Source organism: Festucalex cinctus, chromosome 11, assembly GCF_051991245.1.
Source record: "Festucalex cinctus isolate MCC-2025b chromosome 11, RoL_Fcin_1.0, whole genome shotgun sequence".
Lineage (NCBI taxonomy): Eukaryota > Metazoa > Chordata > Actinopteri > Syngnathiformes > Syngnathidae > Festucalex > Festucalex cinctus.
In genome coordinates, this window is record NC_135421.1 from 28,539,164 (window position 1) to 29,038,450 (window position 499,287).

General features: G+C 40.7%; 20 protein-coding genes and 8 long non-coding RNA genes across 65 annotated transcripts; 14 read left to right on the top strand and 14 right to left on the bottom strand.

The window, feature by feature from the left end:
* Positions 1-12,448: 12,448 nt before the first annotated feature.
* bcl9 (BCL9 transcription coactivator) lies at positions 12,449-47,426 on the top strand. Of its 2 annotated transcripts, none has more exons than XM_077536931.1 (10): positions 12,449-12,625; positions 19,812-20,021; positions 35,645-36,100; positions 38,254-38,567; positions 39,498-39,605; positions 39,720-39,906; positions 40,260-40,353; positions 40,446-42,621; positions 44,028-44,300; positions 45,029-47,426. In XM_077536931.1, exons 3-10 carry the CDS (start codon positions 35,820-35,822, stop codon positions 46,060-46,062), a joined length of 4,467 nt encoding a protein of 1,488 aa, XP_077393057.1. In that variant the 5' UTR covers positions 12,449-12,625; positions 19,812-20,021; positions 35,645-35,819; the 3' UTR covers positions 46,063-47,426. The 2 variants fall into 2 exon arrangements, with proteins under 2 accessions (XP_077393057.1, XP_077393055.1); XM_077536929.1 differs by lacking the exon at positions 12,449-12,625 and adding an exon at positions 12,634-13,150.
* A 131-nt stretch (positions 47,427-47,557) lies between these two features.
* On the top strand, positions 47,558-83,094 carry gja8a (gap junction protein alpha 8 paralog a). 2 transcript variants are annotated; one of them, XM_077536935.1, is made up of 5 exons: positions 47,558-50,805; positions 50,940-51,151; positions 76,763-76,900; positions 78,936-79,416; positions 79,969-83,094. In XM_077536935.1, exon 5 carries the CDS (start codon positions 79,984-79,986, stop codon positions 81,232-81,234), a length of 1,251 nt encoding a protein of 416 aa, XP_077393061.1. In that variant the 5' UTR covers positions 47,558-50,805; positions 50,940-51,151; positions 76,763-76,900; positions 78,936-79,416; positions 79,969-79,983; the 3' UTR covers positions 81,235-83,094. The 2 variants fall into 2 exon arrangements, with proteins under 2 accessions (XP_077393061.1, XP_077393062.1); XM_077536936.1 differs by lacking the exon at positions 78,936-79,416.
* acp6 (acid phosphatase 6, lysophosphatidic) lies at positions 48,191-52,069 on the bottom strand. Of its 3 annotated transcripts, none has more exons than XM_077536934.1 (11): positions 51,903-52,069; positions 50,926-51,121; positions 50,690-50,818; positions 50,468-50,598; positions 50,289-50,368; positions 50,126-50,213; positions 49,899-50,031; positions 49,721-49,821; positions 49,521-49,613; positions 48,583-48,748; positions 48,191-48,505 (listed from the first exon to the last, which is right to left on the bottom strand). In XM_077536934.1, exons 2-11 carry the CDS (start codon positions 51,112-51,114, stop codon positions 48,380-48,382), a joined length of 1,236 nt encoding a protein of 411 aa, XP_077393060.1. In that variant the 5' UTR covers positions 51,115-51,121; positions 51,903-52,069; the 3' UTR covers positions 48,191-48,379. The 3 variants fall into 3 exon arrangements, with proteins under 3 accessions (XP_077393060.1, XP_077393058.1, XP_077393059.1); XM_077536932.1 differs by lacking the exon at positions 51,903-52,069 and adding an exon at positions 51,831-51,892; XM_077536933.1 differs by lacking the exon at positions 51,903-52,069 and adding an exon at positions 51,202-51,415.
* Positions 52,389-95,625, bottom strand: gja5a (gap junction protein, alpha 5a). Of its 13 annotated transcripts, XM_077536939.1 has the most exons (9): positions 95,562-95,625; positions 90,469-90,574; positions 86,297-86,482; positions 85,931-85,968; positions 84,496-84,577; positions 84,141-84,214; positions 72,159-72,241; positions 65,512-65,817; positions 52,389-54,731 (listed from the first exon to the last, which is right to left on the bottom strand). In XM_077536939.1, exon 9 carries the CDS (start codon positions 54,702-54,704, stop codon positions 53,619-53,621), a length of 1,086 nt encoding a protein of 361 aa, XP_077393065.1. In that variant the 5' UTR covers positions 54,705-54,731; positions 65,512-65,817; positions 72,159-72,241; positions 84,141-84,214; positions 84,496-84,577; positions 85,931-85,968; positions 86,297-86,482; positions 90,469-90,574; positions 95,562-95,625; the 3' UTR covers positions 52,389-53,618. The 13 variants fall into 13 exon arrangements, with proteins under 13 accessions (XP_077393065.1, XP_077393063.1, XP_077393071.1 ...); XM_077536937.1 differs by lacking the exon at positions 84,496-84,577; XM_077536945.1 differs by lacking the exon at positions 72,159-72,241.
* LOC144031050 (uncharacterized) lies at positions 61,191-62,405 on the top strand. Its single transcript, XR_013287426.1, has 3 exons — positions 61,191-61,601; positions 61,969-62,055; positions 62,137-62,405. It is a non-coding gene; the product is annotated as an uncharacterized LOC144031050 (long non-coding RNA).
* LOC144030502 (uncharacterized) lies at positions 62,850-65,122 on the bottom strand. The gene is made up of 3 exons (XR_013287271.1): positions 63,918-65,122; positions 63,246-63,476; positions 62,850-62,974 (listed from the first exon to the last, which is right to left on the bottom strand). It is a non-coding gene; the product is annotated as an uncharacterized LOC144030502 (long non-coding RNA).
* On the top strand, positions 86,334-104,488 carry fstl1b (follistatin-like 1b). Its single transcript, XM_077536951.1, has 11 exons — positions 86,334-86,501; positions 86,627-86,683; positions 96,858-96,959; positions 97,025-97,154; positions 97,732-97,764; positions 97,915-98,045; positions 99,118-99,239; positions 99,507-99,619; positions 101,977-102,087; positions 102,174-102,268; positions 102,929-104,488. The coding sequence occupies exons 2-11, from the start codon at positions 86,627-86,629 to the stop codon at positions 102,968-102,970; spliced, it is 936 nt and encodes a 311-aa protein (XP_077393077.1). The 5' UTR covers positions 86,334-86,501; the 3' UTR covers positions 102,971-104,488.
* A 576-nt stretch (positions 104,489-105,064) lies between these two features.
* On the top strand, positions 105,065-112,710 carry lrrc58b (leucine rich repeat containing 58b). The gene is made up of 4 exons (XM_077537644.1): positions 105,065-105,747; positions 110,231-110,359; positions 110,443-110,720; positions 111,916-112,710. Exons 1-4 carry the CDS (start codon positions 105,290-105,292, stop codon positions 112,110-112,112), a joined length of 1,062 nt encoding a protein of 353 aa, XP_077393770.1. The 5' UTR covers positions 105,065-105,289; the 3' UTR covers positions 112,113-112,710.
* A 4,520-nt stretch (positions 112,711-117,230) lies between these two features.
* Positions 117,231-130,444, top strand: gpr156 (G protein-coupled receptor 156). Its single transcript, XM_077536820.1, has 10 exons — positions 117,231-117,386; positions 121,953-122,105; positions 122,475-122,602; positions 123,353-123,488; positions 124,607-124,717; positions 125,257-125,382; positions 125,489-125,584; positions 126,574-126,810; positions 128,391-128,549; positions 128,680-130,444. The coding sequence occupies exons 2-10, from the start codon at positions 121,989-121,991 to the stop codon at positions 129,841-129,843; spliced, it is 2,274 nt and encodes a 757-aa protein (XP_077392946.1). The 5' UTR covers positions 117,231-117,386; positions 121,953-121,988; the 3' UTR covers positions 129,844-130,444.
* Positions 130,445-133,209: 2,765 nt separating this feature from the next.
* gsk3ba (glycogen synthase kinase 3 beta, genome duplicate a) lies at positions 133,210-157,962 on the top strand. 6 transcript variants are annotated; one of them, XM_077537736.1, is made up of 11 exons: positions 133,210-134,051; positions 138,737-138,930; positions 141,468-141,551; positions 145,073-145,183; positions 145,779-145,909; positions 146,004-146,110; positions 146,201-146,298; positions 146,379-146,486; positions 152,119-152,332; positions 152,459-152,557; positions 153,551-157,962. In XM_077537736.1, the coding sequence occupies exons 1-11, from the start codon at positions 133,964-133,966 to the stop codon at positions 153,619-153,621; spliced, it is 1,305 nt and encodes a 434-aa protein (XP_077393862.1). In that variant the 5' UTR covers positions 133,210-133,963; the 3' UTR covers positions 153,622-157,962. The 6 variants fall into 6 exon arrangements, with proteins under 6 accessions (XP_077393862.1, XP_077393864.1, XP_077393863.1 ...); XM_077537738.1 differs by having other exon boundaries at positions 133,211-134,051; positions 152,146-152,332; XM_077537737.1 differs by having other exon boundaries at positions 133,211-134,051; positions 146,379-146,474.
* On the bottom strand, positions 141,935-143,047 carry LOC144031040 (uncharacterized). The gene is made up of 3 exons (XR_013287415.1): positions 142,963-143,047; positions 142,717-142,860; positions 141,935-142,084 (listed from the first exon to the last, which is right to left on the bottom strand). It is a non-coding gene; the product is annotated as an uncharacterized LOC144031040 (long non-coding RNA).
* Positions 157,963-158,339: 377 nt separating the features above from the next.
* On the bottom strand, positions 158,340-166,800 carry cfap91 (cilia and flagella associated protein 91). Its single transcript, XM_077537735.1, has 17 exons — positions 166,626-166,800; positions 166,432-166,511; positions 165,792-165,937; positions 165,637-165,720; positions 164,895-164,948; positions 164,629-164,807; positions 163,507-163,684; positions 163,279-163,436; positions 163,014-163,187; positions 161,919-162,055; positions 161,759-161,848; positions 161,598-161,669; positions 161,378-161,524; positions 160,223-160,444; positions 160,006-160,154; positions 159,826-159,917; positions 158,340-158,858 (listed from the first exon to the last, which is right to left on the bottom strand). The coding sequence occupies exons 1-17, from the start codon at positions 166,705-166,707 to the stop codon at positions 158,659-158,661; spliced, it is 2,244 nt and encodes a 747-aa protein (XP_077393861.1). The 5' UTR covers positions 166,708-166,800; the 3' UTR covers positions 158,340-158,658.
* On the top strand, positions 161,389-162,671 carry LOC144031039 (uncharacterized). The gene is made up of 3 exons (XR_013287414.1): positions 161,389-161,585; positions 161,676-161,821; positions 161,937-162,671. It is a non-coding gene; the product is annotated as an uncharacterized LOC144031039 (long non-coding RNA).
* On the top strand, positions 164,370-173,622 carry LOC144031037 (cell surface glycoprotein CD200 receptor 1-A). Of its 4 annotated transcripts, XM_077537743.1 has the most exons (8): positions 164,370-164,855; positions 167,142-167,254; positions 167,841-168,798; positions 170,110-170,421; positions 171,401-171,667; positions 172,597-172,696; positions 172,837-172,879; positions 173,017-173,622. In XM_077537743.1, the coding sequence occupies exons 3-8, from the start codon at positions 168,639-168,641 to the stop codon at positions 173,086-173,088; spliced, it is 954 nt and encodes a 317-aa protein (XP_077393869.1). In that variant the 5' UTR covers positions 164,370-164,855; positions 167,142-167,254; positions 167,841-168,638; the 3' UTR covers positions 173,089-173,622. The 4 variants fall into 4 exon arrangements, with proteins under 4 accessions (XP_077393869.1, XP_077393871.1, XP_077393868.1 ...); XM_077537745.1 differs by lacking the exons at positions 164,370-164,855; positions 167,142-167,254 and having other exon boundaries at positions 168,649-170,009; XM_077537742.1 differs by lacking the exons at positions 164,370-164,855; positions 167,142-167,254 and having other exon boundaries at positions 168,649-170,421.
* A 1,433-nt stretch (positions 173,623-175,055) lies between these two features.
* Positions 175,056-187,862, bottom strand: LOC144030969 (OX-2 membrane glycoprotein). The gene is made up of 7 exons (XM_077537637.1): positions 187,667-187,862; positions 187,046-187,157; positions 185,494-185,814; positions 181,986-182,318; positions 178,049-178,333; positions 176,908-177,009; positions 175,056-176,738 (listed from the first exon to the last, which is right to left on the bottom strand). Exons 2-7 carry the CDS (start codon positions 187,125-187,127, stop codon positions 176,725-176,727), a joined length of 1,137 nt encoding a protein of 378 aa, XP_077393763.1. The 5' UTR covers positions 187,128-187,157; positions 187,667-187,862; the 3' UTR covers positions 175,056-176,724.
* Positions 187,863-188,806: 944 nt separating this feature from the next.
* LOC144030395 (dynein regulatory complex subunit 2-like) lies at positions 188,807-190,307 on the bottom strand. The gene has a single exon (XM_077536654.1). The coding sequence runs from the start codon at positions 190,240-190,242 to the stop codon at positions 188,899-188,901; it is 1,344 nt and encodes a 447-aa protein (XP_077392780.1). The 5' UTR covers positions 190,243-190,307; the 3' UTR covers positions 188,807-188,898.
* An 803-nt stretch (positions 190,308-191,110) lies between these two features.
* Positions 191,111-195,029, top strand: LOC144030393 (Golgi pH regulator). Its single transcript, XM_077536653.1, has 14 exons — positions 191,111-191,345; positions 191,556-191,615; positions 191,692-191,795; positions 191,878-191,984; positions 192,080-192,181; positions 192,252-192,372; positions 192,574-192,654; positions 192,745-192,854; positions 192,947-193,035; positions 193,163-193,255; positions 193,336-193,431; positions 194,205-194,294; positions 194,365-194,430; positions 194,507-195,029. Exons 1-14 carry the CDS (start codon positions 191,304-191,306, stop codon positions 194,711-194,713), a joined length of 1,368 nt encoding a protein of 455 aa, XP_077392779.1. The 5' UTR covers positions 191,111-191,303; the 3' UTR covers positions 194,714-195,029.
* Positions 195,030-195,885: 856 nt separating this feature from the next.
* Positions 195,886-201,670, bottom strand: pdzk1 (PDZ domain containing 1). The gene is made up of 7 exons (XM_077536652.1): positions 199,697-201,670; positions 199,405-199,621; positions 197,958-198,290; positions 197,688-197,884; positions 196,528-196,764; positions 196,186-196,458; positions 195,886-195,993 (listed from the first exon to the last, which is right to left on the bottom strand). The coding sequence occupies exons 1-7, from the start codon at positions 199,901-199,903 to the stop codon at positions 195,940-195,942; spliced, it is 1,518 nt and encodes a 505-aa protein (XP_077392778.1). The 5' UTR covers positions 199,904-201,670; the 3' UTR covers positions 195,886-195,939.
* rsph1 (radial spoke head component 1) lies at positions 200,956-206,451 on the bottom strand. 2 transcript variants are annotated; one of them, XM_077536656.1, is made up of 8 exons: positions 206,119-206,451; positions 205,873-205,986; positions 205,357-205,462; positions 205,176-205,266; positions 204,802-204,937; positions 204,551-204,622; positions 202,591-202,959; positions 200,956-200,978 (listed from the first exon to the last, which is right to left on the bottom strand). In XM_077536656.1, exons 1-7 carry the CDS (start codon positions 206,167-206,169, stop codon positions 202,618-202,620), a joined length of 912 nt encoding a protein of 303 aa, XP_077392782.1. In that variant the 5' UTR covers positions 206,170-206,451; the 3' UTR covers positions 200,956-200,978; positions 202,591-202,617. The 2 variants fall into 2 exon arrangements, with proteins under 2 accessions (XP_077392782.1, XP_077392781.1); XM_077536655.1 differs by lacking the exon at positions 200,956-200,978 and having other exon boundaries at positions 202,406-202,959; positions 206,119-206,450.
* Positions 206,452-209,978: 3,527 nt separating this feature from the next.
* cckbrb (cholecystokinin B receptor b) lies at positions 209,979-235,863 on the top strand. Its single transcript, XM_077536716.1, has 5 exons — positions 209,979-210,415; positions 220,164-220,415; positions 222,838-223,099; positions 224,336-224,463; positions 227,664-235,863. The coding sequence occupies exons 1-5, from the start codon at positions 210,268-210,270 to the stop codon at positions 228,218-228,220; spliced, it is 1,347 nt and encodes a 448-aa protein (XP_077392842.1). The 5' UTR covers positions 209,979-210,267; the 3' UTR covers positions 228,221-235,863.
* Positions 222,807-261,824, bottom strand: LOC144030426 (uncharacterized). Its single transcript, XR_013287256.1, has 5 exons — positions 261,740-261,824; positions 257,366-257,447; positions 226,036-226,156; positions 224,644-224,745; positions 222,807-223,096 (listed from the first exon to the last, which is right to left on the bottom strand). It is a non-coding gene; the product is annotated as an uncharacterized LOC144030426 (long non-coding RNA).
* Positions 261,825-268,467: 6,643 nt separating this feature from the next.
* nalf1b (NALCN channel auxiliary factor 1b) lies at positions 268,468-341,139 on the bottom strand. The gene is made up of 3 exons (XM_077537573.1): positions 339,770-341,139; positions 272,746-272,917; positions 268,468-268,794 (listed from the first exon to the last, which is right to left on the bottom strand). Exons 1-3 carry the CDS (start codon positions 340,541-340,543, stop codon positions 268,493-268,495), a joined length of 1,248 nt encoding a protein of 415 aa, XP_077393699.1. The 5' UTR covers positions 340,544-341,139; the 3' UTR covers positions 268,468-268,492.
* A 371-nt stretch (positions 341,140-341,510) lies between these two features.
* Positions 341,511-347,590, bottom strand: LOC144031047 (uncharacterized). 4 transcript variants are annotated; one of them, XR_013287424.1, is made up of 4 exons: positions 347,459-347,590; positions 344,770-344,846; positions 343,068-344,573; positions 341,511-342,155 (listed from the first exon to the last, which is right to left on the bottom strand). It is a non-coding gene; the product is annotated as an uncharacterized LOC144031047 (long non-coding RNA). The 4 variants fall into 4 exon arrangements; XR_013287423.1 differs by lacking the exon at positions 341,511-342,155 and having other exon boundaries at positions 342,169-343,205; positions 344,428-344,573; XR_013287422.1 differs by lacking the exon at positions 341,511-342,155 and having other exon boundaries at positions 342,169-343,594; positions 344,428-344,573.
* A 4,203-nt stretch (positions 347,591-351,793) lies between these two features.
* abhd13 (abhydrolase domain containing 13) lies at positions 351,794-370,816 on the top strand. 3 transcript variants are annotated; one of them, XR_013287287.1, is made up of 2 exons: positions 351,794-351,889; positions 351,972-352,320. XR_013287287.1 is itself a non-coding variant. In XM_077536977.1 (2 exons), the coding sequence occupies exon 2, from the start codon at positions 368,618-368,620 to the stop codon at positions 369,674-369,676; it is 1,059 nt and encodes a 352-aa protein (XP_077393103.1). In that variant the 5' UTR covers positions 351,812-351,889; positions 368,587-368,617; the 3' UTR covers positions 369,677-370,816. The 3 variants fall into 3 exon arrangements, 2 of the variants coding, with proteins under 2 accessions (XP_077393103.1, XP_077393102.1); XM_077536977.1 differs by lacking the exon at positions 351,972-352,320 and adding an exon at positions 368,587-370,816 and having other exon boundaries at positions 351,812-351,889; XM_077536976.1 differs by lacking the exons at positions 351,794-351,889; positions 351,972-352,320 and adding exons at positions 366,967-367,183; positions 368,587-370,816.
* Positions 370,817-374,520: 3,704 nt separating this feature from the next.
* On the top strand, positions 374,521-378,010 carry tnfsf13b (TNF superfamily member 13b). Its single transcript, XM_077536961.1, has 6 exons — positions 374,521-375,012; positions 375,154-375,247; positions 375,355-375,411; positions 376,160-376,284; positions 376,892-377,042; positions 377,164-378,010. Exons 1-6 carry the CDS (start codon positions 374,800-374,802, stop codon positions 377,274-377,276), a joined length of 753 nt encoding a protein of 250 aa, XP_077393087.1. The 5' UTR covers positions 374,521-374,799; the 3' UTR covers positions 377,277-378,010.
* Positions 378,011-379,027: 1,017 nt separating this feature from the next.
* Positions 379,028-474,815, top strand: myo16 (myosin XVI). Of its 8 annotated transcripts, XM_077536118.1 has the most exons (36): positions 397,168-397,607; positions 397,708-397,870; positions 402,188-402,454; positions 411,382-411,452; positions 412,039-412,182; positions 418,308-418,416; positions 420,221-420,345; positions 420,422-420,547; positions 424,790-424,865; positions 426,878-427,028; positions 427,116-427,266; positions 428,201-428,311; positions 429,996-430,061; positions 431,678-431,805; positions 433,424-433,529; positions 433,970-434,087; positions 435,421-435,568; positions 435,656-435,773; positions 437,202-437,319; positions 438,120-438,191; positions 438,277-438,418; positions 439,469-439,541; positions 442,500-442,652; positions 442,918-443,124; positions 444,760-444,835; positions 447,651-447,841; positions 449,484-449,564; positions 451,819-452,024; positions 458,390-458,492; positions 459,037-459,133; positions 460,549-460,834; positions 462,339-462,709; positions 463,377-464,594; positions 470,569-470,721; positions 470,891-470,973; positions 473,761-474,815. In XM_077536118.1, the coding sequence occupies exons 2-36, from the start codon at positions 397,843-397,845 to the stop codon at positions 473,926-473,928; spliced, it is 5,841 nt and encodes a 1,946-aa protein (XP_077392244.1). In that variant the 5' UTR covers positions 397,168-397,607; positions 397,708-397,842; the 3' UTR covers positions 473,929-474,815. The 8 variants fall into 8 exon arrangements, with proteins under 8 accessions (XP_077392248.1, XP_077392247.1, XP_077392246.1 ...); XM_077536122.1 differs by lacking the exons at positions 397,168-397,607; positions 397,708-397,870 and adding an exon at positions 379,028-379,051; XM_077536121.1 differs by lacking the exons at positions 397,168-397,607; positions 397,708-397,870 and adding an exon at positions 385,825-386,108.
* On the bottom strand, positions 433,393-435,842 carry LOC144030135 (uncharacterized). The gene is made up of 2 exons (XR_013287203.1): positions 435,438-435,842; positions 433,393-434,058 (listed from the first exon to the last, which is right to left on the bottom strand). It is a non-coding gene; the product is annotated as an uncharacterized LOC144030135 (long non-coding RNA).
* LOC144030134 (uncharacterized) lies at positions 466,173-469,256 on the bottom strand. Its single transcript, XR_013287202.1, has 2 exons — positions 468,572-469,256; positions 466,173-468,503 (listed from the first exon to the last, which is right to left on the bottom strand). It is a non-coding gene; the product is annotated as an uncharacterized LOC144030134 (long non-coding RNA).
* Positions 474,816-499,287: the final 24,472 nt, after the last annotated feature.

The window sequence follows — 499,287 nt, forward strand, 5'->3', positions numbered from 1 at the left end:
CAAATCTGACTCTGGAAGCATCTCTCCCTCCCTCTCGTCAATAACGAGGGCTGCGGATGATGTCTTAAGGTGACCTTAGCTCGCTTAGCGTATGTACCTGCAGATGTTGGAAGGAAGTGGGGAGAAGAAGACGACGACGCGAGAAACAACGCTCACGCCGGTAACGGCCCACAGAGGGAAGAAGAGGAGGAGGGGGGGGGGGAAAATGGCAACATTCTGGCTGTGCTATTCATAGTCGCTCTCTTCAGACTTTGTATGAGTGTGTGTGTATGTGTAGGGGGGGTGTATGTGTGGGTGGGCAGGTGGTGTACAGCTGACAGTTGATTTGCTGTGACACCAGACACACTGGCTGCTGCCTTGGACTCTCGGGGCCTCGATCGCAGCGTCCCCTGGAAGCCTGGCTTACATGTGCGCGCACAAACAGTAACTGTACCTTGGATAAGAGGACAAGAATCTAGCACAAGTTGACAAAAATGTCACACATCGACATTGCGGACCTAAAAAAAATGACTGCAAATGTTGTAATATGCATGCCAGGCTAGAATTGAGATGATGTCCACCTGTTTTTACCCATCACAGGGGTCGGCCATTTTGTCACATATCGACTGAAAGTGACATCACAGCTGCGTTAAGGCTCAGGTAACAACTCAGCTTTTGAACGACACATGACCAAACTCAGTCAACAGGTAAGCTAGTGGTTGGTCATTACCTGAGCCTTGAAGCAACTGTGATGTCATTTTCAGTCGACAGCAAGTGGCAAAATGGCTTCCCTCCTAAGATGGAGAGAAACAGGTGCATTTTGCTCTACTCATATTGCACAAAAGGACTTGGGATGACTTCCCCCTTTAGCTCTTTTACTGCCACTCGTTATCAAAAAAAAAAAAAAAAATTAAATATGACAACGGTTTTGATCATTCGCATCATCCTTGAAAAAGTTCTATTTCATCAGATTTCATCAGATTTCGTCATGATTCATTGTAATTTCATACACCGGCAGTCCATTGAAAAGAGATACAATGCTGCCATCTGCTGGCCATAGTTAGTGAGTGTTTTTGATTCCACAACCTATTGACAAGGCAGCGCTGCACTTAGAAGTTGCACTGCCCATTGATTAAAAAAAAAACAAAAACAAAAAAAAACCCGTAATTGACGTCATTTAACGTTTCTGACGGCATAAATCGTGATTTTATGAGTCGTTATTAAACGTTTTTGGCAGTCAAAGTGTTAAAGAAACATACATACTACTGTATAGTGGTGCCTTGAGATATGAGTGACTGGAAATTGATTGCTTTGTCATAAGAGCTCACATTGGAACGATTTTTAAATTTCAAAACAAAAAATTGCACTTTGTGTATTTAAAACAATCACATAGCTGAGCCTTTCAGCTTGCAAGCTTAAAGGTGGATTCAGTGATGTTTTTGAAAAGTCTCGTCTGGAGGAAACGCCTCCCAAATGTCGCTAACGTCCGAGCTCATCTTCATCAGTCTTTGCAGCCGGCCTCGCTTCGTACGGATGTCCTCTCGCGGCTCTCGGTGATTTTCAAAGTATGCGGTCAGCTCGGTGGAGCCACGACGATGAATGACCGAATCCGAAGCTCACTACACGAAGTTAGCTACATGCTACAAACACTCAGTGTGCAGGCGCAGCTAGGAACGAGCACGCACGACGTCGTTACGTAGATTGATTGACAGGATCGCGAAACAGTCATGAAGATGAGCAGCCACAAAAACATCGTTGAACCCACCTTTCATGCTAATGCTAATAGTGTTTATGTTGCGGCACTTTAGCCCCCAACCAGACTTGCTCCACCCCTGACTAATATTTGAAACCGGTGCTCAAAGGGGGCGTTGCCTGGAGGACCGTTGGGCTTGCTTTGGGCGTGGTCTGGCTGTGATTGACAGCATCAGTGAAAATTACAATCTAAATCATTTCTAAACTATGACAAGCTAGGCTATATAAACTACCCAAATGCTATGCTAATAAATCGCTAACCTGAAAATCTATTTAAAATGTTTGCAAAATGCTGCTATTTCATTTCCAACTCGCTAAAGAGGCGTGTACGAGAGTAAGTAGGAAGTACGCAAATGGAGAGAGTGAATGTCTTAACGATCCTTAGTGATCTTTGCTCGCTACCACATCATAGGCATCCAATGAGAGGAGCTCCAGATGCGAATGGAAAACAGGAGCTGGGGTATGGAAAAAATAAATAATAATAATAATAAACGGAGTGAAAAAGGGAGTGAGAGCAAAAGAGTGAGATCCCATCATGCACACATGCGGCGCGCGGAGATAGAGGAGGCTGTTGCCATGGCGGCAGAGGCTGCATCCTTTTGTTAAGGATGTCACTCAGGGGGAATCAGGGCTAATGAGGGAGGACTTGGCGCCCGCGAGTGTCGGCGTGTTTCCGCCGCTGCGATTCTATTGCGACTTTTTTTCTTTCCTTTCTCCAAGACATTGTGATGTGTCTGCACGGGGGGGGGGGGGGGGATGCAGAACAGGAAGTACAGTGGAGGAAACAAAACAGAGACGTGACGTCAAGCAGCGGGTCAGGCGGGTCCGTGTGGAGAAATGTCAATGCTGCGTGTGTCACCGTCCATGCGCCACTGAGACTTAAATAGGAGTGTGTGCGTGCCGCGTAGGTGGTTCCTTCTCGCCGCTCTTCATCTCGCTGCAAAATGATCCTGGAATCAGAGAAGCGAGCTTTCGCTTAATCTGCCCGCTCTGCTTCCGACTCTCCTCAGCGAGGAGCCTTGAGCGCCCTCGTGGAGCTCCTTAGCTTGTAGTTTGCTGTCGGAATTTGCTTTGGAGAATGATTTAACCCTTTTACCTTGATTTCTTTTCAAATAGTAGGGGGTGGAATCAAAAGTGAAACAAAATGCTTCACAGCAACTCTTATTGGAGGAAGGCACCAATCAGCAGCTTTATTTATTTAATTAATTTATTTATTTACTTGAGGAACACACCAATCAGCTTGCTTATTTATGTATTTATTTATTTATTTTAATTAAGAAAGCCCATTACCCCTGCTACCGGAATGCTAACATACAATGTCAAACTCCAAAGGCACACGTGCTAACAGTTAGCATCAGCAGCTAACAGCTAACATCTATGTGGCGTTGTTGCTACCCTCGAACGCAAACAATGATGGACACATAATGTAACAATACTAACAGGCTTGTGTACTTTTATCTTCTGTAGAACAACTAATAGTACTAGCAGACTTAGAAGTGAAATGATTAATAAATTGATGCTGTCTGTCCCCACGTGGTCAAAGGCATGCGCACCAGAATGAGCAGCACAAAATGGAAAGAGGGAGTGTGGCATTACTGTAAGTAGGATCTTGTAGATTGATATTTTTTTTCATTTAAAAAAAACAAAACAAAACAACATAATTTAATAGTGGCCAGGCTAGAACAGACTGTCATTTTCATTTATTTTAATTGGGGAAGATGTTTGAGATATGACTTGTGAGTTACAGTCGTGGTCAAGTAGTGAAGTAGTCTTGTATTATCCATCCATCCATTTTCTTGACCGCTTATTCCTCACAAGGGTCGCGGGGGCTGCTGGCGCCTATCTCAGCTGGCTTTTGGGCAGTAGGCAGGGGACACCCTGGACTGGTTGCCAGCCAATCGCAGGGCACACAGAGACGAACAACCATCCACACTCACAAGCACACCGACGGGACAATTTGGAGCGCCCAATGAACCTGCCATGCATGTCTTTTAATGTGGGAGGAGACCGGAGTACCCGGAGAAAACCCACGCGGGCACAGGGAGAACATACAAACTCCACCCAGGAAGGCCGGAGCCTGGACTCGAACCCGAGTCCTCAGAACTGGGAGGCGGACATGCTAACCAGTTATCCACCTTGCCGCCCAGTCTTGTATTACTGATACAACATCACTAAATGAGTTGGGGGTTCGAATCTGTCGAGTTTGCGTTTTTTTTTTTTTTTTTTTAATAATGCAAGTCAATTTTGAATGGATCCGGCCTATTGTTGTAATCCAAAGTGTGGGTGAAGGTTTTTGTTTTTGTTTTTTTTGTAGACACGTGTAGTTGGAAAAAGGCATTTACAAAAAAAAAAAAAAAGAAAAAGGAAACAGGCATTTACATTTTGCACCGTTGTGGGAGTGAACACAGCTGACTTGCTTCCCAGTAAATGGAAGCGGCTCCTTTCAGCCGGTTCTTCCAAATTCCCTAACATGCTAAAGGGGGCCTGCATGTGCATGAAAATCATGTACGCCGTCTATAAAAAATATAGAGCCCCATCCAAATGGTCATTTGACGATGCGCCCTGGTGACCATTTACACTCGCTCCGTCTATGTCAGTCTGTCTGCAGTGTGTTTGCATGAAGGCGATGTTTATTACATCCGAATGTGAGGCCTTTTATTTCGTTTGCTGCATCCTTCTCCACTTATTTCCTCCGTTTTCAGGCAGGAATCAAAGCTTTTGAAATTCCAGCACTCTGCCAGAGAAGTTAATCTTTTATTATGTGCCCTCTCTCATTCTTCCTCACCCTTTCTTATCTCCACCCGCCTCCCTCACCCTCACTAACAGCGGCGGCATGTCCTTGCAGTATTCTAATGATTCATATTTCACACACGCTACCTTTTTTTTTTTTTTTTTTTTGAATTTTGGCCCACGGACGCGTCTTCGGGGGCCTGGCCGGTCGACCGACTTAATTGAGCGAGCGGCAAGACGGGCGCTTGAAATGCATTCTGACCGCGTTGATTAAAAACATCAATGCAATCGCAGGAACACACTTTGTAATGAAGTGGTGAGGGGCGGGGGGGGGGGGGGGGGGTCAAGGGAATGACGTGGGAACGATGATGCGAATGGAAGGAGGTCTCATTCCTTTTTTTTTTTTTTTTTTTTTACATCCACCCCCAGCCCATCCTTTCCCTCTGTCTGTCCGTCCGTCTGTGCCTTCTCTTTGATCTCAGCCTCTGCCCCCCCTGCACACTGCATATTAACATGCCCGAGCCCCTGCTTGGTATTCCGAGGCGGGCACCGGGATGCCAGTCTCCATATCCTCCGCTCTGAAAGAGATGCGAGAGGGGGGCGGGGGGTGTCGGGAAAAAAAACAAAAAAAAAACCTGTCTGTCTCAAGATGCTTATCCCGCTAAATGGGTCTGAAATAGCAGGAGAGGGGAGGCAGGAAGCGGGGAAGAGACACGCACAGGCGCAGACGCGAGGAAGCAGATTTTTTTTTTTTTTTTTTTTTTTTTTTTTTTTAAAGCTGAGGCTGTAATTAAACGCCACAACCACAACGGGCCGATATTACAACCAGGGGGAAGAAGAAAAAGGGATGCAGATATTAATAAACAGGCGAAAGCAGTGTTTGGGATTAACACGCTCGCTCTCTTTCACTATCTTTTTGCCTTTTCTTTCTTCCGCTCGCTCCCTCTCGCCTCCTTCCCGCTAAGCCCCGGGGGAAGGCACAGCTTTAGTTAAACTGCTCTATTAAACGGCGCCTGCTGAGAAAATCAAATTATAACTTGCTTTAATCAGTGTGTATCAGTGGCCCACACAGGAGCAGGCGGCTCTGACAGCACGGAAGCGTGTGCGCGTGCGCGTGTGTCTGAGGAGACCTGAGGGATACAGACCTGCTCCGTCTGCTTCCGTTCCCATGGCAACAAGCAGGGGGGAATATGGGCTGAGGAATATGTGCATGCATTGTTTCCTGTCTGCAAGCGTTCATAGGCAGAAATAGCATCATGCAAGGTGGTCACCCCCCCCCCCCCCCGACTCCCATCATCGTCATCATCATCATCATCATCATCATCATCAGTCCACGTCTCCCCGCCCAACGTCTACTCGTAAATCCCGCTCTCATTAGGAAGCCGTCTTAATTGTCCTCGCCTCTGATTAGTCTTTAACAGTCCACTTTAGTGCAATGGAGAGGCACAGGTGGGTGGGCTCGCGCCAGAGGGAGGGGAGGGGGAGGTGTGTTGTTGTTTCTAATGACCGCTTAATAAACATTGTTTTAGTCGTCGCCGTCGCCGATGAGTGGCACAACACGACTGCAGGCGACGGTAAACAAGAGCGGGAGGAATTGGGCAACCGTCGTCTGCCATCGCCGAGCAATTTACTCGTTTTTTTTTTTTGTGTGTCACGTGACCGCCACTGCGCGGGTTCGGTGCGCTGGTTTGGTTCCTCCCACATTCCACAAGTTTTGGAACGGCAAGGTCAAAGATATTTGGGTTTCAGATCAAAAGTTTCGAATTCCAGCTTTTATTTCATGGAGATTTCCATCTTGATTTGAAGGACAGAGCACCTTTTGATCGAATCCACCTCGTTTTGAAGTGAGCAAAAGTAATGGAACATGTGACTGATGAGTGTTTATACTTGCTCAGGTGTTACCTTTTAGATCGACTGTTTCAACATTAGGGTTGTTCTTGTGTTTTTTCTTTGGGTTTAACCTGTGTAAACTGCAAACATGAAAATCAATTCAGCTGTCTACGAAACTATTTTTTAGGTATGGGGCCGATACCATCCTTTTTTCAAGTACTCGAGTACTGGTGACGCAGACGAGTGAGTACAAGCGAGCGATGGCGGAGGGGGAAGATGTGAAGTGAGTCCTCCTTGCCTGTAGGTGGCGCTAGCTTGCGGCAGTTTTTCACCAAAACTTCACCGGTTTGGAAATACTTCAAATGACGAATGCAACGTGATTTGGTCGCAGACTTGATGGAGCTTTTGCAAGTCTAAACAACGTTATTCACTTGAAGTGAATTTGATCACGTCTGTCCCAATACTTTTACTCACTTGAAAAGCGGGCGGCTTCACGCAAAAGGTGCTTCGACAGATTCGTACTTCTGGACAATCGAAGTCTCAATTCCGTCGACTTGATGCTTAGATTGTGCTCTGACTCGCGCAGTCACCTGTGGGACAGGTGTGTGCCTTTCCAAATCATGTCCAATCAACTGAATTGACCACAGGTGGACTCCATTATGCCGTTAGAATTAGAAACAGGATGAAAAGGGAATACTCCTGTACATGTGATTACTTAGTTTTTTAATTTTAAAAAATTCAAATGCAAGAAATTAGTTGGCATTAAAATAAGTTAGCATTTAATGCTAACATTAGTACAATATTTTGTAATGTAGCGCATGACTGGCATGTAACAGTTTGTTTCGGTCTCTATCGTCGAATTGTACACAACATTCAGTGAAATCGGGTAAACCAAAATACAGTCGACTATATTCTTCTGCTTTATCACCATTGCATAGAGTGCACATGCCTCAAGTGGGAGCATCCTGATGCACGCCAGGCGTCAATAAGAATGTGCGAGGAGCCGCTTTGGCTCGTTACTCATGGCAACAGTGCGCACCAAGATAATCGAGTGAATGACGATTGGCCCGGCTGACGCGCTGCTCGCTGACCTCACTGCTGCACTCAACCAGTCTTTCTGCAACCGCTACGCTGTCAAACCAACTTGTTTTTTTGTTTTTGTTTTTTTTATTCTGACCAACACAACAAGCCTTTATTGCACATCATGGGACCAAAATGATTGGACCACATTCACTTCCTCAGATTATTTTTCATACTATCTGAGTTTTTAAATTTTTTTTTTTTTTTTTTTTATTATTCAACGATCTGTCCTTGAATTTAGTGATGTGAAGGTTATTTTTTGGGGGTTTTTTTTGGTCCTGGCTCCGAATTCAGCAGTCTGTTTACTTGCACGGTATGCATTAGTATGCTCCATATTCATTTGCCAAAAGTAGCATCTTTATCAGCGGAGCGGCGAGACATCCATCCTCCGCGTACCACCATGCAGCAAAAGAGTGTTTATGGAAGCGTTAAATAATGCAGATGGTAATATGATAAGTGAGCAGTCAACGTTGGCGTCTTGCTTTAAAAGAGGGATCGCGAGCAGATGGGCCGAGAGAAGCCTCGCGCGCACGCAAAGCGTCGATTCCATCCAGTGCCATACGTGCGATTGGGATCACGTGACCTGGATGTGGATTGCGGCATTTTCAGACGTGTCGTTAAAAGTCGACGGGGGGGGCGGGAGCGTCCGCCACGCACGGCTTTGCTTGTCTTGCATGCCTAATGCGACCCAGTGTGGGAATTCTGCCAGTCTTCTGTTCCACCAAATCATGCATACATGCACATACAACTATTTGCGTGTATGTGTCTGAGAGAGGGAGGGCAGAGCGTCGTGGTTGTGTCTCTGATCTTTACTAAGCGTGCACAAACATGTCCAACGTAGTCTGTGGTCTGCTTGTCGTAAGTCGCAAATATGCAGCACAAATCCCGAGATTTGTCATGCCCAAAAATACTCGCCGTGATAAATGAACGGCTCCGCTAAGAAAAGGGCCATTAGATACGCTATCGCAGTATACGCGGTGCGGGTTCATAGGAAAACGATTCGTGGGTCACCAAGCACTTAAGGTAGGCTACAGTTGAGAAAAATGCATGACTTCCATGTGACGCATTGGGAAACTACACAACTGAAATACAATGTTATTCAACACCATGGTTTTGCTTCGTTTTTTTTGTTGAGAAAATTCCCATGTGTCCTACCAACCAATTGAAAATGGGCATGTGCCATTCAAATTCACATGGGGTTACTCAGTGCGAGAGAGAATTTGTGGGGGGAAAAAAATCATGTGCAGGCACAACTCAGATCTAATTGGGGCCCCAAACTGGGGCCAGAAAAAAACTGTTGTTTGGGTGCGGCCGGACTTTTGGACAACCTGTGAAGTGCGCAGGCTCGCTCAATAATGTCGCAACACGTCCCCATGCGCAAAACGGGGCGCCCCAAGGATGATCGGGCCCTATGTACAGTGCGTGATCTACTCCAGGGAGGGGAGGCCATGCATATGCGCCCCTAAGACCAAAGGAAACTAGGTAAATGTCATTTTTTTTCTGTGGTCACTTGTTGCTAGGCAGACTTTATGGGGCAAAACTTTAGGCACGGGCATTAACTCATTTTTCTTTCATTTTATGGTGTCGTTTGGAGGCCTGCTATGACCCATGATCCAAATGTACAATAACCTAATATTACATGCACAACAAATTGATGAACAACTACAGTAGTTTTGAAATCATAAGGCAGTAAAATCTGTTTTTTCAAATATTACTTTTTTTTAATGCTTTCAATATCTCATATCTAAAAGTGAAGACAATTTTCACTTTTGTTATTTTACCAGGAAATCTGAAGTCGTAATTTGATTTCGTGGGCTACATAAAATGATGTGGCGGACCGGATCTGGCCCCAGGCCCTTGAGTTTCAGACCCGTGTTATAGACCAGTGAAAAAAAAAAAACTTATACAGTATGTGGTTCTTGTTGACTCTGTAAGTCTGTATATTATATAGAATTTCCATGTTGCAGACTTTGTCTGGTAAAGTCATGTGTGCCCCACAGATGAGTGAAAAATGGATATATTACTGTATGCTTTTCACACTCACTTGTTAAAGTTATATTTGATCACTTGTTGCTAGGCGGAATTTGTGGTAAAAATTCGGTGTGCCCCTCAGATAAACAAAAAACTGCATATATGCCATTCACGCTTGTTTTGTAAATTCAGTTACATTTCCTTATGGTCACTTGTTGCTAGGCAGACATCATGGGGCAAAATCGTATTTGCCCTACACACCAATCAGAAATGTGTATATGCCATTCTGGTTCACTTGGTAATTTGATCCAATTTTCATGTGTTCACTTATTGCTAAGCTTTGTGGGGCAAAATTCAGTGTGCCCCATGAACGAAATAATACATAATATAAACTTTCACTCTCAGTTGGTGAAGTACTTTATATTAGGTCATTAGGTCAAGTTGTGGGGAAAAATTGTGTAGCCAACAGATCGATGAGAAGAAGAAAAAAAAAAGATATACAGTATGCTATTCATGCTAATTTGGTAAATTAGAATAAATTTCCATGTGGTCACTAGTTGTTTGACAGGATTTGTGGGGAAAACGTTTGTCCCAATAATTAAAATGAATTATCATCATTCATACTCTTTTGATAAATAAAATATCCATCTGGTCACTTGTTGCCAGGCAAGTTGTATATTAATTCGAATTCATTTGGCACTTGCATGACTGTCAGTCTGTCGCTGCTAAAATGTTACAAAACACTGATAGATTTTATGATTTTAACAGTTTAACCCTGACATGGATTATATTTGTAGAATTTTGTGTTTCATTATTTCCTATGGGAAAAAAAAACGTAATTCATCATATTTCATTCATATCACAGGTTTGCGTTTCATAGAAGCAAAAGCAGCAGGCATCAAACGGCACATTGTCAACATGAATGTCCTGTCGTTTGCGAAAACGTCTTTTTTTTTCTTCTTTTTTTTTTATAATAACTTTGAAAGCCCTTCGAGACTTATCACAACACACACATTCACGCGTGCGTATACAATGAGGCCATCTTAATAGTGTGTACACTTAAATAGCAATTAATTCAATCCCCAGTCGTCCTGATTATACATTTGGGTTACATTTGAAATGTATCTTGATGAATAATTGAGGAGCACCGCTCTCACGTTGCATGTCTTTAATGTTTCACTCTTCCTCGGAGGCTTGCGATAGTTGCTCGTGCGCGTGCGCGTGCGCGAGTGAGGGGGCGGGCTGACGCTGCGCCACAAGTGATATGATTTGTCAAGTGGCTGCGGTCTATTTTTAAAATTCCAAAATGTCATTAAGTTACTTTGCTCAGCGGGAACATTAAAGTGCATAGCAGTGAACGACTCTCATTTAATGGAATGATGAAAAACAAAAATCCACAATCTGTTCTCCCACGCTCTTGATCATATTGTAATATTGTCACTTTAGCACGCCATTAATTAAAGTTGTACTAATCTATACTAATTATGACAATTTCTTACGGTCATCACTATTTATTACGATGCATGATTGCCACACAACATTCCATGAATTCCAAATGATAATGGGTTTACTGTACATGAAAAATAAGTTTCAAAATATCATTACACAGTGTTCAACTTATTTTGATCACGATGTTATGCCTTATGCGTTACCATGATATATGGTGATTCACTTATTTTTTACACTTGTATGATAGTGAAAAATGCTAAAAACTTAATCTCAGGTTTGTTTTTTTATGTGTCACAGTTTGACCCAGTAATTATTGAGGGAGCCAGGAAGAGTTACAACACATGACATCATCAAGGCTGGGAAACTACAAACTATCCCGGAGGGGAGGAGTTAAAAAAAAAAAAAAAAAAAAAAGTAGACCACATGATCTGTTGAAACGTTGCTGCCATATTGCATTGTGGGCAATGTATGGCTCTTAAATGAGTTTGTAATGATGAGTAGAAAACGTCCAACTAGAAATATCATCATAGAGCCCTGAAAATCTTTCAATTTAAACCATTGTTTAATTAAATGTACACAATATTTTATTTTAGGGATACAATTATATTCACCAAACTTGTAGTTAAACAAATAACCCTTTAACAGCATACTTTAAAATACATGATGGATGAATGGGTGGATATAATAAAGCTAAAAAGCAACAACCTACTATTAAATATGGAAATAAATTAATTTTGATTGCATTTTAATTGAATACAGATGCACCAACGTCGTGCAAAATGGTGAGCCCATATGCGTATTTACAAAAAAAGTTAATTGACCATGTTTCAAAAAGTAAAATAAAAGTAAAAATATTCAAATGTTCAAATGTTTGAATTGATTGCAGAGATGCCAACATACTTAGAGATAGTATAGCATCCAATAAAAACAAACTTAAAATTATTAATATTACTTTATATGAAGAAAAAAATATATACATTAATATAATAGAGGAATAAATTGTGTTTGCATTTGAATTGATTTGAGATATGCCATAGTATATAGGGACAATGACATCTAAACGCATTAGCATATTAAATAATAAATTATAGGCTATATTTTGTATACGGTAGTAAAAAATAATAATAAGAATAATAATACAAAATAATGGCTTCCATTTAAATGATTGCAGGAACATCAAGTAACATCCGAACAGATATTTAATAAAATAACACGTTCCAAAAAAATAAATAAATAAATACAAAATATATATATATATATATATATATATATATATATATATATATATATATATATATATATATATATATATATATATATATATATATATATATATATATATATATATATAATTAGTGACGTCATCCATCCATCATCCATAGACGATGATGTCCGTCGCGTTTCCATACTGGGAACTTAGGAAGTCTGTCGCAAAAACTGACAGAACTCCCCCAACCCGGAAATTAACTACTAAAATATGAATTCGTTGTTTATCCAGGTGTTCTGGTGAATGTTTATTTGATTAATTTGTTTAGGGAATGCGCACACTAGTGTGCCTCTACTGTCCGATGGCAGCCTCACTGGCACACAGACCTGACCTAGAATTGCTACTTAGAATTCGGAGCAAACCATTTGAGCGCAACGGAGAGGGGTGCTCCCGTCGGCGGTAGTGCTAGTAGACCGACGTCAGGAAATTTTGACTGGGACGCAATGGAGTAGGACCATTGGAAAACTCGGGTGAAGGGGGGGGGAGACGTGTTTGTATTTTATTATGGTGCCGCGACCATGTTGTGATTTTGGCATGCCGGGAAGAAGGAGGAATTAAAAGTCCCAGGTGAGTGTCATGTTTTTGGTGGCCCTCGACCAATCCAGGTGGACAAGAAAAGAGAAAAGTATCGCCAGTGTATAAGGCACACTTCGCCTCCTGGCAACGGGGCACACGCGGGGTCCTCCTCCCGGGGACAGCTCACTCCGGTATCCGTCCGTCTCCCTCCCGAACGACACCCCCTCCCCACCCACCCACCCGAAGGCTCTTCGGCTGCTGGCTAGCGAAGCCCCGCGTCGCGTCCACAGCCGTGGCGGACAACCGAGGCGCTCATTTTCCACGTTACAGAAGCCCCATTTTTTTTTTTTCGCCTCCACTCCCCCTCCTCCTCCTCCCATTCCCACCAAGCAACCAGCGCGACAAAAGCGGATTATTCACGATGGTCTCGGCATGGCGCAAAAGCCGCGGAGAAATGCTGTTTTTTTAGCCGCCGACAGCGGAGGACCGCCCGAGCTTGTTGGTGAAAATGGAAAAAAAAGGATACAATGCCCGCTGCGCGTGTTGTGCATTCCACGGGAGCTCCGCGGACGTGGGGTATTGTATTTTTTTGTCTCATTCAAAAAAAAAATTATATATATATATATATATATTGCTCTTTGGTGTGATTTGTACACGGCAGCGGTGAGAGATTATAAAGGCCTTGAGCCTTCTCATCTTAATTGTTACATTGTTAACGGAGCTAGCATAACTTGAACAACGCACGCCCGCCGACCGAGGGCCCTCACATTGGGGGGCTTTTTCTTTATGAAGCCACGGCGACACCGCGAAGGCACCTCTCCGCGTTGCGTTTGCGGCCGGGCGAGACGTTCGTTGTTCTCTCCGTCCACTGGCCTCCCTCTTCGGGGAAGACTTTGTTTGCGCTGGCCGAGAGGCTCCATGAATGCTCAAGTCCTCCTTCCACCCCCACCCCCCACAATCACCCCCACCACAGCAGCAGCTCTGTGGTGAAACAGGAACAACTTCTTTTTTTAGAAGAAAAATGGGAGAGAAAAAAAAAAAAAGTTCCTGGAGTTTTTCAAGCGCCATTGGGCTTGACTTTTTTTTTTTTTTTTTTTTTTTGTGTCCACCAGGAGTTGTCCAAGTGGGGCGCTGAGATTCAATGGGGAGGTGGGGGAGTCTCGATTCTCGAGACGCAGGACTGATGCGTAGCCGATGTGTGCTTTAAGTTTATTTATAGTTTGGGGTTTGTAGCCCTGTGTGTGTATTTTAGGAGGCAGTTTGTGAGGAACTTTGTGCGTCTTTGTGCTGTGTCACACACACTTGAAACACGCCAAAGTGTGTGTGTGTGTAGCTTTGTTTTTATTGGACCGGAGCCACAGGTTCTTGTAGTGTTAGCATACTTTTTTTCTGGTGTCCACAGACTGCAATAGTCTATATTTTCAATTTGGTCTTTTTTTCTTTTTTTTTTGACCACTTAAAGTCTTGTTTTGTTTCACATTTCTCGCATTCTGGGTGATGCTCTTTTCAGGTTGGTCCAGTTATCGTCTTTTATCATCCACAACTAAACGATGCTAAAGCTAGTTAGCTTCCAAGAAGATACCATCCACAAGTTCTTAAGAGTTTCAGCACATTTCGAAATGTCCCTTTTTGTCACGTGTTGCCTAATAAGCATACATCAGAATTGAAATTGACCTTCATAACGTGTAGCCATGATATTTTGAGCACATCTTGTCGGTTAATACAGAACGAATCTGTACACTATCCACAAGTTTATCTATCTTTAGCAAACTTCAAAATGCTCCCCATTTAGCCTGGAGTTTTTTTGTCTTTGTAAGGGTAAAGCTTTAAGTTTGATCATATCAACAAGTGCTTAAAAGTGTCAGCACACTTAAGCTCCCCTTATCATATTGTCTTATAAAAATACATTGGCAGTGGAATTCAAATTTATATTGTGTAGCTGTGACATACCGATTTATCAGAATATGCAACCTGTGCAGCCAGGAGGTTAAAGTTTTAGCCGAAGATGAGCAAATCCATCAATACAATGTCCTGTCATTGACGGATGTCCACCTTTTCGGCGAATGCGCCTACATTTTTGACAAGCGCTTTATTATACGAAGCCTCATAAAAAAATACTCGGACTGAGCACCAACTGTAGCAGGTTTTTGCCCGTCAATCAGGGTCAGTACAGACGCTCCTTTTTAGGGGTGCACCGATCACAATTTTCCAGCCGATCACCGATCCCCAATCTTTTAAAAAGTCTGACCTGCCGATCCCGATTTTTGCCGATACCGATTTTTTTCATGTAAAGCAGCTTATATTTTCAGTGTTCCAGTCTTGTTTCATTGGAAAACAATGAACAACATTGGCGAAATAATACAAATGGGTTGTTTTAACTGCACATGAAGTAGTTCTATCAAATAAAAATACAAATCCTTTTAGTCCTCTCAGCAGAAGAGGCTTTTTTCAGACCTCTGAGGAGGGAGATGAGATTGGTGGAAAAGATCAGTTTATTTTTCAGGGATCGGCCGATCACCGATCTTCCAAAATTAAGGAAATCGGGGCCGATAAATCGGCTGGCCGATCGATCGGTGCACCCCTACTCCTTTTCACTCCATGTATTTTCATGAGGTTGCACGTCGTAAAGCAAAAGCACTCACCGAAAATGCGGAAGCACCCGCCAAAAGGTGGGCATCCGTCAATGACGGGCCGTTGTATTGACAGATTTTAGTTTTAGCAAATCATGTTCCTCTTGTCTTTTGTTACCTTGAATGGAATTCAAATTCTTTAGGAGTATGCAGTAAACGCCCGCTATATCATGTTACTTCAGTTTTCGCGATACTGCTATATCACAGGTGTATTTATTCTTGTCAGTGTTATTACATCCACCCATTCTCTGTATCCCTTGACTAGGGTTGCAGGCATACTGGTTCCTCTCCCATCTGACTTTGGGCAAGAGATGGGGCTGATTGCTTTATGCATCATTTTTAAGCTGTTCTAAGTTAAACCAAAAAACAAATATGGGCCCATTGTCAACCAAAGCTAAAGATGCTAAAGCTGTCAATTTGGCACAATCCAATCATTCTTAAAGTTAAACTACATTTAGACATATGTTCTTATCATTTGTTGGTGTAACATTTTGAGCATTGATTATTGGTTAAAATGGAAAACCTGAACCTTGTGTCACCCAAAGCTAAATGTGCTAAAGATAACTTTCAATAGGACACTATTTGCAAATTATAGTTTTAGCACACTTTTAAACACACCTTCTCGACATTGGATATCTTAAGTATACTAATGTGATAGATTTAACATTTATAAGGTCTAGATGTGACATTTTGAGCTATTATTGTCCATTAAAATAGCAAATGGACAACTCCGAACGGCCGTGCATTTCTGATATTTCCTCAATGCAACGCTTCCCTTTGCACGATGAAAATAAACGGCATATTTTATTGCTTGTGACTAGCATACAAACCGGGCTGATTGTTATAGTAGTCGAATTACATTTTGTCACATTAAAGAAAAAAAAAATCCTCACAATTCAAATTACAACTATTTAAAGCCCAATGCTTTTCAGTCAGCGGAGAGTTTCCTTTCTCCGTGTAAGACTGCCATTTTGACTGACGTAAACTCGGAATTGCCCATACAAACGTTGTCATCCTAAATTATGAATGCTAGAATAATAGAGTTGAAGTACTGTATTTGAGCTTTAGATGTGGCATTTTTGGCCTATGATTGTGATTACAACCATTTTATGTGCTTTCCGGATAGCATATCTGGACCCTATTCACTGAGGGTGCTAAATGCTAAAGTTAGTTTTCAATTCAACACTTTCCACAGCTTCTTATGAAGTTTTAGTACCTAGTTAGAGCTGGCTACATGAATTGACAGTAGAATATCATTAAAATTATCCTGTGGGGGATAATCTCTGGCTTCATTTTATGCCTCTAATTTCATTTGAATTATTATTTTAAAACACACCACATCTCGACAAGAATAGTCTATAATAGACCAGAGACAGAAAGACCTGACCGAGGGGCGTTGCCAATCATTTTCCGTCCCAGCAGCCTCACTTTCCTTGGTTGGATTATTTACCTTCAGTTCGCACCGAAAGTTAAAAAGAAGGAATTGGACAGCACTTGAAACTAAACAAGCGTAACATCACAACACTTCATCATGAATAGGTCATGCTAGCAAATGTATGTTCCTACAGTTCATGTTCATGACGGTGAGGAGTGAAAGTCAAATCTTGCTAACATTTTGGATACAAACGACATGATAATACAAACTTAGATGGTGACCGTGTAGACTGATATTTCTGCGGTTATTTCCATTAAGAGCGGCTTTTAGATTTGGAGAGGTTAAAATAGCAAATCTGTGCTACCCACAACTAAATGCTGCGAGGCACGAGCGACCTTTCACTTGGATACGCAACAGGTTCCTTTTTCGAATCTTAACATGTCTCCTTCATCTTTTTTTCTGCCTTATAAAGCATCCTGATTAAAGGGAATTGATTGACATAAAAGGCACAGACATGACTATTATTGTCACTAAGCATATTATGTAGAGGATAAGATGCCACATATGGCAGCTAAGTATGCTAAAGCTAGTTTTCCTTGTTTTGTTCCCTTCCAAAGTGTTCACAGGTAATGGAATTTAGTGTGACCTTTATAGCTATTATAGGTTATGAGCACTTTTTTTTTTTTTTGGCTTATTGTAGTGGTTAAAATTGGCAGATAGGTAGCTCAGCATCAACCACAGCAAAACCTGTTTAAGAATGTGTGTAACCACATGTTCTTGTGTCCTTAGGTAATTGTGTTGTCTTCTAAACGCCTACGGGTAATGGAATTTAGATTACTAAGGTGTGTGCGCACACGTGGTTGCATGTGTGAGACATTAGTAATAATAATAATGATAATAATAATTGGCTGCAGAAAATGATGGAAAAGTACGTGATCGGTATATGTGTATTAAATTATCAGTGCCTTTTATTGCCGGTCACAAAAAAACGAATTCACAGCTTGTACTTTGCAGTCTGAATCCAAATAGTGACCAGCTTCTGTACAGTGTAGCGTCCCTTCACCCTTATTAACTTAATACAGCATGTGACAGACCGAACTAGTAACTGAATCATATCTGGGATGTCAATTTGAAACTTTTTTTTTTTTTTTTTTTTTTTTTTTTTAAATAAACAGCGTAGACTGTTATTTGAATCTGCGTAATCAATTAATTGAAAAATGATTGTCAGGTTAATCTATTAGTAAAAAAAAATGGTTAGTGCAGCTCTTAAAAAAAAAACAAAAAAACAAAAAAAAACTGTGACTTGTAACTCTTTTAGGGGAAAGTTGCTATGAACTTAGCACTTAAAGTACATGTGCATTCATTTTTCAGTTAAAAATAAATACAAAAACACTGTACAACCTGTTGATATTTTTTTTATCTGGTTTATTGACGTGACATAAAATTGATCGATAATTATAGGCCACTGATATTATCGGCATCCTTAATTCCAAATTTTCCAACCTTGGATGTGTTCAGATTTTGAGGTATCACCATACGTATCAGGATTTTGCTCAAAACATTTGTATTTTCAAATTTTGAAAAAAACATTTGTCACCCAAATCTACTACCCAAGAAAGTTTCCTTTGTGACATTTTGTTACATTCGTAGACAGAATTAGGTATATTTAATTGAATTTAAGTGTGCGCCCTTTTTGTGCCACCGAAGAAAGCATTTTATGGACTATTGTGTATGCGCTGTCCACGCTTGGTTTCCATGCACACAAGGCACACGTTCTTATTTGAAGACTGAGGGCCCCCTCAATTGCTAAGCAACACCGCTGTCTGCTTGCATCATTTATTTATGTGATGCACACAGGTTCTTATTTATCTCTTCTTCCAATTCGACACTGTCGTCTTTTCATTATAGCGACCTGTCAAATGTTTGTTGGCAATAAACCGGTACCCGTCCCGTGAGGCCGGTCGGCTTCCGATTTGGTTGACTTTCAAAATAAAATTTCCAGTTGCGATGAACTGTGTCAGGAATTTTACTCATTCACTCCCAGCCATTTTCACAGAAGCAGTCCCGTTCGCTCCCGGCTGTTTTACTGGATTTTGACTGATTTTGCAAGGACCACAGAATATTGTGTTGTATTGCTATAAACGCATGGAACCTATCAAAAGAAAGATTAAAGTCTCTTCTTTCATCAGGGAAAAAAAGTATGTTTCTATCTGTTTCCGTTTTGCAGTAATTAACATTAGAAGAGAGCTAAGTTTCATCAGTTTTCGCAAATCTATGCAAGTAATTGAGCTTTTTTTTCTACATGGCCCTGGTTGATTTCCTTTGATCTGCTGCCACCTGCTGGCCGTTTGTGTAATAACTACCATTTCTGCAACCATTCTTTGCAGTTGAGAGGCTGCGTCAAAGCCTTCTGTATGTTCTAGCATAAAAAATACAAAACAAAAAAAACGTATAAATACGTCTTTGGGACACTTAGAGCATTAAAAAAAAACGTATTTATACATTATTGGGAGTAAATGAGTTAAGAGGTCCGTGGTCGACAACGGTCTGATATATAACATTTTGAGGTTGCAATGGCACACTAACTAGTTTGTGCAATAGCTTAAGAATTTTTTTTTTTTTTACATTGCGGCTATAGGAACGGAACTCAACGTAGCAGGCTCCATCTTTATCCGGACAGCATAACAAACAGATGGATGCAAATGTGCTTGCGTTAGTCACAGAACAACCAAACTGAAGTCTTTTTTTTTTTTTTTCCCACCCAAAAAATGGTGAATACCGGCTCCTGCTGAGAGTCCTGTATCAAGCGAAGGAGAATTGAACACAAATAGGAAGCAGAAACCTCCCAAAATAAAACGGGCAGCAGCGCGAAAGGTGGCTTACCAGAAGCAACACTTCATGACTCCTGACGATCATCTCTTGAGTAGCGTGATACCAAAACAAAAATTCCCGTCTTTTTAAGACGCTTGACCTTTGAGGTATCTCTGTATACAAGATGGAGCACATGTAACCTGTCACAGGCTTTTCGTGTGGTCCCTCATCGCTTGAAGTTTAAATAAGTGTTTGGTTGGAAAAGGAGCGTAAACAGTCGGTGACCTAAAACTTTGCACCGCTTGTATGTTTGCTCCGTGTTGTCATGTCAACACGGGCGGACTGAGTGCTTTTCCTTGCCGCTGCGCTTGTTTGCTCGTCACCCGGTGAAGCAAAGTTTCTCTCTCCCTGTGTGTTGCAGGTGTGAATGACTTGTGGCTGTAGGGTGTCGTGAGTGGGCCAGCTTCCTGCAAGTGTACACGCTCGCGCGCGCACACGCTCACACACAGCCTCCGGGGGGGAGGGGGCTGACTGCGAGGGCTCCGGTGGAGAGCACACATCAGTGCCCAGGAGACCCGAGGCCTGGTCTTCCATATGAGGCCCTGCTCGAGGGGCAGGGGGGGCTTCTGAGGTAAGTCCGACTTGACTCTGCTGCTCTCTTTTTATCCCATTGAAATACACCTATTTTTTTTCCTCCATCTTTTTTGAGAAACTACAATAACATTTTTTTATTATTATTATTATTATTAGTATTATTATTTTTTATTCTTAAGGTTAGAACATAAAATCAAACTAAAAATGCCTAATGGGAAGTAGTGGTGGAATTAATCACTTCCACGGTGCATGCCACTATAATAAATCCTTTTAATAACTGTACAGACAATGTTTGAATAACATTCTTTGCTGTTACAATAATAAGTTTGCTGCTGTATAGTAAAATTGTGTAATCACCCTAAACTCTGCCACACATGGGGGTGAAGATTACAGCTTTTGCTTGGGTAGCGTCTTAAAAAAAACACAGCTTGTTTTCTGTTCTTTTTTCTTTCTTTTTTTTCAGTCAGTTTGATCATATTTTACTGAATAGCCATAACAGAGAAGTTTCTATTTTTTTTGTCATCTTAAAATTATGGTACCTTATGTGGTGGTATCTCAAAGAGACAAAAGCAAAAGACAATAATAGTGCATGGGCATTTGTGGACCCCTTTCATGGTGCCCAAGATCACCTTAGAACAGTACGGTAATAAAACTGTAACGATAATTAGGAATGCCATAAAAGAAAGGTCATAAAAATGTGTGAAAGTCACATGACCTATGCAGATTGAGGAGACAGGACTTAAAATTGTGCAGGGAAGTCGATCCCTTAGAGTAACTGTGGAAATTAATTCCTTAGACGAAGTGTATACATTGCTTTTAAAAACTCCAGTCCCAAAATGGGGTAAGCAGGCTAAAGGTACAGTGTGAAGCATTGACTATGTTTACATGACGTCAAAATTCCGGTTAATGTCAAAATTCTGTTTTCTGAAACATTCGGGAAAACCGTTTACATGAAAAAAGTTACTCACGCATGCGTGGTTATTTTGTTCAGTCGGAAAACCGCAATGCACAGATTGGTCATTACGCGGATTGACGTTATTTCCGCTTTTAACTTTCTACGGTCAATATAAGACCTTATATTCATAAATTCATTCATAAAGAGATCGGTTTTCTCCTCATTCTAAAAGTGGGATTATTTGCTTCCTTACTTTTTTTTTGTGTGTGTAACCCTGCTCGATTGTCCTTATCTTCCTCACACTAGTCAACAAAGTGGTGCCGTTGTTTGATAGCTTAACACTTCTATGATGCAACTGTGATGACTGCGGTGCATGTTCTCCCTCTTTTGACATTTATCTGCAAAGGCATCTGTAGCATTGTCGCGATGAGAGGAAGCCCTTGAGTTGCTAATGATTCCACGGGAACGAGGACGTCATAGCTTGCGCTCACTTGGCTCTATCTGCACGTTGTTTGGTCTTATTCTCCCATTTGGACACAATCATGGGACAAAAGTCGGTCATGCTGCTCTTCCTCAAATCTCCGTCCCGCCAGTTTATTTATCTGCTATCTAATCCCCCACGCATGTTAACTGAAAACCGTGGGGAGGTGAAGGACGCTCGGGAAATGGATATTGATGGAAGGCAGCAGAGGATTTATTTTTTCTTCTGTTCATTGGCCTCTCATCTTTCTTTTTGCATTTGTTTGCTCTGTGGGATTTCTAATTAAAACTCCAAAGATTTGTGCTATGTTAGAGGCGGTTTGCGCACTTCCCTACGGAGTGCTTTGTGGGGGGGCTCCTTTCACAGTCGTACAGATAATACATGTAGAAGTGTCTGCTTGCCTACCATATGGATTTTCACTCTCAAGACTCACTTTTTGTTGTTGCCTTTGATCCATGTTAATAACATTAAAATTCAGCAGCACCAGGTCGTACACTTCAGTTATGGTTCAGATCAGTTTAGTCCTGATCAGGCTTCTGTTTACATTTTGTGGTGTGGTACATCATAGCATAGTTTATCAACTACGGTTAATCGTTTTCTACAGTGTTTATCCTCATTCGGGTCACAGCTTCAAGTAACTAGTCTATCAAAATGAAAAGTCAGTCTGGTCTGCTATTTTTTGATCTATACAATGGAAACACCCCATCACCTTTGGGCTAGGTGGAGTAGGAGCCATTTCATTGGAGTTAAAGTTAGTATGGATGACAACACTTTATTATCCATCCATCCATTTTCTTAACCACTTTATTCCTCACAAGGGTCGCGGGGGGGGGGGGTGCTGGAGCCTATCCCAGCTGGCTTCGGGCAGTAGGAGGGGTACACTCTGAACTGGTTGCCAGCCAATTACAGAACACTTTATTAGTTGTTTTTCAAAATGGATGATAAACTGATAAACATTTTAGCTGACAATAAAGCTCATCACTACATAATACAACACTACATTATTGCAGCTTTTGTGACTTTGGGGATTGTTTTAAGGTGCTGTGTTTTTTTTTTTTTAATGTTTAATAGTGTACTATTAAATTTGGCCTTGTCATTAATAACTGGTATGGGAAATGATTCTGATGTTTTTACAAATGTCTAGGTCATGTACCTGTGCATTGTCAAGCTTATGTGCAAGCCCACCTGTTCCAATCCTTGAGGCAATTGTACCATGAATCCAACTGGAATGATCAGAACATCTGCATATGGCTAAAATTAGTCATTGCTGTCTGTACCAAGCGTTGACTATTGGAAGATGTGATGAAAAATGCTACATGTAAATCTTTTTTTGCCTATTCATAACATTATGGGTTATTCCTTGTACTGTTCCCAGTCCTCCCAAATACTTTTCAAGGGGGTAAAAGTAGTTTTGACATCGCTGTGCTGACTAACAAACAAACTGGAGAAAATATAACCTCCTTGGCAGAAGTAATGATCTCAAAATCCGTTAATACAAGCAATGTTTTCCATGGCTCTCCATTTGCCGGTTCACCAAACTTGACTGTCTGACCACATTCACTTATTCAGTGGCCGTGGTCTGACAGATTCAACTTAAATGGTAACGATGCACTTAAAGACTTGGCGTTTCTTTTTAGTGCCCGTTATAATTTTACTTTGTAAACTGGCATAAAAAAAAAACAAGATTAAAAAATGGCCACCTATTTTGTCAAATTAACACATACTGTGCATCAAGAGGCAGAGCAAATCGGCATCAACACACCCTTGTGCTCACACGCACACTTTCATACATACAATATAGTCGCCCATAGTGGTGACTTGCTTGTATGAAAGGCATCAAACTTGAGTTTTGTAATTCAGTGAGGATTTCATTTGATCCAGTACTTTGCTGACCATGATGGAAATATCACCACTTTAAAACACAACAACTGTAAATCACAACATTAAGGGAAAGCGGCCGCATGAGATGTCACTCCAAACAAATGTTTTAGGGCTCTAAGGACCAGCGTGGAGTTGTTTTTATACAGTCGAGCGTGCCACAGTGAACGGTTACATCAATAAGTAAAAAATGTTTTCTAATGGCAGCATTTTGTAGCGTTTTTGTGCAGGTCTCATAGGCCTATTTTCCACCACAAAAAATACACTTCAGTGCAGTTTGTGTTCTTTTTGTAGTTCCATTGTCATCTATTGGTGGTAATTGGAACAAATTATGTATTTAATTGATTTCTCTTGTGTAATTACATCAATGGCTAGGTACAATATGTGCATTGCCCTTTTAACAATTCGTTTATTCATTTTATCTCAGTGGTCTCCATGTTCTTTCTACACCACTTATCTAAATGACCAACTGTTATGAAAAATAATTATTTAGCACATATTAACATAAAGTTTATATTGTATTGTGGACTCCTATATTTTCTTTAACAATGGGCTTTTCATTTCTTGTGAATGAAGCAATATTGAAGTGACCTTGACTGATAAGCCTGGTCAGAACAGACTGATTGCTTTCCTGTCAAGCTGACCCTCCCCTTTCTCCTCTCAAAAAAAAAATAAAAATAAACAAAACCTAACCAGGCTGCATAAAAATCTTCCCATTATAATTTTACTGTGCACATTCTCACAGATCACTTCTTGTAGACTGCTCTGTAAGACTTGTGTATATTTGAAGCCTCAAATATAAAGAAACCCGACAGACAAATTGTTATCCAGACTGTTTTGTTCATCTCGACTAAATACTGAAAATTCCACAACACAACCTTATGGATATACAGTATGGCACCGCTGCCACCCGTTGATTGTTGGTCAACAGAGACTTTTTGTGAAATTGTGACAACCGGAATGAGATGGCAACACGACAAACATGTTTATGTTTTTCACAAACAAAAACTTGTCTTGTAGTAAAGACAATATGTTAAAAAGGAAGAACCCTGGAAGCTGGATGACCTCCGTTTACTGTGTGGTGTGTGTCTTCACCGAAATCGTTGGAGGTTTACACTATCATGCTGCTATGATGTCACACTGTTTGTGAGCCAACTTGCCAGATTATGGTTTACCAAACCAAACCATAGCCTGTAGGGGTGTTAAAAAAAATCGATTCGGCGATATATCGCGATACTACATCGCGCGATTCTCGAATCGATTCAATAATCGGCAGAATCGATTTTTTTTTTTTTTTTTTTTTTGGGATTCACACCTTGAGCATGGAAGAATGTTATATGAACGGAACATTAAGCCTTAATATTTTATTTTAATGCTGTTCAAACATGAAACAGATTACAACCTCTATAAGACTGAAATTTCAGACAAATAAATAATACATTTTCATATAAATCTTACACTCTACAAGCTTACTGATTAGTATTTTCTAAATTTGAATGAAAAAAAATCGCAACAATCGACTTATAAATTCGTATCGGGATTAATCGGTATCGAATCGAATCGTGACCTGTGAATCGTGATACGAATCGAATCGTCAGGTACTAGGCAATTCACACCCCTAATAGCCTGGCTGAACTGAATGAGTTGTACCACTTTGTGGAAACATGACTATACTCATTGAGCGTGATGTCAGCCAAGAGGGGTGGGCTCCGGATCTGCGGGGAAGTGACGGATCAGTCGGAATGCGCGCCCATCCATCATGCTGCTTTCATGTTTCTCTACTGTGATTGACAGTTGTGTGACAAGCAGTGACTTGCCCACCTGCCACCAACAGGAGAGATCTTCTCATGCTTGGCTGTTGTCATGTGGAAGGTCTCGTGGCCTTTGGGATCTTTGCAATAACTGCCCGTTTGATTTCTGTGGGACTCAGTGGGTATAAATAAATTACTCTAAGAATTCTATTGCTTGTTTGGAATTGTATTGTTTATTATTATTCTTACCTTGAAGGAAATGAGACAAAATTGAGTTTACAACATGCAGAAAATTGATGAATTGATTGTTAGTAATTTTCTCCTTTGTTGATCAAGGAAATTTGTGTGAAATGTCCATCCCCAGTTTGTAGACTGGGTTCGGGTCTCATTCCAGTTCATTTTGAAACAATTTTCCACAAAAACAATCAAATGTAATTAATCTGACTGTGGCGACCAATTCAGGGTGTACCCGATCTTTCACCCAAAGTCAGCTCAGATTGCTTCCAGTACACCTGGCGGCTGTGGTATAGAAAGTGAAAGGATGGATGACAATGCCGTTATATAATCTTTAGGAACTCTATTCTATAATGTCAAGAACAATGATGGTTCTCTGATTCATTTATTTGTGTCCAACTTAATTTAGAGGCGTATTTACCCCAAAAATGTACGTTGAACTCTACCATTTAATTTGGATTTACTGCCTAGTACAATTATCTCCTTCCCACCCTCACTTACTTGGCTGTTCACAATTACCATCTTAATGACATGACGTAAACATGGAGTGACTGTCGGTCGATACGGGCACGTTCATACACACGGCGAGCACACCACTTTCCCACTTTTGATTTAATTTGTGGTTTCAAAACTCATCACTCCGCTGAATTAATCAAGCTACCGTCATAAAATCATATTGATCCTTAAGTGCTGATTTGACATGTGTTCCTTAAAGTACTGCATTCATTTTTCATGTGATGACATGAGTCAACTGCAATGCCTTTTGGTGTCCATCTTGATTACGGGTACGGTGTATAAGCGGATAAATGATGGTGGGCAAAATGTGGACTAGAATCAAACGTCTGGCAAATCAACAGGTTCAAATCTTTGTTTTGTCGTTTCATTCTTTTGTTACTGACTGATGACGTCCAAAAGGGTGCCACACCTTCATTTTGTATCACTCACGTCACCGCTAAAACCAGCATGTTTCATCCTGTTTGCTTTTTACTGACTGTGTAGATTCAAGATGTTTATTTACTGTGCAATTACTTCATGGTATAAAAGCGTATATTTGTCGAAAATCGGAATACTAATTAAGAAAATTATTGCAAGTAAGACAATAAATCTGCATTGTCATCACATCCACGTGTGTTGACATGATTGATTGATGGTATGACTTTTTTTAAAATTATTATTATTGTCATTAAATGTACTTAATGATAAATTGCCAACCAGTCTAATTACCACTTCAGTCCTAAGGTTGAGTGACAGCTTTCTTTTATGTTGGAATTGATTATAAACCAGTGTTGCTGTACTATGTTGTTAGCACACTTAGCGTGTGGCTAATGGCAGAGCAGAGATACCATGTTGTCAAAGAGTCTCTGAGGAGAGAAAAGAGCGCAAGTTGGCAAACTCCAAGTTGCAACCATCAAAGCCATAAAGCGGCGGTGCAGTTTTCAGACGTTATTAGGACAAATAAGTACCGACTCGTGGGTGTCGCGGTATGTGTGTAAGCGCGCATATATTTATCTGTGCCTGTATATTTAATTGGGCAGGTCTTAGCCAGTGTGTTTAAAATTCCTCTGGAATGACACACTCTTGCAAACTGGGGTAATTCAGGGACACAGTCTGGCTCTCCAGAGTGGTGGGCTTCATGATGGTGAGGAGGTTGCACATGGCCTGCATTTCTACATTAGCTGGCTTCCTTATTCTCATGGCAGTTGCTTGATAAATAATTTAAAAAAAACACGCGGGGACATAATGGCGAGGGGCAGTAAGGTGCGAGGTGCTCCTATAGTCTCCTCCAGGGTCAAACTGTTTCCATCATTTTAATGTAGGCACGACAACGTAGGCATTTTTGTGTCTTCCAATTTTTGTGGTCGACTTAAAGTTAGCAAACTGTTTGAGCTCAAGTTCTTATATAGTGGGGGAGGGGAGACCAATTCCAGACCTCCATTTTAGCCACAGTCCAAAAATTAGGAAATGGTGAGAAACAGTTAAACGCTATACCTACACCACTTGGTACTCAAACCAAACTTCTGTCTTTGCCCATTTTTTTTTTCAGCAGTATCTTCAAACATGTAAAATGTGTTTCGAAACAAATCTTTGATTTCACTTTACAGGGACTGTAATTGATGAGTTTCCTAATTGCACTTCCCCAGGGACGTTTGCATGTGGCACTCCCAGACATTAAGGTGGTTTAAACAAAGCTTCTCCGCCCACTGCTTTAAGTAACGCTGCATTTTGTAGTGCGATCAGTCGGAAGGTCAACTGTTTGCATTGCATTTTAATGCACATAAATAAGCCATGATACAAGGGAATTCCCCGGCCCTCTTGCGCAGAGTGGCTTAACCCGAGTGCTGTTTCCGATGGCTCATATTTGATGCTTCGTTGTGATTTGATATACGCTGAATCAAAAACATTAACCTAAATGAATTAGGTAGCGGCGCTATGAATGTAAACTATTGACTCATGCTTCCAAGAGGTCTGCAGAGTCCCTAATGGGACTGGCTGTTGGGCTTTCCCACAATGCTTTTAGCCACCGGGAGACATCCTTCCAGCATGAGCGAGGGGAGGAATGTGGTTGGAGTGTGGGAGCAACTGTGAGGAAGGAGGGAGGGAGGGAGGGAGGGAGCACGGTCAAGCGACAGGAGGCAAGTACGGGTCTGATGAGGGGGCAGGGAGATTTTCTTTACGAAATGGGGTTAACCATAACTACCCAGAGTAATGGACTCAGAAACTGTGATTCATCATCTTAGAGACCCTTACCTAGATAGCAAAAGTCCAAAAAGAAAGCTATTTAATAAGTCACACGACACAATTGCTTGCTTGAAATTATAGCTGAACCTGTATGTTTGTACAGGTGTTTGTTTAATTCCCTCCTCTTCCTGTGGCTACAGAGAGCACTACCTGGCCAGTTGCACTGTGTGAAGGGTGCTTTGGGCCAAGAAGGAACCTGTTTAACTTTCAGAGCAGATTTCGAAATTTAGTTTCGCCTCACTTAACTTGCTTAACTTGGATAGACGATTGTACTTCAGCTGAGGTTACATTTATATCAGTATCTGTTTTATTTGCAAGTTCCTGATTCAATGTGTTTTCGGAAAATCCTTATTCATTCTTGTGTAAAATCTGAAATTAATATACTGTATATTAGGGGTGTGTATCTCTCCACAAAAGACTATTTGATATGATTCTCGATACATAGTCTATGATGAGTTGACTCTTTCCCCCCCGGCTTTGTTTCGTGTTCCTGACTGAATTGAACTTCCTGAATTTGTCATCAAATGCAGAGGAATCTCCACTCTGTTGCCTCCCAGCCGTAGCGACAGCCCGACTTGGAGTGAAACTACAGCAGACACCGATGTGTATTTGTTATGTGTATTGCGCACAGGTTCGAAGGCAAACGCACGAGCGGAGCGCCGCCGTAACGTCTCCGCGTGAGCCTGAAGCAGAAGTGTACTGAGGCCTTAAGCGTCAACACCTCTACCCCCGTCAATAATTAGTAATCGCTGCCCGGTGTGCACACTCCCATCCACTGTTGACAAACGATGAATCGTAACGATGGATGTCGTTCATCGTCCCCAGGGGAAACTTTGTATCGCGGTGTATGGAGTTAATTAAAGTGTTCCGGTTTTCTAGTTTTGGAAGGAATTTGAATTGAATATTGGCAGTACCTTTAACACGTTCAGACAGACATTTTCCACCAAGCAGTTCAGTTTGCCATGGTGCAGTGTGGATCCATTCAACCCTGATCAGGTTTGTGCTTCTACTGCAAGCAGCATCTCAACAAAAGGGGTACTGGAAAGTTGGGCCAGATATTGTGTGAAGATGAATAATAGAAATGTGATGAAATGCATACCGTGCTGAACCATTCTGCATGGTATGCATTTCATCACAACAAAGTGTATCTCTTCAGATCATTTTATTATCAATTGTGCTAATGCATGATCTAATTACGTTTGGTTCTTCTTTTTAGATTGATGAAAATCCTTCAAGTCATTATTTGTCATTATTTTTTTTTTTTTAGGTGTTTTTGTGTTCACAAACAGTTTGGTTTGAATGGATGGTCTCATTGACACACGATTCAGTTTGCTTAATAATTTAACTCCCAAGTGACTGCGAGAAAGGAACTGGCGCTTTAGTTGGACCATGTTACACATGTTCGTGTTGGGCTGATTTTCCACTCGGTATGTAAGTGACTCTTTGTCTTGTGTGAAGTAGCGGTGCTTAGCCACAGATGCAGAGAAGGGATGCAGATGGGCAGGGCGAAGTGTGCGCACGTTTGTGTGTGTGTGTGTGTGTGCGAGACGCGGATCAGTGTGTCCAATGCCAGTCCGGCTGGCTGCTGGAAGGGACCGCCGCTCGTGGCGCTGTGCCCGGACTCCGCCAGCAGATGTGTCACTTGTGAGTCAGCTGTGCACCGCTTGTATCGCCGCGTCTGAGACACAGGCGCCCACCTGGGCTCTCAGCGAAGAGAGCAAATGGTGTAATAACCCCTCTCCTCCTACGGGGACGTCTGTGTCACACCTCCTCGCCAGTCTCTCGTTGTCCCTCGCCACTTCCATCATGTTGATGGACGCGTTGCAGCTTCTGTCACCATGAGATGACAAAATGTGACACTACACACATGTCGTCTCCCCAGGGATAGAAGAGCATTGAAAACCCACTGGTGATGGGCGTGACCATGGGGTTGGTGGGGGGGCGCCTGACAAACGGACTGAGGTAGTAGTTAGCTAATGCTATGTTTGCGTGACCTTGCTCATGGCTTTTTTTTTTTCCCTTGTTGTTGTTGTTGTTGTTGTTGTTGTTATGTGTGCTTACAGCTGGTGCTGTGACTGGTAATGAACGTGACGCTAATGGAATTAGTATTGGTGCAACAAATGTATGTTTTGTGATGCTTCAATAGCACTGTGTACTCGCAAACGCCCAGACTAAACACTCTACACACGTGCACATCTTGTCGGTTTCAGTATTTACATTCCGTTAGCAGTATAGTTTTCAAAATTCTCATTTACAGATACGTTTTTAAATGTAAACAAGTGTACGTATCAATTACACAGTTGTCATTTGAATTAATTGCCTCAGTTGTAAACAACCCCTCAGACTGTGATTTGATTTCAATGAATGTTCAAAAGAAAATGCTGTGCGATTTGCCTTACTTGGTTAGATGGACTTTTTCACTCATGTAATCCATGCCTATTCTTTCATAAATTCATTAGCAATAATTTTGGAAGGAGTTCCCTGACAATTGGGGAAAATAGATTATTTTATTTAAAATTATGTTGAACGTGTGAGATTGATTGATTGTTGAATCATGTTGAAGCAATCGAGGAAACTATGGCAAATTGAGAGTCACTGTTGATTGCTGCCGAGTTTCTAATGCTGCATCGTAAGTATTGTTCAAATCGGATTTGGCAAGTGGATTAATATTTTTGTCCCCATTCAACTTTAATGGGGGGGGGGGGATCACATATCTCGCTGACATCGGGCCAAAACCTCATAAGTCACAATTTGGCAAATTTCACATTTTTATTTATTTTATTTATTGACCAATCTAAACTGTTGAAAATGGCGTGCTCGCTTTGATGCTGCAATGTTAATAGTTGAACAAACATAACATCTTTTGGGGTCTCCTGGGAAGTGCCAATTTTAGAGGTATTAGTCTTTGACCCAATGCCAGTAATATGAGAAAAACATGAAAAAAATCATGTCTCTTGATATGTTTCTATCTATCCTATTCCCCCCCCCCCCAGAACGTTTGAAGCAGGTTGGCTTCAGGAGGGCTCAGGCACTTCCTCCTACTCATGTCAAGTTTGTCACGTGTGATCTCCCATAAATGTGTGTTGCTGTCGGTGTCTATCAGCTCTACTGCCGCCCGGCATTCTTGACATTTTGTGTGTCACGTTTGAGTCATGATGCCGTGTGCAAGGGTGTGGCATCGCCTCCATGGATGAGCTTGCTGCCGTTCCAGAGTTTTGATTCTCAAGTGACTTTTAGTGTGTTTTGTGGTGTCTGCCATCAATTGCAGAGGAGGAATGTGGGAAAAAAATAACCCCCTGTTGATGTACATGTTTTGCTAAACAGTCGTCGGTCTGGCAAAGAAACAAGAAGCAGCTTACTGTGTGTTTGCCATGGAGCTTGATTGTATTAGTGTGAGAGGAATACAGGAAGTGAAAAGCACGGAACAAGGAGGAAGATGGCCTTTTTTACCATTAGCATATCTCAATGATGGCTTTGCAACCTTATATACTATAAATTCTCAGAAAAGCCAAATGTAGCTGATTTGCCCTAAACAAATAAAGGGCCTAAAGAAGAAATTGTTGATGGCTACAGAGCTTATTGAGGGCTGGGATGGCAGCGATACTTATTTGCGACTGAATTGCAAAGCGGGATTTGCATAAATAAGGCTGAAACGTCGGCAGGCCCAGCCGACGGCAGCTCTGAAAAGAAGCCGAACACGATGTGTTTGTTTTTGGTTCGGCCTCACCGTAAGAAGTGTCAGAAAAATTCCAGGAAGTGAGATGAATTAAAGTCGGTGGGTTTAATGCAAGGCCAACGACCCTTTTCCCCCCCCTTGTCGATCCCACACCATTAACCCCAAACACGGGTATAAATCCTCCCATCTCCCTTCCGGAGCAAGTCTGGTGACGTAGCTCAGACGGGTCGTGCGCCAATCCCAAGATTGCCGTGACATATGCGTGTAATGAAATGCTACCATTTAGTGAAAACTCACTCCAAACAGAAAGAGAACTGTGTGTGTCTTCTGGTCCAGGAGCAGAAGTGAAAAAAAATGCAGGTAAAAGCTCATTTGTAGATCTTACTTTCATTTACTGTTAACTTGCATGCAACGATGCTCTGATGTCTTTTATTGGAGATGGATGAAGCAAATGCACCTTTTTATGATGCTTTGTTCTGTCCTGTATCTTACAGTAATTTATCACAGAATTCCTTTACAATTTGTCAACCATGAGATCTTGTCAGCCACATGGAATTCAGCAGTTTCAGCCTTGAAGCAGCGGTGACGTAGTTGAGATGCCTACAATAATCAAACAGTTGATTTGAAATGTGACAAATTTGGGCACTAATGTGAAAATGATCGATGAATCGTGTCTTCACGCAACTCAAGCTAAATGAAGTGTACTGCCGATTTCTGGACTTAATTTGCTGTCCAAAGACAACAAACGCAAACCTCGGCAATGGGAATTTGCGCTGCATCTATGCGGAGCGCCAAAGTGAAAGTGGCAACTCCTCCATGCAGCATTATTATGCTCAATATGACTGCCGTTGAAACAGGAATTTACAACATTCAGGGGAAGATTCTTACATGTGTTTATTTTTTTACAATACATTGATTAATTCAATGAGTTAAAGGATATTTAGGCAAATATCCATCAATAAAAGCAACAAGCAGCCTGATTATTTTAATCCAAATTACTTTATGGGCTAAATGGACTGTTGCAGCCATGAATGTGCAACATAAACAGTAAGCGAGACGGTGACATTTGAATTGGAAGAAAGTGAAGTTTCGTAGTACATATTTTAAGGTTCCCCAGGCTGTTGAAGTTCGCATGTCAATACGTCTTCAGCGCTTCAACACTGCAGTCTCGGAAGTGTGTGTTTTCAGCCGTTGGACTTGCCACTAGGCTGCTTTCACTTGTTGACATGCTCGTATTTCTTAACAAGAGTCAGTACACTCCAGTTAACTTTATTTTGTTAGCGTTGGCTTGTATATTAGAATATTAGAGGTTTGGTTCAAGCCTCAGGCCCCGCTCTTCTGCCTTTTTGTTTGTTTAAGCAAAAAAAAATGAAATGGTTGTATTTGGAATTGTTGAAAAACAAACTGATATAATGTAAATGAATATAAAAGCAACATTTTTGCAACCATTATTTTGCTGAGTTAAAATTTAACTTGTTGGTCACTGAATATTTCTCCGTAATGCTAATATGCAATATTGTCCAGCAATAAGATTAACACAGGTTACAAGGGCACTGACACGATGACGCCCTCATGGCACTCTAAACTTGATCCTGGCATTTCAAATTCATGTTGTTCGACAACTAATGCGGAATTCTGACCGTGATAAATGAACATTTTTGATATGTTTGAGAAATCGAAGTCTGCATCATTACCCTTGCCTCCTTTTTAAATATTCTAATCACTAGACACCACTGAGGGTGAAATATTGAAATTGCCTCCCATCTTTCTTTGAAGATCATGATGAACCACGCTTCTATTTCATTATTACCTCATTATAAACTCTAAATTGCCTCTACCCGACTTTTGTTTCCGGACTGGGATGAATGCATATTGACAGTGACATTAACAAACCAGCATCATCAAAAATCACTTTTTTTGTGTGTGTGTGGTGGGGTACATTTTGCATACATCCTATTTACCACTGATTTGTAAATAATTGTGCAACTGCATCACAGTGTGCGATCTGTATTGAGCACACTGAGAAACTTTCACTCGATGCAGCGTCTCATTTTTATTTATTTTTTGCTTATTGCGAGGTTTGTCCAAACAGTGTAAATTGGACACATAAGGGTCCTCTGTTCTTGTGCTCAAGCAGCCTCCTTATGCTCACGTGACTTTGCGATACGTCCAGCGTAGACGTAAATCACTTTGCTTGTAGTAGACTGTTGAGCGATTAGTGCTGCTTGCTGCTGCTGTTGCTGCTGCTGCTGCCGTAGCAGGAGTCTTGTTTTTCTTTCTCCTCATTCCCAGTGACAACCCCCAACCCCCACAGAACCCTCTCCCGGACACTCAAACGGTCCACCTCCTCCTCCCCAGGAGAACTCTGGAGCCAGTTACAATGTCGAACGTTTTGGAAGCACTCCTAAATATTTTGGGGATGACAATGTAATTTCACTGACTGGGTTGCGTTCTCATGCAATCCTTCTGCTTGCTCACCAGTACACAAAAGCTAACACCCTCACACACACACCGTTACACCACAGTGTCTGCTTCGTTGTGCTGCACTTAAATACCTACTTAACCCTAAAACTCTTTTTTTTTTTTTCTTTTTTTTTTTTTCTTTTTTTTTTCAGTTGAAAAATGAAGCTGGTTGGAGAAGTTAAGCATTTTGGAGCTCAATTACGCATTATCTTTTAATTGAGACGAAGTGATAGACAGCACAGAGACTGACTGTAGTAAACATAAATGTTTACTACTATATGTTTTAAAAATAATTACAGTTAAGTATTACATACGCTGATAGCTGTAAACATGCCAAAAAAAACAACTTACTATATTAGTATATATTGTCGTTGTTGGGTGGTAATAATTTAAATAACATTTTGTGAATTTGTAAACGTTGTATCGTTTTCAATAGTAACTGTATACTAGTTCATAACAGACCCACGTGGGGACTGACCAGTAGTATCGATTTGCAGGGGAAAATATATGGAAGTGACCATATTATTCACATTAGTTCCACCTTCGATTAATAAAATGAAATAAAATAACAATAACAATAATGTGGGGACTGACTAATTTAGAAAAATGATGAAATCGACTATGCACAATAGGTGGCTTCAGCCCGACAATGACTTACGGACTGCTCTGCTTGAAAGCATGTACCGGGACGGTACTTTGTTAGAGGTCGCTGCTTAAACTAGCTCCACCCTATTCACAGTCAATTTTGTTAGTCCAAGTAGTGTATGTCATGGAGCAAATAAAAATCTTTAAGTAATTAAGTAGCAGACCAATTAAGTACCAATTGGCAGTACCAAGAGTTGAATGTAGCCTTACTTCTCTCCTCTCAAAGCCACGCCCCTCTCAACCAACACTGTAAGAACGTACACGGCAGCCGTTCTTAGTCACGACTGCTGCATTGCTAACATGCCTTTTTAATGATGGAGTGTCGTGTTTTTTAGCTTTGTTTTGGCTCAAGACCTAACCTGAGGTAAAGAAGCCGCATGTGCATGGCAACCGATTAGCAACACGCCTCGATCACATCTTCTGTCTCTAAGTTATTCCTGTCAAGGGGCTCTTTGTTTTTAAAATCCATTCGTCCATCTATTTTCTGAACCGTTTATAATAATTACATCTTAACAGTGGTCGAAGCAGTCTTGAAAATCCAAAGAGAGAAAGCAAAACATTTTAAGTGAATTATTTGGTGACGACGTTGATGTCTCGTGATCTTCATGATGAAAGTGTTTAATAACCAAAAAAAAAAGAAAAGCAAAGCAAAATGCATGCTCAAAAAAATGATTTTGATGCTTGCTTAGGTATTGAGTGACATCATATGGCAGCCCGGTCAAATTTATTTCAACTTTATAAGCATATTTCTCTGTCATGTTCTGAATTGAATGTTCTGTATCAACTTGAGAGGTTCTACTACTGTTGTATTTAAGTTTTGCTCAGACTAAAGTCTCCTGTTCCATTTTTTGTTAACAACCTCTTTTTTTTTTTTTTTTCTCTCCTTTTTTCTCCGCAGTGTGCCCAAGGGCCATTGAAAGCCCCCTTGAGGAGTTTCATAAATACACAGTGAACGAGAAAAGACTCCTGGACTATCGTTATTGTTTTTACACATTTTCTCTTTCGCACAAACACGCCACACACAAACAAACGGGCGGGCGCACACACTCACATAGACAAGGAAGTGAGGGAGAATGTTGGAGGTCCAAGAGGAGAGGCCAGCGGCGGCAGGTACAGCAGCGACACATTTTAGCAAGAAGGAGCGCGGCAAGAAGGAGCGAGAGGAGGCCAAGGACGGACGGGGGAACCTCAGCAACCTCGGCAATCCCGGCTCCAGGAACGCCCGTGCCAAGGCGCCGCTCGCACACGGGGGCAGTCCCCACCAGCACCTCACTTCGCCCTGTTCTGTCGTCCTGGTAACCCCATCAATGCACTCCAATAGGCTAAAGAACTCCCCATCCACCAACACACAAAGGTGAGTGGAGCAACAGCATTTAATGATGCTGGGCATGAATTTTTATGAAATTAAGCATAGCATATTTATCTGCTAAGTGCATTGAGGAAGTACATGTAACATATTTAACTTTTCTTAAACTGAAAATGTAAGAAAATATGGAGCTGCTCCACTTGTATAGCAATAAAAACTATTTTTTTGTTTTCTTGCCACATTCCTAAAACATACACATTTAAATTGTCTGTAGGTGTGAATGTGAGGGTGAATGCTTGTCTGTATGTGCCCTATGATTGGCTGGTGGCCAGTTTAGGGTGTCCCCACTCATTTTGGGAAGTCAGCTGGGATAAGCTCCAGTTCACCCGTGACCCTAATGAGGACAAGCACTATAGAAAATGGATGGATAGACATTAGTGAGAGTTCACTGATGTTGCAGGGCTCTAGACTGAGACCAATTTGGATGCCCAAGCACCCAGAATTGTCAATGGTACGCCTTACAAAATATGTAATTTAGGCGTTTTGTAGACTGAACAAGCAACATCAGCATGGATATTTTTGTTCAGGTTATTTATTGTCCCTTTATAAACACTAAAAAATGTTTCAGCTCAAGCTACCGTTTTATTTTGTTTGAAAAAGGACAATCTATCTTTGTTTCATTGACAGGTGATTGGCAATTTGCATTGTTCGTATGGATGTGAAGAAAGTGCTCTAAATTGGAGTATTTAAGTTTGGGTTCTTGTAGGACAGACAGTAGTAAAATTGAGTTGGTCCAACCTCAGCATGTACTTGTGGCCTCAAGCAAAGGTCCTCATGTGTGATCCGGAGATGTCCCTGAGTTCAGGGAGTGCATTGTCTTTGGAACGTTTCCCTGCAAACTCATGCTTGAGTCTCTGGAAACAGCTGTCTGGACTGCCAAAACTCTCCCTGGCGCTCCCCTGCTTTTCTGCTCGTAGCAGCCCTCATGTGTTTGTACATATAGTGAGCAAGGCTGCGGTTGTGCTTTTTGGACTTGTTGGCATTCGTTTCACACTGCTCGTACAAGTGTGTACGAGGGCAAGTGGGAGGGAGGGATTAGGGTGTGGCAAGAAAGTTCTCTGAAAGTTGGATTTGTCCTGCTCGACGAGACTGAGCTGCTTTCATAGTGAGCTAGTAAGACAGCAGCAGTCATTTCTACAGGCCTGATGTCTGCAATGTTGTGCTCTTTTCATTGAGAGCTTTAGATGAGGTAGAACATTTCACGGTTAGAAGCTTTATGCACCATATGAAAAAAAAACAAAAAAACCCCTACTACAAATGAGCCCTCCACGCTTTTAATTTGCACCAAATTTGATTATGAGTAGTGGGGCTCGACCAATTCAGCCGTCCGATTTAATCGACATTCTCTCTTAATCAACTTACAGTACAAAACATAAGACAAAGATCTTATATTTGCCACCCCCCATAAAACAAACAAACAAAAAAATAAACACTTTTTGTCTCTGTTGTAAGTCTGCTTCCCCTTTGAGAGGTCACAGTTTTGTTTTGTTCAGGCCATCCCTTGTGAAGTTTGCATTTTCTTCCAGTGCTTGCTTGGGTTTTCTCAGCTTCCTCCCACAATTGAAGACTTTAAATAGTCCGTAGGTGTGCCCTGTAATTGTCTGGCGATCAGTCCAGGGTTACCCAAAATAATCTAAAATGGGCCGACAGAAAAAAGATGGATAGGTTGGAGGGCTATGGATCTCTCCAATTAATATCTACAGTATCTTGACACTTGTGATATGATTCAAAGACAGTTTATTTTAAAGTGGAACTACAGTATTTGATTAGGTTCTGTTTATTAAGGATTAGAATTCGGTTCAATACGGTATGTCTGATTTTGAGAGGGTATGATTCAATGACTTTCTTATTGTCGTTTTACAATACGGATGGACTTGTTAGTAGGCTACTGTAAATGTGGCGTTTACTTCATGGATATGTCGCTAATAAAAGACGATTTGGTACGTAATTACGTATGTCAATATATTTTACAGTGGAATGTTTCCATTTGGTCCAATCAAATGTATTTTTTTACACACTCCTCTCTTTCCTAATAGAAAATAATCTTAGAATAATCATCTAGCACTCCTCCACCTCCATTTTTTGTTCATGCTCATGTACAACTAATATGTTTTTGCTCTTATTTATCTTCCTTGCATCAGCCCTAAACCGAAGACGGAGGCCATGGTACGCTCACCTCCCGTCATGTCCCCCTCCACCGCCTCCCAGATGGACTCTAAAATGCCCAATCAGGGTAAGCCAGGGAGCGCTGGCAGCCAATCGCAGCCCTCGCCCTGCGATCCCAAGACCCTGGGTGCCAAAGGAGCACAAAGCGTGGCAGGGGGTATCGGGCTGAAGAACGGCCAGAGCTTGACCTCTGGCCCCAGCTCCAAAGTGAAAGTGAAAAGGGAGCGAAGCACATCGGTGGAGTCGTTTGAACAGACGGAGAGCGGAACGCCCACCAGTGAGGAAAAAGGTAAGGCAGCTTATAACGGCCGCTTGATTCATGTTGAGCAGGTTTCAGGGGCCGGTATTACTCAGAGGCCTTGTAAAGATTTGCTGTCAGCACCTATGATTTTATAGGTAAATTACACCGCCTTTCTTTGTAATGAAGCTTTTAACTGCTCACCGTTGGAAGAACAGAACAAAATCAGCAATGCTTGAATGCTGTTTTGTCTGTAAGTCATGCCGACCCTAAGTCAAATCCAGTAGCTATAGACGATTACCTCTTATTGGGGGTGGACATAATAATAGCACAATCGATCTGTGAGTGAAGTGTTGATGAATTGCCTTTTTAAAACATTTGTGACAAAATGAAGTTGCACTACTTGGCCTCGCTGTTGACCGAATCTCAATTAGTTTTCTGTCTAAATAAGAATAGCATGCATGACTATTAGCTATTAAGAGTTGAGCAACACCAGAGTTATATAATTGAAATCTTGACTATGAGGAAACTGGATGTTAAGTTGACTTTATTATTAGAACCTGATTGTTTGACTTGTATTGTTTTATAGTTGTGGGCTAAAAGTGTTTTTCATATAACATTTCCTGTATGATCTTACTATGTTGGAATAGGCCATTGATGGACATTGTCGCTGTTGTATAACGGAACTCCATCGTAAAACGAGGTCCCATTACCTTTGCTTGTTTACTGTTAACTGTATGTTAAAGATTTTCAATCATTTCGACTAATGTAAATAATGTGCGCAAAAGTTTAATCGAAGTAACTGGATTCTTGGCTATTGAAAGGTTAATTCAACAACCAAGAGTCCAGTTGTCTTGATTTAACTTTTGTGGATCTTTTTTGTTTATTCTGTACCACTCTAAAACTGTATATACACATGCCCGCCTCTCATTGTTTCTCATTGCCATGTGTAAGACCACTGTTGGTTTTCTGTTTGTGCAGACAGTAGCAGGGTGAAAAGGATGTGTGTGGCAGAGAGGAGGCAGCCTTACAGTGGAGCCGACTGGTGCTCCGGGGGAGAAAGTGATGAAGATGACAAAGGATTCTTCAGTAAGTGTGCTTTCAAGCATGTGTTGGTGGTTCATCTGTTGATCAATTCCACGCACGACTGCTTTGCAACACGTCCTTAAAGCCGCGTCATCTCGTCCTGTTGTCTTTCCGCAGACTGTAACTCCAGCGACGTGAAGCCACCGGATTCTGTCACCCATTCTACCTCCAACGCTGGACTCAGCCGCTCCTCCACGCCCTCCCACAATTTACTGGGAGGTCAGGGCTCTTCGACGGAACCTGCTAGTGGCCAGAAACCAGGCTCCAAGCTCGTCTATGTTTTCACCACTGAGATGGCTAACAAGTAAGGATGCCTGAAAATAACAGGATTCATCCTCTGAAAGTGTGCGGCAGAATTGATTGCTGGAGTGAAAGATGGCTGGAGTGCTTCACTTACTTGCTGCGATGAGTACAAAAAAAAGCAGTGGAACATAAGGAAGTGTTGAACTAGAGTGTTAACAAATCTATTGATTACAGAAGCAAATGGAAATGACATCCTGATGCCATTAAAGACCAAATATTTTCCCACAATGAACTCTCTAAGAGGGTGTGCATAATATAAAATGGTCGGCTATTTTCTGATCTTGTCATGATCACTGTCCTATCCACTGCCACTCGGATAGAAATAATATATTCTGCTTTCCTTCTTGTCTTCAGGGCAGCTGATGCAGTTTTGACTGGTCATACAGAAAACATCATCACCTTCCACATGAAAAACATCTCCAACAGCAAAGACAAAGCTCACCTTCTGGTAAAGACATCCTAATATCCAACACATCCACATATTCACCTCTCTAATCATGTTTTGGTTCTAACCGTGTTTTATTTTTTATTTAACTAAAGAACAATGCAGCAAACGCCCTCCGAAATGACTCCAAGCCTTCCCAGCAAACGCCGTCCCATGGCCAAGATCCAAGCCACCAGCCTGGATCCAAGCCGTCCTTAACCGGCATGGCAGAGCCGCCCCAAGCCCAGTCTGCAAACCAGGGAAGCCAGTCTGGCGTTCTTCCACAGGATGGCTTGTCAACCGCAGGCATCGAATCAAAGAATCTTCCCGGCGGTAGCCCCGGCAACAACGCAGGCCCAGTTGACCAGACACCCATGAGCCAGTCTGAGGCGGGCCTCAATGCTCCCACAGCAGGTGAAGTAGGGCAAGGCGTCGGCCCCGGGGGGCCGGGCCTCACGCCCCAGCAGCAGCAGCAACAGTTGGCTCAGGAGCTTTTGAATATGGAGGCCAACACAGAAGGTTTGTCCCAAGAGCAGTTGGAGCATCGCCAGCGCTCGCTGCAGACGTTGCGAGACATCCAGCGCATGCTTTTCCCAGATGACCGCGACGCGCCCCCGCCTGGGCCTCCGCAGTCTCACGGTGGGCCCCATGACGGAGGCCCCGACGGCCCTCCACGGAGGTCCGAGCCAGGCCCGTTGCAGGCCATGATGGCACAATCTCAAAGCCTTGGACCGCCAGGTGGGCCAGGAGGACCTCGCCCGCAAGGTCCACCCTTTGGCCCTCCCCACGGGCCCAGGGACATGCCCCCTTTTCCGCAGGATGAAATGGGTCCCCACATGGGGGGCCCGGGTGGCTGTGGAGATGGTGATCAAATGACCCCAGAACAGGTGGCGTGGTTGAAGCTGCAGCAGGAGTTTTATGAGGAGAAGCGAAAGAAGCAAGAAATGCAACATCGGCCGCTTCCTCCAGACATGATGATGCACCCGCACGGACCGCGCGGCATGATACGAGGACCTCCGCCGCCCTACCAGATGGGCCCAGGAGAGATGTGGGGAGGACCAAGCGGGCCACAAGAACCTTACCCCGAACGCATGGGCATGGGCCCTGGGCCCGGCCCGAGAGGCATGCCCCCCCACATGCAGAGGATGCCTGGCTTCTCAGCAATGATCAATCCTGAGATGGAGGGGCCCCCGCGGCCCGGAATGGGCTGGCCCGACGACATGCCGCCTCGTATGGGAGACGCTCGAGGGTTTCCCGGTGGTCCGGCGGCCATGTTTTCTGGCCCCGGTGGTCGAGGGGAGCGCTTCCCAAACCCTCAGTCAGTCCAAGAAGCAATGTTCCACCAAGGTATGGGAGGAGAGAAAGGCCTTCCCCCTGGCATGATGATGGACATGCAAAGGATGATGGGCCATCAAAGAGGTGGAATGGAACCAGGAAATGGCATGGGAATGTTTCCACGAATGCCCGGTGACGGTCCTATGAGCCCATCGTCAAGGCTCCAGGCAATGGGGGGTCGAGAAATGGGTCCCGAGTTCGGCATGGGTCCTGGTCCAGGGCCTGGACCTCACATGCACCCTTCCAAGCTGCGAGATCCTCCAATGAACATGAGTCCAGATGAGATGATGAGAATGAGAGGAGGCCCTCCGATGGAAAACATGGCCGGGCAAGGCAGGGCAATGCAAGGGCCGCCCTTCCCTGAGCAGCCGCAACCCGGAGACTTTCCTATGGGGCCTGGGCGACCTTTCCCAGGGGGTCCCGGGGGAATGAGGGGCCCGCACGGAGAGCAACCGTTTGGCCCGGAACACAGAGCCACACCAACGGGAGGCAATGGTCGCATGAACCACCTGCCCCCCAATGCCGGCCCTCCACAGGGTCAAAGAGGGCGCAAGCCAGCAGATCTGAATGTCCAAGCAGGTGGGGGCAACTCTCCCAGCGTCAACCCGCTCAAGTCCCCTCCTCTGAGGCAGGTGCAGTCTCCCATGATGGGCTCACCCTCTGGAAACCTGAAATCACCTCAGACGCCGTCCCAGCTGGCCGGCATGCTCACGGGTGCCGCGGGCCCCCAGGCCCCTCCGGCACCCCCGTCGTCGGCGCCAATGAAGTCGCCGCACTCCATGATGGGGTCAGCGGGAGCCTCCCCCGTTCACATGAGGTCTCCTTCTCTTCCCAATCCCTCGCCGGGATGGGCCTCCTCACCAAAGCCGCCCATGCAGAGTCCTGGAGTGCCGCAACAAGGTGGCAAGCCCCCTCTCAGCCTCACCTCACCAAACATGATGGGGAACATGGAGCAAGGTATTGTAATAGTTTATTATTGACTTATTATTGATTACCGTAAGTTTCGGACTGTAAGTCACTGCGGAGTATAAGTCGCACCAGTCAAATAAAAATGCATCTGCATCATAACATATTATACAAACAAGTTGCTCCGCAGGTCACATTTTTGCGGGGAAATGTATTTGACAACAACCGAGACCAAGAACAGCAGTCCTTAGATTTGCACCCAAAACCCTGAACTGGAATCCCGCGACACATTGTGGGCAAAAGTAGAATCCTGGTCGGTTACTGCTCCCAAACTTACTGTTGCATCAGGAAGCCGCATGCTAAGCTAGCAGTACATCACACGTTAGTTGCCGTGACAACTGCTTCTTCTTCTTCGTCTTTTTTCTTTTTGTGGTTGGCAAATACTTCAGTTGCATTACCGCCAACTTTTTTAGCTTGCTAAAGAAGGTGTCCACCAGTGGTAATGCATGACCACAACTACTTTTTCCATTTCTTTTTCTACTTTATTGCAGAGAAGTTGGCAAATACTTTTGGTGCTTTACCACCACCTTCTGGCCACTTGCAGTAGTACATCAAAAGTATTTGCTATCGCTCAAAAGAAAATCAACACGATTTGAGAACGGTGCTTTTGGTGGAAGTTCAAGCTCTAATTTTAACATATACGAGTCACAACTGAGTACAAGTCGAAAGACCAGAAAAACTATGAAAAAGTGTGACTCATGGTCTGAAAAATGTGGTTAAATCATGTTGTAGTTGAAGACTCATACATCATGTTTAAAAAAAAAAAAAAAACTACAACTAAAACATTCATCTTAATCGCCTCATCTACGCAATTGCATGCATGCATGTATTGTTCAAAACGTAACAGCATCATATCAATTGGTTGCAATTCAGCAATTATTAATTAAACACAAATTACTTTTGTTTTCTCTAAAGTCCCGTCGGGGTGTTTTTTAAAGACAAATTTACCACCGAGCACACCAACTGGGGTCACCCCGCTCATTTTGGAACAACAGGCGTAGGAAATGCCGTGCATTGACCTCATACTGACCTGCGCAGCCTTCAATGTATTCATCCGCCGTTACATTCAAGGCTCAAGTGCGGTCCAAAGAAATAGTGCGTTGATACGTGATTAATGCGACATTTTTCTCTGATTAATTAATCTATTCACACTTTAATTTTGACAGCCCTAATTTATACATAAAAATATTAGTCTGAAAATGAAAAAATCTGACTGGTCCTGTTTCGAGACATTTGCCCATACGCTATCAATGTCAGATCTTTATCATGGCTACGCAGTCCACTGCCTCCATCTTGTGGTTCTACAGTTCACACATAAAGTGCCAACATATAAAATAAAGGTATATGGCAGGAAATCCCAATGTTTGATTGATGTTTTCGCCCTCGCAACCACGCAGGTGGTAATGGCCCTGCTTCTGCCCCGCCTTCGTCTGGCGCGCCGTCTGGCCCGATGTCGCTCCCGGGCAACGTGCCGTCGGGCAGCCCTTACGCCATCCCGCCCGAGCCCACTCTCTCCCAGAACCCGCTCTCCATCATGATGTCGCGCATGTCCAAGTTTGCCATGCCCAGCTCCACGCCGCTCTACCACGACGCCATCAAGACGGTCGCCAGTTCCGATGACGACTCGCCCCCGGCGCGCTCCCCGAATCTGCCTTCGGTCAACAACAACGGTAATGTTGCAGCGCAACAACAAACGTCATCGCCCGAGGCACATATTTTTCCTCAGAGGAAATTAATTGCAACAAACGTCACAAAATTACATTTCGTGTGCCAGTGATCATTTTTGTGAGATTTTACATCTTATGTTAATACCCTCATATGTGGGAAAGGAGAGCCACAGTAGCACTTTTCAGCCATTTTTTGCATTGATGAAAAACAACTTCACACAATTACAGTGGCTACTATGGCTCCATGCTATGAGCTAGTAAGTTAGCATAAGTTAGCAGTCACATTAACATTATTGTTGGAACGTGGATAAATGTTAAATTATGACTATGATTTCGTTTTTTTTTTTTTTTTAATAACCTTTCATCCAACCAATCCACCTCCCGTCTGTCCCATGTGTTTGTGCTGTGTCACATGACAGCATCAGACGTGACAGATTAGCGGAGACAAGATTTGACAAAATCACATAATTTTCGTCTCGTTTTTGTTCATGGATTAAAATGTCCATAGATTTTAGTCCAGTTTTTATGAAGTGCATTTTCATCTTGTCTTCATTAGTTGACGAAAATGCATACTGGTTTAGTCCACGTTATTGTTTATTAATGAGGGTTTTCGTCTAGTCTCGTTTTAGTCTGTGGAAAAATGTATTGATGAAATTATTTTTGTTTGAAGTTTTGTTGACAAAATGAACACTAGTTTGTGCTAAGCATTATTTCTTTTGTCTGCCAACAAGGTATGCCGATGAACCACCAAGGGAATCCCCGCATGATGGGACCCGGTAACGCCGGACCCATGCCGGCCCTCAGCCCCCTCGGTATGAACCCAATGGGATCGCAGCCCCTCTCGCACGGAATGCCCCCGCAAATGCCCTCTCCTAACGCCCCCAACATGGGCCCCGGTATGATGCCTCACGGCATGATGATCCCCCCGAATCCGCAAGACCCCGGGATGGCCAACCCCCAAATGATGCCCCAGGGACGTCTGGGTTATGCCCACCGAAACCAGGGCTACCCGCTGACCCAGTCGCCGTCCCAGCAGGGCCCCTTCTCCCCGCACAACGGGCCCGGGCACCAAGGTTTCCCCGGTCACCCCATGGGCTTCCAGGGAGAAGGCGGGCCGATGGGCGGGCCGATGGGCGGGCGGATGGGCAACATGCCTCACGGGGGCGGGCCGGACGGGGGCATGTGCAAGCCGAACACGCCCGGAGGACCCGAGTTCAACAACATGCAAGGCGGCTTCAGCGAGGCGGACCTTCACGAGGTGATGCGGCCGGGAGCGTCGGGCATCCCCGAGTTCGACCTGTCGCGGATTATCCCGTCGGAAAAGCCCAGCCAGACTCTGTCCTACTTCCCCCGCGGCGGAGGGGACAACCCCGGAGGCAAACCCTCGCACCCCTCCGGCTTCCCCATGCAGGCCATGATGGGCGACGGCCCCCCGAGAATGGGAATGCCCATGCAGGGGATGGGGGGGATGCCGGGGGGGCCCCAAGACATGCCCATCGGCAACCCCGGCCACAACTCCATGCGCCCGCCGGGGTTCATGGGCCAAGGCATGATGGGCCACCAACCCCGGATGATATCTCCGGGCGGCCCCGGCGGGATGATGCCGGGACGGCAAATGGCCCACCCCGGCCCGGGCGGCTCCCCTAACATGATGATGTCACTGCAGGGCATGGGCGGCCCGCCGCAGCAGACGATGATGATGGGGGGCCAGATGAGGCCGCGGGACATGGACATGGGCTTCAGTCCGGGCCCTGGAATGTTCTAATCCGCAAACTTCTGGGACGGCGTAAGATGTCTTTGTTACATGGGAGGCGCGACGTGAGGAAGTATTGTCCAAAAACGGTGGATGTACCCTGGAATCAACTGAACGGAGACCCCCGCCCACGTCACGCTCCTCGTGGACTGCGGGGGTCTTCTTCCCATGGAGGTGGGAGTACTTTTTGCCACAAGAACAATTTTGACTTATGAACTTCAGAATGTATGGAATTGTTGTGCATTGATTTCACAAAAAAAGACAAAAAACAACAACTGTTTTTGTGTTTTTTGGGGGACTTTTCATGAGGAATTGGACAACAAAGAGGAATCAACCTTGCTCGACGTCAGTATGGAGATGCTACAGTATATGTCCATCTTATTTTTATTTTTTTTTTACCTTCTCCAAATTAAGAAAACAAAATCATGGACGCGGTATGGAACAGGATCGAGAAGATTTAGTGCTTTGTGAGGACTTAGAACTCCATCTTGTCTCCATTGTTTTTGACTGTTTCTGTACAGTATATACATGTGAGCGAGTGTAGTATGAGTGTGTGCGTGCGCGCGCGCGTGTGTATAGGCATTCTATCAGTGACCTCTCGACTCCTCCTCTTACCTGACTTTACTTGGGTGGGAGGAAGTGCCCCCTCCCCTTAAAAAAAAAATGTAAAAAAAAAATACTGTACTGTTTACCATTGGTGGGCTATTCGAATATTAGTCTATTTTAATTTCCTTTGTAACTCCAGTGTATAACAAACCAAACTATGACCTCATTAAGATAATAGTATTAAAAAAAAGAAAAGAAAAAAGCACAAACATGGACCGTCTGCGGAAAGCGTTGTCTTTTTATTTTTCACCACATGAAGTGTGTGTGAGGGGGGAGAGGAACCTGGGGGGCTTTGCAGCACACGATACGACACATTACTACAATTTGTGCTCCAAAACTTCCACCACTTCTTTAGCCAGCGTCAATCTGATTGCTAATACCCAGATGTGCTGTGTGTGTTCTTGTTCCCGTTTTCAGTTTTGTTTTTGTTTTTCGACTCGCTTGTTGACTCTGGGTAAATCATTCCCACAGCAATAATCCCTCCCTCCCTCCAACGGTCCGCAGAGTGGAGTTGGCTTCAAAGCCGAATCCAGGTATGCCAGGTTAACATAGAACTAGAGCTAGCTAGATCTGGTGTAACGATTATGGAAAGCGAGGCCGCGGGTGAGACGCCAATGTAAACGCGCGCTGCTTTTTACCATCCAGTTGACTTCCTCTCTCTTTTTCTCTGTTGTATAAGCTTGTCATGTGTTTCTCCGTTGGCTTTGGTGCAAATAGTCTACCAGGGCTGTGGTGATGGACTACAAATAAAAAGATATTGTTTTGGTATATACATGTCGTCCGTTGCGTGTATGTTGTGGCTCCGTCGGATGCTCGACAAAGATCTTCTCAACCTCTCAATTTTCTTTCCTTGATTCACCTTTTCATCATTTTTTTTTTTTTTTTTTTTGTAGGGTATCAGTGACGGCAGAGTGACGATAGCCATAAAACAGGAAACGGAACTCGCAGAGACAGGAAAACATCTGGTTGCTCGCTGCAATTCGATTCGTTTGGTGGGTATCGATGAGAGCGACATCATCGGCCGAGTCGAGATCGGTGTCGGCCGATGCGCACGCCAACTCATTGGACATGTAAATGACGTTCTAATGATGCAAGTGGTCCGGGCTGGCCACGCCCCCGTCGCCATCTCGGGCTCTCCCAGGTTGCAGCGTAAGACGGGATTTTCTTTCTCAGGTTGGTTGCTGCACACAACCATTCACAAGACTCGAGGTCGCGACTGTATATTTGATAGAAAAGCAGATTTCCATTTACAATCATGGCCCGACCAATTCATTTAATTGGCCTGTATTTTCTCTTTTTAATTCAACTCTTAAAGTCTGAAAATGGCTGGCAATTAAAGTTGTTAAAAAATACAACATACGCAACATAAAAAAAAAAAAAAGAGGACATAAGTTTGATATGATAAGAATTGTTCTCATTGCTGATCAGGTGTTCTAGTTAAAAGGCCAATTCAGATGTCATCTTTTTAACTGAGAATACGATGCGTGAAAGTTCTGCACTCCCGTTTCCATAACAACAACACTTGGACAGAATTTTCTCCCGGCTTGTTTATTAAATAGAAACACACTGCAATTGTCTCATGTTGCACAAGTTCATCTATGTATAAAATAGTCGTCTAAGTCTTCCCGTGAGGAATGAAGCGACATTTTGGTTTGTCAGCAAAACCAAAATCATCTCAACAAGTGCTAAATGTGAACATCATGTGTAAATGCAACAAACGTGTTCAGAGTTTCGATGTGTTGTTGCAGAGCGAGCGGTAGTGTTCCACGCTGAGCGAGTAGGCCGAAAGCACCTTGTGGAATTCCTGCAGGGGGCAGTAGACTCCACTGCAGCCAGGAATGAGTTGATCCTGCAGGAAAGAAACACTTTGAGATCGGTCACCATCAACAACTCGATTGTGTGATGCTGGCATAGAAGAAATCGGACCTGGCCCATGTAGGACACTTTGACAAAAGCCTCCTTGGTGCGCCGGTGCTCGTGCAGCTCCAGCGTGATGTCGGCAGCGTACGGCGGCCACTTCATGTCGAAAATGCCCAACGCCATCAGGCACGGGATCAACGTGGTGTCGTGGGCCGAGTACAAGAACAACTTCCTGTTTGGCACACGCGGCCAGAAATGAACAGCAATTGGTGCTCTCAAAGTTCAAATGTTAACTCATTGATTAATTAATCACAAAAAAAAAGATCGCATTGATCATGTATTAATACAGATTAATTGCACTATTAATTTATTCTTTCTCTTGACAGTGGATGGTTCCGTTAAAGGTAGCACAGGTTGCGTTTCAGCAATAAACATAACTACATGCATTCAAGTAAAGCATTTAATAAACGCGTAGGACATTCACAGTATTTGTTCATGTCAAACTATTTTTTTTTCCCATTTTAAATTATACAATAATTACCTGATTAGAAAAAGAGGTGGCTGAGTGTGCGCAGTGGATCAAAATTTTTTGAAGACATCCTCATAATATTAAATGTCGAGAAAAAAAATAAATACAGGTGATCTTCAAATTTGGCGGAAAAAAAAAGCCTTTTTAATTAAGTGATTAATCAAAATTAATTGATAGCTATAGTAGGAATATAAAGTCATTTAAATATTATCAATGGTAATAGGAATGTAAAACAATTTACAAATGGGGTAAATGGAACAGAATGAGAAAATATGCAAATTAAAAGGAATACAAATATCATCTCTAATGTCCAATAAAAAGCACGTACCTCAAAAATTGAGGTTATATTATCCAAAACGCTAAGAAAGTTTTTCTTGTTTTTTTCCAGATAAAAATACTGAAATAATAGTTTTGGTTAAAAATAATTTTGTTTAATATTAATATTGCTTCTACTGGAAGCAAAACCAAATGTAACCTGCTGGGCTGTGACGAGGTTCCTCGTAGCTTCTCGTCAATGTTACGCAAGAACATATGCAGCAGAGGTCCCACGCACAACTGCAAGTTCTCCCTGTGGAACCGAAAAAAAAAAAAAAAAAATAAGATGATTGCATCACGCAGTCCTTGTTGACTCTGATTAGGATTGATAAAGAGTCGTTCACTGCAACAACGGCTGACCTCTTGCTAGGCTGATAGCAGTAAAACATCATGTCGACGGCTCTCTGCTCCACTCGGCTTCTCCACGCCGACAGCGCGGGCGGACACGGCAGCCCGTGCGCCTGACAATACGATTCAGCGATATCACGACTCCGTTCGCAATGATCGAAAAACAGATTTGCCCAATCGAGCGTCGCACCTCTCTGGCGACCATGTCGTCCCTGATGAGGATGAAGTCCACGTCGGATGTGTCGCCGATGGCCAGATCGCCCCGGATGCTCTTCAGGTCAGCCGCCATGTCCGGCAGGAGGGTCGCCTCTTTCAAGCGGGGGCTGACACACGCACAAACGCCCGTTCTTCATTTGGGATCCTCCAAAAAAAAAAAGACTCATCAAATTGCAACGTTTGCGTCACGGTGGTGCAAACCTGCTGAGCATTCTGAGCAGCTGACATCCGTGGTAGTTGGGGTAGAGAATTTCCGACTCGGCGTCTGTGGTTAATATGGGAACGGTTTCTATGGAAGCAGAAAAAGAAACGTTTAAAAAATGCTGATGAGCCGACAACAGATGATCGAGTTGTGCGTGTGTACCTTTTTGTTTTTGCTGGTAAAGCCCCGCCACCAGGCACTTTGCAGACTCGATGGTTCTTACAATGTTCGTAGAGCGCACACTTGACATGGGAAACAACCAATTACAATCTGACGTCATTTCCTGTAAATATTGTCTTTTTTTTTTTTTTTTTTTTTTTTTTACACCAATCCACACTTACGAGACCTCACTGGAGCAGAAGGTCGTACTGAGGAAGGGAACCTTCTGGACGTATCGGCCCCTCAGCTTCTCGCCCAGCTCGTACAGCTGCTGCATGCCCAAAGTGGTCAGCTGACCCGCGAACACGCCGCCCTGAACGCGGTCGACAGTCGAGAGGGAACTTGAATGGTTAAAAAAAAAAGAAACTTGACGTCCTCAAACGTGACAAAGGAAACCTACTCACGCTAAGCGTCTTCTTCCTGTAGCTGTCCTCCAGCGGCGATGGCGGTCTGGGCCCCCCCTCGAGGTCCGTCACCGCGTAGTTGATGTGAGTGTGAGACGGAGGCTCCAACAGGGCAGGTAACCATTGTGCCTTTCATACGAAAATAAGATCAGCAAATTGGCTGACATATATATATATATATATATATATATATATTTTTTTTTTATCATAAAATCAATTTCTTTTTCTTTTTTTACCTCCAACACATCAGGTATGGATTTAAGCGGCGTGCGAGCGCCGTGTCGAAACAGCACTTGAACCAGTTTGAGCTCGTACGGCGACGCTTTGGAGCCGCCATCCGCGTTCCTTCGCCTCCACCACAACACTGAACCGAAGGCGATGGACGCGGAGCCGACGACGCCCACTCTGGTCCAAAGTTTCCGCATGGCTGTACTGCGAAAAGACAATAAAAAAAAAAGAAAGGTGAGTGTGGATGAGGGGCTTGAGTTGAATTGTTTTTATAAAAACTTAACTGAATTTGTGCAAACATGATTCAACGCGTAGTAATGAGTTTTTATGTTTGTTTATAACAATTCCCTGGGGTTTTATTTTGCCTAAACTCCCCTTCTCCGAGACAGCAGAAATATTCAACCAGGTGTAAAACATTTGGTTTAATTGTCATTAATGACTGAATTCAACAATGTCCTAACATCTTACAGCAAAGGTTTACGATATAAACAATTTGGACCTTTGTATTGTCCCATATACAATTACGACTTTGCTACTGCGATTGCGTACATAACGTACAAGCTCATGTTACGTCACCAGTGTAGTGACGACACTCCGTCGTAAACGGAACCACTCGGTGTAAAATCGCCAAGTAAGAAGGTGTTAATTTTTCCCAGTGTGTGCATGTGTATTCTACATTTATTGATCTGTCAAAACTTCTTATTGTTGCAATGTACGTTTTCATTTGCGGTCGAGCAATGGCGTAACAAACTCTTGACGTTTCTCATCTCAAATGACAGCTCAACCACAAAGCAGTAGTCGTCTGCCAGCATGCAATGTTGTTGTAAATTTTTGCTACTCAGCCGGTTCGTTGCTAGCAGGCAAGACTGACGATGCAAACGTCAACGTTTTGCGGCATGGAAATAAAACTTACCGGCAAGTCAGCAGAGCTAACGGTGACCACATACAAAATGGATACGTTTAACTAACCGAAGCGTCCACTTACTTGAGAACTTCGAAGTAAAAGCTCAAATGAAGACTGGAGTTGTCAGCCTTCGCCAGGAAGTCACCTCTGGAGCCGGTTGTGGTTAGGACATTCCGGGATATGTTGAGCAGAGAGTACCGGTGTTCGGCGCTTGGTGTCGGGTAGAAAACTACATTTCCCAGCAGGCATGCGCTGCATTCACTGTTTTCGTCATCTTGAACTTCCCTTCCGTATAACGCAATTTCGTAAACGTGTTCCGAGCGGATTCTTCTTGTGGCATGTGCCAGGCAAGTCATTTATACCTCATACAATTTACTGATAAATTGTAATCGCGAAATTTGTTTCAACTTTTTTTTTTTTTTTTTGCAAACAAAACACCTAATATATAACCCGGGCCAAGACGTTGAACGCACCATCTTTTCTTCGTCTGTATGATTTTTACAGGCGGATGCGTCCCGACTGTTTTTCTGCCCTCTATTGGTAAGGAAAATTATTACACACAAAAAACAAACGTGACCATTTATTGAGGAAAAACTGCAGTTTATACATATCTCTGAAAACGAAGATGGATACACAGATTGATGAGTGGATTGATGCTGCTGTTATACACTAAAACCTAAAGTTACTCAGAAACGTTATTTTGAAAACTGTAATGAATGAATGAATAATTAGTCCAAGTATACTGCATAATATGGAAGAAAAAAAGTACAATCCATTTGTGGACAGGAAATAAGACATTGCAAAGAGACGAGTCAATAACACAAAAGACACGAGGGAAAAACGAAACAAGTGCAATGTCGCCACCTGGTGGCCATATATATAAAACCATGACAGGCGTCCACGCAGCCTCTCAAATGACATTTCATATAAAACATTTTTCATATGCAAGTAATACATCACATGACTCTCATTAAGGCATATTACCTTTATGGTAACTTCACAGCTATTGAACAGCATAAAATATCATTAAAGTCCCTGTAAATCGGTCATCAAAATGTATTGTAAATTTGACATACCACAGAGAAGGGCGTTAACAAAAAAAAAAAAAAAAGAATCACGTAATGTGACTTCAAAGTCGTTGATGTTCTTCGACCCTGCGTGTGCGCGCGCATTCAACACAACAGTTGGGTGTTTGGACGAGTGCTTGCCCAACTATCAAGTGCAAAATTCAACAACCAAATCATGTTTTTGTTCTTAAAAACAACGTGGCAGATTTTACATCACAACTTGCCCCGGCTAACAAATCGTCGACCGTGGTGCCCACTTTAAAAACATGTCAAGTACAATTGTCAGACGTCTGTTCTGTTCCCCTCACTGACCTCAATATATGACTGGATTACACGCCTGTGCAAGCCGTTGAAGTTACAGGGCGGCCATCTTGCTCCTCCCATCTCGCGAGCAGACTAAAACTCGTACGCGGTTACAGTGGGGTTCAATTACAGTTATAATTCTTTCATAAAAAGTATACATCATTAAGCATATAATTTAAACATGTATTTAAGGCAAGTTGTAAAATGTCTGAAGTCCTCCTGTTTATGTTTAACAAATTTAAAACATCACAAATCACGCTTTCTCAAATGTTCTCCAGTTTCGATACTGTAAAAATGTATCGGATCGTATGCCAAGAAAAGTCTATTGGGAGGAGCAATATGGCGGCCTCGAGACTTCAAAAGTCTTGGCCTATCGGCGATCCGGTCATATATTCAAATCACGCGAGTTCAAAGTGTTTCCTGAAGGTCAAATGGCAAGGTCATCTTGTCGTCCTCGCCCGCTGCTCCCGCTCGCCTTGCTCAGACGACGTTTATCCTCGGCGCACCGCAAAAGCGGCGCCGGCATAGGGTGGCAGTTACCGGGCGGCGCCTGGTACCTGCGCAGAAAGTCGTCGTTCTCCTCCGGGTTGTCCCGGCCGTGGTTGCGCTCGGCGGCCATGTTGGCCGAGTTCTGCTGCAGCGCCACCCTGTTGCTGAAGGGAACGGGCGCCATGGAGGTCATGGGGTCGACGCAGCGGCTGAAGTCGGGAGGCGGGGTGTGCGGGGGGGCGACCGGGCCGTCGGGTTGGAGAGGCGTCGGCGTGACGACCGGCAGCGTGCGCCGCGCCGCCTTGCGCCGCACGCACGCCCTCAGGCTCTTCCAGCCCAGGTAGTAGAGCTCCAGCACGGACAGCGCCAGCGAGACGGCGGCCACCACCAGCATGAAGACGATGAAGATGTTCTTCTCGGTGGGGCGCGACATGTAGCAGTTGACCGGGTTGGGGCAGGGCGAGGCCGTGCACAGGTAGAGCGCCTTGAGGAACACGCCGTAGATCATGTACTGCACGGCGATGAAGACCACCTCCATGACGGTGCGGATGAGGATGCTGAGGACGTAGGTGTGGAGGAGCGGACCCCTGAGGCGGGGCCGCCCGTCCCGCCCGCCGCTCTCCCGCCGCTGCAGGTACTCCTTCTCGGCCCCGCCCTCCCCCGCCGCCTCGGCCCCGGCCTCGCGCTCCTCCTGCTCCCGCCGCCGGCGCTTCTCCTCGCCGCGCACGGCGTGCACGGCGTGGCCCATGTAGATGAGGGACGGCGTGGACACGAAGACGATCTGCAGCACCCAGTAGCGGATGTGCGCGATGGGGAAGGCGCGGTCGTAGCACACGTTGGTGCAGCCGGGCTGCTGCGTGTCGCACAGGAAGTCGCTCTGCTCGTCGCCCCACGACGACTCGGCCGCCGTGCCCAGCACCAGGATGCGGAAGATGAAGAGCACGGTGAGCCACACCTTGCCCACCGAGGTGGAGTGCTCCTGGACCTCCTCCAGGACGTTGCCCAAGAGGCTCCAGTCGCCCATCGCGGCTCACGGGCGCCCACAGCACACCTGGGAGGGACGACAAGATGGAGGTCGTTGAGGTTAGGAAGGAGCAGGAGCGATATACAGTACAGGAACCGTATTTGGGGACTTGGCTGCAAGTAATTGACATCGATTGGTCTGGAAAGGGTTACGGTGGTGGTATTGTGATGGTCTATAAATAAATAAATCAATAAATTATCTAAAATGCTACAAATGTATTTAACAAGGGGAAAAAAAAAGCAAAATATTCAAATTGATACAAACTACTTCGAACATCAACACATGCACACATCTACACACACAAAACAAACATAAAAAGCAATTCTCTTCATTCTCGTCACTTTTTTATCATATTTCCTCTTGAAATACAAAGAGCAAAATTATTCATTTGAGGAATTCAAACAAATATAAAAAACAAGTAACATAATAATTGAACTTCAATGAAATATATATATATATATATATATATATATATATATTCCCATCACAACTCCTCGTGGGAGAGGAAGTTCTCCAATCGCGCTAAAGTACACAAAGTGCTTGTTTTAAGAGCAAATCTCTTTCCAATAGCGCCTTGTCTTAATTGCAGCACGTGCACGATGTCGCCAGTGGGCAGGTCGACTGTAGACGAGTTTTGCCCTTTGAATGGCACGCGCTTGTGGATGTGGCCTGCAGCCGGCATCCGCCATCCCCAAAATCATCCTCAATAAAATCATCCTCTACGAGTGCTTTTTTCCACTCCAGCATTCGTCAACGTTTGGCTGTCCGGCAGTGACCTTATAAGGCATCTTGACGATGACCCCCATCGTCAAGACAACGTTGCCTGCTCACCTCTGACATTGGCATGCATTCGCGACAGATGAGACGTTTACGACCATCTCCGGCTATTGCTCCACTTGGCAAAGTTTGCGAAAACATCCCAATGGAAGAAACGTCGTCGCTTACCGTTCCTCCTCTTTTTGAGCCCCCACTTTCCATTTCCGACACTCCACTGTGTTTTCCGCCCTAGAAGGCTTTGAAGGAACAAGCTGACCACGCTGACGCCGCTTATGTGTGTGCGCGAGAGAGCGAGAGAGAAGGTCTCAATGACCATGACCATGCGTCCACCGCATCTCCCTCCCTCGCTCGCCACACTCGCAATCAGGCTTATATATGGCAAGAAGTGTCGGGCTTTCCGTTGCAACATCACGCCACAAGAAAAGAGTGGTAGGGACATACTGAAGGAAAAAAAAAAAAAAAAAAAAAAAGTCAATGATGTGAGATTAAGTTGTAATTTTCAACACACAAAAAAAATTGTGAAGTTATGAGGATAAAAAAAAGAGAATGTGAAAAAAGTAACATTATGAGACTAAAGTCATACAATTAAAAGTGACATCATACTAATAAGAAACAAGAAATTTCAAGTCGTAAATACAATACAAGTGAGGAAAAAATGTTGTAAAATAAGAAGAATGTTGTATGAAAAAAAATCATTTTTGGTGGTAAAAGTCATAAAGATGAGGCAAATGGCTTAAAGTTGTGATAATAAAAATGCAGTACTGTATTATGAGATTAGTTGCCTTTTTTGTGAAAATTATTAATCTTGATAGTAAATTCTGGGGGGGGGGGGTATTATGAGAATGAAGTAATGAAATTACACAGAAAAAAAAGTCATAATTACAACAAATGTTAAATGTTTCTTTCTTAATAAAATGTTTGAATATTGTAACAATAAAGCTGTAAAGGTTTGAGAAAAAAGTTGTCATATGAGAAAGATTTGTGAGAAAAATCAAGATGTAATATGAGAAGTCATAACATTATGAGAAAAACTGCTGTAAAATGATAAGTCACATTATGAATAAATAATGTGAGAAGAAATAAGACAATAAAATTTCATTTTCAGAATAAAGTTCTGAATATGAGAATAACCCGAGAAAAAGTAATGTTCCGACAAAAAAAAACAACCTGTAATTAAAGTTATATTTTAAGAGAATCAAATTGTAATATTCCAATAAAGAAGTTCTGAATAATATGAAAATGAAGCTGCAGTTTTACGAGAACCGTGTTGTAAAATTACTATTAGAAAAAAAAAAAGTTTTATATCTGTGAGAAAAATCATACTCTTTCCAAAGAATAAACTTGCAGATTATTTAGTTAAATAGAACATTTCATACACACACAACAAACTTTTCAAAAACAAAATAGTCAGACATTCAAAAGCAAACCAAAGAAATAGTCATTCACTTTCTAAAATTATAAAACATAAAAACAAAAAAATGCTTTAAAAAGATCAGAATCATAGGTATGGGGGGGTATATATATAAAATCTGGATTTAATTAAAAAACATTTACACTTGTCTGCTAATTCAATTTGCAGCATAACTGCTAAATACTGCGTCATCATGTTTGCTTTGAACTCTGGGTTCTACTAAATGAAGCCATAGCAATAAGCATTGAGTCAAGAGTAATATTGTCACAAAACGATGACAACCTTTACAATAGTACACAAAGAAGTTGCAATTTTATGAGGGGGGGGAAAAAAATCCAGAACTGTATTTGAAGAAATAAATTGGAATATTACCACAATAAAGTAACAACATTGATTAAAATGGCGTCATTTTGACAAGGAAAAAATGGACAGTTACGAGAAAAGAATCATGAAAGGTTGAAATTCCGTGGAAATTGATCCCGTGCCAGCTATGTGGCCCACGACACTACCTTGTGACAAACAACACATGGAAAAGGAAGAGAGCGCTGGCTCCCCAGAATGTAGTCAGAAAAGGACTCATCTCATTGAATCTGGTTTCTTGTACTTTGCGTCCACAATTGCTGGAGCGTCACTCGGGCGGCTCGCATAAAAGTTGATGAGCTTTGCTTGGAAGTGAATCACAAAGAAATGGCCGGTCTGAGGAAGGGAGTGAGAGTCCGCATGGCACAATAGCAGGAGGTTGAGCATGGAAACGGCCACGTTCTTATCAAACAACCGCCCGGGCTTTGTTCACGTTCGCCCGTCCAACAATATGGATTCGGCGATGGAACAAACATTCTCATCTTAATTTACAGACAGACGCAGAAAAATATATTTTTGCACTTGCGTTGTTGCAGTGAAAAGTTGTACCGTAATGCCACAAGGAAAAATTGTGGTCGTAAGAGAATTAAAAATACCAGGCTGGGCGAAAAAAAAAGCCTTATTAATGTAGGAAGTCACAAGAAGAAAAAAAAAGTGGCGATTTTCTAAAAGGAAGGCAGAATCCTAGAGCAGAGAATAAAAATGTTATATTATTAGATGAATGGTGCACACAATATATTTGTTTGAGTAACGTAGCGATGAGAAAAAGTCATGGATAGAAGAAATAGAAGTAGAAATGTTACCTAAAAAAAAATGGAATGTTATGAGAAAAAAAAATTGAGATTAAAGTAAAAATATTCTGACAAAAACATGCAATTTGTGACAATGTAGCAATTTTATCAGAATAAAGTCTTATTTTTATTTAGGGAAATGTTTACATTTAAAGAAGTTTTAATATTTAGACAAAATACTTTTTTAACATTATGATAAAAAGTCATTTTTTTATGAGAAAAGTTGTACAATCTCATAATTACCCTTACCCCCAAATTAAAAAAAACAACAACAACAAAAAACTCGACTCGAGCCTGTGCAGCATCAGCGCTGTCACGTCTATTTACAATGCGCGTTGGCAGGCTAATGGAGTCATAATGGACGACGGGCACCGATACACCGGGTGGGAGCAATGCCACGTTCAAGTGGCACAAACAAAGACGATGACGGGACCACACGCTTTTTCCACTCGCGTTTGCCGCCTTACAGGGAAGTGACGCGCTTGGCGGCCGCGCCGACGCCGCAAATATCCAAACGTGTTTGGATCGCTTGCGAGCGAGATGCGAGCTGATGGAAACGTTTGCTACCTTGACTTAAGTTTTCTGTGTTGTGAGCCGTCACTTCGGTGATTTATTTTTCAGATTTTTTTTCCGTTTGTTTCTGCTACAAGACATCAGTTAGGAGCAATGTCGTAGAATCGTGGAGAAGCTGTTTGTACATGTTCTGGCCCTCTTGTAGGTGATGTTTAAAGGAACATTAGTGTGTATTTATACTGCGATGTACCTCGAGGACAATTGTGTTATGGCTTGCGAAGAGTGAGAGAGGCTGATTTATTTCCTACGTTATTTGACATTCTCTCATGAGGCCACACAGTGCAAAGTACATGTGGACGGCTCTCATGTCGTAGCCACCACCTTAGATGGCAACAATCGCATACACGCTGCTGTATATCACATTTATCGAAGGTTCAAACATGAAAGTCGTGCTTTAGACAGGCGCGCCTTCCGGGTGGCTTATGTTAGGCGACTTTTTTTTGGGAACTTTCCATAGTTTTGCGTGGAATGAGAAGTCCTCAACGTGGTGCCAATCTGGTTGTAAAATAGGAAGCTAGCGGCTGCTCGGTACTGCCTTTAATTAGGGAATTTAAATGGAATATGACAGTCTTCTATATGCAAGTGTTTACTTTTACGTTGTAGTGCTAAAATATAATATGTCAGCTGTGTTGTTGATACATTGAGATGCAGTATGCTAAGTAACACACGTACACATTTATGCTTACATAATAGAACAAAAATCTAAACACAAAACTTGTTTTTGCTCCCATTTCTCACAAGCGAAACTCAAAGATCCAAGACATTTTTGTTCACACACAAAAGGCGCATATCTGTCTAAATTTGTGCTAGTGAGCACTTCTCCTTTGCCGAGATAATCTACCCACCTCACAGGTGCTGATTCGACAGCATGATTATTGCACAGGTGTTCTCCAGGCTTGCCACAATAAAAGTCCACTTTAAAAACTGCAGTTTTTTTTTTTTGTAATGGGAAAACACAACAAAATTGAAATATAATTTGGGACACATAAACAGGACATTTTGGTATTGAAAGTTTGAAAATGTTATTTGAAATTATATATAGGCCTATATGTTGTTTTGAAAATATTTCTTGCCAGTTAAATAAAAAATTGTAATTGAAATGCTCAAATCAAATGAATTTTTAAATGGGAATTCAGAATTAAATTATTTATGTAATTGGTTATGTTATTGTAAAAATAACCCAAGTTGATTTTTACTAAAAGCACTTAATTTTAAAATTCATTTTACATTTCTGATAATAATAACGAATCTTGACTATTATAGGTGCTCGGACAGTAGCCAATACCAGCATTGGCCGCCCCCTTGTGGCCATTTTACAACCAGGCACTAGAAATTCGTAGAATATAAAATTGCCATAAATTGAATAAGGAAAAATGCTATACTGTATTGGCATCTTTCTTTAAAATTATGTTTTTTGTTGTTGTTTTTTTTTCTGTATCAAAAGTACTAAAGAAGAGTATCGGTCTGGAAAAAAAAGTGGTATCGAACATTCCTAATAAAGATACATGAAAAAAAGCTGTCACTTCACAAAAATGAAATATAAACATATGAGTGAAAATTCAGCATCAACAAATGCTGTACTATACTATATTCCAAAAGTCATAATAAAATGAAACAATAACAACTTAAAGGAGAATAGTTGTCAAGCAAAACTGTCATATTTACACAATTCAATTTGTATGTCAGAGAGCAAATAGCGAGAATAAATGTTTCCAGGGGGCTGGAGCAGTCAAATAACATTTCAAGTAATCGCAATGGGGCAAACTAATTTGTTATCCGAGTCAATTGAGTTACACGCTTGTTTGGTGGTACCATTGTTTATCTGCACGCTGCCTATTATTAACCTTTGACGCGTGCTGGGACTGATTCCCAGCATGTACGCGCTGCAGCTGTTTAGCAGCTCGGGCCGCAGGGGTGGCGGGCATATTTCAGCCGCGAGTGCCAAGACTGCCATCGAAGGATGAGTGTGTTTAACTTAGCTGCCCGGTGGCGCCGTCACTTAGGCGGAGTCCATGTGAGCGACCCCCGTCGCCTGCCGGCATCACGCGCGTACATCAGTCACACCAGCGTGGGTTCGCTTCCTTACATGGCCGCCTGGCTCGTCATCAGCTGTACGCGCATCGCAACAATCTCCTGATGGAGATATTGGTTAGCTGTGTACGGCGGCTCAGAGGCGCTCGTGTTGGACCTCCGTGTGGCAAGGAGCCTTATTTGGGTACTCACCCAAATGGATCTGCATGGCAATCAGTCAAGAAAAATGAAAGTGTTTTATGAATGTCCCAGCTTAGGATTTTTTCCGACAGCGAGTAATTGCTTGTCGAAGTAAAAAAATAAATAAAAATAAATGGAGAGCCAAAAATGTTTGAGAGCTCACGCCATTAAACAACAACCATAGATATGAAAAGGAAGGTTCGACGCGCTCCTTTTGAGCTTTCCATTACGTTTGATGGGACAGTTTGTGCCTTCTAAAATGGCCGCCACGTATGTCCAAGCATTACCTTTGGTGGTAACTGTTGCCCCTGCCAACATGGCCGACTGGCCACGTCTGTTTGCCATCTCTAGTCGACTGTATAGGTCGCTTGCACATCGTAATGCATCATGGGAGTTTTTCCTTCGGGCGCCATATTGGGTGTCCGCCGGTTCACAAGGTACACTCGCGAGTTACACGGTAGAGCTTATCAACCTGATGTAATTTTCGCAGTATTTTCACGATTTACCGGAAGATCAAAAACAACGATACAGGCAGAAGGTGTCTCTGTGTGGCGGGATTGATCCTAATTACGTCCTGACCAAGGGTGATTTTTTTTTGACGGAGAAAGCTTGCTGGCCAAATGTGACATCTCTGGACATCTTTCCCTACCTCGTGTTGACAACATGCTCCATAACACGCCAACAAATCCCTGGAGGCTTACAATTATTTTGTAAGCGGGTGGATACAGAGTGTAAACTTTAACATCGCATCAGAAGAAACGGTTGCTGTTGCACGTAAGTAAACCACATGGTGTTGGTAATTCTGCACACAAAAATGTTGATTTGTTCTCAGGCTTCCTGTTATCATTGTGTTTACATGCACAGCTGGCTTTACCTGATGTGGTTTTTCTAATAATTTTATAACAGGCAAATATGGCAGAGCGTATAAGAATAAAAAGTAACTGCACAGCCTCACCGTGGCTTAATTAAATTTAATGCTACCCTTTCACTAGTTACATGTTCCTTAATCAACTTATTCTAAATGGTTAAGGTTAACCACTATCAGAGGACGTATTTTTAGTTTCAGTTTCCAGTACAATAAAACGTGTTCATGGTAACTACTGAGCATACTGACAGCTTTTCTTATGATCTCACGGTTAAGGAGGCTGTCACAACACCCAATTTCTGTCTGGTGCCAGATGGCAACAATTCCCATCACTTGTCACGACAACACCAATAGTATTACCAGGTATGTATGGCTTTACTTTTTGTAGTTTCTTATTTAATTCTATGTTTCATATTTTAATTACAATGTTTGTAATATTTTCAGATTCAGGCACAGATGAGTTTAACTGGACGGGACTTCTGCGACTTTGTGGTGTGGACAAAGTGTGATTGAGCGAGTCCACCCAGATCGCTCGTTTTGGCCAGTTGGAAAAGCCAGAGTTTTTTTTCCCAAAATCCCCTCCTTACCTGAACTGCTCGGGAGAGCATTTACTAGATCAGCAGTGGACTTCCAGTGTTCCTGCTCAGCCGCTGTCACCTACCACTTGCTCATGTACTTCAAAGATGCGGAATAAAGTAGTTTTTTGTGCTGCAGCAGATTGTAAAATCAAATGATATCACTTGAAGTGTGCCAATCTAGACTGCCAAAAGGACAGTGGTTTTGTGGCAAGTGTGAAACAAGGATTATTGGGAAAACTGTAACACAGTACTGGTACTTGTCTTACATTAAACAAATTTAAAAGAGAGCAACTTTTTCCTCTGTACATAGTATAATGAAAGTCATTGCGTACCCCATCAACATTACATCATACCGTCATCTCAGGATGGTAGGCACCTGTGCTAAAATAAACTACATTAATTAACAGTTCAATTTTTAACTCTGAAATTACTACATCTAATAATTATTCACTTCATTTTTTGTGCTTTTAGAAATAATAGAGATTTATGCCATTACTTTAAGAGGGACCATATTGCACATTGAGTCAAATCCTGTCATTTGTATTATGTATAGTTTTGTAAACAAACCCAACAATAGAATTTGTATAAACGCTGCCTTTATTAGCGCCAAACAAAAAGTCGCATGTTGTCCTCCTCCAATGCTTTGATGCTCGCCTTCGTTTCCATCATGTCATTGGCAATCAAGTCGGTGTGGCATGAGATCCCTAAAGAAAAAAATAAAGAAAAAATCACAAAAAAATATGGTACCAGTAATAGGTTTAATATAGTAAAGTAGTATAGTTTTTTTGTCAGTGTAAAAGAAATGTACACATTTTGTTGCATTTTTTAATGTATGAACATTGCTACAGGCAAATACTTATTTCTATAAACACTTCCAAATGTCTCTAAAATATAAGGTGCGTGTACACACACAAACAAACACATACATTCACTCATGCATACAATATATCATGTAATGAATTCTGAGTGGCATACCAGAGTCAATGATGTCAGCAGTACTTGAGGGTACAGGTTACTGGAGCCATCTGGCTGCATAACTGCAACAATCTCTGCCACTTCGAGTCGTCTTTTCTTTGCTTGTCTCTCCTGTGCACGTTCATATCTTGGCACCGACTGGGCTGAGACATAGATGTTGTAACTTGGGACCCAACTTTAATGTTGGAGCCCAGTCGGGATGATTGGACAGAAAAACGGGCGCAGGGCGACCTGTTAAAATAAACAAATATATAAACAAATAAAATATGGAAAGACTGGTTATTTTACCGCAGTAGGGTGGCCGTGAATAAGTTCTTTAGCATGATGTGTAGGCTACCGGGGCTCTGTTTTCTTGCATCACCCCCGGGGGTCTGTTTTCTTGCATCAGCCCCTTCTGTCTCTTTTTTTTGCCAAGTTTACATTTTGCCACCAAAAAACATGTTATCGGCATTAAAAGCCCAAGACTAATCAATCCAATTTCAGCAGTAAACACTTTGCACTGGCACTACTTGGGTGAAAATGTTCGATGTTAGCTTTCGGCTAACGTCCGCTAGCCAGCTTGTACTACCGAACTTGCTTGCTTATGAATCCAAAACATAAGCAACTTGCCCATATATGGGCGGTCGAAACGTTATTAATCCTCATGCATTAAATAAAGGTAAACAAGCTTACCGCTCACAAAGTGATCGCTGCACACACGAGCCCAAAGTAACGACTTCCCTCCGGAGTCCGCACTCCTCTGTCTCCAGGCCCTGGTTCCTAATTATTTTCGGAATTCGGAAAAAAGACCGACCATTTTCCCCCTTGGCTTTGTTCGAACAGCCAACGATGCAGCAACAATGTACCATTTTAATCGCAGAAAACAAACGTGATAGATACGTGTTAGACCGAATCGCTACGTAAATGGAGGCCACCCAGCATGGCGACTACGAGAAATCCGAGGCGGAAGTGACGACATGTGCAAGCGACCTATATCTGTGACAACAACAGCAAAACTTTGAAAGCTACTCTACAAACGGACATTTTGACTGGAGTAGACTTTATTTTCTGTTACTTAAATCCAAAGTTTCAAGTTTCAGGTCCAGGCCTTGCGGTACTTGCAAGGAGCATGGAGAAGATGCTAACACTTGAACTTGTCATTGTGCAGTTTGTCACGTTTTTTGCTCACGACTGCCACCTCTGGCCTAAAGTGTAACTGCAGCATTTAAAAAAAAAATACGTTTATTTAATTAATTTTACTGTTTATTTATGACTTGATGAGGAATTCTATATGCTGTGCAGTACATTTTAATTACAATTTAAATAATGTTGCTAATGCAGAAATGAAATTAGTTTGTGATATTGACAGGATTTTGCTGATATAGAAATTGAATATAGTCCTAATCATTTGAAAACTATACAAATAAAATTGTATAATTTTATAAATATACCATATAAAAAGGCACAACAAATGCAATCGAGAAAAATATATCAATACTGTACATGTGCATCTCAATTGATTCTGACAATAATACAGTATTGTCGCAAAATCTATTCTATTTATTTCAGTAGATCAATTTCAGAAAGTAAAACCTGTGTTTTATTACATTGTTAATGTAGGAATTGGGAGGAACTATCCTTCTGAAAAGTATTTTCCGATGTCTTTAACAAATTTAATTCATCAATCAGATTCACTCTTGTATACCAATAAATGTAACAATATGTTACTGACATCTTTAAAATTAATTACTGTAGTTTGAATGCTGTATATGCATTAGTAGTGCAACTTTAGGTTCACATGCCCACAAGAAGGTAAAAGAAATCAATTTGCATATAAAAAAGAAATCATTCAAACTTAAAATAAAATGCATTCATTAATGCTGGTATTACTAAACGTAAACATGAAGAAAGTCATTCTCAGAAAAGGTATACGAAAATGGACTTGTACCAACAGTCGCTGATTCAATTATTATTATTATTTTTTTTTAACAGGCTCATATAGGAGCATAACAACACACAATATAGAAAGAAGCCAGTCTTGAAGAAAAGTTTCCTGAAGAAATTCACGAGTGTGATGACGTTTTGGAGTAAAACAAGTGCACCATTGTAAAAGTGTCATGCTGACATGCTGAGTAGAGTCAGAACTGTATAAAAGCGTTCACTTGAGGTAGTTTATCACATTTTTAGTTGAATTTGAACTGTATAATCTAATGGTAGATGTAAACACTGATTGAAAACTTTCTCTGAATGCTCCTTCAGTTGCATCCTTGTAACCTGTTGGTCTTACCTGATGTTGTCGTAGAAGCTTATTCCTGAGGAGGCTTCTTACTTGTCCTCCTCAATGGTGGCCACCTTCCTCCTTTTTCTTCTTCTCCTTGAGCTTTTGTCGTCCCGACACCAAAGTCTTCTTCCTTACAGGGGGTATAAGAAGAAAAAGCAGGGAGGGGGGCATCACACCCACTCACCCAGTGGCCACCCTAAGGCCCACCCTCTCTTCTTTGGTTCTCTCCTCCTCTTCCTCCAAACACCGCGTTTGCCTCGGCACCCTTTTCTTCTTACATCCCTGGTGCTCTATTTTCTGCTGGGAAGCATTCTGCCGGCAACAGGAGGGGAAGTGGGATTGTTTTTCCACGATTAATGGCAATTCCGCTTCCACGCTGGCCTTCCATAGTGGACGTGCTTAAGTTTTGATTTGGAAATATCTCGCACAAAAACGGGCCCAAATGTACCTTTGGCCCAGTGGAGCCTTTTGGAAAATTTAGCAAGAATCTGATGATCAATAAAATGTTCTTTTGTTGGGTCTCCGTGTGCAGCTCTTGACCAAATGGCCGACTGGTCCATTGCCCAAGGATTGAGGACATGTTGATCAGCAAATCATCTTCTCGTGTTGGGTTCCGAGAAGAGAAATTACAGTACACTGTGGCCTCGCAGGCATCAAGTAACAATGCGCTGTTTGAGAGGAATTTGAAGTTGTAGCTGGAGGACATTCTAAATGTTACCAGTGAAGAGATTGGAGTCTTTGAGTCTCTACTAGGCGGCGGGAAAAAAATGAACATTTCAGGATACTTGTTGGATTTGGGATACAGATTTTTCCATACACAATCATGTACATTCAAATAATCTGCTTGGGAGTTGCTGATGGATAAATGGTTAGGACATCTGACATTTTGTTCTGATCCTGTCAGTGCTTTTTGAGCATAAATATGTATTACGTGTCAACTTTGAAGGTGGAATATTCCCTCAAATTCTTTCTTCATTATTCATAATGATTATGCAGCATGACTCTTTAATTCGGTGTCTTTCTGCTGGGAAAGTACCCGTGATGATTTTGTGTTCATTTATAAGGACATTATGATCCGTGGTGAAAAGTCACTTATGTAACTTTGATGTTTGAAGAGATAACAATGTTTTTTTTTTTTTCATGTATTAATAGCGATAGAAGGCCAATAGAAATTGGGTCTTATGATAACCCCTGGTGAAGAACGAAAGGAGCTGGAAACTTCAGTACATCTTATATCATCAAATTATTTACGGATGGCACCTAATGGCCCCTTTTGTGTTGCAAAGTACTCGATTAGAGCGGTTTCAATTAGTGTGAATGATACTAACGGATGGAAAATTTGGCACTTCATACTGATTGATAACCAGCCATTCACTTGCCTCACCCAACCTTAATCAACAATATTTTTGACTCAGGAACGAATTATTCCAAACTGTCACGAGCATAAAACCTAAACGAGAGCAGTTTGATGGAAAAAAAAAAAAAAGTCCCCAATGCCAGCACGCATTAGTGCAAACCCCCTCAACCCTCAACCCGCCCCCCAGCCTGCCGTTCCGCCTGACACGCATCCGAGTCGGGCCTGGGTTTGACGGACATGTGTTCCTAAACATGCCGCCTGAGAGAAAGCCCGAGAGAGGTCCAGAGCGGGAACACAAAATGGGTTGCAAAGCTCAAGGTTGTTTCATGGGTGGGGGAATTTGGAACTACGTATGCGGGACGTCACTCACCGCCGCACACCAGCGCAGACCTCACTGAACAATACCGCTGGTGTGTTGTTGTTGCCGTTTGAGCTGTCAATCACTTATTTACTCAACTTTCCATCCACACTCCACTATCGGACAGTACGAACGTATATTGTGAGCATTTCCCAGTTGTTTTTTTATGTTTGCTACGATATGTTTTACATCCAACCGTGTCCTCCATCCATGACGTGTCTGTCGTACCTGCTAGCAAGCACTAAGCTTAACCTTCATCTCTCCAGTCGTGAGTGTTGATAATTAGCCTAGATGGGCTTGATTGACTTTATTCATCACCGATTTGTGCACATTCCAACTAAACACCCTAACCCACTGCAGTCAATCATGTCATTAAGCCTTCTAAATAAGACCAATAGCAACAATGGAACCCAATCCCAACAATAGGCCTTCTCCACCCAGTACGTGACAGTATTTCCATGAGCTCTGATGGACTGGGGACTATTTCCTCTCATGCATATTTGGTGGCCTGCGCATGCCGGCATTGTTTTCATGGACATCATCATTACCGACAGTCGGGTTATTATTACGCTCGTGCTGACAGGTCAGGCAACGCAAACAAAATGCGATGGTCAATGGCAGTAAATGAGCAGTGGAAGTTTCTTTGCTCATAATAGAGTGACTAAGCTTCATGTGAACAGGTGAAGGATTGCAAGAGGACGAGGTCAAATGCGGTTGGTGGATGGGATGTGTATTTTGGACTCCTCATTCCTGCTCTGGAATCCATGCGTTCTTTCAAGCGCTCATTGTGGATCAATGCTATTCTTACTGGATGAACTCTGAACTTGGTGGATGACTGGAATGTCCCGCACTGGAGAGGTTATAGTCGCATAAAGGAGTCACATGATACAGCATAGTAGCCAATTTTGCATTGTTTTGTGTGGGGGTTTTTGGGGGGAAAATTGACACAAATCATGTAAAGCTGAGACGAACTGAAGTTGAACAGCTGTATAGCCTGAATTCTGCCTTTAGGTTCAAGTGTTTACAGTCAAGACTGAGTTGTGGCAAACAGTCCATTTGTTCCGCAAATCTCCAGCATCAGCAATGCTTTAATTGAAATCATTCGCCACTGTTTTCATTCGAAAACATCGCGCTGGCTACTATCAGATGAAACCAATGAAAGCCGACACAATCTCGAAACCCAACTGTTGGTTCCTCTCCCACCCTCAGAAGGAACAGGGTTATCAAGATGTGAATTGAGTCGGGAGGAAGTATGCTCTCTTAATGCCACTTCCACTAGCTCCCCCCCAACCCCGGCACCTTCTCGTAGCCCCCCTCCACCACCCGTCATGTCACCAGTGTGTATTTCCAGCATCCCCGCGAGCAGCCACGGAGAAAGAACGGCCTAACAAACACAGGAAGACGGATATCTACAAGAAACCCTCACCCAGACAAGCAACATGTATGTGTGTGTGTGTGTGTGTGTGTGAACTGATTGACTTTGTCTATACACTGTGTGTGTAGACCTATGTTTTCATGTGCACACCATACATCCCAAAAAACAAACAACAAATGAAGGGTCCGCATATTTCTCGGCTCACAGGCAGAGGCCAACATGTACGTCCAGGGGATGCGTAACTTTATAACAAAAAAACGCTGACAGTAAATCCTGGTAGAAACACGGCTGTCCATTATAGTTCAAAAGCGAACCAGAGTCAAAGATAGTCAATATCATATAACAAGATGCTACTAAAATGCTTTCATGTGGTATGTAGGCTCTGCTCATGACTGCTCACATGTAATGCGATATACATCAGTTAGCGTATGTGCCAGTTCTAAGACGCTAAAACTATTTTCTGCATCCAACAACACAAGCAATAAAAAGCCACTTTTACCTATCCAATTCAAGTTCAATGTTTGCATGGTGGAGACTGGAGTGCAGGGAAGCCAGGAGTCTCAAAAAGAATTGATTTTCCAGGACAAAAAGGCAAATACTAAGGGAAAGATAAAGTGACAAGCGTACATGATAACTGACAGTAACAGAAACAACAATGAACCGATAAATATAAACAGATGAGTTGACGAGATGCACCTGGACAAGCTGATTGGTAGACACAAGGGACCGGGCTGATGAGTCAGACGACTAAGACGTGAACATGAGCAAAACTAAATATAATCAAACCAAAAATACGGATCGTGCCACATCAAACTGATGCATCAAAACGTGAATGGGTCTTCTAATGCTCTGCATATTCCCAACGTAATAAATGGTAGCTATGTAAATGTTTTATGACTTCCTGTACGCCCAGGCTATTGTTCATTGGAGGAAACGGCATTCATCTTAACACACTTGCTGCTCTCTGTGAATATGAAGCGAGTACGGTAGTGGTCGCTAACGTGCGCGCTGACTGCGCCACGTTTTGATAACATTGTGTCGGACGGCCAGCCGACCGAGGGGACCCGACGGCGTGAAATCCTTCAAAACGGGCCCTGACACATACAGGGGTGTTAACCTCCTCTGTAATCTTTCTCAAGACCTACCAACTGCACTTCCTGCCTTGGCTGACTCACACGTACGGGTAGCTAGCAGTATAGAGGTCCCCATTACGGTCTATTTTCAGTCTTGGGTTTAAAAAACTGAAAAATCGATATTGAATCAATTTTCCTTTTAAAGCCCGATTAAAATCTTTTCACCATGAATTCTTAGGAAATGGAAATGGGCATATTTTTTTTAATCTTAGTTTTCCTGAAATTATTATTCACATGAATTGAAAAGTAAATTTCTTACATTTATGAAAGACATGATTTTTGAACATTCAGAATCTTTTCATTTATATTTACAATTATTGAATTATCGGCAATCGTTTTTTTTTTTTTGTCGAAAAATCTCACAAGTTTCAAATGCCGTGTGCACTCTACATAGGCCACTTAAACATCCAATCACGCACAGCACCGACGTCCTCCCTCTCTGCTCTGACCTCCACCCAGTCCTTCACTATTGTGCCACCCTGTGTAAACCCACTTGGAGAGGAAGTTGTCCTTCCACTTTCCACATACGACTTCGAGGAGAACAATTTGTGCTTCTTCTCTCACTGCGCAAGTGATGTGGCGGCTAACATAATGTTTAGTGGCTTGTCTTTTCCAATCTTTTGATTGGAAAAGTCCCAGACGTCTCTCGGGGCCAGATGATAAGAAAAAGTGTTTTTTCATGGTTCGTTTGTAAACTGTAGCATCAATTCGTATCAGTCAGTTAAATTAGGCTGTTGAGTGATTACCTCTGCCTTTAATATCCAGTCTTCTTTTCATGGTTGTTGATATGGATGTGTCAGTAGCTCAAAGGCATATTGTGAGATTCATATTTTTTCCCAGTTTTGGGACAACAGTGGTATTTCTGTGGCCTGAAGATTCTCTATACAACCCAATCATGTTACGGTCAAAAGTCACATGCATTTGCCCTTTATAGGATATACAGAATAACCCCCCAAAGTCGAACTAGTTCAGCCAAAAACTGGAAAAATATGCTTCTATGGTCCAAATGTCGTCATGCATGACGTCAAATGGGATGTCAGAAAAGCTTGTGAGACTTTAAGTCACAAAGGTTGATAGCTTTTCTGTGGCTTTTTTATCTATTTTATGATGCCGCTGTGGCAAGGCCCAAAAATCAGATGGTTTTTCAGCAGGTCCTTATGTAATGGCTGGAAAGCAAAACCCTATTTGGCATTTTCACGCTACTTTTGGCGCCTGTTGGGGCGCCTGGTGTGCAAGGGTTTTGCGACCATTTTTCCTACTGACCTGATGATGGAAAATTTGCATGTTTTTTTTTTTCCCCCTCTTAAACTTAGCTGTTATGCAACTTTCTTAAAAGTGTAATTTTAGGCAATTTTTGTGGTCAGAAAGGAGCCCTAGTGTGGTATAGAACAGGTAAACAAATACAAATCCACAAGGGCCACCAAGACATTTTCAAAATTGAAAAAATGTGAAAATGGAAAAACTAGAACAAATTAAGCTTATGAAGGCAACGTTTGCAGTGAGGTAGCACCGCAACACACACTCGCACCTCATCCCATCCCTGCGGTTATGATACAATGATGATGATACACGACACCAACTACAAAATGTTGTTTTTTTTTTAATTCCAGGTTACAAGTTTAGCAGATTACATTGATAAAATGGTGCTTAATTAATAAAGCTGTAGGTTATTTGTGACTTGAGCTGAAACACTTATTTAAGCAGCTAGCTGGCTCCACCATAGCCCGCGGAATAATAAGTACTTCAGTGAATACGATCCAAACAGTCATCACTTAGCCTACTCCTTTACCCCGTGCCACTTTTAATTAAACCGGACGCTTTAGGGTAGCTCAACATGGCCAATTTTTAACTTCAGCAACATCAGCCCTGCCCTGCGACGTAGCCTACAACTTTTTCCTTTTGGCATTTTCTCGCCAACATAACATGAAAAACTCCGTAGCCCAAATGAAAATCACCCCGTTTGCTCATAATAACGCAGGTTCGACCGTGAGTGGCATCAAAAGCACCACAGTTTGGAGTCAGGTAATTAAAGAACCTCTGTATGCATGAGGAAGGTTTGTTGGCCTATTTTTTTTTAAGGACACAGCAGCATGAAATCAAAGTGACTGTGTAATCAAAGCCTCCAAAAAGTAGTACGGTAATTTATGCTCGTTTCAGATCTGCCTGTGGATTCTGGTTGCGGGTATGGAATTTTACAAAGTTGCTAAAAATTACCTCCCTGGAAATATTTCTTTGTTCAGGCTACAGACTCCGGGCTGGGTGCGGAAGAGTACCCTGCCCAAAAAATGTGATTTGGTAAAAGGGCTATAAAATATCCAAAAATGTATCCTCTGGAAAAACAAAAAACATTTGGTCTGGTTCGTTTTGACCTTTTAGGTCTGGCCTCTGGTGGCAGTGAGAAAGAGGAGCCAAAAAAGTTGAAACTCTTACCCTCAAAAGTGGCTTTTGAGGCCATTTTTGCTGCCAGGTGGCTCTGATTTGTGAGTGAGCGGTAGCTTCCTTCAGGCAACAACCTAAGGGAAAAAGGTAAATCGAACTGCTTTAAAATGGGAAAATCTATCCCAAGGAAAAGTCAAATTCATTTAAGTTCATTTTGTTTTGGTTTGTGGGGGCCCTGGTGTAGAGAAGAAAAATGAAAAATGGGCCACAAGAGCACCCTGGCAAAACAACAACTGGATTTTGTGCAACAATTAAAATCAAACACCCAGTAAAAAATAAAAATGCATTTTTAGGCTACTTTTGTGTATAGGTGGGGCCTCTAGTGTAGAAGTGGAACATTTATTTGTTAGTCCTCACAGTAAAATGGTTATGTAGTACCAAGTTGAGTTTTACATTTAGTCCTTTTTTTTAACTCTCCAACACTCTGATATGCAATTTCTCCACCAAATGGCTTATCAGACTGACTATTATCCATCTTTAGAACTATCATAAAACTTGAGCCAGCGGACATAGCAACAGGGATCATAAGAATTGTGTTTCCCCAGTACTAACTGTCACACACTTTTGGTCAGTGGGGCACAATCATGTGTGCCCTAAAGCGCCGTGTTTTTGTAATTTGAAATCGCCAGTCATGCTCACTATGTTTCCTTGGTTTGCTAAATAAATAGATGGGTTGTTAGATTGTTATGTGTGCGACTCAGCCAGTACTTACATTCATGGCGAGTCTTTGATATATTGTATATAGTAAGTATACAGATGAAAGGGTCCGAGTCTTTATAATTAACCATCTTTATTGATTTATGGTTGGGTTCTATAACTGTACACATATTTTGCACTCCTGCTTGAAAAGTCTTTTTCACTTAGACTATTTTTGAACATATGTTTTGCTATAAAATTAGAAAATCCTTATAAAAGATGTTATACCCAACTACATGGACTTATATGTTAATTCTTGCTCCTAAAAGCCTATTTTATATCATTCATAAAGTGGTAGATAATTAGTTCAACTAAGCGCACCCTCAGATGAAGGCCAGTATTGCAGGCTGGTACAGTAACAGGACATGGAAGGGGAAACCTACTAAGTACAAATGCAGGTAGTGAGTCCAAACAGTGCAAAACTTCTCACCATTGAAACACACGGCTCACTTCTGTAATCTTACTTAGCATCAATCAGGATAGAAATCTCTGAACACAATAACCGGTGAAAAATATTTACTAAGAAACGAAAGATCACTTCTCAACAAGACTACATATTTGTGTGTTTTCTAACTGTTCCCATCATAAAGTGTACTTGGTTTATGACGTCCTTTCTTCTATCAAATTAGATCAAGCAGCCCAGTCAGTACTTCAAGTAACACTAAGGGAAAATTTGACTTTAAATTAGCAACTTTAAAACCATCTGGCTGGTCCAGTTTGGTGAACCTCGTGTCAAACTAATATTACTGCTCAGAGTTGCTGAACCTTAACAAGGTCATAAGGAGTTGCCAGTATTTACTCAGCAAAAAAAAAAAAAAAAAAAGTTTTATTTTTTTCCCCAAGGGTCACACACTATGACAGGAAAGCACAAGCCGCTAGATGCAGGAAGTGAGGGGTCAACACAGAGGAATGTTGGAAGCGGCGATGCAGGTGAGAAAGTCCGTGCGACGGCGATCACATGGCCGTCTTGTTGCGTCACTGCTCAAAAACACAAAACAAGTGGCTCCAAACAGATGAGTGGTGCGAAAATGGCACAAAGAGGAGAGACAGGCGGCTTTTGTCCACGACCAACATGAAGACATGCACACACTCACAATTCAGTTTTCAAGCTAAACAAAACCAGCTCATATCTGTTTCTTTAAGCACAAATCTGAGCACCGAGGTCTTAGTGTTGCACTGTGTGTCACGGGGGGCTCGGTGCTGCCCTCAGGTCACGGCTGATAGCATCTCCTAAGTCTCACTGTGAATGCTTCCTTTCTGTGCATGTGTGGCGTGTACACAGTGGAGGCAGGTCACTAAGTAGGTTAAATAGACACCAGAAACGATGATCTTGTAAAACCTTTTCTGCTCTTAATTTGCGCCGCAAGCTCGGATGAAAGAGCTAAATTGATGTCACCGTGTTTTGTTAATGGGACAAATTAGGACATTAATTTGCTTGAATAACACAAGAGAGTTATTATATTGGATTATGATTAGTCAGTAGAGGGTTACCTTGTCTGTTAATTGATTTACTTCATACTTCCGCTATAACGTCGCCTTAAGGAAAGCATCAATACTATACAAAAACTCAACAGCACATAACTATAAAACATTAAAATAATCACACTCACTAGAGATGCAGATTATGTATTAGTGTGTGCAGATGGCTGCAGATGTGGTTTGCTCATTTGCGTTACACGATCAAGATTTTTTTCAGATCGATGTAAAGTATAAAGTCATTGTATAAGAACACAACAATTTTTCCATTTTGTTAGCATCGCTCATAGTATAAGGCAATCAAAAATCCCATTAAAATGTTAGTGCTGTTTAGAGTAATTTCGGTCATTCTTACAATATGTTACAGAATGCATTCATCAAGGGCGGCACGGCGGATGAGTGGTTAGCACATTGGCCTCCCAGTTCTGAGGACTCGGGTTCGAGTCCAGGCTCCGGCCTTCCTGGGTGGAGTTTGCATGTTCTCCCTGTGCCTGCGTGGGTCTTCTTCGGGCACTCCGGTCTCCTCCCACATTCCAAAGACATGCATGGCAAGTTAATTGGGCGCTTGTGAGTGTGGATGGTTGTTCGTCACTGTGTGCCATGCGATTGGCTGGCAACCAGTTCATGGTGTACCCCGGCTACTTCCCAAGCTGAGATAGGCTCCAGCATCGCCTGCGACCCTTGTGAGGAATAAGCGGTCAAGAAAATGGATGGATGGATGGATGTGTTGGAAAATGAATTATCTCCACCAGAAACCCCACAAATCACACTGAGAGTTGGTGCCCACTCACAATTTTGTTCTACGTTAAAACACCGCCTGACTGCGACCAATCAAAGCTCGGAGATGCCTTTTCGCCTAATAAGGTAATCACATGAGTTAAGATGTCCGTCACTTCCTGTCTTACAAAGAGTCCACTGTGAGCAGGAAGCGGTCGGCAGGCAGATCACCCCACGATATGTTTGTTAGCGTGTTAGCATTCTGGTCAGCGGCCAGTAAGTGCCCTGCCTCGGAGGTCTAATCTGGCCTCGCGCCTCACTGCACGCGCTCAATAGCGTCCACGCCCTGCATCATGACATCATGTCTTTGTGTAAAATCCTAGTTCCATTCATGCGCCCACTGGAGGGCTTAGCATCCAAACGTCCTTTATACCAACACGCGGCTCTTTAAAGGGAAACCCGGTGGATACACCAGAGCGCCAAACATGGCCGCCGTCCTTCGACACAACACAGGCTTGCCTGTGCGCCGGAAGAGAGGGAGGATGTGGGCTTTTCGGATATTTAGTGTTCCTGACTTGTGTAGAGTAAAATGGTGACATTTGACGGACAGGACCTGTACCATTTGCATTCAGGGGTGGAGCCATCTTTCTATTATGACTCAAAATTACAACAATAAATTGCTCTGAACATAACAGGACTGTGTTTGCAGTGTGTATATTTACATCTGATGTTTAGTTGGTTTATAAAGGATTATGTAAAATGGTGGGAATGTGTTTTTGATCGTGGGTCGAACAGTTACATCATAGCATTACATCATATTTTTTGTGTGACTTCTGGCAAAATCTGATATTTTTTAACATTACAAGATGTTTTTACAAAAATCCCAAATTTAATGTAATTTGATGAGAAAACGAAGTCGGGGGGGGGGGAAACACCCCCGACTTCACCGACGGACTACAATGTGACGTCACTCTACAATGGCGAACCCTTTGGAAACACAGACCGTGAATGATATAAAACTAGATAGCTTTCTTCATTCATAAATATTCGACATCCCTCCACGTCATACAGCGTATGTGACTGTATGTCGAATAATGTATGACTGTATATCTCCCTGCATGAAATTATACGGTGAACTACTGAACTGTATGAAATGCTTATGGAATAAGATAAAAAAAAATAAATGAAGCAAAAGGCAAGTTTGCTGGAGGTCAAAATGAGATTTGAGGACCAAAATAAAAAACAATTTATCACTATCCGCCATTTTGGTTGTTTACTTTTGCCTCGAATACTTTCAGGACGGAATTGGGAAAAACCAACCTGGATAAATCGGACTTCCGACCATCCTCAAATGCAGCATAAGATGGTTGGACTGTTCCATTTTGGTTCTCAAACAACAAACTGACAAACCAAATTATGCAATATTGAGTGATATTTACTACTGTACTTCCTGGTTTGTCAAAAAAAAAAAAAAAGTTGCGATCTGACGGGCAGGACTGCAACAATTGCCTAATGAGGACAGTAATATAGAATAGAGCGACAGAATTTGGATGGATTATTTTCTTAATTTTCACACATTTTTAACACATTCAGTTCAATGAGGGCAACCTCATATTGACAGAGGTAATTAACATTCTAGGATCAATTCAACAGCACCATTATTTGAGACATTAATTTATGTTATTTAATTGTTTGTTTTTTTTCAGAAATATAACGACATCGTAAGACAATTGGAGCAGTGGAATCCAACTTGTGGAGCACAATGAAGCACAGAAATTGGGAGGTGGGCTTAGCTCATCAAGCCGCTGATGTCACAAGGGGAGGCAAATGCTATTGGCTGAGAGGTAAGAGGGTGGAATTTAGCAAGATGGTCAGAGTGCTCTCTCTCAAAGGAGACATGCACCATGTGCCGGCAGAGAGAGATGAACGCACACTTTTTCATGGTTCACTTTTGCATTTTTTTCCCAAATTGCAATTGAAATTTGAGCTGATCTCATCCATAAATCCAAACCCTCCACTCACAGCTGGAACCCCTCCCAACAACCTTGGTCAAATCCAGCCTCTCATCTTTGGTTTATATCTGCTATTATTCACTCTTCACTTCACTGTTATCTCAGATCCGCACGCAATGTGGGAGTGCAAGCTTGGCTCGGGATGGTTTAAATGTTGCCGCCCCCTTGCCGCCGTGAACCAGTCGTAATGGAAAACCGGCGGTTGCGTTATGGTGTGGTTGCGTGAGGTGTGGTGTGGTATGCTACCAGGCCATGCGGGAAAGATGGAAAAGCGGCATAAGTGTCCCCCGAGGGTCAACCTTTCCTAGAATCCCAACATCTCACTTTCATCCTACTCTCTACCTCCTGCTCATTAGAAATTAACCCCGGTTCATCTCAAACTTTATGAGATTAAATGGTGATAAAACGGAAGCTCTCCTAGGTTCACCTATTTACGTTCAGACAGTAAATGAAGGACGCCTGGCTAATTTATGACAGTTTACAAAAGATTCACTTGTCTAATTTCACACTTGATGGGTGAGCAGGTGCTCCAGAGAATGTTTTGTACACAATTTAAAATCTATATTCAATCATATTTCCCCCTTTTCAAACTTTTCTAAACTGACGGTACCAAACGTGAATTCAAAACTGCCTTTAGATGTTAACTGAACGTAACATGTAAGCGGTGACAATTAGTGGTTGCACATGCATTCAGGCATCATAAACAAACTGTAACCATCTGACCAGGCGGCCAAACTGGAACGTTTCAGCAATGGTGGACATTCCACACATTCCAGCTCATATGATGACACACACACGCACACATACACAAATGAGAGGGCTTGCAAACGCCACAGTGCGAAAACTCACGCAATGTTGCTATATAAATATCTCAATGCTGTTATTCTCTCGTGAGGCTCTACAGGATTGTGCTTCTGTCTGATGAACACTGGATTGTGTCGCCATTTATCTTTTTTAATGAGTCACAGTGACCTTCCTCTACAGATAATGTTCAAATCCCCTCCCATCCTTGAGGACAAAGTCATCCAAATAGTCAACGATGTGAATAAACCTTCATCAAATAAAGCAGTGGTGGGAAACCTATGGACAGTGGGTTAGATATGGCCCACCAGAGCATTTATTCTGGCCTGCTGTACAAGTCTTAAAAAAACAAAACAAAAAACATCAAAGTAACTGTCCGACAACGCTTTATCCAAAAATGCTATAACATGTACTTTTTTGTTTGCTTTCTCCTCACATTTTTTTTCCAGAAATTTAGTATGACCATCAGAGGACTTCATAAGAACCGAAACGGCCCCTTGCCCTAGTATTGATCTTTTCATCTCCTTGTCTTGGTTTTGATATGGACTTTCAAGTATTCAGAGTCTTAGTCTTGTCTGAGTCTTGTATTATCTTGGTCATGGTACACCCTTCCTCTCCTCAGCATCTTTGTCTAGATTCGGTCTTTCATTACCTAGGTCTTGGTATTCACATGGTCCATCTCAGAGTCTTGGGTTGGCCTCAAGTCTTGTTCCTGACTTGGTCTCATAATGCCTTAATTTTGGTTTTGACATAGTCTCATCTCAGAGTCTTGGTCATGACGTGATCTCGTATTGATTTGGCCTTGACCTTGTTTTGTATTGATTAAGTCTTGGTCTTGACATTGTAACATCACTGTGGAGTCTTGGTGTTAATTGACATCATCTCATCTAAGAATCTTGAGCTTCACTTGGCCTTGGTTTTGACAGTCTCTAAAAAAACAGTTTGTGTGTGGACAAATTACAAGTTTTTAAAAATACCTATACAACACTCATGTTACCCATGAAACCAACTGTGTACATTTTGTCGTCAGCTTGTTTATTTCCATTTCCATTAATTTCCATCATAGAAATCAGCCGTGCTCCCTTCTGCTCGTTCCCGAGGACACCCACTCTCCTTCATCCCGACATGACGTCCCTAACATTTGGCATGGCCGAACAGCCGCAGGCTCAGCAACAACATGTTATATGAAATTGGTCAGGACCACGGGTTAGGGTGCTGCGGTGGACCCGGTGGCCCAGTGGTCCGGCGTCCATGCTGCCATGGCAGCCTGAGGCCTGCTCCCCATACATCCCCGCTCGGGCTCTGTTGATCCTATTGTCTCTCTGCGTCACCACACGTCGCCCCGGCAAATAAAGGCCGTCTGGCTCCAAGCTTAAACATCGCAGCAAACTCAAAACCAACCATCAGAGCCGATTCATTCACATCTGCTCAGTGGGGCGACAAGGACAGGGCTTTAGGTGGGAAAGAGGGCAGAAAAAAGTTCACTTTTCCCCGCCGGGTGCCAAGAGAACGGGACAGGACTCAACTTCGAGGGAGCCGCAGCTGTGGCAAGTTGCCCATTTCATTACATTTAACGTATATGCGAGCGTATGGAAGATCGGCAGCTTTCGTGCTAATAATTTTTTTTGTTACATGTTAACTTTTAGTCTAGTTGTTGTGGTTTGGACTTTGACTGTTGAGGCGATAGGATGTAGTGCGTTGCCTGTCGTGATAAGAGTTTGTACTGTGAACGGTTCCGCAACGAGATAACAAACCGTGTTGTTGATCATATTGTTTAATTGACTCACTTTCATTTTCAAAGAACTTTACTTGTCTAAGATTGAACCTAGCAAGCTAAGTTTTACATTCCCAGTGGACAAACGTTCAGTACAGTAGACCTGAAGTCATCAGCGGTATCATCCCGTGACACAATATCTTCGGAAATTTCACTTGTGTTTTTTTCTGAGTCAAATTTTTGGACATTTTCTTACGTTTGACACTCCGTGTGTGCCCCCTACACCCTCACCCCTCCCCACCCCACTTTTCCGGCCTGCCTACCCCACCCTCCCTGCCCATCTGCACCCTCCGTGTGTCTCCCTACCCCACCCTTCATTCCGCAGTGCTACGGACCGATCATGGGTGACTGGAGCTTTCTGGGAAATATTTTAGAAGAAGTCAACGAGCACTCTACGGTGATCGGCAGGGTGTGGCTCACGGTTCTCTTCATCTTCCGCATCCTCATCTTGGGCACGGCGGCGGAGTTCGTGTGGGGCGACGAGCAGTCCGACTATGTGTGCAATACGCAGCAGCCTGGCTGTGAGAACGTGTGCTACGATGAGGCCTTCCCCATCTCCCACATCCGTCTGTGGGTTCTGCAGATCATCTTTGTGTCCACGCCGTCCCTGGTGTACGTGGGCCACGCCGTGCACCACGTGCACATGGAGGAGAAGCGCAAGGAACGCGAGGAGGCAGAACTTAGCCGGCAACAGGAGCTGAGCGAGGAGCGACTCCCGCTGGCACCCGACCAGGGGAGCGTCCGCACCACGAAGGAGACCAGCACAAAAGGAAGCAAGAAGTTCCGACTGGAGGGCACCTTGCTAAGGACCTACATCTGCCATATCGTTTTCAAGACACTCTTTGAGGTGGGCTTCGTGGTGGGCCAGTACTTCCTGTATGGCTTCCGCATCCTGCCACTGTACAAATGCAGCCGCTGGCCCTGCCCTAACACCGTAGACTGCTTCGTGTCTCGCCCTACAGAGAAAACGGTCTTCATCATCTTCATGTTGGCCGTGGCTTGCGTCTCGCTCTTCCTCAACTTTGTGGAAATCAGCCACCTGGGCCTCAAGAAGATCCGTTTCGTTTTTCGCAAGCCGGCCCCCGCCCCGGCGCAGGGCGAAGGCTCGGCCACCCTGCCGCCGGGAAAAAGCTTGCCCCCTTTGCCAGTGTCCTCGTTGCAGAGGGCCAAAGGTTACAGGCGGCTGGATGAGGAGAAAGCTCCCCCTATAACACATCTCTACCCACTGGCGGAAGTGGGCATGGAAGCTGGCAGGGGGGAACCACCCTTCCACGGGCTGGAGGAGAAGGCTGAGGAGGACCTGCCTATGGGGGACATTCCCAAAGCATACGATGAGACTCTGCCCTCCTACAACCAGACCACTGAGACATTGCAGCAGGCGGATGCAGCCAAGGTGGTGCCGCCAGCGGGGGTGGAAGGTGGAGAGTGGCAGGGCGCCGATGCAGAGGTGGAGGGAACAGTCACCAGGGAGGGAGGAAGCGCGTTGGCCCAGGCAGGGAGGAAGGCGTCGGATACGATAGAGGACAGCAGACCTCTGAGCCGACTGAGCCAAGCGAGCAGTAAGGCCAGGTCGGACGACCTCACTGTATGAACATGTGACGGCGAGCACATGCACGTACCACATAACCACACCTGGGAGAGCACACATACATACACACACTTCTGAAGGGGCAAGTCAGTAAATCGAACCACGGATCTTCACCTTAGCATTTGCCGGCCTGAATTTTGCCATTAAGAGTTTTCACTGGGAAATTGTAGAAAATTGTCTGAGATTGGAAATATTACGTAATAATGATACGAAAAAAGAAATCCCGGATCTGCACCTGAATGAAATTATTTCCTCCTTCGTGCATGCCCCTCCCTTCTAATCTTGTATGAAATAAAAGAAACAGCCATTAAATACATTAGCGGCGGTAAATGAAACAAAAATTTTAAAATACAAATGGGGACAATAGTGTCTTGATATTCGAAAAATGCAGGGCGGACATGTTTTTACTTGACAAAAAGAAAGCATATGTTCCATTTTTAAGTAACATCTTTTTTTTTTATCTAAGGTTTTAATCACATGATGGAAGAGTTTTTACAAACTGGAGAGCGTTTTAGTATACGTGTGCGTCTGCCAATCAGTAACTTTGCTGTAGTTCATTTCCCATTCAACCAGTGCCATAACGCGAGTGCATGCCACACATACAAGTGCCTACCCTTTTACATATTTATACAACGTGCGCAGCTTTTTGTCAACGGCAAAACTCATATTTTTGGGTTTGAGAGGAGAGCACCTTTTTGCACACTGGTTCACACTGTGCAAGGTTTTTTTTTTTTTTTTTTTACACCTCAATGTCGCATCTCTTTCCACAGGAATAAGTGCAAGCATCTCATGTTTATACAGCAAGCAGTGAGGGGAAAAACTTTTGAAAGACCACATGCCTGAATGTCTTTTTCAATGTGATCCTGTTCATATCTGGTCTAGATTTCTACGACCTTTTCGCGTAGACTGTGATGTGGTTTTGGAAGAGAGCGGGGCTCATTTTGCCCCATTAGAGAATGAACTATAGAGCCACCTCAGGCCAAATCCTCTCTCTTTTTGCGCTGTACAAACAGGCGTGTGGGTGATAAAGATCTTGCCCCATCAGCACAAAGTATTGTTGGGAGGCGGGACAATAAAAGAAACGGGTGCCATCAATGAAAACAAGCATCCTTAACCTCGTCTGTAGGGGCAAGACAAATACTTGATATAGTTTGACCAAGAGGAGAAAACACCAAAAGAGACAAAGAGAAAAGTGTACATAGCGCCAATGTCATGTCTCATATTGTACATACTGTGATGTTTTAGGTACTTACTGTCTAGGCTGCTTACACATTTGATGTAACAATGTCAGAAAATAGCAACGCTCCATCGCGGATGCTATTTGAGAAGTTAAAATATGTCTTCACCAGCAAAAATTACGATACGAACAAAGAATCAAGCCTTTTAAGTTTTACTTGTTTTAACTATTTTTTCTTGTCTATTCTTTGGAAGTAAGTATGTGAACTGTATTTAATTTTTTTGATACAGCAACATGATGGAACCCTAAGAATCTCTGAATTTTAATTTTGTATGCAAGATCAAAATTGTGGATCAAAACACATTTAAGGTTGCTTACACAGGCGCATGCACGCACGTACACACGCACACCTTGCAGGGTATAATAGGCAGCTTTGACCCTTTTGTGAGCTGTCAAGAACCCTAAACATGTATTTGAAAAAAAAAAAAAATCGTTACAAGGTCCTTGTTTACACCTATAACGTGCTATGACTGCTATTGTACAACGACTGTGTATTTTTATTTAGACCGTTGCATTGATTGTGATGTTTGTAAGAAGAAGACTGGATTAATATTTATACATATTTAAAAAAAAAAAATCATTTTTACTAACTTGTAGTCTTCACTGATGATAGTTGTGTAGTGGCAGCATATTCTTTTTAAACGAAATTAAAAAAAAGTCACTTATAGTCAAGCTGTGTTGCCTTTCTGTACAACTTAATGCACACACACCTTACTGACATTACTCTGTCTCCATGCAACACCTCCAATAATCATGCACACTGTTATTAACCACATTTAACTACAATTTTAATACATAGGCAGCTATAACTTGCACTTGAGTCCTCACAACAGTACTTCCTCCTTTTCTGTGTAAAGTGATGAAGGGACCAGCAGAGGTCCCTGTGATCACATTTTCTAGTTTCTGCTTGCAACAGTGGATCACTACACACAATACACAAGCATACAACACGTAGTCTCTATCTGTCATTATTATAAAACTGCAACATATAATATAATTGTAGATTCAGTATCAACACCTTCTCATGTTCACTTGTTGCTAGGCAGAATTCCTAACCTTTGAAACGTTACCATTTTACACCATCTACTATTTATTGGGCAATTTTGCATCACACACCGGAGAAACAACAAGGACATTCAGTGATATAAAAAGTCTACACACCCCTGTTAAAATACTATGTTTTGTGGTATCACAATTGAGACAGTTTCACATGGAGATTTAATTATCACATTCAAATTGATGTTAAATAAGTCAGCACACACCTGCCATCATTTAAAGGGGTAGATTAACCCCAAATAGAGTTCAGATGCTCTAGTAGGCTTTTACTGACATTTTTGCTTTCTAGTAGAAGGCTGAAAGTTTTGTGACAAGTTAACACTGACTGGTATTTGAAACTATTGCGAAATCCCTCCAGCTTGACTAATTAAGGCCCCAGTTCCAACTGAATAAAAACAACTAGGGTGTTTGCAGCTCCGTCAGTGTTGCTGTCCTCCTTCTTGACCAGTTTGATTGTTAAACCACTGAGTAAACTCGCGTCCAGTTCTTCAGTACATGATGTCATGTATGATATCAATGCAAACATGTCAGAAAAAGCCTTGTAGAACATCTGAGCTTTATTTGGGGATTAGAATGGCTCCCATACAGTTAAAGATGTTCTAAGTTGGAATCTCACTTGTGGCTTTCCTGTGTGTAGCTTGTACATTCTCCCCGTGCTTGCCCGGGTTTTCTGTGTTCTCTGGCTTCCTCCTGCAATCCAAAAACATGCATGTTAGGTTAATTGATAACTCAAAATTGTCCATTGGTGTGACTGTGTGTGAATGGTTGTTTGTCTGGATGTCCCCTGTGATTGGCTGATGACCAGATCAGATGTATATCGCCTCTTGCTTAGAACAAGCACTAAAGAAAATTAGTTTTTGGATGAATACTACCCTTTATTACACACACTACATGTTGTAGTGGCTTTGTTTTTCTCCAGGCTTAAAACTTTAATTAGGGAATTTCAGAGGAAACATGCTGTATATAGTCACCAATGTAGTGAGATTTAGTGTGATGCTGGCTATTCTCTGACCCTCTCAACCATAGATGGACGTTTGTAATCATCTGATATGCCTATCAGGAAAGAAAGAAAGAAAGAAAGAAAGAAAGAATAAGAAGGGGCCCAAAGGCAGAGCACAGGAGGAGATGAGAGGAGATAATACATCTGTTAGCTGCATGATTCACTTGTACATAAGAACGTAAATGCATGGTCGTGGATTTAAATCAGAGCGGCAGCCAGACACACGCCTCTTAGAACAACATTATTTGCCAATAGGAGGCAAAGACATTGTTTGTTGAGCATAGCAGCGGAGGCAACAAATTATGCTGTTTGTCAGATGTGGTGCTTGTCTGCACAATATAACACAAAAACACTCCTGGGTTAATTAATGAAAAATGGCTTATCTGAGTTATAACCTAGGTCCTAGGAGAGAGTGATGAAGGTCCAAACACCTGAAGAAAGGTATGGACGGTCCTCTCTCACCAGGTGTTGAGCAAAAATAGTTCTAGAGGTATTAAAGTGGAAAAAAAAAAAAGTCTTCTAAATTAGACACACAACAGAGAAGAGTGTTGATAACAGCCGTGCCAAATTTGAAATAGAAAAATGATATCTTTTTCACCGTGGTTTGCGCACACTCATGTCTGACAATGAGGCACTCTAAAGCCACCACACCACTACAAATCCCAGCTCCAAACATTGGCTGTCAAGTTAGGCTTTTTCTTCCTATCTTTCTCCTCTTCTTTTCCCCCTCCTGGCACTTCCACATTTCTCACTATGACGTGTACGCATTTATGACCGACAAAAAGGTGCTCTAAGAGGCTGCACCAGTGGACTTTCCAAAGGGAGCATGCATTTTCAGGATGTAGTCAAAGCTAACTAGCTAACTGGATGTCACAATAGTCGGTAACCTCTTAAACAATGGAGGTGGGTTGAGTCAAACCAGGCACAATGGTATACTAGTCAAAAGACATTTTATCACATTTCATAATGAAAATAATACTCACAAATAGAGTACAACGACCCAATGTCCAATTGTTTCGATTGAACGTCATTTCACTGAGTAAGACCGCCATTTTGATTTGTGACGTAGGCCTACACCTGGCATTGTCCATAGGGTCTTTAGGTGGTTGAAATCTTTTTAATATTTGTTTTGTTTTTCTTCTTTCTTTTTTTTTATATATATTTAAAAAAAAATAAAATAGTAAAATTGGATTTTCAGTCGCAACAGTTTCACCAATCTTACCCATTTAACATTTAAGAGTCTCAGCCTCTCTTACATGTAGCTAGCTAGCTAGCTAGATGACTAGTCATTTTTATAACTAACTATGCTTACATTATACGTTCATATTCAATGTAACAAAGTGTTGTGTGATAAAGCAAAACCATCCAAATGTTTTTTTTGTTTGTTTGTTTGTTTTTTAGCTTACCTTTAGCTTGGCGTACTTTCGCATGAAGTACTGTAGTCCTAAAGGGTAAAAAAAAAATGGGGGTTTGGTGGTGTTAAAAAAATCACACAATAATTTATTTCAATAAGTGTCATTTTACGTTTAGCATAATATGAATGTGCATATGAATATAAACAGCATCTAAACGGACCAACACACATTTGTGTAATACTTTACCACAAACTAGTAGCTTATGTTTTTTCAAGTGACGTGACCAAAATTAAGAAAATACCTTTAGGTTTTATAGGTTGTAACATGTCGCATCATTGTGAAGTGTATGCAGGCAATTTTATATGTCGATTAGTACATGAATATAAATGTGAATGTGTACTATCGTACACGTCATACCCTCCTCCTCCACCGTGCAAGAAAAAACAGACATTTCCATTGGCTCTTTAGCCGGGAGAGGAGGAGAAAGACCGGAGGACCTGCTCGAATTCCTCCAAGCAGCTCAAATTTCCTCCAAGCCGCGGTCCTGCTTCTTTTCACGACCGACGAACATCATTCTCTCCTTCGCCGAGCCCCAAGCAAGCTCTTGGAAGAAAAAAAAACGGTAAGTTACTGACGAGGACGCGCGACTAAAGTCGTTTACAACATGACTTAAAAGTAGGTTTAACAACAAAGAATGTGGTTTCAATTTCGGTAAATGTGACTTTTTGTTTCCCGACCCACGACCAGATGTTACGCGGTGTCGCTGTGTTCTTTCTGCTCGCCCTGGCTCTCTCTCACGCAGAGGTAAGTTTGGAGACTTTAAATTTACACATTTTTACGCCGATTGTATAAAAAAAAACACGCCGAAACATTAAGAGCAACAAAACTAATCAAAATTTCTGATGTCGTGATTTTATTTGCGGTTAATACAGTGTTCTTGCCTGGTTTTCCAAAAATATCCCCAAAATGTTTATGGAGTTTGGAACCAATCAACAGTTTCCCTCCACATCCTTTATGGAAAAACAATAAGGCTCAATTTGTAAAGTAAGGCGGCTTAGGAAAAGGTGCTATATATATAAAAGAGTGACATGAATGGCAGGCAGCTGTGAAAAGAAAAGAAGGAAGGTTGTCCTTGTGTACATTTCATCAGTGCTGCTCCACCTACACTTTGCACTTCTGTTGGGGATGCTTTGGGTACAAAAATGCTGGGCTGCCTGGCAGCTGCTCTAATGGTGTCCAAACAGCCCGTTTGGGTGGTCAGTGTGCCTTCAAGACTGAGCTGAGGAATGTGACAATGCTTGCTTTATAAGTGTCACACAGCAAAGAGAAGAACCTCTGAGTAAACATGGGCATGATGTGGCACTAAACATACTAGTAGAACAATGATGAGATTTGAGGTGTAGTGTCACTTGGATTTTTAGCCCCACTTGGCACAGCTGTTCAACAGCTGGCTTTGGGTTGCCTACCCTGTTGACCACTGTCATAGAAGATAAGCAAGCTCCTTTTGTTTTTCATCAGGTTGTTATCTAATTACAAGAAAGATACAAAAACACTATAATGACAGGCACTAATAATTTGCCCTTCCTGGCTTATACTGTAGAGGGGGTTATGGATTTACGCGGTTCGTAACATGACGTTTTGGGCTACTAAATGGCACAAAATCAAACTAGTTTCCGCAGTGGCATAAGAATATGTGATTGGATTAAGAAAGTTTAATAAATTATGCCCTATGGGTGGCCGACATTTGCATGACGATTTGGTTGCTGGCTGTTAAATGAAGGCGACGAAGATATCCACCTTCTTCCATGGAATCAAAGTTTCCTCAGTGATAAATAAAACATGTAAGGGGTCCCACCATTTCCCAAAGCAGTTTTTTTTTTTTTGTCCCGCTAACACACACGCACATAAGCAAACACTTAAACATTACCTCCTTGGCAGAGGTTATAAAACAAAGACTCAGCAAATTGTCTATAACACTAACCTCTTGGATGGTGGCCATTAATGATGCAGCCCTTTTTCCCCCTCCCCTGCTGATCTTCCATTGCTCACCCCCACCGTTGCCTGCCTGCTGTGGAGAATGAACCATTGTATGCACGCCTTACACAATTCCTGATCACAATCTGCAAGGAATGGCTTGCTTCGGCCACAGTTTGTCCAATGAAGCCGCTGACTACTTAATGGGGCGGCATCTGCTCCCCGAAGGTAATTACCCTGATAATATACGGCCTGTTGTCTGGCCGTGGGAAGGGCTTGAACTGGCATACCAGTGTGCTGTCTAAAAAAGGTCAACAAGTTGCTGCAGAAGCCTCATTTACTATACGTGTGTCAGATCAGCCTGCAGGCTGTGCTTGCTGTCATCAGAGACACTTAATAAGATGATGTTTTTGCATTAAGTGTAGATTATTCAATTCTGGCCATCTGTTACCCATGTCCACAGAAAAATATTACAGTTCTGTGAGAAAGCTACAAACATGGAGTGGTGGACTAAATTAATGCCACAAATTTCCATCAGGCATCTATTTGTTTTGAAAACCCCCGAAGGCCTTGAGTTTTTTGACATCTGTCCTCTGTAGATGCCTGCTTTCAGAGGTCTGTGTTTTTATCAGTGGTGGTTGTAGCAGACCGTCAAGAACAGATTCTGTTTTTAAGCATTGGAGCAGTGTGATATAGCTTCTCATATTGGTGCTGAATTGCAGTTGGGGACAGAAAAACATCTTGCCAGGTAGCAATTTTGCAACACTATGTTATTATCAATCGGTGTGCTATGGGCAAGGGAATGATCTGCTTACAAAAACTGCAAAGTTGTCAACATTGGTAGCCTGGATGATACCTGAAATGTAATACAAAAAAGGACATTTATTATGACTTTTGGGGGCAATTTGTATGTGTTCAGGTTTATATGCTTTGTTTTTCACATGTATAAACACAGGAGAAGATATCTAGGGCTGTGCAATTATGAAGAAAATATTAATCACTATTAATTTGATAATAATTGCAATCATGATTAGTACAATCATTTGTTCTTTGGTACAAAACAAAAAATGTTTAAACATGAAAAAATATTAAGACAACATTTCTTTGAAGTTCTTTTTGGACCAAACAAGATTTTTTGTTTACGGTAATGCCCATTTTATAATTGTGGAGTGTAAAAATTTGAAGCTGTAATTGAATTTTGATGAATTGCAGAGCCCAATCTTTATCTTTTTGATTTTTCTCAAATTAACCGAGATTTGAGTAAAATAGGTAAATAAGACTGACCCCTTGTCTTCCAGCATCCTTATGAATTCTTATTTAAAGTCGTTTCATAAGGTTTAGAATTTAAAGTGTTGCACTAGTCGCTTTAATATTGACAAGCGTGAGCACCATTTTTTCTGGTGTTACTTGAAATACCATTGTCTACACGGCCAACAAGGAGAGCGCTTGAGGTAAAAATGGCATCACCTTCGACAAGAGGCTGAGGTATTACACTTGTGTTGTGCGGCGTGTGAAATACCAAGCCACACACAACCGGAGGTTTATATGCAAAGTGAACCAGAATGCAGGCCCGTGCACCTCTACGTTCACATCTATTATCCCGCATTTTCTTTGCGGTGACAGAGTGGAATGGTTACTTTACCTAGAAAGGCCGGCAATGGATCATGAAAATTGCAGTTGTCAAGGCAAAGGCGCACACGAGCGCGATCCTCTCAGGCTTCAGCAAGCAAGAGAACAATGAGGACATGCCCAAGTAGATGTTGATTCCCCTGTTGGCGCGCCATAGGCGGTTCTCTTGCATCCAAGGTGGGCTAAAAATATCTGCCCAGGTGGAGGGAACATGATGAGCATGTGGTGGAGGGGAGGGGGTGGGCGCTTTGTCCTCTGTCATTATCAGACCGCTCTAATTACTGCAGTTCGACATGTAGTCATGTAGCCTGGGCAGGGACTAAACAGAATAGGGACAGAGTCATGCTTGTGCAATTATAGAAGGGTGAGGTAAGACTTGGCTGTGTTTGGTGTTGGGTGGAGGGGAGATTGTGTTTCACATCCCCATGGTATGTTGTCTTCAGTCTTGGATTTGCTTGAAAAGAGTATTCATGCAGCTTTAGTAACTGGACTGGTGGCTTATAATTATATTTAAAACAAAACGACAATTAGAACAACGAGAAATAATGTACGCACTGATTGACAGGCAAATTCAGTCTAACACACTTCATTCAAAGGTTGGCCACGTACAATTTTATTCTTTTTCAAAGTTTAGAAGAAAATGTGTTCTAATTCATGTTAAAGACCACTTTTCTCCCTCCTCTCTGGGGAAGTTTAATTTGTTCTACGCGGTTAGTATGCTAGCAGGCTCCCGCTTTGTATTTTTGCTTTACAGTTAAATAGAAAACACATGAAGAGCATCTGTCCTGGGTGACAGATTCTGTTCTCTGGGGCCCAGATTACACCATGACCTTAGCAACTGCTCAACTATGACATTGAACAGTCTTGGGAAACGTGCGACCAGTCAAGGCTTCAAGACGTGTGAAGAAGTGTGATCTTCAAAGCTTGTCTGACAAATAATATGGTTTTCGGATGCTTGTTCAAGTTTGCTTAAGTGGAATACTCACTTGTTCCAACTATAAAGCCCGATAATGGCCTCATTGAGGAAGCAGAGAGGAGGGCAGGGAATGTAGTCATTGCTTTGGATTGAGCCTCAGTGCAGACACCTCCCTCCTGTTGGAAAAATGCAGAGAACGTAAGAAAAGGGAAATTGAACACATTGTAAAACAGGTTTGAAAGAGACTGACTGACTAAACTGAAGGAAGTTGTAGAAAAGATGGACGTAGGTCAGTTGGTTGGCGAAAGGGGGACACCATTGGATTTTTGACGTCTATAGCCGTCATTGGCACTGAATGAGTTAATTGCGAGTAGATGTGACTCATCCCAGTTGGCAACTCCTTCCAGATTTTTTTCCTTTGGTCTGTCTCACTTTCTTTGTCTTTGTCTCCTTTCTATATAAAAAGAAAACATCCCCACCATCTTTACCTTACGTTACAAAGTCTTGGACAAGGAGGCCTGGTGGGCGATAAACAAGAGGCTGCAGATGGGACTGACATCATCTTATTTGTCGATGCATTCCTTTCGCACTGAATAAGAAGCAGGGTGAAGACTAACAGGCAGATGGGTGCATCTACTGCTCGTTACCCAGGATGTTTCTGCGGGGTTAATCTCAGCCCACGCCTGTCACTTAGCGAACGCCCAAGACCATCTCAACTGTTTATCTCGACTGTTTTTCTTGGTCCTCATTATTTCAGGCCAAGGACACCCCACCATTTGCTGTATCTGTCATATACAGCAAGCACATTCTCTAAGCAAGGCTCGAAGGAAGGTGTCGATTCTGTCGTTTTGTGGTTAGAACATGCTTCTGTCCACACAAAGCTGTCCAGTACACAAGAAATGACTCTGAAGTCTGATTTGAGATGTATAAAGTTAATTAGACTCGCAAAGAAGGCAACAACATCCAGAGGTACTTTAATTATTGAGGGCAAATCCTCCAGCTTTAATGACTCCAGTCCGTCAGTAACAGATGAAAAGTCGTTCGCTTGTGATGCTTCTCCCTCATGCATTTGGATTTGGGCACGAGCTCGTATATATTTTTCAGCAGGAAACTAGTTCATACTTAGTATGAGTGTTTCATTTGTCTTGGGTTGTCCTTCGGGAAGGCATAGTGAAAGGGAACCTTTGCTTACTGAATTAATGTCCAAAAGCTGGAGAGACAAAAGAAAGGCAGGAAACGCAGGAGAGGGGGAGATCAGGGGCAATACTCTGACCTAGATACCGACGAGATTTTGGCTCAAGACGAACCCGGTTAGACCCCAACTGAGGCGCAACATTGCTCAGGAATGTACTCCCATACTCCCCCGTTCTGGATCAGGTCAAGGTCCCTCACCTCTTCATATTTTAGTGCTCAATTTAATTCATCCCTCTGTAGCTTTTAAACCACTTCATTAAAGACTGGAGCACATTTTGAAGGTTTGAAATTGTTGTGCTGTGAGTCATCTTAGGCATCTAAATATCTTTTTGTAGCTGTCGAAATCATTCATTCAGTTTTGCTAATGAAGAGGCACTTGATTAGGTTTTGACCCAATTCTGACATGCTCGTTCCCAAACACAGATCATATCGGCGATGTTACTAGTATATTGGAACCTATAAAATCATACGCACTCGACTCGGCTCTGAGCACCCCTTATTATAGTCAGACCTTCTTTAGAAGTGTCACAAGAAAAGCTCAAGAAAAAGAAAAAGTGAGTCAAGTGCTGAACTGAGATACCCAGATTTAATCGTTCGAGACTGTTTATCCTGAGACTGCTCGCCATGACGGCAGTAGGTTCGTGCAAATTGGGCCACATTTTCCCCAAAATCTAGTTTTGATTTGTATGAGCTCCAGGACTTTTGATGTTCTTCTGTAGGTGGTAAAAGAACAAAAAAAAAACAAAAAAACAATTGTTCAGTTCTGATGCAGAAATTTAGAAGTGATAGAAGGCATCATTACTTCATGAAAACAGAACAAATTGTTTTCTCCCATGAATCCAGCAACTTAGCCCACGTATGGTACGATTGAGAGCTTGCAGTTCAATTGAAAAATCGTTGGATTTGCTTTCTTTTTGTTCAGAATAAACCATCAAAGCAGGACAACAATGAAGGCTCTGTGTAAAATATCACATTGTGCCATTCTGTAGCACTCAATAGCCACTTTAGTCATGATGAGTTGTGTTGAATCACAAGCTCAAGACAAGATTGAAACAAACAAAAAAAAGTCTGTGATAATAGATTGCATTTACTGGGTTAAGAATAGTAATCCTTGCCATGGCAACTCATCATGACAGGATTTTTCTGCTCAATTCCTGACTGGTAAGGAAGCAGAAATCCAGAACATTCAAAGATGAAAATATATTGAGAAAACATATTGATATTATGATTAAGTTGTTTAACTGAACAAGATGAGATAAAAAGTCATTCTGTACAATATGTAATGTTTTTGTGGTTCATTTGGCATTTGGGATGATGTTATTCTGCATACCAGACATCAAACTATTTTCTCCACGCTAACGAGAAGGGCACTCATGCGAATTGATCCCAATTGCGCTCGAGAGCCATTGATTGACCTTCTAACTCATCGGAGCATAGCAAAGATATGCACACACCTATGCACAACAGCCTAAATGTGCACATACAAGCACAAAATGTCACTGTGAATGCCATTATCGAGTGCCCCGCTGCTATGGTAATAATTCCTCATCAGCAAAGGGAAGAAAGAAAATGCATGTGATGTCAATCGCAGCACAGAACAATTCAACTCTATCAGCGTTATCATCACCATCTCCTCCTAATCTCATCATCTTTTTCCTCCACTCCCTCTTTCGTTTTATTTTCCTTCCATTAAACAGAACAAGCTGGTCTCGGTCCACTGGCACTCGGCCCTAAAAGGACAAGACAGTGGGAATAAAACAAGGTGACAGGGGCAAATCCGGGCAGAAGTGCACCAGACTTGTCGAGATGCCATGCTGAGATGGCAAGATGGTGCAATGAAACTTCTTAGAACAATCATTTAAGTCGATGAATCTCTCCAGAAGCTTGTTTTGATTGTATTAAGTCAAGAATCAGGGAGAGGGCAAGAGCTAGAGGCAACTAACCTGAATATGGTCCCATGCAAAACTCTTAAGACAGCTTTCTTGTTTTAAACGGCCATTTTCACAAGCAGTCATCCGAGAATGGATGGATAAATGGTGCTCGGATACCCGAGATGAAGATGCAGTTGCAAGAATTTATTGTCATTGTTTGTTGTCCTACCACCGGTGTGTTCATCATCTTCCTTTAACCAGGAAGTAGCCTGATAAACAAATGGACTAACGAACACAAATCAAAACTTTTGACAACAATTCGGCTTTGGTAGAGGTTTGTGCTGTATTGAGTGGCATTCTAGTTGTAAACAGTAGGGATAGACCATGTATCGGGTGGGCTACAGTTTTATAACGAAGTGACTACCTATGCTGATATTTGGCATTTTAACACATATCGGCATTGGCATTTTTTCAAAATCTGCTGGCTGATAACAAATCATCCTAATTGGGTAAACCTCAGGGAACTATTTAGTTGCTTAAATTTCCAATTAACATGCTTAAAGGCACTCCAATGAAGTGTTGCCATTTGTATCGTTCCAAATTTTGACATAATTTTTTTTCTTTTTACTGCAATTCGAACATGGTCCCCAAATATTGGTCATCTGCCTCTTTGACTATAACCTCCTTGGGTTTTTATCGTCTAATTTATACTGTTGCTGCTATAGGTTAAACAAAAGCTATAGAAACTCCTACCCAGTTTTTTTATGCAAAAGTAGGAAGGCTGTATTTTCATATTTAGTGCACAGACCGTGAAATTATTATTGAATTTCACATATAAGTGGTCCAGAAAACGTATTTCCTTTTTATAGTTTAAGATGGTGAGGAAAACAAGGGCACACAATAGAGTTATGGTTTACTACTGTATATTATCTTGAAGATCAAAAGCTCCTTTGCCGTTTTTAACTATTGAAAAAATTGCTTTTTTTTTTTTTTCATGGTCTCTAAATTGTGGATTTCAACCTTCAAATCTTTGCCTTTAATGGTGGTTCACTATAATATGCTCAAAATAATAATGAGTGACAGTAGTAAGATTGAGACGCACTACCTGGATGTGCCCAAGTATTATGCTGTGACATGAGGGTCAATGATAACATCGAAACACTCTGCTGTGATCTCCTTTTGCTACTTGTGGTCTCCCCGGTACCCCCTCTCACCATAGCAACAATCCAATGGAATCAGCTAGTGAGTGAAAAAAAAATAAAAATGGCCTGCGTGCTTCTGCGTCCATTAGTTAAATGTCAAGGTTGTCTGCTGGTTGCACATGGAAGGACAAAACACAGGAGTCGTCTGCAGATTTCAGAATTCACTGTGGCGGTTTCAATGCTAGGAAACGGGTTGCAAGCTTGAAGCTAACGGGGATCACTTTGAAGATCCCCCCCCCCCCCCCCCCCCCCCAAACATTGGATTATTATATGTGCGACTTTTAAATCATGCATAGAATTGAACCACCGTTTCCCTCAAGCTCCTCTCGCCACTTTGAGGTTAAAGTCTGCTCCACTTTTGGCATGTGACTTCAATCTTCCACCCCCCACACCCATTATCCATCTTGTTACATTCAATTATTGGTGAGCTTATGTGAGTCTCCAAGAATCCAGCCCTTGTTTGAGTCCGCATACCAGACCCAGAATGTGGACCGCAGACTCACGTGTGCTCGAGCACAGGAATGGCCAACTTTTTTTTTTTTTTTTTTTTTCTACCTCGCTCTCGTTACAGGAAACGGCGCCTTAAGAAAGGGGGGAGGGAAGCGGGGGGGATAGATTGTATGAGAACAGGCCTAAAGAAAAACACACACACAAGCCAGACTCCAGATGTGGAGACACACAAAGGCACACGGATGGAGAATGGAGGAGGTAATGAGGGTCATAAAGCAGTCTGTGAGTGTGTGTTGCTTGAGATTGGGCGTTTTTTGTTTTTGTTTTGTTTTTTTGCCTGGGAGGAGCACGGGGTGACACGCCAGACAAAGCCGACAACAAAAGATAAAAGACAGAAAAGACGTCATGGTGAAATAAACAAACTGGGGGAAAAATGCTGCTCTCACCCTGTTTACTTGTCAACGCACAGTTCCATTGGAGGTTTTGACTAATCTGTTGAGGCTGAGTCTGAATCATCAAAACCCACTGAGTTCGAGCAGCTGCTCTCACGTCATGTGATGTATTGCCACCTAGAGGAGAAACGCCATCTTAACTATGCGGCCTTGCATGTTTGCCTGTAGCGCAGATTAGTGATTTTCTTCTGTTAGATTTGTGGTCAAGGGGGAAAAAAATAGTACAGTTATAGTAGTGCTATAGGACTGTAAATATGGTTGCAGATAATGACAAATAACCCCCCAGTGATAATCTGTGATGTATTATGCCATCTGGAATATATAGCATCATTTTTTACAAAACGTATTTGTGCGACATTTCCAATTGTTTATACTGTAATTGCACCTTCTGTTTTTGTTTGATATTAACTAAGATGAGTAAAAAATTAACACTTAAGGTATTTTTTAAATTTTGGAATACTTTATTTACTGTAGAAAACAACAGAGAGCTATTTAATTGTTTAAGTTTTTATTTAAAGCGGAAGTCAACCTTAAACATTTCCTGACAATAATATGTTATATGTGACCACACTAGTCTAAACATAACATTGTGGTGAATATTTATATTTGTGGGATATGAGTTGTAAAGCAAAATCCAGCCATTTTTATCCATCTCAGGGGGCGGCCATTTTGCCACTTGCTGTCGACTGAAGATGACATCACAGTTGTGCAGGGCTCAGGCAACGACCAATCACAGCTCATCAGTTTTCTGAAGCTGAGCTGTGATTGGTTGTTACCTGAGACCTGAGCAACTGTGATGTCATTTTCACTTTAACTCATTTTCACAGCAAGTGGCAAAATGGCCACTTTCTGTCATTGATTAAAAACTGCTGGATTTTACTGCTTTCCTGGAACTCTTTGTTCTATTTTTGACTCAGATTTTTTTTTAACTGCAATATTTTACAAACCCTAAAACTTGTCCAATAAACATATTCTTAAACATTCCCAAAAATTTAAGAGTTGGAGTTTGTACTTTTTCAAATTTTGTTGCCAATATTTTCCCTTTTAGTGGAAATGAATATCGGCTCCAAATATCGGTTATCAGCAATCTTGACTACTAATAATCGTATCAGCCCTGAAAAAACATTGGTCTATCTCTCAAATCCAGCCTTAGAGGCAACTATGAAATAATGTGATTATGGCGATATTATCGTCCTTGAAGGTAAATCTGTTTCTGTCATATGCCGTTTGCAACATTTCACATCTGTTAGAGTAAAGTGTGTGTGAATGTGTTGTCCTCTTTTATTTCAGGAGCTGCAGAGCAAGAGCAAAGTGTGCGCCAACGTTTTCTGTGGGGCAGGGCGAGAGTGTGCCGTCAGCGAGAAGGGGGAGCCCAGCTGTCTATGCATAGAGGTGAGTGAGTGAGTTTCCACGTCATAGTTTCCGTTGCATGTCCCTCACTTCCTTTGTCCGTCCAGAGCTGCAAGCCCCACAAGAGGTCAGTATGCGGCAGCAACGGGAAGACGTACAGGAACCACTGTGAGCTGCACAGGGACGCTTGTCTGAGCGGACTGAAGATCCAAGTGGCCTACGATGGACACTGCCAAGGTACGTTTAGATGTTTATCATTCATGTCAAGCTGACTTTGAAAATAGATCAAAATAAATTTAACAGAAAAGGCTGTGAATTGACAACAAATGAGTCAGACTTGGTGGAACTACTTAGTTGTGTTCTTTTGCTGTTTGGGGAAAAAAAAGTTAGTCAAAATAGGCTCACCCGTTTACTCTTGAGAGTCTGTGTGTAAACAGCGTCAGTATTTACACTTTTGTTTTGTTGAAAAGTGAGGCGTCTTATCTGAGGAGGCATCAAATGCTATTCTATCCCAAAAGCCGCCAGCAGAGGTCAATGTGACTCAGCAAAGCTCACTTGTGCCTTTATCCATCTGTTAACAGATTGTAATATTAGCATCTTATCAACTCAGGAGTGAACTTTAACTGCTCGCCCTCTGTAAAGTTCTATTTACGCTTCTGATAGCCTGAACGTTGATCTGAGTCGTGGCACAGAATTTCTTCATGGAGGCCAGTTATATCACCTTGTCACCTTTTTCAGACCTCTGGCCAAGAAACCTATATCACCGTTAAACATAATAACTGGTCTTGTGTTTTGTTTTTGAAACACCTTTTAGAAAAAAAGAGCGAGCAGGCAGCTGCCAGCCCAGGTGAGTATTACGTTCATTTTTGGTGTGGCTTGTCTGCGTTGATATGCAAAATCATGGTCAGGAAAACAAAAAAAAATACTTGGCGAGCAATATAGACTCACGATGAATTATTCATGAGAGTTAAGCTATAGGATGTTCCTCTTCCCGCAGTGGTGTGCTACGCTGCAGACCGCAACGAGCTGAGGAGCCGCGTGATCCAGTGGCTGCAGACCGAGGTGGTCCCAGACGGCTGGTTTGTCCAGGGCTCCAACTTCTCTGACATCCTGCTCAAGTACTTCAAGGTGGGCCAACCAAGCCGGGGTACACGCACAAGATCGGCCAGTGTTTGATTACTGATTAGTCAGCAATTTACTCGTTATGACTAACACGGCACACCACACACATAAAATATCTCCTCCAACTATCATGAGTCTCTTCCTCCAGATGTCAGGCGTAGAAACAAGACTGACCTGTAGAAGGCAGTGTGGTGAAAATGGGATTCTGACTGCCAGAAAATACATCAACTGTAGCAGTAGAAGAAGAATTGGCTGTAGCTAACCTAGTTGCAAACTCTTCTGTGAGAAACGTTGAAACGCTCAACATAACCATTTGCCAGGGCTTGGCCCAAAGTCGCGTCAACCACGTAAATATTTGCGGTTTTAAATATTGAACAGGTTTAACTGATATTGTCAGTTCACCCCAAACCATTTTACCAACATGTAGCATAGGATAGTGTTACACATATATTTGCAATTCACGACTCACAAGTTCACTTATGATTTTTTTTTAATGGACTCTTTCTTCTGAAATTTGCTGAAAAAACTCACCCATTCATTGTGTTTGTGCTCAGCAATAAAAGTATGGCTGTGGCGCCACCTTGTGGTTTACAAGACGTTTCAATCACTACCAACTACTTAATTGTGGCATTTAAGCACAGACAATGAATGTTTGAAGTTTATGTTCAAACTGATTTAGAATTTGATACAGTATATTATTGTCATCTGAACATTTTGCACATGAATTATTTTTGAATGAATGAAACCTTTAAATAAATGTTTTTGGGGGTTTATTAGATTAAAATCATAATCATCCTTAATGACTGAAAAAAATCGAGATTTTATTTTTTTGGCCATATCGCCCTCGTTTTAAGCATAGACAATAATAATGAAAACCATTAAGTACAGCAATAACTGAGCATGCTTTCTTGTGCTATTTGATGATGATGCTCACAACTTTTTCATTGTGTGTGCCTTGAAGTGTTGTTTGTCGATGCTGTAGTAAATATAGATGCAGAAGTTCTATTGTATCGGAATAAACAACATTGAAGTGACGTACCTAAAAAAATGGAGAATTATGTGCACTATTTTTTTGCAGTCGTATGACAGCGGTGATTCCATGCTGGACTCCTCTGAGCTGCTCAACTTCATCCAACACAACGAGTCTGTGGCGACTGAGATGCAGTCCTACGCTGACCAGGAGAGCAACAAGCTGCTTCGGTTAGTGTCTGCTTGCATGATGGCTGCTAATGATACACGTTCCTTTTTTTTTTTTAAGCTTGTCATTATTTGACCTTTGTGCTAACTTTGCATGTCACCGCAGTCATGTTTGCACATGCATATCTCTACTATGTGCTCGGGAGCTATTTTTAGGCATGTCACTGAACTCTGTCCATTTTGGTGTAAACTATACTAGTGGAACGCTCTTTTTGGAAGCCCGGCTGTTATGTGAAAAGTGAGTTTGCACATGTTGTTTGCGCTATCCAGGAGTCTCTGTGTCGATGCCCTCATTGAACTGTCCGATGAGAATGCCGACTGGAAGTTGAGCTTTGATGAGTTCCTCAACTGCCTGAAACCCGGATTCAACCCGCCGGAGAAGAGTGAGCTCAAACCATCCATCCATCCATCCATCCATCCATCCATCCATCCATCCATCCATTTTGCATAGTTCTACTGACACATTGACAAACAACCATTCATACTCAAATTTTATGGGAAAATTAGAGTCTTAATTAGCCTACCCATACATGCTTTCATACATGAGACTCAAACCAAGAACCTTTTGACTGTGAGACAGATGTGCTAACCACTACTGTCCTATGCTGCACAGAATAAAGCCAACAAACATTTTTGCTAGCATAAGTGAATAAACGCCAGCCCGAAAGTTGACTCGTCACTTTCTTCACAAAGGGGGGGGGTCCTTGCGTCATGGTATATAACATTGTGGACTGAGAGTTTACCACACACAAACACACACAACACGTGCAGAGCAGATATGGCATCTGTAAAGCTGACGTATGCGCTGGAGTTGAAAGGGAACACGCTGCTGTAATTCAGCTGCTGGTTGCATCAGTTTACTATGCTCAGTGGCTAAATATGTGGGCGAAAGTTCAGAGCACTGAACCCTGGAGCTCGAGCAGACTCAAGGTCCTGTGTGGTTATTGAGAAACTTTAGGATTTACCCCAATTTTCTTTTCCCATTCTGTGGGATAAAAAGAATCCAAACTTTGCCCAAGTGTTGTTTTTCCTCATATTGTGTGGCCAGTGGGTGTTTGTTCTTACTCAACTAGGAAAAAAAAAAAAAAAATGTAATTCTTGGACAAATATATGATTTTATATTACTAAAAACTAGGATTGGCCTTTGATGAAGCAAAAAGGACAATTAAAAATTGAGGGAAATGTTAAAAAAAAAAAAAAAAAACTCAGGCTGGAAGAAGGAAAACCATAGAACATATAAAAAGGACGTACATAATGCAACACTGCAGAATGAGTTCAGACGAAACAGAAATGCTAATGGCCACATTAATTGTCACATAACGGCATTATAAGTAAGTGCTGCTGTTTCGGTTAGCAACAACAGTTTAAATAGGCTCAGTGGTAGTAAATGATTACCTCAGTTCAAAATCATAGTTACTGCAGAGACGACAAGGCATCCATTAGGGGTAAAGTGTTTATTGAGGAGACGTCTTTGTTGTGACGGAACATAAATAAATGGACTCACAAAAGTGACAGAATTGTTAATTGTCACATTGATCTCCACTTAACATCTTTTTTGAATACTATGCAATAGGGGTGTGAATTGCCTCGTATCTGACGATTCGATTCGTATCACGATTCACAGGTCACAATTCGATTCGATGCCGATTAATCCCGATACGAATTTATAAGTCGATTGTTGCGATTTTTTTAAATTCAAATTTAGAAAATACTCATCAGTAAACTTGTACAGTCTAAGATTTGTATGAAAATGTATTATTTATTTATCTGAAACTTCAGTCTTACACAGGTTGTAATCTGTTTCATGTTCAACAGCATTGAAATAAAATATTAAGGCTTAATGTTCCATTAAAATAACATCTTCTATGCTTAAGGTGTGAACCCTAACCTGAAGTAAGACGTTTTGTTGAATATTATTCCATTAAAAATGGAAGTTTAAAAATCGATTCGGCCGCCTATTGAATCGATTCGAGAATTGCGCGATGTAGTATCGCGATATATTGCCGAATAGATATTTTTTTTTAACACCCCTACTATGCAAGGAAGTTGGTAGTCGAAAGTTGGCAAGAAATTTGATAGTCACTGCTGTCATTGGCTAGCAACAAAATTCCAATGGGCAAAGATGCATCTATTTTGGGGAAAATACTTCTTTCTTTAGTTGAATAAGGAAGGACCAACTTAAAGCTGCTCTTTGTAACAATTTGCCCACAAATATCTTTACAATCGCCTTTTTATGACTGAAACATCTTATAATTAATAGATTAACACCTTAGCTGTTCACAATGGATATTCCTGCAAGCCTCAGACTGGATTCAGGTTCGAATTTCCCGCCTTCTGTCTGCGGGTGTGACGTCATGTGAGCATCGTGTATGTAAAGAAGGGTGTGTGTAGTTTCATTTTTTGGCCACAGGTGGCAATAGTGACTCAAAGTTGAATTTTTATTATTTAAGGAAATACGGTATCTTCAGATTAGTTGATGTTCCATAGATAAAATTATTTAGGCATCTGTCTGGTCATTATTACACTTGCAGGAAGTCAAAATGAAAAGATGTTCATCCTGTGTTGTTTGATGGGGTTGAGGTCAGAGAGTTTTCAAGTTTGTCCATCCGAAAACTTTTCCCTACCTTACTGTTCCCACTATGTCTACATTAAGTAGTTATGGTGGTGTCTGAATGTGGAAAAATAATGCTCTATTATCTTATCTTCCCCGTTAAACTCCTTGTATCACGTATTTTCCCAGAATGCGCCTTGGAGGATGAGAATTATGAGGACGGTGCGGAGACACAGGTGGAGTGTAACCGCTGCGTGTGTGCATGCGGCAACTGGGTATGCACTGCTATGACCTGCACAGGTAAGCTAGGGAGATAACTATGTGGCGAGGAGATAATTATTACAGTATCTTTGTGCCTAACCACATTTGATTCGCTTGGTGTGCAGACAAAACAGCTGCTGTGGATGAGTCAACAGATGGCGATGCGGAGATGACAGAGGAGGAGTGGGACCTCCGTGTGGCGGAGCTAAACAAACACCAGGTTGGGGTTTTTTTATCGGTTAACAAACAAGCCGAGCGGGTTTCTTCGGATAAGCGAAATGTGTTTTTCTTGACAAAGGAGATTTTATTAAACCGCATAGCCCGTAAAATAACATCCTCAGTTCAAATTTGTCGACGTGAGCTTTTTTGGAAGAGAAAAACATGCCAGGAAAGCAAGAATCAGCATATTTTGAAGAGGAAATTGTCTCAAAAGCGCGTGATCGTGTTGTTAGTAGAATGCTGGCAAAAACATTTTACATTTACCAAGTCGGCTGGATGCATAAAATGCATAAATGAAGTTCCATAAGAATCACACTTAATCATAAATTCATTTTTTGGTAATCCGTGAGACATACAGTTGTGTATTCTCCTCAAATTAATAATGAAATAATTTGCTAACATTAAACTGGAATCACTGTAACAATGTTTAAAAAAATATTATTTTAGAAAAGTGAAGTCTCTGAATACTTTCCAGGTGTACAACATAACAGCACGGCACTAACAAAGTAAAACGAGGGCAATGAGAGTCAGCTGAGCTAGATTTACTTCCTCCAGAACTTTTAATGCAACTGCTTTATTTTTATATGGGTGCAATGTTGTAAAATTCCCTCATGTATCCACAGTATTGATCCTCATCTTTATATGTGTTGTTTTACTACAGGAAACAGTGGAGAAAATGAAGGCGAGCACTAAGGAGGCCTAAAATAGGACGCGGATTTGAGAGGATGCACACTACCACCCTTCCTCTATACTTGACGTGCAGCCTGGGTGTTGTTACGACTTCTATGTTTTCTCTATTTTAATTGTTATTATTATACTTTTTTTTTTTTACAGTGTTAAAGTGTTTGTGTTTTTTATGTTGTCTGATTCCAGGGACAATCTTATGATTCCCTTTTATTCAGTACTGTCATATTTGATTGTATTAACTACTCTTGTACACTTCTTACTAAGTATTTTGCAGTTCTTGAGGACAAAAACAAGTTAGGATGTTACTCTTTTTTAGATTGAGCAGCGCTGGCTTTATGGTTAAAAGCAACATAGTGGGAGGGTTCCCCTGCACTTTTTTTTTTTTTCTCTCTCTCTTTGCTTTCTTGGTTCGTCCAAACCAACCAACCAGAGGTGTTTTACATCCTGTTAGGCATTCTGCAGCAAAACAAAAACATGCTTGTATGGACAGTTTGCTGTTGCCATTTGAGTTGTAGCTCATTGTGTTCCCACTCAGTTCCATTTTATGGGCTTCAGTATTAATATTGTAGATCGACTTGCTATTTTTGTCCTTTCAATGTACATCTCTCCCCAGGGTCTCTCCATCCGGGTCGCCTTCACGCAGAGTTCCTACAGCAAAGACCCAACATTTATCCGGCATTGCCTTTTCCACACACTGTCATTTTCTTTTACCGTGTTGCTGAAGCAGTGTGGTACCTGTGTGTAAGGCAATGGTAGAAAAATGGGTCAAAAGTGTGAAATGTAATACCTCACAGTGCTCACATTTGAAAGCAGTCGTCACGTCACACCAGACACTGACCTCGTTACACATCTAATTATCTGTCACAAAACGGCAGTTAATCTCCTGCTTTTCCCCAGTTTTTGTGTGAAACTTCTGAATTCTGTCCGTCATCGCTTTCACACAGAAAACATCCCTCCGTCCCTGTTACGGCTCTCAAAAGAATTGCGACTTACACGGGCGGGGGGCAGACTGCAGGCTGAGATGTACCCTGGTGAGATTGCATCTGAACATAGCACGGGAACTTGTGAAACCAAAGATGTTGCTGAAGATGTTTTGAATTATGTATACAAATCTCCAGGTAACACGTTACTCTGGACCCAGCAACAACATTATACCTTTCAGAATCACTCTTTACAAAAAGGACTAGCCTCGCTCATGTACTTGCATCACTCAGCAGATTTGTGGATTTTGTGTGTTCGCGAAAGAGACTGTGTATTAAATGTGCTTTTTCTTTTCATACTTCAGTGTAATGAACGATTTGTTCAAACCCTGCGTCTAAATTAGGACAATAAAAAAAAAAAACAGTGCCTTAGACTTGCAAACAGTATTTTCCTGCACAATGATTTTTACCACACAATGAGTGTGGTTTTGTTTGGCTGGTAAGTGGCTTGTGACTCATGCTGAGAAGTAAGAAATGCCTTGTGGAGATCTTTGTATGCCACTAAAAGTGACTGTAAGGAATATGTATGGAAGCCAATAAATCTTTGTACACCACGTCACCCGTCTCTCTCAATGCTTTTAAACTTACATCTACACTCATTCTGGTCGCTGGTGAGCTGGAACCGATCCTAGCTGAATTTGGGCAAGAGGTCTGGCGCACTATGGGCATACAGGCAACCAGACACAAATAGACAAAACCGGCCACACAGCTATCACACGTAAAGTCTTCAATTCATTTTGAATGTGTGAGCCAAAGTCCTGGAAGAAATCCCATACAAGGAAAAGACAAAACATGCAAATTCCACAAAACTGCGAGGCGAACTTTCTAACCACTAATCTTTAAAAAAAAAAAAAATAGAAAGTGATGATGCCAACTAAGCATGATGCCATGCTTAGTTGGCCGTCTTGCATAATTTGTAACCAACGTCTAGTGTTGCGTAATGTCATTCGAGCTGCATACGTTTGCATAGTGCGACACTGGAAAAATATCTATTTATTTATTCATTTATAGGAAAAAAAAAATTGCTAAATACATGACATATTGCATGTGACAGATTCAAAAACCAATAGAAAACGAACTGGGTGGGGCTTTGAGTCAGGTCGGCCAATCAAAAAAGAGTGAGCACTCGGCGAGCAACTACAAATGCAGCCCGCATAGCAGACGAGCTGACGTGTAATGTGCGGGTTTCAAACAGCAAAACGTGGTTAAATGTTGTCGGAAGACGAGACCTGCGTTTTAGTACATGAAAACCAAGCGGCCGTGACGTTTGCGACGTTGTCGTCCGAGCGAAAACTTCCACGTGGACTTCACTCGGAGTTTGGAGAAAGAAGAAAAAAAAGAATCACCCCCCCAAAATGGAGCTTGACGACGGGACGGCGGTGGGCAGCGACGACGTGCTCGACTTCTCGCGCTCGAACTTGAACACTTTCGCCGCGGACGGCGTCAGCCACGAGAAGAAAAGAGACACGAAGCAGCTCTACCTGAACAAGAACCGACTGAGCGCGTTGCCCTCGTCGGTGACCCACTTTTGCAACCTGCAGTTGCTGGACATCAGCAACAACAGACTGTCGGCCATCGGCGAGGACATCACGCGGTTAGCTAACCTCAGGACGCTCATAGCCAAAAACAACCGACTGAGCGAGTTCTCGCTGCCCAAGGGCTTCGGCTCCATGCAGCTGGAGGTGTTGAACTTGAGCGGCAACCGCTTCGAGGAGATCCCGCTGCAGTGCACCAAACTCCGGCGCCTGCGGTCGCTGTCACTCGGCGGAAACAGACTGACAAGTATTCCCGTCGAGATTGAAAACCTAACGAGGTGGGTCACCACGAGCATGTTGGTATTTTAGAATACGTAATAATGTTGCTACGCTTACGTCACGTGCCGAGAATGACGTATATTGACGTAATAAAGTTGAGTTGAGTCATTTGGTCGCGTAAATTGAGGCCTTCGCTACAAAAGTCCATGTGAAGCTACTTCAGGTACGGCTCGGGATTTTCAGTGACAAGGCCCACAAAAGCGGGGCGTATCACCATGGCAACAAGGGTTGTTGAGGTCACCTGTGATGAACGCACCGCCCTTTGAACCCACCATTCATCTGTTTTGTGTCAGTAGTTCAGCTGCACGCTGTGTGTGGGTGATGATGCTTCAGGTGGTTTGATTATCATCAAGTGGGGTTAAAGCACTTGAGGGTCTCTTAGGTGTCTGCAATCGAGACAGTTTTTAAAGTCAGTGATACTGTAAACTAGCAGCAAAACATTTATATATAATATCTGATAGTTTATTGTAATGCAGATTAATTTACTGCTTTTGTTAAAAATAAAAATACAGGAAAATTATCACATTTAAATGCAATTGCAATATTGGGATGGGGGTGTCATAATTATTTTCTAAATCATTTAGGCCTATTAGTAATATATAAATATACTTTTGTAGATACACCTCACAGACCAAATGTTCACATCACGTAAGTGTGAAAAGAGTCGAACTACCAATGTTACTGTTAACTCATTCACTGCCATTGACGGAAAAAGACGTCAAATGATGCATATTTTCCGCTGGTCTGGCAATAAATGTGTTTTAATAAACACCAGCTTTAATAACAAACAGGCAATCCTATTGGTGCTTGCAAGTTCTTCCCAAGGATATTTTTTCTTCCCTTAACAATCGTTGACCAGGCTGGTCCTTCTTTTGGAGTCGGATTAGGAAATGAGCCAAACAAATGGAAAAAAGTTTAACCAGCTGAGCTCATCTTTGAGGCATTTATTTACCCAACAGTTTGGCTTGCTTTGAACTGAGCAGCTTTTTTTTTTTTTTTTTTTTTTTTTCTGGCGTTTGAATTGAGAAGTAAAGGCTTAATTATTGAAGACATCTGCACAATCGACTGCGGCAACCTCAATTTAATCAAACTTGTCTTGGAATGTTCTTTTTAGAAGGACATCTGATAGTCTTGATAAGCAGCAATCAATATTCCGGATTGTTATATTTAACTACAATCAACTGTGTAGAAGAGCCAAACGTTTACTTTGTTTTTTGGCAGCAACGTATCTAGTTTGTCAACATATAAAAGTTTTTTTTTTCTTTTTGTTAACATTTCTTGCGAAAGTTTTTCATGAGTCACAAAATAAAAACATCTGCTCTTCAAGTGGAAACAGGACTCGCACATACACGCATAATGATTTCGCCATCGACGGTCACGAGCCTCCTCGCGCAAAAACCAGAAGTCTGTTGTAGTACCAAGCCTGACCTGTGAGAGGCAGGACGGTGCCACTTGGCAGGCAGACTGCTCCAAAATGTGAAGAAGAAGAAATAATGGGAGCAGCTGTGCGAACTGATAGCTTATCTGGTAACTACTTTGCAGTTGCAAGATCTTCTCCTTGCCATTTTAATTGTGGTGAATGTAAAGGCCAAAATGAATTGACCCAATTATTGTTTATTATATGATAGTTTAGTGATTAAAAAAACAAACAAAACAAAACTATTAAGCAATAACCCACGAGAGGATCTGCTGTACTTAGCAACCTTTTTGAAATTGATTGAGTTGCTGTTTTGGTATTTGTTTTCCAAAGTAAAAGGAGATGTTTGCAAATGTGTTTGTTTTTTTTGTTGTTGTTTTTTTTGTTTTGTTTTTATATATATAATTAAAACACAAAAGTTCATCTGCTTTCATGCAGTGCTACAGAAATCGGAGCATTACTGTTGAGAGGCTAAAATCAGAGGATTTGGACAACAATGGCTCAAAATAATGACTAGTAAATGATTAATTATTGATTCATTTTGACGCTTCTAAATATTAGCCAAATGCAGAACCGCTGACACTGAGTGTCAATTTGGCACTCTCAGTTGTGCCTTTCACCTAATCTAAAAATGATATAAACAGATAACGCCTCGTCTTTTTTTAAACCATATTATTCAACTGTGTGACAGGCCAGTCGCAAGTCCATAAAAAGTACAAAAATGTGTTGTTGTTTTTTCCTCCTTGCTGTGATGCTAATCCACTTCTTTTTTTCTTTTTTTTTTAAGAGCTCAGAATTGTTCATTCGGTAGTCTTACCGATTCAACGTCTTATCATCATTGCTCTTTTTTTATTATTTTTTTTTATGTGTGCCTGTGCGTGCAAATGCGTATAAATTTATACTCATTAATTCACCTAAAACCTTATAAATATCCCATTACCCTTCGCCTTAACCAGGTACTTCAGAATCTTGCCAGAGTCGTGAGGTTCAAATGGTCAGGAGACCAGAGAAAAGATCAGAAAAAATAAAGAGAAAAGAAAGGTAAATCAAAGTGAAATCCAGCACCGACCAAACACTTCCTGCCTTCCCCATGGTTACAAAATCAAAGTCTTACGCCCACCCCGGAAGCCTCTAAATTCCAGCAAATTAGCGAGATCTCAAGAGACCAGAGGAAAAACTAAAGAGAGGAAGGAGGGAAGGATCGATGAGGTAGAGTGAGATCCATAGAAGCCAGTACATCCAATCCATCAAAGTGAAATCCAGCACCAACCAAACCCCTCCTGCGTGGTTACAAAACCAGAGTCTTATGCCAACCCCAGAAACCTCAAATTTCCAATAAATTGAGATCTCAAGTGACCAGAGGAAAAACTTAAGAGAGGAAGGAGGGAAGGATAGATAAAGCAAAGTGAGATCCACAGACACCAGCACCAACTGATTCAAGGGGCTGTGGGAGGGAGAGGCAACTTCTGTTTGAGTTTCAGTAGATGCTGGTGCGATGGATCTGGCATGCATAAGGACCACCACCAAAGAAAGAAGCCGTCAACCGCGGTCCAGCAAAGCGAGCACCCCCCCGGAATCCCCAGGCCGCGGCAGCACCAAGGCCACCCCCAAGCCACCCGAGCGGACACCGGTTGGCGAGCCGACCCAGACGCCCGGAACACCCCCGCCCCAGCCCCGGCCCACACCCCCGAGCCCAAGGCCGCAGAACGAGGCCCGGCGGGCCCCCACAGCCCCCCCACCGGTCCCCAGCCCCCCCCCCCCCGCACCCCACCCAAACCCGCCACCCACTACGACCCAGGCCCCGCCACCCCCGGCCCCCAAACCCCCAAACACACCCAGACCCCCAACACCCAAATCCCCCCACCCCCGACGACCGATCCACTTCTTGTTTTAAATGAACTGAATGACCTGGAACGATGGTCGGGGAGAGTCATTTGTCTGTACCAGTGAAGGTTTTATTGTCTTCACGCCCCAGTGACCTCGTATCCTGGTGGAAGATCAGACCTCCACGTGTCTTATCACATTGATCACGCGTCATCTGTCAGGCAATGCACGCGAGACGTTACTTCATCGATTAGTACTGGCTAGCAAAAAAAAATAAAAAATGCTGGCATTGGATGGACAGATTTATTTATTATTATTTTATTTTATTTTATTTTATTTATTTTTTTTAAAAATTTTCTCAAGTAAAAAAGTTGAATTGCATAGTAAAGTCTCATCTCGGACACAAGCATCAACGCATGCACCTTTAGCTCCCCCTTCTGGTTTGTTTGTTTATGTCACAGAGAAACTTCTCATTTTTGAAGACAAAATTAATATATCACAAAAAAAAAAACATTTTTTTTTTTTTAAATGTGGAGTATTTGTCCAATTCTTGGATTTTTTTTTTTTTTTTTTTTTTAAAGTTAACTTTAGCTCCCCCTTCTGATTTGTTTGTTTATGTCACGGAGAAACTTCTCATTTTTGAAGACAAAATTAATATATCACAAAAAATATATATATATTTTTTAAATGTGCAGTATTTGTCCAATTCTTGGATTTTTTTTTTTTGATTTTTTTTTTTTAAAGTTAGCTTTAGCTCCCCCTTCTGATTTGTTTGTTTATGTCACGGAGAAACTTCTCATTTTTGAAGACAAAATTAATATATCACAAAAAATATATATATATTTTTTAAATGTGCAGTATTTGTCCAATTCTTGGATTTTTTTTTTTTGATTTTTTTTTTTTAAAGTTAGCTTTAGCTCCCCCTTCTGATTTGTTTGTTTATGTCACGGAGAAACTTCTCATTTTTGAAGACAAAATTAATATATCACAAAAAATATATCTTTTTTTTTTTTAAATGTGCAGTATTTGTCCAATTCTTGGATTTAAAAAAAAAAAAAAAAAAAAAGTTAATATCGTAAATATATATTTATTTATTTATTTTAAGTAGGAATAGTGGTGATGATGTACTAAAATGTATGATTTCCCGGTAGGTCCCAAATAAGCGTTAATGTGGATTACAAATACTTTTTTATTTTTTTTTATTTTTTCATTTTCTTGTTCCCCTCTCCTTCCTCTTGCAGTCTGGAGTTGTTGTATCTGGGCGGAAACTTCATCTCGGCCATTCCTGCCGAGATTGCCAACCTGCCTTACCTGAGCTACTTGGTGCTGTGTGACAACCGCATCCAAAGCGTCCCACCGCAGCTCACCCGGTAAGTGGAGGCCGCGTCGTCGCCGTCATCCCGCCGAGGCGCCCTGGCCTGGCCTCACACCCCAACTTTCTGCCCGACTCGAGGCTCCGCTCGTTGCGCTCGCTGAGTCTCCACAACAACCTGCTGACGTACCTGCCGCGGGAGATCGTCAGCCTGGTGCACCTGCAGGAGCTCAGCCTCCGCGGGAACCCGCTGGTGGTGCGCTTCGTCAAGGAGCTGATGTACGACCCCCCCTCGCTGCTGGAGCTGGCCGGGCGCACCATCAAGAGCAGGAACGTGCCCTACTCGCCGCCAGACTTGCCCTCCCACCTGCTCAAGTACTTGGACCTGGCCAGCAAATGCCCCAACCCCAAATGTGCCGGTCAGTTGTTTCGCAACCTCCGCAGATAAACGCTTGCGTACTTCCGTAACGAGTCTCCCGTAAAAAAATAAAAATAAAATAACATCGGGAAGGCTGTTAACAACAAGTGACATTGTCTTGTCTGATTTTTGGTTTTGTTTTTTAAAACAAATTCCGCTGAGCGTCTTAAAAAAGAAATTCATTTGAGTGAGCATCAAAAAGATGAGCTCCACTTTTTGATTTTTCTTTCGAGCAGGAAACTCTTGCAGTGGTGATGATGAAATCGTTTTTCTGTCCTAGCGCTTCAATATAATGTGGCGACGTTGACAACAACATCAGGGCTGCTCGATTATGAGGAAAATATTCATCACGATTAATTTAGTAATAATTGCAATCACAATTAGGACAATCACTTGTTTGGGTTTTTTTTTCCTTTTTTTTTTTTTTTTTTTTTTTTTTACAGAACAAGAAAATGTTTAAATATGTAAAAAAAAAATAGATATATATATATATAGTACAAATTAATTTCTTTGAAACACTATATTTTCACCCAAACACTATTTATTAAATTAGTTATTTTAAAATAAAAAGGTGCAAATATATAAATTTAAACAACTCAAAATTAGTATTAATTATTTTTCATTTTTGTTTCCGATTATGAAGATTTTGTAATTGTGGAGTGTAATAACTGCTACAACAACATTAATAATAGCAGAAGCCCGTAATATTCATCAGATAGTGAAGTGACTCGATTCCTGGGCGGTGATTTTCCCGCTCTTTGTGTCTCGACTTTAAAATGAAGGGTGAGTACTTTTTTGCTTGTCAGGAACAGCCTATTAGAACAGCAAGAACTTCATTTAGTGTTAATGGGATGCACTTTAAATGGTGGCAGGTGTGTGCTACTGACTTCCATTTAACACAAGTTTAAGTGTAATTTTGTTAATTCTGAACACGGCGGAATCCCTTGTTGCGAGGGTGTGCACACTTGTGCAACATTATCGCAGTTGTTTATTTTACATCCCCTTGATTTTTTATTTTTTTTTTAATTAATTAATGGTGGCAAAAGTATGGGTGTGTAGACTTTTTATATTTCCAATATATTGCTTTTACAGTTATTTTTTTCCCTGCTAGTGGCAGCATTTTTTTCCCATTTGCATTATCTCCCATGAGAACAAAAACGAGCAGACTCCATGACGATTTTTTTGTTGTCTTGCAGGCGTCTACTTTGACTCGTGCGTGCGCCACATCAAGTTCGTGGACTTCTGCGGCAAGTACCGGCTGCCGCTCATGCACTACCTGTGCTCGCCCGAGTGCACCACGTCGCCCTGCAGCTCCAACCCGCAGAGCGACGCCGAGTCGGAGGAGGAGAACAGCGTGCCCGCCGACCGCCTCCAGAGGGTGCTGTTGGGCTAGGAAACGCGCCGCCTCCGTCGCACGCCGTCACGCACAATTTCGACTTCGACACGTCATCCAGATGAGCTTTAAAAGGAGCCTCGTTAATGAGTTGGTTGTTTTTCCACAATAGACGTTTCCCAGGTCCACGACAGGAATTCACTCAAAACATTTCTGTTTTATTGTTCAGGGACGCTTACGTATTGATGCAATCAAGTTTCAGAATTTCTATTTTGAGATCTGTAATGTTAGCTGGAAGCTTTCCAACAAATCTTGATTGACGCAGATTAGACGCGAGAATGTTACAGTGACACCTAAATGACGATATGAATCGTTTCTTACTAATAATGTCTTCTTTTTTTTTAATACCGTGTGTTTGTGTGTCGAGCAATGTAATATAGACACCCTGAAATGTGACGAGATTACTAGGATTTTTGTTTTTTTGTATTATCACATAAGTGGATGTAACCGAATAACTGCTTTTCTACAAATCACTTTACAAAATAAAAAATGAACTCTACAGTACATAATGACCTGCAGAGTAGCTTGCACTTAAACACAAAAGGTATGTACTTTAATTTGGATATGAATATGATAACAATAAAAGATATGCACCGTATAGTGTGTTGAATTGTTTGTACTATTCTATAGATTTGATTGAAAAATCAATAAATGCAGGACTTTTTTTTTTGTGTGAGCGTATGTGGGGAACAAAAATGGCAAATTTCTTCAATTTGAATGGAATTTCCCACATAAATTCTTTGTTATTCAAGTGGACAATTGTGGTACCAAATAGTTTTTGCGGTTTGTGGTACGTGCATAATACCACATTGTGGTCTGATGAGAGACGTTTCTCCACTTTATGATGACATTAACGAAAATGATTTTCTGGGTGTGTATGGTGATAATTTGAGGTCACCGTCCTGCACAAATGTACATTTGTGATAACAACTGTCGCCTGATGGAGCTTGTTTCTTTTGTGCTGCTGGGTTTTTTTTGTTTTTTTGTTTGCTTTCACTTGACATGTTCTTCAGGGAGTCGGCAACTTTGCAATATCGTCTATATGGATCATCGACGCTCCCTCGCACATGACAAGTGTTGAATCGGCGCGCGTGCTCAGCTGAGCTTTGACACGTGACAGTCAGCCGAAATCCAGCCTGGATTGTTGTGGAACAATCCAGACTTTACAAAGTTAATGTGATAATCCTGCGATTATGTATGCAGGTCAGGGAACCATATAGCAAGAAGCATTTTTAACAGGAAGACATTTTTAAGCTGATTGCTTTTAGGCTACTCTTTAAGAAGTCCAAATGGCCCACTCATGTCTTTATACTTTTAATGTTGAAATATAGTGAGAAATCAAATTTTTTAGAGGAATTTTATTTACATTTTTTTATTTTTTAGAAATAAGTCAGTTTTTTTGTTTTTTTTATTAAGAAAATGTCTAAGGGGGGGGGGGTGTCTTACTTCACAATAAGTTGAATGTTTGAGGTCATTTATTTGAGAAATCTGGATTTTTTTCTTCTTCCATTCGAAGCTCATATTTAACAAGACAATGTCATATTTGAGGTGACTAAAATTCATATTCTTTGAGATAAATGTATTATTTTGAGGAAAACGTTTACAAAATTCATCCGAAAAATATTTGAGTTATATCTCAGGAAAAAAGTAATATTGTATAAATTTAACTAAAAGATTTCATGAGGAAAATGGCTGGCTTGTTTTAGTTTTATTTGAGAAAATTGTATTTTTAAAAGAAAAAAATAAGAGATTTTAGAAATAAAAACTGTTTTTTAGTTATTCATTGTACAAGAACAAAGTTGTAAATGTGACTGGTGAATCTTAAAATACCTTTTTTTTTTTTTTTTTTTTTTACTTATAGCAACCTTTTTTTTCTTCTCAATTGTTAACTACAGTATTTTTTTTCTGAAGTAAAGTCTTCATCATTAATTTACGACACTTCTCTAAATGCTAGAAAACTTATTAAAATGATTGTGTCGTGTATTATTTGACTCACTAACCTAATTTAAAATATATAAATTGTTTGATTTATTTAAAAATGTACATCAGTATACTTACAGTACTTTTTCCATTATGATTGTCTTTCATCACTGTTTGTCTGGGACAATTCGTATTATTTTGCTACCTACTTTTTTTTTTTTTTTTTTTTTTTAAATTAAAAGTAACAGTGTGATGCTTTACCCTTCATATCAGTCACCACAGTCTCCGCCCCCCTGCTGCTAATCCAGTTCCATAGCAACCTGACTGAAAATTTTGTCTCTGGTTCTGTCTGTCGCTCATCAAATATTGACATGACGTCACCATTTAAATTGGGTACAAAATAACGTCACGTGTGGGAATGCTGCGAATCAGTGTAGTCTCATGTTGATCGTTCCATGAAACTGTGGCGACGCCTGTCAGCAATAATAGAGCTGGAAAATTGTTGCGTTATTAAAAAAGGTTTCCAGATAATACAGGTCAGGACACTTCATTAGGCACACCTGGGCTGAATTCTGGCCTTTACAAAGACAGTAATAAAACTGCAACTGTTATGATTTAAAAAAAAAAATAAATGCTTCAGATACTTGTAGAAAAGTAAGAATTAATAATAAATTTATTAATAATAATTATTAATAAATTATTATTATTATTATTATTTTTTATTTTTTATTTTTTTTATAAGTGGCCATAAGAGGCTTGCTAAAAATTAAAAAGAAAAAAAAACTTTTCTTGGTTTGTTACAGGAAATATATTACATTATTATTACAATATTACTATAAAATAATCGTCGCATTGCTGAAATAACTCAACCGGTGACATTCGCGCATGCATTACCATGTCAATAAATAACCTTGATGATCTGACTTCTGCTCTGTGTGTCCATGAAATATTCATTCTGTTCGTAATCTGACACGAATGCTAGCAAGTCCATCTTAAACCCGATCTTGAGCGGCACACGATATCGGCCGATACGCGTTTCATGTAACAGAGACGCTTTTGTTCGTCAACGGGACGCGAGCGTTCTGTCATCAGATCCCAACGCACTTGCGACACCTTGACGCTTGCTTTTATTTCTTTTGGGGAGTCAATTTACACTTTTATTTATTTTATTTTATTTTTTAAGAGAGAGCTCAGAATTGTTCATTCGGCAGTCGTATTGATTCAAAATCTTGTCATCATTGCTCTCTCTCAATTTCCACTTGAACACTTGTTTTTAAAAGTGCCCTATCCAGATCATAAACCAAAAACTTTTTAAAATGTAAGCGTTTTATTTGCAAATTCTTACATAACAAAGCGAAACACTGTGAGCCTAATTGAGTTGTCACGGTCCACTGGAAGAAAACATGTCTCTCCATTTAAACTCATTTACTCCCAATAACGTGTAAATACTTTTTTTTTTTTTAAAGCTCTAAGTGTCCCAAAGACGTATTTATACGTTTTTTTGTTTGTTTGTTTTTTTATGCTAGACTGCATACAGAAGGCTTTGATGCAGCCTCTCAACTGCAAAGAACGGTTGCAGAAATGGTAGTTATTACACAAACGGCCAGCAGGTGGCAGCAGAGCAAAGGAGATCAACCAGGGCCATCTAGAAAAAAAGCTCAATTACTTACAATTTGAAATAGATTTGTGAAAACTGATGAAACTTAGCTCTCTTCTAATGCTAATTGCTGCAAAACGGAAACAGATAGAAACATACTTTTTTTTCCTGATGAAAGAAGAGACTTTAATCTTTCTTTTGGTTGGTTCCATGCTTTTATAGCAACTGAACACAATATTCTGTGGGCCTTGCAAAATCAGTCAAAACCCAGTAAAACAGCCGGGAGGGAGCGAACGGGATTGCGAAATGTGAAAATGGCTGCCAGTCAATGAGTTAAAGTGGAAGTCAACCCAACATTTTTCTTTACATGAATATGTTAGCTAGTCTAAACACGACATTCTGATTAATATTGCGTTTGTAGAATATGACTTAAGCAGGAGAATCCAACTATTTTTCTTCCATCTCGGTGGGCGGCCATTTTTGCCGCTTTCTGTCGACTGAAAATGACATCGCGGTTTCTCAGGTAGCAACCGACGCGTTCGTGGCTGCAGTTTGTTCACTAATATTTTGGATACTTTAACTCATTGACTCCCAGCAGCCATTTTGACTGAAGCAATCCCGTTTGCTCCCGGCTGTTTTACTGGAATTTTGACTGCCCACAGAATATCGTCTTCTATTGCTATCAAAACATGGAACCGAGCAAAAGAAATATTCAAGTCTAATCTTTCATCAGGAAAAAAAAAAAAAGTGTATTTGTTTCAGTTTTGCAGCAATTAGCATTAGATTATTGCTAAGTGTCATCGTTATTCACAAATCTATTTAGAATTGAGTAATTGAGCTTCTTTTTCAACATGGCCCTGGTTGATCTCTTATACTCTGTTTGTGTAATCACTAGCATTTCTTCAACCATTCTTTGCAGTTGAGAGGTTGAGTCAAAGCTTTCTGGATGCTCTAGTATAAAAAAAACGTATAAGTACGTCTTTTGGGACACTTCAAACATTTTAAATAGAACATATTTATATGTTTTTTGGGAGCAAATGAGTTAAGGAGAAACGTTATTGAATGACTTTGTTTACGTTGTGATCGTGTCTTGATGTGTCTTTCAGCCGTTGAGCCGCGTTGACACGCCCTCATCAGGAATGACCCTGCGTGTAAATGTGTGTGCGCGTGCTCTTGTGTTTATGTGGGCCCCGCCCGTGACATCCCACCCACCTTTATTGCGTGCTCTTCGCTACGGCAAAACGTTTGCATGAAATGTTTTCGCCTCCATAAATTGTTTGTGTGCATTCATTGTAAATCTTTAATAGCACGATGATGCGACCAAATGTTGTTGCACTCAAATGATCTGTTTTGTGTGCGTTTGTGTATCTTTTTTTTCCCCATTCCGACAAGTTTGCTTATTTGCATTGTAGACTCGTACGTGTGCCACCCCGTCCCCGAGGACTCCGTCACAATCCTTGTCTAACGAAGCGCATGGGCCATCACGGCGTCAAGCCGATTGGCTGGGGATGTGTGAGAGAGGGAGCCTCTCACACGCACACCCTTCCTGTGACACACACGCACACACCTCCCTCCTCACTAACCCTCCGTGTGCCGAGCTTCTCCCGCCAGGAGCGTTTTTGTGGAAAGTTTGAGGCGAGTTTGGATTGGCATCGCCAACGCGAGCCGTCGCTTCTTCGTCCAAGCGTGTCGGAGTCGCGCGCGTGCCATGGAAGACGAAAACGGGACCAGACGTCGGGATCATCTTCATTAATAAGGTTGGCTTTATTCATTGACGGGATCATTACATCCCCATTTTGAGTCTTGACTGGATCTTTTGTCATTTTGTCTTCCTCTTCTGATGACAGCATGATAAACACCAACTTAAACTTCCGCCACCATTAACTGCCAAAAAACTAACAATCATGACACAATTAAAGAATTCAACAGTTGTTGCCACTCTTTGTCTTCGATAGACATTGTTTACCTCGGTCACCAGGGGGCAGTATAAAACGGCTATTAACTCATTTGCTCCCAAAGACGTATTTATACGTTTTTTATGTTTTTTTTTGTTTTTTTTTAAATGTTAGAGCATACAGAAGGCTTTGATGCAGCCTCGGAACTGAAGAAAACGCTTGGAGCAATGGTAGTTATTACAAAAACAGCCAGCAGGTGGCAGAAGAGTATAAGAGATCAAACAGAGCCATGTTGCAAAAAACTTTTCCCCACTGTTTTAACCAGATTTGGGATGAAACTTAGCTATATTCTAATGCTAATTGCTGCAAAACGGAAATAGATAGAAACATACCTTTTTTTTTCCTGATGAAAGAAGAGATGCTCATTTTTCTTTTGGTAGATTCCATGTTTTATAGCAATAGAATACAATACTCTGTGGGCCTTGCAAAAGCAGTCAAAATCCAGTAAAGGGGTTGCTTCAGTGAAAATGGCCGGGAGTGAATGAGTTAAAGACGCACACAAAGAAGAGTTTCGCAACTGACTTTGTCAACTACAGTCAAATTGTTTGCGCACGTGTGCAGCACCAACGTTTCTGTTCAAATTCTCATTTGCCGCAGAACCATTTAGCGAATCCCTGATTCAAAACTAATAACGCAAGTTTTATGAATATTAGTCAATATCCTTCTTCCTATACCACCTTATTGAGCAACACATAGCCAGTTTTGACTCCCCTCATTTTGGTTTGGCGCAATAAGACCGAAAACGCCACTGCAGCAAAATGGAGACTATGGACTACACTTAAAGGCGGGGTCTTCAGTTTTCACTCAGGAAAATTAACTACATAAATACAGGATATATACACATGAAGGCCTTTTCAATCTACACTTCTGGGCTTCTGTTAATGTGTGGTGGTGATTTTTTCCAAACCCAGCCTGGAGTTTTCCATTTTCTGTTTGTTTTGTCAACAGCGGGACGTTTCTGTGGACAGACAGTTGTTTACCCCGCTAGCCAATCGCAGAGCGGGGGGGGGGGGGGGGGGGGGGTGTCACTCACTGTCTGCCACCTGGGCCAGGCGAATTTGTCGGCTGCATGACGTCACTCCCGCGGCAACTTTACAGCAAACACGGATTCTTTTTTTCCACTCACTCACTCACTCACTCACTCACTCACTCACTCACTCACTCACTCACTCACTCACTCACTCACTCACACAAGCTTGAGTGAAAGGGAAAAAAAAAAAGCCATGCGTGCTGTCAAGTTGCAGCCGACAAATTCGCCCCGTCTGGCAACAGTGAGTGACACGCCCCCCCGCTCTGCCATTGGCTGGAGGGTTAAACAACTGTTTGTCCACAGAAACGTCCCGCTGTTGAAACAAAACAAACACAAAATGGCAAAATACAGGCTGGAGGGGGCGGGGATTTAGGAAAAAAATCACCACCACACATTAACAGAAGTCCAGAGGTGTAGATTGAGAAGGAGTTCATGTGTATATATCCTGTATTTATATAGTGCATTTTCTTGAGTGAAAACGGAAGCTCCTGCCTTTAAACTTTATTTTGGTCATTTACTGCTGTGATTTACATCAGCCAAATATGATCAATTTACAGTCTAAAAAGAGAGTTTTTGAACCAATTTAAGATTACAAATTGAATTGTGACCAGGTACCAGACGTAGTACCTCATAGTTTCTCAATGTTGACTCCTCCAACCAGATTATATTCCCCCTCCCTTCACCAGGGCGCCATTGCTGCAAAATGCACCGCACCATGCGCCCACAGATGATCCCCACTAAATTGCATTCTAACTCAGCTTTAGAGAATAAACTCATAAAGGGAGCGCTAGGCGAGGTGGAATGCCTCAATATTGGCCTCTCAACCCAGTCATGGCTAATCTTAATCCTGAAAGTGGCACAATTACAATACAGTGAAAGAGGGCTGGATTCGATTGCGTCGTTTAGAAAGTTAGATAGGAAAGATCAGTCTCAAGAGGGGTACAAATGTACCGATAATCGGGCCATTTTTTCCCCCTCTTCTTCCTTATGATTATCCTTCCTCATAGCATGATAATCCAGTGATGTGGGGTGTGTTAAGAGTGTTTTTTTTTTTTTTTTTTTCCCTCTCTCATCTGCTCAAAAAATGGTTGGCGCTAACAATCATCAGTGTGAAACTGTTCAATATTTACTATTGCAAAAAAATCTTCTTTTAAAAAAAAAAAATGTATTTACTTATTTATTTATTTTTACTTTACATGCATTAATAAATGTTACAGGTCCAACATTTCCAATTGAAAACTCACTCTTCTTAATTAATAAATCCCCTGGGCAATATCTTATTTTGAATTGACTTGGTCAGAACCATCAAAAAGCCCAAAACGGGTCACAATAATGCCTAAGGGTTCACATCACATGGATAATCTTCCAGACATTCCATTAATCGGCCTTTGCTGAGGGGAAAGTCTTAAATTTAGCGCCGTTGTCATTATGTGTGTATCCCGCTTTAGTCAAGCTAAACACAACTACAAGGAGGAAGTGAGCCAAAGTCAAAGTTAAAGCTATAAAAGGACATCCAAATCCACATCTTCTTTCGGGTATTTTTTTGCTATTAACCATCCAAGGGTTTCGAAGAATGTTTTAACAATGACCATAAAAACTCTCGCTGCCGAATGTCAGCCCACCTTTATCGACCGCTCCACAGCCATAAAAAGTGCGTTTTTGAAGAACGGGGAGGAAATGCCTCTTTCTTACTAGCAGGGGCTTTCCTGCAGGAAGTGGCAGGAGTGCGAGCTAAACTCGGAAAAGTGACGAAAAGGACAAGAACAGGAAGTGCAGACATTTCCCAGATATGTCGCTGCATTGTTCTCTCGACATCGTTCATTTTGTGGAAGTAGGTCACTGAGAGAACTTTGTAGTTTCGGATGGAAAGTCAATTTTGTTGCTTTACGTTTTAATGGCACTTTTCACAGCGGCCATTTTGGCATAATAAAACAGTAAACAATAGGGCATCCATCAAACTTTATAGAGAATAAGTTTTAGTTTTTCTGAAACGTATATTTGGAGCAAGATATTAAAAAAAAAAAAAAATATATCCAGTTTGTTTTTACTTCCTCTCTCAAAAAGCTCCTCACAACACACAAATATGTTTTTGCAATTACTACTTTCAGAGCTTTGGTGATGCCTCGTGGGATCTTAGTGTTATGTATTTGCTGAGTCTGCTTCCTAAACTCAGACAATGAGCAGATGCCTGATGCATCACGTTTCTCAATCTCAGGTAAACGGCGGCACATGCGGCTGACTCACAGTCGGCCTGTTTGGGAGTTTTTAGCCACGCGAGCTCATCTACATGTCGGTGCAGAGAGGGCAGGCGGGTGGAAGCGCCTGCGGGCACAGTGACAAGCTCAAGCTGACTTTGCTCAGTCCATGTCTGTGTTTGTCACTCCGACATGTTTTTGTTTGTCAGAGGCGCAAATTGCAGCTTTGGTGTAGCATACTTTCAACTCCCTATAAGAACAAAAAGATAGATTTATGAGTGCAATTGGAAGTAAGTTCAGTAGACATTCTAGTGCACACTAGCAGCAAGTAAGAATACACAAAATATACATCAAAGCAAGTATTATGCAGGTCACAGCTATAATAGTAAGAGACATTTGTGCTTTACTGAATGACGTTCATGACATCACTTCAAGAAATAATAAATTGTAATAATAACCAGCCTCAACTTGCATTTGCTCAATATGAGACAATAATGCATCAAAAAGTAACTCTTTCAATAATACATTTTCAGATAATTATTCATTTTAATAATAATAATAATAATAAAAGTTATGGAAATTATTACTCATGATTATTAGTGGGAAAACTGTCAGGTATGAAAGTAAAGCACCGATATTAGTACAAAACTACAACAAATAATAGAGTATTAAACTAACAATGACATACATAATTCAGGTATAAAAAGTGAGGTACTATCTTAGTAGAAAAGTGACTTTCTTTTGTTTTTTTTAAATATACTGTATGTTAATAAGAAACGGACAATCTTTTGGGTGCAGCAACTAAGTTATGCAATTGGTAGAAAACTGAATGTTGAATAAGATAAAACAACAACAACAGACAAATAGAGCATGAAAATGCATATATTTCACGTACAATAATGAAGCTACTAAAAATTGACAATTTTTTTTTTTTTTTTTTAGAGAAAACAAAGGTACATGTTTTTTAATTTGTCGAACATCGATTCTGTATTAATTTGTAAGTGTACCTAATGAAGTGTCTTTGTGGTTCCCTGGCATCTCACGAAAGGTGTGTGAGAGCGCCACACTGTGGATGCTTCGTGTACTGCGATTGTAAAGTAAAGTACTGTACATGTACTCCTTATTTTTTCTGTCTACCCCCAGGATGTGCACCTGAGAACGGACTGATTGAGGTCAGTCATGGAGCCGGAATGGAACTGCAGCTCCCGCTGTGATTCTCCATTGTGCCTGAGCCAGGCGGGGGTCCACCGGCAGGAGAGCGTGGAGGTGTTGCAGAGACTGTGCGGCCTCAGTAGGGTAATAACGATAGCGACCAGCAATATTTGAACATTTATTTGGTTATGCTATCCATTGATTCAATTAATTTCTACCATCAAAGTTCTGCTGATTGAAAACCCGCCGAAAAAAATGCCACTTTGTCACAAGAAACTATGTGGAAGTGAGTTGAGGTGCTTCATTGAGACAAAAGTAGTGCTTTGCTGCCATCTAGTATGTTAATACTAAGTTAATACATTTGGGTGGGGGAAATCTCATATCATTATGGGATTTTGTATGTAGAATTCCAAGAGCAAAAATCTATTTGATTCCATTATAGAATAAGGCAAAAGCAACCAAATGCGAAGCAGGTTGAACATTTTTGTGCTATTGATGCGCGTGTGCTCTCAGATGGCCGTGGAGCTCCCGAGACGCTCGCTCTCCCCGGTGTTGAGCGCCGTGATGTGGACGTTGCTCTCCTGCGGCATCCTGCTGGCCTTCTGCTTCCTGCTCTTCACCCTGCGCTTCAAGAACAACAGGTGCGTTTTCATGACTTCAATTAGCATTGACTATATCGTCAGATGCAAAAGTTCAGGCACTAAAATTAGTTGAAAATTATTTACAATATCTATGCAGCGCCACTAGTCTAAACATTTTATTCTGATTATATGGTGTTTGTGGAGTATGAATAAAGCAGCAATATTCACCTGTTTTTATCCATTTCGGGGGTGTGGCCATTTATTTATTTTTTTTATTGAAATCCTGCATTTAACAATCACAACAATAAACATCAAATCTAAGTTTCCATCTTACCTACATTCACAATAATGAAAACAAAAAAAGCAATCAACAAAATACATAAACAAGAAAGACAATAACAAAAAATAAAATAATAGAATAAACAGCAAAAAATAACAAAAGACACAAAAAAGATTCAATTAGGGTCAACAAAAGATAATTCACTAAGAGTTTTGGGGTGTGGCCATTTTGTCACTTGCTGTGAACTAAACGTGACATCACAATTGCCAACAACCAATTACGGCTCAGCGTTAGAAAACAGGTGAGCCGTGATTGGTCGTTGAGCAACTGTGATGTCATTTTCAGTCGACAGCGAGTTGCAAAATGGCCGCCCCCTTTCTCTTTACTGTTTGTGTGATGATTTTTTGTGTTGTGTTTGACATGTTTGGGTTTTGATGACAATTTTGTCAATAAAGTTATTTAAAAAAAAAAAAGAGGCCGCCCCCCTGAACGTTTTTTTTTTTTTTCTTCTTCTTCTTTCTTTCTCCAAGGATAGTGAAGATGTCCAGTCCCAACCTGAACGTCCTGAGCCTCTTTGGAAGTGTCCTCACCTACAGCAGCGGCTTCCTGTTTGCTGTGGACGCACGACCACACCCTCAGATTGAAGCGTCGACAGCTGTACTACATGTGAGTAGCTCTCACATCTATGGAAAGCTCATGGAATATTTGTTCGATATCTTAATGTCCATAGCATGCTCTGTTCTCACTAAGACAATTATTATGTCACAGTGGTACCACTAGTGCCACTTTTGGCTTACTAGTACATGGACCTTAAGCCATAAATGCAGATTACGAAACATTTTTTTGTCCTTCTTTAATTTATGGAGGCTAAAAGAATGACTAGTTGCAGAGTAATATTTACACTTGTGTTTTTGTAATTTTCATCGTATTATGCCTGTAGTTGTCAAACTTAATATGTCCACTCTGCCATAGTGAAATATCAAGAAATTCAAAGTATATTATTTGTTATACAATACAGTACGCAGTCAACTTGCTAACTGAATCATGTCTCTAATTGAAGGTCCATTCTGAGCTCAGGAAGTGCCAAAAATGTCCACCCTGTCACAGCATGTTGACATCTTTTGCTATGTATTGTCTTCTTGCAGTTATTTTATCCATCCATTCGTACATCCATCCATCCATCCATCCATCCATTTTCTTGACCGCTTATTCCTCACATATATTAAAAAAAAAAAAATGGGGGAACTTGATCTATATAACATTTACTTACAATGAATATGAAGTTGAGTAGAAAATAAGATTTGGTCTCAAATGTAGTTGTGGCCCGCATATGTTATTGTGATTTTTTATTATTCTCCTCACTTTTTTGCCGAGAAACAACTCCCACATCATACTTCGGATTTACACCGTTCAAATTTCAACTTGCTTATAAAATTCACGCATTCCGGGGTATTTATTGTCTGATTCCACGTTACTTACAGTCCTCGCACAATTTAATGTTAAAGATCAACTTTTCCCCATTCATTTTCTACTACTACTACTACTATTACTATTACTAGTAATTAATAGCTAATTAATATGTAATTTTCCACATAATTTATCCTTCTATTTCCTTCATTAGCATTCAGCTATTAGCGTTCAGCTTTCAGCATTCCCACGCAATTTCTCCAGAAATTGCTTAGTCTAGTTTTGGGTGATATTGACTCCCTAACGGTCATTTTCTGTAGTGCCAATTTAGCATTGTTCTTCAATTACTACATACTTCTGGTCCTTACTTCTCACAGGCCCGGGTGTGGACCCTCTGTCTTGGCAGCACGATGGTGTTTGGACCCATTTTAGGGAAAACCTGGCGTCTGTACAGAGTGTTCACTCAGAGAGTGCCCGACAAGAGAGTGGTTGGTACAGTAGTTTTGTGCAGCTCATTTTATTACAACCTGGTTGTTGTTGTTTTTTTTGTTTTTTGTTTTGTTTTGTTTTGTTTCGTTTCGTTTCGTTTCGTTTCGTTTCGTTTCGTTTCGTTTCGTTTCGTTTCGTTTCGTTTCGTTTCGTTTCGTTTCGTTTCGGTTCGTTTCGTTTCGTTTCGTTTCGTTTCGTTTCGTTTCGGGTTTCGTTTCGTTTCGGGTTCGTTTCGTTTCGGGTTCGTTTCGTTTCGGGTTCGGCTTTCGTTTCGTTTCGTTTCGTTTCGTTTCGTTTCGTTTCGTTTCGTTTCGTTTCGTTTCGTTTCGTTTCGTTTCGTTTCGGGTTCGTTTCGTTTCGGGTTCGTTTCGTTTCGTTTCGTTTCGGGTTTCGTTTTGGGTTCGGTTTCCGTTTCGTTTCGTTTCGTTTCGGTTTGTTTTGTTTTGTTTTAACACAACGCTGTGTAACTCATGGTTAGCACATCTGCACCTACTGGGTCCTAACTGCATGGTGCCCTTTTGTACTCTTTTTACGTCAGATCATCCGAGACATTCAGCTAATGGCCATGGTGGCTGTCTTGATCCTGGTGGACCTGCTGGTCCTGACTGCCTGGAACCTTTCAGATCCCGTCCGCTGTTCTCGATCGCTCGTTGCAGTCGTTAGGGTAAGTCACGTGCTATTGAATTGATTCATTGATATGCATGATGTTGTTATGTTATTATGTTTATAATTCCCCTCACACAATGAATGTTTTTTTTTCTTTGTTCTAGATGGTGGAGAAAGACATCTCCTATTCTTTGTCGCATCTTGAGTCCTGCTCTTCTGCGTACTCGGATCTGTGGGTTATCGTGATAGTTGTGAAAAAGGTAACTAACTCTCTTCAAATGTAAACCACTCAAGTGCTCATTGGATTCAAAATTTAGCTTTACTTGCTTCCCATTGGAGAAATCGTGTAAGTGTTATGGAAGGGCCATATGAAAAATACAATAAAATAATATTACTGCACTAAAATAAAGTCAGATAGTTTTATTAATCTTTTTTCAAGAGGAATATCAAATGGTGAAAACCAAAATGTTACAAGACTGAATTCAAAATTCTTGTAAGTAAACAGGAGTAATATTACAAGGATAAATTTGCAATTTTAAAGTCATAAGAATGAATGAAGTCTCAAGTTAACAAGACTGATTAACAGAGCCGGAGAAAAACTCATAATCTTGACTCAAATTAATATTATAGGTAAAAGTTGTAATTTTAAGAGAGGATAAAGGGGGTAATAATATGATGTTAAAATGGTTATTTTACAATTTAAAAAGTTTTTTTTTAAATTATCATTTTATGGGGTGAACTGAATTAAAGCAAAACAGTTGTTGACCAAAAAAATATATGACAATAATTTTTAAAAACTCATATTAAAAGAAAGTTTGGAATCTTGGCCATTTTTTGATAAGAAAAAAAAAAATATTTTTTCCGAGAAGAAAATGCTAACTTAGAGAAAAAAAGTCTCAGTTTCATCAGATCAAGCCCTTATTTCACAGTAATCGAAATTTATGAGGCTAACAATTTATGAGAATATAGTTGCATTAAGGGTACAAGTCTTATTAATTTTCACAGAAAAATGTTCAAATAAAAAAATAATCAAAAATTGAATTTTAGCTCCAGTAGTCTTAATATTCTATACATGCTTCAAGGTGAGAACTGTTGATGATCTTGTCGCGTTGATATAAATTGTGTGAAACTTTCAAACTTTATAACTTCAACATCTTCCCTTGTAATTTTACCTTTTTTTGTGTGAGCCAAATATCTTGTTCTAAATAGTCAAAAACAAACGTGTCGTCTTCACCATGCGCTTCCTCAGGGGTGTCTCCTGCTCTACGGCACGTACCTGGCCGGCCTGACCAGCAACGTCAGCCACCCTCCGGTCAACCAGTCTCCCACCATCCTCACCGCCGTCACGCTGGTCACCGTCTGCGGCGGAGTGGCCGTCCCGGTGTCCGTCTTCATGCCGGCTTGGCCCAACCTGGTCTACGGCGCCGTGGCCGGCGGCATTTTCGTCTGCACGATGGCTACCGACTGCATGCTTTTTGTGCCTCAGGTAGGGAAAACTCATCGTTAGCGCGTATACTGCCGGGACAATGGGCCACTTGGGAGTTTTGGTGCCATGTTTTAAGGGTATTGCAATTGATTCCGTGTGAGGCAGGACCCCCTCCAGTCATGTGATCGTCTCGGGAAAAAGTAGCGAACACAAAGTGTGATCGGTGAATTGATCTCACGACTTTCTCATTTTGCGAGTTTGAGTTTGTTTTATCACCGGAGGGTGACTCACATCACGTTTGAGTCAAATGTATGCCGCCATCTTTATGACCCACACCAAGTGTCTGCTGATGCGGGTTTATGTTAGGATAAAGGAATGCATCTGAAGGAGGAGGAAATATTTTGGTGATGAGCTGTTTGCTCCAAACACACCTGGTCGCACGTCAATCTGTATGCAGTCATCATCCATTTTCCATGGGCTGTATGAGCTGCTGACCTGTCCCGGTCCAGTAACCCCCCCCACACCACCACAATACGTGAAATCCACGATATAGCAATGATCGATTTATATACTTTCTAGGCATGGTTTTATCACGTTTATGATATTTACTTATGACGCCGACTTTTAACACCAACACATTTCATATATGGAGAGAGAGCAAGAGCAGTAGATTACACAAAAATATTGTACTGTACTGATCGCGCTTTTTACATGCTTTATATTATAAAACGAACACATAGTCATCACTTTTTGTCGGAGTAAAAAGCAGGATTACAGTGGATGACATTCAATAATAATTTTCAACAAAAATTAAGCTGTGCTTAAGTACTTCCCGTTTTGTTCTTTCAAATTTAGTCTCAAACTAAATAGGGGTACCACCATCTGGTGGTTGACAGTGGAATTACACCTGATATAAAGGAGTGAAACGACCTGGAGGAATGACAATATTTACAAGTAAAACTACAGACAGTTTAAGAGTCTTCAACCAAGCATGTTTTAGGAATGTATCTCGTACAAGAACTTTTTTTTTACCTTTACCTTTTTTTTTTTTTTTTTTTTTTAAGGGTGTTTGGTTTTCATTTAAATTTCCTTTAACGCCACTTTATTTATTTATTTATTTATTTATTTATTTATTTATTTATTTATTTTTTAAACACCCCTCGATTATTATCAAGTTGTATTTTACAGTTTTAAAAATGTGCAGAATGTGACAAGTTACTTCATGTTAAAGATTAGAAAGCTCTGAATATGAAAAGAAAAATGCAGAGCTGTCACCAACGTCTTACAAATGCAATTATGCCATCTAGTGGCAGATATTGACCTCAACGCACTGTACAGTACATCTTTTTAATTTTAACTCAATTTTATAAATTATGAAATTACTCTATCAATGACTAATAGATGCAGCCATATTTATATTAGTTCAACATTTTTTCACTTTTATGTTAACAAGAGTATGAAAACTTAGAAAAAAAGTGATACATTTTATTGTACATTTAGAACAGATAAATTTGCAATTAATCGTGAATTAATTATTGAAGTCGTGATTAATTGCGATTAAAAAAATGTAATCGCCTAACACCCCTACTTTTTTTTTTTTTTTTTTTTTTTACTTCCTCCGCCACGGCCGATACGAGCAGCTGACCGAGTGGAGGCATTTCGAGGAGGATCAAAACAACCCGAGTCAGATGGCCAAGTACTTCAGCAGCCCCAGTAAGAGCCAACCTTCAGTCTACAGCCAGGAAGAGGTCTACTTCCTCCTCGGGGAGAACAACTCCATGAAGAAGCTTCTCCACGAGGTACGATAAGCTACTTTTTGAATTGAACTTCAGTTCCAGTCCGAGGTGTCAAATGGAAGGATGGTGAATGGACAATCATTTTGAATTGAAGCTCTTGAAGGAAACTTGATGTTTGTTTGCCGTTTTCCAGAAGGACGCCGTGATTGACAGCTTGCAAGAGCAGGTGAGTAACGCCAAAGACAAACTTCTGCGTCTGGTGTCAGCCAGCCAAACGTCCGACGAGCAGGAGGCGGACAACCTCCAGTCCTCCTCCACTCAGACCACAGAACTTCAGTCCCGTCAACTTCCAGCTTCTCTACCTCATAGCGACGTCAAGTCCAGACTCTCACCCCCCCCGCCGCCGCCGCCGCCGCCGCCTCCCTCAGCATCTTCTGATCGTCCCCCTTTGCCGTGTTCTGTAACCCCCACTGCTGCCTCATGTCCTACTTCCGGTGGCTTGGATGCAGACCCATGCGAGTCCATATCGGACCCACTCCGGTCTTCGGGCTTTCTTAGGACTGCAGAGGAGACGGCTCACTTTGTCACTTCCCTGCAATCCCCCAGACTTTTGAACCCTTTTGAGGTTGAAACGTTGAGCGATGGGCCGACATCCCCCTTGGGACCAAACGACAGACCGTCTGGTTTCGTTAGCAGGGAGAAGTTGCAGGAGATCCTCCAAGAACTGAGTGTGGACACAGTCTTGGAAACCGTTCTAAAATCTGCCAGGAGGCCTTCTTATCGATTTACTGAAGACTCTTCGCTTTCACCCATCTCTCTACGGACACCGCGTTCCCCTAACCCCCCTTTAGTCTTTCGCTACCCCAGCATCTCCCCCTACGCCATGAGGAAACGTCGACCGCCCTTCCACTCGCCCAGACGGGGTTTAACGCCGCCTTGTCTTCACGCAGAGAGGCGGATCAGGGACAGCTGTCAGAATCGAAGGAAGCAACCGGAGGTAGTCACCCTGAATAGGGACGCCACTGCGGAGGGTACCATCGTCCGGATTCCCAACCGCGACCTCGACTTGCAAGATGAGGAAGTGGGAAGTTTGGCAGCTCGACCTCGCGGACGTTCTCCAGAGCACGTCGATAGATCGGAGCAGGAGAACGCCCGAGGGTACTGGGATTCAGACTCGAGCAGTTCTACGGACTACCGCTTCTACCACCGACCCTATTGCGACTCCTGCTTGCAGCGCGGCTCGCTGGTGTCCTCGGACTCGTCAGACTCCTCGGACGGCGAGTACGAAGGTTACGGCTTCTACCGCTCTGCGCGTCCGGTGGTGTTCAAGGAAGACCTCAAACCGACGTTTGTGTAAAAAGACCGTTTGTGGCAACGTTTTCACAAGCTCGCATCCCACTGAGCGTACAGAAGGTCGAGAATGTTGATTTCTCGTCAGGGTTCGTTCAAGGCTAGCTTGACGTTCTCCAGATGTTCGCCATCAGTCCTAATGGTTTGTCATGTCGCAAAGAAACATTTCCTTCCTACAACAAAATTCTGTCACAAGAAACGAAAATTCCTTGCGATAAGAAAAACTTTAGGCCACAATTAAAACTGTTGGCGAACGTCTTTGCATTTTCGAACTATCCCAGATGATCACTATCCGCTACCCTCGCAATCGTTCGTCCCGATATGGGTTCTAAATTGAGAACAAACTCCATAGCCATGAAGCTCATCGGCATTTAAGTTAATTTCATTTGATTGTATTTAAGTCAAGTGTAATTACATTTGAAAGACACTCATGTGGAAATTAACTTGCCAACTTTGAGCTCTGGCGCAAACACGCTCACCAGACGCGAGTTCACGCAACAGCCTCAGATGCCTCACGTCACCCGTTTCACTGTTTATGCGCAACTTAACCTCTCACGTAGGAACATGATAACAAAATGCATTAAAATTAGCCAGTGGTTAAGAATAAATCACTTTACGGCCTTTTCTTCATGATAAGTAGTTTTGTGTCATCATCATTTCCCAAGGTGCCATTGCCAGCATGCTTTGTTGCATTGTTGTGTTATTTTGTACAAACAGGGTTTAACAGTGAAAGTGTCGTTTGTTGTCGTGTATTAAATTATTGCTACTTTTATTAAATTATTTCAATTTTGATGACATCCTTAGGCTCCGTTCAGAGTGCAGGCATATCTGACTCCAATCGGATTCCCCCTCGAATCCGATTTTTGACTGTGCAGACTGCTTTTAGCCCGTGTCCAAATCCGATCTGGTCCTGAACCACATGATTGACCCGTCTGACAGGTTGCTGCAGCAACGACCACGAACGAGAGGTGGCGCTGCCGCCCAGCGTGCGTAGTTGTAGAAATAACTGAAAGCTCAGGAGAGACATGACATTATGTTCTTTATGTTCATGATGCCAAAAGTATCATTTTGTCATTTGTGTGAATTACTGTCTGTGGCCCTTCAACTGTCAAATGTAAAACAGTTGCAACCCCAAATAAATCCCGCTTTTTTTTTATGACATTAAAATAGTAACCTAAAGGAATAATGTGGAGTGAGATGTTTGCTACTGTGAAAACTTTTAAGTGCGACTGAGCAAGCTAAGTTTATTTCCCCATTTTAGCATGCTAGCATATACAGTATTGACAATTCCGATCTTATGTCACCAGTAAGTAAGTAAGTAACTTTCACAGACAGAAGTCAAAATGGCGATCTTACGCCGATTATTGAAAACCATTGGACTAATTTGGACCGTTGTAATTTGTGAGGATTATTTTGATTTCAAAATGTGATGAAATGTTGTTTGACTAACAACCTGCCTGGTTAAAAGTTTTTTTTTTTTTTTTTTACTTGTGTGGGGCTACAGAACACAAAGAAGTCCTGGTGACCCTCAAACACTCGACTGTTCTTACGTAAGCCTCCCCTGCATGAAGAAATCAACACAAGGTATACAAACTGCCAGGGGGTAGAAACCAGACTGTATTCCTCTCTGCTCTATGCCTTGTTACACTTTAATCATTTGATTTGACAGTGGGGGCATTCACTATTAACAGTATGAACCGGGATAATTAAAATATTTTTACCATCCATTTTTGCTTTTTAAAGTAAGAAGATGTACTTATTTTGGTGTCCCCACTGTATCTCGTATTATGTTTGCTCGGTTGCCTTATTTCTGGGACACAACTTTTCATTCTGCATATTGAAGCACTGAAGGGCAGACTGGGAGGAATTCTCTTTGTAGCGTACAACAGAAGCGATACAAACCACACAAAAGGCTCTCCGCCAGCTTTCGTGTGTGGGAGGGAAGACCAACTAAGATTAGCCTGGTACAATTTTTTTTTTTTTTTTATATGAAGGCCACTGGCACGCTTACACAGGAATGGTAAAGACATCTACGTGAATAGGTATCACAGATGTGAGAAAGCATGAATGGGTAACTACCCATTCATTTCCACATTTTAATCACTTGTACTCTATTCAATATAAATGGAACCAATTGCCAGTTTTACCATGGTTTTAAAAAGTCAAAGTTTCAATAACCGCTAATACTAGCTAGCACTGGTAGTGAATTATTCTTTTATTTTTTGAGGGGACTTCAGGGCACACTACGATTGCCTGATTGCAGATTTGAACTTTGAAGTTAATTGCCTCATGGGAGAGAAAGAAGAAAAAGACACTGTGCAACCTTGGATGCATTTCTGCTCTGTTGATTAATGCATAACAACAAACAAACAAATAAGTAAATAAATAAATAATAGCACCAGAAGGTACTGGTTAGCCCCAAGGACAACATGAGTAGGCCCCGGCTGGGTTTTTAAAAATAGTTCACCAGTGATGGGACACTGTGATTTACTATGAAGAATTATAACACAAGAGAATGTCAACATTTATTCAAACTTAACATAGTTACACGTTTCGCCTTCTGTACCAATATTCTATATTTGATTAAAATCTAAAGTAGATTGTGTCTAATGGGGGAAAAATGTTTTTGTTTATCCAATATTAAAAAATAAATAAAATGTAATTTTACTACTGAAGTTTTAATACTGTGATTTCACAATATTCCCCGCCCACTGTCATCATACTTTCGGAATACATGGATTGAGTCAACATGGATGCAATCTCACAAACAAAATAACGCTGGATGTTTTATTTCAACCGTTGTTGGGATGCTAAGAATAGCCTACATGATGCATCCAAAATTTTAGGAACCCCCCTTTGCAAACTGTAGGATGTACCTAATGAAGTGTCCTGTGAGTGTACGGTAAAGTAATTTAGAACAGTCTAGCATTGTTTTTATTTACTAAAATCCTCATTGAGTAAAGCGTCCTGATGACGCATACCCAAGTTTTGTGCTTTACGACACTACAACAACAGTGAAGGAAAGAACCGTCTTGAACTGACACAGCAACAGTGCTCAAGCTGAATTCTTCTGGTACCCCGTGACAGCTGGCGGCTGTCAATGACGACACTTAAACACCGGATCTTTATTGGTCCATAAAGCCATCAATCACGGCCGAGGCTCCGCCCATCATATCTGTGGCGGCTTTGGGGGGGGAAGCCTTTGAAGTCCTGTGGGCGGTGCAAAGCAAATTATGCCATGTGGTGTTCCGGAACGGCGTTCTGATTGGTGTACTGAATTCCCAGTTGACGCCTACTACTGGAAGAATAGCCCTCCGTGATTGGTTGAACCCGCCATCCAATTCGCCATTTGCGCGTTCACGGCTTCCCGTATTCTCCATTTGGGTTTACATGAGCAGCCTGGGAATGACATGTTCCTCAACGCCTGTACGCAAACGGCGTAACTAACGTGCGTAGTGACAAAGACGGCAAGCCCGAGACCTATGGGGAAGGAATAAAAAAAGAAATCCAGTATCGTCGCTCTCCACAGTCCAACAGTGTTCTATTTGGAAGCCGTACCTGGAATTAACGTCGGTTGAGGCTGAGATTTTGTCTGACGGTGTATCTTGCTAACACTGAAGACGTTTTTGGAGTAAAGTAGACGGCTTGCCGCTGGACGTTCTGTAAGGCTCGGTCGGCTACGGCGAGGGAGCCGCCATGGCAGTCGGTTCACTGAGGCTCCACATCGGAATATGAAGAGGAACTGGACGGGCCACAAAACGCCGCATTTAGCCTACATGCTAACGTTAGCATCTTTGTGAAACCCACCCTGGATTCGGAGCTAATTTTTGGTTTTAAAACGCACCCGCGAAGGAGGCCCAATTCATGACCACGTTAGTAGGAGACGTTTCTTCCTAAAGGGCCCCCTTGACAGAAAGATTCCAAGGAGGGGGAGAATGCACAGATTTGGACAGAAAGGTTTAGTTTATTAGACGAGCGTCTCCTGTCTGTCTCCCCCCTTGTGCAACTCATTCACTGTCGTCCCCTACCCAGTTTTTTTTTTTTTTTTTTTTTGGATGAAAAGCTCCAGAGATCGCATCAGCGGCTAAAAACAAGTTCTCAGAGAACCGCCTGCGAGCGATTTGAACATGTCGGGTCGGCCCAGGACCACATCCTTCGCGGAGAGCTGCAAGCCGGTACCGCAGCCGTCCGCCTTCGGCAGCATGAAAGTCAGCAGTAAGTGGTCTTCTACACACCGCCTGCACCGCACCGCGCCGGGCCCGGTCGTTTGGGGCTCCACCCAAGCAACCGAACCCCCCACCCTCCCTCCCTCCCTCTAAGCATTGCCCCCCGCCCTCCCCCCCAGCCTACCGGAATGTTAGCCGCCGATTAGCTTAGCTCGGATCCCGCGTGAGGTGCTCCCTCACTCGGACCACAGCGTGACAGCTGGGCCCGTCCTCGGCCTTGAGGTGGAAAGCGAGCCTCGGTTCGGTTCCGTGGTGATGATGATGATTACGGTAGTATGGATCATTTAAGAAGATGAGTCATAGCCGGGTTGCCACATATGCTGTGCGCGTGTTAACAGCAGGCAGGGCCAGGAGCAGGCAGGCGATTACGCAACTGTCACGGCGGAAGGTGCGCCCATAAAATGACTGCACAGGCTGGAGTAATCCAAGAAAAGAGATTTCTCCTTAACACGTGTTTTTACTTGAAAGCAAGTGATGTTTTATCGGTGTCAATTCTGCTGCAATGACAATGGCAGTTTATGGAATATCCAGGCCTCCCTGTTGCATTCAGGCGAATCATGTTCTATATGAGGGGTGGGGGAGCCTTTCAACTATCAGGGGCCCATTCAGTCATGCATCCAAAAATATACACCACTTATATGTCATGAGCGGTGTGAGCAGCATGGTGGCCCACTGCCTTACATTTTTGGGTTGAAGGATACAAATGTTGGCCACTACGGCTTCCTCCAACATCATATTAAGCTCATTGAAGAGTCCAAATTGTCCATATTTGTGAATGTCTGTTACCTGTGATTTCCTGGGAGTCCATCTCACCTGTGACAAAATAAAAGAAGATATTCACGTAATATTATGTATTATGCTCAGTATTTTTAGTATGTGGAAGTCTGTCAACTAGCTGGTGTAATTTGGTCACATTGGTGTTATTTAATACCAGCTCGGGAATCTTCAGGCCTCCCTGCTGCATTCAGGCGAATCATATTCTATATCAGGGTTGGGGAACCTCTCTGCTAATATTGTCCTGTACCCAAAATTGTACACGATTGATATGTCGTGACTCGTGAACATTTGCGAGTTAAAAGTTTTTAGCAAGGCAGCACGGTGACCTACTGTAATAAATAGCCAGTCTGCATCACAGTTATGAGATTTGGGGTTTGAATCTTGGCCATCTTGAGTGAAGTGGCTCCTTGAGCTTGTATCAATTTTCTCCAGTTACTTCGGCTTCCTCCACTTTCTAAAAGCAAACACGTTAGGTTCATTGAGGAGGATGCTACATGAGTGTGGATGGTTGCAGTCCTCGGTGCACCCGCCTCTCTCCCAAAGCCAACTGGGGTTGACTCCAGCTCACCTGCAATCCTAATAAGGGCAAACGCAAGAGAAAATGCATGAATGTATTGGAGGTTTTTAGTAACAGCTTTTATCGAATAGTAGTAGGGCTACTTATGGCATTATAAACTGTAGGTGTCATGGCCTGTGCCAGAGTTCATGACCTGTTATGTGTCTGTTTTGGTATTGATGTAACTCCATCCGGTTTCAACTAGTTTGGCTATATGATGTTTGGTCTTTGTGATGTCAGGAATCTTTTATGCTATATGATGTTTATTGATGTCAGGAACTATCTGTACTTACTGGGTTAACAGCCAATCAGGGAACTCCATGTCAGTACTGGTAAATCACATGTCTGGCCACAACCAATGAGGTTGATTCACTGTCTATTTAAGGGTCTGAGAATTGTGTGCGTTTTGCCGGATTATTGTTCAACTGTCGGGTGTAACTGAGTCTCGAGAAAATCTTATTTGTGTCTGCATTCTGGGATCCTACCTCTCAGCATACAACTGTAGGTTCCACACCGCTTTTACCTCACATATGTGCACATTTACGTCAATGCTCCATATGCTATGTATGCCCTGCCATGATCTCTTTTCTTATTAAGGTTGAACCATTTACGTCACGTTTATTTGGGGTGATAATACTTTGACTTACAAGTGACCCGACGTACCTGTTTTTCGAGGTACGAGGAGTTGGCCAGCTGATTTAAAAAGAAATAATTGTCTTGATTTTTGCAAAAATTTGAGTTGGGAGACTGTTGAGGGATGCTGATCTAGATGTCTGTTAGTGGGGTGAGGCCGGGGCTTTGGCTCTTCACACACGCTAAAGCTAATCATTCTCCGTGTGCCAGATATTGTTATCTGTGTGCTTCATAAGCTACAATGGTTAGTCTTGTCAATAGGTCAGCTGTTGTTGTTGTTTTTTTTTTTTACTGTTGATGTAAAGAAGGACTTTGTCCTAATTGTCATTCAGCCACTTAATAGCCTGCTTGGACTAAACATGATGCTTTATCAAAAGCTTTGAGCATTATTTAAACTACCCAAATCCACCTTGAATGGATCAATAACGTCACTTTATTGATAATTAGGCACCTAGCATGAATAGGTAGCTAAAATAGCCAAACCAGCCCTGACTCTAAACAGGGTAGGTTGTTTACAATATGAATTGCTTGGAAATTCTTGTATGGCGGCAATAACACATTACAAAAGGTTATAATTTGGTTGCTTACAGATTTATGTAGTCAATCCACTGGACTGACTGGCGTCCAGTGAATGTTCCTGTCGGAAATAATGGAAAGTGAATCAATCGGTTGCAGTGTGATATCATAATCCTTTCATTAACATTGAATAATTTTAGCATTTATTAACAGATGAGAGATGATGGCAAAAGCAATGAACCAACAAGACAGTTGCGGCTAGCTAGTTAGCTGCTAGTGCTAACGGCTAAACTTAGCAGTCGAAACATCAGTATCCATTTGGTTGTTGCTATTTCTTTTCCTCACTCTTAAGGCATTGTGAGATTTTCTCAAGTCAGTTTTGGTTCCATGGTTTTGTGGGACAAGAAATGAAGTCAAAATGAACAAGCTAGGCTACTGCCATAACATTCATTTGACTCTCATTAGGTTTGCGTGACTGTACCTAATCAAGTGTCTGCTGAGTCTTCACTCACTGTCCAATTATTTAGTTATGCACATGTGCAATTTGCTTAAATTAGTACAGCAGAAATAACTTTCTGGCTGAAGTTGATTAGTTTGAATTTAAAAAATAATGGCATATGTAATTGTAGAGTAGCGATGATCTAATGGTTACCATTTAGGTTTGATTACTGAGCTTATAATCAATAGCTACCATCTCTCTGACATCTGTTCACTTTTACAGACCTGGAGGAATAGCCTGACCGTACGGCGGATGAAATTACAAGTTGTGTTGAGCAGTGGCTCTATGAATTGACTTAATTAGTGTCGGCCCATTACTATACTATGCCGAGTGAGTCCTTTACATATGATACAACATATTTATTTTTATTTTTTTTATTTTTTTTTTAAACATATGGGTTTTACCAACGACACACACTACATTCAGACTATGTTGTTATGTGGCACAAGAAGGCAAAAAATATATCTGTCTATCATTAGTGAAAAGTGTTATGTCATTGTCGTATGATGCAGGACTGGACCTCCATTGTAGATTCGTAACCAAACTCAAGGACCAAAATGTGAAACTCTTTAATCAGTCACATAGAATGTTTCCTGTTTAACACAATCTATTCCAGGACACTGATTGGTCCCTAAATTTTTATCACAATTTTTTTTCTTCAATCTTGATTATCGTTATCCTCAACTCTTAACTTCCTATTTGATATGTACTGTGTACATAATATATTACGATGTGACATATACACCACGAGCGCCATATGTTGACACGCCCATGTTTGCTTATAAGGTTTTGTTTTTGCCGGGGGGGTGGAGACAGCTGACCAAGAACAATGAGCTGACTTGTTTCACATTTCAAAGCTGCTCCGCTTCTATCCCTCATCTTTCTTCATCGCTTCCTTTACATCCCCTCCTCACTTCTCTTTTGCAAGTGATGGGAACAAAATGAGGCACTTACTCGCTTTGATTCCTAACCAAACGAAAGCACAAGACCAGAATGACTTTCTGGAACATTTACGAATTGTAGAGGATGAGCAGTATTTTGCAGTGTTCCTGATGTTGCGATATGGCGGCTGTGTTGTCGAGACATCACACATTTTCTGTGCGCTCTGAACCTCACTGACAGGCATAATTAGAAATCATTTTCAACTCAGTTTCCCGACCAAAAACTGACATTTCCTTTTGTTATCCCGATTGCTCCCATTGATGCTTTTTGTTGTGAGAAATCCCTGTGCGAAAGTGTGCGTGCGAACAGACTTCTCACAGTTTGAGGAAGTGCAGAGGCGGCCTGGAAAGGCCCTGCTGAGTTATGTAGGCTGAATCGTATTCTGTTCTCTCGGGTCAGTGATACTACAATAGTTTAATAGCTTCGTGCAAGCAGACAACCAAAACTTGCTACCTGTCCTCCAGAATCATCATCAATCATGTCGTCTTATTTATTTATTATTTTTTTTCCTCTTCATGGCAACCCTTCTAGAGGGTGAGGGACCATAAAACTGTAAAGTATTGCCAAGGTGGAAAGTTGGATAAGATGTTCACCCTACCCATAATTCACTGTCAATTAGTTTGAAAACCTTCGCCACAGCTGACAACCACAGAAAATCATGTCTTTCTCCTTCTGAGGTTTCACTTGTTCATCTCAGCTGCAGTTCCATGTCCTCTCTGACTGACTCTCTTTCTTTCTGGTTTTCTCTCAGGGGATAAAGATGGCAGCAAGGTAACAACAGTGATGGCCACTCCGGGCCAAGGACCAGACCGGCCACAGGAGGTTAGCTACACAGACACGAAGGTCATCGGCAACGGTTCGTTCGGCGTCGTCTACCAGGCCAAGCTGTGCGACTCCGGAGAGTTGGTGGCTATCAAGAAGGTGCTGCAGGACAAGAGGTTTAAGGTAAATCATGTTTCAACCCTTTGTGTCATTTTATATAGCCAGCGAAAGATTTTTCAATTTCTCCTTTACTTTTTAGTCTTCAAAGATGATAACCCAATTGGCTGTGCAACATGAAAAATGACTTACCTTAACTAGAATTCTGCGTCATTTCATGGCCAAAGGTATAATCCTAATCGGTTACTGCGCCTTTTGGTATTGTAAATCCTTGTTGTGGTGTAAGGAAGCTGCATGCTAAACTTGCGATACGCCGCACATTAGTTGCCTTTACTACTACTACTACTTCTAATACTGCTACTGCTACTTCTTCCATTTCCAGCACAGGGATGAGTCGAAAGTCCTCTATGAAGTGGTTGATTAGAAAATGAGGTGCCAAATTAGGTGTCTACAGATTAGTCAATTCGTAGCCACAAACGTTGATGCGGAGTAGTGTGTAGTTGATTAGTCTGCTCAAATCTGAATATATAGAGTGTTTCCTATTTAAGCTTTTCCAATGTAAACTTTGTAGTTGTCTCTTAAACTGAACACGTGAGTGTCAGACACTACAAGTTGTTTTTGTGCTCTGCAAGCGGACCAAACTAAATACTCCACAAGTTTTAACTTTCCAACACAACAGGTGCTAGCCAGTGCTGCGCAATTATATGATGTCACTATATGGCATGTCATGTTTTTTGTTTTATTTTTGGCACCAGCATCTGTCGCAATTTGCAAAATATCCGTTTGCTTGTTTGTGTCTGCGAATGGTTAGCCTGTGAAGCCAGCGATTAGCTCTTCATTATTTTTCTTCTTTATTTTGAAATCTCTTGCCTCTATTTTCGAACGCTTACATGCTCAGCCCAGTGGTTCTTGCTTATAAAGGCGAATGAGCTTTAAGTCTCCTCACATGACTTCCAGCAACTTGCAAGTGTTGTTTTTTTTCCCCCCACCCTAATTCATTTTCTTCTGCCTGCTTATTTTTTTTGTCTTATCACAGATCCTTATCTACATTTGATTTATTTATATTTTTGTCTAAATCTGCACTTTTTACTTTTAACAATAGAGTTGATTCTGTGTAAGGGTATCGGCGCGTTAATTGAGAGATGGGTCTCCTGATGCATTATGGGACTGGGCTTCCTCTGCACCCATATGAAGCGATCACATTTCAGTCTACTGGAAAATGGATGCTCGCAATGGAACCAGCACTTGCGCACTCTTGTACACACATGCAGAACATTGCAAAAGGTTACATCTGCTTTCTTGTATCACAAATCCAACCAAAAAGTAAAAAAACAACAACGGTGTGCTATTCAAAAGCCTACTTGGTTTAATCCTATAGATTATAGAACGAAGATGATCTTCATTGTTCACTAATACCCTACACCTTCAAATTTAAATCTTTTACACTTAATTCTTATATTTTTAATTAAACATAGTGTAACCTGGAACATGATAAATGATAAATGTAACAGCGGTGTCCTGAGCACAACAAAATTCAGCCATAACTGTTTGGTGCTGATGCAAGCTAATAGCTGTTAGCTGCTACTGATAATCTCAGGAGTGTAACATGAGAGAAAATATCTACTGGTATTGTAAATGTAATTACGTTGTGAAAATCAATGCAGTGTTATCAAATGAGGTTATAATACAAGAGCGAAATATGAACGTTTTAGCTGTCTCTAATTACTGCCTTCTTTATAATGAAAATTTGGTGATAGCTTGGGACCATAGATTTATTTATTATTCCGATTTGAATGAAACTGTTGCCATGCACTCTCACACCCTCTTTATAGAGTTTTTCTTGTCGCAGAGAAATTTTGAACATATTTGTGCAGTTGTTAGTTTGCTACTGACCAGCCTGTCTGCTCCTCCTCCTCCACTCAGTTCACATAGACACATCATAAGATGAGGATGTTTCCTGTAGAGCACAATGGTTTGTGACCTACATGCATCGATGTCACATTTTGGTGTACACGAAAGGCAGAGGAAGGAACCATTTTCCTTTAGGGTGAATTCGATTTTAGGGATAAGATGCAGTGCTGGCTCCTCAGATGATAATGTGCGCTTTAGTGAAGGAAGACACTTTCTTTATCTACCGTACAAAATGCTGGCAACAGGCGCCGTTTAATACGCTGTCAGCGTAATTAAGTCGTTTTGTTAGTGTTCTTAATTAGCGGTTGAACTTGATTTCAAGGACAGCGTTGTGTTGTTGACGTCAGTGGCATCAGCTTGCAAGTCAGCGGTTACAAGGCGACATGCTGCCAAGAACGACTTCAAAATAGAAGTGTATCAAAGAACTAATGTTAGTGTATTACTGCATTTGGAAAGATTTGATTTTGAAGTTGGCCTCGTCACGCTGACTGCGTGCTCTGGCTAACGACTAGTTTTGCGTACGATGTACACGCCTACAATTCTTTCAAGCGAGGTACATAATATTAATAAACAACATACATGTCTAACGCATTTAGTTACAGGTAAATGTATATAAATCTTATTTGGAGGACTTTATTTATTTATTTATTTATGCATTCATTCATTCATTCATTTATATATTTATTTTTCAGAACCGTGAGCTGCAGATTATGAGGAAATTGGACCACTGCAACATCGTCCGACTGCGCTACTTCTTCTATTCCAGTGGAGACAAGGTGAGTTGCTGCACCATTAAAGGCTGTCTTGTGCCTTTAGCGGTCCCTGCATCAGGCACAGCTGCACACGTTTTTATACAAGAACAGTAGCAAAAGTGTGTCTGTCGTAGATCATCCATCCAGAGTCTTTCTCAGATGACTTGGGGCGTGAGGCGGGGTCCAGTCTGGATAGATAGATCTTTTTTTTTTTTTTTTTGCTTATAGGGTTATTTACAGTAGCAGCTACTGTGCCCTCACTGTTTTTTTGCTGTGGATTTTTTCTACAATAGTTTATTATTATTGTGCAAGGTAACAGTTGCATAGAACTGGCAAGACGGGGCTCTAGACTGGGACGAGTTTGGTGGCGCAGGTGCCCTTATTTCACAATCGTGAAACTGGGGGGGGGGGAATCAGAAGTTGAGCGTGTGCAATCAAGCCGCTGGAAGGGGAAAAAAAAAAAAAAAAGTTTCCTCCACTCACAAAGCTTCATCAGCAGACGTTCATATCACAGTCGCACAAGTTGTGAGGTCTCATTGGCTGTGGTCCAAATATTCCTGTAAAAAAAATGTAACACTCTTTTGAGTCATTTAATGAATAATATTACTAGGCCATAAATATAAAACAATCAAATAAAAAAATTAAATACAGCAGTCCCTAAGTATGCCTCCTTGTACCACAAGACAGTGTAATGATACGCCACTGCCATTTCATTGGAAAACTTGTAATCCAAGGCCCCATGGGAATTAATCATGAGCATTGCCGTTTGTGGCTGAGCAAAACCCGTCTCCTCCATGTTTTGCCAAAGGAGGAGAAGTGGACCAATCTTGATTACGCATTAGAGAACTCACACTGGCCAAATGTACTGGACTTTAGTTGTCAAATGGGCTAAAGCACAGTTTGAATGGCCTAGTTTGTGTTGTCCATACGAGGTGACGATGTAATTTGTTCATCTAGTGCACGTCTCAGCAGGTGTGTGAAACCAGCTGTGTAGGCTAGTCAGCACTTGGCATGAAGGGAAGTCCCTGTCCGTTGCTCGACTCCGTTTCCGTTGCGTGTCAGTGGTCCCCCGGAGACGACGAGGCGAGCCGGCGTCACTGGCAAGCTGTGCATCGGCCAAATATAGATCTACACGCACATGGAAGTTTTACCGTGACTGTGCAGTTAGGAATGCTTCCTTGCTACATACCTAACCGAGCCAAAAGATGGCGGCTGGGGGTTTCAAAGAGGATACAGTGCGTGGGCCGTGGGCCCCTAGAGGCGGCTGGACCAGGGCGGGGGTCTGTTAATTATAGACCTTCCCTCCATGCTGTTACACCATGTGTGCGTTGACCTGGTAAGCACAGTTAATTTTTAGGACAGGCTCGCACTTATTTTTACAGTTTCGAATACACTTTTTACTGTACATGGGCATAAGAAGTGAGCAGTTACTCACGTACTACATTCTGTACTGATAGCGTAGACTTCCACTGCGTGGGTACTGGGGCCTCATACCCAATAGTTAAAAGCACCGTTTTGAGCACGGTGAGTTTTTGAGTGGGATTGTTTGCCGACATGTTGATGGATCAGCGGCGGATAGGCACGTGACGTGCTGAAGCGGGCAGGAGATAAGATAAGAACAGTACAAGTTTGTATAACAGTCCATGCTGGGTGCAGCTGCGCGCCAAGCAACCACTACTACTTGCTGCTACCAGTGTTGCTACAGTACTAGTTTATATATGAAATTGGGTTCACATAAGTCTTTTAAAATGCTGCTTTCAATATTATTTTGAGTTCCTGGAGTGACTCAAGCAGGTTTGACCAGGTGACCTGACGACCATTACTCCCTCCGCTATTAGTAAACAATCTTGGGAATACTTGGAAGTGTTTGAATTGGACCTTGGAAAAGACATATGAACCCTGAAACCCTGTGCGATCACATGTTTAGGTGGTCTTATATAACCAATGCCAGGCAGACTGGCTAGACACCATTGCTTTTACCCTTTCAAAGACTTAACTAGTCTTGGGCTTTTAAGTGTGATATTGATTAATTATTGGCATAATTATTTATATGTAGGGTTTTATTAATGCCGCCCAGAAGTCACATTAATTGCTACAGTGTGGATGTAGTGAAATAGTTCTCAAAGCGGAATCTGAATCTGGGGTGTACCAAATCATCATCAAGTTTTTTTGTGTGTTGTCTATTTTCCCTGCTGTGACGCATATATCAAATTGTGCCACTTGGGAGACAAAATGGAGATTGCCACATGGCATCATCATACTCTGTAAATCCAGAAGAAACCAGAAAGTTACATTTAAAAGCATCCCTGTTTTTACTACTGTGTAATGTAGCGCATCCATTTCACACAGCGTCACATGGTAACACTTTAATGATGGACAACTGAGCCCGTTGTTCAGGTGTATGAGTAGCGACGCCAGCAAATTGGAGCCTGAATTTAGCAGAGGCGGGCTATAACCTATTGAGATCCAGTCACGGAAGTGGCTTTGTAGCCAGGCAGGAAGTGAGTCATTGCTGTTACTAGGATAAAAATATAGCTTGAGTGGCAATAGCGGGAGGTAGGGTCGAAGAGGTTAGATGTATTCATTATGTCAGGGTTTGACCTCATAATGTATTAAAAACTAATCATTATTTTAACAAAGCAACAAATAAAGCAAAGTGAATTGTGTGCAAATGTCATTTAGCATGAAAAAAACATCCATAAAGATGTCAAGCGTAAAACGCATTCAACATCAATTTGATTTTTTTTCTCCTTTTCACAAACTCGAAGCACGATTTAGGAATGATGATAACAACCCATCATTCACTTTTTCTCTCTCTCGTAGTGGCAAATGTTATCAATGGGTGTCTACAACACACACCCACAGAGTGCAGTGGGGTGACTCCAGAGTAATGTTCAGGCGAAGCCACCAGAGGGCTGAAAGCTGTTTGGCAAACGATGCTCATCGTTGCTGTATGGTCCGTTTCGTGCTCTGCGTTTCTATCTTTTTGGCTGACTGCGAGAGAATCCCAGCCGGCATCCCCCATTGCATTTCTAGTCGTCTTTGCAGAAGCTGGATTCTTCACAGCGTACTGATGACAGTTTAGCTTAGATTACAGAATTAAACGGGTGGTTTGTAAGACTTGATGCAGGCCAAAATCCATTCAGTAGCAAAGGGAAAAGGAAGTAGTCCCCAAATAATAGCGCAGCCCCTGCGTCCCTACCCGGGTCAGCATGCTCCAGAATAGAACATGCGAAACCCCGCCCTCCTCCATGGAGGAAATGATGTCAGTGTCTGCGGCCTCTTCTGGAGTACAGGACATTGTGACGCATGCGTGTGCGTTTCCTGCCCTCTGGGGTGAAATCCTACACAATGAACCCCCAGTTCCACTTGAGGGGAAAAACCTCATTTATGTTGTGCACTCAAGAAGCGCCATTCATCAAAATGAGACATCTCATGATGAGCCCTAGAGAGGGAAAGGAAACACGGATGCATTAAATAGCATATTGAGTGCTGCTCAATGACGTATATGTGCTTTACACTGATTTACTTTCTTATCTTTACAGAAAGATGAAGTGTACTTGAACCTGGTTCTGGATTATGTTCCTGAGACGGTCTACAGAGTGGCCAGACATTACAGCCGAGCCAAGCAGACTCTGCCCATGGTCTATGTCAAGGTACGCCATGTGATGTCTCAATACTACTGCAGCGGGTTGTGTGTTTTTTGTTTTGTTTTTGAAACAATTTTATGTGATATTGCCTATCAAAATATGTTTGAAAAAAAGCCTTCAAATTAGAGGATGACCATTTGCAGAAACTATTTATCATAAATGATACCCAAAAATAGTCATTGAATTGCCGTCTAATTTCAATGTGTTGAATTTTTGGGAGCTTAGCGAGCCACTTGATGCTGTTAAAGATTCATTTCATATGATGGAAAACAAACGTCACACTAATATAGTAACACAGTCAATCTGTAGACGAGTCACCTTGACAAAGGAGAAATTGAGCAGTCAAATCACTTTTTCATTTACATTTTTCAATGGAAATTTGCCATCATTTTAAGAATAATATTTTTGTTAACGTAGCTGTTGGTCACATACAAAGAATACTTCTGCCTTAATACAATTCTTTTTACCTAACATGAGAGGAAAAATAACGGTAGCTTGTTCCACAAATTAACTTCAGTCTTCACAAGAATACTCAAGATTAAAACAAATATTTCACTGAATAAATATCAACTCCCAATAATGCGTGCGTTTCTGTTTGCAGCTGTACATGTACCAGCTCTTCAGAAGTCTGGCCTACATCCATTCGTTCGGGATCTGCCATCGGGACATCAAGCCTCAGAACTTGCTCCTGGATCCCGAGACGGCTGTGCTGAAACTCTGCGACTTTGGCAGGTGGGAGGGACGCTGTCCTCATCTGACCATGAGACCCTCACAATGGGCAGAATAAATAACACAGTGGTCCATTTTTTTTGTTTTGACCGTTTAGTGCCAAGCAGCTCGTCCGCGGCGAGCCCAACGTGTCCTACATCTGCTCTCGCTACTATCGAGCACCCGAGCTCATCTTCGGGGCCACTGATTACACCTCCAGTATAGGTGAGCTTGAGGCCTCATGTTTTAATTGTTACGCTTCTTTTTTTCTTTTCTTTTTTTTCTCCTTAAAACGGAATTTGACCTTCTCTTCAGATGTGTGGTCAGCAGGCTGCGTGTTAGCAGAGCTGTTGCTAGGACAACCAATCTTCCCCGGTGACAGCGGAGTGGATCAATTGGTTGAAATTATCAAGGTGATGCAACCACAAATAGACAAATGTTGCCATCCACCAGTCCCGTTCCCGTCACTGAGGATTTCGTCTGTTGCTTCCAGGTTCTCGGCACTCCAACCCGAGAGCAGATCCGAGAAATGAACCCCAACTACACAGAGTTCAAATTCCCCCAGATCAAGGCCCATCCTTGGACTAAGGTGAGTCAACAGGTACAGGAGCCCTTTTTTATTCTCTTAATATACCACTTCATGCATGTGTGTTGTCATCATTATCAATATGGGGCGGCTTCATTTTACTAGCTACTGTTCAACTAATACTCAGGTGTGACTTGTATATTTTGAAAGTAGAGCTCGGAAGATAATCAGTCCAATCAATCCACTTTATTTCTATAGAACATTTTATAAACAAGTGTTTCCAAACTGCTGTACAATGAGATCCGCACACTATCATACAAATACAATCTAGTAAAAAAACAACTATATATGACCAAGCGTAGCCGTAACCGGAGGGGAAATAAGCCACGCTCTCCCGGAGCCCGTCCACCGCAAGGCTGTCAGCGGCTTCCGTGCTCGCCGTCAGCAGCCGGATCCGCTGTGACTAAGGCTACCCCCGCCGTGACCGAGGCTGCCGTAACTACTCGGGGAACGCGACCGGTGAGTCCCACGTCCATGGCTCGTGTCACAGCAGCTCCGACCACTCTCATCATCGGAGATTCGATCGTGAGGAACTTGAGAGCGGAATCCACCATCACGCGCTGTTACCCTGGTGCCAGAGTTCGTAATATTTTAGAGCGGTTTCCTAGCATGTTGGCTAAATTTCCTTATGTTCGGAACATCGTAATACATGTTGGAGCCAACGACACTTCTCTCCGTCAGTCCGAACTTCTAAAGCAAGATTTTATTGATTTGTTGGAAGCCATTAAAGACTGTGGGAAACATGTTTTTATTTCGGGTCCGATTCCTACTCTGGGCCGAGGAAGCGAGCGCTTTAGCCGACTTTTGAGCCTCCATTCTTGGCTACAGTCTGAATGCTGTTTTTATAATATGTCTTTTATTGATAATTTTAATTTGTTTTGGGAGCGGGCATCTTATTTTAGAAATGATGGTATTCACCCCTCAATACTCGGTGCTCGGAAATTAGCCGAGAACATTGTTTATTCGTTACATGTGTTTCGTCAATGACTAACTGCCCCCTCGGTGTCTGAAGTTCTGTATCCAATTCCTACAATTAGTACAGTCACTACAGTTAGAATGCATACAGATAACAGTTTCCCAATTTCTACTATCACAGGCAGACGATTTCCCCCCACACACAAACAAAACATTTTTAACATTAATAATCTTTTATATGTTAACAATTCTTTTAATTGTGACTATGAGCGCACATTCGGCACAAACATTAAATTGGCTGTGCTGAATGTGCGCTCTCTTTTAAACAAAACTTTTATTATAAATGACCTGATCTTAGACAACAACCTAGAAGGTATTCTTCTATCAGAGACATGGCTCGGCACAGATGCCCCAGTTGTTCTCACCGAGGCTTGCCCATCCAATTTTAACTTTTTATTTTCTAACAGGGATGGTAAACGTGGAGGTGGGACTGCATCAATTTTTAAAGTCACTTTAGCTTCAAGGGAAGTTATTTTTAATACTTATCTATCATTTGAGTATCATGCTTTTGTTTGTAGCAATCCTCCTATTCTCTGTGTTTTAGTTTATAGACCTCCCCATCATTCTACTTCTTTTATTAGTGAGTTTTCAGAGTTCCTATCGATTTTACTTACTACTTATAATCGAATTTTAGTAACTGGCGATTTTAATGTCCACGTTGATAATATCTCGGACCCATTGTCCAGAGAATTTTTAAACCTTTTAAACTGTCTTGATTTTAAACAGCATGTCACACAGCCGACTCACAACAGAGGACACACTTTGGACTTGGTCATAACCTATGGCCTGTCCATTGGTGTGTCCTCTGTTGTTGACCTGGCTGTGTCTGACCACTATTGTGTATTTTTTAACATCGCCAGTTTTAATCATCAGGATGCCCCGGTGAGAACAGTGAGGAAACGCTACCTAACTTCTGAGGTGGCTGCAAATTTTATTGAGAATCTTAAGAGAATCCCTGCAGACTTTCTACCTGCTTCATGTGATTTTATTGTTGATAATTTTAATAAGAACTTAAGAACAACTTTGGATGAAGTAGCTCCACTTTTAACCAAAACTATAAAATTAAAGACTATTCCCCCGTGGAGAAATGACGAGATTAAAAAATTAAAACGAAAATGCAGGTGTGCTGAAAGGAGGTGGAGAAAAACTAAACTTTCAATACATTATGAAATTTTACGTGAACAACTTAAATCCTACAATAAAACAGTCAAACAGGCAAGAATATCTTATTTCTCAAATTTAATCGCAGTTCATTCAAAAGATCCTAAATTTCTTTTCTCCACTTTCGATCTTTTAACCAATCCTGATTTTAAAAAGCCATCACAGACTCCATCAAACACTCTCTGTGATGGCTTTGCAGACCACTTCAGAAGTAAAATTGATGGCATTAGGTCCAGTCTTTTAGTTGATCAAAATATAATTTTTAATAAATATGGACAGTCACTTTTACCTGAGGAAACACTGGAAAGTTTTACCCTGGTTGATGCAAGGACACTTGGTCGAGTTTTCTCCCAGGTCAACCCAACAACCTGCCTTTTAGATCCGATTCCCACATCACTTTTTAAGACATTTTATGGATTTTTTGAGGAACAGATTTTAACTATAGTCAATTGCTCTCTTCAGACGGGTGTTTTTCCTGCCGCCTTTAAAACGGCGGTGGTGAAGCCCCTTCTGAAGAAAAGCAATTTGGACCCCAGCAGTTTTAATAGTTATCGACCTATATCCAACTTACCCTTTTTAAGTAAGATTTTAGAAAAAATTGTTTTTATTCAATTGAATTCATTTTTAGATACAAATAATATTTTAGAGAAATATCAGTCTGGTTTTAGGATGAACCACAGTACCGAGACTGCCCTTTTAAAGATTTTAAATGATATCAGGTGTAATGAAGATATGAAAAAGCTTACAGTCTTGGTGCTACTGGATTTAAGTGCTGCCTTTGATACAGTAGATCACCACACTTTATTAAACAGACTTAGAAGCCTGGTGGGCATCTCTGGTACAGTTTTTAACTGGTTTTATTCCTATCTCACACACCGATATTTCTTTGTAAGTATGGATACATGTTCCTCTGAAACCCATGAAATTAAATGTGGGGTTCCCCAAGGCTCAATCTTAGGCCCATTACTTTTTAATCTTTATATGCTTCCCCTTGGGGAAGTCATCAGGAGACACGGCGTCAACTTCCACAGTTACGCTGATGATACACAGCTGTATATCGCCGTGTCACCTGATGACATGGGGCCTATTGATACCCTTTTAAATTGTATTTTAGATATTAAGTCATGGATGGCAGAAAATTTCCTGCAGCTCAACCAGGACAAAACAGAGGTTTTAGTCATCGGTCCTGAAGGTCAGAGAGAGAAACTTTTACCTAAACTACAAGATTTTAAACCCACGCAATGTGTAAAGAATTTGGGCGTCCTTTTTGACTCTGAGCTAACTTTTAATCCTCATATTAAAAATGTAGCCAAGATCGGTTTTTACCATCTTAAGAATATTGCCAGAGTCCGCCCGTTTCTCTCACAGGCCAACACGGAGGTGCTGATGCATGCTTTTATTTCTTGTCGTTTAGATTATTGTAATTCCCTGCTCTCTGGTCTTCCCAAAAAGAATATTTCAGTCCTACAGCTCCTTCAGAACTCAGCTGCACGTGTGCTGACGGGGACCGGAGGGCGGGAGCACATTACACCAGTTTTAAAATCGCTGCATTGGCTCCCCGTGCGTTTCAGGATTGATTTTAAGGTGCTTTTATTAGTTTTTAAATGTCTTAACGGTCTTGGCCCATCTTATTTATCTGACTTGCTTTTACCCTATTACCCCTCGCGGCCTCTGAGGTCTTCTGGCAGCGGCCTTTTAACTATTCCAAAGGTGAGGACCAAGACACATGGTGAAGCTGCCTTTAGCCACTATGGTCCTCACCTATGGAATGGCATGCCAGAGAGCATCAGGTCTGCAGAGAATATTTATGTTTTTAAGAGGAGGCTTAAGACTTACTTTTTTAGTTTGGCATTTGATTGACCTTTTTTATTTTTATTTTATTTTATTTTATTTTACTTATTATTATTTTTACTTTTTTATCCCCTTTTATTTATTTAACTTTTAATCTATATTGTCCTGTAGCTTTGTTTTTATTTATTTATTTTTTCTATCGTGTTTAACCGTTTTCTTTTAGTGTTTAAATGTTTTTATTTGGTAGTTATAAAATTTTTAGCTCCAGTGTTTTCTCATGGGGGAGCCTCCACAGTGAGAGGGATGCTTGGTCTTCATCCATCTCACTGTGGATGAACTCCTCCTGGGTGCCTTTCCTTACAGGGTACATCTGTGCCCAGCCATGTTGTGGTTTTCATGTGTTTGTTGGGTTTTGGGTGTGTCTGTGGGTACGATCATGGGGATGGGGGGGCTTTTTCTTTCTTTTATTTTATTGCATTATGGATGTCCAGCACTTTGAGTTGCATTTTAAATGTATGAAAGGTGCTATATAAATAAAGTTGATTGATTGATTGATTGATATATATATATATATATAGGACTGTCTCAGAAAATGAGAATATTGTGATAAAGTTCTTTATTTTCTGTAATGTAATCAATAAAAAAAAAAAAGTCATACATTCTGGATTCATTACAAATCAACTGAAATATTGCAAGCCTTTTATTATTTTAATATTGCTGATAATGGCTTACATCCTAAGAAAACTGAAGTATCCTATCTCAAAATATTTTTTATATTTTCTCAGACCAAGTAAACTAAATGCCATTATCAGCAATATTAAAATAATAAAAGGCTTGCAATATTTCAGTTGATTTGTAATAAATCCAGAATGTATGGCATTTTTTGCTTATTTAATTGCATTACAGAAAAAAAAGGACTTTATCACAATATTCTAATTTTCTGGGACAGTCCTGTAAAAGAAAAAAAAAATCCATAAAATACAATAAGTAAATAGTTAACTCACTATTAATCACAAATTTTATATCTGTTCTAAATTTACATTGAAATATATTTTTGAAGTTTTCATACTCTTGTTAGCATAAAAGTGCAAAAAAAAAAGTAAACTAAATTAGTCATTGATACAGTAATTTCATAAAATTGAGTTAGAATTCAAAAAGATATACGGTACTGTAAAGAAACAAGTGATATTGATTTGTTTTGATGTAATATTTCTGCCACTAGATGGCAGAATTGCATTTGTAAGATGTTGGTGACAGCTCAGTGCATTTTTTTTTTCATATTAAGAGCGATCTAATCTTTTAATTGAAGTAACTTGTGAAATTCTGCACATTTTAAAATTGTAAAATACAACTTGACCCCATTCTCCACAAATATATGCATTATTATTTCATTGATTACTGTTAAATTTTGCCTGCTGCGTTGCGACTGGAATGGGCGGTCATTAATCGCGCGATTTAAAAAAAAAATAAATAAATAAATTAAAAAAAAAAAATAGTAGTGTTAAATGAACTTTTGTATTGGGTTTAAAATTGAAATCCATCTGAGCGGTTTTTCGTCTGTTTTTCCACGTATATCACAGGAGGGAAGCGGCGTACTACTCGATCGCAGCCCTCGTTCGTCTGCTGCCTCATATTGCCTTGTCATGCTTGTGCTTGTGTCCATGAAACAGAAATATGCCGTTGTGTGTTTTTGACTTGTGTGTGTGTGATCACTGTACAGACGTCTGTGTGTGCGATGGGTGTGCAGGTGTTCCGGCCGCGGACGCCCCCCGAGGCCATCGCCCTGTGCTCGCGCCTGCTGGAGTACACGCCCACCGCGCGCCTCACGCCCCTCGAGGCCTGCGCGCACTCTTTCTTCGACGAGCTGCGCGACCCCAACGTCAAGCTGCCCAACGGTCGCGAGAAGCCCTCACTCTTCAATTTCACCACCCAAGGTTGATATTTTAGTCACTTTTTTTTTTCTTTTCTTTTTTTTACAATCTGCACTTAATACAGTAGCAACAAAATGTTTTTATTTCATAATTGTGAACAAGGACCCGTTTGCTCTATCTTCTCTTCAGAGTTGTCCAGTAATCCGTCTTTGGCCTCCATTCTCATCCCCGCCCATGCTCGCAGTCAGACCACCGCCTCCACTCCAACCAATGCCTCCGCCACCACAGGTAACATCCACGCTGCCCTCCAGCTGTTTAACTCATTCGCTCGCATTTTCACATTTCGCAATCCCCTTCACTCTCGGCCTTTTTACTAGATTTTGACTGATTTACAAGGCCCACAGAATGTTTTGTTCTATAAAAATGTGCTATAAAAACATGGAACCTACCAAAAGAAAGATTAAAGTCTCTTCTTTCGTTAGGAAACAAAGTATATTTCTGCCTCTGTTTTGCAGCAATTAGCATTAGAATATAGCTAAGTTTCATCATTATTCACAAATCTATTTAGAATTATGAGTAATTTTTCCCCCAACATGGCCCTGGTTGATCTCCTTTACTCTGCTGCCACCTGCTGGCCATTTGTGTAATAACTACCATTTCTGCAAACATTCTTTGCAGTTGAGAGGCTGCATCAAAGCCTGTATGCTCTAGCATAAAAAAAATTAAAAACAAACAAACAAAAAAACGTGTAAATACGTCATTGGGACACTTTAAACAATTAAAATAGAACGTATTTATACGTTTTTGGGAGCAAATGAGTCAATTGCTTTTAAAACTTAAAGTGGATCTAAATGTAAGATATTAAAACTTTGTTGTATTTTACATTTTTCGTCTTTATCTGATCATTTTTCTTTCATTTTTTTAAATCAACAAATTTTGTTGTAAAAATTTGTTAAAATTATTTAATCTACTTGCTTAATACGTCAGCAATTTTTAGATCAGATTTTTGTAGTCTTTAGAACATAGGAAATGTGATTGGGGGGGGGGGCACCTTTTTTTTTTTTTTTTTTTTTTTTTTTTAAAACAGTACTAATAGTTTATTACTGAATTGCACAGATACAGTACAGGTAGCGTTTTTCTCTACTAACAACCTTTGACCTATACTACTAGCTAATAAAACTGAACCCCAAACTATGAAGTATTCCTGAAAATGTTGCTCCCATGCCCCCGGCGCCCTGTTTGATGATTTCACATGCCAACATGGCCACCTTGCGTCCACAGACGGCAGCAGCACAGAGCGAGTCCCCAACACCACCAGCGCCTCGGCTTCCGCCTCCAACGCCACTTCCTGAGCGCCACCGCCAACTTCCTCCCACCCCCCCCCCCCCCGTCGTCATCCCGGCCAGCACAAGAGGCTACACAACCACAAACGCAAATCTGCCTTTTACTGAACCCCCTTCACAAGCCCCTCCCACATCCAGCCGTCAGCTGTCGCTTAGTTGGCCCTTTGGATGGGGCGGCGGCCCACGGAAAACAGGTGTGTGAACTTTGTCGTACACACAAAGCTCGTCTGCTCGTGTTTTCAAGGACGATTGTAGTATTTAAAAAAAAAAAGAAATAAAAATCTGAAGCTGCCCCACTCAGGCGACCCCTTCACATTGCCCCATTTGATGGCATTCTCACCTCCCCAAATCTTCTTCATACTTTTGCCCCTATATAGTGCATGGTTAGGGGGGTGGGGCTGCCGGGGTCGGGTGGGGTGCAGGCAAGGCATGAGGCTCGTGTAAGCGCACACACGCGCGCACACACACACACACACGCACACACGTGCACGTACACGCCGACACAGTCATGGATGCATGTGCAAAGAAGCAAATCCAGATGGAAATTTCTTTTCCTTTATCTACGGCTTGTTTTAAAAATGCTTAGCAAGCCGTTTTACTCAACGTTGTTTTAGAAATATTTTTCTACCCTCCTCGGGCAATTATTTTTTTTGTTTTTGTTTTTTTGCGTCGGATGTGACATGTTTATCTGGTCCTGTGTGCTTGTATAATATATATACATACAAAAAAAAAAATTGCATTACATACACAATTTATATATTACTTTTCCTTATGTATAAAAGTATATATAGATCTATGTATATTAACTACAAAGGTTCAGAAGTCTGTTAATGGGTGAGCTCATATCCATCACAAGCGGCGGCAATATTTGCTGCTCACGACAAAATAGCATTTTTTTTTTCTTGCTTGTTTTGCTGGAATGTGCTCAAATTTCAGCATCATCTTTTCCCATTTTGTCATCTTTTATTGCAGTTGTGGTTTATGGTGGCAAACCTGCCATGATGCTATCAAAAACAAACAAACATTTTCACTTTCATGAAAAATTAGAAAATCTCAAATGTCCCTTTTTGGTCAAACGGAAACAACAGCTGATTGTAAAACCCAAAATGGCCGCCGATGTGACAACATCAAATGGATGCTGATTGGTCAAACGCAAATGGCGGCTTGTACGTAAAACAAAAACGACTCCCAATGGGGACAAAGTGAAATCGGACCAATTTGAAAATGGGTTTCTTAAAAGAAAAACTAAACTGCCTCCTGATTGGACGAAAGAAGATTCCCCACCCCTTTTCCATGGAGTCCTTTTTAACCACTAAGTTGCCCCCACAGCGTCGTACTGCTTTTGCTAGATCCATCAAAGCATCTTTAACGCGTGTAACACTCACGACACACAAAAAATGAAGAAAAAAAAAAAAAGAAGCTGAAATTGTACATACAATATAAATGCTCCTCACCAAAAGTCATTTTTACGTTTTTTCTTTTTGTGTTATGTACATATTTTGCAGACCCATGTACTGTTAAAATAAAAAAAAACGCAGCAGAATCAGGGCAAATGTTGAGCGGTTGATGGATATTTTCGATGATCTTTATCCAGCCATATGTCCAATGTTGACCTGTACAGTACAGTCGATCTTCTTGTAATGACAATTAGTCATGTATAGTGTAACTATAGTTTGGAGTGCCTTTGCTTTCATACACCTTCGCCTTGTCGTTGCCATCCCTCCAGTAATCGTGACTCGCCCCCCTTTTTCCCTTTGGTGCTGTTGAACCCAACCGCCATGCGCACACGCACACACATTTAATTGTAATATACAGATTGTTGATTGACTGTTAATAGTAAGGATAGTTTCCTTTTAAGTGTTTAGGTGATTATAGTTTGATCCGGGGCACGCGCACAAGCAGGCAGCACCGCAGTAGTCCACACGCGGACCTCAAATGAAGGAGAAAAAAAAAGACACTGTACATATTATGAAAATGCAGTACAGTATTACGAAGGAGTACGAGGGCCACACCAATAGCAGAAGAAAGAAAAAAAAAAATCTTAACTCTTTGACTGCCAAAAACGTTTAATCACGATTAATAAAATCACAATGTATGCCGCCATAAACGTTAAATGACGTCAACTACGTTTTTTTTATTTGTATTTTTTTAAATCAATGGGCAGTGAAACATCTTAAGTGCAGGGTTGCCTGGTCAATGGGTTGTGAAAACACTCACTAACTATGGCCACCAGATGGCAGCATTGTATCTCTTCAATGGGCTGCCCGTGTGTCAAATTACAATGAAAGATGACGAAATCTGATGAAATAGAACGTTTTTAAGGATGACGTTTTGATAACGTGGCAGTAAAAGAGTTAATTGAAGTCAAGTTTATTTATATAGCTCACACGATGGTTGACAAATAGTTGACAAATATTAACCACACCCCCTGATTGAACCACAAGAGGGTAAGGAAAAAAAAAAGGAAAACAAATAAGAAAAGTTGAGAAGGGACCACAAATGTGGTAATGCCCTTTGCAGGATGACCAGGCTGCAACGGATGCCGAATGGGCAACAATTTCCATAGTTTGTCATACGAAACGATAACTAGAAAGTGCAAAAGTCCATTTAAGTCAGAGAAAAAAAGTGTTGGAAAGTGGAAGAAAGTGATTGAATTGCAAAACAAGTAAGTTGAAATGTTGCCAGGAGAAAGTTTTAATGTTACAAGAAAAATGTTCAAATATAATTGATTGAGGACTAAGTGTAAGAAAAAAAAAACAAATATTTGGAGGTGAATTAAGTTGCAATTTACTGGAGTAGAGTTGAAATCTATTTTTTAAAAAGTCATATTTTGACAAAAGTGAAGATATATTACGAAAATAAAAATTGAAGATGAAACATCAGATAAAAGTGACAACTTTTGATGATGTCAGCATTTCAGTTTCACAAAGAAAAATGAAATTAAACCTTGGAACATTCTTGTCTTTTATTACAAACAATTCTCATAAAATGACAATTAAAAAAAAAGATTTGTCATAAACAACAGTAATAAAAAGGAAAATTCCAACTTTACTCTTGTAAATTAGATTCCGACTTTTAGTTTTGACATGACAACTTTTTCCCCTCATATTTCAAACTTTTCTTATTGCATTACCATTTTTTCCATGCATCATTATGCCTTAAATCCCATATTCCACATTTATTGTAATAACATTACACCTTTGTATCTTCTTGTAATATGAACTTTTTCCCCCCAAAAAGTGACTTATTTCTCATAGTGTGATAACAAGTAAAAGGTTGTATCATTGCGCCTTTTATCCTCGTATCATCACAGCTTCTCATAATTTATGATTTTTTTTTCTCTCTCCAAACAGAATGTTTTTCTTGTATTGCAAGAAATCCTCGTTTCATTGCGACTTCAACTTGTTGTAACATTACTATGTAATTCTTGAATATTACAACATTACGGCATTAATCTCGTATCTTTGCAAATTTTTACTCACAAATTTGTTTTTGTATCAATAAGACTTTTGTTTGTTTGTACACCGTTGTAACATTACACTTTAATTATCTGAATATTTCAACTCGGTTGCTGTAACATTGCGACTATTACGACTGTTTATGTGCAATACTTTATTGTTATGTCATTCTCTCAAACTTTTATTTTCATAGGATTACAAATGTAGCCACTTAATTCTCTATTTTTTATTAGCGTCTTCTTGTAACATTACAAATTTTGGCATGGAAATTTCCTGGTTTTTTTGTTTGTTTGTTTTTTTTGTTCCCCCCTCCCTCTAATTGTGGCCCTAAAAGTCCTTTTGTGTTGGTTGTTGTAAGGTAATAACGTGGATTTGTTTTCTCTTTGTCCAACATATTTGGGAAGGTTAGTCAGTAGCACCTAAAAAGGGTTCGAGTCATGCCACATCATCTCTCCCGCCTCTTGCTTGCTGTAATTTTGCATCCACAAACATGTTGCAGCCTTCCACAAGTACCACTTCCCTTCTCCTTAAACACCCACTTCAATAAAAACACCACAAAGGTTGCCAAAAAAAAGAAAGAAAAAAAAGTGGAGATGCTCGTGTTCTATGGTAGCGTAGCACAATGTGCTAACCGGGTTTAAGAAAAGAGAATTGCTGAAAAGACTATATATAAAAACAAAACGAAAAAAAAAAAATCCCGTATAACAGTACAACTACTTGAATGACTCTGTGACTGAACATTTTTATTTCATTTGTTTGTTTTCTTTTGTTCTGTGAAGTTATGCTAAATGTGCGCCTCTGTAAATATTCCCTCTGCGTGCTCTGAGGAATAGTTCCCCGGTACTGTAATTTGCATTAAATAAAGAGTAGGATAGCCTGGAAATGAACACAATTTGTCTTTTTTTGTCTTTATTCAACGAACAAGCATCGTTCGTTTCCTAAACGGGTCGAAATGACGGTAGGCACCAAAAGCATCATACAAAATCATCATAAGCTTTCATGTTCATCCTGAAAACCTTTTTGGGAGCAGAGGTATGAATTGTGGGTAAAATGTTTGACTTGAACAATTCCTCTTGAGGTTTGATTTGGTTTTACAATGACCCCGGCTGGCCATCTACGTGACCCGCGACCATGGGAGGAACTCGTTCAGGATCTGCCGGGCGACCACATCGGAAGGGCGAGTTACCTGCGGTGGGGTGCCCATTGTGGAGAAACGACCGGAATGTCAAGGTGGCCATCTTGAACATATGACATACATCGCACGACCTCCAAAGTTCTTTCCATTTTATTTCAAACATTTCACAGCAGGATCCATTTTGAAAGTTTTTCAGGTGAAAAGTGAAAGCGGTGCTAAAGGAAAGAAGTGGTTTCTTCAGAAAACGGAAGGAACGATAACAGTGGTGAGTCACGAGTCAGTCACTTGCCTTTCGCAATTCATTTTCTAGATTTGGTTAAGGTAGAAATGAAGTTAGGAAACAACAGCAAATTGCATCATAATCACGTCACCCGAACTTTAGCGTTCATCCTCAAAACTAATTTGTGGGTGAAATATTTGACGTGAGCAATTCCTGTGAGGTTTGAATTGGCTTTACAATGAGTCCGGCGGGTCGTCTTCTCGGGGCGCGCTCCGACCCGGGTCCAGGACGTCATCCAGGACCTGGCGGGCTGCCACGTCGGAGGGGCGGGTCACCTGCGGGGTGCCCATTGTGCTGGCCACGATCTGCGGCATGGCGTTGCCCTCCACGATGCTGCGCACCGCCAGGAGGTGTCTGCGCTGCCTCTCGTGCACTGGCAGAGCGGGGAAACGCAAACGGGATGTCAAGGTGGCCATCTTGATCGTCATCCTGATCATATAACATACAGCATTTTTTTTTGTCTGATGATAAATGACGACCTGAAAAATTTGTTGTGTGCATTTATAGAATTTATAGTGCATATCAGGATTCAGCAACCTTTCCTGTCAAAAGAACAATTTTAGGCCAAACAAACAACCAAAAATCTGTCTGGAGCTATTTTTTTGTAATTTTCCAGACATAATTTTTCATACACTTTTGGAGTTTTCTTACTTTTTGTACTTTTTTGGCAATTTTGTAGACATGGTAATTTTCTGCCTTGCTTCTTCCTTTTTAAATTTTTTTTATTTTATTTTTATTTATTTATATTAGAATTTTTTTCTGCCCTTTTTGCTATCAAATTTCTGACATTTTTGGCAATTTTGTGGACATCTTATGGCAATTTTCAGGATTTCTTATTTATTTATTTTTTTTCATTTTTTGCTTACTTTTTGAACATTTTCTCTAATGCGTTTTTTTTTTCATTTTATTTTATTTTTTAATTAAATTCTCTGACATTTTTGGCAACATTTTATGGTCATTTTTTCCACTCCCCCCACTTTTTGGACATTTTTATGTATTTTTACGACTTTATCTACCTTTCATCTCTTTTTCTGTCAACTTAAAAATGTTGACATTTTTTTAAATATTGAATTATTTTTTTAATCAAAATCCTTAATTCATTTAAATAATATGTTATCTAAAAAGTAAATATGTAAATAAATCAAAACATTTCTACATTTTTTTTTAGAGATCCACCAGGAGCCACAAGAGAGGAACCAAAGAGCAACTGGCATAGAACTACTGAACTGAACTTTTCGACCATATTGAGGTATATGAAGTTGTACCAGTACATTGCCTAGCTTGAGTTGCGTTTTCTCTGTTTCTTATGTCTGCCAATATTCTCAATGATATCAACAAACCTCTCTGCCTGACTGTGATCTTCTGCACCTCAGGAATGAGGAAGCCGTAGACCAACTCGGACACGATCTCCTCCGACTGAAGATTGTTGCGGCTGATTTCACAAAACAAAACAAACAAAACGTAATCAAGCGCAGTTTTGCAACCAGACATTTATCGCCATGTTGACGAGGGTCCGTCACCTCTCCTCGATGGCGTAGGCGATGTCGTTGACCTCCTTGGCCACCCTGCGGATCTCCTCTCGGGCCTGCTGGTCCGCCGTGATCTCCATGGTGTCCAGGATGATGTCCTCGAAGTACAAGTCCACAGTCTCCTGGTGGACCTTCACCACCTGCCGCGCACACGCACTGGTGACATCATCCGTCTTCGCCGGACTTCCCCGCCCCCCAACCGACGTACTTCTCTGAAGATCTGGTCGTCCTCCTTGCGGCGGCGTTCCTCCGCCTGCCTCCTGCCGCTCTCCTCGGCCTCGCGCCGCAGTCGCTCGCGCTCGCCCAGCAGCGTGAAGGCGTGGATGCGCCGCTCCTCCTGCAGGCGGATCAGCTCCTTGGACAGGGTGTCGAACACGTACTCCAGCTCGGCGCCCACGGCGGCGGCGCGGAGAGCCTCCTCGCGCGACCTCTGCCGGGGAAAGGGAGACAAGACGCTTGTCGGTCGAAGAAATACGCTGGGCGGAGTCAAATATTGGGAAGAGGCTAAAAATGTCAACGTGAGTAATGGATGCTCCAAAAAAAGGCTTGGATTACCTATAGATGCCACAAAATGGCAACCCCCCCAAAACATTCTATTACATACAGTAGTTCCTTGGCAATAAGATGCCACAAGGTGGCACCAAAGCACTACTTTGTATATATTATTATATAATCCACGCTAAGGGTCAGATGAAGAGGAACCTAATTTGCTTGTGAACCGGGTCAATACATGCAGGAAATTAATGTGTGCATTCATTAGCAAGTAAGTGGCTCAATATATATTATATTTATGTTTTTTATATATAATATTTTTATAATAGTTTTCATTGCAGTAATGTACAAAAGCACAATATTGTGTGTTTTTTTTGTTTTTTTAGTATGAGCTCATTTTTTTAACAATATTGTGACCTTTTTGTTTTGCCAACCTTCCCACAACATCGTGATAATTATATCGCATTGTGACGTTTGGATATCGTATGGAAAAGCGCTGTCATGAAGTACCGTTTACTTTTCTAATTAGCTCCGCCCCCTCACTTCAACGTTTCCTTAGCGCTACGATGCCAGAAAGTAGCACCCAAGCACAAATTTTCTAAGGTAACTTTTTTTTCCTGATATTTCCTTGGCACTGAGACGCCACAAGATGATGCCAAAGCACTACTTTTATTTATTAGAATTTAATAAATGCAACACACCAATAATGTCAATAGAAACTGTAAAGGAACTGAAGTAGGAAGTCATTTAGCGAGTACAAATAAAAAATACAAATAAAAAAAAATAAAATAATAATATGCTGGATTCTAATGCTAAAGACAAATGATACATTTGATATAATGTTAATGAGCTATGTCAAGCGCGAATGTACCTCGAGTCGCATCTTGTCTCTCTCGTCTTTGAGCGCCATGACCGTCTCCTTGTCCTCCTCCTTCATCTGCTGCTCCTCCGCTCGCAGGGCGTGCGCCGTCCTCAGCTCCTTGATCAGGTCCAAGTGGTTCTCTTTGCCAGTGAAAATCTGCACGGAGGCGCACACGCATTTTGAGGACGCGATGAAGTCGTCGCTGCCGTCGGCACGTGTAAGCGAGCACCTCCGTTTGGATGCTTCGTCCCCGAATGAGTTTCTGCAAACGGATGACTGCCAGCTCCTTCTCCTCTTCCCCCTACAGGGCAACGTGACAATGAAAACATGTGAGAAGGTGAAACGATGACTTCTTCTGAATGTTTCAGTTTATGTCCGGAGCGAACTGGCCTCTGGGGGCTCCTCCACGGTGGGAGTGACGGGACGAGGAGCGGGCTTTTCCTTCTTGACGAGGTATTTCGAAATCTCGTCTCTCAGATTCTGCACAAACGCGGACGATAATCGGTGAGACGTGGAGGCTTATGAAGATCCGCTTTTCTCTTTGAATAACCTTGTATTTCTCCAACAGAATGCTTCGTCTGCTCTCGGGGGCCTTGATGACTTTGCCCGTGTTGGCTTTGGATTTGGAGTATTGCCTCTTCTGCCTGAGAAACGCTTCAGTGGGTCTCTGCATTCGATTCAGCAAGCCTGCTCAAACCAATTTCAAACCACTTTGCAGATGAGTCATGCCAAAACGACAACAAAAGAAACAACGCTAACTGTGATCTCATTTCAAAAGTCATTCGTCCTTAATTGTTCCATACCAAAGAAATTTCATTGATAGTAAGTCTGGTTTACTTTTTTGTGTTCCTTTTGTATTGCTAAAACGATTTAGAATCAGATTCCAGATCTAAATCATGTTTAAAGGTGAAGTCAACCCCCCACCTCTCCATTTTTGCAACCCCACTGGTATAAATAGGGTGTTCCGGTTAATATTGTGTATTGTAGAATACGAGTTAACTCTTTGACCACCAAAAACGTCCAATAACGATTAGTAAAATCACAATGTATGCCGCCATAAACGTTAAATGGCGTCAACTAAGTTTTGTTTTGTTTTTGTTTTTTTTCCCCCCTCAGTGCAATGTCTAATTGCTGCGCTGCCTGGTCAATGGGTTGTGGAATCAAAAACACTCACTAACTATGGCCAGCAGATGGCAGCATTGTATCTCATTTTGTGAATGATCAAAGCCTTTGTCATATCAAAGTTTTTTTTGAGAACACGTGGCAGTAAGAGTTAAACAGCGTAACCCAGCTCAGGGGGCGGCCATTTTGCCACTTGCTGTCGACTAAAAATTGGCATCATAGTTGCTCAGGAAACATCCAATGACAGCTGAACTGTTCTCTGAAGCTGAGCTGCGATTGGTTGTTGCCCGAGCACTGAGCAACTGTGATGTCATCTTCAGTTGACAAGTGGGCAAAATGGCCGCCCCCTGAGATGGATAAAAACCATAACCCTGCTGTATTATAAGGGTTGTCAAATCAAATTTTAGTTATGTAAATGTATTCCGGCTCCAATTTGTGATCTGAATCTGTATTCAAATCCAGATCGTGATCACTTTTCAAGTCCTTTCATCCCTCAAATCACACAAACGTTTCCCATACAAACCATCGTATGTCTCCACACGTTGGAAATCGTCATTTCCCATTTTCTTGACAAATTTGTCGCCGTACGCTCGCGAGGCGCACGTCAGGGAGGAGAACACCGTGTAGTCTTTGCAAGTGCCCAGCTGCTTGATGTTCTCCTCAATGTTCCTCCGCTTGGCCTCCAGCTTCCTCATTGCTGCACACAATTAGTATGATTTTTTTGGGGGGTACTTTTCAGTCAACGACAACTTGGAAGTGCAACTCGTCTCATTCCGCTTTGGTCTCACATCTCATGTGTCGCTGGTCCACCTTGTGGAGTTTGCTCTCCTTCTCCTTGAGCAGCTTGAAGTAGATGTTGTTGAGCCTGTCTTGGGTCAACACCACTTGGGGCTCGTACTTCTGCCGCAGCATCTCCGCCAGCAAGGCCAGACGGGCGTCCTGCAGCCTGCGGGCGACATCGCACTGAGTGCCCCCCCCACGCGGCGGCACAACAAAACGACGCATCCGGGATTTACTTTTGTATTTTTCCTTCTCTGAAGGCCCACTCTCTCGCTTCCATTTCCTCCATCATCCGCCTCCTTTTGCGCAGGAGATCCAAGTCCTTGAGCGCAGGGAGCCGAGCCTGCCAGGCGGTTCGAGCGCGCGCCCGCTCGATCATTTCCACTTCTTCAATACTTGCAGGTAGGCCTCGCTCTGACAGGAAAAGGTGCGTTATTACTGCATGGCTGAATACAGTAGGATCGAAAGCAGGTACAAGCATGGAATGGGCCACCATTTTTGATTTATTTTTTTTTGTTTTAAATCAGTGCCATTGGGAGGGTGCACATACGGCTGCCTAACCAGCTGACAAAAATGCCATTTTAAATATGGACAAAATATGAGCATGTGTAAAATAAGTGTTTATTTTTTTTATAATACATTTTTCGATGAATGTATAAAAGATTGAATAGAACCACCCATATAACCAACATTAACTCATTCACTGGCAGACATTTTCCCATTTCGCAATCCCGTTCGCTCCCGGCTGTTTTACAGGATTTTGACTGATTTTGCAAGGCCCACAGAATATTGTGTTCTATTGCTATACAAGCATGGAACCTACCAAAAGAAAGATTAAAGTCTCTTCTTTTATCAGGAAAAAAAAGTATGTTTCTATCTGTTTCCATTTTGCAGCAATTAACATTAGAAGAGAGCTAAGTTTCATCAGTTTTCACAAATCTATTTCAAATTGTAAGTAATTCAGCTTTTTTTCTCGATGGCCCTGGTTGATCTCCTTTGCTCTGCTGCCACCTGGTGGCCGTTTGTGTAATAACTACCATTTCTGCAACTGTTCTTTGCAGTTGAGAGGCTGCATCAAAGCCTTCTGTATGCTCTAGCATAAAAAAAACATATAAATACGTATTTGGGACACTTACAACATAAAAAAAAAACGTATTTACACATTATTGGGAGCAAATGAGTTAATTGTTCATGAAAAGTAAGAGGAAGCGATCACATAAATTATCAACCAAATATTTTCTTCTTCCTGTTGAAAATGCCTCAATGAGTCGACGCCACTCAAATGTGATCCGCGCAAGTTGCCCATCCCTGACCTAAAGAGTGCCGCGCGCAGCGCGCGCACGTGTGTGCGTGTCTACCCCAGGTGAAGGAAGCCAGCGCCAGCAGCTCTGATGGGGTGCTCCCCGCGCCGAGCAAAAAGTCCGGGGTGAACGGGTCCGTCTGCGCTTCGCTCTCCCTGTAGTCCGTCTGGATGGCCACGGTCGAGTGGGTGGCGACGCCCTCAGCTTGCTGTCTGCCGGCGGCTTCCAACTCCTCCCTGATGAGCATGGAAAAGAGGAAACGTTTCAGAAAACATCAAATAGAGGTAAATTAAAAAAAACAAAACCGCGTGTGTCGAACTTACTGATTACCATCACGATTCACATCCATGGGAATCGTGTCCACACATGGAAGAGGCCTGGAAGAAAAACAACCCAGTTACCGGTAACTGTTTTTCTCATCATGGGCCACTCGAAGTATTATTATTATTATTATTATTATTAATTCAATCTCTGGTGTAATAACCTTATTTATTGATTGATTGATTTAATTCGTTTTCAGGGTGGTTCTGTTAGCTTTTTTATTAGTTTTATTTCTTTAATAAATGCTTAGTTTTAGTTTAGTTAGTTTCAGTATTAGTTTTTTTTTTTTTTTAATGTGTATTATATTATTACTTGTGCGCAATATTAAAAAAAAAAAAAAACGTACAACCTCATTATTTCGGTTTATATCAAAATAAATCCACTGAAAATCACATTTAAAATCATCCCCAAAGGCTCATGCATTAAATTAATTACCAAAGACTAAAACGAAGGACATTTTTTGCTATAATTCTATTTAGTTTTATAGTTAACTAAAATAACCTCTAATAGCACCTGTGTTTTTGGACACCCTTCTTACTTTGACCGTCTCCAAACATTTTTGTTTGTATTTTATTTGAACTGAGTCAAATGCCATTTTTAGCACATGTCGCGGGCCACTAAACAATGGACGGCGGGCCGCAAATGGCCCCCGGGCCGTAGTTTGGGCACCACTGTTATAGGTGGTGCAAGTGTGCCGATGAAACGAAATGAACAGTGATTGTCTGTTATCGTCGGAGTTCAAACCTTTTAAAATATTTCCAACGATCGGCTCCACTCGGCAGGCACGTTTCTCGTTTTTTCATCAAGGGCTGAATATTTGGAATAAATCTGTCAGGGAAGACGCTGATGAGCGACGGCAACTTTCAATGGAAAAAATACAACGTACGTATTTGCATTACCCAGCCAGTTGCTGCAGCGCCTGCTGCCGTTGCTCTGCGTTGCCGCGCCAGCGACGGTCCACAGAAAGTGGCAATGGATCGGAAGGGTCCAGACAAAACGTCACCCTCTCATTGCTGAACATGTTTTCAAAGTCCGGCAACTTTTTCTGAAGATGAATAGAAGAAATATTTCTCATTTACTGTATGACGGCTCTCCCTATAGGAGACCAAGTTCATTAGATGATAATTACACTTATACATGTGAAAATTGGACAATATCAAACAATTACATGATTAAAAGTACTGTAAAAACAGTCAGGTGCTGTATTATTATTTACATTTAAAAAAATGGATGGTATTTTTAAAGCTGTTCATGAAAATTATCTTACGAAAGTGTATTGCTGCCATACCAAAAAAAAAGTTTAATAGCCTATCACAATACAAAATGATAATTTTCACTTATTACATTTTCAACGTTATGATAGATTTCCTGTTTTTAGTGTGATAAGTTAAACAACATAACCCACGTTTCAGCATGATAAGTTTCACGTTTAACATAGACCACATTCGATTTCAAATGCTTTTCGTTGTAGTTTGCATCCTGAGTTTGCGTCCTTGCGACCGGTGTGAGTTTTATTTGTATTTTTGTAAAGTTACTTACTCGCTCCATAAAAGCCTTAAAGGACGAAATAGAACTGGCCCGAGCATGGTCGGCCTCCGAAGAAACAAAGTATACAGGCTCTGCGGGACACACACAAAAAAAAGTGCCATTTATTACAACATGCCAGCATATTTCCCATAAAACGTTAGCATCATTCCACAAGCTAGCTATCGAATGAAATGTTCATGGCTTACCATACAAGTAGTCATATGCTCGCTCCCGTTTGCCACATCGAGCTTCAATCGGCTTCGGAATGGTGCGAGTGACAGTTGTCATTTTTAAATATTGATTTTATCCACAAAAAAACTCGCAACTGATGCCCAGCGGCGCTACTGAAGTCTCAATGTGAAGTATTTAAGTCAAATATTATTACGTTCTTTATGACGTCACCAGCGTCGGGGGGGGGGGGGGGGGATGTATGTTAAGCGAATTTAATGCATGTAAATATTTTATTATATTGTGATATCAAGTACAGATTTTTTTAAATACATGTGCTGCTTTATTTTGACATGTTATAACAAAAATGTTTAGTTTTTTTAGTGCATTGTGCATCCGGGCTAGCAACAAGTCGCGCGTTATCGCTGGGTAACCATGGAGACTATAAACAAAACAAATTGTGTTGACGTGCAATTGGCACCATTCAACTGCAGTTTGAACAATTCAAGTGTAAAAGCGACTTAAAACATGTCGTATGACTTTCATTCCTGCAGTGTCCAGAAATCTGCGTTTTTCTCGAAAAGAAAACAGTCATTACAAAGAAGGTCAAAGAGGGAGAGTAAACAACCACTCCCATGATGCACTTCGGCAAAGACCAACCAATCAAGTAAGAAACGTTTCTTGCTTGTTAAATGTACGTACTTTGAAAAGCAAAAACCAACTCTTTCATTTTACAATTAAAGAATACAATACTTAACATGAATAGCATTTATAATCTGTATGGAACAATCTAATCTGAAAACCAAAGTATTAAAAATTAGTCAATTTTTATTTGAATTTAAAAACGTAACAATTAATTTAGAGTTGTAAAATTTAGTTTTGTGTTTAATGTTCATACACTAGTTTGTCAGTATTATTTCATCTAAATTTATTATTGGTGTGTTTGAACATTGTTCACAACTGATATATAGTTTGTTTTTCCTGTCGTTTTTTCCTGTCACAGTATATATAGTTTAGTATGGACTTAAAAAACAACTTCAAATTGGGAAATGATAAAATAGCAGAAATACATCAAGGCAATATTATTTTCTGCAGTGTTTATCTAACAGAACATGTTGCCTTTCCCTAAAGTTGATTTTGACATCAACAGGATGTCGGTCTTATCTGAGCATCTCAGTGCTCACACGCACACTCATTCTGAAATGTGTCATTGTTGCATCATGATTATGTACTTTTTTTTTTTTTTGGCACAGGGGAAACTACGCTGACCTAAGCAACTAATAAGCTGTGACATCTTTCAAAACAAGAAGTCCAGCTCACAGTCAGCTGAGGCTCCGTGGCCTCAAAATTAGGAAGATATGTGATATATATTACATAACACACATTAGAATTTTATTTTATTTTTTTTGTGTGGCAATTTTGTCTTCTTTCCCAATGCCCTTCTCGACGAAATGTTGGTGCAAACATGTCTTTTCTCTGATTTATTTTCCATAGCAAAGAGGACAAAGTGCACCTAATGAGCCCCCGTGGTATGATTCATATGTCACAAGTGATGAAACTGCTTATAACAAGTGGTTAGTTCATACTTGTAGTTCTCGCGAGTGGTTTCATCACTTTGTCAAAACTGTGACTTTATATGGAAAGCTTGTCCCGTTTACAAATGGCTAACAATTTGACATAATGCCCTATAAGTCAAGTACTACATATATTAAATCCTCTGAGATATGCAGACGTGGGTCAATTAGTCGAACCCAGAGTTGAAAGCAAACATGGGGAAGCAGCGTTTAGTTGTTATGCTACACGCAAAAAGGAATAAGCTGCAAAGATGAGTGAAATCAGTCCAGCTTGGTACTAAATGTGAACTGGTCAAATGCTAACAGTTGGAACGCTAACAAATATCCCCATAGCAACCCGAGTAATGAAACAAAAGTCGTTTTCTGTAAAGAGCAGCAGTCAACTTCCTGTGATGATCACATGATGATGGTTGTGGAGGAGGGAGAGGGAAGATATTAGCATAGTTGACCACAGACTGCGCCGCGTGCGCCTTGCGAATGTGGATTGGAGAAGCTGCGTCTCGTTTTTTAACTGGCAAGTTGGTTCAATCTGGAGAAGATGGTTTAAAGTCGTGTGGCGAGCTGAAGATGAAGGAGCCGATCGCGCTTTTTGCTCTCCTTCTCTTGTGGCTGTGCCAAGCAAGGACTCCGGACTCAGGTCTGTAATGTTGTATTCTGTATTCACATGAGAGTCAGAATTGTTATTATAGCTAATAAGAGTTATTAATTTAAAAAAAGACACTTTATTATTATTATTATTATTATTATTATTATTATTATTATTTCGCTTTTTTTTTTTAAAATTTTTTTAATTTTTTTTTTACTTGAAGTCATGGTTATTCATTTTATGTTTACACGTCCAGAGGGATAGTCTTTATTATTAATGGACTTAACTTCATGGTTTGTATCATGAGTACATTGACATGAGTAACAAAGACGATTCTAAAAATGTTAAAAAAAAAATAAAAAATAAAAATTAAAAAAAAATCATACCAGTTACCAGGACATGTAGACGTGACAACTGACAGCAAACAAATGCAACAATACAAATAAATACAAAAAAAAATTTTTTTTTAATGACAAGACAGAAACACCCGCACAAAGACATGAGTGGTTGAGAGAGCTGATTGGTCAACACAATTAAGGGACCAGTCTGACAAGAACAGGGAGACACAAAACCTGAATGAGACAGAAAAGAGAGAAACCATAAAAAAAAGAAAAAGAAAAAGCAAGACAGAGTAAAAGTCCAAATACAGATTAGTTCAGTTTAGAGGTTTTATTATTTTAAATACTTAGAGAGGTTTAACATTATTATTATTATTATTATTTTATTTTAATTAATGTATTTATTTGTTTTTCTAACTTCATGGTTTTATAATTTGTGCTATTTTTAAGTGCCAAAAAGGGATTTATTTACCAATACAATTATTTTTATTATTTCTCTACATTTTTTTTATTTAGCTGTTTATTTATTCTTATTTTTATTCTTATTTATTGTATTATTGTATTTTTTTTTTATAGCATTCAGGGAGGTAAGTTTATGTTATATAGTTTTATATTTCATGTATTTATTCATAATTTAGATTTTTTTTTTATTTGTATGTCAGAAATGTATTTACCAATATTAGTATTATTTAATGACACTTTTTTTTATTTTATTTTTTTATTTCATTAACATTTGTTTTCGACTGGTCGGAGAGGTGTTAATTATTAAATGCATGTTTATTATGGTTAGTGTATAAGTAAAAGATGTTCCATTGAAGAAGTGAACTGATGCTTGCCCACTTTTTTTTTTTTTTTTTTTTTCTGACTCAGCAAGCAACGAGACTTTCAATGAAGTCATTCTTTCCACTTGGCCTCACATTAAAAGTGCGCCTGCTCAAGCCGATGAATGAACAAGTCGAAAGAGTTGCATCCAAAATTAAACCTTTTGCAAAGATAATAACAACGATGACTTTTTTTTCGACAGTGGTCGACTTAGGTTTCAACATGGGCGGCGAGGCCAAGCTGAACTGCAGCTGCCGCGCGTCGTCGGCAGATTTGATGTACGTCATTTGGAAGGTGGAGCTGGCGGGACGCGAGCCGTGTCAGGTGGGCAGCAGCTTGCTGGAGGGCAAAAGTTTCGACAGCTGCGCCGACGGCAAGTCCCTGCGCAACGTCTCCGAGTCCCGCTTCTACCTGCACATCCCCAACTTCTCCCGGCGCGACGCGGGCTCGTACAGGTGTGAAACGGTTTTCAAAGGAGGAACCCACACCTGTAACTTCAGCGTGTCCGTCACAGGTGCGACCTTTTAAGATTGGCAAATTTGCATGTGAATTGTGAATGTTTGAAAAAAAAAAAAAGAATAAAAAAAATGCTTCCAGAAAATAAAGTGATAATATTGTGAAAAAAGCTTTAATTTTAACCCCCCAAAGTCACGTTTTTTTTGTTTTTTTTTTCACAAGAAAAAAAGGTTAACTCATTCACTGCCATTGACGGCTATAGACGTAAAAAAAATTGTGATTTTGATTTAGTGGCAATACTACAAGAAATATAAAATAAACACTACTTGAAAAGTTGCTTTTTTTGTGTGTATATTTTCAAGAAAAACGTTGTAAAATTTCAGTTACGATTTTACCCCAAAAAATTCCAAGAAAAATGTTTCAAAAGTTTTAAAAAGTCATATTTTCAGAGATAAATGTTTTAATTTTATATAAAAAAAACCACAGTAATATTAATATTAAAGTTAGAATTGACCATTTAATAAAAGAAACAGTTGTGATATTTTGAAAAAAAATGTTATAAAAAATATCCATATTTTTCAGGGCAAACAATTATGGACAAGAAAAGCAAAAGACTGAAATTGACAAAGAAAAAATATACAAATAAAATTAAATTCTGAAAAAAAAAGAAAGTTTAGTATGCATCATTTTGTACATTTTGTTTTTGCGTGTGTTAATTTTTTTTGGTTTATTTTATGTTCTGATGGACTTCAAATGGAAATTAGCTTCATGCAAGCATTTCTCATTGTGATATTTTTACAGTATTCTAACTTTATTTTTCACAAGTTGGACTTTTAGTGGTGCCAGAGTTGAATATAAAAAAAACAACTAGTTTTTGTTGTGGATTGTGTATTTTTTTTATATATATATTCCAGAGATGCAAACAACATTTGGATGGCATCGACCCCCCCCTACCTGTTTAAGAGTCCCTGCCTGTCTCAGCCATCAGTGCATGTCTGCAGTATTTGTCAATTCTTCTGCTCTGTTCTGTTCTTCAGTCCCTCCTCGCATCTCCTCCTGGTTGGAAGTGAGCGGCGACAGCAGCACGGTGGCCGTGTGCACGGCCGAGGATGGGAAGCCGGCCGCCCGCATCAGGTGGCGCCACGCCGGGAACGCGTCGGCCGTGGAGACGGAGCGGAGTTCCGGCGGATTCTTCTCCGTGGAAAGCCGCCTGAAACTACCTGAGAGCGCGAAGAACGTAACCTGCATCGTCAAGCATCCGTTCTGGCGAGAAGAGAAAATGTTGGCACCTAAGCACCAAAAAGGTTTTTGATTTCGGCGTTTATTGTGGGACGGGAGAGCTTGATGGATGTCGTTTGTCATATTTACAGTCAATGAGTTACTACTACCCTCTAAGAGACATAAAAAAAAAAAAGAGTCGTCCTGTTATAAAATTCTACATCTCAGTGCCAAGTTTATGAAAACAACATTTCATTAAAAAAAAAGTTCTTTAAAAAATATTTTGTTGTTACTTAGATGTACAAAAGAAGGACGATCAGTCATTAGGGAATTGTAATTTACTTAATTTAATTACACAATATTTAGTGACCTTTTTTTTTGTGTTAAACTTAGACTCAACATATACTCCATATATAAAAAAAAACTGATGCTAAAACAATTAACAACGAAAATAAAAGAAGGCAATTTGGAATAATAAAAACAAGCCTGCTCTAAAAAGCACGTAACTGAATTTTAAAAATGAAATATAAGCGAATTATGATAAAAAAAAATAAAAATCTCAAATTATGACTTTGTACAACACTATTCCAACCTTATCTGAGCACAAATTTGCATGTGAGCCACTAAGAACGAGAGCAGGCGAGTGTCATTTTTAAGAGAAAAGACGTATTATACAGATCAATTCTTCTTTCCAAAATAGGCTTAAAACATAGCATGAAAACATTCCAGAAAAGTGTTGAAATATTGATGGAAGACGAAGTAAGTATTATGCTTTCGCCAAAATCGTGTCAAAATCCGAATAAAACCATAACCAAACCATAAAAAAAAATAAAAAAAAATAAAAAAAAAATAGCCCACTTTCATTCTCCATTGCTCAATTGGATTCTTCAAAACATTGAACAACAATTAAAAACAAACCAGTTTAAATTGTTCCATAATGGTTCTCATCCTTTTGATGAATACATACAAAGTAATATGCTTCTGTAAATGTAAATGCATTTCTTTTGCTCCTCAGGTCTTCCATACGTCACGGTGTGCATTCTTATAGTTGCGTCAGTCTTAACGGTACTCGCCACATTCTCATTTTTGATATACAAGAAGCAAATCAAGCGTCGGTGAGAATATTTTTTTTAATTTCTTATTTATTTCTCATTTGATCAATTTCTACATTTGATTTGTTTTTGTTTTTTTATCTCATTTCTTGATTGTGACTAAATTGTTCCTTAAATATGAACATTTTTGTTTCCTTTCCCAGAAACGGTCTGCTCGCCAACCGCTCACCACCAAAATCTGAGCCTGTAGGTGTTTTTTTTTTTTTTTTTTTTTCTCTTGCTGTTTGCTTCTCTTGAGGTTCGGTTTCTTTTCCTTTTTCAAGCACACTTTTATGTTTCTATAATGACACCGCACTTTTTTGTGTGGCTTTTTTTTTTTTCAGACGGAGGAAGTAGAGGAAGTGGAGCCTTATGCCAGCTACGTTCAACGTGTCAACTCTATCTATAACTTATGATGTGAAGAAAACACACAAAAAGACAAAAAAAAAAGCAGTACTCACACCACTTTTGACTACTCTTGTGCTATGTTAACCAAACTTGAAACGAACTTGGAAAAACTGCTCAGAGAAAAGCATATCACACTTTTACTATATAATACATCGGACACGTTTATGTTTGACACGTTACTGAGTATTATATGCCTTAAATGTATGTTTACATACGCCTTATGTTTGTTGAGAACACTAAAATATTGGAAGCATATATACTGTATATCGATGCATATTTCCCTGACATAAACTTTCTGCAGAATTTTGACACGTATTTTTGAGTGTGATCGTCAGTGTCTTTGTTTTTTAATCAATCTTTTTTAAAATCAACTCTTGATTTAATGACAAGCAGTGTGCAGTAGCTGAACCACCACCGCGACACCATCTTTATATATTTGCCAATATATTTTTATTTTATTGTATTATACAGTTATCAGATGGTACATAAGATACTTTATGTACCGACACTAAAACATCTGTTAATAAAAATATAATTCCACAGTGACTTTCCATACACCATGTATAAGGTTAAAGCAGGTGTACCTAATGTTTTGGCCACTATAACTATCTGGACAGTATGCGTTATACTGTCATGAACACACAACTTGTGACATTATATTACAAACAAAAATGTGATTTATTTATTTTTTTGTCACAAGATGCTGTTATCAGCATGCCTCGTGTAACTTCCTGTTTTTGGACGCATCAAGTGCAAAGTCACAGTCTGCATTGTGTGAGAAATCGTCATCATCGTGTCCACTTTAGTTGACTCATTAGATTTTGTCTTCCTTGTTGAACGTCTTGAGGTCAACCGCAGTCAACGATGCTTTTTTCGTGACAGCTTCAACAGTTCACTTTCCGATTATCTATCTATCTATCTATCTATCTATCTATCTATCTATCTATCTATCTATCCATCCACCAGAGGGCGCTGTTGAAAAAGCACAACCCTTCAACGTCGTTTCGTCTGCGTTGGTGGTGGCAGGCGTACACAACATGAAGCAATTATAACACACATTGTCCCCATTCGGGTCTCATGAGTGATCGAGGACAATAGATAGATAGATAGATAGATAGATAGTTTTTTTTTTTTTTTTAAACGACCATGTATAGTAAGGCGTTTTTTTTGTTTTTTTTTTAAACGACCATGCATAGTAAGGCGTTTTTTTTTTTTTTTTTTAACTACCATGTATAGTAAGGCATTTTTTTTAAACGAGGCGTTTTTTTTGTTTTGTTTTAAACGACCATGTAAAAAAATCTATCTATCTATCTATCTAATCTATCTATCTATCCATCCACCAGAGGGCGCTGTTGAAAAAGCACAGCCCTTCAACGTCGTTTCGTCTGCGTTGGTGGTGGCAGGCGGACACAACATGAAGCAATTATAACACACATTGTCCCCATTCGGGGCTCATGAGTGATCGAGGACAAAGGATTAGTGAGGACAACGCAAGCAAATGTGCACACATCGGGATCGTGTGGACATCTCAAAGGCCGACATAAATGTAATCCATCAGTATCGGTGTTTGAAGTGAGCATCGAGGAAAAACGTCATCAATTCACACGAGAGCTCACATATGTTGAATGTGTGGGAGCTTACACATGGCAAGACTCAATGTAGCTTAATGCTAACCACACTAACCCTGAAGGCTACCTCAGGTACATCATTGGTCAAGGAAGCCCCATTTGCTTCAAATGTAGTGTGATTTTGGCCATTTTATTAAAGTCTCGAACAATTTAACACGGTACACGTTCTGTCACAGCTTTCGACAAATGCAACATGGATGCCCGGCTCGTTGCTTTTTGTGGCTCAGGTAGAGTCAAATTGTCGGAAAATCTCTCTCACATTCTCTCCCACGCTGACCTTAAAGCCCCAAATGCATTTCTTGGCCCTCCCTGTTTTAATCACACCCAAAGAATCTGGGAAACTGAAATGGTGGAAAGTAGTTTATTGCTGTATGTATACAACTGAATACTACATTGCACGTTTCCAGCAATTACCTGTAGTGTATGTACAAAAAAACAAAACAAAACTGGACAATGTCTTTTTTATAAACTGTTATGCCACAGTGGGTAGTGTCGTGAATTCATTTTTGTTGCATACACCCTGTTTTATTATGGATGACTATATTTCTCATCTGCACGATGACTACCGTGGCAAACATTCGGGCGGTTTAAAAAATAACTCCCAACTTTCCAAATAAAAAAAAGTTCTCTCCAGAATCAATCATCCACATGGCTCAGAATGAAAGCAGGCAAACCATCTGGCTGCCACCTTTAGCACTTCACAATGGATTTTTTTTGTTTTATTTTTTGAAAGCGATCCATCATAAGGGGCAAAAAGCTAAACTCAAAATCAATTAAACTAGAAGGATATATATATATTTTTTTTAAATATATGTATTATCCTAGACTTTGCATCACCTTCAGTACCAACGTAAATTATTATGATTTTGTCTTTATGTGGATTACAAGTGCGTTTTGTAGGTTTACAATAGCATCATTCTAATGAATAACAGTTATGTACTCTATTTAAAAAAAAAAAAAAAAAAAAAACTTTAATAAGAGCACAAATTACTTTCTTATGCAATTTACAAGCTTACTTGAATGGGATTTTCCTAAATAGTTCACTCATAAGGTTTCATACAATAAAAAAAAAAAAAAGAGAGCACATAACAGTAATATAACAATAATAAATATGTTTTAATGCTAATTTCTCATCAAATACCTTTTAATAATACTTAAAACATTTTGTGTTTTGTTAACTGGTGATTCTGTGTTTGAAAGAATACATTACACTAAAAAACAAACAAAAAAAAAACAAGGAAAAAAAGAAGTTTTTTTCCATTCAGAAATCCATCCATCCATCCATCCATTTTCTTGACCACTTATTCCTTACAAGGGTCGCAGGGGGTGCTGGAGCCTATCTCAGCTAGCTTTGGGCAGTAGGCGGGGGACACCCTGGACTGGTTGCCAATGAGAATTTTGAGTACGTTTTAATATTTGCCAGTTCATAAAAACAAAAAACAATAATAATAATAATAATAATAATAATAATAATAATAAATGCTCCGCAAACCTTCAGGTTGGGAGATGGCCACTCTACCACCTGAGCCATGCCTCTCCTGGAGTGTGTTAGTATATTGATGGTTGTGTACCTCCAAGCATTTTTTGTTGTTGTCTCATTTTGGACACACCAGCAATGCAGTATAGTGGGAGACAGTAGAGTGGCATGACTCAGGTGCTAGAGTGGCCGTCTCCCAAGCTGAAGGTCATGAGTTTGTTCCTCAATATTTCAGTTACGGTACTTAAAAAAAAATGCTGGTCAAATGTGCTCAAAAACTTTACTAGGTTTTTTTTTTCAAGTAAACATTACTCTTTTTTTTTCTTCTTTTTTTTTCTCAGTGTACACTCGTGTGCATCCAAGTGAGCAAAAAGATTTGCTGTGAACCTTTATACGGAGTCAGACATAAATGCATAAAGATGAATGTCGCAAGGTTGCCGATCCTAATAAAGGATCGTGATTAACATCCTGTGGAGGGTTTGAATGTCGGCCCTCAACGCTGAGATGACAGAAAAGCTTGCGAGGAGGCGCTGAAGTCATCAGCTGTCATCGGCTGCAACAAATTTGAGAGCAGAGGCGACACCGGCTGAAAATCATGCCACAAATGCATCATTTTGTCTCAACGGATAGAATCGAATTCAAACCAGGCGGCACATCGGCTGCGCGGTTGCTGGTTAGCACATCTGGTACGGCTGCGAAACCAAACGAGTGGACGGGCTCACCTTCTTTGCGCAGGAAGCACTTCCAGAGACAGAAGCAGAGGGCCAGCACCAGCAGAGCTGCCACTGTGGTCACCGAGATGAGGATGGCCAGCGCCGTCCCGACTACGAGGACAACACACTCATTTTAGCCTATAAAAAAAAAAAAAAAACACCGGCCATCCTGCTCTACTTTGCAGCTAACTAATAACCAGCAACAAAGTGTCGTGACACATTTAACACATTTACGCCCAAAAACGTATAAACACGTTCTATTTTAAATGTTTTAAGTGTCCCAAGGACATATTTATACGTTTTTTTTTAAATGCTAGAGCATACAGAAGGCTTTGAAGCAGCCTCTCAACTGCAGAGAACGGGTGACGCAATGGTTGTAATTACAAAAACGGCCATCAGGTGGCTGCAGAGTATAAGAGATCAACCAGGGCCAAGTTGAAAACAAGCTGTTTCCCCACAATTCTAAACAGATTTGTGAATAATGATGAAACTTTGCTATATTCTAACGCTAATTGCTGCAAAACGTAAACAGACAGAAATATACTTTACGATAATTTATCTTTTGGTCGGTTCCATGTCTTTATAGCAAAAGAACACAATATTCTGTGGGCCTTGTAAAATTAGTAAATATCCAGTAAAACAGCAAAGGGAGTTGCTTCACTGAAAATGGCTGTGAACGAATGAGTTTAGGGACGGGCGAGTACCGACACCAGGTATCGGTATCGGGCCGATACCAGCCTTTTTTCCAAGTACTCGAGTACTCGTGACGCAGACGAGTACAAGCGAGCGATGGCGGAGGGTGGAAGACGTGAAGTGAGTCCTCCTTGCCTGTAAGTGGCGCTAGCTTGCAGCAGTTTTTCACCAAAACTTCACCGGTTTGGAAATACTTCAAAATTGTCAATCTTAAACTAAAAGAGTATTTTTGTGTTTTATTTTGAGCGTTAAGACTATTGAAGAGTGACTGTGCTGTTTTTTTTTTTTTTTTTGTCAAAATTAAAGGAAATATATTTGTTTAAAAATATCTTTTAGTGATTTTTTTATTTGTCAAAATGTACTACTGGTATCGTTGGTATCGGTATCGGTCTCGTTCTGACAAAAAGTGGTATGGAAGATCCGTAAATGAGTTAACAGGAGAAGATTCCGGACTGACTTTTGGTGTTCATGGACACGGCGATGGGGGCCTCCAGGCCCTTGTGGTGCACCAGACACTTGACGGACACGTCCTTGAGCAGGCCGGAGCGCAGGACGAGCGTGCTGACGACCAGCGTGGTGCCGTCGCCCTGCGGCAGCAGCGTGGTGACGGGCAGGCCCACCGTGCGGTTGTCCCGCTCCACGTTCCACACCATCTCCACGGGGGGTCGCGACACGGCGCTGCAGTTGGCCTCGATCAGGCCGGCCGACGTGCTCTTGTAGCTCACCTGAGGTTTGGGCAGCGCTAGCGCAAAAACACAAGCAGACACAGAAAGCTTGCGACAGTTGATGAAAACAAAAAGGATAAATATTTGCAACTACATTTTAGATTGATAAAAGTCATTCATTTGAATTTTCAATTCATTCCATGAATGAGCTTTGGGTTTATTTTGAATGCATTTGTTTTGTTTTTCTTCAAGTAGATTCGACTTTCTTTCAATTAGATTCAAAATTGGGTCAGTGTGCAGAAAACAACCCCAAAAATTGGATTGTATTTTTTCACCAAAATTGGGACATTTTTATGCTATTCTCCGCAAATTAATCATATGTATATTAAATCTAAAACTAATACTGAATCTAATAAAAATAAAAAATAAAAATTCAAAAGAAAAAAATCAAATCAAAACTAACTGATTTTTTTTTTAAAGAAAAAAAAGAAAGTCAAAACAAAATAAAAACTTTTAACATAAGTTTGGTTTGATCTGTAAAACACAATAAAATTCGCAAGCCATCCGGGCACGGTTCCAACATGGCGTGCGGCCCTTCTTCGCCTTTAGAACGTACAACTCTTCTTTGGAGCCTCTTGTAAGATTGCGAACGTTGTCCTCTGCTGGTCGGAGTTTGACATTGCACCCTTTTACACTATAATCAATCAATCAATCAATCAATCAATAAATACATAAATAAAAAAAAAAGTAAAATAGCATAATAAAAAAATATGTTGTATTTAGCCATATCTTATTTATTTATTTATTTTACAAATAAATATTTACATATATTTACAAATATTTACAAATAAATAAATTATTCTATAAATAAATAAATAGAAATAAGTAAAATACCATAATAAAAAAAATATGTTATATTTAGCCATATGTTATTTATTTATTGATTGATTTATTTTACAAATAAATATTTACATATTTACAAATAAATAAATTATTTTATAAATAAATAAACTGAAATAAGTAAAATAGCATAATAAAAAAATATGTTATATTTAACCATATGTTATTTATTTATTTATTTATTTAAATTAATAAGTTATTTTATTAAATATTTATATATTATATTTATTTTTTAATAAATAAATAAATGAATAAATACATAAATAAATAAATAAATAAAATAGCATAATGAAAAATATGTTATATTTAGCCATATATGTTATATATTTATTTATCTATGTATGTATGTATGTATATATTTATTTATTTATACATTTGTTGTGACATTGAGAAAAATGTTTCAACATTTCTATATGTTCATCTGTTTTCATTCTTGATTCGTATTTTAGCAGGTGTAAATAATGTAGTGGAAATAAAGCGCATGCAAGATGAAGCCCGGAGAAAAAGAAACACGCTTCCAAAGCTCCCAGAGCAGGTTCGGATATGCGAATTCCACAAAATCCATACCAGAATCCCTGTCTGCTTTCAATTTGCTGTTCTGAGCTCGGAACGATCGACTGGAACATTTGTGTTGGCAGCAACGGGTTATTTGGCCGCAGTTATTTGGAAAGTTGTACTTTTTAGAGGCTGGCCCCGATTTCACGGAAAAGTTCACCTTTTTTTGTAACGTTCTGCTCGGTGCTGTGTGTGATGTTCAAGTTCGTAAAGTTTCAAGCGCTACCAATAACCATACAAAAGCAAGTGTTGCCATGAATATCAAGATCATCACTATTTATGGGCAGCATGCATTGTACAAGTGTGACGTCTGACATGATCCATAGCAGCACTTGAAGAGACGAGGGAGGATGTCATGGAGGAGAACAATCCAAATGCTAATGGTGATCGACAAATCGAAACACCTCCCGTATTGTACTGTAGCGTTTCAAACAAAAGCACATGTGTTTATGGCAATAGCGAGCGAGCGAGCGAGCGAGCGAGTGGGAACCAAGCAGAGACAAAGACGCGTTACAGGCCGGCCACTGTGCGCTGACAACACTGACGACAGTCATGCGTCAGGAGCTCGTCCGCACCATTCGCTCCGCGGCGCGTCGATTCCTTACAAAAGGAAGACGGGATCAACATTCCTGCTTGAAGTCCCAGACGTGTTCCTGTGAAGTCAGATGGGAGCTCGCTCTTGTCTTTTTTGCCCCCCCACAAAGATTGGACAGAAACGTTCTACTCTCAAATTAGTATCACAGAAAAAACTATGCAATCCATGACAATGTTATCATGTGTTTATTTTTGCTATTGCTAACTGTTTATCCACACATGTACCGCAAAATAAAAACACACGTGCTAAGCTAACATGCTAAGTATGTGTGTTTTGTTTATTTTGTAACTTTTGACTGGTGGCGCCCTTTTCTATTGGTATTCTTTCAATGTTAGCATGTTAGCATTGTTAGCATTTTTATGTATTTATTTTTTATTCATGCGATTGCTGTGTAAACGATAAGAGTTGTCACCCGTCCCGTTTTCCCCCAAAATTGTTCTCTCTTTTTTTTTAACCAGCTGTCCTGGGAAAATAAAAATCTCTCCCAGGACACGTTTTGTCGCGGAAAATGCCACAAGCTAATTTGATTTCCTTCATTCTGTAGTCAAAAATGTCCCGTGAACGACTGCGGAGCGCTAAAAAATACTCCTGCTCTCTCGAGGTGCACTTCGGATTACCGTCATTCTGGCACCGTTTGTGCTATCTGAAAAATTCCAACGATGTCTGAAAGATAAGACTTTGCTCTTTACAGAAAAAAAAAATGCTGTTATTACAGTAAATTAAAGTAAAGTCACAAGTGCAGAGAGAAACGGCGGGTGATTTTGAGACGTCACATTTTTACATCAATTTGAAGAAAAAATGTTAACAAGATGGCATGTGGCCTATAATCGACACTTTTTTTTATAGAACCGTTCACCAAGCCTGTGACTTTGTAGCACGTACGTAATTGTGTGAAATCTAATCTGCGTTGTTGGTGACGTTTTTCGAGAAAAATTATGCGTTGCCACGTTTGTAGCTTTAGAATGTGCACCTTGTTTGTACTTCACAGTGTGTGTAACTAGCTGAACATTCCAGTTAAGTTCATTTAAAATTATAAATAAAAAAAATAATTAATTAATTTTAAAAAAGTGCAACTAAAACAGATATAAAATATAATTCAAAATTTAAATACAAAAAATAAATCTAAGTGAAAATAAAAACAACAACAAAAATATATACATAAATAAATACAAATAATGATAATACAAAAATAAAAACGACTCAAAAAATAAAAAATAAATAAAAAAATAAATGTGTAAATAATTACAAAAATAAATATATAAATTGATTTAACTATAAATCACTAACAATGTTATTCAAATGAGGTCCAAGCATGTCTTGAGTTGGACTCACATTTTTAAATTTGTAAAACACAACTAGACTCCAGCCTCCTCCCATTTAGTATTACATTTATTATCGTTAAATGTTTACGTGGACGTGTCTGCTTCGTTGCGACTGGAAAAACGTTTCTAATGCGAACATTAGCTTAGCTGCGAAGCTAACGCTAGCATTTGTGTTTATTTTTTGTTTGTTTGCCTATCTATGCCGGTGACGTATAGTGAAAGGCACAACAATGAAAGGCAGGCAGAAAGTCCATCATTAACCTGTGTATCCACTTTTTTTGACTAGCGGTATGTTGTGAGATTTTTCTCATGTCAAATGTGTGCTTTGGCTCAATGAATGTCGCCAATCATGCTCACCGTACGTGGAGAGGCACACGGTGGAGCTCTTTGGCCCGTCCGCATGCGTGCTGTACAGACATGTGTAGCAGCCCTCATCCTGGATGGCCACAGGCTGGATGGTGAGCGTGCTGTCCGACAGGGAAGCGCTGAGCCACATCCTCCCCTGGTACGCCGACTCGATCATGGGGTCGCCCCTCTTGGCGTAGGAGGCCACTTCCGAGGAGAGCCCACCCGGGGCCGAGGCGTACCGCCAGCTGACCTGCTGCACCTTCTCGGGGAGGCCGTAAGAGCACGACAGGGTCGCTTTCTTCCCGCTAACTGCTGTCATGTTGCTGTCTGCTGTCACTGATGCTGCGAGGGGAACACGCATACACGGTCGGTAAATAGAAGACAAGAGGGAACCGCGGCTGACTTTCATTTGATTTATTGTATTCAAGTAAAGGTTCATTATAATTAGGGATGTAACGATATCCAAACATCACAATACCATATTATCACGATATTGAAAAAAAAAAAAAAAAAAAAAAGCTCATTCCAAAAACACACAATTTTGTGCTTGTGTACATTACAGCAATGAAAACTATAAAATATGTAAATATTATATATAAAAAATATATACGTTTCCCTTAATCTGACCGTTAGCATGGATTTTAAACACAAGAGCCAAAACATGCCTTGTGAAAATTAAACTGCACTAAGAAAACTTGCCACCAGAGGGTGCTAGAACCGCACAAATGGAAATCAACCTGACTTTTTTTTTTTAACAGATGTGCTGTTTTTAATATCATGACAACAGCGATATATTGTGGCAGTTTTCATATCACGATATGACGATATTGACGTTATCGTTACATCCCTAATTATAATTGAGAATGAATAATTAATGTTTAATTATTAAAATAAAATATTTTACATGCACACTTTTTTTTCATTTATTTATTTTTATTTATTTATTTATTTTTTAATCTCTTTTGTAACTTAACTCTTTGACCGCCAAAAACGATTAATGACAATTAGTAAAATCACGATGTATGCCATCATAAATGTTAAATGACAATCTACTTTTTTTTTTTTCCTTTTTTAAATTTTTTATCGTTGTTATGTGCAACGTCTGCCTGGTCAATGGGTGATGGAATCAAAAACACCAACTAACAATGGCCAGTAGATGGCAGCATTGTGTCTCTTTTCAATGGGCTGCCGGTGTATGGAATTACAATGAAACATGACGGAATCTGATGAAATCTGATGAATGCTCGTAATCGGCAAAATCGGCTGGCACTGTGGGGGGGGGGGGGGGGGGTTGTGTTGTTTTGATAAAGTGTGGCAGTAAAAAGAGTTAAATGACCCACTTATCTCTATGTTTTAAAAAAGCATGTGGCCCTTGAGCAAAAAATGTTTGTCTACACCTGCTCTTAACCGCACACTCAAAGTATGTAAGTATATTATTTCTCATGGGAAAAAAATGGCGTTGTCAGCTGTGAAGCATCAATTCCACAAACACAAGCTTTATCACATTTGCACGTCGTCATCCTGTTTTTGTTATTTTGCCTCCGCCCTGACCTTTTACACTTCTTTAACCTGTTGATTTATCCCCCCCCTGAATTATTTTGCCATGTCTACCGTCGGCGGCCGTGCTCTTGGGACCGCCCCTCCGGGACCGCTCCCGCGCAAATATTCTGAAAATATGAGCCCAGAACAGCAAGAAAATGAGTCACAGCTGTTTCTGCTTAGTGGTGTGAGCTCCTTTCTGCGTTTTATTAACATACCTGGCTGGGCCTCAGCATGCTCAAAATGAAAAACGTTTTCATCTGGCAGCCCCACAGAGTTGGGACATACATGACACATGATATGCGTGTGATGAGACTAAAAATGGACAACCGTCCATATACATTTTCAACGCTTTTTTCATCAATTGCCATGCGTTTTTTTTTTTTTTCCCTTTCTCATCGGATCTGTTGTTTTGATTGTATCCTGACTCAGAATGAAGAAAGGGATGAGGAGCACATTTTAGTCCGCTTTTCTTGGGCCAATCTGAAGCTTTTTCATACTCAAAGGAATGTGCTTTCGCTACCCATGAGGCCTTGCAGCAGATTGAGAAGCGTGGAGTGAAAACGCCTCAACTTCATCCTTTTCCTGTCACCATGAGCGTAACTCATTCGGACCTCAAAGCGAGACTTATTCCATGTGTTCTTGACTTGCACTTTGATTTCTGGCTTTAATCAACGTTCAATGATTGTCTTTTTGTTTAAAAAAATAAATAAACGCACTGATGAGGTTTCATTCAATCCAACGTATATGCAAAAAATGATGGAAATTTACTTTTGGAAGACACCCTGCAAAAGGAGCTAAAAGAAGTGGAAGTTGTAATATCTGCCCCTGATCAAAAAAGGGGAAAAAATAAAATAACAATAACAATAATAATAATAATAATAATAATAATAATAATAATAATAATCGATACAAAATAAATGACAGTGAGCGGTCATGGTAACAATTACAATATATATATATATATATATATATATATATATATATATATATAATCTATATATATTTTTTGTATTATTTTTATTTATTATTTATTATATATTTATTTATTTATTTATTTATTTATTCTATTTATTTATTATTATTTTTATTATTTTATTATTATTTATTCTATTTATTTATTTTCTCCAGTAATTGAGCTTTTATACGTTTTTTTGGACTGAGATGATGCCGTTTTATAATCCAGATTGTTCCACAAACTGACACCTTGAGAGTTGAAATACATCATTCTTTTTGTTTTGTTTTCTGTATTTAGGTTTGGAAAAACAAACAAACATCTGTTCCTCTTAATTTGTACTCACTTTGCTTTTTTTTAAAAAATTTGATTTGCGTGTTAATTGGTAAAATTTCATGATGGGCTTTATACATTATTTTAAGGTGGTTAAACTCTATCAATTCTAAAAAAAATTCTAAATTCTAAAAATCTAATGATCTTGGTCGCTAGTACTAATATTAACTCATTCACTCCCAAATACTTTCACTAAAGCAAACCCTTTGCTGGATTTTGACTACTTTTTCAAGGCCCACAGAGTATTGTGTTCTATTGCTATAAAACATGGAATCTACCAAAAGAAAAATTTGCATCTCTTTTTTCATCAGGGAAAAAAAATAATATTTCTATCTGTTTCCGTTTTGCAGCAATTGGCATTAGAATATACCTAAGTTTCATCACATATCTGTTTAAAACAGTGGGGGGAAAAAAAGAAGAAGTTTTTTGCAACATGGCTTCGTTTGAGCTCTTATACTCTGCTGCCACCTTCTGGCTGTTTTTGTAATAACTACCACTGCTTCAAGCGTTTTCTTCAGTTCAGAGGCTGCATCAAAGCCTTCTGTATGCTCTAGCATAAAAAAAACAAAAAACAAAAACAAAAACAAACAAAAAAACGTATAAATACGTCTTTGGGAGCAAATGAGTTAAATACACAAGCAAGCAAAATGTTGAAATGAATAGACATGCCACAATTCTTGCTTTACTCACCAGTGACGGTCAGGCAGGTGCGTCCTTGTTTGGCACCAGCTTGGACCAGGTGAAAGACGCACGTGTAGCATCCTTCGTCGCGGAAGCTCACTCTCTGGATGGTGACGGACGAGGTGTCCTTCGAGGACGGGGTGAGCTCCACGTGCTGCTGCCCGCTCACGCTGTCCCTGTTGCCCGGCTGGTAGCTGAGCAACGTTTGGTTGTTCACGTCCAGCCACTGCACCTGCCGCACGCCGTCGCCTCTGTCCTTCGAGAGGGCGCACGTCAAAGTGAAGGGCTTGCCCACGCCGGCCTGCACTCGCTCTGGTGCTGTCACCTTACCTGGGACACATTCCGCATGTTAGGCTCTGGATTTGGGTCCCAAAAACGCAGACGCAAATAAGATTTGAACTCTTTATTCGCATAACATCGAGAGGCGTAGAACAAACTTGACTAGACGAGAAACAACGAGAATGTATCGAGAATCACGAGCCGCTAAGCTAACTTGGGCGGTGGAGTTGCACAGAGGAACAGAGGTAATAATCTGACAAAAACCCACCCTTTTCAGACAGGCTTATATAGACAGTGAATCGATCTGATTGGCTGTGGCTAGACATGTGGGTAACAGGACTTGACAGGGAATTAGCTGATTGGCTGTCGACCAGATAAAGAGATTCAAAGATTCCTGACATCACATAGCGTGTTACCAGTTGAAACTAGATGCTGGTTACATCAGTTCAAAACAGACACTTGACCTCATGACCCTAGTCATGACAGTAAACATAACCCTTGATTGACCCTAGTCACAACAGTAGACATAACCCTTGCATGACCCTAGTCATGACAGTAAGCATAACCCTTGCATGACCCTAATCATGACAGTAAGCATAACCCTTGCATGACCCTAATCATGACAGTAAGCATAACCTTTGCATGACCCTAATCATAACAGTAAGCATAACCCTTGCATGACCCTTGTCACGACAGTAAGCATAACCCTCGCATGACCCTAATCATGACAGTAAGCATAACCCTTGCATGACCCTTGTCACGAAAGTAAGCATAACCCTTGCATGACCCTAGTCATGACAGTAAGCATAACCCTTGCATGACCCTAATCATGACAGTAAGCATAACCCTTGCATGACCCTAATCATGACAGTAAGCATAACCTTTGCATGACCCTAATCATAACAGTAAGCATAACCCTTGCATGACCCTTGTCACGACAGTAAGCATAACCCTCGCATGACCCTAATCATGACAGTAGGCATAACCCTTGCATGACCCTTGTCACGAAAGTAAGCATAACCCTTGCATGACCCTAATCATGACAGTAAGCATAACCCTTGCATGACCCTAGTCACGACAGTAAGCATAACCCTTGCATGACCCTAATCACGACAGTAAGCATAACCCTTGCATGACCCTAGTCATGACACCATATGCATGTGCATGTCAATAAATTATAATACAAAACAAAAATGCACCATCTCAACAATTTCCTAAAATCAAAAATTTTTTTCCATTATAAACAAATTCAACCATTCGTATTATCATGATGGATATTTACCGTGTAGTTTTGCCACCAGCAGAAGAAGCAAACACACCTGCAGACCTTTCCTACACGACGCCCGGATCATCATCATCTTCATCACTGATCATTTAACAGGGAAGATGAAGATCTGATGAAGAAAAAATGGCATTCGAATTCAAACGGCTAATGTTGCTATACGCCAGATGTGCCAACTTAAGGCAGACGTGTTTCCTAATTCTTCATTGAGCCAAGGCACTCATTTGACATTAGAAAAATATCATGACACACCACCAACCTAAAAGTCCAATTATAGTGAAAGAGTTTCTTCATACAGGTGTATTAGTAACCATATTGATATCTATAAAATAATGAAGTTGAAGCTAATTTGTAACGCTGTTTATTTAGACAACTGTGACATAAACTTTACATTAGATGGTGGTGGTGGACTAAATACCTTTGTTACTGTCATAATGATACAGAATAGCTACATAAACATGCTACAACAAACCATTTGGCCAAGAATTTAAATGCTTCAGTTTTTCAGGATCACAATTATTTTGGTTGCAAAAACATCTCAAAAGTCACTAAAACGCTATACATACCAAAAGTATACATACACAATGGACTTGTCTGGAGTAAATAAAAGAAGACACTCACTTCTTCTTGTGTCCGAACAACGTTTGAGGATGTTCTACCTCAGCAACATGTCAGATGTCGTTCCCAACATCACACAAAAGTCGAACAAAAGAGGCTTTTGCTTCGACGTGACTGTTTCCAATTGTGAGCACAAATGTTCAGCAGCAGGCTGAAGCTCCAGATTGGACCCACACAGAGGGGAGACATCAGAGGAGAGAGAACGCATGACGAGTTGGTACCGTTAGGTTGGACCTACAGCGCCCTCTAGCGAACGAGCTATTATTGTTGTCAAGTACACCAGACAGGCTATTTCCGGTTTTTTTCTTCTTCTGTGTACGCACCTACCGTATGTATGAAAAGACTTATTTGTTTATTATTTATTACAATAATTTGCGGCCTCTTTGATACTATATTCTTAGTTTATTTAAAAAAAAATATTTATGTGAGTGAGAAGAGAAAGCTCGCTGCCACACTTTGCAATACTGGCAATTATGAAGACACGTTTATTGAACGTGTGTGGAGGAGTTACTTCATGTTGCAACATCTATCGAGAAAACGGAAAAACAAAAAATCGTAATCGAAAACAAAAAATAACTCGCATACAAATGACAAGATTTTGTTAAGATGAACTTAATTATAAATTATATAAATATATGTAAACAGAAATGAAGATTCTTAGTACCACCATTTTGCGGATTTTTTTTTTTTTTTGTGTACAGTTAATTTGGTCTAACTCTCCTATTTATGGGTGCACTGTAATTCCACTTTCGAACATCAGATGTGGGTACACTTATTTAGCCTGAGACCATATTTGAAAGCACAAAACCAGAAGTTGGATGTCAGTACAGTACAGCACAATAATTTTTGTTGAAAAATAGTGACTGTTTACCAACTGCAATTATTTTTTAATCATCATATATATAATTTTGTATATTTTTATGAAAAATTCATACATTTAAAAACGAACTTTGCCAATGGTCAACTGAAGATGACATCACCCGTGCTCAGGAAACAGGTAACGACCAATCACGGCTCAGTTTGCTGAACAAGCCCAGAAAATTTCCTCAGCACATGTGATGTCATCTTCAGTCAACAGCAAGTGGAAATGTGTTTTTAAATATAATAATTGTAGATGAAAAATAATGAAGTTATCAAATTAATTCTGGACGAAATATTATTTATTATTTACTTATTGTGAAGGTGGGTTTAGTGTAAATATTTAGTCCCGCCCTTTGTGTCCCTCATCAAAATCTTCAGTCATTGATGGAGAGTAATCTGATGGCTTCCACTCCCTCAATGACACATTGCACTTGCTTGGCGTCATCCTTGTCCATGACAGGCGCCATCTTGACCAGCAGGGGATTGTAGGGTCCGTTGTGGGTGTCCGTGTTAATGGTCTTGGCTTCGACTCGCTGCCGCGTCAGCAGCTGCAGCTGCCGATTCTCCCCGCACAAGTTCTCGCCGCGGCGCTTCAGGGCCTCCCGGTGGAGCTGCGCGCAGTTGTAGCGCTTCATCAGCTCCGGGAACTCGTAGATCGGCGACGGCTCCACCGCCGTCGTCTCTGAGCACAGCGCGAATTCGCCGGCGGCCACCTGCTCCTCCTTCTGCCCATCTTCCAAATGGCGACACATCTCGGCCACCTTCAGGAGCCGGGCGCCCTTGGCGATGAGCAACCGCAGGCTGTTGGCGGCGGCGTTGCTGTGCACGCTCATCTCCTTGATCATCACCTGGATGGGAACGCGGTTGCGGGACATCTGGCTGAGCAGCATGTGGATTTTGGCCTTGGCGGCGTTGCGCGCCGCCGTCAGCTTGGCCGTCATGGCGGAGTTGCTCTTCTCGGTGGCCTCCAGCCGGGCCTGCTGCTCGATGATCGTGTTGTAGAGCGCCACGCCCTTCTTGGACGTGACCACGGAGACTTGTTTCTTGGCTTCCATGCGCTCCACGTTCTCCATCTCGTGGAGGTAGCGCTTTTCGGCCTTCTGGTTCTTGAGGACCTTCACGTTCTGGTCCAAGAAGCACTCCTCCACCTCGAAGGCCTTCCTCTTCTCGTACACCGAGTGCGCCTCCATGGGCTCGCTGTACAGCATGTGAATGGTGGCCAAGGCCTGCCGGTGGTGACGTTCCAGGTGGATCACCGTGTCCTGGAAACCCACCCGTGACTGCAGGAAATATTTCGCCATTCTTTCGCTCAGCAAGTCCATCCTGTGGTCTAAGATGTCCTGGCCCATGTCCCACTGCTCCACCAGGAACTTCAGCCGCTTTTCCTGCATGGCCCGCAGACGCTCGACTTGCTCGCGGTGCATGCGCCACACCTGCGCCGAGAGCCGCTCGCCGTCCTGCACGCAGCACACGAAGCGCTCCGTGGCGTGGGTCAGGTCCTGATCCCGCCGCTCAAAAGTACGCCGGAGCGCCACGATGTCCTCCTTGAGCTGCTCACAACGGTTGGCGCGCAGGCCGACGCGATAGGTGTGCTTCAGCGTTATGGCGTTTGACACCGTGTAGGCGTCCTCCTTCTTCAGCTTTTCCCTCATGATATGCGGGCGCAGGCTGGGGTCATCCTTTGCCCCTTTGCCCTTCTTTCCCTTCTTCTTGGGCATCTTGACTTTCTGTTGTTGTCGAACGATTTGAATCGGCAGTGAAAATGTGCTGCTCCAAATGTCTGGACTTGCACTGAAATTGGCTGCCTCACAGATGACATCACTCCCTGTCATTTAGTGTGATGCATTAGAGGGAAAAGGAGGTCTTTGGCCCAGTGATGCAACATTATCTTGATGATGTAATAACTTTATGCATATGAGCACAAATGATTATGGGCACAAATGGTTATGGCATCCTTAAGATACTTAAAGAGTTTAATGAACCTAACATGAATGTCTTTGGAATGTGGGGAGACACTGAACTTTGCTGATTATTTATTTATTTATTTATGAATAAAATGAAAATGAAAAATAAACACGTTAAACTTATCTAAATACATGAATAAAATGTTGATTGATGATGATTTGAAGTTTTATTTTTATGTATTTTGTTGTTTTTTTAATATATAAAAATGTATTACAGAACATGACATGACCGAATAGGCTATGACGTATGTCTGACGTACACGCGATGGTACGTCTGAATCATTGGCAATATTTTTAGATTGTATTTTCTTTATTATTTTAATATAAAATACGTTTAAATCAAACACAATTTGATGGACAATTTCATTACAGCGTTGCAGCTAAATGAACCTCTAACAAGAGCTACTCGTCCTCCCTCCTGGTGTTTTAATGTAGCCAACTACTCTCACGAAGTAACACGAGCTGTACCTCACCATTACGTAAATATGTTCGAAACAATGTATGTTGTACATACTAATTAAAAATATGAAATATGAGGATCTAAAAAATATATATATCAGTAAAAAAAATGTTTCCTGTACGTCATAGATAAGCGACGGAAGTTCGCCGTAGAGCCGTCACGATGACGCTGCTTATAGGCGACCCTTGTAACTTGACGCACTAACATCTCGTCCATTATGAGTGAAATATATGTTTATCGTTCAAGGATAGATATTGCTTTTTATGCCAGCATGATCTGAAAAGCGTCTCCCACCCTCGTTTAGATGCACATCTATTATTTAGTGGAGTGACGGCCTTTAGATAGATGTAACGTCATGTCGTTTTTGGTGGATTCCGTGATCATGTTCACGTCTCAGGTACCGTCAAATGGCAACAGTATATTATTTTGATTCATTTCGTCTATTTAAAAAAAATATAATTCAAAATGTAATTTTTTCACTCTTTGTGTGACTTAAATCATGAAGCAGGAACATTTATGTTCGTTTTTTTAAATTATTATTTAAAATAATTGTCAATGACACTTTATTACACAACTTTATTTTGTATCTTATTCGATGCGCTTGAAGGTGCTGTTCTTTGGGTTTGGCTGGCTATTCTTCATGCGACAGCTTTTCAAAGACTACGAGGTACATTGAAAGTCTTGGTTACAGTATGTCGACATTTGTTTCTGATATTAAAACTTGTGTTTGTGTGCATTGGCAGGTGCGTCAGTATGTGGTGCAGGTGGTCTTCTCTATCACCTTTGCTTTTTCATGTACCATGTTCGAACTCATCATTTTTGAGATTCTGGGTGCCTTAAGTAGTAGGTAAGAACATTACGTTTTCGTTTTCTTAATGCGCGAGGCAGGGCACATACTCGACTAATCGACGTTGTGTCTGCCCATCAAGTTCCAGATACTTCCACTGGAAGCTGAATCTCTATGTGATTCTGCTGGTCCTCATCTTTGTGGTGCCTTTCTACATTGGCTACTTTGTGGTTAGCAACATCCGCCTGTGTAAGTGCATTCGCCAAAACGGTTTGATTGGTGTGGCGCACACACTGCACTGTATGCAACACAAAAAAAAATAAAAAAAAATGTTTGTGTTGCAGTGCACAGACAGCGATTGCTGTTTGCGTGCATGGTGTGGTTTACCTTCATGTATTTCTTCTGGAAGCTGGGCGACCCTTTTCCAATCCTCAGTCCAAAACATGGTGAGTCAGCATGCCATCATCTTGACAATAACAAAGTATATATGTAAATGTGTTATTATATGGTCTGTAGGCATTCTGTCCATTGAGCAGCTCATCAGTCGTGTCGGTGTGATAGGAGTCACCCTAATGGCGCTCTTGTCTGGCTTTGGTGCTGTCAACTGTCCCTATACGTATATGTCCTATTTCCTTAGGTAGGTCCTAACTCTTTTGGCTCTGTTATTTATTGTATTTATTTATCATGTATATTTTAATTAGTAGTTAATACAGGCCTATGGTTAATTTTATTGGAAACTACTGAGTTAGAGGATTTCAAATTTGATTGATCTTACTTTAAATGATATGATTTTTATTATTATTACAATATATAATTATTATTCTATTATTATTTACAGGAATGTGACCGACAGTGACATCCTCGCTTTGGAGCGGCGGCTGCTTCAAACTATGGACATGATTGTCAGCAAGAAAAAACGGTAAGGCCTAGTAAGAAATTTGCATCTTTTATTTTTGAAAATTCTGGAAAAAAAAAAAATGCTTACGACATAAATGAAATTGATGTGCAGCATCGCCATGACGCGAAGGCAGATGTACCAACGCGGAGAAGACCAGAACAAGCAGACGGGATTGTGGGGGATGATCAAGAGCGTCACCTCAACGCAAACAGCCAGCGAAAGTATCCAACAGTTGAAATACTTTTTTTTTTTTTTTTTTGACAAAATGGCTTCCAGACCGTGTGACTTACCCGTTTGCTTTTCTTCCACGCAGACCTGTCTCTCATCCAGCAGGAGGTGGACGCTCTGGAGGAGCTCAGTCGACAGCTTTTTCTCGAGACTGTGGACCTGCAAGCCACTAAGGTACGACACACACGCGTATGGATTATGATTAGCATATTTCATGCACAAGGAAGATTCTGCAATGCCATTTAGGTCTGCAGCTGTTGAATATTTTTTTTTACAATCGACTATTCCCGAATCTTACCAGGAGCGCATTGAGTACTCCAAGACATTCCAGGGGAAATACTTCAACTTCCTTGGCTACTTCTTTTCCATCTATTGCGTGTGGAAAATCTTTATGGTGAGCACGTACAGTTACATGCCGATTTGTAATAATATTTTGAATCGTGTGGTTGAAACCTGGTTGTCCATCCACGGTAGGCCACCATCAACATTGTGTTTGATCGAGTGGGAAAGACGGATCCGGTGACCAGGGGCATTGAAATAACAGTCAATTACTTGGGCATCCAGTTTGACGTAAGACCGCAATTTTCACTCTTACGTGACATGACTACCCCCATGTGGACAAAATGTGACACTTCCGTTTGTCTAGTACAACTTTATGAATTCATCCCAAATGTGATTTCCAGACAGATTTTTTTCTCACTGTGCTGTGCAATGGAAACAGAAAAAGACCCAATTCTAAATCACCAAATTTCACAATTTTTTCATACACCATGTACAAATTTAGTAGTGACTAAAGAGTAATTTCATATTCTTAAAGTTTTCGCTGCCATTTTATTCCAGTGTTTCTGCAGGGTCTAAAAAAAATACTTTCATTCTAGGCCTTAAATGTAAATATCCATATTTTCATCCCAGGTCTAAAATTTTATTCACCCAAGTCTTAAAATGTACATTTGCTGCGTCCATTCTGAGAAAAGAAACGACATGCGTGCGCTGCCTGCAAATGTCATATTCATACTTTCATTTTAAACCACAACCTTAATTTGATAAAAAACGAAGACATTTAAGGATCTACAGCAGAGGTGCCCATATGCAGCCTGTTTTGCATGTCTCCCTCCTCCAGCACAGCTGAATCCATTGGTCAGCCCATCAGCAAGCTTTGCAGAAGCCTGATAACGATCCCGATCATGACTCAGGTGTGTTGGTGGAGAGAAACATGGAAAACTGGCTGGATAGGGGCTCTCGAGGACCGGACTTGGGCACCTCTGAGACCTCAACATTTAGCGCATTTTTAACAGTACCATTTGTAGTTATTAATACTAAATATTGTTATGTTCCACTCCCAGGTGAAGTTTTGGTCCCAGCACATCTCCTTCATCTTGGTCGGCATCATCATCGTTACGTCCATACGAGGTTTACTCATCACCCTCACAAAGGTAAAATGGAGTGTGGCCCCTGAAGGACTGTAAAAACAACTCAAATGGCCACTTTGTTTCTTCATTGTAGTTCTTCTACGCGATATCGAGCAGCAAATCTTCCAACGTCATCGTGCTGGTCCTTGCTCAGATCATGGTGAGTTTCTTTGACTTGTCTTTAAGAGCACAGCAGTGATCTCATGGGGGTGTGTGCGTGCGTGTGTGTGTCGAAGGGCATGTACTTTGTGTCGTCGGTGTTGCTGATGCGCATGAGCATGCCGCTGGAGTACCGCTCCATTGTGACGGAGGTTCTGGGAGAGCTGCAGTTCAACTTCTACCACCGCTGGTTCGACGTCATCTTCCTGGTCAGCGCGCTGTCCAGCATCCTCTTCCTCTACCTGGCCCACAAGCAAGCGCCCGAGAAGCACATGGCACTGTGACCCACACCAAACAAACAACCAAACAAACAGCCGCCATTTTCTTTTGTATCATTGCAATGGCTCCAACCGCCGTGAATTTCCTGAATCAGGAATTTGAAAAGCGGACAAAGTGTGGAATAAAATGATTGTATTTGATCTTTGTTAAAAAAAATTTTTTTTGTGCGACAATTTATTATTCTTTTTTTGGTCTTAACACACTGGAGCTGCTTTGTTTTTATGTCACTTTTGTTTATGACTTTCTTTTATTTCACCATGCATTTCTAAAGCATTCAATAAAAGCAGCAGTCTTTGTGAAGAGAGAACCGTTTTCTCAGAATCTATTGTTAATATTTGGTTTGGCAAAGTTGCAATATTGATTGAAATAACATTTATTGTATTATCACTCAAGCTTATTTAAAAGGGAAATCAACTCCCCCCCCCAAAAAATTCTTGACAATAATATGTTCAATGCAGCCCCACTAGTCTACGATATTTTGGTTATATTGTGTTAGTGGAATATGATTTAAGCAGAAAAATCCGGCAGTTTTTCTGCAGAAGACGGCCATTTTGCCACTTGCTGTGGCGAAAATGACATCACAGTTGCTCAGGTCTCAAGGTAACGACCAATCACAGCTCAGCTTCAGAAAACAGCTGAGCTGCGATTGGTCGTTGCCTGAGTCCTGACCAATTGTGATGTCATCTTCAGTCGACGGCACGTGGCAAAATGGCCGCTCCCTCAGATGGTTTAAAAACGGCTGGATTTTGCTGCATAACTCATATTTCACAAATGTAATAGTCATAAAGGTCATTTTAGAGGTCACATATAACTTATTGTCAAGAAATGTTTAGGGTTGACCTCCCCATTAAAAACAAACACTTTTTTTTAATATGTTGCGCATTTGTGCAATATGAATTAAGTGGACTTAAGCGCCCATTTTTATCCATCTCAGGAGGCGGCCATTTTGCCACTTGCTGTCAAGCCCAGAAAACATTCGTTACAACGTTCATCAGTTTGAACATTAACAATCTTGCCTTTGTAGTGGATTCATTTATATTTGTTCTTCATCAATATATTTTGTTTATATTTACATTTGACATATTGCCCAATTGGGGTTTACAATAAAAAATATTGAGAGTTGCAATTAGTTAACATGTAAACATAGGTTATCTGTGGAAAAATTGATACCAGGGAGGATATTATAGATGTTTGTTTATTTTGTACTGATGAGGATTGTTGTTGTTGCTTCTCAAAGTCTTTCATCCATACTATGAGAAGATGAAGATGAAGATGAAGATGAGGTCTGCAAGAAGAGAAACAATTATCATCTTCGGGATTTTAGTGTGATTGGTTGGAATCAGCCGCTTTGCTATTTCTGTTGATTTCACTGTGTCGATAAGCTAACATTGATTGACAGCAATGATCGACGTTCCGTTCGGCACCTTCATCTTCATCTTGCACATTTCTAAAACGGAATTTCCGTAAAGCCGCTCACCCTCTCTCTGACCGGCGCGGTCTCCTGGTCCTCGCTGTGGACTTGAGCCCGCGACGTGTTTCCGAGCAGCTGGCGCGTGACGGGCGTCCCTCGGGCCTTGAGCCGGTCGTAGACGCTCTTGGCGGCCACCAGCATCTCCAGCCTGCTGCCCGTGTCGCGGATCATGTCCACCACCTCCTCATGCGTGCGTTGCTCCACGTTCTGCCCGTTCACCTCCACCACCATGTCGTCGTCCTCCAGGCCGGCCAGGTCGGCGGCGCCGCCCTTCACCACCTGAGACGGATGACGCCGGGTGATGTCGCCCAAAATAGCTTGCCCGACTTTTCCTTTTAGTTGTCGTACCTCTTTAATGTACTGGCCAAACACACCCTGGATGCCGTTGAGATGAAAACCATATCCGGCGGGCGTCTTCTCCATCTTACACAACTTTGGTTTCAGCTCGACTTCGTCATCCTCTTTCCTCTCCTGAGCAGGCGTGGGCGGTTTAAATAGGGCGGGGAAGGCGGTGGCTTCAGTGTAACTAGGCGGAGCAAGAGAGACCTTCTTCTCCTCCCAGAACAGCATAGGTGACACTTTACCCTGCGCTGACAGAAATTGCGTAGCACTTAGCGGAGCATAAACATGCAGCATGGCCCAAGTTGTTCATCGATATCTGATGTATGAATTGCTGTCATTGGTAAATACATTTATTGATTAGCTCATTCACTCCCAGCCATTTTCATTCATGTTCGACTGCTATCAAAACATGGAACCTACCAAAAGAAAAATGTGCCTCTTCTTTCATCAGGGGAAAAAAAAAAAAAAAAAAAAAAAAAAAGTACAGTATTTTTCTTTGTTTTGTAGCAATTAGCATTAGAATTAGCTAAGTTTCATCATTATTCACAACCCTGTTGAAAATACTGGGAAAAAGAGCTTGTTGCAACATGGACCTGGTTGATCTCTTATACTTTGCTGCCACCTGCTGGCCGTTTTTTTTTTTTTTTTATTTTTTTTAATTGTAATAAGTACCATCGCTTTAAGCGACCGCTTCAGGTCAGAAACTGCATCAAAACCTTCATACAAAAACTCTAGCATACAAAAACCTAAAAAACGTATAAATACGTTTTTGGGAGTGAATGAGTTAATATAAAAATAAGTAAGTTGAGTTAGTCTTAGTTTATTTTTTATTTATTAATTTTTTTTTTTACCTCAAAGTAATTAAAATGTACTATACATAGGCTACTGTAGTGCAGTATATGTACTGACGTATAATATAATTTTATTTTATTGTAATGGCACAATAAATTATCACATTTTTTTCTTTCTGATGACTGTCTTCGTGAAATTACAAAATTCTACTATTTTAAAGTATTCTTCAAACTAGTCTATTATATTAAAAAAAAAAAAAAGATAATGAGCGTTGTGATCTTTATGAAGGCTGATTTTTTTTTTCTTTCTTTTTTTTGATACAGTTGGATCCCATTAGTGTGTGTAAGCGTACATGTGTCAGAGTGTGATCTCACCTGAGCATACATGAGGTCGGTGTCCTTGTCCACCACCAGCAGGCAGCAGTTGTTGCCGCTCTGCCTGATGGCGTCCACCACTTGCTCGTGAGCGCTTGCGTCCATTTCTTGGCCGTCCACGGCCACCAGCCTGTCCATGTCCTTGAGACCGCCCCTCTCCGCCGGACTGCCTCGGTCGATCTCCGTGATCACGTGACCTGCGCGCACGGACAAGCTCGAGGTCAGCGTTCCCTCATTTCCGTGGCGACGGGCGAACGCAAAGCAACCCGCCTGCCACGTTGGCCTCCTCCTTGAGCAGGAAGCCGTAGCCGCCGGGCGCTTTGGTCAAGTTGACGATGCGAGGCTCGCGAGGGAGGCATTTGGTCGTGGCGAGGTGAGCGGCGAGCTTCACGTTCGCGTCGCGGTAGTGCCGGTCCGTCTCCTCGTCCGCCAGCAGGAACATGAGGCTGCCGCCCGCCGTCTTGACCTTGTCCACCACTTGCTCGTGCGTGTAGCTGTCGATATTCTCGCCGTTGACTTCCAGCAGGCGGTCGTCGGTGTTGACGCCGGCCCGGTCCGCCACGCTGCCCGGGACCACCTCAGACACGAACACGCCTTGCTCACCTGAATACGGTCCGAGAGATGTTATGTAGATGTGTGCAAACGTAGGTCAAAATGTTGGGTACGCCTGCAGTGTCGCATGAAATGTAGGAAGTTTTGAAGAAGTATCATGTGTCGCGACCAAAAAGAAATAACCAATTGGGGACTTTTATTTTGAAATGCATTTCAAGACAGGATTTGGGAGCAGCTATCATGACTGTTTTAACAACTGATTTGTAGTGGTCATATTTGGACATCATGTAGTTATGACCTGAAAAAAATATTAATTTTGTCCAAACAAATATATATTTTCTAAGGGTGTCAGGCAGGCGATTACAATTTTCAATCACATTACTTCAATAATTAACTCGCGATTAATCACAAATTTTATATCTGTTCTCAATGTACAATAAAATATTTTTCCAAGTTTTCATAATCATATAGTGGAAAAACAATGTTAAACTAATAGAAATATGTCTGTATCCTTTAGTCATTGATACAATAATTTCATAATAATTCATAAAACTGAGTTCAAATGAAAAATAATGTACTGTAGGCATATTGTAAAAAAAAAAAAAAAAAAAAGTGTGATATTGATTTGCGTTGAGGTTATTTTGCTGCCACTAGATGGCATAATTGCATTTGTAAGACGGTGACAGCTCAATGTATTTGTCTTTTCACATTAAGAGCTATCTAATATTTTACATGAAGTAACTTGTGAAATTCTGCACATTTTTAAAATTGTAAAATATAACTTGACCCCAGTCTCTAATACATATTTTTATTAAATGTATTATGCATTGTGACTGGAATCCCCCCCAGTAGACTTTCCAAGGTAAGGGGCGGTCTGACAGCACTAATATTTTGATTATAATTTTACTTATGTGGCTAACTTGTTTTATTTAGATGTCTTATTGTGAACTTCATAATCTGAATTAAATTGAAAATATTACGTAGTGTGACCAAGCATCACCTGAAAGGTTTCTATGATAGATGCATGTCGAGAATAAAAATTTGATGTTTTTTTTTTTTTTATATAAAATTAACTGCGCTGGGTCTGGTAAAAATCCTTATCCGTGAATGACAGATGAAAATTAAGTGTAAATAACGTACCGGCTGGTGAGTTTGAAGCTGTCACCTTTGATTGAACGAAGAGAGAATCCGTAGCCTGCGCCAGACTTGACCAGGTAGCAGAGTCTTGGTTTTGGAGCCTGCTGGCCGTTAGCGTTGACTGCTGCTGGCGTGCGGTGAGGCTCACCCAGGTTCACCCCTTGCATCTTGGCCTGCTTGTAGGACGCTTCGTCCAGCGTGTGGAAGGCGACTGTGGCCCCGCTGCTTTTCACCAACTCCACTACCTGACCTCGCAAAAGGTGTACGTGAGCGGAATGAGGCTTTCCCAAAACGGGGTATGACACCACGGGCTGGCTCACCTCAAAATGGGAAAGCCCGTCGACAAATTTGCCGTTCACTCTGACGACACGGTCCCCGTCTTTCATGCCGGACAGCTCGGCCGGACCTCCCAACTCCAGGCAGCGGATGAGGTGACCCTCCTCGCCGTGCTCGATCCTCAGGTAGAAGCCGAACGGTTGACCCGGCCTCTTGGTTATAGAGATCACCTTTGGCTTGTACTCAGCCATGTCCTGTCACAAGCAGACATGACGGAAGTTTGAAGTGTCTCAGTCTACATGTGATCATCAGATTTTCATTAAAGTAACGCAAAACCCAAAGAAATGTTCGAGATAAAAAGTGAATCGTCGCTACGAGCTTCAAAGAAGCAGTTAATGGTTAATCACTTTCTCGGTGATGACTCAGGTTGAAAAGACAAGTTGCACTTTGAACTATATTGCCACCGTCATCCACATTATTACATGTCAGATGTTATTATTGTCAAGGATGGCGCTCGTTGATGTGCACGTGCGCAATGATGACAAAACAGTCGCGGGTCAATCTCGATCAGCAGGGAGCTCACAAACACCAGGGAAATTCTTTTTAGATTTTCATTCAATTCAATTCAATTTCATGTTGTTTTTTTTTTTTTTTTTTAATAACATCACCAATTAATAAAAACAGAGGAAATAAATATATATTTTTTTTAAACTTAAGATTATTAATAATATATTTAAAAAAAAAAGTATATTTATATACTTTTTTTTTTTAACATAAAAGATGCATCAACGACAACATAAGGACAACCTAATTTTGGGGCAAATTAATCCAAGTTGCGGGTCGGATCAATTTTTCATCAAAATTGGGTTATTTTTGTTCCATTAGTTTTAAAGTGGAGATCATTTATAATGAACAGCAAAGATAAGATAAACAAAGGGGAAAAAAAATATCTATCCACATTTCAATTTAAATAAATGAAACAAGTGACATAATGGCTGGTGGAACAAAATCAAACAAAGGACATGGATAAGTAGGGCTTTTTTTTTTTTTTTTTAACACATTTTGATAGCACCAAAGAATAAGAAAGAAACAAAACAAAAAAGCCCACTTTTTTTTTTCCAACAAATGTCACTTTGTGTCATAACTGTCAAGAGATGGACAATAAAAACTCAACTTACCAGTTCACGTCTGTGCTCGGTCACCGTCCCAAAAGAAAGAGCTAACCTGTCACTGCTTCAGCATTATTCCTCATGCATGCCTCCTCCTCCTCCTCCTCCTCCTCCTACAGATGTTCTCCAAGGGAACTTTGATGGCTCAAAGGTGAACCTAAAGGTTGAGTTATTTAACAGTGCAAGGTAGGAGTGCCTCGATAGACTTGGGAAGAAGGCTGCAGCCATAAAGTTGGCTTTGGGTTTGTCTGACAGGTTGCGAAAACGTCATGTACAAGCATACACGCTCTTGAAACTGACTTGACTTGTTAGTGGAAACGGTTCAAACAGTTGCGTTGACCAAAAATGTGCAAAAAAAAAAAAGAAAAGTGAAATAAAAACAGATATACAAAATCAAATAAAAAATATATAATATAAATTGAAATAAAGCAACAAAAATATAAATAAATAAATACATACATACATAAATAAATAAAGGAGGAAATAAATACAAATAGAATAATGAAAATTTTTTGGGTTGATTTTATTGCCATATATATTTAATTTTAGAGTTATCTTTTTGTATCCATTTTTATTTTCCCATTTGTTTATTTTTTATTTTAGCAGTTTTGGTCCGGGGCGGCACGGTAGTCGAGTGGTTAGCACGTCCGCTTCCCAGTTCTGAGGTCTCCGGTTCGAGTCCAGGCTCGGACCTTCCTGGGTGGAGTTTGCATGTTCTCCCCGTGCCCGCGTGGGTCTTCTCCGGGTACTCCGGTCTCCTCCCACATTCCAAAGACATGCATGGCAGGTTAATTGGGCGCTCCGAATTGTCCCTAGGTGTGTGCGTGTGAGTGTGGATGGTTGTTCGTCTCTGTGTGCCCTGCGATTGGTTGGCAACCAGTCCAGGGTGTCCCCTGCCTACTACCCAGAGCCATCTGAGATAGGCGCCAGCACCCCCCGCGACCCTTGTGAGGAATAAGCGGTCAAGAAAATGGACGGATGGATGGATGGACAGTTTTGGTCCTCCATAGTTTGCAGCCAAGTTGCAGCACACTCAATTTTGTTTCAGTTTATAAGACGTGCTTAGTGTCATTTCCTCACAGTAGATACAATTGTTAGCAATCAATTAACTGATCATCCCAAATATATATATTTTTTTAACCACTGAATAATTAGTCATTACTGCTCAGTGAAAAACATGCATCTGAATTTTGTGATTTTTTTTCCAAATAATTTTTTGTTTGGTTGACTGGACAGCGATGACAAACAATAACAATCTGTCAAATTAACTTTTTTTTTTTTTTTTTTAAGTTATTTATAATTAGCTTAATTGTTCTCATGCTTGTATTATGTATATTAATCTTATTTATGTATAATATTATTTAACTGTACCAATCTTGTGTCAACAAAGAAGAACAATGTAAGAAGAAAGGCGTGGACATTGATTTGTGGGAGTGCAAAGTAGACAGTGAAGTACGATGCATGTTGTCTTCCAGGCAGATTTACGGTTTCGACACTCTGTAACTGTGGGAGAGTCCTTAAGCTATAAAAATCTAATTATGATTCCTCAGCTAGTTGGGATGGGACAAAGGTGATACAATCAGCTAAGGCCTGGAAAAAAAAAAAGTTTATATATGTAGGATGACAACAATTCTGACATTTCTCTATAAATGTAACATCGGTACAACAAATGTTTGATCCAAAGCTAAAGGTCGTATTTTTGTAAGGACCTCGAAGGATTTGAATGTGTGGAATGTAGTTCATATTAGGTATGTTTGTTCAATTTCTACCGTATGGTGGAGTCGGTTGGTCGCTGGCTACGCTTCGGGTGTAGGTTCGGGCGCAGGTTCGGGCGTAGCTTCAGGCGGAGGTTCGGCGGGTGCAACTTCGGGTGTGGGTTCGGGTGCGGCTTGGGGTGCAACTTCGGGTGCAGCTTCGGGTGCAGCTTCGGGTGCAACTTCGGGTGCAGCTTCGGGTGCAGCTTCCGGTGCAGCTTCGGGTGCGGCTTGCGGCGCAGCTTGGGGCGCAGCCTCGGGCGTAACCTCAGCGGTTGCCTCGGCCTCGCCCTCGGCCTCCTGCGACGTAAGGCCTGTGATGCATTTTGGAAACCACTTAAGAGTAGCAGAGCCCGGCTCACCCCATTCGCCTTCGGCCCTGTCCTGTGGAGGGAGAGTTATGAAGACGTTTAGAATATGCTTCATGTTTTTGTTATTTGCATTTACTTCTAAAATAAACAAGATAATTTATCGTATTCAACTGTCTAAAATCTAACGAGACCCTCATCTTGTAAAAGAAAACCTGAATAAAAAATTCCAGTCTCGGTGGTTTTGTGTCCTCGTTGTCCTCGTCTCCCATGAAGTTGACTTTGTTTGGCTAAAACAAATGACGGATGGTGCAATCTGACAATGATGTAATTAACCTTGAAGTTCACATTTAATTTCTTTGGAGGTTGTTTTGGGCTCTTTGGTTACCATTTGTATTATTCAATTTAGAAGCATTTTTTTCCTCCATCGGTCATGTCAGTGGGTGCTGGCTCCTGTCCCGCGGATTTTCATTTCTGCATGTGCAACTGTAGGCAAAGGAACATCAAGATGCTTGGAGATGTTCTTATAGACTTTACCTTTAAACATGAATGTCTATAATTTTCTTACTAATCTTTTGAATCATATTGCTCTTTCGCTGCCTCTAGTTCATATTTACATATTTAGTATGGTTCACACTATGTCAACAAACAGCAGAGTTACTACTCACAATTTCAAAAGGCCGACATGGTCAAATTATTTTCCAATCTTTTCTAAGGGTGCCATTATTTTTGTTAAGCCCCGTTTAACTCTTTGACCGCCAAAAACGTTGAATAACGATTGCTAAAATCACGATGTATGCTGCCATAAACGTTAAACGACGTCATCTACGTTTTGTTTTTTTTTAAATCAATGCGAAGTGGCCAGCAGATGGCAGAATTATAACTATTGAATGGACTGCCATTGTATGAAATTACAATGAAACATGACGGAATTGGATGAAATCTGATGAAACGGAACGTTTTCAAGGATAACGTGAATGATTAAAGCCTTTGTCACATTAAACCTAATTCGCAGAGCACCACTAAACAAAAAATATTAGTAGAGAAAACGTATCGTTTTGCAAAAGGTTCGTTTCATCTCATTTTTCAATTTCCGCTCAATTGTCACTCAAATGACTTCTTTTCAAATGGTGATTAATAAAGAACGGAATAAGGTAGAAACATACTTTTTTTTTCTAATAAAAGAATGGATGCGATCTTTCATATGGTACCCACGTATATGTATATATAGTAAAAGAACAATATTCTGCGTTGAAAGGTGAGTTAAAATGCTCAAAATTGGCTGGCACGGTGGGGTTGTTTTTTGATAACGTGTGGCAGTAAAAGAGTTAAAGAGTATGTTTTTAAAAAATATAAAAGCATGATCTGATTTTTATTTTATTATTACTTTTGTCAGATTAAAAACAAATATATATATGACCACTGTGGGGTTTTTCTTTCATGGACAGAAGAGGACCAACAATTTTGTCCACCTGTTTATAAAGAAGGCAAATGCACACGGAACAACCTGGGGAAAAATATTATCTCAAGACAGCAGCAGCGCCTGCTCTGCTTGTATTTTTTAACATTCTCCTCGATGGTAATTGGCTGTGTTGTTGATGCACTTGCTGGTGTTCAGACACAACACAGACGTAATGAGTAAATGTGCTGTTGCGTGTGCTTATTACCTGCTCTATTTGGTGATATTCACCATGCTGCTCACAGCCAATGTCAAATATGTACTTTCCTGGACCAGACGGCTACAAGGCAACAACAAGAACTTGATTATTATCAACAATTTGACAAATTAACAAAAGTACTCATCATGCAAGTGAAGATATTTCATGGAAAGTGTCATTTAAAAAGTGAGCGTCACGATATTGGTGCATTTTATACACCAGTGAGTGTATTTTGTACCATTGACATGAAACAAACTCACGGTATTGTTGACAAAGTTACTGCTGTATCTGTGGTTGGCGTGGATGAACTCTCCGACAGACTCAATCTTGCCATTCGCCCACATCCCAGTGTACACTGAGCCAGTGTCATGGTAGCGATAGGTGCCCTCGCCGTGCCTTCATATAAAACACACCAACAAATTTGTTCCATACGAAAATTAACACCAAGCCGCATTCTACGTTGAGACATCTGATTTGCATTTGTTTTGGATTCTTCAGACCTCTCTGAAGTTGTCGATACAGTCAAAATAAGCATACTCCTGTTTGTTGATGTATCCATGTATAGGAATGTAAACTACTGTTGCCACAAAGTAAAATGTTTTATAGGTGCTCATCCCACTTTCTAAAGAAGTACCTCATGTGATTGAGCCACTCTCCAACATACGTGTCCCCGTTGGAGTATGTGTAAACACCATGACCTTGTCTCAAGTCCTCAGCCCACGAGCCTGCGAGATAAGCAGACGATGGAAATGATTTGTTAATAAATAATTAGAATCCACAGTCACAGATATGTGACGAACTGTTGGTTGGCCTACCTTCATATTTGGAGCCATCCGGGTAGTAGAAGATGCCTTGTCCATGTTTCATGTTCTGGTGGTAGTCTCCCACGTATCTCGCGCCGTTCACGAAGCGGTATGTGCCCTAGCAGCAGCACACACGTGGACAGCAACTATGAATAGCTACATTCAATTTTCAAGATGATAGAGGCATTCATTGTAGTTGGTTGCTGAGCTTTTTTTATTTTTTTTATTTCATCATCCAAATACAGAGATCACATGTTTGCGCAATGTATTAATTTTCTATACTCTCATTAGGGTTGTGACTCATGGGTGAGCTGGAGCCTATCCCAGCTGACTTTGAGCGAGAGGCAGGTACACGGGTTGTCGGGCACTTGCAGGACACATACACAAAAACAATTTACAATGTTTGAGAAATAAAATCATAAAAATAACAACAAACAAATGATATATTATTCATGTCAAAGTATATTATTTTACAAAAGTTATATATTGTCCAACAACATGTAAGTAGGTTTATGACAGCGTTTATACCTTGCCATGTCTTTTACCACGTTCATATCGTCCTTGATAAACGTCTCCTTTCGGCAAAACAGCTTTACCCATCCCATGTCGTTCTCCGGCCTCATTTCTATCCCCTTCGTATTCCTAGAACAAGTTAAAAAAACACACAACAAAATCATGAAATTATCGCCGCCAGCTAGCATGATTGGCTAGCGTCACCTAGGTTACCTCACAACAACAAAACAGTCAAGTTACGAATAATTTCTACTTTCTCACCCCGAGTTTATTGCGTTCCTCATCAAACTCGTCAGAGTCTATATCGGACATGATTATTAACTTTCCGTTTAAAAAAAATAATGCAAAAGTTGAATTTAGGAAGGAGATGTCAGGAGTTGAGGCGTCGAGGCGCGTGAACGCCTCGTAAACCCGGAAGTGATTAAGCTTGTCATGGCCTCCTGATTTATTTATCTATTTATTTACTTACTTATTTATATAAAAAGAATATTTTCCATAGCTTCCACTGTATTTTCGCGACTTTAAAACGTTATCTCAGACACCCTTACAGTCTGACCACTAAACAATAATTAAAAACGGTCAATTTCCGCACATTCCAACTTTGAGAAAACGTGTCAACGCCGGAGTGTTTAGTTGCTATGACAACCGTCAATCAAACGTGACCAACACACACTGGATTATGTTTGCTGACTTTGTCTTCGTCTACTAACACTGTATGTACGATATACTGGCTGTTGTGTCAATTTTGTAATATTTGATTCGTCTTCTAGCTCAATGACACGTACGTGAAAAAAAAATCACATTATTTCCAAACATTCTGGATTCTTACAAAATTTAATTAGTCGAGTTTAAAACAATAAATTAATGAAGCTGTATAATTATATATAATTAACAATTCATATACTGTATACTTAATTTTAAAAAATGCTAAATGGGGTGGTTCCTTTTAATGTTATCATTATGAAGTTCTATACACTCCTCAAATAATACCGAAAAAAAAATGTCTGCATTTTCTTTCGTGAAAAGATGTTTACAGCACCCTTCAGTGTCACATAGGAGAATTACAGGAAACACACAATGAGCCTCCAAATAAACTGGCGACTCCATCGTTACAAATGATGCAAGACTGCTGTCTGCTTCATTGGAACCTATTCAAAAGTACCAAGTGTGTGTGTTTTTTTTTTTTATATATCTTTTATACAGCAATATCAGCATCAGCAATCCCCCACCCCTTCAGGAAAGTGTCATGTTTGTACAGATACGTGTAGCTGCTGATGGAAAGATCAACACCTTGCTTCCTTGCTGTTGTGTGCATCACGCCATGATCATGCTCTACTTGTGTTAGAACACAGAATAGCTCATTCTGTGAAAGTGTGAATAACGAATGACCGATTTTGAACACTGACGTCCATCTATTTGTATACGAGCCTCTGCCTCACTGCAATTGTGGAGGTGGTGCTTTAAGCGCAAGGGGACCCAAAATCCTCTCGAGCTCTGCTTAGCACTGATGCGCGCACCCTCCATTAGGCCCGTCTTGAAATTCAGCATCCAAGAGATGGATGCGTTTCCATGACGCTGAATGTAGCAGCAGCGTTCCAAACAAATAATGTCAAGACACGCCAGTTGCAAAATGCCACACCAGAAGTGATTCATCCGCAACCTGTCTTCATCAGCGGTAATCAACGTGTTTTGTGATTACCAGCCGCCGCGGGGAAGCACTAGTCTCGCTCCTCATCCAGATTGTCATCCTTCCATGACTTTGTTTATCTGGGCTGAGTGGCTCGACTCATGACCTAGCCGAGACAGCCAATTAAGCAGAGGAGGAAAAAATGATTAGAGGTGAGGCATAATGGGCCTGCCCTCCCGCAACCTTTCCTGTCATAAAAAAAAAAAAAAAAAAGTTTGAAGGCCAAGCAGATGGTCCCCTCTTTAGATATAATATCATATCGCAACACGTTGACCACCCAAATGTTTGGCACAGAAGAGACAGTCCATCAAGTTGTCTCTGGTTGTCAAGAAATTCTAAAAAAAGAAAGTATTAAAGGCAATGTTAAAAAAAAAAAATACACCCAAATTCAAACCACAAATGCTTAAAATAAATAACAACAAATACATTTTCCATCAGATTGGACAATTTTATAAAAGCTGGGCTGGGCGCCTGAGAGAAACAAACTCTTCATTGTGTGACAAATGTTATCATAGAAGAAGACATGGAACTCAAAGTGCTATTTTATTAACCATTATTTAACATTTCTTATCAACTTCCTTGCTCCCCAATACACCAACACCTTCTTGTTACCCACTGCAAAGTGTAAATAAGTTTTATTTAAAACTTTGGACGTCCCACCGGTGGCAAAAATTCAAAGTGTTATCATCAAAAAGAGACCAAAACTATGCTGATACTCCAAATGGTTCAAGAACAGCTTCAAATTTACCTTGGTTGCACTTTTTTTTTTTTTTTTTAAGGTGTTTTTGGCAAGATTGCCTGAATGATAATTAATATTATAGTGAAAAAATGTTTAATCAAAATTTAAAACACTTCCTGCACAGTTTAAACGTGTTTTATGACAGCTACAGTTTGCATGCAACATTTACATGAATTCACCCAACATTAAATTGTAAGTAAAAAATAAATAAATTAATTAAAAAAAAAAAGTTTTGGAACAGATTTTTTTCTTCGAGTCGCCACTTTATATCAAATCCCCCAAAGCTCAAACTAAGGCTCTAGAAAAGGACACGATTCATGTTGAACTCATTTAAATGCAGAATCGATACATCAATAATCAATGTATTAAAACAGATTGCACTTTTGTTGAATCAATAAGCTCGCATGAGCAGGAAGCACACTGACATTAATGCTGTTAGATCACAAGAGCACGCAGAAACCTCAGTGAGGTCGCGGCCAGTATGTGCATTTGTTCATATCTTGCAGATGAAACTGGACAAAGTGATGCAAGTGGATGTGCAATTGACCTCCAACAGCCAGTGATGCTTATATGCAACTCCCATCTTGAGAGTTCAGAAAAGAAGTGAATAGAATGAACAACGAGGGAAGGAAGCTTAAAAGTCACGTCGACTTCTGCATTGACAACATCTGCTCAAATTATTTGGGGATAAATCATCTCATTGATCACCATTGCGCCCACTGGCTTGTCTCTATGAATGCTACAGTTTGGTGACGTGCTGTAGGCTTATACTGTACTTTTATCAGTACAAGATATTTTAAAAACCCAACAAAAAACATTACTACCAAATTGACAACAATGTAAGTGCGATTTAAAAAAAAAAGGAAAACGACAAATTTAGCTGATATGTAAGTGGTGCTATTTATTATTTATTAAAGCAAGTAGTACTGACCCAAATCAGTCCGTACAAAAAAAAAAAAAAAAAAAAAGTATACCGACTTTGTTACCAATCCGTATGTTAAAAGTTTGAGAACAACATTATAACACTCAGTTTTTGTTTTCTATTTGTACAATTGCTCATTGCACAAATGAGCAATTGATCCGTAAGTCTAATTGTTTTCTGTTGTTGTATTGCTGTTTGTTTATAAATCACAATATTTTAAACTTTAGCGGGGGCTGAACTTGGCAAGCGGTCAAGATCACCTGAAGCTTCTGATGGAGCGGAGCCCCCGGATGTAGACGATGAATTCTCCGACGTGCCGGATGACTTTTGGTTGTCCGACTACCTGAGCCTGCCAACCGGGCCCAATCGGCATCCGAGACAAGGTAACCAGATCCTTTTCACGCTGTTCTGCACTTTGTTATGGCTCTGATAATGCACATAAAAAGATGAGGAAAAATCAAACAAACGAGTCTTCAGGGACGATAATACACTAAAAACAGTGGAGTCAAAATATACCCAAATGGGTCAAAGAGGGATGGACACAAATATACGGCCCACTCGTACAATGTAGTTGCAAAAGGAGAAGCAGTTACTGACCGTGGCCACAGAGAGGCGCTAAAGTGCACCCCAGGCGCTTCTTGCGGTTCAATCTATCTAAAGCAACGCATCTGGAGTGAGTTAACGCACAAAACCATACATTTTCATAAATTATAGGAATACATTTCCTTTTATGGTGCGCCGTAGCTTTGGAAAAAACATAATGCATCAGCAACTAGAAGGCTGCCGTGAAACTATACCACATGGGAACAATGCCCGCCGCCCCCCTCCCCTTCCTCTATAAGTATCTCTCACCCTTCTGTGAGATTCACTCGGTGACAACGTAGCAGTTTGCCTTCCATTTTTTTTTTTACGCGCGCGCAAACAAAAGCATACTGCAAAGAAAGCTACTTTGTGCACGCAAGAACTATTGGCAAGAAACGACGACATGGGCGCACGCGTGCGAGGCAACACGTTGGGAATTTGAGAGCTTATAACTTCAACTCACGACTTGATTGAAGAATTATGGATTTGTTCGCGCCAAACGAGACGTCCGGCGAGTGCGCAGCGGCGGCGCGCGTTTTCGCGGCGCAGGACGCGAGCGCGGACGCTTCAAACCGGAGCTGCGACAACATCACCGCGGCGCTCGCACCTCGCGGCGGGCGGCCAAAGGGTGAGAAAACACATCGAACTTCGTTTGTTTTGGTTTTGTTTTAAGACAAGGTACATACGTGGCACGGTGACGTCACGCTTTCACAAGTCACCCTAGGTTCTTATTTATTGAGGTCAACATTGCAAAACTCCCAAAGTCAGTTCAAATCAGCAATATTGGACGTCCACAGCATGCAATTACTTGTGCAATGGAATGAAAGCCAACGAGAGCAAGTTAGGTTGAATCGTGATATGAGCTTTCTCTTGCACTGTGCGGTTGTCAAAAATATTAGAATATGATGCAGTTGCACACTACTAAAAACAATAATAAGCATAGAAAATAGAAACACTTCTCAGACACAGTCAATCAAAATCAAACAATGATGCAATTTTACAGAATATTGATCCATGTATTGCAATGAAAGGAATACACGTTTGTTTACGCCACTAGCAAATCTTCATTTCATTTGTTCCATTCTTATTATTTAGTTTGAATTCATTGCATATTTTTTATTTTATTTTTTTTAATATGAATTAGATATTTTCTTGAACAAATACATTTAAGATAGCATTGACGTATTGGATAACATTTAAAAATATAATTTACATGAAGAAGTCAAAGCAGTTAATATACAGTATATTTTGCATTGAAAGCATCAAAGACTCATTCTGCCAAGGTGGTCAGTAAGGGAAAAGGGAAAAAAAAGAAAAAAAAAGAAAAGAAAAAAGGACGATGCCGACGCGCTGCAGCCTGCCGCAGTCTCAAATAACTCAACATGCACGCAGCGCGCGATTCCATTATTCGGATGCCCTAAATGTTCGCCGCTGCAGCGGCACGAGGCTTAAGAGTGCAAATGAAACCTGCCAGCTGAAGAGGATTTCGGCGATCAGCTGACCTCACATCTGGACTGTGACACGGTCACGCCTCTTCATTTTTGGAGTGGGGGAACCGCTTTCCTATCAGGGGCAATTTCACATTTTTAGAAACCCCTTAATGCACTGATAAAATGTGTGGAAGGTCAAACCAATTTAATATTATGAGAATTTGTCTTTTGGAGGCTTTTATAATTGTTATGAGTTTTTTTTTTTTTTTTTTTTTTTTTAAATGTCAAATCAAACAGAATCCAATCCCTACTTTACATTATTGCATATGCAAAGTATTGTGATGCTCATTTGATAGAAAACAAAAATGGAGCGTCTTCATCAACCGAATATTGCTATTTTTTTTATCCACCTCTTTAACTGGCCCTCCTTAACTCGTTTACTGCCACACGTTATCCAAAAAAAAACAAAAAAAAAACAAGCCCCACAAGTGGCAGCCAATTTGCGAGCATTTTAACTCGCCTTTCAAGGCAAAAAGAATATTGTGCGCTTTTACTACATGTAGAGTGTGGGTACCAAATGAAAGATCACATTGTATTCTTTCATTAGGAAAAAAAAAAAAAAAGAACGTTTCGACCTTATTCCGTTGTTTAGTAATCACCATTTGAAATCAGGTCATTTGAGTGACATTGAGCACAAATTGAAAATATACGGAGAAAACGAGCTTTTTTGTAAAAAAAAAGATACATTTTCTCCACAACAAGCGACTTTGACTCGAATATTTGTTTTGTTTAGTGACGCTCTGTGAATTATAGGTTTTTGATCATTCACGACATCCTTGAAAACGTTCATCACATTTCATTGTCATTCCACACGCCGGCAACCCATTGAAAAGAGATGCAATGTTGCCACCTGCTGGCCATCGTTAGTGGGCGTTTTTGATTCCACAACCCATTGACCAGGCAGCTCTGCACTTAAGACTTGCGCTTCCCATCGATAAAAAAAAAAAAAGAAGAAAAAACGTAGTTGACGTCATTTACCGTTTATGGCGGTATACATCATGATTTTACTCATCGTTATTCAACGTTTTTGGAGGTCAAAGAGTTAATGATGAAGTGTGCCGCTGCACAAAATGAAGTACTTTCATTAGGCGTGTCGACAAAGACAATTACATTTTTCTAATCAGCGTTTTTATGCTGCTCAAACTACCGATGCTATTCTCAAACCTGTCACACGGGTTCTTTACTCGCCCGTCGGCTTCGGTTCCCATCCCCTATGTCATAATTGCCCGAGCGCATGAAATAGTTAAATCTGGATTGTTTTGACTGGAATAAGTGTTTTGTACTGTGCCGTACTACGCTCGAGTACAATTGAGGACAACTATGTTGTTTTTCTTGTTCACATCACGCCGAAGCACACTTGATACCTAAAATCTGTTATTGCTGCTCATAACATGCTCAAACACTAATTGCGATTTCGATACCATGTTCAAGAACGGCACAATAACCAGGCCTCGGTAACCATTAGAAGAAGTGGATTTGAGAGCACGTTGTACCAGCTAATCTGTAGAATGCACACTTGATAATCACAAATTTTCGTTCACTTTTATGTGGACAACAGTCAGATTTATGTGACTCTAAAAAAGGAGGAAAGGACATTCTCCCATTACATATTTTGTAGGTCTCTTCATTATCAGGCTGGCTGGCTCCAAACCATTTAAGTTGCAATGACAGCGAACCAGAGCCGATGGATTTGTTGGTGGCACAACAGGGAACGACTGTGATTGTCGATCCGGATTCCCTGCCCAATCTGAAAAAGACGACCATCTCAAACCTTTGTTGGGAAGTTAGATGCTGAACTGAATTTTTATTTATTTATTTTTAATTTATTATTATTTTTTTAATTATTATTTTCTTTGTTTTATTTTTTTATATATATTTTTTATTTTTTTTATTTATTTTATTTTATTATTATTATTATTATTATTTTATTTTATTTTTTCTTTCAAGGCAACAATTTGAAACAGTCGTCTCGGACAGCTAATTTTCTTTGTAACCACAGATTTTATTTTGACAATTTTAATGTCTCTCACTTGACAGTAAATTATACCTAATAAATAGTGCTGCGAGCAAAATATGTTTGGGGGGGGGGGGGGGGGGGGGATTTTTAATTCAGTGATTAATCATGATTAATCAAAATTCTAAGATGTGATTAATCCGATTAAAAAATGCAATCATTTGACAGCTCGACGAATAAAATATCCAAAGTGTATGACATTAAATAAAGACCTTAGTTTTCCATTCCGTGCCTGCATAAAAAGAAGTCAAGAGAATATCAGACCCAACACAGCTGCTGTCAGCATCACCGCGCTCGCCGTCAGCCCCCCCCGCCGCCCCAAATGATTCGCCACCGACCGACCTCCCCCTCCGCCTCTTTTCTTGGTCCATTAAACACACGGTCGCCATTTATGGAGCTTACCGAGGCGAGGTGCCGTCAAGATTGTGACGAATGTGCATTTATCTCCAGACCCGTCTAATCACCAACAGGATGTCATGGAGCAAATTAAAAAAAAAAAAAAAAAAAAAAAAAAAAAAAGATGGTCATGTGTGACAACATTATGCGGATTGTATAAAACACATAAAGAACTTGACTTCATCACAGAAGAGCGCTTTCTTACATTTTAGCTCCGATATTTGGCTACCTGAAGTTTGAAATATTGCTTTTTAAACAAAAAAAGAGGGCTGCAGATGTTTTTTGAAGGCATCCAGCCAACCGCCACACCGAAAATCATTTCACACTCGGGCAGTGAAGTGGCTTGGCTGTGATGGCGGCCTTGTTGAGTGCAGACGAGCGAGGAGGTCTTTTTAGCGCGTCGATGAAAATGTTGATGAGCTATCCGATGATGACGACGGCTGATTGCAATTCATCAGGAATCAACAGGAGGGCATTAACTCGGGCGATGAGAAACGGGGAAACGAAATGGAGCGCAGAAGAAAAAAAAAACTCACTTTTGCACTGCTGACCTCAAAAGTCTCAATAGGAACATTTTATAGGATTCCTGTGCATCTCAGAGGCGGCCATTTTGCCAATTACTGTTGCTCAGGTAAGGACCAACCACGACTTAGCTATGCGATGGTCTCATAACCAAACTTAGAAAACAGGTAAGACGTGATTGGTCATTATTTGAGCCCTGAGTAACTGTGATGGCATTTCAGTCGACAGCAAGTGGCAAAATGTCCGCCGCCCCCCAAGAGATGTACAAAAAACGGATGGATTTTGATGCCAAATTCATATTCCAGAAATGTAATATTAATCATAATGCTGTTTTTAGACTAGTGTGGGCTCATAGAACATATTACTGTAAAGAAAATTGACTTAATTTCTTCTTTAAGAGTGAGGGAGAGGTAGCTTAGCATGCTAGGCTAACAGTCTGCGTTTGCACTTATGATTGAATTTTGTTGTTTATGTTCTGAACAAACACAACTGACTTGTAAAGCGTTAAAAGTCTAATGTGTCAAATATTTTTCCATTAAAATGATAATAAAGCTCCTAATGAATTCATTTTAAAAATTTGCCACCACATACCAGTTGTCTTTTTGTTGTAATGTCCAAAAGTAAACAGTGTAGCTGAGTTATTATTTTTGCATTTGCATTAATAATAAAACTTGTCTTGTAGCTGTGATTTTCTTTTTTAATTACTGTCAACTCACCCATTCACGTTTTTGTTGCCTTTTGTTGCAGCTTATAGCACAGACTGTATCTGTATCTAATATTGCCAGTGACCGTCTCATGAAGCTGAATATGAAAATATCAGAAACCACCACATTGCTAACTGAATCAAAACTGAACATAATTATCTTTGTAAAGGCAAACATTTGCTACGTCTCCAGTGTTGGATCTCATTAGCTTGCGCAAGTGTAACTGTTGCTTTCAATTAGAAGCGTGCAAGAAGGGCCAATGTTGAAGAAGTTTCCGGAACTTTCCATTAACTGTGGTTGGGTTGCAGTTGAGCTCAGTGACACGGCTGAGGTGACATTTGCAGTGCTGGATAAGACACTCACACTGACATTTACCCAATACAGGAGGAAGGGCAGATTTGTATTTTTTCTCCTGATAGACACGACGGTGACACAAGAGCCAACCCGGAATAAGGAAGCGTCGCGCTGCATAGATATCAGACAGGCGAGATGGTGAGAGAATCGTTCATAGTCCATAAAATGGCAGATTTGTTGAATGAGAAAAGCAGATTAAATGTTAAATATTCATGGGCAGACAATGAACTCTATTATGAACTGAGCCACCAGTTAACTGCGTGTCTAATAAAAGCCTCTGCTCATGATTAATCTTGTCGGCTTAGATGGGAAAAAAAAAAAAAAGGAGATGCAAGTTGTGGCGGGTCATTCATACATAAGAGCCAAAGAACATGAGACAAAGAGCAAAGGATTAACAACCATCCCACCATCTTTTTTTGCCACTCATCCTATTTAGTGCATTCACAGAATTAGAGATGAACATCATTTGAATAATAGAAATAAGTTTCAATGAGGGTTTTGACATTTGGATTTGGTTGGATTGTTTTGGGGAAAAAACTGCACTTGACTTGACCATCCCGACAATGGAGAGTGGTTTGAGTGATGTAAACATTCATCGGACACTTTATTAGGTACACCTGCACAATATTTCAAAATAAGCCTTACAAATAAATCATTGTAATACGTTGCTTATATTGTTCAGCTCAAGCAACGTAGTGCAAACCACAGTATGGCCACCAATAGACATTTTGACTGCGTAAAATCTCGTGTCTTGTTGTTGTAACTGCAATAACACAATAAGACAGGGGTGTCCAAACTTTTTCTGTTTTTTAAATTTAGTTTTAATTATTTTTCAGGGTGGTTCTTTAATAAATGCTTAGTTTTAGTTTAGTTAGTTTCAGTATTTTTTTTATTAATTTATTTATTTATTAGTTTATTTATTTATTTATTTATTTATTTTAAATGTGTATTACTTGTGCGCAACATTTAAAAAACACCATGGGCTCAACATCATTATTTCGGTTTATATCAAAATAAAAGTACTAAAAATCTCATTTAAAATAAAAACATTTAAAAAAATAATTAATTGGTTTTAAGGGTGGTTCTGTTAGTTTTTATTAGTTTTAGTTCTTTAATAAATGCTTAGTTTTAGTTTAGTTAGTTTCAGTATTAGTTTTAGTTTTTTTTTTAATGTGTAGTATTGTGCGCAATATTTAAAAAAAACCCACCATGGGTGCGACATCATTATTCCGGTTGATATCAAAATAAATTACTAAAAATCACATTTCTAATCATCCCCAAAGGCTCATGTATTAAATTAACAACCAAAGACTAAAACAAAGGACATTTTTGCAAAAATTATAGTTTTATTTTAGTTAGTTTTGTAAACATAAAATGTAGTTTCAGTTAGTTTTCTTTTTTTTTTTTAAAAAAAAGCATCTTCGTTATTATTTTATTTCGTTAACAAAATTTTTGTTTTTTCGTTTTCATTTTAGTCAACTTATATAACCTTTAATAGCACTTGTGTTTTTTTTTTTACACCCTCCCTTCTTACTTTGACCATCTCCAAACATTTTTCTTTTTATTTTATTTGAACTGAGTCAAATGCCATTTTTTCGCATATGCCGCGGGCCACTGAAAAATGGACGGCGGGCCGCAAATGGCCCCCGGGCCGTAGTTTGGACACCACTGCTATAATATGTTCAGCAAACGTGACCCAAAAATAAAATACAAGAACTCCTAAGCACAATCTATTTGGAATTAACACTGTCACTGTGCGACTTAATTTGGGGAAATGAAAGCAAGAACTGGCGTCAACATGGGCTACAAGCCAACATCATTATGTCTTAAATTGTCTCGTCGTGCGTTGTTGTGTTTACACGAGAATAACGGCACAAAAAAAAAAAAGTGCCAGTGAATGCAGCAAATGAAAAATTATTTTACCATCTTAGAGCAGAGGAGCGATTTTTCTGCGAATTTTCCCGAGCCACCTTTTCATGTGAATGTGCTGAGAGACTTATCAACAGCCAGGCGGGCACGCGGGGACGCTAATTGGCTTCGATTAGGCGGAAGCCCGGCCAGCATATTCTGTTCAGCATGGCAGAAAGAGAACCTAATGAAGGAACATCTTTTCTATCCAATCACCTGCCGGCACATTTTTTTCATACTGCTCGAGCACGCAGGGAAAAAAAAAAAAAAAGAAGAAGATCACCAAGCACACTTTGATAGCTCCTGCTGTTTCGAAGCAGCGCCCTTATGTTCCAGCAGCACATCATAATGAACCGAGGCAGTTTTTACACTCACTGGCCAGAATATAATGAAGACAATGAATGTCATTCAATGCAAATTCTTAAAGTTGATTGAAATGACTAATGTCCATTCCGAGCACAATTGAAAGTTTACGAGTTAAGAAACTGTCGCTTTCAATCTGTTACAGCAGGGGTGTCCAAACTTTTTCACTTGAGGGCCACATCCAGAAAATCCGAAGGACGCAAGGGCCACATCATGTTATGAAGACAAATTGTGTTTAGTCCTAAAAATTGTACAAATAATTGATTTGTGCTTTTGCATATTTAGAAAAATGCTACAGTATATTAAACAATTTATTTGTAATATGACAGAAGGATTATTATAGTTATGGAATTTTCCATTATAGTTTTTATTTCGTTTTTTTTATTTTTTTTTATTTAGTTAGTTTTAATTCGTTTTCAAGGTGGTTCTGTTATTTTTATTTTTATTTTTTTATCAGTCTTAGATCTTTAATAAATGCTTAGTTTTAGTTTAGTTTCAGTATTAGTTTTAGTTTTTTTTTTTTAATGTGTATTATTACTATTTTAAAAAAACACCATGGGCGCGACGTCATTACTCCGGCTTATATAAAAATAAATCCACTAAAAATCACTTTTAAAATCATCCCCAAAGGCTCATGCATTCAATTAATTACCAAAGACTAAAACGAAGAACATTTTTGCTCTAATTATAGTTAGTTTTATAGTTAACTAAAATACACTTGTGTTTTTCGACACCCTCCCTTCTTACTTTGGCCATCTCCAAACATTTTTGTTTTTATTTTATTTGAACTGAGTCAAATGCCATTTTTAGAGCACATGTCGCGGGCCACTAAAAAAAAAATGGACGACGGGCCGCAAATGGCCCCCGGGCCGTAGTTTGGACACCACTGTGTTATAGTATTTATCATGGCAAGCGTCGTGGTGACACATCATCATTCAATTTGTATTTTTAACCCAAATGCAGGCAGTCCAAATGTTCTCACGGCTTGACCTGGACGCTTTTTGATAAACAAGCTGTGCATCATCTGCGCATTTCAAATACTTTTACATATTTGCATCCCAGAAGAAAACGTGGCCATTGTTCCGTACATGCGTATGGCTGCTACTGCCCTCAAGCAACATTTTTGAGAGGACAAATCAGTTTCCCAGAATAAATCGATGAGGGGGTAATTACCTCTCAATCTTCACGAACACGACATCCTTGTTCAACGAGCCTACTAAGGCACAAACGCGTTTTATTTCCCTTTATTAATAAATGGTGCAAAAAGAGTCACGGGGAAAACACGAAGCATAGAAGCCAAATCCACGGACGTCTCCTGAGAATGGATTCAAAAGCTTGACAGATATACAGGACAGACATAAGAAACGGTTGTTTATTTTCTGTGAATTTAGGCTCGAGCAGTTTTGGTTGCAGACGTACGTTTAAGTTCCCCCACACTGCGGATAGTTTCACTTGAATGCCTCTAAGCCACACAAAGTAGCAGCAGTTGGTCACCTTCTGGAGAAACAAGCGTCGCATGCAAGCAAGGGGCTGAAGTGAAGATAACAACAGTGAGTGCAGAAAAGTTGCACTTGACTGGATGTGATACGTTGAAGCTGCTAATGGCTGAGGCCAAAGAGATGTAGCGCTTGCATCGGGCAATACAATTACAGGTACATCATCCAGATATTGATTAGTTGATTATTAAAACTTAACTCATTCACTCCCAAAGACGTATTTATACGTTTTTTTTTAGTTTTTTTTTTTTTTGTAACGACTACCATCGCTTTAAGCTTCCACTTCAGGTCAGAAACTGCATCAAAGCCTTCATACAAAAACTCTAGCAAACAAAAACCTTAAAAAAAAACGTATAAATACGTCTTTGGGAGTGAATGAGTTAATATAATTCAGTAGAAGCTGAAAAAGCGAAACTCAAAGATCCACTACGCTCAAATAATTAGAATCTCATAAAAACAATTAATTAACTCAAGTAGGAATTGGCCTTCTGGAAAAGCATTTTCCTGCATCACTTTTTGAGTTGAACTATTTCAATAAATGACCTGCTCTACAATATTGTATCACTGATTCATTGTTCCGCTAATAAATACACATCAATTGCTGTAATTTGTGTCGCCGGTGAGCTGGAGGCTGTAAAATTCTGGGCGGGAACTTCCACTGGTTCTTGTATCTCAATGCTCACGATATTATACTAACAGAAATAACCAGACGGCTGCATTTTCTCAGTTGAACTGTTTACTGGATGCCAGAAAGATCGAGTACACAGCAGCGGAGCCCTCTTCTATTAGTACGCCGAAGAGGAACTGACCTATTCGGAATCGTCCCTGCACTCATACTGTCTCGGCCGCGCGCCCGCATGGGCCGAACGGCTCAGCCTGCCCATGTGAGAATGTGTGGCATCTATCATCTATCTAGTCATGAAGAGCCCTAATCGAACAAGTGACTTTGGGTGAGAGGCGCAATACACCAATGAACTAGTCGCCAGCTAGTGTTGACATACGTACAGATAAACCATTCACACTCAAATTCTCACCTTTGGACGAGAATATTCATTGAAGCAATCTGGTATCCGTGTTTTGGCGATTGTGGAACATCATACCTTGAATGTATTTTTTGTGTCTGTGTTAGATGACAGCCACACGCTGAGGATCCTGCTGTACTCCGTCATCTTCCTCTTGAGCGTGTTTGGAAATCTGCTGATCATCGTGGTGCTGACGGTCAACAAGCGCATGCGGACCGTCACCAACACTTTCCTGCTGTCGCTGGCCGTCAGCGACCTGATGATGGCCGTCTTCTGTATGCCCTTCACACTCATCCCCAGCATCCTCCAGGACTTCATCTTTGGCGCCATCATGTGCAAGATCGTCACCTACCTCATGGGTGAGACGAGTCGAGGGAATAGATGAGTTAGAAAAATCAATTTATCAAGAGAGGAAAATAATGATTTGATTCACTGCTGAAGTTGTTAGTTCGTCACTAGCCATTAGGGGTGTTATAAAAAATCGATATTACGTCGCACAATTCTCGAATCGATTCAATAGGCGGCCGAATGGATTTTTAAACATCCATATTTGATGGAAAAATATTCACCAAAACCTCTTAATGTTAACACCTTAAGCATGGAAGAATGTTATTTTAATGGAACATTAAACCTTAATATTTTTATTCCAATGCTGTTCAAACATGAAACAGATTACAACCTGTATAAGACAAATAATAAATAAATAATACGTTTTCATGCAAATCTTACACTGTACAAGTTTACTGATTAGTATTTTCTAAATTTGAATAAAAATTTAAAAAAAATCGCGACAAACGACTTATGAATGCACATCGGGATTAATCGGTATCGAATCGAATCGTGACCTATGAATCGTGATGCGAATCGAATCGTCAGGTACTGGGCAATTCACACCCCTACTAGCCATGACATTAACATTTTCTATGGTTGTTTTAATGTCTCAGAATCCATTTCTTGCCAATCTCCATACCACCATAGGCAAGACTAACAAGCTCTATGTCAAAACACGTACGGACAAAATGATAAACCCGGACATTGAAGGTGACAACTATTTGGAGCATTATTGAAAAGTGAGAGCCGAGCAAAATGACCCTCAGTTAGAGAGATTTGGCACAATAATTGGATTAGTGAATTAGGTATGAAAAAAAAAAAAATCCACCATTTTGCATCAGTATTGTACATCCCTCGTTATCGAAGCGGTTATTATGTTTTACTGGATTTTGACTGATTTTGCAAGGCCCACAGAATATTGTATTCTATTGCTATAAAAAACATGGAACCCACCGAAAGAAAGATTATTTCTATCTGCTTCCATATTGTAGCAATTAGCATTAGAATCTAGCTAAGTTTCATAATTTTTCCCAAATCTGTTGAGAAATGTGGGGCAATAAGCTTGTTTTCATCATGGCCCTGCTTGATCTCGTATGCTCTACTGCCACCTGCTGGCCGCTTTTGTAACTACTACCATTGCTTCACCCTTTCTCTGCAGTTGAGAGGCTACATCGAAGCCTTCTGTGTGCGCTAGCATAAACAAAACATCTAAATACGTCTTTGGGATACTTAAAACATTTCAAATAGATCGTATTTATATGTTTTGGGAGCAAATCAGTAAGGTTGACTTCCACTTTAAAAGCATGGACTGGAAAATCTTGAAGGATGTTGAGATATAACTTTCGCATCATTTCTTCGTGACAATCCTTCCAAATTCAGCGGGAAAACAAATCATTCCCTTCGCTGTATGCAATGTATGAATAACTGCTGAAATCATGATTGCGATTGATCTAATCCTTGCAAGATTGTGGAGCTGTGCTGGTTGAGTGGAACAAAAAAGTTGCGCCTCTGCCATTGCGTCAACGGAAGTGGCTTTCTTGCGGGAGAGTTGGCTTTGACAGCACACTTCACCTCCGACTCACAGCCCACAAACAAACCTTCACAGTTTGCATTTTGAAGTACGTGAACGAGGGAGGTAAAGAGTAATTTCCCGTCTGGCCGTGTCAGGAGGGAAACGGCAGATGCGATCAGTGTCGGAGGCCAACATGATTTCCTCTCCGACCGATACCATCCCTTGCCTCTCCGCCTCGCATATGTTTTTGTAAACACGCCACCGCGTCGCCGCTTTTGTTCTCACTTGGATTACAGATATCACATGCGTGCGTTCGTTATTATTATTATTATTAGTAGTATTTTTTCCAATGAACCAAAACTCAAAAGTACTGATAAGCGCCAATGGGTGCTGTTGTACGTTTTTAACTCATTTACTCCCAATAACGTGTAAATACGTTTTTTTTAATGTTCTAAGTGTCCCAAAGACGTATTTTTACGTTTTGTTCTTGTTTTTTTTTTTTTTTTATGCTAGAGCTAACAGAAGGCTTTGATGCAGCCTCTCAACTGCAAAGAACGGTTGCAGAAATGGTAGTCATTACACAAACGGCCAGCAGGTGGCAGCAGAGCAAAGGAGATCAACCAGGGCCATCGAGAAAAAAAAGCTCAATTACTTACAATTTGAAATAGATTTGTGAAAACTGTTGAAACTTAGCTCTCTTCTAATGCTAATTGCTGCAAAACGGAAACAGATAGAAACATGCTTTTTTTTCCTGATGAAAAAAGAGACTTTAATCTTTCTTTTGGTAGGTTCCATGCTTTTATAGCAATAGAACACAATATTCTGTGGGCCTTGCAAAATCGGTCAAAATCCAGTCAAACAGCCGGGAGCGAACGGGATTGCGAAATGTGAAAATGGCGGCGAGTGAATGAGTTAAACAAGGCTTTGTCTTCCCACAGGTATATCAGTGAGCATCTCAACGTTTAGCCTGGTTGCCATAGCGATCGAGCGCTACAGCGCCATCTGCAACCCTCTGAAGTCCCGGGTGTGGCAGACCCGTTCCCACGCTTACCGGGTAATTGCCGCCACATGGATGGTGGCCCTCCTGATCATGATCCCGTATCCGGTGGTCAGCCACCTGGAATCATTTCCGCGCGCCGACAACACCACCGCCCACCAGTGTCGCCGCAAGTGGCCCGTCGCCATCGCCGAACAGTCCTGGTGAGTCCGGATGCAGAATCAGGGAAAAAAAAAAAAAGGTTGAAAAAGTGCTATTGTGTATGTTAGAAGTGGAAATCTCTCCAATGCATGATCTCTGGTACATCATACCCAAAACTTGGATTTCTGTTTTATATATTTTAGAGATCTTTCACCGAAGAGATACGGACTCGGTACTCGAAAAAGCGTATCTAGTGTTGGTCACCAATGTCTATAAGGGGCTGGCGGGCGTAGCGATTGTTTGCAAAATCGATAGTGCATAAACAAGCTAGGAAATAGTGCAAAAAAAAAAAAAAAACGAGCACCAGGGAGGAGAGATGTAAGCGGCTGCAGCGTTCTGATGAATCCCACTTCGCCTCATTAGTAAATGAGAAACTGAGACGAAGACTATGAACTGAACGGGACACAACAACGGTTTGGAGACTTTTAAAAACAAAACAAAAAAACATTCCTATTCATTTTGAATAGTTCATACAATTGAGTTAAAATTAAAAAGATGTACTGTAAAAATATACGAGTGAGCTATCTAATCTTTAAAATTGATGAAATTCTGCATATTTTTTAAATTGTAAAATATAACTTGAACCCAATCTCCACAAGTACATGCAAATTATTAAAGATTTTTTTCTAGATTTTGAAATGGATCTGTCTGCTATGTTGCATTTGCTTTCCAAATAAGTACGTAAAAATTCATCGCGCGTTAAAAAAAATAGTGGCGTTAAACGAACTTTAAATTAACTCAAAATTAACGCACTCATTTTGACACCCCTAATAAATACATTTTCTTGCAATAGACGCAAGAAGGCAGTCATGAATGAAAAAAATGATATAAAGTCTAAAATTACGCACCATACACAGAAGCAATATAAGAATTCTAAACTTAAGACCCCGTCATTTTAAATTGATCCGAGTACTTATTTCATCTTTCTTTAAAAAATCACTGTGGTAAACAGGTCAATATTAAGCTTTCATTTTGCAGCAGATAATATTTGTATCAAAATGGTTTCGACGCGCCTTCAATAATGCGTAAATATTCACACGTGAGTCGGCTCCGCGTCCAATTCCGTTCTCACCTCCATTACTTGAGCGTCAACATCGAATGCACGACGGCCGCTAACACTTTCCAGGGCACCCGCGTGCGCACCCGCGCGCGCACCCGCTTGCGCACCCGCGTCTTCAGCTCGCGCAGCTGTCAACTCTCGGCCGCACGTGTGAAAATTGCAACTGTGTGTCTCGAAGGTACGTTCTGCTGCTGCTCATGTTGTTCGCCATTCCCGGGGTGGTGATGAGTGTGGCCTATGGACTCATCTCCAGGGAGCTTTACAGAGGAATCCAGTTTGAGATGGGCCACAAAAAAGACTCGACAGGTGAGGAGGACACACGGTACAACTTGACATTTGGACTACAGATAGCGGAAAAGTGATTTTCCCCTCCGGGCAATTTGGACATGTGACTTAACCCTCCTGTCGGAGGGAAAGAAAGAAAGAAAGAAAGATAGAAAGAAAGAAAGCTGGTGCGATCTTGCATGTAACTGTGGGCGGACTTACAAGAGGGTCTGCAGACTAGACGAGGATGTCAGAGGATGGAATGAATTGGCTGGCAGCTGCCGGCACGGACGTCGCCATCTGCCTCGCATGGAAAGAAGTTGTCTGAAAAAAAGAGACGAGCAGATAGTTCAAAAAAAAAAAAAAAATCTAAGTGGAAATCTGATAAAAGGGATAAAACTGTCCTGGGAGGTTTTATGGGACGTTAATGGAAAATGAGGCAAATGTAATAATCCTTTAACTATTTTCTGTGCACTTTATTGAGGGAAAAAGTGGAACATCCGAAGTCAAACATGTCCCAAAACCTTTAAAACTTTGCAACAATGATTTTCCGAGTAACATTTGAACATATTTCACATTGACACACAGATCATTAAAGTTAAAGCATCATAAAACTAAAATTCAAGAGGCCTGAAAAAAAAAAAAATGATGTTTTGTTGAACATTTTAATGCTAGTCTACCATATTTTTTTGGGAGCTGCACATTATTTACATGAATACTTTTGTATTGCTAACATAAAGTAAGACTCCTTTTAGATTCTATGGTCACTATAAGCAGCATGCTAAGCTAGTGGTCCCCACATATTCCTCCAGGGTTCGAATCTCTGGGTTCAAATGTCAACTCTTGCCTTCCTGTCTGGGACTTCCGGGTACTCTTGCTTCCTCCCATAATCTAAAAATATGCATGTTAGGTTCATTGAAGACTTTAAATTGAATAAGTGAATGGATGGTTATCGTAAGACCTTTTTTTTTTTTTTTTTTTTCGTAAATTGCACTTTATTTTTGTGGTGACACATCTCACAAAATTTGCTGAACTTGTGACATCACACGTGATGATTTGTTTTGACTTGGGTTGAACTCCAAGTTTATACAGCTTTTGGGGCGTTAAAGGAGGAGTCAACTCCAATTTTGTTTTTTCTCGACATTATGTTCTATGCAGCACCACTAGTCTGGATAATATTGCATTAGTGGAATAAAGCAGCAAAACCCAATAGTTGTTTTTTTTAATCAATTTCAGAAGGCGGCCATTTTGCCACTTGCTGTCGAGTGAAAATGACATCACAGTTAGCAACCAATCACAGCTCAGCTTCAGAAAATAGGTGAGCTGTGATTGGTCGGTGCCGGAGCCCGGAGAGCCCCTGGATTTTGCTGCATAACTCATATTCCACAAATGTAATATTAATCAGAATTCCACGTTTAGACAAGTGAGGTCACATATAACATATTATTGTCAAAAAAATGTTTAACCTTGTCTTCCCCTTTAAGACTTTTGGACTGTCTCCAATCAAATATTTAATGATCACATAATTTGTCATTTCCCCGATGGAGATGGCGAAGTGAATGAATTTGAATGTTTTTGATCTGAGCACTGCGGAATGAAAATAAAAATAGTCACCGTGCTGCAGGGCAGTGCGCAATTTCGTCTGGTCTGGTGGTCTTAGTCACTGGCAAACATAATCAAATATGTTTTCGCACTGTGGAGCCACGGTGGTAACCAGGGCAACTGTCGGCACAGACTGTAGATTGAAAGAATGGAAACATTCAAAACATGCACTTGATTGTCTTATGTTAAAGACGCGAAAAAATAAACAATGGCTGCTTTTTTGAGAGGATGAAATAAAATGTTTATCATTGGTAGGAAAACAACATAAACTGTCAATTATGAGTTTATAGTTCCGTTTGTGAGGTGATTCAGAATTATTTGATTATTTCCCCCTTTTGGTTATGAATTGTATTTCCTTCGTTTGTTTCTATTCCTTGTCTTTCATCTGATTATTGGTTCTGCCTGTGTCTCGTCAGCTCTGCCCTCCACCCGTGTCCAAGTAGAGTTATGAAACCAGAACGTACACACTTGCGTTTTCTCTACTGCTTATCCTGAGGAAAATGATGTGAACTACCACACCACAAATGGCCAGAGTAAAGTGCATAACTACACCAAATTGTAAATGAAAGTCGCTTGTTATACGTAAGACAAGTGAACAAAATAATAGTATGAGTGGTTTATTTTGGTTCCGTACATAACAAAGACAAGAAAACACAACAACAACAACAAAAACGAACAAATCTATTAGCCTATCCTCTCCTGTCCCATAAATCACACAGTAGAATTACAACAAAACAAAATGAACTAACTACTACTACACTCATTATAATTCCTAAATGTTTTACATTTTATCAATGGCGTAAATTATTTTACGTTTTAATTTCTTCTTACGCCCCAACAAAGACGTGCACAGCTTGAGCGCATCATTAAGTCCATTCCACAATTGTGCACCCAAAACTGAAACACATTTGTATTTTTTGTTGGGCCTCACTTTACATCTTTCCAGACATGAACAAAGCCCTCAAACACATCGTTTTAAATACAAGACATTTTGAGCCCAATATTTCATGAGTATCGGATTTGTTTTTTTTTCCCCATTAAAACCCTGACGTATATGATCCATTGCATGCATGATCCATTAGAGGGCAGTATCACCCAGCTGATGGCTTTTCCAGCGACCATGTAAGAAAAGAGATTGACCAATTGAGAAAAGAGAGACAGCTATACTTATTAATTGTGGGAAACATTCTTTCTTATTTTTGGAAATACTAATATGTTTGACATGTTTGTTTATTATTATTATTATATTTTTTTTTGACAGTTCTAAATGTACAAATTTAAAGCACTGTGACCTGATGTATCAAATATGACACAAAACAAAGGTCATATGTGGAAGTTGATTTTCTTTTCTGTTTTTTCTTTTTTGTTCAAAAGGACCAACAAATACTCTATTTACAAAGAATGAGAATTTTCTCTCCGATATTTCATATTCTGAATACAAACAGGTAGGCTATTGTTTACTGCACGGAAACCCACGTCCGGTGTTTTCAAATACACAATATCCAATAGGCAGAAGAAAGTAAAGTGAGAAAAAATGGGCCCAAAATGTACCGATTTTGCACGGTCTCAATGAATTTCCCTCCCAAGTTGACAAGTGTCTAAAAGTGAGTTGAATTCTCTTTCCTTTGCCGCCCGAACAGATGTTAAGAACGGTTTGACTTCAACCGTGTCATGCGGCAGCGACGACGGCGACGGCTGCTACGTCAACGTCCAGCGTCCCTACTCGTTGGAAATGTCGGCGATGTCCGCCTCCGTCAAGGCGCCCAAGACCGAGCGGCCGCGCAGCAACACGTCGGAGGCCAAGCTGGTGGCCAAGAAGCGAGTCATCCGCATGCTGGTGGTGATCGTGGTGCTCTTCTTTCTGTGCTGGATGCCGCTGTACTGCGCAAACACGTGGCGAGCTTTCGACGACAGTTCGGCCAAAAAAGCCCTCTCGGGCACGCCCATCGCTTTTATCCATCTGCTGAGCTACACGTCCGCCTGCGTCAACCCCATCATCTACTGCTTCATGAACACCCGTTTCCGGAAGGCTCTGTTCGCTACGTTCTCCTGCTGCTTGGCTCCGTGCCGCCGCCGCAGCCGCCGCCGCCGCCGCCGCCGCGGCGGGCTGAGGGACAACGAGGAGGACGTTACGGCCATGGGGCCGTCCATGTCCAAGTTCAGTTACACGACAGTCAGCACCATGGGAACCTGCTGAGGCTGATGGAGGCGGTGCTTATCTGGAGGAGACAGTTACTACGGCAACACGGTATACAACTTGCGCTTTGTGAAAAGAGTTGGCGCACATAATGTAGCAGCATAGAAGCTTAAATCCATGATTGTGAGAACATAAGCAGGGGTATTAAAAATCCCGGTGTTTCAATGTATATACCTCAAAACACACTAAAATGGAAAGTGCTCGTTTAGGTGTTAAATCGGGGGTGTCCAAACTACAATGCGGGCGCCAAAATGCTTCCCACTCGCCCGCGTATATTAAAATTCATTGACTACTACATTGGTTTTACGTCAAGCTTTCTAGATTTGTAAAAACGAAAAGAAACTATTTACAAGTGAAATAAGAACAAATATTCCATAGGGGCCAATCTATCTTGGTGGGCTACAGCACAGCAGGTCACCCCAAAATCCTAAAAATCCTTAACTCTTTGACTGCCAAAGACGTTTAATGACGTATTTTAAAATCCGAATGAATGCCGCCATAAACGTTAATTTACGTTTATTACATTTTTTTTTTCTCGCAACGTCTTGTGCAGCGCTGCCTTGTCACTAAACCAAAAATATTCGTGTCAAAGTCCCTGTTGTGCAAAAAAAAAGTTATCATTTTACAAAAAGCTCGTTTTCTCGTTATATTATTGTATTTTCGCTTATGTCACAAATGACCTCATTTCAAATGGTGATTACTAGAAAACGTAATAAGGTAGAAAGTACATACTTTTTCTTTTCTCATGAAAGAATGGAATCAAATTTTTCATGTTTATGTAGTTCATACCGCACAATATTCATCTTTTTGCTTTGAAAGCTGAGTGAAAATGCTCGAAATCGTTTGGCAGTCAAAGAGTTAAAGGAGAAGTCAACCTTAAACATTTCATGGCAATAATATGTTATATGTGATCTCACTAGTCTAAACCTGACATTCTGATTAATATTACATTTGTGGAATAAGAGTTACACAGCCAAATCCATCCATTTTTATCCATCACAGTGCGAGGCCATTTCGCAACTGAAGATGACATCACAGTTGCTCAGGCAATGACCAATTACAGCTCACTAGTTTTCTGAAGCTGAGCTGTGAGAAGTTTACCCGAGACCGAAGCAACTGTGATGTCATTTTCACTCGACAACAAGTGGCAAAATGGCCGCCTTCGGATATTGATAACAACTGCTGGATTTTGCTGCTTATCTCATATTCCACTAACGCGATATTAACCAGAATACCATATTTAGACTAGTGGGGCGGCTGCAGATAAGATATTCAAGAAAAATTTGGGTGGGTTGACGTCCCGTTTAACATTTTACTTTATCACCCAACTGCTTTTGTTAAATAAATAAACTATTATCTACCGGTTTGTAAAATACGAGATATAATAATAATATAAAACGGATGCGTAATTGTAAATAAAGTTGTGAAGAATGTCAAAGCAGTCCTTCGATTTTTCTGTATACCCACCTTCGATGAAAAAAGTTTGGACACCCCTTTGTTACAGACTTGCCAACTTAGTGGTCCATAACTGAAGAAAATAACTGGTTGTGAAATCTTTCTGTCACCTATTTATTGACATGATTGTTATCAATGATAATTCAGCTGCCTTGTGCAATAAGTGCCTGCTTGTTAATATTGCTCTCGTCGTGGCAGTCGTGTAGATTGAGAAGCTGAAGAAATTTCAAAACAAAAGAAATCTGCTGACGCAGTCTGAAGATTTCAAATTCAGAAAATGTTTGAAATCAGTCAAGTTGCTTTTAGTAGTAATCGATGATGAAACTCCTTTTTTTTTCTTAGCCAAGTATTGCTTTCCATAGGAATTGTGACAGATTTATGTCGTATTGTGCTTCTCGTTGATTGAGTCAACAGCAACAGCACCCCAGCTGGTCCCCTACAAGTAGTGCACTTTATTTTCCCTCAATTGCTTCAGGGTGCAATTAACCAACACTCACTTCTATAAAATCCACAGAATTCTTCATTAATTAGTAGATAATGACCCCCATCATTTATTCCAATAATCATCATTGGATACAAGTTGTTTTCTGGTATGCTAAAAACTCGTGATAAAATAAATAAATAAATAATGGTGGGCCAATCTGAACATTTCTTAATGTGATACATATTTTGATTTTTGATCATGGTTTGGTGCTGAGACTGGCTGGAATTGTGGCAAGGACTGAAACATGTGATAAGAACTAAAATGTAGCTTAAGGAATTGACACATTGGGAAGGATTGAATAATCGAATGAAACGTCACATGGATCTAATGCAGAAACAGACAGCTAATTCGTAGGTACTGATTAATGCGAACAACATCCACTTTCAACCACACTTTTGGGAAATAAAAAACAAAAAAACTGTACATAATGATATGACATGATATTCATCTATGAGACAACACTGACAATGATCATGAATTCTCACAATAGGACAACAAGCAAAATGTCCATTTACAACACATTGCTTCAATAACTCTCTGCCAGTGTTTACATTTTCAAATGATCACTTTTAAAATATTCCCAGAAAATATATATATTGAGACGTCCTCTTAACATTAAATGCCGAAAAAAATTAACACATAAGAGGTGCATTTTAAATAGGGATAGACCGATAATCGGCCGGGGCCGATTATCGGCGCCGATATTTGGCATTTTGACAAATATCGCCATCGGCCATGTTTTGAATCTGAAGGCCGATAAAGCTCACTGAGCAGGGGATACTTGCGAACGTAGCGAATTTGGGGTTTTCATCAGGATTTGTAAGATGTTCGCAGTCAGTTTTTATTTGTCGTAAACACATTTGGAACATATTCACACAATTTTTCACCGCAAAAATCTTTTTGAAACGTTTTTACGAACCCTAACAAAAACCCCAAATGAGCTACATTCACATGAATTTGTTACTCAGTGAGAAATTATATATAGTTTGAAAGAATTCCCCCCCCTCCCCATTTTACTGCAAATGAATATCGGCTTGAAATATCGGTTATCGGCCAACTTGACTACAAATAATCTGTATCGGTATCGGCCTTGAAAAAACCATATCGGTCTATCACTAATTTTAAATTTGGCAGGCAAAAAATGTTGATAAAAAGCCTTTTTAATTAAGCGATTAATCGCGATTAATCAAAATTATAAGATGTGCTTAATCTGATGAAAAAATGTAATCGTTTGACAGCTCTAATATATATATATATATATATATATATATATATATATATTTTATTATTATATTTTTTTTCCCCCTTAACGGCGAGTTGGCAGCAGCCTTCACTTTTAACAGCGGCACCGAGGGTATCATGTAATTGCTCGTAAATAAGTTGTGGCACTTTTCAGAGACTCCATTTCCCTGCGGAACTAACATGCAAGCTTCATTATGACTGTCAAGCTTCTACCACTATCATGTCTGTCAAATAAGATGACTTTCATTGTTATCGCTAATTCTGTCGTGCTCATGCCAATAGCTCCAAGCCACTTCTTAAATGGTCACAAAGGTGTTCTTGTTTAAGATCCGTCGTGTGCGCGAGTGTTTGTTTGGGCATATAGAAAAGCACAGAAATGCAATATCGACTGTGTTTGTTTATTATGAGTGACACTTCGAAAGCTCCCGAGAGATTTGTGCGAATAATTTCCCTGCGGTGTCACAAAGGCTGCGTGATGTCGACGCACAACCATCCTCTCATCCTCTCATCCTCTCATCCTCTCATCCGCTTGCCACTCACACTGACATCATCTTATTACATTTGCGGTGGCAAATTGGTGCCGCTCATTTTTCTTGGAGTGCAATCCATACCAGGCAGACTGGTGACATTCAAGTGATGAATATTCGTGTTTGCTATCAAATGAAGGAGATTTTTTTTGGGGAGTTTTAATTGCATGCGTTGATGGGGAACTGCCAGTGAATGTGAGCCAAGTGTAAAACTGCTGCCCTCACAAGATTCGATACGTGGTGTGAAGCTGATTTTCTTCATTAGGATTTTGATGAGATTTCCTTTTGAATGTGCCGCCGGAACCTCAAAATGTAATCAGAAAATACGAAAATATATAAATGATTGCATCGTACGCGTCACAGAATATGTGACTTGTTCTCATTACGCTGTATTCATTTAGAACACTGCAATAGTCGTGATTATGGATGTTCAATGCCATTTTTCGGACCAATTCTAGTACGAGTATTCGACTCTTGAATGGTTTTTGATAAATACTGTAAAATCTTCCCCAAAACAATGACAGATAATTTCAAAGAAATACGTATATAGCCCAATATATAATTCCACTTAAAATTGCATTAAAATTAGGGCAATTTTCTCATTTCTAGTTGAAGGTATTGAAACCCCCACCAGTTTCCTATGCACATTCACCGGACCCTTCTTTATTCAAAAATTAAATATATATATATTTTTTTTTTACTAATGCAAGACCTTTCTATAGGGTTTACTGGTGAACAAAATGAACAGGCAGCGTAGCATTTTTAATGGAATCTGGCTCTCTTCACCTTGAATTCAGAAAGCATCGAGTTCTTGTATTCCACATCTCCATGCAACTTTATAAGGACGCGTTTCATTTTGCTACATAGCTCGTTGCGCTGGACTGGAATTGCTCAACTTAGCATAGCAAAGCATGCAGTTCGGACGCGACTCCCACCACTCAATTCAACTTTATATTTATAAAGCACTTTAAAGCAACTGCTGTTTTCTTAAGATGGAACCCACGGGCAACAGATTCAATGAAAAAATGAAAAAAATCAAAAAAGCAGAGGCCCCAGAATTGAACCCTGTGGAACACCATACGTTCGTTTCACTTATGAATTCACATTGCACATGAGTTTTTTTGCTCGACATCGTTATTATAAAGGGATTGCAATAATAAAGAAATCACACGACATCCCATCACAACAGCCACAAGTCGACTACCGAGCGCATTAAAGGGAGGGAATCGGTTCGTGACCTGATTTGGTACTGGGCTGTACAGACAGACTGAATTTTTTATTGTATTTATTTTTTAATAAAATTCTTTTGGTGCAAATTCCACCCCGGCAGCGAATATACGTAAGTGGGGAAAAATATGTCAGCCACAACCCAAATGAGGATAATCGATCTAGTAAATAGATGCATGCTCAATCGGTCATGTTTGGCCTTTATGGAGCGGCAAGTCCTCACTCAGTCTTGTCATTACGATGCGGTTGGTTTTAAAACCCGCGTGAGGACCACACAAAGCGGTTACCAGGTGATGGATTTCCCACTCCAACAACCCCCCCAAGCTCCCCCATCACCATGCCTGATGAGGGCGATTGTTCCTTTTAACATGGTTTGTGGCCCTTTCTTAGAATTGTGCGGAAAGTGTCACTGACAAATGGAGCAGGTGCTGTTAGGGGGGAAATGTTGCAAGTGAACGATAAAGATGATGTCTGCAAAGCGGTGCACAGGAACAGCTGAAGGCAAAATTAAGTTGGCAGTCTGGGCTGCGTTTTTAAATCCTGATATCTGTGGAGAAAAAAAAAAAAGACAAATACCTGAAACTTTATTTGCCTTAGTGCCCACGGCATTGAAAAAGATTGTTTTTTGGGGTTCTGTGTCGAGCAAATGACGTCGTGTTTGAGCAGCCAAATATTATGAATTCAAAACAAGAATTTCTTTTTGGCTTATCATTTAAAAGCAATTTCAAGAAGCACCACTCGTTGGAATAATACAATGCTCGGAGCAATGTTGAGGAAAAACACAGCGAGCGGGGTTCAGTCAAGCCTATTAAAAAAAAAAAAAAAAAAAAAGTTTTGCAATGGAAGATGAACAGACATGCTTATTTCGGCTTATGCAGCAATTGTAGCGAAATAAAAATATGATTTGTCATTTTTTGTAATTGTGGAGGGAAAAAATAATCCCAAAAAGCAAAACGTCTGCAGTCTATGAAATGAAGGAGCATCTGCTTAAAATATAAGCTCATTATTGAAGGTTGTTGACACATAAAATAATAATATAAACACATAAAATAACAGCGATTGGCTAGCATTGAGTCACGATTCGTCTGTAACAAAATGTCAAAGTGGGACGTTGAGGGCTCAAGTAAACGTCTTTGAAGGACACAGAGCAGATAGTTATTAGAAATATCGTTTACATTGATTGTCTGGCTCACAACAGGACATTCAAGAGAAGATAGATAAATATATTAAAATAGTCAACATTTGTATGAAGCGGATAATATACGTGAAAAAACGTATAACGTGCGTATTAACGTATAAAGCAGTGAAAAACTGATTTGTCCACTCAAGTAGACAAATTTGGATCACATCCAAAGTACTCATTGTATTCTTTTTTTCGATATATATATTTTTCAATAACATAGATATACGTCAAAATTATTTGTTAAATTTGTAATAGTTTGTCCAGGCTTGTACTGTAGATTATTTCAGTCGAGTGACGAGATCAGGGGTGTCCAAACTACGGCCCGGGGGCCATTTTTCAGTGGCCCGCGACATATGCTAAAAATGGCATTTGACTCAGTTCAAATCAAATGAAAACAAAAACGTTTGGAGATGGTGAAAGTAAGAAGGGAGAGTATCAAAAAACAGGTGCCAGTAAAGGTTATTTTAGTTCACTAAAACTAATGAAAAAACTAAAACCAAAATTAAAAAAACTAATTGTTACCGAAATAAAATAAAAACGAAAATGCTTTTTAAAAAAACGAAAACTACATTTTATGTTTACAAAACTAACTCAAACTAACCATAATTATATCAAACATGTTCTTCGTTTTAGTCTTTGGTAATTAATTTAATGCACGAGCCTTTGGGGATGATTTTAAATGTGATTTTTAGTAGATTTATTCTGATATGAACCGGAATAATGACGTTTGAAAGTATGTCGCACAGAAGTGACGTCATCCAACGGCAGCCAATAGAAAAGCACCAAAAGATGACGTCGCTCCCCTGCTGTTTTTTTTTTTTTTTTAAATTGAGCACAAGTTATACACATTTGAGTAAAAAAAAAAAAAACTAATACTAATACTGAAACTAACAAACTAAACTAAAATTAAGCATTTTTTTTTAACTCATTCACTCCCAGGACATTTTCTCTGTTTTACTGGATTTTGCAAGGCCCATAGCATATTGTGTCCTATTTCTATAAAAACACGGAACCTACCAAAAGAAAGATTAAAGTCTCTTCTTTCATCAGGAAAAAAAAAGGGTATTTCTAGCTGTTTCCATTTTGCATCAATTAGAACATCATTAGAACATGGCTAAGTTTCGTCATTATTCACAAATCTGTTTAAAATAGTGGGGAAAAAAGAGCTTTTTGATCTCTTATACTCTGCTGCCATCTGCTGGTCGTTTTTGTAATAACCACCATTGCTTCAAGCATTCTCTTCAGTTCAGAGGTTGCGTCAGAGCCAAAACGTATAATTACATCTTTGGGAGCATGGTAATATTTAAAATAGAACGTATTTATACGTTTTTGGGAGTAAATGAGTTAACAGAACCACCCTGAAAACTAATTTAAAAAAACTAATTAAAATGAAAAATTCCCAAACTATAATAACGCTACTGCCATATTACAAATAAATTGGTTTATATACTGTCGCATTTTTCTAAATATGCAAAAGCACAAATTAATTATTTGCGCAATTTTTAGGACTAAACACAATTTCTCTTCATAAAACATTATGTGGCCCTTGCGTCCTTCTGATTTTCTGTACGTGGCCGTCAAATGAAAAAGTTTGGCCACGCGTGCACTCGACGATGAGAGAAGTCATCCATGCTGATGTCCACAATATTTGAGCCGTAATACTTTTGCTCGACCGTGACAATGAAGATTAAAAGTGTTTTATGAAAGTCACGCATTGGGCCATTGTTGAAATGTACACCGGCAGATTCGGGATTAGCGGAACAGGCTTAGCCAGCGCAAATGTCAACATGAATACGCGGAGGCACGAATGTTGTGCATTCCCGCTCGTCTGCGTCCTCGGATGGAACCAAATTCTGCTGTCACGTAAAAGTGCCGCATTCTCTTGTTTTGTTTTGTGGCGCTTTCAGCGTTTTCAGCGATGGCGCGTCACGTTTCCGAGCAGCTTGTTGGCGCCGACGGCGGCTACGTGAAGACTTTGAAGACTGGAAGGTTTGGGGAAGCGTACCAAAAAAAAAGGACATTTTTACGTCCACTCGAATTGTCCCGCTTGCATTAAAATGTCGCTTTATGGTTCGCTATCAGTATTTTCTCAAATCCCAAAATGTATTTATATGGGTCAGTGTTGTTTGGGACCAAATGTCAAATTTGCTTCAGTTTGCTTTGACTTGACTTGACCTCACGTCACATCACGGTATGCACGGTCTCTTTTTCCGGAATGGAGTGACATTGTACAAATTGTGCTTTTATTGTGACAACCGTCTCCAAATGCTCAAAGCATTTTTTTTTTTGTGTGCAACTGTAAAGCCTTACGTGTTTACTTGTGCTTGGATTGTAATCCGAATTATCATCTGGAGGTTCCACGGAGGAGGTTACAACAAGTCTACCTCCGTCAAGTATAGGAAGGAAAGGAAAACTCTTAAAAGTGTATTCAACAATTTTTGAATGTTTGTGTAATGAAGTCATTTTTTTTTTCTCTGCTGCTGCTTGTTTGTGTAATATTTAAATAAATTATCATCTACCCATTTACTCCATATCGTGCACTTTTCTTTATTTAACTCATTTGCTCCCAATAACGTGTAAATATGTTTTTTTTAATGTTTTAAGTGTCCCAATGACGTATTTATACGTTTTTTGTTTGTTTGTTTTTTTAATGCTAGAGCATACAGAAGGCTTTGATTCAGCCTCTCAACTGCAAAAAACGGTTGCAGAAATGGTAGTTATTACACAAACGGCCAGCAGGTGGCAGCAGAGCAAAGGAGATCAACCAGGGCCACCTAGAAAAAAAGCTCAATTACTTCCAATTTTCAATAGATTTGTGAAAACTGATGAAACTTAGCTCTCTTCTAATGCTAATTGCTGCAAAACGGAAACAGATAGAAACATACCTGATGAAAGAAGAGACTTTAATCTTTCTTTTGGTAGGTTCCATGCTTTTATAGCAATAGAACACAATATTCTGTGGGCCTTGCAAAATCAGTCAAAATTCAGTAAAACAGCCGGGAGCGAACGGGATTGCGAAATGTGAAAATGGCGGCGAGTGAATGAGTTAATTGGTTTTAGCAAGATTAGGTGTCACGATCCCGTGAATGGCAGCAGTCGAGTAAATAGAAAAGTTTTCCACCTTTTTTCATTATGAAACATTTTCTCAGCCAGCGCAAATGATTTTTTGTTGTTGTTGAAAAACAGAAAAGACTTCAAATAGATGCTGTGCCATCATTGTCTGGTTGATCAAACTTTGAATCGTCATTTGTTTAGTGGTTTTGCTTGAACTTTTTGGAAATAAAAGATATATAACTAAATAAGAGAATGAATCAATTATTTATACATATTTGTGCACACTCAAATTATTTACCACAAACTGGTAAATTTGGGCTCATAGCAAAAGTCTGTTCTAAAAAAAAAAAAAAAATCACCGACTTAATTTTAAATAAAGTATAATGTATTTTAAAATGTCACGTACCTCCTTGAGTGCCTTCACGTACCCCGTAAAATTCAATTAACACCCCGAGAGTTGTTTAAAGGTATACATTTGCACATTTATTTTAAATTTTAAAATAATGTATTACAAAAAAAATTACCCAAAAGGAACTTGCATAATTATAAGTGTTTCAAAGAATTGTATTTGTCTTAATATTTATTAATTTTTATTTATTTATTTATTTATTTTACATTGAAACATTTTCTTTTGTACCAAAAAAATAAATGAATGATTGACCTACTGCACCGTCCACACGCTGCAATCCAACTTCAACTTTTTGCCAACATGCATAAATAAATATTATAAATTATGTTTGGGCCAAAAAGGAAGTTACATAATTATAGTGTTTCTATTTTTTTTTTTTTTTTTTTTAATTGGTCTTAATTAGTGTTGTTTCGATACCGTTTTTTGGCTCGCGATACCGATACCGATACCCAGCTTTGCAGTATCGGCCGATACCGATACCATACCGATACTTGAGGTTTTTTTTTTCCTCAACATGAAAAAGCTCTCCGGCCATTGGTTCAGAGCATTCAAGGGCCAATAGGAAATCTTAGATCGGCATGCAGTGAACATGTCGTGCACGAGCAAGACACAAGATGCTGCATCCAAAATCCTGTATTAGCGTTTGGAATTAATGGTATCGGCATGTTACTTGTGAGTAGTCACCAATGCCGATACCACTGTTTTTATGCGGTATCGGCACCTCTGCCGATACCAGTATCGGTATCGGAACAACACTAGTCTTAATATTTTTAAATGCTTCGACATTTTCTTGTTTCAAACAAAATAAAAAAAAAATCATTTGAATAATCGTGATTTCAATTATTGCCAAAATTATTATTATTATTATTATTATTTTTATTTTATTTTTTTCCATAATCGAGCAGCCCGAGTTCTAACTGTTCCCTTTCAAAAGAGTAATACAAGTCAAACAGCGTTTCCGAAAGGCAAATTTGAATGTTCCACTGTTGTTTGACAAAAACGAGGAGCAACAAAACGGAGCGGATGGAAAACGTGCAGTTGGCGCCATTAGCACGACCTTCCAGTGACAAGCTGACACGCGTTTGACATCTTAATTGTGACAGATGAGAGTGACCACGAAGAGGTCATCATCTCCGAGCGCTTGCACATCATTGACGCGCTGAGGTTGAGCAGGATGGATGACGATTGATTAACGGCCGACTCTGATGGGAATCAGAGTTTGCCTCTCCGTATTTCTGTATGGACGAACGTTCGGCCCAAATCGATGTGGGATTTCATCGTCCTTACAACTGAATAATGAGCAACAAACACTTTTAGCAGCAAAGTAAATTAAGCAATCGTTTTAAATTGTGCTGCTGTCAGTGACATTTCTTTGCCGATGAAAGAAAAAAAAAGAAAAAAAAGCCTCTTGACAGATTGAATAGGTGGCGTAAGTTTTTGGCAAGCGTGGCACGAGCCGCATTCACCAAGATTGCGTCGACTCGTCCCTTCATTCAGAGTGAGTGACAAGATGGCCGCGTCCGCATTGAAAGGCGAGACAATACGTGTCAGGCTGGAGAGAAGCAACGCGGTTCCGCGCGTCCGCTCGTCTCTCGTCTTCGGGCTCGTCGACGACGCCGAAAAGCAAACGTGCAGTTTGGCATCGACAGTTCGGCTGCCGATTAATCGGGTTACATTTGAGGATTTTAACTCATATTCCACCAACACAATATTCACCAAAATACTTCATTTAGAAAAGTGGGGCTGCATAAAACACATTTTTGCCAGGACATTTTTGGGAGGTCACACAGAAAAACAGAGTTTATTCAGGGCGTACTAATTTGGAGGGCAACAGCACAAAAATGGTCTCCATGGCCGTGGCCATGGGAAAAAAAAAAAAAACATTATTCAAGGAATAAAAAGTCCTTAAGAGTACAAATTAAAGAGCGGAAGGGCAGCTTGGGACGATTTTCTTTCCGAACACTTACTAAACGAAACCATTTATTTCATTTAGTCGAATCCTGTAACTTAGCAACTGACTGAGATATTAAAAAAAAAAATAAAAAAAAAAATAAGGAAATTGCTTCTTTGGTTGTCTCACAATAAAATAAACAGAAACGTGGAAGCTTGGACTAAAATTCCATGCGTGTCATCGTAGATGACAAATAGCAAAACAAAATACATTTTCTCATCATTTCTTTAACAGTCAATGATGTGAAGGAAAGCAAAACATGCACACATCCAAGTGCACTGTGCTCCAACTATGTTTTGCATTTGCATTATTAGGGTTGGAACAACTATGGAACTTGGGGCGTGGAAACCAAATAAAAACAGAGGGTGATGAGGGGATTTTTTTTTTTTTTTTCTTCAGAGAGTGCAGTCGTGAATTCATCAGTCAGTTTGCACTCGCCATTTTACCTTCCCTGACAGAAGGTGCCCTGTTCCACACATTGACAACCTGCACTGTAAAAAAAAATATGTATGATTCCCACTTTGTGGGAATGGTTTGGGGAAATTTTGGCTATTCACGCAAGTGCACACAGAACGTTCCGTCAAGGTATGACGGATGATGGTGACCAACAAGTTTTCACTTCTTTGTGGTTGGATGCTTTGTCCACTTCCATATTTGGACCTTTGACCATTTATTACTAATTAGTAGGGGTGTGAATTGCCTAGTACCTGACGATTCGATTCGTATCACGATTCACAGGTCACGATTCGATTCGATACCGATTAATCCCGATACGGATTTATAAGTCGATTGTTGCGATTTTTTTTCATTCAAATTTAGAAAATACTAATCAGTAAGCTTGTAGAGTGTAAGATTTATATGAAAATGTATTATTTATTTATCTGAAATTTCAGTCTTATAGAGGTTGTAATCTGTTTCATGTTTAAACAGCATTAAAATTAAAATATTAAGGCTTAATGTTAATGTTCCGTTCATATAACATTCTTCCATGCTCAATGTGTGAATCTAAAAAAAAAAAAAAAAAAAAAAAAAAAAAAAAAAAAAAAAAAATCGATTCTGCCGATTATTGAATTGATTCGAGAATCGCGCGATGTAGTATCGCGATATATCGCCGCATCGATTTTTTTTTTTAACACCCCTACTAATTAGCGTCCCAATATAGATATATGCAGCACGGTGGCATATGACATGCATGCATGCCAAACATGTTTGCGAGTGAGCGGTCGCGCAGAAGCACACATTTAAATTAGAATTTTCGAGCTGTTAAAGGTTATTAGTCATTTCACCTGGGTGACGCTCACTAATGCTGACTGATGACGGGCAGGGAGGAGAGAAAGACAAAATGAGCTCCGTCCTTCCTGCCTGAGCAGAGCGGAATTCGAACTTGCTCATTAAACTATGAACCCTTTTTCAGTGATGGGAAATCAGCAGCTAATTTCAAACGCAGCAAAACATTGCACACGTCCCAGAAATGGAGGGAGGACAGAAAATGAGCGTTACCGTGTTGGGAATATCAAACACGTTAAGAAAAGCTCAGATCTGTAAATTGACAAGTAGTTTGTTTGATTCAATCCTGTATTTAAAAAGTGCCTTTTCCTGAGTGAAACCGGCAGACAGCCCCTTTAAAACACCCTCCAAAAATTGGGTCGTTTTAAGCAAAACAAACCAAAATAGTTGGGATATTTTATTTGGTCATTTTGGACAAAACAACCCCAAAATTTGGGTCATTCGGTTTAAGAACAACCCATTAAAAATTGGGCCACTTTGTTTAATACAGGGGTGTCAAACTCACGCTAGCTTAGGGGCCGCATGGAGGAAAATATATTATCAAGTGGGCCGCATCGGAAAAATAACGGTATATAACTTAAAAACAATTGCTGTCATTTATACGCAGATTTTCGTAGACCAGACCTAAATTACGGAGCTCAATTGTAATCATATTGTTCCGAAAAATAACACAAATGCAAATAGAACACAGCAACACTTTGCCGGTATACATTCTGGACGTGTGAAATCGACCTGTTTTGCATATATATTGTTCCCAGAATGCACTGCATGGCGCAGTTAATGATGTTATAAGGACGTTTATCCTTGTCATATCTATTTGTGTTACCAGTAATTGAATTTGTGTCGTATTTAACACATTTATGTTGGTGTATGATTACAAAAAAATAATAATAATAATTAAACAAACTGTAGTTAAAGTTGTGTGTAAAATAATGACATCCCGGACGACGATTCCCTGGACAAGTTGCATTGGTCATCTGAGGACTGCTTGTGAAATTACAAAGTTATATGTTTTGATTGTGGCTGGCTGATTAATTAGTCGGACATTACAATTTTTTTTTATTTATTTTTTTATTTTTTACTTAACAAAATTATCTCGCGGGCCGGATCAAACCCATTTGCGGGCCTGATCCGGCCCGCGGGCCGTATGTTTGACACCCCTGGTTTAATAAATAAATAAATAAATAAATAACTTGGATCGAATTATCCCAAGTAGTGGATTGGTGCATTTTTTTTTACACAAATCGGCTTATTCAATTATTTATTTTTATCAAAGTGTTGAGTGTGGCTAATTGTGAGCTTTCCTTCAGCCCCACTTACAAGAAATAGAATCAACTAAGGAATCAAACGGGTCATTTATTTTGTATTGCAGTAACTTCAGAGCCGTCATTTTCAAGTTTCTACACGTCTTCAACTTTCGCCTTGTCGCATTATTGATATCGAGCACAGTGACACATAAAAATGACATATGAAAAATGTCAACCGTTAAAACGAAGCCGCCTGGTTTTTGTCATCGCGCTGCTTCAAATCTGCAACTCGTGCAAAAATCGTCATCCGAATTGAGACATAATGAAAACAAGGATAACAGGAAAAAGAAATTAGAGTGCAACCTGCGTTCGCAAACGACAAACAAATTGGTTTATGCAAAATTAAATCAGTGGCTTTGTGAAATTGGTTATAAGAATCAATATCTGTTTGAATATGTCTCTTCTGCCTTTCGGTTACATTTCTGACATCTTTGGCATTTTTATAGACATTCTGGTCATTTTCTTCCGCTCTTATTCCTTATATGGACATTTCATGGCTTTTTTTTTTTTAAACATTTTTTTTTCTGCCTTTTTTGCTTTCAATTTTCTGAGAATTTATTATTATTATTTTTTTTTTTTAACATTTTTTGGCAATTTTGTGAACATTTTGTGGTAATTTTCTGCTTTTCTTCTTTTGTTTTTGGACAATGTATGGTTACTTTTTGCCGTTGTTTTTTTAAAACTCAATTCTTTTACATTTTTGGCAATTCGTGGACATTTTATGGCAATTTTCTGCTTTTTCTCTTCATTTTGTGACATTTTTAGGTATTTAAAAAACAAAACAAAACATGATCTACCTTTTATCGACCTTTTTCCTGACAATTTAAAAATGTTGACTGACATTTTTTTTTTTACATTTAATTATTCATTAAAAAAACTAAATCATTAATTCATTAAAATAATTTTATCTAAAAATACAAATAAATATGTACCGTATTTTCCGCACTATAAGGCGCACCTTCAATGAATGACATATTTTCAAACTTTTTCCATATATAAGTCGCTACAGTAGTGGCTGGGGTTACATTATGCATCCATTAGATGGTGCTGCGCTAAAGGGAATGTCAACAAAACAGTCAGATAGGTCAGTCAAACTTTATTAATAATTTACAAACCAGCTTTCTCACAACTCCATTCACTCCCAAAATGAATAAACAGCTGTTTTATTAATAACCGATCGTGCAGGGTCACCGATAGCTCAATATTGATCCATATATAAGGTGCACCGGATTATAAGGCGCATGGTCAGCTTTTGAAAAAATTGAAGGCTTTTAGGTGCGCCTTATAGTACGGAAAATACTGTAATTTTTTTGTATTTTTTTTTTGCACAGGAGAGGGACTAAAGAGCCGTATGTGGCTCCAGAGCCGCCGATTGCACACCCGTGCCCAAATGGGCTACATGTGACTGTTGGGATTCCCGAAATACAGTTTTACTAAAACATGGATCATTTAAATTTACCACTATTTCCCTTGGAGAAATGCTAACAAAATGTGGACGCGTCAACGCCGCCGTTAAGGTTCCAAAGTGCTGTAAATGATCATAACTTATTCACTCATACAAAAAGGAAGCGAGCGAGGATTCCTTTCAAGTGCTCCTTTGCATTTCCAGCTGTCAGAGTTTGCGTGCAAACATGGCCGACCGTCGCCGGTCTTTCCTTCACATCCACTCAAGCGTCGTCTCGAGTTTTAAAAACGGATCCAACGTCCATCGCCAGCGGGGATGTCACGGATGATATGCAGAGCAAACATAATTCCCTGCCAGACCTCTTGCTTGCTTCTTGCTTTGAAATCCTCGTGGAAGGAAACAGAAAGGAGCCAAATGACCACTGCGTCGATTGAATTGAATAAACGTCGATAAAAAAAACGCGTGAGGCGCTTGCTGATTTGGCGCGTTTGAGGAACGAAACGAGGCAAGAAAAGACACGGCGGGGGGGGGGGGGGGGCACGTCGAGCATTTTGGGAAAGTGCCTCCGGCAATTCTAAAAACAATCTCAAGATGAACTGGTATCAAATGCACATCTGCATAATGATGTGTAATTGTTGTGGCATTTAGAACACCACTGATTAAAAATCAGCGTTTATGGAAACAGGTTGAATTTGATGGCGTGCGACCTACACTACAAACAATCCATCCAAATTCATCAGCGCGGGGCAGATTAATTTCACATCATCCTGTGGAAAGACGAGGCCGGGGGTGTCCAAACTACGGCCCGGGGGGCCATTTGCGGCCCACCGTCCATTTTTCAGTGGCCCGCGACATATGCTAAAAATGCCATTTGACTCGGTTCAAAATCAAATAAACAAAACAAAAATGTTTGGAGATGGTCAAAGTAAGAAGGGAGAGTATTAAAGGTTATTTTAATTAAATTAATTAATTGAACTATAACTAATGAAAAAACTAAAACAAAAAACAATATTGTTACCGAAATAAAATAAAAATGAAAATGCTTTAAAAAAAAACGAACTAAAACTAACTCTAATTATAGCAAACATGTCCTTCGTTTTAGTCTTTGTTAACTCATTCACTCCCAACCATTTTCATTGAAGTGTTTTCCTGGATTTTGACTGATTTTACAATTATGTTCTATTGCTATAAAAATATGAAACCTACCAAAAGAGAGATTAGAGTCTCTTCTTTTATCAGGAAAAAAAAAAAAGTATATTCCTATCTGTTTCCACTGTGCAGCAATTAGCAATAGAACACAGCTAAATTTCATCATTATTCACAATTCTGCTTAGAACTGTGGGGAAATCGGCTTGTTTTAACATGGCCTGGTTGATCTCTTATACTCTGCTGCCACTCAACCATTTTCTGCAGTAGATAAACTGCATCAAAGCCTTCTCTATGCTCTGGCATAAAAAAACAACAACAACAACAAAAAACGTATAAATACGTCTTTGGGATACTTAAAACATTTGAAATATGACGTATTTATACGTTTTTGGGAGCTAATGGGCTAATTAATTTAATGCATGAGCCTTTAGGGGATTATTTTAAATGTGATTTTTTAGTAGATTTATTTTGATATCAACCGGAAAAATGACGTTTGAAAGTATGTCGGACAAAAGTGACATCATCGAGCAGCAGCCAATAGAAAAGCACCAAAAGATGACGTCGCTCACATGCTGTTTTTCTTTAAATATTGTGCATAAGTAATACACATTTAAATTAAAAAAACTAATACTAATACTGAAACTAACAAACTAAACTAAAATTAAGCATTTTTTTTTTTAAATAACTAAACTAATAAAAACTAACAGGACCACCCTGAAAACTAATTACAACTAACTAAATAAAAAAAAAACAACAACCTCAAAACAAAATAAAAACTAAAATGAAAAATTGCAAAACTATAAAAACCCTGCTGCCATATTACAAATAAATTGGTTTATATACTGTCGCATTTTTCTAAATATGCAAAAAAAAAATAAAAAATGCAATTTTTCGGACTAAACACAATTTGTCTTCATAACATGATGTGGCCCTTGCGTCCTTCTAATTTTCTGTATGTGGCCCTCAAATGAAAAAGTTTGCACACCCCTTGAACAAAGCAAATGCAGCAAGATTGTTCCGCCCGGTTTGATTAAAAACAGTCAATTTGCGGTGATACTCTTGTTGACAAAGACAAAGTTACCTGCACCTGCCTCAGAGATTTACTGTAACACAACCTCGGATTTTCCCTCACAAACAACACGAGTAAAAAAACGGGCCTTGAGACCCGCCTAACCTCCGCAAACAGCTCGATAAGGACTTCAAGTTTCATGCCGGTGGGCGGAAAAAAAAAAACAAAAAAACAAAAAAGAGCGCTGGCACCCGCGAGCGAACTCGCCCGTCGCAGCTGAACCGGTCGGAATCCCCGAGTCGACGCTCGGATCGGAGCAGGATTAACAGACGCCGGCTTTTTGTCATTGTGCCTTCTGCGGTTACACTCGCATAGCACAGACGCATGGAATTAATTCGGATAACCCGTGGAAAGTACTTTGCTTTCTTCGCCATGGAATCACATGGCCAATTAAAATAATTGTTTAGGTAAATCGAGGCCAAAGTAAGAATCCTCATCGTTGTTTGTTGTGATCCATTCGGGGGTGTGACAAAAACCAGGCGTCCACTCGTTCCACTTGAAAATACATCGAGATAAAGTACGTATTGAATCGTCTTTTAACTCATTCACTCCCAGGACATTTTCGCTGTTTTACTGATTTTGCATATTTTGTACTGTTGCGATAAAAACATGGAACCTACCAAAAGAAAGATTAAAGTCTCTTCTTTCATCAGGAAAAAAAAGAAAAAAAAAGTGTATTTGTAGCTGTTTCCATTTTGCATCAGTTAGCATTAGAACATTCGTCATTATTCACAAATCTGTTTAAAATAGTGGGGAAAAGAGCTTTTTGGTCTCTTATACTCTGCTGCCATCTGCTGGCCGTTTTTGTAATAGCTACCATTGCTTCAAACATTCTCTTCAGTTCAGAGATTGCATCAAAGCCAAAACGGATAATTACATCTTCGGGAGCATGGTAATATTTAAAATAGAACGTATTTATACGTTTTTGATCGACTCCAGTCTGCTTTGCAAGACAAAATGACATTAAAGTGTCTTTTTTTTATGTTTGTTTGTTTAAACATTTATTAATTTTGTATTTTAAGTGCCTTTTTCCACAAAAACAGCATGTGGGCTACGAGTGCCTTGCCTTCTTCCTCATTTCTAATTTAAATTAAATCGATTTTGGGATATTAATATCGATTCGATTAATAAATGAGAATCTCAATTCTTTTATGAATCGATTTTTTGGCACACCCCTATTAAATATAGTGCTGAAGTTTCAGTGAAATAAATGATCATACAAATCTTAGAGTGTACATGTACAAGTTTATTGATTAGTATTTTCTAAATTTGAGTTAAAAAAAAATTTGCAATAATCAACTTACAGATTTGTATTGGGTTTAATCGGTAACAAATCGAATCGTGACCTATGAATCGTGATAGGGATTTAACTATATTTGTGTTATATATTTTCCCACTTTTATGTTAATGAACAAGAGTTTGACAAATAAATACAAGACGTGTAATTAATTTGCGATTTATCACAAATACATTATTGAAATCGTGATTAATTATGATGACAAATTTTAATCGACTGACAGTTCTGGCAATAAATAATGTTAATATTTTGCAAGAATGTTTTTGTTCCCCTTTTGACAGCAACTTGAGCGATATTAAAAACTAATTTGATTTTGGATTTCAAAAGGAGCAATCCGTCACTTTGTCGTGTTTACGTAATAATACGATGAGCCAATAAAAGATGTATTTGGAATCGATTTTTTTTTGGCACACCGCTACTCAACACTTGGGGGCGCAATACGATTCGTTTAGTGTAACGATTCAATTTGGTTTGATTGAGTGGGATTTCCTTCCAAAAAAGATTCTCTATCACCCAGAATGCATTGCGGTTGGAACTCGATGAGCTTGGACACGTTTTTGTGTGCGTCGTGTTTCAGAAGGACGAACTAACCGCTGCACTTTGAACACGCTGGAGGTCAAAGCAGGCGCAATCTATTTTTACTCGCCAAGCCGCTTAGAAGTCTTTCATAACAGCGGCTCGTATTATGTCGCCAGCTGAGGAAAACATCTGTATTGATTTAATTATCAGCTTCCTGTCTTGATTCTGTCAGTTTTGTAGGTTGAAGTGTCACATGGCCGTCTTATAATCTCTTTTTTTGAAACCATCACCGAAATGCTCGAATCGTTCGTCAGCAAACTGAAAGCAAGTTTTTAACCATCTCAGCTTGTTTAGATTTTTCTTTTTCATTGTATGTCCACACACAACACACACAACACATTTCTCATTTGATTGGTCAACGTGTAAATTTTTGGTGGCATACTAATGAGATTGGAAATAAAAGACAGCTCAGCAGCCTTCTTACAATCCGTGCCCAGAGCGAAAGGTCCTCTCGCACAGCTGTGCTGATGAAAAACACCCGCCAGATTATAATCCCCGCTCTGCCATTCGGATCTCGCAGAGCCAAAAGCCTCCAAAATCCGCTTTTCGGTTTGCATCCAGCGGAACACGTCGCAGGTTAAGCGACGACGAGCCACCGTGAACCCAAATATTTGCCTGATGAGCCCATTGATTTACTTTTTTTTTTTTTTTTCTGGCTCATGCAACCGGCACCAAACCTGGCAAGCTGATGGATTAGTCAAGTGGATTGGCTCCAAGGTTCCGAATGTAATATCTCAACAGCCGTTATCAGTGATATTCCATTATATCAGTAAGGGCCCACAAAGCAAGGACCACTTGAGTCATTTGCTTAACTCGTTGACCGCCAAAAACGTTGAATGACGTTTAGTAAAATCGTGATGTATGCCGCCATAAACGTTAAGTGACGTCAACTACTTTTTTTTTTTTTTTTTTTTTTTAACTCATTCACTCGCCGCCATTTTCACATTTCGCAATCCCGTTCGCTGCCGGCTGTTTTACTGGATTTTGACTGGTTTTGCAAGACCCACAGAATATTGTGTTCAATTGCTATAAAAACATGGAACCTACCAAAGGAAAGATTAAAGTCTCTTCTTTCATCAGGAAAAAAAAGTATGTTTCTGTTTCCGTTTTGCAGCAATTAGTATTAGAAGAGAGCTAAGTTTCATCAGTTTTCACAAATCTATTTCAAATTGTGAGTAATTGAGCTTTTTTTCTCGATGGCCCTGGTTGATCTCATTTACTCAGCTGCCACCTGCTGGCCGTTTGTGTAATAACTACCATTTCTGCAACCGTTCTTTGCAGTTGAGAGGCTGCATCAAAGCCTTCTGTTAGCTCTAGCATAAAAAAAAAAAGAAGAACAAAACGTATAAATACGTCTTTGGGACACTTACAACATAAAAAAAAAAAACGTATTTACACATTATTGGGAGTAAATGAGTTAATATATCAGTGGTCAGTGCAACGTCCAAGTGCAGCATAACCGGGTCAATGAGTTGTGAAATAAAAAAATTAAAAAAACACCCACTAACTGTGGCCAGCAGATGGCAGCGGTAGCTGTTCAGGCCCTAACTAGAGCTGCGAATTAAAATGAAACATGACACAATCTGATGAAATCGAACATTTTCAAGGCTGATGTGAATCATCGAAGCCTTTGTAACATTAAACCTAATTTGACGGAGCGTCACTAAACAAAAAGTATTCGTATCAAAGTCGCTGTTGTTTTCTTTTCAATTTTTTCTCAATGTCACTCAAATGACCTATTTTCAAATGGTGATTACTAAAGAACGGAATAAGGTAGAAACATACTTTTTTTTTCTAATGAAAGAATGGAATGCGATCTTTCATGTGGTATTCATGTTGTTTATGTAGCAAAAAAACACAATATTCTGTTTGCTTAGCAGCTAGCTAGCAGCTAGCTTGCGTGACGCTAACTTGTCTGCATCTTCATTAAGTCAACAACTTCTAGATAGTTTTTAGGGCAAAAGTGTCAGCTTTTGAAACATCCCAGATCCCAAACGTCCGGGATTGTGTCAATTTTTTTTTTTTAAACTGAAACTTGTCAGCCAATTGCAGAAGGGAGTCGAAGACGAAAAGGGTCAAGGAGAAGGTTGCACCGAAGTTATGTACCGCTTTAGTCTAATTTAAAAGCCTTTTTTTGGCCAGATTTTCTACTGATGATATCACACAAAAACATTACCAAAAATAAAAAATAAAAAAATAACTGCACTCTCCGTATATTTGGGTTTCATAGTGGCAGTAATTTTGCATCAGAACATAAAAGTGCACCAATCATTCTTTGTGATGCTGACATATGGGCAGAAACTCCTTTTAGGTGATTAAACAAAAGACAGTTGAAGGTTGTCTGCTGCCAAATTCAGAACATCCACGTTCGATTTTCTTTGCATCAAGAAGAAACTTGCCGGGCCTCAAGATGAATTATGGTGGAAAAAGATAACAGAAATAACAAGATAGGAAGGTATCTTTTCAGTCTGGGGGCTGCCATTTAATTTCTCTGTTCTTTGTGGGGTGCTGTTGCCAGTAGCAACCGGCGCTGACGTTTTTTTTTTTTTTTGGTCTGATGCGAGCATAATGCTCAACCGATTAAATAAGACATGTTGACTTTTTCAAGTTAGCAGTTTTGACAACCCGCTGTGACAAAACCTTTTCCATGTGTGGACTGCAACGGCCACAAAATGACACATAAAAAAAAAAAATAAAAATAAAATAAAAATAAAAGATCGCTTTTTTGGTACATTTGAAAACTTTGGATATTCAATTATGACAGATTCTATACTGCACTGCATGGAAATAAACTGTACTGCTTTTTGGAAGAAGTCATCATTAAAAAAAACAAAAACCAAAACAAAAAAAAAACAGCAAAATCGGGACTCTTCTTGGTTATTACTTGTTGTCGAAAATCCAATTTGAATCTATCGTATCTATTCTCAGAACAACAGATTCTATCTTTGATTTAATTTTACATTAGACCCACTATGTCATCTTAATTCATTTAAAATGATGGCAGTACAACTTGTCCAACACTTCAACATTATTAGTTGGTTGGCTTCTGACTAACTCATTTACCTTTAAAACATTTTTTTTTCTATTTTTGGCTACATTCCATCATAGCCACAGAGCATTTTTTTTTTTTTTTGACCGTCAGTCTACGGTCATATTGTGATGAATTACTTCCTGCTCAGAGATGTAAATAAGGTGACAGTGCAGGGAAAAATCCAAATGAGATGCATATAATGGCCTTTATTCAAAGGTGAAATCTTAACAAGGGAATAAGCAATCCATCTCAAAGATTATTTCAATATCCTGCCACTGATTAAAAAGAAGAAAGGATCAAATGTACTTGTTGAATACATTATTATTATTATTATTATTATTATTATTATTATTTCCCCCCATTCTTCATTTCATTCTTTAAAAGAAAAAAATAATAATAATAATGATAATATATAATCCATTATGGTGGTTGACTTTCCAGTTATGCCATCTTTTTTTTCTTTTTTTTAAATTCCCATACCAAATAAAGTGGATGAATTATTTCCAGGCTCAAACTGTTATTAAGGTAAATTTTCCAAGCCCATTTTAACATTTAAAACGTTAACCAGGAAAACTTGACGGGCATGAAATGGAGAGCAAGCAAAACGTTTTGGTCAAACTCCACATTGTACCAATGTATTGATTATTAATAAATATTGATGTCATTTTGGTTCCACTCGTTTTTGGAAGAAAAACACACAACCAAATGACGGGCAACTTGTATTATTATTCCCCAGCATGAGTTTGCTTACACCTTTATAATTGTGTTAGCGCTTTTCCAGTATGTGACCGAGTGGCAGATCAAATCCCTGAGGCCATTTTTTCTGATGACTTTGTACACACAGTTGCCTTAACTCATTCACTCGCCGCCATTTTCACATTTCGCAATCCCGTTCGCTCCCGGCTGTTTTTGCAAGTCCCACAGAATTTTGTGTTCTTTTGCTATAAAAGCATGGAACCCGTCAAAAGAAAGATGAAAGTCTCTTCTTTCATCAGGAAAAAAAAAAAAAAGTATGTTTCTATCTGTTTCCGTTTTGCAGCAATTAGCATTAGAAGAGAGCTAAGTTTCATCAGTTTTCACAAATCTATTTCAAATTGTAAGTAATTGAGCTTTTTTTTTTTTTTTTCAACATGGCCCGAGTTGATCTCTTATACTCTGCTGCCACCTGCTGGCCGTTTGTGTAATAACTACCATTTCTGCAACCGTTCTTTGCAGTTGAGAGGCTGCATCAAAGCCTTCTGTATGCTCTAGCATAAAAAAACAACAACCAAAAAACAAAAAAAACGTATAAATACGTCTTTGGGACATTAAAACATAATAAAAAAACGTATTTACACATTATTGGGAGCAAATGAGTTAAGTGCGTCACTGGGTCCACATATGAAGTCACTGTATACATGTAAAATTGGTTGCTAACCTTTTTTTTGTCATATTTCATGGCCCCAAAAAAAAAAAAAAAAAAGCTGCGCGATTGGACAGATTAATCACGACCTTATTTTCGTTGGTGCAAACATGAGCAAGAGCAGCTAATGAATACTATCAATTTTTTTTTTCTCCCCTCATTTGACATGTCTAATTGGATGCTTATGTATAACGAGAGATGATCAATTTTAGAATAATTTTCTCTATAAGGAGGTTGGCAAATTGCCGCCATCAAAAGACATTTTTATTGCTATTTAAGTGAACATGTGCAGCCATAAAACGGAACCTTGGGAGGCCGATTGTCTGTACCTGGCAGCTATGTGCGGCTCCTTATAAGGTCTTGATTTATTGATGTATTTTCCTGCAAATTCTATAAATGTCGACGCAGGGAGCACCAGAACAGCAAGGAACAGACAAACTTCGGAACTCAGGAAGAAGAAATCTTTTTGAGGGTTTTATATGCAAGGAAATAATGTCAATGGTGATACAGATATGATCTTATTCAGCGTAATAAAGATTTGAACAAATGGCGGATTCACATGGAGAGGCGGAAAGCCAAAAATCCGTCAAACCGCACACAATTCTCAGACTGTGAATCGTAAAAGGACGAAAGAACGACATCACCTAAAGCAGGGGTGTGCAAACTTTTTCATTTGAGGGCCACATACAGAAAATCTGAAGGATGCAAGGGCCACATCATGTTATAGTTTAGTCCTAAAAATTGTACAAATCATTTATTTGTGCTTTTGATATTTAGAAAAATGCTTCAGTATGTAAACCAATTTATTTGTAATATGGCAAATAATATGGTTATTATAGTTTTGGAATTTGTCATTATAGTTTTGATTTTGTTTTGAGTTTGTCTGTTTTTTTTTTAAATGTAGTTAGTTTTAATTCGTTTTCAGCGTGGTTTTGTTTGTTCTTTTATTAGTTTTAGTTCTTTAATAAATGCTTAGTTTTAGGTTAGTTGTAGTTATTTATTTATTTATTTTTAAATGTGTATTACTTGTGCGCAATATTTAAAAAAAAACCCACCATGGGTGCGACGTCATTATTCCGGTTGATATCAAAATAAATCAATTAATTAACAAAGACTAAAACGAAGGACATGTTTGCTATAATTGTCGTTAGTTTTATTTTAGTCAGTTTTGTAAACATAAAATATAGTTTCAGTTATTTTTCTTTTTTTAAAAGGCATCTTCGTTTTTATTTTATTTCATGAACAAAATTGTTTTTTGAATTTTTATTTTTTCGTTAGTTTTAGTCGACTAAAATAACCTTTAATGGCACCCGTGTTTTTTGACATCCTCCCTTCTTACTTTGACCATCTCCAAACATTTGTGTTTTGTTTATTTTATATGAACTGAGTCAAATGCCATTTTTTAGCATATGTCGCGGCAGACCCGTCACCAGAAAGAAATTGTAGTCGGGGGCGTTACCTTTTTTTTTGGGGGGGGGGGCACACTTTATCAACCTAAATCTAATGTTCATCAGGTTGAGCAGCGGCATTGTGACAACTGCAAAAGTGTTCAGAAATATTTTCTGTCACTTAAAAGCGGCAGTTCGTTCTGAAATCTCAAAGACAAAGTGAAAAAAAAAATGTGTAGTTCAAAAGTTGATTTGAAACAAATCCACTCTTGACTTCAACGATGTCCGAATGAACGACTCTGCGACCGAGCCGCTCCGATCCGGAATTGGCTCGCAGTTGCCTTCATTTGCGTGTTGGATTCGGACTGTACGATATGGACAAAATTTCATATCATTTTTGCCAGACATCTCGATTCTTTGATCTTTGACTCAGCATGAGACTTCACATCATTTGACTTTTTTTATGGTGCCTTCTGTATTTTGTGTTATTTTATTTCTATACTTGTACAGATTTTTTATTTTTTTTTAGTATTTTATTTGCGTGTATTCTTATCTACTTATATTTACTCGAATTAATTTTATTTTGTATTATTTTGTTTCACTTGTGTCTACTAAAAGACTCGTTTCTATTCCATGCACATCACTTTGTATGCAGCAATCGATGTTTTAAAGTGATTTAGAAATAAGGTTGAGTGATGTCGATGATATACAGAAACAACATACGAGTTCAGTGAAAAACGAAGCAGAATATCAATCCAAAAGGATGCGCAAAGTGCTGTTTGTTTTTTTTAATTAGAACTTAGTGACAGTCATCAACTTGAACAAACTTGGCAATAAAAAAAGAGAATTCAACTCACATTGTACTGCAACTGCTTTAGTGATAAATAATTTTATGCTCCATAGTTGTTGTTGTGTACGTGTGACTGCTTGGGTCTGTTAACCGCATACTGTGTTTTGCTACAATTCATCCGTGCTGTGTGGCTTGACTAATTCAAATAAAAGTTTGACACTCACTTGTAAACGTAACCGGTGGACTCAGAATTCCCAATGATGTCAACTGTGTCATCCTGGATCGAGGTTTGGCGTTTGGTGGCTCCCATTAAAGCGGCACGACGTGCTCACTGCTCAGTCTTTGTGCCAGCGCCAGCCGGCAAATGCGCACTTTCTACCCGGAAGTAGATTTGGCACGTCTGCAGAGCGCGTGTCTCCCCCCCCGCCCCACCCCACCCCTCCTGATCCTGATTGTCAATCACAGCCAAACTTGAAAGGAGGTTATGTGGTTGGCTGGCACGCCACGCTTGACTTAAAACAGAAGGCGCAAGTTTACGTGACTGATAGGACGAATAGTTGGCGAGTCATCTTGCTAGGGCGGGCACGGCTGACTGACAGGGCGGGCACGGACCCCCAAGGCCCGCCCATGGCGACGGGTCCGTGTCGCGGGCCACTAAAAAATGGACGGTGGGCCACGTATGGCAGCCTGGGCCCTAGTTTGGACACCCCTCACCTAAAAGATTCAAGGATGGCATCACGAACATCCCGTTTTGTAAACAGACGCTTGTTCCATCAGTACCTCGACAGGTCATGACCTCTGGCGCACGCGACCACGACAGAACTCGTCGGAAAATAAACACAAGAAGGAGCAGGAAAAGTTGCGAGCTCGCTTGGAAACTTTATTCCTGTTCACTCTTGTGCTTCGTCATTTGAATTGCGGTGAAACTTGCAGCATGTAAATATGATGTCAACACTTGTTTTTTTCCTTCCATTTCAAAATGTCCGTCTCACTTGAGGCTTCATCTTCATTTGTTTGTTATTCTTCCAACTTGTTCCGTCAGCTCAAGTGAGCGATCGGCTCTCGTTTTTCAATTTCAAGAGGCCGCAGCTCAGAAATGTAAACAATCGACAAGGTCAACTGTACTTGCTGACCATTTTTTTGTCAAATCACTTTCAGCTCAAGTCATTCTCGGAAGCAGCCGATAATTGGGCCAACCGGTAAATGCTCGTTCTGAATCTGAATCTGAAAGGGGGAAATTGGGCTGCAAATCGTCTCGTTATTATTCGTTTATCTGCGCACGGCGCTTCGGACAAAAAGTAAAAGGTCAGACGTACAAAAATGAAAGAAATCGGCAGCGACCGCTTGCACAACTCGACGAGAACGAGTGAAGAGTTCAAATGCAAAACATCATCATCATCATCATCAATTTGTCACATGCGTCCTCAAATGAGTCCAATTTCATTTTCTTTTGACAAACTTTTTCCATGCCAGCAAACAGCAAAGTGATTCGTGACTGCTTGCAAGTTGGAAGGAACCTGTGACGATAATTATTCGAGCACACATCGATGATCCAACTTGGACTTCTTTCATATGTGTGTTTATTTCTCAAAATACTGCGATTCCCTTTATATCACAATTAAAATGAAATTAATTACATTCAAATTAATTTATTAAATAAAGAAATAATTAATTACAATTAAAATGCCTGATTTTGATGAGTTAACTGCCATTATATTTTCATGTATTAATATGGTTATTATGTTTTTGTTTCTTCTTGTATTATTTTTCTTTCATTAACAGCAGGGTGAGGCGACCGACCAACAATGTTGTCTTTCTGTTTTATAACAAAATTATTTCCTTGGAGTTGTCCGGTTTTGCCATGAAATGACATCTTTGGAAAACCTTTTGTAAAAATAAATAAATAAATAAATAAATAAACAAATAGGTAGGATTTTTTTTTCAAACTAGATTTTTAATTGCTTAACATAGAATATTGTAACTAGAACATTATTAGCTTAATGGAAATTTAAAAAACAAACAAAAACAAAAAAAACAAAAAAACGATTTTACTTGATACTGAAGCACTTTTGCAACAGCCATTTTTTTTTGTGAGAGAGAACCAGTGCTGGGCTGGCCTCTTTTGGGGCTGATGCAGTGCTTTTTTTTTTTTTTTTTTTTTAACTCTTTGACCGCCAAAAACGTTTAATAACGATAAGTAAAAATAACGACGTATATTGCCATAAACGTTAAATAACGTCAACAATTTTTTTTTCTCAGTGCAACATCTAAGTGCAGCGCTGCCTGGTCAATGGGTTGTGGAATCTAAAACACTCTAAACTATGGCCAGCAGATGGCAGCATTGTATCTTTTTTCGTCAATGATCAAAGTTTTTCTTCGATAACATCTGGCAGTAAAAGAGTTAATTATTATTTTCCAAATACCTGCCCACAATTTAGAGGGACCAGTCTGTTAATCCAGTTCAATTAACGATAGCAAAACTCAACAAACATCTGTGGCAAGAACGACACGTTTGGCAGAATTTGGGTTGTGTCAGGCCGGGCTGGTGGGCTGAAGTCAAAATGGCTCAAACATCTCGCTCATCAAAAATGTCACATTAAATAAGGATTTAGGAACAATTTGCGTTTTTATAATCGTGCAATAATGATGATCTTGTTTGACTTTACTAACCTGACCTGTTGAGTTGAACACAAAGCTATTTTTCCAGGTATATACGGGCAACAGGTGGAAACGGGTGAATTGTCCCTTCCTGACAGGTTAAAAATGAGATAAACATTCACGACACAATCTTGTTCAATAAGTAGGAATCGGTGATGTGGAAAAATCCCGTTTCTGACACTTTTTCTCGATGGCAAACAAACCGAGCGTGCGCGTTTGTGCTCGCAGCCGCCACGTTACGCAATCCTCACCTGACGTGCTCCTCGTCGATCCGCCTGCAGCAGACGGCATCACAAACAGACGCCGTCAGTCCACTTGGGTCGGCTGCACGACCTGTCAATGTGTGCGTAATGCCGTTAAAATGGTACGTGAGCAAAATGGGGAAAAAAAAAGTTGCAAAATGTCTGGAATTGGAAGCAAATGCATTTTTGTTTTTAAGTCGCATCGGAATTGACTTTATATTCTAAGGATTTAACAAGCTAACTGAATGCACTTAGTGGGTGTCTCACAGCTGGATCGGATTCTAATCATCCGACCACTGTGAGGACAAGTGCGAAATTAAAAAAAAAAAAAAAAAAAAAAAAATGTTCCGTTGCACCAGCTCTACACTAAATGCCAGTGCCGGAGCAACCATGTGTTGTAATTCTACCTGGAAATAACAGCCTAAAAAAAATAAATAAAAAAAATTATCTTCTAAGAATAAGTCAAATAGCCTCACTGTCGTTGCCATAGTGACCAAGAATCGTTTTTTTTTTTTTTTTTAGCTGGAGGTCTTTAATGATGGTGAAACTGTGTAACAATTCTTTTAACACTGTTTTTTATTTTTAAAATAACATGTTGGGATTCAGAAAATTCCTTGTAAATCTTGTAATTAATTAAAATTAATTAATACATTTTTACAGTCTTCATGACAAGATTTTAAAGGGAAATGATTTTTCACAACTGTAGGTGAGCCTTGGAGCTATTAAAAACAAAATAAATAAAAATAAATAAATAAAAAAGCATTTCTCAAACTTATGTTTTAGTGAACGTGAGATTACATTTCATGGAAAATTTTTAAGGCGATCCACAATGTCAATTTCAAGGTGAAATTCTAGGTCAAAAGGTCATGTTATCAAAAATAGGCATCCAAGCTTCCAAATTATGGGTTCCCAAACTATGGCCCGGGGGCCATTTGCGGCCCGCCATACATTTTTTTGCCAGCCGGCAGCAAATACTAAAAAAAAATATTTCAATGTTGTTTGTTAAAATAAATAAATAAATAATAAAAAAAATAAATTGTAAATTTAATTTTGGGCAGTTTTGCTTTCCAGACACTTTTTTTTTTTTTAACAATGTAAAACAGCCAACGTTTCAACATTCATCTTTGAGAAGTAATTGCAGGATATTCATTTCCCTTTCAACGCCGCCTTTCGAAATGCCCTTTCAAACTCCCACAGGTCCAAACGAACGAGCGACGGAGTCAAACGGAGATAAATGCCTCATTAGTTTCCCTCGTGAACAAAGAACGAGCGCCAATTTAATGGCTTCGTGAATTCAGTTTCAGGTGAGGCCACCAATGGAGCGGATGAAGGATGCGAACTTCAGAGAGTGTTTGAGCCTGACGCCCAAAGTTTGAGAACTTTCAGAGTTGTCCGAACTTTGATATCTTGGAAACTACAAGTTGGAATATGGCTGTAATAACGTCACAAAATGTAGAAAACACGTGAAATGCTGCGACTCCGTTTTGCCTTTCTTACTCTTGAGAAGCCAATCTGCAAGGGTCACTCTGCAAATTGTAAATTTATAAAAGAAAGGACAAAAATATCCACACGTGGCATTTCATAAATGTCATTAGCATAGCGCAGAAGTCACTGCTAACAATTCAACATGTTTCCTTTTACCATTTATTTTCATCACCATGGCAGCTGGCAATTAGACAGATTTTTGATTTATTGATTTTTTTTGCCTTTTTTGAATCAGCAGGCATCATCAATTACCGCAAAATTACTCAACGTGACAAATGAATTAAAAACATCCTGTATTTGCACAAGATGGACATAATAATCGATAAATCGATCGTGAAGAATTGTTTGGTTTGTGTGGAAGAAATAGGTCATGCAACTCAATTGTGTTTAGTAGGAATTAAATAATAATATATATTAGGGGTGTTAAAAAAAATCGATTCGGCGATATATCGCGATACTACATCGCGCGATTCTCGAATCGATTCAATAAAAAAAAAATCGATTTTTTTTTTTTTTTTAGAGCTCAGAATTGTTCATTCGGTATTCGGATTCAACGGATTCAACGTCTTATCATCATTGCCTTTTTTTTTTTTTTTTTTTGTGTGAATCGATTTTTAAACTTCCATTTTTAATGGAAAAATATTCAACAAAACGTCTGACTTCGGGTTCGGATTCACACCTTGAGCATGGAAGAATGTTATATGAACGGAACATTAAGCCTTAATATTTTATTTTAATGCTGTTCAAACATGAAACAGATTACAACCTCTATAAGATAAATAAATAATACATTTTCATATAAATCTTAAACTCTACAAGCTTACTGATTAGTATTTTCTAAATTTGAATGAAAAAAAATCGCAACAATCGACTTATAAATTCGTATCGGGATTAATCGAATCGAATCGTGACCTGTGAATCGTGATACGAATCGAATCGTCAGGTACTAGGCAATTCACACCCCTAATATATATGTATAAACAGTACAATGTAATGTGTGACCTCCATATATGTTGTTGCAGTTGGGAAATAAAAAGTGGAAACTGAAGGAAAAACAAAGAAAAATATTTATTCAGATACATTATATGACATAAACATACATTAAAAAAAATAAATAAAAAATGGCAACGGTTGACATTTTGAGCACAAACCGGTATTTGCTATTCTTAGGATCCCAAATCATTACCGGGACAAATTCCACTCAAATAAGATTGCTGCTAACATGATAATTGCTATAATAATTGCTACAATGGTTGGAGAAGTCACTGGATACAATGACAATATTTTTAAGTTGATGCTTTTTGTGATTATTATTAGTATTTTTTTTTTTAAAGCCAATTCTGCAGATACTATTGACGAGCTGGATGTGGCCTTGCTCAGATTTGCCTTCAAGTTCATCCAATGAGGTCGGTCGGTCGGGAACAAAATGAGCACCAAACCTCTGGTGCTCATTTGAGAACCATGCCAAAACTTTTAGATGTATGGATTTCCCTTGGTAAATATTCAACAGGTGTAAATATTTAAGATTGTCACCCGCCAACTTTTTATCTCAGCCGATCGTGCGGGAAAAAAAATAAAATAAAAATTAAAAAAAGACTTCTAACGCACCCAAGATGATCTTTTAGAGAGATTCGACAATCAGGCTTTTGCTGACTTTGACAGTGCAGAAAAAAAAAAAAAGGAAGAAGCCCAAATTTGGCACTGTTATCGCTAGTTGTGCCTCCCGCCACCCCTTTAAACAGCAACATGTTATTTATAGGAAGTTGACACCTGCAGACTTCCTGCCTGCTTCTATGTGTCGTTGAGTAAATAAACACTGCAAGTATTATGACAAAATACGGCAGTCATTAGTTTTTCTTCATATAAAGTACTGGATTAATTTGAGTTTATGAGCCATATCATTCAAAAGGTACATTCTCATTAGTGCATTCAACTTTGACCACATGCGGTATTCATTAAAAAAAAAAAGAAAAAAGGAAAAAAAAGTGCAACTTCATCTCCCGAAAACACAACTTCCTGACTGAGGAGGTTCATTACTTTGTTCATGAAAGAGATCCGTGTCAAAAGGTGGCTCATTTGAGAAAACGTTCTTTGAATCCAAAAGGCTGACCTGACATCCACTCCAGGTGGGCTCATCGGAGCTCCAACAACTTGTAGCGATTGCGCGAAAGGTCAAATTCTGCTCGATATCCACAAAAGCCATGCACCAAAAACAGAAAGCAATGGAGGACATATGCTAGCTCCCTCTTTTTACTTAGCAAAACGCTATTAAATAAAAAGCAGCGTTGACAGCATCTCTTCCAAAGTCCCAGCTCGTTCACCTGAGTGTCAAATGAGGATTTTTGATGGATGGAGGACTGAGGACAATTTAAGTAAGTGACCATTTCACACTAAATTCCGCTCAACTCGATCTCATTTGAAGCAGTTAGCGGCCTTGGCCTACAGGTGGACTTTTGCATGGTGACTATTGGCAGGCTAGTTGAGGATTAGTCAGATGAGCGCTTCATCCCTCCCAACAAACAGCAACAGCAACAGAAATGAGGGCTTTAATCCGAGTCGGAAGAGCGGAAGGCGAATGGCCACATGCGATGTTGCATTTTCTTCTTCTTCCGGTTTCTAATCTTGCTGTGGCTGGTGAGCCAACCGAAACCAAAACATGCAAAACCGCTGCAGAGGCAGCACACGTGTGTGAAAACATGCTCATTTAGAACCGAGGAAACGCCGAGGGATTGATTGATTGATTGATTGATTGAGTTGGGAAAAAAAGTGTGAATGGAAACAAGCATGTCTTCATTAATTAATATGCAAACTCGTTGGTGCAGAATGCCTCATAAAATGCACAACTTCACATTGAAAATCTCACGTTCTCATCATGTGACTGATTTAAACAGCACTTACCAATGAAAACAATTCATTCATCCGTTGATTTAATCGTGATCACGTCACAGCTTCGTTGTTTTATGCACTTGTCAGCTAATCCAGTAAACGTGCGGAGGCTGCTCTCTACTGGTATGACGAGGAATTGCAGGCATCCTACTTGTGAGCACAAGTGCCACAATTTGTCACACAGCCTCCTCTTGTGGCAGTTTTATATATTGCAGTGTGTAAATAATACAGGATCAACCAGACAACAAATTACACGTTTATCTACTCAACCGTTGGACATAAATAAAATGATTCTGTAAGATGTCTTTACTTTTTTTTTTTTTTTTTTTTTTACAATTATTCAATATCAATTACATATAGCCTATATAATTATGGATCCATAAGTATATCATAAATTATTTTATAGAATGTTTTTTTTTCAAAGCTGTATAACAATGCTGAAAAAGATAAGCGTTTAAAAATAAACATTAACAATAAACATTTGTAGGCCTACATTCAATTTATCTATAACTGCATTTCATCGAAGTAGAATGTCATAGAATTTATTTCAGGATTTCAATTCAAAAAGTGCAACTTATATGTGGCACAGATTCATTAAAAAGGCACAAGAAAATATTTTGCTGTGTCAATTCCTACCTATTTTTAATATTTTTAGTTCAGTACCACAAACATCATGGCAAGGATGTCATTTAAAATCAGTTGATGTATTGCGTAATATAGCATTCAAAGCCAACAAGGGCTCGTCCATCAACAAATAGAAAGAAAAGACAGCAGACGAACAGATAATATGTCTGTATTTATTTTTATCGGAACACATTTTTTTTTAATCATTGTAGCAGTTATTTTCATACTTCTCGAAAACATCGTGACTTGTCAGACTCGTTTTTATAAATCATTTCATCAAAGTCGTTTGTAAAAAAATTAAAGAAGTTAGTCCAACTAAAGCATCTATAATATTACAATATACTGGTAGTGTAATAATAATCATAATAATAATAATAATCGCAATGATACTTCTATATGCCCCCCCCCCCCATCCCCATTTCTAGAGTTGATAAAATCTTTCCACATTCACGCTCGCACACGGAACCACAACCTCGCGCTCGCTCTCTCGACAAAGCTGAGGATTAATAAACACATTCTCTTGAATATGAATGATTTCAGGTGCTCGAAATTCTGCTTAAAAAACAAAACCAAAAAAACATCAGAAATACAAACAAATCCAAATCAACTGAATACACAGAGAGGAGGCGAGAACACATATTGTTCAGCATACCAGGGAAGATATTTACAACCAAAACAAAGAAAGAAAAAAAAAGAAAGAAAAAAACATCAATGGGCTTCTGCATAGATCCACAGGAGAGAGAAAGAGAACAAGTACGAGACACGTGGGCAATAATCGGTACGATACAAATGTGCAAGTCAGAAAACAAAATTGATCTTTGTATGTTGGCATGTGATATGGAAAACAAACATTGGCTACAACTGCTACAGACCACAATCATCTGAGCTGTAGACTTCATAAAAAAATCACAATATTGATATTGATATTGAGTGTGCGGAACCAAAAAAATGGGCTTTACATAACACGTCATCTCTCGTTGTTTGCACACAAAACGAAAGTTACGAATGGAACTCCGGTTCTATGAGTCCCTCCCGACCGCCAGGTGGCGGTGCTGTAACCAGCACGGAAGGGGAATTCCGTGCTGGTTACAGCACCGCCACCTGGCGGTCGGGAGGGACGACATAGAAGTGTCCATCCATGACGCACACGTATTCGACACTCCCAAACACATTTTCAAGTGTGCTTCTGGTGAGGTTTGTTGACGTTTATGAGGTGAAAGCCAAAGGTTCTGCCACCCTGACGGACCCTGTTTTACTTCCTGTTTGCTATCGATGCTGTCAACACTTTGCGCCACTTCAAACTTCTCATGCGTCTGCAGTGCTGTCGGAGGGCTGGTTTTGGTTTTGGTTTTGGTTTTGATTTTGATTTGGGCCAAGTGGGGAAATGGCCCACCACATCTAGCAAAGATAAAAGTGTTACATGTCAAATATCGGGGCTGTCCAATGAAAAAGCACATATGTTGAAAATGAAATAATGGACAAAAATTATTTTGGCTTTCTATGTATTAAGGGCAATTTGATACGAATGTCGATAAGACTCGATTCATTAGGTACAATATGATGCAATTCAAATAAACGTATGATTGCCTCATATTACATAAACACAGCAAATTGATTAATAACTTTGAAATCAGAGGCCAGTAATTTTTTAAATGAAAATATATTTATTTCAATACGGGAATTGATTGCCAAAAATGCTTGCACAATCTCAATATTTTAAAAGCAAAGACAAAACAATTCTCGTATTTTTACCGAGAAACATAAAGTCGATGCATATCATTTGCTTCAGCGGGCCACATGAAATTAAATGGTGTGCCGGATCTGGTCCCCGGGCCTTGAGTTTGACACCTGTGATCTCGATCAGTGGTTCTCAAGCATTTTTCAGTGACGTGCCACCTGATCATATCTTCCGTAGTGCCTTCGCGTACCCTCATTTGAGAACCACTGATCGACATGACATGCTTACAAAACACAAAACCAATATGTATTAGATTTGTATATGACATGCTTCTTCTGTACTAGGAAAGACAACATAGAGAACATTAAAACGCCACAAAACTTGGAGGAATGTGCTTTGTATTGGACAGCGGCGATGTGTATTTTATTAGAGTAGCATAAAGGAGTAAACTATAAATTGGGATAAACAAATGTGTTGTTTTTGGTTTTTTAAATGCACTAAATCTATTTCTGTCTGACACTCTGTGCTCCTGCCATTTTTTTCAAGCTTCTTTCGGTTTTTGGTTTTGTCGAGTCCTCACAAAAGAACGAAAGTTACGAATGGAACTATTCAGAGTCCCTCTCGACCGCCAGTAGGCGGTGCTTACAAGCATGGAAATCCCACACGCGCATGCGTCTACTGACGGTCGAGAGGGATGAAATGGAACCCATCCCGCTCACCTTGTTTCAAACTTGGACTTTGGGAAACCGACTGCTTTTCACCAAACATTTTCCAATGGAAGAAGTGGCCATGAATAAGAACCCGAGGACTTGTGTTCATCTAGGTTGCTGCGTCTACTAGCTCACCTAAATGTTACTTGATTTGTGAATTGCCGTCATGAAGACAATTTGCTGTATGTTTTGAAGCGGTTACAGTACAGTTATAAAATACCGTATGGAACCGATTCATCTTACATTGGGGGGCAACTGTGAACCGGTAGAACGCACACACAAAATGACATGTTCTCGATTTGATGTTGTAGAAGGTCCTAAGCAGCAAAAAAACACAAAGGGATCAACACTACCATCTAGTGGTTACTTAAGGACTAGCAGCTTTTTCTTTTTGGTCCACTCAGAGTGGGTTTCTTTGCAAGGGTTTTAAATGTGGTAATCCTTGAATCATAGAATGGTTGACATCAGTTATCGGATCGGACATCGCTTGTGAGCTGGAATGAATGTTGTACTATTTATTTTTATTTATTTTTTTAAATACCTGATCACTTGAGTTGTGGAGGAGCGAAATAGACAAAAATAAAAACTAATAAATAAATAAATAAATACAATGAGGTCAGCCCTTGAGGTCCCGTCGCTCTTTCCTGTGGTCAACATCTTTACATTGACGCCACGTTAATGTCTGCTGACTGACATGATTATCCGGCCTCCAAACCTTTTTCTCATCAATGATGTGGTTGCTCTTAATTAACATGGCAAAGCTGTTAATGAATGCGGAAAAAATAATGAGGTGTATTTTTTTTTTTTTTAAAGCCCTTTACTTAATGAAATTTTCTGTCTTGAATAGAAACAAAAACAAAAAATGGTCGCCAGGCTTTGCGTGTTGATTCTGGGATTTTGGTGCTTGAAACAAATTTGCCACCAACTAAATGATATTCAACATTAAGAGCCAGTCTTGAACGGTGACATTTTCTTCCCGCTGCCCCTCCCCCGACCCTTGGATGATTGACAGGTCATGTTTAGCAGAACTACGCAAAGTTAACAGTTTACAGAGTAACACAACACCCAGTCATCAGGTTGCCTGTGAATTAAAAGGCCTGAGTTACATTACTAATATAGTTTTGGTTCAGGTGTAAACAGAAAATCAACATTTCGAGACATTGCGACAACTTGGACACAAATAAACAAGAGTTCACAGACGTGGGATGAGAAGAAAGAGGTAAGAGAGACACAAGCTATGCAGGCATACTGGACTGGCCAGTCCCGTTTTCAAAAATAAATATATATATATGGATAGATGAGCTCTTACGTAAGCACACTTGTATTCATTGGTGGTAGAACCCAAAAAACAAAGAGAACCTGAATGGCAGTTAAATGACTCCCATCACATCTTTGGTTAAGACAGGCTTTGTTCTGTGAGATACACTCATCGTCATCGCACCTATTAGCAAGTATTTTATGCTTTGCATTAGCATCCTGAATCCTAATTTTAGATTTCATGCGAAGTTACAAGCTCAAGATCGCTTTTTTTGTGTTCTCTTTTGTCACTGTCAACAAATCTTTGCGTTTGATCATTCGGCTCACGTTCAAAGGATAACTCGTTTTTTTTAAACTGTCAGCTTTGATGAGGGGAAACTCGTTAAAGTCAAGAAAAGTAGCACAGATTGTGATTTTTAGAACACACAAGAAGGCAAAAACCAGGTTGTCAAGAATACTTTTTTTGCGGAAAAAGGAACAAAAGTGTATGTGCACGCGATCATTTCTGTGTAATTTGCAAGAGTGAGTGTTATTTCACTGCAGTCAATCATGAGAAATGGTTTTGTTTAATTAATATCTCACAAAACAAAGTGAGGGAGACCCATAAACCTGTGTTGAAACATTGAGGCCCTTCGACCAAGACTCTTCTTTGGTGGTGTGATCATGTGACACGTGAGTTTCCCCCACTACAAAAAGTCTGCACACCCCTGTTCAATTAAATGCCACAAATGCGGTCAAGATTAATCATTTTAAAACTTTTTTTTTTTTTTAAACTATTACTGAAACCTATAATCAGCACAACGCAATAAAAAAAAAAAAAAAAAAAAAATGAAGTAAAGATCAACAAATGAAATGTGTTTGCACATACTTGTTACATTTTCAAGTGCCTCTTATTAACCCATAATGAAATTCAACTGTTCTTGTAGTCTGTTCCTGACATTTTTTTTTCCCCTTTCGAGCAGAATCTTTGTGATAACACTGGCTGTTATTTCAATTTTTTTCATAATTCCACCATATAACAAAATCTCCCAAACGCATGTAGGAAAATGTGTTTTCGCCTTTGCTAAAATGGGTAAAATTATGAACTGATTAAAACAACAGCAGTGTTAGCACAAAAACTTTTTACTAGAATGCAAAAAAAAAAAAAAAAAAAAAAGTCAAGGTAAGCCTACTAGAACATCTGAGCTTCTTGAGTTCATCAGTCCTTTTAAATGGTGGCAAGTATTTGTTGACTCCCATTTTACACAAATTTGAATGTGAGACAGCAAAATGCTACTTAGATTGGATAAAAAAAATAAAAATAATCAAGTTGTAGAGGTTATAGGTCACATTAATGGTAGAAGAAGAAAAAAAAATGTCCTGGTCTAAACACCTGACATTCATTTCATCCACGCTGTTGTGTTCAAAGCAATTGTCATTGTCATGTCATTATCTGATTGTGGGATACTGTGTCACTGTGTGAAAGCACACACAGTTAAAGAAATATCCTGCTTTGCTGGGTTCTAACTTCTGTGTAAAAACTGATAAGAACTGTTGGAGCAACTTTGCAAGATTTTGATGTCAAAAAGGAAAATGATGGACTGACTTGGACACTGTCACTATGTTAAAGTGTACTTTGCTGGGTTCTGTGCAAAATGCAACAAGTGATAAATGCCACAACTGCAACATTTAGTGGATTTTAATGAGAAAACGGAATACAATGACTTTGCCATGTGCCTGATGCAGAAAAGGTCCCATTTTGCTTGTGTGCTGTGTAAAACGCACAGATGGATAAATACAATTTGGCAGGATCTCCGTGCGAAAGATGCTACCGAGAGTTGTGCAACTTGTGATCACATCACCAAAGATGGAGTCTAATCGAGGCCGGAGCTTGTTATTGTTATTCAATACCCTGTGTTGTTGAACGGACTATAAACAAAACAAAACAAAACAAAACAGTGAGGGCTCTATATAAAAAAAAAAAGGTCCAAAGGTGTTTGCATAAAACAAACAAACAAATCCTAGCGCACGTCACTCTCGCAGCACAATTCTTTTGTTTGTACACATCGCCTCTCTTCCTCCTGTCTGCTAATCAAAGAAAAGAGAATATGATTGTGGTGCTTCATACTCGGGCAGTGCAACAGAAAAGCATGAATCGGAACACAGTGTAAAAAAAGCTGAAGTGAGAGAAACTCAGCCAGCAGGAAGCTGAACGTTCCCACTCAAAGGCTGCGGCATTGTCCCCTGTTCCTACCTAACGGGCTGGACGAGCCCCTTCCCGCTGTGTCTTGATTGGGTTTGTGTGTCTCGTGTCAAAGCGTCCCAACGGTTTTTTTGTGGGTTTTTTCTCCATTTGGCTAGGAAGTGTTGCCGCACAGGCGCACAGCTCCAGCAAAAAAAAAAAAACTGGGGCTGTATTTTTCCATAGTGGTTGCCATGGTGAGGGAATCCCCCTAGCAACCCCCCCTCCCCTCCATCCCACCACCTCGACAACCTCACCTCCTCCCGGCGGCTCCGTCACTCCTCATTGGCGGGGCTCTCCTCCAGAGGCGTGATGGCGGGGAGGCCCAAGCCCGTTGCATTGTGGGATGCAGTGAGGCTGGCGACAGTGTGTAGGAGGACGAGCACCAGCAGGCAGAGTTTGAGGCGGCTGTTACACAGTCTGCACGCTGCCGACGAGCTGAGGGAGGTTCGGTGCTGGCACGGCGGGTGAGTTCTTTTCAGCGTCCCCCGGGAGACGTTGTCCACTTTCAGGTCCCACCGCACGTCGCAGCACTCCGCCTCGGGGTCGGCGCCTGACGGATGCTCCTCCAGCAACCCTGGACGCCGCGCGCGGGGCGGGCGGCAACACAAACGCATTCAACATGAAACCACCGTAAGGGTCAGGAGGCACAATGTACATATTAAAACATGAAATATGCGGTGATTTTTCTTTTCGGAATGCTCTTTATTTTGATGTACAGCGTCTGTTGGGTATTAGTTTTTGCTGTGTCTGCGTTTTGCTGAAGTTTCCCCTACTAGGAATAATAAAGTCTACTCAACAAGATACAGTAAATCATTATATAGCGCTTATGATGCACATATATTATACATGAGATTTATTCACATAGATATGTTTCCCATTTCACTCTGTAGACATGTTCCTATCTAATCAATCGCTCTCTCTACCTACATCAATCAATCAATCAATCAATCATTTTACCTCCCGAGATCTCCAGCTATCCATCCATGTATACATCATCCATCCATGCATAAAATATTATGCAACATGCACTGGATTAAAGTCCTTCGGGACAGATCCATTTTTAAACACTCAAACAAAACCTGACAAACCAATTTTCTCACTCATCATACGAAGGGCAATTCTGACTTGCGTAAACAGATTTGCCAGCAGTGAATTTTTCATTGACCCATTCTTTGCATGTGACGTGACAACTAACCCAAAATTATGAGACATGTTGCCCCACACTACCATGTTTGCTTATACTAAGTTACTGTAGTTTCAAGTTAACATTTAACGAGCCCTCATCCCAGCATACAATGTGCTATTCTCTTCTCAGACAGGATATGACCATATATAGGAAAAAAAAAAACAAAAAACTAGCATTCCACTTTTTAGTCTTACCTTCTGGTAGAGACCATAATTGCATTGTGACAACTTAGCCATGTGACAACAAGCCCAGGTCACCCCTGTGATTCGTTCGTACACATCAAGTTTCATTATTCTTGTCGTAACATTAAAATTGTGTAATCCTCAGTCATTATTATTAGCATTAGTAGACATCATTAGTTGTTTTTAACTTTGAGTCTCCTTTAGAAAAACAAAGTCGTACTGTCATCAGGTGGTTAGCATGATTCTGATTCTTAGTCGGGAGTTCCGGGGTTGAATCGTTTTCATGTTCTCCCTGTGATTGAATGGGATTTGTCTTGGTTATATCCAACGGAAAATGAATGGATGTCATCAGGGTCGAACTTTGCGTGTCTTCAAGTAAGGAGAGAGAAGGCGCGGGAGGACACCTCATTTGCAGACTAACAACACGGCCGGAGGTGACACATATCCATGTGAATACACTAACTCGTCACTCCTGTCCTCACAAAGCCCGCCACAGTAAGTGAGAGATGAGAGCAACGGCTGGGCCCAAAAACTCCAGCAGCGAGCGATGAGTCAACGCGTTCCCTCTTGGCGGCTCATTCAGGGTCCAATGAGAATGAAGAGACAGCCCGGAGGAGGCGACAAACTTGGCAGGAGGTCAACGGCGCCATGGCGGCGGCGGCGGCGGCGGCGGCGGAGGGTTAAGCGATGTCGGGAAGGTCGCGATAATCGGTAGCTTGTAACGTGAGGGGTAAAACATTGGGGTCAGCGGAGGACACTGGGGAGAGGACCTCACAGCGCAAAAGGGGTTCAAGCAGGGTATACAGAGTGTAAATGTGGCTGGATCACAGATCTAACGCTTCTTGGACACTTTTAGTAGATAGCACATTATTTACAATCGCAATATTGGATAAGTGCAGACATCTTTTACATAAAGGGGCCTTACATATGATTTTAAAAAGTATACTACTACTATTACTACTATTTCCTCAAATAATGGCTGCTGCCCAAATAGAGGTCACGACAAAATGAAGCACATGGGAAAACCGCTTGTAAAAATGTACCCCAAATGGATTCCTCCTTTCTTCCCTTGACAAAAACAAAAGACGCTTGTAATGGCTTTACTTTGACTAATAACACAATTTGTCTTCCATGACAAATTGTACTATTATTGCAATATGTTGTGTTTACAGACAAAAAAAGATGACATTAACAGGGGAGATGTTGACAGGGTGGAGTTAAACTTTTCAACCTTGAAAAAATAATGAAACAATGACTGAAAAAAAACCCAATTATATTAATCATTATAGAGTGCAGTACCACATTATTATACATACACATATAAATATTTTAATTAGGTACTTCTCTGTTCTCTTATTCATGTGCAGTTGAGAACATATAGTCAATCCCCTGGTCACATAAATACCAAATTAGTGTACAGTAGACAAAGCAAACGTGCCAAAAACAGCATTAGTAAAATGTTCATAAATGCCCAGCTCTCATAGGAACTAATTTACTCTTCATAAGTAAGATAAATATGCATTGCAATGCATTCTGCAACTACTAGAATGTCAAACCCATGATACTCTTCAAGGCCACCAGGTGGCGATAGCCATATGTCTATTATTTATGTGTCTGCTCATACATAGCATGCATAGTAGCTCAACAAGTACATTGTTTTCCTGCCATTGTGTGTTATAGGCTGGCATTCAAGAAGTGCACAAAAGGGGCCTGAGCTTAAACAGAGTACTGCGACGACAAGTAACTGGTATTGGGCTCCTGGCCTTTTTGTAGGGCAGTAAAAAAATTATATATATATATATATATATATATATATATATATATATATATATATATATATATATATATATATATATATATATATAAATGCAGATCATGCTAATTGAATGAAAACTCAAGCCGAGAATCAAACTGAGAACTTAAGAACTGTGAACAATAGTCCACTGTGCCGCTTGGAGCGACATGCCATCATTAATAATTAACACACTCTCATGACTGCATATTCCGCATTTCCATTTTTCATGTGCCGCCGCACTTACAATTCACTGCTCGTAATGTTCCCCCTCACCAGTCACCAGACTTCATCGAAACAAGGCACAAACTCTACTCGGAGGGTCTGAGCCGAGATTCAAATCAGGAAGCTCTCGACTGTGAAGCAGACGTGCTAACCACTACGCTACTGAGCTGCCCGACAGCAATGCAATTAATGAAACATCACACGGCATTATTCATCCCAACAACACCAAGTGACAGTATCATTCTGCAAACGCCTTCCTGAGTCTTCTGTTATGTTTCTGTCAGATGGGTGAGTAGTTTTACTTTATTTACATTTTTTTCTATACAGTGGTTAACTCCTCTTACTACTTATTTGACAGCTAGGAAATGTTAAAATGTTAAAACGTTTGCGTTATGGCTTTAAGATGATAACAACTGAAACTATGGAACAAATGAACTTACTGTACATTATTTTGTTATGGGGGAAAACAAAACTCCATTGGAATTCGAAACATCTGTCAGTATGATGCAGTGCATTTCTCCATCACTGCATATTAACTCATTCAAACCCAAAGACGTGTAAACACGTTTTCTAATACTGTGTCATTCACTCCCAAAAACGTATATACACGTTTTTTTTTTTTTTTTTTTTTTTATGGAAGTGCATACAGAAGGCTTTGAGGCAGCTTGTAGTTATTTAATAAAACGGCCAGCAGGTGGCTGCAGAGTATAAGAGATCAGCCAGGGCCATGTTGGGACAAGCTCTTTTTGCCAGTGTTTTCATCAGGAATGTGAATATTGATGAAACTTAGCTATGTTCTGATGCTAATTGCTGCAAAATGGAAACAGATAAAAATAACATTTTTTCCCTGATGAAAGAAGAGTCTCTAATCTTTCTTTTGGTGGGTTTCATGTTTTTATAGCAATAGAACACGATATTGTGTGGGCCTTGTGAAATCAGTCCAAATCCAGGAAAACAGCCGGCAGTGAAGGAGGTTGCTTCAGTGAAAATGGCTGGGAGGGAATGAGTTAATAATAAACATATTCAAGTAATAGACTGTAAGCTGTTGTATTGGACGTGATTTTGTGACTGGTGTCTGGGAAGTATATATTGGTCATTTGCCACATTGTGTGATCTGAAAACGAGAATCAAGCAGCATACCTGTGCATATAAAACTGGGGCTGCCTCCGTGAATGAGATCGTCATTGTCCGGCAGGACAAAGGGGCACCGCTGCTGCACCTCCAGGCAGTATTGACTACAGGGGATTCTCTTAGTGCAGTGCAACTGGGTGGTCTGGAAGTACTGAGAACACAGCCACGGCTTGTACGCCAACTACACGTGCGGGAGACACAGAGAAAAGACCAATGACATTTTATTTGGACACTTTATAAACGAGTGAGCACATCATCCAGATTTTATTTCATATCCAAGCTGACAAAATGTTGGGAGACGCTACATGAGCACAAGTTACGACCTCGTCTGATGACATTCGACAGATGATAAATGGGATTTTCTATTAAATTTAAATCCGAATCAGTACTTTGGTTTGACATTACAACTGCTGAATCTTCATATGCAAAGCAAATACTGATAGACAAATACTGATAGCAATTGGGCTGATACTGATAATGTGTATTGTCAGCAAAATATAAATGGGACATCCTTTGAAATATGAACGGAAATCTAGATTAATTCACCAAAAACTATCCATGTTGCACACGTACTACAAGAACAATAATGTAAAAATAAAATAACCTCAACTATAAATAACAATTACAATTGAAAAACATATACCGTATTTTCCGCACTATAAGGCGCACCTGCAATGAATGACATATTTTTTGAATATTGTTCTAAAGACAATAAAAATACTGGAGACTAAACGTAAATTATGACAATGAAGACTCACTAGGAATGTAATGGGGTTGTAGTGTTCTCGTGCAGCGTGTTCTTTAACGCTGACTTAACATCAAATCAAACCGGAGCCAATGAAGACAAAGTTGATGTAAGTTGAGCAATTCACAATTCTTCAAACAGGCGGGTGAAAACTGAAAATAATAATACAAAATAATCACTTACTTTGAAAACATAAATCCACTTTATAATATGCACAAAAATAGCAAACAATCTGCTCCTAAGCAAATTACTATTTCGAATATCGAATAGCCAGCAGAGGGCGCTAGTGACTCACTTCACTCAACGCCAGTCATATACAACAACAAAAAACATTCAGAATCAAACGTTTTAACGAATACAGATTTCGCCAAAAGTGTACAATAAAGCATTTCAAACAATCTCCCTAATAATATTAGAAACTTACAGCATTGCTTCTATGATGCTAGCCATGGATGTCAACAGATTAAGTTAAAATCCTAATCTGAGCATGAATCGTGTCTGCCGTACGGTCGCGATCAAACCGGAAGACAACCAAACAGGAAGTCACATTACGGATATGACGTCATGAATGACAGCGTCGAAAATGACATTTATCAATTAATTAAACTTACAAAAATAATTCCAACTACCAAAACAAAGATAATTACTTGTAAGGAAAAACAGATGAATAAGTGACTATTGCCTTCAGGGCAACACAGGGGTCAAAAGTAAAACGTTCGCGTCACCGATCGTGCAGGGTCACCGATAGCGTCTTGACAGCGAGACCTGTTGCGGCTCAATATTGATCCATATATAAGGCGCACCCGATTATAAGTCGCATGGTTAGCTTTTGAAAAAATTGAAGGCTGTTAGGTGCGCTTTATAGTTCGGAAAATACGGTACACAAACAGAATAAAAATACAAAAATAAACGTATTTCTGCATGGAATAAGAGCAGACATAGGACCAAATAAGGAAAACATGTTAAAACTACAAAAAAAAAAGTACAAACTAACCTGCATCTACTGTTGATGACAATTCAAACATAACAGCACAACAAATTATATACTGTATAATCACAACATGGCATAATTCATATAGCGCCTTTTGCAAACAGGAAATCTTTTTTTCTCACCTACAATTTGGACGCCATTGTGCTATTCTTTCCTCACACAACAAGGTGGCAGACACACTATGTGGTAATATTATCACCTGCAGCCATTAGCTTGCCATTTCCTGTGAATGGCTGCGAGGTCTGCAAGTTAAGCTAAGTTAAGCTAGCGCCTGCTGGGAGTTAATCGCTGCGCACAAAAGCAAAGCGGAGCGCACCCTGCCAGCACGTTTAATAAATACGACGGTGTGAATGCGTTTTGGGTATGCGTGATATATAACTTGAAGCAGGAGTGACAGGAAATTAGGGCAAACGTTGAGGATTCAACAATAGCAGAAATGGAACTAGGTAGAATGAAGACCTCTGCCAAGGATTTAAAAAAAAAAAAAGATGGCACAGTTACAGTACTTTCTACTTTCTAGGTTCACAGAGGATGACACAAGATGACGTAACTAAAAAGGCATAAAACAAGTTCATGCAGAAAGATGTAAGCCAACAGGATTGCACCACTGAATCTGGTGCAAAGGCAACAGTTTTATGGTGACTGAAATGACAAAAAAGAGAACATAACAAATAAGTTATTGGCTAACAATAGCTCTCTCCTGGGCGGAGCTCTCTATAATCATTCCATATTGCCGCGTGACATTTTCAATGACGTCATTATTTCAGTACAGCTTTCAATAAACACAGTTCGGCGCGGCTTTATACATGACCGATCGCGTCAACGCGCAGATGTATTTACACGCGGGCTAAAATGTCACGCGCCGATAATAATTACGTTTGAAATCAAAAGATAAGCTCGGCTGCACAGTGCACACACAAACACAGACGCGCACACACGCGCGCGCACGCGCACGCTGGCCTTCTGCCGCATCTGATAGCACAGTGTGAATGTCAGAAAATGTGCTTAGATGACCCGATGTCACGGGCGCATTAGTCTAATAGCCCTAAATGAATGCGTGCGTGAGAATATGTGATGGTACACAGACATCTTTTGCCCCTGCTTTGACATTTTCCATTTCATCTTGGCTGGTGGCGACAAAGGCCGTTTTTTTTTTTTTTTTTACCTTACATTACTAACCTCGCTGTAAATGTGTCTAGTCGTGTTTGTTTTCACAGCGACTCAGCAAAACTCACCCTATGCACCCACAAAAAAGTGCATGGACGACGATCCGACTGACTATTTTTGTCCGCTCAAACACACACACAGATCAATGAGTCCAATGCTGAATCATCAATTGTTGGCAATTCTATAGGAGGCGCCAGAGACAAATCCCAATGACTGTCGCTCACGACCACAGATCAAAAAAAAAAAAAAAACATGACGAAAGTTGACCAAAAGCGGACGAGTCGTGTTCGACATGACGCAATGCTAAAGCTGAGGTCAGATGGTTGACCTCAAGTGGGTTTCTTAAATAAATGGAGTTCTGAAAAGACATCTCGTCTCTCTTTTTCACACATTTCACATAATGCACATCGCACAAATCGCCACTGGCATTAGCTAGCATTAGCGTTGCAAATCACATAAGCAACTGCTACATTGTTAGCATGGACATAACATTGAGGGCTCTTTCGTAGATTATTTCTATTTCTAATTTTTTATTTTTTATTTTTAAGTGTATGTCAAGTACTATAAACAGATTGTTGACCACATCAAACAGGACTACCTGCCTAAACAGTGTCAATCAGAACTTAAGTTTTATCATCTTGCTGACGTCTTTATTACGCAGGTGTACCTAATGAAATGTCCTGCAACGTGACCCTTTTTTTTTTTTTTTTAACTTCTTTGCCATGGCTTTAAAGCACTACTTAGAGCAGCCCTCCAACCATCGCTCGACTGTCGAAGCGCCGAAAGGCCCGCAAGATCCATCATGCTGCTGTCGTATCGCCGAGACGTTAATGGAGACAGCCAGTGAGCGAGATAAAAATGGCTTTGGAAATCTTGTCGGGATGGAACCAAATCGCTCATAACTTCTCTTCACTCACGTCTTTTTTTTTTTTTTTTACTGCTTTCTCCTCACTTTCAAAGTAAGTGAGTTTGAGGTCAGCCAACTAGCGTGCTGCCATATTCGCCGCCACGTAGCTTTTGCACTGTCCAACGACTGCAACGCACTCTCAAACCTGTAGGTTAGTTTGGCCTTTTGTCACCTATCGATTGCGTTAAAAATAACATTTTTTTAAATTTTTTTTATTCCTTCGATCATGTGAAGCCACTGTAAAGGTCATACAGTCACGTAAATGTTTTAAGTCTAAGGCGCACGGCGAAAGAAAGGGATTTTTTTTTTAAAGGGAAACATTTTAAAAGCCTCATTAGTGGACACTCATTCTCTGTTAAAAAATAAAAAATAAAGAGTAATGCTGCAGTGAGTGCATTGTGCTACTAATGGAATGAAGGACGGAATTATAAAGGCATGAGTGGAGTTTCTATTCATGACGCAGACACATTTATTATAAAGCTGTCTAATATACAGCTGTCGGGGGTATAATAAGGGATTAAGGAACATAAATGTCTAAGAAAGAACTTTAAAGATCAAACAAAGGAAGTTATTTTATTTCTTAAGGTTGTTTCTGTACAAGGCATGTGAACTTTATGTCATTGGTGAGGCAGTTTGAATGGAAACAAATCAATGAAACCTTATTTATACAGAATTAGATTCAGAAAATTGTACGGTAATTCAAATGAATTCGAGAACAGACAGAAAGCAAAATGAAACGAGAAATAGAAATTGACAAGCCAGTAACTACGCCAGCCAACCTATACTGACTAACCAACCAATGAAATATTAAATAATGTTGCTTGCCACTTTGACTGGAGCACGTAAGAGGGAGCACATACAGGTGAGTTTGATTTTGACCTCCCTCCTCCCTGGCAATTGAGAATTCCTTTCCAATATTTAATCATTCGTTTTTAAATCCAGGCATTTTCGGCACTGAAAACATAAATGTGTTCTGGACAAGAATAATCAAGAATAATCTCTTAACTCATTTGCTCCCAATAACGTGTAAATACGTTTTTTTTTAATGTTTTAAGTGTCCCAAAGACGTATTTATATGTTTTTTTGTTGTTGTTTTTTTTAATGCTAGAGCATACAGAAGGCTTTGATGCAGCCTCTCAACTGCAAAAAAACGGTTGCAGAAATGGTAGTTATTACACAAACGGCCAGCAGGTGGCAGCAGAGCAAAGGAGATCAACCAGGGCCAGCTAGAAAAAAAAAAAGCTCAATTACTTACAATTTGAAATAGATTTGTGAAAATTGATGAAACTTAGCTCTCTTCTAATGCTAATTGCTGCAAAACGGAAACAGATAGAAACATACTTTTTTTTTCCTGATGAAAGAAGAGACTTTAATCTTTCTTTTGATAGGTTCCATGCCATTATAGCAATTGAACACAATATTCTGTGGGCCTTGCAAAATCAGTCAAAATCCAGTAAAACAGCCGGGAGGGAGCGAACAGGATTGCGAAATGTGAAAATGGCGGCGAGTGAATGAGAATTAAGTAAGATTTCGCATCATTGTATTCCATCATGCATGTACCGTATATATTGGCAGAAAAACTTACACTGTATGCATAGAACGCAAACGTTGCTTATTGTTTTGATGCTTTTGTTGTGGCTTCAGATGTGCATCTCATCCGTAGCCCGAGCTTTCCTCACCCGTTCTGTGGGGACGAGACGCTCCGATTGGATTATTTAATTATAGTTCGGCTAATAAGATTGTAATTGATGGAAGACCTTTACTCTGCCCTGCGGTATTGCTCTTAAGTGGCCTTGCGTGCTTCTGCCCTGTCAGCAGTTCGGGATTATTACTATTTATTTTTTTGTGTGGAGGAGCAGTTACTGTAGCAAGCTTGCAGCATGTTGAAAGAAGCGTGCAGAATTGTCAATGACATCCGATTCAGTCATTTGCATTTCGGCTCATTTAGCTTCATATACAGTAAATAACGGACCCTGCTGTTGTTCCACACTGAAGCGTGTAATCATAAAAATACCGCTTTGAAGATAATGTACTGACTTTCCCATTTGCATATTGCTTTAAATGGATTAATGACCCAATTGATTTTTTACAGTTTTTGTAGTTAACGAGTGAGTCCCTTCAGGACGCTCCCCCCTTTGAAATACGCCTCCTTTGCTTTTGACACAAATCATCCAAAGGAGAGGGACCGTTTCAGTATTTATTTTAATCACAAGATTAATCAGTGAAGACACCGTCCGCTGCAGGCCAATGTAATTACCTCCAGATGCAGTCAGATTATTATTATTAGTCGTATTATTGTGGTTCTTATTCGTGAGGTCTCTGCAGCATTTGGTAAAATGAGCTGATCGCCCAAGCGGCGAAACGTCGCAGGTCATAAGAGAGGGTGTTATGTCGACATGCACACAAAATCCTTGATGGGATTTCCAATACAAAATACGGGGTTGAAAAACAAAACACATGCAAAGGTTATTACATTGTGTCGCAGGTATGATCTTATGCTGTTTACATAGCTGATGCAATAATATCGTACATATACAGTCGGGGTGTGCCAAAAAAATCGATTCATAAAAGAATCGAGATTCTCATTTATTGAATCGATATTAATATCCAAAAATCGATTTTATTTAAATTAGAAATGAAGAAGAAGGGGAAAAGGCAGTTGTAGCCCACATGCTGTTTTTGTGGAAAAAGGCACTTACAATACAAAATTAATAAATGTTTAAAAAAAAAAAAAAAAGACACTTTAATGTCTCTATTTGTCATTTTGTCTTGCAAAGCAGACTGGTGTAGATTATGACAATGTGCATATCTGTAAACTGAAACAGAAATCATTTGTCAATCAAATCATTTTGAATCGAAAATCGCTTGAATCGATAATCGATTCTGAATCGAATAGTAGACCCAAAAATCGTAATCGAATCGTCAGACAGTCAAAGATTCCCAGCCCTAATATACAGTACAGCACATATTTACAAATTGTTAAACTCATAAAATAGTGCACAATTTTAAACTTCTCACAATGACATAATGATGACGAACACCCTGCAAAGTTCACCTACTGTTGGATTTTTCTGCAATTGCAGTTGCATCTAAAAGCAAAAGCTTCACAACGGGCATAAAAGTCATCAACGCGTGGCCCAAACACTCGCTATCACAAAAATGTATTACAAAACCACAAAAGCTGGCGTTTTAACGGGGCCGTCTTAAGTAGACTCGCTATTTCCACTGTACATGCACATTAGCGAGTCAATAAACGCAAACCAAGCGTGAACTGAGACGTCAGCGGAAAAAACAAACCATTACTTTATGCTTGCTTGTTGCATTCGCTTAATAACATTGCGGTGGATGTAAGTGGTCGTGATGCTCATGTGTGTAATGCTAGAAATGAACGACTGCGATGTGTGTGCGTGCGTGCGTGCGTGCGTGGATTGACAACCCTGGGGCACCAGCGCCGTTAAATCATGCTAAATGTGTCAACAGCATATGCAAACAAAATATCCAGTAAATAGTGATAGTTAAAACGCAGATGTGAGCACACAAACATGCGGAATTAGCAAAGAAGTTAAAGATGATATGATGATGTATAATTGTAAAAAAAAAAAAACATTAAATAATTGAATTTAAATGATGAACAGGCCACATTGAAAGATATCAAAATATATGTGAAAAATAATGTCATATATAATATGATATAAATGGCAAAATACATTAACATTGCATTTATTCAGTAATATACCATGGAACAGATTATATAGTGTAAAAACAAAAAATCAACATGGGTTCTTCATTTGACAAACAGAAATAACTCGCCGAGTGTCACAAAGTCAACATCTTTGGACTTGACTTCTTGTTGGACAAATAAACAGAAGAAAACTTTGTCGGCTACATTACAGTAAGTATTGATCGTAAAAGTAGGCTACTAGCTAGCTAGCTAGCTAGCTAGCTAGCTAGATAGATAGATAGATAGATAGATAGATAGATAGATAGATAGATAGATAGATAGATAGATAGATAGATGCCTAGCTAGCTAGCTAGGTAGCTAGCTAGATGGATGGCTAGATAGATAGATAGATAGATAGATAGATAGATAGATAGATAGATAGAATTGAAGTGAGGTGAGGTGAAAGTGGGGTCTACAGTACATCAACTATATTCTCAAGCCAACAGGCCTCCGTGAGTTGTGCAGCTTATCATAAATCAATGTGAAGGTTTGAGTGGACAAAGTGAATGAAAAGCATTTCTCCTCTGGGGGGAAATAAGGCAGAAAATAAAGCGCAGATGCTTGAAGAGTCTATAAAGAGCAGAAAGGAGGGGACAGCATCTGTACGAGAATCGCCGTGTGACTTGTAAGTGTGCACTTGTGAGCCGTAACAGAAGCGATTTCAACAACAAGCGCAAGAGAGGAAGTGAACGCATCGCACTCTCCCGCTTTTTGCTTTCAAGCTCAACATGCAGTGTTGTAGCGTTAAGTCTATCGAACCTTGCGAGACTTCAGCTCTCTGACCCCGGGTTTTCACCGGATGCGGTTGCGGTGCGGTTGCGGTGCGGTCCGGCGACGCAAGCAATTAGATTCCATTCATTCGAATGGTGCAGTTTACACCGCTTGCGGGTGCGTTGCGTGTCGACTGCGGAAGGCCTGCGGCGTGCCGCAAGCCTTCCGCAAGGATAGACCTATTTTCTATTTTTGCCGGACGCCGCAGCGGTAGGCCTCCGGCAAATGGCAAGCTAGCACAAAACACATCGAGCGGGACAGGAAGACCGACGCAGTTTCAAAATAAATTTCCGGTTACCTTTCAGAATAAAACACTCGCCAGCTCCTATTTCGCAAGCTTTTCAGCAAAACGTGACGTGGGCGTCGCCGGGCCATGTGCTCATTCACGGTTTAGACACCAGCGAACATGGACGAGGAGAGGTTTATATTGGAGGTGGAAAACCACAAAATAATATATGACACGGCACATCCGCTTTATAAGGACAACCAAAAAAAGGATGCTGCATGGAATCTCATAGCAGAAGAAGAAGAAAAGGTTAAATCAAAAGAAGTCCACCTCTCTTTCCGCTTCTCTGTTGAGCACAGACTTTCTGTATGTTTGTCGTTGTGAAATGCCACATGATCGTGCGCGCGCGGTCCCGCGAGACACGTTGGGAAGTGGGCGGCGACGGAGCTGCCGGACCGCAGCTGTGCGGAGCCGGTGTGGATTGACCAAAAAATTGACCCGTCCAGAGCACGCAGTCAAGACGCACCGCACCGCAACCGCACCGCAACCGCATCCGGTGAAAACCCGGGTGACCATCTAGACCAGAAGTGTCAAACTATTTTTTTTTTTGTGGAGGGGCCACATTATAGTTACACTTTCTTGCAGAGGCCCACTATGACTGTGAAAAGGATAATTTAATTCAACAAGTGTAACTGACAATAAAAAATAATCTTACTTTTATAATATATATTTTTTTTTAAATTTAAGATCCAATCCAGCCTTGTTTGTCAACAAACCCGCGAGCGAGCGTTGTCTTTTGACCTCACGGGAGATGTGGGGAATCTTCCAAGCAACAGGGGAGCCTTCAATTTGAATTAGACGCAGATAGAAAGATCAACGAACTGCCGAAACGGGCGTGCAGGAGATCAAACACAATATCCAACGAGAGCGCACGAAAACTTCCCCCTGCAACACCATTAATGATATACTGTATATGGAACGTCACGTGACTCGCTGTACAGAGAGTAAGATGAAATACTTCATCTGGAAATTAATCTATCTTTCTCCTGCTGTTAAATATAGCCATTAAGGGATATGCTGGAGCTTCCTAAGTCACCACACACACACACACACAGACACACTAAAACAGACGCAGAAGAGACAAAAGATGCTTCATCACTTGCACGGTGCTATAAATGTTGTAAAATTAACCAGCCATTGCTTGTCCAAACACCGACGAGTATAAAATGACGTAGTAGCTTGTCAACATCTTTTCCTAAAGAAGCTTATAGCTTACAAAGTAAGCAGCTTGACAGCAAACAACAGCATTGATGATGATGATGATGATGACTACATCATTTTCATCCTATCACGTCCAATGTAAAACAGCATAATTATATGTCAACAGCACTTTCACACATTTATCAATCCGCTAACTCCAAAACATTATGGATTAGCAGTAAATGATGCATAAACGTGCACGGACACATGTGGCTTAATCAGCGCATGGGAAGCGATCGGCGCTGGGGAACGGGTGTTAATGGACGTCGTGTTCAGACCTGACCAGGGGAATCGAACCGATGCAAACTCTCGACCCCATGAGGCCATGAATAATGGTGTTGCATCATAGGTGGAGCTAATTTTTAGCAAATATATTTGTCGAGGTAAAAATATTAACCCTTTAATAACTCATTTGCTGCCAATAACGTGTAAATACGTTTGGGGTTTTTTATGTTTCAAGTGTCCCAATGACGTATTTATACGTTTTTTGGTTTGTTTGTTTGTTTTATGCTAGAGCATACAGAAATCTTTGATGCAGCCTCTCAACTGCAAAGAACGGTTTCAGAAATGGTAGTTATTACACAAACGGCCAGCAGGTGGCAGCAGAGCAAAGGACCATGTAGAAAAAAAGCTCAATTACTTTCAATTTGAAATAGATTTGTGAAAACTGATGAAACTTAGCTCTCTTCTAATTCTAATTGCTGCAAAACGGAAACAGATAGAAACATACTTTTCTTTCCTGATGAAAGAAGAGACTTTAATCTTTCTTTTATTCCTTTTCCATTCTTTTATAGCAATTGAACACAATATTCTGTGGGCCTTGCAAAATCAGTCAAAATCCAGTCAAACAGCCGAGGAGCGAACGGGATTGCGAAATGTGAAAATGGCGGCGAGTGAATAAGTTAATAGTTGTCATCAACCTTTCACCAGGGCCTTGTACATGGGAGTGCACTGGGGTGGTGGGGGCGGGATTTATGTTCCGCCTGGGAGGTAGCGTAAGAACAAATAATTGAGAAATATTGATTTAGGCTAGAAGCGTATGCAACATTATGAGTGAAGTTAACACAAATATGCATGATGCACTTTAGGGTTACATCACATTTCATGTACAGTAGCTACTCCATACATTTCTTTACCATGAAATGGTGACTTAAAAATAAAAAAGGATGTCAGATGTCAAAATATGTCATCTTTCAACTGAAATGAGAGCCAATAATAGTTTTATTCATTTTTTGTTTTTAAATCATGAAAACAAAGTTTCCATCAAGCCGATTTTTAAAGCCAAGCATACATCTTCACCATGAAGAACATATGGGAGAAAAAAAAAAAAAAAAAAAAAGAGTTTGGCAACTAAAGGGCAATTTATGTGACTTAAATAAATAAATAAATAAATAAATAAAAAAAACAATGTCATAGACCCTAATTTTCAAAATCACTTGTATTTAGCTGGAGCCTCCCAGCTAACTTTAGATCAGCCATTTGTAGACAATAACAACAAAATGCTGGAAATGTCACAGTCGGGTAGTACTTAAGTGGTTAAATACACATAAGTAAGATCCTTCGTCCTTTCGAGTAAAATCGTATTGATTCGGTCTAAATGCAATTCACTGTCATCGCTTTGCGTCACAACTCCAAACTCAACACTTTAACAGCGTTTAAAAAAATGAAAGACTTTCCTGATTACGTTTGACATTAATTCACCAGGCAGAAGGAAACGTCTTTTCTTGGTATCGATTATGTAAACTCAGCACCGCGCTTCGCTTTCTGCGCCATCTTGGGAGATTTACTTTGCAGCGCCTAATGGGAATTTACCACAACAGGTAGGGGGGGGGGGGAGTATTATCCTGAGAAAAAAAACCTCACAAATTTATGAGAAATAAACTCACAAATTTGCCACTTCATAAAGTGGCAAATTTGCAAGAGAAAAAAAAAATCAAAAACTGTCAAGAAATGTTATGTAATATGAGGATTCGTTGGTGGTTAATTGAACACTCTTTGTAAAATGAAAAGGCAGGATGGAGACAAATTTCTTCTTCAACTTTACTCGTCATGCATGGCAGCATTTCCTGACCCCTATTGGCTAACAGTAACCAATCAGAAGCTAGCAGACTTTAGGTAAATGCAAGTGAAGGACCGAGAACAGCAGATTCTAAGTTGATGTGTCATACACTTTTGTATTTTTTTTGTATAAGTATCTAAGTCTTAGATACTTAAACAAAAAAAATATTACAAAAGTGTATGAATGTGTAAACAATAACTCTGGACACAAATGTAAATATATGTTTTAACAAATTAACTAAAATGCTTTATCCTCGGGGTAAGGACCTTTTGCAAAGCGTCTTTGTCGCTGTAGTAAAGTATTAGCACAAACATCCGTGTATGCTACGTGTATTTCTCGCAAGTTTCGGAGTTGTTGTTGTTGTTTTTTTTCTAGCAAATTTGCGAGTTTATTTCTTGTACGTTCACAATTTTTTTTTCCTCACAAATGTGCAAGTTTATTTCTCATCAATGTGAGTTTTTTTTTTTCATAATATTACCCCCCCTTAAAAAATATTTTTACGTGGCCCTAATACGCCGTCGTAAAATCGAGTGAACGGTCGTTGTTTTACTGCTTTAGCTAATGCTAAATGCTATTGTGGTTGACAGTTCAACATCACTAAAAGTCATTGCATTCACAGTTATCCAACTTTTTTTTTCTTTTATTTTTTTTTGCTCGGTCCCGGCAGCTATCGAAAGCTGTGCCGTTACCTTGCAACGGTCCCACATTATAACACTGGAAATATGTCACCAGAAAAGCTCAGCTTGCGTTGGATTTCACCAGCAACCGCAGCGTTTGGCTACTTGGACTACATGTCCCATGATTCTTAGTTTCGTGTCCAAGGAAGTTAGCTCTTGTACCGGTATGACAAAAACACACCTGTTAGCGATTATATGTATGAATCGCTATGACAACTGTGTGATTGACATATACATGGCCCAAACTGGCTCGCTGACTGAATCCAAAATGGGGACTGTCGTGGTTAAACCAGGACGTCTCGTCACCCTACGTTCAAATCCGGGTTACGACAGTCCCAACCATTCAATGTTTCTGTTTTTCATTTTATTGCTTTTTATTCATAGTCTAAAAATATTTTCCATACAAGAACTGATTGTAAAAATGACACAAATTTGGGTATGCTGCTGCTGTGCGAACTGTACTTCACTTACAGTAGATACATTAGCATGCTCATTTGCTTTATGCAACCTGTCCTCGAAAAATGACTTTTTTTTTTTTCTTTTCTGGCATTTCCCGGTGTTGATGACAGCGTTATTGAGAATATTGCCACGATGCGACGCAAGCTGCGCTCGGGCTAATCTTTGAAGGCAGCCGTGGCAGATGACAGCGAGCGTGACATCAAGCCAACATCTGAGTGAAAGTTTCACGTTTTAACGTCAACAACGAAAAAAAACACACAAAAAAACCTGGCGAGCACGCAGCCTGCTAGGACTGATAACGAGTAATTATTATACAGTAGGACATGGAAGTGTAGAGAATTATTATACAGTAAGAATGTCGAGAGATGAGTGTGAGTCACAAACTCATTCCCTTTGTAAACATAACTAAACAATCGTAGCTAAAAGTGGCAACGGTGGCAAATATATATATATAACGTATGCGCCCGCTATGTAACCATACTTCCTTATGTACATACCGGAATGTAAGCTTGAAAGGACTCGGGGCCTGCGGAGAGCGTGTGACAGTTTGTGATGAAAGGTGCGGCGAAGAACAAGAGCTGCAATGACTCGACTCGCGTCAGCCCGGCTGCTCTTCTAACCTACTTTTCGCTCTCGAGTTGAGGGACTTTGTTGTACGCATCTCAGAGGCAAACGTGCGAGAATGAGTGCGTATGAGAATAAATATGTACAGTGTCACCTTGAGATAAGATTGACCTGTGCTTCGGACAATTTATGTTTTTTTTTTTTTTTGCTTGAACGTCCGTCCATCCGTCCGTCCGTCCGTCCGTCCATCCATCCATCCATCCATCCATCCATCCGTCCGTCCATCCATCCATCCTTTAATGATCCATCCATCCGTCCGTCCATCCATCCCTCCCTCCCTCCGTCCGTCCATCCATCCATCCAACCATCCATCCGTCCATCCGTCCGTCCGTCCATTCATCCGTCCATCCATCCATCCATCCTTTAATGATCCATCCATCCATCCATCCATCCATCCATCCATCCATCCATCCGTCCATCCTTTAATGATCCATCCATCCATCCATCCCTCCGTCCGTCCATCCATCCGTCCGTCCATCCATCCGTCCGTCCATCCTTTAATGATCCATCCATCCATCCGTCCGTCCGTCCGTCCATCCATCCGTCCGTCCATCCTTTAATGATCCATCCATCCATCCATCCGTCCATCCACCCGTCCGTCCATCCATCCCTCCCTCCCTCCGTCCGTCCGTCCATCCATCCTTTAATGATCCATCCATCCATCCATCCATCCTTTAATGATCCATCCATCCATCCATCCGTCCGTCCATCCATCCATCCCTCCCTCCCTCCGTCCGTCCATCCGTCCATCCATCCATCCATCCTTTAATGATCCATCCATCCATCCAACCATCCATCCGTCCGTCCATCCATCCTTTAATGATCCATCCATCCATCCATTCATCCATCCGTCCATCCATCCATCCATCCATCCATCCATCCATCCATCCAACCATCCGTCCGTCCATCCATCCATCCATCCCTCCGTCCGTCCATCCGTCCGTCCGTCCATCCATCCTTTAATGATCCATCCATCCATCCAACCATCCATCCGTCCATCCGTCCATCCATCCATCCTTTAATGATCCATCCATCCATCCATCCGTCCATCCATCCATCCATCCATCCATCCAACCATCCATCCGTCCGTCCGTCCATCCCTCCCTCCCTCCCTCCGTCCGTCCATCCATCCATCCTTTAATGATCCATCCATCCATCCATCCGTCCATCCATCCATCCGTCCATCCATTCATCCTTTAATGATCCATCCATCCATCCCTCCGTCCGTCCGTCCGTCCGTCCGTCCATCCATCCATCCTTTAATGATCCATCCATCCATCCATCCATCCGTCCATCCGTCCGTCCGTCCATCCATCCATCCATCCTTTAATGATCCATCCATCCATCCATCCATCCATCCATTTTCTTAACCGCTCACTTCTCACAAGGGTTGTGAGGGTGCTGGAGCCTATCCCAGACGTCTTCGGGCAGTAGGCGGGGGACACCCTGAACTGGTTGCCAGCCAATCGCAGGGCACACAGAGACGAACAACCATCCACACTCACAAGCACACCTCGGGAGAATTGGGAGCGCGCTTAAACACCACCCGGTTAACGGCCATTCAACGACTCAATGTTATCTACACTATGTAAGAGGTTCACCTTCAAAAACATTTACTGTGGGCGATAAACAGAAGCAGACAAACCTATTTACGTTCATTGGTGATGATGTCATCACGAGCTGACTCAAGTCACTGCTTCGATTAGTTCAAATGTCATGACTTAAAAGATTGATTGTCGATAGTTGTTCATTTGATTTGCTCGGTTTAAAGATGAAACATCCACTGAATGAATAAAGTGCGTACGGCGAACGCATGCTGAGAGTTCCACTGTCGTGATTGGAGGATCCGCCTGTCAATCTGGGAATGGCTCCATCGCGATTGGAGGAATTCGCCTGTCAATCAGTTTACGCTACAGAGAACCACATGGCCTCAAATCAGACGACTCTTCCACTTTCTAGTCAAACCACAAATGACCATAAATTCAACAAAATGCACCGACGCGGTCACGTCGTGAAGAACAAGCTTAGCTGCTTTCTTGTCCCCCCCACAAAAAAAATGCAGACTGAGACATTCAAACAGGCCACATTCAGTCCTGCAATCTATCTGTCAGTGGGCGAATGAGGAGGAGGCGGGCAAGGGGGGGCGACACAAACATTAGAAGAGGAGAGACTGGAGATAAATTGTTCATCCCTCCCTTCCGTTCCTCCCTTCTGCCTCGCTCTCTCTCAGGACGACTGCGTGTGTGCGCGTGCGCGAGACTGCAGATAGATTCTGATGTTCTCATTTATGTCTTAATGATTGGCTTAGTATGCAGTTTGTGCTCTGCAATGCTGCGCTTAGACAGAAAGCAAGATCACAGTCGGGCACATACGCCCGCCAGATGAAATGATTAACGCACGCACGCACGCGCACATCTGAGCCTTCCACCAAGACGTGTCCTGACAGTATAGTTAGCAAAGCGCACATTTCAGCACGGGATCTAGTGTGCAAGTGGGAGGGGGTTGTAATGACAAACGACATTAGCACGGGTGGTTAATGCTTAAAAAGTCCACGATGAGTGTCGTTTCATCGTTTGAATATTTCATTCGGTGCCAATTACAAGCTTGTTTACTTATTAATCTGATTGCTGCTGCCAGAACGACATCAAGCGCCGTATGAGAGAGACGGAAAGAGAGCGCAAAGCGGCGGGCTTGCTGCCGGGGGGAGGGGAAATTTAGATTTCACTAAATGGCAATAATGTAGCTTTAAAGCAGGGGTGTCACAACTTTTTCCTCTGAGGGCCACATACAGAAAAATAGAAAGCTGCAAGGGCCACTTTGATTTTTTTTTAGTTACTTATTAACACATTCATTGCCAGACCAGCAAACAAATAAAAAATAAAAAAATAAAAAAATCTTTTGACGTCTTTTTCCGTCAATGGCAGTGAATGAGTTAAACATGGTAAAAAAAAATCAATGAAGCAATTATAAGTTGTTGATATAATGTACAGTTACTTATTGAAAACTGCTAACAGTCACAACGCAAATAGTGACCCCTGTGTGCCACGATAATAGATCCGCCTCTCCACTGAGCAGCAGCTGAATCCCAACTTGACATTCTGAACCACAAGAACAATCGGTCGTCAACTGACCACATTTAACAACCATTAATGTGATGTTTTCACATTTTTTTTCTTTAATAATTAACCATTAATTAACGTGATGTTTTCACAAATTGGACATTGACACTTAAAAAAAAAAAAAAACAAGTGGATGAAATTATTTTTATTTCTGGAACTGAATTATTAGCTGCAAATTTGTGTCTTTGCGTAGCTAGAAACGTTTAATCCACCCTCTTTTTTTTCTTTTCTTTTTTTTAACTCATTTGCTCCCAATAACGTGTAAATACGTTTTTTTTTATGTTCTAAGTGTCCCAAAGACGTATTTATACATTTTTTTGTTTTTTTTATGCTAGAGCATACAGAAGGCTTTGATGCAGCCTCAACTGCAGAAATGGTAGTTATGAAACAAAACGGCCAGCAGGTGGCAGCAGAGCAAAGGAGATCAACCAGGGCCATCTTGAAAAAAAAAAAGCTCAATTACTTCCAATTTGAAATAGATTTGTGAAAACTGATGAAACTTAGCTCTCTTCTAATGCTAATTGCTGCAAAACGGAAACTGATTGAAACATACTTTTTTTTCCCTGATGAAAGAAGAGACTTGAATCTTTCTTTTGATAGGTTCCATGCGTTTATAGCAATCGAACACAATATTCTGTGGGCCTTGCAAAATCAGTCAAAATCCAGTAAAACAGCCGGGATTGCGAAATGTGAAAATGGCGGCGAGTGAATGAGTTAAACAGCATTATTAAACAATTCTTTTTAGTATTTGCCGCGGGCCACCAAAAAATGTATGTCAAATGGCCCCCGGGCCGTAGTTTGGACACGCCTGCTTTAAAGTATTTCATAGTAATGTACAAAACGGATAAAGTGACTTGCATGAAGAACAGTGACAGTGAAAGTAAAAAAAAAGCCATTTGCTATTTTTTTCCCCTTTTAATTATTGTATCTTAGCAACTGTAACTGGGCATGGCAGGCCTGCGAAGCGCCGGATTTCCATGGCGCAGAGGTGTTACTGTACGGGGCTCTGGAGAGTCATCGCGGCGGCTTAGCGGCAGGGAGAAATCCAAAAATGGCTTTAAGAAACTGTTTGGGAAAATGAAAGTCACAATGGAGGGGGGGTATTATGGAGATTTCATTTCATGTCATAAACCATGAGGGGGTATTAAAGAGAAAGAAAAGCCAATATGAAAGCAAATCGCACCACAACGCCGGAATGGCGACGGCCGCTCGATGCCACGAGTTGCATATGATGTCGTCGTTCATCAGCTTTTGCGCGCTTGTCGTCGCTGTTTGAGTTTGAGTACAAAGCAATCTCGATTAATGTCCTTCCCTCATGTTGTAGCGTCATTATCTTCCTTGTCCCCTCAAGTCAAATGATCCATTAAAAGAGTGTACAGCAGGCACGGGAACACTCATTACTTCAACCTCACTGCCAACTGCCTCGACAACAGTGAAATCAGCCGACGACATCGTTTTGCGCTAATAAGCAAATATTCGGCCTTCACAAAGATAATCATGCTTGTTTTTGAGTAGGGATGTTCCATACCACTTTTTTTCAGACCGATACCGATACTCAGACCCTCAGTACTAGCGGTGTTAAAAAAAATAAAATAATCGATTCGGCAATATATCGCGATATTACATCGCGCAATTCTCGAATCGAAACGATTTTTAAACATCCGTATTTGATGGAAAAATATTCACCAGAACGTCTTAGGATTCACACCTTAAGCATGAAAGAATGTTCAATTAATGGAACATTAAACCTTAATATTTTATTTCAATGCTGTTCAAACATGAAACAGATTACAACCTGTATAAGACTTAAGTTTCAGATCAATAATACATTTCATACAAATTTTACACTGTACATGTTTACTGATTAGTATTTTCTAAATTTGAATTAAAAAAAAACACACGCAACAATCGACTTACGAAATCGTATCGGGATTAATCGGTATCGAATCGAATCGTGACCTATGAATCGTGATGCGAATCGAATCGTCAGGGACTCGGCAATTCACACCCCTTCTCAGTACTCACCGATACCGATACCAACGATACCAGTAGTACATTTTGACAAATAAAAAAAAAAATCACTAAAAGATATTTTTAAACAAATATATTCCCTTTCATTTTGACCAAAACAAAACAAAACAGCACAGTCATTCTTCAATAGGCTCAAAATAAAACACAAAAATGCTCTTTTAGTTCAAGATTCACAATTTTGAAGTATTTCCAAAACCGGTCAAGTTTTGGTGAAAAACTGCTGCAAGCTAGCAAGGAGGACTCACTTGACGTCTCCCACCCTCCGCCATTGCTCATTTGTAATCGTCTGCGGCACGAGTACTCGAGTACTTGAAAAAAAAGGCTGGTATCGGCCCGATACCGATACCTGCTGTCGGTACTCGCCCATCCCTAGTTGACAGCATTATTATTGTATGGAAGCGGATTAGGGCCAGTAAAGAGTGTTAAAAAAAAAAGAAGAAAAAAAAAGGTTGGCAGGATTCTGACTTAAATCTCAAAATTCTCACTTTATTCTAACCCTAACAATCTTCACTAGCCCGAATCCATTTCCGCATTATTGCTACTATCAATTCAATGACTATTATGACTTCATTTTTCTATTTGCCGGTGGCATGTCTAGTGGCAGGCCTAACAAACAAACGCTCCTCTCTTGGATGGCAAAAGTGACAAACCAACCTGTTGCCAATCATTCAACAGATTCATTGATTTGCTCCCTGACACATTGATGAAGTGCATTTTGTGACTAAACAGACAAGATCATTATTTCATTATTTCACTAGAGGCATCGCCTACTTTTTTTTTTCATGTCAAATAGCTGCCTTGGATCCACAGGTTGGGAAACGCTGATGTTCGCATTACTCCCGTTGTTAAATAAACGTCTCATATGATGCACGTAGACTAAAACGTGTGGTAAAAACCAGATGCGGCCCGCCTCTGTCTGGGATGCGCCCTTCCAACGTTCCCCTCGTCACATGTCAGAAATATTCCACGGCTGTCATTGTCTCGGGCTGTGATGACAAAAGGAGCAGATAATAAGCAAGTAGGCTAAAACGGCCCCCCGCTACTCGCGACTGCTTAGGGGAGTTGATATATGAGCGGATGAGAGGATGAGAGGATGAGAGGAGATCAGGAGGGAGGAGAGCCGCGGGTGGTCGCTGAGGGATTCCCAGAATAGCAACACGATACAGTTGAGCTAAGAAAGATGTGATGTGTTTTCGGGTAGAGATAGACCGATAAGGTTTTTTTGGGCCCGATACCAATACCAATTATTAGTAGTGAAGGATGCCGATAACCGATATTTGGAGCCGATATTCATTTTTCACTAAAAAGGGACATCAAAATTTGGAAAAAATACAAACTCGAGCTCTTATCTTTTTTTTTTTTTTTTTTTTTAATTTTAAAGCACATGTTTATTGAGCAACTTTTAGGGTTAGTAAAATATTTTTACGTTTTTTTTTTTTTTCCAAAAAATCTTAGTCAATACACAAGTTCTGGGATCTCCCAGGCGCAGTAGCATGTTTTCAAAAGTTAAATAAAAACAGACAATTATTTTCTACAAAAAATAAGTCTTAAAAAATTTCAAAATATCCAAAGTATTAAATTTTTACTTATCTTAGTTTTAATTTCAATCAAAAACAGAAGGTGCAGAGAGTTCCCAGGGTCGACAAAAATGAAAATAAAACCTTTTTTTTTTTTAATTTACATTTAAATTAGTTCCCTGAAGTTAACACTTAAAAAAAATAAAAATAAATAAAAAAGGATCTATTATCGGCCATATGATTCTTCAAAATGGCCGATGCCGATATTTCTCAAAATGCTGAATATCGGCACCGATAATCGGCCCAGCCGATAATCGGTCTATCCCTATTTTCGGGCATGTACACAGGAAAAGGGTGTTGTTGTTGTTGTTTTTTTGGGGGTTGAAATGGGCTGGACATGTTTTGATGCGTGTTCGTGTTTCGCTCTCCCCAGGTCAGCCCCTCGATAATCCGCCCATTTTCCACTTTGCTGCCTCCATTGTGAGCAGGAGAGAACGCGGGAACTCTGGGTGCACTCTGCCCCACTTGCAAACATGCTCCACATAACAACGCCTAATACGCCAATTCCGCCTCATCAAGTGCGTTTTGTCCCGTCCGCCGCTAATCGCCGTCACCCGCTCGTATCTCGTATCCAGCCCAGGCTAATGAGCGGCGCCTCTCGCCAACCGTCTGCACTTGGAAGGAAGTGCAAGTGACTCCTCTGTGCTGAGGAATGACGGACAACCCGCAGCTCAGGCCGATTAAGGATTGGCTGTACAACATTACGACATCTTTCTATCCTTTTGGAATCAATAAGAGTTGACGATTTTATTCCGATCCGCAAGTTGAAGAAGTGGGCCAATGGGCTGGCAGATAGACGGGAACGAAGTTGGGTCAACACATTAGTTAGGTGTGGAGATGAGCAGATCGATAAACAGGTTAAAAGACAATCAAGAAGGCAGATCGATGGTAGATGAACAATAGGTAGAACGATTAACAAATACATGACTGGAATGTAGGTGGGCGGAGATGGAGAAGAATAAGTCGTAGGGCCGGGCGATTAAACGGAAATTTACCCTCACCGAAATTTACTACGATAACCGTCATCACTTTTTTTCAGACCGATACAGATACCGATACTCAAATACTCACCGATACCGATATCGACTGCCGATACCCGTAGTACATTTTGCCAAATAAAAAAAATCACTAAAAGATATTTTTAAACAAATATATTTCCTTTCATTTTGACCAAAAAAAAACCCAGCACAGTCACTCTTCAATAGGCTCAAAATAAAACACAAAAAATGCTCTTTTAGTTTAAGATTCACAATTTTGAAGTGAAGTTTTGGTGAAAAACTGCTGCAAGCTAGCGCCACTTACAGGCAAGGAGGACTCACTTCACGTCTTCCCCCTCTGCCATCGCTCGCTTGTAATCGTCTACGGCACGAGTACTCGAGTACTTGAAAAAAGGCTGGTATCGGCCCGATACCGATACCTGGTATGAAGAGTGACTGTGCTGTTTTTTTTTTGGGGGGGGGTCAATATTAAAGGAAATATATTTATTTAAAAATATCTTTTCGGGATTTTTTTTGATTTGTAAAAATGGACTACTGGTATCGGCAGTTGGTATCGGTATCGGTCTGGAAAAAAAGTGATATCGAACATCCCTACTGATTTTAAGTCATATCGCCCTGCCCGAATAAGAATGTAAACAGAAAAATGCAAGTAGACAAAAACACATTTATATAGACGGGCAAGCTGATAAACAGGTGGACCGATAAATGGGTAGACAGAACAGTAGACGGATAAGTGAGAAGACAAAAAAAAAAAAAAAGGACTGCTCGGTGGGTAGATGAGTTGCCAGAGGCAGAATTTAAACTATTCATGAGTGTGCAAACCTCTGCATTCTTCGGTGAGGTGTTGAGTGCACTTGGAGATTACAGTACAGTACAGTACGCTGTGTTTGTGTGTGACAGAGAGTTAAGATCGTGTACAGTACACACCGCTTTACAAAAAAAATAAAAAATTAAATTCTTGCTCATTTCACATAAGTAAAAGGAAGCTGAATCTTATCAAGACGAAAACGTGCCATCTTATAAAGAGAAAAAAATATTCCAAGCCACAGCAATTTTTTAATGAAATGTCAATGTGATAAATGATTCCCAAAGTGTATGCATGTAAGGTAACACATCGTTACCTGGCAGGCAATAACGATTCACCTCATGACGCAATGATCCTGGCGTGATGAAGCATCAGTTGGGTGAGACACTCTGCTGGCTTATCTGCATGAGTTCAACTTGTCAGACAGATGATGTTGATTGCATCTCTGGTCACGGTTCATGTAGCCAAATTATGATGACTGTATGCATTAATTATAATGGGCTGCCCTGACACGGTTCAGAGTCTGATTAAAATTAAAGAACCGGAAGGAGAATTTATTAGGAAGGTGGTACATAAGATCAAGTCTTGGCTATATAATAGCTGACAGCGACAACAAGCCAACACTAACAAGTAACAACAACACGAGACGAAAAGATGAGCCTACAAATGAGCCTTTGGTACTAGAAAATTTAGGTACCGTATTTTCCGGACTATAAGTCGCACTTTTTTTCATAGTTTGGCCAGGGGGGCGACTTCTACTCCAGACAGACTTATATGTGATTTGTTTTTTTTTAACACATAATTTCACGTTTGTTATTTTCACACTGACAACCACAAGAGGGCACTGTAGGCGTAATAATTGAAACTGATGCCGAGTCTGACGTCAGCCACGCAGCAGAAGCGGAAGTGGCGCGTCGTCTACCTCCGGACTTTTATTTTTTTATTGTTTTTTCTTTTTTGTCTTTGTCTTTACTCTTTGTGTGGTGATTCTTTTGTGTTGTATTTGACATGTTTGGCTTTTGATTACAATTTTGTCAATATAGATATATTAAAAAAAAAAAGAAGCTTCGTCTACTTCCGGGGTTAGCAGAGTTGCTCACAAGTGACACGGAGGATGACGAGTTGAATGGATTTAGTGAAATGGAGTGAGATGGAGAGTCTGGTAAACCTGTTAGCATGTTCTTTATGTTATAGTTATCTAAATGACTCTTCATATGTTACGTTAATTAACATACCAGACATGTATTCAGTTTACATCAATGTGTTACGTTAGCGTACCGTATGCCTGTAATGTTTGTTCTTGGTCCCGATTTTTATTAAATAAATGCGACTTATAGTCGAGTGCGACTTATGTATGTTTTTTTTTTTAATTATTATTCTTTATTATGCATTTTTTGGCTAATTTGACTCATACTCTGGTGCGACTTATAGTCCGGAAAATACAGTAATTGTGTTTGTCTTTAGTCATGGATAAAACCAAACTATTTCCATAGTTTCTAATATTCCACGAAAATGTACAGTGGGACAATATATTAGAATTTTGCATCCACAGGTGAATGTTTTCTGGCAACTTTTTGTTCTTCACGCTGCGAGGGTCTTCAATGAACCTAAATTGCAAGTTCTTCGAAACCGGAGTACCAAAACAGGAAGAAGGCCTTGAAACCGCGAACCTCAGAACTGCCTGGCCAAAGCGATAACCACTGTCCATCATATAGACGTCATATTTAATTCTAAATCTGGCCAATGTTCTGGTAAGCCTTCGATTCAATATTAAGAGTTGACATGGCAAATTCCATGTACAAATCTGCTTTCGGCTCAAATTCTGACTTTGTCATCATGTTGCTCATTTCCTCCGTCTCCTTCAATAATTCCGCGCCTCAAAACCGAGACAACGCTCGAATAATATTAGACGATGGCGACATTGCTAGCGGAGCCATTTTTCCGCACAGTCACAATCCCAAACGCGCCATTCCATGATGCAAATGAGCCTCCAAGAGGAACTCCTGGGAATGAATGAAAGCAAGGCGGACATTTATGAAGAGCGCATACGTGAGATACACGATTCACGCGTAATCGCAAACGGCGAGCTGACCCTGAAATTGTTCCTGAGGCAACAATAATGACTCTCCGGGTTCTTTGCATCAGCAGCCAATCGACGAGCAATATGCTGGGAAGGCCTCGAAAACATCTCCTGTTGCACATACATTGACCACGTCTTGTCCTTTTCAGTGCTCTCGTCCCGACATTTGCATTTAAATTGAAAACAGGCCGAGTAAATCCTTAATTCTCTGAATATCCACGGTCCCGCGTGACCCCGCTCCACGGTGACCTCCCACGTACATCGACAACAGGGGTGTCCAAACTACGGACCGGGGGCCATTTGCGGCCCGCCGTCCTTTTTTTTTTTTTTTTAGTGGCCCGCGACATATGCTAAAAAATGGCATTTGACTCCGTTCAAATAAAGTAAACAAAAATGTTTCGAGATGGTCAAAGTAAGAAGGGAGGGTGTCCAAAAACACAGTTGCTATTAACTCATTCACTCGCCGCCATTTTCACATTTCGCAATCCCGTTCGCTCCCTCCCGGCTGTTTTACTGGATTTTGACTGATTTTGCAAGGCCCACAGAATATTGTGTTCAATTGCTATAAAAGCGTGGAACCTACCAAAAGAAAGATTAAAGTCTCTTCTTTCATCAGGAAAAAAAAAAACATGTTTCTATCTGTTTCCGTTTTGCAGCAATTAGCGTTAGAAGAGCGCTAAGTTTCATCAGTTTTCACAAATCTATTTCAAATTGTAAGTAATTGAGCTTTTTTTCCAGATGGCCCTGGTTGATCTCCTTTGCTCTGCTGCCACCTGTTGGCCGTTTGTGTAATAACTACCATTTCTGAAAGCGGTCTTTGCAGTTGAGAGGCTGCATCAAAGCCTTCTGTATGCTCTAGCATAAAAAAATAAAACAAAACGTATAAATACGTCTTTGGGACACTTGGTACATTAAAAAAAACGTATTTATACGTTATTGGGAGTAAATGAGTTAACACGTTATAGAAAATGGTTGGAAGTGGTTTAAAGAAGCTATTCTGTGCATATTTCTATCTTTCATCCGACACACCTCATTCTTTTCCACCTGGAGATTTCCGACTGCTCTTCTCCAGTTTGCCCTTGCATCTTCTCTGAGATGCCGACGCTTCCTCGAAACCCAAACGAAGCACCTTTTAACTCCCAAACACTCATTTCGAACTTTTTTTTTTTTTTTTTCCCTCAGCCTTATTAAAGTTCTTATTCCCCGTAGTGACCAGAGCAAATTAGCTTTTCTTCCTTCACTTGATTTTTTTTCTGTCTGGAAAAACCACGAGCGCAGCTTTACACAACAGGGTGAACTTTGACCTCGTCCCCCGAGTAACGCGGGAAGAAGTGAAAGACGGATGGAGACTTTTTGGAAGTGAAGGTAACGACGCAATTAGGTTTATGTTGTAAGGGCATGAAATGAAATTTGCCAACAAAATTGGGCCAAATTAGCATTAAAGATTTGGTTTGCCAATACACGCACACACACAAAATACAAAACAAGCTAAAATGACTAATATGAGTGCAGTCCTCTTCCAAGGTTAAACTGTTCACAAAAGAGGAAAAGAATATTGGCGTTTTGTAACAATATTTTTCAATTACTGTGTTGAATAGTGGAATGCAGCAAGAGTTTTATCTCATTTAATCCTTGCAAGACTCATTTTCACATTTTTATTTTTTGACATGAATTGTAATTGTTTTGAGTAATCTTGCTCAGTTATGACAAATAAAGTCAAAATATTTATGGTAAATGGACTGAACTTAGTGCTTTATGGAATGCAGCATTTTTTTCTTCACAAAAATGGAAACTTGGATCAATAGGGAGAAAATATGAGACTAAAATTGTAACGTTAAAAGTCTTGCTGTGAAAATAAAGGCATGTTATGAGAAAAAGTTATTAGAAAATTTGAATATTGTGATAACGTCCATTATTTTCTGTAATGCAATTAAATAAGCAAAAAATGTTATACATTCTGGATTCATTACAAATACATTTTTATTATTTTAATATTGCTGATTATGGCTTACTCAAATATTCTATCTCAAAATAGTAGAATATTTCCTCAGACCAAGTTAAAAAAAAAAAGCCATAATCAGCAATATTAAAAATAATAAAAGGCTTGCAATATTTCAGTCGATTTGTAATGAATCCAGAATGTATGACATTTTTGCTTATTTAATTGCATTACAGAAAATAATGGACTTTATCACAATATTCAAATTTTATGAGACAGTCCTGTATAATGAAATGAATTCAACATGTTACAAAAATGTTGCAATATGAGAATATTAGAAGTAATATTACAGGAATGTTGTCATTATATTTTTCTTGGACAACAACGTTACAAGGATGAATTTGTTTACTTATTTTTTTATTTTTAAGTTAAACAGTGTGAGATATTTTTCAGGACAAAAAGTCAGAATGTTACTATTTGTAGAAAAATATTCCAAAGTCAAAATTATTATGAGAAATAGTCGGATGGTATGTCCTGAGAACACAATTGTAATCATATAAGAAGATTTTTTTTTTCTAAAAAAAAAAAAAAAAAACTAAAAAAAATTTGAATATTACAACAATAAAGCCATAATGTTACATTAGAAAAAAAAAAGTATTAGGCAGGGATAAATAAATAAATAATAAAAAAATAACATTAAAAAAATCCTCATAATATTATGCAGTGCGTACATTATTTGTCTCATTAAATTACTTTAAAACTTGACATTTTGTTCTAACATTGCAACTTTATTCTCATCGTACAGTTTTTGATTTTCTTTCCAGTGAGGCCCAAATACGCTTCATAAAAACACACGCCATTTTTTCTTTTTTCATTTCAGGCCTTTTGAATCCATAATTCTGTTCGATGAATATGCTGACAAATATGAGTTGCCTGCCTTGCAGGCTTGGGGTTGATCTCATCCAGTAAAAGCGTCTGTTTGCCGTTGACAGCGGCAGCTTGTGAGGTCACGCGAGCGCGCGTCTCATTCAGCAAATAACTCATCTCCATGTTGCAAAAATCATTTTTTGGCCGCACCTTTGGAGATGAGGTGCGTTTGCAAGCTTCGACTTCGTGTTGAGTTGCACTTTTCTTTCACGGTACACTCAAACGGAAGAATAGAATTTTGAAAAGTTGGCGCGTCTTCACCTTTTTAATATTAAAGTTTATGTCTAGATTTTTGGTTGCATTTCACAACTTGATAACTTATTATTGCTCCATTTAATGCGACATAACAAAAAGTGGAATGTGATATGTCATAGTTCAAACCCTTGCAAGCATCAAAGTGCAGTGATGAGAAAATATCCCGAAACTGGCGCAAATCAATTTTAGCGTTTGGGATAAATACAAAAACAATTGATTTAAAAAAAAAAAAAAAAAAAATCTGACACTTTGTTGAATTGATTTGGACTTCCCGACATACATTCACGCTTTGTGCTGATTGGCTGACAAATCAGTTCAATTGTCACAGTGTCGTTCGATCAATATCGTCTTTCAAATATTGCCAGGAATCACCGTTTGTGCACGTGCCCGCGTTTTCTGTGATTTGTCGTTAAATCTGAGCGAAATCAATTGTATTCGCCAACCTGTGTTGGTTGAGTTCATCCCTCTCAGTGTGGATGAACTCCTCCTGGGTGCCTTTCCTCACAGGGTTCTTCTGTGCCCCGCCATGTTGTGATTTGCGTGTGTGTGTGTGTGTGGGGTGGCTTTTTCTTTTTATTGTATTATGGATGTTTTACTTGTTCAGAACTTTCCGTTGCATTTGAACGTATGAAAGGTGCTATATAAATAAAGTTTGATTTGATATGAACAGAATCCAATTGAATTCTAAGCATATTTTAACAATTAAAACCTCACACATGAATACATGTCAAACTGAGCTAGTGACTGACTCAGGCTAGGAAAAGCGCTACAGGAAATGGATGGGCGGGACCTTCAAAACGGGACTTAAATCCACAACGGCGAACTTTCAGGCGGGTGTGTCAGACGTTCCGAAACGGGTTCAAATAACGGGAAAATGATTGCGTCACCGACTGGAGCTCGCCTGTCTGAGGAGTTGGGAAAACGCGAGCGGGTCGGCGAGAGGAAGAAACGAGCGGCTTCGCTTTCGCGGAATGCACAATGGGAGGAGCATGAGACGGGAATGTCAACACATCCTGGGAGTCGTGCCTGGAATACGGAACGACGCCGCCAAGCGGAGAGGACTTGCTCAGCCTGGAGGTGCTGTCGCTCCCTCTGTGTGTGGGTGCGTGTTTATATTGCAATAGTCTATCCTCAGTATGCGTGTGCACGTGGGTGCTTGTGTACATTCGAAGCTCGCTCCCACAGGCACACGCACGCGCGCACACAGAACGACTTTCCTTGTGAGAGTCGCAACAAAGCTGACAAGGTCACATGACAATTTTGTCCGGTTTTTGAAAAATCCAACTTGATCTGAACTTCAAGCAAAACAGGAGTAAATAGTGAGTCGCGCACGCGCGCGCACGCACGCACGTGTCTGCGCGTAACGATTGAATGAGGGAGGCAGATGGTGAGTCATCGCCGCGCTTTCGATTGCCAGGACTGCATTTCCCATGAGGCCGCTCGCAACGCCCGCTGTCAGAGGCAATGTTCTTCGGATTTTTTGATTTTGATTTTTGATTTTTACCCCCCGTGAGTGGGGTGCACCCTCGCGGGGAAGGTCGCATGTCAGATGGCGAGAGGGCGGCGGCGAGCGTCACGTCAAGACGAGAAGATTACAGAGACCACAATGGCGAGCGCCAATTACTTTCGATATAATTGATACGGCCTGTCCATTGATTTCCCACTGACTTTCAACAACCTCTATACTCGCTCGCATGTGTGCATGCATTATTTATTTATTTTTTTGACACAATTTGGTCTAAGGAAGTCAAATTTCATTGAAATAAATCAAAATGTAGACCACCACATCACGTTCTTGAGCTAGCCACTAGCGAGTTAGCTGCCAAGTGGCTAGTGACAGCTAACAAAATTATCTAATGTGTGCTTTTGTGTTTGTAGTTTAAAAATAACTAAAATACATTTTTGTTAGGTTTGTAGAAATAGTTGTGAATTGAAAATAGTACATGATAAATATCTGTGGGAAAAAAAATCACCCTTCTCTAGATAGATGGATCTTGTGTTTATGTTTCTTGAATTAGCCGCTAGTGTGCTAGCCGCCAGCTGGCTAGCTTCTTGTCGCTTGTAATGTTATGATTTTGTGTATTATTCTTTTTGTTGAAATAGTCATGATTAGGGTCACCAAACATCCTCTTTAATAAATCAAAATGTAGACCACCACATCACGTTCTTGAGCTAGCCACTAGCGATTAGCTGCCAAGTGGCTAGTGACAGCTAACAAAATTATCTAATGTTGTGCTTTTGTGTTTGTAGTTTAAAAAAAACTAAAATACATTTTTGTTAGGTTTGTAGAAATAGTTGTGAATTGAAAGTAGTACATGATAAATATCTGTGGGAAAAAAAATCACCCTTCTCTAGATAGAAAGATCTTGGGTTTATGTTTCTTGAATTAGCCGCTCGTATGTTAGACACCAGCTGGCTAGCTTCTTGTCGCTTGTAATGTTATGCTTTTGTGTATTATTCTTTTTGTTGAAATAGTCATGATTAGGGTCACCAAACATGTCCACATTTTTACATCCCGTCATGGTGTCATTTTTTGACGGGTTTTGCGTGTGCGCGTTATTATTGTTATACATTTAAAATGTTTTTTTTAATTATTATTATTATTTTAAAGAAAAAAAGTAGATTTCATTGCAACAACATATATTTCACTCTTATTTCATTAAGATTTCAAAAGAATTATGTTTTTGTTTTATTTTCTATCCACACAGATTACATTAAAATGGAGGAAAAAGCCGCTAAAGACATCCTTGTTTCCAGTGTTTACCCCTCCCTGAAAGTGGCACTTTTTTTTTTTTTTTTTTGCCTTTTTACACTCACGAGACATTTCAATTCATTACGACGTGCGGGCGTCAGTTTTAAAGGGGAAACGATATCAGCGTTTGATGAATCAGTATTCACGGCCAGTCGTTAGTGACATTTATGAGCTGGACAGGATGTTCGTTTTTGATGCGTGCACGTCCGTTTTGCCTGGGCAAAGCATTCATTTGAGAAACCCTTAATTGCATTTCCACTGGTCTAAACTTTCTTTCTTTTTCCCACTAGATGAGAAGTCAAACGACTTCTGTTACTAGTATGCATTTTTTTTAAATTATAAAACATTGCCAAGGCGTACATTAAGGCTGTCCATCACTCCATGCTTTGATATCAATTAATTGCGCAGTTCGAAGTCAACAAAAGTAAGAATGACGCAACTTCATAGAATTAGTTAATTCAATTGCACAAATTGTCCGTCAAGACGGGCAGATTTAATGACAGATAAGCCAAATTCTTGGAGATTGTTTGTGCAACGCCGCCTGTGGCAAAAACTTGCCTTTAAGACTCCAATACGGCACAGCAGTGTTTTTCACTGAGGCGATAATTACTCTTATTGTAGCTTGTGGGTTTTATGTAGAAAAGATGTATTTGTCCCCGTCCCCCCCCAAACAAGGTTTTAGCACATTGAAAATATTTTAAGAAACACAAAACAATAATTATACCTGCAGGTTGTTGGGCTTGTTGATTTATGTTTCTGTTTATTCTTGTTTTAAGTAAAAGAGAGAGAGAGAGAAAAAAAAGTAAATACAAAATTAAAAGTTGGTTCCCATTCATAACAAACACAATAATAATGTCTAACGTTAACTTATCTGTTGGGACTTTGAAACTGGAAGCTCATGTTGCCTAAAGTCGGCTCGGATTTGCATCGTCTCACCCGCAAGACTAATTGAGGACAGTTGTGATAGAAAATGAATGAATGGAAGTTGAGACGATCACTTTTGTAACATTTGTAAACGCGCTGCACGGACAAGCTGCATACAACTGCAATTAGCCACCATTTGCAAAACATTCTATAAAACATCTTGTTCAGGTATTGCCGAGTGCAAACAAGCAATCTCCTTGACACCATCGCCACCTTTTACTCGAATGTTTTTGAACATACGCGTATGTCCTGATCTGACCTTTGCTATCTTGAGTCCATTTAAAAGCAGAAAGCAAACGCTTGAAGACATCCTGTAAGTTGGATGAGAGCTTTTGGATTTTAACGTGGCACCCCGAGGCAACGGCTTCGGGCTCACCAGAAGGAAAATGTGCGCATACACGTGTTGTTGAGCAAGTCACCTGGCCAGAGGAGAACTTCAGTCCACCTCAATGAGGAGAAAGTCATTCAGAAACGATTTGAGCAGCAGCCAGTCAACCACAATGTTTTTTTTTTATGTATAACAGCCAATTCTGCTTTTTGAGTGAATGGAGCAACTCAAACATGAACAGAAAGGGAAGTTTCCATGACAACCACATGACTATTTTTTTTTTAGGAAGTACAGCAGATTATACAGTGCTTAAAAATGGATGACAGCACCACACAGAAAAGGTTTACAGTTTGCACTCCAAAAACGGCGATATCAAGAAGTCTCTGGCTTGCTCACACGTTTTGGTTCATTGAAGACTCTATATTGCCCTTCGGTGTGAATATGACTTAAATGGTTGTTTGTCTATATGTGCCTTGCGCTTGGCTGACAACCAATCTCGGGTGCACCCCGTTTTGCAGCTAGTCACTCGGAATGGGCTCTCGCTCACCCGTGACCTTCATGTGGACAAATACCGGAACGAGTGAATCAAGATTATTTTTCAGTTTTTTTTTTTTTTTTTTTTTACATTTTATGAGCCTGGTGGCCTGCCAGGCTTAGCATGTTTTCTAGAGAAAACCATGTTATTATTTTTTATTTTATATTATTTTAAAGTTTGGAGATGCTAAAAATTCCTCATTCTGTTAAAAAAAAAAAAGTAAAGCAAAAAAAGGCTACATTAAAACCGTAACATGACACAGCATGGCCTGGATATGCCAGTTGGTTGGACACATTTGTGACGCACTGTATGCATAATGGGAGAAAAACATACATTTATACACATTTTTATTTGCATTCAACATAAGCAACTAGCTGGTTTTAATTTAATGACACTGTCTGAAGCTTTTTAGGGATAAAAAGCGATAGATTTTAAGGACAAGTAAACACATGCGTGGGCAAATGTTGAATAATAATTCATGTTGAACATCATAAAATGGGATCGTTAAAATACAGTACAGGCTAACCCTCACCCTAAAACGTCTACTGGTGACACCAAGAAAGAACACCAAGGTTGTTATAAACTATTGATTGATATTTAAATGTATATATATACATTAAAAAAATTTTTTAGTCTTTTTTTATTTTTTTTTATTTAATTTTGTGTGTGTGTATATATATATATATATATATATATATATATATATATATATTTTTTTTTTTTTTTTTTTCTGTATTTAATTTTTGAATTAGATTTTTTATCTCAGTTTTTAATTTCACTTTATTTATTTAGTTTTTATTTTGGCAGTTTTGGTCCTCCAAAATTAAGATGGTATCAAGCCTTAAATAAATGGTTATAAGTCATTGATAAAGAAGAATGAAAAGTGCTTGCCAAATAGTGAGCCCACATTCAGCTCTACTACTTTAGCCTGCAAACAAAAGTCACTCATGATAAATATGTCAAATAATTTACAGGAGTTGTGACTCATAAATGGGAGCAGGATCAAGATAGCTTAGTTAAAAAAAAAATTCTCATAAAAATGAAAGAGTCGCTGATTATACTGTTGTGGAAAATAAACGGTGCCGTTTTTTTTTCTTTTTTTTAATAGTAGCACACCACCTCCTGATGAGCTTTTGTCTCCACTTGACAGTGTTGTTCAGCTGCTCTGTTAATCACAATCGTTGATTGGAGTAAAAATCCTGCTGAGTGTCTCTCGGAAAAAACTGCGAGTGTAAAACCCTTCGGAAAATGTAACTTTCAGCTTGAAATATACATAACTATGGTATGTATCAAGTGTGTGTCAATATGTTAGTGACGCAACAATCGTCCACTTGCCAGATGAGGTCGGTCGCAAAAGGGCAGAAATGCAAACGTGTCTCGATTGCCGGGATTAAACATCAAGAAGATGACAGAAAGCGGCATGAAAAGGCATCAAGCAGACAAAATGAGCGTCGCCGCCACATCAAACCAACGTTCGCCTTGGAGATGTCTATCAACAGGCGTTGATAAAATGTCATCGCTCCGTTTCAGGAGAAAAAAAACCAAAACGCCCCCGATAAACACTTGCATTGATTGCTCGTGGGCACGTTGAAGCTTCGTTGACTTGCGAACGTTTCAACCGCAGCTGACGAGAAATGCATTTTTATGAATGATAGCAGTTTGATCACAACCAGACAACCGTGAGCTCTATTTCGTAGACGGGCGACCACGCGCTCGGCATAGAAACGTGGTAACGTCATCTTTTTTTTCGTGCTGGCGGTCGCAACTCTCACAACTCGCTAAAACCGGGTCTACTTTGCGGCGCACTTAGTGGAGCAGGATTTTGCTGGATTTGATTGGGCGCCTTGTGGACGTGTGTGGTGTATGTCTTTGTACGTCGTTCAGAATATGATACAATACCTCTTAATTATTGTAGAAATTAATACATCAAATGAATTACAAGCATTATCAAAAAATAATTTCATAGCACCCCCCTGACTGTGTGGCATAACTGCGGTAGCAGCTCAAGTGTATTAGCAAGTCACATCATGCCAAGTACACGGTAAATTTTGTAGAGTACATTTTACTCGAAACAGAGTAAAATTTTGACTTGGAAGAGCATAAAACATTCAATAGTAAATCCAGTTCTTTGCTCAAAATATTAATACTGTGTACGAGAGAATTGGACTATCCCATGACATAAAACCTAGTAGTTTTTTATTTATTTATTTATTCTGAAATTCTAAGTACATTTTAGAAGGAAATGTTTTTTAGTTCATTTTACTAGTTTATTAACAAAAAAAAGTTACACAAGGATTGAGGAACAAACTCAGAACCTATTATATATATATATATATATATATATATATATATATATATATATATATATATATATATATATATATATATATATATATATATATATATATGTATATATATATAATTTACTCAGAATATTTTACTCTCTTCCAAGTTTAAATTTTACTCTGTTTAGACTCCGAAGAATACATCTTGTACTGAGCCAGTTGATTTCCATCCACCACTGGTGGTTTGGACCAATCACAGAGCGACACTGTGTTTGGGGGGGCGGGATATGCAGCTGTGACGAAACCAGGAAGCCAGGACAGCGTAGGAAGCAAACTAATCTAACATGGACGAATGGACGCTGCAATTCATTCTGTTGAACAGCATTTTATTTTTTTTTTATTTTTCCTAAGACGAGACCGAAGACGACATTTTTATTCGTTTCCATGATTGGTCAAAAACAAACGTGAACAAGAGGCCGTATTGTCCAATCAGTTCGAAGTATTGTACAGAATGTCCCGCCTTTCCCAAGCAAATCCCTGTGGAGCAGTCCCAGATTGAGTGAATCACATTTATCAATCTGGCTGTTGCCAGGTTCGTCTTTCAGCGACTTAAATGTAATTATGTGTCGGCATAATTTTCCAAGTCATAAAAGTGTTTTTTTGATGAACATTTGACAGTTGAGCAGGTTGTAGTTTCAGCACATTCAGTTCACAAGTCCGCAGTGTTTGTTAGCCACATTTATATACTTGATTTTTTATTTTTTTTTAATTATTCAAATTCATCAGTGTTGTTACGAAAACATTCTTTTTTTTTCTGTGGTGTGTCAAATTTAAAAGACATATTTATTTTCACTATGGATGGACTTTAAGCCGAGAAGTTCTCATGCGGTTTCTATCAGCTCGTGGCTAGCGGCCCATGAAACCTTCAATAAATGGTCAAATCTTACGATTGGGCATCCAACTTTCACGCCATCCATTCATCCTTCCACTTTCTATTTCACGTCTCCTGATCAGCATCAGATAGTTGCGCAATGACGTCAGAGTTTTTGCAAGAAGAGGTTTAAGTGCGGGAAGGAGTTCCATCTCCATCAAGAAGGCATAAGACGGAATCTCCTCTTTCATTTCTTTTGATTCTTTTTTGATAAGTCAGCTCAGGTCGCTCGCCATCTTCGGCTCGTAGAATCGCAAGAAGTGAACCTCAGTGTTGCCACAGTTACCTTGAAGAAGTAACTTAGTTACTTTACTGATTACTTGGTTTTAAAAGTAACTAAATTGGATTAAAAGTGACTTTTTTTTAGTTACTTTCAGCAGCTGCCGATAACACCATCTCAATATAAAAATAATGCGTTCCAAATACTTTATTGAAAGTGCATGAAAATAAAGTTGTTGTTTTTTATGAAAAACAAAAATAGGCAGTCTCTCTTGACTTCTTGTAACATCAATACTTTTTATAAAACAAAAACTAAAAATCTATCCAGGTTGAAAATGAAAATCCCCTTAATTAATCCCTCTATTGTTTGTTCCGCTATTCCAGTGTGTCCACTTGAGTGGACCTTGTGCTGAAAACGTGACTTGACGTGAGAGGGCGGAGACGACCTCATCCCAGGATGCTTCACGGACCAGTTGAGGATGGAAATAAATCATTTTTTACCACTTTTATGGTCCATAATGTATACTTTTTTTTGCTGCCTATTGGTTAATAAAACTAGTAGCGAAAGTATGATCACTTTTGTTTTGAATGTGCAAACCATTCACGACCAGACCGTGGCTGAATTCGGTGTGGTGATCAATGACCTCCGCCTCATCTTGGTAGTTAGCGGCAGTTGTTTGTGACTGTTACAACAGTGAGATATTTTTGCCTTCTTCATGAAAACGTGGAGTAACGCATTGAATCTCTGGACAGTAACTTTAATCAGACTACTTTGTAGAATAAAGTGACGCGTTAGACTACTAGTTACTTTGAAAAGCGGCAACGCTGGTTAACCTCTCATTTTCGGGAGGATGGAGCATTTTCCAGATGACCAGAAGCGAACTCTGAATTGAGGAAAAAAAAAAAAAAATAGAGAGAGTTAAGTGGACGTGAACACAAAACGAAATCCCAAAGTCGACGCGAGGAAGAAGCTCTTCATCTCAAAAACTGCGGGGGGATTTTCTTGGAGGTTTCCACACTGAGACCGACTGCCGCCTAATGGCAAAACGACGCGTTTCTCGAAAGCAAAAAATACACGCCCGCCAAACGACAACAACACGGGCGCGCAACTCATTGAATTCAAGCCTGGCGAGCGGCGAGCGGAGAGCATCCGCGGCCTGTTTCGAGCTCCCCGGGGACGATGAAATCACAACAGAGTGGATCAGGAAGTCATCGCCATGGCGACGGGGAAAAGCCCGGATCTGATTTACAAGTAAACGTCCCCACCAAAGCGCGCCCCCTCCACGCCGTAAACGCGTCCCGCCGTCGCCGCCTTTCATCTCGGGGTTGATGGTGTGAAGCCGGCTGCTGTTTCACGTGGCCTGTCATGCACCGGCTGCTGAGGAAATCACACTTGACCCGAAGGCGCTCAGCCTGCTCAAGCTTTCTGTCACTTTGGTCAATTTAGCACCGCTGGAGTGCCACTCGCTGGCCTACTTAACCTCACGCTACCTTTTTTTTTTTTCTTTTTTTTTGCTGCTTTGCTTCTGGAACAACAATACAATTGTGTTGTGAAGAATATTTGGGCCTTAAAAAAATGGATTAGAGCTCAGAATCCATCCATCCATTTTCTTGACCGCTTATTCCTCACAAGGGTTGCTGGAGCCTATCTCAGCTGGCTCTGCGCAGTAGGCGGGGGACACCCTGGATCGGTTGCCAGCCAATCGCAGGGCACGAAGAGACCAACAACCATTCACACTCACAAGCACACCTCGTGACAATTGGGAGCACCCAATCAATCTGCCATGCACGTCTCTGGAATGTGGGAGGAGACCGGAGTACCCGGAGAAAACCCACGCGGGCACGGGGAGAACATGCAAACTCCACACAGGAAGACTCGAACCCGAGTCCTCAGAACTGGGAGGCGGACGTGCTAACCATTCGACCACCCCAAGCACAGAATCCTCGTAATACATTTGATACATTCACAAAAATATTTGAATATTTGTTTTCTTTATAAAATTAAAGAATGACTAAATGAAGTGAAAACAAGACATGAATTGACCTCTGAACTGCTATTCCAGCCCGAGATAATTCACTAAATATGATCAAAAGTGGGCAATAACATGTGGCGATATTTGAAGAAATATATTTTGTCACTATTTTTAATAGATTACAGGTTAATTCCAAATTCCATTTGCAAAGAAAACACAGCAATGTTTCTTGTGTCCTTGCCAACTTTCAGACCATTGAGCGATGGATTTAGGGATTCATTTCTTTTCAAAGCCCTTCAGACCAATCGATGGTCCCAGTGGACACGACGTATTCGCACGTCGAAACCAATCAAACGCATAACTCAGATGATGTCAACAGTTCTGCTTCATGATTGGATCTTCTCTAACCACACAATCGCAATCGTAAGTTGTAAGATGTTCATGTTAAAAATGTTGCGTATAAGCTTGGAAAGTTGACAACATGTTACAGAAATATGATCCACTATAACAACGACATCTCTCACTCCATTGCCTTTATAAGTATCGTGTGCAGATGAAAGCAAACCGTTCTACATCCCATCATTAAAATTGCAGCAATACTTGTTTGCTGGTGTTATTTATTTTCTTGAAATTGACACTCTTTGACCTTCATATTGTGCTTGTATCCCGTCACAAAATATTTTCAAAAGTCGTTTTGAGTCTGCTCAGGTAAGAAGAGGTGAGGCGAGCGTTTTCAGCATCGAATGCGTTGGCAGGACAAAATTCAGTCAAGTAAAGCAGTAGCAAAACACCTGTTTACAGTTTCCGTACTTTCTGCCTTCAAAGTCGTTTTGGAATGTTGGGCCGGACTGCGATTGGAGGAAAAAGTGCAGAACGGCTTGCTCACGTACAGAAAATGGGCGTAGAAAGATTTACGTTGTTGTTTCATGTCACACTTGAACGGTCGCCGGGCACCCAAAAGTCTCAACTATCTGTATACCATCAATAAGTCCGTTTTCCGTGATACGTCTCCTTCAACTTCGAGAGGTAGTTGTGTTGTAGTTGTAGTTGTGCGAGGAGGGGATTATCATCAGCTTTCATTTGCCCACACATGACCAAAATCCCTGCCAAGTGTTTACCCAAGCGGGAACAAACGGAAGAGCCGTGAATCTATAAGGACGGAAGGAGATATGAAGTTGAAGGAGAAATAAGTGGTGCAATGCAGGTGAATGAGGAAAGAGCTTTCGCGGGGGTAGCGAGCCCAGCGAGGCCTCTGCGGTGCTTTGCGGAAGGACGACATCAAACTTAGCTGCCATCCGTGACTTCACGTTCCAACGCGCGCGAGAAGCGGCAAACGTCGCGCCGAAAAGCCATCGCGGCATCCTTCTCGTTCGGCGCCGCTTTTCGTTGATCCAAACACGCCGTCAAAATTGCACCCACGCCAAGAAAACAGATTTTTTCTTCTGCTTTGCATCAGCTCACAGTTTGCCGCTTTGATGTATTTTCCCTTTTTTGCTCGGCTGTGGTTAACCTGCACATTTCTGGAACGCAAACGGCGACGTGGTGAAAAGCAAGGAAGGAAGATCATCTTCAGTGACCTCGAACAGAGCAAAGACTGGCCTCAACACTTAACAAACAACTTTACTTGGATTTTCGTGCACAGTGCATCAAGTCTTGAGAAAAGCACCAGTAGGAACAAGAAATCAAGGCTGTGTTTGACATAGCGAAAAGATTTGACAGAAACTCAGTGGGAAATGTTACCTGGTTGGATGGTAGGTTCTCCGAATTTGAAGTTTTTTGGGTCCAAAAACAAAATATTTGTTGATTTATTACTGGGCTGTATAAGTATACCTCAAAAGTCGTCCTGCTGGGACCCCAAACAACATCTCGTGATCTGAAACTATTTTCCCTTTGAAAAAAAAAATATGAAAATAGAAACAACCCACTCCAAGGTCAAACTGGGGTCATGGTAAAAGCAGGAGATGATGAAAGAGTGACAGTTGAAAATACAAACACTGTCTGGATTTGAAATGAAACAATCCAAATGTACTTGAGCGACACTTTCAGCTTTCATTTACCGTATTTTTCGGATTATACGTCGCTCATGCATATGCTTTTTAAAAAAATAAAACTGAAACTACATTTTATGTTTAAAAAAACTAAAATAAAACTAACTAACATGTCCTTCGTTTTAGTCTTTGGTAATTAATTGAATTAATTAAATGCATGAGCCTTTGGGGATGATTTGAGTAATTATTTTGATATCAACCGGAATAATGAGGTCACGCCCACGGTGTTTTTTTTAAATATTGTGCACAAGTAATACACATTAAAAAAAAAAAAACTAAAACTAATACTGAAACTAACTAAACTGAAACTAAGCATTTATTATTATGAACTAAAACGAATCCGAAAACTAACAGAACCACCCTGAAAACTAATTAAAAGTAACTAAATAAAAAAAAAAAAAAAAACTCAAAACAAAATAAAAAACTAAAATGAAAAATTTGGTTTATATACTGTCGCATTTTTCTAAATATGCAAAAGCACAACTAAATTATTTGTACAATGTTTAGGACTAAACACAATTTGTCTTCATGACATGATGTGGCCCTTGCGTCCTTCGGATTTTCTGTATGTGGCCCTCAAATGCAAAAGTTTGCACACCCCTGTTATATATGCTGAACGATGAAATTGATCTTGGCTGGCCACGTGCTCAGCGCACTTACACCTTTGATGGTAAAATTGTTTGAAATGTGTCGAAAAGCATCGAGCAGCACATCTGGTGCTCCTTTTCAGAACCACAACAAAATTGCTACATGCGCTAATAATAACAGAACAAGAGCAGGCTGAGCGTTGGGTCGCAGCTATCACGTTAGCGCACAAGGCGAAAACCGCGACTGCAGCGCTGGCGCCTTCCCGCGACGGCCCCGTCGGCTCATTGTCTGTACGTCCCATTTTCGAGTGTTGACAGACGGCGGACGCGGCGCGTGGAGGCGTCGATGGTCGCGATTACGACACATCGCACAGCGGAGGCCCGCTCGCGTTTAACCATTAAAACCCAAAAGAGCCCGCAGTCAGCAAAAAAAAAAAAAAAAAATGCTTCAACTGAAAAACAAAACGGTTTAAGAGCATTTAGCCCGTTCGGGCTTTTTTCTTTTCTTTTTATCAATGCAGCGCAGCTAATTGATTTTATTTAATCGCTCTTATTTAGCCTTTAATACACTATTCTAATGCTACCAATCAAAAGCATGAATACTCCCCTCTTTTTTTTTTTTCAACGAATTTGCAGTCTCTCTCCACTCTGCAAGTCTTCGTCTCACTGAGCATTCAGAGAATTGCCTTATTTTCTTGAGGCTTTTTTTTGTTTTTTAAATTATGCCACTACAGGTTGTACAGTATATGAAGTATAGTAAAACTATAAAAATAATAATAATAATAATAATAATAATAATGATGATGATGATGATGATGATGATGATTATTATTACATTATGATACATCATTTAAATGGTACAGTTCTTAAAATGGCGGATTTTGTGAAGCAAACCAGAAACTTCTATTTAACACATTCACTGCCAGCCCAGCAAAAATGCATCATTTGACGTCTTTTTCCGTCAAAGGCAGTGAATGAGTTAATAAACTTTTTTTTTTTTTTTTTAATTATGAACAACCAATTTTTCCTGAGGGAAAAAAAAACAAAAACACTACAGGTGGATGCAAGAAATGACAAAAAAAAGGTAGAAATGAGCTCATGGCTATAATACAGATATTTGAATTTATTGAGACATAAGCGGGTCATCCTGGTCTGTCCTGACTGCTCAGTACAAATATGGTGGAATGCGACTAATGAATGAAAAATCACATACACGATTTAATTTCCACAAGCAGATGCTAACATGACTAGCATGTAGCCAGAGGACCTTTTAGAAGCTTACTAACAAAAGTCCCAACTGACAATGTTGATCATCAATTTCTATTGCATAGCCCTTAACTCATTTGCTCCCAATAACGTGTAAATACGTTGATTTTTTATGTTTTAAGTGTCCCAAAGACGTATTTATATGTTTTTTTGTTTTTTTGTTTTTTATGCTAGACTGCATACAGAAGGCTTTGATGCAGCCTCTCAACTGCAAAGAAATGGTAGTTATTACACAATGTAACAATTTTTTCATGCCATCAAAAGGTGAGCAGTTTTGTTTTTTTTCTACTAAATGCAAATGAAAAAAAATGCTATACAAAAATGGTTTGAAACATTTTTTTTGAAAAATTGCACACAAAAAAATTAAAACATTTTTGAAAAATGTCAGCATGAGGCCAAGTCCTCTCGCTCTTCAGTACCTCCTCAACTGTACAGAACCTGTTCATAGGAGCAGGAGTATTTTTCAGAATCACACTTTGCGTCTGGATGACTCACCAGTGAGACAGCAGTAGCTTGTTTTTCCTTTTTTTTTTTGGCTCCAGAGTGATAAACTCCCATCAAAACAATCTCACCTCTGCTTTTTCATCTCTTCCCGAAATAGAACTGACAACGTACTGATAATTAACAACTGGCAAATACGTAAATGTTGCGCAGACAGTGAAGAGACGCTTTGATTGACCTTTTTTTTTTGCTTGTGTCGCTATTCACACATGCAAGCACACATGGAAGGATGGAAATTCAAAAAATTAAAAAAAAATTATTTTTCTGAATCGGATTCCAGTACTTGATTGGTTTAAAGCTTTTCTATCCAAACTACGGCCCGGGGGCCATTTGCGGCCCGCCGTCCATCTTTTAGTGGCCCGCGACATATGCTAAAAATGGCATTTGACTCAGTTCAAATCAAATCAAATAAAAAGAAAAATGTTTGGAGATGGTCAAAGTAAGAAGGGAGGATGTCGAAAAACACAGATGCTATTAAAGGTTATTTTAGTTCACTAAAACTAATGAAAAAACTAAAAGTAAAATTCAAAAAACAATTTCATTAACAAAATAAAATGAAAATGCTTTAAAAAAAAAAGAAAACTAACTGAAACTACATTTTATGTTTGCAAAACTAACTAAAATAAAACTAACTATAATTACAGCAAAAATGTCCTTCGTTTTAGTCTTTGATAATTAAATACATGAGCCTTCGGGGATGATTTTAATTGTGATTTTTAGGAGATTTATTTTGATATAAACCGGAATAATGATGTCACGCCCATGGTGTGTTTTATTGCACACAAGTAATACACACAAAAAAAAGAACACCTAAACTAATACTGAAAGTAATTAAACTAAAACGAAGAATTTATTAAAGAACTAAAACTAATACAAAAACTAACAACCACCCTGAAAACTAATTAAAACTAAGTGGAAAAAAAATACCTCAAAACAAAATAAAAACTAAAATGAGAAATTCCATAACTATAATAACCCTACTGCCATATTACAAATAAATTGGTTTATATACTGTCGCATTATTCTAAATATGCAAAAGCACAAATAAACACAATTTGTCTTCCTAACATGATGTGGCCCTTGCGTCCTTCGGATTTTCTGGATGTGGCCCTCAAATGAAAAAAATTTGGACACCCCTAATATAAAGTCATATGTCTAATAATATCATATATCATTAGTATGATTTCATTCTCTCACCTAATGAGACAAATGGATAAACGGAACTGATAATGGAATTGAAATAGCGCAATTGAATTTGCCGATTCAATTCTTGCGAGGGCCGAAGTAACTCGCGACATTTCTGCCCGTTTTCTGAACGCGACTTGGTGGGCTTCACTTGCCGTTCTCGCGAGCCGCATGGTGGAGGCACGCGGCTCCAAAAAGTCGCCGTTGATTCGATTTCAAGCGTGATGAAAAGTGGGACACTCGCCGCGGAAAGGCAATATCGAGCGGCGGAACGATGCATTTTGCGGCACAAAGAAATTCTGTCTGGCATCTTTCGGCAAGTGGAGTCGTTCCGTCATCAACTGGCAACAATCAAACACGCTGTGAAAATGTCGGCAGACTACCTTTGGAAAGGAGTCACATGATGTGTGCGTTCCCTTTCGCAATTGGAAATCGTTCCCAGATGTCTTCACAACATTTCTGTGACGTGCTTGCGTCAACGTAGCCGAAAGTTCAATCATTACAGGACAACCTTTTTTTTGGGGCATTTTGTCATGACTGCGTTTTGGGTTGGGTCACTGGGTCAGATGTGACCGTTTTGGGGTCATTGTGTTCTTATGTGTTCTCTAATTTACTCGATCTCCTGGCACAATTATTGAATGTTGCATCTTCATTCATTTAACTTCTCTCGTCATTATCAGTCTGCAAGCTCTCGTCTTTAGCAAGAATCGAGTATCGAGGTGGCAACGTAAAATGGCTGCCGGTGGCGAAGAAGTGGTTAGAATTAGTGTTAGTCCATAATCAATAGGGGTGTGTCAAAAAATCGATTCATAAAAGAATTGAGATTCTCATTTCATCGAATTCAATCGATATTAATATCCAAAAATCGATTTTATTTAAATGGGAAATGAAGAAGAAGGGGAAAAGGCCCAAAAGGGTTTTGGCCCACATGCTGTTTTTGTGGGAAAAAAAGGCACTTACAATACAAAATTAATAAATGTTTCAACAAAAAAAAAAAACAAGACACTTTTAATGTCTCTATTTGTCATTTTGTCTTGCAAAGCAGACTGGAGTCGATCATGACAATGTTGTGCATATCTGTAAATTGAAGCAGAAATTATTTGTCAATCAAATCATTTTGAATCGGAAATCGTTTGAATCGAGAATCGATTCTGAATCCAATCGTAGACCCAAAAATCGTCATCAAATCGAATCGTGAGAGAGTCAAAGATTCCCAGCCCTAATAATCGATTTTAAAAGGATTCGGTAGTGACAGCACTAATTTCATTTTTCGATCCTTTTTTCGTATTTGATTCAATTGTCTTGAAACACCTGGGAACTGTTTTCATTTTCATTTTGAAGGTTTCCTAAGAACTCGGAAAAGCTTTTGCTTCTTCATGGTGCGTTTCTTCTCCTCGTGCAAACTTCTGCTTGCTGCAGCTCCTCATCGAAACGGCTCGCTGTGGCTGCAAGGCAAAAGCTATTCCAGGGCCGCCGTTTCTGCCCACCGGCCAGTCACGGGAGCGTGAAAAAAAAAAAAACGACGCCTTCCTCATTTGCCATCACAACGAGTCCAATTTTGTGCGTGGACTTTAAATGCTTCCCACGTCGAGCCTGGCGGCCACTTCGCTTCCCCCCCTCGCTGCGCAGTTGCTTTGCGGACCCTCCCAAATATAGATCGGCAACCGGGGGGGACCGCACGGGGTCGTGGCCCTCCGGCCTGCTCCGGAGATTCGATTGATTGGCACCGAGCTGAGCTGCCAATATCGCAGTGGTTCGTCCCAGAGGAGCTTCTCCGTTACGATGTTTCTGCCTCGTTTTTTTTCACACAATTTGAAGGCATGTCGGCAAAAAAATGCATCGAGATTCAAACTTTTTTTTTTTTTTCTCTCGCCGTGGAACATTCGTGAAAAATGAAGGAGAAAAGTGCAGAGCAAAAAGAAAGAGAATGAAGAGGTGTTTAATATTAGATGATTTAATTCGAGCGCGCCCGCCGTTGCTCGAGGCTGCCGGATGTCGTCGCGGTGGGCACACGGTCATCGCTTATCGTACGGACGCGTTTCCTATCCGCCTCCGCCGCACGATAAATACGCCACTGACAATATTCTGTTGGCAGACGTCGAACGACAGCAAGCGCAAAAATGGCAAATGGATTTTTGGTTTTTGGTTTTTTTAACTTGGATCACTTGAGACAAAATGGCAGATACATTTGGGGAAAGGGTAATAAGGATTATGACATGGTTTGGGTTGGCTGTTTTTTTTATTTGTCCTTATGTCACGGTTTAGGCTAAAGCAGGGCTGTTTTTTCTTTGAGGGCCACATACAGAATAATCGAAGGGCCATTTTGAATTTGTCTGACGTGCCTGCGATTGGCTGGCAAGCAGTTTAAGGTGTAACCCCGCCTACTGCCCGAAGCCAGCCGGGATGGGCTCCAGCACCCCCGCGATGGATGGATGGATATTATAGTTTAGCACTTTTACGCCTATTGTAATATAATAATAATAACCATAAATAACATTTCCACAAAAAAAAAAAAAAGTTCTATAAAGACATTTCAAAAAGAAAAGAATTGGAGTTTGTATTTTTTGAAAATTTGGATGCCAATATTTTTCCTTGAAGTGAAAATATCAGCTCCAAATATCGGTTATCGGCCTCCTTGGCTATTAATAATCAGTATTAGCAACGGCCCTGAAAAAAACAAAAAACAAAAAAAACAAAAAAACAAAACATCACTATCTCTATTTAAAATGATCCAAATGCTCGGAATTTCATCTCCTTAGAACAGCAACTATTTTCCGATTTCTGTCGTCCTCCATAAAAGCTGATTGTCTGTTTTGAATCAAAATTAAACAATTGCTTTTACTTTGAAAAACAACAATTGAGAATAAGCGATTCAGGTAATGGAAGGATGGTATCAATATATCGATACATGGTTTTATGTATATGAAAAAGCATATCGATACGACATCGATTTATCGATATTTTGAACCCAGCCCTAAACAATAGTATGCAACAATATTGAAAATCCGAACAATTTGACCTTTAACCCTCCACTGTCTCGCCTCTAAAGACAATCTTAATAAAGCGGAAGCTCGGCGTTATGTACTTGCACGTCCTCGACCGCCGATGTAATTCGATATTCGATGGCATGTTGAAGCAATTTAGCCAATTAGCTCGACATGACTCAATAATCAGTGACAAGGAAGTCCGTGATCAGGTTTTCTGCTCAGGCGACGCAAAGAAAAAGGTGGCGACGAGAAGCCCGCGCCAACTTACGATTTGCTTTTTTCCAGTCACGTCCAGATTTGGAATTTCAAACCGATTTGCATCAAGTCGTAATCGGTGCCGTCATTCATATTCCGGTTGGCCCTCGATTTTCTCTGCACACCTGGAAAGGACAAAATCCGCCTTTCATCAGCAGACGTTGATGTCGTCGAGCTTTGAGGGGCCACGCTGGCACAGGACAAAACCTTTTGCAGGTGCGCGCCTGACGCACAATCGCTGAAGCCTCACAAAAAAAAAAAAAAAAAAAAAAAGACGCTTCCAGTGAAAGGGAGGCTGGGGGGGGTCAATGAAGAGTTGCCGCAGGTGCGATCGGCCACCGCAGCTGCACTCATTTCATTCTCATCTCTGCAAACAGAGTCGGACCCAATTTTCAGGCATCGGCTATTTGAGGGCCACATCCAGAAAATCAGAAGGACGCAAGGGCCACATCATGTTAGGAAGACTAATTGTGTTTAGTCCCAAAAATTGTGCAAATAATTGATTTGTGCTTTTGCATATTTAGAAAAATGCGACAGTATATAAACCAATTTATTGTTTGGGAATTTTTTTTATTTGACTTAGTTTTTATTAGTTTAGTTCTTTAAAAAATGCTTAGTTTTAGTTGAGTTTAGTTTTTTTTAAAATGTGTATTACTTTATCATGATGGACTCCAGTCTGCTTTGCAAGACAAAATGACAAATAGAGACATTCAAGTGTCTTTTTTTTTGTTTAAACATTTATTAATTTTGTATTTTAAGTGCCTTTTTCTCCACAAAAACAGCCTTCTTCATTACTAATTGAAATAAAATCGATTTTTGGATATTAACTCATTCACTCCCCGCCATTTTCATGCTCTATTGCTATAAAAACGTGGAACCTGCCAAAAGAAAAAGAATTAGAATGAGCTAAGTTTCATCATTATTCACAAACCTGTTGAAAATACTGGGAAAAAGAGCTTGTTGCAACATGGACCTGATTGATCTCTTATACTTTGCTGCCACCTGCTGGCCGTTGCATCAAAGCCTTCATACAAAAACTCTAGCAAACAAAAACTTTTAAAAAAAAACGTATAAATACCTTTTTGGGAGTGAATGAGTTAATATCGATTCGATTTGATTAATAAATGGCAATCACGATTCTTTTATGAATCGATTTTTTTTGGCACACCCCTACTGGTTAGTAAACAGTCATCAGGTTAAAACAACAACAAAAAATCGTAATAAACGAATCAGATTAGTCGATTAATGGATTCTAAAATTATTTGCTAGTGGCAGCGCCAGTAAAAACCAGTAAAAACATTGAGAAAAGGCCGATAAAAGTGTCTCCAAGGAAGTTGTTGTCGTGGATGTGAACATTCAGTCAAATGCACTTTTTATAATCTAATTGATCTTTTTTTATTTCCGGCGTCGATGACGCCACCGACGGCCTTCCCTCGACCACAGACGGGTTGCCAGAAAGCGTCAAGTTCGGCAGCGGGCTTGAAAGCCAGCCGGCCCCCACAAACGCTCGTCCTGTCAACATGTGATCGCGTCCCGCATGTGCTGCTCTTGCCCTGTGACGCCCGTTTTAGGTTGGAAAATAACCGTTTTGCTGCAAATCCATTTTGTGTTTCTGCCTCTTACACTTGTTGCAGCCGTCTCGATCATTGGACAAAATTGCTGCATTCTACTCCGGCCTACCACCAAGCTGAGTAAAACGTCATTATTTTTGCTTCATTCAAAACTAACAACTACACCAATAATGACACCATTTTTGTTGCGTTGGGTCTGACAGATGTTTTGAACTAGTTTTGGAGTGCAGAATCCAAAAGTGCTTCTCACTTTCATGTCAAGCTTTTGAGATATACAATGTATACTTTCTTCATTATAGATATAAAAAAAATGTAACATTTGTATGTATGTAAATAAGACGAAGATGGAATGTGTTATAATTGGAATGACGTCATTAACGGCGCCACGCAATGCATTCTGGGAAAATGCATATGCAAAACAGGTCGATTTAACACGCCCAGAACGTCTACCGGCAACACGTTTCATTTGCATTTGTGTTATTTTTCGGAACAACACGATTAACAGTTGAGCTCCGTAATTTAGAGCTGGTCCACAAAAATCGGCGTATAAATGACGGCAATCGTTTTTAACTCATTCACTCGCCGCCATTTCGCAATCCCGTTCGCTCCTCGGCTGTTTGACTGGATTTTGACTGATTTTGCAAGGCCCACAGAATATTGTGTTAGCTGTACCAAAAGAAAGATTAAAGTCTCTTCTTTCATCAGGAAAAAAAAAAAGTATGTTTCTATCTGTTTCCGTTTTGCAGCAATTAGCATTAGAAGAGAGCTAAGTTTCATCAGTTTTCACAAATCTATTTAAAATTGGAAGTAATTGAGCTTTTTTTCTCGATGGCCCTGGTTGATCTCCTTTGCTCTGCTGCCACCTGCTGGCCGTTTGTGTAATAACTACCATTTCTGCAACCGTTCTTTGCAGTTGAGAGGCTGCATCAAAGCCTTCTGTATGCTCGAGCATGAAAAAAAACAAAAAAAAAAACGTATAAATACGTCTTTGGGACACTTAAAACATAAAAAAACAAAACGTATTTACACGTTATTGGGAGCAAATGAGTTAAGTTATATACCATTATTTTACCGATGCGGCCCACTTGGTAACAAATTTTCCTGTGAGCTAACATGAGTTTGACACCCCTGATTTAGAGTCTTCAATGAAATTTGAACCGTCTGAGATATAAAACTGCCGAAGCACCAGGCGAGCATGCAAACTGGACCTCACAAGCTCATAATTGGGAGTCAAGACGTGCCAAACCACAACACGTCGTGGCACTCTGCATTCACATCCTTTACATTGGGGCATTTACCCATCTTAAAAAGCGCAACGCGGGCTCGGCTATGGAAAGCTGCGCTTTGAAAAAGCAGTCAAACCGCAGTGCAGCATCCAAGAACAGAAGCAGATATTTAAAGTGACTAATGCGGACATATCATATTTTCAAGCACTTCCAAACGGAATATCATTTTTGCTCCTGCAGCAACCCATCTGACTTTTTTTTTTTTTTTTTGTCCTCACTTTGTCTTCCTCCAGCGTCTTCTTTGCACTCATTTATCCTTCCTATACAGCAGCATATGCTACACGCTCTCCGCTTATTTCAATGGAAATGTGGCGCGCGCTGCATTACTCATGACCCGCCAAACTTTTTTAATAGTCCGCGCGAGTTAACGGATGGCTCCGGCTCGAGACGTTTTCGCCCTCATTTTTCGCCCCGCGTGAGGAACGACCAGTGTTGCCACAGTTACCTTGAAAAAGTAACTTAGTTACTTTACTGATTACTTGGTTTTAAAAGTAACTAAATTGCGTTAATGATGACTTGATTTTAAAAGTAAGTTAGATTAAAAGTTATTTTTTTAGTTACTTTCAGCAGCTGCCGATAACACCATCTCAACATAAAAATAATGCGTTCCAAATACTTTATTGAAAGTGCGTTTTTAACATGAAAATAAAGTTTTTTTTTTAATGAAAAACAAAATAGGCAGTCTCTCTTGACTTCTTGTAACGTAAATACTTTTTATAAAAGAAAAAAGAAAAATCTATCCAGGTTGAAAATGAAAATCCCCTTAACTCATTCACTCCCAAAAACGTATTTATACGTTTTTTAGTTTAGAGTTTTTGTATGAAGGCTTTCATGCAGTTTCTGACCTGAAGTGGTCGCTTAAAGCGATGATACTTAGTACAAAAAAAAAAGAAAAAAGAAAAAAGAAAGCCAGCAGGTGGCAAGTATAAGAGATCAACCAGGTCCATGTTGCAACAAGCTCTTTTTCCCAGTATTTTCAACATTTTTGTGAATAATGATGAAACTTAGCTAATTGCTACAAAACATAAAAACAGATAAAAAATATACCGTCTTTTTTTTTTTTTTTTTTTTTCCCTGATGAAAGAAGAGACACATTTTTCTTTTGGTAGGTTCCATGTTTTGATAGCAATAGATCATGAAAATGGCTGGGAGTGAATGAGTTAATTAATCCCTCTATTGTTTGTTCCGCTATTCCAATGTGTCCACTTGAGTGGACCTTGTGCATGCTGAAAACGTGACTTGTCCGACTGGCGAGAGGGCGGAGACGACGTCATCCCAGAATGCTTCACGGACCAGTTGAGGATGGAAATAAATGATTTTTTACCACTTTTATGGTCCATAATGTATACTTTTTTTGTTGCCTATTGGTTAATAAAACTAGTAGTAAAAAGTATGATCACTTTTGTTTTGAATGTGCAAACCATTGACGACCAGACCGTGGCTGAATTCGGTGTGGTGATCAATGACTTCCGCCTCATCTTGGTAGTTAGCGGCAGTTGTTTGCGACTGTTACAACAGTGAGATATTTTTGCCTTCTTCATGAAAACGTGGAGTAACGCATTGATTCTCTGGACAGTAACTTTAATCAGACCACTTTGTAGAATAAAGTGACGCGTTAGACTACTCGTTACTTTGAAAAGCAGTTTTTTTGGAGTAACGCGTTACCGGCAACACTGGTAACGACATCGACGGCGCCTTTAACAACTAAGAGAAGGAAAATGAGATGAAAACTTAAGTTTCTCATCTCTCTGTCCATCACGCACGTGCGGATTTGGTGGGACGCGTCGTTGGTGCGTTCAACGGTGACTATACTGGTGAGTTACAGCGCCAACGAGAACTTGAACGCGCAGCAGACAGATGGCAAGAACACAATGACGAGCGCGTAATTCATAGCAAACGCGCACGCGGGAGTGAAAGTTCGCAAGCAACTCGGCGTCATTCTGTACAGTGACATTCGGGGGTGACAGACATGCGCAGAGAATCGAAGTGGGAGGTTAGGAAGTGCGCGGCGGAGATAAGAGGAAAAAAAAAATGGAAATGCAAATGTTACGACGAAGATAACGAGCAGCCGTCAATCCGCCATCAGCAAATGATGCTTGGCCGCTTCCATAAATCTTTTTTTTTTTTTTTTTTTTTTACGAGTAAAATAGATCTTTTTTTTTTCCCCAACAGCAGTTTTATTAAAGCCATTTTGAGGACTTTGTAAAAGTTTGCATTTAACAGCGCTGCACTTACATGTTGCACTGCCCATTGATTAGAAAAACAAACAAAACAAAAACGTAGTTGACGTCATTTAACGTTTATGGAGTCATACATCGTGATTTTATGAATCATGATTAAACGTTTTTGGCAGTCAAAGAGTTAACTCATTTGCTCCCAATAACGTGTAAATATGTTTTTTTTATGTTGTACGTGTCCCAAAGACGTATTTATACGTTTTTTGTTGTTGTTTTTTTGTTGGTTTTTTTTAATGCTAGAGCAGAGCAAAGGAGATCAACCAGGGCCATCTAGAAAAAAAAAGCTCAATTACTTACAATTTGAAATAGATTTGTGAAAACTGATGAAACTTAGCTCTCTTCTAATGCTAATTGCTGCAAAACGGAAACAGATAGAAACATTTTTTTTTTCCTGATGAAAGAAGAGACTTTAATGTTTCTTTTGATAGGTTGCATGCTTTTATAGCAATTGAACACAATATTCTGTGGGCCTTGTAAAATCAGTCAAAATCCAGCAAAACAGCCGGGAGTGAAATGTGAAAATGGCGGCGAGTGAATGAGTTAAGGTTCTGGGGTGGCTTTAATTTTTTTTTTTTTTTTTTTTTTTGTATAACTGCATGATTATCCTGTTATTACTTGGAATTTGTCCATTGGACACTACTCTGATTACTATTTTTCATCGAAACTACGGTTTGGTACTTTGTTAGTCAAAATGGCAAAAGTAAGTCGTAACAACACAACCTCTTGCTCAATGAGTTTGGAATCAAAGTGAGACGATGAAAAGTGCAATAGACGTCTTACGTGTCCAACTTCCCAATTTTCCCACCCAAAAGACTTCTTCCAAGCAATCGATCGCCATCGTTTTTCCGTGCTGGAGTTCCACAACAGCAGCTTCTGCGCTGCAATTACTCTCAAAGAGGGTTGGCAGCGGTGGAGGTGGTGGGTGGGGAAGGTCAAACCTCTGGAGAGAACCACCTGTTTGGTCTGCAGTCAATCTTCAACTCAACCCCCACTTTTCGTCTATTGGTGTCATCCTTCTTCACTCAACAACTCCACCGCCCACTCTCACCTAACAAAACCGCTCACTCTTGGAATGAGGACGCCTCAATCCAGTAGTTGACACTCTTTGTTTGTTTGTTTGTTTTCTTTGTTTTGGAAAGTGGAGTGGGGGGAATAAACAGAAGGAACAATCAACTTGGATAGTTAAGTTAATTTGGTTGGGGAGGAACTGATTAACTCATTTGCTACCAAAAACATATAAATATCTTCTATTTTAAATGTTTTAAGTGTCCCAAAGACGTATTTATACGTTTTTTGTTTTGTTTTTGTTTTTCATGCTAGGGCATACAGAAGGCTTTGATGCAGCCTCTAAACAGCAGAGAACGGTTGAAGCAATGGTAGTTATTACAAAAACGGCCAGCAGGTGGCATTAGAGTATACAAGATCAACCAGGGCCATGTTGCAAACAAGCTGATTTACCCCCAATTCTAAACAGATTTGTGAATAATGCTTAAACTTAACTATATCCTAATGCTAATTGATGCAATAAAGAAACCGATAGAAATAGACTTTTTTTTTTCCTAATGAAAGAAGAGACTTTAATCTTTCTTTTGGTAGGTTGCATGCTTTTATAGCAATTAAACACAATATTCTGTGGGCCTTGCAAATTCAGTCAAAATCCAGTAAAATAGCAACAGGGGGTTGCTGGGAGTGAGTTTTTTTTGTTTTTTGTTGTTGTTTTTTTGCCAGCCCAAAACTGATACAAGTAGTGGATCAGTCCATTTTTGACCCAACATTTTTTTTTTTTTTTTCCTCCCAAGTGTACTACGCCCCATTCTGATTTGGGTTTTGCTCAATTTTGAACCCGGGATTGTTTTGTTCTCCCTCAAATGTACCAATGCTACTACTATTGCTAAACCACAAAAAGCAGTTTTAGCTAGTGCAGGTATACCTAATAAAGTGTCCAGCAAGTGTATTCTGCGGCGCTGACGTTCTTTCCTGCAGGGTAAAGCGAAGACCAGATCCAATGTGACACCCACCTGCCCGCTAGTCTTTGCTCACATGCTGAACACGAGTGGCGGCGGTGGCACGCACATGCTTCTTGCGTGCGTGAATATGTGCATACAAAAGAGTCGGTCGCACAGGGGAGGGGGGTGTCACAGTTTCTCCTCAGTGCCTTTGCAAAAGCCTCTGGCAGATGAATAATTTAAAGTCTGAGAGGGGCCGCCAGCGCCACTGTACGGCAAAAAAAAAAAAAAAAAAACTGCTGACAGAAGAGGCAAAGCCATGTTTTAAAGGTCATCAAAATATTGCATCATGAATTTTATTAACCACTTAACGCAATCTTCAACTGTTACATGCGCTATCATAAACAAAGTATTTCTTAAAAAAACGGAAAAAAAAAACACGTTTTTACCATCTTCAAAAATGATCTAATTGCCTTTTAAAGGGCAAAGAACCATATTTGGTAGCCTCCAAACCTATTGCAAGGCAGCTAAATCATGTGATTTCTCGCAGGCATCACTGAGCACTCGCAACAATAATAAGAATAAAGCAAAAGCTATAATTAATTGCACATCCATCCCTTTCCTTTACTGCTTATTCTCACTCGGGTTACAAGTCAACAGGAGTCTACCCAGGCTGATTTTGTGCATACAAACAATCAATCACACTCATGTTCACCCTTACGGACAATTTAGTCTTTAATTAGCCCACATGCTTGTGACGCATATGCGTGACGTCGCTCCCGCAGCAATTTGAAAGCACGCACCGATTTTTTATGACTTTTTTTTTTTCACTCACTCACCCACAGAAGCTTACGTGTGTGAATGAGTGAGCGAAGAAAAAAAATAAATCCGTGCGTGCTTTCAAATTGCCACGGGAGTGACGTCACGCAGCTGACACGTTCGCCCGGCCCCGTTTGCGACACCCCCCCCCCCCCCCCCCCCAATCTGCGATTGGCTGGAGGGGTGCAAACACTGTCTTTCCACAGAAACGTCCCGCTGTTTACAAAACAAACACAAAATGGCAAAATACAGGCTGGGGAGGTGGGGGGTTTCGGACGAAATTACCACAAAAGGTTAACAAAAACACAGATGTGTAGACTGAGAGAAAGTTAAAGTGTGTACATCCTGTATTTCAAAAGTGCATTTTCATGAGTGAATCCGGCAGACAGCCACTTTAACTCATTTGCTCCCAATAACATGTAAATACGTTTTTTTTAATGTTGTAAGTGTCCCAAAGACATATTTATACGTTGTTGTTTTTTTTATGCTCGAGCATACAGAAGGCTTTGATGCAGCCTCTCAACTGCAAAGAACGGTTGCAGAAATGGTAGTTATTACACAAACGGCCAGCAGGTGGCAGCAGAGCAAAGGAGATCAACCAGGACATGTAGAAAAAAAGCTCAATTACTTACAATTTTAAATAGATTTGTGAAAACTGATTAAACTTAGCTCTCTTCTAATTCTAATTGCTGCAAAACGGAAACGGATACGGAAACGGAAACTGATTTTTTTTCCTGATGAAAGAAGAGATTTTAATCTTTCTTTTGGTAGGTTCCATGTTTTTATAGCAATAGAACACAATATTCTGTGGGCCTCGCAAAATCAGTCAAAATCCAGTAAAACGGCCGCGGGCGAACGGGATTGCGAAATGTGAAAATGGCGGCGACTGAATGAGTTAAAGGTGAATGAGAACCGACGTCCCAGAAAGTCTCATACAAAAATGTCACGCTCGTTCGCTGACCCCTCAAATGACACCACGCGACGGACACGCCATCTGCACGGGACGTTTGTCTTCAAGAGTAAGCGTACTTCCGCATGTTAGGCTGTGAAAAACTCAGGTCAGACAGACAAATGGCACCTCTTTGGCAGAGGTGATAAAAAGATGGGGGGGGGAAAAAGCAGGTGAAATCCGAAACTAAGGATGTGGTATTTGTCAGAAAGGTGAAAAACATGGGGGGGGGGGAAAAGCATGAGGGAGGAAGAGATGACGATAAGATCCTCATTATCAGGTCCAGCTCCATTCGTCTCCTCCCTTTGCTTTTGTTCCTTTTCCATGCACGATCCGTGCCCGTCAATAAGCTCCCTTCCGCTCGCCCCTCCCACGTACGTCCACAATCAAATTAGTGTCAAAATGGAGGTGGGTGTTGCGTGCTCGGGCGTATTTGAGGAGGAGGAGGAGGTGTGGAGTGGTGGTGGTGTTGGTGTTCAGTGAGGCCCGCTCTCAAAAAACCCTCAACCTGGATTGTCTATCGCTCCCTCACACACACGCATACACATGCTTGAAGGCTATTTCAAGCATCTGAGGTGGTTGCTAGGTGCTGCCCAAGTAATGATGGGAATAATCAGCCTCTTAGGCTTTGTAATGACGGCTCAGAGGAAGCCATCATTTGCATCAGCTGGGGAAAAAACAAACCAAAAAAAACGTAGCTCAACACTAGCAAGGGCAAAACTTATCAAAATGTGAGAAAACTGTGCGTAAATTCCTTGCGAAGTAAAGTAAATGGTAATATAATAACAACAAAAACCACTGAGACCTCGGCTCGGATACCATCGGAAAAATATTTTTGTTCTCCACTCTGAAACTCCGAAAAGTCTGAGCAAGATTGGCTCACTTTTCACAGTCCTTAGTGTGTCATTTCTTTCATAATTAGTGCCAAGAAGTGTTTTTCAGGAAAAAAAAAAATAGTTCTAGTAATTATGATTTTACGACTGCATTAGTGTAGGTTAGTGACTAATTATGCACAAATTTGGATTATGTTTGCCTACACAGAAACAGAAATCCGACACCAAGCATTCCCTCGACTTCCACTTAAAACAACAAATCACGATTCATTTTGTTTTCAAGATTCACAAGAAGAATTAAATTTTTCGAAAATTCAAATTTAAAATTTATATTCAATTGTTTTGTTTTTTCCTTTAAAATAAAAAAGCAATGAAAGGAAACAGAAAGAAGCAAAACTTGTAATATCTGCCCCTAATCAACACAAAATAAATGACAGTCAATCAAGTAACAAATAACGATTAAACAAAATAATTCAACAGCATGACCTTGTGGTAAATATTTTTTTTTCACAGTAATTGAGATTTTATACATTTAAAAAAAATACAAATACCTGTAAGATGGGCTTTCTAAATTATTTTAAGGCGGTTAAACTCCATCACTAAATTTTAAAGTTTTTAGTTGTTTAAATATTGATTCATGTGGTCTCTGTATCCACATCCAAACATGACACGAATAACACATTTCTGTCAAAGAAAAATGGGTTGGCTATACAATATCTTTTTTTACAATATTATGATCTTTTTTTAAATATCGCCAACACCCCCACAATATCGTATCGTGACCTTCATATTGTGATAATATCGTATCGTGATGTTTGGATATCGTTACATCCCTAATAAGCAGTAAGCACAATTTAGTCAATACGAATCTGGCAGTCAAACGTGAGACCGTCGCTTCAAAAGTTCTTTTTACTCATGTCACACATAACAGGAAAAACATTTCCGACATCACACAATGCCGCACACGCACGCACGCACGCGTGTGCACTTTCATCCATTGACAGAAAGGCCGATTAAATGGGAGAGGATTATATTATATTTGGGGCCAGGTGCTCAAATGAATTGCTCCCGCCCACCCCCGCCGCCTTCCAGAAAAATAAATAGAATGAAACCTCGGGAAGTGACATATTGTCAGATCCTGTCTGCACACATCACTGAGTATTGTCTCTAATCTTTCGCTTTTGCTATTGTCTGTCTCCGCCCCCCTCTCTGACTCCAGGCCTTGTCGGCTACACGCTACACTGTGTGGACTACATGTGCTAATTTGTGGTTAAATGGGGTCTCTGCTAGTCATGACAGGTACTGTTGTAGTCATTAGTTACACTATATTAAAAAAAAATGAATCAGCTGCTACATTAAATACTGTATCTAGTGATATAACCAATATCCAAGATAGAAAACTGAAGTACTAATAATCAATATTGTATCTCTAATTTTACTATTACTTATACTTGAATTGGACTTCCAAAAAATCGTCTGCTGCCTTCTTAAAGGAACCAGTATGCCGGTTTCACTCGGGAAAATGCACTTTTTAAATACAGGATGTACATACTTTAACTTTCTCCCAGTCAACACATCTGGGTTTATGTTAATCTTTGGTGGGGATTTTGTCCTAACCAGCCTGTATTTTGCCATTTTGTGTTTGTTTTGTAAACAGCGGGACGTTTCTGTGGAAAGACAGTGTTTACAACCCTCCAGCCAATCGCAGAGCGGGGTGGGGGGGGGGGGGGGGGGGTCGGCGAACGGGGCCGGGCGAACGTGTCAGCTGTGTGACGTCACTCCCGCGGCAATTTGAAAGCACGCATGGATTTTTTATTTTTTTTCACTCACTCACTCACAGAAGCTTAGTCCCCGTCCCGCCCCCCGCTCTGCGATTGGCTGGAGGGTTGCAAACACTGTCTTTCCACAGAAACGTCCCGCTGTTTTCAAAACAAACACAAAATGGCAAAATACAGGCTTTAGGACAAAATCACCCCCGCACGTTAAGAAATGCCCAGATCTGTAAATTGAGAAGTAGTTTGTTTAAATCCTGTATTTCAAATTTCCTGAGTGAAACCGGGAGAGTGCGCCTTTAAACATATTTGGCCTTGGCGGGGGTCCGAGCGCCACGATGCAGCGATTAGCGCAAGCCCGCCTGTGATCATGTGACGTGAACGGTCGAGACAGCTAGCATGGGGATGTGCTTGAACGTTCATGTTCGCCTGTAACAGGACATGCTGTTAGCGGATGATGATGATGATGATGATGATGTAAGAATGTCACCAGAGCGTCTGGGAGCTCTGGGAACCGTGACTGGTTTTGTGAGTGCGTGTTTGTGTACCAGTGATGCTGAGCATGACTGTCTGCTCTCACAGCTTCATATCAAAATTGTCGGTGGAATCTTTCTTTCGATTCCTTCAGGCTGTCCCTCTTCTATTAGATCTTGGATCAATCGCCACGGGGGGGAGGGGGGATGCATTATTGCACCTTTAGGGGTCCAATGACTTGTCACTGGGGTGCGTTTTTGAACCCTTGATACTTGATTTTTTATTGCTGTATCTGTAACCTTTGCAGACCAGGAAAATGTACAGTTAGTAGGGGTGTTAAAAAAAATCGATTCGGCGATATATCGCGATACTACATCGCGCGATTCTCGAATCGATTCAATAATCGGCAGCATCGATTTTTTTTTATTTTTTATTTTTATTTTTTTTTAGGATTCACACCTTGAGCATGGAAGAATGTTATATGAACGGCACATTAAGCCTTAATATTTTTATTTTAATGCTGTTCAAACATGAAACAGATTACAACCTCTATAAGACTGAAATTTCAGATAAATAAATAATACATTTTCATATAAATCTTACACTCTACAAGCTTACTGATTAGTATTTTCTAAATATGAATGAAAAAAAATCGCAACAATCGACTTATAAATTCGTATCGGGATTAATCGGTATCGAATCGTGACCATTCGTATCGGGATTAATCGGTATCGAATCGAATCGTGACCTGTGAATCGTGATACGAATCGAATCGTCAGGTACTAGGCAATTCACACCCCTAACAGTTAGCATGGGTCGATTATTAATTGTATCTTGGAGGATATAATATTAGTCTAACTCCATCCTTATTGATTCCTGAATGAAACAAATTTTTGTTTTTGTCTGTGCCTTTCAAAAGCAAGCGTCAAACATCAACAGGGTCATTAGAAGACGGACAGATTCGACGTTGTGACTTGCGACCGTTGGACTTGTATGTATTCCTCAACTTTCATAAATTGTTCAATAAGGGGGTAAAACAAAGAGAGCCAAGCAGCTTCAGCCATTTGTTGTTTGCTCAAGCGTGGCTTTAATATGAGCGAGAGGAGCTCAAAACAGGAAGTGCTTGTCAAGTCTGATATATAGCTGAAACGCTTGTTTGATTTAATTATGCTCCGTCGAGTGAACCAGCGCAACAAGCACACAGGAAGTCAGCGATATTGGCAGAAAAACGTTGCGTAAACGATCATTTATTGGCAGAGGTCACTTTGTACTTTAGTATACTTATTAACAAAAATATAAACATGACACTTTTGTTTTTTGCTGCCATTTTTCATGAGACTGTCACTGTACATAAAAAGGCCATTTGTTCTCCAATATTGTCCACAAATCTAAACCTGTGTTCGTGAGCTACTTTGAGTTTAACTGTTTGACCGCCAAAAACGTTTAATAACGTTTACTAAAATCCAAATGAATGCTGCCAAAAACGTTAATTGACGTTTTTTTTTTTTTTCTTCTTCTCAATGGGCAGTGCAACATCTTGTGCAGTGCTCCTTTTGTGAATGGGTGTAAAAATCACAAAACACGCACTATGGCCAGCAGATGGCAGCATTGTATTTCTTTTCAATGTTCTGCCGGCGTATGCAATTGCAGTCAAACATGGCGGAACTCAGGAAATAGAACATATAGAACATAATAGAGCGGATGACGTGAATGATCAAAGTGTTTGTCACATTAAATCTAATTCACAGAGTGTCACTAACCAAACAAAAAAAATAGTGTTGAAGTCACTGTTGTGCAGACGATTAATATTTTCACAAGAAACTAATTTTCTTATCTTTTCAATTTTCGCTCAATGTCACTCAAATTACCTATTTTCAAATGATGATTACTAAAGAACGGAATAAGGTAGAAACATACTCTTTTTTTTCTAATAAAAGAATGGAACGCGATCTTTCATTTGGTACCCGCCATGTTTATGTAGTCAAAGTACAAAATATTCTGTTTGCCTTGAAAGACAAGTTAAAATGCTCAAAATCAGCTGGCACTGTCGGGGTTATTTTTTGGATAATGTGTGGCAGTCAGAGTTTAATCCATTCACCTTACCAAATGCTGATTCGACAACCTGATTTTTGCACTGGTGTGCCTCGGGCTGCCCACAATCAAGGCCACTCTAAAATGTGCAGTTTGACCATCTCGGCAAATGACAAAGACATCACCTGAAAACATGAAACAGCTTGTGGATGGATGGATGACTTTTTTTGCCAACACCATAATGACTCATCTCGTCCACTTGTACGACATGTAACTGTCCAACACTAATAGCGAAATTCAAGCCTTAATGCTGATTTGTTTTAGTGAGGTTCCAGCTTAATGGACTTCTATTTATAAATCGATGAGTCAGTACTCTCAAAAGAACAAATGACTTTCCAAACGCACGTGCAAAAAAAAATAAATAATAAAAAATAAAAAAGCTGAGCAAAGCGAGTTGCACTCGCTGCACAGCAGCAACATCTGTTCCATCACAACATGCAGGTCGTTGTTGCTTCAAAAAGCGTCAAGATGCAGATGTTCTCAAATGTAAATACAAACTTTCCACATTTTCCGTCTCGGCGCGCGGCACGTTTGTGTGTGCGGGATCATGTTTTGAACGGCGGCCATTTCCACTGCGATGAGAAAGCACCCCCCCTCCCCCCTCTTCAATCTCGCTTCTCATCTTGTCAGAGAAAAATCAAAGCTAACACATCACCCACTCATCAAATCATTCAACTGAGCATAACAGCGAGACTGTGGAAGGAAGAACGACTCTTTATTTCCGCTTGTCGCAGAGTGGAAACGGCGGTTGTCTTATTATATTATGGAAAATATACTTTTGAATGGATTGTATACAAATAGTTGGTCTCTGGAGTTCCTTCTCATCCATCGAATTGAAATTAAACAACCAATTCAATGTGCCCGAGTTTCTATTATTTACTGTCCCTCAGAATAATTTAGTTGTGAATTTGTCCACTAAGAAAATGTTTCTGAGTGAGCCATATAAAATCAACCAAAAGTTTTATTGCTCTTTCATTTGATCTCGGATTGTCTTCAACTTTTAAAAGGATCGTTTGGATTTTTGGACATGAATCTGTATTTCATCCTCACCTCCTGACTTGCCCCTGACAGCGTTCTGTGACACGAGTTCTGGTCCGGTGTTGGACAAGAGGAAAATATTCCGGCAAGCTGGCTGGGGTCACGGAATAAAAGCCTTTTCTAAAAACAATTTGTGTTCAAAAGAGTGACGCATTTGCATCACTAAACTCCTTTCTGAAAAAAGTCAGACGCCATTGGGCACTATTTTTCTGTTTATTCGTATCACTGCGCGTCGCCCCGCATAATGTACAAGTTGTTTGTCTTTTCGAAGGCGGAAGGATCAGCTGTCTGCAGCGCGTCGATTAGCTGTCTACTGGGCGACGCTCAGTGATACGAACGAACAGAAAAATAGTGCCCGGCGGTAATGGCGTCTGACTTTTTTCAGAAAGGAGTGTAGTGATGCAAATGCGTCACTCTTTTGACCACAAATTGTTTTTTGAAGATAAACGCTTCATTTCCGTGAGCCCAGCCAACTTGTCAATCAAATAATTTTGAATCGAAAATTGTTTGAATGGAGAATCGGAAATCGATTCTGAATCGGATCGTAGACCCAAAAATCGTAATCGAATCGTGAGACAGTCAAAGATTCCCAGCCCTAGTTTACACTATAGAAAAAATATAGCCATAAATAATGCAGTGATGCGAGTTGAGGTTCAAGTTGGCCACTTTCATTGTGATGCAGAGCATCGAGGAGGAATCGAGCACACAGAGAGAGAGAGAGAGAGAGAGAGAGAGAGAGAAGGTGTTTCCATGGGAGTACTGCTGGTTTTTTTAACACACACGCACACACACACACGTTCCCTTATCTACTGCTTGGGAGGGAGGAAGCAAACACTGGTAGCTGATTTGAAAGAGGACTTTCCCAACATCTATTTGAAGTGCAACCCAATTCAATTGGAAGGAGAACTTGCAAGTTTTGCACTTGCCGTTTGTATGATTCACAAGGAATAAGCGACGTACTCGCTTCAATTTCACGGAGAAACGCAAACTGTTCGTTAGAAATTTGTTCTTTATGATGCATATTTGGCAGAGCCCAAGATTGACAATTTTGAACTATTTCCAAACCGGTGAAGTTTTGGTGAAAAACTGCCGCAAGCTAGTGCCACCTACAGGCAAGGAGGACTCACTTAACCTCTTCCCCCTCTGCCGTCGCTCGCTTGTACTCGTCTGCGTCACCAGTACTCGAGTACTTGAAAAAAGGCTGGTATTAATTATTAATTATTAATTTAACTACATTTTACACTTGTGTGGCGACTAAACCGCTACGACGACACTTAAAACATTGACTGTACACTCTTAAGTAAAGGTTTTTTGTTTTTTCCTGATGACAGCTTGAAGCGGGAAAGGATTATTTTGCTTCTGTGTGAGCAAAATGTTTTGACATTGACTGACAGTTGGCCGGTATTATTGCACCAGTGCCGCCGCGTAGGCGCGTCATGTGGCCGTCACGTCATGTTACGTTGAGAGGAGGCACTCGTCAATGCCCCTGACGGGAACTGAGTGCATGAAGAAGGAGGAGGAGGGAGGAGGGAGGAGCAACAGCGTACAGCGTCCACGTGGACATGTGACGCCCGTCCCTCGTCGCTCTCGACACAGACAAAGCGGCAGAGGATGTGCAAGTAACCGAGAGACGACGATGATGAATAGACGGAGGAAGAGGACCGACATGCTGCGGAGCGGCCCTGGAGACGCAGCCACCAGAGAAGCAGAGAATTATGAGAGTGCAAATTCAATTACACCGGAAGGGACGCTCAGGTCTGGACCTGCAGGAAAGACAGGGCACAAGGGGGGGTGGGGTGGGGTGGGGGGGCTGCCTCGGTTTCAAAGTGTAAAGATCACAAAAACGGATGATGAAGGCGAACAAGAGAGCAAGAGTCGCATGTCAACATTCACACGCAAAATAAAAAATGAGGTGTTTGGATTGCCACTGTGACTCGTTTGCAAAGGTTCCGAACAGAATTGCATCATACCGAGATGTTTCGTTTATTGTGGCGATATTTAGCATGCAATTATGAGAGACGACAGGTGTGCCTCGTTAAGTGTCACATGTGCCAAAGAGATTTTCAGAATAATCTGCAGCAGACGGTGAATTTGGTAGCCGAGCCTACGGTGAGGACTAGACAGACATAATCATCGAAATATGTTTTTCAGGGCCGATACAGATTCTGATTATTACAATATTTGGAGCTGATATTGATTTTCATTGAAAGGAAAACATATTGGTGTCAAAAACTCTTGATTTTGTTGATATTTTTAAGAATGTTTATTGAACAACTTTTATGATTTGTAAAATTTTTACATTTTAGTGAGTAGACATCTCTGTTTTCAATTTCTAACAAAAAATTCAGGCTGGATTACTTGCTAATCTATCAACAAGTGACTTGTCGAATGGCTTCACGTCATCCTCTTTATGCAGAAAATTTGGCACTCCGCCCCGAGAGGCATTTTAGAAGACATTCATTAACAAAATACGTGTGAATAAATAAATAAGGTCTCACTTGATGATGTAAAGTTTCATTTTGAACAAGGGCAAAGTCGTCGCCCGAGATGAATGGCAGTCCACTTTTTCAACAAACTTCATTTCCCAGCTGCAGTAAACAGAAGCGTGTTTAATGGGGTGCTATTTTCAACTGGAGTTTATTCCGATGAAATTTGCGATCCCGTTTTGACCTCATGAGGGCGGGAAGATGTTCTGGACAATATCCCAGATGACTTTGGCCGTGATTCGGGCCGGTTGCGAGCCAAACGCCAGGCACATATCGACAAACAAGCGTTCACATTTACGGACAATTTAGACAAGCGGTGTCAAACGTACGGCCCGCGGGCCGGATCAGGCCCGCAAAGGGGTTTAATCCGGCCCGCGAGATGATTTTTGTAAAGTTAAAAAAAGAAATAAATAAATTGTAATGTCTGATAAATTAATCAGCCGGCCACAATCAAAATATATAAAATTTGTAATTTCACAAGCAGTCTTCAGATGAGCAATGCAATGGGAATCGTCCTTGATGTCATTATTTTACACACAAATTAGTTACAATTTGTTTAATTATTATTATTATTTTAAATCATAGACATAGACTGAGAAACGTGTTAAATACGACACAAATTCAATTACTGGTAACTACTGGTAACTGTGCCAAAAAATCAATTCATAAAAGAATCGAGATTCTCATTTATTAATCGAATCGATATTAATATCCAAAAATCAATTAACATAAAAGTGGAAAAATATATAACGCAAATATGCCTATCACGATTCATAGGTCACGATTCGATTTGATACCGATTAATCTCGATACAAATCTGTAAGTCGATTATTGAGATTTTTTTTTAAAACTCACATTTAGAAAATACTAATCAGTAAACTTGCACATGTACACTGTAAGATTTGTATGATAATTTATTTAACTGAAACCTCAGCACTATATTTAATAGGGGTGTGCCGAAAAAAATCGATTCATAATTGAGATTCTCATTTATTAATCGAATCGATATTAATATCCAAAGATCGATTTTACTTAAATTAGAAATGAAGAAGAAGGGGAAAAGGCGGTTGGAGCCCACATGCTGTTTTTGTGGGAAAAAGGCACTTACGATACAAAATTAATAAATGTTCAGTTTCATTCCAGGTAAAAATACGATTCCAAACGCTAAGTCAAAGTAAGCAAGCGTCGGCTCGACAAATTCGTGATAGAAGGTAACAAAACCATTTGCTTTAGTTGTCGTTTCAGAACGGACTGAAGCATTAATAACACCAAACAGCATTCCTTCCCTATGGGCATAAAAAGTGTAAATGGATGTTTGCATATTTAATGTAAAATTATTATCCACCTAAAACTCGCATAACCAACGTACAGTGTGTATTCCCCATATGATCCTAAGAAGAGAATCTTGTATAATCTCAATAATGAGTTCCAGGCTGCATCACCAAATCTCACAGGATGAAAATCAAGCCCATTAAAAGCAGCCACTGCATTAAATTCATCTTCATTATGAAAAATACATTTATCAATTAGCCTTTCATTTGCAATACAGTCACTATGCATCCGGTAAAACGTCTCAAATGATGAACGCCTTCTTTGGATAAAAGCACAACACTCACGTTGTATTTGAGGAAATAAAAAAGCCTAGTTGGCCACTTTTTGAGGAAATAAAACTCAAAAATTCTGTCAAGGTCTCCACTCAAATGGATGCCGACCTCAAATAAACAACTTTGCAATTGAGTAGATAAAGGTCCATAGAAAATATTTGAGGAAATATAATGCATTGGCCGGTTCCTCAAATAAATACCTTGTATGCTCTTGACATTTGATGAATAAAAGCCTCCTTAAACTAACTGAGCTAATTCCAAAGGCCTCGTCTCAAATTGACAACTCCTTCAATTAAATGCCTCGTATGCGCTCCACATTTGAAGAAGTAAAAGCCTCCTGACGCTAATGGAGGAAACGATTGCAAAGGCCTTCTCTGAAATTGATGCCTCAGTCAAATAAACACCTTGAACCTTCTGCAGTTGGCTAAATAAATGCCTCGCACCATTATTTGTGGCAATACGAGAAAAGGCTTCACTTCGCTGGATGCCACAATCAAATAAACTCTTCTGCATAAAAGCCCCCGGCAAATATTAGAGGAAACGCGAATGCCTCCTTCAGGTAAAGCTCCCAGGAACTATTTGGGAAATCGAGTAAAGGCCTCCTTTAAAATGAGTAGAATGAGCAACGCTCACTAATTGAAGATACTCGACTCAATCGGGTGCCTCATTCAAATAAATGCCTGTCAATCTCTGCAGAAAATAAATGCCTCCTTCAAATAAACATACTAGCACCGATTCCGTCAATAAAATCCCCCAGTTTACGAACGTTTCACCTCAAATTTACACCTCCGTCAAACAAACACAACGGAAGCTGCCAGAAACGACATCATGTGTCTCCTTTCAGATGGTCGCCTCCTTCAAATAAACGTCTGCTTCTCTCTTTGGATTTCAGTAAATCAAAGCTCCTGCGCACTATTTGAGGAAACACAGCCAAGACCGCCTCTCAGAATTGATGCCTCCATCAAAGACACGCCTGGTGTAGAGTTACCGCAAGCCCCCGGCCTGTATGGTTTGTATGCAATGTTTGTCTACCTTTCAAAGTCGTCATGTGGTTGCAACCTCGCGGATTCCACTGCAACAGGCTTGAGAACGGGCCTGAACCGTTTGTTGACAGTATCCAAGATGACACCAGCATTGAGACGACAATTCAAAATGAGAACAAACAGCCATAATTATCATATCAAGTGGTGTAACGTATTTATTTGGCCGGCAGAGCGCTTCTTTGAAAGGAGGCGGCGGGTTTGTCATGCAGTCCCAACCGGGGCGCCGCCATTTCTCAAAGGTCACTCGGACAACCGAGGCCGATTAGCAATGCAGATCGGGCTAAAAGGCGGTCGTGGCACTGCCTCAGACTTATTGCATTAGCAAAGGCTAGCAAGTGGCGACTAGATGACATGAGGAGGAAGCGGCAAGACATTTGTGTACGCGCGTAGCACCGAATAAGAGACGTCGCTCAAGATGAATGTAATACAAAAGGGTAAGACTGCAGCACTGAGTTCAGTGGGTGCTTGTATGTTTTCCTTCTACTGTATATAAAAAGGCCCTTTTGTGGGGCCTAGTTTGCAGCGAGAAGGCCACAAATGCAGAATGTGGGCTTGCAAAGGTTTCGACTGGAGACAATGCAAAGACTGGCTGCAAACACAAAACGTCAAAAAAAAAAAAAGTGTTCCAAGTGTGCAGCTGAAGCACACGGCGAGCTTGGTTTCTTGAAAGGGAAGAGCAAAAATGCAAATCTCCTGACATGCCCACCGGTTGCCATGGCGACCGTGAACCCACCCCCTCAAGTCCACTTGTGTGAGTTGCGCGTGCCTACCTTGCATTCCTCCATGCACGTCCGAACCGAGTACGCGTCCGTCTCGTATTTGCGCACCAGGAGCTCGAAGTCCCGGTAGTTGTCCTCCGCCTGCCGGTCGAGGAGCTGGTAAGCCCGGACGCACTCGCCGCATGCCCCCATGGCCATATCCAGGGTGCAATTCATGTCGCGTGGACTCGTAAACCCGTAAAACAAATCCAAAAGTGAGTAGGAATTACAAAAGGAAAGGTACAAATCGCTCAGGTTCACGTACGCCGACTGCGTCCCATCTCCCCCTGCGAGGCCCAGGCACACGGTGTCCGCGTCCGTGAAAGTCAAGCAGTCTTTGGACACGCTGTCCGGGTGACAGGTGTCCATCCGCCACAGAGGTTCGGTAGAATTCCCTAGAAAAATAGCATCTTGCTCTCTGGCGTGGTCAGGAGATGGTGATGATGATGATGATGGTGGTGGTGGTGGTGGTGATGATGATGATGATGATGATGGTGATGGTGGTGGCGCCGGCGGGAGCCAGTGGAGGGAGTGAGGCTGCTCGCCCGTTCCTCTCATCCCGAGCCCGCCCGAGCGCCGCTTGTCCCTGGTGCGGGCCAGCGTGGCCTCGGCGCAGAACCACAGATGATCCGAGAGCAGGACGGTGATGAAGAGCAGCGAGGCCAGCGACAGTCGCCATCTCTGGGCCCGCTCCGACTCGGTGGATGGCTTCTCGGTCCCTCGGGGTGCGAACCAGTATTTGACGCCTTCGTCATGCTGTCGACGCATCCAAGCACCCCTGCTCATATTTTAGGCGAGTGCTGCCCCGGCCGACTCCACCGCGGGGGCTGCTCTGTCTCAATACTCATTGACTTGGGCGGACTCGGCTCGGTTCTCCTCGGGGTGCCGTTGCCTCCGCCGGTGCAGGGCGCTTCCTCGATCGGCGCCCGCAGCAATCGGTGCTATTCCGCGCGGATTAAGCTTGCCGCATCCTCCGTGGCTCCCCGCGGGGGGACGTCGTCCTCTTTGACCGCATGCCGCGTCCGTCCGTCCCTTCCTTCCTTCCTTTCTCTCTTCTCCTCTGATGATGTTTCTGTTTCTGTTTCTGTTTCTGTTTCTGCTGCTGGGGCGTCTGCCGCAGATTGGGCTTTCTCTCTCTCACTGAAGTGAAGCGGCCGGCCCGCACTGCTGGCCGCTCTCGTCGCTGCCTCCAAGCCGAGCTTGAAGCCTTGAATCCCGTCTCCGGCTGGCCGTTGTCATCTTGGAGCGCGCCTAAGTTGCCGCCATGTTCGCCTGGAATCACTTTTTCGGAGAGCACAGGCTGTTTGCGTCATCTCCATCGCTGCGAGAGCTCCATCGTTGCGCAGTGGCCGAGCGGCTTATTGCCGAAATGCACACGCAGAGAGACGGGAGAGCGAGAGGGGGAGTGACGGAGGGGGTGCGGTGACGGAGGGGAAGGAGGTTGGTGTGCACACAGGTACGCATTTTTTTAAAAAAAAATCGGAGCGGGGGACAGGGGCGCTTTAAACAAATGTTTAGCTTGCCTATATATGTGTACTTTGGCAACATTTGTCCATTCAATGAAGATTTGGTGAAAGGCACAACTGCATCCTCTTGATATTTGCATGGCATAAGCAAGAGTCCGTTTCTATCTTCAGCCGCATTTATAGTCGTGTGCATATTTCCAAAACACAGTTGCACCCAAGAAAACAGTTGAATACCAAACAAATATGGTATACTTACAGAATTCAAGGGTGCTTCTAGGGGTCACGGGTTTACGGGTGCTGAGCTCCAAGACAGATAAGTGGAACCATTTCATACATTTTAGCAGAATTTAGTTTTCCACACTTATGAAAGAGAAGCGTAACACTTTTTGGGCATGCATCAGTAGCGCCTTGTCTTTAACTCATTTACTCCCAATAGCGTATAAATACGTTCTATTTTAAATATTGTGTTCCCAAAGATGCATTTATACGTGTTGGCTTTGATGCAACCTCTGAACTGAAGAGAATGCTTGAAGCAATGGTAGTTATTACAAAAACTGCCAGCAGATGGCAGCAGAGTATAAGAGACCAAAAAGCTCTTTTCCCCACTATTTTAAACAGCTTTGTGAATAATGATGAAACTTAGCCATATCCTAATGCTAATTGCTGCAAAATGGAAACAGGTAGAAATGTACTTTTTTTTTCCTGATGAAAGAAGAGGCTCTATTCTTTCTTTTGGTAGATTCCATGTTTTTATAGCAATAGGGCACAATATTCTATGGGCTTTGCAAAATCAGTCAAAATCTAGTAAAACAGTGAAAATGTCCTGGGAGTGAATGAGTTAACATAAGCACATGCAGGCTAGCTAACTTGTCCCGTTCCATTTCTAACAGAAGATCGTGATGTTGACTCCGATCGCCCATAACGTTCCCTCACTAAAGGAAAAAAAAAAAAATGTCAGCTAACTGCTACCGAACAACATAATTGCTGTAATTTTGTTTGAATATTACGTTTCATCAAAGTACTTTATGTTAACACATTTCGCTAGCTTGTTTAATTAAAAAGTACATATATTGAAAATAAAAACCAAATAAGCTCTTAAATTTTAGAGGCGCTGGGATTCAATTTACGGGTTCTTCAGCACATCATAAAGGGAAACACTCTGTTAACAAACGCATAAAAACAAAAACAAAAAACAACAACACTTTTTTTCAAGAGTTCAGCCTTGGCAAATCTATACTGGCTTTTGGTTACATCGTCCAGTAACAGTTTATTGCATCCATAAATGTACAATGATGTATTTTACATCAATTGTCTGAAATAGAGGTTATACGAGTCCATTTGTGTCCCTGAAAATAGCAAAAGCATGAGACCAGAGGGTGCCATTTTGGTGATTGTTTACCTGAAGGTAAATATATGCTGTTACGCACGACACTTTAATTTCACATAAATTTTCATTTTAGGACAACTTGGGCAACTCAATTCTTTTGACTTTGAGGTCATTTTCCAATCCACGGCTCGAAACTCTTGCAAAAAGTAACAGAAATAAACTCTTTTCACTTCCTTTATGTGTCCCAATAGTTTTGTCCACTTACTATAAATAGTGTTTGATCAGTGGCTAAAAGTCAAATAACTGTATTTATTGTATTTAAGCACCCTTCGCACTTGCTTCTCATTGTCAAAGTGTCCCCTGCTGTTGTTGAATGAACACAACATCTTATGTTAAACTGCTACACAAACACGCTAACAAGCAAATGGATGACAAATGAAAGGACGAGCAACATAATCTGCCCTAGTGAGGTGTTGGCCCAGTTTAGCGCAAGCTGGCAGCACCGGCTTCGGTGCACCTTGGCAAAGAGTCGACGTCTGGAACTCCTCTGGCGGGATGAACATCAGTCTTCCAAAAGAGATCCCCTCAATTTGTGTTCTGGTGGAGGAGGCTGGCAGGGGTGATGACTAACGCAGCGTCGACCCAAAAATGTGCTCTCAGATGCAGGTTAGAAGCAAAATGTATACAGTCACATTAAAAATGCTTTCAAATGAGCAAATCTATTGAATGTAGACACCATATAAAGTATAACCAAAATAATGCACATTTTTCATTGATAGAGTGCGAGCTCTTCATTTTGAATTATAGCTTGCATTGCATCCTCTGAAATTTTATTTGCCAATTAATTCATTCACTGCTGTGATTGTTTATATACCACAACTGGAATCCAACCGTTTATGGCCACTGGCGAATATATTTGTCAAGTACGTTTTTTCACCGTGTAAGCATGAAAAGCGTCTCGATCACTTTTCTGGTCTGTAAAGACACTGTAATGAATACAGAGCCCTGTAGATGGCAGTGTTGCAAGATCAGCATGAATCTGGTCTTAATCGCGTCAGCCGTGAGGGAGAGAAAAGGACAAAATCACCACCAGAAATGAAGACAAGCCCTGATCTGTAAATTGAGTAGTTTGTTGTTGCTTTTCAAAAAAAGTTTGTTTTTTCTGCTTTTTGGTCAGAAACTGGTATTTTTGGTGTTCTACTCGTGATCACTAAAGAATTGAACAAATGAAAAATGTTTGTTTTTCCAGTGAAAGAAGAGAACCTAATCTTTTTTTTCCTTTTTTTTTTAGGTAGGTCTGGTGTTTATATTATTAAAGCATGCAATATTTATACAATATATAAAAACAAACAGTCAGAATGCTGAGCAGTAAAACAATATGGGGAACGTTGCTTTGAAAACATCTGGCAGTGACTGCCAAAAACGTTTAATAACGATTAGTAAAATCACAATGTATGCTGCCATAAATGTGAAATGACGTCATCTATGTTTTTTTGTTTTGTTTTTTTCTTAAATGGATGGAGCAACGTCTACGTGCAACACTGCCTGGTCAATGGGTTGTGGAATCAAAAACACCTAACTATGGCCAGCAGATGGCAGCATTGTGTCTCTTTTCAATGATCTGCTGGTGTATGGGAAATGTGACGGAATCTGATGAATGCTCGTAATCAGCGAAACGGCACTGTGGGTTTTTTTGTTTTTGTTGTTGTTTTTTTTCCTAACGTGTGGCAGTATAAGAGTTAACAGGGATGAGAAGACAGGCGGCGAGAGACGGAGATAAAGAGACAAACGAAAGTCGCCTGAAAGCTAAGACGAGGAAATTGATTTCTTAAGGCATGTTAGCAACTATTAGCAACTTTAAAAACAATTCATTTTACCTGCACATCCTGTGGTTGTGGAGAGGCGGCGAACTCGGCCAAGGCCACATCTCTTTGGAGTGAATGGGACGCACTTGAGTGCAGCAGATGGTGATTGCAGAGGTCAGGATGGGGGTCAACGCTTGTTTTGAGGTGCACCATCATAACTGACATAAACAGGTTTGGCATCATTCCTTTCCATGGACACTTTGGATTGCACACTTAAAGATGATCCTTTCAAAACATCCTTCTACTGATCAGTGAGCCAAACCATGACAACAAACATTCTGGCACCAAGCACTAAACGCCACACCAACCATATGAAAGTATGTCCAAAAAAAAGAGAAAAAAAAAACGACTCACCTGATCGTAACTCTACAGAGTCCGGTTGCTTTGTCGCTTGCACGGCTGAACCGTCAAACGCGCGCTCGGCCTCGCTTCTGTAATGAAGAGTTTTATGGACTGGTCATGTCCCGCGTTGACATTCCCAGTCACCCGTTTCACATCACATGAATGCACAAGATTTGCAGTCAACGCATGGAATAGAGAAAGCCATTCACAAACCGGTTATTTTCCCCGCAGATCTAAAATGCGTGTCAAGACGGCTCCTTTTGGGGACGGTGAATTTGGTATCGGACATATTTTATCAATGGTTCAGGTTGACGCAGCACAGCAAATCCATATTCATGGTAGAAGTGTTTGTAGTGGTTGTTGGAACACGAGATGAGATTAGAACAAGACAAGATTTGATATTATTTGTCCTAAAGTGAGGAATTTCATAATCCTCCCATCCGCTTCCGATATACGGCTTATGCTAGTGAAGTCACGAGTGAGCAGGAGTAAATGCCAACGGACACCTGGGGCTGCTTGCCAGCCAATCGCAGGGTACATACGCTGTAAACAAACAATCATTCACACCTTTGGACAATTTAGAGTCGTTTTTGGAATGTGGTAGGAAACTGGAGTACTTGGGTAAAATCCATGCAAGCACAAGAACACGTATTATTATTAGCATTTTTTTTTTTTTTTTTTGCAACACTGAGTAGCCTCCGCAATGTACAGGACTGCAGTAGTAGTGTGGAGCATTATGGTGCAAAATATTTAGTCAAATATTTACAATCTCCACCTAGTCTTTTTATTCCTTGAATTTTATTAACAGCAAAACATATTTATTTATTTTTTTTTTCAATCTATTAGTCTTGCTGCTCTCCGGTTCGAGTCCAGGCTCGGACCTTCCTGGGTGGAGTTTGCATGTTCTCCCCGTGCCCGCGTGGGTCTTCTCCGGGTACTCCGGTCTCCTCCCACATTCCAAAGACATGCATGGCAGGTTAATTGGGCGCTCCGAATTGTCCCTAGGTGTGCGTGTGAGTGTGGATGGTTGTTCGTCTCTGTGTGCCCTGCGATTGGTTGGCAACCAGTCCAGGGTGTCCCCCGCCTACTGCCCAGAGCCAGCTGAGATAGGCGCCAGCAGCCCCCGCGACCCTTGTGAGGAATAAGCGGTCAAGAAAATGGATGGATGGATGGATAGTCTTGCTGCTAAGCTCTCAGGAAGGAATTTGACCTTGGTAGAGGTAGCATGCTCTGATTTCTGCATTGAAAGTCTGCTAGAAATGTTTCTTGGGTTAATTGAAGACCCTAAACCAGAGGTGTCCAAATGTTTTCATGTGAGGGCCGCAGACAGAAAAATGGAAGGATACAAGGGTCGCTTGAATTTCTTATACTTTAATTTATTAAACACACTAAAATCAATAAAGCAAGCAATTTGTTATTTTTTTTAGGCTCACTCCAGCAACCAAATGTCATCTCCAGATTCAGAACCAAAATAAAAGAAAACTGTATCGCTGTCGACCATTATTTTTAAACAGTTTCTTCATAAATAAGACCTGACACAGAGTAGAAATTGAAAAACAGTTTTGCTTCTAAAATGGAATTATTATTATTATTATTATTATTATTATTATAGCCAAAATTAGTTTATTTGTGCATATCTACAAAAGCTCTACAAAATATAAACCAATTTATTAGTAATAGTGGCAACTATTTTTTTCAACACCCTCCCTTCTCACTCTGCCTACCTCCACTTTGTTGGGTTTTTTGTTTTGTTTTGCGTTTTTGTATTATTAACTAACCTTGCAGGCCTTGTAAACTGTGATCTTGGCAGCCCGCAGAGTGCCCCCGGGCCATAATTTGGTCATTTGGACTTGTTCCCACCCAGTCAAAAATGCACCAAACAAAGATGTCAGCGAAAGCGCTAGCTAGCTTGCTCGGCTAGATAGCCGGCTAGCTAGCTAGCTAGCTAGGCTAGATAGAGATAGAGATAGAGAGAGATAGAGAGAGAGAGAGTGATAGCGAGAGATAGAGAGAGAGAGAGAGAGAGAGAGAGAGAGATAGATAGAGAGAGATAGAGAGATAGAGAGAGCGCGCTGTGAATGCAAATAGCTGGCCCTCACACAGTAACTGTAAGCGGCGGCAGACATGACTCATCCACTATCGATGCCGCGGGTCCGCGTGTGTGTACACACCATCGAACCACCGCTGCTTGAATCATCATATAGCTCAATTATGCTTCTTGCTGTACCAAGAGTTAATTGGCGTAAATACAGTAAACACCATTTTGGAATAGATTTAACTCAGTAGTGAAATAAACATAATCCCCTTTTTTTTGTGTGTTGTAAAGGGAATACATACAAAATCACTTGCTTGTTTTTAACATTAAATGTCTATAATTCACATTTCATGATTACTGTCATTTTTATAATGTGATATAATGATTAAAAATATACAATTATTGCATTTATCCCTCATTAGGAAAATGATGTGGTAAATTTAAGATACATGTCAAGCAATGATCAAGAAGCACACCAAAAGCGAAACATAATTACTGCATTGCAATTTTGTGGTAGTTAAGTGAGGTTTAGCTACAGGCATTAACAAAAAAACAAAAGCTATCAGAACACAAAGACTAGGCCAGGCTAGCCTAAGTATATGCTAACTAGCTTTACCATATGTCAAATAATTCAAACTTTGCAAAGGTAAACACAAAAGGACATACCTTGTTAAACGTCCAGCTAAGTGCTAGCTAACAAGTGCTAATATTCACCAACCAAACAATTTAATTGAGCAGCTTTCCACTTCGCCTGTTTACTTCCTGGAAGTCTAGTGTGTCTCAAAGCATTGTGGGAAGTGAAAAGACCTTCAAAATAGGAGTTGTGGAATTCATGCAAAATGCCTGCTTCCATACCAAACAAGCCAGCTTCCTGTTTTCTTTCGAGCATGGGTTTTTGAGACAAGTTCATATGTCTTGTTATGATAGACGTGTGTCCACCGAATTTTGCGTTGAATGTTGAAATGAGTGTTTTCAGGAATGGTGAGGCCCCCGTCAGGGGAATTTCTCGGAAGATTAATCATAAAGACAGTCATGGTTCTCGAGCCTGAATGATTGAAAACCGAATGTATTCATTTAGAATCATTTTAGTACGACCCACCGTCGATGAGCGTGGCTTAGTAACAAACAAATCCAAACAAAACACAAACCTGACACATCAATCTTTTCTCCATCACGCATCTTCACAGTTTGGCCTTGGCGGAGGTCTGCCCTCCACTTAGTGATATTACCAGGAAGTAAATGGCAACATTGTGGATGTATTTGACTAGTTGAAAATCGGTGCTCCTCAAGGCTTTCCAATAAAAGGTATAGTTGCCGACTTGCCATTTAAAAGACACGACTTTGTTCACACATGTGACGCACGCACACCGATGTTCACCTTCTCATCAATGTTTCCTCATGCACGAGCTTTCATGAAGATGGAAGTCCTGCGGGGGGAGTGAAGTGGACTTCTCAACTGCACAGTGACAAGGATGAAACTTCCTCTTTTGAGGCACCATCGTGACATTGATTTTGTATTCAGAGAAGACGGCACTGCTTTTCTTTCTCTTTCTATTTTCATATTCGGTTATATTGCAGTTTAGATTTAATATAGAGCAGTTCTTATTCTAAAAGTGTGTTCTGTTGTCTGGATACATATTCAGGTTTTACGTCTGCTAGACCAGACTGAATGCGAACTGTGTGTGAATCACAGTATCACGCAGTTGTCATATAGCGATCCATACGGAAAACCCATTAAAAAGAAATTTAACTGTTAAATTCCTTCCTATTTACTTTCACATTCATGTATGTGTCCTTATTTGTATCCACAGTGAATCACTAGCAGGGTTTTTTTGTTTTTTTTTTCCGTCATACTGGATGTAGAACTACTTCCTGCTTCTGTTCCTGACAATTATGACAAACGTAGTCCCACTAGCCTGATGAAGTGCTCGCTGGTCAGACCCAATGCAGGTTGAGCTTTTCTTTTAGCGAGACCCGTGCAAGGTGACGTGAGGAAACAGTGAGTGAATTGTACCGTCAACCAAGATAGCATTTAGCATTAGCTAAAGCAATAACACAATAAAGTTGATTTTTATTTGTATATTTGATTTTCAGTTAAGTTGCAGCGTCCCGGTTTTTAATTTTAATGTTGAAAATATGGCCACTCTATGCTATACTAAAATGTCATGGTGGTCCAATATTAAATTTTAATGCTCAGCACATCTTCACAAAAACTGCAGTAAACAACAAAACGTGGTTACTATGATGGATTACAGCACCAATGGAGTCTCAAGAGACAATTGATTCCCAAGTGAGCAGAAATAAACCATTAAAAAAATGTTTCAGTGAATGTGCCAAAAGCTTAAAAGCTTCTGCAGCGGTGCTGCAAAATGAGTCTTAAATGATTATGATGTAAAAAAACAAAAGGAATTTCTTGTGCAGAAAAAAAAAAAACCCTCCCAGGAGGAAACCATGCCGCTGATTGTGAAGATGCACTCCCACTGCTTGCTCAGTTGGTCACTGAAATCAAGAGGGATTAGAGCAACGATCCAGATGCCATCATGCAGTTCAATCAACCCACCCACCCATCACCATCCCCGCTCCGCCTCGGGTTTTAGTCTCCGGATCGATCGGCCTGCCTCATTTCCATTCCAGGAATTCCTTAGCGGCACATCAACAAGACTCACGACGTATCGCAATGCCTTTTCCCATACCCTTCCGTCCCACACACCGCTTGCCCCGTCCAGCCACCTCAATCTATAATTTTCCAGCGCTTCAAAGGAAACGTGCCTGTCAGGAAAGACAGCTTTCAAAAGTAGGCAAAAAAAATTCTGGAATATGACAGTAGAGGACAGAAGGTCTCAAGGTTGTGTCAGCTGTTTGTGCATCGTACAATCAAGTGCGGCTTTGACAAACGCGTAACACCATTCCGTCGTCGTGCATTTGTGTTTGTCTTCATCGCCTCTTGCCCTGACGTTGCATCATTAATGGCCCAGGACTGAATCCTGATGCTCCGCGCAAGCGTATTCATGAGGGAAGGCTCCAAAAAGTACCAGGAGAGGCTTAGATGCTAATCAAAATTCCACCAGCGGAACGGAAAATAAGAGCTTAGCCGTCTTTACTCTTAAAGAAAAACTCAGTCGGTTTTTATCTTAGAAGGACTGCAACATAAAGAGTTGTGTTTAATATGATGTGCTGGGCAGTAAACCGCCATTTTTTTTCTCATCCTAATAAAGTGGGGCCTCTAAAGCGGAACGGCCCTGAAGTCATACATTTCAAAATTCAACAAAAGTTATATTTCAGGTAGCGTCTGACTGCTAATGCTTCACAATGTATTTTTTTTTTCAATGCTACCAATTCATTTTGGCAGGTGACATCATTTTTGATATAGGATCATAAAACAGTTAATAATTTCCATGTGAAAGCCCCTAGTCTCTACGATAGGGTGACCAGACATCCCGACTTAACGGGACAGTTCCGGTTTTGAATAATTGTGTCTCAAGTCCCGGCGGATTTTGCCAGTCGCATTTGTTGTGTCTCACGTTTTACACGGGCTGCGTCCCATTTTTCACAGTCAGCAAGCCAATTGCTTGGCCAAGTGCATGTCAATCGCAGTTGTCATAAGTGATTCACATGATAAACCAATTCAAAAGGAATTTAACAGTTAAATTTCTTCCTATTTATTTTCACATTTACGTTTGCGTCATGCCGGAACTAGAATTACTTCCTGCTTTGGTGTCGAGACGTTGGAAGGGAGCGTCGTTGAACTGAAGATAGCATTTAGCATTAGCTAGTCACCAGACTTGCGATTAAATTTGTTATACTTTTTCCTTGTGAGAATTTATTGTGCCGTATATTTGATCTACTAGACTGAAAACGATCTTTTCCATTTGTCCTCATTTAAAACGTTTGCATCTCACAGGCTAGCTAGCACAGCAAACGCCATAACATCAGCTTTTTATCTCGAGTGTAAACAGCAGACGGTCGTATTGACAAGAACTCCAGGACGCGCCAAACTCCTGCAGGGAGACCTGAAACACAGCCAAAAGGAGTGTCTTTCCCTTCCCGGTGCACCTTAACGCCCATCTACAATAAATTCTTAAACCATACATATCTGCTAGCATTCATTATAATTTCTGTGGCGTGTGAGCTTATGCAAGACAAGCGAGGAGTTGAACCCGCATGAACTATTTATTAATGCAAAGCAGCAAGATTAGCCGGCATGGCAGCTGGAAATGCATTTACCTCCCGCTAATCTGTGCTGACAGAGAGAAAACACCTCCTGGTGAAAAGTGCACCTGCATCCAGCGGGGAAGTCAAAAGGCATACATAAATATATTGAAAGCCTTTGAAGGGCTGAGAATGAAGTCACATCTTGAAGCGTATCCAATAAGTCGAGATCCAGTCTTTTTCTCCCGCTTACGGCGTGGCGCGCTCGTTCGAATCAACGACTCTCCAGATTGTGCCCGGGATGAGGCTGGAGGAAGGCCAACGCGCTCTCGCCACTCTCGCCAGTCACCAGTCGCTTTTTCCAGTCTGGATCCGTGCGCCGCTGAGTTTTGGAACCTTCCAGCAGGCGCTTATTATCAACAGCGCTCACAAGGTTAATCCAGCAGTCTGTGTGTAGCATTGTCTTCAACCTACTACACTTGCTTTGCAGTCAACTTGACAAACAATACTGCTTACTGTAGGCTACAGCATTAACTACTTTAAATGTGATTCTTTGTTGACTACTTTTTCTCATGTTCATGTCTGTAACGGTAGAAGCAATTACGGTTTTGTGTTTCGCCAGTAGGAGGAGCTGGTGTTTCAGTAATTGTAATAGAAGCTTACTATGGTGCGCAAACTTATTTTGCTTAGGTGCATTGTTTTTATTTTCCTATTATTTTCGTATGCTTAGTAGGACTATATACTCATTAATAATTAGTTTACAAGTAAATTAAAATGGTAAATTTGTAAAGTTGTTCGAGCACGATTAGGTCACTTCCTGTTTTCGTTAGCATAGCAAGACAGTCGTCCGATGCGGCCACAGCAGCTCGACGTCGCGACAGTTGCAGAGCTTAAGTGAAGCTAATTCAGTTGCACAAGTGCCCGTTTGTTCACTAGCAGGACAAAGTGGTATGTATATTTCTTATTTGTATTTTAAGTTTTCTATGTTTTGTAAAGCTAAGTTTGTTTCATTGTACATTTGTTTCACCAGTTCTACGGTGTGTCTGTGGCAAAAGCAAGGCCCACAGTAAACATCAGCGCAAAGAACTCTTGTGTCTCCGATTTGTGAACAAAACGGCATCATGTCTAAATTTACAGTATCAGCCATCAAGTGCCATTTAGCAAATCAGAAGTTCACCTCAGAAAATGGAGTCATATCATGTTACTTACCCGTGTTGATGGAACGATGCGATGCCAAGGTGGAGGACTTTTATCCTTTTAAGCAGTTTATTTATTTTTATTTTTTCGACAGGGACAGCACAGAATTGACCACATTTGACCTTTTGAGCTGGACTTTACTCTGTCCATGGCAGTTATTAACTGCACCTCACACAGCTGATGCAAGGAGAAGCAGGGAGGAAAAAGTAGCTCAAGAGAGAGAAGATATATATATATATATATATATATATATATATATATATATATATATATATATATATATATATATATATATATATATATGTATGTACCCCACTTAACACAATTTCACATCAGGTTAAGTAACCCATGTAATGCCAAATATATATTAAATACAAGACATTTGGAGCCCCCTATTTCATAAGTATCGGATTTTTCCCCCCCCCCCTTAAAACCCTAACGTATATGATCGGACACATGCATTGCACGGATAATCCTTGTAGAGGGCAGTATCACCCAGCTGATGGCTTTTCCAGCAGCCTTGCAAGATTGCCACAATTGAAAAAGGAGAGACACCTTTACTTATACAGTTGTAAATGCACAAATGTAAAGCATTGTGACCGGATGTATCAAATATGGATCAAATCAAAAGTCATATGTGTGGAAATTGATTTTCATTTGTTTTTTTTTCAAAGGGACCAATAAATACACTAATTACAAAGAATCATAATTTTCTCTCATATATATTTCATGGTTCAGGCTTGACAGGGTTTTAACAACCCACGTACAGTGGCTAATTGATGAGACTTGTGTGCTCGATTGTATATGTTGAAGGGAAACACACAGCAGATGTGCAGCATGCAGACTGAGGGCACAGAAGGGTGTGGGGTGTTGATGGGGGGGAGGCGTGCACACGAGCGTTCGACCGCAGAGCGTGTCTGCAAAGTCATCTGAGGTCAGCTGTTCTATGTGATCAGATACTGTCGATGAGGCGCAGTCCGGGCTCAGCACAACACAGCGCCACACCGGCATCGGCTCACAAACACAACGAAACATCTTGCATACTCAATTAGTGACTGGAGGAGCACCTCAAGGGTGTCGATTGAACTTCCAGGAGTTATTAAATGTGCACCAGATGGAAAAAAATAAAAAATCAAACCACCTCTATCAAAACTTGAGGATAGAGATTTATATCGCGAATAAAATTAGCCCTAGTTTGTAGGGGTGTGCCAAAAAATCGATTCATAAAAGAATCGAGATTCTCATGTATTAATCGAATCGAATCGATATTAATATCCAAAATCGATTTTATGTAAATTAGAAATGAAGAAGAAGGGGAAAAGGCAGTTGTAGCCCACATGCTGTTTTTGTGGAAAAAGGCACTTACAATACAAAATTAATAAATGTTTAAAAAAAAAAAAATAAAAAAGACACCTTAATGTCTCTATTTGTCATTTTGTCTTGCAAAGCAAACTGGAGTCGATCATGACAATGTTGTGCATATCTGTAAACTGAAACAGAAATCATTTGTCAATCAAATCATTTTGAATCGAAAATCGCTTGAATCGAGAATCAAAAATCGATTCTGAATCGAATCGAATCGTGAGACAGTGAAAGATTCCCAGCCCTTGTGATTACGCAATATAGTCGGCTTGCAAAAAGCACAGTGTGAATATGAACCAAAACAAAACAAAAAACAGTGTGAATATGAACCGCACCAAACTAAAAAAAAAAAAGAAAATCTGCTCTTGGTCCGGACCAAACAAGCGGACTAAAGGAATTTTCTGGTCTGAATACACCCTTAATAACAAAGTGCAACGTGCAAACGTGGGACAAATAAATCAATAAGTGGCTTCGCCAGGTATCGTACGCCGGCATCAGCATGCGCACGTCCACGGGCTGATACGCTACCTGCTGCTCTCCGCTAATTCCCGCCATTAACAGTGACATTTCAAGCGATATCTCCCCAGTGAACGGCCGCCTGTGTAAAGTACCTTTTCATTAAGCGCTTATGTGCGGGCCCCGAGGGCTGAGAAGGCGAAGAGGTGGCTCCGAGCGCGAGCGCGAGCGTGTGCGACGGTGACGGTCTGACAAAGGGTCGGGAAGGGACGGCGACCAAGAGCCGAGCTCGCAGAGGAAGAGCGGACGGCGGTGATGTATTCCCGTTCGCGGGTTGGAAGCCGAGCGAGCGTGTAAATCACGAGGGATCCCTGAGCAATTGCTGGCACGCCGACGAACCACAAGGTCACGGGACTCAAACGGCGCAACTATCGGACGTCCATCCGGAAATATGCGCGGGCTTTTTCCCGGTTCCTTGCTCGATATCTGTTTCGTTTTGTTAAAGCAGAGAAAGGATTGAGGTTGGATATTCAAATCGACAAAAGCGTCTTCATCAACTCGTTCATCAATCAGGATTTGCACCATAGATACTTTAATTCCACCTTCATCTTGTTACATCATCATGGTGAAATATTTTAAAATCATCATTTGGTTCATTTTAAAACTTGTTTTCTTTCTTTCTTTCTTTCTTTCTTTATTTATTTATTTATTTATTATTTGGCTGAACTTTTCTTGTTAAATAATTGTTTTAAATTGTTAGTTTTTTTTTTATAATAATAACTAATAATAATTAGGGGTGTTAAAAAAATTCGATTCGCAATATATCGCGATATTACATCGCACGATTCTCGAATCGATTTTTAAATATCCATTTTTGATGGAAAACTGTCACGCCGCCACCAGCGTGACGGCCCATGCTTTTGTTTTGTTGTCCATGTTTCCTGTTTTACTTTGAAAACCCTAACTCTCCTCTCACCCCAGGTCACTTGCCCTTCCTGCCGCTCACTCATTACCGGTCCCCGCCCATGATTATCACCACCTGCCACCAATCAACCCACACAATAAAAGCCAGCTGCATTCTCCCCTCTGTGCCGAAGTGTCACCGTCAGTGCATGGAAGCGTCCCACAGTCCTTATGTCCTTGGTCATGTTGCCTAGCGTTGTTGCCTTGTTTTTGTGCCTTTTCCTCCCTTTTGGAGCGCCTTCAGTTACCCCTTTTGCCTTGTGCCCTTTTTCCTCCCTAGCGGAGCGCTTTCTGTTGTCCCCAGTACCTTTTGCCTGTTTTTTCCTCCCTAGTGGAGCGCTTTTTGTTCTCCACTTTTTCCCCTCCCTGTTCTCCTCTCAGTTTGAGAGGAGACCTCTGTTGGCCGGAAATAAACCTGCTGCCTTGGTGGCCTACCTTACGCCTGCGTCTGAGTCCTACTTGACCTCGCCTTGTCAGTACACTTCGGCCAGCATGGACCCAGCAGGCATGGTCGAGGCCGCACTGCAGAGCCAGGAGGCCCGGCTCAACAATCAGGACCAGATCCAACAGACCATGCGGTCCCGGATTGAGGAATTGACCAGCCAGGTCCACGAGCTGGTAAGCCTCTCACGGCGTCGAGTGCCAGCTTCCACCAGACAACTTCCTCATCCTGAGTTCTCCGTCCCGACCACGCCATTCACCGGGGTAGGATTAAGACTGGCCTCCCCAGAACGATACTCCGGTGAACCCGGGCGCTGTCAGACTTTCCTCACGGAATGCGACATTCATTTTGAACATTTACCACAGGCATTTCCCACAGCCCGGTCCCGAGTGGCCTTCATGGTGTCTCACCTGACGGGACGGGCCAAAACCTGGGCGACCGCGGAATGGGCCAGGGGTTCCTCGGTCTGTCAAAGTGTACAGGACTTTCAAGTCGCTTTGCGCCAAGTCTTTGACCCAGAGAACAACGACCGAGAGAAGGCACGAGCATTGAGCCGGCTTCAACAAGGCAAAGAACCTGTCAGCGATTACGCTGTCCGCTTCCGAACATTGGCAACGAACAGTGGCTGGAACGCCATAGCACTTCACGATCATTTCTTAAAAGGACTCTCACCTGCCATTCAAGAACTTCTGATCCCTGTAGAACTCCCCACGGACTTGGACGCTTTAATCTCCCTCGCCATCCGCACCGATCATCGTCGCCAGGAGCTGGCTAAGATCGGCGGACCTCGAAGGAGGGAGGAACCCACCCCCTGGTCACGGCAACCGGAGGCCAGAAGGCTGCAACCCATCTTTTCTTCCCGACCGGAACCAGGAGAGGTGGACCTCGCCAGCGACGAACCCATGCAACTGGGAAGGGCTCGGCTTTCGCAAGAGGAAAGACAGCGCCGACGCCGAGAGGGCCGTTGCTACTATTGTGGTGGTCTTGGACACTTGGTGGGATCCTGCACCACGAAGGGCAACTCTCCGGTGAGTTCCCCGTCACCCCGACCCGCCAAGAACCACAGACTCACGCAAATTCAGATAGCCCACCACAATGTCACCACAGATCTGTCAGCCCTTATCGACTCCGGATCCGACGAAAGTCTCATGAACTGGGAGCTCGTAAGGCAAATACGAGCCTCCACCGAACCCCTTTCCTCGACCATCCTGGCTAGAGCGCTGAATGGCAAAGAGCTCTTCAAAATCACCCACATCACTGAACCTCTGGAAGTCCGAATCGGATCTCACTTGGAGACTCTCCGCTTCCATGTTTTTCACGCATCGTCCTCCACGTTGGTTCTGGGCCATCCTTGGTTGCGTGTACATAATCCCAGAATCGACTGGAACACTGGAGTCGTTCTGGAGTGGGGAACGGACTGTATCTCACACGGGTTGGAACCACCCTCACCCCGAAACTCCACAGCCCAGGTTCACCAGGTGACTCTCGTCCCACCGGCTCAAGAAGAGTACCCAAGCCTGCACACTGTTCCCTCCTGCTACCACCACCTGCGGGAGGTCTTCAGCAAAACCAAGGCCATGACTCTTCCTCCACACCGACCGTATGACTGCCCGATCGATTTGATTCCCGGTTCGACCATTCCCAAGGGGAGACTGTACTCGGTTTCAGGACCAGAACGCCAAGCCATGAACAATTATATTGACGACTCCTTGAAAGCCGGCCTCATCCGACCGTCTTCCTCACCTGCAGGCGCAGGTTTTTTCTTCGTGAGTAAAAAGGATGGATCCCTACGCCCATGCATTGACTACAGTCCCCTGAATGACATCACTGTTAAGAACCGGTACCCCTTGCCCTTGATGTCCTCGGTGTTCGACCAGCTGCAACAGGCTAAGATTTTCACCAAGCTCGATCTCCGGAACGCCTATCACCTCATTCGGATCCGCGAGGGAGATGAATGGAAGACAGGCTTCAACACTCCACGAGGACATTATGAGTACCTGGTCATGCCATTTGGCCTCACGAATGCTCCAGCCGTCTTCCAGGCCATGATAAATGAAGTACTCAAGGACTTCATAGATCACTTTGTGTATGTTTACTTGGACGACATCCTGATTTACTCTCCTGACCTAATGAGCCACCGAGACCACGTAAACCGAGTCCTGCAACGCCTACTGGATCATCATCTGTACGTGAAAGCTGAGAAGAGCCTGTTCCACGTCAACACCATCTCCTTCCTGGGATTTGTTGTTTCACCCGGGAAGGTGGAGATGGACTCGGACAAGGTCAGCGCCGTACGAGAGTGGCCCACGCCGGACTCTCGGAAAAAGGTTCAACAGTTCCTCGGATTCGCCAACTTCTACCGTCGTTTCATAAGAAACTTCAGCACCATTGCCGCGCCCCTACACGCCTTGACCTCCCCACAAGTCCGGTTCATGTGGAACCCGGAAGCCGAAAAGGCATTCAGAGACTTAAAAGCACGATTCACCAATGCCCCAATCCTCAGGGTCCCTGACCCCAAACGCCAGTTCGTGGTGGAGGTAGACGCCTCCAGCATTGGAATTGGGGCAGTTCTGTCTCAGCGTTGTCAAGAGGATGGCAAGACACATCCGTGCGCCTTCCTCTCACGAAAATTATCCAAAGCTGAACGCAATTATTCGGTCGGAGATCGGGAGCTTCTCGCCGTAAAAGTGGCTCTTGAAGAATGGAGACACTGGTTGGAAGGCGCCGAACTCCCTTTTGTGATCTGGACCGATCACCGAAATCTGGAATACTTACGCCAGGCCAAAAGACTCAACCCTCGACAAGCCAGATGGTCCTTGTTTTTCAACCGCTTCGTATTTTCTCTGACTTACAGACCAGGCAGCAAAAACGTCAAGGCGGATGCGTTGTCAAGAGTCCACGAATTCGAGCCATTGAAAGCCGAGCCTGAGACCATCCTGCCCCGGGACTGCATAGTTGGAGCCATGAGATGGCAAATTGAGGACGATGTCAAGGAGGCACTGCGCAACGTCACTCCCCCCACGTCTTGCCCGCCACGTCGACTCTTCGTGCCTGAGGAACTAAGGTCTCAGGTGATACACTGGGCTCATACATCACAGCTGTTTTGTCATCCTGGAGTCCGCAGGACCATGTATGCTGTTGCCAGGAGATTCTGGTGGCCGGCAATGGAGACCACCATAAAAGAGTACATCGCCGCCTGTCCGACTTGTGCCCGCAACAAGACGTCCACTCAGTCCCGGATGGGTCTACTCCAGCCACTACCAATCCCATCCAGACCATGGGCAGAAATCTCAGTAGACTTTGTAACCGGACTGCCCCCATCTCACGGTAAAACCACGATCCTCACAGTTGTTGACAGATTCTCGAAAATGGTTCGCTTCATTCCACTAACCAAGCTCCCGTCCGCCAAGACCACAGCAGATATCATGATCCACCACATTTTCCGGTTCTACGGCTTTCCATTGCACATCGTCTCAGACCGTGGACCACAGTTCGTCTCCCGATTCTGGTCACAATTTTGTAAAGCTCTAGGTGCCAAAGCCAACCTGACGTCTGGATACCACCCTGAGGCCAATGGACAGGCAGAACGATTGAATCAGCAACTTGAAACCGGACTGCGATGCCTTGTCTCCCAGAACCCGACCACCTGGAGCAAGTACCTGGTATGGGTCGAGCTTGCTCACAACTCTTTGCCCACATCTGCCACAGGTCTTACCCCGTTTAAATGCGTCCACGGCTACGATCCGCCATTCTTCGCCGAACTAGAAGAGGAGGCAACGGTCCCCTCGGTCAAGGCCATGATCCGTCGGTGCCACAAGGTCTGGTCGGCGGCCCGGACGGCGCTTCAACGCCAGGGAGACCGGGTGAAGAGGGCCGCCGACCGGAAGAGGAGACCGGCACCAGAATACCGCCCAGGCCAGCGAGTTTGGCTATCAGCCAAACACCTCAGGCTCAAGGTACCATGTCCAAAGCTGGCCCCACGATTTGTGGGGCCTTTTCCAGTAACCAAGTCCATAGGTCCTGCCGCCGTTCGACTTCGCCTACCAAGATCCCTCAGAATTCATCCAACGTTCCATGTCAGCCAGGTCAAACCCGTCCACGAAAGCCCACTAGTGCCCTCCGAACCCGACCCACCCCCCCCGGAGATGATTGAAGGCGGCCCCGTTTACAAGGTCAGGAAACTGTTAGATGTTCGTAATCGGGGCCGCGGGCGACAATACCTGGTCGACTGGGAGGGGTACGGCCCGGAGGAAAGACAATGGGTCCCCTCCCGGTTCATCGTTGATCCCTCGCTAATTGATGATTTTTACGCTGAACACCCTGACATTCCTGGGCCGTCAAGAGCCGGCCATTGAGGGGGGGGTACTGTCACGCCGCCACCAGCGTGACGGCCCATGCTTTTGTTTTGTTGTCCATGTTTCCTGTTTTACTTTGAAAACCCTAACTCTCCTCTCACCCCAGGTCACTTGCCCTTCCTGCCGCTCACTCATTACCGGTCCCCGCCCATGATTATCACCACCTGCCACCAATCAACCCACACAATAAAAGCCAGCTGCATTCTCCCCTCTGTGCCGAAGTGTCACCGTCAGTGCATGGAAGCGTCCCACAGTCCTTATGTCCTTGTTCATGTTGCCTAGCGTTGTTGCCTTGTTTTTGTGCCTTTTCCTCCCTTTTGGAGCGCCTTCAGTTACCCCTTTTGCCTTGTGCCCTTTTTCCTCCCTAGCGGAGCGCTTTCTGTTGTCCCCAGTACCTTTTGCCTGTTTTTTCCTCCCTAGTGGAGCGCTTTTTGTTCTCCACTTTTTCCCCTCCCTGTTCTCCTCTCAGTTTGAGAGGAGACCTCTGTTGGCCGGAAATAAACCTGCTGCCTTGGTGGCCTACCTTACGCCTGCGTCTGAGTCCTACTTGACCTCGCCTTGTCAGAAAACTATTCACCAAAACGTCTTAGGGTTCACACCTTAAGTATGTAATAATGTTATATGAATGGAACATTAAGCCTTAATATTTTATTTCAATGCTGTTCAAACATGAAACAAATTACAACCTCTATAAGACTGAAGTTTCAGATAAATGAATAATACATTTTCATACAAATCTTACACTCTACAAGTTTACTGATTAGTATTTTCTAAATTTGAATTTAAAAAAATCAACTTATATATTCGTATTGGGATTAATCGTATCGAATCGAATCGTGACCTGTGAATCGTGATACGAATCGAATTGTCAGGTACTAGGCGATTCACACCCCTAAAATAATTTAAATATTCCAATACTATCAAACAAAATTATTCAATGATTCAATAATTATTCATTATTACAATGAAAAAAAGTTGTGATTTCAGGAGAATAAGAACAATTTGTGGTTACGATTGTAATATTGCTTCTTCTTTATTCATGTACAATAACTGTCATGTCTGGGGTCACGCCAGGGTGAAGTTTGAGGTCAAGTGTCAAGGAATGTATTCTGAAAATGTGACTTTTAATGTTGGCTGCAACTAGCGTAGCGCTAACACTTCATGGGAAATGCCATAGACTGGCGAACAAATAGCATCTAAAAGCAGTGTTATGACGCTTTACTTGGCAGATATTTCAACATGAATGTTGTGGCAACTACTTGCAAGCATATATTCTTTATCCTCTGTGAGAAAATACGAATATTACTGCAGATTACTGAGTCATTAAAACTTTTGGTTTGTGTGTGTGTATGACTGTATTATGCTGCCCCCCAGTGGCCACGTTGTGAACTCAAAAAGGCACCACAATCATGATCCACATTCATTTTTACATTCGATTAAATTATGTTGTTTTTTATGTTCAGTTGCAACATGATAACGTGCTATTTTAGTATTCTTCTTCTTCTTATTATTTGGTATTATTAAAATAACACATTCCATTTTTTATTATTATTAGTGGCATTTTTCCATTCATTTCAGTAGGTAAAGTTTCATTGCTTTGATGCACAAGTGCAGTCGAAGGAATTCAACTTGCATCTTTTCATGTCTGCACTTGAACAGCACTTGTAAAAGAAAAATATGTCTATATATAATTTTTTTTAATTTTTATCTATGGGGTATTTTAGACATGTTATTGAGCCACCTGGGAGCAACTTTTAAGTTTGAATTTAAACAAATGCAAATACCTTGAAAGATGCCCTTTAAAAAAAAAAAAAAAAGCTGAAACAGCAAATCTGGACAAATCTCCCACTGTTGGTTCTGCTCGCAGAAATAATATTCTCGCTGACCTTCACGGCACAACGTAACTTTTTCCTTTAAATTGTCTGCATTTGCTGTATTGGCGCAGAATCACGTTGACCTTGCTGAAATTCCAACAGTTAGCCCATCTTCACAAAGGTCTCCACTCTGCTCCAACAATATAACCACAATCGACACCAGTTTTCTGCCGTGTCCTTGTGTTGCACTTTTCTTTTCTTTTTTTTTAATATATATATTGTGTGGCGCGCTGACTCGCTTTCATGTTCGTGTCCCTGTCCCATAAGCAAGGCCTTCGCTGTGATGACTATGAAATCACATTCATGTTGAGTTGCAATCAATGGAAGTTTATGTGCAATACGTAATTCCACACACAAATACTACACGAGACGATTTTCTATTGGCATCATCACACATAAGCCGAATTACATAATTTATAGTTGGCGTTAACGGTCGAAAGTGAAAGCCATTTGGTCAAAACTATGACACTTATAAGAAGCCTGTGATAAAATGTTGGCAAAAAAATAAATAAAGTTTTTCCTTTCTCAGCTAAAAAGAAAACAGACATTTGGATCTAACTTGAAGAGCGCTTGATTTAGCAGCTCTGGCACATTAACATTCCCACCGAGGAGCTTGCGCAAGAGACGCAAAAGGAAACTTTTGTCTTTTCATCTTTATTTTTGGCACATTAGCCAAACGCGCTAATTATCCATCTATCTATCTGTGCCATCACAAGAGGAGGTGGAGGGTTAAAAAAAAAAAAAAAAAAAAAAAAAGGTTATTTACATTGTTTACACTGTTTATATTCTGAGATATTTGAAAGATTAATACCACAATGTTAAGGGTTCATAAGTTTCACCAAATTCAAGATAATTGCTGAAAACGTGAAAAGACTGAACAATGTAGTACTTTAATTGTAAGTATTTGACATCTTGATTTCTCACCATTTTGATGCCCCATTTTATGCACTTGACAATTAACAACACACTGTGGGGTGTCACGTTTAGATGACATACTTATTTTTGCTTGATAGGGACTTCCTCGACTTCATGACATGATTAAGCCACAACGGATTTCACACCGACATCAGAATTCTTAAAGCGACACTTCACTTATTTAGCCCATTATGGCAATAAAAAGTTAAGATTTTTTCTATAATTAATTTGATAGCTTCATTATTTTTCACGTACAATTAGTACCTTTAAAAAGACATTTTGCAACTTGCAGTCGACTGAAAATGACATCACAAGGGCTCACTCAGGTAACCAATCACAGCTCAGCTTGTGAATGTCACATGTCCAAACCTAGAAAACAGGTGAGCTGTGATTGGTTAGATAGTTTTTTTTTTTGCATTGCTGTAATGTACAAAAGCACAATATTGCTTTGTTGTTGTTGTTGTTGTTTTTAACTAGGAGCTATTTTTATTTTTATTTTTTACAATATTGTGACCTTTTTTTGTATGTATCGCCAACCTCCCCACAATATCGTGATAATATTGTATCGTGATGTTTGGATATCGTTACATCCCTATTATTTACAAAGAGTAAAATTGTTTCAAAATGCAAAAAAAAAGAAAAATAAATCTTGGGTCACGAACCGTGCCAGTCGTCATACGTCAGCTCAGACCGATGGGATGTTTGGATGCGAAACAGGTTTGACAGCCGGCTGACGTGCACGTGAGAATGAGGGTGATTGTGGATTTGAATAAACGTTGACTTCTTCGCTACAGGAGGCCTCCTAATTACCGTACAGCAATTTCCAGCCAAGTCATTTCTGATGGGAAACGGCGCAGAGGGCCTTTAGTGCAGGCACGAGTCGCCTCTTTTACTACAGCCGACTGAGCCATCACGATACTGTACGTGCAATCTCACGCTAAAACTGAGCCACAGGAGCTGAGCTGGATGTGCTGATTTCATTATCAATCCGTCAGATTGTTCTGCAGTGACAGGTAATATGCGTCTGGATTTTTGCATCCTCGCGGCTTGTTACTTTGGTTTGAAGTCAAGTTAAAAGAATTCCAATGGAACTTCTAAAGTGAGACACCGCATTAATTATCAAATCTAAACATTTTTTTTTTTTAAAATTATACCTCCAAGGTCAAACAAAAGCATCAATGTGCAGGAATTCAGAAAATCTTTCGACTTAACGTTGGAATCCGTTGGCGTCTTTAAACGTCAACTACTTTGACTTTGTTTTATTTTGATTTATCGAAAGGCGTTTAAATTGTTTACATCTTGATTTGCAAACATTTTGCGACATGTCACAACTCGGTGGTCAACCCCAATTGCTCGTCTTCGACTTGTGAGGTTCGGCTGTATCATGTCAAAGCTGTCCTCCGTGACTCAAAGCTCTCGTCGCCAAGGTGATAACACATTTACATCGTAACCATGGACACCGAATCTATCACTTTTCTGCATTGCCATTTAGCTACATGCGGATCAGATCATGTCAAATGAGCTCAAGCACGCTTTTTCATAAACGCAGCAAACAAAACAACAAATAATCACAACACCATCATACAAGGCTTCCGTCGTAAAATGCTGACTAGCAATCAATATGTAGCAATAGCTCCCATTTTACAGGGTGACAACGCGCCTGCTGCTGGGTGCAGCGCGGCCTTTAATTTGGTCAATGGGTGCCTTGCGCTTGCGTAATGCCGCTCCAGTGTTGCTAGCAGGGTGCTGCTGAGTAGTTGGCGTGAGGTGAATGATAAGCGTGTCCCTGGGACGGATGATATGATATTCCCGGCGAGGTCACCGAATCACCGCTCGGCCCACTTTTATTGAGCCGCGGCCCTCCACTGCTTTCGAGACCTACGTTTGGAGTCATTGAAGCTACAGTGTCATGCTGGTTTTGGATGTGTGAGAGTGTGGCTGTGTTTGTTCGCGATTCGATTCGACACCGATTAATCCCGACACAAATTTTTAAACCGATTGTTGCGATTTTGTTGCTCAAATTTAGAAAATACTAACCAGTAAACTTGAACATGTACACTGTAAGATTTGTATGAACATGTTTTATTTATTTATCTGAAACTTCAGTCATAACTGTGAGTCACTGTATTTAACAGGTTGTCATCTGTTTCATATTTGAACAGCTTTTAAATAAAATATTAAGGCTTAATGTTCCATGAATTAATTTAACATTTTTCTATGATTAAGGTGTGAACCCTAACCGTAAGTAAGACCTTTTGTTGAATATTTTTCCATCAAAAATGGATATTTAAAAATCGATTTGTCCACCTATTGAATCAATTCAAGAATTGTGCGATGTAATATCGCGATATATTGCCAAATCGATTTTTTTTTAACACCCCTAGTAGGTATGTATGTTGGTAGGTACTGGAAAATATAATCACTTAGAAGAAAACTACACAGCATCTTTTTTTTTTTTTCTGGATCTGTATCTCGGTTAAAAAGCTAACACTGAAGCTTCCGGTGCTTGCGCCGACTTCAGCCGACTGTGACATCATGATGCAAATGATGATCATGTGACCTACTTCCCCTTGCCGCGACGCTGCAGCTTTAGGTTCAATGCTGTCAGATTCTATCAGAGCCCTCTCTTCAGCTGTAATTAGCATGCATTAAACCCTTCATGGTTTGAATTTTGAGTGGCTGCGTTTTGGCTCTCATACATTTTTCAATACTTAACCTTTTATTGTGGTATATAATTTAATTTAACTTGTAATATCAACCTTTTTCCCCATTCATTTTCAATGGGATAGACATTGAACTATTTCTCAAGTGTTCACTTTCCACGCCCACTTCCATACATATAACTTATCATCATTACCAGGTGTTTGATACTGCCCGTTGGCACAGTTGGTAAAGTTGGTCAAATTTCATAATTTATCTCTCAATTTACTTCAGAAGCATTCCACTTTCATTCAAATCTCAGCATTCAGCTTTCAACATTCCCACGCAATTTCTCCAGAAATTGCACTTAGTCTAGTTATTGTTGTTGTTGGGCATTTGTTTTCCTTTTATGTTGGCTGTGACGACCCGGAATCAAATCAGTGAAACCTCAAGGACAGAGCTAAATGGCCAACAGCTGTGCTAGCTTGCTCATCATCTGTCTGCCTCCCCCCCAAGGTCAAATGATGGCGTGTGAGCGTGATGTTAAAAAACAGCAGGGGGAAAGAAAGCGTAAAAATCTATAATATATTTACAGTATATGTATCCAACCACAACAAATAGATTCATCGCATTATAAACAGTGATTTGTAACTTGGTTAACATATTTAGCTTTCTCACCTGTCCTATTATTTTCATGGAATGGACTCACCATAAACAGGAAGTGGTATGAACGTGACCTCCAAGTCAACTTGATGTCTGCACTTGTTCCTTTGATCGAGCGATTTATTGTGAGGGAAGTAAACTCTGTCCAAGTTTAGAATTCAGCCGCAAAATGAGGCGCATCACTTGCCAATTTTTATTGGAAAATAAAATAAACACAATAAGTGTTTCATTCATTATCGAGCAGAAATGCAATTTTTTTGGGGCTGAAAGACCTCGATGATTCATGTATCTTATCAGTTTTGGCATTACACTTGACAGGTGAGCTGGAATCTATTCCAGCTGACTTTGGGTGTTGAGGCAGGCAACAATTTGGACTGGCTGCCAACAAACTCCGATGGACAATTTACGCCAGTGTTATGGCAATATTTTAAATATCTGAGTAAGTTTCGAACTGGGGAAGGAACAAAATTTATAATTAAGGTCTCCACCTGGAATAAGAGAATCCCTGAATTTACACACTGAAAATAATTGTATATAATCTTCTGATTCATCAGCAGAAGGAAAGGCCTTAATTAAAATCATTGACTTAATAATAATATAAGATAAGATAAAATAAGATCAGATAATCATTTATCGCTCCCCAGAAAATTCAAGTGCCACAGCAGTAGCCTACACAGCAGGGTCAGCAACACGAATCACAGCAAATTAAAATAAAGACTGTGGAAAAAACAATAATAAATGATATTTAGTGAAATATGTAGCATTCAACAAGTAAGGCAAGCGTGGTGTTTATATAACAGATTACTCTCAAAATATTTTCTCAAAGATGGCAGCTTTCCGCTGTAAAAGTGTGGTTTTTAACCATAATCATAAAAATATGATTGCTATATTCAATTTTTGCCGTATTTTGAGCACTTTTGAGAAGTAATTACTACTGATAGAAGAGCGACCTCGTGTGGTGTGTTTGTGTTGTAACATTAAGACGCCTGATTAGACGATCGACTACATACTTTATAATGTTTTTAAAAATATGAAAATAAGAAGTTTTGCATTTTCGTGTGTGTGTGTTTTTTTTAACAACACAATTTAAGATAATGGTATCGTACTACTGTACTGTACTGTATTTTGACTAGGAATATATGTTCAAACGGAACTACAGTCCCGGATTATGTTCAACCCGGAAGCCAAAACGGTAATGCTAACTAGCGGTGTAGCAAAACGAGTCCTACCGGTTTTCCATTACGGCACGGCAGGTCACTTCAAGTTAACGAAGTTGTCTTAAATGCCACAGATCTTCATGACAGCGTCCGCGTTGTTTTCGTGCGACCGAGTTGACTGCACTACACACGGCTGATGCGAGAAAAATGAGAGGAAGGTGAGTCAGAAGTATCCGGCCGCCTGGTTAACAACGACGAGTTAACGCTAGGTAGCTCGCTGATAGCATTTGGGATGCTAGATGGAGCCTCAAAGAAGGTTCTAGCTATCAGTCGCCACGATAATGAATTGTTTGTTTTCCAATATGAAACTGAATTCGTTTTACCTAGTCAATAATTGCTCTTTTGATCCACGTTGAATCTATCGAATTGAGTGTTAGGTCAACGTGAAATGAAATGACAGTTGGATTAGCACTAGACTACAGTATTGTGCTGCCATCAAATACTTTAAAGTACAAAGTGGAATGGGTGTGCCTCTAGTTGTTAACAACGACGCTTACCATGGGCGTTATCTTCTGGAGATAAACATGTATAATACTGTCCTAGTGCTCAGTATGCCTCCAGAGAATTAAGTAGCCCTTGTTTTTAATACAACATGCACTTTTACAAAAAATGTTTCTTTGATTACGTGATACAAGATTTGTTTTCTAATCGAGTTGTACAAGTTATATGGTGGCAAAATGTTTTCCGTGGTCTCATTTATCACTAAAATCTGGCGTTTAAAACAGGGATGTTTAGACTTACTTTTTGTATCCTGCCAGCTCAATGTTTCCTGCGGATCCTTAAAATGTCTTAAAAGACATCGAATCAATGAATAATTATGGAATTTGACATGGCATAATTTCAAATGGAATCAAAAGGTCTTGAATTGAGCTTGCCTTAAGATGTAGAAACGCTGCAGCTATTTGTTAGCATTTGCCAAAACAAATCAAGAGGTAGTAGTAATTTGTTTGCTTAACTGATGTAAATTAAAGAGCAATCAATTTAATGGACTAATTTGAGGACATGCTCATTCATTAGAGCTGATTGGGTGTTATGTTGAGGTACCTTTTTCATGGGCTTGGGGGGGGGGGGGGGACAACATAATTATTGTTTTGTGTTTTTGTTTGTATTCTACAAATGCCCAGTAGAGTACACAATTGTAAATAAATGTGTAAAAAATAAAACAAAATTCAAACTTAAGTTTCAGCACTGTTACAATTTGCTACCATAGATAAGAGCTTAACAAAAAAAAAAAAGAAAATTGGATGAGTTATAAATATGTCGATCTAACATGGTCGTTTAAATGACATAACTACGGCAGATGTCAAGCTAACATCGATGCTCCATTATAGAGGGACCCTCTCCACATTGACATGCTTTTTATCCTGCTCTAGTCGACCGTAAAGTATTTTATTTCTATGATGAGAGAGCAGTGCAAGTCTGAAATACAAGAGCAATCTATCTGTTGATGGCACCACAGCGCCGTTTATTGGCAATGAGGTGAATTGCGGCCGATTCTGGAACAATCAGACATGTTTCCTTTGTCTCTTTTGCTCATGAGCGGTGTTCTCTGTATTTTCAGGTCGTTGTTGTTGTGACTAAGTTGTGTTGCCATGGAGAAGCAGTGGCGCTTGTGGGGCTCAGTGGAGCGCTGTACCCTCACTTTAGTGTCCTGGTCCTGGGGCGCCTGCCGAGTCTCCCTGCTGGCTCTGATCCTAACCTTCCACCTGTACGGCGGTTTCATCCTCCTGGCTCTCATCCTCGTCTCCGTGGCGGGCATCCTCTACAAATTCCAAGACGCGCTCCTCTACTTCCCCGACCAGCCGTCGTCGTCGCGCCTCTACGTCCCCGTGCCGACGGGAATCCCGCACGAGAACGTGTACATCCGCACCAAAGACGGCGTCAAGCTCAACCTCATCCTGCTGCGCTACACGGGCGGGGACGCGCCTCCCGGAGCGGCGGCCGGCGCCAGTCAGGGCGGCCCCGCGTCCTCGGCGCCGCCCACCGTCCTCTACTTCCACGGCAACGCGGGCAACATCGGCCACCGGGTGCCCAATGCGCTGCTGATGCTGGTCAACCTGAAAGCCAACGTGGTGCTGGTGGACTACCGCGGCTACGGCAAGAGCGAGGGCGAGCCCTGCGAGGAGGGCCTCTACCTGGACGCCGAGGCCACGCTGGATTACGTGATGACCCGGCCCGATTTGGACAAGACCAAAGTGATATTGTTCGGCCGCTCGCTGGGCGGCGCCGTGGTCATCCGCCTGGCGGCGGCCAACCCGCACCGCGTGGCGGCCGTCATGGTGGAAAACACCTTCCTCAGCATCCCGCACATGGCGGCGACGCTCTTCTCCTTCCTGCCCATGCGCCTGCTTCCCCTGTGGTGCTACAGGAACCAGTTCCTGTCCTACCGGCAGGTGGCGCTGTGCCGCATGCCCTCGCTGTTCGTCTCGGGCCTGTCGGACCAGCTCATCCCGCCCGTCATGATGAAGCAACTGTACGAAATGTCGCCGTCGCGGACTAAGCGCCTGGCCATCTTCCCCGAGGGCACGCACAACGACACGTGGCAGTGCCAGGGCTACTTCGCCGCCTTGGAGCAGTTTGTTAGCGACCTGCTCAAGAGCCACGCCCACGAGGAGCGCGTGCAGACGTCTTCCAGCGTCACCATCATCTGAGGGGACTTTTTGACTCGTTCGCTCACCATCTGGCAATGAAATTCTGTTCAGGGAAGGGAAACGTTGCTTTTTTTTTTTTCTTCTTGTGTTTCAGCCATGAATGCTTGCGTTTGTGACTCTTAATACAGTGCCTCCCAACCTTTATTGAGCCAAGGCATATGTACATTTAAAAAGAAAAAAAAAAGAAAAAGTGGATCATTTCCAGCGGCACACTGGTTGGGAATCACTGTCTTAATAATTGAGGTCACTTGTGAAAGATGACGCTGACCGAAATGTATTTGAGCTGATGACGTAATCTCTGGTCACGTGATTACGGAGCGACACAGATTAGAGCTGCAACGACATGGCAGCTCTTTAGTCCGCCCCACAAGACTTGAAGTCTGACACTAGGGCTGAACGATTTTTCTTTTTTTTAAATTGATATTTTTTTGTTTTTGTTTTGTTTTTTGCAGTGGCCCTACCTAACTAACCCAGATTGTGTTGTATTTACTATCTCACACTTTCCACCAAACTCACCAATCAGATCAACTCACACCCTCAAACCAGAAATGAATTGCATACACCAGCCAGGACAAGGTGCTTTCAAGGTCAAACATATTATTTAATATATGAAGTATTTATAATATCAGTTGTTTGCATTTTGATCTGAATCTGTGGTTCTTAACCTTGTTGGAGTTACTGAACCCCACCAGTTTCCTATGTGCAAACACTGAGTCCTTATTTATTTAAAAAAAAAAACAAAAAAAAATCCTCAAATTTAAAACATGGGTGTAGTGTTGAGGTTTGACTAATGAACAGGTGAAAGTAGCCTTTTCATCAAATCTGACTCTTCACCTTGAATTCTCAAAGTGTTGTGTTCTTTTATTCCTCCTCTCCATGCAGTTTAATAAGGAAATGTTTGGTTAGTTTTGCGAGCTAGCTAGTTGTGCTGGACTAGAATCATGCATCTAAGACACTAACTCCATCACTCAACTCTATATTTATCGAGCACTTTTAAACAACCACCGATGTTTTCTTAAGAGAGCTGATGTATTGATAACAGCAGAGGCCCCAGTATTGAACCCTGTTGAACACCATACGGAACCGTTAAACGTGTCAATTCATATTACACATATTTGACTTTTTTTTTTTTTTTTTTTTTTTTTTTTTTTTTTTTTGAGGATTACAATAATAAAGAAATCACATGGCATTTATTTGGATTTTTTTTTTTTTAACACCAATTTTGCTTTGCTAAGGGACATTATTTATGACATTTATTTTATTAGGAAAATACATTTGATTCTTTATGCCTCTTAACAGTAAATATTTACTTTTCACATTTAAATAACTTCAATTATAGGTGTTTTTTTTTTTCTTCTTTCTTTCTTTACACTAATGTTCATATCATATAGGTGCCATTACAAATTATGAATTTTAGGCCATGTTGCTCAGCCCTCAGTCTACATGTAAAAAATTTCAGAAACAATTTTCATGCAATCTTACATTTATGTAACTCAACTTTATCGAGCACTTTAAAACAACCATGGCTGCATGGCAAGTGCAGTCCAAACATGTTTGGTTAAAAACAAAACGTGTTTTTACTTACAGTATTACGTTGCACATACTTTACATATACGACATCATTGAAACTTATTTTTTTTTTTTTTTTTTTTTTTTTTTAACTTAGACATGGACTGCCTCCCTCACACAACCTATTTAGTGTCATTTCATTATTAGAGTAATAGCTTTTAATGGTATAATGATATTTGTAAATGTGAATGTACATAGCAAATATTTGCCCTGATGCTTGATTTTGGGGAAAAAAATAGTGAATTGAAATCACAATTTCTGTCATAAAAATTAAAATTACATTTTTTCCTGAAATCGTTCAGCCCTATGTAACACAAAATCATGCTCATTCATGTAAAAAAAACAAAAAAAACAATTTCATTCTTTCATGAGCATCCTTGTTATGATTTATATTTTTAGTTTGAAAATAACGAATAATGAAAATAACATGGAGGAGTACAAGGGCCAAAGTGGAGGAAAATATTGACAAAATACAACTTTTTTTTTTTTTTTTTTCCCACTTGATTTTCTAAAATAAAAGTACTTATTTTGAAATATGAAGGTATTTATCCAGACAACATCGGACTGTTCTCAATCACTTTTTTTTTTTTTTTCCTTTATCGCAGCATCACATGATTTTTTATTTTATTTTATTTTTTTCCATTGCAGTGTGGCCCTAATACTCCTCCGTAAAATAGCATCTTTCCTTCTTGGAATGGAATGAATAGATTTCCCCTTTGAGTGCCAGAATGAATTTTTAAAGCCTTTTTGTTATTGTTGCCTTTGTCAGATGTCTTTATCCATCCACTGGAATAACAATAGGAAGCCAGTCTATGCTGGAGGAGTGTTTATATTGAGCAATTTTTTTTTTCAACATACATTTGGATGCATGCGTATTGTATCTTTTGTTTGTATTTATAATCTTAAACTGACATCATTTTCCACTCGTAATTGTCTTTAAGGATCTTGTCACCCTCCCACAATGTGCCAAAATGGCTGCACTCCTTCGGAGGGCTGTTAATGAGCTAATGAACCTTTCCCCCCCGATGTCTTTCAAGGGGGTCCGGCGGAGTTTGATGATTTAAAAACCCAGTTGTCTGCTCTCGCTTTCAAAGTGCGGACCAGCGAAGCCATTTTGAGTAGACAAGCGGAGCTCTTCAGCCATATTTGGTACGACCGTTCGTAAAGCCGACGCCTGGCAAAGAAAAGAGCTGCTATGAATGTCATTACTAGTGTTCAATCAGCGCGCGAGCTTCTATTTATTTGTTCATCTTACCCTCAGGCGCATCGTGAGCCGAGGTTTCTTCGTTTATCTCCGACCCATGTTCGCACTGCACTTAATGCAACACATTTGGTTTGCTTTCTTTGGGCTTGAGCGCTCACCATGTTTATTTGCTTTTTTTTTTTTTGCAAATTTAAGAATTGGGCTTCTATCCGAGTCATGCGCGTTGTTACAGCTGCAAAGTCGATTTGAATGTGTTTGTTTTTAGGAATAAATGAATCAGGATTGACTGATGGGAACTGTTGGAGTGCGAGTGTTTGTTGCTTTCAGAAGCTGGCATGTGATTGTTTCTGTAACTAACTTGCACTCTGTTGACTTTTTGTATTAACACTTGACAAGGAGAAATTTCCTAAGCAGACATTTGAATGATTCGTCTTCATCTTCAGCTTGAAGAAGTCACTGAATGACCATCTTTCACCATTTCTGGGTTTTTATCCACTCGTCGCTTTTGTAAGCACATATTTTCACTTTGTGTATTCTGTGCTGTAACATGCAATAAAATTGATTACATGAAACATCGCCACGTTTTCAAAGTGATGAAATTATTCATGCAAGATCATTTTGATTGGCTGTTGATGCCACTTCACTTTTTATATTCAGGGAATTTTGTCATTTTTCTGCTCAATGCTTCAATTTGTTACTTCCTCTTTTTTTTTTTCTTTTTTTTTGGCGGTTCTACCATATTAGTTAATTTTGAGATAAGCTTTTTCTTGTAGCCTCAAGCAAAAATCTCAAAAGCTTATAATGTCCTCTATAAAATTACGCTGGAGTAACATTCAATTAAATTGGAGGAGAATTTAACCATATTGTTACCAAAAAGTTAACAACTTAATGACAATAAAGCAGCAACGTTATGACAAAAAGTGTTCATTTTACAAAAATAATAATACAAAAAAAGTTTAAATTTAACAAGAATAAAGCTGTAATGTCAGAAAAAACAAGCAGGAATTAAAACGAATGTCGGAATTTTAAATGTTAAAAGGGAAAGAAATGAATTTTGCGTTAATGTAAAAAAAAAAGAAAAAAGGTGAGCATTAATGTTTAAAACAAGTGAATCTATGAGAATAGTGTAATTTTAAAGAGATTGTCACTAATGATGCGAAGCTCTAATTTTATGTTCATATGGTCATGTATATTTGATTATATTGTTTTATACATATATATGATTAAAAAAAATTGTTTTATATATATGTATACATACATATACATACGAAACCTCATAAGTCAAATTTTGGTAAATTTCACATTTTTATTATTATATTATTATATATTAATAATATTATTATAATAATTATTTTTACAGATTATTGACCAATCTAACATGTTGAAAACGGCTTTCTTTATTTGATGATGCAATGTTGAACAAACATGTTTTTGGATGTGTAGGTTTCAGCCAGGCCATTTTGCAATTTTATAACAACATAATTTGAAGAGAATAACGTTGCTACATTGTAAATTAGGATATTATTTGAAATAAGTCTTAATTGTATGACTATAATGTAATAGTTAATGTTACAAAAAGTAAGAGAATTATGAAAGCTAAGTTATAATACTGTATTACATAGAGCAAATTCCAATAAGGAACAGCTAAGCTTAGTGCTAACAAGAAACAATCACATGCTAACAGTTAGCATCGATCATGGCGGCGTAAAATGCAACAGATAATTGAACATCAAATGTGCAACAACAAATTTAGACAGATAACAATACTCACAGGCATATATTCTATATCTTCTATAAAAAAAAAAAAAAAAGTGACTAATATAACAAGATGGAGAGTTTCAGTAGTGGGGGTAGACGTCGATTCTTCTTCGTTTGTGTCTATACATGACTATTATACTGCCTCCTGGTGGCCAAGAAGGAGCAGCGCAATGCTTTGGATTGCAGCATTAAATCAGGATACGCAAACTTTTCAATTCTTTACATTCGATGTAGTTACATTATTACGGTCCTCTGTTTTCATGTACAATATTAAAGAGCGATATTTTTCGTGGAATAAATTAAAGGCATTTCCACTTATTTCAGTCCGTTGAATAACAATGAACAATGTAAAAAGTGGAAATGGATCATTTGATAGCCTAATGAGCACGAAGTGAGGTCAGTTGTGGCAGGAAGTTGATGTGGTTAGCCAAGCAGAACAAGGAAGGGAAGCGTCTCTCTCTCTCTCTCTCTCGTAACTGTATTTATTCGACCGCCGGAGGCCGCAGGAGAACGAAAGTGAAAGCAAACATCATCAGCCGTCACTAGGAAGTGGTCTTGTGTCTTCCCAGTGCCAGCGTGAGTGAGCTTGACAATGGCGGTCGGCTTGCGATTGGATCCCGGGATGGGCCAGAAGGCCGTTGAAGCCCGAAGGCTGTCCCGGCCCGTCCTGCTGCTCACGTTGGCGGTCATCACCTCGTCATCTCTGTCAGCGCTCTCCTTGTACCAGCTGGTGGTCCTCAGAGCCGAGGTGGAGGGTCTGAAGTCCGAGGCGTGTCGCAGGAGGGAAGAGAGTCATGGAGAGCAGGTCTTGACACTTTTTTTCCCTTTTTTTTCGTTATATGTATTTGTTTTGTTGTCACGCTTAAGTCCTCTTTCAAAGAAAGTAATAGAATGTGTCTTTTGTTGGTGTTTTTTTTGTTTTTGTTTGGTGTTGTGTTTAATTAAGGATGTGAATGATGAGAGAAGCAAAGAGAAAGATCCTCAAAACACATTCAGCTTAATGAGGAGGAGGAGGATGGTCTCTGCAACTGACACATCAGGTGAAACACAAGAGCTTGCTTGAAGTGGTCTTGGATTTATGAGGAGAAAAAAAAAAGAGAGAGAAATTGTGCGTCCAAAATTTCACATGCGCTTCTTTTCTCCCCAGTTTCACAATCTTGTCTCCAGTTGTTGGCGAACAAAAGCAGGAAAATCTTCAGGAAAGGTAAAGAAAATGTATGAAAAGTGGAACCTCTGGAATGGAAGACATTTTACAGATGTGACGATAATCAGTCTGTGCTTTTTTTTTTGTTTTTGGCTTTTTCTATGTATTCATGTCATTAATGTAGTTTTAAAAAAGTATATTATCGACTATATTTTTCTTTTTAAAAAACACATTACAAACATTTTTTTTTCAGGGGGGCTGGAACATTTTATTTCATTGGGCAACAATTACTTGAGACCAGCACAATCAGTGTATGGAAAAAACAAACAAACTTGTTACTCAAGGCAACACTGTACATTGAATACCTTTTAAAAACGTTAGCTCGCTTTTTCACATCCATTTTTTTTTTAATTTTTTTTCCACCTGAACACATCAATCAGAGGTCACTAAACATTTTTAAACCTAAGAGGAAGCCTACTTCTTGGGTACATATTAATGCGAAGAGCTACTAGCTTGACACAAATTTGCGTAAATTATTATATTTATTATAAAGAACGTTATCATGTTAATAATTTTTCGACATTAATTGTACAGCGTCCTTGAGGGTCTTGAAAGGCGCTTGCAAATGTAATGAATTATTATTATTATTATTATTTAGGTAACATAAATACCAATATGCACCTTATCCCCCTATAATCTCTTCCAGTGGTTCCATTTTCAAATGAGCACTTATACAACATTTATAGAAAATCACAATCTCTCAGCACAATATTAATTATGATAAAAGTGTCTTTTTTTTTTACATCAGATTTTGCCCTCGAGCCATACACGGGCATCCCTTGGCAGACTGGCCTGAGGAGAGGGTCTTCGCTCGAGGCCGTAGGGGACAACATCCTGGTCCGAGAGGAGGGCTTCTACTTTGTCTACAGTCAGGTTAGGAGCGCATACCTGTGTCATTTCTTAGTTTTACCACACGGAGGCGCTGCTGGCCTACCTTGCAAGCTGATGCACTTTCCGGATTAGAAAACGGTGTATGCAAATGATGCATGCTTGTAAAATGAATATATATGAGGGGCGAGTAGGCTACCAGAAGTGCCCGATTTATTTATAGTACAAAGTAGTAGCTCTCCACCACTCAAAACTACAAACACAACGAGGAATGCATTGTAGCCAAGCACAATTAAACGTCAGAATATTTTTATCTGACCTTCTAGTCATCCTCTGGTTCTCATTTGCATTTTTTCACGACATGATTCTAATAGGGGCTGCTCATATTTCGGTTAATTTAGCTGAATGATCAAACAAGTACAGGAATAAACGAGCTTTTAACGTTTCTCGGCTATCTTGTGGGTACATAAGACAAGGACGTCACGTGGGGAAACGATTTAAAAAAAAAAATGATCCTGAGAAATTCACTTCAATGACCTGATCGATGAATCACTTGGCCATAAACATATTTTTAAATTCATGACAGTGCATGATCTTGTTTGTATTATCTAAAGACCCTTCCTGTATTTCCCCCCCCTCTGGTCGTGATCAGGTGTACTACATGGACAGCAGGTTTGCAATGGGCCACGTGGTGGTCCGCAGGAAGAGGACGGTGGTGGGCGACGAGGCCCAGTACGTGATCCTGTTCCGCTGCATCCAGAGCATGGACAGCATGTACCCTTACAACACATGTTACACAGGAGGTGCGTTATGAGGATTATTGACGACCTACTTTGCACACCATCTTTACCGCAGCAGCGAGTCGCGTGCGAAGCAGCGAACCGCAATATGCCAGTTTCAAAGTTGTGCTGACGTTTCCCTCAGGTGTCGTTAAGCTGGAAGTCGGTGACCAATTGGAGCTGCTGATCCCCAGGTCCACTGCCAACGTGTCCCTGGACGGAGACGCCACCTTCATCGGCGCTGTCAAGCTGCTTTAAAGCCTCTCGCCTTAAACGAGAGCGGAGCGATCTGCCATTCTGGTGACCTTACATGCGACAAGAGACATTTTGACGTTGCGGGAACCTAACGTTGGTGTTTTATGATGTGATTTCTTTTCTTCTTCTTTTTTTTTTACCGTTCTCTTTAATTTATATGATAACGTGTCACCCAGTTTAAAATATAAAATGAAAGAGCTAGCTAGCTAGCTAATTAAACTGTACAGTAGCTAGCTTAGATAGATAGATACTATACATGCTTGTGTAATCATAATTAGCTGCAGTTGTGCTTGAAAGTATGTAAACTTATGAGCGCACCTAAAAAGCACATAAAATCCACATTATTGTGGCAATTGTTTTGACATTTTCAGAGGTTGAACTTGAGATGTGAATACGATGATTTAAAAAAATATAATAATAATAATAATAATTTACATTTCATGCAATTTTCTAATTTTCTCAAAAACATCAGTCACATAGTCATAATGATTATAATATTAAATAAATGAAATAAATGTGACTAATCCAAAACTCGTTTTAATGATTTTAACTTTCATTCAGTTTGAACGCACTGATGAATTTATCCTGCCTGACACACGCGCGATTAAAAGGCCCCCCCGCATCAACTAACTCGCATCCTAAGGGGCTATCAAGTTCGACAAAGCGCAGTGGGTGGTCGCCTCCTGATGGCGTCGTGCCCTGGGAGTCATGACTCCATTTGGCAAATTGAGAGACTTGTGGTGTGATGGAGGAGTGGGAGGGAAAAAAAAAGAAGTCAAAAATAGAAGGCACAGGAAGAGTGATTCCAAATGGCCTTAATGGATAAATGGAGGCAGAGTTGCAGCCATTAGCGGAAAGCGGACGGTGATGCTGTAAGGCAGAAGACAAGGGATGGGGTCAGAAGCCGTTCTTCAAGAAATGCTAAGAAGGAAGTGCTTGCAGAGGAGAAGCATTCGTCCCCTTTGGAGGCAAAATGTGTCAAACATGATATAAAAATGCCTTTCGCTTCGCCTTTGTGTGATTCCATGGCGACGGCTGGCATGTTTGGCGGAAGCTCATGTCATTGTGGACCCGACATACAAAAGAGAAATCAGCATCTGACCGGGGAATCAGGAAATGAGACCTGCTGAGTACACATGCTGGCACCGACTATGCATTGGAAAAAACACAAGACAGGCACACAAACACAAAGGTTTTTATTGTTAATGAAAACGAATGAAATAAAACATAGCATGAATTAATAATAAAAACTGTTAAAATTAAGTAAAAAGAACATTTCAAAATAAAAAAATGAAAATAAAAACTGAAATTGCAATTTGAAAAGCAAAAATGGTGGTATTGTAGAGCTACATTATCAATATCAGCCATATTATACCTACATTTAAAATTAACCTGTCTTGAAGTAATTGGGTGATAATGTTGACTTTAAATGCTTTTCAAAGCTAATATACAATAAAGTCTATATGCTTTAAAATAAATTAACATTGTTGGTCGATGTCTTTAAGTCATGTGACGTCCATTTGCAGCATGTTTTGATGACCTAACATATTTAAACAGCAAGATTAATATATCACACCACTCTCGTAACTTGCATAACTTGCACTATTTTTGATTGAATAAAAGGTGCCATTCAACAGCAGTAGCAACAACGCTGTGCTCATGCTGGAGTAACAGATTTTTTCAAAATCAAAAAAGAAAAGAAAAAAAAAGAAAAAAACGTCGAGCGACGACGTGCTCGTGCTCGGTGGCACAAATGTGCGCATGCGCAACTGTCAAAGGTAAGCTACTCGAAATGTCAAAAACTCGTGGCTGCATTCATGGAAATACTTTACTTTCATTAATTAGTCTTCAATATTTAACGCAACAGTGGTTTGCTAACGCTGCTGTAAAGTTTCAGGCAAATGCATTTAAAAATGTGTGATTAGCATCTCTGACTAATGACGTTAACAACAATGCTACATGCTACAATGCTAACACTGCGTCACCCTTGGAACAAGAAATGTGTATTCAACTTTTCACAAGGAAGATATTCTTTCTGGGACACGTTTTTACGTGTTGTTGCTAAGTTACAACAATCACCTTAGGACTGATGAGAGAGCTAACAACACAACAGGTGTCATAGCTGGTCCACTTTTACATGGTCTATCATTAAAGTAGATGACTGATGAAGTGATGATTGTCATGGCAATGGCAGATTTATTATTGTCCTTATTGTAACTGAGAGAGTCACAACATATGAGATGTAAAGGCTGGTCTGCCAATATTTTAGATGATATGAAAATGTCTGAACTTGCTATTCCTTTAAAGTTTGAACGTTAGCAACTATAGTTCAGTAGCCCTGCCAGCTCTATAACAGGCAGACAAAATTAATGTCAACTTCAAATTTACGAAAAAACAACAACATTTCTTCACTGTGCATACATGTATGACATGCTTGTTCCATGTACTCGTATTTGGGGATTACTTTGATCTGCTGCAGGCAGCCCAAAGTCATCATGCTGATCCAGAGCTCTCCAGTCAAACTGGCAGCATCAGCGTTCGGGTTTTATCATTTAAGGACGGGCTGAGGATTTAATCCAGCAACAAAACTTGGATGTTGCGAGCTCGCCGTTCGGAAAAATTTTCAACCGATCCAGCCTGAGACGACGCTAATTATTTTTGATCTGGAGCGAGAGCCGAGTGAGGTTTTTTTATTTGTTTTTAACAGCGTTGTTTTAAATCTCTCCTCCGCCTGAATATAAGCTGATCTATAATTCAGACGGTTGAGCCTTGTCTTGGAATGAAATCATGGTGAAACGGTGGGTGCGCGGCCCTATCTAAACTGGAGGAAATTAAAAGTTCAGCTCTTCATATGCCTTGCATGTTTCAACTTGATATCTTTTTCATTCTCTGAAGAAAATGTTGACGCACTGAGAAACATAGTCAACATATACAGTGGTGCCTGGACATAGGAGTTGAATTCGTTCCACTAGCCTCGCTTGTATCTGAAAACAATATTATCTCAAATCATCATTCCCCATTGAAATGAATGAAAATACAATTAAACCGTTACAGCTGCCAACAAAAATATTGGTACTTTTTTGTTTTTTTTTGTTTTTAATAAGAACAATAGCCCTTTACAGTATTGTCCTATACTTCATCCTAATCAAATAGAATCTAAAGAATTAAACAGTTTGATTGACATTGTAATTTCATGCTTTAATTCAACTGGCCTCCTGCAGGCGTGTGAGCCTTGGCCACCAGGAGGCACTGTAACACATACATGGAAATAATACACGAAGATTGTTATGAAGAAGTGTCTCAACAAAGCTGCAGTAATTGTAGTCGGGGGGTTTTAACATTTCGGAGAAATCGCATATTCACATTTTTGTACTCTTTCTGTTTCTAAGATGCCACAAGGTGGAGCCAAAGCCATGAAGTTGACTGTTAGTCTTCGGCATATATACATGTAGATAAAATTAGTTTGAAATTATTTTAAAATGCTTTGGGATGATCATTTGTGGTACTCTACTGTATAGATACAGTTATAAATATTGTCTTAGTTTACTGGAGTGTGGCCATCATTGGACTTTGTAAAGTGAAATGGTTTCTCATTGTCCCCTGCAGGAGATGAATGAGAAGCGCATGTCAAGCTCTCCATCTTGCACTTTGCTCTCTTTTATGGCTCCAGGATGGAGCGCTGACAGCAGACCACACACTTTAAGGCTGAGGGAGTCTCTGTAAATATTGACTGCATCTCATCCCAATGCCCTCCAACTTTATCCTTACTCATGAAAATAACAGCACTCTGTCTTTCTGGTGCACTTTTTAAAAGTCGTTTTATTTTCCCAGTGGCAACGTACGGAAACACGCAGGCAACAAAAAAGGGCCGTGTGAGTCATTAAAGTACTTCACAATTGAAATATGAACAGAAAGAGCAACTTTACCCAGAAGCAACATTCACAGAGAGAAAAAAAAGATATTAAAGGGACATATTATAGACTGGAAAATTGAATTTTTAATTGCTTATATGCAAACAGGTCTCAGGAGTTCCTGCCCACTTGTCAAGTGTGAAATTACACAACCAGGTAAATCTGTTATCTGTTTTTTTTTTTTTTTTATGTCAGCATGTCATAGGTTCATTGAATAATCTAAACCAGAGATGTCTTCTCAATAATTTAGCATATCACGGGGAAAAAAACAACAACTAAACATTTCAATAAATTTGAACAGTGAATCTCTTTGTAGATTACCACACACAAAATGAAATTGCTCCGGATTTTATTTTATTTTATAGTTTTGACGATAATAGCTTATAGCTAACTAAATTCATCCTCTCAAGAAACATTCAATAATGTTATATTAATTATATTAATTCATTTTAATATAGAAATTAGGTAGGAATTGGCCTTTTGCCAAGTGGTTTAAAATTACAAATAAAAATAAATTAATTAATTAATAACATCTGATGATAACTGTTTTAAATTGTGTGAAGAAAGTAGAGATCGACCGATAATCGGTCGGGCCGATAATCGGGGCCGATATTTGACATATTGGTACATATCGGTATCGGTCTGTTTTATTAATCTGACGGCCGATATGAGCGATCCATTTAAAACTCCGTCTTTTCGCTTCGAATGCAGCCCAGAGTGTCTCTGTCTGTTATGGAGTCCAACTCCAGCAATGTAACGCCCATAGCAGCATTTGATTGGTTAGCCGTGCAAGAGCCAGAACCAATCAGTAGTGTATGCCTGTATCACAGTAGCCGGTCACACACGCACCCACGTACACAACGCGACAGACACATGCTTCGAAGGTAAGTTAAAAGAGAAGAGACTCCGCCGATCGTTTCACCGTGATAAGCTAAACACATTGAATTATGTTGTGTATTAAATGCACTATATGAATGGAGCTGCATTGCCTTGCATTGAATCCCCGCTAGCTAACAGTGGTGTGTTCAGCTTAGCATGTAGGCTAACACCCAGTAGCTAATTCGCTACTTGAACTACTCGGGGAGGGAATCACACACATTTTCACTTAATTAAGTAAATAATGTTTGTTAGAAAGGTTCAAAATATTAACAGTTGTCATTATTATATTGTCTAGTTCCATGTTAAGAGTAGAGTAACGTCATTATATTTACCTCTCGTGACGCACACATTGCATTCTGGGTCACGTCCATTACTTGTTGCATAGCGGTTATTATGCAGTGAGATGCCACAATGACACTAAATAGCGTTTAGTTACTTTATATTGTGTTTATTTGTCGCACTGGTTTGCCATTGTGTGCCTTAAGCTTCGACGTCGATTTGATTGACAGCTCGTTGTGCACCTCGTTAAAGTCCGCTCCGTAACAAATTAAGTGTCTCAAACACCGTTTAACTACACGAACGTCTTCTCTTCCGTATGTTAGGCATTAGTAGAGAAGTGCACTAAAGTATAGTGTGCTTATTTGCTCGTTTTGTCTCTCTTTTCACGTCATGTCTGCCGTCATTTGGGACATTATCCTCTCAATGGATGCCACTAATATGTAACATCTACGGCCGTACACGGCTGCAATTAATGTTCAGTGATGTAATTTCGTTACGTGCATCATACTTTGAATAATGAGCTCATGTTTGGTGTGTTGTATAACTTTCTCGTGTGTTAGTAACTATTCATGTGGACAGCTAAGATAGTGCTTGTTAATGTGAATTAGCAATGTTGCAGCCCAGTTATTACTTAGACAAGTACATCTGTGCCATTAAGTGATACAGTACAGTACAGTAGTGAGAGAATAGTGGGCCCATATACACACACGTGTCTATAAGTGTAAAACACATTAAACAGCAGAAACTGGCAGCGGTCCACCGCAACAATGTCTGTTTAACCAAGTTATTCTTACTATTATTATAACCAAGTTATTTTACTCGACATTTTTCTGCGTTGATTGGGGCATCCTAAGTGGCAGTAAACTACATGATGAAGTGTCTTTTGACAGTTCTCTTGTGGAGAGGAGTAGCATGATATTGCTGTTCTCGATTTAAGATCCTCAGCTTATCAAAACTGTCTATATGGTAACAATAACAATAATCATAATAAGGTCTACAAGAACTGTATGGTGTTCAGGGATGAATAGTTTTTCTCATGGAATTTTTTTTATTTATTTTTGCTGTAGTAATAAGTAATGCCACAGCTGATGCACATTTTGAATGACAGGGTTCCTCCTATTACTTCAAAATATAAAAATATAACATTTATAGAATAAAACTACAAGTATCCCAAATGCTATAAAAGGTAATGTCACATTGGCCCCCACATTTAACTCCCCCCGCCACCACCGTCTTATTGCAGATAGAAGGATGTAAAATGAAAAGTGTAGTGTGAGAATCCATTGTAAAGAACGGTTAGGGTTTGCATTATTCAAAAATTTGGTGCCAACATTTTAACTTTTACTGCAAATGAATATCGGCTTCAAATATCGGTTATCTGCCTCCTTGACTACCGATAATCGGAATCGGTATCGGCCCTGAAAAAAGCATATCGGTCGATCTCTAGAAGAAAGCATTATGTCTCTTTTAAATAATTAAAAAAAAGATCTAATTCGATGATCAAGTACATTTTGGCCTCATATCATATTCCGGAAACATTCTTGTTACGCCCCTCCAGTCGAAAATTACAAGTCCAAGTGGTTCTTGTTACAACAGGCATTTATTGCGGTTAAGCATGCCGTGAGAACTGTACAAAATACAGAAAACACCATATTAAAGAGCTAAATAACACAAACTAATTCTCACAGGGAACATAAAAATATACACATTCAAGATATAACATCTATTTGCCATATAGATCTGTAAACATACCCTAAATAAACCTGCCAACAATGATAGCATGCTAATGGACTAGCGCTAGCATGCTAGCGAGCTAACAGTAGTACACTACTTCCAAAAGGCCTCGTAAATACTAACAGAAAGAGTGCAAATGCTTGCAAATATGTTACCTCCTTGGCCGCATGTACTGGAGAGGAGTAAAATCGCTTCTTCTAGCAGCTACAACAGCAGCAGCTCTTCAGGATGACTTTCCATCGGCTTACCAGGAATAACATAGCAATGCGTCAGTCATTAGCGTCCCCATACAAAACGCACATAAAGAACATTAGTTCCACTATAAAAAAAACGAGCCCTTAAAACAACAAAATTCTTACAAATGCATAAAATAAATCTTAATATTGAAATGAAATTAAACTAAATGTATTTAATTTCAAAGCTGACTCTCCTGGCAGCTACAATTCTAATCTATTACAACTGTCCCGTAATTGTCACTTAATCAATACACTCTGCAATGCCCCCTGCTGGTTTGGAGGTTTGGAGCTTATGATTGTATCTTTTTTTTAATCTAGTACCGATGAGTGAGGCTGAATCTGCATTTTTGTGTTTTTTTTTTTTTTCTTGACTCACATTTCCTAAATTGATTCTCCTCCTCCATTTTACTATGTCCTTGCTTGCGGCTATGTTTGTCCTGCCGATGACCATCAGACGCAGTTAGGGAGTCGGAATGGAGAAAAGTCTTAAGGGGATTAGAAGAGTGGGCAAGGGGGGCTAACGTGGTGGTGATTTGCTCTGGTCTTGTATTTGTCCTCTGCACATCTGCTCCTCACTGCTCTTTTATTTGCCCTTTCTGTTTTAACTGCACGCTTTCCCTTTCACTGTATTGTTTGACCGTTTGTTTGACTCCCCGCCCACCCTCCGTCTCGCACACGCACGCGCATTGAATTGGCCTGTGTCGCGCATCGCCACCAAGCACTGGCAACAGTTGATCCTCCTCCTCCTTTCATATCTACAAAAAGGAGTTTCAGGCCACTGCTGTCAAGAATAAAAAAAGCCGTCAAACGAGTATATTATGAGAGAGCGGGGCGGGATTCAGATGTCCGGGAAGAAAACACTTAACGGTGAGCAGAACGGTGAAGACACAATAAAGCCTATATAATAAATGAAGAGTGACTAGACAAACTAAGACAGGCACATAGCAACTGATCACATTATCATCATAAGGAAGAGAGTAACCGCGTACAATATTGCCAAACTAAGAGTAGCTGATATGGATAAAACATCTTCATCACATTATCATTATAAGGAACATAGTAACTGCATAAAACTTGGCAAACTAGCGAATAAAGCTAAAACATCATCATTATAAAGGACATAGTAACTGCATAAGCATACCAGTAATACATCCATAACAGAATGACCCCATGACTTAAATAAGGATAATAACTCATCACAAAGGACATAATAACTGCAGAAGCTATCTAACATCTATAACGCAATGACCCAACCCAAAACACAGTCATGACAACCTGCCACCATTTAAAGTGCTTCTGATGAATGCCCACAAAATTCTAGCAGGCATTTTTTTTTTTTGACGGTTTTATGAGACTACTGACTCCTATTTTCAACAGTTTGTAATTTCCTCCACCTTGTCTAAGGGCCGCAGGTCCACCTGAAGAAAAACATCCCCAAAGCATGACGTCAAGAGACACAAAGTTGTAAACGTTCTCTTCTCTCTGGACTTTAAAATAACCCCCTCCCCACTTTGGTTCACTCAAACTGGCACACTCCCCACCCCCTTAGCCACTACCACCCCCCCCCCCCCCTCCCCTCACTCCTTTCTCTGTGAGTCTCTCTGATGGGATGTCAGTCGAGGATTGGAGCTCATGAGAGTGGATGTTGGAGGGAGCTGGAGAGTTTTTATTCACACTCGCCGCATGTCAATGTTTATTTTTATTTATTTTTTTGTGTGTGTGTGCTGAGGCCTCTTGGATGTTCCCGCTGGTCGGAAAGGAGCTGATCAGGAACTGAAGGATGCTGTCACTTTGAGGTCGGTTTGCGTTTGTTTAACTAGTCTATGTTTGTTAATATTATTATTGCTATAATTAAAATAGTAAAGCTATTACATGACTTCCTCTCCCTTGCCAATGAAAGGTTGTTTTTAAGTGTCCATCGTCTCCCAACTGGTCCTTTTCTCCTTCTTTGTCTCACTCAGTCTTACAAGCTGTTGTTTGCCTTGAGATACTGCTGGCAGCATTTATTTTTTTTTATTTTTTTTTAAGCAAAGCAGGTTTTCATTGTGCACACAAACACTCCAAAAAAGCCTGCGAGGCTGTCTGTGAATGCCACCTGGGGAAATCATCCCACTCTCGGAGGACCTCGTCAGTCTGCGCTCGTATGATGCTGTTGTAAGGAGACGCGCAAGAAACAAGAGAGGCCGTGTCATGTGAGGAAGTAGAAACAAAACATGGGGTCCGATAGGAAGAAGAAAAAAAAAAAAAAGCGGTTCTGTGTTGTTGACGGTGTTGGAGAAGAACATAACTCTGGCTGTGTGTCACCACACCAAACTCTGCTTTTGTTTCACAGGAGCTCACAGATGGGCTCATTCAGACTGCAGGCCTGTGTGGGAGGTTGGGTTAACACTTCTGTAGCTAAACACTAACTGGCCACAACATCGGGTTCACCTGCTCAATCTAATGAAATATAACTGAAGATGTATTTAATAAAAAAAAACAACAACAACTACTTGGCTTAGGTAAATACTGTAAATTCACATGACCTAATTCTAGCTAACAGGCATGCTTATTATCGTGGCTGTATTTTACATTAGTGCAGAATTGTGCAACATCATCACTGATAACTGCTTCAAATAGGAATTGGCCTTTTGCCAAGTGGTTTAAAATTAAAAATAAACATAACAAATAAATAAATTAATAATTGTAATAGTAATAAATAAAGGAATAAAATAAAAATAAAATATAAAATAAAAAAATTACTACTACAATTCATGAACGTGTCTATAATATATTAATGCTGCATATTTGTCCCGCTCGTATTGTCTCACTTCGACCTCAAAGCATTGGAGGCAAGTACAAATAACAAATGCGGCTGATTCTGATCAATTTTTGTTGAGTCAGTACAAATCACGTTATGTTACTTGTTTCGAATAACTAATAATGAATAAATGGTCTTTCAGTTGTATGGTGCATTTCCATCTCAAGACACTCAAAGCATTCATCGCATTGACTGACATCGCATTCACCTACTGACCAACATGGTCACAAGGGCCAGCGATCGAACCCACGTTACGAAACTGAAACCATATCAATTTAGTATAATTACCCCAACGTATAACAAATCGCTGTCTTGCGAAAACCTCCGATATCTAAATTTGGTCAATTTGACATTTTTCCCACAATCCAGTGCTATAGGTGAGCCCCCATGTGGGTCAACACTCTTCGTTTCTTCTGATCTCATTCACTGCCCAGCGAAAATGGAACGTTGACGTCTATAACCGTCAATGGCAGTGAATGTGTTATGTTAGACGCTGCTGTGGTCAACCGTTGAACCGCATGGTCTCAAACCTATGCTTGTAGGTTGATTTATGACAAAGACAAGATGGGAAGAAACTTGTCGTTGTCTATTTTTGACTATCATTTCGATAGCATTTTACGTGGCTGACATCAGAGGCTTGGCAGCTGACTGAGCAGACAAGATTGATGCTGGGGGGTGGAGGTGGGATTACCAGGGAAAAACATAGGTTTAACTTACCCTTAAATTGAATTAGGGCAGACTGTGATGCGGAGTTGTGGTGCAATGGTTTGCACGGGTTTGGTTGCAATTTTTACTCTGTCAAGTTACACCAGGATTGTTGTGATCACTAGACAGATTAGGTAGATACATAAATATGTTATTCATCTGCTGAGGGAAATTAAATTGTCTCACTCAGAAGCAATATTCATGCATAACCACTAAAGATAAATATAAGCAAAAAAAAAAATCAGCATTGAGAAGATATTACAAAAACTTTTAATTTAAATAAATATTTTCTATTTATGCTAACAGCATAATTTTGCGCAAAGTGACAAGTATATTATTGACAGTAATAAATAGTGATATATCAGTATGATGCACCAGATATGTCCGGTGTACAATATTAAATATTAATACAGTATGTATGCATTTAGATGTTACAGTCTGCTTTCATTGGGGTCCAAATGATTCTGTGACAGGCCTCCAGGTTTAGTAGATGGAGCTGCTGTTAGTAGTCAACTTGCATGATTTTCTTGCTTCGGATTATTCAGCCCTAGTGGAGGAACTGCTGCATTCCAGCAAATGGTTATCAAGCATTCATGATGGTATTTGTGTTGATCCTGCACATCTTGGGGGTCTCCATCTGGTGGAAAATGACCCTCGTTGAGGAGGACATCTTGGGCTGTGTCCCAAGTGAGGCTCAGGAGAGCAGGCAGTTGTCCAGCTAAAGCTAATGACAGGTGGTAGTCGAGGGGGTCACAGCTGGTAGCGGCGATTTATTTGGGAAATGGGACACTTCCAGGAGGCCAAGATTAAATTCCAACAGTTGCCCTCAGTTGATCTCCTTCTGTGCAAAAAAAAAAAAAAAAAAATCAAAATAAATCAAAATCAAAGCATAGCCTTTTACTATGATCTTCCCTATGGACTTTCCTCATATTAAAGTTGGCATTCTCCTGTCGGTGGAAGTCCCGCACACTGTTTCCCTTCCAGGACTATTATTGGACACTATGTCAAGAAGGGGCATTAGAGTCATTCATTCTCTGGGCTTGCCAGGACTTGCCAAAGCTATATTTACTCTACTGTATGTGCATCTGACCAGGGATTTGCTCTTCATCTGCTTGTAGTGGGGAACCACTACTGGATGTTTTCTGTTCTTATAAGGGGCATTTGACTTGAAGATTTTTTTAAAAAATTTTATGATTGTGTTTGGCGGCACGGTGGTGACTGGTTAGCACGTCCGCCTTCCAGTATTGAGGACGCAAGATAAAGTCCAGGCTCCGGCCTTCCTGGGTGGAGTTTGCATGTTCTCCCCGTGCCTGCGTTTGTCTTCTCCGGGTACTCCGGTCTTGTCCGGGTACTCCGGTCTTGTCCGGGTACTCCGGTCTTCTCCCACGTTCTAAAGACATACATGTCCCTCGGTGTGCTTGTGTGTGTGGATGGTTGTTTGTCTCTGTGTGCTCTGCGATTGGCTGGCAACCAGTTCAGGTTGTACCCCGCCTACTGCCCAAAGCCAGCTGGGATAGGCTCCACCACCCCCCTGTGTTGGGTCCTAATTCCGCTCCTCACCCAACGGATGGCTGGTCAAGCAAATATGACGCAACATATTTGTAGCTTCGAGATTTATTAGTCCTAAAGCAAAGCAAATACTGATTTTGATCCACCCATCAAATTCCAAATGTTCCCATACAGTGTCCTTGTGTGAGCCCAACTTTCACTTGCTCACTGAGCAGGAAAAGGTATCGGGACTGTACAATTGTGTCGTTTTCTCCATGAGATGATTGTAAAGGAGATGACGCGATCAGAGAAGCGGAGCGGAATTGAAAAGCGAGAACGAGTGATTCAAGAGGCAGCTGGTCCTCCCCATCGTGTAGGAGGGCAGGTGTGTGAAATGTAATCATTCCACTGCTGTGCTCCCGTTATTGCCATCAAACCTGTAACGCACGCAAACACACCCGCGGACACAAGGACCCGCCCCCCTTGCACATAAACACTTGTCCACCTGCGGGGGTTGCTCTCCTGCTCGCTCGTCGGTGCTCGCTGGAGCGCCGAATAGATTTCCACCGTTGGTTACACATTCTCTTTAAAGCGCCGCTTTGATCCGTCAGCGATGCTGTGCGGGGACTTTTAACCGAGATGAAAGATGATGTCTGGTTGTAGTTTCAGGCCTGTCATCAACCATTTCTAACTCTAATCAAATTAGGTCAGGACTTAATGGAGCATGACGCCCCCCCTTGACTGACAATGCGATGATACTCCAACTAAATGTCAAATTGGTGTCTTCAACAATAGAATGAAAGATGAAGGAAATTTGTAGATGTGAAGAAGAAGCAGTTGATGATAGAAACAACGAGAGCAACAAGACAGGGAAGTGGCGTGGGTGAGGTTTGAAGTGATGAAAAAAAATGCAGATAAAAAGAGTTGCAAAAGTAAAAACTCTAAAATGTGAAACAATGCCCACCATAAAACACAGAAGACATTCAGAAAGTCAAAAATCAAATCTATACTTTGCCCTTGCCACCCCAATGGCCAATTTAGCAATCTTTACCTTTTGGAGGTCAGTTTTGAAGATGGCCCCCATTTGGCTGTTCAGTAATGATTTTGAACAATATAAATCCCAAGATTCATCATGTCGCCAGAATCAAATCTAACTTTCCATTTTTAGAGACACTTTTAGGTTAAACGAGCTTTCATCTACAGTTAACACTGTGGGGTAAACTCACTAAGAATGTGCCGTGTCCGCTAATAGCGCGAAATATTGCACCAAAACTGCACCCGCAGTCTGCGCCCAGTTAGCCACCTATTCACAAAGGATATTGCTCTAGTCATATACCGGCGCAAGCACGCCCACAAAACTGACAGCTTGGAGCAAATGTGCACCTGATTTACCACACATGGCAATGATGATTGCGTCAAGAACATGGTTGTTATAGTAACAGTTGCTGTCATGATCCCGGGATCGAGGTGGCGTCAGGTTAATACATGCTTTCCAAAAACGTTATTTGCGTCACGCAAACTCTGTGTGGCTATTTGCGCTGGCGTTTATGAATTAGACGCTCTATATCAATGAGTCTCATTTGCATTGGGGCGGGCATATTTTGATACGCGCAAATAACACCGGCGCATTCTGGTCGGCAGTTCACTAAGTGACGGATTTCCCCATCTGCGCATTTAGTGAATTAGGCGCTCCCCGGTTGCTCCATTTTTTTACCGGTTAGCGCTGTGCGAAGGCGACACAAACTTTTAGTGAATATGCCTCTCTGTGTGTGTTGACAGCCCAAAATGTGTGTCAAAAGGTGCTAATCGAATTTGTGGTGGGTGAGGCAGTAAATGTGTGAAAGCCAGTTCAGAGATTGAGCAAGATTTAGATTTCCAAGAGCTTGAGAAGCTAATTAAGAGGCAGATGATGTGCTAATCAATCCGATAGACTGAGGCTAGCTCCATTTTCTCAGCAATGCTTAAACACCCTCCATCCTCGTTGAGTGCTTTTTATCAGTTAACCAACTTTTGTTGCCGCAGTGACACCATTTCAGGCATCATGCGGCACCCTTTAGCATTTCAAATTTATTCACGAGTAGACAGAAAATTGAAGTAGCAGGTATCTCACCCCCCACCTCTGCAGTTACCACTGTTTTGTGAAAACCTTTTTTACGATATTTCCTGGTTTGTCTGTGGTAACCTTTCAAAGTTACGTTTTCTGTCAGTTATGAGCAAGACTTTGACTGATAACTTATGTGGAAAATGAGAATATTTCATAGCCGTGTTGAAATGCAAGAATTCAGGAAAGACTGGAGACTCCGGAAAAAGCAGCTTGTGAGAGTGTAAAGCCTACACGAGGTTTATCTTCCCCTGTTCCAAGGTCAACATGCCACCCAATTAACGACGGCGGTGGTCATTAACTATTCATGCTTTGTTTTTTGGACTCTTGTCGCCGTAGCGAGACACCGACAAACCCATCTGTTCACAGGGCTCAAACACGTCTTATGTTTTTGTTGTGCGTCTGCGCCCAAATGCGACAGCTGCCTCGTGTCGAAACGGGAGATTTTCCAGGCGCTGCTTTTTGTCTGGCTCGTCCGCCAGTTGTCTTTATCGGACACTTGTCTTGACAAAAGTCCGCTCCCCTGCAAAACTCTTCAGCTTGAGGGACTCCACGTGCCCCCTACTTGTCTGGGACTGGAGCAAAGCTTTTGTGGATGGAGCGAGTGGAGGGGGTGTAACTGTACCTCTCGACTGGAGTAAGTGGGCTGGGTTCATCGGGGTCTGGAGAGTTGGGGGGGGGGGAGGGACAAAGAAAGACAGCGAGAGAGATGTAAAGGAGTGAGCGGATCCCAGCAGTAGAGTTGCCATGGTTACGGCAGAAAGGCATGAATGAATGACATCACAGCGGCGGGGAGGTGGGAGAGTGTGAAATTGATTTGGTGGCGGAGCGCAGGGGGAGGCGGCCGTCGTTGGGTCTCCGGCGCTCGCTCGGTCGCTCGGTCGGTCGGGCGCGCATTTCTCCCTTGGCGCTTCTCCGGTGGATGGACTCTCGCTGGTGAGTCTTTTCTCCAAACCTCGCCTCTCCTCGGGCTTATTTCGCAGGTGTGATTGCTCCCTCGGATGACACAAGTGATGGAAATGTTTGTGGATGGCCGTGATTGTCATGTGATTCTTCGGGGTTGCCACTTAAAAGCAGATGTGTCGCCTTGCAGTTGCCGCCGATCGAAATATATATTTGGGTGTGGAACAATGTCCGTGTGTGTGTGTTTGTTGGGTGGGGGCTGGAAATGAACAGCTGATTGTGCAAGACTGATTTCAGCACGCGCTAACAAGGTTTTTCTCCGAGTTTCACAACTTGTTACGCCGTGCTTGGCTTTCGTTTACGGTGAAGTCATTTTAGGGAAGTTTGGTGATAACTTCTCACCCCAAGGTCAATCACTCGCCCTTGGCCGTACTCGAACCGGCTCCCTTGAGTTAACAGTTGTTCCTCATCTCGGCATGCCGCTTCACTGGCTTCAGTGCTATTCATCAGGCCGTTGTGATTAATGGCCCAGTTGACCCACGCTGACCCCTGAGGGACAAACGGCTCAAGTTGGAAGGGAGGGGCTAGAGGTCACTGCAAAACCAGCCGGCAGTCTTTAACAGTCTTTTTTTTTTTTTTTTTTTTTCCCCATCTTGGCCGCCATTCTGAATGAGGAAAGGGATTACATCGGGGATGGAAGGATCAGCATTTAGATATGGGATGCATAATCTGTCCCCGGGACTACCATCTGATCAGCAGATCTGTTGGTCTGACTCTGTGCTGGTTGTGCGCAAGATTCAAAACTTCATAACACTCTATTGTAAGACATTGGATTTTTTTGGGGGGGGCCACCTCGGGCAAGTGCGTGAGAACAGCGCTGACAGATCGTGTCTGGGGAGAAAACGCAACAGCGATCAATTTGCATACAAATTTGCATGAAGTGGTTTATCTGCCGTCGCTCAACACTGAATATCCTGTTTTCTCTCATCTGGCAACAAGCAATTGCACTTGATTATGCACAACTGTGCCTTTAAGGCACATGTTCTGCATTTAGATTCACACTTCATGGCTAAGACTTCTTGGAGTTGAGGAGCAGAAGTGAACACGCAAGGTCAGCCAGCGCTAGTCGGCCACGATGCCCGCCAACATGCTACAAACAACAAAAGAATCCATCTCGAGTTCAGTGTTGGCCGAAGGTGTGTTGCCAAAGTGTTGATATTCTCGTCACATGTGAAAACACAAGTTTACTCATGTCAAGAGTAAAATCTAAAAACCATGAAACAGTAACTTAACACTTAGAACAAGAATTCAGTACTAGTTTCAGGCTCGACTCGAAAAACTCTTATTGAAGCTCGTCCTTCTCTAGCACTAAAAAGCCAAAGAAAAAGCAAAGCTGTGCACTCGTTGCACTCATTAATTAATACATAAATTTATAAAGTAATAATAATAATAATAATAAATACCGCAAACTTTACATTGAAGCTTAAGAGAGAAATAATGCAAGTGTGGAAAATGCCCTCAATAAGCTCGAAGTGGTTTCATCTAAAGCGGAGGTTGGCTCTCATTTGCTCTCGTTAACAGTAATTCTAAATCATGTTGTTGTTGGTATTTGAAGGTTCTTCTCGCCTTGCTTCTGTGTGCAGTTGAGTACATAAATTCCTTCATCCTGAATTCATGCAAATAGTATTCAAAATGGTAAAAATGGCTTGGTATGAGGAATAAATATTTATTTGTGTAAATATGTCAAATATGATGAATAATTAATTCAAAGAGATCTCTCTTTTTCATGTTTAATGCATTCACGGCAAACCTTTCTCACCCGCCTTCGGCTTTGCCGTAATTGGGGAATCTTCAGCAGCCCGAGTCGTGCAATATTTGTGTCGATTATAACATAGAGTAAGTCTTCAATCGTTATCGCAGCATGCAAGTGCCGATACGTGGCGGGAACGCAGCCACAATGCTGACTGGCCCCAAGGCGACGCTGACAGGATGACGCGTGTCAAAGCGAACATGCTCGTCTCCTGTGAGAATGCTGGCGTGTTCTTCCACTGCAGGCTACTGAGAGACACGTGAAGAAAAATCATTTCTTCAATCAAGTCTGCACTGTCTGTGAGCCCGGCTGTGTTCTGGTGCATGACCTAATTGCAGCAGCAGCAGCAGCAGCGAGGTCAAACTTATTAGGACGTGACTCGCACCCATTACTTGCTCACTGCTTCATCAGCGACGCGTCGTCTTGCCTTCGAGCGCCGTGTTTCACACGAGAACTTGTGTCACCTTGTAGCCGGGGACCTTCGCTGCTCCATAACGGAACACGTCCCTGCAGGCGCCGCGCTGCAGTTTTGCGAAACGATGACTCCATTTGTGGAGCAACTTTCTCATTTTCTGGAGCAAATTATTTGGACCTGAAGCTTGTTTATATTTAATGCACATTTTGTATAACTGTATATTCTTAACTCATTCAAACCCCAAAACGTGTAAATATGTGTTTTTTTTAATACTTTGTCTTTTTTTCTTTTTCTTTTCTTTTTTTTTTTTTAATGCTAGAGCACACAGAATGTTTTGATGCAGCTTCTGACCTTAAGAGGTCGCTTAAAGCAATGGTAGTCCAAAAAACGCCCAGAAGATGGCAGCAGAGTATAAAATATCAGCCAGGGCCATGTCGCAACACGCTGTTTTAATGATGAAACTTAGCTATAATTGTATTGTAATAATATATATATATATATATATATGAACTTGTAAAACTATTCTTTTTTAATTTTTATTAACAACTGTGGTTTGGTCATAAATTTCACCTCACAACTGTAGGGGGAGCCCATGAGCAAAGCCAAACCAAAACAATTATTCCACACGCTTGCTCTAATGCCATGTGACATTTGGATCTCAAAGCATGACATTTTCACAGTCACATCCTGCGCTGTGAGCTTGTGGTGTCATCGCCGGAGCGATGGAGGGGAGGGTGGGTATTGTTTTCAGTTTTCACCACCGCAGCCGAGGTGTGAATCTCTGCGTCTTAGCGATGTGTCTATGCATTATTAATCGGGTGCAATTTTAGTGCAAGCTTGTTGGGGTTGTCTGTGCATGCAGACATGCACACACTTTATCCTCACGTAGTTGTCCCGGCGCTGTTTGTCAGACGATGTAACACTTTTCTCTGACCTGATTTCCAGTGACAGGAATTACTCGAGCACATCCATTTTTCCAATCTGTGCCTCCTTCTCTCACTCTCTCGTTTCCTGGTTCCCTTTCAAGATGCCTCTGCAGCTCTCTCGCTCTCTCTCTCTCTCTCCTCTAAATAAATCTCACCTGCCTTTCACGTGCTTTTTATCCGTTTGACAGATTGGCTCGTTTTCTCCCAGCAGAAATTGCAGCAAAAACCTGCACTGCATGTCATATTTCTTAAATGTGTGTCACAAATTGGCTTTTGTCACACTGCACACTCGGGATGGGCATTTGACTACCATTGGCTATGGTGAAATTAACAATCGCTACTCGTTATTTTTAGTACAGAGCTGAACAGTGCTGAATTTCTAACTCCCAATAAGCTTGCGTGAGTTCAGATTGCGACAGTGCCTCTGCTGGCTGCTTGCAGGTAGTGCACTCTCAGATGCTTCAGACACAATGAAACAATCAGCTGCACTCATTCGACAGAATGCGAGTGGACTTATTTATCGGAAGGTTCCCTGTTTTAGACCATGCAGTGAACATAACTTGACGTTCATTAACTCGTTTGATATTTGCTCCCAATAACGTGTAAATATGTTTTTTTTAAATGTCCTAAGTGTCCCAAAGACATATTTATACGTCTTTTTAATTAATTAATTTATTTTTTATTTTTATGCTAGAGCATACAGAAGGCTTTGATGCAGCCTCTCAACTGCAAAGAATGGTTGCATAAACGGTAACCTGACCCGGCCGATTCTGACCCTTCGCACATTGGCCAAAAATAATTGGCCAAAATTATTTTCTTTTACATTTTTATTTTATTTTATTTACAAACCAATAATATTCTTCAGAAAATATGTTTTCCACCCAAAACAGGGGCAAATTGAGCTAAAAATCCCTTAGAAGAATGGGAAAAATCAAAAATATGGACAAAAAAGAAAAAATCCACAAAAATGTAAATCTACAAATGTGCAGGGGTCGACTGTAGTTTTAATTTGTAATGTCACCATCCACCACTAGATGGCAGACATGTTTTGCTCTTGTCTTAAACTGTCCTATACTACAACATGAATAGGCATAATAACTGTATGCAGATTTATTGGAATATGCAGTGCCTCAATAATATTAAAATTCGGAGTGAGTGGAGGATAAGCGCTTCAAATAATGGATGGATGATTGATGGATTTTTGTGAAGAAATTAGTTCTTAATGTTGGTTTCTTGTTCAACAGCTATGTGCTGTCATTGAATGCTATTTTTTATGCAAGACATCCCTTTGCACTGGAACAAAAATGAATTCATTTTAATTCATCTGTAATTGTTTTTTTTTTTTGCCATGTGATCGGCATCGGCCTCAAAAAATTCATATTGGTTGGCCCCTAATATACAGTATCTCTTATCCAGCAATCAGTATACGCGACTCCTCCTATTAATCTATGTTGTACATCTACAGTATTTTTTTTCCCTTCCTCACGTTGTCGCCCTCCTGCATGCAAATCCTCTTTTCAAATGCAAAGCTTGCCCATTCATTCCCCTTTGACACACTAACATGACACGGCACACACGCACACACATCTTGTTACAGTAAGTTCAACGTGGGCGTACCGGCCTCAAGCTACACGCATGGTAGGAAAAAGGACACTTCCCATCGCAATCCGTTTGCGGCGAGTTGAAGAGCGACTGACACGCTCTGAACCTGTCGGTGCGCCAACAGCCGCACTGCAGCAGCTTCTCTCTCTCTCTCTTTCTCTCTTTTTCGCTTTCATTCTTTACGATACAACCATCCACACAGGATCTCCTTATTCTTCTTCCCTGTGCTGAAGTGACATTTTCCTCCATTCTCATCGCTTTTCTCCGACGACCTTGTGTGTTCCTCACATCTGTCTTTGCGATTAAATGAATGAAATTAATTCAATACATGTGCATGAAAGATAAGGCAACCGGCGTGCGTGCGTGCGTGTGGAGGTGAAGAGCATTGCGTCATCGGGGGTGTGTTGAGCGGGAGGTGGGCCGAGCCGGCTGTCAGTCAGTGACGCGGGGGACACGTGTGACGGTCATGGCTGGGAAGATGCTGCAGGCGAGGAGCTGGAGGAGGCGGCGGCTCACTCGCCGGATGTCGCCGTGAGCGCGCGTGCGTGAGTTGAAATCGGAGCTTCTGCTGCTGCTCGTGCTCAATAATGCACACGCAAGGAGGACAGTTTTTTTCTGTTTTTTTCTTCTTTTTTTTGTGGATAGTGTGCAGGAAGCCGGATGAATAATGCATCCGGTTTGCGCTGGAACCTGTAGCTGCTGATCGGGACGCCCGCTTGACCGGCTCGAGCCTGCCAAGATTTCGACCTCCTTCAACTGACGGACGCCGACAACTCGAAAATGTCTCACTATCGTTTCATCAAATGCTGTAAGTAGCATGTGGCGTAGCATGACATCACCGGGTGCTTTTTGTTGCACGCTCTGAAAATAATCCAAGTACCCGCAAGCCCTCAAAACTTCAAATGTCTCTTTTTTTTTCCCGTGTGGGTGCGCGCTGCAGAGAAATGCTGCAGATGCGCGCGTGTGCGAAGTTGACCGGCGGATTGCGGCAGGTCGCAGTCGAGGGAAAGCGGCGAGCGTCTGCCGTTGCTTTTTGACACGAGAGCGGATCGCTTGAGAGGGAGAACGATTTGGAGAAAAAGTGTTGGGGTGATTGGAAAGGATGATTGACATGTGGCGTGTGACGAGTCATGAGAATGAGACTGTAAATTCTTCACGTGCATCAACAAATATCACATGCGTGCCCGCGTTATTAGCTGCGGTTTGCGTGGAATGTTTCACGTTCAATCAATAACTGATAGCCGGCGGAATGAGAAAGTGGAAGCGGCGCTTTCCCTTTCACCTTCCATGAGAAATCAAATGCCCGTCCTTCCTCTCTCCTTCACATTTCTGCCGTCTGGAGCAATTCATTCGACCATGCAAAGGTTTTATGTTATTTTTTTTTTTGTGTGTGTGGGGGAGGAGCAGATGACCTTGAAATTATTTGGTTTTATCAACAAGTTCTTGTCTAGTTTTTAGTGGAAAGAAAAATGAAATACATTTGAATGACTCATTGCGTTCTGATTGGTCTCAAATTTGTGGCCTGAGGGCCATTTAAAGGATGCAGGATGATATTTTTCGGCCCCCTACTTCACATCATAGTTTAATGTGAGCATTTTTTGCTGTGTTTTTGCCCTGAGCGTTTTTTTTTAAATAATATGTATTTGTGTTTTTAATCACTTCTGGGCTATCATAGCTCATGCTCATGACAACATTCGGTCAAACGTAATTTGGAAAAGACGATATCGATATCGATATCGATTTCAATTACTACCAAAAATTAATCGTGATTGATCTTTTCTTTATAATGGAGCATCCATATTTTTTTCAATCCGTGCGGTGCAAAGTCATCACGTCATTCCTCAACTCGACATGCTGATGAGTATGCAAATGATTTGAGAGACGAGACCGGGTCACCAGTTTGTTCATGTTCTGAATTATTCATCAAGATGGAGAAGATTGAATTAGTTTGACTTCTTCTGAATACTTGAGCACATTTTTTTGTGGCGTACGTGACGCGGCCCAAATATATCCTGACTTTATCTCCATTGTAAAGCGCAAGCAATCTTGGGATGATAAACAATTAATTGTTTACAGTTACTTTTGGAACATGGCAAGCAAAAATAAGCATCGACAGTGAGCCACGTGCTGCTTCACTAAACTCGGCATTACATAATCATGACGAGCACATAGCCATTGTTTAGTATTCACTGTAGTTCTACACTTTAGTATCAGTGACTTAAATATGCACGGCTTTAAAAAGGCGGGTCTGGCCTGGTGAGTGATGTGGGTGTCAACGAATGAGAGCGAAGCGTTGGCTTCTGAGAGCTCAGATTCACGCCCACGGCTGGTTGGTTGGTTCGCCAGTCGGCACGTTGAGTCCTTGACCGTCAGATGCGGTCGTGCAGCTGGTTTATGAATGTGCTTGTTATGTAATTATTTTTTGTCTGTCCTTGACCATCGGTGGGAGATTACGACACCTTCTAACTTGCACTTGATCTGTTTTTCAAAGTGGGAAAGAATCTCGAACTTGGACTCACTCTCACCTTCTGGCTTGGTGAAATTGGACCAACTTGGAGTCTGCTGTAACATTCGTTTATGCGGAAACGCGATCACCACATTTTTGGAATCAAATTGTTTCAACAAAACGAATAGTCGTTGCAGCCTCGACACTTTTGACATGTTTTCCGTGACAAACTAATCACATGTTCTTTTATTTCGTTTCTCCGATGACAATCTCAAGTCTCCACCCCCTTTACCAGATGTCTAATCGTAGTTCCGAGACTTGACCTTTGGCAACGTTTTTAAAGCTTCCATAACTGACTGTGAAATGGTCATTTGATTTTTTCTTTTCATATCATGATATCATAACACTATATATTGGTTTCCTCTCTTGAAATTTGGCACTCAGGCGCCGCCGCGCTCGCTCACTAGTTCACTTACTGAATATCTTAACCGTTTGCTTCCATTGCTTCATTAAAAAAAAAAAAAAAAAAATCCATTATGATTTAATTTCAATAGATTTACCATACTAGATTCATCAGACTATTCAATTTCACCTCAAGGCGCCCAAGTCTTCGTGATGTCTATCTTTTCAAATCGCATGAATATTGCCGACATATGTCGCAATCTTGAGCATGAGTCATGTCTGCATAAATGCGCCGCACAATGTGACATCTGTCACGCGCCGCTAATAAATAGCGGCGATACGACCGCAGCCTTGAGCGCGGGGTGACGGTGTGAAGGTCGTGCGGTGGCGAGTGGCCGAGTCAAGAAATGATGATTGTCAGCGAGTCGACTAGTTTATGAGACAACCATGATCAACATTGGTAGGCACACTAGCAGATATATTGATATATGTCTAAGTAGGCAATAAATCGAATTACCGTATTTTTCGGATTATAAGTCGCAGTTTTTTTCATAGTTTGGCCGGGGGTGCGACTTATGTGTGAAATGAACACATGATTATATCATTTCACATGTTATTTTCACACTAAACCGCAAGAGGGCGCTCTAGGCCTGTGTTGATAAGTTCAAAATTGAAGAGCATCGTCTACCTCCCGAGTTGGGGGAGTTGTTTAAAAGTGACACCGAGGATGAAGATTTCATTGGATTTAGTGATTTGGAGTGAAACTGATAGTTTGCTAAACTTGTTAGCATGTTCTTTATGCTAGACTTATATGAATAAGTTGTAGTGATGGGAACATAATTCACCCACGGAACGTTGGCAGTTAGCCTGTTAGCTTCTAGCTGAGTGGGGAGTTGCTGTTAAGACCTCAGAAGCTGATGTCAATAAAACGCCAGCCTTTGGCTCCGCCCTTCAACACTCCGCCTCCGACTCCCGTCAGCCTGTTGCTCTCTCTTTTATTTTTATTTTCCCCCAAAAATGCGACTTGTACTCCAGTGCGACTTATAGATGTTTTTTCCTTCTTAATTCTGCATTTTTTTTGGCTGGTTCGATTTATAATCCGGAGCGACGTATAATCCGAAAAATAGGGTAATTCGATACATCGTCATTTTCAAAAAATCGAATCGTTGAAAATTTGCTCAATGGTAAATTCGAGTTTTGTCTTCTGGATTATTAAAAGCTGTTGTTCTTATGTTCTGTTCCATCCAAATGTGTCAGAATGCTGGATGGGCGGTTTACAAGACATGTTTACAATAACTACCAACTACTTCATTGTGGCATTCAAACACAAACTATGAATGTTAAGTTTATGTTAAAACTGATTTAGAATCGCTATACGTGACTGGCGTCTGAACATTTTGCACAGGAATTATTTTTGAATAAATGAAATCTTGAAATAAACGTTTGACATTTATTTTTTCTCATATCAGTACAATTCTGTTTTTTTTTCATCTCTTTCGTCTGTGCTTCACTTTAGAAGTCACATTTCTTTTTGTTTCTTCTTTTTTTTTTTTTTTTTTTTTAATGTAAACAACAAATCAGATTTGGGCTTCATACCTTGCAACATAGCCAATGTAACTGTGAAGACTAGACTGAGACCAGGTCCAATTAATACATCAGTGGTCTCGCAGCAATAATCTGTCCACTTGACAAGTAGACTGATGAGGTGGCCACAGAACAAAAAGAGATGAGAAACTGAGAGCCAGACACTTGAAAACAGAACAGTGAAGACAAATGTCCTGCAGGTGGGGTGAATTAAGACAAGATCAATAGATACATCTCCAGATATTGCCAGCAGGACCACCAAATAGACCTCTTTTCTCATTTTGGGACCCAAAACCTTCAAACTTGTAAGCACTTTGAAAGGGAATCACCTTTAATTCATGAAATTTGACCCTCATTGTTGTTTTAAAGAGACCCTTGGTTTGCAATATACAGCTTTCCTTTTTTTGTCTTCATCCGTGTACATCCAGGGAACGCGCTGCCGTTTCTTGATGTTGGGCTGTTTGGCAAAAGTCTACTGAGAGAATGACAGCGGACGGGGAATCAGCGTTAGGATAAGAGAGATGACAAGCACGCTGCTGTTTCTCAGGCCGCCGAAGGGCCAAACAGAAGCAACAGCGTTTTATGTTTTTGTGTTATGAGCTCAGCATCTATCAAAGCGCGTTCAAGTTCAATCGTAAAGTTAAGCGTTTCATTCTGATTGACTAATACGCTCGTTTTTTCTGCCACGGCCAGGCTGTTTCCAGCTATGTAACGCCTTTCGTCAGAACATGGAGATGGACCAGTGCCTGCTGGAGTCTCTGCCCGTCGGCCAGCGCCAGCGGCTGGTCAAGAGGATGCGCTGTGACCAAATAAGGGCGTACTACGAGCGGGAGAAGCAGCGGCAACAAGGTGGAAGCAAGCCGCGAGCGCCACCGCCCGGCCAGCGCAAGAAGCAGCGCGTCCGTTTCGGCCTTGCCGACGTGCTCCAGGACGCCATCATCCGCCACGACGACAAAGAAGGTGCGTCCGTGTGTGTACGAGTGTCAACACCGCTTTGCAACGCGCTTCAAAACACGGGGCTACTATCTCGCTGTGAACAGATGCTAACTTTTGGCCTCATTTCAATGACAACAAATACAGTTGGAGAGTTGATGCTGCTCTCTCAGGCACTGGCAAATAAATCAACTTTTTGGAGGGAAAATAGTGGATATATATATATATATATATATATATATATATATATATATATATATATATATATATATATATATATATATATATATATTTCAGGGGTGTGCAAACTTTTTCATTTGAGGGCCACATACAGAAAATCCAAAGGACGCAAGGGCCACATGTTATGAAGAGAAATTGTGTTTCATCCTAAAAATTGTACAAATAATTTCTTTGTGTTTTTGCATATTTAGAAAAATGCTACAGTATATAAACCAATTTATTTGTAATATGGCAGTAGGGTTATTATAGTTTGGGAATTTTTCATTTCAATTAGTTTTTTATTAGTTTTCAGGGTGGTTCTGATAGTTTTTATTTTTTTTTAGTTATTTTTTAAAAATGCTTAATTTTAGTTTAGTTTGTTAGTTTCAGTATTAGTATTATTATTTTTATTTAAATGTGTATTACTTGTGCGCAATATTTAAAAAAACGTCATCTTTTGGTGCTTTTCTATTGGCTGCCGTTAGATGATGTCACTTCTGTGTGACTGCTACTGGGATTAGGAGAATCCACAAATAAATCAGGGGGTGAAAGTTGAGAGGGGGGGGTTGTGGTTTATAGTCTCAACTTTATAGTACATTTTGTCTCTTTTTCCAAAGTTTTTCCAAAGTTAACTCATTTGCGCCCAATAACGTGTAAATATGTTTGTTTTTTAAACGTTTTCCAAAGTTCCAAACTCAACCGACTTGCTGTTATCCTATTCATGAGTGCTGATTTCAGGTCATCACCATAATGAAAAACACGAGCCGCATTCTTATTCGACGAGGCGTCGCTATCTTGGGAATAGCGTTTTCATTTCGACAAAAAAAGTGCATCTGTCATTGTTCATCACATCTATTGACAACAGGACGCAGGGAGAATTTCCCTCCGGCACAAACGTAATCAAGTTTGCCCTTGCTTGCTTTTGCTCCCCGTGTATAATATGGAAACTGCGCCCTCATCTCGTAAAGACAAATAAAACGGTAACCGCTAGCCACTGTACTTCATAAAGTTGAAATGAAAAACAATGCCGCATGATTTGAGATGACAGCGTCCTTGGGAAAATGAAGTACCGCCGACTTCAGCTGGTTTCCCTTTGGGCCGATGCTAAAAAGGCTCTTTGGCTAATCAGAGAAGTGGCATCAATCTGTCACAAGGTCAGCATGTTCATCTCCGCTACCTCGTTGCCAATTGAGATTCTGTGTGAGCAGTCAGACCGAAAGCTTGATGCTATGTTATCACATAAATGGATAACGCACATATATTTCCTCCTACTTCAATTAAAAAAAATCTCTCCGCATACCATCGATTTTGAAAGGTTTATGTGCATGAGAAAATATGTTTGGCACTTGCCAAAGTAACAGCTGGGACTGTAATTACAGACTGTAAGGCTGTTTTAGCACATCAGAACAAAATTACCATCATTTTTATTATTTTAAAGAGACAGTGTGTAGGATATAGTGCCAACTAGTGGTGAACTAATAACTCACTCATTCATAATAGTAATTAAAAAAAAACACTTAATTTCAATAGTAGGCAAAAAAAAAGTTCTACCATATCAAACTACTTTTTTTTTTTTTTCTTAAATATAATCATAGTTCTAGTAATAGGTGGCATGTTTCGCTGCAATTTATGTTCTATGGATACCCAAAGGAGAAGAGTCGCTGAGTTGCAGTCACTTTGCTCTCACTAGCTTTTGTTAGCTTCCTTCTTCCTCTCGTCTTGTTAGCTGCTCTTGCTAGTTCTTGCTAGCCACTTTTGTTAACTGAGGCCCCGTTCGTGGACATGCTTCTTAATCATTGCATTCTATTAGTTCCCCACTAGATGGCACTTAATCCTACATTAATGTATTTTTGATGCTGTTTTTTGTTTGTTTGTTTGTTTGTGTTACCACTAAAACAGGTTTGAATCTGAGTGTGGCTCCTGTAACTTTTTTTTTTTTTGGAAGACGCTTCTTCTTCTTCTTCTTCTTCTTCTTCTTCTTCTTCTTCTTCTTCTTCTTCTACTCCTCCTTCTTCCTCTTCCTCTTTTTTCTTTGCTGTCTTTATTAATACAAAAGCCAACAACCAATCCAAACTGAGCACACAAAACAGAACCGTGCTGTCCAACAAGGCACAGGAAAACAAACAAACAAACAAAAAGGTCTAATCAGACTGTAAGTTATTCAAGTTATTAAATACCAACAAGGCTTGCTTACAAAAAACAAAAAACAACGATCGACATTTAATAAATCTTCTTCTTCTTCTTCTTCTTCTTCTCTTGCAATGAATGTTGTAAATGCCAAATAAAAGGCAAACAGTTCATACTGTATTTTGATGCTCACTATATTGATTTATCATGAGGTATCAAAAGGCATCATGCACAACAACAGTACCTTTTTTGCTGTTAGTAGGCCTACTGCTTAAAAAAAAAAAAAGGAGGGGAGGGGGGCAGCTTGAGGAACTCAAACCACCCTGAAACAAAATCCGTTTTCGTGACAGCAATTCGTGTTTGGGCTAAAAGGAAAACGATGTGGAAGAAAAAAACCCGTACGTGTGCATGACCTGAATGTTGCCTGCACCGTTGAACCTCGCGACTGCTGTCTCGCGATGCTCTCCTGACCTGTAAATTATTGAAAATAGCAACACGGGGGAAGACGCATTTAGGTTGAACAGAGACGCTTGAAAGCTTCGTAATCCTGAGCTGCTTCCTTCTTCGTGATTTGTTGGTTCGCCGTTGAGTCAAACCTACGCAGCATATATCACAATTTACAACCCCTGACAAGCCATCTTGAGTATTCCCCTCTACTACTTTTTTTTTTTTATCCTGCTTCTTCATGTGCCTTCGGCTTGCACCGTCCCCGAGAGTAGTAAGTGATTATTTCTGGATCTTTTCCCCGTGTTTTAAGATAAGAGGAAATGTAGAAACGGAGGGCGCCTCGCAGTTATCGCGCGAGATGGGGCTAAAAAGAGTCATTAAGAGGATTTGCATTTGTGGCCGATTAACGACGCGCGACGAGCTGAATTGCTTCGTTCGAAAGCCGACCTCAACGACAGGATGTCGAAGCGCCGACTTGCCGTTTGCGACTGATGCAAACTCTCTCCTCTTCGTACAAATTGATTGCTTGACATTTTATCGGTATTTCAACGTAGTCCAAAGTAATTGAAGTTGGATTTCCCGCTGTCGACAATTCATATCTACATATGACCAAATTGTCTTCCTATCTTTCCACATCGTCCGCTCTGTCTTCGTCTTCTGATTTCCAGTGAAAGTCGCTGTATAATTGAAAGGTATTGACCAATTCACAAACTTGCGTACATTATATGATCTAATTGGTGATTTGACACGATTCATCTCTTACAGACTTTTTTCCTTTCTAGATTAGTCTCAATTTGTTTCTTGTCCTTTTCCACTTGTGGACATGTAGAGGGTAGAAATGCAATTTGTACAAATGAACAGATAAGTGAAAGCTTGGATGGCCTGAATGGGTAAATGTCATATTCCGTCAAATAGCAAAATTCGGAAAAAAAAGCAAAAAAAAGCACTGCTGTCAGTTTGAACTAGTCTTTTTCTCATAAACAAATAAAGCAAACTTTAGTATCGTTTCAAAAATTGCTAATTAGAATATTCTGTGTGTCAATGACAGATATAAAATACTGTAAGTTCTTCTTCACTTTGATGTACTTTGATGCTTTATGTCAGCTTGATGTTACTCACACGCTCTTCAGAGAGAATATCTGAGATTTCTTCATGGACCTTTTATTTCATTTTTCCCTTTTAGGGGGCCTAAAACATCAATTTTACATTTCACATATTTCACAGCGTAAAGTCAATATTGCATTTTTCCAGTTTGGCTTTGATTTGCTTTGATTGAAAAAGGAAGGAACATCGACATACTGTATAACATTTGTAATACGTAGCTTCAACTTGAGTTTCAAAATGTTTCAAGCAGATATTAGAGATGACGTCAAGCGTTGCTGGTCACTATTTGTCAGTGAGGTTGGTTGAACTGTTTAACGGCTTTGGACTCTGGTACTGATTTTGTAATCAACATGATTTTTTTACCGTTTGGTAACACACGTACCTTTTTTGGCCCTGGAATATATATAAATAATTATTTTGATGACAGTGCAAATCCCGAAAGTATTTTTTGTAATAATTTGCCCAAAAATATAAAATAGCCTTTTTTTTTTTTTTTTTTTTTTTTTTTTTAAATATATTATATTTAGATTGGGGTTTAAATGTCCCACCCTCTGTGTCTGCGAATGTGACGTCATATGTGCATTGTGTATTTGAAGACGGGAAAATGCAGTTTCATTTTTTGGCCACAGGTGGCAGTAGCGATTCAAAATGACATTTTTACATTACATTCAGTAGCTTTAATTAAGGGAGACAGATGGACTCAAATAATGATACCCCTGTTAGCTTTATTTCCTCTGGTATTTTCCTGCCCTTTCCTTCTTTCCCCCCATTTTCCGGTTGCCATGGAAACGCCATATATCCGCTGAACAGCTGTTTTTGCAGCACCCGGCTAGATGACAACAACTGTGGAGTTCCCCATCATCAGCATGATCCCTTTAAGGAAGTGCGCATTGGGTCAAAGGTGAATGTCGTAGCATGTAGCGTAACGGAGCATGTGACCAAGATTGATCGCCAAGCAGCAGCGACGGCGACGGAACAACTGTAAATCTTTCAGCGGACATAAATCTCTGTCATAAACTCCTGTATCCTTTCACTTTCATCTACAGCTTTACAGAATAACAAAAATCAATGTTTTGCGCTTTTGAAATATGCTGCATACATTCGCTGCATTTCTCGTGAAAGGATTAGAATGAAGAGCGAAGACATCAGAGAATGGAGCCTCCCATTTAAAAGCATTTGAGTCCAAAATGCACATAAAAGATGGCTGGCACTCTCGATAAGCATCAGAGGTACATTATGCTGTAGTTGAAGCCAAATGATTCTGGGCACCCTGCCAAGATACACACCGAGTGAGTGAGTACAACCCTCACATTTCTGCAGACATTTCATGACATTCTGTCATGGCACAAACACTTGAGAAATGACATTGACGCAATGAAAAGTCAGTGCGCATCCCACAGTATATACAAGTGTAAATTATTCTTCACTCATAATATTATCATCTAGGCCGCTATACATACCAGAGTTTTTTTGTGTGTTTTTTTTCCCCCTTGAGGTACGACATTGAATTCTCAGCGACCACAATGAGGGAGTGTGAGAGTTTTAATACCAAATTTAACACACCTGCTCCCTAATCACACCTGGGAACTTAACTCATTTGCTCCCAATAACGTGTAAATATGTTTTTTTTTAATGTTCTAAGTGTCCCAAAGACACTGTTTTTTTTTTGTTTTTTTTTATGCTAGAGCATACAGAAGGCTTTGATTCAGCCTCTCAACTGCAAAGAACGGTTGCAGAAATGGTAGTTATTACACAAACGGCCAACAGGTGGCAGCAGAGCAAAGGAGATCAACCAGGGCCATCGAGAAAAAAAAAAAGCTAAATTGCTCACAATTCTAAATAGATTTGTGAAAACTGATGAAACTTAGCTCTCTTCTAATGCTAATTGCTGCAAAACGGAAACAGATAGAAACATACTTTTTTTTCCTGATGAAAGAAGAGACTTTAATCTTTTTTTTTGATAGCAATAGACCACAATATTCTGTGGGCCTTGCAAAATCAGTCCAAATCCAGTAAAACAGCTACGGAGCGAAGTGGGTTGCTTCTGTGAAAATGGCGGGGAGTGAAAGTTAATCATGCACATTTGTCCACACCGGTAGTAATCCGATGAAATGCAGTTAGCTAGCTCGCTAACATGTAGGGATGTAGAGAGACCAGTTTTCTGAGTTTGGTCGTGACATTCACCAGCTGAGCCATGTTTGGTTGTTGAGCATCTGTGATGTCATTTTCAGTTGACAGCAAGTGACAAAATGGCCGCCTCCTGAGATGGATAGTTACTGGTGGATTTTGCTGCTTAATTAAAATTCCACAAACACAATATTAATCACAATACCGTGTGAGGCTGCATAGAATATATTATTGTAAAGAAAATTTGGGGGTTGACTTCCCCTTTAACAGCTAGCGTTAAGCTGGGAGGGCTACTTTAGAGTGCCTCATTGTTGCATGTGAGTGATGGTTTGTTCCTAACTTGAATTGGATGTGTCTCTCGTTGTCGTTTTCCTTCATAAATGTTTGCTTTCGGTGTTTGTTAACTCATTGACTGCCATTGACGGAAAAAGACGTCAAATAATGCATTTTTGCTGGGCTGGCAGTGAATGTGTTAAACACAATGTGCCAATATATTTTGTGATTATATTGCAGCATCCTTTTTTCCTTTTTTAAGGCAAATTTTGCTTAAAAATCCGTCAATTTTGGTTACATCTCATCTTAACTCATTGACTGCCACTGACGGAAAAAGACATCAAATAATGCATTTTTGCTGGGCTGGCAGTGAATGTGTTAAGGTCAAGACACGCTCACAAAATGAAAGCAACGTTTGTTTGAATAATATTCCAATAACCAAATTAGAGGAACATTTGAAGTCGCAGCCAGCAGGAAGTGTTGAGTTTCATCCACAAAGAGAGAAATAATGATCTCTGCTCAAGTTTTCCGTTTAGTATGCAGAGATTCAAAAAACAAAAAAAAACAAAAAACAAAAAACACAATGAGGGCAAAGCAATGTTCAAGGCCAGACTTGTAAATAAATAAAAATGCAAATAGGTTTTCAAAATAAGAGGCCTATTGTTACTGAACAATCAAAATGAGTTTTTTTTTTTTTTCTTCTTCTTCTCATAGCTGCAGCATTGGAAATGGTTGAACTGCCCTATTGATTGGTTTTCCCAGGCAGGCACTCTGTGTTTGTCTTATTTATTTACTGTCTCAAGGTCATCATGCAGCTCGTTACCTTTGACCTCTTTTCAGAGTCGTTCAATATGTGCTCTAAATTCCAGAGGCCATCTTCAAACGCTCATGGGTGTTGACTGACTGATGGTTGGATGCAGGAAAATGGAGTCTTAGTCAGTGGATTCATCTAATTCTCTATCAGCAGGTGTCATTACACTTATTATAGTTTATATAAGCATATCATATTCAAGAAAACAAAATCCAGTCATGGTTTTCTGTGGCCGTAAATTCTGCTTGCATCTCGTCCGCTTGAAATTTGCTCCTCGCTTAATGAGCATCTCAGCGATTATGCAGGGAAGCCAAAGCATTTTGTATTCCCCAGTCACTGCTTAAATCTTAGATGAGTCTTAATTGGGGGGAAGTCGGCGTCCTGAGCATTTACAGTATTTGGAAGAGATGAAGGATAATTGCCGTGATTGACTCCACTGCTCAATTTCTACTCAACAATATGACACTTCAGAGACCATTAGTCAAATGAGGAAAAAAATATTTCTTATATACGTGTGTGATGCGTATTATTATTTTACCCTTAAAGGATGAAATTATGATTCGGCAGAATTTAAGACAATTCAGTAAATTATCTGTAGACCCATTTGTCCATTCTCAACTCATTCACTCGCCGCCATATTCACATTTTGCAATCCCGTTCGCTCCTCGGCTGTTTGACTGGATTTTGACTGATTTTGCAAGGCCCACAGAATATTGTGTTCAATTGCTATAAAAGCATGGAACCTATCAAAAGAAAGATTCAAGTCTCTTCTTTCATCAGGAAAAAAAAAAGTATGTTTCTATCTGTTTCCATTTTGCAGCAATTAGCATTAGAAGAGAGATAAGTTTCATCAGTTTTCACAAATCTATTTCAAATTGTAAGTAATTGAGGTTTTTTTCAACATGGCCCTGGTTGAGCTCCTTTGCTTTGCTGCCACCTGCTGGCCGTTTGTGTAATAACTACCATTTCTGCAACCGTTCTTTGCAGTTGAGAGGCTGCATCAAAGCCTTCTGTATGCTCTAGCATTAAAAAAACAAAAAAACAAAAAAACGTATAAATACGTCTTTGGGACACTTAAAACATTAAAAAAAACGTATTTACACGTTATTGGGAGCAAATGAGTTAATCTTAATTGTTGTCTTAGCATGTCATATATGGACAATTAAATCCTTCCAGGTAACATGGTGGATTGTGGTTAGCACATCTGCCTCACATGAAATGGTAAAATGAATGAGATGTGTCAGAAAACTTCCAGGATTTGTGTCACAAAAGATTATTTTGGTGTGGGGGGGGGAAAAAAACTTGATTCTAAAAGCCGGGGTCGAGCCAGTCACTTCGAGATTGTTCCACAGACCAACATCTTGCAGAAAGGCTCCCTAGAACAACAGAAGCGGGTGTCCGAATACTTTTGTCCGTTCTGTGAATATGCATCACGTAATTCCTAATCAGGTTGAACATGTCTGGTAAGGTAATGAGCCATTAAATGACTTGAAGCGGGTCAATTTCGCGTCGGAATTAGCGGCAGACTAATTGAGCCTGACTTTGAACGCGTCTGTGAACGTGTGTAGGCGGAGTTTTTGGATTTGTGAAGCGGTTAGCACATCTCAGGTTCTTGTGTGGGGTTTGCATGTTCGACCCATGCTTGTATGGGTCTTCTCCAGGTACTCTGGAGTTGTTTTATTTTATTTCTTGAACAAAATTGTTTTTGAATTTAGTTGTAGTTTTTTTTAGTTAACTAAAATAACCTTGGTCCTTATTGGCCCACTGCTGCATTTGCCTCCATTTGCAATGTTTGTGTTTCATATGAATGTTTGTAAATCACAAGACATTTGCTCTTGTGTTGCAGTGCTGCGTCTCCTGAAGGAGGGCGCTGACCCCAACACTCCGATTTCATCTGGGGGATCGTTGCTTCACTTGGTAGGCGAAACACGCAAACGGTGCACAACTATATGGCAAATAATAATGATGATGTACAGGACTGTCTCAGAAAATTAAAATGAAGTCCATTATTTTCTGTAATGCAATTAAATTAACAAAAATGTCTTTTTTTTTTTTTACTTGGTCTGAGGAAATATTCTAATATTTTGAGATAGGATAGTTGAGGTTTCTTAAGCCGTAAACCATAATCAGCAGTATTAAAATAATAAAAGGCTTGCAATATTTCAGTTGATTTGTAATGAATCCAGAAAGTATGACTTTTTTGCTTATTTAATTGCATTACAGAAAACAATGTACTTTATGGCAATATTCTGATTTTCTGAGACAGTTCCGTATGTTTCACTTCACTGGAGTTTGTCTCGCATGCAAGTGTTGAATTTTAACCATGAAACTACGTACGTACTGTTTTTGTGTGAGCGGCATGATTAACACAAGTGCAGCCAGACCATCGACGTGGGCTCCATTCGTATCGTAGTCCAAACAAAAGAACGGCGAAGAAGGTTGCGACAAACTCTGAAAAACGACAACTCCTTCCATTGAGCGCGTCCTGCCGCCGTTTTCGCAGTGCGCCCGTCACGACAACGCGCTGGCGGCGGAGGTGCTGATGGAGCGAGGTCTGAACGTCAACCTGCAGGACCGAGACCTGCGGACGGCGCTGCATGTGGCATGCGCGTGCGACCACGCCGACATGGTGCTGCTTTTGCTTCTGGTGAGGAGAGACACGTCACGTGCATGACGCGCTTCTGCGATCGCTCGCGCAATAACGACGTGCACGGGCAAATGCTGAGAATTCAGGCATGAAAAGTACCATTTGCAATCTCTTGTTGAATTGGTCGGTATACAAGTTCTATATTTGGAAGTACACAAGTGTTCTAAGGATTTGAGGTTTGAGGTTTTGGTCAATTCTGTGGAGTACATTTTACTCTAAACTTGGTCCCACTCGAAACGGGTAAAATTTACACTTGGAAGAGAGTAAATTTGGCTCAAAGTAGTTTGACAGATTTTTCACTCAGAAATTCTAAGTACATTTTGAAAGGAGAAATTTTGCCTTTGAAATGTCATTTAAAAAAACAAAAATATATGCAAGTGTTGAGGAACAAACTCACGACCTTCAGCTTGGGAGACTGCCACTCTACCACCTGAGCTATGCCACTCCTACTGTTTGCTTATATCCAAGAGGAGACCAAAAACGGTGTTTTGTTTCTTGTAGTTCTGATTCCAGCTGACACAGAGCAGGAGCTGCTTTGGCTCAGGGAGTATATTGGCAGTCTCCCAACCTGAAGTCGTGCGCCTGTTCGGCAACCCTTGGGTGACTGTTTTTTTTTTTTTTAACTCTATTCCAAGTGTTAATTTTACTCTCGAGTGAAACCAAATTGACTCTACAGAATTAACTGTGTGGATCAACGACAAAGCATTCCTGGATTTGAAGAAAAAAAACAAAACAAGCTCAGCTCAGGATACGATATTTATATAAGCATACAAATCAAGACCTCCACCCTATTACACTCTGCTCCCCATTTGCCGTTGAGCAAATACGAGGGGTGTGAATTGCCTCGTACCTGACGATTCGATCCGTATCACGATTCATAGGTCACGATTCGATTCGATACCGATTAATCCCGATATGAATTTACAAGTCAATTTTTTTTTACTCAAATTTAGAAAATACCATTCAGTAAACATGTACATGCACACTGTTAGATTTGTATGAAGTTGTATAATTTATTGATCTGAAACTTCAGTTTTATAACTGAGCCACTGTTGTAACCTTTTTCACGTTAGAACAGCATTGAAATAAAATACTAAGGCTATATTAATATATTAATATTCCATGCTTAAGATGTGAAAGTTAGACGTTTTGTTTAATATTTTCCCATCAAAAATGGATGTTAAAAAAAATCGATTTTTTTGAACACCCCTAGTAAACACAGTAAACTCTGGTAAGTTCATCAAAGAGCGACAGACATGTTCTATGGCGAACATTTCCAGCTCAGGAGCCGCGAAGCTGCTGATTAGTCCCTTCAAGAGAACAGGGCCATCTGCAGGGGAGGGCAAGTAAGACATTCGGCTCAGTCGCGTCGCGTTGTGTTGATGAGACCCGTCGAGGCTTGTCACTGGGCTCAAGCTAAAAAAACAACAAAAAAAACCCTCCTTTCCAGCTTGCTTGTGTTGATTGGCTGTTATGCGGCGATGTCGAGGTTCCACCGAGGCACGGATGCGTTTGAAGAGCTGCCATCCAAAGGGTGAAATGCTCACCGCGGTGGGTCTTCTTCTCCCTGCAGGATGCGTCCGTCACCCCCTCTTAATGCCTCGCATCCGTTTGATGGAACCCTCCCACGTGACGGATAGCTTTTCCCGACGACGGTGAAAAGAGCAGCCTGTTAGCTTGCGAGCTAACGGCTGGATGGCGACTAACCGGCGGGATATATTTCAGACGTCTGAGTTTTTATGTGGATTAAAGCTTTGCCCGTCAAACGAGTGTGGAGAAGTCGGCAAACCTACTCAACCGCTGTTTCCCCAAAATGTCAGCTGAGCATTCAGGAGAGGGCAACCAAAGACACTTCCTGTCCAAATGTATCACAATAGCCTCGACTTTATCTGGATGCAGATGTAATATCCTTTTTCATCTGCTCGTTCATTTTGCTCTCCAGTCAATGCAGCCGCCGCCTTATTGGTGCTGAACGCTTTCCACGGAATTTGATGGCTTTCCATTTGAATGAGAAGTGGAAAACGTGGCCTCGCTCGACGCACCCGATTAGCAGCCTTATCTTGAAAAGCCACTGAAATAAATTGTCTATTGTTTATCCGTATTTGCTCCGCCATCAGCAAGCCCGTCCGTTGCTTCCTCCACTGACGCTGGATGACTTTCGCTGATGAACAGATTTACAAGTTTTCCCCATCTTCCCCTGTCTGTCGTCGGAATGCTCGTTACGACTCTCAACGCTTATATTATATTCCAAGAATATTCCCACAACTTCTCATTGCTCCATCTTAGTTTCTGGTGATTAACGGAAAATTCCGAGACAACATGGATCGGTGCAGCGGTTCTCTGATTTGAGCGTCGCCCCTCTTAACGTTTACAAGACGTAGCCGAGCGGTCGAGAGATCCACAGGAGACCGCTTCCCTTCTAAAATGTTGTTTCTTATCCTCATCCTCAAAAAGGGAGTTATGGAACTGACCCACTTTCCCTTCTTGTGACGGATGCATTCGGAACGTCTGCATTTGCCAGTCGTTTGAAGTTTGAGGCTAGCAGCAAAACCTTGGCTGCTCTCGGCTCAGCTTCATATGTTTGTCTGGAGATAACGCCGCTCGCTCTGCTTTGATCTGTTTTGTGGCTAATTACGTAATGTGATTGTTCAACATGTTTATTCAGTTTTTGTTCCTCTGGATTTGACGAATCGCCACATAATGCGAGCCTCGTTAGCTGTTCGGCTACAGGCAACTGCTTTATAAGCAAAACAGTCAGCTACTTTGTGACTAATTTAAACAACTTTTGTTTAATGGGGATCAAAGTGTGGAACGCAAGAACGTGGGGTCTGTGGAGCAGTCGGGCCGTAAGTTAGCAGGCTACTTTGTACTTCTCAAAGGATCATGCAGGATGACAGAATACTTTTTTTGTTTGTTTGTTTTTGGGCAGAGTTTACTGTTCCGTCATCACTCAAATGGCAGAGACCGCAAGTGAAATAAAATGTGGCACACTTAACTCATTTGCTCACAAAAACGTATAAATACGTTCTATTTTAAATGTTTCAAGTGTCCCAAAGACATATTTATTTTTATTTTTTTTATGCATACAGAAGGCTTTGATGCAGCCTCTGAACTAAAGAGAACGGTTGAAGCAATGGTAGTTATTACAAAAACGGCCAGCAGCTGGCAGCAGAGTATAAGAGATCAACCAGTGCTGTGTTGAAACAAAGCTGTTTTCCCCACACTTTTTTTTTTACGAGATTTCGTGAATAATAATGAAACATAGCTATATTTTAAGTAGGGTTTGTCTGGTTAGCAGGCTTAATAAAACATACATGTATGTATCATTTGCATTCTCGCCACCTCATGGTCACACAGCGGGAATAATAATGAGTAATGTTACATTATATGTTATATAAAGCATCAGCATTTTTGATCCCAATTTAAAAGGTTTCCCAGGCATCTTAACATGTGTGTGAACCAAGGGTGAAGAATTACAGCTATTCTGTGGCTGAATTTAGCACGTCTTAAGAGGTGCTGGGCTATGGATTTTGTTACCATGACAACCAGGTGCAGAGCTACTTGTGGCAAAGTCACAAGTCGCAAAATGTAGGTGCAAACTGTGCAGTATAGACTATTGTAATTGATTGTTTTCATTCAAAGGTCAGCACTTCGTTACCATACAACATGTATGAATGCAAATTGATTTGTCATTGCACGTCACAACTACGGCGGAGCAAAATTCATTTCACTTTTTTTATTTTATTTTTTTTTAAATAAAGCACAGATTGGCGCTTAAATCGGGATTTTTAAGTTTAAAAAAAAACAAAAACATTTTTTAAACATTAAGTCCTTTGTTCATTTAGTTAAATAACTTTTTTTTTTTTTTTTTGAATGGTACAGTACTGTCCACCTGTTTGTAATTTTGTGTTGCGGTGGCGAGCCAGACCGGGTCAGCAGGTCAACTTGTTAACCTCTCCCAGTTCTGCGGGGCCGCTTGCCGACGACGCCAACTCATTTATATCTGTCATCGCTTTATCGTTCCAGCGCAGACACGTGACTAATGCCAACGCGTCTGCGGGCCACTTGTCATAATTCCCCCGCCGCCATCTGCGGCGTTTTGTGCGGTGCGATGAAAGCAGAGCGATTACTTTTGTGGCGGCGCAGGAACTCTCAAGAGGGTCGAGGCATTTTTCACATTCTACTCTCATGGGACACAACATTAGTTAAACCTGTGCAATCTAATCAGAACTGAATATAAAAAAAAAAAATCCGCCTTTACAAAAATTCATGATTTAATCGACCATTTGTTGGTTGATTAAGTCTGCTTCCTGCTTCATGGAGGATGTACTATCCTCTTTTACATCAAGATCCCACAAAATTGCCACTTACTACATGCCACCATTTACTACATATGTTACTTCAACTACAAAAATTACATTAACTCATTCACTCCCAAAACGTATTTATACGTTTTTTTTTATGTTTTTTTTTTTTTTTTTTTTTTTTCCCCCTTCCGGTTTTGATTAGATGACGTATAATCACACGAGAGGTCTCTCACGCTGGACTGAAATCTTGACTATTGTTGCGATGATAATCTTTATGTTTGTGAGGGAGCTGTGATGAGATTACGCACAATACGACCAAAGCTGTTAAATGCCCGATTTTTTTTTTATCTTTATGTGTGGCATCTGACAACGATAAAAAATCATTTAAAATTTGAAAAATCCTTAAATGTGTACAAGGCTTTTAGAGAGCTGTTTGGCAGACGCTAACGAGACCAGCTGGACCCAAAATCTTTAACGAGCAAGTCAATACATTTATTCACCGTTGTCAAAATATTTTCCCCTTATATTTCAACCAGTTTACCTGATTTTTTTTATTTTGGCCTTAAATATTTGTGAAAATCCAGCACGATATTCGTGTTTTGTTTTTTGTTTGCACTTGAACTGCTGTGCTGTTGACCGTCACAGCTCATTCCAAAATCATTTAATCACACATTCGCTATAAAAGTAAAAGTTGATGTGCACATTGGCTCACAGGCACAGAGAGGACAACTGTAGCCATTGTAAGCGTCAAGTGCTAATGTTATCTAACTGGACTCCCACTGATGTATGCCGGGCCCGGAGGCGAATGTTGTGGTTTTGCTTTACGGCCCACCAAGTGCCACAAACACTCGCAGGCGCACAAAAAGCAGACGGGGGGGAGATGTTAGCTTTATGAAGAGCCTGATTGTTGTTTGTTGGGGGTGATGAGCACAAATCGAAGGGACATATTGCCGGTTTATAAGGAGAGTAAGAAGATTGGAGACTTTTTTTCCTCAATAAATATTCCTTAATTGTTTTCGTTAGCTCTCATAAGGGAGCAAAAATGGCTGACGCAGATCTGTTCACGTTGTAACCGTTCGCTGATGATAAAGTGGTTCGTTATCGGTTATTATCTCCTGTCAAAAACAGTCTGTCTGGAAATGTGCGATATCGTTTTTTGTTTCTTACGAAACACGTCTGATGCAGGAATCAATTAAGATTTGCTTTGAGGAGGTTTTCAGCCCGTTCTCTCGGTGGACATGCTCATAAATCTCTTTGCTGTTGCGCAACTGGGCCATTAGAATTCTATTAACTGCTTATATCCAATAAGGGTCCTCACTTTGCCACCCCCGCTACCACCGCCACCACCCGTCACCGATTGCCCGATTGGTTGGAGGCCACTACTGTAATGTGTCAAACAAGTATACAATTCAATTAACCAGCCATAATAATCCAATATAAAAAGAATGGTCACTCAGCCAAGACATGCAACCAAGGAGTGATGTGAATTCAAGTCAGTTTGCAGATGTGACTCAGAATTTTTTATTTTGTTTTTAATGTTGTTGTCTATCTTAAGAGAGAGAGAGAGAAAAATCTGCTGTACACAAACTAAAAAAAAAAAGTGAAAATGTAAAAACATTTATTTTGGACTAAATGTTGCAAAAGGGCTTTTGTGGGTTTTGGCAACTTTAAAAATGGTGCCCCACCCTAAAGAAATGTTAGTTGCATTTCTAATGGGACACTTAAGATATCCCACTGTGATGTCATAGGATTTATCGTGACAAGCGCCGCCCGCTAATTGCACTAACCTGCCGTTTGTCGTTTGTTCTTCGTCGGGAGGCTGGAGCGAACGTTCTGCTGCAGGACGTCGACGGGAACGTTCCTCTGGACGACGCCTCGGAGGGAACCGAGAGCCGCTACATTCTGCAGAAGCACCTCGAGGAAAACGGTAAACGCCTCCCATGCTTTTGTTTGCATTTGAGTTTGGAGAGAAGGGCGAGCATTCGCCAGCTTGACATTAAAACATCTTTTTTCATCGTCAACATTTGAGAGTCGAAAGTGGGTGGGCAAAACATGACCCGCATGCTAATTACGCCCCGCCGTGCATTAGCATTTGTCAAGTCATGTAATATTTCATTAGCGCAGTGCTTCTCAATTATTATCTGTCAGATCCCCCCCCACAGAAGAAGAAAACGTCCCCCCCCCAACCCCTCCCCGCGCAACTATAATTCGTATCATTTGTCTATAAAATTGAGATAAGCGCACCTCTGCATAACACTGTATCCTTATTAACGTATAAGATCATCAAAAAAGAAAGAAATATTGACCAACTTACAAAAAATAGCTTTATGAACAGTAATAGAAAAGATTTAAAGTGCATCTGAAATTCAAAAATATAATTAAATTCTTAATTAAACTATAAACATTTTTTGACTGACCATGTCAAACTATATGATTCGGAAAAATAAAATTACATAAAATCAATAAATAATAATGCATTCATACTTGTTTTTTTATTTATTTTTTTGTTGTTGTTTGCTGTGTGCAACCGCGCATGCTCAGTGCAAACAAAACCCCGACACCAACGAGCGAATGCTCCCTGCGCACACTCTGCCGATAATGAGAGCGCCACTGCCCCCTAATTTAGTGGAGGTGCAATTGCACTTTATTCTACGACAGTAAAAATATTAAAAAAAAATAAAAAAGCATGTTCCCCGAGGTCAAACGTGTCCCACTATTTGAGAAGCACCGCATTAGTGCAAGAGCATAATTGCCACATGGGTCACTGTTTACTGTTTTGGGAAAATATAAAGAAAAAAAATCACATTTGGACATTTTTTTTATCATCTAAATAACCAGACCATCTGCTTGTGTTAAAAAAAAACAAAATCAAAATAAAACATGGCCATAAAGTTTGACCCCTTAAGTCAAAATCATAAAATGAATAATGGCCAAAACTGCGCTCATGATTACAGTAAAAGCACGAGAGGCAGACAGTACAGTTCATTGGGAATTATGATTAGCATCTATAGACAGCTTGAGGTCACATTTTAAGGACTTTAATGCAGTCTTTTTTTTATTATTATTATTATTATTTTATTACATACTGTCTGCCCTTATGGCTAAATGTGCTTATAAACATGTCGAGCGTGGAATGATCCTCTGTAGGCCTTCCATGAAGCTACACGGGACGTGACCACAAACCCTTCAAGACTTCAGTTGCAGCCTACCAAACGCACGCACACCAACGAGCCGCAGCCATTTACAGTCATTTATGGCTACTTCACTCACAGCTTTTGTCAGCCAAGCCCTGAAGTGATCACATCCCTCCTGCAGTCTACAACCCCCCCCCCCCGTACCCCCCCGTACCCACTTCAACCAACACATGGCATGCTGGGCCTCTGTTGCTATGGAAACTTTACTTCATTGCCTTTTCCCACATTTTTTTTTTTTTTTTGTGGGGGGACTGCCCATGTCCAGTACTTTCTGTGGCATATCATTTTTTTGTGACTCTATTAAGTCAGTGGTTCTCAACCTTTTTCAGTGAAATATTTTTTTTTTTCCCCAGACAAGTACCCCTAAACCAGCGCCAAGCATTTCTGATTGAAGGGGGAAAAAAATCAAATAAAAGCGAGTGCTGTGATTTATTATCAAACTTTGGAACTCTATTTGTATTTATTTTGATTCAGATACGATTCGTTATTTTCGGTGTGCTTTTTTTTGGGAAATATATCCTTGTTTTTGTATGCCAGGTGTCGACGTGTCTTCTCTGCACGCCATGAGGACACAGAGGCCCAACGCGATGCTATCTGACATTGGACAGCTCGTAGCCGCGGCGGCAGACCTCAATCAGCCCAATGACGACGGGGTCACCTTGGTAAGTGTCGTCGCTGCATCGACTTCTTTTTGCTCGCTTTGGACTCAACCGGTTCAAGCTGCTCACCTTTCCCAAGCTTCACATAGCATGCGCCAGCGGCTATCGGGACGCGGCGGCTGTGCTGTTAGAAAACGGGGCGGATCCTCATCCTGTGGCCCACAACTTCTGGACACCGCTCCACCTGGCTGCTAAATATGGACAGGTAAAAAAAAAGGGGTCTTGGATTGGGCATCACATTTGCGTTTGCAGATGCCTTCTTCAAGACGGAAAGGACATTTTCCCAAAGTCGTGGAGGAAAGCTGATTTGATCTGATGCTATGAAGTCGAAGCGGATTACGTTCAAGTTTTGCACACTCATCCGGATTTTTGTAATTACATTTCTGGGCTTTGGGCTTGTATGCTGACAAAGAGAATCTATGCATATTTACAATCTCTCCCAACTTGAGCTTCATCTTGCCAAAAAGCACATTTCTGTCCTTCATATTATGAATGTCACACACAAGATTGTTGACATTCCCTGAAGGGAAATTGGGACATTTTCTTCCTAACATGCAACCAGGCATCGACTGAAAAGATTTCCAATGAGAACCTTTTAAATTACTTGAGCACTTGCCCTAATTTGGGTCGTGGTGGAGCCGTGGACTGACTCATCATCAGCCGATCGAAGGATTCTAAATCATATTTCACCTAATGACCAAGTGACCTCCACTCTAATAATCCATCCAGTTCTACTTTATATAACACTTATCCTCATCAGGGCTGCAGGTGTGACGATGATGACGACGACGATGACGATGATGACGATAACGATGATGACGATGAAGATGACGATGATGATGATGATGACGACGACGATGACGATGACGACAATGAAGATGATGATGATGACGATGACGACGATGACGATAACGATGATGAAGATGACGATGATGACGATGACGATGATGACGATGATGATGATGATGATGATGACGACGATGATGACGACAATGAAGATGATGATGATGACGATAACGATGACGACGATGAAGATGACGATGATGACGATGATGATGACGATGACAACAATGACGATGACGATGATGATGATGATGATGATGATGACGATAACGATGACGACGATGAAGATGACGATGATGACGATGATGATGACGATGACAACAATGACGATGACGATGATGATGATGATGATGACGACGATGACGATGATGATGACGATGACAACAATGACGATGATGATGACGATGATGATGATGACGATAACGATGACGACGATGAAGATGATGATGATGACGATGATGATGACGATGACAACAATGACGATGACGACGATGATGATGAAGATGATGATGATGACGATGATGATGACGATGACGACGACGATGACGATGACGACAATGAAGATGATGATGATGACGATAACGATGACGACGATGAAGATGATGATGATGACGATGATGATGACGATGACAACAATGACGATGACGACGATGATGATGAAGATGATGATGATGACGATGATGATGACGATGACGACGACGATGACGATGACGACAATGAAGATGATGATGATGACGATAACGATGACGACGATGACGACGATGATGATGACGATGATGATGACGATGACAACAATGACGATGATGATGATGATGATGATGATGATGATGGGGCCGGCATGGATCAGTGGTAGTGTCGATGTCTCCCAACCCCAGAGGTTGTTGTGGGTTCGATCCTCGGCCCTTCTGACCATGTTGAAGTGTCCTTGAACAAATTATTGTTGCTCCTGATGCTGCGCCATCAGTCGGTGATCCAAAGTCAGTGTGAAGCTTTTTGAGTGCCTTAATAAGTGGAAAAGAGCTACACTGCACAAATGAAAGACTATTTACCAATAACTCAAATTCGTATAACGATTTTTTTTCTTTATACTCAGGGATGCGTAATAGACAAGCCGTTTCAATTAATCAAAAGATGCTTTTAAAAATAAGAACCTCTCCCCTAATAATTAAATTTGTTTTTCAAAACTACAGGCTCTGAAATGGACTTCAGTAAAGTAAAAAAATATTGTTACTTATTTTGAAAAAAAAATAAAAAAATAAATGCACAAAAAAAATAGTTGCCCTCTTTTATTAACTTGCATATTACTCATACTGAGAGGGAAAAATGTTCTTGCTTCTGCGTGTTCATGCTTCCTGTTTCACATTCCACATGTCACATCCGCCTTCGAAGTCCCAAATATCGCAATCAGTTGTTTAACATGACCATTTTTTTTTTCGTGTTGTCATCTGCAGAGCTTGAAAAAGTAATTAGCTTGTTTTGATAAATTAAAAAAACAAAACAAAACAGATATCTGTTTTCAAATGTGGGGAGCAGAAGCGCTATTAAAAATGATCACCATTAATGTCGACTCTTCGGGGGCCTGATTTACGAAAGTTACAATCAAACGACCACAAACTGGATTTGCTAATGCAAACAGATGTTGACGTACTAACCAGACAAAATCCGGATTGCATCTTCCAAACTCGTTAAAGCTGCACAGTTCATTTTGCACATTCTGTGACGATATGAAAAATGATCGATTTAGCACGCACGATGTGATTTATCAAACCTGAGGTGAAATGCGATGGCTGATTTTGCGTCTGAAAAGCACAAGTGAGTGGGGCATGCCAAATGATTCGACCGGGAGAACCGGACAAACAACAAACATCATCCGAGTCAAATTTCATGCGTGTACATGACATAAAAAAAAAAGATCATTTCCTCGTATTTCTATTATATTGTGTATTCAACGTTGCAATTTTGGATCTTTTGAATGATCAAAGTGCTCACAAGAAGGCATTTTGATGTACCATCTATGACAAAACTGCTGTTTCACGTTGTAAAGTTATTTCGGTTGATGGATCTCCACCCTGTTGTCTTTCTTGGTGTCACGTGACATCAAGACCGCCACAGTCATGCGGAGTAAACGGAAAGCAAGGTTTGGCTGACGCGAGGCCGTCGCAGCAAACAGTTGCCTGGAAACGCTGCCGGCCGGCCGAGTGTAACTGGAGCTGGAGCATAAAACCCAAAGACCCCGTTGCACCCCCCCCCCCCCCCCCCCCCACACACTCTCACCCTTTAAGAAGACGTATGACCCTTATTACCGCAGCTAATTAAGCTCCGCTCTCCTGCTATTGAGATAAGTGAGAGCGCCGGCGACGCCTCCGGGAAGAGTTTTCAAATACTTACACAGTATGTGAGGGGATTAAAAATGCCTTTTAATGAAATGTTTTAGAACATGGCTCCGCTGGGTGTGGATTCATTTGATTTTTTTGATGATGAAGGAAGGCACATGTGAGAGATTTGCGGAATAGGAAGCCATGTGTTCCATTTTAAGCTTGACTTCTTTGAAGATCCTGACAAATGTTAAATTGACTTGACGAGGATGATTGTTGTCTTTGTTAAAGGGGTCACTGGGTGCGGCTGACCTTTTGCTTGTCCTCGTGGCTCCTGCAGAAGGTTGAGATGTTGGTCTGCTAGTGACGCGTGAGTCCGTATTTTTAGGCTGTGAGCACAGCTGACCGTCCGCGTGGCTCGCGGAAGATCTTCTCCACTCGGTTTTGAACAGCTGCTACTGTGAATGTGCTGAGTCACACGCACACAAAAAAACAAACAAACTTGGAAAGCATGAAATTAAATTTGATGATACTTGCAGAAACCTTGTTGATATTATATGAATATCTTTTATGTGATTTGACGTGATTCCTCCACCATGTTTGCTATGTTGGCTCATCTTGTGGGGGAGCTAAGCGCATTTCTCCCTTTCAGTTTTTTTGCTCCATCCTCTCCGAATTTCGCCATAAGAATTGTTTTTATGCTCCAGGCCACTTTATGAGGAAATATATCGATCCATTTATTCGGGTCCGCTGCAGTATGAAGTGACCTAGTGATAGACCGATATGGTTTTTTTTCAAGGCCGATACCGATACAGATTATTTGTAGTCAAGTTGGCCGATAACCGATATTTCAAGCCGATATTCATTTGCAGTAAAATGGGGAGGGGGGGGAATTCTTTCAAACTATATATAATTTCTCACTGAGTAACAAATTCATGTGAATGTAGCTCATTTGGGGTTTTTGTTAGGGTTCGTAAAAACGTTTGCGGTGAAAAATTGTGTGAATATGTTCCAAATGTGTTTACGACAAATAAAAACTGACTGCGAACATCTTACAAATCCTGATGAAAACCCCAAATTCGCTACGTTCACAAATATCCCCTGCTCAGTGAGCTTTATCGGCCTTCAGATTCAAAACATGGCCGATGCCGATATTTGTCAAAAGGCCAAATATCGGCGCCGATAATCGGCCCCGGCCGATTATCGGTCTATCCCTACTATGAACTATGGAATTTGTTGCGCTTTTAACGTATTACAGCGTAAGTGAGTTTTGACTCCATCCCTTCCAGACGAGCATCGTTAGTCAACTCCTGAGGCAAGGAGCCAACCCCAATCTTTTGAACTGCAACCAAGACAAGCCCTCAGGTAACACACGCACACGCATACGTATGCGCACACGCAGCCCTTACATGACTTGAACAATCATTGTGATCCCATTAAAAGATCCTCGTTAATAAATTATGTGAGGACATCTGTGTGCATTTACATAGCGATAAGTCAGCCGTGACTTATTTGCTAATTGGTTACAATTAGCATCCATGAAACATTGGTGAATGAGAAGAATCAATATTAAATAAAAGCAATTATTTTGGGATGTATTCTTAACTCATTCACTGCCATTGACGGATATACACGTCAATGGGAACGGAATTAACTTAACTCATTCACTGCCATTGACGGATATACACATCAATGGCAGTGAATGGGTTAAAAATTATAAATAATTTTTTTTTTTAAATTCCTTGGACTCTTGCGTTAAGGTTTCAGCTCTAACCTTCCCACCGTGTCAAAGCAAATACAGAGTCTGCCGGTGGCCATTTAGTGCATCACTCTGACCATAATCAATAGCTGCCTTCTCGAGCTTGCGGGCTCACAAACGCACATGAGATAAAAGCCCTCAGAGACCTTCATAATCCCCCTCACCATCTTTTCTCTTCTTCGCAAGAGAGTGATGAGAGTCCGGGGGGTCGTCAGCTGAAATGAAACCTCCGTGTCCAATAACGCCATAAGTGGCGCTTGAGCGGAAAAGATTTCTACTTAATGTGATGGTGAAATATCACAAAAGCACATCATCTGACCTTGACATTTTGTCTTATTACGAGCAAATTAGAAATATGTCCATACGACATTATGGATGAATTCATATGGCGCGACCACCGATCTGTATATATTACTGGATAGCCCATAAACGCCTGTTCAAGCGCGGCCATCTTACTCCTCCCATCTCGTTAGCAGACTACTGTATAAAGTTTATAAACTATACGTATACAGATTAGGGGGGGTTGTGGTGGGGTAGTCACTATTTTTTAACAAGTAGAAAAGGTAAATAAGTGGACAGTATGTGCTGCTTTGAAGAACCCTTTTTGATTTTTATCGCTCGGTTCCTTATATCCAAATATTAGATTTGGCAGAAGCATCTTTTGTTGAATTACACTTATGATTCTTTCAAAAAAAAAAATGTACAAGTTTCCTCCTGTAAACATTATTAAGCATATAATTTATACATGTATTTAAGGCAAGTTGTAAAATGTCTGAAGTCCTCTCATGTTTAATAACACATTTAAAACATCATAAATCATGTTGTTTATGCTAAGTACTGTCTTCGCCAATTTTGATACTGTTAATGTATAGGATCATATGCCGAGAAATGTTTCTTGGGAGTAGTAATATGGCGGCTCCAAAAGTAATATATACAGATCAGTGGGCGGTAGAGAATCCACAATGAGAGTGTCACTGCCACCTATTGTAGTGGATGTGCAATTACACTTTATTCTGCCGAAAAAATAAATAATGTTCGCTGGATTCACATGAATTTGAGATGGATTGACATACATCAAAGGGGTAGTAAATTAAAACTCCAATAAATATTTTTATGAACATCTCGGCCATCAATACAAAACAAACGAAAACGTCTTCTTGTGCCGAGTGGCGACATTTTCACATGCCGCTGCGCAATACAATTCGTTGTCAAATTGGGAACTGTCAAAATTATAGTAAATATTGGAATGAAAACACGCCACGGGTCATAAATAAAACAATCAAATCAAAGATATTAATTAGCCTGAATATTGAACAAAATGTTACACTGCCCTCGAAATGCCATATGGCAGGTTTGTAATCAAGGTTTTTCTTAACGATGTGGGCAGAATATGGCAGCAAAGTTTGATGGCTTGCAATAAAATACGAAAGTCTCACACTTCAAGTCAGCTCCACAAGAGCCTATCTTGCTTTTAAGAGATCCACAGATGCTGCATACCGGCCGATATGTACTGTCCAGTATAGAATAACGCCCCTCTTGATTTTTCCCAACTTTTAAGCGGCCCATTCATCATCGCTGGCATCTCGAATGCTTCTTCATTTGGTTCAATTGTCCTCAGACGTTGCCGCATCAGAGCACATCGCCGACTTGCTGCTGAGCGGCGAGGCGGCCTGGCCGCAAAGGCTGAAGGACCCCTCAGCGCCGCTGCTCTCCACGGACCGACACGATGACGGCGGGTCACATGACCTCAACACGCCTGTCAAAAACCTGTAGGTGAAAATCCTTCTCACTTTTATCTGCCTGCTGCCTCGCTATGAAATTAAATCGGAACGTCACCGCTTTTACGTACCTGACAGGAACCCTTTGGGTATCCCGATGTCCAAACGCGACAGCCTCCTCGAGAAGTGGGCCATGTTTCGAGAGGCAGGCGGGGCGCTGAGCCGGCAGCCTTCGCTGGATGACGTCCTGGATGGACCCTTCAGCTCAGGAACGACCAAATTGGAACAGGTCATTTGCTTCTTTGGCCACTCTGAGTCCAATGTAAGACTTGTGCCAGTTTTATAACTTTTTTTTTTTTTTTAATATATAAATTTGGTTTTATACCTCCTACAGACTTCACATTTAATTCAAGGTGATGATAGTTGTGGATTTTTCTTTATATTTAATTTTTCATTTCAGTTCGGTTTAATGAGTTTTTAGAGCAGTTTTTAGTTTTTCATATTTTTTTTTGTAATTGCTTTGTTTTGGTTGAATTTTTATTAGTTTTAGTATTAATGTATTTTTTGTTTCAAGTTTTATTTGTCAAGTGCAAGATAAAAAAAAATTAAAAAAAAGTGTTGTGTAATAAAGTAAAGTGAACTACAATTTTGAAGCAACGGTTTGACTTTCATCAAAAATACCAAATATAATACCAAAAGAAATACACTTAAAATGAACCTTGAAAGCTCCAATATTGTCTGATTTTTAATTGACAAAGCCGAAAGCGAATGACTTTTCCCTAGAAAATCTAGCTTATTTTTGTTTTTATTTTATCTAGGTAATGAAAATATATATATATATATTTTTTTTATTTTTTTATTTTAGGTTTAGTTCTTTCATTAGATTCTGTTAACTATAATAAACTCGCTTTAGTCACACTGAAACGTAACACACATTTTAAGCACACTGTGCACTCCCACAGGGCGTGACATGAAATAAGTATACTGTATAAAGGATTTCTTAAAAAAAAATATGAATGAACTGATGAACTTCGCTGCATTCTCGTAAGCACATATTGTTGGATCTGATTGGAGAGTGCAGATGTCCGCAGTGGAGTGGCCAGTGATCAGTTGCATCACAATCATGCTGGTGTTGGCTGAAAGTGGTTTGCAAAATGGTGAAGCAGTTTTCCAGTGCAAGTGGCCCTTCATGTTTCCATTTCTGACTGTGCCTTTCTCCTCAGGTGAAGCTGATGCCTCCAGCGCCCAACGATGACCTGGCGTCCCTCAGCGAGCTCACCGACAGCAGCCTGCTCTATGAGCTGCACAAGCGTTTCGGCAACGACCAAATATATGTAAGTCTCCGCCTCGGATTCTGCCAACAAAATGGACACCACGCACTTTTTGCCGCTTCTTGACTACAATGCTGTCCGTCGCTGCTGGCCGCGGTAAAACATAGTCTGCACCAGTGACCAAAAAAAAAGTCAATTATATCGATAGAAAAAAAAAAAAATCCATGGATGCATTGAGGGCTAAACTGCCATCATCTTCCACAATTGCTCCCATTTGAAAAAAATGCCATTTCCTTGTCCTCTGCCTGTATTTATCCATTGAGAAACCACCGTTTAAAGCAAAACTTAGACATTAAGTGGAGGGCCACATGTTCGATGAGGTGGTCCATAGCGGGGGGGCAACACAATGGAGGGGAATCAAGTGGTTGGAGGAAGAAAAGGAAGAAACGACTGTGAAATGTGTGTGAAGACGGAAGGACGATGTTGGGTAAAATGCTGCATGCAATCTTGCTGATGTCGCAAGCACGCTTGATGCAATTGAGTGTAATTTCACCTCCGGGGACAAAAAGGAGACGCTCACGCGTTGTTGATCCAGTTGTGTCAAGTGAGCGCAATTCAGTCAGCATCGTATGCAAATGTTGATTTGCCTTTCGAAAATGAAGTTGACTCAATATGAAATGTTGTATTTGATAAATGACATTCGAGAAACATCAGGACGTCTATTAAAACAGACACAAGCGGCTACCAAAACCAGTTGAATGTGTTTTATATTTAATACAGAGTAATGATTACTTGGAAAAAAATACATCATAGTACAGTAGTTGTCTCACAATCTGTTCTATGTCGTCTGTTATGATTTCTGAACAATTATTCTCCATAGGAAGTCGTGGGAATTGAGTGATCCATTCCAGGGTCAAATTATTCTAACTGTAAAGGCATTTTTTTTTAACATTTGTAGAAAAACAAGTGTAAAAATAAGTTAAGGAGTGTCATATGAATAATTGCATAATATGTCATGTCGCACGATCCTACAGCACAGTAATAAGCTGCAGTGTGAATAATCCAAAAATTAAAAATCCCAAGTAATTTTGCTAGCCTGCTTAAAATGTAAATGACACGTGATGTTTGTTGTTTTTGTTTAAACTAGGCACATCTCTATATTATTATATTCGCATGTGATGAGAAATTGAAATAAAAAAAAAGTAATATACTTACAGTATTTGAAATGTATCAAAGCATATCAAGCCACCGCATGGGATAAAGTGAGGACAGGCTGCAATCGCTCCATCTGCTCCCAGCAGGGTGGTCAGAGATGACACTTTTTGATGAGGCTTCTTCTTTCACCTGCTGCCAGCAACGGCGGAACAACAACCGAAGCTGCGGACAACCATCATTAACAATGGCGCCGTTGTTCACTGGAGCGTTACTGGATGGAAAGTTGTTTACCCACTTGGACACACTAGTAAACCTCATAAAGGTCATCAACCTTGAACCAGCAAGGCCAATCCAGCTTTCAAAGGTCCTTCGGGACTCTTCATTAGAGACCAGCGGCTAACACCTCATTTTAAAGGGTTCCAATAGGGCGGTACTTCTCCAAATGACCTCCAAGTGGAAGTTTATATTGTGTAGGCTTGACAACAGGCTCATTTCTGAGGTCACGTTCTGCTCATTGTACGACTGTTTACACTTTTGGAATACAGTTTGCATACTGATTTGATGACTTTTTTTTTTTTTTTTGTCTCTGCAGACTTACATTGGGCACATTCTTTTGCTGGTCAACCCAAATAAAGAGCTACCCATCTACTCCACCTTGGTAAGCATTTAACAGACCTCAATTAGATGCGTGAAAGACCCAGAATGCTTTGTGCTTCCTTCGCCCTGCCTGTGTGTTGAATATGAAAGGGGTGTAATGTCATGTCATTTGCATGATCACATTTGATTGCCTGTTTCAACCTCATTACTTACAAAACAGTTTGGTGAAAATACAGTGTATTGCCCAACAGTATATACACTATAATAGTGGATAGATTTGGACAATATAAACACAGCATACATACATAGTGTAAATGTTCTATGGGCTGGTCGTTGGAGTGCGCACTAAAAGTTACACAATAATGGATGTTGGCTGCCTTGTCGAGAGACATAAACGTGAAATGGACCTTGTGGCTGATAAATAATGCATTCTTCCTGTCAGCAACGCACAGCGTAAGGCTGACCGTGCATCAAGAAATCGAGGGTGGAGCCACGTGCAAGACCCTGAAACTGAATTTGAAACAAATGCAGCTCCCAGCAAATGACACAATACGCATCATCCATCAGCTCGTGGAATGCGTTTGATTCCAAACGGAACAAACATTAGGAGGATTTGGACTTGATCGGAGGAGACATCTTCCCCCTCTGGGAGGTGCGAGGAGGACGTATGTCACAACATCCACGGTCTGCTCGTTGTCTGTTGCTCCTGGTGGCCAACAACCTGCTCAGACCAGAAATCAGACATCCTGCAAGGATTTTTTTTAACCCTATAAAGCCTGAAACATTAAATACATGAGAAAAAAATTAAGATTCTTTGTAAATAGAGTATTACTGGTCCTTTTGACATTTTTTTTTTTTTTTTTTTGAAAATGAACTTCTACATATGACAGTTATGACTTTTGATTTGTATCATATTTGATACATCCGGTCACAATGCTTTAAATTTGAACATTTATAACTGTGAAAAATATATCAATAGACATATCAAACATATTAGTATTTCCAAAAATCAGAAAGAGCATTTCCCACTATTAATAAGTATAGTTGTCTCTCCTTTCTCAATTGGGGGGGGTGATCTTGTAAGGTCGCTGGAAAAGCCGTCAGCTGGGTGATACTGCCCTCTAATGGATTATCCGTGCAATGCATGTGTCAGATCATATACGGTTTTAATGGAGGAAAACATATTCTACTCACGAAATGTCTTGCATTTAAAATATTTTTGGCGTTATAGGGTTAAAGTTGTCTGAGATTTTATTGTTTTAGTCGTCACATTCTTTCGTTGCGCTGTTACTAACATTTATCTGGCTGCCGACGTTTCTAAATTCAGCCATTGTGCAAACGTACAACAGAATAAGACCCAATAAAAAAAAAAAGTGTCAGAAGGCAGCTCCTCCCCCTACTTTTAACAATTCGTCTACTTACATTATGGGACTTGCAGGACGGTTAACGATGCCAAGATGTTACTTCAAAACATTGCTTGTACAAATCTCTTCTTGTAAAATGTAACCAGCTTAGCTTATGGACCACTTTTTTATGGACCATAGCTTCTTTGAAGGCCTCCAGAGATCCCCAGACCAGACTACGATTTAAAATCATCTCACTCACTGTTCATGCAGTCATTAGCCACACTTTTGACAGAAGCAAGCATTTAGTTGGTGCCCCGTTTGTCTCTCTCAGGTGAGTCAGTTGTACCTGAGCTCCACAGGCCGCCTGTGCTCGTCTCTGCCTCCTCACATCTTTTCGTCAGCCGAGAGAGCTTACCACATGATGCTCCAGGAGAGACGACCCCAATCTTTCATCCTGAGGTGCGTTGTCCCAACACGAAGCGCCCGAGTTGCGCTACAGGCCAAAATTCAGCAGAGCCAAATAATTGCAAACAAAGATAATAAAGTTTGCCCCCCTTCGGTTTCAGCACCTGTGAAACATCCCCCTGAGAGATAAATAGCTGCGGGCTTGTTTAGTGTTCACCACCCACCGATGATGGTGTGATTGGAGTGTTTGCGGCGTCACACTTTTTGCACTTGGCCCGACGGAGGGCAGCTCCTTGATTGCAATTACGTTTCGCTCCAGCTCTCCGGTCGCATTCCCGCTGAGTTGAAACCAATCTGGCAGTGAGTTAAGGCCGCAGGCGATCCATCTCGCTCATGCACACGCGCACTTGCGAGGACGTTGACCTTTGTCGTCCTGCCTTTTGCTCCTTTTCTTACTTCTTGCTTATCTTGTTTCTTTCTTTTCACAAAACTAAATAGGAGGTTGCTCAGCCATTTTTCAAAAAAAGACTTGCTTGTGTCTAAAACGGCGACAATCGTCAAAGACGTATTCATGCTTGCTATGACAAGACAATTCAGATTGCATTGGCTGGATTCTTTTAAGAATAGTTGTAAACATTGCCAAGTATTTGCTTATTATTGTCAGGAGTCTCTTTTCTTTTTCTTCCTGATTTGCGTAGCAAGCAGATGCACATTTTCATTGGTTTTTGGTAATATGTGGATACTTTATAACCATCTAGGTCTTCAGAAAAAAAAAAAAAAATTGTTTTAATTAAATAAGATAAGCAAAGGGAGGAGAAGGTATAGGAGGATGTTTTTAATGTTGGGGGCGGATGATGTCGTGTCGCGCTGTATGTGATGACGCAGCTATGAAACATCGTGATGACTCATACAGTACACCAACTCTCTTGTGAAAAACGTACTGTATGCATGAAGACCTATTTTATGAAGAACCCATAACTGTAACCTGTATAATGCACATTTTGCTATTTATTAAACTTACTGTAGATTTATTCCAAAGGAATGTGAAAGAATGTGTGGTAAAAGAGAATAATATATGCAAATATTATGTATTTAGGAATGTATTTTGAAGTCACTTTTTTGGGTCTTTCACTCATTCACTGCCAGCCGATTTGACAGAAACCCCCTTCGCTTCCTGCTGTTTTGCTGGATTTTGACTGATTATGATTTGATTCACAAGGGGGAAAAAAAAGTTATATTTCTATCATTCTGTTTCCGTTTTGCAGCAATTAGCATTTGAATGTAGCTAAGTTTCATCATTATTCACAAATCTGTGTAAAACTGCAGCTTGTTGCAACATGGCCCTAGTTGATCTCTTATACTCTGCTGACACCTGCTGGCCGTTTTTTGTAATAACTACCATTGCTTCAACCATTATCTTCAGTTCGGAGGCCTTTTGTATGCTCTAGCATAAAAGAAAAACAAAAAAACGTGTAAACACGTCTTTGGGACACTGCTAATGTTTAAAATAGAACGTATTTATACGTTTTCGGGAGCAAATGAGTGAATAATGATTCAAATACAAATGTATACAAATGACTGACTAATATCATCAGCAGGCATGTCTTGGACCCTGTGCTGTAACATTCCAATTCACTCGCCTTGACCATTTTCCTTTTTGTCTTTATTTTAGTGGTGAAAGTGGTTCAGGGAAAACGGAGGCCTGTAAGCACATCGTGCGACACCTGACAGCCAGATCCAACCCGAAAGGCTTCGCACTGGAATCCAGAATGAAACATGTAAGTTTGAATGTAGCGCGAGAGTCACATCAGCTTGTCCCCAAAAAAATAAAAAATAAAAAATAAAAAATCATCAAGTGTTGCAATAAACATGAATCTGCATTTGAATGGTGAGGGGCCCGGTATTAGTGCGTTTAGTTGTAATTCCCTTTGGTAGTTGGTGTCACGACGTGTTAGCTGCTCTTAAATCCTGCTCAGCTTTTGCCTCTCCCTGCTGGCTAGCAAAGCGTGGAGCTCACAAGCGCTGATGTTCCGTGATGAAGTCATCCTCTGCATGCATGTAGCCCATATCTGGGTCAGTGTGCTGCCTTATCATCCAGGGACAACTTGGCATACTACACCACGCTGGCGTTGACTCGATAGACAGTGTATAGATGAATAGTGACACCTGGTGGTAGGAAGTAAAACTTGGACGTGATCTTTTCTTTTGACTGATGCAGGTGAATTGCATTGTGGAGGCTTTCGGGCACGCCAAGACGGAGAGGAACAGCAACTCCAGTCGCTTGATCAAGCTGACGACCATCCAGTACTGCGAAAAGAGGAGGAGGATGCTCAGATGTAATTCACACCACTTTTAAATTGCTCATTTAGGACACTTTTTCAAATGTTTTTTATGATTTTTATTTAAATATATTTTTGTAGAGTCATTGTAAATATATATACACTCACAAAACAATGCAATGTGATCTAATATCAGAACTCGATCAAAATTTCAAGTCTTACAAAGATAATAATGCTTGGTTGTTCTTTTTTTTTTTTAACAGCTTTATTTAATGTTGTTTATCCTGCAACATAGTGAAAGATCCTACTATTATCTTCATCCTATACATTGTGTTATTTAGCTACACGGCAGTGTGAAAAGATGAGAAATTATTAAGATTATTAATGCCTTTTAATGTGCCCACTTTAATATCGCTACCTCTGCTTGTTAAACATATTTTCATTCCATTTATTAGGGGTGTTAAAAAAAAATCGATTCGGCGATATATCGCGATACTACATCGCACGATTCTCGAATCGATTCAATAATCGTCAGAATCGATTTTTTTTATTTTTTATTTTTTTTATTTTAGGATTCACACCTTGAGCATGGAAGAATGTTATATGAACGGAACATTAAGCCTTAATATTTTATTTTAATGCTGTTCAAACATGAAACAGATTACAACCTCTATAAGACTGAAATTTCAGATAAATAAATAATACATTTTCATATAAATCTCACACTCTACAAGCTTACTGATTAGTATTTTCTAAATTTGAATGAAAAAAAATCGCAACAATCGACTTGTAAATTCGTATCGGGATTAATCGGTATCGAATCGAATCGTGACCTGTGAATCGTGATACGAATCGAATCGTCAGGTACGAGGCAATTCACACCACTACTATTTATGATCAAATGTATCATTTGAGTGAGTGCAGTCCACAAAAGTTGACTCAAACAATGTTTGCTGCTTCATTTTCTATTTATGGTTATTACAGTTATTACATTTTGATAAATGAATCAATACAATCAAAATAGTTTGTAAAAATTGGAAGATAAACTTTGTGAACATATTTAAAAATCTAACTCGCCTACTAAATGTTTTTGTTGTTAAAATTTGGCAATCAAACTTAGGAAATTATTATTATGATTATTATTATTATTATCCATCTATCTATCTATCTATCTATCTTATACTTAAAATAACCAATCTACATTACATTCTATATGCTATAGTTTGGGTGTAATGACGTGAAACTCCAGCAGGGGGAGGTGTAAACTCACATTTAGAGCACTGCTTGCCTACTTTCCTCTAACTTAGTTTGATGACGAAGTCAACTCCCAATGGCGCACACTCATAACTTAATATTGGCTGTTATTCATGTGATGTTTGTCTTGTTGTAGCGCGCGTGCACACGTACATGCTGGAGAAGTCTCGTGTGGTCCAGTGTCCTCTTCACCAACACAACTTCCACATCTTCTACCTGATGGCCGAGGGGCTGTCACCTGAGGAGAAGAGCGCACTTGACCTCAATAACGTCTTGGCTCATAGGTGTCGTTTTCTCTCATCGCTTGCTGATGACATCAAACAGGGCATTCGTGTCCATTTTTAACCGCCGGTGCTTGTTGTTTCGTGAAGGTATCTTCGTGGAGGACTTCCTGGGGGGGGCCCTCCCGCGGCTTTCGCGTCCGCGGAGAGCAGGGAGCACCTCGCCGCCGTGAAGCAAGCCTTTCGAGCCGTGGGCTTCAACAAGCAGGTATCGACCGGCCGGCCGGCGCCGCGTTTGAAGCGCTTTCCTGTCAAGGTTGGTGACGGACGTCGTGAAGTGGCCTTTTCTGAAGTGCGACGTCATCATGCAAAATGCAGCAACAATAAAAACGCACATTCCTTAATAATTACATTTATGACAGTGTCAAATTAAATGTTTTCTTTGTGAAGGCAGTTTTTTTTTTTTTAAAGCATTTAAATTAAAAATAAAAGACATAAGTAAGAAGCCAACATACACCAAAAGGTCACTTGTTATGTTGTAAAACACAATTACAAATAAATATTAGAACTCTTTTCATAATAATAGCAATAATAATAATAATAATAATTTTTTTTAAATCCCCAAAATGTATGGTTATTATAATTATTAGTGCTATTATTTTATTGTTTATTTGTTTATATAAGTTTTATATCAGCAGCGGTTGTAGTATTTAATGTATGTCATAAAATAGTAACATAAAAGGCACAGTTAGCATATTGAAGACAAGTATATTAAATACAATGAAGCCAAGATGGAGGCTTGGCTGTACTGTAAATACTAAATGAGGGATAAACATTGACAAGAATGCAGATAAGTTGCACAGGTATTGATAACTGGCATCAATAAAATGATCTCCCAGACGACTGCTTACACACACGCGTGACCTCAAACTTATGTACCCCCCCTCTCAGATTTGGACTAATGGGGTATTCCATTAAGCGTCCTTTACTCAAGGGGGCAGAATGGCGGAAGAGGAATGAAGGGAGGACGCTTGATGTGTCGGAAATGGTGAAAAGGTTTTGGGTCTTCCCAAATGAGTCCGTTTTGTTGTTGTTGTTGTTGTTTTTCTCTTTGAAACACACTGTACAAATCCAGACACATCAACTTTTTGCTGTATGCACATCACTGTCATTTAGAAAATATTTGTTCACACATGAATGATTCGAATAATATGTGTTGTTGTCCCAGTGTGATTATGATGACAATGAAAACTCTAAAGGCTGAACATAAAACATTTTTCCCCTATAGAAAAGAACGAAAATAGAAAAATATTTTCAAGGCTGTAGTGTCATTCATCGATTTAACTGTACAGGCAATTTTTGAGTTCATTTAAACACCAGAACAAGTGTAAACCGAGTAAGCGGATAAAACTCTTTTGGATTTGATGGAAAATGAAGAGGACATATTGAGATAAAATATCAAAATCATGTCAGACGAAGCCTGCGTTCAACCAAAACGGAACTTGAATGGCTTCATAAACGTCAAACCAAGAAGGCGACTGACACCCTTAAAACTGCTGGATCAGAATTTTGGCCGACCCACTAACTCGGGTCAATTTGAACCTATTTTGGGTTGTTTTGTATTAAAATGTGCTTGTTTCGTGCAAAAACCTAAAAAGTTGTGTCACATTGACCATGTGATCTGTGTGTCAACCAGGAAGTGGATTCCGTCTTCATGTTGCTGTCTGCTGTACTCCATATTGGGGATCTGCGTTTCACTGCGCTGACAGACGCCGACAGCGCCGTCGCTTCTGACCTGCAGCAACTCGAGAGAGGTCAGACCCCGCCCCCCCACAACACACGCACACGGTAGAGCTTGAAACTCACCCAACTTGTTTACCGTTTCTCCGCCGCTCCTCATCCTCATCATCCAAAGTCGCAGTCGGCCGCCCGCCGGCACGCGCCGGCTTCCAGACCGCAGCGTGGTAACCATGGCGACGGTAGATCACGCATGTAAACACGCTCACGCTTGACTGACCGCTTTTTCTTCTCTTCAATGATTATTCATCCAGTAGCCCCCTAACGTGCACCTCCGAAGCCCCCCGTGCGCGCGGCGGTAAATAAATGACATCATGGCCTAAGCGGGTAAGCGGGCTGATGTCGGGGTCACGGGGGGGTCAGCAGAGGAATTCTGCTTTCTTTATTTTGGGCTCTGCTGAGAAATCCCCTCATGATTCTTCCTGTCAGCGATCGATTTCGCAAGAGCCAGACTTGTATGATGTCACCATGATGTCACACACATTTTTTTTTTCCAGTCACGCTCATCTTTACGGTTTCTCGTATTCGTGTCAGACTGTTTGTGGTATTGCTTTGCCGCCATCTTGTGGCATCTTTGAGCAAAGGCATGATGCTTCATTGAGCTGAGGAGCTTCATTTAGACAAAGGTAGTTATTTGCCGCCATCTTGGGGCATCTATAGTAAACTTTTTTTGAGAGTGCAATACTTACTTGCAGATGTTTTGCAGGCTTGGTCAGATTTGGTCAATATTTCAAACTAAGTCTCAGAACAAATTCATTTTGTGAACCGCGTTTTTGCCTGTGCTACTATTTTTTATTTTTATTTTTTGCATCCACAGTGGCTGGATTGTTGCAGGTGTGCTGCAGTGACTTAAGCAGCGCCCTCACCTCAGACGTTCAGTACTTCAAAGGTACGACCACGTGCAATGTGAAGGCCTCTGATCATGTAAAGCATATTTCAATCACGTTCGAACGAGGCGCTCCGTTTCGTGTCAGGCGACGTGATCACTCGACGCCACACGGTGGAGATGGCCCAGCACTACAGGGACCAGCTGGCCAAGGCCGTCTACGGACGACTCTTCAGCTACCTGCTCAATTGCGTCAATGACTACCTGCAAGGACAAGACGACAGTGTCGGGTGAGGAGGCCACAACATTTGGTTCCATCGTTTATTCAAAGCCTGGAAAAGTATTTTGCAGTTCCTTGAAAAGTTTTTGAAAATAATACATACATACCTTTTTAAAATATCTGGTATGCTAGCATAATGGTTTGTTAGAGGAGGTATATTTTTTAAATATTTTGCATCTGTAATGACAAGCGGACTTTGTGGTGACGGTTTCGGGACGTCTAATCATCTTTTTTTCAGCATGACTGTGGCGCATGCTCGCTCACAAGTTGTTGTCATAAAGTCCACTTGTCAAATTTCACTCAAGCGGAACGTGAAAATCGAACTGTCGCGTCTCCTCTCTCCATTTCCTCTTGTTGTCCAACTGCGCTAACTTGTACGGCGCGCGTGGAATTAACGCTGAGGTCAAAGGTTGTTATGTCCCAATGCGGACCGCGTCAATCGAGCGCTTTTCAGCCGCCTGTCATTAGTGCAAACTGGATCGGTGCTTAAGTTTCCCCCTCAAAAAAAAAAAAAAAAAAAGTCTAAAAGAGGTCAACCATTTCCCTGTCGGCACATCAAGGTCGCAAAAAAAAAAAAAAAAAAAACTCCCGCAAAGCGGCTGCGGTGGAAAGCGCCCGGAGGCCCGTGTTGACATTGCGAGTAAACTGGTCGCGCGGCGTCAAATACTTTGCATCGCATGACGTGCAGGGAATGGAATGTACGCCGAAGAGTGAAATGGAAAATGCAGAACAACATGCTAGGGGACGCTTGCGAGGTTGAACGGAATGTTTGTCATACCGTACGCACACGCAAACATGCCACAAAGGTGTGTGCGCGCACACGAGAGCTGTTTTGGTTGCTCTTGTTCGGTCGTCTTATCTGACACAGTCCGATAACTCAAGTTCATCTTGTGGAATGTTTTTTTTTTTTTTTTTGGTCTTGTTTACGAACAAACAAAAGAATGTCAAACTTGTCAGTGGCGCACACACCAAATGCAAATTCCTTATCAAATCAGTGTTGATGTATGTTTTTATGAAAAGTATGTTTGATATGTTTTTCCGATATTTGAATATCTTCCAGTGACCCTGCCTTCGAAATTGCAATCCTGGACGTCTTTGGATTTGAAGAATTTCAAAGGAATGCATATGAACAGGTCAGAAAAACTTTCTTTTGATTACACTACATTTGAGGACGTTATCCCTTGGATCTTTTTTTTTTTTTAATAAATTTTATTATTCATATGAGAATTATATTGGTATTTAAGACATTGTTTTTTTTATGAGGTATATGATGAGTATGATCACTCCACAATGTTGTGTGTGCATCCACTTTAATGTTACTTTTGTTTTAATCTTCACTTGACATGAATTATAATCCCAAACTGTGAACTGGTAGCAAAAACATACAGTGCCTATGTCAGAAAGCATGTTGCATATCTGGCATATGTAATCGTACTATTTGTCTCCCTGAAGCTTGTGACGTTGAGAATATGAACCCGGCTGACGTGATCGGCTCGCATCTCTGGAACGCAACTTCATCATTTCCCAAAAAGAAGCGCGACAGCCATCATCTGCTCACGGAACATTTTGAGTCTGGAATTGTAACCAATCGTGCGAAGCCTGCGCTTGACTTGGCTTAACTTTCGCTCGTCCTCACATGACCCGGCAACCGCAATCGTCTCGGTTATCGTGCGTGTGCTCATGTGTGACACGCCCACATCCATGTGTAAAAGAGGGTCCGAGTGGAACCGGATTTAAAAAAATATATATATGTTTTCCTCTGTGGATAGAACGACGAAACTAAACGATCAATGAAATGTTTTCCGCTGATGTGTACATTTATGTAAAGGCGATTTAGCCAATATTGCACTTAATACAAAACAAGTAACCTCATAAGTTATTAGATGCCAAATATCTTATTCCAAAATATTTTTGTGGACCCTCCAGGCTTGTGTTGACTTCAGGACTTTTTAAAAGATCAGCCAGAAAATTGTGATCAGTGCAGCCCTAACAGAAATCAGTGAACAAATTACTGTTGATATGCTGAAATCAGAGGATTTGGACAATTTTAAATTAAAAATGGCTCCAAACGATTACTTAGTTGTCAATTAATCGATTTTTTTTGTTTTTTTTTTTAATTTCTTGTCTCATCCACCCAGTATATAAATGGTGCTCATGTTACCCTCCTTGGACTGGGAAATATTCGCTCATTTCTTGTCAGTAGTATTCCAAGCAAATTAGTTCCTCTTATTGCCAGCTGTTTTTAAAAGCATTTCAACTAATATTTCAGTCAAAACTTTGGAAGTGTTGTGTGGCAATATGAACGCTGAAGCTAACAAAAGAAAGAGTATCGACTCTTCTTCCACCAGAAAAAAAAATGTTTTTTTTTTTATAACTCAGCAGAGGGCACGGGTTAGTTTCACTAAAAAAAATTATTTCGGTAATCATGTATTTTGTGACATTTTAAGTTTAGGCCAAAATAGGAAATGGAAGGATGGATGGATGGTTAATTACCTTGTAGTATATTGTCCCGCTCATGTCACTAAATAGGCTAAGCAAAAGTGTAATCCCTCCTCGTAGACGCGCACGACCGTGACAAACAAATCCTCACCCGGTTCATGTGTTTGTGCACACATGCACTAACCGACATTCACTCGGTCGCACTCCACACGCACAGCATGATCAGGGTCATTAGTGCTTGTTAATTAAAGATGTGTGTATGTGTGTGCGTGTGTTGTACCTGCTCAGCACTTTGCTAATGAGCTAACTCAATCAAGCACCTGCTGCGATGCAGCCCCGAATAGCGCAGACAAACACGGACGAGAGGAAAACAAGGAGCGCGCTCACGCGCGTCCCCAAGTGCACTCCTGTCGTAAACGTGCGCTCGTTATCTTCAGGCCTGTCTTGTCTGTTTGTTGTTTACGTCCGCTTCGGCTCCATTGAGTCACGTGATTTGCCGTCATCGTCGTGGACGCTCGGCGTGTTTGTTTACTTGAAGCGGCCGTCGCCGTACACGTGAGCTTGGTCAGATATGAATTGCGCGAGTTATAAACAGGGAGCTGTATCGTACAAAAACAAAAAACAAAAACAACAATTCAGCAGTTGATGTCACGTTTCATGTGTGTTGTCTCGAATCGCTATTAGGGTGAGAATTTGAAACTCCTCACGCCAACTTTGGCTTTACAGTAAGCCTGCTATTTTTAATAATTGTACATGAACAATAATGAAGTTATCAAAATGTTAACTTTCTGCAGCTGAAAATGTCTCAATGTTTCTCGTAAACAGTCACGCTACTCGGAAGTAGCGCTATGCTAGCTTGCTCCCATTTCGCAGCAGCTACAAGCTGTTCTTTGCTAGCTAGCGCAGCTACACGGTGTCCTTTTATGGTGCATAACTGTCTTGTGTGAGTTGAAAATCTACATGTCTGACAAATGTTGTTATCATGAAAGGCAGAGGAGGAGTAGCTAATCATATGATACAGAGAGGAATAAGTATGAACAGGAGAAGCCATGCTAATCGCTAAGATAGCCATCATTCATGTTCAAGTGTTTTCCGAGCATTTAAGCACATGACTAATAATATATTCTTTAAAACTTGTGACTTCCCCACGTACGACGGCGTATTAGGGCCACCTAGAAATATCTATTTTTTTTAGAGGGCGGGGCAATATGATGAGAAAAAAAATTAGCAAATTTGCTACTTTATAAACTGGCAAATGTTTTTCTTGTCGCGCGGCTGTTTGTGTCAAGTGTGGTGCCGGCCGGCAGAAAGTAAATGCATATGTCACGCTACACAAGTCGCAGTTTGCAAAATGTCTACGGTGGAAGAACTCGAACAAGGAGATTCTAAGCGCTTTATCAGAGATTAACAATATCATAGTTGGCAAATTTGCCACTTATTTCTCGTCATATTGCCCCCGCCCTCTAAAAAAATATACCGGTATATATTTCTACGTGGCCCTAATACGTTTTACCCACGAGATCTCAACAGAGCGAAGGCTTTCGTTCCACTATAATAGTTTAGCTGCCACACTTCCTGTGTGTGTGTCAAACCAAAACGAGCGTCTCCGTGTCAAATGAAGATTTGTTAAATGTTTGTTGTGTACATTCCAGCTGTGCGTCAACATGACCAACGAGCGACTGCGGCGCTACGTCTCCGAGGTACTATTCCGGCAGGAGCAGGCCGAGTGTCTGCAGGAGGGCATCGCCATGGAGACCGCGCCATCCCTTGGCAACCGTCCATCTGCTCTGGACTTCTTTCTTCAGGTCCTGCCAGTTAAGGCACCGCGCAGACGTTCGCATACGGGCAATGTACATGTCATGTCGTAAACGTGACGATGCCTCTGGCTCGTTTTAGGGTGTATTATTATACACGGGTGCGTGCCGTTCACAAGATTGTACGGTCTTTATGTTGATTCAGATGTTATAGTATGTCTCAATACGTTTTAGATACAATGGCGGAAATAAGTGGATGAATGTTAAATTGTTTCAGTGGTTGATAGCGTAACGGCAACATGTCTTTGCAAACCAGAAGCCTCAAGGACTGCTCAGTGCGTTGGACGAGGAGAGTCAGAGTCTTTGGCCGACGGAGCAGAACCTCTACAAGAGGCTGTCGGCCCAGGTGCAGGTGGAGTCCAACCCGACGCACGGGCTTTCCTTCACCACCAAGGACGGCAATGGAAACCCACCACCCAAAGATCAAGGCCCCACTTTTACTGTCCGCCACTATACCGGACAGGTGAGAAAGATCCGAGCAATCCGTTTTCTTCCAATGATGTGTTCTCAAATCACATTTATTTTAACCAGAGCGGATATAACTTGCGCTGAAAAGTTACATTCTTGTTGGCTAAAATTGATGCAAAGAATATTTTTGTCATACTAGAATAAAGTGTAAATTGCACATCCACCACAGTAGATGGCAGTGGTGCTCTCATCATTATATTTATTTATTTATTTATTTATTTATTTATTTATTTATTTATTTATTTATTCATTTATTTATTTATTATTTCAGACTAATTGATTGTAGACTAATCTTTTTTTTTTCCCTATTAGAATGATTGATGGCTTTTATTTTTTCCCGTATTAGTATAGTGTAGTTACACATCCACCACAGTAGATGGCAGTGGTGCTCTCATATTTATTCATTTATTTGTTTTTCAAAAAAAAATGATGGTAATCTTTTTATTTATTTATTTTTATTTTTATTTATTTTTTTGGTCCTATTGGAATGATGTGTAATTGCACATCCATTACAGTAGATGGCAATGGAACTCTCTTTTTTTTTTTTTTCAGACTTTTTTTTTTTTTTTTTTTGTCGTAGTAGAATAAAGTGACTGTACATCCACCACAGTAGATGGCGGTGGTGATCTCATTTATATATTTCTTATTAAGGCAAATTGATGCTAATATTTTCTGTTAAAGGCTAAAACATAAAAAAAAATGATCAGAGTTCATCCTTTTTTTGTAAGTTGATCTCTCTCTCTCTCTCTCTCTCTCTCTCTCTCTCTCTCTCTCTCTCTCTCTCTCTCTCTCTCTCTCTCTCTCTCTCTTTCTTTAAAAGGATGCAATAGTATGCACTTATAATGACTAAGACAAATTAGGTAATATTTTCTAGTTCCTAAAGGGGGCGTAACAGAAAATAATTGAGAAGCACTGCTCTGTAGTACATCATCCAACAATGCAGTGTGATTTTGACACTTTCCAGAGCAAGTTGAGCAATGGAAAAGCAGCACAACTTAACACTGTTACATCAATACCTGATCATATCTAATGGATATTTGTCCAATGTCTGAAATCCTATTAAACAGTTAAATAATGATAAACTTTCAATGGATAGCAAACTTAGCTGCTGTCTCCTCTATGAGCAGTGTTATGTAGGAAAACAGCTATCCCTCCTTTTTTAAAAAAAAAATCCAAATTAATCAAGTCATGAGTTGTATACATGTCATTCATTTAAAAAAAATGTACAAAAGGTGGAATATTGCTACCTTTGCAATCATAATAATGCTTTTATGTGACCGTCCTTTCATCCGTTTTTCTTTGAGTTCCATTGACCCAATCGCTCTTTATATGGACAGAATGAACAGACTGCACATCATGTCAAACATAATGTGTTCCATTAGTTGCATGTATTATAAAGCATATGAATAGTATTTTTTATTTTTTTTATTTTTTTTATCAAATACAAAAACCTGTACACAAAATAAGTACAGCAGAACATTTTTTTTTTAATTACAATTTATTTGAAATTGTTCTGCATTGTTTATTATCCGTGTCAGGCCATCGCTTCCAGACATGGTTTTTTAAAACATATTTTCCACTTGGAAAAAAAAAAAGGGAAGATAATTCTGTGTTGTTTTTCTTTTTCCAGATTGCGTATGACCTCACAGGCTCGCTCATAAAAAACAAGGACTCCCTTCCTCAGAACATCTTGTTTACGATGAAGTGTGAGTACTCGCTCGCGCATGAGCACATTGTTGCGTCAGCGCATACTTGATCACAAAGATCCACTCATGTCTAAACCAACAGCGCTCCAAAACACGCTCCGTCTGCGTGCGTGCGTGCGCGCGCGCGCGTCACGGCGCATGCTGCAGACGGCGCTGCGTGTGTGCATGTATTGTGGCCGAAGGTGCCAGATGTGAGGCGTCGCAGCTCCGAGGACACAGACGAGCCGTTGTGCGACTGCCAGGCTTGCTTGTGCGTCCAGCAGCCTAATTGCTTCAATTTCCATGATGTGGCTAATCTTCTAAAAGGCCCCGCCTTCGTTCACACTTGGCCCTTTTTCGACGACCGGGCATTCAAATCGCAAACAGGCTGTGAACACAATGCCGAGGTCACATTGGGACGGTTTTATGTCGCCACTGAAAAATGGTATATGGGATACAGGATTTCTTTTTACAAAAAAAAAAAAGTAGGATAATAACAAATATAATGTTAGAAGAATAAGGTTACTATATGGTGGAAAAAGTATATATGAAATCTAGTGCAGTCAAAGTTAAAGCGTTAAGTAATTAATCACGGTGACTATTCAAAAGTTGACTTCTCGTACGGAAAATAAGTGGATTCGAACACCTCTACTTCATACTATGACTTCATTCTGTTAATCTCACAGATTGACTCACAACATTTTTGCTATTCATGTAGTCTTTTATTTGTGTTATGCAACGTTTATGCATTTATATCTGTAGCAACATTCTTATCAGATTTGTCAAGTACAAGGGCAGCTTTTTTTGGCTTCATAACCACACGGACTCTCTTGTTCCTTGAAGGGGAAAATGCAACACTATCGTCATGAAATGATGATTTGGATCACATGAACGCAGTAATGTACCTTGAGGGACTGGCCGGTGGTGACGTCGCGCTGACGAGCGTGACGTGAACGCGCAAAGTCGGTGCCCCGAGTTCGCCCCACGAGACGGTCGCGAATTCGAATGAACGAGAAGCCGGCATTCCCTCGCGGTGTGCCGGCGTTATTTTGAACGCGTCCTGCGGCTCCCTCGCTAAGCCTTTAAGCTTCTTCTCCAAGTTGATGAGCTCTATGGAAGTGATTGCTTTAAATGAAAAGACAATTAGCACTGAAGCGCAGTGTAATTAAGTCCTTAAATTACTTAAATGTGTTTTTTTTTCTTTGCTCATTATCTGACTGTAATCAAATATTCCCTTTCACCTACTTTGTTGCGTGACTAAGATATTACTTTGTCTACCACAGGTGGCGCTAGGTCACCTTTTAACATCTGTATGGGGCTTTTTGGAGTCTTCTTGTATATCTTTCAGTTAGACTCATACACGGCTGTCGTGACTGAGGTAATTCTGCATCTTTCAGTTGGACATTGTCTTTATTTCCATCTTTAGTCAGACTGGCATGTTTCTGTGTATCTAGTTGGGCTAATGTTTTTCTACACATTTTTTATGAAGTGTAAGTTTTTTTGTTTTTTTTTGCTGTCTTTCACTAAGACATATAGAGGATCAATGTGACAAGTGGCCACCATCTTTGTGAAATTTTCCCTTGACGTCACTGCTGAGCTCCCGCTGCGCCTCCCGGAGGGCAAACATCCCATAACAAATGAATGTACAGATCTTGATTTTCGCCGAGCGTTTTTGTTAAAAGGTGGGAAATATGTCAAGTGTCATAAAAAAAACGGCCCGATTAGTACACTACATTACTGCGACTCATTGAAACCAGTCGTTTGGAGCTGCTAACTACAAAGAAAATTGAGTTTGTTGGAGGGGAAAAGTGGAAGTGGAAGCTGTATGTTGTCTTTGTTTGAAACAGTACGTCGATCACTACTTTCATGGTGTAAATTGTTATTCATGAAATAGTTTGTGTCCAGATATACTCGTCTGGTTGTACATCGAAGTCTTCAAGCTAGCTTAGCTTGCTAGCTGCTAACAAACTGACCGCACGTTTACTACACATTCCTCAGCAGAGATCAAGCCCGAGTTAAAGTGTTAATTGTGATAATTGTGTTAAATTGTTAACTTTTTGTTCGAAATGACTTGAATACTTATATTCAATAAAAAAGTATGAATGATTGTTTCACTGAAAATATGGCACATTCACCACATCTGCCTTGAATTCACAATGTGAGGTTAATGTTGACCAGCTGTATATGAAAAAGAGAAAAAAACTACCTGATATAAAATGATGTGAGCATATCCTCGTACTTTTTGTGGGTGCAAAGCAGTTGCGTCGTACTTTCACGCTAGCCGCCGTGCTCGTCTTTCACTCCTCACTGTCTTCCTTCCGCCTGGTTTAGAATCGCTGCCGGCAGCTGAAAGAACGATGTCATCTCTCTTCGAGCCATTCGAGCATCCGTCGGCCACGCACAATTTCACCATAGCGTTAGTCGCTGATTTATCAACTGTTTGACCTATTTTCTAGGTCACTTAAACGTGACGTCACACTGGAAAGGGTCTATGAGTGTTTCAGTATGACTTTCTGTTCAACCGAGTCTGTGAATCACACAGTGGGACTGTCAGTCAGTCAAATTTAGTTTTTGTCTGTTTATTTCAGTAGTACAAAGGTGATTTGGTTTCGGTCCATTTATCATTTGGCCTAACCCAGCATTTAGATGTTTCTAATGTCATGTAAACGTGTTGTTCGAAACAACTCCACATGCCCCCTAATTGTCCACATGGGTCCCTCCCTTTCCTAACTTCCCCTGCTTTGATTCTCCTGCCACCCACCCCCTTGTTTCCACCAATGCGCTTGCTTCTTTTCACGCTTGTTTTCTTTCCCTGTGTGCTTTGTGTACCCTGCAGCCAGCGAGAGCGTGTTGCTGCGGCAGCTCTTCCTGGCCAAGTTGACTCAGACCGGTTCTCTGGTCCCGGCAGCCCAGGGCCGGGTCGGGCTCCGGGGGTCCAGAGCTGCTCTGCTGCTCAACAGGACGGCACCAGCCAACCTGGCCAGCGCGCCTCCCCAACCACATCGGGGGTACCATGACCTCACCAAGGTACAGTGCGCCGGTCACAAAGCGGCGCGTTCCGGACTCGCTTGGTTGCAAAAAAACAGAATTCAATCGACTTGAATGCCACAGCCAGTCGAGTTTGTTGATCTTGGATGAGTGGAAGGACATCCGCGATACAATCAGTCATCAGCTTTTCATTAGAATTACGTGAACGACGTTGCTAATAATCACCGGAAATAGAGACATCGTATTTTTGGGTGAAATAAATAAATAAATAAATAAATATGATGGTCTAATTTCAACTTCTTCCCACCGCAGGCTATTTATAAACCTCTGGGAATTGGATTTGTTTGTATGGCCCAAAAAAAAAAAAAAAAAAAAAAAAAATAGCCTAATAACCATGTTTACGCACACACACTCACACAGTTTGGGCGCAATTGAGATTACACAAAAATTTCCCATGGCATTCAATCTTAACAACAATCATCTTTGAACAAATCATGTGGTGCATTCAGTCCATCAAACCATTTTCCCTCTTTCCATTTCATGACTATTGTTGTTTTGGAAAGCTCATTTCCCCCCTCCCACCCCCATGCGCATGTGACAGAAGACACTTCCTGCTCATGTAACCTCCTGGGGGTCCGGCCGGCCTTCTGTCTGTTGTGGCTCGTTAGCCATTTAGAACACGGGGTTTTACATAAGGACACTTACAAGCCCCAGTACTGTCCCTCCCTCCAGATTTGTAGGTAAGAAAGCGATAAGAAAAAAGCACAATAAATGTCACGTGTTGAGTCAGACCAGCATGTGAAACTCATTGTGCCGATTACTATCGTATAGACGCAAGATTTATAAAGCCAATACTGAGAATGTGACATCCATAAAAGCAACACAGTCGACAAAACACGAAGTTAGGAGCCGTTGGTAAAACTACACTCTAAATACAAAGACATTAAAAAGATGTAATCCATCCATTTGTTGCTGGCAACAACCTGGAGCGGTGGTCAGCCCAGTACACAAACCACCATTTCAACTCACACCTGTGGACAATTTAAAAACTTCAAATGAAGCTAACGTGCATGTTTTTGGACTGTGGGAGGAAGTAGCCCGACAAAACCCAGGGGTGAACATGCAAACTCCACACATGAAAGCCAGAGCCGGAATTTGAATTCTGAACCTCAAAAAATGTGAGGCGGACACGCTTAGAACTGGGCCAACTATGAAATCTGAGAAACGACACCTCTGTTCGCATGTTTTTCCTTTCATTACGTTTTTCAAAAGAGCCACAAATATGCACAGAAAAAGCAAAAATCGAGCATGACTTTGATTCTTTCGTGCTTGTTGAACGGAGGTCTTGTGATCTCTGACGATTTCCTCACATCTCACATGGCGTCATCGTGGTTTGGTGAACTTTATTTCTTTGCAAATGAAATTAAAATTTCAAAAAGGTTGCTGAAAGGCCAAAAAAAAAAAAATACGTCACATGACAAACACAATTTGGAACTGATACAGTATGGATGGTTTTCTGCCTACTCCCCAACCGTTATTCGACCTCTTAAGATGCTGTGGGGTTGCCATGGCAACGAGAGAGAGATATTCTCCTTATCACGTTGCCTCGGAACCATTCAAATGACTTGAAGTGCTTTGAAGTGACTCGCGTCTCTCTCGCTGACTTTGTTTCAACTGTCAGATCTTAAAGAAGAAAAGCTCCAGCTCCTTCCTTCAACGACTCGAGCGCTGCGGGCCCGTCACGGTGGCCGTCCAGCTGAGGGTAAACAAACTTGCACCTCGTCCGTCACGCATGCAATGCAAAAACTAACAAGAGGAAGCATTATTATTAGTGCCTTGACTCGTACGTCAAATCTGTCATTGCTGTTTGTTGACCATTTCATCATTGAATCCCCAATTCATTTGAATGAGTTAACTAATTCGTATAATAACATATAAATACGTTTTTTAATACTTCACTCCCAAAAATATATTTTTTACTTATTTCATGCTAGAACATACAGAAGGCTTTGATACAGTTTCTGACATGAAGAGGTCGCTTAAAGCAATGGTAGTTATTACAAAAAAACGGCCTGCAGGTGGCATCAGAGTATAAGAGATCACCCAGGACTGTTGTAACATGCTTTTTCCCCCCCCCCCCCCCCAGTGTTTTCAACAGGTTTGTGAATAATGATGAAAAATACCTATATTCTCATGCTAATTGCTGCAAAACGGAAACGGATACAAATGTACTTTTTTTTTTTTTCTTCTTCTTCTTCTTCTTGATGAACGAAGAGACTCTTAATCTTTTTTTCTAATTTTTTTATAGCAATAGAAGAGGTTAAAAAAAATAAATAAAAAAAATTGCTTCAGTGAAAACGGCTGGGAGTCCACAAGTTCATGTTACTTTTGCCGAAAAACACGTCAAAGTCCCCCCCCCCCCAAAAAAAGACAGATTTTTGTTATACAGTCCTTGCATTTGGTCTGTACTGTCTTTTTTTTTTTTTTTTTCCAAGGAATCAACTTTTTTTTTTTGTCCTTGCTCCTTTTTACTAAAAATAATCATCAGTTTGTTCAATTTGATTGTCGTACTCGAAAGACAGCCTTAAGTGTAACATGACTATCTAAAGCAAGAATAATATTAGTTAAGAGAGGGAAGCGCAGTGCCTGCCGGTGATGCAAGTCTGCAGATTGCGCCTTGGAGAAGGGGGGCGCCTGTGCTTTTGAATGAGGCCAGTGTGTTTCACAATCACAGTGGCCTTGTGGGCCCGTGGTCCAAGAGTCCCTAAGGGGAGGGGGCGGTGTGGGGGGGGGTGGGGGTGGTGGGGGGGGGGGGGGGGGGGGGTGATGGAGAGAGTAGGTTGAAGAATGATGCTGTACCACTCTTGAAGCCCTCCTCATGAATGAATGAACAATGGGCAGCTAGCGCTGCAGTGACGTGCATCCTGCCAATCCGGCGCGTACGCACGTATTGGGCCATGTGAGGGCTGCCGATGACGCTCGAAGTCGGGGGGGGGGGGGGGAGGAATCGTCAGCTATGCGGAGCGTGAGGTTGACGTTGAGCGAGTGGCGAAGCATGCGGTTGTTTTTCATGCAGGGTTAAGTGTGTGTGAGTACAAAAAGGAAAGAAAGGCCAAAATATTTCAGATTTTCTTCTCGGAAGAATATGACTTTATTCTTGGGATTTTGCAACATTTTTCTTGTAACGCTACAATTTTATGCTATCTTGTAGTCATATAACTGAAATCTCATGACATTACTTATATTTTTTTGACATGTAATATTTTTTTGACATATTTAGACATGTAATATTTCCTCAAAAATAGTTTTATTTTCCATATAATAGTGTCTCCAAAGATGAAAAAAATAACTTTATTCGAACACAGTGGACCCTCGCTATTCATGGGCTATAGGGACCGAGCTGTGAATAGCAAAGATGCATAAATAATTGATGCACATTATAAATGCATTGGGATAAAAAATAAAATAAAAAAAAATCAATCTCCTGCATGGTTTCCAGCAAATCTATTTTTTATTTATTTTTTTAAACCAAAAAGTTATTGACAAAATGGGGATAAACCTCCAATAAGCATTTTGTAAGAAAAATAGGGGTTGGCTCTCAAAAATATAGCTATACACTATACAGTATATAAAATATTAGATATTAATCTTATACAATATATGTGACCCATGGGTGCTGAACTGCAAGTATGTGAGGGTTCACTGCAATAACAGCTTTCACCATTTTTTTTCAAATAGTACTTTCAACCTTATATCTTGAGAAATATTACTTCATATTGTATACATTTATTAGAAAGTTTCTCTTAAAAAAAAAAAAAAAAAAAAAAGACTATACCGACATATATACTCACTTTCTTCTCTACCATATCAAACAATGAACAGACCTTATGAAACAGAACACGTTGTAGGTCATCATTCACAGCACAGAACTTGTCTTGATATAATCATAGTGAAACATCCAGTGGGCACCTTTTGACTTTTTTTTTTTTTTTTTCTCCCCCTCTTCCTTCATGCAGAACTCACTATCAGAATTGATCAGCAAGCTGCAGGCTTCCACGGCCCACTTTGTGGAGTGCGTGCGCCCCAATTCCAGCGGTCAGCCCGACACCTTCAACAGCGCCCACGTGTCCGCCCAGTTGCGGCACGTCGCCGTGCTTGACATGGTGCGCACCATCCGTTACGGCTACCCCGTGCGCCTGTCCTTTCCCGGCTTCCTCAGCAGGTCAGTGTCGCGCTTTTCGAAGCAGCAATTTGCTGAACGTGGTGAAAACATAACATTAATTGAGGAAAAAAAAGTGTAAAACACAATTACTAGATTATTCTTTACAGGTGTAAAACAATTACAAGATACAGGAAGTGTTATTACAAAAAAAAAAAAAAGTTGTGGCGAGACTAGAACAGAAAACTAGTGGGGCCTGAAACATTGTACACTTTATATACCGGTATATATATTAGCTCGTTTCTCGTCATAATAAAAACAATATGAAAATTATCCTGTTCATTTTGTTGGTTTCTTAGCCGTGATTAATGTGGTTTGTCGCCATTTTTAAAAGTTTGTCATGGGAAAGGTCATAGAAGTCATGAAAAATAGCGACCATATTGTTACCTTGGCAGCAATGTTTTTTTTGTTGTTGTTTTTTTTCACCTTTGCAACTATGTTGTTCGTAGAAGCAGTGCATGTCAGCTAGCGACATTGGATAAATAGTGAAAAAGTGAAAATGAAGTTGCTTTCTGTTAAACAGATCATAAATATTTCGGATGAAACATTTGATGAATCATTGCCAAGGCATTTAGGCATGTTTTAATTGCCGTCAGGATTATGAGGAGGTGATTATCCCTTGTAAGGGATCTGTGGACCCAAAGAAGTTTGAGAACCTCTGCTGTGGATGATGTCATTTGTTCTCAGGATGACTCGCAGGCGGATAAGCATCAGCATCCCCAAGTCACTGCAACCTTCCTTGTTGTTGTTCGAAGCACATTATGACCTGGAATAGGTTCACTTGAGGAGGATGATGGGAGTCCATTGCAGCTAATGAATGCCACTATCACATTTCTCATGTCAGCGTGACACGGGCGCGTTAAGCACTGAGTGAGTTTTGTGTGAGGTCTCCGTGTCCCGGTACTTCCATTTGACGTCATTATTAGTACACCTCTTTTCTTAACTGCGTTGCTACTCTCACCACCTTGCTTCAGTGTAGTTTTCTTGCTGTGGCAAAAAAAGTTTTTTGCCTGGAAGCAGAATCTCTTTGGCATTTGACTCGACATCTCTCCCTGTTCTTCACATTCTTAGAACCGGTGGAGCTTATTTGGCTTTCAGCTTCTTTTTTTTTTCTTTTTTCTCCTATTTTTTTTTTGGTTCTCTATTCCTCTGTCACTCTCTCTCATCCCCTGTTATTGTCTGCTTTAGAAAGTGAAGGGATTAACACGGACATTCCTGCCACATTATAAAAGAGGACAAAGCTGATCACATGACCCCCCCCTCACCAAAAAGTTTCCACTACCGCACACTGTAAACATCACATCACATCTCATCTCCTGGTCCTGCTTTTACTGAAGTGATGTCAGACTTTCTATTGTGACTGAAATGGAAAATAAAAAGGTAGGTAGACAATTTTTGTTTTTTTAAACATTATATGTAGTGTGATAGAGTGAGCTGGCAGGTAATAGGAAATGTTTTTCCATCACATGACAATCCAGCTGTTCAAGACATTACTTTTGAATTATTTGAATCGATGTATTTGGATTTCTGAATCTCAATGGTGAAATGTTTCATCCAGTTTGGACATTGTGCAACTGAATCAGTTGTTTTGTTTCATGGCGAGTTGTCCATCTTTGCCGCCATGCCGAACATTCAAACAGTCCATCTTTTAAATTTGCAAGCATTTAGACAAAATTTCGAGGAAAAGTTCAACTTCTGGAGGACTCCAGCAAATAGCTAAAATGGCTGCTTCAAACTACAAAAGAGAACTTCTCGTTTGTTTTCATCTATGCGTTCTTGAGGCGTTTTTGTGGTTCCGCTCATCATAGACACGCCTACCAAATCTCAAGTTGCTAAGTGAACCTGCCAACCAATCCAGTTTTGGGAGGGTTACACCCCGGACCGACGCCAAACGGGAATTTTTATGCTGAGCTATTGAGTTTGGAAAGCCTTTAAAATTTGGCCTATGAATATTAACGGAAAATGAATTGCCTTTTTGGAGGTCTAGCCACTCACAAGACTCAACAATTTAAAGGGGAAGTCAACCTTAAACATTTCTTGACAATAATTGTGTGACCATCCAGCCGTTTTCATCCGTCTCAGGAGGAGGCCATTTTGCCACTTGCTGTCAACTGAATAATGACATCACAGTTGCTGAGGGCTCAGGTAACAACCAATCACAGTTGACCTGTTTTCTGAAGCTGAGCTGTGATTGGTTATTACCTGAGCCCTCAGCAACTGTGATGTCATTTTCACTCGACAGCAAGTGGCAAAATGGCCGCCTTCTGATATTGATAAAAACTGCTGGATTTTGCTGTCCTCATATTCCACTAATGCAGAATACCCTATTTAGACTAATGCGGCTCCATAGGATATTATTGTCGAGAATTTTTTTTGGGAGGTTGACTTCCCCTTTTAAGTACTAATTGGATAAACCAAGTTTGTCTTTAGAGGAACCCAAGAAATGGCCAAAATGGTGGACTTCCTGTCTCCTTTTAGTGTAAGATTTTTTTTATACGTCTGCTCACAATGAACATGGCAAATTTTGAAAACTGACTTGAGAGTCTGAATGTTCCCCAAAATTCCAGTTGGCGCTACTAAGTAAAATTTTTGGAGGGCCCTGTTAGTAACACTACCGCACGATGAAGACACCAACAACGTTTATTGAGGTGAAAAAAAACCCTTAAAGTGTCAATTCATGTGGCCTAAAAATAACAACGGCAAAGAAATTAGGTATTTTCAAGAGGGTCTCCTCCTGATAAAAAAGACTTAGCCATAAAGGATGCTTGTCTTCTCTGCAGTTGGAAAAATGGGGGAAATTTGATAATTCTGTGTAGTTGAGAAAATGTGACACGTTTACTGGGAAGACAATTCAACTTACTTTTTTTTATGTGGTGTGACTGATATTAAATACTAAGTTATCGCCCATCACTGATCTTCAGATTATGCTTTGTTCATGTTAGTTGTGTTCTGTGTGAAAACTTTTGTGAGATTTTTTTTTTCTGCCAAGACGAGTCTATCCACTTCATGTCATTTATATCCCCCAACTGGGATCAGACTTGACCGAGACCTTCCAATCCTTCCTCTTCCTTCTCAACTCTCCCAAGGGACACTAATTCTTTTCTTTTTTTGTTCTACTACTGATTGAATCCATTTTTCTATTTGTCTCCCATTTAAGATGAGGTCCTGGCCCTTGACAAAGTCATACGACAGCGCAATAAGGCAACCGTGAATGTTGAGTTTTTCTTTGTTATTGTTAACACAAATTACACACACACGCACACACACATGCAGGCCGCTTCCCTAAAAGTCCTCGAGGCTGTATTAAGGGAATTGCATTAGTGTCCTGGCAACTGCAGATTTATGAGGAAATCTATTTTACCATTGCTTTTATTTTCCTTTTATGATACTCTGTTTTTTTGCGGCCAGATTTATTTGCTGACAGTCGCGCGAGGTCAAATACTGTCTGCGTTTTGTGCCGCTCGTGTAAATCCCGGCCCCTCTATTTATTTATTTTTTGTGCGTCTGCATTTCTTCACGGAGCACTTCAGACAACTCCATCACACAGTGAGTGGGTCGTGACAAGTGGGGCCCTCGTCGCCGCTGGCTGGCGGATAAACGCGCATTATGTAGCGTCTTTAGCTTTAGTTGCAGCGCCACCGGGATTTTATGGAACTACAAAAATTCAGCAACAGATGTTACATTTGAGTGCTTTAAAAAAAAAAAGTCTTTAGTTATACAAAGCGTGCATGAGATCTGCGTGGAGTTTTAATTGACTTTTGAGACCAAATTGTATGACTTATGAGGTGATTAACTCCTTATCAAATACCGTATTTTGATTCACCATGAAGCCGTTATGTCATGTAAGTGTGGCGGGACCATTTTTTTGTTTTTCTTCTCCCCATCGATGGGGTCACGGGTTTACATAGTTCTTTTTTTTTGTTTTATGGTCCCTCCAGGGGGGGTTTCGCGGGCGCTGTCTGCCGAACCGGTTTTTCCATACAGGAAGAGGGTTAGCCAGAGTTCACGCGCAAATCAAGCGCACCCACGCTCGCTCGCGATTGACATACGCGAGTGATTTACATTCACCACCATCTGCTCTTTATATCGGTCTCATTTGATGTATGCATGACATCATCATCATCTCTGCATCAATAACCGCAACAGCACTATGATTATAACATTGGATGCAACGCAGCTGACATATGCACGAAGGTTTTGACACAAGCCTTTTTAATCAATTAATCAATGATGGGTTGGGCTAGATCGAGAACAAGAAGGCTTCTATCTTGGTGGGAATACATTGGGGATTACCCGCTTCTTTTCCAAAGGCCGTAAATGCGTACTTGAAAGAGTCTGGCTTGGAAGAATGTGACTGAACCCAATCTAACACCTTTAAGGATGAACTTGAACAGCGACGTTGAGCCAGACCTCCCCCCAAGAACCATTTCTACAGACACACTTGTTAAAAAAAAAGTCTTCCAAAAAGCTGTTATCGCGTAGATGCACTGGTGTTGACCTTGTACAGTTACCAAAGAGGCTTCATTCTTAGGCACGGTTTCCACAAGATATATGTCTCCTAATGTATTCCAAAAGTAGGTGTCGGTGAGAAGGCCCCAGTAGGTTGTCTTATATTTGGCATTAAAGCTTACTATGAGTAAGTTGTGTTCATTCTTGAAGTGAAGTGACGCACCGCGAGGTATGGGCCAGTTACTGGTCTGACGGTATGCCGCTGTTTTAAAAGTCACAGTCTCAAAACTGCTTCAACTTTCCACCACCGCTACGACCTGCGTTTAAGGCAATTTGATTGGCCGCTGTAGGCAGGATTAGCGATGTCTCTTCACAGAACCTTTTGAAACGAACGACGAGATGGGGAGCCCCTTGTTTTTCTTCCCCGTCTCTCTCACTTGTCTTTCGACAAAAAAATGTATCCACACTGAGCAGACGGCTGGTCAGTATAAAGCAAAGGAGTCAAAATCTGGACACATTTCAATCTTATTGACAATAAACAAAGCCGAGTGTACCACAAACTCAACGAGAGCAGTTTTTCTGTGACGGGTGACGTTAGACACCTTGCAGGGGCACTCCATTAACATCGTATGAACAATGAATGAGAGTTAACCCGACTAGTTTGCGGTAACATTTTTACATCATCCGTAAACATTTTGTTTACGGCACTGCTGGAGGCGCATGGATGTCAACAACATTGCCTCTGTTGTGTTAGCAGATATTTCAATTGTTTTTTTCCACTGGATATTTGTATTTGGTAGGATTTTTATCTTTTAGTCATTGTTTTGTGTCCGATAAAATGTGTTTTTGAAATAAAATAAAGAAAAGATCAAATAAAATTGACATTGTCATATAATTTCAAGGAAAACTGCTATATCAGGATTTACATCGTTATCGAGATTTAAAAAAAACAAACAAAAAAAAAGTACTCAGTGCTCAATACAATGTGGCTAAAGCGAGTCAATAATATATTTTTATGTTGAATTCTTGAAATGATCCTCAAATACTGATTGCCTGCAATCTTGTAAGAAAAAAAAGTATCAGCCTCCCTATCAAGGACACCTGCTTAAATGTGTGACAAAAATGTGTGACAGTGTCATGATAGGCCTGTCCACTGAAATTTCACATTAATTGGTGAAACTTTTTTTTTTTTCAAGGATACACAATGGTTATTTTTTTTATTTTTATGTTTTTGTTTTTAAGGCATGTCAAGGCCCCTTATAAGAAAGAATGAAATATTCACCAAATAGTGAGCTGTTTTTAGACTTAAGATGAAGCAACTGACCTCTCAAGACCTTTGCTACTCATCCACTTCATACACTTGTGGAATGAGAAAACGTCACCACTACAGGAAGTACAGCTTGTAAATATGAGCAAATCAAATGCGACCAGTATTCCAAAACAGTTTACAGCCTTCAAATTTCCACGAAATTTTTATACCCCCAACTTGGTTTTGCTGAGTGAAGAGGGTTCGCGGCACTCAGCGGGTCCTTATCTTGATGTTGAGTGGAAGGACTGGTAATGTGGCCTTTGGAAATCCCACTCATTTACCGGTGAGCATTCCATTGATGCTGCTTCATAAACAAATGTGCGTTGCTTCACAATCTGTTATGATTTTCCGGCATCACGACTATGACACGTTTGTATAATGTAACATCTCCGTTTGTATAACTCAGCATATGTGCCAGACGAAAACACACTCATGTCTTCATTGCCACAGTTGCCCCGGGCAACCCCAACAGGAACAGATGCTGTTTTGCTGGTCTTTGACCCCCCTATCTGACCTTTGAACCTATTGTTTCTCTCCAGCTAAAGCCTCCTCTTCAAGTTGCGCACTTTCGTCACTCCTCTGATGTTTTATTTGTCTTTGTGCGTCTCAGATACAAAGATCTCGTTGTGCCAACGCTGGGCGACAAGAGGAAATTGTCGGCGGAGGAGAAATGTCGCCGTGTGCTGCAGCAGACCAAACTGCAGGGGTGGCAGGTGCGCGCGTTTTTTTTTTTTTTTTTTTTCTTCTGTCTTTCCATCGCTAACAAAAAGATTTTGCCAAATGACTTAATCCCCGGACGCCCGCCTCCCTGTTTGTCAGAGATTCCTTGGAATCTTCGTCAACACGTTCCAGCTGTCCCGCCTCATCATCATTCTTCCCTCGTAGCCGCTCACACACACACACGCACCAACAGAGAACCCCCTCGGAACCACCCGCCCTGCCTCCTCTCGCTCCCCGTCTGCCAGACTGCTGTTGTGTCTGAGTGGTTGACCTCCAGGGGTCACGTCAGCTGCAGCCGCACTCACGCACATACATACACAATGTTGGCTTTTTGGGACGCCCCTTCGACAAGTTGTCACTCACCCCATCACCCACTTGTGCCCTCACAAACACAACAGACTTTTTCCGCCCCCATTTTTTATTTTTTTTCAAATCCATAAAGTGAATGTTGTGTCAACGTCGAGTCTCTGCAGCCAACTTACTGTATGTCCTTTAGCATCACCGCTTCATATTTTGTGTTTTTTTGTGCATGTTTAGATGGGCAGCAGTAAAGTGTTTCTCAAGTACTGGCAAGCAGACCAGCTCAACGACCGCTGCTACCAGCTGCATAAAAAGATCATCACCTGCCAGAAAGGTAAAGAAACAACTAGTGATGACTCAAATTTTCTTTGTCGGTACCTTTCCACAACAATGACAGTGCTCGGTTTACTGATCCTGCAACAGCCATTACGGTATCACCTCAATTGATATAAGTCTTAAGCCCTTTTCACACTGCACTTGGTTTTTGCCGTGTTCATTGTGGACTGTCGCAAGCGTGTGCATACTTGGCACTCGTGCTCTCACTGTCAAATATTTTTAGAATCGATTAATCTATTGATTATTCAATAGATTAATCGACTAATCAGATTCATTTTAATTTCGCAGTATTGTATTTGTAATTCATATTCGTATAGTGATTTAAAAAAAAAAAAAAAAAGGGTGGGGGGTTGATGTTGGACAGATGTTACTGGTTTGGTCATTGTTTACCAAAGCAAAAACCGATGTTTACAAATGTCTTATTTTGATTAACTCATTCACTCGCCGCCATTTTCACGAAGCAGTCCCCTTCACTCTCGGCTGTTTTACTGGATTTTGACTGATTTTGCAAGGCCCACAGAATATTGTGTTCTATTGCTATAAAAACATGGAACCTACCAAAAGAAAGATTAGAGTCTCTTCTTTCATCAGGAAAAGAAAAGTATATTTCTGTTTTTGTTTTGCAGCAATTAGCATCAGAATATAGATAAGTTTCATCATTATTCACAAATCTGTTTAAAACACTGGGGAAAAGAGCTTTTTGCACATGGCCTTGGTTGATCTCTTATACTCTCCTGTCACCTGCTGGCCGTTTTTGTAATAACCATCATTGCTTCAACTGTTCTCTTGGGTTCAGAGGCTGCATCAAAGCCTTCTGCATATATATATATATATATATATATATATATATATATATATATTAGGGGTGTTAAAAAAAATCGATTCGGCGATATATCGCGCGATTCTCGAATCGATTCAATAATCGGCAGAATCGATTTTTTTTTTTTTTTTTTTTTTTTTTTTTTTTTTTAGGATTCACACCTTGAGCATGGAAGAATGTTATATGAACGGCACATTAAGCCTTAATATTTTTATTTTAATGCTGTTCAAATGTGAAACAGATTGCAAACTGTTTGTGTACAGTGGCTCACGGTTATAAGCCTCAAGTTTTAGATAAATATATTCATACAAATCTTACAGTGTACATGTACAAATTTACTGATAGTATTTTCTAAATTTGAATGGAAAAAAATCGCAACAATCGACTTATAAATTCGTATCGGGATTAATCGGTATCGAATCGTGACCATTCGTATCGGGATTAATCGGTATCGAATCGAATCGTGACCTGTGAATCGTGATACGAATCGAATCGTCAGGTACTAGGCAATTCACACCCCTAATATATATATATATATATATATATATATATATATATATATAGCCTATTATATGTGTAATTTTTCCTTTCAGTGGTGCGTGGTTGGCTGGTCCGGCGGCGCGTCCGTCGCCGGCTGGCATCGCGGCACAAGGACGACGGCAGCGTGCAGCGCTTCCTGCAGGGGGCGGAGGACATGGGGCTGCGCACCTACGACCGCCTAGTCATACAGAACGCGTCTGACATCGCGCGGGAGAGCGACCGCCTGCGCTGCCACGGCAGCAACGGCCTCATCCTCGCCGCCGCCGCCCTCGGCAGCAGCCCGCCGCTCGGGGAGAGGCCCGATCCGGTTGGCAAGGAGGAGGAGCAACCGGTTAAAAGGTGAATTGTGAACTCGGTGATGTGATGTCATCGATCATTGGCACCCATCTGTCTATGTATTGTTCTAGCTAGCAAGCTAGCTTGCTCGCTACATTTATCTGATAAACTTGGTGTTTCTTGTGGTGTCCCCCAGGGGTCAATGCTGGGTCCACAGCTGTTTAAGTTGTACATAAATGATATATTTCATGTATCAGATAATTAATTGAATTAATTAGCTATCTATCTATCTGTCTGTCTGTCTGTCTGTCTGGTTACAAAGTAATACTGCCCACTCTACATTCTTTAATGCGGCCCACATTATCAACAGTCGTTTTGTATTTATTTATCCTAACCTGCTTCATTAAGATATTTATTTATTTATTTATTTATTTTAGATCAATTCCTCATTAAATAATTGGTTTGTCAATTCGTTGTAAATAATAATAAAACATATTAAAATATTTTACAGTTGCAAATCTCACTAGTTTTTATTAATTAAGAACTATATATTAAATTATGTATTATTATATACTGCTGCTACAGGTTATCACAACTTGCCACATAGTGAAGCCACATTATCGCTGCTTTTATATACATTATTTAATAACTTTGAATACCGGCTTGCACTTGGTCCAATTGTTAAATAAAAAAAAGCCCCCGTTCCAAAACAATGACTGTTTTTGTTCAAGCAAACGAAACAATCCAAACTCTAAAGGCTTTTCTGAAGGTTAATTGAGGCTACATTTACAAATATACACTTCCACTCAAAAGCCACAACATTAGGTACACCTGCACAATCTCATACGGTCTGATATGACTTTATCAACATTTATGCAATCTTTTAGATACAAATTTATTGTTGAACCAAGATCCCGCTGACCTTAAAGTGTCCTTCTGCGAAGTGTCCTTGTGCATGTAACATCTGCTGCCTGGCGCACACGCACACACACAAACACGCACACATTCACATTTTTTGGAGAGTGGGTATATCTGACAACTATGAAAGGTTTTTATTGAGGCTGCAATACTTAAATTCAGTGAAAACCACTTAATTTCTCCACAGGTATTTAAAATTCCTTCCCTCACCATTTACGCACGTAGCCTCTCACATGGCCATCCGACCCCCCCGACGCCCCCCCTGCATGCAATCATAGGACGGACAGATGGTTCACTGAGATTAGCGTAGGAAATATCAAACTGGATATGATCAAATTACTGTAGGGAGATTAGATCTAAAGCATAATCTCTTGTCTCTTTATCCTCCAATTGGCCTCCTTAGCTCGTATTTGCGGCGTGACAGTTGATGTGTGACTCGAAAGCCGCACTCAAATTTACAAGAAAGCCATACAAAATGATCTGTTGATTTCATTTTGGTCTGCTACTTGAGGGATGTATTTATTTCATGTATTAATCAGATTCACGTTTTATATATTTTTTTGTTTTGAATGATATGAAAAATCTCATAATTTATAACCCTATCCTAATCTGCACTGTATCGATCCAACTATTCATATGATGCGTACAGGGTTATCGAAAAAGTTGGAAAAGTCCACGAAGGTGCTGGGAACGGGGGAAGCCGAGTCATTCGCCACTTTCGATCCAGCTCGGTTCCTGTCCCCCTGGCAATGGAGAACACGACGCACTCCACCACCAGCCCGGCCATCAAACCACTGCTGCAGCAAGTTGCTCACGCCAGCGTGGACAATAGCAATTCCTCACCTCGGAAGCAACCGCCCCCGAAACCAAAACGGGACCCCAACACGCGCCTGAGCGCCTCCTACGAGGCGGTTAGTGCCGGCCTGGTGATGTCGGTCAAAGAGAGCCCCACTCCGGAAGGCTACGCTTCACCAGCTGGGAGTCCCCCGAAATCACAGCTGTCCCCGACGGACCCTGCAGGTACGTGCACTTGTTTTTAGTACACATGACAGATGGTTGCGAGACTCTTGCTCTTTGACGGGCATTCAAAACTCAAAAAAATGAAAAAGTTATTGCTTATTTTCTTTTTTGATCTAACACATTTTTGTAGTTCAATTTTCGGCCTAGATCCAAAATACATCTCTTTTTTTTTTTTTTTTTTAACGACAGTAAAAAAAACAAAAAACACACAACAGCCAAAATTCGACGACTGAGCGCACCAAATTCCCCTCAGCACAGATAGGCCATTCAATATAACACGATTACCTGCAGCCAATGATGGCCAAGTGGGGCATATCATCACTTATCATTCGAGCCGAGTGTGTTTCTTGACCTTGACTGAACCCCTGAGACTGACTCATCAAACCCCTGGGATTCGATCGAATCCAGATTAAGAACCACTGGGTTAGAAGAATGAAAATGGCGATGAAAGTCTACTAATCCACATGGTGTCCCGTCTGAGTCAGTGGATCGCTGATGGGTCATGTTCTGGACTGATGGTGGTTACCAATCTTCTGACTGAATCAGTTCATTTGTTGGAATCAAATTAAGTCCTGTACCTTGCATGTTTTCATTTTTCGACTTTTGATTGCCGATTGATAGTTGATTGCCGGTGACCATTGTTTAAACTTTCTCAACGTTTCCTCAGGGTCCAAGCCCCGCCCCCACAGTGATGACTACACAACCATGAGGAAGGTGCCCCCGCCCAAACCCAAGCGCAGTCCCAACACCAAGCTGACGGGCTCGTACGAGGAGATCAACGCCGTGGCGCCCCTCCTCCACCAGTTGCGTCCCGCTGATGTCAAGATAGCGTTGCTGTCGCGCGGCGGCGGCGGCATGATGCAGAAGGCGGCCTCTCTGGATGCGCCGCAGGGCTTAGGACTCAGCCTCTACCAGGGCCAGGACGAAGAGGACATCTACATTGAGATGCTTGGCTCTCAGCCCCGCTCTCAAAGCCTGCAGGAGCCACCCGACAGCCCGGAAGAGGCGGAGTCAGAAGCCGTCTACGAGGAGATGACATTTTTCCCTCCCGACGATGCTGCGCCTCCGCCCGCCGCTGCAACCAAACCGACCAAGCTGGAAGTTCTCAGCTTGGGCCTGGTTACATCCAGCATGTGTCGACCTCAGAGCGACGAGAGCAAGCGAGCGACGTCAGGCGCGACAGTGCCGGCTTTGGACATCGCCGCCCCCAGGAGTCAGCATGGAAAAGATGGCGGCTGTGACATACCGGCCCCCTTCCCCAACTTGCTCCCGCATCGGCCGCCTCTCCTGGTGTTCCCGCCGTCTCCCGTCACGTGCTCGCCCGCTTCGGACGAGTCGCCTCTCACTCCTTTAGAGGTCAAGAAGCTGCCGGTGTTTGAGACCAATCTCAACTACGCCGCAGGTCCAGACAGCCCGCTGTCGCCTCAATACGTGCGCCAGAGGGCCGACTCCTCCCCGAGCCTCACCGTCCTCATGCCGGAGAAGAAGGCCACCCCTCCGCTGACCCCGCCGCTTCCGCTTTCTACCACAAGTGGCCCACCTCCTCCATACAGACCACCTTCACACTTCCCCTTCCCCCCTGAGGCCAGCTTCCTTGCGCTGACGCGGACCGCTTCTGTCACCGGGACCCAGTCAGACTCCTCCAAGGCCCAAGCGTCACAGAGACCGAGTGTGGAGACGCTGGGGAAGCCGCCCCCTTACTCCCCGGGCAAGATGTCTCGCCCGGAACCTCGAAGAGCTCACTCCTGCTCCTCCTCGCCCCTGTTGTTCAACCCGGCCAATGGAAGACCCCTTACCAGTCCTCTGGATGAGCTCAACACCTTGTTCAGCACCGGACGCAGCCTGCTGAGGAAGTCCTCAACGGGACGCAAGATGCGAGACGGAGGTACGTCACTCCGACATGTTTTTTTAGGATACAGTGGAACCGCTGACATCAAATTGTGTTCCCAAATGTCAATCTAAATTAAATCTGACCTCATTTTACACTGCAATTTGGATGAATTCCCGAGTTGTAGTGAGCCTAACTACAAGGCTGGAATTCACCCAAAATGGCTGCTTCAAACCAAAATAGTTGGATGGAGTAGGTGTGTCTACCCCATTTCGCGTTGGTGATATTCATGTCGCCAGAAACTTCCAGGATGCAATAGTGAGTGAGTTTATTTAGCACCCCTAAAATGTGTCTTCACGATGCCTTTGGGTTTGCAAAAAGTTTTGAGAATTTGTGCATTTTCAGGCCCCCAAAAAGGCGATAAGAAAAACAACAGTGATTCCAATAATGACTTACACCACCTGCTGGTTGGGCCCTAATAATAAACATAACCCTCGTAAAACATTTTCTAACACTACACACGGTGTTTCAAGTGATATTTTAACATTCTTAACTGTCAAAGTGGGAAAATCACATCACATCAAATAATCATTAACTTTGACGATAAAGGCAAACTGATTTTTATTGCAGATGCTCATCGCAAATCTAATTTTTCAACATTCGTGTCTTAGCAGTTTAAAAAGAAATTGACCAAACAAAACAAAGAGGTGGGCATTCCATCAATATTGACGGAAGGTCCGTCGATCCACCAATGACGTGTGTCCGTTTTGTTGACGATTAACAAATGATGGGAAACTTTAAAAAAAAACAACAACTAATCATTGCCAGAAGTGGGTGTTCGTCTGTCAATGTAATCAATAATAACCGGGTCAGTACCGCGGGCTTTCTCTGTCCGTCAATGACGGACGTCGGTTTCGCTGACGAATAACGGAAACAACTGACGGATGTCCACTTCGCTGTCGTACCGCAGAATATTTCCGATTCTTTCCGGGACTCATTTTCTCCTGCAGTAAACACGTAAATATACACTTATCAATTGGTTTGGCTTGAAATATTGATGGATTAACAATGATGGAAGACTGTTGCCGATTGCCAAATGACGGATGCTCAAAATACGTTGTTAAAAAGAACAATGGAGCTAATGATTGGTGCGATCCATTGTATGCCTTTACGATAGTATTTTACCAATAATAAAGGCCCGATCACATAGTATTGTGTTTTATTTTACTGGAAAAGCACCCGCAACCCCCCTGAAACAATGCTGACTTGTACATTGATCGACTTCAGAGGTTCCACTTGTACTTGTAACACATAAAACAAGACCATAAAGCTCCTCTCATCATTTTTCATTGTTTGCCGTGTCTGCACCGACTGCACACAGTGAACCCATGGGCCAAATGTACATTAGTGTGGGGATGATGGGAAGTTAACCTCTGCTTTATTTGACCCTTCACAATGTGCGTGTCCATTTTGTGTTGTATTTACCGTAACAAGTCCATGATCAAAGTCTGGAATTGATTTATTGGGTGCCTTCTGCACTGTATTGTAGATGCAATAGATAAATAACAGTCCTCTGTTTTTTATTGTAGCTGTTTCATTTCTTGAAAATCCCTTTTTTTTTTTTATATTGAGAGGTGTTCTAGCAAACCACCCTCTTTGGCACATTTGAGCGAGTCCATTTGTTCCAGAATAACAGCATCAGCGTCCTTTGGCGACTGCAGGTGTATCATGATAGCTAATGAGCTAGCGGGCTTATCTTGCCATGCGGCGTTCTATAATGCAAGTAGTAATTTACAGCGTGGAGACGCTGATGCAAAGGCTGACCTTTATGCTAAAATGGGGCAAAACATACTTCACCGCATGTAATCATTGTCCCAATGTGATCCTCACGGATTCGCCACGCCCCCTAAAACGTGACCACTTCCTATAGGAAAAACGAGATCCACGTACATGCAGCGAGCACGGATAATGAGCGGCAGCCATCACTGACCTTGTTGTCTCTGCTGCCAGCTGTGGCACATTTCATCCTGTTGCTGCTGCAGTGCATGTGCAGCGTACGGTATTATTTGACTGATTTGTGACCGTGTCCATGCCTCGTGGATCATCATGGTTTGTCTTATCACCGCTTCACTTATATTCTTGTAAAGTCACGTTTGTGTAAAATGGCATATGCAGGCTATTACTGAAACACTGTTCATGTTAACAAAGACAGGGTCTATAGTGAAAGCTAATTAGATGAGGCAAATGGTCCAATAAAAAGTCCATAAAGTGAGGAGAATAGGACTGTAATTACTGAAGCCCACGGGGCCATTTACTCTCCACTGTTTTAAAATGAAAATGGACAAAAATATAAAAACCAACAACGATTTGAGTGTTCCAACTTTGTTAGAAATTCAGGTTATGTTGCCAATGTAGGAATAGAACTCTGTTGTAAACTAATATTAGACTTTTTGCTTCTCCAACAAAGTGTGGCAGTGTTCATTTGAAATTCTAACTCACGCTGAAAATCAAAAGTAATAGTTAAAGTCCTGAGGGGCAGATTCACTAAGAATGTGCTGCGTCCGCTAATAGCGTGAAATATTGCACCACAACTGCACCCGCAGTCTGCGCCCAGTTACCCACCTATTCACGAAGGATATTCCTCGAATCATATACCGGCACAAACACGGCCACAAAACTGACAGCTGGGAACAAATTTGTGCCTGATTTACCACACATGGCATTGGATTTGCGCCAAGAACATGGTTGTATAGTAACAGTTGCGAGAAAGATGACATCAGAAAGCCAAGTTGGACCGAGAGGAAGCGTTTTCCTCATTAAGCTGTACAGAGCAGAGGACGACATTCATTCATAAAGTACGAATTATTGGTGCGATCATTTAAAAAAATATATATTTTCAGAGGTTGACGTAGGCGTACAGTATGCATCTGGCACGTAAAAATGATTGTAAAATGCCCCCCCTAACTCCACCGCCATTGCTGATCAGCCCTATACGTCATGTGTTGTAAACCAACCTATAGAAAAATGTCCCCCCTCCCTCTCACTCTCTCTCAGATAGATGTTTCTACCTGTCAAGCCAGAATGCTATCAACAAAACCATTTCAGTTGGAGTCAGAAATTAGTTGGAACTCTGGTTCTTCTCTGATCGCTATCAGGGTTGACCAAATTCCCAAAACAGGCATGTACGTTCTTTGTGCTCTTACAGTGTGTGGTTGCTAGTCTCCTCATCCAAACAAGATTTCTGTGAAAGAGGCAGCGCCCCACTGTATTGAGATAAATATTGAAGAGGTTTACGATTTATAATTGGCCTGGCAATTTTCTGAGTAGATTGAGAAGGATAAAAAAAAATCACACAGGATAATCTCTTAGTATCATCCTTCACAGACATTGAATTGGTCCTTCGCTGAATTTGCAAGCAGGGTTTCCCCCACTGCTTTACGAGCCTGGCGGCATGCCGTGCTTTTGTCGGCCCCATCCCAAAATGAATGCGAAATGTGCATTCCCTTCATCCGCCATTGATAAACGACGAATCGGGTTCGGCACATGTCGTTCGTCGTCCGCACCCCCACGTGTCAACAAAGCCGAATATTGTTCAGTCCCTGACGACCAGGCATAGCAGGTTTTCTTGCTAAAAAGTGGTCACATTGTCAGTATTTGTGTACTGTACCTCACTGAACAATAATCCACCATCAGACTTCGGCCAAATGTCAGACATCCTGTGATAGAGTTTGAATCAATCGTCATTCACACTCCAGCCAAGGGAGAAAACTGTCCTCACATGCATGTTTTCATCTGAGTGGCTGTTTCCTGTAGGAGTATTAGTTGTGGCCGGGTTAATAATACATGAGCAGCGGAATGATGAGGATGCCTATCAAATATTTAGCAGCTCACTCATGTTCTACCGAAGCCGGAATGATGGGCCAAAAGCGCCACTCCGGGAGACCCTCGGCGGTTGTCTCAGAGATCCTGGAAATTGCATGCAAACGTAAATGCGAGACACCGTTGCCGTCACCGGGCTCGTGTCTTTTGCTTACCCGAGGGTCGCCACCGTCAACGTTGCCATAACGGGTTCAGGAGGGAAGAGGCCGAAGGCCTTATAAGAGTCGGAATGGGCGCGCTGGCGCTGGCGCTGACACATTGGCCCGACGTGACCTGACGCTCTTGGCTGTTTTCACGGCTGAGCACGCGCTCCTACGCAGGCACAGTGCTGGCGTGATGGAAACTGGGTTTGTGACAGGGGAAGCTGGCACTTCAGGGGGCGGGCGGCGGGGATCACAACCTTGCTGTTATTTTTGAGTCGGCCAAGCAAAGCGGCCCACTTAGATCTGAGAGCGGCGGGATGCCAACGGGCTTAACAGGATGCTCCACTTCCGTTCCCTCTCGGCCGCTAAGCGGCTCAGTTTGATACCTGACGCCGGGGGCGGGGCCAGAGGTTAACGGTCGCCATCCCAGACATCTCTGCGAGGAGCAGCTGCCTCCTTCATCCTCGGGGAATGAGCAAACTACCGGAATGCCAGTGGGAGAGGGCAGGTGGTCTTGGCAGGCTGCAGGAAATCACTGTCATAAGACTCCCCTCTGTCTCCGCCCCCTCGCCTCGGCGGCAGCATTCCGCGCCAGGGATTGAACACAGCACCGGCTCTTCGTCGTCGTCACGTCGTTGCGATTCTGACGTGACTCATCTCTTCTCACCTACACGACCGCCTCGCTTGCTCTACCTGCGTCGCCCGCTAACATTGGGAACACGAGTTGAGGGCGGCGCGTTTATATTTAGGCGTGCTGCCTGCAACCATGCCCAGGATGGATGGTTGGATGAATAGATGGATGACCCGGAGGGGGGAGGGGGAGAAGCGCATTCCCGGAATGGGATGCCGGTTGACGACTTCACGCTCACGCTGGTCTGCGCGTATGACGTGGCAGACAATTGCTCATTCAGCGCGGAAAGCATGTGAGCCCGACAGGCTGCCGGGTCATACGGAGTCACCTTCCTACAGGCCACATGCAGCTGAATGAATAGCAAATAAAGCACAGACGTCATCGGGGCATGGGGCACACAGTGCCACCAAATTCTCAGATGTTCAGCTCCTGCTAACTTTTCAGTGTTATACAATCAAGTCTCGTTACATTTCAGGGTTACCACGGCTCATTCATAAGTAGGGATGTTCGATGCCAATTTAGTTTTAGACCGATACTGTAATCAACTATTGAGTACTCACCGATACTAGATACCGATACAACCAGTACATAAAATCCTCCGCCCCCTCCCCCACAACAACTTATTTTAAAGAAATATAAATCCCGATATAGTATTTTTCCTTAAAATTGCATGAAATTAATGGCAAGATTGTAATTGGTAATGATAATCGTATCGGCCACTTTCACAAGTACAGATACTTTAAAATAAGGCTGGTATCAGAAACCGATACCTGGTATCGGTTAGTGTTGTTCCGATACAAATTGTATTTTTTTTTTTTTGGACCCCGATTCCGATTCCGATACTAGTATTAATTCAATCTCTGGTGTAGTAACCTTATTTATTGATTGATTGAATTATTTTTTTATTTTATGATCTGTTCTCATTGCTGCTGGACATGTAAATTTCCCAGAGGGAGCCATCCCAAAGGGATCAATAAAGTCGAGTCTAAGTCTAAGTCTAGTAGGATGCATTTATTCATTGTTAGCGGAAATTATTAAGCAACCCTTTGGGCCTTTTTGTAACCGTACGCTAATGTGGCTCTTTCACGGTTACGACAAGATGTTATTTCTAGTACACATGCGTGACGCGAACCACTGTTGTCAAGCAGACTCGCTGTTATAGCATCATTGTAACACTTTTGGACACTCAAACCAGAAATGACACACAAACACACTTGCTAATGTTAGCCTGCCATGTTGTAGCTCTTGAGTCCTTTTACTATTTTTATGTAATCCTGCCACATAACAAACGACAATACTTGTCAGGGCTCATCAATCTGCTTAACTCCGCAAAAACAAATCCGGATCGGATCTTTTACGTGAGTGTGCTCTTCCCAAGGTTTCAACTCCAACATCAATTTGCCTGGCCGGGAAGAGTGCGGCTCCACCCCGTCCTCGCCGTCGCTGCAGCTACAGGACAAGAACGCCAACAATCATTCGCTTCACTCATCAAGCCACGCCCCCGTTGAGAACGGCAACCAGGTCTCCAATGGTAGGCGGTTCGTTCCTTTCAACATAATTTGACAACTTCCCTCTGCCCACATTGAGCAAGATGATCGTTTTCAAAGATGTGGGATAAAATAATAAAATCATTATACACCAATTACAGCTGTTATTAATAATGATGTTATGTAAGACGCCTTATTGAATTGTGTGTTCAGGTTCACTCGAGGACGAGAGTCACGTCAAGTCAAACATGTCCACATCCTCTCTGCACAGGCACATGGATCGCCACCATACGCAGGTAACACACACACACAAACCTGTAGTATGTGTTTGTAATAAAAGTGCCGACATTTAATACCATTTGCAAGATATGGTTGTTGCCTTCTGATGTAACCATGCGCATTATTTCGGCTACTTACCACCATTTAGAATTTATGCTGCAAATCCATTTTAGTAGATTATTTCAACCCTAACCCTAAAATAAGGTTAGAATTTAACTTGTAGTGACAATTGAGTTAAAAAAAAAAAAAAACTATAATAGAACAAAGTCACAAATATAAATGCATGTTTGTAGGAACAACAATAATAACAGTAATATGTAACAAGTCCCACAACATTTTGCTGTATTTTCACACATTTACAAACAACAAGCACTATTTAAGTTGAAAGTAGGAAGGTTTTTTTTTTTCTTTTTCTTCTATTTTTTCTATTTTTTGTTGCAGCTGTTTTTGTTTACATTTTGAGGAAAGTGGCCTCCCCGGGGCAACATATGCCACCCGTGACGTGCGAGCTTTCCCTGCCTCCGCATGAAGGTGTTTGGTTGCAGGATTGAATTTAAAGCACACGCGCACTGACACACAACCTCGTTACGTGGGTTTGCTAGCATGCCGATAACTGAAAAAAAAATAGTTGAAACCTGGAAACTGCTACAGAGTCAGACATAGACTTACATGTATGAAGTATTCCTTTCATAACAGAAACTACCATTTTTATCAGATTGCCTACAAACCTCCCAGCTGCTCTTTTTTTTTTTTTTTTTAGTGGTCGTTGACCTTGACCACCTGGGGGAGTGCCCAAGTTCAAAGTTCACCAGTAACAAGATGAAAAATCAATGTGCGACATACCCTGTCGAGTCCCGCTTCCTATTAAAGCCCCCGATGAGCCCTTTTGAGATTCTATAATTATTTTGTCAATATGTCCTCGTATGTTTATTCAATGACCACAAGACTGTCATTTTATCCTTTATCTTCCAGAGGGGCCATCTCAATTTCTCTCCATTTGGAGCTGGGGCCGCCCTCTAGTCGATGAGGGTGTTGGGGTGGGGGGGGCAGGGAATGGGGGCTTCCTGGAAGCCGCAGTCCGCATGTTAGGGATGTGGTGAGTCCATCCGGAAATACATTCTGTAATGCTGCTTCCATCGAATCCATTGTGAGTTCATCAAAGTGCTGATGGGAATCCCATCTTCGCTGTTGAATCTTTTTTTTTTTTTTTTTGTGGAAGTCCTTCGCCAAAGATCATCAATCATCCCATTTTTTTTGTTATTTTTTGGGGGGGGAGTTCGCATCATGCTTTTTTCATTCTGGCAACAGATGCCTTATAAGATAGCTTCTTGGAAAGATACAGTATGTGTCATCCAAATTTGTGCACGCTTTCCCCCAAATTGTGTTAACCAATATCTTTAAACTGAGAGGAGGGCAGTCATATGAGGCGATGCTGGTAAGAGACTCTTATCTCAGAAGCATTCGACGGCTGGAAGCCGTTTTGCGATGCGGCCTTCATCATTCGCATATGGTGACCCGTGTTTGATAGCTCCCCACTGTTTAAACAGGAGAATTCCCTCCGTCGCAGAAAGTCCACAAAGTCCTTGTTTTCCTAATGTGGAGTGGAAGAAGTTGACCGCGCTGCGCACAGCCCGACCTCGACTTTTCGGGTTAAACGGGGACACGACCTTTGAGGCCTGCCGGCTTTATCAAACGCTCGCTCTCGTACGGGACTTTAGGTCGAGCAGTAATCCCTGCTGAAGCTTCAGAGAAGGTTGAAAAAATTTGGGTGGGTTTTGTTGAGATCCCAGTAAAAGGAATCGCATTCCAATTATTTTGCATACATTTATACTTAACTAATTTGCTCCCAAAAACCTCTAAGAACGTTCTATTTTAAATATTGGTCCCAAAAAATGTATTTATATATATTTTTTTATGTTTTTATTTTTATGCTATGCATACAGAAGACTTTGATGCAGCCTCTGACCTGAAGAGGTCTCGTAAAGCAATGGTAGTTATTACAAAAAAACCAACCAGCAGGCGGAAGCAGTCGTGTTTCTGGAATTACTGACGAAGGCAGATTGGAATTGTCGTCTCTGATCGATTATGCACTCGCAGGTGACTGTTTTCGGCAGTGGATTCATCTCCGTCTTCTTTCCAATACAACTGATAGCCATGTCCTCATTTTCGCGTACCGTCGGTCTCTAATGGCTTCCCGATTAGAGTATGACACATGCTCAATCTTTTTTGCTCCATTTATTTGATTTTGTCTCCTGGTGAAGAAGCCCCATCTGCTCGTCATCCCCGCTACATTTTGCTCTCAACCTCCAAAACATCATTTCATTATTTAAAGCAACACGAAGGAACTTTCAGTTTAGATTGATTATGGACAAAAGCAGTAATGGAGGAAGACCATAACCGCATCGTGTGGTTTTTGAGCTCACGCCAGTCAAATTGACTTCTGTCCTTGTAACGAATGGAGGGAAAGAGGGAAGTGACATATTCCATAAAACAGTCGGCATCAGAAGAGTTACGAAAATATTTTATTAATGTTGAAAAGTTCCTTAGTGTTACTTTAAGGTCGGGAAAGTGTTGATACTGGAACCTCTAAATTCATACAAAATCTGTTCTGACTGGATCATCGGGAATTTCATCGGTTCCCCCACGGTCCATTTTTGCCACTGTTGATAAAAATTCATCGTTGCATGTTTGAATTCCAAGTTGCCCGGCTTTTTTTTTTTTTTTTTTGTCCGGCTTTAGAGGTTCCGCCGTATTCATCCGCTCGTCGGAACCGTGACGCCATCTGGTCCTCTGTCCTAACGCAGGCGTTCCAGAGGCTCCGCCTTTCCAACGGGGATGCGGGCAGCGCTCTGCGAGAGCTCCTGCGATGGCGGCAGGCGCAGAGCGGCGGCCGGGCGGGTTGCAAGCACCGCCCGCCGCCGCCGCCGCACTCGCCGGCGCTGCTCTGGTCCGGCAGGAAGAATTTGCCGTGATCGGGACGCGATGAATCGAGAACACCTGATGGAGCGGACGACCCCCCCCAAACCTGCCAATTACGAAGCACTTTGTGACTCCAAAGAAATGCGTGGAAAGCAAGACGGCGTTAAGATTCCCAGGGACAACATGTCGAGTCATATTTATTTTCCGAAGGTGGCGTGATTGGAAGTGGAAGTTTGGGTTTCATCCTCCCGAACGAGGTGCTGCTGATAATACTTGATGAGCAACTTTTCAAGTTTACGCGTCAACCAACGCCTTTCAACGCACTCCAGGTTTCCAGAAATCTCTCTGAGTCGCCCCACAAAACAACAACGGGTCGAAGCTCACCTCAGTGAACTCCAAAAGGTGCAATTCTCTTCGCCAGCCGGCCTTTGAGGAAAACGAAAACATTCTGCTGATAAGCTGGAAATGCGTTCTTGCTTCATCTGTCAGTTGCCAAAGTGTCACGACTACGACCGTCGAAGAAGCTACCACACCTGTGATGATTCCACGTACTGCTTGTTGAAAAATGCATATTGAGGAACGTGAAGAAGTTGACCTCCATGTTTGTACAGAATCGATTTTACCCTCCGTAGCGCTTGACCCCAACTGGCAGTTCCGATTCCTGCCACAATGCCGCCCTTTGGTGTTTGACCCGCTTCCTTATTGGCTGTCCGGGTGTTTCCGCGGCAACTGCTGTGTAAATAGTGACTGCAAGCACAGAGATGAAACGATGCCGAGCGAGATGGAAGAAAGTTTTGGGTTCGATGCAATGACTGAAAGGTTTTGTTTTGTTTTTCGAAATGTGAATACCTTGTTTTGATGAATGTCAATGGCAATGAAATTGTTTGGATTCTACTTAATAATGTGTCATCCCTCCCTTATCTTGGTCCACCATTTTGTTTCCAATCGTGTTTGGATTGCGTATAACGGACGTTCTATTGCACTCCGTATCCCGTAATGGGCCAGGTGGGTCTCAAACAACCACAGAACATTAGACCGAATTTCCTCCTGATCATCCTCAACGTGTCCGATTGATTCTGCCTTACTAATCGATTGCGGCTACATTCTGCGCTCATGTTGCTTGACGATACATCAACAACATGAGCTTGAGCGCCACCTTGGAATGAAAGTTTATTACTGCAAGTTTGACATATCGTGTAAGCAGTTTGACTTTTCAAGTTTAATCATGACGATGATGAGGCATTGACTCGCTTCATTGAATAGTTTCAATCCCAACCGTGAATATTTCCCCCTTTCAGAGGTAGCATCAGAGCCAACGTGCAAATGGTGAATGTCAGAATTTCTTTTCTTGCTGGGTCTTTTTTTTTTTTTTTTTTAACTGATGTGATGCAACCACTTTGAGGAATCGCATTTTTGAAGAAGACCGCTGCTCCGTCGATATCGGTGACTATGGCAGCTATCTGAGGGTGACGTCGAAGTCAGGCAGCATTTGAAGGCCAGTGATGTCATAACGATCCCTAATTCAAATGCAACCCACAAATGTTGTCTTGTCTCGTTTTTGCAGTTTCAGTCGCTCCACAATTCTTCATCGCGTTACGACATCTGCTTATAAACATATTCACCGCTTGCAACTTTTGAATTTAGAACATTTTCACTGATGTGGTGGGACAAATTTCAACATGTCAACCATGCGGGGACCTTAAAGTTTCTGTTCATGTATTCGTCATGCTAAAATGTAGCCACCAAACTTGATGAGAGGCCTGAATTGGAAGTCTTCTACAATGTAACCCTGCAGGAATTCACCAAAGAAGAAGAAGGACAGCAATGAAGAACATTTTATGAGCTTTTTTTCTTTTCTTTCGATGTGGACGATTCTCCATCGACCAATTATCAGTACTGTATTCTGATATAGCATTTGCGGAATATGAATTAAAGGAAAAGTCAACAACCCCCAAAATTAATTTTCACAATATGTTCTTTGCAGCTCCACTATTCTAAATATGTTATTTTGTTACATATTGCTTTAGTGCAATATGAGTTACACAGCAAAATCAAATTTTTCCGTCTCAGGGGGCGGCCATTTTGCCACTTGCTGTTGGCTTAAGATGACATCACAGTTGCTCAGATCTCAGGTAACCATCAATCACGGCGCGGCTTCAGAAAACAGGTGAGCTGCTGTGATCGGTCGCTGCCTGAGCACTGAGCAACTGTGATGTCATCTTCAGTCGACAGCACATGGCAAAATGGCCGCCCCCTTAGATGGATAAAAACGGCTGCGTTTTGCTTCATAATCTATATTCCACAAATGTCATATTAATCAAAATGTCCTGTTTAGACTAGTGAGCTCACATATAACTTATTGTCAAGAAATATTTAAGTCTTACTTCCACTTTAAGTCCCAAAAACTACCCATTTCTATCCATCTAAGGGGCGTCCATTTTGTCCTGTACTTTCACTTGTTGTCCACTGAAAATGACATCATAGTTCTAACAACAACCAATCACGGCTCACTTGTTTTTTTGGGGCATGGTCACGTGACATTCGCCTACTGACCCCTTCGGCACGATGATGTCATTTTCAGTCGACAGCAAGTGGCAAAATGGCCGCCCTCTGGATGTGTGCACACCGGCTGTGTGTAGCACGACACTACCACTGACCCGCTTGTTGTTATCCGGTGATGACGAATGATGGATGCAGCATATCAAAACGTACTCGGTGAGAGTCAGTTATGGAGGTTGCTGTGGTTACACAAGCATTATTATGATTAGGATTTCTACTCCAGTGTTTGTATGACCACACGTCAAGCGGATAAAGTCCCAGCTGTTAAAGCATGATGCTAAAAAGATTGGACATTCTAGGTGAGCGAGTGCTTCCCATCACAGTGCGAATCAGCGACCGTCTCGTGCCTCGTCATCCGTCTGCAGCATACGACGCCCGGACGTGCGCACGTCATATTTTTGTGTCAGCCAAAATATCAGATCAATTCCCGATTCTATCAATGTACCTTTTGGTGCTACATCTATAGCTCACACTGTTCAGTCTTTTTTTTTTTTTTTTTTTTTTTTTTTTTTTTTATTAGCACATAAACGGATGTCTTTCATTGTTTTGATTTTTTTTTTTTTTTTTTTTTTTTTTTTTTTTTTTTTTTTTTTTTACTGTCATTTTTTATTTGTACATAATTTACAGCGCATCTTAAGATGTATTCGCGTTTGTGGAATGAAAAAAAAAAAAAAAAAAGATTGTATGTGATATGACATGTTTATTATGTTTTATAAGTACTGTACCTGTACAGCAATAAAGCACAACTGTGTCAGTGCGAGCCTGTTTATGTATTTATTTTTTATACAATAGTAAACTAAAAATACTTTCAAAATTGCATTTGAAATGACTGAGGTTCAAATAGGAAGTAATCCAAACAATATGTGTCAAATATCCATCTCATGATCCATTTTGAAATTATGAGAGTCTCGGGATGCAATTTATGGGCTCATAGATGCCATGCAAGCCTTGTATCATCAATACAGGCTTTAAAAAGATAAGAATGCTCAGAGTGTATGGATTATGTAATAATATGTTTATTACAGTGGATGGAGGTCTACATCTGCACAAAAAAAAAAAAAAAACAGCATAGCATTAATGTTAAATGAAGTTCTGACAGTTTCAAATTCCCTTTTTCAATTTATGGTTTCAAGTTGGGCTTTTCAAAATGTACGAAATGGTCAGTGTGAAATATTTTCCAAATCTTGTGTTTGTTTTTTAAATTATTTTTATTTTATTTTTGTACACTATTTTATTAATTTTAGCAAACCATTTTTTTCCCAACCCCTTGATACTTACTAGGTACTATAAATGCCTAAAAATATTCACAGAATTTGATATTAATTATTTAGTTTTATTTTACTCCATGATTGGACATTTACACAAATGTATATAAATATATAAACTACCTAATATAAGCGTTGTATTGTTTTTTATCAGCTCGTGCACTGTTATTGTTGCATCTGGCCTCCATCAACAACATGGCAGCGAGTTCGGTCGCCTTCCGTCTTGATGTCGGGCCAGCGGCGTCGCATTCAAGCGCCTCCAAACATGAAACGGCAAATGCAAAAAAAAAGACAAAAAAAAATTGCTGGCAGCAGATTAGTGACAGAAGATGAATTCCGTCTGATGCACCCGGTCGCATCCAGACGACCGCAAACCCCCTCCCACGTTATAGCCCCCCCCACCCCCTTTCATTCTGCGCTTAGCCAGCAGTCAGCAAATCCACGCCGGCTTTGATGGCGGAGCTAATTAGCATGGCAATTAACGAGGCCTGATACTGCTGACGAGGTGACGTGGGCTGACGTCTGCGCTAACGTGCTGGATGGCGCTCGTGAGGAAACGCTAACGAGGTGGAACGGCGCCGTCAACGTGACGCGTCATAAGCGCAACATCGGCGGATTCATTTTTGGCGCATGCGCATTGAGACAACGTTGCAATATTGAAGGCAGACGCAAATCTAGCGTGATCGATCATCAATAATCTCGTGTTTTCTTAATGAAATTCAGTAGACTGCATAAAAGCTGGTGGATAATGTGAGAAATGTGCCACGAGGAGTAGCAAAGTATATTTTGGCACATCTGCCTGCCAGTTGTGAGGTCGTGGGAACAGATCTGAGTTAGCGTGTTTTGTCTGTGCGTGTGTGGACGAACTTTCCTCCTCTCTCGTTACAAAAATATTCATCACAAGTTCATTGAAGACTCTATCGCTGTATATTTGACTTTTAAGAGACGAAAGCGACGTGTAAATGGACACAAGGAACACAAGGAAATTCAGTTGGACCAATCCGAGTAATTTAGGTAAATTAACCAGAATAATTACATTGATTAAAAATTATTTTCATGATTTATTTAAGGCCTTCATTACATATGTAATTAGGGTATTTTGACTAATTTTTTTTTCTGTTTTTCAGAATATTTCAGAATTTTTTTCTCTGTCATAACAATTATATATATTTATATATATATATTTTATTTTTTATTTTTTTTTAAAAAGGGGGACATTTCAGAAAAATAGGGGGGGGGGGGGGGGTGATTGTGTAAAACTGACAAAACCTTATTTTCGAAAACCGGAAAAAAATATTCTAAACAAAAATAAGTGACTGAGGAAGTGAATGATGCTTCTTAAGTGAATTAAAAAAAATGGAGCGAATAAAGTAGACTAAAGTTTTTTGTTTGTTTTTTGGCAATTATACTAACATGTTTTTTGAATGTACTTTTAAAAAGCCCCATTTTCCCTTAATTATAGTTTTTGTACAAAGTCCATCTAAATGCTTGGGAGTGGTTGCACATGAAAGAAAAAAAACGTTGTTCCCATTTGTTACGTTGTCGTCTTCTAATGAGGACCAAACCCCAACGTGGTCTTTTGCATTCCTCCAAGCAGAACGTTTTCTTCTTTGCCTCCCTCCATCTTGTCCTAATGAGCATCTTTTTCGCGTCTTCTAATCAAGCATCGGTTAACCATCGAATCGTCCCGCCTCCGACTAATTACGTTCTCCTAATGGCCTGCTCGAGTGGTCGACAAAATTTCATTTGCAGCATCAGTCGCTCCGCGTTGGCGAATTCTGCCAACGATATCGAGCTCTTGACCCGTTTCTGACCTTGAAGTCACACTGGAGTTGGAATGAGTGTGGATGGAATTTCATTGGATACGATAAGCCGGAAGAATGTACATGAAACATGTCAAACACACACAAAAAAAAAAACTCATTTCCAAGCGTCAACAAGCATGTGTCCAAATCCTCCCCAATAAAACCTGCAGAAAGACTTCCACATGCCGTAAAAGCTTTCAAAACAAAAGCTCTTAAAAGTGAATTACAACAAGAACATTTGTTCGGAAAGTTTGAATTGGCACAATAAGTGGCGTCACAAAAACATCATGTGAGACCTCAAAATAACTTCCGAGCGAAAAGCAGGGCAGCAGAGAAACGAGGCAGGAGGACAAAACAAAAGAAAAGAAAAGAAAAAGAAAAAGACAAACAAGACATGTGGAAGCAAGTTAACCCAAGTCCAAAAAACAAGACTCACATAAAAGAACTCGACGGGGACACCAGCAAAACCCACAAAGACTGAAAATGAAGCATGGAACGAAATACAGACGAAGGTGCGGTCTGACGAGAGCGAATAGACAAAATAAACAAAAGAAATAGGGGAAGCAAAAACATGAAACAAAATCAAACGGACCCAAAACAATGCCAAAGTCCACAATTTTTTCCACATTTGCTTTTTATTTGGCTTTCTCATGACACTTATTCTGAAACGAGTCCTCAACAAGGAAAAAAAAATGAGAAGAAAATATTTCATATCTGCTTTCATTGAACTCTTGACATTTTGAACAAGAATTGCAAAATGATATCCATAATCATAGAATGCAAATAAAGTGTTTTTCCACATAATCTAGTGACTGTATTAGTGGCACATCTTGATTTACAGTAAACCCGATGATTCATGCAGAACAATAATATGCGCATCATCACTTGTCATAGTTTTCCATGTGGACTTGCAAAGGATTGAAATCGTGCTCAATTATGCCTGCTCAATTCTTGTGAAAGTACATTTTGTTCCGGAGGTCACTGAAGATAATCTGAATGCTAATAAAAACGTCTTTCGTTACATATTTTGAAAAGATTTCAGCATTTTTACAAAGTCAGAGCAGTCGCACGTGCGAGTGACGTTACGAGATGTGATGTTCAAGTACCAAAAAGTAAATCGGGTTCCGATGATTACGTTTCCATGACGACTTCTCACTTGTGCTCCAAAATGTTGTTTTGTTTTTTGACATTGTGTCATGAAAGGCATCAGGTGACCTTGTGGTTCGCGTGTCTGCGTCACAGTCGAGAGGCTCCGACCTTCGCGTGTGCCGTTTGCATGTTCTGCATGTGCGTTTGATTTTATTTTTATTTTTTTTTATCAGCGTGAATGCTTGGTTGGCTGCAAGTTTCCTGTGATTGACGTGCGTCCGTAAAGGAGGGCTGCATCCGCCTTTGTGAGTGGCGTGGCTCCGTGGTAGAGCGGTTATCGCGTGAAGCCGGAGGTTGTGGGTTCAATTCCGAGCTGTTGTGACCATGTGGAAGTACCCTTGAGCAACATACTGACACAACCGATGTTGCGTCATCAAACTGTTCGCCGCTTATAGAAATGATTTACTATTTAGCAAAAAAGTCACCGATGGAGCGAATAAAATGTCCTGCACAAGCTGACGGGATCAAAAACAAGGCGTGGCGATGACCTCAGATGCTCCAACGACCCCCCAAGCATCCATCCATCGTCTTCCTGGAACGCGATCGGGTTGATGTGGCTTCGCGCGAGCCGCATTCCTGAAAACGTTCCGACGTCCGCCAGATTTGCACGCAAACACATCTGGCCCGTATTTGCTTGCACTCGTGCGTCTCAAGAGCGGATTCGTACGCTAAATACGACTTGATCTCGATTCTCACGATTGGCAAACGATCGGAGACGTACGTGGCAGGCAGGCGGTGAGAGTTGACAAATCGCGTCAAAGCAACGACGACCCGCAGGGGAAGTCAAATGTTCAAACGAGCCGCAGTCACTTCGGTGCTAAAAGGCTTCCAGTCATTGTTGGTGGAGGAATAATCGTCCCTTCCCCGTAGCGGAACACACGATGGCAAACGTCCCATCATCTGGATGGGCAAACCCGCAACGGCTGTTTGTGTCCGAAAAGCGCAGATGAATAAAAGCCGCCATTATAGCTGAGAAGTGCAAATTGTGCGCGTGTGAAAGAGGCGACATAATTACAACATTTCCATTTATCAATCAATCAATCAATCAACTTTATTTATATAGCACCTTTCATACATTCAAAATGCAACTCAAAGTGCTGGACATCCATAATACAATAAAAAACAAAATTAAAAACAAATTAGCCACTTTTTGTCGACTGAAAATGACATCACACTGACCAATCACAGCTCAGCTGTTTTCTAGGTTTGGTCATGTGACATTCACAAGCTGAGCTGTGATTGCACATTGTGATGTCATTTTCAGTCGACTGCAAGTTGCAAAATGTGTTTTTGAAAGTACTAATTGTACATGAAAAATAATGAAATAAAACAAATTTTAATGTTTGACTGCCAAAAATGGCTCAATAAGTCAAGTATCCTTTTAAGCGGAATCCCGTATTTGGACTAGTGGTGCTGCATAGAATATATTATTGTCAAGATTTTTTTTTCAATTGACTTCCTCTTTATGGAGCAAAAAGCCACATTTGATAACAAGTGAAAATATTGTTTTTGCTGACATAATTGAAAGAAAGAAAACTGCGTGCTTTGGCGCTTGCCTTGAGGTGAATCAATCAGATGACTTGCTGGCCGGTAACCATGGTTACCAGGTGTCCAATGTCAATGCCGCTCTATTTTTGTTTCAAGTTTCTTTTGAAGGAGAATGTTCATCATCAGGAATAAAAAAAATGGATGAAATCGGTCGGGTTGGTAAATAAAATCTTTTGCACGTAACTCATGAATTCATAATTACAAGAAATAACACCAAGGGCATAACAATAAAACAATAACATCGTAGTATCATCACGTGGACGCATTCGGGTCAGGCTGCTTGCTGAGATGCAAGCAAGGCGTGTGCGTGTGCGTGTGCGTGTGCGCGCGCGCGTGCGCGGGGGGGTCGTTGAGGTTCGCCGCTCCCAAAATTGGGAACAGAACGTTTTGTAGCCGAGGGCAGGTTTAATGATGCCGGCCCGGCACCCGGCGTTCCCCTCAGCCGACAAGCACGACGGAAACGCCTCCTTCCTTCTTCACCAGATTCCATGTGGAGACGACGTGTTCTTTCCCAACAGCAAATCGCATTCCGCCATTGTTGACAGCAAGCTTCATTTCTTGCTGATCAAAACCCAAAGATGTTTTGGGGCTCTTTTTTTTCAAAAGCACGTAAAAGTTGAACTCTTGTTGTATGCGATGTCTTTTTTCTTCCTCCCAAAATATTTTGAGCAAATAAGAGTTCATGCACTTTTTGGAGCCGGCGATAACGCGCGACCTTATCCGTTGTCATGGCAACGCGCCGGATCCCCTCTGACGCCTGTTGTGCGTCCGGACAATTAGCAGTGAATGAACTTCAATGTCTCAACACGTCGGCGGTGAAATCGCCGCGTTTTGTTTGACCTTTTATTGTTTTGATAACGATGACCTCAACATCTTAAGCGACCGTATGGAAAAATGCGACATTTCGCCGTCAGCCTTCTTTTTATGAACGTTTGCGTTTCAAAGGAGACGTTTGAGGCCTTTTTGTGTCCGTGACACGCTTCCCTCCAAATCATCCAAAGTTGGCCACTTTTGAGTCTTGTGCAAATTAGCTACTAAAAACAAAGTAAAAATAAGTGAAAATATTTTCTTAAATTTTTTTTTGTGAAATCGCGGATATTAATATCACATGCTTTGCAAGTCGACTTGATGAAAATCGGTTGAGAAATAAGCACGATAAAACTTAGATGAATGTCCGTGCATTACCTGTGATGGGAAAGACGCCCCTGCCAAGATGGCCGCCGCATGAGCGCCGTTTACGTGGCATATATCTGATTTGATTGGATTTATTAGTTCATTTTTCCTTTCGGACGGCATTGTGGCAAATATCTGCGATGATTTCGGATTACGCTACTTCAAAGCATGGCAATAATAGACCAATCAGAGGCCAGTATTTTGGGGGTCATGAACTCTAGCATAGCAACTGTTGCTACAGTTCGTTTGCGATTGTTTATTAAGGAGAATCCTGCAGATTCCTTCCCTTATTTTAGCTCAGAATTATGCTTTTTAGATGAGTAAAAAAAAGAATCGTCATTGTTATACGTTATAATTTGTTGGGGATTCCCCGTGTGGATATAACAGCAACGTATTTTTTTTTTACTATATTCAGAGATAGCTGACTTCTTTATTGAGTACATTTTACATAATATGATTTTTGAACATTTCACAACACAAATCAAATGCTGCTGTATTGACGATTGAGCAAAACAGTGCAGCTAATCTGTGCGTCCAACAAAAGTCAGCGCAGCTCTGCTTACCTTTCAGAAACCATCTACTCCATTCCACATGTATACACTAGCATAGTCTTTGTGCTTGTTTTTGATCCATGTCAAGAATTTGTATTATTCGTAAAGCGGACCTACTCAGATTATGACCATTCGCCGTTGTTGTTGTTTTAGTATTCCGGCCAAATGCGGCCGAATAATCCCGTGGGAGGAAAGAGAGTGTGACACTTTTGCACCAGTTGGACCACAACGACCTGCGGCGGCGGCGGCGGCGGCCTGCTGGCCCCTCCCCCTTTCACCCCCACCGGGCCGCCGTCTGCCATTGCTCACAGACGGAAAGGTCAGCCAGAGAGCACCATAAAGAGGAGTTAAGGGTGGTCATTGAGTTCCTCTAAAGTTCAATCACATTCAACAGCGACGACGACGACTCCTCCTTCTCCTCCTCGTGCTTTTGTCTCCCACAAGCGCAACGAGGAGTTTTGTAGCCGTGCTGTGCTGACAGTGAGGAAGAATCTGATTTCAGATAGTGTTTAATCAGCATGTGTGTGTTGTTTTGGAGGGGGGGGGGGCAATGACCCTGAGGCAGAAGAAGAAAAAAAACATGGTCAAAACAACAGGAAGGAAGTCACATGGTGGACTGAAAGTAGCTCTGTTTGGGAGGAGGTGGGATGTGATTTTGTTTTTCACCCACTCAGGTGCACAATGAAGAAACAACCAAAAGACGGTTGAAAATGTTTTTTATCTGTGGACTGAGATCCTCCCGTCTTTGGTGTTCAGGTCACATGGCGGGAAAAGCGTTGGCCATTAATGACGCTGCTTATTGCTTCCTCACGTCTTAACAGGGTGATATTGGCTCATATAAAAAAAAAAAAAAAATGCAGCTTGTTAGAACTGCTGCTTTATGTTCGGGTTGTTAAAGCGTTGCACGGATCCTGTGTGGCCTCCAAGTGTGACATCACTGAACCGGGATCGTGGCCCACGTTGACATCGTTGACCGAGACGTGTCGCAGATGAGATGTGAGAAGTGAAGGAAAGTGTTGTTCAAGTAACATTTTAGCGTGTTGTTGGTTTGTTGTTTAATATTCGTTCATCCATTTTCAATGGCACTTTCATTTCAGTATACTTTTTTTTTCTTTTTTTTTTCTTAATACAGTGGAATTTCAATTCAATTGGCTAATTGGCGGATGGGGGTCATCCATTAGAGTTGATTGTCCATTATATCAAAGTCTTTTTTTTTTTTTTTTGTGGTCTAAAAACAACCAGTGCAGTACAAAATAATTGTAAATAAATTAGAGCTGTCAAACGATTTTTTTAATCAGATTAATCACGATTAATCACTTAATTAAAAAGGCTTTAAAAAAAAAAAAAAAATTTAATCAACATTTTTTTTGCCCACCAAATTTGAAGATCTCCTGTTATGTGTTAATTTTTTTCGTCATTTTAACGTTATGAGGACGTCTTCAACATTTTTCAACCACTGCACATTCTCATTGCATAATATCAAATAGGAAAAAAAACAAGATGGCCGCCCCGTCTTTCTAAATATCTATATTTGAACCCGCTCTAGTCTACTTTAAGTCTGTTTTTGACGACAAGCGAGCAGCCAAACTCGTTTGCAGGCGTTGTGGTGAATTGCGGCCAATTGAAAATTCAAAGTGAAAAAACAAAACTTCATTTATTATTCACTCAACAGGCCGTTTTAAGAAATGAAGCATGATGTTGACTCGATCGTGCGAGTGTTTGTTGAGGACTATTTTTAGGATTTTTTTTGTTTTTTTTTTTTGCTAAAAGCAAATGTTCTTTCTTAGTTTTTACAACAACATGTCAACATTTGTTCATTGGGATGCAAATGAAGGAGTCGGTTAGCAGAGTGACTCATGCATGTGTTTTTCTGGGAGATGATGATGATGATGATGATGATGATGATGATGCACAGGTAAACACCTGCAAGCAAAGCTGGGAGGCACTTTCGTTATATACGCGTTGACAAGATGGCTTCTCTTTCTCTCTTTACTGTTACAAACGAGCGCAATGTTAATATTAATCTATGATTCAGTCTGAAGGAGTCGGCAAAATGCAAGTTGCCAGTTCAGAAAGGGAAAGGTTTTGCTTTTTCTTTGGATTTTGATAATGTGATCATTCTCACTTTGTTAGAGTTGATCAAATCATATTTCTGTTTTAAAAGTGTCGCAACAACTGTCAGTTGAGAATGTTTTAAGATCATGTGGAGCAGTTTTTGTTTTTGGTGTCAGTCCAGCTCCCCTCCAAGCTCGCCTTGACACTTTTCGTGTGCGCGTGTTTGTTTCGTTATCGCTCTGTCCACACTGATTGCGATCAGCGGAAGTCTTTATGACTTCCGTTATGGCTGTGTAATCATCGTGCGCGACCGCCCGGGCTCATGCGCACTCCCGTCAGCCCACGTCAAATACAGGAAGCAGATTGTTAGCTTCCTTGCGTGCTGTTGGGGGGAAAGCGGATAGCGGGACAGAATGAGGTCAACGGGGACTCGCTATGGATCGGCCCGTCGGAAGCTCCGAGTTTCGCTTACTGTGCTCTTCCTTGACAAATTTAGAAACGGAGAGTTGAGGGAGAAGGATTAAAAGAGGGAAAACGATGACGCAACCAACGACGACAAACGTCAACATGCGCACAAATCAGTCATAGTGAAGACAGGTGAGCGAGCTGCCTCGCAGAAAGAGGGCGGAGTGAACGTGAGATCGTTCCAGACGGGATGTTTGGGTCAAGAGGACGTCTGAGCCGGGGCCAAAACACTCAACATTAAATATGATCGTGACCTTCACCCTGCATGCGCTTTCGCTCGCTCGATTGTTTACATGGATAATAAAACGCGCACGGACACGTAGACGTGCGCGCACGCAAACTAAAGGCCAGTTGCTGAACAGAATGTAACACGTATGGATATACAGTGGAACCTCGAGTTACGAAATGAATTGGTTCTGGAAGAAAGTTCTTAAGTAGAGACGCATTTTCCATGTAAATTCCCTAATCCGTTCCAAGCCTCCCAAAATTCAGACATAAATGTTTTATAAAGCATAAAAAATGCATCAAAACATGTAACAAATGTTACAATTAGATTATTGCACAATAAATGAGAGTTGTGCATAATGTAAAAAAACAAAAAAAAACAAAGAATAGAGTAAAGAATAAAAATGATGTTCATTTACCTTTTTAACTGCTGTCCTCATCGTTTTTTGCCCTCTTTGGTTCATGTTCTCTCTCAGAAGTGTTTTGTTTTGTTTTGGGGTTTTTTGCCTGGTGTTTTGTAAAGAAATGATCCATGGATGTTTGCTTTTTTTTTTTCTTTATATATAAACAATCCTTCGGAAATGTCCAAGGCAAACATGATCTTAGTGAGCAAACGCCCGTCTGGTGAACACTTTTTCTGGGCAATTCTTTTAAACTAATTCTGAAACTTTATGGAAACTTCCGGTATGGCAAGGCATCTTTTAAAAAAAAAAAAAAAAAAAAAAAGGCCCGTCTAGTCTCAATTAAAAATTTACTGTGCCTTCATCAATCACCAATTGTTTGAATTTTTGCACAAATTCGTTGGCCGTTACTTCATACATTTACGAAAAAGGCGTTTCGTAACTCGTTTCGTAAGTAGAGGTTCCACTGTATATATATATATATATATATGAAATAAAACGTAAGCACTAATATGTGAAGGTTGTTTGTTGTTTATCTATTGATTATGTTAGCGTAATTTGGCCGAAACAAAGTAGCCCATGAAGAGAAATGAGCCAAGAGGTAGACAAGAAGACAACACGAGCAGACAGAGTGCAGTATTGATACCAATAAGATCAGACGCAGAGTGACTCTCATTGATTAGTACTTCATTTTGTTCTTATCTTCCACGCGTTTACGCTTTGAGGTGGCCGACGGCCGCGCGACGGATCGCTGCTGACAAAGCGCTACGAGCTCATCGTGTCGTCATTAAGCACAGGGAAGAACAGCAAATAAACAAGCGCGCAAACATGCTTCTTTCTCTCCTCCGCCGATCCTGCCACCCTCCCCTTGCGCTTCTTTACGCGCACAAACACATTTGCCCGATCCTGCCCTCGGCACGCCGTTGACATGCTCGGCCTTTTATTATGTTCCGGACACTGTTTTTCCTCAGGCTGGAATGTGGACAGGAATGTGTTGTTGCTCTGCTAGCGCTCAGAGGGAGAAACACCTTTCATGCTATCATGCTATCATGCTATCATGCTACATGGAAAGACAAAAAGGCAAACAGAGCGACTCCGGGAGCTTCAAGAAAGTGGGGGAAAAGTGTCCGTTAGTTGCGTCCATTACTGCGGATTCTCCTCCGAGTGGTTGCTGTTTTTCACCAGCACTTTTGTCTCTGCTTTTCATTACAGCTGTTAGCATGCTTTGTGCTCGAGCCAGGTCTTGCGTAACAGCCCGCTTGTCATTGGCTTGCCCAGTCTGAACCTCAGCCAGCCGCAAGTCACCTTCACACACTTCGACAAGCCAGCTGTGATCAGCAAATGATTTTTTTGTTTTTGTTTTTTTTAATGTTTATCATCTTCCACCAGATAGATATTACAAATAGTTTGCTTTTCAGACATGTTTAGACTTTGACGGCACATCTCAAGTTCAGCTGTGCACCTGCACCATATCATGGGAACTGATCAAAATTCTTTTTTTTTTTTTTTGCCAAGTCATTCGTTTGACATAACGCAACTGTTTGTTGGTCCTCGCCCTCAGAAAGAGGAAAAGTCATTTTGGCTGCTAGTCTCCGTGATCTTGTTCTTTCGGTCAAGTCCTCGAAGTCCATGACCGTGGACGATGGTGGGAACGTAGATCAACACGTAAATCGAGAGCTTCGCCATTTGCCTTAGCTTCTTCTTCAATTGTTATGACCAGTATGATGCAGTGCAGTTATTCGGCGGTGCCTCTGGAACGGCGGCCAGGTTGGTGGGACCCCTTTTAAAGAAGGGGGGGGACAATGGATTGTGTTTCAATTGCAGCCATTCTGGAAAGGTCTATTTAGGGGTTCTGAAGAGCGTCCGTTTACAATGTCAAATCTCAGATTCAGGAGGGGTAGAGGCAGGTTGCCAGCCAGGAGCTGAGCTGAGCTGAGCTGAGCTGACTTGACTTGACTTGACTTGAGTTCACTTGACTTGAGTTGACTTGACTTGAGTTGACTTGACTTGAGTTCACTTGAGTTGACTTGACTTGAGTTGACTTGACTTGACTTGACTTGACTTGACTTGAGTTGACTTGACTTGACTTGACTTGACTTGACTTGACTTGAGTTGACTTGACTTGACTTGACTTGACTTGACTTGACTTGAGTTGAGTTGACTTGACTTGAGTTGACTTGACTTGACTTGCCTTGAGTTGACTTGACTTGAGTTGACTTGACTTGACTTGAGTTGACTTGACTTGACTTGACTTGCCTTGCCTTGAGTTGACTTGACTTGAGTTGACTTGACTTGACTTGACTTGCCTTGCCTTGAGTTGACTTGACTTGAGTTGACTTGACTTGACTTGAGTTCACTTGACTTGAGTTCACTTGACTTGACTTGACTTGACTTGACTTGAGTTGACTTGACTTGACTTGACTTGACTTGAGTTGACTTGACTTGACTTGACTTGTCAGTGCTATTCCCACCTGGAAGTACGTATGACAGTACTTCCGAACTATGACATTTTTTGGCCTCCAAAATGTTGCCCGTGTGACCCCACTGATGTAAATGGACACTAAATTATTGTAAAGACGAGAGCTTTCCGCAGGAAGCTTTAATCTCTTCTCCCATGTAGATCCCGGTCAGGATAAATTGTGCTGTGACTAATGCAAACGTGACACCAGTGGAGGACGTCGGCGCATGTGCCGGGATCATCCTTCATCAGGGACCAATCGGGGTCCCATTTCTCCAAACCGGTTTGGGAGCAGCGGGCAAATGGATGCAACCGAGGGGACGTTATGCGGGTAAACGAGAAAAGCCCGATCAAAACGGTGGATGTGGAGGACAGTCGTGCTTTTGCGCCATCATTGAGTGATGCTCCCTCCGTTCAGTGGGTTGACAGAGAGCACCTGAGGGGAGCCGGTGCGGAGAGGTGTTTATTTATTAGTGCCTCGCTCGGGCTCGGAGGGCTCGGCTGGCGATCTGCCCAACCCCAATAGGCGGCTGTCAGCTTCACGGCCCTTCACATTAGCGTGATTGAAGGGGAGTAATGACTTCCTTCCAGACAGTGTCAGTGTCTTTGGAAACATGCAAACCGTCTCTCCGATGACAATTTAGAATTGCCAACAGACAAACAAATGGTCAGGGGATTGCGAAAGCTATTTCTTTATTTCTTTATTTTTAATCTTCTCCTCTCATTGCACCTTTTCCACTTTATTTTTAGGCGACTGCTTGTATGAAAAGAACGAAATAGACTGGTGATATTTTCAATTCAAGGTTGTGTATAGAAATGGCACGTCCTTGCGCTCGAGCTCGTGCGTCATTCGGTGCCGAGCCGAGATAAGACACGATTTCTGAGAATTCTGAACATTATCAGAAAAAAAGAAAAGAAGAATGTCGACAGAGATGAGGGCGCAACACTTGAATGTTTTTCTGTCAGTTCAAGATCAGCGGTCGAAATAAGACTCCGCCCTCCTCACGATTGGCAAATATTTACATTGTCGGCAATGCTATAACATTGTTACACGTTTTGACGTCATGAAAATGGATGGATGGATGAATTGACATTGATCAGGTGCATTGAAACGACGCATCTAGTGAAGCGGGAATGCTTTGTTATTGTTATATAATTGATTGATTGTTCCATACCTGTCCTATTGCATTGAAGTGTGGTGGTGTGCTTGCACAACCGACACCGAACCCATTTTTCTTCTGCAGAAACGTGCTTTTCGTGTCGTTTTCGGATGTGGATACAGAGACCACACTAATACAATATTTATACAAATTTAATGAATTGATGGAATTTGACCACTTTAAAATAATGCATAAAGCCTATCATGAAATGTACAAATTAACATACAAATCAAATTTTAAAAAAGGCAAAGTGAGTATAAATGAAGAGGAACTGATATTTTTTCCAAACTTAAATACAGGGGGGAGAAAAGAAAATAATAATAATCATAATAATAATAATAATAATAAAGCGATTTATTTCAACTCAAGATGTCAGGTTGTGGAACAATCTGGATTACAAAGCAAAATCATCTCAGTCCATCTGTATTTTAAAGAAAATATATATACAAGTACAATTACTGCTAATGCTTTTTATAAGGCTAAAAAAATCTTCCATCATGTCTTTGTTACATTTGTCACATTTCAGCGTTTTGAGTGTTTTAACTCTCAAATGTGAAACAGGAAGTACATTGCGAGCCTCAGCTGCTTGTTTCCTTCTGCTTCAATAAGATTGTGTCATACAACTGACGATTCTTGAGGGGGAAAAAGAACAACAACAACAACAAAGGAGAAGCTTAGTTGTTTGAACTCCTTTTTGCAGAAATGTTTTCTCTCATTTAAGATCATTTATTGCAAGCCAGCTTGAATTCATTCAGTTGGGCACAATTAAGTCAACATTGATCCTGTCAAATGTGGACGTGGGTCATTCCACCGAATTGGTGCCCGGTTTTTAATTTTTGCATGTGCTGAGGTTCACTACAGTATTACTCAATATTTTGTTGCAGCAAAGAGACATTTCTACATTTGGATTTAACCTCACATTTTACCAGTTTATTAGCATAACCAGTTAGCTCAAAGGTGGTAGTATCACAAAAATTACTGTACCAGTCTGTACCTGTTGTTGTTGTTGTTGTTTTTTAAACAAGCGCAATATAATATTTACAGTGTCACCTGTGCTTTGCAATTTGGTGGATTATATTCATTAAAACCCAAATATGCGCAAGTACCCAACATTTAAACACTAACTCAAGTTGATTCTGTTCGACGTAAGCCATCAGCACTACGACGTAATGCGTCAATTATGTTTGGACATTAGGAACTCGAACACGAGAACATTTTAATCACACTGTCAAATGGATGCTCAGGGCCTGATTTCATCTTTTTGATGAACTCAAACACTCAAACACTCCAATCGTTACAGTTAGCTTTCATAGCTTTGTTCAAGTTCTCATGTGAAGAGACTCGCAATTCGACCGGCGCATTTCCATCACACTCTCATCAATGCGTTTTATGGCTTTAACGCATTCCTATTTCACCTGTTAACCTCCTTTTACAGTAGTGTGACAGTTGATAATATCCTATACAAGTTCCTGCGGTTAGCTAAATGTTTTAAGATCTTAAGTCAAACAATGCAGAAGTTTAATTGTATTTTGGACACATTTTTTTTCCTAAATCTAAAAAAAATGGGAGGTTGAAAAGTGAAGTCAAACCTAATGCTGTCAAATGGATGCATGCTCGGGGGGGCTGATTTATCTAGGCAAACTCAACCACTCCCTCTTCTTACACTAACCTTTACTAGCTGTCATTACCAGTGATATAATAAGCACTCCAGTACGATATTTTGGTTCGTGTGTTTGATCAGACAACATCCGATGGCTTCAACATTCAAGCAGGAGCTTAAAAGGCCTCGATGCAGATATGGAGTGGCAACTTCCTGCAGAATGTAAACAACAACAAAGGTTCTCGGAAGTAAGAAAACAATTACAGTGTGAGTCGGGGGAGGGTGATTTTCAATTGTTTTTTGTAAATTATGAGCCGTAATTATCCTTATTCCATGAACTAGGTTATCTAAGATAATACCAACACAAAAAGAGCCGAATAAATGATGTTCAATTTATTTCAATTTCACATGAATGCATTATTACAAAACTATCTTAAGAGTCTTTCTCATTTCTGTTTAAGGCGTGGTTGAATTTCCAGTACCGTCATCCCGCTATTCCGTCAAAAATATTGTGGATGAATTCAAATGTTATTATTGAGGACTTTCTGAGATGAATGTATTAAAAACGGGCTAATTTATGTTAAAGATCTCCTCCTAGATGAATTTGGAAAATTTATTTCTTTTGACTGTTTTACATACCAATATACAACTTTGTTAATTATTTAAGATTTAATCAGTTGCTTTCAGCTATCCCCAAGGCATGGAAAATAAAATTGTCTCATCAAAAAAAATAATAAGCAATTGGCTCGTCTTCCACAAATAAGGATGTCAAAAATGGCTGTTTGGTTTACAGATAAATAAAACGAGTTTAACAAATGATGGCGGAAAAACCGAAAGGATTAGCATACTGTACATGTTAGCATAGCGGGGCTGCAGTTTTATCGATTTGAAGGAATAAACAATGGCAGAATCCCAAAAGAGCTTGTGTAGCATACATGCTAGCATAACATAGCAACAGTTGTATTGGAGTGAGACTTTCTTTATTTAACAGAGTCAACATTGCCGGAGTTCCAAATGGGACGGTCCATTATTTTATTATTTTCCAATTCCAATTACGCAAGTAATTAACTGATTAGAAAAAGAGGAGGATGAGAGCGTGCAGTGGATCAAAAATGTTGAAGACGACCTCGTAGCATAACAAATGTCGAAAGAATGAACACAAAACAACAGAGATTGGAAACTGTGACAGGGTTTTTACTTTCTGGACTTGGATTTCCCATCTCTGCATAACAAGTGCTTTTCAAATTTGGCGGGCAAAAAAAATGTTGATAAAAAGCCTTTTTAATAAAGTGATTTATTGTGATTCATCAAAATTTGAAGATGTGATTAGTCAGATTTTTTTTTTAATGATTGTTTGACAGCTCTATGTTAGAGCAAGATTGTTATTTTTTTTAGCATAATTTTTTCGAAAATGCTTTGTTTTATGTATTTCTTTATTTATTGGTTTTAGTATTATTTTTAGTTTTTTTTAATGGACATTTTTGCTATAATCATAGTTTTATAAACAGATTAATTTTCATTATTTTATTTTGTTAATGAAAATGTTTTTTTTATATGTTAGTTTTTTCTTATTTTGTTCAATTTGTGTTAACGTTGATAACTTTGGTCCCAACAAAATTGAAGTTGAGCTGAATCATCACTTGGATGAATTGAAGTCATATAATCCTTCTCAGCCACCGATATTTTTTTTTTTTATTTTATTTTATTTTTCCAAGCGACCGATATTAAAACGCTGGTCGGGGTCCGGGTGGAGGCGTGGAACCGTCATTTTCCTTCAGCGCCGGTTGATGTGGGTTTGCCTCCCTGCCTGGGAGACCATGAAAGTTTGTGTGAGTTAGAAAAAAATAAAATAAAAGATTAACACAATGGTCAATTTGAACTCAGTAATAGTAAGATAGTTATGTGGGAACACTAATAATATTACATAATTCAGTTTCATGATTAGCAATTTTGAGCCTAGTTTTGAACAGAAGTCAAATTGTTGAAAGCTTCCCGTTTGACATTGTGGGTCCGAGGACCACCCGCTGCTGATAATGTTTCACCCTTGGGACATTTGCGTTGTGTAGGTCTTATTAAACACACTATGAAAAATCATATTTGCATTATTCCTTTGAAGCGTCGAGGCGGCGAGTGAGTATAAACAAAGCAGCGGTGAAAAGCTTCACCTGAGCCTGAGGAAACTTGTCGGGTCGACACACCCTGAGTTGACCCGCAGGTGGCAACGCGCATGCACCGACCGCACACCTGCCAAATGGTGAGTCACCGCGACAGAGTGGGCGGAGCCCCAGGAACCCGCTTACGCGAGCTCATCCCGTCGCTTCCCGCACTTTCCCACAACTCATCTCCAGCCCCGCCCACCTTGTGTGTGTGCGTTTGCAGAGAGAGATTACAAGCTGCGCGAGAAAGCAGAGATGGAAAAGAAGCGTGAGAACGAGTACCTGGAAAACAGCTGCTTGCCTAAAAACAGGCTGGCCAACCGCACGTTCACTTTCCTGCATTCCCTCAAATAGATGCTGTGCGGTTTTCAAAACAATCTCAATTAGCATCGCTAACCAAAACGACAGCCCCTACAGAAGTAGTTTCTCAGACATAAAACTTTATCTGTTTTGGTCAATGAGTTCCCTGCACAGTTTTACAGATGATAAAACATTAAATGGTGGCAACTTCTTTAACGCAATTAGGATTGCTAATCAAAACAGCAGCACTTAGTGAAGTACATGTAGCGCATGGGGCACTGTTAACTCTTTGACTGCCAAAAACGTTTAATGACGTATTTTAAAATCCTAATGAATGCTGCCATAAACGTTAATTTACGTTTATTACATTTTTTTTTCTCTCAATGGGCAGCGCAACGTCTTGTGCAGCGCTGCCTTGTCACTAAACAAAAAATATTAGTGTCAAAGTCCCTGTTGTGCAAAAAAATTTATCATTTTGTATTTTCGCTTATGTCACAAATGACCTAATTTCAAATGGTGATTACTAGAAAATGTAATAAGGTAGAAAGTCCATACTTTTTCTTTACTCCTGAAAGAATGGAATCCAATCTTTCATATGGTATCCACCATGTTTATGTCGTCATACCGAACAATATTCTGTTTGCTTTGAAATATGCAGTGGAAATACTCGAAATCGGCTGCCACTGTCACGGTTGTTGGGATAACGTTTGGCAGTCAAAGAGTTAAGAGTTTTCTATGCTGTTTAAAAGACAGTCTTACCTCACATGGATGTGATGTCTCAGAAGACTTTGAGAATTGCTAACCCAAACAGCAGCACACACCAAAGTATGTAAAAAAAAAAAAGAAAGAAAAAAGCTGTCAGATTATTTAACGGGCGGCACTTTAACGCATGACGTGAACGAGATGTGGAGATGACCGGCTCTATTTTTGTTTCCTTCTGTGTATTTTTGGCGCCAACATGGGCAGATCCTGATTTTTGTATCAGTGCAAAGTTTGCCAATTTGGCAGACTGCTCTGAGCCAAACTGCAAACCCTCTCAATCATTAGATTGCATTTTTTATATCAGCAATGGTGGATACGGGCTACCATTATAAAGATCAGGGATTGGGGGTGGTCTCAAATTTCCCGCTTCAGCGGCCATTTTGAGACTGTAGTGTTGTATTTAAAAGGAACGGAAGGAGCGCTGCTTCGATTGGCTGTGACTGAAGTCAACAGTGAGCAGTACCACAAGGGCGCAAAAATCCCTCTTTTATATTTTCCAGCCTGCGCTTGTTTGTGAAATACCAACACTGGGACTAACCCGCCCCTGCGCAAACAAAGTACTCAACTCATTATTATTGTAACATTGAAATCGTGGGAATCGACTCGGCCTGATTTGATTTGAACTGTTTCTCTGCCTTACTCAGTAACTGTCCTCCTCTTTTACATAACATTGTTTGACGTGAAACCAAATATGTGTTCAAAATTACCTCACCCCGTCTGCAGTTAAGTTAAAAAAAAACAAAAAAAAAACACCCAAGACTGCTATTTGAAGTACTTTAAAAAGCAACCACTAATCCCTTAATGGTGCTCACACACATTACTGCACAAGTAGGAAAATGCAAATTACTACTATTAGATATGAGATATGAAATAAAAAGCAAACATAACAACTGACTTTGCCAATACATTCCACATGCGAAATGTTTTAGAGGTGGATGACAACAACAGAACTTTACAAGGGTGTGTAAAGATGCTGTTTTGCATTAAACAAAAGAGGAAGTGCCTGTTTACCGTACTTGTGCAACCAGCGTGATGGATTACGAGGAAGGTGAGAGAGAGAGAGAGAGAGAGAGAGAGAGAGAGAGAGAGAGAGAGAGAGAGAGAAAGAGAGAGAAAGAGAGAGAGAGAGAAAGAGAGAGAGAGAGAGAGAGAGAGAGAGAGAGAGAGACGCGACTGATATAGAGCAACAGAGCACGCCCAAACAGGAAGTGCTTTTTGAGCGGGAGACGGAAGCAGAAATGGGCGTGCCCCAGAGTGTTTGCTCTCTCTTGTCATGCAGTTCCTCCACTGAGTGTGTGCGTGCGTGCGTGCGTGTGCATGGACAAGCGAGGCGACAAAAAAAAAAAAAAAAAAAAATGGTGTTTATATTCCTCCCAGTTGCTTCTGTGACAAATAAATGACGAATGGTTGAACTAGCAAAGCTGTACATCTACAGGCGCATCTGAAAATGCATTAAAACAGAGTAACACTTGCACTTCTGAAACGAAAAAAATAAATAAATAAATAAAAAGAGCATTTTTAAGACTCTTGGTCATATTTTTAAATAATCAAACAATGCTTAATATTTGATGAAAATAGAGCAGGAAAATGTATAAAGGACTGTAAATGTCCGATAATTTCATAATAAACATATTATGATATTAATCATGTGAAACATTATGTATAAAAATAAATAAATAAATAAAGTTTGATTGGTTGATTGTGCATATATTTGAACAGAAATGCTTTCTGGTAAGAGTGTGAGTACAAGTCTGCTCTGCCAGCAGTCCAGACCTGTTTACTATTGAAAAATGTCGGGTCACATGATGAAATGCTAAATATGACCGCGGAGACTCCGAACTGTTTTGCATCAAGCAAGCAGCACTATCAAAAAAAATAAAATAAAATGATGTCGGATGGATGATATTTTTTTTCAATGTTTGATGAAATATAATCATATTTTTATGAGCTACGAATATAGTATGTATCAGATATTTTGCAGAAAAAAAAAAATCAGGATAACCCATTCATCTTAATATAATTAAATGCAAATTCTGAAGTAATATAAAACAGGAATAATATATTTGCAGAAAATGTAAGAAAGTGTAAGACCATGACCTTTTTTTTTTTTTTCTAAATAATATCAAATGTACCATCACAATGCAATTTGTTCTTTATGTTTCTCCTCATTGTTATCCGGGTCATGTGGGCCCTTCACATAAATCTAACTTATAGTAGCTAAATAATACTTTGAGCCTTTATTTTATACCGTTCACTTGACTAACAAATCTAAAACTACATTTTGCAAAAGTTGAAGAGTCTAATAATCAATGACAATCACTTCATCTCAGATGAATTACAAACAACAAACACAAGCCAGTCTTGAAGGTGCTTGGAGAGTCCCCTGGGGGGGGGGGGGGGGGGGGGGGGGGGGGGGGGGGGGGTTGGCGAAGGGGGGGCAGTCCTCAGATGGCCTCAGAGCCTATTAGCTTTCAAAATACCCACACGGCTCCTTAAGGGGACCCGACGTTCCAGACAGCTTTCGGGAAGAAGACCATTTCCTGTGGAGCTGCTGTAGGTCGCACGTCCGCAAGGCCCACCGCGGCTCCCTTGAGCCAACGATACACTTGATGACACTTAGCGGCACGGACCCGCTGACTGCTGGCACACACACACGAGCACAAAAACACTCTCCAGCTCGGATGACTGATCCGTTTTGAAATCCGATTAAATGACACGTCATTATTAGCATCAAAGCGTCACTTAAAAATAGGGGTGACTCTTTCGGGATCAAAGAAAACAAATTGACAAATCCAACACAAAAGGCTCTGTCACACATATATTACGAGAAAAAAAGTGAATTATATAAAAGTCGCTATAGTCTTTTTCTTTGGTTAGAGTCCTAAACATGAAAGTACAGTGGAAACTTGAATTAATGAATTAATGGGGGAGGCATCGCATATTCGAGCCTATTGTTCATCACAGTGAAACATTTTTTATGGCCTAAAAACGCACAGTCATCCCTGCCAACATGGCCGTCGCGTTAGCATGTTTGCTGGCCTGTTCTCTGATGACTGCACCACAGCGCCAGTAAACAACAGTGGCCAATTCTGGAACTACCAGACTTTGACATCTTTGGCATCTTGAGAGGACTGGACGCTGTTTTCCGTTAAATTTGTTAAATAGTTACTTTGGGTCCAGGTCTGCTAAATCAATGTTTCTTTGTAATTCATTATTTTTAAAAGTGTCTTGGTCCTTTTGTCCTTGATGAGACGTTTATAGAAAGTACATCGCCGTGTCTTTCATTTAACGACGTCTTTGTTCAGAGGATCGACATGGAGCAGTGCAAGTGAAATGTTTGTAAGTGAATGGGTCAATTGTAATAAACTAAAAAAAAAATAACTGATAGCTAAATGACTCAACAAATAAAATAATAATCATATACATATTTTTACTTTATTCTCCTGGGATTATGCATTATCTTGAAAAATATGACTTTGTTCTGCAAGATTTTGGCTTTTTAACCAAAAAAAAAAAAAAAAAAGTAATTATTTGGGTGAGATTACAAATTTATTTTTTTTTAAATAAAAAAATAAAAAAATAAAGATAAGGCTTTATTCTGGTAATACTACTATTTTTTAATATATTAAAATCAATATTCATTTAGTAAGAATACAAGGGGGAAAAAAGAAAAAAATACTTTATCAAAAAAATTAGACTTCATTTTGTAAGATATGCTTTATTGTAGTAAATAGTAAGACACTTTGTTTTATTTTTTTTTTTTAAATCTAGCTTCATGAG

Excerpts from the sequence above, each read along its gene's own strand:
- cckbrb (XM_077536716.1), top strand. The coding sequence starts at position 210,268 with ATGGATTTGTTCGCGCCAAACGAGACGTCCGGCGAGTGCGCAGCGGCG. Across the intron at positions 210,416-220,163 it reads TCGCGGCGGGCGGCCAAAGG|ATGACAGCCACACGCTGAGG; the intron begins GTGAGAAAACAC and ends TGTCTGTGTTAG. Across the intron at positions 220,416-222,837 it reads GATCGTCACCTACCTCATGG|GTATATCAGTGAGCATCTCA; the intron begins GTGAGACGAGTC and ends GTCTTCCCACAG.
- pdzk1 (XM_077536652.1), bottom strand. The coding sequence starts at position 199,903 with ATGGCTGAGTACAAGCCAAAGGTGATCTCTATAACCAAGAGGCCGGGT. Across the intron at positions 198,291-199,404 it reads CTCTCTTCGTTCAATCAAAG|GTGAGCAAGGCGTGTTCGTG; the intron begins GTGACAGCTTCA and ends GACCGTATTCAG. Across the intron at positions 197,885-197,957 it reads GGAGGAGGCCAACGTGGCAG|GTCACGTGATCACGGAGATC; the intron begins GCGGGTTGCTTT and ends CCGTGCGCGCAG.
- cfap91 (XM_077537735.1), bottom strand. The coding sequence starts at position 166,707 with ATGACAACTGTCACTCGCACCATTCCGAAGCCGATTGAAGCTCGATGT. Across the intron at positions 161,670-161,758 it reads CCGTGGAGGAGCCCCCAGAG|GGGGAAGAGGAGAAGGAGCT; the intron begins GCCAGTTCGCTC and ends GTTGCCCTGTAG. Across the intron at positions 158,859-159,825 it reads GATCACAGTCAGGCAGAGAG|TGCACGAGAGGCAGCGCAGA; the intron begins GTTTGTTGATAT and ends CCGCTCTGCCAG.
- LOC144030395 (XM_077536654.1), bottom strand. The coding sequence starts at position 190,242 with ATGCCCAAGAAGAAGGGAAAGAAGGGCAAAGGGGCAAAGGATGACCCC.
- gpr156 (XM_077536820.1), top strand. The coding sequence starts at position 121,989 with ATGGAGCCGGAATGGAACTGCAGCTCCCGCTGTGATTCTCCATTGTGC. Across the intron at positions 122,603-123,352 it reads CTGCGCTTCAAGAACAACAG|GATAGTGAAGATGTCCAGTC; the intron begins GTGCGTTTTCAT and ends TCTTTCTCCAAG. Across the intron at positions 123,489-124,606 it reads CGTCGACAGCTGTACTACAT|GCCCGGGTGTGGACCCTCTG; the intron begins GTGAGTAGCTCT and ends TACTTCTCACAG.
- lrrc58b (XM_077537644.1), top strand. The coding sequence starts at position 105,290 with ATGGAGCTTGACGACGGGACGGCGGTGGGCAGCGACGACGTGCTCGAC. Across the intron at positions 110,360-110,442 it reads GTCCCACCGCAGCTCACCCG|GCTCCGCTCGTTGCGCTCGC; the intron begins GTAAGTGGAGGC and ends GCCCGACTCGAG. Across the intron at positions 110,721-111,915 it reads CCCCAACCCCAAATGTGCCG|GCGTCTACTTTGACTCGTGC; the intron begins GTCAGTTGTTTC and ends GTTGTCTTGCAG.
- gja8a (XM_077536935.1), top strand. The coding sequence starts at position 79,984 with ATGGGTGACTGGAGCTTTCTGGGAAATATTTTAGAAGAAGTCAACGAG.
- abhd13 (XM_077536977.1), top strand. The coding sequence starts at position 368,618 with ATGGAGAAGCAGTGGCGCTTGTGGGGCTCAGTGGAGCGCTGTACCCTC.
- fstl1b (XM_077536951.1), top strand. The coding sequence starts at position 86,627 with ATGTTACGCGGTGTCGCTGTGTTCTTTCTGCTCGCCCTGGCTCTCTCT. Across the intron at positions 97,155-97,731 it reads CTACGATGGACACTGCCAAG|AAAAAAAGAGCGAGCAGGCA; the intron begins GTACGTTTAGAT and ends AACACCTTTTAG. Across the intron at positions 99,620-101,976 it reads ATTCAACCCGCCGGAGAAGA|AATGCGCCTTGGAGGATGAG; the intron begins GTGAGCTCAAAC and ends GTATTTTCCCAG.
- tnfsf13b (XM_077536961.1), top strand. The coding sequence starts at position 374,800 with ATGGCGGTCGGCTTGCGATTGGATCCCGGGATGGGCCAGAAGGCCGTT. Across the intron at positions 375,248-375,354 it reads CTCTGCAACTGACACATCAG|TTTCACAATCTTGTCTCCAG; the intron begins GTGAAACACAAG and ends TTTTCTCCCCAG. Across the intron at positions 376,285-376,891 it reads TCTACTTTGTCTACAGTCAG|GTGTACTACATGGACAGCAG; the intron begins GTTAGGAGCGCA and ends GGTCGTGATCAG.
- gsk3ba (XM_077537736.1), top strand. The coding sequence starts at position 133,964 with ATGTCGGGTCGGCCCAGGACCACATCCTTCGCGGAGAGCTGCAAGCCG. Across the intron at positions 145,910-146,003 it reads AAACTCTGCGACTTTGGCAG|TGCCAAGCAGCTCGTCCGCG; the intron begins GTGGGAGGGACG and ends TTGACCGTTTAG. Across the intron at positions 146,111-146,200 it reads TGATTACACCTCCAGTATAG|ATGTGTGGTCAGCAGGCTGC; the intron begins GTGAGCTTGAGG and ends CCTTCTCTTCAG.
- LOC144030393 (XM_077536653.1), top strand. The coding sequence starts at position 191,304 with ATGTCGTTTTTGGTGGATTCCGTGATCATGTTCACGTCTCAG. Across the intron at positions 191,346-191,555 it reads TGATCATGTTCACGTCTCAG|GTGCTGTTCTTTGGGTTTGG; the intron begins GTACCGTCAAAT and ends ATGCGCTTGAAG. Across the intron at positions 192,855-192,946 it reads AACGCAAACAGCCAGCGAAA|ACCTGTCTCTCATCCAGCAG; the intron begins GTATCCAACAGT and ends TCTTCCACGCAG.
- nalf1b (XM_077537573.1), bottom strand. The coding sequence starts at position 340,543 with ATGAGCAGGGGTGCTTGGATGCGTCGACAGCATGACGAAGGCGTCAAA. Across the intron at positions 272,918-339,769 it reads CGTGCATGGAGGAATGCAAG|TTGGCGTACAAGCCGTGGCT; the intron begins GTAGGCACGCGC and ends CCGCACGTGTAG. Across the intron at positions 268,795-272,745 it reads CCCCAGTTTTATATGCACAG|GGTTGCTGGAGGAGCATCCG; the intron begins GTATGCTGCTTG and ends CGCGGCGTCCAG.
- LOC144031037 (XM_077537742.1), top strand. The coding sequence starts at position 169,914 with ATGCTTGCCCACTTTTTTTTTTTTTTTTTTTTTCTGACTCAGCAAGCA. Across the intron at positions 171,668-172,596 it reads GGCACCTAAGCACCAAAAAG|GTCTTCCATACGTCACGGTG; the intron begins GTTTTTGATTTC and ends TTTGCTCCTCAG. Across the intron at positions 172,880-173,016 it reads CACCACCAAAATCTGAGCCT|ACGGAGGAAGTAGAGGAAGT; the intron begins GTAGGTGTTTTT and ends TTTTTTTTTCAG.
- bcl9 (XM_077536931.1), top strand. The coding sequence starts at position 35,820 with ATGTTGGAGGTCCAAGAGGAGAGGCCAGCGGCGGCAGGTACAGCAGCG. Across the intron at positions 36,101-38,253 it reads CCATCCACCAACACACAAAG|CCCTAAACCGAAGACGGAGG; the intron begins GTGAGTGGAGCA and ends TCCTTGCATCAG. Across the intron at positions 42,622-44,027 it reads GATGGGGAACATGGAGCAAG|GTGGTAATGGCCCTGCTTCT; the intron begins GTATTGTAATAG and ends GCAACCACGCAG.
- rsph1 (XM_077536656.1), bottom strand. The coding sequence starts at position 206,169 with ATGTCCGATATAGACTCTGACGAGTTTGATGAGGAACGCAATAAACTC. Across the intron at positions 205,987-206,118 it reads AGGAACGCAATAAACTCGGG|GAATACGAAGGGGATAGAAA; the intron begins GTGAGAAAGTAG and ends AACTTGTTCTAG. Across the intron at positions 204,938-205,175 it reads GAGTGGCTCAATCACATGAG|GCACGGCGAGGGCACCTATC; the intron begins GTACTTCTTTAG and ends TTTTATATGAAG.
- gja5a (XM_077536947.1), bottom strand. The coding sequence starts at position 54,704 with ATGGGCGACTGGAGCCTCTTGGGCAACGTCCTGGAGGAGGTCCAGGAG.
- myo16 (XM_077536118.1), top strand. The coding sequence starts at position 397,843 with ATGTCTCACTATCGTTTCATCAAATGCT. Across the intron at positions 431,806-433,423 it reads CCCCAATCTTTCATCCTGAG|TGGTGAAAGTGGTTCAGGGA; the intron begins GTGCGTTGTCCC and ends TCTTTATTTTAG. Across the intron at positions 444,836-447,650 it reads CATCTTGTTTACGATGAAGT|CCAGCGAGAGCGTGTTGCTG; the intron begins GTGAGTACTCGC and ends TGTACCCTGCAG.
- LOC144030969 (XM_077537637.1), bottom strand. The coding sequence starts at position 187,127 with ATGAAGATGATGATGATCCGGGCGTCGTGTAGGAAAGGTCTGCAGGTG. Across the intron at positions 185,815-187,045 it reads GCTGGTGGCAAAACTACACG|GTAAGGTGACAGCACCAGAG; the intron begins GTAAATATCCAT and ends AATGTGTCCCAG. Across the intron at positions 178,334-181,985 it reads CGTGTGCCTCTCCACGTACG|CGCTGCCCAAACCTCAGGTG; the intron begins GTGAGCATGATT and ends TTTTTGCGCTAG.
- acp6 (XM_077536932.1), bottom strand. The coding sequence starts at position 51,862 with ATGTGGTCACCGTTAGCTCTGCTGACTTGCCG. Across the intron at positions 50,599-50,689 it reads ACAGGAAGAAGACGCTTAGC|GGCGGCGTGTTCGCGGGTCA; the intron begins GTGAGTAGGTTT and ends GACCGCGTTCAG. Across the intron at positions 50,214-50,288 it reads TTACCAGCAAAAACAAAAAG|AAACCGTTCCCATATTAACC; the intron begins GTACACACGCAC and ends CTGCTTCCATAG.